This window comes from Mustela erminea, chromosome 13 (assembly GCF_009829155.1).
Source record: "Mustela erminea isolate mMusErm1 chromosome 13, mMusErm1.Pri, whole genome shotgun sequence".
In the NCBI taxonomy this organism is placed as follows: domain Eukaryota; kingdom Metazoa; phylum Chordata; class Mammalia; order Carnivora; family Mustelidae; genus Mustela; species Mustela erminea.
In genome coordinates, this window is record NC_045626.1 from 60,299,531 (window position 1) to 60,876,246 (window position 576,716).

Sequence of the window (576,716 nt, forward strand, 5' to 3'; positions counted from 1 at the left end):
TCTGTCTCTGCCTGCCTCTCTGCCTACTTGTGATCTTTCTCTGTCAAATAAATAAATAAAATCTTTAAAAAAGGAAAGAAAGAAAGAAAGAAAGAAAGAAAGAAAGAAAGAAAGAAAGAAAGAAAGAAAGAAAGAAAGGCAGAAGTCAGTGCCAAGTGCATTTTTTCCTATTCCCTTCAATTTAACTTTTGGGATGAAAAATAGTCATTTCAACAACAACAAAATGTGGCTTATTACTGATAGTGACATAAGTTTTGATTCATTCAAGTTGAAAATACTAAAAACATATAGATCTATCAGAATGGCAATCATGGTATGGCAAAGCTCTGAATTAAAAGAAAATAGGTAATTGTTGCTAGGAAAACCATTCACACTTCAAGCCATTTATAATAATGAAAACTTTCAAAAATGTAATCAAAGGAAATTGATAAAGCAAATGAAAAACATTTAGAGGACACCGAACTTCTTAGCAAATAGATTTAAAAATTAATTTTTAGGCATGATAATGGTTATGTTCCCAAAAGAACTCCCTACCTTTTAGAACTACAAACAGAACTTTTCACAGATGGAGTAAATGATACTTGCGTTATGCTTCAAGATACTTTGGAGTGGAGCAGGAAGTAAATGAGAATATAGCTGAAACAAAAGTACTCATGAATTGACCATTCTTCATGGGTCCAGAGGGGTTCATTATGCTATTTTCTGTTTATGTTTAATATTTTCCACAATAAAAAGTGTTTAAAAATCAGGCATTTTCCAGGTGCTTGGGTGGCTCAGTTGGTTAAAGGTCTGGTTACAGCTCAGGTCATGATCCCAGGGTCCTGGGATGGAGTCCCACAAAGGGCAGGGAGCCTGCTTCTCCCTCTCCCTCTCTCAATGAAGAAATAAAATCTTTTAAAAATAATAAAATAAAATAAAGTAAAATATCTAATGTGCCTGACAGGCTGGAAACTGAAGTAAGAAGACAGGATGAGCCTCGATGGGCGGCCTGTGGGGCTCAGGCCAGAAAAGCAGAGTGAAAATGCATCATGCTGTGTGTATTCACTGTCATGCACAACTGGAATGGAAGTCTTTAACATTTTAGAAAAGAAAATCATTAAAAAATATCTAGGGGTGGGGCACCTGGGTGGCTCAGTGGGTTGAGCCTCTGCCTTCGGCTCAGGTCATGATCTCAGGGTCTTGGGATCGAGCCCCACATCGGGCTCTCTGCTCAGCGCGGAGCCTGCTTCCTCCTCTCTCTTTGCCTGCCTCTCTGCCTACTTGTGATCTCTGTCTGCAAATGAAAAAATAAAATCTTTTAAAAAAATATCTAAAAGAGAGATTTGAAAATTATATATTATAGTCTAGGAGAAGCACCAATACTTTTGATTTTATCAGAAAGAACAATTTCTGTTATTAAAAATAACAGATTAGGGCACCTGGTTGGTTCAGTTGGTTAAGAATCTGCCTTCAGCTCAGGTCATGATCCCAGGGTCTTAGGATCGAGCCCCACCTTGGGCTCCATGGTCAGTGGAGAGCTTGCTTCTCCCTCTCTGTATCCTTGCTGTTCTGTCTACTCATGCTCTCTATCTCTCTGTCAAATAAATAAAAACCTTAAAAAAATAATAACAAGTTAATTCCATAAATTATAAAATTGATCAAATGTTTAAAATATACCAAGCTTGAAGGAGAAGACACTATTGAAATGGAGGCAGAGGAAACACCATTTGTGGATACACACAATGAAACACCAACTCCAGGAGAAAACTATTTTTTTCCCATTGATTTTGTCTGACAAATTATATCACAACACACTTGCAGTTTGATGACAAAAGCGAAAAATAGAACAATGTTTTACATTATTTCAAGGTATTGCATTATGTTCCATGGCTTGAAAAGGAAAAATCAACAAGAGGAAGGCACTTACTAAATAACGGCATTCTAATAAGAGTTTTTTCACAGGTTGGCTGATCACGGAGATACCGTACAAAATCTCAGGCAGTGTTAGAGAAGTCTAGAAGTCCTTTGAATGGAATTACTGTTGGTTTTGTGGCACTCTTGAGCACCAAGAGCAAATGACACTGAGGCGAAGAGCAATTCTCCATACAAGACACCCAGTGTCTATCGATGTCATTCTGTGTCAGACCATCGCTCAGACAATGGCTTCATTTAGCTAGCAGTCACCAAGTCATATGGGGAGGTCACATGAACATTTCCTAAAAACCAAAAAGTGATTCAAAATTAATAAAATGATTTAACAAATTATGCTACAACTTATATCACATGATTGGGAGTTTATAATATATAGGTTTTTAAAAAAGATTTTATTTATTTATTTGACAGAGAATGAACTCAAGCAGGGGGAGTGACAGGCAGAGAGAGAGGGGGAAGTAGTCTTCCCGCTGAGCAGGGAACTGAAGTGGGGCTCGATCCCAGGACCCTCAGATCGTGACCTGAGCCAAAGGCAGACGCTTAACTGAGTCACCCAGGCACCCCTTATAATATATAGTTTTGTTTAACTAGGGATAAAAATATGTTATTTTGTATTTTTTAAAAAATTTTATCTTTGAGAGACATAGAGTCCGTATGTACATGAGGGAGGGGGGAGGCAGAGGCAGAAGATCCTAAGCAGACTCTGTGCTAAGCTTGAGCTGGACTTGGGGCACAGTCTCACAACCCTGAGATCATGACTGGAGCTGAAATCAAGTCGGGCGCTTAACCTACTGAGCCACCCAGGTGCCCTTCATTTTGTAGTTTGATTGATTGGGTCAAATTTTATGGTACCAGTGCCTGCCATTTTTTTTTAAAGATTTTATTTATTTATTTGACAGACAGAGATCACAAGTAGGCAGGGAGGCAGGCAGAGAGAGAGGGGGGAGCAGGCTCCCTCCTGAGCAGAGAGCCTGATGCGGGGCTCGATTCCAGAACCCTGGGATCATGACCTGAGCTGAAGGCAGAGGCTTTAACCCACTGAGCCACCCAGGTGCCCCTGTCTGCCATTTTTTAATATCACCCTGTGGTTGCCAAACAAACATGTTTTGGTTTGGTTTGGTTTGGTTTTGAGCATGTGGTTGTTTGTTACTGCAACAGAGCTGACTAATACACAAGGGATGCCAAGGCTGTGTCCAAAAACAGGTGGGAGGGTAGAGGAGGGGACATGGGCGACATGTATATTACAAAACAGACATGTTTTCTTGAAGACGCCTACAAAATGCAGGTGCTAGTTCCAAGTTCTTTTATTTTAACAGCTGTGGTGACTTTAGCGGAGTTAACTGATACTGCTCAGACTTCATTTCTTCATCTGTAAAATGGGTATAATGTTATTTTTCCTTCCCAAGAGCAATGTTATAAGAATAAGACAAGGCTAAAACAGACTGAAAATATTAATATAAACACAAACAGTAAGGTTCTACTAAATAATGGCAGGAAAACACATAGTTCCTGAGAGCATGAAAAAATCACAAAAATACTAATAAAAATATCAAAGGCAGGTCACAAATGAGCAAAATAGTTTATAAAAACAGACACTCAGGGGCACCTGGGTGGCTCAGTGGGTTAGGCCTCTGCCTTAGGCTCAGGTCATGATCTCAGGGTCCTGGGATTGAGCCCCGCATCAGGCTTTCTGCTCAGCAGGGAGCCTGCTTCCCCCCCCTCTCTGCCTGCCTCTCCGCCTGCTTGTGATCTCTCTCTGTCAAATAAACAAATAAAATCTTTAAAAACAAAGCAAAAACAGACACTCAAATGAACTCAATTGATCAGACATGAGCAACAATTTCCTCGAATTGTTGACTCGTCTCCTCTCAAAGTTGACTCGTCTCTCAGGCTCCTGGGGAGATGAGATTTTGCTTCCTGCTGGGGCAGAGGGTCTTGCTGGGTTCGGGAGGCCCCATGATGGTGGGTTTGGTATTTTCACACCAAGCCTTCAGTGTGCGTGCCTGGCCTGCCCTGGGCCCTCTCAGGGTGATCAAGATGAGAACACGACCAAGTAACCACGACCCCTTTGGCAGGGTCCCCAGAGTGAGGCATGTGGTCCAGGGCTCCCCTTGTCCCCCAGCCTGGAGCCACACGCAGAGGTCGGTGGGTGGGGAGGGGGGAGGGACAAGAAAAGAAAAAAATGCCTGTTGTTCAAGCCACTGTGTTTTGCGGCCATCGATGGTGGACATCTCTCGGCAATAGCAAATGGCTCCCCCAGGTGCCGGAGTCCGTGCTCGTCTTGGTTGTCTTGGCCATGGCGGGGGCCCCTTCCCTCTGCACAGCGCCCCTTCCTGCTCTTCGGGTGAGACACACACATCGTTCTTTGAGGAACAGCTGGTGCTGGGCTCTCCAATGTCTGGATGGAGCTGCCAGACCCAAAATCACCTGTCGGTTGCCCGGCCCAGGCTGGTCTAGCGGCATCCGTGGTGCCACCTAAAATGCCCAAGAGACCAAGCCTCATGGAAACAAGAGGACAAGCACAGGGACAGTGGGGTCGGGGCCCTCTCTGCTCCCGTAGCCGCTCCTGACTGCCACACCCCGCTTTCATTCTGAGTCGCCATCGCGGACAGGGTTCAAAGCAGGAACAACAGCCACCTTGGGCAGCTGCAGCATGGAAGGGTCTCGCGCAGGGAATTAAGTGCTCACGTCAGCGGGGGGCTGGAGTCAGGGCTGCCTGAGCTCTGGTGCCCCTGATCCTCGACACGCTCACTGGGTCCGAGTGGGTCTGCTGGGAGCTGCAGGGCAGCAGGAGCAAGAGGAAGAGTTCTGCTTCCAAACCAGTGCGCCCACCCCGCCCCAGCATCTCGCTGACCATGTGCCATTTGCAACCAGAGTCCTTGCCGCAGAGAGGGCAAAAATTCAGTTCAGTTGTCCAACCTCTCCTGAAAGGAGGGGAGTTTTAGACACCCACAAGGATTCTGATCATGGGTCAGTCATGTTCCAAATAACTTCTTTCTTTCTTTCTTTTAAGAATTTTTTTTTGTTTATTTGAGAGAGAGAGAGCACACACAAGCAGGCAGAGTAGCAGGCAGAGAGAGAAGCAGGCTCCCTGCTGAGCAAGGAGCCAGACATGGGACTTTAACCAAGGACCCTGGGAGGATGACCCGAGCTGAAGGCAGTCACCCAACCTATTGAGCCACTCAGGTGCCCCACCCCCAAATAACTTTTTTTTTTTAAAGATTTTATTTATTTATTTGACAGAGAAAGAGATCACAAGTAGGCAGAGAGGCAGGCAGAGAGAGAGAGAGACGGAGAAGCAGGCTCCCTGCTGAGCAGAGAGCCCAATGCAGGTCTCGATCCCAGGACCCTGAGAGCATGACCTGAGCTGAAGGCAGAGGCTTAACCCACTGAGCCAACCAGGTGCCGCCCCCCCCATAACTTCTTTACATTTTTAAAAAAGATTTTATTTACTTATTTGATAGAGAGAGACACACAGAGAGAGGGAACACAAGCAGGGGGCAAGGGTGAGGAAGAACAGGTTTCCTGAAGAGCGGGGAGCCCTACGTGGGTTTGGATCCCAGGACCCTGGGATCATGACCTGAGCCGAAGGCAGACGATTAACGACTGAACCACCCACGCGCTTCATTCTATAAATTTTTTAATGTTTTTATCATTACGAAATAGTGATTAAGATGCTCATTATCATGATTACCCTGCAGATGAGGAAGCCTAAAATCTAGAATTTCAGTGCCTTTCTCAAAGTCCCACCAGTACCAGTCCAGAGGCCTTGATCCACCTCTTCCTGAACCCCAAGAGCCCAACTGCTGTTGCAGTTGGTGGAGCACATGGACCTGGAATGGGGTTTGGCAGGTAGCAGGCATCATGCATGCCTGGGAAGGAAACGTCTTTTACACTGAGGGGAAAGAAAGACGTAGCAGAAATTCAATATACTGACCCATTTATTTTCCCATTTCGTCCTGGAAAAGGCAGATTAAGCCTTTACTACAAATCTGCCAGGAATACAGCCTTTTCTTTCTTTTCTCAGGAAAGAAGTGGACAGTCAAGGTTTCTTTAAGAAATGCTTCCATGTGACTTGGGTTCAGCATCTTATGTATAATTTGCATATTTTAAAAGTTTCTGTATTGCCAAAAGGATTTTTATTGATTGATTTTTTTAAAAAGATTTTATTTATTTATTTGACAGAGACACAGCGAGAGAGAGAATACAAGCAGGTGGAGTGGGCAGAGGGAGAAGCAGGCTTTCTGCAGAGCAGGGAGCCGGATGCGGGTGTTGATTCCAGGACCCAGGGATCATGACCCAAGCCAAAGGCAGACGTTTAACAATTGACCCACCCAGGCACCCCTATTGATAGATTTTTAATGCTTCCTCCACTCCCCGGAACTATGAGTGAGGAAGCCCTTCACTAACCACAGATCTGACCATGGTCCCCGGCCAATCCACGCTTCTGGAGAAAATCCCCACCTGCCCCCATGTGGCCCCAGGTTCAGCTTTCAGGCAGGGTGGGCTGCAGGGACACTCCGGGGTCTTATTACAGCTAAAGCCTGAGGCTTACACTGAGTACATTCCCCTCTGCAGAGCCTCCTTACTGTGCTGTCTCCTCTGATGGCACTGAGGTCTGCAGGTGGCCCGTGTTGCTGCCCCCCACACTGTGCTCCCCATTCAGCCCTGCCACCTGGGTCCCGGTGGTGGCAGGGCAGAACTGCCCTTAGCTTGTTCTAGAAATGGAAAAAGAACAGAAGGGCAGCCACATCACGCCCCAGCCACGACATGAAAAAGGCTTCCTTTTTCCTCCTGATATCCTTGCGCCACAATTCCAGCGTCCCCAGAACAACAGTCAAGGGCAGGGCTGGGCATCCGCAGCTGTCTGGGCGTCACCCACCTGCTGTGGCATTCCTCGGGAGGGTTGCTGCCTGCCAGGCCCTGTCGAGAAGGCAGATGGCCACATAAAAATAGTTGGGGAGCCCTTGAGGTGCCACTTCTCCAGCTGCTCTGTTGAGTGGAAGCCAGATGAGAGAGGGGACAAGGCATGGCCTCCGTTTGAAGCAGAGGCTGGCGCTCAGTGTGTCTCTCTGGTGGGTGAGCGCAGCCTCTCGCCCAGGGAGGATGAACAGGAAGGGCAGGGAGACGATCTCACTCTCCAGGAAAGCCTTGTGACCCCCAGTTCTCCCTGGAATAAACACCAGACAAAAGAGGTCTTCCTGTTTCATCAGTTTCCAGCCAATTCTATTGCAGCTGAAACACTGTTGCATTATGCCAGCAGAGATCCAAACCCATTTCTTGTTTAAGAAGCTAGGATCTAGGCAATGGGGAGTTACTCATCAGCAGACATAAAGTTTCAGTTGAGCAAGATGAGGAAGTTCTAGACATCTGCTGTGCAACCTTGTATCTATGGTCATAATGATAGAGTGCAGGGGTGCCTGGGTGGCTCAGTGAGTTAAAGCCTCTGCCTTGGGCTCAGGTCGTGATCCCAGGGTTCTGGGATCCAGCCCCGCATCCGGCTCTGCTCAGCGGGGAACCTGCTTCCTCCAATCTCTCTGCCTGCCTCTCTGCCTCCTTGTGATCTCTGTCTGTCAAATAAATAAATAAAAATCTTTAAGAAAAAATAATGATAGAGTGTATGCTTTGCTAAGAGGGTAGATCTCACTTTAAGGGCTCTTATTATACAACAAAATGTAAAAGGAGGAAAGAAAAAGCAGCAGTTAGAGTTGAAGAAGGAGTCACAGGGCACGACAAGTTACGTGGCCTCTCTCGGTCTTGGTTTCCTCCTCTGTAGCAGAGCAAATAAGACCTGCCTTGGGAAGGACGGCCTTAAATGAGATACGCTGCTTAAAGCACGATGCTCCCTGTTCGGAACACTGTGGACATGGCCCCAGACACGGCTTCATCTCTCCTGATCGAGTGAGCCCTATAGCCTATATTGGGCAGTGAGTCACAGAGACATTTTAGGAGGGATAAGCTAAAGAACTGGGAGATAAGAGGTCCGGGTGGGTGGAGGGCGATGCTTTCTGAATCACCAGGCCAGCTGAGAAGCGAGGGAGGGGCTGCCGCGACATTCCTGAGGACAGCTGAGACAGCTGGGAGCGGTGGCCCCCAGTCTGAACTGAGCTGAACTCTCCAAAGCAGTCTCTTACTACAGAGGAGAAAGGATGAGAAGGTCACATTGCTTTGGTCTGGCACTTTCAGGTCTGCGGGCATCTCCAGGTCTGTTACGTCAGGTGCTCCCAGCAAGCCTGCCAGGTGGAAAGACCCGCCCCACTCCAGAGCCCCAGAGCAGCGGCCTCGGGGCTTGTTCCCTGCCTTCCCAGATGCCCTCCCCCCCCAACACCTGCAGAAGCACCCAGGGCTACGTCCACAGCTAAGATGAAAACTCAGTCCCTAACTAGCCCGGGGAGTAGGTGGGGCAGAGAACGAGGCACAGTTGATCATAATCAGTTGTAAACCATTCTGACTCTGCTTTTAAAATGCCGTCTGAATTTACACTTAATTCTCAGAAAACCCTGGTGGACACATCTTTGTTCAGGAAGGCAAGGCTAAATTTTTCCTCATTTCCCATTATGATATTCTGGGCCCTCCCTTTAGGAAGGGGAAGCCCTCTGCACTGCAAATTTTCTTGCATTCTACTTTCTTCATTTCCAATCATTTACTGGATGCAGGTGCCTAGTGGGCCGTGTGCTGAGTGCTGCATAAAGGACATCTAGTCTCTAACCTTGGGAATTTACAGTCTGGTCCAGGAGGGAAGAATTCTAAATGTGGGACACCTGGAGAATATGATCATGGAGACCAAGTGCATGATACCGGGGTTGGGGCAGACTGGAAGTTCAATGCTGACTTACCTGTGTGGCAATGTCATGTCCAATGGGAATCTAGGACCAGAAAAAGAGGACATCAACTAATTATTCCAACCTGAGGAGGGGGGTGATGCACATAACTTAATTTAATCCAAGCCACAGGGGTAAATAGCAAAAGCCCCAACAGTCCCATTTGTGCTTTTAGTTGGGAAAGTATAGCAGAGCTTTAACTGGTTTTCCTGGCATTGTTTCATTACATAACAGCTCAGTGAGTGATAGGAAGGGCTGGAGAAGGGATGAACAGGTCCAAACGTCTCAGACACGTCCCAGGGCAGGGAGAGGCCAGCTGACACATGCCAGGAGGAGGCGAGGATGTGGCCTGAGGGGCTCTGACAGAGGCAACAGGCAGAAGTCCCAAAGGTGGGGACGCCTGGGTGGCTTAGTGATTAGGCGTCTGCTTTCGGTTCAGGTCATGATCCCAGGGGTCCTGGCATCGAGCCCCGCATTGGGCTCTCTGCTCAGCAGGGAGCCTGCTTCTCCCTCTCCAATTCCCCCTGCTTATGTTCCCTCTCTTGCTGTGTCTCTCTCTGTCAAATAAATAAATAAAATTAAAAAAAAAAAAAAGGAAAAAAGAAGTCCCAAAGGTGGATGGAGCAGATTGCCAGAGTTCCAGGCAGAAGATACAGGTAGAGATGATGCTGAGAGGAGCAGGAAGCAAGAAGGACCAGGAAGCTGCATGGGGAGAGTCTCCAGGTCCTCAGGAGGCTCGGGCTGGGGGACCCACCGCAGAGTCCAAGTCACAGGGAGATAAAGTTCCATGGCAGGAACCAAGGGTCAAAGTTCAGGGCAGCAATAAATTAAATTAGATCTTCTTTCTAAAAGTCAATGGACACAAGTTCAGACCTATAAGATTTCTGTCACACACAAAAAAATGTATCCTGGCAGGCATGCAAACGCTCATTGGATTCATCACGAACAAGATGCTAGCAACTCCCGTAGACCTCAGGAGGAGAAGGCGGGGGTCGCAAGAGGTCCCCAGGAAACCCTGGTTCCTGGGATGTGGTGCACATTAACTGGGATGTAGTACCCGGAGGGTTGGAAGCATCATGTGGTCACCCTCACTGCTGGGGCTTCCCAGCCTTGTTGGGAGATCCTAAATCTCATTAACACAGTCCCTTTGGGTCCTGGGCATCTAGTCGATTATTCTTGCACTTTCCTGGGGCAGCGCAGGGAGAGTGTGGGGAGGGGGTCCGCTCTGCCTGTGCAAATAAGTCCCATTGAAATTCTCCTTCCCTGATGGTTCCCATATAACTGCCCTTCCTCGCACACTTACGAGCAGACTCATTCATTCAACTTCCATCACTTTCTTCCTTAATATTAACATGAAAAAAAAAATGTTTCCAAGTCATTTAATAGTAATAATGATGGCAATCACTATTTATTCCCAGCATATCAAGTTATTATAATTGTTTCTTTTTCTTATTTGTTGCAGAGGTTACTAAAACTTGATGACAATTCTAATCAGTCGTAGCCCAGTGTTTTGGATTTAGTAAACACTCAACGTTTGTTGAAGAAAAGGATGAATACATCAATGAATCATCAACACTCAAAATAGCATCCTACGACAGAACCAGACAGAACAGACTGAGGTGGCTCTGACCTTGGAGCTTTGATCCCCCAGGCCCTGCCAGAGAGCCGATCCAGCAAGGCAGAGGGAGAGTGCCAGAGAAACAGGCATGGGCGCTAACCCCAGGGGCAGATCCATCTGTGGGAACACATGGCGGGTCTTCTCTATATTTCTCCTTTTCCTTTTACGCATGGAGGTCTCTCTCTTCCTTTTTGTCCTCTTCCTGCCTTCTCCATTCTCTTCCCTAACAGATAAAACTGAACACTTACTGTTCATCAATGAGGTAAATATTTGTTTGATGACAGGAATCAATCAAAATCCTAGAGGAGAGGGGCACCTGGGTGGCTCAGTTGGTTGGGCGTCTGCCTTTGGCTTGGGCCACGATCCCAGAGTCCTGGGATCAAATCCTGCATCAGGCTCCTTGCCCAGTGGGGAGACTGCTTCTCCCTCTGCCTGCCGCACCCCCTGCTGTGCTCTCTCTAATAAATACATAAAATCTTAAAAAAAAAAAAATCCTAGAGGAGAACATAGGCAGCAACCTCTATGAATTCAGCCACAGCAACTTCTTGCTAGAGACGTCTCTAAAGGCAAGGGAAACAAAGGCAAAAATGAACTATTGGGACTTCATCAAGAAAAATGAAGAATCTTCATCAAGAAGAATATTACAGCAAGAGAAACAGTCAACAAAGCCAGAAGAGAACCGACAGAATAGGAAAAGATATTTGTAGATGACATGTGAGATAAAGGGCTAGTATCCAAGATCTATAAAGAACTTCTCAAACTTGACACCCAAAGAACAAATAATCCAATCAAGAAATGGGAGAGGACATGAACAGACATTTCTGCAAAGAAGACATCCAGATGGCCAAGAGACACATGAAAAAGTGCTCCACATCACTCAGCATCAGGGAAATACAAATCAAAACCACAATGATATACTACCTTACACCAGTCAGAATGGCTAAAATTAACAAGTCAGGAAACAACAGATGTTGCCAAGAATGTGGAGAAAGGGGAACCCTCCTACACTGTTGGTGGGAATTCAAGGTGGTGCTGCCAGTCTGGAAAACAGCATGGCGATTCCTCAAAAAGTTGAAAAAATAGAGCTACCCTATGACCCAGCAATCGCACTACTGGGTATTTACCCCAAAGATACAAATGTAGTTATCTGAAGGGGTACCTGCACCCCAATGTTTATAGCAACAATGTCCTCAAGAGCCGAACTATGGAAAGAGCCCAGATGTCCAGATGTCCGTCGATAGATGAATGGATAAAGAAGATGTAATATTTATACACACACACAGTGGAATATTACTCAGCCATCAGAAAATGAAATCTTGCCGTTTGCAATGATGTAGATGGAACTAGATGGTATTAAGCCCAGCGAAATAAGTCAGAGAAAGACAATTATCATATGATCTCACTCATATGTGGAATTTAAGAAACAAAACAGAGGATCGTAGGGAAAGGGAGGGAAAAATAATACAAGACGAAATCAGAGAGGGAGACAAATCCTAAGAGACTTTTACTCATAGGAAACAAACTGAGGGTTGCTGGAGGGGTGGGGGTAACTGGGTGATGGGCCTTAATGAGGGCACGTGATGTACTGAGCACTGGGTGTTATATACGACAGATGAATCACTGTACTCTACCTCTGAAACTAATTATGCACTATATGTAAATCAATTGAATTTAAATTTTAAAAATAAATAGGTAATTAAGTATTTCTCTTTCTCTCTCTCTCACACACACACAACCTTCTAAATCACACAGTCACTTAAATCGATTTCTGTTTCATTTAACATAAATTTTTTACAGCCCTATGACTGCAACCAAACAAAGTTGTCATATGCAGTTCTAGAACTGAGAGAATAATGCGTTTATATGGTACGTACTTGAAGACAAACGTGCTGAGTGCCTGCTCTTGGGCAACCTTCTCATCAAAAGTAAAGACCTTTACATCCCCAGTACATCATCTGCCCAACAATCGGATAAGCCTGGAGTTATACCCCCCATTTTCCCAGGTGGCAGAGCAGAAACTAAATTTATTCTGTCCAATCTCAAAGCTCCACAAGGCACCAATCCTAGCCACCACACTTTATTAGCGGGACAGTTTTCTGCTCTAACATTCCCAAGGAGGATACTGCAGAAGTCACGTAGAAAGGGACAGGGAACTCTTTGCACATGAAACTGTCAGGGGTGGTTCCCATAGGACGGGTGCGAGTGAAGTGGCCCGGTGGGGTACACAGAATTTCATTGGAGTGACTCCCATCATGTTAGGGCTGACTCCAGGTAGAGGTGGCAGAAGTGTCCTTTCCTTTCTCAGGGACAGGCTGGGGGCCTCCCAGGGGCCACCTCCAACTAATCAGGGCAGGGCCCCATATCTTCATTCACACACACACCAGACCTCAAGCCCCTGCCAGCTGAGCCTCTAAGGTATTTCTTCTTTAAGGGAAAAGCACAAGCTTTGTCTCTCTCTCAAAGAATTCCAGGCATCCAGAGACCAGGAGAGGAGGTCTGGGGGTTGGTGAGGCTCTCCCTCTTCAAAAAGATTCTCAGCCTCAGATTGCAATGAGCTCTTTCCTACACTGCTCCTCTCTGCCTCTCTTCTGGAAAGAGGGCTAACAATGCAGATCGAAATCCTTTGAATCATAGTGTTTGCTCCAGTGATTCCACTTTTAGGGATGAATCTTCAGTTCTAAGTTCAAAAACATTTCACTTACAAAGATGTTTGTTGAAGCATTATTGACAGTAGCTGGAAACTGGGAACAATGGGGATAGCCAAACAGAAGGAAATAATTAGAATACTCTATAAAATGCTGTGCCTTCGCTAAGGATGGTCTTTATGGGGGCGCCTGGGTGGCTCAGTCCTTAAGTGTCTGCCTTCGGCTCAGGTCATGGTCCCAGGGTCCTGGGATCGAGCCCATCATCGGGCTCCCTGCTGAGCGGGAAACCTGCTTCTCCTTCTCTCACTTCCCTCGCTCTCGCTGTCTCTGTCTCTGTCAAATAAATAAATAAAATCTCAAAAAAAAAAAAAAAAGGATGGTTCTTATGGAGCACCATACAAATGTGAAAAAGATACGCTTTCAAAGTTCAGGGTTTCAAAGCCCACACGCCACAGGAAACTAATTAAGTTTAAGAAAACTGGTTGTAGAATAAGACTGCCAGGACGGGTTCCTGGAAGGGAGGAGGTGGGTGATGGGGATTAAGGAGGGCCCTTGTGATGAGCATTGGCTGCTGTATGAGGTGAGAAATCACTAAATCCTACACCTGATACTAATATTACACTATACGTTAATTAAAAAAAAAAAAGACCTTCAGGAAATGCATCCAAATGTTAATTAATTAATTAATGGTTTTGGGGGGTTGGATTTTGTTTTTTGTTTACTTTTCAGTTTTTTCCAACTTTTGTGAAGCTTGCCTATTACCACCCCACCCTTTTTTAAAATTGTGGTTCAAAAAAAGGGCACAACATAAAATGTACCATCTTCACTATTTTAAAGCATACAGTTCAGGAGCATTCAGTATATTCACAGTGTTGTGCAACAGATCTCCAGAATGTTCAACTTGCAAAACTCATCTACTAGGGTTTAATGGGAAAAGAATATAACAATTATTTTTAAAAATATAAAGTATGCAAGGCTAGCCTTGAACATTGTCCTGATTCAGCTGGTTTTAAAAATCCCAGGATGAAGGTGCCTTTCCTACCTGTCTCTGGCCTCCAGCTAAGTCACCTGGCTGGAACATTCTGGAGCCCCTTCTCCCCAGGGCAGCTCCCCACCAGGGCCTCTGCCCCTCTCAGCACGTCTCTCTCCTCCTCCATAGCACCTGGGTGTGCTGGGGCCTCAGCCCCTCACCCCACACACCCTGCAGTGTGTGTGGTCAAGATAAGGGGTCAGGGTGAGAAAGAATGAGGGAAAGGTCCCCTGAGTGTGTTCTCGGGGGCTGGGATCCTGTCACCCACCCCCATACTCTAGGAGGCAGCTTTTTACCAGAGTGTGTTCTCCTGGATGTTTGGACTCATGGCCTTTGCATCTGGTCACTCAACCCCCTCATGTTGCTGAGGAAGAAGCTGAGACTTGAAGGTCACATCGGGGATCGGAGCCCGGGATTCTGCCACCTCACACAGAGCCCTTCCTTCTAGAACAGACTGAAGACTGTTACATTAGGCACAGTATCGGAGAAAATGGTCAGCGTTGGAGCTGATTCCATGACTGGGAAAATACAAAGTTTGGTTGAGCTGGGTAAAGCCATCTGACTACAGCAAGACATGGTGCCATTTTTGCCACATTGCCACACAAGAGGGCAACACTTCCATTACCAGCAGGTGGCTGTCAGGTTATATTTGTTACAAAGTTGATTTGCTACACTCAGTTCGAATGAATGAATGTTTATTCTTCATTGTGTACTTTATGGATATATGCTCACTATTTTTTTTTAAAGATTTCATTTATTCATTTTAAAGCAAGAATGAGAAAAAACAGGGGGAGAGGCAGAGGGACAAAGAGGCTCCCCCACCACCCCATCAAGATGGGAGCTTGGCTGTGGGGCTCAATCCCAGGACCCAGAGATTGTAACCTGAGCCGAGGGCAGACTCCCAACCTTCTGAGCCACCCGGGCCCCTGCTCATTACATCCCTAGAAGGAGGTGAAATGGAACAACCAGGTCACATTTTAGGTCAGCTGGCTCTTTTTTAAGTTAGGAAAGGTGCTGATCAGTCACAAGATATAAGAGCTGTAAGGGAATTTTTTTTTTTTTTTTTTAAGATTTTGTTTATTTATTTGAAGGAGAATACAAGTAGTCAGAGAGGCAGGCAGGGAGAGAGGAGGAAACAGGCTCCCTGCTGAGCAGAGGGCCAGATGCAGGCTCAGTCCCAGGACCCTGAGATCATGACCTGAGCCAAAGGCAGAGGCTTTAACACACCCAGAGCGCCACCCAGGCGCCCCCTGCAAAGGAATTTTAAGATCACCTGGTTAACTCTGGCTGATGAGGAAACGGATTTTATTTAAACCCAGAACCTCCAGGATGCAGGGTTAGGAGGCACAGTTAACTTTCCGATTCATTTCCCACCTAGAGCAGGACAGGCTGCCCGCAGCCCCACCCCACAGGGGCTCCCTGTGGCACTCCAGGGCTTACGGCATTCCATAAAAACAAAGGTATTCTCCAATCACACATCCCAAACCGGTCTTGTCTAGCAATGGCCTATAAAACTGGATCTTTATTTTTGTTCCCAAGCCAAAACAAAAGCGGCTGGAGAGGGAGCACCGTGGAAGGGTGCCATCACGTCACGTGACCATCCCCATCCCCACTGCCCCCGTGAACCCGATCATGGAAATTCCGAGTGGGGTGGGCTGGGGGCTGTGTGCGCGCATGCGTACGTGTGTGTGTGCGTGCGTGCGTGGGCTGGGCCCAGTCACCTGTCCTTTGGCGCTTCTCTTAGCCACCCCTCTACCTTCATGGGGCAGCATCTGCAGGTTCCTGGCTCCCAAACCAGCAGGGCTCCTGCACACATGGCCCTTGAGTTACTGTTGGGGAGCTGGGGTTAGAGCCAAAGGAGCTGAGCCCCCAGCTACCCCGCCAACATCACAGGGGCTCTAGAGTGAATGGTGATTCGCCTCCTCCCTCTCTCTTCTTGCTTGACGCAGAAGGGATGAGAGAGACGGTGCCCTGTTTTCAAAGACCTCCCGCCTTTGGAAGCCCTTCTTGGAGGTCCTTTTCCTCCCTTAGAGGCCCTGTTTCTCAGCTGCAAGGAACTTTCTGCTCATCCATCCCATCTCTATGCCCCAGGGAAGGGACAACAGCCACCCCCATACTCTAGGAGGCAGCTTTTTACCAGCAGATACTGAGGCTGTGGTCAGGCTGTCTGTGCCCTCCGTTCACTGGGCTCCTTCATGTATTGGTACTTCCCCGCCCCCACCCCTTCATTTGAGAAGTTTACAAACCTATAGAAAAGTTTAAAGGACAATACAATAATCAAATGAACACCTATTGCCCATCATGTTGCCACAGACAAGACGGTCTCTGCCTTGGGTGGTACCGCTTTAGGCACGGCTGCTAGGATGTGCCCACACCACTGTTTCAGCAGCCAGGATGGGAGAAGGCCCCCGCACAAACGTCCCAACCTGCTTCCAGGGCCACCTTCCTACCCCATGGTGGACGGTGACACTGATGTACACAAAGGGATGGCTGTGTGGGGGCGGGGGGGTGCTGGGGTGCTCACAGGAACACAGGAGGCCTGTCCCAGGGTGGGATGGAGTTGGAGGGGGAGAGACGGGGTGGGGGGGGGCAAGCTGAGAGTTGGGGCTGGAGGCTAGAGCCCTCCCCACTCCACTGCCACTCCTGATGCACATCCCCGAGGCGTCTGAGAATCCTACGTTGGAACCTGGCTTGCCAGACAGGAAAAAGCAGGGCAGAATGAACTCTTTAAAACTTTTGTAGACTTAATTTATAACTCCTACATCAGGCACAGGTGTCCTGTTGCTCCAGCCCCATCACTGTGAGGGCCTTAGCCATGGGGGCTGGGATCCTGTCACCCACTGCCAGCAAGGTGACGGCCACTCTGAGCGTCTGTTCTCTCATGGGCACTAACATCTGTCTTGGAGGGATGTTGTGATGATTCTATAAATTCTGTGGAAAAGCGTGTGGACGTGAGCCTAAGTCACCTTAGTTACTCGCCCTCCTGATGTGGACGGTAGGCCGGTCTACAGGGAGTGTCCATCAGAAACTCCACTTAGTCAACTTTCCCCCATTGAATCCTGTTACCAAGCCGTGGTCCTAAAGCCACTGACACCTACTTTCTGGTTCCTTCAAATATCTTGGATGCAAATCCCCACTCAAGGACTAGCATTGAAAACACAGTTATTGCCACAAATAGCCAAAGCTGCTGAAGAAGACACTTTTCTTTAAGCTACTTAGTGGCTTGATTCCGCAAGGGCTGTGGGACCAGAGCTGAGCAAAAGCTCCCCCAGGAACCCGAGGCCTTCCACTCCCCCACCTCCCGACACTGGATTCAGTCCCAGGAGACGGAAGAGGGGAACATTTACTTGGAGTCAATAATTAAATGGAACAATGGCCACAGAGAGCCTAAGCAAGAGTGCCAGCTACTCGGAAGAAGACAGCCGGGTCACCTCAGGCTGAAAGTTTGATGGTGGCGTGTGGGCAGGGCTGTGGCCTCTGGCATTGAGAAGGTGCAGGAGGGGACCAGGGCCAGGGACGCAAAGGGTAAAGAAAATAATCCTTAACATCGGAAACATTTGGAAAACTCCAGAAGGAAAAAATCTTTCAAGTTCTCTGCCTCTTTCCAACCACACACTCGTGAGGACTTCCCCAAGGTTTCCTTGTATCTAAAAAGAAACTGCTGGTGCAGGTGACGGAGCCCTGTCCCTTCCACTTTGTGTAGCATTTCTATTTGGCCGGGGTGTGGGGGGGTGGGGTGGGGCGCAGTCCGGCCTTTCCAGAGTCTCCCCACCTAAAGTGCTCACACAGGGAAACTCATGCAGAAGTCTTCGGTGGATGTACATTCCAAACGAAGGTGCCACAGAACCAGAGCCCCTAGGATAATCCTTTCGCTTTGCACATGAATCACCTGAAGCCCAGAGAATTGGAGTGAACACAAAGCTAATTGGAAACAGAACCGGAATTGAATTCCAAGTCACCCTGACTCACCACCCAGTGGTCATTGCTTTCTACCACACAACACGGCCTGGAAGAGGGACTGTCGCTCCCTGAGGGCCTAATTCATGCCCAGAAGTAACCTTGATTACCCCTGGCATGCCTTAAGTGTCTGCCACATGGGTACAGGAGTGAGCGAGCCCTGCCAGCTAGAAGCGTCCATAGGAGTGAACTGGAGAGAGTTCTAGGTGTGTGGGTGTCCGTGGTGGGCATGCCTATGGAGAGGGCTGGCAGCAGAGGGGCCCAGGCTGGGTGGGGCAAACAGAGGGGGTGGGGGCAGAATGAGGGCAACCGAGGAGGGACGGGTAGGGGGCCAGAGCCCAGAGGGCCCAGATGTCAGCCCCTAAAATGAGGACTGTATTACCTGCTGGAGGGTGAGAAGGGAGCAGGTGCCCAGGAGGGACCGTCCAGCAAACATGGGGAAGCAGGAGGACTGGAGTTCAGAGCGAGGTCAGGGCTGTACCATGTTCTAAAAGAAATACGGAGCCATGATTTGCATAGGCAGAGTTGTCTCCAAGTCCGCAGACAGGGCTTAGATCGTTCTGCTGAATTGGCCTGCCTTTCCGTGGCCCCTGGAGGAGAGAGAGGCCCGTGTGATTAAACTTTCCCTCTAGCGTCCTCACTCGTCCTGCATTTAAAGAGCAGGCACACAGGTACACCTCGCTCGGAAAAGCAAAAGGGAACCCCCCTCCCCCCGCACCCAGGAGTAGGGAAGGTGAAGGGGCCAGCAGAGGTGGAAGGCAGTCCTCTGCCCCTCCTGGGGCCAAAGAGCTTTTTCATCGCTGACTCCAGATGGAGAGGCTGCGTAGACAACTGTGCGGGGGTGTGCGTGCGTGTGGGTGTGTGTGGACGTGCGCGCGCGTGTGTGTTCGCTGTCGGACCCAGCCAGGGATTCACATTAACTAAATCCCACTACAAAAGATTCGGGGTCGTCGGAACCGAATGGTACCTGTATTCCGAGACGCACAGGCAGGAAAGCGAGGCCGTGAGAGCCAATGCCCGAGACGAGTGTCAGAGTCACGCCGAACACTCCACTTTCGTGTCCCAAAGCCCGTCTCCCTGCAGGGTTTGCCCCGCAGCGCGGGCGGGGAGCCGGGGCGGGGGGCGCGGGGGGACTGTGAGCACCCACGGCTGCCAAGCGCCCCGGCCTGGCCCCGCCGGGCTCCGGGTGGGCCCCCGCCTGCCCACGACGGCTCAGCGGGAAGGGTCTCCCTCCCGGGAGGGTCAGCAACAGGGGTGTGGGCAGCCAAATGGGGGCGGCGACCGGCCAGAACCGTGTCCTTCCCGTCCGCCTCCCCACTTTGGAAGTCCCCAACGACTAACCCTACCTCCGCCCCCAAACCCGCTTCAGTAGGCTCTTTTCCCGGCCTGACTTCCCCAGCAAGGGGTCCTCAGTTCCTCTTTCTGTTCTCCCTCCTGGGACAGAACCGCGTGGAAGCTGCCCCAGGAAGATGGCCCAGGGGGAGGCGAGCCGAGGTGGGGCGCGGGCAGCGGGGTGCCCGGGGCGCGAGCCCTGGCGGAGGGGTGGGGTGGGGAAGGAGCCGAGGCCGGGGGAGAAGGGAGGCCCAAGGCCCGCCAGGATCGGAGGAGGCGCGGCCCGGGAGGGCGAGGCCCGGGGGTGGGGGCTCTGGAGGCGCTGAGGGGAGCGGGGGCTGAGGGGGCGCGGCCGGGGAGGGCGAGGCCCGCGGCCATTGGTCGGGCTGCCAGGATCGGGGGTGGAGAGCAGGCAGAGGGTCGAGTCCCAGGGAGAGCGCCGCCGGCCCGCAGTCGCCGCCGCGGTCCGAAGAGCCAGTTCCCAGAGCGCAGAGCCGGCGCCCGCCATGAGGGAGATTGTGCACATCCAGGCGGGCCAGTGCGGGAACCAGATCGGCACTAAGGTGGGCCGGGCACCGGGCTTCCTGAGGGTGGGCAGCGAGCAGGCCTACGGTGTCGGGGCTTGACCCCTCGGTGCGGGCGCCCCGGTGCGCACCCTCTGTGCGCCTCGGTCCTCGGAGCCCTGTCCTGCCCTGCGCTGCACCCGGGAAGTGCTTGGAGGAGTGGCGCGGCCGAGGACGGGGCGTCACAGCCAGGGACCCCCCCTGCCCCTCACCCTACCCCCACCCCAGCTGGGAGCGGCGGCCGGCGGCTCAGGCGCGCCTGGAATTCGGCAGCGGGGCCCCGCGCACCCCGCCCCGCCGGGCCAGCCGTGGCGTGAGCCGGGGGGGAGGGCGCCCTAGGCTCCGGGTTCTCACCGTGTCTTCCCCCGCCTTGCCCTTCTCAAAGTTTTGGGAAGTGATCAGCGATGAACACGGTATCGACCCAGCCGGAGGCTACGTGGGTGACTCGGCGCTGCAACTGGAGAGAATCAACGTCTACTACAATGAGTCATCCTGTGAGTAGCGCGGCGCCGCCGGGACTCCGCCCTTCCCCGTCGGACCCCGCCGTCCCCCTCCCAAACCCTCGGCCGTCCCCGCCCAGACCCTGGCCGTCCCCACCTCGGTTTCTGGCCACCCCTCAGGAACCCTAGTCATTCCGCTCCGGGCCCTCGGCCACCCCCGCCTGGACTCTGGCCATGCCCCGCTTGGACCTGGGCCATTCCCCTCCCGGACCGGGCCTTCCCCCTCTGGGACCCCGGCCTTCCCGAGTCTTCTCCGATCGACCCAAGGTTAGCTCTCAGGATAACGCCCTCGCGCGAGGGTAGTTTGCCCTCGGAAGTTTTCCCGGGTTATAGCAGGATGCCCGACTCCTTCCTCTCTCGCCCTGGGGCGGGAAATCCGCCGTCAGTTTCTTTCAAACAACCGAATTTGGCCTATCACGGAGTCTGAACTCTTGAACCAGACAACCCGTTGCTGTTGTGAAATCACTTACTGGGTCACGTACGACTTTCTGTCGAATCTAATGGAGATTCTTGGCTAAATATCTGAAAAGTACCCCCGTTAAATGACTTATCTGACCTTTTACCAACGTCCAAAAGCGTTCTATGCTCTCAATTCTGGATCATTGGTGGAGTGCAGTAAAAATTCCAAGCTGTGGCATATCCAAGTTTGGGAATAATCTCACCTCTGCTCTGGGTACCTAGGTATATACTGTGGCTACATGTATACGTTAATTGTTACAGTTTTTATTATAAAAGTGATAGGTGCCCTTCACAAAACAACACCACTAAGACTTTGAAAGGACACCCAGAAAATGACAGACGCATGACGTATGTCCCCAGAAAGAATTACTCCTGTTTTTGGAGTCACTTGCCGTTTGTCTATACAAGAGCTGTGAAGAGCAGGATACATAAGTCACTGGGTTTTATCCATCTAGCAGCTAGAAGGAAAGATCTGGACCAGCAGGGCATAGAATATGAAATTTCAAGATAGCCCTCAGGAAAATTCCAGTTAGGTCCTGCTTTTTAACTTGTTCTCTTCAGTCTGCGTGTGTGTGTGTGTAGCGGGACAGGAGTTATAGGGCAGATCCTGTGTGCAGTCCCAAGTTCCTGCCCAGTAGGCACTTGTTCATGAATGAGAGTGCATCCCAGAAACAGCCCCATAACCAGGCGCTCAGACTACAGCTTGGGTTCCTGCATGTGTGTGCATGAGGGAGGTGCCAAAAAGTGGAAAGAATGTCAGAGCCACACAGCGGTTTGCTGCAAGAGACAGTTTATTTCCATGGAGCTTAAAAAGTAAAGCTTCCCAACCGGAAAGAGGTGTCAGGGTGAAGTGGAAAATACAGAAGGCAGGAAGTCAGGAGACCTGATTTCTCATCCTGCTTATTCCTGGTACTTCCTCTGCCCATTCATGCTTGGGCTGGTTTCCTCATCGGGACAGCATCAGCTGGGACAGTGTTCCCCGGTCCCCTCCCAGCACTAAGGTTCTGTCTCTAAAGAGACCCTGCTTCCTACCATCTGGGCAGCTGGGGGGACTCACTGTGGGGCAGCCCATGACCCTGGAGACCAGAAAGTGACCTTGGGCGTGGGCTTTGTTCTCTTCCAGCTCAGAAATACGTCCCCAGGGCTGCCCTGGTGGACTTGGAGCCAGGCACCATGGACAGTGTGCGGTCTGGGCCTTTCGGGCACCTCTTCCGGCCCGACAACTTCATCTTCGGTGGGTTCCCTCTCTCCTGCTTCCTTCTGCCTTTTTCTTTTTCTTTCTTTCTTTCTTTCTTTTTTTTTTTTTTTTACACATCAAACTGATATATGTGCGAGATTAAAAGAAAAAGAAAAGCTTAGGATGGAAATCAGCAGTCCCCAGTGTCATGCCAGGGTGCTGCGCCTTTTAATTCTCGATTTTTCTTTAGGAACATAATCTCCGTATCGCTAAAGGAAGTGCTTGTATTGATAGTTCTTGGTTTAACAGATTTTTTTTAGACATTAGCTTCTTTCTTCCCCTTATAAATGATCATAACATGATGATAATCATTTGTTGGTTCTTGTGTTGCTCATCTTTCAGTTGCGATGTGTTTATACCTATGTTTCTTTTTCATTACCTCAAGGCAGTTACTCTCCTTTCTTCCCAAAGTTCGGCACCATGTGAATTTTGTTTTGTTAAAACTGGGTAAATCCTTCCCTCCCTTCTTCTACCTAAGACATAAAACACCTGTCCCTCTGCATACTCCAAAAGGAAAAAAAAAAATTAAGATTTTATTTATTTGACAGAGAGACCCAGCCAGAGAGGAAAGGGAACACAACCAGGGGAAGTGGGAGAGGGAGAAGCAGGCTTCCCGCCGAGCAGAGAGCTCGATGCAGGGCTCGATCCCAGTACCCTGGGATCATGACCTGAGCCAAAGGCAGACGCTTAGTGACTGAGCCACCCAGGTGCCCCCCAAAGAAAATTATATAACATTAAATGAAGTGACATCGTTAGTGCTACTGGCCTCCATCACCCTATAGCCATGGTTTTTAGAATCAAGATTACTTGACAGATACTCAAAGACGGAATATTCAAAATCTGCAAGTAGAGACAGAATCCTGAAAGATTTTATTGGTACACAAACTGATGACTCTGTAGCAGAGTTAGGCAGTGGCCTATTTCAATGTTACATACCGCTTCAGTTAGATTCACTGATGTTCTTTCTCAAAAATTACCAGTGTAATTGAGTAAGAAATGTGCCCAGAGAGGAAAATACTACTTAACCAACAGAAGTACCTCAATCAACCAAGCACAGTTTCAGTGTCCGTAAAAGGCAAAGTGTCTCACATGGAAATGAGAGAATCTTTTTTGTTTTATTTATTTATTTAACACAGAGAGAGAGACAACAAGAGAGGGAACACAAGCAAGGGGAGTGGGAGAGGGGGAAGCAGGCTTCCCGCCGAGCAGAGAGCCTGATGTGGAGCTCCATCCCAGGACCCTGGGATCATGACCTGAGCTGAAAGCAGGTGCTTAATGACTGAGTCACCTAGGTGCCCTGAAATGAGAGACTCTTAAGACTGATTCAGGGCTTAAAGTTACTGTGATATAGAAATTAAATCTATCAAAGATCTGCTTTCCAACCCCTTCCTCAAAAGGCACCAGATAGAGACAATTTCATTGAGGGTAACAGGTAATCCTATTTAAATCCTATATATCTAGATTATCTTCCACACAGTAAGTGCTTGATAGGGGCGCCTGGGTTGCTTAGTGGGTTAAAGCCTCTGCCTTCGGCTCAGATCATGATCCCAGGGTCCTGGGATCGAGCCCAGCATCAGGCTCTCAGCTCAGCAGCGAGCCTGCTTCCCCCTCTCTCTCTGCCTGCCTCTCTGCCTACTTGTGATCTCTGTCTGTCAAATAAGTAAGTAAAATCTTTAAAAAAAAAAAAAAAGTAAGTGCTTGATAAATATTAACAACATCCTAGGAAGGCAAGGATGATTCAACATGGAGAAGTCTGCTAATAGATTAAGAGAGACAGCGTCTTAATAGGTAACCCCAAATATTTGACAAAATTCAGTATGTATTCCTGACTTGTTCAGGACAAAAACCCTTATGTGTAAGCTGGAAGTAGACAGATACTTTCTCTGTTTAACAATTATCTACCAAACCCATAGCAACGTCACACTCCTTGGTGAAACATTAGAAGTATTCCACACAAAGTCACATATGAGGAAGAGATATCATTGCCCCTACTATTAGTCCATGTTTTGAAGGTTCTAGCTGGTACACGAAGACCAGAGAAGGAAAGGAGATAAGGATCATTTAAAGGAAAAGACAAAATTGTTATTTGAAGGTAGACTGATTCTCTGGGATTTTCCAGATAGGCTGTCCAATGAACAGTGACTGGCACTTACAAGACCTCAGTAAGGCAGCTAGACACAAGATAAAGCCTCAGACATTATTGCTATCGGGTGACCAGCTGTCCTGATTTGCTTGGGACTGGGGGGCTTCTCAGAACACTGCCTGCTCAGTGCTGAAACTGGTCAACTCCCAGGCAAACTGGGACAAATTGATGTCCTTCAAGGCAATAATCAATTATAAAATATAATGGGAAAATATCTTATTCACAGTAGCATTGGAAGTTATAAATACCTAGGGACAAAATTTACCAGTAATTGGGAATGAGGAGGGGACAAGACATTTGTCAAACAAGACATTTTCCTCCCAACAGACTGGGTGGTACTTTAAAAACCAACAGCTAGCTAGGTTGTCTGGGGAGACGGAGTTGTGACCCTTGTCAGAGAGGAGCTTAATGGATTCAGCAACTCAGGAATCTCGATTCAACAGTTTCAGTTCAAGGAATCTGTCCGGAAGAAATGCTTGCACATGCAGAGTGGACATTGCGTCCTGGTTTCTAGAAGAGCTGGACCCCTTTGCTGTCCCCGCCCTCTTGCTCTTAGCACTGGCTGGTGTCCATCTTGGTCCGTTCCGTGGACGGCTCCCTCAGCACCTGTGATGCAGCCTTGACTGGGAGAACGTTCAGAGTCTGTATGCCCGAAAGGAAAAAAGGACGACCTCCCCGGGGAACTGGTCTTGACACAGATCAACGCCATCTTTCTCTTTCTCTTACTAAGGGGTATAGATTTTTAGCAGCTGTAGAATCTTCCTGGATGCACCGCTTGGTTGGGTTACTGAATTCGGGGCACCAAAAAGAGAGAACTGAATGGGGAGAAGGGAGACTTGGCAGCTAATTTCAGCTCTACCACCTCTGGTGTTATCAGTTTACGTTCTTGGGGCTCCTTCGGCTTGACGGTGTGAGGAACAACGGGCCCAAGCATCCAGGCCTCTGTAAGAATCTGAAGGAAGCAATGGCCTATCTCCCTCCCGTGCATAGAAATACACCTGCACATAGAATTCGGCTCAGTTTCTTCCCTTGAAGGTTTTTTTGTTTGTTTGTCTTTTAAGATTTTAATCATTTATTTGAGAGAGAGCAAAAGAGCACACACAGGGGGAGCCGCAGAGGGAGTAGCAGGTTCCCTGCTGAGCAGAGAGTCCAATGCGGGATTCAATCCCAGGACCCCGAGATCATGGCCTGAGCCAAAGGCAGACACTTAACCATCTGAGCCACCCAGGTGCCTTCCCTTGGAGGTTTCATTGACTTTTGGTGAGAGTCTGAGAGGATAACTAAAGTTTCTTGAACCTGGATTACAGTTGGCGGAATCTGCCTCAGTCTTAGTAAACTTTACCAAACAAAATTAATAGATTGCGTCATTAAGAAAAGTATACAGTTGACCCTTGAAAAACACACGGGTTTAGGCATGCTGACCTCCTGCACAGTCCAAAATTTACTACAGTTTTGGACTCCCCGAAAACTTAACTACTAATAGCTTACCGCGGATTGGAATTCTTACCGATAACATAAAAATCGTTTAACACCTATTTTGTATAGTCTGTGTATTCTGTACTGTATTCTTATAATCAAGTCAGCTAGAGAAAAGAAAATGGTACGAAGATCATAGGAAGAGAAAGTGCACTTACAGTACTGTACTTAATTTATCAAAATTCTGTGCGTAAGTGGACCCATGTAGTTTAAGCCCACCCACCATAGTTCAAGGGTCAACTGTACTTGATTTTTGATGGGCTGGGCATGGTAGAAGTGCGGAAGGCATGTTCAGTGGGAAGTGGGCCCCTGCCTTCTCTGTCCAGTTAGTCCTCTCCCAGCAGGCCGGGTCCTGTTGCTGACCCTGTAAGGAGGCCTTCCTGGGGCATATGCATGTTAGAAGCGAGTACATGAGCTTGTGAGTTGTTTGTTTGTTTTTTAAAGATTTTATTTATTTGAAAGCGTGAGAGCGAGCACGAGCAAGGGGTGAGGAGGGACAGTGGCGGAGGGAGAAGCAGACTCCCCACCGAGCGAGGAGCCCGACATGGAGCTCCATCCCAGGACCCCGACATCATGACCTGAGCCGAAGGCAGATGCTTAACCGACTGAGCCACCCAGGAGCCCTGGGAGTTTGAGTATATGAACACATGGTGGAGATCTATGTGAAACACAGGGCTTTCCCGCTTCTAGGAAGGATATAAGACAATGTACAGTAAAGACAGCCATCAAGCATGGCCGTTTCAAAGAGAGTGAACTGAGAGTTAATTCATTTGCAGCTGAGAATTAATTTATGCTCTGGTTTTCTGGCAATTACATTCAGCATAGAAAGGCCAGGACTTGGCGGCTGTCATGAAAGAGACTATACCACTCTTAAAAAGGGAGAGCCTCCTTCGTTTTACATTATTTGTGTTATTTGATTTTTACACTGCTTTTTTCAACAAATCTCATTAAAAATTAAGAACTGGGGTAAAAGCATTTTTCTGTGTGATCATCATCACCTAATCATCATTGGCATTGAGGTATTTTTCTGACTTTTCTGTTTGCTGATTTTCCTTATTTGTAAACACTATCACTTAGATCTTTTTTTCCCCACTGAGTATTATACTTAAGCCATATTCCATGGTAATTATAGTTTTAAAATCTATAATCTTCACAATGGCCAATAATCAGGGAGTCATTTCTTAGCAGATTTTGCTCTAAGAAAGAATATAATATATAGGGACGCCTGGCTGGCTCATTCCGCAGGGCATGTGACTTTTGATCTTTGGGTGTAGAGCTTACTTAATTAAAAAGAAAGAATGTACTAACATAGAATCCAGACGCTCCCATCTTGCTTCACATAAATTGGTCTGGGTTTCTAATTCAGATCACAGAATAGATCCTCAAAAGTGAAATTACTGGGCCAGAGCCTGTTAACATATTTAGGTCTATTATATATTTTGCTGTAATCTTTCCTTTGGATTAATACCACCAGCAGCGTGGAGAGCGCAGTTTTTGCCTGAAATTAAACTTTTAAAGAAACGTATCAACTGAGGGACTCTGAGGCACTATAATTGACAATGCTTTAAGAAATACTTTAGAGGAGGGGCACCTGGGTGGCTCAGTGGGTTAAGCCTCTGCCTTCTGCTCAGGTCAGGATCTCAGGGTCCTGGGATCGAGCCCACATTGGGCTCTCTGCTCAGTGGGGAGCCTGCTTCCTCCTCTCTCTGCCTGCCTCTCTGCCTACTTGTGGTCTCTGTCTGTCAAATAAAAAAATGAAATCTTAAAAAAGAAAAAAAAAGAAATACTTTAGAGGAAATGGAAGAACTCTGAACTTGGCAAGTCTGTATAAATTGTCAGTATAAGAAAAGAGAAACTTGCACTCCCATAAATAGGACTCACACATTGAGAAATCTGAAGACCCAGTCATTAAAATACAACTCAGTGAACCCTGTCCCCATGGGGAGGGGCAGTTAGCTGAAACACACACACACACCCTTATTGGTTCTTGAGAGAAAATAGAAAAACATTACGTAATTGTACATTGTTTAAATTTAAGAGGTTCAGACTCCTACTTGTTACCCTGAAGATTCATGGGAACCCTGTAGGGTTTTATTTCTTACAATGGGTGGCAGGCGTATAGATATTAAGTCTGTTTCATAGCTTTTTACATGCGGTTCGGTCCATCTGGAGACATGTCGGCATGGACAAGGCCTTATCCATGCACTTGCCGGAGAAGGTTTCTGATAGGACCCTGGAAGCCATGCGCCTTCTCTGTCTCACTTGTCTCTCACCCAGCCCTGATGTCTGCTCCGGGTCAGGCCTCCCTCAGCTGCCATCACTCCTGTGCAGCCGAGGACCTGTGCAGCTTTTTTATTTTTTTATTTTTATTTATTTTTATTTTTTAAAGATTATTTATTTATTTATTTGACAGACAGAGATCACAAGTATTCAGAGAGGCAGGCAGAGAGAGAGAGGAGGAAGCAGACTCCCCGAGGAGCAGAGAGCCCAATGTGGGGCTTGATCCCAGGACCCTGGGATCATGACCTGAGCCGAAGGCAGAGGCTTACCCCACTGAGCCACCTAGGCGCCCCCTGTGCAGCTTTTTAAAAAAATATTTTACTCATTTGAGAGAGAGTGAGAAGGAATGCAAGCCCGGGGAGCAGCAGAGGGACTGGGAGAGGCAGGCTCCCCACTGAGCAAGGAACCTGAGGCAGGACTCCATCCCAGGAACCCAGAGTCATGACCTGAGCCGAAGCCAGACACTTAACCCACTGAGCCACCCAGGCACCCCATGTGGAACTTTTTAAAGAGTCTTCATGAAACAAAAAATATGCATGAATCAAAAAGAGGCTTATGAATTTGGATCAAACCACTGAAGTTGTGCTAGGCTAATTTCTCATGGCAGCCGCTTCAGTGATGGTGGAAGTTTCCTTTGGTTTAATTTATTTGAATTGAAAATGAGAGAGACTAAAAAAGGTCTGGACTCATCTTTCTAGCTGCCCATAAGTGGGACGAAAAAGATTAAGAAGAAATTGACACAGACCCATAGTGACCATTTAATGATCGAATCCACTGCTTTTGTAAACCTTCAAGAATGTTAGAAATGACAGCAGGCTTTTAAACTGTCTTTAGGATTGCTTCTTGTATCTGCTTCTTTGTTAGAACATGCGTCCCGATTTTTGATTCGGAATATTTTAAAATTTTGGTAGATTGTGCTGATGTGAGATAGCTTTAATAGTAGTTTTTATTTCTTGTTTTTTTAAAGATCTTTTTTTATTTATGACCGAGAGAGATGGCGAGAGAGGAAACAAGCAGGGGAAGTGGCAGAGGGAGAAGCAGGCTCCCCGCTGGGCAGGGAGCCCAATATGGGACTCGATCCTAGGACCCTGGGATCATGACCTGAGCCAAAGGCAGATGCCTAACGACTGAGCCACCCAGGCACCCCTTAATGGTAATTTTTAAAGCCAACACTGGGACACCTGGCTGGCACAGTTGGTAGAGAGAGCATGCAACTCTTGATCTCAGGGTTGTGAGTTTCAAGCCCCACATTGGAATGGAAACTATTGAAAGAAAAAAATTTTTTAAGCCAACACTATTTTTAATTAACAACCCTGAATTGTTTAAATGAATGTACTTATTTTGTTAAAATAGCATGCTTGTTACAGGGAATGGGGAGGTGTCCAGAGTGCATAAACACAGTATACCGTTTGAGGAAACAGTTGTTTATAAGTCATTCTCTAAAAAGAAAAGAAAAGAAAAAAAAAAGAGGCAGCATTGCCTGGGAGGTGGTTCACCCCCCAGGAGCTTCCAAGCTCCCTGTTTCGGAGTTGGTCAGTTACAGTAAACCAGTGTCATTCCATCTCTAGGTATGGTTTGACGCGTTTTTTTTAAAAAAAACACAACACTGATTTGAAGTAATATATAATTTTAAAAGTGAAAGTTATCTGCATTTAAGTTTTGAATATGAATATACTTAAAAAAAAAAAAAAACCCAAAATCTTTTTCTTAACCAACTGCTGGTTGAATTGCTGGTTTATAGCAGTCGTGCCCAGAGACAGTGGGAGAGAGTTTTGTGGGAGAAAATGGAGCTCCAGAAAGCCTCTTTTTGCACATGTAACTTTCCCTTGCAGACTTGAGGCTAGAGGGGGTCAGGGAGCACTTAATCCCTTACCCAGTCTGAGCAAGAGGTAGACCCGAGGCGGGATTCTGAGAAAACCCTGGGGACCTGTTGCAACCTGCCTGCCAAAGCTTGGAGATTGCAGCCTTGTGTTCTATGGGCCTGAGCTGCTGATTAATGTCACAACAGCTCATTACAGAACGTGTTCAACTCATGACCCCCAAATATTTAACTGGGAACATCTGTTGCTATGAGACAGTGGCAAAATATTTTCGGAAGTCAGTAGCTTCTTCCTTTTGTCAAAGGCAGAGAAAACCTCATGGTTAATCGTGCTGAAATAGGAAGCCAAGTGATCGTGTGTGAGCCGGGGGAAAAGAGTCAAGTTCAGCTTGCCTTGCTGTGGCTGCACGTCTGCCGAAGCTACCTTCTTGTCAGTAGCTGGTTTCTACTCTAGTCTATTCACATTTTTTTTAAAAGACTTTATTTAAAAGACTTTATTTATAAATATTTATTTATTTATGATTTTAAAAGAATTTATTATTTATTTGACAGAGACACAGCAAGAGAGGGAACACAAGCAGGGGGCATAAGAGCGAGAGAAGCAGGCTTCCTGCGGAGCAGGGAGCCCAATGCGGGGCTCGATTCCAGGACCCTGAGATCATGACCCGAGCCGAAGGCAGATGCTTAACCGACTGAGCCACCCAGGCGCCCCTCTCCTCTCTTTGCCTCTTTTTGACAACTGCACTTGCATTCTTACCTTTGTGAAGGTGTGCTAGTCCTACACTGAACTCGGCATGCGAGGCTGGCCCTGGCCTTGTTCCTTCCCATGCCTCTGGGTCATTTGGCTGGGCCACTTCCACTGGGCTGGGTGGGGAGGGGTAGACAGAAGTTAGTGGGGGGCATAGGAAGGACAATGGCCATATTCGAGTCCATAGGGCTGGGGGAAAATCGAATCTTTATAAGAGAGAATACAGTCATCTCCTAGACAAGGAAGCGGCCACCCAGAGGGCTAAGGGGCCAATGCCCTCCAGGGGGGGTGGGGTCTGCAAGCCTAGAGGGTCTTGCTCTTGCCCAGCCTGGCCCCTCCTGGAGCCTCGGTGCCACCATGCCCATCATCTTGGGATTTTTTTTTTTTTTAAGATTTTATTTATTTATTTGACAGAGATCACAAGTAGGCAGAGAGGCAGGCAGAGAGAGAGGAGGAAGCAGGCTCCCTGCTGAACAGAAAGCCCGATGCGGGTCTCAATCCCAGGTGCTGGGATCATGACCTGAGCCGAAGGCAGAGGCTTTAACCCACTGAGCTACCCAGGCGCCCCATCTTGGGATCTTTGAGCTGATGGGACAAAGACAACAGGAGTGAGAGGCTGAGCTCCCTTGGGAGGAGGGGCTAACACAGCTGAGCAAGGGGCCAGCTGTGTCTCATTCTGATGGGCACTTCTGCTCTCCTGGACATGTTGCTATTGAATATTAAAATGTGTTTATTGTTTGAATCGTAAAGTTAAAATGGCACGTGTGTTTTTCAAACATGCGAGAATGGAGTATAAAAATGGAACCTCCTCAACCCTTGCACAGATGACCCTGAGATCTTATTCCCTGGGCATAACTAGTGCTGTACATGGTGCCTGCGTCTTCCCACGTACACGTGCATTTGTGCGCACACACACAGGCAGGCAGTTGACTTGGCTTTCAGAAAAAGGGATCATGCCACACATACCCCTTTGTGGCTTTTTGAAAAGTTCGTCAAAGTCACTGGGATGTCCCCTGCGACCGTCACAGTGCCTTTCTGCTGAGCGGCTATCCTCCTGGAGAAATGCCCCTACTTATTGACATTTTAAAAACTTCCCTTAGGGACGCCTGGGTGGCTCAGTGGGTTAAGCCTCTGCCTTCTGCTTGGGTCATGATCTCGGGATCCTGGGATCGAGTCCCGCATCGGGCTCTCTGCTCAGGAGCCTGCTTCCATTTTCTCTCTCTCTCTCTCTTTGCCTGCCTCTCTGCCTACTTGTGATCTCTGTCAAATAAATAAATAAAATCTTAAAAAATTAAAAAATTAAAAGAAAACTTCCCTTAAAGGTATCTTTTCATATTTTTTCTCTTGATTATCATCAGAGACATGTTTGCTGAGTTAACATTTTATAAGCAGTACGTCATGTTGAAACCTAACTATCCTCTTATCCCATCTTTCGGAGACAGCCATGGTTATCCCTAAGTTCACTCTGTGTTTCTACAGTTCATTTCTTAAATACATTTTCAGTGTTTTTGTTTGTTTGTTTGTTTTTAAGAATAAATCTTTTTCATGTTTTTTTTTAAAGATTTTATTTATTTATTTCACAGAGAGAGAGAGAGAGAGATCACAAGCAGGCAGAGAGGCAGGCAGAAGGAGAGGGGGGAAGCAGGCTCCCCGCTGAGCAGAGAGCCCAATGCAGGGCTCGATCCCAGGACCCTGGGATCATGACCTGAGCCGAAGGCAGAGGCTTTAACCCACTGAGCTATAGGCACCCCGAGCCCATTTTTAAATTGTATTGTTTGTCTTTGTATTGTTGAATTATAAAAATTCTTTGTATACTCTAAACATTAGACTCTTGACAGATATAAGATTTGCAAATATTTTCTACCATTCCATAGGTTGTCGTTTAACTCTCTTAATAGTGTGCTTTGAAGCATTAAGGTTTTAATTTTGCTTAAGTCCAAATTTATCTATTCTTTCTCTCCCGTTGCTCAGGCTTTTGAGGTTGTATCTAAAAATACATTACCGGGACGCCTGGGTGGCTCAGTTGGTTAAGCAGCTGCCTTCGGCTCAGGTCATGATCCCAGCGTCCTGGGATCGAGTCCCACGTCGGGCTCCTTGCTCAGCAAGGGAGCCTGCTTCTCCCTCTGCCTCTGCCTGCCATTCTGTCTGCCTGTGCTCGCTCTCTCCCCCCTCTCTCTCTGATAAATAAATAAAATATTAAAAAATAAATAAATAAAAATAAAAATACATTACCAAATCTACCCCAAAGTTTTCTTCTGAGACTTTTATACATTTAGCTCTTTAATCTATTTTAAGTTTTTTTATTTGACAGAGACCACAAGTAGGCAGAGAGGCAGGCAGAGAGAGGAGGAAGCAGGTTCCCCACTGAGCAGAGAGCCCAATGCGGGCTCGATCCCAGGACCCTGAGATCATGACCTGAGCCTAAGGCAGAGGCTTAACCCACTGAGCCACCCAGGCGTCCCAACATTTTCATTGTTTTAATAAGGGTTAAAATGTTCAGTTTCCTAGCTAGGCAAGACATTCACTTGGCCCGAGACTCAGAGGGAACAATAGTGTATAGTGAAAAGGTGGTCTCATTCCAACCCCAAGTTGGTGCCCACCCAGGCTCCTTCCCAGAGACAGCCCTCTAGGATTCCTGTGGTCATTCTGGAACATGCATATAATGCCAGCCAACTGCATACACCATTTAGAAATTTGGGGTTTTTCTCCCCCCTTAGCAATATACTTTGAAAACCTTACCATCTCAGTGCTAGGGCTGATGGCTGATGTGTTCTTGTGTACAGAAACCATCATGGATTCAACCAATCCTCTGTTAAAATCCAATCCTCTGTTAAAAGAGATTTAGGTTTGTTTCCTTTTTTTCTTTTTAAAGCTTTTATTTATTTGACAGAGAGAGATCACAAGTAGGCAGAGAAGCAGGTAGAGAGAGAGAGGAGGAAGCAGGCTCCCTGCGGGGCAGAGAGCCCGATGTGGGCTTGATCCCAGGACCCTGAGATCATGACCTGAGCCGAAGGCAGAGGCTCAACCCACTGAGCCACCCAGGTGCCCTGTTTCCTTTTTTCTTTATTATGATTACAAACTGCTCCTCAGAGTGTATTTCTCTGCATGCCATTTTCCACCTGTGCACATACACCTGTCTAGGCAAATTTCTAGAAGTGAAATTGCTGAGCTTAAGGGGACTAATTTTCAAAGATATGCTAAACTTCTCCAGAGAAGCTGGTCCTTGTGTTATGCCTTCCCCACAGCCCCAGTGTATGGAGGGGCCTTTCCCCAGCTCTCGCCAACAGGGTTTGCCAGCTTTTTGCTCTATCGGTTTCACAGGGGTGAAATTGAATCTCCTTGTTTTAAAGATTTTATTTATTTTTCTTGACAGACAGAAATCACAAGTAGGCAGAGAGGCAGGCAGAGAGAGAGGGGGAAGCAGGCTCCCGCTAAGCAGAGAGCCCGATGCGGGGCTCGATCCCAGGACCCTGGGATCATGACCTGAGCCGAAGGCAGAGGCCCTCAACCCACTGAGCCACCCAGGCGCCCCAAATCTCCTTGTTTTAATGTGCGTTTCTCTTATAAGGAATGCATCAAATATTTAAGTTGTTTGCATTTCCTTCCCTGTAAACCGTTGATATCCTTTACCCATTTTTCCAAAAGTTACTATTTTCCTTATTCATTTGTAAGGACTTCTATAGATCTTTAAGGAGCGTATCCCTTTGTATGCGATACAAGTACTAGTAGTGAACATTTTAACCTTACTGAAGAACCACAGGATTTTGGTGGTTTTTCTTATTTTACAGATTTCCACTTAACACCCACAGTGCTTAGCACTGATAAATGCTGTAGACGACTCAAGGATATTTGAGATAAGACCCGTTCCTCCAAAAATAGGCCCTTGTGTAAGGCCACACCCACAGTCCACGGCAGAATCCAGAAGGGGACCAGCAGCAGAGCTCAGTAGAGTGCCCCAGCCCGAAGTGCACAAATGCCTCCCATTTGCTTGTCTTACCTGATGTAGCGCGGGGCCGCTCCTGGCAGGCAACCCGAGTGATGTCACAGCTCTCGGGCTCGGCTTCCCACTGGTGCGCCCCGTGTCAGGTATGGACCCGCCAGCCCAGAGCGGAGAAGCTGGTCACTGGATGGTGGTTGTGGATTGTTGCCACCAGCTGGGTGTAGACAAAAATCGAGTGAACGTCTTTGGAATAAGTGGAGAGGAGTCTCTCCAGTAGGATTCCAACCCTGTCTTAGCTCAGATCAGAAGGACAAACAGCCCTGGGATCTCTTGTTTTCTGTGTCCACTTGCAATCAGGTCACTCTCCAGCTCCTGTGGTGCATCCTGGTCCTTTTCATCCAATAAGCAGGGAAAGTGTGAGGGGGATGCTAATGGATTTATTTTTTAATTGCTTATACTTTTTTTTTTTAAGATTTTATTTATTTATTTGACAGAGATCACAAGTAGACGGAGAGGCAGGCAGAGAGATAGAGGGAAGCAGGCTCCCTGCTGAGCAGAGAGCCCGATGCGGTACTCGATCCCAGGACCCTGAGATCATGACCTGAGCTGAAGGCAGTGGCTTAACCCACTGAGCCACCCAGGCGCCCGCTTATACTTTTTTTTTTAAGAACTAGATTTGATATATACCAATTTACTAAATAAACACAATGCCTTTTCATAATCTTCCTTGCTTCTTAAGTAATTCGTGATTTTGGCTGTATATTACATTGCCTTGTTACCAGTTAAAATGAGGAGCAACAGCAGCACCTTGTTTTGATAGTTCATTACTAAATAGATACATTATATCTCAGTGTCAGAGGGGCAAAGCCAGGCATGGAGGTGGGGGAAAGGGACCATGTTCATCACGAGCTTGAGGAGGTCAGCACTGGGCGTTGACTTCACTGCTTTTCATCATTTACTCTACAGTGTGCTCTAGAATGTAGTTCTAAGTGGTGTTTCTAATAATCCTTGAAATGTGTATTAACATATACATTTGGATTGAAAAAGTCATGTTTTTCTGACAGAAAGCCCAGGGGCACCTGGGTGGCTCTGTTGGCAGAGTCTGCCTTCTGCTTGGGTCTTGATCCCAGGGTCCTGGGATAGAGCCCCACATTGGGCTCCCTGCTCAGCAGAGAGTCTGCTTCTCCCTCTCCATCTGCTGCTCCCCCTGCTTGTGCGCTCGCTCTCTGTCAAATAAATAAATGCAATCTTCTTCTTTTTTTTAAAGAAAGTCCAGTTTGGAGGATTGCTCTGATGGTTAGGACTGTCTTTGCCAATTAGAGTATATGGCTTACATTTTTTATAACAGGGATAAGCTAAGCTTCAACCTAAAAATTCTTTCCAGTAAAAATTATTTAAAACATTTAAATGAAAAATCACATTGGTGGAGGTGCCTGGGTGGCTCAGTTTGTTAAGCATCTGCCTTCAGCTCAGGTCATGATCCCAGGGTCATGGGATGGAGCTTCGTGTCTCCCTCTCCCTCTGCCTGCTGGTCCCCTGCCTGTGCTCTCTGTCAAATAAATAAATAAAATCTTTTAAAAATTACATTGGCAAAATTGTATTGGAATTAATATTTCCATTTCCCCAACTCTTTCCAAGTCTATTGGATTAAAACAAGTTCCTTTGCATATAAGAGGCAACATTCGGTAAGTCCTGGTGGCAAAGCCTTTTGATTTCTCCCAGAAACAGAAGAGAAGAATGAGCCAACTCAGGCTGTTTCCAGGGCTGCTTCCCATCCAGTTGTTTGGGGCTGAAAGATGTGTTTGTTTTCATCACCCTCTTATAAGCATGAATAGGATTGAGCTCCCCCTCTCCACCCGACCCTGTGCAGACCTACTGAAATCGTGTGCCCCTCTCTTGTGCTTTGTCCCAGGACAAACAGGCGCCGGCAACAACTGGGCGAAGGGCCACTACACGGAAGGGGCTGAGCTGGTGGATTCGGTGCTGGACGTGGTGAGGAAGGAGTGTGAGCACTGCGACTGCCTGCAGGGCTTCCAGCTCACGCACTCGCTGGGCGGGGGCACGGGGTCTGGGATGGGCACGCTGCTCATCAGCAAGATCCGCGAGGAGTACCCCGACCGCATCATGAACACCTTCAGCGTCATGCCCTCGCCCAAGGTGTCGGACACGGTGGTGGAGCCCTACAACGCCACGCTGTCGGTGCACCAGCTGGTGGAGAACACGGACGAGACGTACTGCATCGACAACGAGGCCCTGTACGACATCTGCTTCCGCACCCTGAAGCTGACCACCCCCACCTACGGAGACCTCAACCACCTGGTGTCGGCCACCATGAGCGGCGTCACCACCTCTCTGCGCTTCCCGGGCCAGCTCAACGCCGACCTGCGCAAGCTGGCCGTGAACATGGTGCCCTTCCCGCGCCTGCACTTCTTCATGCCGGGCTTCGCGCCGCTCACCGCCCGCGGCAGCCAGCAGTACCGCGCGCTCACGGTGCCCGAGCTCACCCAGCAGATGTTCGACGCCAAGAACATGATGGCCGCCTGCGACCCGCGCCACGGCCGCTACCTGACCGTGGCCACCGTCTTCCGGGGCCCCATGTCCATGAAGGAGGTGGACGAGCAGATGCTGGCCATCCAGAACAAGAACAGCAGCTACTTCGTCGAGTGGATCCCCAACAACGTCAAGGTGGCCGTGTGCGACATCCCGCCGCGCGGCCTCAAGATGGCCTCCACCTTCATCGGCAACAGCACCGCCATCCAGGAGCTGTTCAAGCGCATCTCCGAGCAGTTCTCCGCCATGTTCCGGCGCAAGGCCTTCCTGCACTGGTTCACCGGCGAGGGCATGGACGAGATGGAGTTCACAGAAGCCGAGAGCAACATGAACGACCTGGTGTCCGAGTACCAGCAGTATCAAGAAGCCACGGCCAACGATGGCGAGGAAGCTTTCGAGGACGATGAGGAGGAGATCAACGAATAGAGGCGCATCCCAGTCTCACGTACCGCAAATCAGATGATGTTTCTTTAACTCCGGAGCATCGTGACCCTGATGGCCACCCGTGGTGCTCTGCTCTAAATATGTGGGCATAGGCCCCTCACCAATGCAACAAAATTGCACCATCAGTCATCTGGAACCAAGAAAGTACATCGGAATAGCAGAGAATCGGCAGCCCTACCTAATTTTCTACTGGAGGACTTGAAAAGATAAAGAGGCCATCAACAGAGGGAGCAGTGAATTGACCTCACCTTCTGTCAAGTGTTCAACCATGCTGAGAATTAGCAAGGAAGTTAGAAACAGTGTTTTTCATCCATTGTGATGAAACCTGAAGCTGTGCAGTGTTGCCTTATACTGAAAATGCAATATGGAACTTTACAACAGCCTATTCATAATAAAACACTAAAACCGTTCCTTTGCCTCTTCCAGCCTGTTTCCCTGAAAGATTTGTTTTGTGTTGTTAAATAATGGTTATTTGGGTACCTTGTCTCTTTCTGGGGGGAACTGCTCCTGCCACTCAGTGAATGAGCTCAGGGGAAAGGTTTTCCTTGAACTGCAGACCTTACGGGTGGCGGCCAGAATTTTCCTGAGCATCTGAGTAGCACACATGTAAATAAAAGCCCGCAGTCCCCTTTTGCAACTAACACTTAGCCCTCCCACAGAACCTTTCATCTTCCCGGGTCAAGGCCTCCTGGGCTAGTTAGTCCCAGCCTTCCCCAACAGTTGGGCTAAGATTTGTCAGAGGAACTACAGAAAATGGCCTCCAGGCTTCCAGCCAGAGCCAGGGGGACATGCAAGCTCTTGGTGGGTGAGGGGGAACCTGGCAGGGCCGGCTCGGGGAGCTGTGTGCTTCCTTCAGAAGTGCTCGGGTTCAGGGTGGAGGCTGAAGGCTATTTTCTATATAACAAATCACCACTTTACAGTTTCGGTAACTTGACACAACTTCTATAAGGTCTTGTAAAGCCAAACTCCACAGTACATGACCAGGCTAGTCCTATTAGTAATTAGCAGACACTGCTGTTCACCAGTTTCTGGTTTATTTCTCCTTTCTGCCCCTTGAAGTTAGCCGTGAACATGACTTTGGTTTGGCCAAAAGAATGTGAGTAGCACGTCTCTTTCAGGTGGAAAGGTCTAAATGTTAGTGCTCAACCCTCAATTCTGCCTCTTGACAGATTTCTCCATCAGTCTGGGTCCCAAGAACTGCTGAGCACAGCCCCCTCTGACCTTTGTTGAACAAGGAGAGAGAAAGAAAGGACTGTCCTTTGGAGTCATTTTGGCCTGGGGTTTACCCCACAGTGTAACCTAGCTCCCCCACCTGACAGCAGGCCTGAGCTCTGTGATGCCGTGGCTTACACCCAATAACTAACTATACTGGGCTGAGCCCCAACCTTGGGCACACAGAAAGGGACTCACTAAACATGGCAGCGTGACTTGAACTGTGGTGAAAACAGGCCCCATTTCTGTAGAAATCTTAAGTATCTTACTAACCACATCTACCCTGGAAATAGGCCAGGTGCGACTGACCTTGGCAGAGAGAAAAGATGCGCGCCGTGAGCCCCTGGTGTGAGTCAGGCTCCACATGGGAACCAACATGGGTCTTGCTCACCACAGTGCTGCGGGCCTCCTTGTGCAGATCAGAAAGTCCGAGGGTGGCGGTGGTAGTTCTTCCAGGCCATTCTGGTTGCCTTCTCAAGACTCCGCAAGCTTGGATTCGAAATGCAGATGAGTTAGCATCTGACCAACCATCTCGTGCATGGCTTTGTCCCTTTTCTCACTAAATCAAATCTGACTCATGTGGCACATCCTGCGTCATTCCACTCAGGAGGCCTCACAGCCAAGGCCTACCAGACCTCCGCACGAGGAAGTAGTCTCCTCGTCTCCGGGTTGTGTGGGGAACAGCATGCTGACACCCTGATGGTCAGGTGAATCCTAACCGTCTCCAGACAATTCTTCACTGAAACATCTCCCACAGACATCCTCTGAGGAAGGGAGGCAGTAAGTCTGTCACATCTGCAGGTCACTGGGCAGAGGCACTGGGCGACTGCAGTGTGAGCAGAGGTGGGCTCCTGTGCGCCCGGAACACTGAGCTGCTGGCGTCTGCAGACGGTGCGGTGGTGCGGTGAGCTTGGCTGCTCTGGGCCACCTGGAGGAGCTGTCCTGGCACAGAGCAGCCTGCCAATGCCACCGTCCTCCCCATTGGTCTCGTGCTGCCCCGGGGCGCCACCTGTTTCTGTGTCTGAAGGCTGAGAAGTTGTTGCTCCCAAAACATACTTAACTGCATCAAGAACACACGAGGCAAGCTGAAGTAACCGCGATCCAACAGGACGGCGTGGGACAGCCTGCCGGACCTGCTCTGATACCACACTGACATCCAGACCCAGACAGCAGGACCGACCCGGCCTCGTGAGGCTCTAAACAGATGCCGTTACCACAGACTGTTGCACTGACTTCTTATCAATGTACTTTTAAAATTTTTTCAATGTACTTTATGTCCAGAGTTCATCATTCCAGAATGTAGGACTCTGGAAATTACCAAGCCTCTTGGGGGAGCTGGTAAGAACCAGCAGGACCAAGGTTTTAAAGGATTCCTCTCTCCAAAGTTAGAACACTTGATTCCTTTCCATTAGGTTTTCTAAAAGAAAACATCCCAAGCACAAAACAGTGACCCGCTGTTGAATTCAGAAGGAAAAAAGTACAGTACACTTTATTTTTGATGTAAAGAAGCCATATTTACATAATACATTCATATTTGTAGATATGTTACAGCTCTCTGTAGAAAACCATTCCATTAAAACAGCAACATGTGATCTGGATTCAATCTTTTAAGTATTAAGTCAAATTAAAATATTCTTATCAGGACTCCAATGTAATTTCACAGCTCATCCACAGAGGGCAACTCTGAAGGGAAACAGGAATGAAGAGTGGGTGATGGAAAGAGAAAAACACACCTCTTCCACACTGGCAAGCCTCCACGGTGGTCGGTCGATGCCCAACACACACCAGCTGGCACCACGGATGGCGGAGGGAGCGGCGCTGGGTGCCCTCTCCATGCTCCCAGCCACTGTCCGAGAGCCTGGCGGGCTTGGGACACATTCTCCTGGGCCTTCAGAAAGTCACCCTGCCACCCAGGCTGTGACTTCAGAGGCTGAGGGCTAAGGACCCCTCTTTCCCACCATCTCAACCAGGTCAGCAGATGGTTACGATCAACCCCACAGTGTCCTTATTCCTCTGAGAGAGCCAGAGTCGACCTTGACAAAGGCACAAGCTAAAATGGTCTCACTTCTCGGATCTGGTTGGCGACTTTCTCATCCCGGGGCTCCTCTTTCTCCTTTTCCCGCTCTTTGTTCCAGTCTTTAAGGCCCTCTGGAAGTGAAGTGTCCTCATCCAAGCTGCCAGTGCCTTCTACAAATTCTTCATAGGTAGATTTTTCTGCAAACGGTCTGGGGCCCAAAAGTTCAACCATATCATTCTTATCTAACACTTCTTTTTCTAATAATAGAAGAGCAACCTGAAACATGAATAATTCCCATTAAACACAATAACTTAGTAAAGTATTTGCAAAGCTAATGATTTATTTTTAGCTAACCCCGCTCCAAAACAGGATTTAAGACCACTGAAAAAGATACAGACAAGGTCCCATGATTTTAGAGTAAAATACACGAAATACTGGAAAAACATATGTCCACCAGTAAGTGAGGGGCTAAATGCATTTTGATACAGTGACCCAATGAACAATTATGCACCTGTAATGAAGAATCTGTTCTAGATAGGGCTTGGAGAGGCATATTCAGTTAGGAAAGCAAGATGCACACCTTTTATGGTATGCTACATTTGCCTTTAAAAGGAGAGAAATATGTATCTTTTTATGTGCTTATATGTACATAAGAAAAGTTCTGGAAGGATACATTATACATTTACAAAAGTGGTTGAGAGAGCAAGTTAGGGGAAAGGGGAAAAACAGGTAAGCAAGAAATTTAAAAAGTTAGTTGGGAAAAATAAAGACAAGGGCAGAGATACAAAAGGAAGCCAAGAAGGTTTATATGAAAACATGAATCTTGAAGTTCTAGTCATTTCTATGCTTAAACCACAAATTGACAGTACACATCTTAACAGGTCACCGGGACACCTGACCAGCTGTGTGTATGGAGGTGAGTGAGGGTGTCGGGGGCAGGACAATGGTTATCAGAGCATCTGACCGCTACAAAAAATAGCAAAGTGGGTTAAAATATCAACTGACCTCATAAAACAGATGTACTTCCTAAGGTAACTCCTTACTTAGAAATCTGACTTATCTGCACTTTTATGCTAGATGCCATTTCTTAAAGATATCAAATAATAGAACAATTTTATGCTGTTTTGTCAGCTTTTAAAAACCTTACTACGGACTACTGCAAATATGCACAAAAGCAGAAAATGGGTAACAAATCCCTGTGTAGCCACTAGTGACAGTCCCCAACTTAGAGCTGTTTTTGTCTCCTCTACCTCCTAGATTACTCTGAAGAAAATCTCAGCTGTCATATTTTATCCATATATATTTTTGTCTTTATCTCTGAGATAAAAACTTTTAAAAACACAACCAGGTTGTCTTTCAGACCACCATCAATTCTCAATTTGCCTACTACACAGTTGTGGGTAACCATTTATACAGCAATAATATATTATTTAATTTAACCCAATATTTTATTTAACCCGATATATCAAATGCAGTTTAATTTTTAAAGATTTTATTTATTTTAGAGAGCGAGAAAGTGGTGGGGGTGGCAGAGGGAGAGGAGGGAATGTCAAGCAGATTCTGAGTTGAGCGCAGAGCCCGATGTGGTGATTGATCTCGTGACCCTGAGATCATGATCTGAGCTGAAATTAAGAGTCAGACACTCAAAGGACTGAGCCACCCAGATGCCCCCAAACAAAGTAACATTTTAACCTGTAATGACATAAACAATTATTGAGATATTTTACTTTCTTTTTTTTTTCATAGCAAGTCTTCAAAACCCAGTGGGCTCAGAGCACACTTCAACTGGGACCAGCCACATTCAGCAGCACAGGCTTGGTCAGAGGTTAACCGCAAGGGCTCTGCAGGCAGGAAGGATACTGGGTCCAAGCCCTGGTCTTGCTCCTTATCAACTGCATAACCTTAAGCAAAGTTACTTAACCGCTGCATGTACTAGTTTCCTCTTCTGTAAAATGGGATGATAATGTTTCAATGTCCTGAGGCTGCAGGGAGCTTTCGAGAAGTTCAGCCATCTCCAGCAGTGCCTAGTGCACATGAGATGCTGGGTGGATGCTAGCTGGTTACTCTTATTCTCCTAAAGCACGGCCCTTCTGTATTGTCCTGTCCAGCAGAGGAGTAAACTGAGGCCCATAGTTTGGAGGACACTAGTCCTAGCAGCAAAGTCTCCGGCCACCTCTCCTCTTGACAGCTCCTCATCTCCTGGCTGGCTCAACAGTGCCCTTCATAGATTTAAATTTCTCAAATGGGCCAAACAGTACTTCAGAGCTCTGCAGTGTTTCAAAATCCTCACTCCGCTGAACCCAATTTCCCTTTCCCACACACATCTTTGTTACCACTGTCAGTAAACACACTGTACATGTGGAAGGACAAATAACTGGGAGAAACTGTTTGGCACCTATGATGTGCACATGGAAGCTTGCTCTTCAATCTGTGTATGCACACTGTCCCCCTGCAGCCAGGGGTCTTGAGGGAGCTCCTCCACTGTCTTCCACAGCTCAGGTCCTCCTTTTCTACAACTGGCTATGGGGGGACCACCAAGAGATCCTATCTCCAGCCTGGACCTGCTGTCCATGTTTCATTCGCAGATGCCCACAGCCCATGTTCTCCTGGGTTCCAGACTGACCCCCACCCCATGTCTGCCACTAGAAGTCATCTCAAGGGCTTTCTTCTCGTTCACTCTGTGCATTTAACCAATAAATCCCAGTTTTTTTCAGATGGGCCTTTGCCCTACTTCCACGGCTAGTCGCAGCACCGTGGGAGAGCTGAGCCCCCAGCGGCAGTCTCTGCCTCTCCCCTAGGCAGGCACACTGCTGCCACACTCCGGCAAATGATGGACTTCATCATTTCAACACTCTTAAAGGACTCCTTGCTCTAAAACAAAGGGGCTGGATCAGATCATTTTGAAGGTCACTCTTATTTCTAAAACTGTGTTTCTAAACTTTCTAGCTAGCTTTTGAGAACCTGGGTACTGCAGCTCCCTCCCCTCAACTCTCCGCTCAGCCCTGCCCTGCTCCTCACACACTTCCTGCTCCCCAGGCCAGCACGCCGCCATCTGCTCCCCTCAACTAATTCACTGTAATATGACTACCCTTCTACATACAATCTATACGTATCTATCTATACATACATACCCTTCCACATACAACCCAAGTTCTATCTTCTACACGAAGCCTTTGCTGACCACTTCGATCTCCCTTTCTCCGAGATCCTGTGGGTGCTTTCCAGTGTGGAGGGCGCCAGTAATCTCAGCCTGCACTGGGCACTTTTGTGAGAAGACATCACAGATGCTTCTCGATTGCCTTACTGATGGAAGAGTATATCTTGGAATATTCTTTTATCTGTATCAATCCCTCTGAAAAGGCTTTCTCATTTGTGCTTTAGGAGTGTGGAATGTTCAAAGAACAAAAAAACTCTGCTTTTGGTTGTATGGATTCTGAATAATTAAGAATTTACTGGATGCAAGAAATTCACTGAATTCAGAAGGAAACCCTCCCTTTGGTAGTTGGAGTCATATGAAGTAGGACAGAAAACATAGAGCATGTTTATTTGCAGAGCTTGTAATTAAACCAAAGGTAATTTTCATGTGCCAATTTCATGTGGGCTGGCTTTTGTTTGCACTTTCATTAGTACCTGTTTATTCCAGAGGTGTAGGACAACGGTAAATTCCTGTCAGTCCACTGTGCTCCTTACTGAGGAGTATGGGTAAAACACAGGGTTGGGGGGAGGGAATGCCTCAGTTGTGTATTTTGTGGCCATGAGCAGATTCCATTAATCCTGCACTCCCACCTCCTCACAGAGACAGAGCAGACATAGAACCAGAATGAAGAAAGGAACCCAAGAGTTACAGTCACAGGAAATGCTAATTCTACAAACCAAACCAAACCGTACATCCATCACTTTAACTTTTCTTTTTCTTTCTTTTTTTTTTTTTTCCTGGCAAAATCACGTAGAAAATTATTCCCACAACTATTTCCCACAACAAAATTATTCCCACAGCACCCACCTTCTCCACATCAGCTTTCTTCTCTGTGAGGAGAGCCACTGTTCTCTTATAAGCATCATTAATAAGTATTCGTACTTCGTCATCTATCAGTCTCGCGGTGGCTTCGCTGTAAGGCTTCTCTAAAACCATATCGCCCTGACGTGGGAGATCAAAGGAGATCTGCCCAACCTTCTCGTTCATGCCAAACTGAACAATCTGAAAAAGAAGACATGATTAGTGGTGCGCATCTGGTTTTGCTGACAGACTGACTTATAAAATGGCAGTACGTCTTCATACGGGCCTTAAACTCCCTATACTTCGCTGTAATACTACTCTTTTTTTTTTTAAAGAATTTATTTATTTGACAGAGAACTATCACAAGTAGGCAGAGAGGCAGGCAGAGAGAAAGAGAAAGGAGGAAGCAGGCTTTCTGCAGAGCAGAGAGCCCGATGTGGGACTCGATCCCAGGACCCTGAGATCATGACCTGAGCCGAAGGCAGTGGCTTAACCCACTGAGCCACCCAAGTGCCCCTGTAATACTACTCTTTAACCGGGCCAAGTTTACACGGCAGCCTTGTGCTGGCTGACTGGATGGGGTGTTCTATGTAGACAGTGCAGCAGTGGATAGCATTCAACTAGGGACACAAGACAAGAAGCCCACAGACAACATCTACAAAACGTGCAAGATACTTCTCCCTGCACGAGGGGAGGTAAAGAAGCAAGAAGGTTCTGACAGACTCAAGAATTTAAAACGCAAGCCTTCTAGGCTCTTCCTGGAAAGGGCAGTGTGCCAACCTGAGAACAAGTGATCCTGGAAGGGCGTTTCCATTTTCCTGTTCCCTGAAGCCACTAGGTCAAGCCTGGACCCTATGAGCTCCCAAAACTAAAATGCCCAATTGACTAAAAAATCCCAATTGACTAAAAAAGGCCCAGATGAAAGCGAGGAACAGGAAAACAGCCAAGAGAACTCAGAAAGCAGGAAGCCATATTTGTTATCATTATTTTTTTTTTTAAAGATTTTATTATTTGAGAGAGAGCTAGAGAACACAAGGCGGTGGGGGGCAGAGAGAGAAGCAGGCTCCCCACTGAGCAGGGAGCCTGTCATGGGGCTTGATCCCAGGACCCTGTGATCATGACCTGAGCCAAAGGCAGGCGGTCAATGGACTGAGCCACCCAGGGACCCCTCAAATCTTTTTCAAAACTTTTTTTTTTTTTTTTTTTTAAAAGGGATGCTCTCTTGCTTGTTCACTCTCAAAAAGGACTTGAAAAAGTGACAGACCAGAAGAGCTGACATACAGGTAACAGGAGTTTCCAAAGAAAGTCATTTAAGTTCAGAGACAGCAAAACTACATTGTTTGGGGATGTATGCACCAGGGATAGGTAAGCAAAATGTGGGCATGACAATTACAAGTCAGGAGAGCGGCTGATCCAGCAGGAAGGGAGGGCCCGAAGAAGGGACGCTCTTAGGGACAGCCCAAGGGTATAGGCAATGCTGTACTGTGGGATCACAGGGGCCTGTAACAGAGCTTTGAACTCTGCACATATGCTTTAGAGACTCTTGGTCACATGTATCCCCCATCTTTCGACAGTTCATTCGGGCCACTCTGCTTTTATGGCCTCCAGCAGCACCTGCTTTTGCTAACCGGGAGAAAGAGGACTTTCCTTTTGATGAAAAAAGGCGAACACAGTGTTCCACACAGGTTCTGCAGCAGCTGCGACAGAGTTGGCGCGCCCCCCCGGGGCAGTGAGCGGCACTGCAGTCCCCATGGAAATTGAGTCCTGAGGCAGAGCACCAGACCTAGTTTTGCAGTCTGGGAACTTTCAGAAATTTTCCCATATCAATTAACAGTTAGTGCTTCTTTGCTTTGAGCCATTTTGGCTCCCAAAAGGTTTCATAGGAAGGCTGGACTATCAGAGAGCGGGAGAAATCCGTAAACTTTGTTACACTACCAAAAAAAAGTTTCGTTTAGGAATTAATTCTTGCCTGAAAAGCCTAAGCCAGTTAAATACAACAGTACTGTTTTAGAGCCAACCGCAAATGTCCATTTCTTCTGCAAATGTGGAAGAGCAAGGAAGAAACCCCCCATTTCTTCCACTTACTTGAGCATAGGCACTCTGGGTTACTTTTCTCAAGTCATCTTGAGCACCGGTTGTAATTCTCCCGAAGAAGATTTCTTCCGCCACCCGGCCCCCCAGGGTCATGCACATCCTGTCCAAGAGCTGCTCCTTGGTGTACAGGTACTGCTCTTTGGGTAAGTACTGAGCATAACCCAGTCCTTTGCCCCGAGGGATGATGGACACCTGGCAAGTAGAAAACACACAAGATGCTGAGGATTCCACCACCAAATGCTGACCAGTGTGGTTATCTGCACACAAATAAGCTCGCTGCTGAAACACAAACACAGCAGCTGGGCAACACATCAGCCTTGGCAAGACGAGATCAGCAGCTGCTGACTATCTGGGGCCGTATTTTCTCTTAGGAGAACTTCACCTTGAAGCTCTAGAAAGTATTTTTGTCTTTTTATAAAACACACTTGAAATTATTCGATCCCGATGGAAGGACAGCTGGTGAGGGAGGACTCCTGACCGCTCAAATACGGGCTAGGTGCCATTCGACTTCACAGTGCCCCAGCCACACCGTCCTTTACAGGACGCAGGGGAAGGCAGACCTGGATGCTCAGCGCCTTTATTTTCTCTCCTAGTGCTTTTTGCAACAGAGTAAATTCCTTAAATTTTTAAAAAATCAGCTTTATTAAGGGATAGTTTATATTCAGTAAACACATTCATTTTAGGTTATAGTCCAGTGAGTTTTGACAAACACAACCTCCTCCACAACAAAGACAGAAAATCTTTTCTTTGCTCTGCTAAGTTCTTTTGTACCCCTTTCTGCTCAGTCTTACCTACCCCCCACCCCTGCACCCGACCCCACCAACTCCAGCCCTGGCGCCGGAGATGTGCGACCAGTCCCTATGGATTAGTCACAATTTCCGGCACTGCATATAAATGGAATCCTACAGTATGTACATTATTGTGTCTGGTTTTCTTCACCGTTTCTGAGATTTGCCCACACTGCCAGGTATATTAATAGTTCATTCATTTTTACTGCTGGGTAGCATTCCATTGTGTAAACAAACCAAACATCCGTTTCATTCTCAAGGAACATCAGGGCGGTCTCCAGTTTAGTGCTATTATGGATCAAGCAGCAGAAGTCTTTGTGTGCATGTTTTTATTTCTCTTGAGTGATTATATAGGAGACTGGTTGGTTGTACAGAAGCATTTACCTTTTTTTTTTTTTTTAAGATTTTATTTGTTTATTTGACAGACAAGAAGTCACAAGTAGGCAGAAAGGCAGGCAGATAAAGAAGGGGAAGCATGCTCCCCGCCGAGCAGAGAGCCCAATGCGGGGCTTCATCCCAGGACCCTGGGATCATGACCTGAGCTGAAGGCAGAAGCCTTAACCCACTGAGCCTCCCAGGTGCCCCAGAAGCATTTACCTTTGTAAGAAACTGCCAAACTGTTTTTCAACATGGCTATACCATTTCACATTCCCAACAGCAATGGATGAGAGCTCCAGCTAGACTGACATTCACCAACACTTAGGACTGACTTTTTAACTTCAGCCATTCCAGTGGATATGTGGTGGTATTTCACTGTGGTTTAATTTACACTTTCCCCAAAACTAATGAAACTGAGTATCCCCATGTGCTTAATGTCCATTTGTATACCTTCAGATCTTTTGCCCATGATTTCACTGGGCTGCTTATTTTTGAGTTTTAAGAGATTTTTTAAAAAAACTTATTCTAGGTATAAGTCCTTCGTCATATACCTATATTGCACGTTTTTTCAGAGTATGTGGCTTGCTCTTCATTTTCTTAATAGTGTCTCTCAAAGACAAAACATTTTCAATTTTGCTGAGATCCCATTTATCAACTTTTTCTTTCGTGGTTCATGCATTTTGTGTACTAGCCTATCTAAGGTTACAAAGATTTTGACTTGCATTTTCCTCCAGAACTTTACTGTTTTAGCTATTACAATCTATTTCAAATTAATTTTTTACATATGATCTGAGAGTCAGTGTTAGCTTTTCTACCCCCCCCACGAACACTGAGTTGCCAGAATCGTTTGTTGGTAAGACAATCCTCCCCGCCTTCAATTATTACTTTGGGATCTCTGCTGAAAATCTATTAGTCGATTATGTGTGAGGGTCTATTCCTATTCCAACCCACTGATCTGTTCAGTCCCTTCTGCAATACTAATCATCTTTACTTTAGCTATAAACAAGGTCTTAAAATAGACAATGTAACTCCTTCGAACTCCATTGTTTTGGCTATTCTAGTTGACCTGATTTCTGTATAAATTTTAGATCTGCTTATCAATTTCTCCAAAAAAGTCTGCTACGTTTAAGACAGAGATTGCACTGTTACTATACATGAATCTGGGGAGAATGGTAATCATAATGTTGCAGGGATACAAGTGTATCTCTTTCTTCTTTTAAGATTTTGTTTGTTTGACAGAGCGAGCAAAAGAATGAGTGGAAGGAGAGGCAGAGGGAGCAGCAGACTCCCTGCTGAGCAGGAAGCCCAATGTGGGTCTTGATCCCAGCACAACTTGAGCCACAGGCAGACACTTAACAATGGAGCCACCCAGGTGTCCCTATATCTCTATTTTTATTTAGGTCTTGTTTCGTTTAGTGTACAGATCCTACAAGTACCTCAATAAACATATCCATACATACATTTGGCCTGGCCATGTTCATGTTTTTAGATGCTGCTGAAAATGAAACTGCATTTTAAAAATTTCATTTTCTGATTGTTCATGGCTAATATACAGAAATACAACTGATCCCTATATGGATCCTGAATTCTGTAACTTGTTAATTTCCCTTACTGGTTCTAGCCGCTTCTTTGCAGATTATCTAAGTTGGTTATTTATGTATGCATGTATTTATTTTTTAAAGTGAACTCTACCCCAACATGGGGCCTGAACTCATGACGCCACCGTCAGCAAGAGTGGTACCCTCCACCAACTGAGCCAGCCAGGTACCCCTATTCCACACACTTTTAATGTTATCTTCTCTGTGGTCCCCTTGCTTCGGGGGGATCCCCCTCCATTTCCAGAGGTCCCCTGACATCGCAAGTCAGATTATGGCTTCCTGTTGCTCGTGCTGCATCAGTCTGGGGACCACATTCAATTGAAAAAGCAAAAATTTACCAATCTCACCTGGCGCACCCATCTTTCAGGATATTTCCCTTTGGCCTCTGCTCTCTTTTTTGCCAGGCTCTCTGGGTTCTCCTGTGCAGGCGCAGTGCAGTGGTGAGCCAGGGAGCTGGGCAGTTTCTACCTGGACTTGGGTCTAACTCCTCTGTAGCTTTCTTGCTTCCAGGATTTTCCTATTAAATTTCCAATATTCTTCAAATTCTGAATTCCTTCCTCTGCCACCTCAATGTATAGAAAAGACCTGCTTTTTCCATCACTGTGTCCCTAGAAAAAACCCCTCAGGCAAGGAAGCCACGAACTCCCACTTCTAACCCACTGCAGCTACTGGTTTGCAAAAGGAAACTCTCCTCCAGCTTTGGTCTGCTTTGGACACTGTTCAGTCCCTTTAAATAACAATTTTCTTTCCAAACTTTGTAACTTCTCTGCAGGAGGGTTTACATAACCCCTTCATCCCACCATCATTACCAGACGTCTTGGCCGAATTTTATGTACCTATCCTGAGTGGGAATGCAATCTTCTCCTCAGGTAACTGCTCACAGGATCAGCTGGCTGGCCTACTGTTCAGCACAAACCGCTTTACCTTTAGAAGTGGGTCTGCATGTTCCAGGTACCACCCGGCAACCGCATGACCTGCCTCGTGGTACGCCACGGTCTTCTTCTCCTCGGGCTGCAGAACCTGGGTTTTTTTCTCTAAGCCTGACAAAATAACACCGAAACGTCAAAAAACCACTGCCTCAGTGGCACCAACATAAAGACAGTTATACAATCTACACACTGCCTTATCTAAAAGGTGATTTAGCGACTACGCTGCCTATGATAATCTGTAAATTCCCAACCACGGTCAGGCTTAAAGTAAAGGACCAAATCCAAAATACACCCAGCCACTTGCAAAATGCATTCACGACCCCGAGGTCCACTTTTTTCCTAACTCTCCCACTCTTCTGAGCCATCTAACTTGTTTTGGGAAATAGAAATGCAAAATAAAATTCAGCACTTAGGTCAACTTAAAACATAAAATTCAGAAAAGACAAAGAGGTCTGGAACGATCTCCTTTTTAATCCGGGTCCTTGGGATTAACAAGCACCGGGCAAACAAACATGCAGCAGACTGCTTGCTGCCTGTTCCTGATGGAAAGCATGCAAGTGAGGAGGAACGGAGCTGGTGGAAGATGTGAAAATACGTAGTCAGCAAGCTGGCCAGAACAATGCTATGGCACCCGCCACACTAATCAACTGGCCCAGGGGGCTCCAGCAGGGGAGACCTGAGAAAATAAACCCAAGAGACACCCCCTGTGTTGACTATACAGCAGGCGGACCCCCTAGTCCAAGTCCAAGTCTTCTCTGGCCTGGATCAAGGTGGATACTAAACCTCCTTTTGCCCTTCGGTACCACAGAAATGAACTACACCTTTTGTACTAACACAAATTGTCACACTGTGACAAAAGTAGCTTTGTTGTGTTCAAGGTAACACATCTGAGAGAATTTCTCAAATGATAACATGTTGAGTCAGAAAGATTTTAAAAAAAAAGAGTGCTACGTTCCCAATCACCTAACCCAAGACAGTAACAGAGCTGGAAGGGCAGAGATTGACAAAAGGTGACTTACTAAGTAGAGACGAGCAGTTCTTGCTTACATGAGAAAAACAAGAACTCTGACCCACCCCCTGGTTTATCCCTGGAAGTTTTCATTTTCCCAGGAGGCATACTATAGAACAATGGCTCGTGGCTGGTTTACAGCAGCTGAGCTGCAAGCGGGTGTCTGTGTACCTCAGAGCGAGGCCCCTCCTGGGTGTGCCACCTTGATGTCTTTCACACTGAGCACTGACTCTTCCCCTCACCTAAAAGGCACAGACACATATACGGCTCTCACCTGTCTCTACAGTGAACTGCTTTAATTCCACTAACAACTCCATCAACTTAGATTTTTTCCTTTCAATAACAAATTTCTAGAATAAGTAGTCCATTCATTAGTTCAAGGGTTATTTAGGTAGCACCTAATCCAGGTCAGACACTGCTATACTAGCCTCTAGATCCTTGCTGGAATCTCTATTAGTCTGGCATCCACTCAACTGAAACTGTCATGTCAGAAATTACCAAGAAGAGCCTCATTGCCAAATCCAAGGTCATCCTCCTCAATGTTCTCACATCACTTGATCCCAATGACAAGTGCTTTATAAACATGTTTTTGCCCTTATCTTCCATTTCTTCTGACCTCCTGGGTTTCCTTTCATGGCATCTACTCCTTATCTTTTTCCCTAATGCGCTCTCTGGGCCCCTGGCACACACGCTCTGGTGACTCCGCTGGCTCACTTTTCTTCCCTCTGCCGCCAAATGCAGGTAGTGTTTACTGTGTGGGCCCGTCCCCTGGAGCGCTCTCCCCAACCTCTGCGCCATGGGAACGACACAGTGTGGTGCTGGGGTGCTGCAGAGTTCCAGGTGGACAGCCTGCCCCGTCTCCAATTCTGCCAAGAATCTCATCTTCTGCCAAGCTGGCTGCTTCTTGAAGCACCCAATTCTTCCCAAGGCCAGTGAGACGGTTTTTTTTGGCCTATTACCACTGGGACCACTTATGCTAAAATCCACTATCTCACGTTAATGACTACAAGGTTTTCTGCCTTCTGATGCTTCCCCCTTCTTCAATGTCAGACTCCTTTTATTTAAAATATCACCGATTAGGCTACTCAATGACTCCAGAAAAATCCCACCTTAGTTCAATACTGGACACAGAACAAGAGTTTAAAAAGCCCTTGACCTTAACATTGAAGGATTTCTAAAATCTAGACCAAAGCAGCTATTTCCAGCTTTACTTCCTTCTCAAAGGAACTTAAGCCTGACTGGTTTACTTTCCCACCCCTGCTACCAGCCACCTTCTGTTCTTGCCTCTCTGACACCAAACTCTTCTTTCAGGGGAGCCTGGCTTAAATCCTGCCTCTTCTGCAGAGCCCTGCCTGACCACAGTGCCCTTCACTTCTTTGAATGCCCAAGTTCTGGAATCTTTTTACAGGTATTTATTTATTTATTTATAGTTTTACAGGTATTTAAATTATAAGCTCCCTAGAAGGCTGGGAAAACACGTTATGTATGTCCCCATAATAGAGAGCACATTTAAATCACGCAATACAATTTAAAACAGAAAGGTTGCGAGCATTTTCAAAACACTAGACAGTAAAATTCAGGGGTAGACACCTTGCTGTTTGCTGCACATGTCAGGTATGGTGTGGGATGCTGTCTCACACTCCCCCAAACCAACACCATCCACCTCTACCAGACTGTGGTAGGGGCGAGGGGGGTGCCCTCACATCACTGAGGGAACATAGCAAGGGCATGGTAACCCCAAGCTGGGCGGAGTGACTTTGCTTCTAGATCTTGCCAAAACAGAGAAACCCATGGCTTCAAACTCATTTTATCAGCCTTTTGACTTGAGGTACATTCAGTTTGCTTACCGCCAATCACTCGCTCAATTGCTTGTTCAAAGTGCTTCTGATTTATGGAATCTGAGAGGTGTCTCGCAGCTATCAGAGCTGCTTCGTTACAGACATTAGCAACATCAGCTCCTACAAAACAAATGTGCAGAACAGCTTACCCACCAAATAAACTCGGACTGATTAGTCACACACATTATAGATGACCACATTCAGTTTCTCAACCAGCAACAGACTTTTGAGAAAGGGTTTAATGTAATATAAATTCAGTTTGATTCATAACCCTAAGCTGTTCTAGCAGTATTCAGAATAACGTGGTACAATCCTGGCCCTTTGAACTAAGGTGCAAGTGTTAGTAGCAGTCAGCAGATAATTACGGGCAGCAACTTTTATAGGCAAGATGGCTCATACAACAGTTACCTATTTAAAAATACCCATTAATTAACTTAGTTCTATGAGCTCTGCTGGGAGAGTGACTAATGTGAATATTAGGCAACATGCTGAAATATAATGAAAACATAAGCAGTGCACTCAATTAAATAACAAAAGTTAAATATGTGAAGCTTGCCAAATGCTTTCTAGATCCATAAGTCTTTTTCTAAAAGATTTATATGTTTATTTATTTATTTGAGAGCGAGAGTGAGAGTGAGAGAGTGCATGACTGGGGGTTGAGGGGTGGGCTGAAGAGGCAGCAGCAGACCCCCAGCTGAGCAGGGAGCCTGATGTGGGGTTGGATCCCAGGACCTGGGATCATGACCTGAGCCGAAGGCAGACACTTAACCAACTGAGCCACCAGGTGCCCCCATAAGTCTCTTAAAATTCACGTTTCAGATCAAGTATATGGTTAACTCAAATAAGTTATAACATGTGTATGTACTCAATAAACACTGAAATGTTATAAATTCCAAAGACGAAAGAATGAAAATAAGTAAAAAGATTAGAACCCTGGGACATTAAAGATGCCTACCTTCTTCTAACCACACACTTCCGTATATAACCCTCTCAGACTTTCCACATGTTCCTTTTTAAGAAAGGCTCACATTTTACATGTTTAAAAACTCTGGAATAAGCACACGCCAAGATGCTCAACATGGCTAGTCATTAGAGAAATGCCAATCAAAACGATGAGACACCACCAGGGTGGCTACAATCAGAAAGACAGGCAATGACCAGCACTGGCAAGAATGTGGCAAATTGGAATCTACAGACACTGCTGGTGAGAATGTGGCACAGTCGCTTTGGAAAACAGTTTGGTAGCTCCTCAAAAAGTGATTCAGCAGCACTATTCCTAGGTATATAACCAGAAGAATGGAACGTACATCCACACAAAAATCTAGACACCGATGTTCAAATCAGTATTATCTCTAAGAGCCAAACGATGGAAACAAATGATGGATAAAGATGTGGTCTAGCTACACAATGGAACATTATCCGGCGGAAAAAGGAACAGAGTGCTGACACATTCTACAACACGGCTGGACTCTGAAAACACTACCCAAGTGAAAGAAGCCAGGCAGAAAAGATCACATGTTGTGTAATTCTTTTTGTATGAAATGTCCAGAATAGGAAAATCGATAGAAAAAGAAAGTAGGTGAGGGGTGGCCTAGAGCTGGGGGTAGAGTGAGTGATTGCTAATGGATTCTTCTGCGGTGATGAAAATGATCTAAAATGAGACTACCGTAGTTACAGTGAAACCTTGCAAATACACGAAAAACCACTGAATACCACTTTACAATCCACAGATGAATTTTATGGTATGTGAATTCTGTCTCAACAGTTTTAAAAAACCTCATGAGGCACCCGGGTAGCTGAGTTAGTTGAGCATCTTTTTTTTTTTTTTTTGAAGATTTTATTTATTTATTTGGCAGAGAGAGATCACAGGTAGGCAGAGAGGCAAGCAGAAAGAGAAGGGGAAGCAGGCTCCCCGCTGAGCAGAGAGCCTGATGGAGGGCTTGATCCCAGGACCCTGAGATCATGCATCTGAGCCAAAGGCAGAGGCTTAACCCAGTGAGCCAGTAACTCATGCACCCCTGAGTGTCTGACTCTTGATTTCAGCTCCGGCTGTGATCTCAGGGTGGTGAGATCCAGCCCCATGGCAGGGTCGTGTTCACTGGGGAACCTGCCTGAGATTCTCCCTCCTTCTGCCCGCCCGCTCAACCAAGGGCTCATGTGCATACTCTCTCAAACAAATAAATACATGAATATTAACTATAAAAAACCCAAAACCCACATACAAATAACCCAGAGGCAGAAGGAAGAGGGTGCGGTATGGAGGAAGGTTCACCATGAATTAATAATTGTTCCTGAAGCTAAGAGGTGATGTATGCAGAGGGGTTCATCACACTATTTTCTCAGCTTCTGCAGATGTTTGAAATTTCCCACAATAAAAAGGTAAAATTATACACTGAAGAGGCCCAAGGTGAGAGGTAAAAGTAAACTGGTATCTGGCAAATGTCTCTGACCTAAAGGACTTCTAACACACAGCAGGCTCTGTTCTACTCACCTGAAAACCCTGGAGTCAAGGATGCAAGTTTTCTGGCCAATTTCTCCTTTTCCAGGGTGCTGTCCAGTTTTAGTGGTCTGAGGTGAACTTTGAAAATAGAGGCTCTTCCTTTTATGTCAGGTGGTCCTTGAAAAATTATTTTTAAGGGGGGAAAAAAAAATCACAGTGAAACAGTCACATCTCTCCTCAAAAGAATTGGACTGAACCCAATGAAGATCATCTCACCAATAAAGATTTGCCTATCAAAGCGCCCTGGCCGCAACAGTGCTGGGTCTAGAATATCTGGTCGATTGGTGCCCGCCAAAATGACGACGTTTGTAGTTGTGTTAAAACCTAAAGAGACAATAACAAAAATGCAAGACTTAAAGCTTTAATAAAGCGTCATTTTTCTAAACACAAGTATGAAAGATTTTAATTTATATGACTATAATTGAGAATATGCTGTTCATTTTTTTGAATGCTTAAAAAAAAATTCTTTTTAAAGATACATTTTATCTGAGACACAGCATGTGCACCCAAGAGTGAGAGTGAATGAGTTTGAGAAGGGGCAGAGGGAGAAAGAGAAGTAGACTCCCCACTGAGCAGGGAGCCCAGGGCTGGGCTTGATCCCAGAATCATGAGATCGTAACCTGAGCTGAAGGCCAATACTTAACCGACTGAGTCACCCAGGGACCTTCATCATTTTTTAAATATTTTTAAACCAGTGAGATTAGAGGCGACTGGCTGGCTCAGTCAACTGAGTGTCAGCCTTTTGATTTCACCTCAGGTCATGATCTTTCTGGGTCCTGGGATCAAGCCCCACCCACGTTGGGCTCTGCGCTCAGTGCAGTCTGCTTGAGATTCTCTCCCTCTGTCCCTCCTCCAGCTTAAGCTCGCTGGCTCTCTCTCACTAGTAAGTAAAATCTTTAAAATAAATAAATAAAATCAATACGATTAAATTTGCAAGCAATCTGTCTAACCTCCCTGGGTCACAGGACAACCCAATGAATATCTGATGACAAGTATGAAACTTTACCTCCAACCTCTCAGCCAGGCTCACCTTGCTCGGTTCTATCAGTCACTTTGCAAATGTCAACGCCTTGGCTATAGAGCCTTCACCCTCAGGACCCTGGTCCCAAAAGAGCTCTGGTACTGGTACCCAAAAACATGGCTCTACTCGGACTGCCACCACAGAGCAAGGGAAGAGCTCTACTTCTTTGTCTGGATATAGGCAGACCTTGTTTTACTGCACTCTGCTTTCCTGCACTTTATACATACTGTATTTCTTTTTCTTTTCTTTTTTTTAATTTGACAGATATCACAAGTAGGGAGAGAGGCAGGCAGAGAGAGAAGGGGGAAGCAGGCCCCCTGCTGAGCATAGAGCCCGATGCGGTGCTCAATCCCAGGACCCTGGGATCATGAACCGAGCCCAAGGTAGAGGCTTGAACCCACTGAGCCACCCAGGCACCCATTCTATTTTATTTTATTTTTTTAAAAGACTTTATTTATTTATGTGACAGTCAGAGATCACAAGTAGGCAGAGAAGCAGACAGAGAGAGGAAGGGAAGCAGGCTCCCTGCCGAGCAGAGAGCCCAATGCGGAGCCTGATCCCAGGACCCTGAGACCATGATCTGAGCCCAAGGCAGAGGCTCTAACACACTGAGCCACCCAAGTACCCTACTGTGTTTCTTACAAATTGAAGGTCTGTGGCAACCCTAGTTTCAGGCAATCTATCAGTGCCATTTTTCCGACAGTATTTGATCACTTTGTGTCTCCATCACATTTGGTAATTGCAGTACTTCAACATTTTCATTATTATTATTATTATCATTATTTAAAGGATTTTATTTGAGAGAAAGACAGAACAAGTCTGGGAGAGGCAGAGGGAGAAAGAGACTCCCCGCTGAGCAGGGAGCCTGACTTGGGGCTCGAGCCCAGGAGCTGAAGGCAGACACTTAGCCAACTGAGCCACCCAGGCACCCCATTTTCATGATTATATTTGCTGCAGTGACATGTCCGTAATCTTTAATGTCACTGTAGTGACAGTTTTAGGGCACCACAAACTGCACCCATATAAGTGAGCTTTATTGATAAATACTGTGTGTGTTCTGACTGTTCCAGCAACAGGGTGTTCCCTATCTCTCTCCCTCTGCTTGGGCATCCCTATCCCCTGAAACAACAATATTGATATCAGGTCAATTAATTACCCTACAGAGGCCTCTAAGTGTTTAAGTGAAAAGAAGAGTCATCTCTCACTTTACATGAAACGCTAGAAATGATTAAGCTCAGTAAAGAAGGCATGTTGAAAATTGAGACAGACTGTAGACTGAAAGCTAGGCCTCTTGTGCCACGCAGTTAGCCAAGGAGTGAATGCAAAGGGAAAGTTCATGAAGGAAATTAAATCGTTACTCCAGTGGATACACGACGACTAGAAAGCAAAACAGTCTTAGTTGCTGACATGGAGAAAGTCTGAGTGGTCTGGATAGAAGAGCAAACCAGCAACAACATTCCCTTGAACCAAGGCCTATCCAGAGCCACGCCCTGAGTTTCTTCAATTCTATGAAGGCAGAGAGAGAGAAGGCAGCTGCAGGAGGAAAGTTGAAAGCTATCACAGGGAGGTTCGTGAGGTTTAAGGAAAGAAGCTGCATAACATAAAAGGGCAAGATCAGAAGGAAAAGCCGATGTGGAAGCTGCAGCAAGTGATCCAGAAGGTCTCACTGAGACAGTTCAAGAGGGCGATGACACTAACACCTTTAGATGTAGACAAAACAGCCTCATATTGGAAGATGCCGTCTAAGACTTTCATAGCTACAGAGGAGTCAATGCCTGCCTACAAAGCCTCAAAGGACAGGATGACTCTCTCGTTCGTTGCTAATGCGGCTGGTGACTTTACACTGAAGCCAGAGCTCACTGACCATTCTGAAAATCCTGAGGCTCTAAAGAATCATGCTAACTCTGCTTGTGCTCTAGAAATGGAACAACAAAGTCCGAGGACAGCACATCTGTTTAGAACACAGTTTACTGAATATTTTAAGCCCACAGTTGAGAAAGCAGCTTGGAAAAAGGTTCCCTTCAAAATACTACTGCTCACAAACAATGCCCCGGTCACTCAAGAGCTCTGATGGGGACGTAGAGATTAATGTTGTTTCACACCTGCAAACACAACAGCCATTCTGTAGCCTATGGATCAAAGAGTAATTTGAACTTAAGTCTTTTTTTTTTTTAAGATTTTATTTATTTATTTGACAGACAGAGATCACAAGTAGGCAGAGAGAGAGGGGGAAAACAGGCTCCCCGCTGAGCAGAGAGCCTGATGTGGGGCTTGATCCCAGGACCCTGGGATCATGACCTGAGCCGAAGGCAGAGGCTTTAACCCACTAAACCACCCAGGGGCCCCTAAGTCTTATTTTTTAAGAAATACACTTCGTTGGGCTATTGCTGCTATAGATAGCAGGAAAGAAGGAGGGATTCCCCATTAAGAACATTTGTGATTCATGGGAAGAGATCAAAGTATCAACATTGCCAAGAGTTTGGAAGAAGCTGATTCCAAATCTCATGGATGACTTTAAGGGGGCTCAGGACTTGAGTGGGGGTAGTAATTACAGATGTGGTGGGAATGACAAGAGAACTAGAATTAGAAGTGGACCTGGAGAGGTAATGAATTGCTATGATCTCATGATAAACCTTTAATGGACGATGAGGTGCTTCTTATGGATGAGTAAAGGTGCTGTGAAGACTGCTGAAATTACAGTAACGTAAGGCACTGGCAGGCTCAGCTGGTGGAGCATGCGACTCCTGATACTGGGGTTACGAGCTCGAGCCCCACAATGGGTGCAGAGATTACTGAAAAATAAGAGCTTTAAAAAAAAAAGAAAAAAAAGTGGGGGAGGGAACACCTGGGTGGCTTAGTGGGTTAAAGCCTCTGCCTTCAGCTCAGGTCATGATCCGAGGGTCCTGGGACTGAGCTGGCATCGGGCTCTCTGCTCAGCAGGGAGCCTGCTTCTCCCTCTGTCCCTTCTCCTGCCCCATTTGTGCACTCTCTCTCTCTAATAAACTTTAAAAATTGCCACAGCCACCCAGCCTTCAGTAGCCACCACCCTGATCAGTCAGCAGCTGTCAACACGGAGGCAAGATCCTCCACCAGCCAAAAGATTACAAATCACTGAAAGGTCACACAAGGGTCAACATTTTTCAGCTGTAAAGCACTTTTTAATTAAAGTAGGTACATTTTTTTTTTTAGACACCTTTTGCACTTACTATAGTGTAAACACAGCTTTTATATGTACTGGGAAACCAAAACATTCAACTCGCTTTATTCAATACTCTTTACAGCGGTGGTCTGGTACTGAACCCGCAGTTATCTCTGAGGAGTGCCTGAACAATGGCCAGCTCAGTCACATAAAGCAGTTCAATACTCAGCACCTGTACTGCCCTCTCTGAGCACACAACAGCATTCATGTATCTTACAGCAGGGAGCATTCTTACATCCTACAAACTAGCTTTCATAATAAAAGAAAAAGCTAACTAATATGGAAAGACTGCTACTCTCTTAAGAGGAGTATTCAAAATCTGCCCAATTTACACTTGGTTATACATGGGTTTTCCTGATGTTTCAGAACCATAAATGGTTTTAAGAATGAGACTATCAGGGCACCTGGGCAGCTCAGCTGGTTAAGCATCTGACTCTTGATTTCGGCTGAGGTCATTCAGGGTCGTGAGATCAAGCCCAGCGTCGGGCTCCCCACTCAAAGGGAGCCTGCTCGAGATTCTCTCTCTCTCCATCTCCTTCTGTCCTTCCCCTACCCTCCACTTCATGCTCACTCTGTAAAATAAATAAATTTTAACCAAAAAAAAAAAAAAAAAAAAAAAAGAGAGGCACCTGGGTGGCTCAGTCAGTAAAGCATCTGACTCTTGGTTTCCACTCAGGTCATGATCTCAGGGTCGTATGACTGAGCTCCATGTTGGACTCTGCTTGAGATTTTTTTTGCCCCTCCCCTGCTCTCTCAAATAAATCTAAAAAATCTTAAAAAAAAAAAAGAATGGAATTATGATTCTTTTGTGGATCATTTCACCAATTTTTCTCTTATTCAACACCAGGTACAAACACCACCTTAATGCCAATATTAAGTTATGGCAGGCTGCTAGGTAAGAATATTCTGCTATTATCTGTACTGGTGCAGAACTTTTTTAAAAAGGGCTATTTGGGGGCGTCCGGATAGCTCAGTGGTTTGGGCCTCTGCCTTCAGCTCAGGTCATGGTCTCAGGGTCCTGGGATCAAGCCCTGCATTGGGCTCTCTGCTCAGGCAGGAGCCTGCTTCCCTTTTTTCTCTGCCTGCTTCTCTGCCTACTTGTGATCTCTCTCTCTCTGTCAAATAAATAAATACAATCTTGTTAAAAAATCTACGCCATCAACACAAGGATTCTCACTTAATTTTTTTAGATTTTATTTATTTGATAAACAGAGAGCACAAGCAGAGGAGCAGCAGGCAGAAGGAGAGGTGGAAGCAGACTCCACATTGAGCAGAGAGCCCGATGTGGGGGTCAAATCTCAGGACCCTGAAATCATGACCTGAGCCAAAGGCAGACACCCAACGGACTGAGTCACCCAGGCATCCTCTCACTTTAGATACATGGGAAACAATTAGAAAGTGTAGTTTAAAATATGGAAGACCTTCAAGATGGCAGTGGCTGGGTGGCTGACTGGCAGACAGGTGAAGGCCCCTACGAGGTAGAAGAGGCAGAGAATCCTCCCCTCCCCACTTCTCTCAATCCTAGGAGCCCAGCAAAAGTGTTGTTTTTGTTTTGTTTTAATGAACAAGTAAACCATACAAGTTGTCAGCATGGGACGGAGATCTACATCATCCACCAAGAGTGGAAAATTTATGAATTCCACAGACCAAACCTGAAAAGCAGCCCAAAGAGAGAATTAAAGAAGAACAGAAACAGTGCATGACGGTAAGAGCTACAGCTTTGAAGTTGAAGGATCCCAAACGGGTTATCCAGGACATGGAGAAATTGGATGAAAGGGAGTTTAACCTCGTACAGCAACCACAGTTAAATGCCTCCACTTGGACCTGCCCTAGGTTGTCCCACCAGCTCCCTTGCCGGGCTCCCCACAACTTGATTCAGCGACCCAAGGTGGATGATGCAAGTGCAGCCACCAATGAGATGAAAGCCACAGCAACCATCAGCGCCAAGCCACAGATCATTAATCCCAAGGCAGAGATTATTTCATTCATGCTCACTGCGTTGAGGGTACGTTGGGAGAATAAATTTGCTGCTCCTCAAAGAAAGTCAGAGGATGTACCTCTGGCCAAAGCAGCTCCCAAATCTGGTCCATCTGTTCCTGTCTCAGCACAGGCTAAGGATGATATTTCTGAAGCTTCCATGAAAGGGATGGAAGGGCTACTGTGAGAGCTTCTAATACTGGAGCAGGTTTCTGTTTGGATCATTGGTTTGGGGAAAGAGGTTCTTACTATACTTAGTGAGAGAGTGACTTTGTTATGGTATTCCTTAAAAAAAATTTTTTTTTTAAAAGATTTTGTTTATTTATTTGACACAGAGAGAGATCACAAGCAAGCAGAGAAGCAGGCAGAGAGAGAGAGGGAAGCAGGCTCCCAGCTGAGCAGAGCCCGATGCGGGGCTCGATCCCAGGACCCTGAGATCATGACCTGAGCCGAAGGCAGAGGCTTTAACCCACTGAGCCACCCAGGTGCCCCTACTGTTAAGGTATTCTTAAATTAAACTGTAGGATAGTTTAAGCCCTAAAGTTTAAGCTGTGTTCAGAATTTACTGCACCTACGAGAGGATTACTTCATTCAGAACAGGCTAGTTACTGAAGCAGTGCTAACCTCCTCTCCCTCATCCTGTTTGTTCCCCTCCTCCAGTTCTTTGGAAACTTGTGACTGAGAGAACCTTGTTATTTATTTCACTCTCTTCTTGTGTGGGGGCGGCACTGGGGTAGAGATTTCTGGAAAAAAAAAAAAAGTTTACTGCACCTCATCTTGCCTTCTGTGTTTGAGTCATTTTAATATTTTCTTGTAAATATTTTTGTGATCCATTAGTGAAATGGACTGCAATGTCATTTCCTAATACAAAGCAAGATATGTAGAAAGAAAACATATAATGCTTTGATTAAAATTATTTCCCTCTGACCTACACTTTCAGTGTTTCATGGAATAAATGTTCTACACCAAGAAAAATAAAATAAAATACGAAAAGACTTGAATATTCACCGTCCATCTCCACGAGCAGCTGATTGAGTGTGTTCTCCTGCTCACTCTGCCCCCCAAAGTTGCCTCTTCCTCTTTTCCTTCCCACAGCATCTATTTCATCAATGAAGAGAATGCAGGGGGCGTTCTTGCGAGCAAGGGCAAATAAGTCTCGGACCTGGATAAAAATATAAACACTAGAGTCACTTGACAAGTGAATATTATTTTCCTCCTACTAAAGTAAGCATCATGCTTCCATCTAATAGGAAATCTTTTTGTTAACATACTATACTGTATAGTACGTATTTTAAAAGTTATAAGCAAGGAAGTGGCAAATAAAGTTGGTGGGTAACTGTCCCAAGGTGAGCAAACATTTTTTCTATAGCATCGTAAGATACTGTATATACTGTATATATCACAGGTGCTAACAATATCTGTTATTTTTATAGCAACTTAATACTACACATTTTTGCCCTACAAAAAGATGAGTCAATGGCCCCTGTAGGGGCGCCTGGGTGGCTCAGATGGTTATGCCTCTGCCTTCAGCTCAGGTCATGGTCCCAGGGGCCTGGGATCGAGCCCTGTGTTGGACTCCCTGCTCAGTAAGAAGTTTGCTTCTCCCTCTCCCTCTGCCATTCCCTCTGCTTGTGCTCTCTGGCTCGCTCTGTCAAATAAATAAAATATATAAAATCTTTAAAAAATAAAAGATAATGCTGTAGAACTGTAGACTTTATATTCAGATTAAAAGTTCAAACTACTCTGGGGTTTGCATTTCATGCCCAAGGCAGCTGCAAGCAGACACGCACTAACAGATCTAGGCAGTACACATACACACAGCGAAGGCACTGACTGAGCCACGTCCCCACAGGGATCACCCCACAGCTTAGACACAGTGTCCTGCCCTTAGCCCTGCTGTTGCTGGAGCAGGTGTGAGGCTCCCGCACCTATATTCTGTCCTACTAAACATGTCCCTTCAGGCCACTAGTTCAAGTGGGTTGAAGGAATGGGCGTCCCCACACCTTTCCACCAGCCAAGAGTTCAGAGTTTCAGAAACCATCTCCCATGCCTCACATCCCTCTTCCCCTCACTCACCGAAGTCCAGCTCTCCCTGTCACCCCTTCCTCCCTGGACTTCCAGGTTTTCACTGCTATACTTCTCTGAACACACCCTCTAGGGTAACTCATGTTACCTAGGCCCTCCCCCACTCAACTCCAGATCTGTGATCAATAAACCATCTCACACTCTTCCCTAAATACTTCCTTCACCCTCTTGCCTGAACTCTAATTTGATTGACACTGCAAAGCTCTCAACTGGAAAGGGTTTTTGTCTTTCCTTCCAGGCCCGTGGGAGTTGAAGTCTACCTCATATGCTGTGACTACTGCCAAAATAATTCTGCTGGAAAACCCCTGCTCATCGATGTTCTCAATATGGGGCAGAGACATGACCCTCCTGGTTATAGTACTCCCTGGGCCTGATTTCTCCCTTTTCCACCCCACCCTCACTGGACATTATTTTCTCAGTGGTTCCTGGTTGGTTGGTCCCCTGAAGCACCTATTTCCATCACCTTCACTGCCAAGGTTTCCCTACACAACCAGCTTCCCAGTCTACTCTGACACCCTCCCGTTGGTCTGGCCTACTCATGGGCTCACGCCTCTCTGACTGCCAGCTCCTCTTCGGTCTCCACCCCATTAGATTCACTGCTTTCTCAGCACCCACAGCTCCTCTCCTGTCTTCAGTCCCCCCACTGCTCCGGCCCATATCAGATGCCACAACATCAGCAACACAACACCTTCAGACTCCCCTAGCTGCTTGACAAGACCCATATGAATCTACCTACTCTACCGAAGATGCCATCAGGGGTAAGACACATCATTAACACATTTGCCATTGACTGGAAAAATAAAAAATTAAGAAAAATTTTAAATCCTGCCAGTTGATGACATAACACCTGATTATATGCTGTATCCTGATGTCTGGAAAGACAACTATGATAGCACTTTACCCCTCCTAGGTGTTTAAAAAAAAGTTAACATTTAATGAAATACACAAGAGGAAAAATTTAAGTGTTGCTTTAAAAGTTAATCCACACTCACACTTCCTGATTTCAAAACTTACTATAAAGCAGTTGTAATCAAGACTGCGGTACTGGTATAAAGACAGACATACAGATCAACAGGACAGAATTGAGAGTGCAGTAATTAAACCCATGTACCCATCTATGGTCAAGGATGCCAAGACCATTCAATGGGAAATCATCTTTTTAACAAATGCTGCTGGGGAAACTGGATACACACATGTCAAAGAGTGACAGTGGACCCTTACACCTTGCTGCATTAACTCAAAATGGATCACAGACCTAAATGTAAGAGCTAAAACTATAAAACTCTTAAGACAAAAACATAGGAGTAAATATTTATGACCTTGAATTTGGTGACAGATTCTTAAATATGATACCAAGTCCAAGCAATGGCAAAAAAAATTAAAGAATGGATACACTGGTCTTTATCAAGATTAAATGCTTTTGTGCTTCACTATCAAGAAAGAGAAGAGGCAAACCACAGAACAGGAGAAATTACTTGCAAATAATGTATCTGGTTAGGATTTATTACCCAGAATAGACAAAGAACTCTCACAACTCAATGTCAGAACGACAACCCAATTAACAGATGGCACTAGTCTGGGCCAGGGCCATCTTTACCAACTCCATATTTGGGGAGAAGCTCAGGGGAAAGGTGTGGAAGCTGTGCCATTGTAACAGAACAAAAGACTTACTCTAGCTGGACCCACACCAACAAACATCTCCAAAAACTCAGATCCACTAACGGTGATGAAAGGGACGTTGGCTTCTCCAGCTGTGGCCTTAGCTAGCAGAGTCTTTCCAGTGCCTGGAGGACCGGTGAGAATGGCACCCTTCAGATATAAAAAAGGAAAGTATCTTTAACTAGAATTTCAGAAAAGTAAATTGCATATCCGCAGGCAATTCTGAGATATAAATCTGTCTATAAACTCTACTGACATAAACTGAATGTTCCTTAAAACATCTGAACTATGGCAAAACATTTTTATATTAGAAAGAAAAGGATTACTTAGAGATGTTTTAAAAAACTTAGTAAGAATGTGAAATCTTAAATTCTTCGCCTGTTTTATAAGATTTTTAGTGTTGCTTTTCAGACCTTTAGACTTAGGCTGAATATCTACTAATGAACCAACTAAGGTTTACTTAAATAAGTCAAGGAGACACAAAACAACACACTCCCAAATTACATTCTGCTTACTTTCTTCCCTTTAAAATTTTACAAATGAAGTAAAAATCTAATGACCAATTGTGAACATAGCTAAAAAGAGAAAATGTGCTTGCTCAAACAGCAGAATTATTTAAGTTGTGGAGATGCTTCAGTATGATGCACACAGGTACTAAGAAAGTAACAACCAATTATAAAAATTATCAAATATGATTTTTTAAAATCCATATAGGTAGGACATGAAAATCAAGGAAATTATGATTTCCTTTACAAAGGATTCCTTTAAAGGAAACTTTATTAATGGATTTTTTAAATAATGAAGCATTCTGGATTCTTTTACTTAAAGACTGAGCCTGGCCCTTGGAGTAAAAAGGTCAGTAAGCCCAGCCCATGGTCAACAGTCCTCAGATTTGAGGGGAAGACTTGAATTAGTGTTGCCTATCTCTTCTCCACCAAATCCTGTGTGAGTTTGAGTCTAAGTGCCACGCACAGGCAGTGTGTGCTCAGAGTTGCTCAGGGAGAGATAAATGGGTGACAGTGGGGGACAATATGCTTTCATGCACATTTGGTAAGAGATGGGTTATTTAAATCTGACTGAAGGGATAAAAAAGGCAAATCAGGGAAGGCTTCCAAGGGGAGAGAACACAAATCTTTCTGGGAATATACACACTGTATTGCAAGAAGAAACATTTTCACAGACTAAATGACATGGAATAACAAGCAAAGACTGGTAAGATAGAAGGAGAATAACAGATACTTTATCCTAAGTCATCAAACTTCATAAAATTATAACTTTAGAGATCAAGAAGTAATTCAAAAGATTTTGGGGTTAATCAGTTGAAAATAATCGTCTGAAAGTTCACTTTACCTTTGGGATTTTTGCTCCTAGATCTTGATATTGCTTTGGGTTTTTCAAAAAATTCACGAATTCCATTATCTCTAGCTTGGCCTCCTCACAGCCAGCCACATCTTTGAACTTCACATCTATTTCATCCTTCAAGACTTTGGCAGTAGTTTCTCCAACACTGAAGAGTCCACCCATCCCCCGGCCTGTCCGGCCAATCCCGGCAGGCCCTCTTCGGATGGTGTAGAGTAAGAAAGCGATGATGAGCACTGTAGGCAACATGCTCAGGAGAAACGAGCTGAAGGAAACCACACACAATACTGACATGTTTTTAAGTCTGTTAAACTCTGGCTTTGTACATGTTTTGTAAGATAGACTTTTTGATAACTGCTAAGGGTATTAATTGTATAGATTTTCTATTTTTAGAAAAACTGAATATTCTAAGATTTGTCTGAGGCACAAAGAGACCTTAGTGCCTCGATATCACTGACGTAGAATTGCAGAAGATGACACCGAAGATAAAGCTGTTCTTTCTGCGATGTCTACTGAGATTTTCTTTCTACCCCGATAATCACCCTTTATGCACAATACAGACCTAAACTGTAATTTACTATCATTACATCTACAGCTCAAAGACATTTCTTTTGCATTACTTAAAAATTTTAACATTTTTAATATGATCTGGTGTTAGCTTGGGCAGAAATTCCAGTTCTCTTATTGGAATACATTGACTTACTCTAAAGAGATGTCTTCCAAACATCAAATCCTTGCCAAGTTAACAGCAGATCAGCTTCCAAAGTCCCGTTTACAGTGGTGACAGCTATTGCTTGCTGAGTGCTGTGCAGCTTGTGCAGACCTAAGAGCCTGACTCCTGGGGGCGCAATCATTTGTCCTTCAGACTCATGCCTGCTCTAGACGACTCTGCTCAGAGAGGACGTAAAGCTGGGGGATGCCTTTTGCCTTAGTAAATTTCAATACAGTCATGGGTAAGGATATGTACTCGTATTGGTTAATATAAGCAATTTAGCTGAACTTACCCAAAGAAATTTAGGTCAAAACCTTGTAGACCGGTTAGCTCAAAAACAAAACAAAAACCAAAACCAGGATCTACTTTCTAAGTTTTCATCTTTTACACTAGTTTAAATGCCCCTACAGCAGGCAGCAAGAACCGTGAAAACTTTACCTTTGGTTTATTTCTGGACGGCAAAAAAATACTGACAGTAAAGGTTTAAAAAATGGTGCAACAAAACTTTCCATAACATTTCAGCAGCAAAGTTAATTGATTATATGACAGCCCTGGGGGCTGAGGGACACAGCCTTGGTGAAACCACCCCGATAGCTATGTGGATCTAAATAATGGAGGGAAACTAGGTCTACAGAAACCGAGACATAAGAAAGTCTCTAAAACAGAGTAATCATCAGCTCGATTAGCACACTAGCAATTTGTTTTTCTGCTCTTTTACATATTCAGAAAATTTAGGATTTCTTTCTATTTTTGCTCTTGAACTGGTAACTCCATAATGAGGTACACCTCAATGCGAATGAAGTGACCATGAGGAAATCTACCCGGTGTAGTATGTGGCTGAGTACCCAAAGACAATATAATCCCCAAAGAAATGAAAGACAAGTGACTCTTAAAATCAATGGGCCCTTCTTGAAAGACTCAGACTCATAAGTGATTTTATTAAAGACAACCCCTAAGAGAAGAAGCAAGTTCTGACAAGAAAGGAAGAAGAGTTACTTAAAATTCTTGGGAAACTCTGAAACATAAATGTAAATGAAGGTTAAAAGACGGTGATGCCACTCTTTCACACAAAAGGACTCTTAACCCTAAAATCCTACTAAAGGATGGTCATACCCCAATCTATTGCTTAATCAAAGATAAATACGAATGTGTAGAAAATTAGTCAGGAGCAAAAACCTATAAATTACCTAAGATTTACAAGAAGTCTAGCTACACCGAGAAAGGCCTGTTTGAGAATGCTGTCTGTACCCTGCCACCTGGTGACAGAACACACACTGAGCTGCACAAGGCCCGGTCAACAGTCTTCTTACCCGTCACTTTCGGCAATGTAGACTACAGGAACCCGATTCTCCCCTTCTATGCCCAATTCCTGCTGTAAGGTTTCCAGATTCCGCTCAAAGGTGTCCACACTGCCAATATTAAACCAGACGTATTGCTATAAAAACACAAAAACAAAATATCCTAAGAATGAAAGGGAAGCAAAGTTTAATTTACTGTAACGTTCAACTTTTAAAGGATTTCTCAGAAATACCAAAAATTCAGAATCTGAAAAAAACCCCAACAATAATAAAAGACTGGTTTTAATAATGCAGCAATTAAGTTTCACTCAGTGAAAACACTTGGCAATCCTTGCTAATAAGCATTTCTTAAGCAATATTCCTTAGTGGTTCTACAACTATAAACTCGAACGAATGAAAAATCTACTTAAAAAGCCTTTTGGGGTGCCTGGGTGGCTCAGTGGGTTAAGCCGCTGCCTCCGGCTCAGGTCATGATCTCAGGGTCCTGAGATCGAGGTCCGCATCGGGCTCTCTGCTCAGCAGGGAGCCTGCTTCCCTCTATCTCTCTGCCTGACTCTCTGTCTACTTGTGATCTCTGTCTGTCAAATAAATAAATAAAATCTTTAAAAAAAAAAAAAAAAGACAAGCCTTTTCATAAATACATATCCTTTTCCTCTTCTTCATTTCCCACACACTTCTAGGCTGCCTATTTCCAACTAAAAACTAATGGGACACAGTAACAACAGGTAAAGTCTACTGAGCACTTACTAAATGTCAGGCATCCTTCTTAGTCCCTTAGATAAATGAACTCCTTCCATCTTCAGAAATCCCCTAAGAAGGAGGTGCTATCACCGTAAGTCACATTCAAAATCTGAACATTAGGAAGGCACCCCCACCAGCCTACAACAACAGAGGCGTATCTTGCTGTGCCAGCTGTTACTCTCCTATTCACCTGATCTGGCAAGTTACTGAGACCCTTGAGAGGAACAGCTGAAAGCTTTGAAGCAACGGCTACTTACTTACCCCCCAGCACCAGCACGTTAAGTATTCCCCGCTGTACTCGCTGTTTATTGGCTGAAGACCAGCCCTCTTCCTGTCCCCTTTTTACAGACAAGAAAACTACGGGGGTGACTTCACTTGCTCATGGTTACAAATCTATTAAGAGGCTGGATCCAGGGGACCTGGGTGGCTCAGTGGGTTGAGCCTCTGCCTTTAGCTCAGGTCATGATCTCAGGGTCCTGGGACTGAGTCCTGCATCGAGCTCTCTGCTTGGCAGGGAGCCTGCTTCCCACCCCTTTTCTCTTTGCTTGCCTCTCTGCCTACTTGTGATCTCTTTCTGTCAGATAAATAAATAAAATCTTAAAAAAAAAAAAAGAGGCTGGATCCAAACCCAAGCAGTCTGGCTGGCTACTGAGCCAGGGACCCTATCTGGCATGTCACACTGCCTCTTCCACAACCACACACCTACCTACCAATACTCACACTTATGGAGTTTCTAATACACAAGAACCCACTCTAAGCACTCAGTAAGTAGTAGTTGCATTTTACAGCATGAAAAGACTGTTCCTTCTTAAATCTGCCATCGCTTTAAAAAGTGGGTTTTTTTTCCATCAAAACAATAAATCTAGAATATAAAACTCAGACAATTCACAGAAGAGAGTAACCTGTCATCCCGTATTCCTCCCACCAACCAGTGCTACTGAGTGGAGGATATCACTCTGATATTTCTCTCCAAGTATCTAAACACAAAAGATGGAGAGTAAGTTTTGTAATAAGTGTATTTTTTTCTTAAGTTTTACATTATACAACAATGGTCCTTGCTAAGCTGTGCACTTCAAAGCTACAAGATTCCTGTGGTTACAGGCCCCCAGCAAGTCAATAACAGGTTAAGCACATGTGACTGAGCATTCCCTTACTTAGTGCCTATTTCCAGTTGGACATGACAAGACGCATGACTCCTATTAGAGAATCGGGGCAGATAAGGGACCAGCAGCAGATCTGGAGACCAGATCTAGTTAAGGGCCTCTGAGGGTGGCTCCTAGCCCTCCACGTGATTCTTCAGATACTGAAGTTCAAAAACCCCCAGCTCATGATCTCATTTAGCACTAAACCCTAAAGAGTTGTTATTGAGGTTCTGATCTTAGCAATAAAGAAACCCAGGCTTAGGGGACTTAGGTCACAGAGCTAGTCAAGAGGAGAGCTAATGTGCAGCTGGATCTGTCAGACTCCAAAGCCTTGCTTACACAACACAGCAACTGACACTGCTACTCTAGAATCAGGACACTGAAAATGTTCTGTTTCTGAAAGCTCAAAATAAAAGTCTTTTATTAAGTAAAACAGGTAATACATGCCCTCTGTAGAAAACTAAGGAAATACAAAGAAAATAAGAAGCATCTGTAAACTCAACACTCAGAGACAAACACTATTAGCAATTCTGATGCCATTCAAGATCATATTCATATCCCCTTTATGATCTTGAAGCATGCACAATTCTGAAATTCATATAAAATCTTAACTGCAATATAAAGGAGAGACAAAAAGAAAGCAATTTATAATAAAATGGTATGAATTTCAATACATAAATGTTTGTGGCCACTGCTTTAGTGGCAAGACTGAAGAGAAATGAGGAGCCCCTAACATTAACCAGGGGCCTACTGTGGACATTTATCGATTTCCAAGTTTCCGCTCTAGAAACAACGCTTTGGAGGACATCCTTGCATAAACATCTTTACATGCATCCTTACTTCCCTAGGATACAGTCCTAGAAGCAACATGACTGAGTGTGTGCGTACTTTCAAAACTGCTGATAAATACTCTGCCAAACTGTCCTCTTGAAAGGGAGTGCCAATTTAATTTCCAGCACTAAAACTGTGAGGGATAGTTCTGGGGAAAAAAAAAGTAGTGTGGTTATTAATGCACATTTCATCATGACTGAAATACCAGAGCCATACAGCTTTACAAATACTCCTCTATTTACTAATGTGCTCAGAAAGAAGGGGTCACCATCAGTTCTAGTTTTCCTTAAGTGTCACCCTACCCAGGCAGGATGATTAGGGAACGTTTAAGCAAAATCATCTGGAAGGAGGGATGCAACCTGGTAAAGAGATCTGGTCCTGGGATTAACACAACAGGACACCAAGGGACTAGGAACAGCCCTCGAAGGCAGGCCCACGGAAGGCTGGGGACCCCTGGGAACCTCATTTGCCCCTCTGCTGCCCTCCCCAAAAATCCCCTCGACCTGGTCTAGGGTGTCTAGAGTAGAGTTCAAACTGGTGGACCAGATATACAAATTCTTTTTGAAATCAGAAAAGAAATTTAAGTCAGAATAATCCGTATCACGTAACAGTTGGGAGAGATATGATCAGAATGCTTCTTAAACCAATCTGAAAAAACCTACCTCGAAACATAAACAATTCAGTTTTAACAGTTTTTCCCTAACCAAACAACTGTTTTCTCAGTCTTGAAAAATCACAGATGACACCAGAACACTGAAAACTAGGATTTCACAGTTTCCTAAATGTATAGCCAAATGATTACCAAAACCAAACCAAAACTGACCCAGTTTTCGTAACCCAACTACATACACAGCGTTCACATTCTCACCCATGGTAGTGGAATTTGCAAGTGCTCTGCTGCCTAATTCTGATATCTGCAGCGCACAGAGCTATTGCAATGTGAGGAAAGCTCGCTTTTCAACTCCAGATCTGAGAAGTTAATTTATAGTTAATCCACATCAATTAGTAAAATCATTTACCCCATCAACGGGAGTTTTTCCTGGTGTAAAAGTCACTCGAACAAAACGCTTGTTGACGACTTCCAGTCTGTCTACCTGGAATTTTAAAAAGTTATATATTTAGACATAAATTTACAGAAGAGATTTGAGATGGTCAAGCACATTAAAATCGCACACGGTAGTTTATTTTAGACACACAAAGAAGCATGACAAAAAATACAGGGAGGAAGCATGCTCCCCTTCCAAGCTGAAAAATAAAAACGTCACAAACACTGTTGAAGCACCCAGTCATGTCCCCTTCCCAGAGGTGGCGTTAGGTGCTGACTGTCCCAAAGCATGTCCTGGCACTTGTGCCACGCATAGACATAACCCTAAATATATACTCGCTGTTGCCTGTCTTTAGGACTTTAAAAACAGTCTTGCTTGGTATATATTCTTCTGCAACTTTTTTTCCCCCTTCTTGTATTTGTGAGGTACACCCTTGTTGACCAGCCAGATCAGCATGGTATTCCATTTTATGCACACACCCCAAGTTATTTATCCATTCTCCTGTTAATAGACATTTAGGCTGTTTCAAAACATTCGCTACCACTAACTGTTACGAACAGTCCTGCGTATACGCTCCTGGGCACATCTTCAAAAATATCTCTGGACGTGTACCTGTAGCTAGACACAGTAAGGCTGGGCTGCATGATATACGTACTTTAGTAGACACCGTGAAACTGCTCTCCAGTTCACAACGCACAACAAAATATTCCTATTGGTCTTTAGTCTCACTTGCTATTAGAAGACTTTCATTTTGCCATTCGATGGGTATAAAATGAAATAAGCTTTTTTTTTTTTTCCCTATAACATCCTAACTACAGGGTTCTAAAGAACACTAAAAACCTCACTCGAAAGTTTGGAGTGGACTTGGAGCATGAGCCCTCTGGAAGAGGCTTGCCTCCTGCTGTCATTAAGCATGCTTTGGCAGAAGTCTGAAAGGTACAAGTCAAAAATGGAAAGTGAGGGAGCCCTGGGTAATTCCAGGAGGAGCTGGGACAGAGGACTATCTGTTCCTAAAGGCACGCCATCTGGAAAGGAGTGACTACTCCCTATAAAACTTCTGGGACAACAGCAGACAGATTTCAAAGAACCAGGGGGTCAAAAGTAGATGCCTCTCTGGAGAATCTCCCCCAAGGCCCTGTCACCACACTTGGAAGGATGGCTACAGCCCCCTCAACACACACACACAAACACAAGTCACTTCTTAGAAAGCGGGCTCTCCCAACATCTGGGATATACACATAAATATCTTGGCTTCCACAAGAAACATTTGCCTCAAAAATCTGAGTAAATAATCGTTTCCATTTTTCCATCCTCAACCTTACTCTACAACCTTTAAAAATAACTTTTGAGGGGCGCCTGGATGGCTCAGTGGGTTGAGCCTCTGTCTTTGGCTTAGGTCATGATCCTGGGGTAAAGTCCCGCATTGGGCTCTGTGCTCAGCAGGGAGCCTGCTGCCCCCTCCACCCCCCGCATGCCTCTCTGCCTACTTGTGATCTCTCTGTCAAATAAAATCGATCTTAAAAAAAAAAAAAAAAAACTTTGGAGGGGCACCTTGATGGGTTAGTCAGTTGAACCTCTCTGACTCTTGATTTAGGCTCAGGTCGTGATCTCAGGGTCCTGGGATCCAGCCCTGAGTTGGCTTCTGCACTTGGTGCTGAGTCTGCTTGTGCCTCTCCCTCTGCTCCTCCCCCTGCATACTTTCTCGCTCTCAAATAAATAATACCTTTTAAAAAAATAAAAACAACTTTTGATTCTTTATGTTACCCAGTATCACTATCTCACCTTTATTTTTATCCATTTTCCTTGATGAAAAGCCCAGTACCAAGAGGTTAAATTTCCCCAGTGACACAGCAGCCCGGTTTTCTCACTATCAGTTCATTTAATCAGTTCTAAGGTGGACATTTTTCATATTTTAACTTGAGAAATTAGGGTATGTTTGACACTAGTATTATTTTATAGTTTCAATGGCAGCTTACTAAATTTTTCTTAGGAATACATAAAATAATGTGTCTTACAGTCCACAGCATCTCAAAGATACTGCAATATAGTCTCACTAGGTAAAGACCTGCTGGTATGACAAAGCCTCCTGAGCAGCCTTGCCTGGACTTAGAGCCCATCTGTTCTCACTTTCAACACCCGCTGCCCCTTATTTACCCAACGCCAAAGCCACGGGAGATGAAGAGCCCTGGAAGTATAAAGGAGCCGGGAGAGGCTGGCACACTACAGCAGGAGGAAGAGGTGACCGAAGAGCACACAGGAAGAGTAGACGGAGGGAGAGAGTAGATGGAGGAGGCGGGAGCAAGACCAAAGCCAGGTTCTAGCACAAGCACAAGAAAAGGATTTTGTGGTATATGTGGGGATTGCTGGGCCAAAACAAACAGGGTTTTTGGTTGCAAGTACTTTTTCCAGGATTAAAAAAAAAAAAAAAAAAGAGAGAGAGAGATGATAATAGTAACTTTACAATGGACAAGCTGTGTAACTAGCTGACCGTTACTTTATTGGTGCAATCTACTGAATTCACCTTTGAAACCACTAAAAACCACCACTCCCACAAAATACTTACTACTCCTTTGGAAAGATAGTTATTGACAAAGTCCTTCCATGTGATTTCTCTCCCGGAGCTCCTGAACAGGAAGTAAAACATGACTCCACCCCAAAATAGAGCAGTCCAGAGAAAGTACATCCTGAATTCCTTGTCATCCCATGGAAAGTCACCCTGGGCAAAGAAGGAGACAGTCTCTGTCAAGACTGAAATGTCACAACATGATCTAGGCTATACTGGCCACAAATCCCTCCCAACTTCTCCTGCAGCCACCCCACACCCTCCAAATTAATACCCAGTTTGGAATCACACCTTCTGGAATCTGGACCACCAGTGAGAATCGTCTTTCTTGCCACCTCGTTTTCCACCGCCACCAACTCCTCCTCCAGAAGGCCGTGAGGTAGCAGCTGGCTTTGATTCTGTTCACGAACAGAGAGCACATATACCAACACAGCAGATTTTATATCTCTCAACAAAGTTTCCATTAATATAGTTTAATAAAAGACTTACTACAAAAGTTCTTACAATAACTTGTTGATCTTTTTTCATTAAGATATATCCAGAACCAACTATTAATAGCTGTGACCTCTGTGTTGTATTGTATGCTTAGAAATAGACGCAGGCCTTTTATTTCTGGGAATCAGGAATAGGAAACCCTTCAGCACCCCGTCTCAGGTACTCATCAACCAGCAACTTCCAGAATCGGCCTGTGTGTTACGGTGTCGTGACAACACTTGGTATTCAAAGTATGGATGAGTCTGAAGGAAATACTGTTTCACTCTGTGCAACTAAGATACACAGGAGGCAGAGTTTCATCAGGCCACCCTAATGTTAGCTTCGTTACTTGATAGTTACATCGAAGTTCTGTAAGGCAATCCAATCCTATACCTCAACTAGATTTAAACCAAGTATAAAAATCATTGAGCACAGATGAGCTATACTCCTGGGAGACAGAATCATTAATTCTATTGTTACTGTGGCTTTAGAACATGTTTTGACCTTGACTGAGGAATCAGAAGCATATCTGGGATTAGAATCCAGCTTTGTTTTCCAATCACTTTGACACCTTGAGATTTTACTTAATCTCTTCATGCTCCTGTCAAATAGTAACAGTAACATGTGAATAATGTCATTTTCTCTATTTTATAGGGTAGTATCAAAAAAGAGAGGGAAGTTCCAGTCTTTGAAAAAAATCAAAACCTTATACAAATCCAAAAAAAGGACTTCCTGTGAAATAGCTTATGGCAACTGAGGAGTCTGAAGTGAGAAAGGAAACTGACAGTTAGCATTTGAGGAAGCTTGCCAGCGCTTTACACACACTATCCCGTGACACCTGCACAATACACCGACAACCGGGGGTGTACCCATTTTACAGATAAAAAAGGCATAGCTTAAGAAATTTGGTAAATAACTGGTTGTAGTGTTAAGTGACATTGAGAGAGTGACAGAGTTGTGTTTGAGGTGAACGTAAACGAATTTCTGAATTCCCACTTGTAGGTAGAAAGGAGGGGCTCCCCATTCCCACTCCCATGAACTGAATACTGTCACAGTTTCTTCCGTAAGCGAGGCATGATTTTGATACCCAAACAAACAAACAAAAAACCTTACCCACTAAAATTAGTTTGCAAGAATTTGAAATTAGTCTCTGTTATGGGATGAAAATGTATCCTCTCCCAAACTCATGTGCTTAGAGTCCTAGCCCACTGTGGTCTTACTTGGAAATAGAGTCTTCAGAGAAAAATAATCAAGTTTAAGATGAGGTCATATGGGTAGATCCTAGTCCAATATAGTGGTCATTCTTATTAAAACAAACCAGAAATGCACAAAGAGAAGGCAGCAAGGGAGAAGACAGTCACCTATAAGCCAAGGAGAAAGGTTTGAAACAGATCCTTCCCCCATGATCTTCAGACGAAACCAACCCTGCCAACATACTGATCTTGGACCTCCGGCCTCCAGAACTGGGAGACACATACTTGAGCTGCTCAGGATGCCCAGCTCTGCAGTTCTGTTACCGCAGCCCTGGGAAACCAATACCAGTGAACATCCCCCCACCCTACTTTCTATCCTCTCATAGAATCACAAATACTACTCTAACATCTTCAACTACCGTGCAGTGACTCCTCTACTATGCAGGACGGCAGGCTGTAGCTACCTAGCACAGAGCTCCTGACGTGATCACCCCACCGTCATGCACACAAGGGGCTTCTGCACATGTCTTAGGTGAGGCAGGGTCTGAGAGAGGCAAGCCCTACCTGTAATGAGGCGCAGGGCTGGGAAAGAGTACAATGCATTTCTAAAGTTGTTTGACAAGAATCCCTACTACTGGGACAGGAGTGGAACACATGTGAAAATGTAACATGACAGGCTCTATTTTAAAAGCAGACCTATTATTCTTAATCTACCCCCAAACCAAGATAAAAAGACGAGCCACCATGACCCTGGGAAACACTGTACATACAAACTGCCCAGGTCTCCAGTCAGGCCACACTAGTGCTGCTCCCTTCTCTTAGCCCCTGGCCTTGTTTTCACTCCGTGCATTCTCTGAGCATCTATTTGTCTCTCCGACTAGAACTAGAATTAGAACCAAGTTCACTTAAAAACAAGGGCTGTACTCTGGAAAACAGTACGGAGTTTCCTCAAAAAGTTAAAATAGAGCTACCTTATGACCCAGCAATTGCACTACTGGGTATTTACCCCAAAGATGCAAACATAGTGATCCGAAGGGGCATATGCACCCCAATGTTTATAGCAGCAATGTCCACAAGAGCCATGGAAAGCCAAGGAAAACTATGGAAAGGGCCTAGATATCCATCAACAGATAAATGGATAAAGATGTATATTGTTGGAACAATATGCAATGGAATACTATACAGTCGTCCAACCCCCCCCCCCGCAAAAATGAAATCTTGCCATTTATAATGACACGGATGGAACTAGAGGATATTATACTAAGCGAAATAAGTCAATCAGTGAAAGACAATTATCATATGATCTCGCTGTTATGTGGAATCTGAGAAACAAGGCAGAGAATCATGGGGGAAAAGAGGAAAAAAAATGAAATGGGACAAAACCACAGAGGGAGACAAACTATAAAAGACTCTTAATCTCAGGAAACAAACTGGAGGTTGCTGGAGTGGAGGGGGGGTGTGGGAAGTATATGGTGGCTGGCCGATGGACACTGGGGAGGTTAGGCGCTATGGTGAGTGCTGTGAATTGTGTAAGACTGATGAATCACAGACCTGTACCCCTGAGACAAATAATACATTGTATGTTAATAAAAAAATAAAAATAAATAAGTAAGTAAGACCCACCTTCTGTATGTGGTTGTTAAAACTTTTCCACTGGCTGACTCAAAAAAACAAAGACTGTATTGTAATTTTCCTTACATTTCCCTAAAAACAAAGATGCCAACTGAAATGTGACAGACATTATGCTAAATGTTATCACACACGTGAAATGGGGACAGGAGACTCATGGACTACACAGTTCTCCCAGCCACCAAGCTCTAAGAAACCCTATCTGAAACCCAAGCTCATACAGGTTCTGAGGAACTCTGAAAAACACCACACTATATCAAAATATGTGCCAGATACATATGCATGTATTAGGTTTCTAAAATTTTTTTTAATTAAAAAAATTTTTTCTTAAAGATTCTATTTATTTATTCGACAGGCAGAGAGAGAGGAAGGTAAGCAGGCTCCCTGGGATCATGATCTGAGCTGAAGGCAAAGGCTTTAATCCACTAGCCACCCAGGCCCTGGATTTCTAAATTTTTAAAAAATGATTTAGATGTGTAAAATATATTGATGAAATTTGCAGTTAAAATCAACTGATACTTTGACATCGGCCACAGCAACTTCTTTTAAGACACTTCTCCAAAGGCAAAGGAAACAAAAGCGAAAATGAACTTTGGGGACTTCATCAAGATAAAGAGCTTCTGCACAGCAAAGGAAATAGCCAAAAAAACAAAGAGACAACCCATGGGATGGGAGAAGATATTTGCAAATGACACTACAGACAAAGGGCTGATATTCAAGAGGTATAAAGAACTTCTCAAACTCAACACCCAAAAACCAAATAATCAAGTAAAAAAAAAAAGGGCAGACATCATGAGCAGACACTTCTCCAAGGAAGACATACAAATGGCTAACAGACACATGAAAAAGTGTACATCATCATTAGCCATCAGAGAAATTCAAATCAAAACCACACTGAGATACCACCTAACACCAGTGAGAATGGCAAAAATTAACAAGACAAGAAACAAGTGTTAGAAAGGATGTGGAGAAAGGGGAACCCTCTTACACTGTTGGTGGGAATGCAACTTGATACAGCCACTTTGAAAAACAGTGTGGAGGTTCCTCACAAAGTTAAAAACAGAGCGACCTTATTACCTGGCAATTACACCACCGGGTATTTACTTCAAAGATACAATGTAGTGAAAAGAAGGGCCATAGGCACCCCAGTGTTCATAGCAGCAATGTCCACAATAGCCAAACTGTGGAAATAGCTAAGATGCCCTTCAACAGATGAACGGATAAAGAAGATGTGGTCCATATATACAATGGAGTATCATGCCTCCATCAGAAAGGATGAATACCCAACTTTTGCATGAACATGGATGGGACTGGAGGAGATTATGCTGAGTGAAAGAAGTCAAGCAGAGAGAGTCAATTATCCTATGGTTTCACTTACCTGTGGAGCATAAGGAATAGCGCGGAGGACATTGGGAGAAGGTAGGGAAAAATTAAGCAGGGGGAACTAGAGGGGGAGACGAATCACGAGAGACCGTGGACTCTGAGAAACAAACTGAGAGTTTTAGAGGGAAGGGGAGTGGGAGGATGGGTTGGCCCAGTGATGGGTATTAAGGAGGGCATGTACTGCATGGAGCACTGGGTGTTACATGTAAACAATGAATCTTGGAACACTACATCAAAAACGAACGACATACTGTATGGTGACTAACATAACATTAAAAATAAAAGGAATAAATATGACTGATACTGACTGATCAATATCTCTAAGGTAAACTTAAATTAATTCAATTTGAAAATGACAAGAATGAACAGAAAAGTAAGGTGAAATGAAACACAGGGTCTGTAGAATTTTACATGTATTGTAACCTTCCACTTCACAACTGCCTTAGGAGAACACTTCCTTTTTTCAGAGAAAATGACTAGCAACATTATATACTAGAGGAAAGTAGTAAGCTTAAACATAATCTTTTTAAAAGGTACCTTTTTTTTCTCCTGTAACTTCTTTAGATTCACTAGCTTTTTTCCCATTTTTTCCATTAGGAAAGTATTTCTCAAACCCTGTTAGAAAAAAAAAAAAACAACATACCCTTAGACTAAATTCATTAGGTTTTACGTATGAATGTTCATTTTGAAAGCTGATATACCATTAAAACGCTAAAGCTCAAAATATAGCAGTTCATGTGTAAAAGTAATTCAATGCTTAAATAACCTGAGGTGATAAAGAAAAAAAGCTTCAACTGCATGCCCATTTCATTACCTACAGAAGTGTTATAATGAATGGGATACATTTTCATCACTGCAATCAGACAGAAGTAGATAGGGGGTGGTTTACAGGAGACAGAAGCTGAGAGTCAACCTAAAACAGCTACACATCTATTAGTGAACACCTGCTCCTGGCACTTTTTTAAAAAGATTTTATTTATTTGAGAGTGAGAGAGCACTAGTAGAGGGGAGAGGCAGAGAGGGAGAGAGGGAGAAGCAGACTCCCCACTGAGCAGGGAGCCTGTCACCTGATATGGGGGCTCAATCCCAGGACCCCAGGACCATGACCTGAGCCCAAGTGAGATGCTCTACTGACTGAACTACCCAGGCACTCCACTCCTGGCACATTTTTAACAGATTATAGAACATTATGATCACACCTGAGTGTGTTTACCTTTTGGAGGTCGAGAACAAAATCTTTGATAAGTAGCAATTACATCTGTCAAAAGAGAATTTCTGCTGGTTGTTGCTTGAGTTGTAGCGTATCGATAAAGCTGCAACATAACATATATATAAAAGCATAAAAGTTATATCAAGATAAAACAATTGAAAGGACTTCTTTTCCTAGTATCTCAAAGTGAATGAAATGTTTCTCCCCTCAACAGGTGCTCACACTAGCATAGGGGACTCCACCCTTTGAAGGGGAGGACTTTGGTTGCCTGGGACTGTGCCTCTCTATTCCACCACCTGAACCAGGACACCTAAGTTATGATCCAGAAGACAAGAACACTTTAAAATCCTGCCTGAGTTAGAACTGTGGCCCAATTACTACTCTTCATTGGCACATTCACCTTGGCATTGTTTATGCAATTTGTAGCACTCAAAAGACAAACTGATACAGAAAATCTGCTCCTTCATGCTGTCTCATTTGGAGGGTCTATAAAACGGCAAGACTATTCACCTGAAACCAAGACTATTCACCTGAAATCATGACAGCACTGCTTGTAAATTCATCTTCATTCCAGGATGAGGAAGTTATGGTCCACATTACTGATAATCCTTACACTAGTTAACAGTTGCTAAAGATACCTGATACACTGTCATCCTGGAGAGAATGCAGGTTATGCAAGTCCTGTTACAGACACATCTCTGCTTTAAATAACATATGTGGCTATTATAAAGTTATTTTTTAAATACGGTTTAGGTAAACTGGAAATATAACATAAACAAGCTGAACAAACTCCCTGTTAAATTTTTAGGTTCACAATTAAAAGCAAGGTGCAGTGAGGAGATACATCCAAATGTGGCAGTGGAAAAACTTCAAGAAATCCTATCCCCTGGCAAAGTGAAAATTCATCACCATTTTTGAAGAGAACAAACTTTTAAATACAGATGAGAATGTTTACAGAGAAGTTCATCTGTATTAGTCTCCACCAGCATTGCCTCATTTGGGTCTGATGGGAGGAACAGAACAACACAAAACCACATCTGCCAGTGTGACTATAATCAAAAAGACAATTAAAAGTGCTGGTGAGAACGTAGAGAAAGTGGAAAAGGCAGAGCCGCCGGGAACTGGTGACAATGGGAAGCGGTGTAGCCACTTTGTCGAAGTTCAGCATTCTCAATGTTACATGCAGAGTCACAATGTGATCTGGTCAGTCCACTCCAACCCAAGAAAATGGAAAACATGTCCACACAGAACCTTGTACGTGAATGTTCATAACAGCATTATCCACAAGAGCCAAAAAGGGGAAACAACCCAAATGTCCATCAAGTGCTGATAAGTGGTATACTAAACAATGGAATATTACTCAGCCATAAAAATGAATGAAGCACTGATACATGCTACCACATGGATAAATCTTAAAACATTATGCTCATGTTAACTTAAAGATGCTCATGTTAACTTAAGAAATGTTAATGCTCATGTGATGAGCTCATGAAATGCTCATGTTAACTTAAAGAAATCAGACACAAAGGCCACATATTATGAAATTTCACCCATATGAAATGTCCAAAATAGACAAATCCAAAGACAGTAGACTGGCAGTTGCCTAGGACTAGACGACTGGTTGCAGACAAATGGGGAGTGACTCTAATTTGGTTACAAGGCTTCTTTCTGGGGGTGATGAAATGTTCTGGAATTAGATAGTAGTATGGTTGTATAACCATGTGAATTGTAAACTTTAAAATTAGTTTTATGGGATGGGAATAAAAAAGTCAATAAGAAATAAAGAATAAGCTGATTTAACTTCAAATTAATACACAATTCTACACAGCAAAATAGGACAGAAGCACTGACACTGATCTTGGTTGACAGCAACGCTGGTCTGACAGAATTTGGAGCTTGTTGGGTTAGGCCCTCCCTGACCCCTGAGAGTACTTGGCCTAAGAAAACACCGCTAACAATAAGTAAGAATGTATCGAAAGTAAATAAAGCTTTTCCAATACCAAATCCATTTAGATTAAGATGACCTGTTAGGCAAGGTGGATAAGGCAACAGTAAGTCACACTGATCCACTGAACCATCTATTCCAGGCCACGCGCTGCTAAGTGCTGGGGGTCTGGAAGTCAGAACCGATCCCTACCTCCAAGAAACTCAGAAGTGTAGGGGAGAGAGTCCTGAGGACAGACCTACTACACGATGGTATAATACACAAGCACTACAAAACCTCCAAGTACATGCAAGTACAGAGGGAGCACAGGAGGAAGGGATTACATGTTCAGGGGACCTAAAGATGTCATAAGAAAAGCGACATCTAGGCCTGGGATTCAAAGAACCTGTAATCACCAGGCAGACGGTGTCAGAACTTTTAATTTTGTTAAAGCCAGAAATCTCAATTTTTGAATGACATCTTTAACACATCTCTTATTAAGAACTTCACCTACACATCTGTAATGGGAGAAAACAGCTAGTTCCCAGGCATGCCACCATGAGGATCAAATGTAGTTAAGTATGTAAAAGCACTGTTAAAATCATATGGTGATACCTCGATTTAAATTACCATTTCCAATTATTTTGAAAGCCCCTGGAGAGTAAGGGTTCTTTACATCACCATATAAAGTAAGTCTTTATGTCACTGTAAAGTACAGAATTGGGCATAAGGCATATACACCATAAACATTTACTGACCAATAAACTCTCTTCTATTTTCAAATTATGTCAACCTAGAATACCTCTAGCAATAATCCTGAACCTGCTTTTAACGCTGAGGTTATTTTCTCTAAGGGCACGATCACTGGAACTATTCTCTGCTTATCTAACCCAAGCCCATTCAAAAGATAAGATAAAAAATATCAACTCATAAAATTTAAGTTTAGAGCACCTCATATTAGAGGATTAGCTTTTAGGTTTGCCAATATGTGCACCATTCAGCAGCTTTTTCATCAGTCCTTATTCCTCTGAGCATAAAATCTGAGAATGGACATCTCATACCAAAATCTTTTCCCCGGAAAAAATGTGAGAATCGTACTTCTTCTGTGTCTGACCTTTACTAGTGGCACAAATCTAAAGGCAAATCTGATCTTTCAGACTCCCTAGCAATGCCCTAATGTCCCCATAGAGATCTTCTAAGCAACACCAGGAATGTGTCACAGACCCCTGATCAATCAGCTACTGCTGTCAGCACAGGGGACTTCCTTAGACCTAAGCATCCAAGACTCACAGGACAACAGTGCCACTCAAAAAAGAAAAGGTGTTCAGGTAAGATTCCTGATATCCTAACTGCAAAATCAAAGGGCAGATCCCTATCTGCTTCTTACTTGTCTGAGTCCAGTATTCACTAGGGACGAAAGGAGAGGGCGTGGTAAGATGGCAACACGATGCGACGCAAACGTTAGGCCTCGCGCAGGGCAGGCGTGTAAGACAGAGATGAAGATACCCCAAGACTGGCAAGATTTTCAAAGAAAATCATGAAGGCTCCATTTTCAGTGGAGAGGCTGAGATAATTTCCTCAAAGGCATCTGGCTAGTAAGTGACAGGTTCCTGTGACTGTCTCTGGGCCTTAACCACCGTGTTCATTTGCCCCTTGGCCCTAAGCAAACCAATGCCAAGGCTGGTCTCTAAAAAACTGGCAGACAGCAAGTGACCATGTGGCTGAAATAGATGATACTGACTACCCACTCATGACACGAACCTTTACTTGACAGATTACTGCCACTGTTCCGTGAGAACAGGCTACCATCACTTCAGAAAAACGTACTACCACCGCCCCCACGTGGGAGCCCTGTTATCTGCTCCTTACCAACAGAAAAACAGCCTCCAACTGAAGACAGGCCTTCTTATACAACAAAAAGCACATTCTCTACTCTGAGATGATGTTATTAATAATCACAGTTAATATGTATGATCTACTATGTGCCAGATCCAGAACGGCAGCAATAGCCCCCTTCTCCAGATGGAGAGATGGAGGCTGAGAGAGGCTGCGTAGCTTACCTCCAAAACCTGTGCTTTCAGATCATGCTCACGTTGCCAACGCTTAAAACACACGCACAACAGCTGCTACTTTTCCATACCATGAGAGCAGGTGAAAGAAAGGTAAGCTACACTGGAGATACGACAGACAAGTTCCTTAACGTTTTCAGGTCTCATCTGCTCTATCTGTAAAATGGGTTCGTCCTGAATGAAGTCGGAGGACCCTCCCGGATGATCTTTTTGAAGCTCCCTGACGCACAAGTATTTGATTCTGTTTTCAAAAATCCAATTCTATACCCAGGCTTTGAGACGCACAGCGTGCTTACGGGAACCACGGGATGAAACCGATCTGAAACGCTGGGCGTCCTGGCCCGGAACACGCAGCGCACGCGGCCTCATTCACGCGAGGAACCCGCCCCAGACGCCCGGACAGGCGCGAGCGCGCCCGGGGGCCGGTGACCTTGACGCCCTGCTCTCCCGGGCCGGAAGCAGGCCCGAGGGTCGAGCCGGGCCGGGGGCGGAGGGCGCTGGGCCCCCGGGACTCACCGTCCGGAGGCAGGACCGCTCGGTGGGGTCCAGGCGGCCACCAGGCACGAACAGTGGGGGCAGGCCGCGGGGCCAGCAGCCTCCCCGGCCCCACAGCCGCAGGCAGCGGTGCGCCATGGCCGCCGGCGCCGCCTGCTCGGGCCGGGGGCGCTGCGCAGGCGCGGCTCTGCGGCCGGAGAGGCGGCGACGGACCCACTCCGGTCGCGGGAACCGGGTCGGAACAACCAGCGAACCGCGCTGCGGGTCCCCGGCTCACTGGCGAGCCCACGCTCTCGACGCGCGCGTCTTCTCCCAGCTCCACCCCTCCCGGCGTGCTGACGTCAGCCGCAGAGCAGGCGCAGGGGTCTAGGGCCGTTCCTTCTGCTTCGGAGCGTCCTCGCTCCCGGAGCGGCGCGGTCGAAAGAGGAGGAGCGTCGAGGGCGACAGCGGGCAGTGGGCGGGGTGGAGGGGGAGGGCGGGCAAGTTAGTGGGCCTAGAGGGAGGAGCGTAGGGCTGGTGGGCGGGGCGGAGGGCGGGACGTTGGGTGGCGGGGCTGGAGGCGTGGCCGTAGGGTAGAAGGGCGAGCGGAGGCGAGGGCTGCGGGGCGGGGCCAGCTCGTAGCAGCCGGCAGAGAGCGGGGAAGGCTGCTGAGGTCCCAGACAAACGGATCTTTCCTTGTTTCCGCGCGAGGCCATTGTCGACATTTTGGGCATTCACACTCGGTGTGTCACTCCCGAAATATTTTATTGAGCTCCTAATCAGCGGCGGCATCGCCCAAGTGTCTGGAGATGCTAACACACATCCCTAGCCCTAGGAGAGCAATGCAAGTAATCATAAATCGGTGAACTAAATGCAATGATAAAAGTGTTGAGACTGTGACATCTGGCTTGGATCCATCGGGAACCGTTTGAAAGAGAAATGATTCTCAGATGAACTCAATGGAACTGCACGCTGTTTCGCACACTGTGACTGTGGAGGAGACAGAGAACTCTGGAGCCAAGTTTTACATGTCACTGTTTTCTGTTAGCTTGGCCAGTAATATAAATGGTAGCTAATGTTGCCGATGGGGAAGAAAAGGAAAGGCAGGAGATTTGGCTGAGGAGGAGTACGAATTGTATTAACGTATGCACATAGACAGGAAAAATCTGGAAGAACAGACACTGAAATGGTAATGATATTTCTTACCTGTCACAGTGGCAAAATCCAATATATTGACAACTCACTCTACTGGCAGGCGTTCTCAGAAATAACTGGTGGGCACAAAGAATGATGACAGCGTGGGGAAGGGAAATTGGCAATGTCTGCCTAAATGTCAAATGCATGTGTTCCTTAACCCGGATATTCCATTTATAGAAATGAACCCTACAGACAGCTTGCACAAGTATAAAATGCTGTGAGCACAAGGTTAATAATTACAGCATGGTTTGTAGTCACAATTTATTGGAAATAACTAGAATATTCATCTATAGGGGACTGTTTAAAACTGGTAAATTCATACCATTATTAAAATTTTTTACTGAATGTTATTAACATACAGTATCCTATTAGTTTCAAATGTACATGATAGTGAGTTCATATTTTTATACATTATGAAATGATCCCCATTAATCTCATAACCATCTATCACCATACAAAGTTATTACAATATTACTGACTGTATGCTCTATACAGTACATTACATTTCCATGACTTATTTATTTCATAACTGGAAGTTTTTACCTCTTAATTCCCTTCACCTATTTCACCCAGCCCCCTAACCCTTCCCTCTCTGGTAACCAATAGTTTGCTTCCTGCACCTATGAGTCTCTGTTTGCTTTGTTTTGTTTGTTTTTTTGATTCCACGTAGAACTGAAATCTTCTCTGTCTGCCTTATTTTACTTGGCATAATACCCTCTAAGTTCATCCATGTTGTTGCAAATGGTTTTATATATGTGTGTGTATATATATATATATGTGTGTGTGTATATATATATATGTGTGTGTGTATATATATATACACACACACATACACACACAAAGGTATATATACATATATGTATGTATGTGCATATATGCATGTATGTATATATTTATGTTATATATAAAAATATATATTTATATATAAATACACACATCTGACACATCTTTATCCATTCATCTATCAATGAACACTTAATTTGCTTCTATATCTTAACTATTATAAATAATGCTGTAATGAATATATGGGTGCGTCTATCTCTTCCAATTGGTATTTTGTTTTCTTTTGATAATACCTAGAAGTAGAATTGCTGGATCATATGGTATTTCCATTTTTTATTTGTATTTGTATTTTTTTAAAGATTTTATTCATCTGTCAGAGAGAGCAGTACACAAGCAGGGGTAGTGGCAGGCAGAGGCAGAACCAGGCAGAGGGAGAACCAGGCTCCCTGCTGAGCAAGGAGCCTGATGTGGGACTCAATCCCAGGACACCAAGATCATGACCTGAGCCAAAGGCAGATGCTTAGCTGACCGAGCCACCCAGGGTCCCTGAACTGTCATGTTTTTATTTTCATTTGCTTCCATGTGATTTTTGATTTATTCCTTGATTTCCTGGTTAATCCATTCATTCTTGAGTAGGATGTTCTTATTTTTAAGATTTTTTAAAAATTATGTTTACTAACCTATAATGTATTATCTGCCCCAGGGGGATAGGTCTGTGAATCGTTAGGCTTACACATTTCACAGCACTCACCATAGCACATACCTTTCCCAGTGTCCATAATCCCACCACCCTCTCCCTACCCCACCCACCCCCAGCAACCCTCAGTTTGTTTTGTGAGATTAAGAGTCTCTTATGGTTTGTCTCCCTCCCGATCCCATCCTGTTTCATTTTTTCCTACCCTACCCCCCAAACCCCCTACCCTACGTCTTAAATTCCTCATATCAGGGAGATCATATGAAGATTTTAATTATTTATTTGACAGAGAGAGAGTGAGCACAAACATGGGGGGCAGCAGGCAGAGAGAGAGGGAAAAGCAGGCTTCCCACTGAGCAGGGAGCCTGATGTTTAGCTCCATCCCAGGACTCTAGGATCATGACTTGAGCCAAAGGCAGATGCTTAACCAACTGAGCCACCCAGGCGACCCTAGTAGGGCTCTTCATGTTCTCTAACTGCATATATTTGAAGTCTTTCCAAATTTTTTCTTGTGGTTGACTTCAAGTTTCATAATATTGTGGTCTGAAAATATACATGGTATGATTTCAACCTTTTTGTACTTATTGAGGCCTGACCTGTGACCCAGTATGTAACTTATCCTGGAGAATGTTCCATGTGCACTTGAAAAGAATGTGTATTCTGCTGCTTTAGGATGAAAAGTTCTGAGTATATCTATGTCTATATAAGTATGTCGTGATCTGCCCATTGCTGTAAGGGGGTGTGTGTACAAATACCCTACTATTATTGCATTATTATAAATGCATTTCTTTATGTTTATTATTAATTGATTTATATATTTGGGCTTCCAAGTTGGAGGCATAAATATTTACAATTGTTAGATCTTCTTGATGAATAGACCCCTTAATTATGATATGATGCCCTTCTTTATCTCTCATTATAGTCTTTTTAAAAAAAATCTGGCTTGTCTGGGGGCATCTGGGTGGCTCAGTGGGATAAAGCCTCTGCCTTCAGATCAGGTCATGATCCCAGGGTCCTGGGATGAAGCCCCGCATTGGCCTCTCTGCTCGGCAGGGAGCCTGCTTCTCCCCCCGCCCCACCTACTTGTGATCTCTGTCTGTCAAATAAACAAATAAAAATCTTTTCTAAAAAATCTGGTTTGTCTAATATAAGTATGACTACCCTGGCTTTCTTTTGATGTCCATTAGCATGATAGAGCATTATCTATCCTCTATCTGCAGGTGTCTTTAGGTCTAAAGTGAGTCTCTTATAAGCAGCATATAGATGGGTATTTTTTTTTAATCCATCCTGATACCTTATGTCTTTTGATTGGGACACTTAGTCCATTTACATTCATAATAATTATAGCTAAGAATGTAGTGCCATTGTATTGCCTGTAAAGTCGCTGTTTGTGGAGATTTTCTGTGTTTCTTTCCAGACTTTGTTGATTTTGGTCTTTTTTTCTCTACTCAGAGAGTCCCCCTAAAAATTTCTTGTGGGGTTGGGTTAGTGCTCCCAGACTTCTTTAGTTTTTGTTTGTCTGGAAAACTCTTTATTGCTCCTATTCTGAATGTCAGCCTCACTGGATAAAAACTTCTTGTTGCATATTTTTTCCCATGCAGCACATTGAATATTTCTTGCCACTTTCTTCTAGCCTGCTACGTTTTTATGGACAGATCTGCTGTGAACCTGATCTGTCTTCCCTTATAGGTTAAGGACTTTTTCCCTTGCTGATTTCAGGATTCTTTCCTTGTCTGTATTTTGTAAATTTGACTCTGATATGCCTTGGCAATGGTTGGCTTTTGTTGAATTAAATGGAGTTCTCTGTGCTTCTTGGATTTTGATGTCTATGTCCTTTCTCAGATTAGGAAAGTTTTCAGCTATAATTTGTTCCAAAAACCGGCCCCTTTTTTGCTCTCTTCATCTTTTGGAACTCCTATGATATGAACGTTATTATGTTTTTGTTTTTGTTTTTTTGTTTGTTTGTTTTTTTAAAGATTTATTTATTTGACAGACAGAGATCACAAGTAGGCAGAGAGGCAGGCAGAGAGAGAGGAGGAAGCAGGCTCCCTGCTGGGCAGAGAGCCCAATGTGGAGCTTGATCCCAGGACCCTGAGACCATGACCTGAGCCGAAGGCAGAGGCCTAACCCACTGAGCCACCCAGGCACCCCTGTTTTTGTTTTTTTTTTTAAAGATTTTATTTATTTATTTGACAGAGAGAGATCACAAGTTGGCAGAGAGGCAGGCAGAGAGAGAGAGAGAGAGAGAGAGGAGGAAGCAGGCTCCCAGCCTAGCAGAGAGCCCTATGCAGGACTTGCTCCCAGGACCCTGAGATCATGACCTGAGCTGAAGGCAGAGGCTTAACCCACTGAGCCACCCAGGCGCCCCATGTTATTATGTTTTAATAAGTTGCTGAGTTCCCTAAGACTACCTTCGTGGCCCATTACCTTTCTTTCCCTCTGCTTTCTAGCTGTATTATTTTCCATAATTTTGTCTTCTGTATCACTGATTTGTCATTCTGCTTCATCCAGCCTCATTTTTATGGCCTCAGTTTGGGACTACATCACAGTTTATAGCATTTTTATTTTTGACCTCACTAGATTTTAGTTCTTTGATCTCCGCAGTAGCAGATTCTCCAATGTCTTCTATGCTTTTCTCAAGCCCAGCTAGAATCCTTATAATTGTTTTTTTTAATTCTAGTTCAGACATCTTACTTATATCTATATCGATTAAATCCCTGGCCATGAGTTCTACTTCCTGTTCTTTCTTTTGGGGTGAATTTCTCCATGTCATTATTTTGTCCAGAAAAGAAAAGAAGAAAGAAAGAAAGAAAAAGGAAAACAAAACAAAAAAACTAGCTCATGAGTGTGTACTGACCTGCTTATTCAAAGAACCTATATCCCAAAATTATTTAAAAGAAAGAAAGAAAAAGAAAAAGAAAAAACCTGAAAATAAACAAAAAATATATATACATACAAAGTATTATACATATATATATATATATATTATATATATTATATATAGGGGCACCTAAATGGCTTAATTGGTTAAACATCTGCCTTTGGCTCAGGTCAAGATCCAAAGGTCCTGGGATTGAGCCCTGTTCAGCAGGGAGCCTGCTTCTCCCTGTCCCTCTGCTGCTCTCCCTGCTTGTGTTCTCTCTCTCTCTCTGTCAAATAAATAAATAAAATCTTTTTTTTAAAGTACGTATATAAAACTAAAATTTTTTAAAAAAATTATAAAAATTTTTAAAAGGAATTGACAAAAATGAGAAAATATATGAAAAACATAATAATAATAAAGAAAGAATAAAACTAAAAAGGAAGCTAGATCCTATTTCGCCTAAACCTGAAGCGTTGCAGCACTCTATGATTAGTAGACTTGGTATAAGCAAGGTGTTTCTGCTCATTTTCTAGGGGAGAGGCCTGCTGTGCTGATTCTCAGGCTGACTTGTTTCAGTGGAAATACACCTCCAGGGTTGGGGGGTGGGGGGTGGGGCTTGGTGTAAGCGACTGTGGCCTCCACTAGGTGACGATGTTTGGCTCCCTGAAGGCTTTCAGTGCTGATGGGCAGGATGAATATGGAAGTGAACACACTCTCTAGCCTGGCAGTTGGAAGCTCATGGCCCCCACTCTTCAGTGACCCCCACAGAAGAGCCATCAATCACCCCACTTGTGTCCCCAGTTTTCATCTGAACCCTGTGTTCACCCAGCCTGTGTTCAAGCTTTTTTAATCTCAGGCATACTTCAAAACTCCAAATTTTAGAGACACCTGCAGCACAAACCCATGCTGTTCTGTGGGAGGGTCCGGCCACACTTCTGTGATTTGCTGGCCAGCCACAGGAAAGTAGTTGCATGACTGCACAGCAGTTGTCAGTTTAGGGCAAAATAGAACAGAACTCTGGCATGAAGACCCACTGCTTTCAGCCGGCTTCCCCACTACTACGCCTGGAAACAGCACACTAGGATGGCACCACCCACTCCTCTTGCCACCCAGGCAATCCTCAGACCATGCTGTGACTCCGGGGATTCTACCCTGCTTTGCCACCTGAGCACCTTTAAGCCAAGCAAACCCCGATGACAGTGGATTTCTAAAAGTTCAGATTTTGTGCTCCACTGTTTATGATACTTTGCAGTAACCTCCATAAGCAAGCTCTCTCCCTACTGCCACACCCACAGCTCTATCTCCTCCAAGTCAACCCTTCATACCTCCTACCTTCCAAAAGGTTTCACTTTTCTAACTTGTAGACTTGTAGTTTTTATTCTCTTAGACCTCCAGTTGATATCTTGGCTGTTCAGAATGATTTGATAACTATCTAGCTGGGTTTGAGGGATGAGATGAGCTTAGGGTCCACTCTACACCTCTGTCATCTTAACTCCTCCTCAGACAAAGACTCTAAACCAAAATACTCTCGAAGAGCTAAAGGAAAGCATGTACTAAGAACTGAAAAAAAATCAGACAAACAGTGTATGAACAAATGTAGTATATCAGTAAAGAGACAGATTATAAAAAGGAACCATATAGAAATTGTGGCGATAAATAGTACAATAACTGAAATGAAATTTTCACTAGGGTAGTTCAACATCACATTTGAGTAGAAGGAAGAATCTGTGAACTTGAATATAGGACAATTGAAATTCTGCAATCTCCCACAGGAAAAAGAATGGAGAAAAATGAATAGAGTCTACTGGACCTGTGAGACACCATAAGTGGATAAAATGCATTATCGGAGCCACAGAAGGAGAAAAAAGAAAGGGACAGAAAGAATATTTGAAGAAACAAGAGCCAAAAACTTCCAAATGTGGTGAAAGTCATGAATCTACAAATTCAAAAAACTCAACAAAATCCAAGTAGACTTTAAGAGACTCTAGTGTATAATGAGATACATTATAATCAAACCACTGAAACCAAAGACAAAGAGATAATCTTGAAAGCAACAAGGGAGAAGCAACTCATCCCATACAAGAGCTCATCAATAAGATATGCAGTCAATTTCTCATCAGAAACCATGGAGGCTAGAAGGCAGGGGAATAATATATTTGAAGTACTGAAAGAAAAATGAGTATGTCTACCAAGAATTCTGTATCTAGTAAAACTTCAGAAATGTAGGCGAAATTAAGTCATTCCAGAAAAACAAAAGCTGTGGGAGCTCATTTCCACTAGACCTACCCTACAAAAATTGCTAAAGGAAATCTTTCAGGTTAAGATGAAAGGACACCAAACAGAAACTATATGAAGAAATGAAGATCTCTAATATAGGTAAATAAATAGAAAAATGTAAAAGCGAATATCATTTTTTTTAAGATTTTATTTATTTATTTATTTGACAGAGAGAGAGAGAGATCACAAGTAGGCAGAGAGTGAGGGGGAAGCAGGCTCCCTGCTGAGCAGAGAGCCCGATGTGGGGCTCAATCCCAGGATCCTGGGATCATGACCTAAGCCGAAGGCAGAGGCTTAACCCACTGAGCCACCCAGGTGCCCCTAAATAAATAAAATCTTAAAAAAAAAAAAAAAAAGACTGTTTGGAACTAGCATAAGGATCGACACATGGGATAGAACTGAGAATCCAGAAATAAACTTATACATCTATGGCCAGCTGATTTTGGCAAAGGTGTCAAGTCCATTCAATTAAAGAAAGAATAATCTCTTCAACAAATCCGGGACAACTGGATATCCACAGGCAAAAAAATGAGTTGGAATCCTACCTCACACCATCTACAGAAATTAACTCAAGTGGATCACTGATCTAAGGATGACAAATAGAACCATAAACCTTTGAGAAGAAAACATAAAATTAAATCCTTATTACCTTCGACTTGGAATGGATTCATAGGTATGACACCAAAAGCAGAAGCAACAACAAAATAAATTGAACTTTATCAACACTAAAAACTTCTATATATCAAAGGTCATTAACAGGAAAGTGAAAGTATAACCTACAGAATGGGAGAAAATATTTGTAAATCATGTATCTGATAAGGGTTTAATATCCAGAATATATAGGTAATTCTTACAACTCAGTAGTAAAAAGACAAATAACCTCGTTTAAAACGTGGGCAAAGGATTTGAATAGATACTCCTGGAAAGAAGATACGCAAATAGCCACTAAACTCACAAAAAGATGCTCAACATCATTAGTCACTGGGAAAATGCAAATTAAAACTACAGTGAAATACTACTTCACTCCTACTAGAATGGCTATAATAATTTTTTAAAAAGTGAGAACGTGGAGAAACCAGAACCCTCGTATATTGCTGCTACATTCCTACGTATAGGAAAGTAAAATGGTGCATTTGTTGTGGGTAAGTTTGGCATTTGCTCAAAAAGCTAAACATAGAATTACCAGACAACCCAGCAGCTCCCTTCCTAGGTATATACCCAACAGAACTGAAACAAGGATTCAAACATACTTGTATAGCAATGTTCACTGCAACATTATCACAGTAGCCCCAAAGCGGAAAATAACCCAAATGTTATGGATAAACAACACGTGGTAATATATGGATGATGAAATCCTATTCAGCCATAAAAAGTAACAGAATTTTGATATATGTCCCAACATGGATGAACTTTGAAAACATCATTCCAAGTGAAAGAATGCAGACGCAGAAAACCATATAGTATACGGACCCACTTATATCAAATGTTCAGACTGGGCAAATCTGTAATAACAGAAGCAGATTAGTGGTTACCTAAGACTGATGAGGGGAGGGAGAGAGATGGGGGGCGATAGCTCAATGGTATGTGTTTCTTTTTGGGGTGACAAAAATGTCCTAAGATGGTTGTGATGTTTGCGTCACCACCCAGCAAATGGACTGAAACCATTGATTTATACACTTTAAATAAGTGAATTATATGTTATGTTAGTTAAATCTCATTAAAGCATTTTACTGGGCAAGCAATTTAGATAGACATGCCTCCAAAGAAGATAGATGGATGGCCAACAAGCACCGTAAAAAATGCTCAACGTCATTAACGTCATTGGAGAAAGTCAAACTGGAACCAAGTTGAGATTTCGATTCACGTTGTAGGATGTCTGCAATAAAAAGAGATAGTGGGTGTTGATGAGTGGGTGGAGAAATCAGAGCCCTCATCCTGGTGAGATAGTAAAAGGGTGCAATTGCTTTGGAAGCTCGTTTCTCAAAAGGTTAAACATACAATTACCATGTAACCCAGCATGTCCTTGCTTAAGTGTAAACCCAAGAGAAATGAAAACATGTCCACACAAAAATTAATAGACATTGGTTCATAGCAGTGTTATTTATAGCAACCTAAATGTCCATCAACTTATGAATGGATAGGGGCACCTGGGTGGCTCAGTGGGTTAAGCCTCTGCCTTCGGCTCAGGTCATGGTCTCAGGGTCCTGGGATCAAGCCCTGCATCGAGCCCCACCCACATCAAGCCCCACATCAAGCCCCTCATCAGGTTCTCTGCTTAGGAGGGAGCCTGCTTCCCCCTCTCTCTCTGCCTGCCTCTCTGCCTACTTGTGATCTCTGTCTGTCAAATAAATAGATAAAATCTTAAAAAAAAAAAAAAAACCAAAACCAAAAACAGAAACAAAGCTTGTAAATACAAAAAGTTCAGGATAAAATGTTTTTCAATCAGTATATAAAGTCACGAAATGAATCATAAAACATCTCTGAACTTCTTATTCTTACTGCTTAAAGCTAACTCTCTAAAAGTTATTTTTCTGGGGGCGCTTGGGTGGCTCAGTGGGTTAAAGCCTCTGCCTTCAGCTCAGGTCCTGGGATTGAGCCCCATGTCGGGCTCGCTGCTTGGTGGGGAGCCTGCTTCCTCCCTTCTCTCTCTCTGCCTGCCTTTCTGCCTACTTGTGATCTGTCTGTCAAAAAAATAAATAAAATCTTAAAAAAATTTTTTTAAAGTTCTTTTTCTGTGTGTATTTGTCTATATATTTTATATGTATTTACAAGCATATAAAATGTTCCTTTACATGAATAAAATCATACTTTATGCACCTTTGTTTTTTAACATATATTTTATATGCTAATAACCTATAGTTCCACCCCATTCTTGGATCAGCTCCATTGTATTCTGTGGTAAATGAAGAACTGGTTTTAACAGGGTTGTTCAGACTCCTCTCAATTAATTTGTGCTGCAGATGCTACAGTGAACATTCTTATTGATGTATCTATAATCCATATCCATATCTATATAGCTATATGCCAGTATCTATTCAGAGGATGATTTCCTAGCAGAGAGATTGCCTGGTAAATACTATTCTAAAAAAATCGTTTACAAGTGTTCTGGGACGAGGACCTGGAGACCGTTCATGCAGAGCAGTATGCATATTTTACCACTAGGTGGCAGGAGAGGTCTATTAATCTCTGAGAGGAGCACGCAGTGTGCATTTCAAAAACTTGGTAAAACAACCTAGAGACAGAATAGTATCTCCTAGATGATAATGAATAATGAAGGAATCATGACATCGACTCAAGTTATACCAGTGCAAGTTTCATGAATGATAACAGCAGGACATTTAGAATCTTTCTAATCACCACTTTACTTGATAATGATGAAATATTTTTCCTTTTTTGTTTTTCTTTTTTAAAGTAGACTCCATGCCCAAAGTGGGGCTTTAGTGACTCCTGGGTGACTCAGTCGTTAAGCATCTGCCTTCAGTTTGGGTCATGATCCCTGGGTCCTCAGATCGAGTCCCGCATCGGGCTCCTTGCTAGGCAGGAAGCCTGCTTCTCCCTCTCCCACTTGCCCTGCTTATGTTCCTTCTCTCGCTGTGTCTCTCTCTGTATAAATACATAAAATCTTAAAACAAACAAACAAACACACAACAACAACAACAAAAAAACAAAGTGGAGCTTGAACTCACGACTCTGATATCAAGAGTCACACATTCCACGGACTGATTCGGCCAGTTGCCCCAATAATGATCAAATATTTTTCCAAAAGTGTTGGCCACTATAGTATATGCAAATCTAAAGTTCCGAAGTAAGTCTCTCCGATTTATAGCTTAAATCGCGTTCCTTTTTCCTGCTCCTGGGCCCTTTATCCCACACAGCTTCCACAGTTTTTCACTAGAAACAGAAGATACCATTTCCTTCCCAGCGTGCACACCCCCTTCCCATTAAGATTTTTCCCAGTCATGTCTTCTTGTGAGAAAACTGATGACTGTTTTGCACACCGCCCCCTTAGTCATAAGCCATCTTTTGCAATGCCAGCAGGCTTAATGGGAAGGGGGTTTGCACGCTGGGAAGGAGAAGGTATCTTCTGTTTCTAGTGAAAAACTGTGGAAGCTGTGTGGGATAAAGGGTCCAGGAGCAGGAAAAAGGAACGCAATTTAAGCTATAAATCGGAGGACTTACTTCGGAAACTGTATGTGGGGTTTGAGAAGAGGAATTAATTATATAATAGAAGCATATACCATAGAAATTTAAAGGTCATGGAGATATACTCTGTGTTAGGAATGTGCTAGAATATCTTGACTGTGTTGAGGTTCGGGATAGTTCTCAATTTAGTTAGAGAACATGACTTTGGATCCTAGTAATATTCTATACGTAGGATCTTAGAAGATCTAGAGTCATGGCCCTCTGCCATCTTGCTCTGACAACATAGCAGTGTGACATCTCTGTAAAGCCAGTCTTTACTGTCACTGTATTTGTGTCAATTAAACATCGGAGCCTAACGAGCAGTGGGTGATGTATGGAACTGCTAAACCACTCACCGTATCTACTCCTGAAACTAATATAACTCTGTATGTTAACTAAAGGTACAAACTTACAAAAAAATCACAGCCTAGGTTTTGTTATTATCCTGGGACCAGGAAGCCATATCCATGGCAAACGGGAGAGAAACAGCTCCAAAAGTTCTTCAAAACTTCCTAGCTACTGGGAGACTGATTTTCTTTCCACATTAAAAACTGTTCTGCCACAGGAGTTTTCAAACTTAATTATTTTTAGCATTAGACTCTTGTAAAAATGAAATTTTGACACAAGATCTCAATATATAGAATCCAAACCGATGAAATGGAAGGTAGGACTCACAGTTGAAAACCTCTCAGAAAGGGGCCCGGAGGGCTTCTGGGAACACTGGACTGCGTGGCTCCCCCAGTACTTCCTGCAGGTGGAGTTCCCCGCCGCCCCCCCCCCCCCCCCCCCGGCCTTGTGGCCAGGCCACTCCCAGGTTCATGACTGCCTCTGAGTCGCCCTGACTCAATGAACAAGCAATTATCCAGTGCTTACTGTTTGCCAGGTCCTGGGATGTTTCCTGGATACACAGAAATGAGTAAGGCTGCGTCCTCATCCTTGAAGAGCTCACAGTCACGTGGAGGACTCCTTTCCACACTTCGGGGAGCCTTATATCTGCCTGGGCTGCTCATCAAAAAATGCCTATTTCTAGGTCCCCCCCCCCCCCCAGAAATGTCAATTGAAAAGGTAAGAGGTGGAGCCCGGAAATCTTCCAGCTTAATAAGCATCCATCCAGTGGGAGAGGCAGAAACACAAACAAGAAGAGTCATCGTGGAACAGCGAGCTGAGAGTGATGGCGGAGGCGTGCAGGGGCAGCCACGGGAGGGCCTGGGAGTGCCTGGGAGTGCAGAGCGCCCCGGGGGGAGAGGAGATCAAACATAGCTTTGGAGGGGGTGCAACATAGACTGCCGACAGGAGAGTGACGAGAGTGACATTCTGAGGGGCTGGCTGAGCAGCTGTGAGACCAGCCAGGGGGCTAGTAGAATATTCCAGAAGAGAGGTGGTGAAGGGCTGGGCTGGGTCCGAGGTGGCAGGTGGTAATCCAACACCAGCAACTGGAACAGCAGATACTTGTTACCGCCCAGCAGTCACTGTGCTAAAGGACTTGCCCTATAGTTTCATTTAATTCTCACAAATCCTACAGTGTAGCTACTGCTAGTATCCCTATTTCATAGATCACGACATGGACATTTGGAAAAGTCCTACAATTCGCCAGAACAGGCACCTAGGTTTCTTCCTCTGCAAACCTATGCCTTCAACTACAATTATTAAATGACATTGGCTCTTAAAGCATATAGAATAATGAATGGATCAACACAATCTGTAAGAGGTAAGTTCTAAAGGACCTGATGATTGGTTGGAGGTAGGGGGTAAGGGATGATTCTAGCTTGGGGCACCCAGGTGATACCATGACCCTGGACAGTGAATTCTGGAAAGGAATTTGCTTACGGTTGGAAGATGCTTGGGCTATGATGAGTTTGAGCTACGGACCTAGGGAATATCTCCTGGGTAACTGGATAGATGGGCGTGAGGCTTGGGATTGAAATGAGATCGAGATACAGGCTTGGGAGTGAGTAGAAACCATGAAACTCAGTGAGTACACTCAGGGAGAAAGTGTAGGGTGAGAAGAATAGAAGAACCCAGAGGGGGAAGAGGAATCGGCAAAAAAGACCGAAAAGGTTTGACATAGCAATGAGATGTCACTGGAGTCAAGGTAGCAGAGTTTCAAGGAGACACGGCTCAGTAGTTCAAGTGCACTAGGCAGGTCTAGGATGGGGGGCTGACCAATGGCCAGTGCATTGGAAAATGTGATGGCTTCTGGTGACCCTAAGGAGAAGAACCTGTCACAACATGTGGATTATAATGAGCACTAACAAAGCAGGAAGAGCAAACGTTAATCTTGAGGACTGAGAGGAGAAGTGGGAAGAACAATTTTCTGCTACTTACAGGGGAGTGTAGCAGCTGGAGGATAAGTTTCAAGGGCTTTACACATGCACCGTGGGCATTTACCACCATCAACTTCTAGGGTGGCACGTGTCCTTTATCCTTTCCCTTGTTGCTTCAGTAAACACACAAGTGACCTTGGCTTCCAAGCCAAAAAAAAAGGTGGAAGAGACATTTCAACCAGAGATAAAGGTGAGGGGTGACGTTTGCCCGTAAATCCCCCATTCCTTGGGAATCTCTCCTGCATTCCCACGGCTGCCGTGAGAGCAAGCAATCCGTTTGCGTTGCTGTGGGAGGTCAGTCAACAGCGGAATCTGTCATCCCATCTTTGCCTGATGATTACTGGGGAAACAACCGGTGCTGAACCCACTAACACATGCCAAGTCGCTCTTTTCACTGGCACCTTTCCAGTTCTACAGAACTCATATAACTAAAACAACAACAAGGAGCTGTTGGGTGGCCCTGGATCAGACTCATGTGTCACCTGGCCATGATCACACCCGCCACACCTGCTGGCATCTGTCCTGGCTGCTTCGTAGAGCGCCGGGCTCCTCCTGCTAAGTGTCCAGGAACTGCCTCGGGGCGTCGTGGGTCTGCCCAGCAGCCTCCTAAGCTACCCTCCATCTCTGCTCGAATATTCCTATGGAACAAAAACATTGTTTCATTCCACATTTATTTATTTATTTATTTAAAGTTTCTATTTATTTGAGAGAGAGAGAGAGCGCGAGCACGCACAAGCTGGGTGAGGTGGGGGAGGGGCAGAAGGAGAGAGAGAAGGAGACTCCCCACTAACCAGGGAGCTCCACACAGTGCTTGGATCCCAGGACCCTAAGATCATGACCTGAGCTGAAGGCGGATGCTTAACCGACTGGGCCACCCAGGTGCCCCTCATTTCACATTTTATTAAAAATAACAAATCTTTGCCTATTTAAGAGGAGGGCGATTAGGAATTGCTCCTCTGTTTTCTGCAAACCCCAAGCAAGGAAAAAATCAACCTAACTAGTTTGTTTGGGATGAGCAGGGGTACAGGTAAGTAAAAGAGCTCGGGTCCTGGGCTCCTCTAAGGACCCACAGACAGGTGCAGAGTCAAGGGGGGAGATTTGGAGGGTTTGGGGGGAGGCCGCGGGTGGTTCCAGTTTAAAGTTGACCATATGTATAACCCAGGGGGGATGTGGAGTGAAGTGTCCCGTGTGGGAGGGAAGGGAATGTGCGTGGGTAAGGACTGGAGGCTGCTGTGTTCAGAAGGTGGTGTATCAGTTGGGGGCTTCAGGCTAAAATGTGAATTCAAATGACACGAAACAATAGAACATTTATGGTGGCATGCTTGTGAGTTCCTAGGTAAGGGCATTTCAGGCTGGCTGAGAAAGGGTTCACAACTGCCTTTTTCCTACCAATTTCCATTCTCGGGGCTGATTTCATCCTCCTGCTCGAAGCAATGGGGTCCCACGAGTTCCAGGAGTTAAGCAATGGAAGTGCCGGTTTCTGATGACTTGCTCTTTGGAGCAAGGAACCTTCTCCCACAACATAGCAGGGGGCTCCCTCATGCTCCGTGGCCAGCATTGGGTCACAGGTAGGCTCCTGAGCCAACTCTCAGACCCTCAGACCCTCAGATCTCGGTCCAGCCCTGAAGCAGGTGGCGGGGGGTTCTGCCTCCACTGAACACTTGCAGATGTGAGACACGTGCCCCCTAACCCGTCCTTGTTCTGTTAGGGAGGCAGAGTCCCTCACGGGTAGGTATTGGAGCTTGGGATGTTTAAGGTGGAATTCAAAACACAAGCAAGATCCAGGCAGCAGGCCGGATGGGGAGTGGGTGGCTGAAATCTAGCAGGGATGGAGGTGTCTAAAGTTAAGGAGGTCAAGGAATCGGAAGCCTGGACGTCTGCATGGATCACACACACTGATGTTGACAGTGCCAAGAATGAAGGCAATAGTGGTGCTCCGCTGGCTCGGTCGGTAGAGCAGGTGATTTTTGATCTCAGGGTTGTGGGTTTGAGCCCCATGTTGGGCATGGAGCCTACTTAAAAAAATAATAAAATTTGGGGGAAAAAGAATTAAGGTGATAGATGGTGAGGGTGGGGCAGTGGGGGTGGAGAGAGTGACCCCCGCAAGTCAAATTGCCAGCTTTTCAATAAATGACAGGGATGAGGGACAAGAGGGAAGGAGGGTGGCCATCCTTCCTTTCCTTCTCCACTAAACCCGAGTGCATATAAGGTCTTTAAGGGTTTTCAAGTCTGATCCCCACTGAGCTGGCCCAAGCACTCTGTTGGGGCAGAAGCTTCTAGACTGACCACGTGATAGTCCAGTGAAATAAAAGCCCGTGGGTGGGTTCCAGGTGTTGGTCCTTCTCAGAGCTTCTCAGATTCCTCCAACACACAGCCATGGTTGGGACTCTGCTCTACCTCTCACACTGTGGTCCCTTATCATCTCAAAGGGCAGTTGGAGCTCCTAATCACTCGTGGAATGAATGTATTAAGCCCCTATGCTCCAGGCATGGAAGTAGAAAAAGGAAAAGCATGTGGTTGCCTCTCCCCCAGATGCCCACCGGGGGATATGAGTACACACACTGCTACGGTAGAGACTCGTGGGTGCCTCCTGGTCGGCAGGCTCCCCAGCGTCAGGGCGACTCTGCATGCAGACTTGGGACAGGCGAGGCTCTTGGGGGATGACGCAATGTAGTATCTTCATCTCCATTTCATTGAAACCACGCCCCCACCATAGCCAGCCAAGTGTACTTCATAGATCTTGTTTATATTTTGAACTGTTTTGCCTCAGTAATCTCAAACTTTAAAATATGTCAGAACTTCAAAATAAAATCTCAGCATCTTGGAATGAAATATAAGAGAAATGCAGCCTTCGTGATAAGGCTCCTTGTCTACCTTTCTAACTTCAACCCTTGTCACTTTCGCCAGGGACCTTGCAATCCAGCCTTATAGGCAATTTGCAGCCTCCTAAGAGCGTGGTACCCCCTCAGGCTTCTGGATTTTTGCATCTATTTCTCTTTTCATCTGGAAGATGCTTCCAGGACAAGCATGGAGGAGCACATTCTGGCTGGAAGAAATAGTATGAGTGAAGGTCTAGTGATGACAAGGAAGCACTTTGCCCAATCCTGCTGGCAGATTGGGCAAGGAGGATCTGAGGCTGTTGGTCTCTGTTGGCGTCAGAATCCCTGGGAGAACTTGCTAAACGGCAAATGCCTGTCCCCATTGGCCCCCGGCTATGGTATGGCGGGGCTGAGGGTGGGGCCCGGGGTCTCCATCTCTAAGAGGTTCCCAGGTCCTGTAGCTGCTGCTCACAGAGGGAAGGAAAGTGTAGTCCTTGACCAAAAACGGAGGTATCAGGATAGGGCTTCAAGCAGGGATGTGACTTTCATTGGTTGCTCAACAATTATTGATTCATTGTGTACCTACTATGTTTCTGATTCTGGAAATACCAAGAATAAGGATAACTTAATATCTGATCTCAAAAGGTGTTTTGGCCCGGTGGGAGAGGCAGTAAACCACACGGGATCATTATACGTGATGGTGAGTCTCAGAGGGAGGTGTGCGTAGGCTGTGATGTAATCAGAAGAAGGGAGCTGCACAAACCGGATATCACCTGAGCTGGGCGTGACCGCCTGAGAACCCACAGCTGTGTGTCCCCCGGCGACCTGAGGGCTGGGCCAGGGCAGGTGGCTGTGAGGCTGTGCAGCGCTGTCCCGGAAGGAAGGTGGTCCTGTTTCTTCCTTCTTCTCAGTTACCCGGCTTCATCACTACACAGCAGCTCTCTGTACCAACGTTTCACCTGGTTAGGGTTTTAACTTTCTCACACAGTGAGATGCAAACTCAGCAGTTCATCCCTCTCAGACCTGGAACAACCTGCAGGAGCTGTCTTCCTTACAGTGTGTTCTAATTCATCTGGCCCCATTCCTTAAGCCTCACGGTCCGCATGCATTTGCAGAAAATGCTGATTGTAAATGATGACGCTTTTTAAAAACCAAAATAACAGCACCTAGATTCCTAGTGCTGAGCACATAGGAAGTATTCCACAATGGGTCTGATCATAATTGTAATTATGTAGCACAGGTGTGAGTGGGAATCGTGCAACCCCCCACTGTCCAGTCTTATATGGCTCCCTGAGGTCTGTTAGCAGCTCAGCCCTCCATGAACCCGCAGAGGAAAACCTGCCCCCGGCCCCCTGCTTCAGCAGTTCCACCATGGGCCTCATCAGCTGGGCGGCCCATCTATCAAACAGACAGCATTGCTCTGTGGGCTCTCTACCTAACTGCCCCTAGAAAGGACAGAACCTGCTCCTCTTTTCAGGATGCCAAGGTAAGGCCTGGCAATGGCCCGTGCTGGTTTTTAGCTCCATCCCTTAGTGTGTGAACACCAAGAGAGCTTTTCTACTGCCTGGAACCTCAGTTTACTCATCTATAAAGCAGGCACAGTGGTATCAACTTTGGAAGATTACTGTAAGGTTAAAGACATATAGATGGTAAAGGTCCATGTGAGTAGATGATAGCCTACCTACGTCTTCTGACTGGTTCCATGAGCTCTTTCCACTTCACTGGCTTATGGCACAAACGTGTCCCAGATGCCCAGTCAGTGCCAAGTGTTGTGCTAAGTGCTGGGATTCCGTAGCAGGCCAGATGAGGTCCCCTGCCCTCACACCCCATCACATTTGGGGCAGGTTTCTCTTCTTCACAAAACAAGCACCTGCTTCTTTGCACCTGGACTTTGGTTGTGGTAGTGCAGAGTAAATACAAATCTAAAAAGGAAAAAATTGATTTTTCCATGGTGTAAAAGGAAAAGAGCCTCTCCTTTCCTTTCTTAAAGATCATTTACTCTAGAAAACTTGTAAATTCTTTGTCCTTTTGGAGATGAGTGTAAATATTTTTTAAAAAGCTAAATAGAAAAAAAAAAAAGGAAAAAAAAAAAGTTAAATAGGCCTTTTGCCAGTTCTAAACCAGAAACGTTCTTTCTCAAGGTCCTGGGAGCCATCTCTCTGAAATGTTAACTTTATTTCCAGGAGAACTTGACTTCAAACCCACCTTCTATGGTACCACATGAGAATTCTATTGCAGCTTTGGATAAAGACAATTAGCAAACAAAACAGTCACTCTAATTACCAGGTAAATTTAGGGTGAACTCTGAGTGAAAAAATGTCTGTCCAGTCCTCTAACTTGAGACCATGATGTAGGTGTCGCACCTTCCTTGTCCACATAAAAGCGCGAGATTTCTTGCTGTCTCTGCAATATCTTTAGGGGACCGCCCTCAACTGTTTTCTTCCTCTTCTCTTCCCTTGGGGAGTTTTTGGGGGGTCTGGCAGATTTTGTTTTTCTTTATACTTAACCAACAGTAAAAACCAGGCTGGCTGGAGAGCGCTTTGTTACAATTTGGACAACCTGAACGATGAGCATTAGCGCCTCACCTTCCATCCCTGCATTTTCAGCCGGTGCTGTCCCCGCATCTCCCTGCCGTAGCGCAGATCCCCCATCCGCGGCCACAGCCGAGTCCCGCATCCCTATTTTTAGCTGCCACAACCCTCGTGGCCAAGTGACAGGCAAGCGGGGCGGTGCCCGAGAGCGCCCGGCCCCGCCCAGCCCCACCGCGCCCCGCCCCTGCCGCGCGCGCCCCGCCCCCGTCCCGCCCCCCACGCGCCGGGAGGGAGGAGCCGGGCGCGCCACAGCAGGCGCGCGGAGTCCGAGCCGGTAGCCCGCGCCCTGCGGCCGGCGGCCGGCGGCGATGAAGATCTGGAGCTCGGAGCACGTGTTCGGGTGAGGTCGGGCGGCGGGCCACGGTGGGGTCCGGACCGGCGCCTGCTCCTGCCCCCGCGGCGGCCGAGGAACGGCTGGACCCCAGACCGGGCCCTCGCCGAGCCCGCCCAGCCCCGCGCTGGCCGCTCCCAGACCGCGGCCCTGGCATCCTAAAAAGAGGGGGCAGGCTCTGTCCTTTCTAGGGCGTCGTTAGGTAGAGAGCCGGCGGAGTGGTGCAGTCTGTCTGATGGAGGGGCCGCCTGACTGACGGAGGCCGGTGGTGGGATTGTCGCAGCTCGGGGGCCGGGGGCGGCCTTTCCCTGGGGGGCTGGCGGAGGGCCGAGGCGCGGGGACGGATCTCAGCCACCCGAATGAGGCCGGACGGCGCGGGCCGGCGAGTGCGCTGGGCGGCGGGGCGCGCTGGTGTACTCGGAGGCCCGGGGGCGGGGGGACGCGGCGGGGAGGGGGCCTCGGAAAGTGACAGCCTTCTTTCCTCAGCCCACCCAGGAGCAGGCCCGATCTCGCCTGTACCATGCGCTCTTTGGGGCAGGGCGCGCGGTATCCTAGGGAGAACAGGGGCCTGGGGAGCGGGCCCGGTCCTCTGCTGAGATTGTGCTGTGCCATTGAACCCAGACTCTAAGCTGTGAGCTCGGCAGGAAGCCAAATGTGGAGAAGGCTTGTGGGGGGGTCTTTCATCCTGAATGCACTTGTGGGCATGGAAGGCCTTCAAGCCAGCATGGAAAACGAACTGTTCTAAGAGTACCCTCGTGACCTAAATGGTATCTTCTAAGTCACTTTGGTATGTGACACTATACAATTATCCTTTAAGATTTTTTAAAGGAACACAGATTTTAAAGATTCCTTGATCCCACTTGGAGAAGCATTTTGTTTTGGGGAAAACAAAACAAAACTGCGTGAAGTGAAATTGTCATCCTTTGGCCTTTTTATGTAAAATTATTACAATAAAACTTTATCGAGTGGTTTAAAACCTCTGAAATTATTTCTAATGAAATCTTTAGAGTTTATGAGATTCATTTTGAGTGTTGATTTTTGTATGGTCTGCAGTCTTTCTCAACTGGGCTTCCCTGAGAGATCCGGTGAAAACCCCAGTGAGAATGACTCCAGAGATTCTTTTCTCAATTTTGGAGATAACCGGCACCATCCGAATGCAGAGGGAAGACGTTAAATCATTGAAACTGTGTGCCCAGGCAGTGGGGCTTAGTGTTCTCCCTGAACACCTGAGAAGGACTGCCCTAAAAGTTCTTGAAATGTTGGTTGACAAGCAGAAGTGAATGGTCAGCTATGGAAAGTCACTGTTGATAAACTTCACCCTCATAAAGTGTATGATTCAACAATTCTTAGTCAATTTACAGAGTTGTACAACCATCACCATAGTCTGGTTTCAGAATATTTCCATCATGCTACAAAGACTATTCCCATTCCCATTCCTCATTCCCATTCCCAGGCACCCGCCACTCATTCCCAGCCCCAGGCAACCACTAAGCTGCTGTTTCTATAGATTTGCCTTTTCCAGAAATTTCACCTAGAAGTCGTAATACAATATGTGGTCATTTGTGTCTGGCTTCCTTTACTCGGCACATTTTTTTGAGGTTCATTGGTATGGCATCCTGCATCAGTCCTTCATTCCTTACCTTATTCATTTTGTGTCGCTGATACTCTTCTGGTGCCTGACATACAGTAGGTGCTCAGTGAGGGGGTGAGGAATCTCAAGGAAACCGGGTGCCCTTCCAGAATGAGGGCAGCTGTCCACCAAAAGAATCCCAGGAGGCCCCCAAGTTGCTGTGGACTAGGTGCTGACCATCTGCCATTGGTTTTTGAACAACTGCTGTTGATTTTTGAACTTCATATTGGCAAACGTGGCTGAGGACGGTGGTAGGTAGGCCTTTGTGGCAGACAGGTGGCGAGTGAGGTGTTATTCTGTGACAACAGGCCCTCTGTAGGACAGTATGAAATTGGAAGCCTGGCTTTCTAGCTAGGCTTTATTAATGAGTTTCCGTTTGCTTAGTCCTTAAAATCACTGATCCACCCTCCCCTTCGGGGATTATAAACCTTTCTTTTCCTTTTTATACTTGTTTACTTTTTATATATTTGTGGTGCTGACAGGTGACTCGTTGATTGGAGTTTCATAAACATACTCTTGAAAGGCAAGAGATAATCAGGCACAAAAGCTTTGGCATTTATCAAGTTTTCCTCTTGTGTCCACATCCTGAAGAAACCCCAGGACCCAGGGGTGCCTGGGTGGCACAGTTGCCTAAGCGCCCAACTCTTGGTTTCAACTCAGTCATGATCTCAGGGTCATGAGATCGAGCCCCACATCTGGCTTTGTGCTTGTTGCAGAGTCAGCCTGGGAATCTCCCTTCCTCTCCCTCTTATTCTCTCTCCCTCTCTCTCTAAAACAAATAAATCTTAGAAAGAAAGAGAGAAAGAAAGAAACCCCAGGGCCTGGAGTGGGGCATAGCTGAGAGCAGTATGAACACAGCCATGGAAATGGAGAGCCCTCTGGGAAAGCCATCGGAATCAGCATGTGTGTTACCTAGATGGGGTTCAATGTAGTTTAAATAGTAATGAAAAATATAGGATTGAAATATAAAAATATAGAAAGGGATGTTAAAAATTAAACAGGTTTATAAATTTCATCCTCACAGCATTGACCAAGGTTTCAGGTAGGCCTAGAACAAGATCTTTCCTAACAGTCAACACAAGATTGGCTGGCAACATCAAGGTCATACACTCCTTGGATTCCAGCAGCTACCGGTATCTAAAAAGTGATAACCATCTCAGGGAAGTCAGGAGCTTTGGCGGAGATATGTACTCCAGCAGGCTTGCTTTCCAGCCAAGAGCAGGGAAAAGGACCTACCCACCATTTCTTTTAAATAAGAGAAATTGAACATTACAGACAAGAGTGCTGTTCCCTCTCTCCCCACAGGCAAAATTATGAACTTGGTGGGTATCATCCTTCTCAAGGTCTGTCGGACTACCTGTGTGTCTGTGTGTGTGTGTGTGTGTGTTATTCCATAAGCAATACATAATGGCATTTGTTGTCTTAAAATGGAAATCAACGGTATCACTTGGTACAGATCTTTTGACCATTTCTCTTCACACAGTATGTTTTTGAGATTGTGTGTGTGTATCCTATAGCTGCATGATATTCCATTGTATAACTATGTCACAGCTTATCCTTTCTCTTATTGAAGGGATATAACGTTTCCCCCTTTTTCCCATATCATACTGCAGTGATCACTCCTGTATACGTTTCCAGTCCCTTTAATCAGGGGCCCACTTAGGCCAGCAATTCTCAAACCCTTCAGCCTCAGGACATCTTAATACTCTTAGAAAATACTGGGTGCCCCAGGCAGTTTTTATGTGGGTTCTACCTACCACTATTTACCATATTAGAAATTAAAATGGATATGTTTAAAAATATTTATCAATTCACTCAAAATAATAATGATAAACCCACTCCATTCATATAAGTAACATTTTTATTAAAAAACAAACCTGTATTTTCCAAAAGCACAAAAATTAGTAGGAAGAGGGGTGCTGTTTTATTTTTTTATTATTTTTTTTTTTGCTAATTTCTGGCGTAACAGAAGATAGCTTGCTCCTCCTGTCTGCTTCTGCACCAGTGTTTTACAATCTGTTGTTTTGATTCAAATATACAAATAAAACCCAGCCTCACTCTATGAATAAAACCCGTTTGGTATTTTAATAGCCTTTTAAGTGATTGTGGCTGCTTTAAGTAATTTGCTTCTGTAACAAGACAAGTGGTTTCTGAAGCTCGTTGCAATGGAAGATCTGAAAGCAGAATGACCAGTGTCGTCAGCCTGCCTTGAACATGAGTGGGTCTCTCCCTGTGACATCCCGCACCAGTCACTTGGAACATATGGGTTCATCAGGTTGGCAGTATGGGGCTGTCATCAGGCTCCTGGCAGAGGATACAAGTTTTCTAAAATTCCAATTTGTGATCAAAAGCTCAAATGTTCTCTTTGGCAGCAAATAACGATCAGTTGTTCTTGAAGGGATAGGCTCCCTGTGTTCATTTTGGAGAATATGCCGGCCACATACCTAAGTCTGAATGAGCAAAGTCCGTCCTTCTGTTGTTTCATGTAGACGTGGTGGGTTGAGCTGGAGAGCCGCAGCTTGGCTGGGCCCCACCACCCACCAGCTGCCTGGTGCTCCCCCAGCCACTTGAACCTCAAAGTGCAGCCGGTCAGCTTCCTGTGCACCCCGCTCTCTTGCTCAGAGTATTAATGGAGGAGTACTTAAGGGTCTAAATATAAAATTAATAGTCTTGCTATTTCATAATGGATTTTTTTTAAGAGACACTGGCATTATTTTCCTGAGTGAACAGCAGTGAGCCTTGACACCAAGTGCGGTTTGGGGTCAGGGCCTGCATTCATGGGAAGAGCCCCCCAACTTTACCCTCTGTTGCTTTTGCAGCATTGGGGTAAAAGGTCAATATTGTCTAAAAGGCAAGTCATGTCTCAGTAACACTGAGGCAGTTTGGGCCTGGCAGACCTCTGGAAAGGGCCTGGGAATCCTCCAGGTATGGACCATAGGCTGAGAACTGCTGGTCTGGACCTAGAGTTGCTTCGGGTGGGTGCAGGAACGCTTTGCCTTGCTTGGGGCAGCTTTCTTTTTTTTTTTAAAGCTTGTTATGGAAATTTTTAAAAGTATGCAAAAATGGAGAGCTGAGAATAGTGAGAGTCCACTGCCATCTCCCACGTTGACAGTCACCCTCTCACAGCCCGGCTGGCTTCACGTGTCCCTACCCACCGCTCCTTCCCCCTGGGTTATTTTAGGCAAATCCCAGGCATCCTATGATTTCATCCCACTTCATCTTTCTGACACCCTGGCTGTGCATAGAGAGATGCCTTTGTTACTCCTTTCCACTCCCCAGTGTGCCAGGTGGACTGAATCCCACCACCTCCTGGGCTGCAGGGCCAGGTGCCGCAGGGGTGATGTCTGGTGCTTCTGCAGCAGTGCTGTGCTCCGAGGCAGCCCCCCACCCCCACCCCGGGGATGGATTCCCATTCCATCATGGTCACTGTGAGTCACAGACATAGCCGGGACCGCACCTCTCAGAATGAACTTCAGCCAGTTCCTGGTCTGCCTATGCCAGACACTGGCACACAAGCCCTAACACAAGGGTACCGGCCCTCTTAGCATCTCCCAGGCCTTGAGCCAATTTACCATCCACAGCTCAGTCTCCCCCTTTTTTCCAACACTTGATATTACCAGAGTTTGCCATTTTTGCAATGACTACTAGGGTATTTCCTTTAACCAAGAAGTGTATGATACTGACTTACTGTATTTAACCCTTATTTTAAAAAAATGTTACTTCTTGAATCTGTTGATGTCTATATTAACTTACATGGCCCTCCTGCTGTAATCAGTAGAATTATTTATTATGTGATTGTTTTAAGTGGCTTGTATTTAGTTTAAATCATCAGTAGAAAGATGTCAGGTTTCTCTATATAAGAAAGATTATTGTGTAAGATACACTTCATACAAATACTTCAACTTTTTGCTAGTTTTAAGTAATTTTAGGAGGCACAGCCTATTCTGCTTAAAGTAGTGATTTTTGTGGGAACTACTCTTAGGACCTTAGCCTGCAATGCTTGCAGAGTATTTCAGTGAGAAGGCCCCCGTGTAACTCAGTCCCTTGCTGCTCTCAAGCATCTCCAGCTTCTGCCCCGTTCCCTAGATCATGGATCGACCGTGTCCCTGACAGTTCTTCCTCAGAAAAGAAGGCTGCACTCTGGGTCCTCCTGAGCAATCAGGTGTAACCACATCTCTGTGTCTTCATTGCTCTTTGTTAAAGCTGGTGAACAGGTCAACTCAGTGACACGATTCCATGGTTTGAAAAAGCATTTCTTTGTTTAAAAGAGGAGATTTTAGATCAGGAACATAATGGAAAAAACAGAGGGCAGGGGCCTGGGAGACCCGGTTCTAGAGCGGGCCCTGCTACAAATTTTTTGACAGAGGACAGAGTTTTATAAGCATAAAGTAAATTAATGGTCGGTAACTGATACTTTAAAAGGATGGCAAATACGGAACAAAACCAGCCCATCTGTTCATAATCTTTGATATTTGACTTCGTAATTTCATTTCTAGGAATTAATCATAAAGAAAAATTAGATATGTAAAAGGTCAGTATACACAAATGTTTGCTACTGTCTTTATTTTATAGAGCAAAATTGGGAGCAATCGAAGTAACCTATTACAGGGAACTAGTTCCATATAAATACCTCTAGGATGACCTGTTGTGTAGCTCTTCATAATCAGATTTCTGGAAATAGATTCATGATATAGGAAGATGTTCATCATCAGTTAAATATAAAAAGCAGTGTCTGAGTATGGTCTGAGCATGATTCCAGTTTAATTTTTGTAAGGTGTGTGCGTGCATGCGTTGGTGTGCCACATGTGTCTAGGTCTTGACTCTGGGCTGTGTCTATACATGCTGTTTAAACTTGACGGGTACAACTGCAAAAATGATGGTGTCGTTGACATACTCTTCTCTCCCCGGCGCTCGGATGCTTCCTGGGAGCACACACATCCTGGGGAAGGAAGAATTAGGGGAAGAAGCACTTGGGGTGGGGGGATCCACACTGAAAACCTAAAGGGGCACCTCTGACTCCCTGTGGACAGCCGTAGGGTTCTGAGCCTAACCAAGCACTAAAGAAGCACTGGGCGGTCGTGAACGTGCTTTGGGACCTCTCTGATAGTGGGACACAAAACAGGGACAAACGTGTCCATCCCCCCACCTCAAGGGCTCAGGCCCAGAGAAAGTGGGGCAATGGCCTGCAGGAGAAGCTTCAGAGAGAGCTGGAACACCTTCGGGGACTCCCAAACAGCTTGGGGTCATCTCTGGGTAGTGGACTTGTGGGTGCTTTTATTTTCATACATATTTTGGACAACTTTTTATAATCAGAAAAAAAAAATATGTTGGCTACTTCACGTCACATACCACTTCACAGATGGGGCAAAGTGCAGTCCACCTTTGAATAATGTGGGGGATTAGGAGCGCTGACCCCCTGTGCAGCTGAAAATTGTATTTTGTTTAAAAATATCCTTTCAGGGACGCCTGGGTGGCTCAGTTGGTTAAGCATCTGACTTAGGCTCAGGTCATGATCTCAGGGTTCTGGGATCAAGCCCCACGTCAGGCTCCCTGCTCAGCAGAGAGCCTACTCCTCCCTCTCCTTTTGCCATTCTAGATATAGATATAGATATATATGTATATTGCCCCTCCCCCTGCTCATGTTTTCTCTCTCTCAAATGAACAAAATCTTAAAAAAAAAAAAAAAATTCCCTTTCAGTAAATGGCCCAACTATCCACACAGTTGTTCAAGCCAGAAACCTGGGCATCTTCCTTGAGTTCTCTCTCCTTATTTTCAGGATTAATACATAACTTGTCATCCAAATTGGGATGCCTTTGAAAGTAAAAGGGGATACTCTTAATAGGTACCATAGGACATATAGACTCTTGATAGGAAGTAGTATACTTTGATCTGTCATGATCTCGGACATGAACTCGAGCCCCTCATGGGGCTTTGCACTCACTGGGGAGTCTGCTTGCAATTCTCTCTCTCTTTCCCTCTGCCCCTCCCACCAGGGTTGTGCTCTCCTCACTCAAATAAATAAATAAAGCTTTAAAAAAAGAGAGAGAGAAAATCATAAGGAAATACATCCACAGGACTATTCTGTATTTATTGGAAAAAAAAAAATCCACATGTAAGTGGCCCCATGCAGTTCAAACCACTGTTGCTCACGGATCAGCCGGTTCTCAGTAGAGCATCATTAGCTGGGATCAGTAGCCTGTTCTAGACACACATAAGGCAGGCGCCTTACTGTACGGTCATAGCGTTGAGCTCCAGGTGTCGAGGTGGTCAGCTAGGTAATGCAGCCCAAGTGGAAGTCACAGCCAAGCCTTCATGCACCACAATAGTGCAGGCACAGAGGCAAACAAACTCCCGCTCCCCAGTGTTCCGCCCCTACCATGGCAGGGGCAGGTGAGAAGCGGGGGATGGGGAGACATGTCTCTCCACCCTGAAGCCCCAAAGGAAAGGGTGCTGCCTCTTTAGGGACTGGGAGAGTGCGGGGGGTGGGGTGATGGGAGAAGTGGACAGGAAGGTCCTGAGTGGAGGGAGGGAAGTGGCTCAGGCAAGACCCCAGTGCTGGGGTGGCCTGTGAGTGCAGCACCTGGGCTGGGAATGCAGACACACTGAGCATGGCTGCCAACAGCCTGAGACGTCTGTGTCCCCAGTGTCTCACGAGTCCTACCCGGCGAAGCCTTCGGATGGCCACTGGTCAGCCCAGAAGGATCGCAGTGTCCTGGATCTGGGTGTGGAGCTGGGTCCTCAGATAGATTGGTTCGACTATACCTTTAATTAAAAACGAAATTTAAAAAACACTTAATGAGAGCATTAACGTTGATCTTCATGTCACTCCGTGGGCCACAGCACCCCTGGCGGCCCCGTGCGGCTCGGGCTTACAAACGGAGGGATTGCCTGCTCACTCCGGATGATTATGTTTTTCCCACCAGCCACCCATGGGACACCGTCATCAAAGCTGCCATGAGGAAGTACCCGAATCCGATGAACCCCTGTGTCGTGGGAGTTGACGTGCTAGAGCGCAGTGTGGACGGCCGGGGCCGGCTACACAGCCATCGCCTCCTCAGCACCGAGTGGGGTCTGCCCGGCTTCGTGAAAGCGGTGAGCGCGCCACTGCGTGCCCCGGCGACACCCGCATTGTCCTGCTGCCCCCACCTTGCCCGGCGTGCCCCTGTCCCTGTACCGCAGCGCCCCGCCGCACCCGCGACGGCCCGCTCCCGCGCATGCCCAGGCTACACCCGCGTGGCCTGGGTGCACCCTCGTTGCCCAGCCCAGGCTCTACCTGCGTCGCCTGCTTGCACCCAGGTTGTCCCCGCTGCACCCGCATCTGCCTGGTAGTCCCCATCCGCAGGAGGTGACAGCCTCTCCTGAGAGCACGCACCCAGGACTTCAGAGAAGCCTGCGAGATCGTTTGTTTCTCTGTAAACTTCCTTTAGTTTCCATCTCCGGGGTATGTGGCCTGGGTTCCTCACGCTCGGCCCTGGCCCCATCAGCATCGAGTCCGTTCCTGCAGCGCTTCTCGGCCCTGTGTCCCTCGGGGCCGCCCTAGCCAGATGCCACAGACTGGGGGGCTCCAGCAGACATCTTTTTCCTTACAGCTCCGGAAGTTGGAGGTCCAAGATCAAGGTCCTGGCGGGGTTGATTTCCCTGAGGACCTTAGGGGAGGGGTCCCATCTAGCCTCTCTCCTTGGCTGGCAGCTGATGCCCTCTAGCTGTGTCTGTGGGTGGTGGTGCTTTGCCTCACGCAGCCCTGCTGTCTCCCTCTGTGTGTCCTAATCTCTCCTTCCTATGAGGACACTGCTCAGACTAGGGTAGAGTTCACCCTAATGACCCGCATTTCAACTGAATTACTTCTCCAAAGGCCCTATTTCAAATACACTCACATTCTGAGATGCCAGGGGTCAGGAGGTCAATATATGAACTTTGGGGGACACAGTCGGTCCCTGACAAGTCTCTTCTGCAGAACCATCAAGGGAAGTCATTGAAAATGTAAATCCAAGCACAATTTCCTCCTGCCCGACCTGACCCCTGCTCTCTTCTCAACACAGATTCCCAGCCCTGATGCGGGCCCAACAGCCCAGTGAGCCCACCTTCTCCCTCCCCTGCCATGCCTGCCTCTCACCGTGCGGGGAGCTCAGCCCATGGGTCAGAGCCCAGGAGGCGTCATCTGCAGCCAAGTCTGCTGACCCCAGGACCCTGCCTGGTGCCTCTCCCTCTGTGGTTCCACCACCCCGCAGAGGGGCTTCCCTACACTTCCTGCTCCTCGCCGTTTTCTCTTCTGTCAAGGCATTTATTACTGTCCCACATTCACCTCTACCTGAATTCATTCATTGGACCCATGCTGGCCTCCACTGCTGGGACAGAGGTACCCAAGGAGCTGTGTGGGGAGGTCCATGGCTGCGTCCCCAGTGGCATCTTTTGTTGAATAGATAAAGGACTTAATTAGTAAATGAAATTCATGTTTGATGCTACAGAATAAAACTTTTGACGTGTGACTATGCTAGCTTTGCTTTGTTTTTTAGATTTTGGGGACCAGTAGGACTTTGACATACATCAAAGAACATTCTGTTGTGGATCCAGTAGAGAAGAAAATGGAACTTTGTTCCACCAATGTAAGCAATGGCCTAAGATGTGGAAGGTGCTTGGTTTTTCTGGGCATGGTGGGTAGTAATGTCTTCATTTAGTTTTTTTTTTTTTTTCCCAGCCCACCTTTGGTCTAAGGGAATCTTTAATTTTTAATGGAAAGGCTGAACTTACTTAGCAGTATTTTATTTACCTTTTTATTTCAGTATAATAAATGTGTGGAAAAAATGCATATAATGAATTGTCACAAAGTGAACATACCTTTGTAACCAGCAGACAGATCAGAGACAGGGTGTGACCAGCCTCAGGGCTCCCCTTGCACTCCCTTTTGGGGGGCACCTCCACCTCAACCTCCATATAACCACTATCCTGACTTCCAACAGCAGAGGTGATTTTTAACAATAATTTTATTTTATTTTATTTTATTTTCTAACAGTAATTTTAAAAGCACCTTTTCCCCTTCACTCCTCTCTCATTCAAAAAAATTTGTATCAGCCCACTGCACATTCAAAAAATATGTTGGGGAAAAATGCATGGGCTAGAAACATGGTTTATTTTTATAAAATCCTATTCTATAAAAATGCTCTCAGTAGCTTTGTGCTCATTTACCTGGAGGCTAATCCAGAAGGATTTTGCTTTTGTATGACTGCTGTTGGTTTGGCGGTTTGGAAGGGACTTGAAGACCAGGCCAGACTTAGGTTTGGGTGTGGAGGACAGGTGATGGTCACCAGAAGGTGCGGCCAGGACTTCAGGTTTCCCTGGGACTTACGGTGGTGTCCCCCTGCCCTGGCGAGGGAAGGGGGTGGCTGGATGTTTCTTCTGTTCTGGTTTCAGTGAGCTGATCTGGGGATGGAGGGGTCTGGGCAGATGGTTTGGGAAGAAATGCAAGAGAAATAGAACCTAAAGCCATTTTTTGTTTCAAGATCACACTCACAAACCTGGTGTCAGTGAACGAGAGGCTGGTGTACACACCCCATCCGGAGGACCCGGAAATGTAAGCTCCTACATCCTGGGATTGACATGTTGAACTCCAAGGTCAGGGTGGGCTGGGGCCTCTCCTCTGTGAGGGCCACGCAGCCCGCTTACTTGCTGCTCTTGTTTAGGACGGTGCTCACACAAGAAGCCATCATCACCGTGAAGGGGATCAGCTTGGGCAGCTATCTGGAAAGTCTGATGGCCAATACCATATCATCCAATGCAAAGAAGGTACGGCGCTCAGGCCCGGCCCCGTGTGCACTCCGGGTGCTAAGTGCCAGATTGAGGGGGTGAAATGTGTCGTCCTGTAAGTCCTACCCAGTGCTGCATCCTTGGTCGCCAATGAGCCTGGGATATCACCGCATTTTCCACGGTTACGTTCAAAACCTGCAGCAGGGAAGGCTGGCCCAGGCCTGGGGGGCAGGGGAAGTGTTGCGTGAACGTGGAATGGAAATCCAGCAGAGGGAACTACCGCTTCAAAGAGCTGACACAGCACAGGCTCAGTGCCCAGGACAAACCCTACATGTGAACCTGGTCAGACAGGCGTTTCAGGTGCTGTCCTTTCCCACTGAGTAGGCACTGAGGGGCCTAGGCTGGGCCTCCCATCCGCCAAGCTCCCCTGGACTTAGCTGCTGTCTCTGTGCCTCCCCTCTGTGGGAAGTAAGCTTTGTGGAGGTGAGGAGAAGGGTTGGATCCCAGGAGGCCATCCTCCCCACGTCCCTAGCTGGAGGGCTGCCTGAGTGAGGCAGATGCTGCTTACAGAGTCCGGCTTGCTCTCCTCCCCAGCAGAGCTGATGGAAGGGGCTTGGAAGCTGTGGAAGCTGTTCCACAAGTTCCAGGTAACATCACTGGCCAGAGCAAGGCCTTTGGATCTCATCTGAGCTTCCCTCCCAGGCTGATGTCTTCCCAGCTGACCTCTCCTTCCCTCCTCTCTCCTGGTTTGTTTTGATCAGAAGTAAGTCTCCATTCTGGGGACCAGTGGGGGTGCCTACCATGCCTGTCACGATTTAACGGGAAAACTACTGACAGTTTGCGTTTAGCCTCGGCACCGAGAGAAGAGCTGGCCTGCCCTGTTTTCAAGAAAAATCCAAATTTGAGCAATGTTGGCAGTCGCTCAGCTCAGTTCGGGGGAGGCAGGGGAAGACAGGGCCCAGAGCTGCCCGCCTCATGTCCACACTGCGAGCCTCTTGGGAGGAGTCAGAACCTCACTCACTTTTGTGTGTCCAGGGTCTGCCTAGGGCAGGTGCCCAAAATGTTTTGCTGGAAAAGTAAATTACAGGCGGCAGGGACTACTTGGCGAGGCCAAAGCCACTCCGAGGCCTCTTATGAGAAGAGTTAGGGGAAACTCAGCAGGGCCAAAGGAAAAGTCTTTTATTTCACTTCATGTTAGGAGTTGCTGTGTTGAAGCCCTGCCAGACAATCACTTCCTCCCCTGTGGCTGTGTTCCCATTGGACAGCACCCTCAGGAGAAGGGGGAGAAGGGGGAGAAGGGGCAGCGGGTCATCCGGGGATTTGGGTGGGATGAACCCGTGAGGAGGCTGCGAGGTCGCCCCCTAGTCCAGCACTCAGGAGGGGACAGTGCCGCTGATGGGTGCCCGTGTGGGGACAGCCCCAGCCGGTGTGAGGATTTCGGGCAGAATACGTACTACCTGATTTCTGAGCTTGTGAAACTGCCCTCTGCAGTGAAGATTGTTCGGGAACTGTGACCACTGTGTCTCCTTTAAAACCGTAGCGCTTTCCTGGTGCCATTTCGAACGCAGGCCGAGACCTGCTGTCTGCCGGGAGAGAAGCCGCATTTCTTACACCGTGTTGAACTCTTTCTGTGTTGCTCCAGGGGTGGGCTGCTATTGAGTGGATAATTGAGAATTCTGAGCGCGCCGTGAGCTAACGGGGTCTGCACCTGCACCCTATGACCAACAGTGGTAACTACAGTGCTCTTTAACCCCGTAGAGAATTTAGCTTCTTGCTAACAACCGTGTGCATGGTGGCTGGCGTGGGGTGTTCCGAGGTCTAGCTGCATGTGTCTCCAGCCCTCGGCTCCTTAGTATCTTCTGAAATGGAAACGGCCATGAGTTCATCCTCTTCCTAATTCATCTCCTTGTTTCACGGCAGGATTTGTTTCCCAGGGAGACTTGGGTATCCAGATTTGTTATCTGGTCTCTAAGAGAGGCAGTCCAGCTTCTCCCAGGCTGTTCTCAGCACCTGCTTGCTTAAATGTTTCCTAGAATTACTGCAGCATCAGTAAAGAGGCTGTCGCGAGTAGTCCCAGACCGATCCAATGGGAGGAATTTTTCGTTTTGGGTAGGATCTGAATATTTGCACATGTTCTTACAAAGAATGCCCTGTGGCCTTGCATCAGCGCCAGCACCCAGCCACATGACTGCTACTGGCACTTTTCTTTTAGTGGCAGAAGCAATTTCTAGCATCTTCTTGAGCTTTGCAAACATTCCTTGGTTTCCCAGGCCACCAGTGGCTGGACTACCGGAAAGGGATTTGACGCTTAATTGGTCAGCAGCCATCTTCACACTTCATAGGAAAGTCAGAGCATTTCCTGCTTCCCTCTGTTTAGGGAATCCTTATACTCCTGCCTTGAAACCCTCACCCTGTTGACCTTCCATACTGAGCTGCTCTGGGCTCCGCTTCCCACAGTTGGTCTGTCTGTCTGTCTGCAGCATGTGTGTACACACGCTGTGCCTCAGTCAGCAAACAGAAACGTGTGTTTCAGGCTCCTTTAAGAACTTCCTGCTGAAGCTTAAGTTGGCCAGAGACCTTCACCTTGAACCCAAGGTCATGATCTGCTGCTGGCTCTCTCTTCTTCCATGGAGGCACCACTAAGGTGACTGCACGTAGAGAGCCAGCCTGGTGAGCATAGTGTGTGTGTGGGCAGTGTGGCATGTATGCTGTGTCCCTCCGAGCTGTGGACTCTGTCACATTCTGTTCCCTCACAAACTAGAGCTAAACTGCCTCAATCTTTAATCAGATGCCTCATCCAAAAAATCAAAGAAGAAAGAACGAAAGAACAAGAGGGAAAAAGGAAGGAAGAAGGAAAGGAAGAAATAAGCGAGCCTTGAGTATGGTTCGCCCTGTCTGGGAGAGGTGTGGAATCTGCTGGAATCTGCCACTTGCCTAGTCACAGCCTCCACTGGGCTCTTTGGCTGTGACCTCTCAAGACAAGAGGCCTGTCTGTTGCAGACTGAGACCCAAAGAAGGGAAGACCGCTAGCAGGAGGAGGACGAGGGCCACAAAGCTGCCACGCCACTGCTGCCACAGGCCAGCCGCCCCCGGGCCGGTGTTGTTAGACTGCTCTTATGCCTTGTCTGTTTTCCTCTGGACGGCAGCGTCTAGCAATTTTCTGCTGACCCTTGGGAGCTTACTAAACAACTTTGCTCTTTCCTGATGACCCCCTGTTTCCCTCCCACGCCCCTTGGCCAACTGTCTGCACTGTCAGTCTCTTCACACATCTCTGGCCACCATCTGTCACGTCAGAGGCGACGCCGTGCATCCTCCTCACCACTGTTAGGGCAGGTCTGCACATGCCGGAATAGGGCCGTCCACCCCCACAGTGATACGTGTGGTGACAGCACCGTGAGCTCTCCCATCACATGGTTGACTTTGGTCAAGAGAGCAAAGCACCCTGCCCTCAGGCTGTGGCTGGCTTGTCCTGGGCTCTGGGACCAGCGACCCCCTGGGGCTGAAGGCTTATATTACTTGTCACCATCCCGACACGTCCGTGGGGAGGCTCATGCATCGGGGCCACTGAGATGGGATGGTGGCAAAAGTGCTTGTGAGCTCGAGGTGTCCTGTCAGCTTTAAGGTACTTCCGGGTGGGAATTTTAACTTTCCCGTTTTCACAGGCAGAGTGTAAAATCTTTCCATCTGCTTTGAATTCTAAAAACTTTAGAGAAGGCCTTCTCCATTAGGGATGAGTAGAACTGTGTTCTACCGTTATTTTTTTAGATAGTGTTTTTTGTTTGATAATAGTATTTCTAATCCAAAATGAAATGATATTCATTTATATTTTCATCTGAATATTTTATGCTTATAGCTCCTGGTAAAAAGGAGTTAAAAGATTTATGGTAAGATAACCCTCTCCCCTTACTCGCTCTGCAAAGCTCATTTCTACCCTTCTGAGGGGACACTCAACTCTTTTGGTAGTTTTTGGCTTTTACCACTAGATTTCTAAATAAGTAAACATATTCTGCTATTTCTTGATTTGTCAATTTTATTTTATTTTATTGAATATATAATTTATTTATTTGACAGAGAGAGCACAAGCAGGGGGAAACACAGGCAGAGGCAGAGGGAGAAGCAGACTCCCCGCTGAGTGGGGAACCTGACATAGGGCTCCATCCCAGGACCCTGGACCATGACCTGACACTTAACCAGGAGCAGACACTTAACCAGGAGCCCCTTGATTTGCCAATTTTAGACATTATCTAGATATTATTTACCTGTTTGGTAAAGTATTATTTTATCTCTCTCATCTCTTTCTCTCTGCTCCATTCCCTCAAAATAGCTACATTGTTTATGGTTGAAAGCACATTCAGAGTTTCCATAATTCTGAAAACACAAATACATAGCTATTGCTTATTACCAAGCCATAATTGCATTTTCTTTCTTATACAACTTTTTCCCCCTTGGTGATAATAGTAATTGTCTTATTCTTTTCATGTATTTAGTTTTATTTTATTTTATTTTTTTTAAAGATTTTATTTATTTATTTGACAGAAATCACAGAGTAGGCAGAGAGGCAGGCAGAGAGAAAGGAAGGGAAGCAGGCCCCCTGCTGAGCAGAGAGCCCGATGCGGGACTTGATCCCAGGACCCTGAGATCATGACCTGAGCCGAAGGCAGTGGCTCAACCCACTGAGCCACCCAGGCACCTCTTAGTTTTATTTTTTAAAGATCTCTGGCTGAGTCCTTCCATACTCTTACTTGCTCTCTGCAGTACCTCGTGATGTCATCTTCCACAGGTCAGTCTTTTTGGGCAGCGCACCGCCTCCCAGTTTCTCTGGCACCTTCCTTTCTGGAAGGCAGGCCTTACTCTCTGACCAAGCAGCCATATGGCTGTCATCCCTTTCCCTGGGAATTTCTGGACATTTCTTTGACATTCTCCTCTCCTGAAACTCTTGTTTCCTTGCTTCCTTACCTTCCCTTTTCTCTTCCCTGTCATAGGATGGAAAACAACATCTCATCATGGCTTCTAAGACTTGGCACATCTGAAAATGTCTCTTCTATTCTCATACTTCATTCATGGCATAGTTGGACATGTAATTCTTAAAAAAAAAACACCTTCCACTCAGAATTTTGAAGGCATTGTTCTCTTGTTTTCCACTTAGATTATTGGTCCTCTGTATGTGACTTTTTTCTCTCTCTGAAAGCTATTAGGATTTCTTTATCATTGATGTTGTGAAATTTCATGCAGCTAAGCCTTGTTTGAAGCGAACTTTAAAAAAATTCATTGTGCTGCACTGTACATGTTAAATCCCTCATTTTGATATTGTACTATAATTATGCAAGATATTATTGGGGGCAGTGGGTAAGGGTTACATGGGACATTCCTGTACTATATTTGCAGCTTCCTGTGAATCTATTATAATTTCAAAATTAAAAGTTAAAAAAATATTAATAGTAACATCATGGAAAATGGTAGAGGCAGGTACTCCCAGAATTGGTCCCTCCACTGAAACAACCAATAAGCTGGCATAAAAATGACAAAATCAACTTTTATAGAACTGTGGATTTTAATAAAATGCTTCAAGCAGGGGAGCACTTAATGAATCTTGATTAACCTACCCTGCAGATTTTGGACTTGCCAGCCTCCATAATTATGTCAGCCAATTACTTAAAATAAATCTCTGTCTATATGTACACATTTTATTGGTTCTGTTTCTCTGGAGAACCCACATTATTGAAGCTAAATTGACATCAGTTCAAATTAGATATTTTCTGAATTTAAGATATTAATTATTACCAGGATAAGCAGTAAGAAAATAATCAAAACAGACCCAGAAAGGAATAAGAGGAATCAGAATGGTACACTAAAAAGATAAATAAGTAAAAAGAAATAAAAATTTTTAAAAATCAATCAAACACAACAGATGAGGCTGGAAAGAGTCCAGGAACAGAGAATTATAAAACTCATAGAAATCAATGCACAGAGTAAGAAGTTAGTGTTTCTTTAGCATTACTTACTTTAAAGATGAATAGATTAAACAAACCAGTTAAAGCACAGAGTTTGGGAGAATAGATGAAAAAAAGATGATCCTACTATATATGCTGTCTACCAGAGACTCCCTTTAGATTCAAAGGGTTGAATGTGAGAGGATGAAAAAAGATATTCCATGTAAAGAAAACTAAGAGAGCTGGGGTGGCCATACTAATATCAGACAACATCTACTTTTGATAAAAAATTGTTACAAGAGGGGCGCCTGGGTGGCTCAGTGGGTTGGGACACTGCCTTCGGCTTGGGTCATGATCCCAGGGTCCTGGGATCGAGCCCTGCATTGGGCTCTCTGCTCAGCAGGGAGCCTGCTTTCCTTCCTCTCTCTCTCTGCCTGCCTCTCTGCCTGCTTGTGGTCTCTGTCTGTCAAATAAACAAATAAAACCTTTAAAAAAAAAACTCATTATATTAAAAAAAATTGTTACAAGAGACAAACAAGGACATTATACATCAATGAGGGGGTCAATTCGTCAAGATGACAAAAGTTATAACCATTTACACACAAAGTTACAGTGCCCCCAAATATATAAAGCAAACATTAACAGAACAAAAGGAGAAAGACAATTTCTGCAATAATAGCTGGAGACTTCAGGGATCCACTTTCACCAATGGATAGGACATCTAGACAGAAGATCAGTAAGGAAATGGAGGACAAGAACAACACCATAAACCAACTTGACTTAACAGACATCCATAGAACACTTCATCCAACAGAAGAATACACGTTTTTCTCAAGAGCACCTGGGTTATTCTCCGGGATAAACCACGTGTTAGGCCAAACACCAAGTCTTGATACATTTAAGAAGACTGAAGTCATACCAAGTATCTTTTGTTACCCCAATGAAGTGAAATTAGAAATCAACAGTATAAGATAAATGGAAAATTCAGAAATATATGGAATTTTTTAATTATGTTTCTAACAACAAATTAAATTAATTTGTTAAAGAAGAAATTATAAATGAACTTAGAACATTTTGAGGTGAATGAAAGTGAAAACACAACATATGAAAACTTACGGGATTCAGTGATCAGAGGGAAATTCATAGTTGCAAATACCTACATTAAAAAAGAGAAAAGAGGGGTGCCTGGGTGGCTCAGTGGGTTAAAGCCTCTGCCTTCAGCTCAGGTCATGGTCCCAGGGTCCTAGGATTGAGTCCCGCATCGGGCTCTCTGCTCAGTGGGGAGCCTGCTTCCCCCATCTCTCTCTGCCTGCCTCACTGCCTTCTTGTGATCTCTGTCTGTCAAATAAAAATAAATTTTTTAAAAAAAACTTAAAAAAAAAAAGAGAAAAGTCCTCAAATCATTAACCTGACTTGAAGGACCTAGAAAATGAAGAACAGACTAAACCCATGGCTTGCAGAAGGAAAGAAATGAAAAAGATTAGAGATGAAATCAACAGAGAATAGAAAAAGAATTATTTAAATCAAAGTGGTTACATTGAAAAGGTCAACAAAGTTTACAAACTTTTAGACTGACCAAGAATAAAAAGAGGATTCAAAATAAATATATCAGAAATGAAAGTGAGGCATTACTATAGATCTTACAGAAATAAAAAGATATAAGAGAATACTGTGAACAACTCTAAAGCAAAGTAGATGACCTATATGTGACGAACTACTAGAAACACACAAATGACCAAGATGGATTTAAGAAAAAATGGACTCTCAATAGGTCTATGACAGTTAAAGACATTGAATCAATAACTGAAAACCTTCCAGCCAAAGCCTCTCCGAGGGCAGCATAGGAAGAGCACCCTGCAGTTTGGTGGGACACCCAGGCAGAGGGCTGAAGGCAGGCATCTGACCAGACTGCGGATACTGCCCAGTAGTGGCTCCAGACCCACAGCAGGCAAAGGGAGCCATTGCAGATGATTGAACTGAAGGCAAATGCAAGTGCATCTCAAGGACAACAGTAGGACACACACAGCCCACACAGGAGACATCCCAGAAGTGCCTGGTTCTGGGGAACAGGAAGCATTGTGCTGCATGACAACACAGTCCTCTTCTTCATAAGGCCCCTACTTTAAAGATCAAGAGATGTAGCAGACTTTCCTACCCCTAGAAGCAAACACAGACAATATGAGGAGACAGAGAAATATGTCCCAAATCAAGAACAGGACGAAATCACAGCACAAGAGCCAAATAAATGGAAATAAGAGACATGTCTGATAAATAATTCAAAATGGTGAACATAAAGATACTCACCGGACTTGAGGAGAGGGTGGAGAATCTCAGTGCGACCCTCAACAAAGAGACTGGAAAAAAAAGCAGCTAAAGATGAAGAACTCAGTAACTGAGATAATAAATGCACTAGAGGGAGTCCATAGCAGATTAGAGGAGGCAGAAGACAGTAGGCTGGCTATAATCAACTAAATGGAAAGCAAGCATTGGCAAAGATATGGAGAAATTGGAACCTTTGTTCATACCGATGCAAATGTAACATGGTATAGCAACTCCACTCCCTACTTTTATACACAAAAGGATTGAAAACAAGTACACAAATTCTTGTACACGAATGTTCACAGAAGCACTCCTCACAAAAGCCAAAAGGTAGAAACTCAAGTGTCTTTCTGCTGATAAATGGATAAAAAAAAGTGGTCCATATAGACATTGGAATATTATTCAGCCATAAAAAGAATGAAGTAAGGATACACATTACAACATGCAAGAATTGCTAAGACATTATGCAAAATAAAAGAACCCAGACATGAAAAGACCATTTACTGTATGCTTCCATGTATGTGTGATGTCTATAATGGACTGTCCATATAGACGGAGAGCAGGCTGGTTGTTGCCAAGAGGAGAGGGGAGGAATGAACAGGGGAGAATTTGGGGAGATTTCCTGGACTTTATCTTCCAATAACTTCACTCATTTTTATTTGGGCAACTGTCCTTTTAATTTCTCGGTCTCTCATGTTCTTTATGGCGTCCTATTCTTGCCTCACAGTTTAGTATCTTCCCTCCTCTCTCTGCAGAAGTAGATGTGAAGAGGAGCCTTCTGCTGCCTCTGGGTGTCTCCTCCGTGCCCCTTCGCATGGGAGCTGTCTTTCTTCCTGACATACTTGACACACAAGCCGAGGGGCAGGTGGGGAATGAGGTCCCCGCCAACGACGGCTAGGCTTCACTGCAGGGTGACAATGGAGGTTTTCCTTGGCTTTTTCCTTGACAGCCAATGACTTTTTCTCTGGAGTGGTTCCATTTCTTCCAACAAGACTTCTCAACCTCTGGGGGCAGGGTCAGCCGGGGTCTAAGAGCCTAGGAACCCCTGCGGTTCCCTCCCATGTGTCCCCTCTCTCTGGACACCTCGGGGCTCTGAATGGCTTGTGTCAGAACCCCCTCCACCGCCTCACAGCCCGCACCTCTGCTTTCCACCTTCTTGTGGTGGCCCAATGACGATGCTGACTCCGTGGGTTCTGAATTTTGTTTCTTTTGTATTCCTGATGGTTTTATGGACAGAAGGCCAAAGGTTTTCCCCCACCATCTTGAAATCAGAGTTCTGTTGGCTTTTGTAAACAATATTCTTTCCAAAAATACATAAAAGCAGTCCATTTTTATGGTTAAAAAAAAAAAACAACAAAACAAAACCAACAGCACAGGACTCTGTTGAAGAGTAAAAAGCTCCTCCTTCAAGGGAGGAGAGCCTGGCATTTGCCGTTTAATTCCTGATTTTTACAAAGGCTTCCAGAAGTGTTTTGTGCAAATGCAAGTTATGTATTTTTTTCTTTTCTTTTATTAAACACAGACAGAACTGTACTGTATATACTCTTTTGTGCCTGTCTTTTTTCTCTAAGCAACATCACCTGAAAAACTTTCCTCTTGAGATTTAGCTGTGTAGCACTGAAGTCTTAATTCCTGCGGGATCTAGGGGCTCCTTGTAGATCAGCCCTGGATTTACAAAGGCAGTGGGTGCAGGGTAGAACACCTGTCATTCTGCAAACCGCACTCTGCCCCCTCAAGCGACCTTGACACTGAACCCTTTCTCTCCTGACAGCCTCACCACTGGACTACTAGGTAGCTCTGTTCCTCCTCGTGGAGGTCATGGTCTAAAAACTGCCCTGGAGGGGGTTCTGTTCTAGAGGGGAACCCGGAAATTTGTGATCTGGGAAAGCACATTGTGAAGCAGGGCTAAGAGTTATCAGGAAAGGTAGATTGTTTTGACTCCTCGAAATGGCTAGCGTGTGCAGGGGACCCCCCAGTGTCCTTCTGGAGGAAGACTGCATTTTTAAGGCAAGGGTATGTAAATGTCAGTTACTCAGCCACTTCCAGGCTTTGGTGGGTTGAGAGTGTCCTCCAAATAAGCATACACACCTGTCGGATTTTTCATTCTCCTCTGCCTTCCGTTATAAAGAAAACAAAACAAAAACAAACAAACAAACAAACAAAAATTCAGATAGTCAAGACTGTGGTAGTGGTTATTTTCAGAGTTCTTCAGTATGAAATAGTTTGGCCGTATAACTTTGATTTTGGCGTGGGAATGGATTCTGGATTGATTTGTGCGGCTCTGTTTGGAACTCAGCACAAAAACGAAGGTCGTATGATAGCATATCATGCAAGCTGGGTGGCAGAACCTTGGGAAATTAAACCTCGCTTTTGAATTTGAGAAAATAGGTGAAAGGTCACCTTTAATCATACAGTGTTGCTTCACAACAAATAATCTCTCCACGCGGCTGTTGCGTTCCTGTTCTGTAGGTTCCCCCAGCCCTCCGAGGGGCCTCATTTCCTGGATGCCCTCTCTGGCAGGAGCTTTTGAAGAGAAGCGCGGTGGGACCCTAACACGGTGGGCTTCGTCTCAGCGGGCAGGTGCGCGCACCCCGGGAGGTCCTCAATGCTGTTCTCTCGGCAGGGTCGCGAGGCCTTGGAGTGGGTGATCGGCCGACTTAACACGGAGTTGGAGGGCCTGGCAGCCCCTGCCTGCGCCAGAGCGTGAAGCCCCCGCGGCGCCCAGGACCGGAGGAGCAGGCCCAGCAGCAGGTGCAAGGCGATCACCACCTCCCCCCACCGCCACGCACCCCACCCCCTCCTCCCAGCAGGGGTCTGCGCGCTCGCTCCCCACCTGATCTGTCGGAGGGAGCCTCCGTGATTAGTGCATGCCTAGAGACATTTAGAAAAGGGACTCTGGCAAAGGAAGCAAATTTGCCACATCTTGGCTTATAGCTTACCTTCACCTTCATCCTCACCTTTTTTTTTTTTTTTTTTTTGGATGTAAAGTTTTGTTTAATAAACAAGAAATTAAATCTCTAATATCCTTTCCCCAGAAGCCAGAATATCAGAGTGTGAAAGGGAATGGCTTTCTCCCAGCGTTCACATAGAAGTTTCTCGGGGGCTATGATCCTGAGTTTGCGGCGATCACAAACGCAGGAGAGTCCGGTCCGCCGTGCGCGCCCCCCACCGCGCGCGGGCTGCCGTTTGCTGACATTCCGCAGCTGGAACGCTGTTCTGCGAGCGCGCTGACTCCACTGACCAGACTTTATCTTCTGCTGACCACAGACCTTAGATTTAACTTAAGATATGTTTTTTTTTTTTTTAGATATGGGTTTTTAATTATATGCATAACATAAAGCATCCCTGTTTCCTTTTAGTTTCTGAACATGAAATAGGGTACTTTTTCCCTTATTGATGTTTTAACTAAACCAACCGGTTTCGTTTTTAGAAGAGAAAGGACTATGGGGAGAAACTAGTTATTTCGATGATGTCATATTATTCACTTATTTTATTGCCCAAGCATAGAAATAAATCCAGAATCCTGCTGCCTTTTCTCCGTTTCCAGTGGTATATCCATCCCTGTTACTGTGGCCCTTGAGTTCGGTAGGAATAAATTTGAACACACTAGTTACTGTGTCTACTCTTCAGCTACAGTAGAAGTTCCTGGGATGCTGTTTCCTCTGGAAGCTGGGCTTTCTAGAGCACTGTGGGCACACAGGCCAACCTATGGTGTTTGCATTGGTCCTGCCTTCTGGTTAAGTAGCTAGTTCTAGAAGGTTCCTCCAGAAGCAGAGCCAGGTGCTCTCTGGAAACAGTTTCCCTCTTTGTAGAAGAGTGCTTGTACTACATATTCTTTGAAGACTGTTCCGCCCATTTGGCATTAGAACCAGCAATTAAAAACTGTATCTGATTTGAGCTGGTGTTTTTTTGGCTCCTAAAGAGTAGATGCCTGCTTGCCTCCGGCATTTTCTGTGCTCACTTTAAGGAAGGGTTAGGCATGCTTTGATATAGGAGTTAATTGCTGGGTGTTTCTGTTGTGAACTTCATCTTTTCACCCCAGAAGTCTCTTCCCTAGCAGCTCTCTCCTTATGGCTGAGCCTTAGGGAATGCCCGGCGTGTTTAGAACAGGTGCTCATAGGTTCTGTTCACTTCAGGGTCCCAAGAAGGAGCAGGGTTACTTATTTGGGTGACTTGGAAGCTGAGACAGGTACCCTTTGTGTGCCAGCTGTCAGATTTATAGGTATGCAGTGGTACATCTGGGCCAGTGTGGGACAACCGAGCTGCAGTTTCCTCATCAGAAAACGCAGACGCCTATACCATCTCAAAGGATGGAAGCAGGGAGCGGATGGGCAGCGCCTCAGTGCAGCCTGGTGGCACCTTGGCCAATGGCGTCACCATTAACTGCTGGCGCTGGCTGTCCCCTGGGAGGCACCACTGCGAGGGAGCTGGAATTGGGAACCCTGGGCCTCCTTAGTGGAACATCCTTTTTTTGTCATGCATATATTTTAACTTTTTTTTTTTTTTTTAAGATTTTACTTATTTATTTGACAGAGATCACAAGTAGGCAGAGAGGCAGGCAGGGGGTGGAGTGGGGAAGCAGGCTCCCTGCTGAGCAGAGAGCCTGATGCGGGGCTCTATCCCAGGACCCAGGGATCATGACCTGAGCTGAAGGCAGAGGCTTAACCCACTGAGCCACCCAGGCGCCCCTTTTTTTTAACTTTTATAATCACTCTTAAGTGTTAACTGTTAATGGTAAAAGAGGCAAGTGGGAGGACATTCATGAGTCCTAACTCGGGACTAATTGGGATTTCTAGACTTGACTGCTCATTGTGATCTGTGCTTGTCTTGTATTATTATAGGACAGCTTGCTTAGGGCAGGGGTTGGCAGACTCTTGCCTATGAGCTAAGGAAAATTTTTGCGTTTTTAAAGGGTTGTAAGTAAAGCCCCCCACACAGAAGAGGATGCGGCAGAGACCCTGTGAGGTGACCAAGCCTATTATTTACTCTCTGGCCCTTAAAGCTGACCCTTTTCTTGGGGATTCCACTGCATCTCTCAGTCAGCATGAATGAAGCTGAATTTGTTCCCTTTCACCCAGCTGCTTTCTGTTCCCCCCATTGCTAAGTAGCGCTACTTCCATTTTCCAAATACAAAACCCGGGTTATTTAAGACTTCTTCCTCCTGCTCTTTCTGTAGCCATTTGGAAACCAAACATTCCTTTGAAAGATCTCTGGTCAGTTCTATGCCTACTCATTTTCACTGTCGCAATTTGCTTTAGGTGTTTATCACCTTATCATTCCTGGGAGGGCTGGCCACATCCCACGTGGTCTCCTCCCACACTGAGCAGTGCATGACCAGTGGGCTGCTGCAGAACGTTCCACGATGCTCTGTGACTTCCCAGGCCAGGTCCTAGGAGACACTGTGACTTGGACCTTGCTCTCTCGTGCATCACCGGCTCTGGGGGCAAGCCAGCTGTAGGGTCATGAATGATAGGAGGAGCCGGACAAGGAGGTCCATGGGTTAGGAGCTGTGAGAGGGAGCCATGAGGGGGCGCCATCTTGGAAATGGATCTTCTAGCCCCAGGGAAGCCTTGAACTGACTCTGGGCCCGGTGGACGTCTCGACTACAAGTACCTCATGGGATGGTAGGCCAGAACCACTCGGCTAAAGCTGCTCCTGATTTTCTGATCCATGGAAACTTGTGAGATAATAAATGTTTATTGTTTCAAGCCACAGTGTCTTGGGGTCATTTGTTACGTAGCAATACATAACTAATATTTCATTTTATGTTAAATTTGTATAATCACTTTCTAAGTGGTCCCCTTTTCATTCTGTTCTTCTTCTTGTTGACAGATCATTCCCAGATAATCTCACTGTAACTTTCCCTGAATAAAAAGTTATAGAAGTTCCTCATTCCTTTCTGGAAAAAGTAAAAACCAGGCCTAGGCATTGGCCTGGATGACTCTGATGTAGGTGGGCATCAGACTATTCTGTGGGCAATGCTGGGTTCTCTCCCTCTGAACCTGCCTGGAAATCTGCTTCCATGAACATGTCCTTGACTGATAAACAAGCTCACAGCTTGGTATATCTTCCTAGACGTTTATGCTTCCCTGGGACAATTTTTTAAAAAATCTGTTCACATATTTGGCTGACTAGTTTAAGTTCCTCAGGAGCCAAGATCAGATGTTCTGCTTTCCCCACACAGTTCTGGGCATCCCTAAGTTCTTTGGGGGATGTGAGAACCGGATTCAGAATCCTAGCATCTAAGAGGAAACACAGCTGGAAATGTAGCAGGGCAATGAGCACAGTTTGGCATTGGAGATGCCTCAGGCTGGGTGCTGGGCTGGTGTTCTGACTTTGGGCAAATGACAGCTCGGTATTGCTGTTTCTGTGAGAGAGGATATTAATGGCGCCTACTTCAGAGCTGAGAATTAAGGGAGTTCATGTATCTGATAGCGGGTATGTGGCCAATTACGGGCAGTTTATTCATAGCTACTGAAAATCACAATATCTTAAAAATTACGTATTAATAGTAACACACGGCACAGAATATCCGCTATCATCATGCACCTCTCCATAGCTTTCCTTATACTTTGAATGACCAAATTGTTTTACTACGACAAATTTAAAATACAGTTCACCCTTGAACAATGCAGGAGTTAGAGGCTCTGATGCCCCCCTAATATAACTTTTGACTCTCCCAAACTTAACTACTAATAGCCTATTGATTGGAAGACTTCCCAAAAGCATAGTCAATTAACCCATATTTTGTAAACATTTCCTATACTGTATTCTCACCATAGAGTAAGCTAAAGAAAATACTCAGAAAATCCCAAGAGAAAATATACTTACAGTACTTTACTGTATTTATTAAGAAAAAACAATCTGCAGTAAGGACCCGCACAGTTCAAACCCACATTGTTCAAGGGGCAACTGTAGTTTCCTATTTTGAAAATTTCAGTCCAGTTGACACAGAAAGCCTAATCAAAATGTTATCATTACTAGTAAGCGTTAACTCCCATAATGTAGAAGAGGCAAATGGCAAAAGAGTTACAAACTCAGTACTGATAAATATGCCCTTTTCAGTTATGTAGTGGCTTCAATTATAGGTCTCCAAGGTCTCCATACATCTGCACATCAATTTGTTAATGGGAAGAAGCTGGCTGGGAGGCAAGGCTGTGCACGTGACTTCCCCCCAGGAGCTCTGGAAGCAGACAAGGGCTCAGAGAGGAAGGTGTGGGGCGTGCCATTGATCAGAGTTGGATAGAAAAACCCAGATCTGCACATAGGGTTTCTGGGGCTCCAAAGTCAACCATGTTAATGGTGGGAGCTACTGACTCAAGCTTCTGTCTTGGAATTAGCTACTTTAGGACTGCAGTGATTTATTTATTGACTTTGGGGAAAGCCACAGGGGCTGCACATGACAGTGACTTGTTGAAGAGCACGGATTAAAACTACAAGTGTTTGGAAGACATCTTGATGGTTCCATCTTTGTATTTCTCATTTATTCGCATTTCCATATTGAACCTGCTCATTCATCCCCTCCACAAACATTTACTGAGCACCCGTTACATGCCAAATATTTCTCCAGAAACTGGGGAGAAGGCAGTGAAGAAATGTGATGGAGAGCCTTGTCTTCCTGGAACAATTTAGTAGGGTGTTGGGTGCTAAGTTCAATGGAGAAAAATTGCAGAAGGGAGGAGGGAGAAGTAGGAAGTGTTGCAGGGAGACAGGAGAATTAGGCTATTTAAGGCAGCCACTTGGGAGAGTAGACACATTCTTGTGGAGCCACATGAGACAGAACCAAGGGGTAAACAATGGGACTAAATTACACAATAGCTGAACTTCCCAACAGTTAGAGTTGTTCAAAGATAGAACTTTGTAGAAGTAAGTGTCTCCCGGGTCCTGGACATGTTTAAACAGAGCTAAGAGCTTGCCATTGGCTGGGGGCAGGACCTCCTTCTTGACTCACTGTGAGCTCTGAAAGTCACGAATAGAGACCAAATTTGGTGGAGAAGAGAGCCAGGCAGGGATGGGGTCTACCACACTGAGAGGGCTAGAGAGACAAGCTTCTTGGCTGGGGATCCCATTACTACCCTCGGAGGTGTATATACTGGGATTCCCTTGTAGCTGTGGTAACTGGTTCTTTGACCAAGCCGGATAACAAGGGTTATCCCTGATCGTTTGCTACCTTTTAATGCAATGAAGATAGTCTGTTATATTAGTTGCCTCTATGCTACCTGCTTACCTTTACCTTTCTTACATCTCTGATGCTGTGGGATCAAAGACTTATCAGGCTTGACAAGGTCTTCTCATTGTGTAGGGTTGGGATCTGAACCATCAGTAACCAGATGTTGTTGATGTAAAACGCTGGGGTTTTTGTGTCTGTTTTTAATATATATCAACTCAAATTTCTGAAAATTTTTTTTAATTTTAGGACATCTACTCAGGATTTTTTTTGACCATGAGGTATATGGACGAACAAGGGCTTAGATTCTTTATAACAATTAGTAAAGCTGAATTTTTGTCTTTGCTTCCCCAAGTTTCAAAGAGATGCAGCATGTTTTTGCACTTCTTATGTCTGTGTAATACACATAACCAGGCTTGTCCTCAACACAAATATTGCCTGGAAAGTACCAGTCAACCCCCACTCCACTTTAGTGAAAAGGCTGGCTTGGATGCACAAATATAAATATATATTTCTTGTTAACCATTTGCTCAGGCTCTCAACTATTTGCTGGTGGGTACCTACATAGTACTGGCTGTTTGATCCACTGTGTTGAATGCCTCTTCTGGGTTAAAACTGACCTTAGGGAACCCCTGGCCCAACACCCTTGCTTTAAAAATGGAAGAAATTGAAATCCAGAAATGTTAAGGAATCTTTTCAGTGTTAGATAGCTGTTCTGTTGTCTGGAGCACAGTTAAATTAGTACCATTTTAGAATCAGCTTCGATGATGACAGACTAATTTGTTTCAGTCATCAGAACGAAAGCTCGTGGGTCCTGAGAAATCCTTCTCACTAGATTTGGAACAGAGAAAGGTCCAGTTCTTGCTGGGAAGGACGTGTGTCTACCACTGGATACACCTTGGGAAATACTTTAGGTTGTCATAGGAGACACTTGGGGACTAGAGTGCCAGTCCAAGTTTCTATTCTGTGAATCTGACTTCTGAAATGACCTTGAGACTTGTGATAGGATGACTCCAGGCTTGTTGTCTCAAGTCACGTCCCCTGCCTTGATGGGCAAGCTGGAATCTCCTGAGGCTTCTTTTCTCTTTGGGATGTCTGAGATCAACATTTTTTCCCTTTAAAAGTAGAAGTGATTCTGTTTCTTGCTTCTACCCAAGGCTCCATACAGCCATAGCTACACTGTTCGGAATTACCTGTGCAGAGACTGGCTGTTCCTTCCTTCCCCCGTGTGCTTTCCTGCAGCTTTTACACCGTTTGCTTAGGAACTTGGTATTCAAGGTAGCTCTACAGAAATGCTCACTCATCTCTGGCACTTCCACTCTTCCCAGCACTGCTGCTCTCGGGAGGAGCTGAGGTGGGATGTCCTCTGCTGTGTCACCCCAGGAAAAGGGACTGAACGGTGCCTCAGTCACAAGGGAATACGAAAGCAAAGAATACACAGGAGGGCAAACTTGAAGTGAGCAAGCTCGCTCAAGGTTGTCCCCCCTTGCCAGCCACACTCAGGAGCCCCCCCCCATCACATACATTGGATTCATTAGGGCAGCCTGTGAGCGCGTTCCTAGTGCAGGACCCACAGGGTCAGGCCCTGTGCTCTAGGCAGCAAAAGAAATCTGAGCAATGAGTGGTACACTGTTCAAGTACACACTGAACATGGCGTGAGTCTAAACCTCCGAGGCTTCTTCAGTTCTAAATCTGCAGGATATAAAGGAACTTTTGATGCCCCACTTTTCAAGGGCCTTGTCTTGTCAGTTCTGAAGCTCTTTTATTTCTACTGCTTCAGTGATGCCGAAGTGGCTCAGGTTTTGCTGCAGCAGAGAGCTGCAGAATCTTTTGCATAGTAAGATCTATTCTAAATACATCAATTATACATCACATACATTTTAATGGAATGCACCAGAAAAAATAGTGCAAATTCAGTCTGCCAGGTAATTGCACCTGAACATTTAATTAGTGTAGGCAGAGTTTTATATTAAATAGGTTCTTAGCTCCTCAACTTTTTGGGTGATAAAAGATTTTTAGACTTGGGCCTTTGGCTAATATGGGAGGAGCATACACTGCATGAACATTATAAAGAATCTCTGTGTATGTGTGTGTGTGCGTATGTGTGTGTGTGTATCTGCACATTCTGCACAGAGACAAGAACTGGAGTCTCTAAACACGTCATATGTGCAATCAAGCCCTTTTCTAGAAACAGTTCTCTTTAGGAAATGCTAGACTACGATGACTCACAACTACCCTCCTGCACTGAAGCTGGGGAGGACAAAGACATACAGTTAGAAAGGTTACCCAAAGCTTTCCTCTTGGTGGTATCCAAGTTTTCTCTATCTCTGGAGTCCAGGAGGCCCAAGGCAAGGACTTGGACTTGGCTCAGCCAGTCAGCGAACATGGGGCCATGAGCTGGACACACACACAAATGGCTTGTTTATACACCTCACAGAGGAGCTTCAGTGGAAAGAGATCCTCAAATATGCCTGACAAATAAGGGGATAGCTTGTGTAAATGAGTATTAAACTCAGTATCGGCTAATGTTTGTGATACGTAAATATCTTAAATGATTCTATTTAGTTAACAGAAACATAAGAACTTCCCTAAGCTCACTGGAGCCTAACCTTTCTAATTTTCTCCTCAAGCAATTTACGTGCTATGATAGGAAATTTTCATATGGGACATTCTAGGAATATATCCCTTCAGGAATACTGTTTAGGAAAAATACATAAAAGCTTTATTTTTCTGCACATAATTTGTCACTGCACATGTGACTTCTCATATATGATGAAACATTACACACTACTTGTGGAATCTTAATTTCCTACACTGTGGAGGATAAAAGAGGAAGTTACGGCTTCTTGGTAGCATAGTAGAATTACGGTAGTGGCTCAGTTTTTAAAAATTTTTTCCTTTTTTCTGTTATTAATGAAAGTTTTTCTTTACCTTTTTTCAAAATTTATTATTTTAGAGAGAGTTTGAGAGAGAGAGTGTGCACAAGCTGGGGGAGGGGCAAAGGGAAAGGGAGGGAGGGAATCTCCAGCAGACTCCTCACTGAGCACAGAGCCTGATGTGGGGCTTGATCCTACGACCCCGAGATCATGACCTGAGCCGAAACCAAAAGTCGGATACTTAACTGACTGAACCACCCCGGCGCTCCTTCTAAAAAATTTTCTATTGTGGTCCTTGTCAGATTGTCAATCTTAACCCGATCGTAACTTCTGAGATGCAAGTATCTTGCCTTCCTAACCTAGATGGTTTCTGACCGCTAGTTCTCAAAAAGACATCACCATTTTACAATAGGAACTCAACACGGAAGTTATGATGGAAAGCCATTTTATTTTTCCCTAAATTTTAAAATAAAAGACTTGAATGGAAAACGTTTAGTACCGTCATGTCACCCCGAATGCCAGCAATACCTTGAGTCTCACACACACAGGAAGCCAGGTCAAAGTCCAGTCAGTGTACACATTTCTCCATGGCTCTTCCAACAGTCTGGCATGAACAAAATTTTCTGCCATTTTGCTTTAGCAAATAGCAACATAATTTGAAAACTTTCATGTCTCCTATGTGACCCCTAAAATCCAATGCTATATTTATTAATACAGTTAGAAAAATAAAAGCCTTAAAAAATTCATGGTACGAGTTCACGGTGCTAATCACATCATCTCTTCAAATGTAAGATCATTTTAAAAACTCCTACTTAACAACCTTCTGGTTTAATCTGAAAGGCTTAAGACTTGAAATCTAGTAAGACTGTTAAGTCAACGTACATATCAATTATTTCATTTTCACTTGTCCTGGGAGAGTTAATTCCCATTGTCCACTGAATGAATGCCTTTCAAATATTAATAAATATATTACAGTATTTACAAGCATTCTTATCTACTCTGACACTGGTAGAAAGTTAAGCCGTGGGGAAGGAATGATCTCCCAGTGGGGCAAGCTCGTGAAGTCTGGGAGGAAAGGAGCAAGTGCTGGAAGGCATGCCAAGGGCTGCTCAGGTGTGCATGCGAGCTCTCAGACACGTCTCCTTCTGACCAGCTAGCCAATGTGTTGTTGTTGGATCAGGTGTAAATGCTGAATAGTCAGAAACCAGGAAAAAAAAAAAAAAAAAAAAAAGGAATACTGCGAAGGTATGTTATTTTACTAGTTAAGAAGAGGAAGACAGGCCTAAGGTCAGAGACAAAGGTTAACAAGGGTAAAACCATGCTCCAAAAGCTGCTAGTGGATTACTCTCTGGGAATTACCTAACGTAGTTGAGGTGTTGGGCACATGTCATGGCTATGGGAGAAACTGTAAGAAATTGTTTTGGCAATAAAAAGTGAGGCTAATTCGATTTCTATGCTTTGAAGTGTGTCACGTGTCTTCTTCTCACACTGTGGACTATCTCACATAGACCTTACCACCCACTTGACAAACCTCGTTAATGCTGCTCAAGGATTCACAGTCTAATGCTCTGGTAAGAGTGATCAAAATGCCCTAATCAGCCTAGACAGCATCAGAAACCTGAAGGACTGAAGCCAAAGACTGAGATGAGCTAGGTATCTGTCTTATAAATGTGAATGAAACTCTCATTTTAGGAGCTTAGTTTCTTATGTTTTGTAACAGCGGTACACTAGTCGTTATTTTAAAAAGCCTTCTGTCATGGGTCATGTCTATATATCTACACAAACACCATTCCCTTTCCCGGTAGTCATTTCGAGGCCTAAACCTGGGGCCCTCAAAGGGTGTGTGGCTTCCACCAAAGCATCTGGGGTACAGAGTCCAAAAAGTCCCTCGGAAAATTTTATAAATGAGATTCACCCCATATACTGTTTAAATCTTGTATACAAGAGTCTTTAAAATAATTTAAACATGTGCAAATTCAAGAAGGGTTCTCTGGTGGCCCATTTTGACATGCAAATACAGACGAACTGTTAACATGCATTATTTTAGTCAATTGGTAAAGTTTATTTCATAAGTATAAGTAATTTTAAGCCATTTACTAAATTGTAAATTTCAACCCATTAAAAACTACTACCAGAGCAGTTTTGAGGTATTACTGTTAATCTAATGTAGAAATGTTACTATACTTTGATGTGGAGTGAAATGTGACTGCCATGCCTTTTATTCAATGGTGCTGTTGCAGTGCTGACTACAGATGGGTCCTATAGCTTTTAGGGAATTCTTGTGCATGTGCATTAATTGATTTCCCAAATGCCAATGGCAATTTGACTGGTTGGTAGTTTCTAAGCTTACTAAAATAATAAAGTACAGCTCCTAGCATGAGACAAACAAGCTGAGATGGTTCATGTGTACAGTGAGTGCTACCCTCCAACCTACCTCCATCAAAACCCGCCTTACTCCCTCCAGTCGTTTACAAGGAAAACTTGTGCAAAAAAGCATCCAAAAAGTCTATCAGCAGGTTAATTTTCTTGTAATTTTAAAAGAACTAGACAATTTTTTCCCTTAAAATTCATTTATAAAAATAAATAAATTTCAGTTGGAGACCTTAGGTACCAAATTGTGACTTAATTTAGTTGTGATGGCTAAGACTATAAAGTTATGAAAAATGTAGCTGAAAACGGATGAGCTCCAGCTCGTTCCCTGCAGTGTGGCAACGGCTGGCACCCTATGCTGTCACGATCCTTCTCAGAGTTAACCAAAATACACGCAACTTCTCGATAAACTTCTAACCTTCCTTTGTCCTGAAACTCCCACAGAACTTTAATTCTTAGACCTCTGTTACAAAACTACAAGGAACCATAATCCATTCAAGATAGGGAACGAAAACCTGTCACCCACTCAGGGAACACCCATCCGTTGCACTGGGGTGAACACAGCAGCTCAGAGGAAATGGTTCCCCACTGGGGTGTACAGCTTATCCAGATGTTTTGCACTAGAATGCAGGCATGAAGTCCCTCCTGTAGTCTTTAGCTCAGAGCAACAATAATTTAAAATCAGTTTGATAGCAGGAGCAAATCCTTCCAGATTTTGTGCCGTGAGATGATACACAGCCTAGCCCGGCGACTCCAGGTACCCAGTATGAGGCAGGGCCTGGCCACTGTGTGCGTTAGGCAGGAACGCTGTCGGGCGGAAGTGCCAATATGACTTACTGCATAGAACTGTGCGAACATCGACACCTTTGTGAGGCTGATTTCTCCTAGGAGAAGCTTTTTGCCTTAGTCGGGAAATGATCTGAGGAACAGTAAGTAACTGAACTAAGGAAAAAGTCTCTGGCCTCCAGATCCGCGCGCACACACATGGAAGCAAGTTTCAAGCTATTGTTCTCTCTCGGTGCAAACGAGCGATTGGCTGACCTGTCACGTATCGTCAATCGATAGGAACACAGCATTCAGTCTGTGGAACAACGTGAGGCAGCAAAAATCTGATCTAATGCAAATTCAAGCCTATGAACTAAGACCATGGCAAGGAGAGACAGTCTAGCTCAGTGTTCTCCTGCACTGGTACCAACTCGGAACACAAAGCAACTGAAAGGCACAGGCTCAGATTTCATTGATAGTCCTCTCTGAAGGGCAGTACTCCGAAGTGCCCGGTGAGGACATGTAGAAAGACTGTGTTTTCCTTTTTAATCGGGCTCTTTTGTTGGCCAACACCAGGCTGCGCCGGCTGGAACTGATGATTTCCGAAATAAACTTTTTGCAGTCTACACACACCTCCATAGTACTCCAGTCCTCCATCAGCTCTTTGGGAAACTGTAGCTCTTCATCGGATTTGTCCACAGACTTAGATTTTGAGGAGAACCTGGAACAAAAAACAACCTTTAGAGTATCCAGTATTGTCACTTACAGTTCTACTGCAATACTGAGAAAATGCATGCAGAAAAAGTAAATCTGTTCCCAAAACATTATGGAATGGGCGAGTCACCTCATGCTCTTCCAAAGGAAGAATTTCTAATTGGAAATAAAATTCAAAATATTAAAAAAAAAAAAGGAACAAGGAAACATGTTTTATTAAGAAATAGTCATATTGGGAAAAAAAAAAAGAAATAATAATACTGAAAACTCAGTATCCCTTCCAGAATTTTTGGAAAAAAAGCCTAATTAGAGTATTCACTCGAATACTATACAGTGGACTTAAACAAACAAAGCGAAACAAAGTACAAGTTGCTAACGTCCTATCGATAACTCAGAAAGGACTTCAAGTTCTTTCTCCAGAGACCCCGCGTCAGAGTTGGTGAACACGAGTCAACTGTAGACAGGAGAGCAGACTAGAGTAAACTGAAGTCAACTGGTCTCAGTCCTGAAAAGTTCTCTTTGGAGCAGCTTCCTCAGCATTTTTGCATTTATCAGATATACCTGTCCCTTTCTAATAACTGTATTTGGGTTATTAATTATTTGGATCCCAGGGAGCTGAAGTTATCCAGGTCAACACTGTAATAAATGTTTTGGGTGATTTTTTGAAATAACTAGGAATCCTCTACTCATGGACTACTTCAGTGAAACAAAACAGGAATGTGAGTTTAGTGTGGGTATAGAAAGGAACAACGTGCCCCACAGCCTTGAACCCACAGGTGATGAGTCGGGGGCTATCCCAGAGCGGCAAGGCAGAGTCTCGGAGTGGAGTCGGTGCAAGTCACCAGTGGGGCTGCACAGCGGCGGCAGCAGCCAGCAGTAGCATTGCCTGGTGCCCAGCACCCAGCACCAGTGCCCAGCACCTCCCTGCCCCTGGGGGCAGCTGGTTTGTAAAACCCCAATCTTTTTGGCCCTGTGAGTGCGTAAGTCAAGCTGGCCTGACCTCCTTCTGCCCTCACTTAAGGACCCTTACTCTGCATTAAATGCAGAGGGACTGATATTCAGGCAACTTTTTTTTTTTTTTTAAATTGCCAAAAGCTTTTGGCATAAAGCTTTATTTCTGCCATACTGACAATAGGAAGATAAGCCAAAGTGATGCCAGACCACTGGACTGCTAGAACTAAACAGATTTGCTTTCAACACTAAAGAAGAAAGATGAGAGTGTTACATGCAAGTTTTTGACTCCACTGAAAACAAGGTCAGTTTTAAAAATGACTTTTATCAATCAGTGTGATAGAACAAATTAATATGAGAAGAGAGAAGAATCACATGGTCCTCTCATTTGATGCAGAAAAAGCATTTGACAAAATCCAGCATCCGTTCCTGATTAAAATGCTTCAAAGTATAGGGATGGGGGAACATTCCTGAACTTCATAAAATCTATCTATGAAAGACCCACAGCAAATATCATCCTCAATGGGAAAAAGCTTGCAGCCTTCCCATTGAGATCAGGAACACGACAAGGATGCCCACTCTCACCACTCTTGTTCTACATAGTATTAGAAGTCCTAGCAACAGCAATCAGACAACAAAGAGAAATAAAAGGTATCCAAATTGGCAATAAAGAAGTCAAACTCTCTCTCTTCGCAGATGACATGATTCTTTATATGGAAAACCCAAAAGACTCCACCCCCAAACTACTAGAACTCATACAGCAATTCAGCAACGTGGCAGGATACAAAGTCAATGTACGGATATCAGTGGCTTTCTTATACACTAACAATGAAAATACAGAAAGGGAAATTAGAGAATTGATTCCATTTACTATAGCACCAAGAACCATAAGATACCTGGGAATAAACCTAACCAAAGAGGTAAAGGATCTGTACTTGAGGATGAAAGAAATTGAAGAAGACACAAAAAGATGGAAGACCATTCCATGCTCTTGGATTGGAAGAATAAACATTGTTAAAATGTCGATACTGCCTAGAGCAATCTATACTTTTAATGCCATTCCAATCAAAATTCCACCGGTATTCTTCAAAGAGCTGGAGCAAATAATCCAAAAATTTGTATGGAATCAGAAGAGACCCCGAATCGCTAAGGAAATGTTGAAAAACAAAAATAAAACTGGGGGCATCACATTACCTGATTTCAAGCTTTACTACAAAGCTGTGATCACCAAGACAGCATGGTACTGGCATAAAAACAGACACATAGACCAGTGGGATAGAGTAGAGAGCCTCAATAAATAGAGAGCCTCTCAAGTAGAGAGATCTGGACCCTCAACTCTACGGGCAAATAATCTTCGACAAAGCAGGAAAAAATATACAGTGGAAAAAAGACAGTTTCTTCAATAAATGGTGCTGGGAAAACTGAGCAGCTATATGTAGAAGAATGAAACTCGACCATTCTCTTACACCGTACACAAAGATAAACTCAAAATGGATCAAAGGAATCCATCAGAATCCTAGAGGAGAACATAGGCAGTAATCTCTTTGATATCAGCCACAGCAACTTCTTTCAAGATATGTCTCTAAAGGCAAAGGAAACAAAAGTGAAAATAAACTTTTGGGACTTCATCAAAATCAAAAGCTTCTGCACAGCAAAGGAAACAGTAAAAAAAACAAAGAGGTAACCCACGGAATGGGAGAAGATATTTGCAAATGACAGTACAGACAAAAGGTTGATATCCAGGATCTATAATGAACTCCTCAAACTCAACACACACAAAACAGACAATCATATCAAAAAATGGGCAGAAAATATGAACAGAGACTTCTCCAATGAAGACATACAAACGGCTATCAGACACATGAAAAAATGTTCATCATCACTAGCCATCAGGGAGATTCAAATTGAAACCACATTGAGATATCACCTTACACAAGTTAGAATGGCCAAAATTAGCAAGACAGGAAATAACATGTGTTGGAGGGGATGTGGAGAAAGGGGAACCCTCTTACACTGTTGGTGGGAATGCAAGTTGGTGCAGCCTCTTTGGAGAACAGTGTGGAGATTCCTCAAGAAATTAAAAATAGAACTTCCCTATGACCCTGCAATTGCACTCTTGGGTATTTACCCCAAGGATACAGATGTCATGAAAAGAAGGGCCATCTGTACCCCAATGTTTATAGTAGCAATGACCACGGTCGCCAAACTGTGGAAAGAACCAAGATGCCCTTCAACGGAAGAATGGATAAGGAAGATGTGGTCCATATACACTGTGGAGTATTATGCCTCCATCAGAAAGGACGAATACCCAACTTTTGTAGCAACATGGATGGGACTGGAAGAGATTATGCTGAGTGAAATAAGTCAAGCAGAGAGAGTCAATTATCATATGGTTTCACTTATTTGTGGAGCATAACAAATAGCATAGAGGACATGGGGAGTTAGAGAGGAGAAGGGAGTTGGGGGAAATTGGAAGGGGAGGTGAACCATGAGAGACTATGGACTCTGAAAAACAATCTGAGGGGTTTGAAGTGGCGGAGGGGTGGGTGGGAGGTCAGCTGGTGGGTATTATAGAGGGCACGGATTGCATGGAGCACTGGGTGTGGTGAAAAATAATGAATACTGTTATGCTGAAAATAAATAAAAAATAAATTAAAAAAAAAGAAAAAAATGACTTTTAAAGGACACCCAAAGTAATTATTTCTAAAGTAGAAAAGTAATGATGACATTCAAGTATGCTTCAAGCAGCTAGCTTTGTTCCCTTGTCAAGTTACCTTTAGGAAGTTTTGGAGACCTGTGTCCAAGTCAAAACTATATTAAAACAGCCACCCAGACACCCCAAACCACCCTGAGTCTGAACCCTACCTCGTCAGCAGTCCTCAAAAGGAGCATTCTTCTTTTACAGAGATGCTCTGAGGTCCTAGGCCCCCTGCTCACCTGGCAATGCTCCGGAGTGGCCGATGGTGGCCAGGGGTGGGCTTTTCTGGCTTCATGCAACTTTCCCCTCTTTGCAAGGCAGAAGGTCCCAATGAAAAGATGGGAAGAGTGGAGTATGGTTTGGAGGGCAGCCGCATCTATCACCCCAAACAAAACCGAGAATGAGCAGTACGGTTAAAGAGGGAGACTCCTGAAAATTAACACAAGTTGTGATTTCACCAAGTTTACTTACCTTTTTGCAACACTGGGAACACACCGGCCTGTATACAAAATCAGAAATGTTACTCAGCATGATGCGAATGCAAAGTCAGAGAAGCCAATGGCTGCATGGCTGTGAATTTTTATGATAAACTGCCAAAACCCTCTGATTTTTCTACCAGAATGTAACAAATTGATACAACTGTGGATCATCAAGAAGACAATCTGTAAACCTTAACTCTTACACTGTTTCCTGTAAAAGGATCAACTTACATCTGTCTGGGATTTTCTTACTTGTCTATCCTGGGATCACATGACAATCACTTCTTTTTTTCTGTTCCAACTGGACATATGTTTACTAGAGTGATCTTAGTTATGTAAAAGAAATCTATGCAGAGAAGCATTTTCCAGGTTTAATTCCAAATACTGTTTGCTCTACTCTTTTGAAAAAAATCAGTATTATTAACCCCTAAGCACAGCACAATCTGATAATGGGTTGGGTAATCTCTAATACTGTTCCTGTGTAGGAAAATGATTCAACTACGAATGCAACCAGTATTTCTTTGACTATGATTATCAATTACAAAAAAAAAAACCTTACCTCTTACAGAACTGACAGGTATAAGACCAGGTGAAGAAGGAAAATCTCCTGGTTCGGCAACAGAAGCAGAGCTAAAAAGTACAAATTTAAAGGGAGAAGAAAGCATTGCCAATAGTTAAATTCCTAATTTACACATCTAAATACACTTTACATTTATATAATGGGGAAGTTTAGCAGAAGGAAGGAAAATGGGAATTCAGAAACCCTGTTTTCAAGTCTGGCTCTGTGATAATTATAGTTTGGCTCTGTATTTACTCCTAATTCTCCTTTTGAAAGGTAGTAATACGCCATAGCTCTCCAAGGTTTACCATCATGGAATCAATCTGAAGAAGGTTCTGAGATAGTCTCTTTCTCAGAAGTCTTTACAAGACTTAAAAATGTGGACATGGTTTTATGAAGGCGTGCCATTATTTATTATGGTTGTTTTAAATCTTCTACAGTTTTTGATTTCTCAGGGAGAAACAAAAATACTCCTCTTTTTGTAAGCAAGGCAGAACAGGAACTGTGTATTAGAGAATAAGCCTCTTACCTCCTAAAATCCCCTATAAGTCCTATACCATCTGGCTGCCAGCAGACCACTCCCACAAGAGACCAGACCATTCTTCTAACCCTGCTTATCAACCAACTTGAAATAGCTCTACCTTTCCTTTTTTCAGGGCAGTGTAGACATCTTTATACTGTTGGTACTTTTCCAGCTCTGCCTTCACCAGGACCTGACGAATATGCATTACTTCCTCCACAGTGAGAGCTAGGCATTCCACTGGATAGCAGAATTCCTCCTGAAATTCAAAATTCCACATGAATAAGAAACTCCCACCCCACCCCCTTCTCTGGCATTGCACAATTTCCCTTTAGATCAGACAACTGGTTAGTAGCTTCAGAGAAGAAAAGAGGTTTCCCAATGAACACTGGAATAGAGCTGGCTCACTCTGGGGACCACATTAATTTTTAATTACAGTAAGACAATGGATGGCAAAAAGCTTCCGAGGACCATGTCAAATGTCAGAGCCTACTGAAATTTCCAGGAAAAGAAAGTTCCTCACATTTGGGTGCATATTTTGTCTCAAAAGTTTCTATCCCATTAAGCAGAGCTATGTATCTATGCATTGAAATCTTGAAGAAAATTTTCTTGTTCTAAACCAAATTGACGTGAGTTTTCGCTTATGATGATGCAGACATTACTTCTCGTGCTGTATACTATATGCTCATAGGTAAACAGCAAGTCTACAACAGTGGTACTATTTAGAAAACTGGTTTGTGGTACCCAGAATAGCCAAAAGAAGGTGGTTAGTAATTTATACTGAGAAGCATTATTTAGTGGCAAGTTACATCAGCACATCGTGAAAAATCCTAGTAGTACGGGTGGAACTGGAACACGGGGCTACTGGAACAACCTCTAAGGCTGCCGCACAGTTCTCTGGATGTCTCTTATTACTTTGAAACAACCGCTGAATACACAGTCAGCACTGGAAAGACGTGGAGAAAATCTTAAGAATTTCACAATAAATATTTATGCTGGCTGTCTTATGTTAATGGTTTCCCTAAAAACAGCCGAGGAAGATGTTGATGTAACTGATCCCACTGAATAAAAGAGCCTCACCCCCATCTGCTCCCCATCCGGCTCTGCGCTTGATTGGTGGATCTAATAGAAAGACAGAACGGTCTTGTGCATTCTCACCCTGCCAGGCTTCACAGGGGCCATTGTGGTGTAGGGACACTGAAACTTAATGTTCTCAGTACAAACACATTATAATTCACTCCCACACACACACAATAGCATTGCTCACAGGCATTCTGGAATCAAACAAGCCAAATGGGAAAGCACATGACTATGAATGCAGTCAGTTTATGGAGTTTTAACATTCAGTTCTGTCTTTCAATCAGAAAAAAACAGAAACAAATCTAGGTTGCAAACTTGATAAACATTAGCATTTACTAAAAAAAGTAGTTTGGAGAACTGTTTCTTACTAACAATCAATACAAAATCATCTCTGTTCAGGCTGACTTAAAGAAGGCTAAATTTGCTTAAAAATGTTTTGGAAAAAATCCTGCAATTAAATTTTTTAAGAGGAAAATCTTAGTGTCTGGAGGGTGGGAAGGTAGTCTGTCTGTTCGGGAAGATTATATCATTTGCTCTAAGATGTCTAAAATCCTTTAAAAAAAAAATCACCATCACATAATTTTCTCTTTCAATGGGAAAAGCTTTCAAAGATCACAGGATTAAATGGGCTTGTCTGGTATCTACTCTGTTTTGCTCCCCCCTGAGAAAGTAGCCTAGTGTCAAGTGGGAACAATGCACTGTCTGTGTGAAGGTTAGGCCACTAGAATTGTGCATGAGGTAAGCATCCTGGCTGCACATGTCTGGATGATGGCTTTTCTCAGCTTTTAACATATTTTACAAGCAGCTTTCCTACTTTTTTTTTTTTTTTTTTTACTTTTTATTCATTAGCAATGAGTGTGGCTGTGGTGCATTTGCTGACAACTAACTGTGACAAAACTGCTGAGCTGGAACAATCTAATGTATGATTCCAGCCACCAGCCAGATCCTCACTCCCTGAGATTTGGTATCGTGCAGGTGGGAAGATGGCACATAGTGTCACTTAGCTTTACAGCTAGGGCCGGTAAACACTTCCAGGAGTCCTTTTTATTTGCAGGGATCTCCTAGCACACACCATAGACTGACAGGTTCTACTTCCCTCTTCTCAGTCTTAAGTCACAAAGGGACTTAGTCAAGCATACTTTCAACTTCCTGCTTTGAACCATATGCAAATCCAGTACTTCGCAGGACACAATAAGAAATTGTATTTGTGTGTGTTCTTGCTCTTTTTTAAACCTTCAAGCGGGTTACTGTTGAGTAAAAAAATTCCCATTGGGTCAAATGCTAATGTTTTAATTCTGGTGCTTTCCCAAGGACAACAAAACTTTAATGCAACATGAAAGAAAGTAATAAATAGTTACTAGAATTAGTTTTCATTGCTTTTTTCAATTGAGAAAAAATACTAATTCAACATCCCCAAAGCCAAATTACACCTTAGCCTTAAAAGATCTTGCTGGGACACTAATGATCCAGAATGTGAGGGGCGTGCAGGGCTTTAACAGTGAGCGAGAGCTCTGCACTGGGCTTGGTCACTCTTCCGCACACCCTGAACTCTGTTATAGCCAGACACGGCCTCTAAAATCCCCTTACTTCCCTGTGCTTCAATCTCATTCCTAAATTTAGGAAAGGGACGCTAAATCTGAAAGAGTTTTAATCAAGATTGAAATATACTATAGGAAAAGATGAGCCTTTAGAACTTACTTTGGACGTATGTCACTAAAATCACGAGTTTTTGTTCAATATTCTGGTTACATTTACCATTCAGAAGGGTCAGAATAAGGGAGCATAGAAATTACAGAGCATAATGTAGACTATGGTTACTGAACCACAGAGAGAATGGGAATATGCCTATTTTATATAGTATTTTTAATGAGCAAAAACTTTGTAAGTAGCAGATATTTGAAAATTATCCAAAACCACCAATATTTTCTGGAGTTTTTAATAAAACCAAGGCAGATTTAAATTAAAATAGCACCTATTAAGTTTAATTATTCTTCTCATGACAAATTCAACTTTAAAACTCAAAGTGAACTCTTTGCCTGGAGTAACAGTATGCGCTTACATCTCTGTTTGGGGAGGACTGATAATAAAAATGAAAATGCCAACAGATCTTCAGTAACAGCAGTAACAGTGGCAGGAGCTAAAATGCCATCCCTGAATTTTAAGTGACCACGTACTGCCCAAAGGGCCAGATCTAAAGTGGGAAAAAGAACAGAGATCTATTCTTCTGTTTTGTGACAATAAGAGAAAAGAATTTGATGTATTTCCTTTACATTCAGAATCTCTTTTCCAAACCAAGATGGGTAATAAAGAATAACAAAGAAACCAGCTGCTGTTTCATTTGTCAAGGATAGGTTTAGTAAATAAAGGACCTAGGAGAACCAGGATCCCATAGGAGGCGGAACAGGAGAGCAGCTGCAAAGGCTAGTGTAGTGGGCAGCCGGTGCTCCTCTGGGGGCAGGGGAAGCTTTCAGCATAGCGGCATAGTACGAAAGCTTATTTCACTGGGGTTTGGCAGATACTATATCTCCTTTAAAAAATATATTCTGTATGAAAATCTAAAAAATGAAATGCCTAAATTTACATTTTTAAAATAACCACATCAATAAAAGGAAAACTTAAAATTTCTATGGCAAAGTGGGTTGTCATAAAAACCGCATGACACCTGACCCACACCACACAGCTCTATGAAAGATGCGGAACACAGAGATTCTGAGCCCAGGGCTGGCACAGGCTATGGGGGCACAGCATTTTGGAGCTCATGGTGGAGTGTGCAGGAAATGGGGAATGACATGGTTCCAGGGGTGGGGGAGTCCCCATGGCTCTGTGGCCTGGAAGAAGGCTGTTGTGTCAGCTGGGTGAGGGAGCAAACACTGTTCTGATGGTGGGAGGGCCTGGGGAGGAGAGCACCCGCAGGTTCTCGGGCAGTGCCCCCTGTACACGGAGAGGAGATGGCATTCCTCCTGCTGTACCACTGGGTCACTCACAGGTCCCTCTAATCTGATGCTGCATTTTGAGTTTGTTGTCCTTTCAAGGTCATTTTCCTTTCAACTGAGATCATGGTGTCATCTATGCATCCTACAAAAGACTGGAATCAACGATCAGAAGCAAAGTGCCCATCTAAGCTGTTAATTGTTCAGAGTGCGGTAGTTGCGGTATCACTGTCAAAGAGATAGAGAGAGTAAAATAATTCCCAGAACCAGCAGAAAGAGGCCAACCTTTGAGGATTTCCACCTGCTGGTAAAAGCTCTCTCACATAGATAATACATAGCCCCTGCTACCCCAAACATGGCTGCTTCAAAAGGATGAGAGCTGAGCAGAGAAGCTGTTTGTATGGTAGAAAAAAGTGGTCGGCAAGGCGTCCTTGGCCAAACACTGGTTATCCTAGGAACCTGAACAATAGATAAGGGAAAAAGAAAATGGTAGGGGGAAAAGAAAAGGAGAAAATAATGCTGAACGTGAGTGACCTACAAATAGTGGTTACAGAGCATGAAAGAAAAACAAAACAAAACAAAAACACCACCGAGGACTTTAGCCGTAGATTCATGTGTGTGACCACACCATGTCTGCTCCCGCACGTGTAAGTCAGTAATCGCACCAGGAAATCATTCCTAGAGACTCTTGGAATTCACACAGCAGAGCTTAAGGTATTTCTAACTTGGCTGTGAGAGCCGGTGTGGGGGGTGGGCTCCAGGCAGCACTTGCTCCCCAGCTTCCCAGAGGAAGGCGCTGAAAGTCGCCTTTCACTTAGATGGACAATCATCCTCAATCATTTGACCAAATTATGAAAAAAATTAGGTTTCAAACATCCTAGGGAAAGAGAGGGAGACACAAGAAAAATAAAAACGAGGACCAGTGAAGACATTTCTGCAATTTTCAGTGGAGGGGTTATAAATACAAAATGATGCCTTGTTTTCCTAAAAAGAGCTACAGTTTTAAATTGTCATACTTTTTAAAAATGATACTTACCAAGCTAGAGGGCATTGCCGCAAGATGAGTGTGACTTTATGGATTTCCCAAGACAAGCTACTAGCAAGAAGGGTCACTACTCTGACCTGGAAGTGACTTTGTCTTGGTTGGTGCCCTGGACCCTTGGAGGGAGCTGTGGTTCCATGTGGAACCTGGACGCCAGCCAATGAACAGAAGTGCTTTCCCACTGCCTTCCACTGAGACTCTTAGCTGTGACCACAGATTGGTTTTATCTTGCTCTTCTTCTCCACAAAAAGTAACTCACAGCCTGACCTAGCACATACCACGAGTTCCCCTTTGTCAGGAAAACACTTCTGGGCCCTCGATGTGGGCGGATGGTCTTTCCTCGATTACCTCTTTGGTATTTTTTCTCTTCTATTCAAAACTTCTCCTAATAGCTGTAATTTCTTCTAATTGACCTGACAGCTTCTCTACATTGATAATTTTTAAATTTAACATTAACAGTGGAGTCATGTGATCACAAGTCCTGGTGCACAGCTAAATGATGCACTGGCTTCTAAGAGAAAAGCTGGGTGAAGAGAAGAATCACCTGATTATTGGACTTGTGACCTTGAACAGACTTAAGCTGTGACAATAACTATATTTTGCTAAAGCAAAAAGTTGTTCACATTAACACAAGTCTTTAGATTCTGAAGTTTGAGCCTGTCTGGTTAGAGTTCTCTTTTCCTATGGGTAAACCACCGGCGAGGCTATATTTAATCAATGTTTCAGCGATTATTTGGGAATTAGAGGAACTGGGTCAGGAATTGACATATAATCACTAGTTCTTTAGTCGAACTGTTTCGTAACAGAAATACTGGTTAAATTTCAACATTATAAAGCTCTGTCTAAACTTGGTACCTTCACAGTAACCACACCACCTTCCTCTACTTTGAGGGAGGGACATCTGTTATTGCTTTATTTGAACCCTTGATAATTCAAGATAGCTTAAAAATATGGCTGAAAAAAATGGAGTAAGCATATTCCAGTGCTTTTTATTCATGAATGCCTGAGAAAACATTAATACTAGGTTGCTGGCAAAATGAGTGACTGAAGTCTTCATCTCCCCTGCAAATATTTGTGAAGTCAAGTGGGACTACAAGAGAATCTTTGCAGACCGCCTTTGGTTAGAGGGTCTGTTACTCCTTCTTGGCAGGGGCCTACTGTCCTCGGAATCAAAGCCACTAGATGAACCTCAAGTCTTGGGAAAACAGCCAAACTGTCATCCAGGGCAAACAGCAGCTTTGGCTCCAAGATCATAAAACATACTTGAAAACAATGTACAATGGTTTCTAATGGATCAAAATTCTCCCCTCATATTGCTGCCTCCATAAAACAACCTTTTGATGAGTTTTAACAATTTTTAAGCATACTAATTCCCTTAAAAAGAAGAAAGCATTTCTTTAATAATAATACATATTTTCAACCACTGGTAAGTATTCTGGAAAAAACAAGTACTTTAAAATGAATAAGGAATGGTCAAATTTCATTTAGGTGATGTTAGAGTTGGTTTTCTTTAGATATTAAAAACAAATAAAGCTGTTTGAAGTTCATTTTAACGTTTGGAAATTTATTTTTCCTCCTAATCATCGAGAGCTAATGGTAAGAGGCCTCTCACTGATCCTTAAGTCACTATGAAGCCTTCCAGTTACTTACAAGAGATCGGGAGCTCTGCTTGGACGGTGGCAGAAACTGTCTTACATTAGTGGGTGTTTCCTTTTCAATAGAATGTCGTCTCTGGGGTGGCTGCCGTCTCTCTGGCTGGGGTGTTGATGATATGGGCAAGAATTTTGGAGGCTCTAAAGAAATGAAATGAAATGAACCAAACTGAAATGAACTTTCCTACAAAATAAAAATCTTAGATTTTGAATTCCTAACAGAAAACCCTTTGTCACTTGTGACAAACACTGCATTCAAAGATGAAATGTTTATTTCATTAGAGGGTTAAGACTGGAGGTCCTTATGGGGATAGTATGAGGAGTGCTATACAAAAATCTCTGCAAGATAAACTTTCCTACAAACGTAGTGAGGAAAAAAGGAAAAATAGTTCATATTTTTAATATTCATCCAAATTCATACATAAAAACACAATTATAGTCTCAGCTTTGTACATGTAAATGCCCTCAAGTTATATACCACAGGATTTTGCAATTATAGAGTTTCAGGCATGTAATAGAAGTAAAAATATGAATTCTGTGTGTCCAAAAAGTCTCCCATGTCATGCCAAAATTTTCAAGTGTAGTCATTTTATATTCTCCTTTTTAAAAGATGAACTATAAAAAATAAAAACTTTTCCTTTTTGATGATTATCAAGACATTTTGTCCTTAGATTTAAATCGATCTCTATTTAAATTTTGAAAAGCAATTCCAGTTTTGGTGTTCATACTCTAACACTGCTCTCTTCTGCCTAGTGATATTTTGGGATAGGGTTTAAAAGCAGAATGTTTTAGTGTTTGAATGGTTCTGGATTCACATTGTGAAAACATAAGGAGAACATTAGAAATAAATTATGTTCTAACCAAGTTTTTTTAGTGCTTCCTCCTACTCTCTTTGCAAAGTAAGCCTGCTGCAGTGTTGTGAGTGAAGAAAGTGAAATCAACACAAAGTTAAAAGTGATCCATCTATTTGGACTGTCCCCCCAAGAGAAATCACTAAATAAAAACAAAACAATTTCCACAATCAAGAAAGATACAAAAATCCATTATGTGATTTAACTGAATCTCTGTAATATTTAATTAGCCTGGCCAAATACCAATTATAGGTGATAACCAAGATCAGCTCTTACTATGTTCTTGATATAATCTTATTAAGTCAATCAAGATAAATTAAAGAATTAAATCACTAAAAACTCCATGGGTATAAGAAATCAAGTCAATGTTCTAAGAATATCTTAATATATAAGGGTTTTCCTCCAGGAAAAGTTTCTTTTTTCCATTGCTGTAAAACATACATAAAATATACTTAGTGTCTTTATATTTTTTAAGATTTTATTTATTTATTTGACAGAGATGGAGAGAGAGAGAACAAGCAAGGGGGAAAGGGAGAAGGAGAAGCTCAGCAGGGAGCCCAGCACGGGGGCTGGATCCCAGAACCCTGGGATCATGACCTGAGCCAAAGGCAGACGCTTAACTGACTGAGCCATCCAGGTGCCCTGTCAAATTTTTTTAAAAAGATAGACTTATTTATTTGAGCAAGCAAGCACATGAGTAGGGGGAGGGGCAGACAGACAGAATCTGCAAGCAGGCTCCCCACTGAGTGTAAGCCCCACACGGGGCTCAACCTCACAACCCTATGATATCCTGACCTGAGCCAAAACCAACAGCCTGACGCTTAACCGACTGAGCCACGCGGGCACCCCTAGTGTCTTAATTTTAACTGTACAGTTCAGTGGTATTAAATATTTCCATCATTGTGCAACCATTACCATCTTCTATCGCCATATCCCTTCATCTTGTAAAATTGAAATTCTGTAACCATTACAATAACTTCCCATTCTCCTCTACCTACAGACCTGGCAACTATCGTTCTATTTTCTTTCTCTCTGATTTTGACTACTCTAAGAATCCCATATAAATGGAATCATACAGTACTTGCCTTTTTTGTAATTGCTTTCTTCCCTTAGCAAAAAATCCTAAAGGTTCGTCGGTGTAGCAACTGCAGGATTTCCCATTTCTAAGGCTGAGTAATATTCCATTGTGTGGCTATTCCACATTTTGCTTAGCCATCCATGCACTGATGGGACACTTGGGTTACTTCCGTGTTTTAGTGATTGTGAATACTGATGCTATGAACATGGATGTCTATCTCTTTGCTTATATAATCAGAAGTAGAATTGCTGGATCATACGTAATTCTATTTTTAAATTTTTGAGGAGTCACCATACTGTTTTCCACAGCACCTGTACCATTTCACATTTCCAACAGTGCACAGGGTTCCAATTTGTCCACATTCTTGTCAACACTTGTTATCTTCTGGTTTTTGTTTATTTTGATGGTAACCACTTTAGTGGATAGGAGGTAGTATCTCACTCGAGTTTTGATTTGCATTTCCCTAATGATCAGTGATGCTGAGAACATTTTCATGTGTTTGTTGATCACTTGTATATCTTCTTTGGAGAAATGACCATCTGAGTCCTTTGCTCATTTTTTAATTAGGTTGTCTTTTCTGTTGTTGGGTTTCAGGACTTTCTCTACATACTCTCTGAAAATTAATCCTTTATTAGATATATGATTTGTAAATATTTTCTCATCTTCTGAGGGTTGCCTTATCATTCTCTTGATGATATCTTTTAGTGTACATAAGTTTTTATTTTCATAAATTCCAACTTGTCCATTTTCAAAAATCTGTGCCATTACTGTCCTATCTAATAAACAATGCCAAATCTAATCTCATGGAGCTTTTGTCCTATTTTTTCTTCTAAGAGTTTTATTATTTTACGTCTTACATTTTGGTCCTTAATCCATTTTGAGTTAATTTTTGTATTTGATGTTAGGGTAAGGGTCCAACTTCATTCTTTTTTTTTTTTTTTTTTTAAGGTTTTATTTATTTATTTGATAGAGAAAGAAAGAGACAGAGAAGCAGGCTTCCCGCTGAGCAGGGAGCCTGATGTGGGACTCGAGTCCAGGACCCTGGGTTCATGACCTGAGCCAAAGGCAGATGGTAAACTGACCGAGCCAACCAGGGGCCCATTCATTTTTTTTTTTTTTTTAAATCTTCAAAGTGTTTAAAAATTTTTTAAGGTTTTTTTTTTTTTTTTTTTTTTTTTTTTAATTTATTTGAGAGAGAGAGCATGAACAGTGGGGAGGGGCATAGGGAGAAGGAGAAGCAGACTCCCCAGTGAGCAGAAAGTTCAAATCGGGGCTCCCTCCTAGGACCCCGAGATCATCACCCAAGCTGAAGGCAGATGCTTAACTGACTGAGCCACCCAGGTGCCCCTAATTTCCTTCTTCTGCATGTGGATACCCTGTTTTCCCAGCACCATTTCTTTAAAGACTACTCATTGAATGGTCTTGGCATACTTGTCAAAAATCTTTTGACCATATAGGTGAGGGTTTATTCTGAGCTCTCTATTCTATTCCATTGATTTATATCTTTGTCATTATGCTAATGCCAGAGTATTTGGATTACTGTAGTTTGTAATAAGTTTTGAAATCAGGAAGCACGAATACTCCAGTTCTTTTTCAAGATTGTTTTGGCTATTTGGGTCCCCTGAGATTCCATGTGAATTTTAGAATGGGTTGTCTTCTGGAGCAGTGGGTGGCTCAGTTGGTTAAGCATCTGCCTTTGGCGCAGGTTGTAATCCTGGAGTCCTGCAATGGAGCCCTCCTATGTCAGGATCCCTGCTCAGCAGGGAGTGTGCTTCTCCCTCTCTCTCTGTCCCTTACCACTGCCGGTGCTCTCTCAAATAAATACATAAAATCTTAAAAAAAAAAAGAAAAGAATGGATTGTCTTCTATTTCTGCACAAATGTCATTGGCATTTTAATAAGGATTGCACTGAATCTGTAGATCATGTTGGGCTGTGTAAACATTTTAATGATATTGTCTTCTAATCTGTGAACACAGGATTTATTTCCCTTTACTTAAGTCTTCTTTAATTTTTTTCAGCAATGTTTTGTAGTTTTTAGTGAACAAGTCTTTCACTTCATTGGTTAATTCCTAACTATTTTATCCTTTTGACATGATTATAAATGGAATTGCTTTTGTAATTTCCTTTTCAGATTATTTATTGTCTGTGTACAAAATACAACTGATTTTTGTGTGATTTTATATTTTGCTACTTTACTGAATTCATTTATTCTAATAGTTTTTTTGGGAATCTTTTAGGGTTTCCTTACACATAAGATCATAACATCTATAAAGAGATAATTTTACTTCTTTTTTTTCCATTCTGGCTGCCCTTTATTTCTTTTTGTTGTCAAATTGCTCTTACTAGTGTTTCCAGTACTATGCTGAACAGAAGTGATAAAAGCAGGGATCCTTGCCTTGTTTCTGTTTCTTAGAGGAAATTCTTTCAGTCTTTCACCACTGGGTATGATGTTTGAGGTGGGCTTTTCATATATGGCTTTTATTATGTTGAGGTAGTTTCCTTCTATTGTGAAGTTCTTCCTAGTTAGTGAAGTTTTTTATTATGAAAGGGTGTTCAATTTTGTCAAATGCTTTTTCAGCATCAATTGAAATAATCTATTGTTGTTTTTCTTCACTCTGCTGATGTGGCATATCACACTAATTAATTTTTATATGTTGGACCATCCTTGTAGTCAGGAATAAATCCTACTTGGTCAGGGTATATAATCCTTTTAATACATTGCTGAATTCTGTTTGCTAGTATTTTGTTAAAGATCTTTTAAAAAAAACAGTATTTGTAAAAAAACCAGTATTGGTTTGCAGTTTTCTGTCCTTGTAGCTTTTGTTTGGCTTTAGCATCAGCGTAATGCTGTTCTCATAAAGTGGGTTAGGAAGTACTCCCTCCTCTTCATTTTCTGGGAAATGTTTGAGAAAGATTGACAGTAATTTTTTTTTTTAAATGTTTGGAAGAATTCACCAGTAAGGCATGAGAAGCCTTTTCTTTGTAGGGAGGGCTTATGCTTACTAATTCAATATCTTACTAGTTATTGGTCTAGTCAGATTTTCTCTTTCTTTCTGATTTAGTCTTGCTAGGCTTGGCATTTCTAGCAATTTGTCCATTTTATCAAGGCTATCCAATTTGATGGTAACCATTCATGATACATTCTCTTTTTATTTCTATAGAATTTGTCCCCCCTTCATTTCTGATTTTAGTAATTTCAGTCTTTTTTTTCTTTAGTCTACGTAGCTAAGGGTTTGTCAATTATGTTGATATTTCTGAAGGACCAATTTTTGGTTTCTTTGATCTTTCTCCACTGTTTCTCTATTCTCTATATTTTATCTCTGCCTTTGTCTTTATTATTTCCTTTCTTCTGCTAGCTTTGTGTTTAGTTTGTTCTTCTTTTTCTAGTTCCTTATGTTGTAAAGTTAGATTGTTGGTTTGTTTGTTCATTCATTCCTTCCCTTCTTCTTAAAACCAGAACATTCACAGTGCAACTAATCATTGAAATTTCTTGTTTTTAATTTAAGTATTTACAGCAGTAAATTTCACCTTGGCACTGTTACCACTGTGCCCCATAGTTTTGGTATGTTGTGTTTTCATTTTCATTCATTTCTAAATACTTTCTAATCTCTCTAGTGATTTCTTCTTTGATCCACTGATTTTTAAAAAGTGTTAATTTCCACAATTCTGTGAATTTTTCAGTTTTCCTTTTGTTACTGATTTCTAACTTTGTCCCACTGTGGCCAGAGAAGATACTTTGTATGATACCTGTTCTTTAAAATCTATTGAGGGGGTGCCTGGGTAACTCAGTCATTAAGCATCTGCCTTCGGCTCAGGTAATGATCCCAGGGTCCTGGGATCGAGCTCTGCATTGGGCTCTCTGCTCAGCAGGAAGCCTGCTTCTCCCTCTCTCTCCCACTGCTTGTGTTTCCTCTCTTGCTATGTCTCTGTCAAATAAATAAATAAAATCTTAAAAAAAACTAATGAGACTGAACTTATAGTTTAACATATGGTCTATCCTTGAATATGTGCCATGTGCCCTGGAGAAGAATGTATATTCTGTTGTTGGGGAATGTGTTCTGTATGTGTCTGTCAGATCTAGTTGGTTTATCATGGTATCCAGGTCCTCGATTTCCTTATCCTCTGCCTGGTTGTTCTCACCATTATTGTGAGAGGGGTTCTGAAGTCTCTGACTATTACTGCAGAACTGTCTATTTCTCCTTCATTTCTGTCAGTTTTGCTTTATATATGTATTTTGACAGTCTGTCAATAGGTGCAAAAATGTTAATAATTGTTCTATCTTCTTACTGTATTGAACCTTTTATTTTTTTTTATTTTTTTTTTAATATTTTACTTATTTATTTGAGAGAGAGACAGTGAGAGAGAGCATATGTGAGGAGAAGGTCAGAGAGAGAAGCAGACTCCCCATGGAGCTGGGAGCCCGATGCGGGACTCGATCTTGGGACTCCGGGATCATGACCTGAGCTGAAGGCAGTCGTCCAACCAACTGAGCCACCCAGGCGTCCCTGTATTGAACCTTTTATTAATACAGTGTCCTTCTCTGTCTGTTTTAACTTTTTTTTTTTTTTAATTTAAAGTCTATTTTGTCTGATGTCAGTATAGTTTCCCCAGCTTTCTTTTGGTTACTATTTGCATGGAATATCTTTCCATTCTTTCACTTTGAATCTCTCTGTTTTTTTGAATCTCAAGGGAGTCTTTTCTAGCCAGCATATAGCTGGAGCATGTGTTTTTATCCATTCTGCCAATCTCCAGCTTTTGATTACAGAGTTCAATTAACTTACATTTACAGTAATTACTGATCAGGAGGGACTTTTGTCACTGTGCTATTTGTTTCCCATACGACTTAGAGCTTTTGTCCCTCTTTTCCTTCATTCTTGTCTTTCATGTTAAATTGATTTTTTTAATAGTGAAATGTTTAAATTGCTTTCCCATTTTCCTTTTGTGTATATTCTGTAACTATTTTCTTGGTGGTTACCATGGAGACTACATTTAACATCCTAAAATTATAACACTCTGATTTGGACTCCTAGCAGCTTAATTTCAATAATACACAAAAACTCTGCTCTTCTAAAGCTCTGTATCCATCCTTTTTGGATATAACAAAATTACATTTTTATGCACCGTCTTCCCCAAAATATAGGCTAATAATTCTTTCAAGTGCCTTAGTCTCTCAAATTATGTAGCAAACAAAAAGTGCAGTTACAAACCATTGTTAAAATACTATTAGCTTTTATAATTGCCCATGTATTTTACTGAGATCTTTTATTTCTCTTATGGCTTTGAATTATTGGCTAGTGTCCTTCCATTTCCCCTGGAGGACTTCTGAGCATTTTCCACTGGGAAGCATCCAGTGGTTATGAACTCCCTCGGCTTTTGTTTATCTGCGAATGTCTTCATTTCTCCCTCACTTCGAACAATGGCTTTGCTGGATATAAGACTGTTGGTTGACTTTTTTTTAAGCACTCTGTATATACAGATCTCCCCCACTCTCTGAAAGTAGAGCATTCCTGTGAAACCTTTTGTAAGCTGAAAGTGTATAAACTAAAAAAACAATTGAAGCATTTTATAAAAGTGAAAAATCTTCTTTGGATTTCTTTCAGTTAGCTAAAACAGGTATTAGTGTTGGTCCTTCATAAAAAGTGAAGTGGTATAAAGGAAACTTTCAGAGAGTGGGGTGGAAAGCTATATTGGCCCACTATCTTCTGGCTACCAAAGTTTCTGATGAGAAATATACTGAAGATCTTAGAGAATCTCTTGTATGTAGTGACTCATTTCTCTCTTGTCTTTCTATCTGTCTTTGGCTTTTGAAAGTTTGATTACAGTATGTCTTGGTGTGGGTCTCTTTTATTTCAGCTGGGCTGCCTGAATGTTTATATTCATGTAATTCCTCAAATTTGGGGAGTCTCTCAGCTTTTATTTCTGCAATTATTCCTTCTGCCCCTTTCTTTCTCTCATCTCGTTTGGGGACTCCTCTAGTGCATATCTTGGTCCACTTGACAGTGTCCCACAAGTCTCTCAGTCTCTGTTTGCTTTTCTTCAGTCTTTTTTCTTTCTGTTCCTCAGACTTGACACCATCCTTTGTCCTATCTCCAAGTTTGCTGATTCTTTCTTCTGCCAGTTCAAATCTGCCATTGAATCTTCTAGTGAATTTTTCATTTAAGTTATTGGCATTTTTGGCTCCAGAATTTTTTGTTTGTTTGTTTCACTTTATGTTTTCCAGCTCTTTATTTATCTTTCCATTTTTGCTCACATATTTTATTCTTGGCCTTCTCCATATCTTCTTTTAGTTTTTTGAGCCACTTTAAAGCAGTTTTTAAAAAGTCTTTGGTATATCCCCTTCTTTTTCTGGGACAGTTTCTGGTGATTTCTTTCTTTACTCTGAATGGGCCATACCTTCCTGTTTCTCTGTATGACTTGTGATTTTTTGTTGTTGTTGTTGAATATTGGACATTTGAATCTAATAATGTGGTAACTCTGGGAATCAGATTCTGTCCCTTTCTTTCCCAGGGTCTGCTTTTTGTTAGGGTTTTTGTTTATTGTTTTCTTGATTGCTATAGGCTGTCTCTGTGCTGACAATCAGCCTGAGATGTAAACTTAAGATCCTGTCAGGTCTTTTATGAGCCATTTCCCGGGCATGCACTGTCACTTTATAATTCTCTGTATATGTAGTTTTGGAATATCTTAGTTTAATGTCTGGCTCCCCAAAGGAAAAAAGCTAAGAATGAAGGAGGTGGGTAAGGAGGCTAGCCCTTTAGGTCCCCTGAAAGTCACTTTAGCATGCAGGGAGCTTGTGACAAAGCAACAATAATCACTGCCTTTTTGTCTACACCTTCGGATTCCGATGTAGCAGAGGACAGATACCCAATATTTGGAGGCCAGGGTCCTTTTTGCCCACCCTAGCTCCTGGAAGCTATGTGCAAGCTGTTTCAGGAACAGTATGCTGCTACCTGCCATATGGCTGGCGTGGGGCATGAGTAGCTCCCATTGTGCTAAGAGCTAAAAGTGATTGAAATTAACCACAATTTTCCACCTAAATCTTCCTCTGGAAGTTGCAAGCCTTCAACAAACTCAGAGTTCCAAAGGACTTACATCAGACAAATTCTGCCAGTACAACTGTTGTCCAGGTGGGAGACAGGTTCCTGGTGCTCCTTATTCCACCGTCTTCCCAGAATCCTCTCACTTAATGTTGTAATTTCTTAAATCTTTTATAATGATTTTATACACAAAAAGATAATTAAAAACATTTAGAAATGTGGTGCCTGGATGGCTCATTTGGTTGGGTATCCAACTCTTGATTTCAGATAGGTTGTGATCTTGGGGTGATGGGATCTAGCCCTGCATCAGGCTCCACACTTGGTGCAGAGTCTGCTTAAGATTCCTTCCCTCTGTCCCTTCTCCCACTCACGCTCTCTCTTCTCTCTCTCAATCTAATAAATAAATAAATAAATGTTTTAAAAAAAGCATCTAGAAATCACTTAACTTTAGATTCTGTGTTCAGAACCTACAAAGAGTTATAAAGGCATTTTTACTATCCATACATGTATGTGGGTATGGATATGTGTATATGTGTGTGGGCCTGGGAATGAAAACAAGTGTGATTATTTAGGGCTCCCAGCTTAAATTCAGACAAGGAGGTAAATTAATCTAAAAAACACAGATAGTTGACTTATTCCCTACAACTATTATCTGTAAACCTGAAGGTGAAAGATCTGTTATAAGAACCTAAGGCCCAGTTATCAATGTCACTTTAGGAATATAGCAATATTTCTGCTCCTGATTAGGGAAAATTCCAGGGTTAGTTTTCTACGCTAAATGATCACAAAGCACTTTGGGACTCCCTATACTCGGTCCAGTGTGTTTTTGAAGGAATCTGATGCTAGCTCTTCGTACCACAAATACTCACTCTTCCTCGTGGACACAGCCTCTACTAAGGGATCTTCAAGGAAGGAGGGAGACACACTGCTGCTGCTGGTTGACTTGTGTAGAGTTTCCTCCTGAGAAAGGTGGGGACAGAGAAATAAGACTCCTAAGACATTAGTGCTTTCATGCTAATAAATTTTACTACTACAGATTTGTTTCAGTGTGAGGCACCAAATTATGTCAAAGGTTCAAGGCAACTAGAAGACCTAGAAGGTATCTTAAATTAGACAAGCCTGGGTTTGTGTTCTGGATTTGTCCCTCATTAGAGTGATGTGACACAACAAGTTTCTCATCTTTCATCATTTGGTGTTTAATACCATCTTTACACTGTATTATTGGATCAGATGAGAAAATATGCTCAAAAATGCTTAACACATTACCAGGCACATAGTAAATGGTGGCTAATATCATTATTAGAGAAATATTTAACACATTTATAAAAGTAATAGATTAGTAAACTGCATGAAGGTAGATGCTATGGGCCTCATTCATTGTTGTCAGCAACAAACCTACTGTTAGTAAGTGGTGAATAAATATTAATATTTGTTGAACAGATGAAAATAAACATTTCATAAAATATTGTATGAGTCTAGAAAAATGTCTACATTATGCAAAAGAAATTTTAAATTTCTATTACCAATCAGATGAGACCGTAATTTGTTTCAGATTATACCAAGATGAAGTACAATATTTACTCAAGAAAAAATTATTATCTACCATGTGAATGAGGATATACATGAACCACATAAAAACGTATGTCTATAATATCTACAGAAAACTGCTAAATATTTTTAAAAGTGGAAGAAAGAAAATTATTTTAAGATATTCACCTATGACTATGTGAGAGAAATCATGAAAATTCTCTCCGACCTACTTATTTAAGGTGACTTTGAGAACTCACTTAGCCATTCACAAAAAATGGCTTTACCTAAAACCTACTGCTAAAAGCACTGGTTTCACGCAAGCTACCATACAAAGGATCTGGTCAAAGGACAGGAGATGAAAAAAGGCTGTAAACCACACAGTTCCAACAAAGAAGGTCTGAACAGTGACCTCCCCATTCCTGGTACATACCATGAAGAATAAATCAAGCAATGTAACCAAAGCCCCAACCCTGAACATGGTGTAGAGGTCACACAAATCTCCAGAAGAGCTAGTGCGCAACTAGAATGCCCTCCTTCTGCCTATGGAAGGCCAAAAGGAAATAAAAGCCAAGAGTATCTCTTAGGAAAAGAAAAAGGAGCCATACACAGTAGTCCCAAAAAATTATGAGGGGAGTGCCACCTTGATTTTAACAGCAGAAACCACCACACACCACCTCACATACCTTAGCCCACCTTCCCCAGAAACATTTTTTTTTTAAATTTAAAAGATTTTATTTATTTATTGAACAGAGAGAGAGAGATCACAAGTAGGCAGAGAGGCAGGCAGAGAGAGAGGGGGAAGCAGGCTCCCTGCTGAGCAGAGAGCCCGATGCAGGGCTCAATCCCAGGACCCTGGGATCATGACCCGAGCCGAAGACAGAGGCCTAACCTCACTCTTCCTCGTGGACACAGCCTCTAAGGGGTCCCCCCCAGAAACATTTTTAAAGCCCAATTTTACAGAATTCTGAGCATGTACATGTTCCACACCATTCCTCTTTACTGTTCTGACTTGCTTCCATTGTGAACAACGAAGAGCCCATCCTGGGGCAGCCAGGTGAGTGCAAGTTAGTTAGTAAGAAACAGATAAGTGGTGAGGACACTGGCATGGTGCAAGGCCTTTGGGATATGCTCCCAGAAGCAGTTGGGGGGTCCTCTGCCCCTGCATGCCCACCATGGGCAGCTGCACCCAACTTCTCACTACTTGAAAACTAGTCTTCGTTAGGCTCAGTTCCTGGCCCAGGGGAATCACAAAGACACTCAGAAGGTACCAGGGGACTTGGGAGATCAGATCTCCTCAGAGAGAAGTCAGTGGGTGTGGACTCCTACTCTGCTTGCCCCGTCACGTCCATTCCCTCAACTAAACACTTTCGGCCTGGCTGGAGGATCCTGATGGTCTCTGATCTCTCAAACGACTGCCAGGCCTGCTCTCTGAAACTTGCTTGTTTGTATTGTCTGATCCAGTTACTAGTCTCTGACACTCACTAAACTAGGTCCTTTCTAGTTCTACATCCTGACCAGTGACTCTTAACCAGGTCCTTGTTGGAACAAGGTCACTTCTGGAACTCCTACTGCTCCTTCACTGCTGCTTTGCTCCAAGGTGGTACTGAAGGCTGCCAGACCAGAATTGTCTCAGAAACCAGTCTGGGTGATTAAAGAATAATTCCTTAATTCTAACTTGGATGAACATGGAGTGGTTGGAGCCAGCAACCACGACAACAAACAGAAGCCGGGAGGCTGGCTGTGTGTGTTTATTGTGTCTGGCAGGCCCTGAGGGAAGAGGGAGGCAAGGATGTAATTTCATTTTACACAGTGGAGATACACAATACTGATGCTGTAGACAAAGGGCTGGAGAGAGAGACTTGGGAAGCACCAGCACCCTGAGAGTTTCTGGAAAACAGACAGGACATGTGAGATCTTCCTTCAAAGGGCAGCAGGGGAAAGATGAAATCTGGAGAAGCCTAGCAGAGTTTTCTTTTGCAGACACGTCCATTGGTATTACTATTACCAAAAGAACAAGCTTCACTATGGGTAGGTGTGTGTGTGAGAGAGAGAAGAATCCAAGGAAAATATTTTTCTTTTTCCTTCCCCAAAACAAAGGGAAATATCCTAAAGATAATACGTTTGCATTTTTTAACTTATTTTTAGTGCCGTAATCTAAGACCATACAAATATTTCTGAACTTATTCTATCAACTATGACCACTGTACTGGTCTTTCCTGAAAAACAGTAAGTAACCCACTGTTTCATTTCCTGCTAAACAAATGAATTTCAATCCCAACTTTATTGACTGAAAGATGGGAAGAGATTAAGCAACAACCAAGGCCACAAGGCTAGTAAAGGAGGTCAGAGAGGGCTTGCACTCTGAACGTGGAGTCAAGAGGTGTGAACCAGGCGGTCATGGGACTCACCTCAGAGTCAGAGCTGTCCAGCTCAGCCAGGGTTGGGGCTTTGAGGAGTTTCTTCCGCTGCAAAGGCACATGCTGTGCCGCACTCAACCCATTTTCTTTCATTTGTGATGTTAAACCTCCATTTACCATCGATGATTCCACAGCAGTCTTTGGAGATTCAGGGGTAGTTACATCTGGTAAAAGAAAGGCAAAAGCTTACCTTTTCTCAAGCTAAGAAAGGTCATCAGTAGACCAAATGCACTTTCCTAAGTACCTGCACTTGGGAGCACAAACCACACAAGCCAGGTGACATGGCATTTCCATGTCACACAAATAGAACACAGAGGCTTGATATAATAATGCCTAGGTATATAAAACATTTTTGTTAGATATTAACTGTCAGGTTAAAGAGAACATTTACATGAATACTAGATTCACATTTATACACTAGAATTTAGAGCTGGAAGGAATCCAGATAACTGACTATACCTTCTTAATCTTGCAGAGACCCAGAGAGGCTAGTTTCACTTTATAGTCTCTGAAGAGCTAGTGATGGATGTACCAAAGTGGTGGCATACACAAAGCCACAGCAGGCATATGACTTTAAGATTTGAGAATGGTCTAATTTAAAAATCGAAATCGTGAATAATCTATAGTTATATAAACATGAACACAAAGAACCTGGGATACGTTTGCTTTGATAAAGCTGATTTAGATGATCCAGAATTCAGATCCGGGTGCGAAGGCAATACAACAGATCAAAGAAATGTGGCAGCAGAGTACAGAGTATGCAGAGCACAGAGCCCAAAGTACGCAATGTATGAGTACAGAGCATGGGGTCTAAAGAGTATGTCATACAGCACAGAGTATAGAGAGTACACAGTACTCTCACATAGTGCACAAGGTACACAGAGCACACAGGACAGACTATGGAATATACAGGAATATACAGTACAGACTATAGGAATATATAGGATATAGCATACAGTACAGAGTATAGGACAGAGTATATTTTTTGTAAGTGAAGGAATTTATTTTGAATATGTATATTATTCATTCAATTTAATTTTTCATAGTGCATAGCTATGTATGGAAGTTTACAGGGAGAAATAAACATTAGAAATACCTAAGGATGGAAGTATATAGGCAAAGAAGACACTCAATACATACTCGTGAACAGGCTTAGAAGCATCACAGGACAGTATCCATTAGGAAAGAATGACAGCCACGCAAAAAATCTATCCAAACCACGGGAGGACAATGCAACCAGTATAAGTTATAGCTTATACTGGACAGGACAAAATTATCCGTGTTCTTTGGATTGAAAACATAATATAAATAAATATGGCTTAGTTTTTATGTCCAAGTCACAAATCATCTATAGAAGTAACAAGTGTGGATGCTGCATGTGATAAGAAAACATTAAAGGCCATAGTATATAATCTAGAGTACAGAGAATACAGTACTACAGGGAGTACACAGAGCATAGTGTATACTGTATAGAATAGAGACTAGAGACTAGAGCACACAGTATAGAGTACAGATCACAGAACACACAGAGTGTGTATAGTAAGCGGTATAGAGTATACACAGAATGCAGTATATAGCACGCACAGAATACAGAGCATAGAGTATACAGAACAGTGTACAGACTACATATAGAGTACAGAGTACAGAATATATAGTACAGAGTACAGACTAGAGAGTTCAAAGCGTAGAGTACAGAATACAGAAGAAGAGTATTGAGTACATAGTACAGGGAACAGGTTATAGAGTTTAGAGCACACAGCACAGAATAGAAAGTACGGAGTATATAGAGTACAGAGTATACCTTACTATAATGTAAGATGCAGATGATTTGGGTTCAAAGTCTAGCTCTGCTGCTACCTGTCTGACCATGAGGAAATTGCCTAACCTCTTGTTTCATCATCTGTAAAATGGGCCTAACAACAGACATGGGCTCCTTTTGAAGATGAAATGAACAAGTACATATAAAAATACTTACTCAATACTGTGTGTACTAAAGGTAACACACAATAAACGCTGGCAATTATGGACACTGATTTTTACCTCCATTGGTAAGTAAATCGAGGCCCAGGGAGACTCAGCCAGTCACCCAGCTACCGTGTGGTGCAGGTGATATTTGATTCTTTGTTAGTATTGATTCTAAAGGCCACCTTTTTGCCCTTGTACCCTGTACTCACTCTTTCAGTGCAAGTGGAACCAATTTTCTTCAGTATTTCAAATGATGTGTCAAACACAAAGTTTAAAACTAACAAATTAGAGCAATTAAAAGCAAAAAAAAAAAAAAAGAAAGGAAAAAAATAAAGAAGTCACTGCATAATTTAATTTACAGACCAACAACATGAAACTGATCTTTGCACATGGAACAAACAGTCTGTGAAACTCCTGTGGTTGAAAGTAAAGGGTACACTAAGCATGCAAGTGAAATAAGATAGGAGGGGGGAAGGAAAGCACTATAACTGCAGTTACTGTAAAATACAGCAGTTTCCCTCCCAACATACAATTTTTATACACTTGCAGTGTAAGCGGTGGATTTCCAGGGAACATTCAGTGAATAAGCATGTTCTAGTATAACCTTACTTGACATTATTAAAATAACCACATAAATTATTATAAATGATATGCATCTAGTTTAATATTTATACTTTTTGCTATTTTTAGAGATCAAGAAAGTCAGAGCACATGCCCTTGTGAATGAGAAGAAAGGGTCTGAGTAAGCAAGGAAGGAGGGAGGAAAGGAAGAAAAGGAAGATGGGCAGATCTGTCAATCGTTTATTTAACACAGAAATTTTCATAAAAAATTTGACAAGACATGTGTTACTTTTCTTATTACCCTTCCAGATGTTAAACAGCTATAGCAAAAATATAACTGGGGGGGGACGCCTGGGTGGCTCAGTTGGTTAAGCAGCTGCCTTCGGCTCAGGTCATGATCCCAGCGTCCTAGGATTGAGTCCCCCATCGGGCTCCTTGCTCGGCAGGGAGCCTGCTTCTCCCTCTGCCTCTGCCTGCCATTCTGTCTGCCTGTGCTTGCTCTCTCGCCCTCTCTCTGATAAATAAATAAAATCTTAAAAAAAAAAAAATATATATATATATATATAAAACTGGGGGGGGGCGCCTGGGTGGCTCAGTGGGTTAAGCCACTGCCTTTGGCTCAGGTCATGATCTCAGGATCCTGGGATCCAGCCCCGCATCGGGCTCTCTGCTCAGCAGGGAGCCTGCTTCCCTCTCTCTCTCTCTGCCTGCCTATCCGTCTACTTATGATTTCTCTCTGTCAAATAAGTAAATAAAATCTTTAAATATATATATATATATGTAACTGGGGGAGAGGCTATGCTGAGGGGGACTAAAGGGCAAAAGCAGGAAGTTTTTACACAAATTTAAAGGTTAAAAGCTTTAAATAAATCTTTCTTAGGGGGGTGTAGAGAGCAGTAGGCTGCCACACTTCACAGAATAATTGAGAAGTTCTCCAGAAAGCAAAGAAGGAAAAGATTAGGCTAACTGATTAATTTCTATTCAAGAAAAAAGGTAGTGTTCAAATACAGTATTGAAGCATATTTTAAAAGATCTTACTCTATAGTTATTTTATACACTTCCTATAGAATTGCTCATGTTGTTGTAGGTATTAGGCTTTCAAGAGAAAGCATACAGTTAAAACACACACATCTTTGTCTCCTCTTGGCTGCCCAGATTCCAGTTCAGTTGCCCACACTGCAGGTACCATAAAAAGGGAAACCACTGGCTTTCTGAGGTGGGTCTCACGTTTCCATTCCTCCAAGAGCTTCCCTATGGCTGAGACCACTAGTAGTGCATGGAGGAATACTGAAAGTTTTAATGGTTACATATTTAATGCTTCAGAAAAAATTGTATCAGATGTGTGGCTTTATGGATGTTTTTCCTTAAGAAAATTTTTAAATAAAAGGTCATTGATAGTATATTAAAATAATTTAAATAATGCTGGAGGTACTTAAAGCCTGGCAAAAAACTGACCTGAAGTTTAGGGAATACTGCTGAGTCACTGTGGCTGTCGTGAGTTCATTTCATTCTCAATACAGGAGATTTGAGAAATGACCCAATAGCTCTCTACTTGTCTGAACACTACTATGAAGTTGATAATTGTGTTTGAGCTCATTGACTGAAACTGAACTCTTTGACTGAAATAATAACCTTGTACTGAATTCAAAGCTTTGAGATAAATGGAGTTGATAAAAAATTATGTAACAGGTTTCAAGATGATCTCCACATTTAAGACTAAATACTGTGTGCGATTTTACCTCATACTATATATTTGTAAAAGACTCAGTGGAACTTATCTTTAAGAGAAATTTTTAAGTAGTTTGATTACTAATAACTTTCTGTTCCAATGAAGAAATCCTTATTATTACTTCAGTGTATCAAGTGAGAAAACCAAGGATTTGACTAAGACTTTATACTTCTATATAAGATGGAATGTCTTCAGAAAAAAACGGTGATATTTATAAATAAGCAAAAACATTTAAGATGCTAGATATGGCTTCAGAAGTCACATACCTCAGGTTCAATCTAAAATGCATAACCATGATATTAAATACTTTCTGTAATATCTTTATATATGTTAGATTCACCCAATTGCTGCCTTACTTGACTGGAGGAAATATGACTGTGATAGGGATTACATATTCATTATTTACACTGCAAAAATAATTACACTTACCTTAAAGTTGAATGGATTGTTAAGATTTCCCACTAGGCATTAATATTTATAAGACATACTTAAGCAGCAGAAAATACTTCATTATGTCTTATTCTATATTTAAGTTCAGAGGCATTATCTATACTACATATTTAAATACTTGCTCCTTAGTGTGTTAATTTCCCAACTTCGAGAAGAACTGTATTCCAATCCTTTTATTTAGGTTAAAAGAATGGATCAATTTTTTCCATTTATTATTTGGGATATTTTAATTGATTAGTAAAAATGCAACAATGAAAACATAAAAATAGCTAGCACAAGAAATTGAGAATGAAGCATGTGGAAATCATGAAGTGCACTGAAAGTAGCAAACAAAAAGCAGTTGAAAGCCAATACAATTTTTTGCTACTCTTCTATATCATGGAGGTTAGGAGCTTTCCTCCTAAATCAGAAGCCACCATATAACTTATAAGAACAAAAAATACACTTCTATATAACTTGTGTGCGGGCATGCAAACTGTCCAGATCAGCCACGTGTGCTTAATTTATGTTAGACAAGAGTCAATGTGTTTAGATAGCCAGCCACTTCCCTTGTAGTCCAACTGATGGAAACATCTCCAGAAAAAGACACAGTCTCTAAAATATATACTGCCAACTTTTGGAGATTATCAGTAACAAATATGTACCAAAACATTTCTGAGTTTATTTTCCAGAACATTTTGGTAAGGTTTTTCTTTTTCTTTTTTTTACAACATTTACTCTGCAAATGGTTGTAAAATAAAAATTTTCAAATGGATAAAGAAAATAGAAAAAGCTCTTCAGTGGTCAGTCAAAAGTAGTAAGTGAAGATTGTAAAATATTTATCTGAGTTTTTCAAAAGCACAAGTGCCAGTGATACCTGAGACCTGGAAATATAAACAGAAATTTAAAAACAGTTGGGAACTAGTTAGCAGTTGGAAGGTGCTCAGTAAATTTTCATAAACAGAATAGGAGACAAGAACTATTTGGCTCTTTAAATACGAATTTGTATATAAGCTATGTCAAAAATTTCAGGGCATAAGAAAGAAAACTGGAAGAAAATATTAGTGTCAAAATTTTATCTCATTTTACATTCAAAACAACAACTTCCAGGGGCACCTGGGTGGCTCAGTTGGAGTCTGCCTTCGGCTCAGATCATGATCCTAGCGTCCTGGGATCGAGCCCCATATAGAGCCCCACATCTGGCTCCCTGCTCAGCCAGAAGCCTGCTTCTATCTCTACCTCTGCCCCGCCCCTGCTCATGCTTGCACTTTCTCTAAAATAAATAAAATCTTAAAAAAAAAAAAAAAACAACAAAACCCAGCTTCCAAAATGAAAAATTCTCACTTGCAAAATATTTTATTTGGATTAAGTTGGCTTTGAAAATTCACTCATATATAAAAGCTCCATTTAAAAAGGGACTGATATTAGAAATCAAATTTAGTCATTAATGGTTATGTTTCACTATTAATCGCTGTCCATTTAACAGGAGGGATCTACACTTGTACTGCAAACCCAGATCACACTAATTATACAGTTGATTCTTGAACAAGGCCAGGCAGGAGTTAGGGGTACAGATTTCCACCCCAGTCAAAAATCTGCAAATAACTTTTGACTCTCTAAAAACTTAACTACTAATTAAGCCTACTGTTGACTGGAAACTCTACTGATAATATAAACATCCAACTGATGCATATTTTGTATGTTATATGTATCATATGTGTGTGTGTGTATTCTGTAATCTTACAGTAAAGGTAGAGAAAAAATTTTTTAGAGAAAAGAAAATATTAAGAAACTCATAAGGAAGAGAAAATGCATTCACAGTCCTCTAGGCACATTTACGGAAAAAAATCTGTGTAAAGGCAGGTCAGGCCAGGCTGGAGGCAGCAGTGGGCCTGGTACCATGATGTATGTGATATTTTGCAGCCTGGGGGCTTTGGCAGAGTCAGCTGCCTGGTGGGCAGGAAGCCACAACGGCCTGGGGATGCAGTACAGCCTCACTGGCCTGCAATGGCGGCCACCCATGAGTGGGAGGCATGGAGTCCATGGTTGGTAGGGGTGGCCCCAGACCGGCAGCAGCTCGCACAGCCCCTGAACTCCATGCATGGAGGACTAGGGAGCAGGGGTGATGGGCATGTGGGCTCCCTGTGCAGCACCATCCTGCTCTCTGGGACATGCCTTGCTTCAGCTCAGCATCCTGTCCACCAGCCCTGCAGGGGGCAACCTGCAGTGCTGTTCAGTCTTGGGTCCCTGGGACCTGCTGACAACTTCAACAGGCCTCACTGGGCCGTCATGGGTCCTTGGAGGGCAGCAGGTTAGTTGCCTTCCATTTGGTCTGATGAAGACTGGGGTGGACAGTTGTAAATAAATGTGTAGCTTTTGCCGTCAACTCTTAAATAAAAAAAAAATTCCTATAAGTGGACCTGAGCAGTTCAAATCCATGTTGTTCAGGGTCAACTGTATTTTACAACCAAAGCCATTAGAACATTATCTGTATTTTTATACTCTCAAATAGCGCTCAGAAGCCTTCACAACCAGGCTCTATCCAGAGGGAGTGCTGGGACACCAAAGACAGCTCCTGCCTACCAACTGAGGAGCGGTGATCGGCAGAAGCAGCTGACAGCGTTGACTCTAATTACTTAAATATCTGAATGCTTAAGAGATTAAGTGTCAAAACTTTGTTTCTTGAAATTTGTTTCTATTCTCTTAAGGCAAAGCTCTGTTTTAGATTTTGACATCACTGCTTTAGAAGAGTGTGGGTGAGGGAGTGCCTGGGTGGCTCAGTAGGTTAAACATCTGGCTTCAGCTCAGGTCATGATCCCAGCATCCTGGGATGGAGTCCTGCACTGGCCTCCCTGCTCAGCCTGGAGTTTGCTTCTCCCTCTGCCCATCCCCTGCTCGTGATTTCTCTCTCAAATAAATAAATAAAATCTTAAAAAAAAAGGGGGGGGCGAAGAAGAAGAAGAGTGTGGGTGAGAAACAGTGAGGTAAGGATGGGCAGTCAAATTCCTTAACCACAGGGATGGCATAATGATTCTTCTATAATCCCTCCTAGGCAACAGATTTATTATTGTTTTAATTTTTTTAAGCACATGGTTTTCAAATAAGCAGAATGTTTTATCTTACTGACCACAGCTTAGAAGAAGCCTTTCAATTTTCTTCTTTGACATGTTTGGACAAGCAGATGAATGAAATGTTTTCACAGAAACCACAAAACCCACGTCAGGTGTGAAAGAGCTTTTTTTTTTTGTTTTACCTGACAAGTCAAAACTGTAAGACATGCTAAGTGGCCGCATTGCTGAAAAAAGAAAACAAACAATAAAAAGAAAATAATTCAGCTATTAGGAATATATAGGGAGGACAAAAAAGGGAGGAGGATTCAAGAAGACCGTAATGGCACATTTCAGACTTTAAGGCAGAAGGTAGCGAATAAAAATTGGGAACACAACAAAACCATGAATCTTAGTTTCAATTATATCACTAAGACTTGAAATGGAGTAACAATAAAAGAAAAAAAATAACAACTTTTTAAAGAACATGTTAAGAATGACAGCATGATACAGATACAAAACATTTTAAAGAAACATAGGATTTTGGCTTAAATATAACACGATTTTAGGGTACAAAATTTTTTAAATTTAAGAATAAATGTGTTCTTAAGTAATTTATTTCAGGATGAAAATCTGACCAAAATCTCTGCCCAAGGTGAAATACTTGATAAAAAAATCTCCTTTTGGAACTAGTTTCACAACACATCACTATACTGCCAATTGTAGGTAATGCAAACTAGCAGCTGCAGAGAGGCCCCAGGAGCCAGAATGTCCAAGTTTGAATCTCAGCTCTGCCACTTTCCTAGCAGTGTGATTCTGGGAAAGTTACTTAACCTCTCTATGCTTCAGTTACTTAATCTGTAAAATGGGAAGAACGGTATTTATCTCATGAGATTGTTAATGAAGATTAAATGACCCTACCAAAAAAAGGTGCTTGCACATAGCAAACACTGCTTCATACATAGTAGAAGTTAAATAAATATGATTTCTTAAAAACAAACTTCTTTATTTCCTATTGAAATAATTAGTCCTAATATTTTTATTACATATGCTTAAAACCACTGAATTTTATAGTTTATATGGGTGAATTTTATGGTAGATAAATTATGCCCCAATAAAGGTATTTTTGAAAAAGCTTACTACAAAGATTTGATTAATTTGTGTATTCATGATAGTGAAGTTAACTATTTTTGCTGCAGCCCAAAATTTTTTTTTTAATGAGGAAAATTTTAATACACTTTTGAAAAACACAAAAGTAGACTTGAACAAAAGAAAAGACATATCCTGTTATAGGGTAAGATTAGCCAAATTCATGAACTTTGGATGGCAATTCTCCAACTTCATTTTATAAATGCAAATGTGATCCCAATTTTATTATTAATTAATTTTATTAACATATGATATATTATTTGCTCCAGGGAAGCCCAGAAGTTTTATCAGTACCATCTATTCTATGACCTGGGCTGAGGGAGGACAGGCACCTTTACAATCAGAAGATGACAGAACCTCAGATACAGTGGGGATGGAAGTATAGGCATAATGGACAGAATATCTCCCCCATTCATGTCTTCCAGGTAGACTAGACTGCCTGTAGAGTTCTAACACCTAAATTTAGTAGACTGTAAGTACTTCTCAATATGTTTTTTTGGCAGATGTTTTTAAAGAAATAATTTATACTTAAAATCCAAAATCTCAACACACTATTAAAAAAAAAATGATATGAAGGTAAAGCATTGCGTTAGATCCCAACTACAACTAGGCAAGATGTTGGAATCATAGGTGGCTGTTTTTAAAAGCACTTATGTCAACAAAGGAGATGTGTGTCTTAAAGGGGGCAAATAAAGCAATTATTTGTTGACAATCATTGCTTGATGACCAAGAAATAATATTTTAAGTATTTCATTCTAGTAAGTAAATTAGGATGTAACTTTTAAATAAGCATCTTACTGTTTTAGTTATCTACAGAAAAGTAGTTAGGAATTTTATACTGATGAGAATAATCCTCCACTTACCGCTTAAAAAAACCCCTACATTTCTTGTAGAAATACTTTTCTAGATATGTCTCCTCAGGTAAGGGACATAAAAGCAAAAACAAGCTAATGGGACTACACCAAAATAAAAAGCTTTTGCACAGTGAAGGAAACCATCAACGAAACTAAAAGGCAACCTACTGAATGGGAGAAGGTATTTGCAAACGATATAATAGATAAGGGGTTAATACCCAAAATATATAAAAAACTTAAGTAACTGAACACCAAAACCCTCAAATAATACAATTAAAAATGGGCAGAGTTTATGAATAGACATTTCTCCAAAGAAGACATCCAGATGGCCAACAGACACATGAAAAGATGCTTACCATCACTCATTATCAGGGAAATGCAAATCAAACCCACAATGAGATATCACTTCACACCTGTCAGAATGGCTAAAATAAAAATATAAGAAACAACAAGTGTTGGCAAGGATGTGGAGAAAAAAGAAACCTTGTGCACTGGTGGTGGGAATGTAAACTGTTGCAGGTACTATAGAAAACTGTATGCAGGTTCCTCAAAAAATTAAAAATAGAATTACCATATGATCCAGTAATTCTACTACTAGGTATTTATACAAAGAAAATGAAAACATTAATTTGAAAAAATACACGCTCCTCTATGTTTACTGCAGCATTATTTACAATTGCCAAGAAATGGAAGCAGCCCAAGTGTCCATCAACTGATGAATGGATAAAGAAGATGTGGAATGGATAAAGAAGAAGTAAAGAAGATGTGTGTATTTGTGTATATACAGCCACACAATGGAATATTGTTCAGCCATAAAAAAGAATGAAATCTTACCATTTGCAGCAACATGGATGGATTTAAAGGATATGATGTTAAGTGAAATATGTCGGTTAGAGAAAGACAAATACTGTATTTGGAATTTAAGAAACTAAACAAACGAACAAAGGAAAAAGAGACAAAGGAAAAAAGATCCTGGTGGTTACCAGAGGGCAGGTAGGTGAGGGGATGGGTAAAACAGGTGAAGGGGATAAAGAGTACATTTAACCTAATGAGCACTGAGAAATGTATAAAACTGCTGAATCATTATATGTACACCTGAAACTAATATAACAGTGTAGGTTGTTAACTCTACTTGAATTTTAAAAACCTACCTATTTAAAAAATTCTGTATTTCTATAAAAGGCATCCGAATCAGCAAAGAAGTCAAACTCTCACTCATCACAGATGACATGATACTCTATGTGGAAAACCCAAAAGACTCCACCCCCAAATTGCTAGAACTCATACAGGAATTCAGCAAAGTCACAGGATATAAAATCAATGCACAGACATCAGTTGCATTCCTATACACTAACAACGAGAGAGAAGAAAGAAAAATAAAGGATCCCATTTACAACTGCACCAAAACCCATAAGATACCTAGGAATAAATGCTCATGGATTGGAAGAACAAATAGTGTTAAAATGTCTATTCTGCCTACAGCAATCTATACATTCAGTGCAATCCCTATCGACATTTTTCACAGAACTGGAACAAATAATCCAAAAATTTGTATGGAGCCAGAAAAGACCCTGAAGGGCCAATGGAATGTTGAAAAAGAAAAACAAAGCTGTTGGCATCACAATCCTGGACTTCAAGCTCTATTATAAAGCTGTGATCATTAAGACAGCATGGTACTGGCACAGAAGCAGACACATAAATCAGTGGAACAGAATACAGAACTCAGAAATGGACACTCTATGGTCAACTCATCCTCAACAAAGCAGGAAAGAATGTCCAATGGAAAAGAGATGGTCTCTTCAACAAATGGTTTTGGGAAAACTGGACAGCCACATGCAGAAGAATGAAACTGTGCCATTTTCTTACACCACACACAAAAATAGACTAAAAATGGATGAAAGAGTTAAATGTGAGACAGGAATCCATCAAAATCCTTGAGAAGAACACAGGCAGCAACCTCTGTGACCTTGGCCTGCAACTTCTTGCTAGACACGTCTCCAAAGACAAGGGAAACAAAGGCAAAAATGAACTATTGGGCCTTCATCAAGAGAAAAAGCTTTTGTACAGCAAAGGAAATAGTGGACAAAAACAAAAGACAACCAGTGGAATGGGAGAAGATATTTGCCAATGTGTAATCAGATAAAGGACTAGTATCCAAAACCTATAGAGAACTTATCAAACTCAACACCCAAAGAACAAATAGTCCAATCAGGCAGGGTGCCTAGGTGCTCAGTTGGTTAAGTACCTGCCTTCGGTTTGGGTCATGATCTCAGTGTCCTGCCTTGGGCTCCCTGCTCAGAGAGGAGTCTGCTTCTCCCTCTCCCTCTCCCCCTACCCCCTGCTCATCAGATAGATAAAACTTTTTAAAAATATCCAATCAGAAAATGGGCAGAAGACATGACAGACATTTCTCCAAAGAGGACATACAAATCAAATGGCCAACAGACACATGAAAAAGTGCTCACAATTGGCATCTGGGAAATACAACAATGAGATATCACTTCACACCAGTCAGAATGGCTAAAATTAACAAGTCAGGAAATGACAGAGGTTGGCAAGGATGAGGAGAAAGGGGAACTCTCCTACACTGTTGGTGGGAATGCAAACTGGTGCAGCCACTCTGGAAAACAGTATAGAGGTACCTCAAAAAGTTGAAAACAGAGCTACCCTATGACCCAGAAATTGGACTACTAGGTATTTATCCCAAAGATACAAATGTAGTGATCTGAAGGGGGAACCTACACCCCAATGTTTATAGCAGAAATGCCCACAATAGCCAAACTATGGAAAGAGCCAGATGTCCATTGACAGATGAGGGGATAAAGATGTGAGATACACACACACACACACACACACAATAGAATACTACTCCACCATTAAAAAAAAAAAAAGGAATCTTGCCTTTGCAACAATGTGGACAGAACTGGACAGTATTATGTTGAACGAAATAAGTCAATCAGAGAAAGACAATGATCATATCTCACTCATATGTGGAATTTAAGAAACAAAACAGAGAAGCATAGGGGAAGGGAGGGAAAAATAAAACAAGACGAAATCAGAGAGGGAGACAACCATAAGAGACTCTTAATTATAGGAAACAAACAGGGTTGCGGGAGGGGAGGGGGTTGGAGGGATGGAGTATCCAGGTGATGAACCTGTGATATAATGAGAGTGGGCGTTATATAAGACAGATGAATCACTGAACTCTACCTCTGAAACTAATAATACACTATATGTTAACAAAAAAAATTCATAGCAGAAACTTGAAGTTTAATAATCAAGATATTCTAGATGCAGAAATTATGTATTTCAAACAGAAAAGGGTTTCAAAATTTAACTAATATTCACTGAAGAGGAGAAATAAGTGTTCTACCTCAAAATGCTGACTTTACAAAAGTGCTATAAAATTACTTTTTAATGTTTTTCTAAAGAAAAATCTAAACATTTATTAATTATAATTGTTTATAATTAATTATTTTAAGACTTCTATGAAGGAATATAATTAACCCTTGCAGAAGTAAATATCCAGTTTCTTCTGTCCCTAATCTGATTGATCTGATCATAGTATTTATACATGCATTAGTGTGAGGTTTTCAAATAAATATCTGTGAATCATATAAAAGGCCTGCATTTCTGAATTCAAATACTATTGACTCTAGATTTTCCTAATTATACATAGCAAATAAAAGATAAAATATTCTCAAAGCACTTGCCACCCTTCTCTAATATCTTCTCATTCTGTTCTTCTCTGATATATGAATCTGTCTTTTGAAATACGACTGACTACTGTATAAGAAAGGGATGCTCTTATTTCTTGGAAGATGAGGTTTGGATCATTTCCAAGCTCTATGTGCCACAAAGAGGAGAGAAATCAAGCATAACAGGAATTAAGAAGTTTATGGAAAAGATGTTTTTTAAAGGTACAATTTATATTTAAAACCCCAAATCTCAATTCAGTATGAGATGTTAGGAAAAAGAAAATGATTGGACATGAACAGAGACTGATACACAAGAACAGCATTTTCAGACTTGATGGGGAAAAAAATGCGAAGTCTGTCAAGCAATAGGGAAATAAAACACAATTTAGCCATATATCAGGATACCCTATTTAATGACATGGGAAGATGTTCGCATCGCACACAATGTTAAGTGAAGAGAACAGAATACCGTGCATACAGTTCTCATCTCGGTTTCATACTGCACAAGTAGATTCACAGTGGATGAATCTAATAATACACTATATGTTATTATAGATTTCTTCTTTAATAATACACTATATGTTATTATAGATTTCTTGTTATTATACATTTCTTCTTTAAGCATTGACACATTTCCCCAATTTCTATAGTGGGATTCTGCTCACAATTAATTACATGGAGAGGAAACGTTATAAAAATATTTAGGAAAACTTCTCCTCAAGTTCATTCTGCCAACCTCATCCTAGTCAAACTCCCTAAAGTGAAACTGTATAGTAAGAACCAATGTAGATCTGCAGAAATCAACCCAAATCCCTTACTTTCCAGTAAGATTCAAGATCAGTTTGGATGCAGAATTGTAGAAGTAAGACTCTCACAGAATGAACAATCATTTTCTGTAACAGCTCAATTCTGATTATTGTGAAACACCATTTATAAGGTTAAAATAAAAAATAAAATAAAATAAGATATGCTCGCATCATAAATTTGATATTTAATTATTTTAAAAAATTTATTTGAACGTGACAGAGATAGAGAGAGACAGAGCATGCCAGTGTGCAAATGAGGGAAGGGGCAGAGGGACAGAATATCCAAGCAGAATTCCATGCTGAGCTCCGAGCCCGACATGGGGTTCCATCCTAGAAGCCATGAGATCGGGATCAAGAGTTGGTCACTTAACCGACTGAGCACCCAGGCACCTCTGATACTTAATTATTCTCTAGTGGGTTTCCTGTTATTTAGCATCTAGTTTATTTAAAATGGAACAGAAGAATATGTATGTGACAAAGCTTGCAATGAACGTTTCAAGCAATGAGGGTGGCCCCTTGACATTTACAGGGACTACCAGTCTCTCCCTCAGATGGCCTCACTAATGCCTTCTGATTGGCTGCTGGTAATGGTCTTGCAGCATGAACATGCACGACATTCTGGAGTCATTCTTCTGCAAGCATTTGCGGGCGGGCCTTATGCCTTGTTCATCTCTGCACCCCAGGAGATGATATGATTGTTTAATACAAGTAAAGGTTAAAAAACTATTGGAAAAGTGAAGGAACTATAAGTTAAATATCATCCACATTGTATAAGAACATTATGCCTAGCTTGTTCTTTTCTCTATTCTCCCATCCAAGTACTAACCAGGCCTGAACCTGCTTAGCGTCCAAGAACATATGAGATCTGGCGTGTTCAGGTTGGTATGGCGGTAAACTCCTTTCTCTATTCTGTGGGTACTTTCACTGAAGCAGACAATCTTTCAGCCTAATCACTCTGTACTGTAAATCATGAAGCTTATTTTTCTCATGGTAATATATTTATTTTGCCTCATGGTTTTTTTGGAAATCTTTTCTTTTACTCCCATTGTTTCCTCTCAAGTTAACCAAATTTTAAAAATCCAGTCTTAAGCTAGCATCCCGTAATACCACTTCCTTATTTTCCCACAGTGGTTCTTACTCTTTGAGGCTTTGTACTCTTTAGGAAACCAAGGAAAGCTAGGGACCCTCTCTCCAGAAAAATGAGCATACATATATTTTGTGAAATAAGCATACATTTTTTATGTTTCTGGGGACTCACAGATTCTCATCAGGCCCATTCGAGGACTCTCAGGATAAGAACTCTTGCCGCACATGGCTTCTATGTTTTAGATCACTAATATACAAATGCTTTTATGGATTTGTCACTTAGCATGCTTTAAACCTTATTTTTTGGAGATAATGCTTGCTGCCATAAAAATTAGGGATAAACTGATAAAACTGTTACTCACTCAGTAGATTTGTAACTAGAACATACATTAAATTACTTCAGGGCCCATGGAATCACTTCTACAACAACGAACAGGACAGATGTGGGCCCTGCTGGCAAGAAGGTCCAGGTAGAAGAAGGGCTGAGAGTTTAACAAAAGGATACCAACATGACATTACTCGACATTACAGAGCTCGAGGCTGGAAGCAGGGACAGCGGTCAAAGCTGATGTGATAAACTAGACAAGAGAAGATGACAGACTGGTTTAGGATAGTGTTGGGCTAAGAAAGGGGGAAAACTAACATGATCCAGAATCAGAAACATCAACAGGGATGGCTGTTAGATAGGAGTCAGAGATGATGCGGAGGTTCTGCCTTGAGCACACTAAGATGGGGAAACAGGAGAAGATGGTTTGGGAGACAACAGATGGGTTCCCTGTCCTGCTGTAGGCCCTAGCTCACAGTCAGATGGATGAATGGGTATGAGCTCAGCAAGATCTGTGCACAGATGAGAGCTTTATTAGCCAGAACAAAAACTATGGAAAAGGGTATAGTTGCTCAGAGAGAGGTGAGCCCAGAATAGAAATCTGAAGGACCAAGCAGAGTCTAAAAGGGCAGGAAAGAGATCAGTGGAGAAAACAAGGAGAGTGTGGTTCCTCCACTGTTCAGATGTCACTATCATCTATTTTCCTAAAGGAAGTTTCTCTGAATTCTTTGGGCATCTTCAATCTTACAAATAGGTGGAGAACTGTATAAACAAAAATGTTTACAAACATTTTATAATATGTTCTTTCTATAAATCAAAATCAATATGTGTTTATAGTACACATTAAAAACATTAAATAAATATAAAGGAAGTTTGGGAATAAGTTAGGTGGCATCAGATAACAATCGATGCTTTCACCACATAATACTGTATCTTTAAAACCATAATTAAGACAACAGAGACGTGAAGTAAAACTATTATATCATATTTCTAAAACATAATAGCTTTGTATACATATTAAAATTTAGGAGGTATTTTGACCACAATCCTATTTCTTACACAGAAGCCATAATTAAAGTACAGAGGAATTTTTATCTCCCTTCTGCCAATCAAGAAATCAACACTCAGAGAGGGAAAGGGGATCTCCCAAAACCACAGTCTAGAGAATGGCAGAGCAATTCCTACTAGGCCATGACGCTCTCATGTAGTTCAATATCATATGAAAAAAGAATTTTCTACTCTCTTGGGTTTCAAGTATAAGCTTTGAGTAAGTGTGTGTGTGTGAGAAAAGAACAAACACTGCTCTTAAACACTGCAGCATTAAGCCACTACTTTTCACTGGGCTAGGTGGAGAGAGACACTGCTCCAAGTGGCCAAGGCTAGACCAGCAGTGCAGTAAGCATCAGACTCACCTAATCTGCTGCGTCTTATCTCCTCTGGTGAGACGGGCCGCAGCTTTCTTTCTGCTTTGATTTCTTCTAAGATTCTTTCATGGAGGCTCCGTGGCCGTGGTGGAGTGGGTTTCAGTTTTCTGGCTGAGACCTTAGGGGGGAAAAAATTCATGGCTATAGACTTCAGTAGTTGTCCTTAAATAATTCTTACCGAAGTCCATTCCTATAGTACAGTACTATGAAACTGTATTTCATTGATTGCAACACTGTTTGATAAAAGACTAAGCAACAGGGAGAGTACTGGATCTCACAGTAACTTAGTCATATGCGCTCAACCAATTGTAAGGAGTCAGTTTCGCTGAAGTTATAATTATGTTCACAATAGGCTACCAGGATAGGCAATCAACTGGAATGTAACCTATATTTATTACTATTACTGTTTTTAAAAGTAACATTTTTGAGTAAATCATCACAACCCTCTTAGATTGCTATTGTTCTCTTCTTTCTATAGTTGAAGAAATAAAGGCTCAGAGAGGCTGATTAATTTACTCAGGGACATGTGGCTACTAAACTGCACCATAAGTCAGGTTGTTTTGAGTTAAAACATTCTAAGACAACCTTGTATTGAATAATTTCAAGTATTTTTTCTGTGACTGAAGAATATAACTTATAGTTAGACTTCATCATTCTGAGAATAAAAGATCAGTGTAGAAACTACCTTCAGAGCTGAGTTCTAGAAACCATGTCCTAGAGGAGAGCACATTGCTACAAGACCTCCAACCAAGGGGAACACTCAGATCACATACCGGATTTAAAGGGGGTCTTGATCTGATGAAGTCCAGGATGATTTCATGAGCACTTTTTTTTAACCGAGGGGGAATATCACCATTGACCTGAAAGGAGACAAAAAGTGCAAGATTCATATGACTATAGGATTATCATTATAAGTTTCTGGGTACAGATGTTACCTACTGGAAGTGTACTTTGGCTCTACCAAAGATGTGTTCTGAATCAATAAAATGGAGAATAAATAGCTGAGTGATTCAGAGCAAAAACAACCATGTAGAGCTGAAGAAAATACAAGTTCATAAAGTGAATCATTAGTTCTACCACTTGGGGGAAATATATATTAGATGCATCCTTTCCTACAAAAAGTTTCTAAAATTATGAATATGAATGGAATAAATAATATGCTTATTATTTTATAATTTATAAAGCCTTTTACTTCTTACTTTCATCCTGTACAAAACCTAGGAAGGACTGGAGACACGAGTCACATATTGTAGATAAAACTCAGGCTCATGTCAAGGAAGGTATCTGCTTCATTCACAAAATTAGTAAGTTCAAGAGTTTTGGTAGAGCCCTCATCTGTCTCTGACTCCTGCTGCAATGTACTCTCTTTTTATAGCAATGTGTTAGAAATTTTTACAAGCAATTTAAGAAAACCTTAGAAATCCACAAAAATTGACAATCTAAACTCACATTTTACTACCCCCGAAGGCACAGTTGTGACCATTTTGTCCCATTTACTTCCCAGTTTTAATATGAAAAAATAGAACCTGCTAGGTATTTTCTGTCATGTTCCTCCATGACAGATGGATGAAAAAAAATGTTAACAAGTTAATAAATTTTTAAAAATGACAAATACCTAATACTTCTTAAAATAAAAAAAAATTAGCATATTATTTTTATTAATGCATTGCCTGAAAAATCTCCTTTCCCCTTCTACTTTGGAGACCTATTCTTTGATTACTCCATCATATTCTAATAACTTTATATTAATTTTGTTGGAGAGAAGAAAAAGATAGTTTGTTATTCCTCTTGCATTGACAGTTGACTTTTTAAATTTTGATAAGTTAGAAATGTTTATGCTTCACAACTTATATTGGAAATGTCATTTAAATTTTAGAATTATTGTAAAATTCAGTAAAGTCTTTTTCAAGTTTTTCTTAAAGATTTATTTATCTATTTGAGAGAGAGAGAGAGTAAGAGCATGGTGGGTGGGGGCAGAGAGAGAAGCAGACCCCCTAACTGAGCAAGGAGCCTCAAGCAGAGCTTGATCCTAGAACCCTGAGATCATGACCTCAGCTGAAGGCAGACACTTAACCAAACGAGCCACCCAGGCACTCCTCAGGTATTTTTGTAAGACTGTAAGATTTCAGGGTGTGGGTGGTTTTTTTGTGTACTCATCAACCTTAAATACTACTTTAATTGCTCACAAGTCATTAATCAGTTGATTATTCCTCACTGCAGCTCTGAGTTTTGATTTTTTGTCCATGTTGCTATTTTGTGTCTGCTGACAAATAACATTAAATATATATTCTTAAAAAGGGTCTGAACTGTCACTCCCAAGCACAGTCTGCTCCCCAAATGTGACCCCTGCTATCTGAGTTCAGTGTGTGCGCCAACGCTTCGGTGACTTACATCATTCTCTTCTTCCCTGGGCCACACCTCCCACTCCTGAATGAAGCCAGGATGGCCCATGGAAAGATTTAGGAGGAAAAGCTGCTTGAATTGCTAGTACTTGGCTTAAGGAGGGTATGTCTGCTAGCAGCCGATCTGGAGGACTAACGTGACATGACAACAACCCCCTACCTATGGATTTGGTAGTACATAAGATTTTTTACAAAATCATTGTATGGAACAACTCTTCAACAGGATAATATATATCTTTCTAGCCATTTTTCACATGATTTTACGTCAATGTTCACTTTCCATCACAATAGCAGTGTTTAGGGAATTGGTTTAAATAAGGCTAGGGTTGTAAATCCTGTTCCCCAAACAAGCACGTTAAGTTCAGTTTCCACACTGGCCAGAAACTATCCTGGATCCCAATTACAAAATGTGCGTCAGTGCTCATAGGTAGATGGCAGAACAGTGTGGATGTGAGTCAGTGAAAGTCCTTACCAGGAGGAAAATGTAACTTTGTGCTAATACCATTGTGCTGCTGACTCAATGAAATTATTTTCCTATAAATACACAACACATACTGAAACAAGCTCTGAGTTGCAATGATAAATGATTCTTGCGTGAACATAAATAGTGGAGCCACAAGTAAATAAGACATTTATATAACTTGATCTCATATCTGAGCCACAACGCCTTAACTTCTAAATAAAAGATGTTGCTTCTACATCTTCATTTTTTAAAAGGTGAGTTATTTGAAGCTATTTGATGGGATTAAGGTATTTTACTCAGACATTTTGAAAAAAGCCAACTGAAATGTTTTACACTTCTAGAACTTAATATTCTAAATAATATCCAGTATGGCTAAGCCACCAATTTCCAACATCAGCACAACTGTACCCCAAACAGAGGATAACTATGATATGGTTATGGAGTTTAAACCTGAGGATTACAAAACATCTCAGCATATTACTTCAGGTACAGATAGACCATCTTTGAAAAGTCTCTGTGTCTACTCTTTATAAAAATATTTGTTTTTAAAGAAATTAGAAAGTAGCATTATATTGGTAAGAATAAAAAAATTTTTTTAACACCCAGTTTTTGAAGATCAAATGAGTAGCTGAATTTGCATTCTCATTTATCACGTACATTTATATAATAAAGAAATTAATAAGAATTTTAGCTTTTTTGATTGAAATCTTGCAAACTTCCCCGTATGAACTTGCTCACACTGGAACCTCCACCTGCCCAGCCCCTTGCACAGGGGCTTAGTATACATTTACTTAAGTGAACTGCATGGATTTAGCCAGAGAAAGACGTGAAAGGAAAACAACAGTGGCTACCACGAAGCAGAAACATCTATCCATTTGTCTTCATTTCCTACCCACAAGCTCTAAGTTCAAAAATGTATTATTTATATCTAAGTAGATTAAATGGCAAGCAGATGCATCGCTGGTAATTATTACAAAGAACCCATTTATAAATTGTGTTTATAATCACCTGTCATTCTGAACCTCACAGAACCCTCAACAAACAAAAAGCTTAAATAGCTTGAGCCTTGAAAAAACTTTTTTCTTCTATTTTTGTCTTAAGTAAAGCAGAACCACTAATGATGACATAAGATCACAACTAAAACTGTACAAAGCTGATCTACAGTTTATGGATTAATACTGGGCCCCAATCAGATTTCTTTTTTCCCTCACCCTATTGAGGTTGAACCGACAAAGAAATGTAATGCATATTTAAAGTGTATGGCATGATTATTTGATATGTGTATATGCATTGTGAAATGCTTGCCTCAACCAAGCTAATTAATAAACACATCCAACACCTCACACAATTACTGTTCTTTTTTTTTTTTTTTTTTTTTTTGGTGGGGACACTTAAGATATATGCTCTTAGCATATTTTTTTTCACTTTTTAAAAAAAATTTCTTTTCAGTGTAACAGTATTCATTGTTTATGCACCACACCCAGTGCTCCATGCAATACATGCCCTCTCTAATACCCATCACCTGGCTCCTCCAACCTCCCACCCCCACCCCGGCCCTTCAAAACCCTCAGGTTGTTTTTCAGAGCATATTTCAAGTACACAATATAGTATTATTAACTACAGTCACCATGCTGTATCCCTAGAACTTATTCATCTTATAACTGAAACATGTCACCTTTGACCAACATTTAACCAGTATCTCTCCAGTTCCCCCATCCCTGAGCCCCTGGAAACCTACTGTCCTACTCTTAGCTTCCGTGAGTTTGCCTTCCTAAAGTTCACCATACAAGTGAGGTCTTACAGTATTTCTCTTTGTGTGCCCAGCTTATTTCACCTAGCATGATGTCCTTCAGGTTCATCCATGTTGTGAAATGGCAGGACCTTCTTCCGTTTTAAAACTGAATACTATTCCACTGTAGATGCATACACATTTTCTTTATCCATTCATCTGTTGACATTTAACCTGTTTCCGTAACTTGGCTGTTGTGAATAATGCCGTGACCCACATGGGAGTGCAGATATATCTTTGAGATCCTGCTTTAATTTCCTTGAGATGAAGACCAGTCTATGTCTAATATTTTAGCCTCTCCTCTTTCCACGTTTCAGAAGTTACAGTACTAAAGTAGAAAACATACTCTATATCCAGTCTCCACCTCATTTGGGCTATTTTTTATAATCAGGCTATTCAGCAGTGTTTCTCTATGCTCTGAGCTTCTTAGAAAACTCAGTAAAAACCTTTTCACTCTTTTCTTAAAATTTTTTTTTTAAAGATTTTATTTATTTATTTGTCATAGAGAGAGAAGCGAGAGCAAGCACAGGCAGACAGAGTGGCAGGCAGAGGCAGAGGGAGAAGCAGGCTCCCTGCCAAGCAAGGAGCCCCTTGTGGGACTCAATCCCCGGACGCTGGGATCATGACCTGAGCCGAAGGCAGCCGCTTAACCAACTGAGCCACACAGGCGTCCCTCTTTTCCTAAAATTTTATAGAAAACTGGTTGTCTCAACCATAAGAGACTCTTAATCTCACAAAACAAACTGAGGGTTGCTGGAGGGAGGGGGTTAGGGAGAGCAAGGTTGGGTTATGGACTTTGGGGAGGGTATGTGCTATGGTGAGTGCTGTGATGTGTGTAAGCCTGACGATTCACAGACCTGTACCCCTGGGGCTAATAATACATTATATGTTAATAAAAAATTAAATTAAAAAAATGTCAAAAAAACCCCATAAAGGGCATTAAAAAAAAAAAAGAAAACAGGCTGTCTCACTTTTTAAAACCAGTACCTGTATTACATGTATACTACACATATATATGTACATGTAAAATGCCCCAAATGCTATTGAGTTGATGGCAGAACTGAGATTCAAACATAGTTACTGTATTTCCAGAGTCACTGCTCTTAAGCATCATATACATTGTCTAAAACATATTTAAAAAGATGTTTGATCTTACTCATAAAGAAATGGAAATTAAATGAGATCGGACCTGTAAAACTGGTAGATAAAAGTTTGAGAGTGTAACACAGTATGAGTGAAGAATACAGAAAAGACATTCCTACACACTTATAAAAGGAATGGTTTTTTTGAATTAAAAAAAATATACGAATGGAATCCTATGTAGGGCTTTTTGTGGGTTTGGCTTTTATTGCTCATCATTCTGTCTCAGAGATTTAATTAGACTGTCACATGTAGGAGAAATTAATTTCCTTGCTCTTACTCTATTTACTTGTTCATAATTTACTTATTTCACCATTGGTGGATACTGGTTACCTCCACATTATGGTACTGCAAAAATGCTAGTTAGTATATTCCTGTATAACTCTTCTGGCACACAATGTACACACCTGTCCTATTTAAAGAAATCTCTGCCTACCATAAGGTCATAAAGGTGTTCTCTGTGTTACCTTTTTTGAAGTTCAATTGGTTTACAGTTGGAAGGTCACTGAAAGGATGTGACTACTGGTTGGACCTGGGCAACTGGAGGTTCCTCACCCCCACACCCTGTTATGCATTCCATAAGTTTTCCTGTACTAAGAGTTACTACAATGGGCCACACTTTTCTGTTTTTGTTGTTGTTTGTGTCTATAATGTTATGCTATAAACTACTTCTTAAAAGAATATATTGTAAGAACTCTGGATTTTGATCTCTACTGGCAGGGGCTCGCTATTATTGTTTATTTGCTTAGTGACTTGTTTACACTAATTCTGTTAAGTCTACTTCCCCTGCCACATGTACATTCTAATATTTCTGCTCAGTATTTTTTTTTCTTTTTCAAAATTCTTGTTTTTATTTTTAAGCTGGGCTTCCTAGGAGTTGTCGCCGGGTCAGCAAAGTACTTAGCGATCAGCCAATGATAGGTCAGAAGTAGTACATAAATACAGTGATGTCAGTAAGGCTCCCTTCTCTGTCACAGGAGTTAAACATCTGCGCAAATTTTACTTTCTGCATTCACAAGACCTCTCTATTTGGCCAGCGACTAACAGCTCACCTCTTCAGTCTCCTCAAGTGGGCCCAGCACGAGCACAATCTTTGAGATGCCCAGGAATAAGTGGGATCTTACTCAACTTTGGCTGTCTTATTTTCTAGGTTGCTTTCTTTTTCTTCAATTTCTGAATGGTCTCAGACACTACTGAGGCCACAGCTTAGCCTCCTTAGTTCTCCCAACAGTCACCAAGCTCTACTGCTTTTGACAATGGCTCTGGGTGTGGACTGATTGTTCCAAATAAAGCCACGTTCTATCCTAGTCAGCTGGGCAGAACTTCTAAGACCTGGAGCTGGCACCGAATGGGGTGGCATGGGAGCCATCTCTGCCTAAAATGCCAGACTCCTGCTTATTCTTCCTTATCTTTCAACATTTCAAGTAAATGAAAGGATTCTTGCCATTAAGCAAAGAAGCACCGACTCCTCAAGTGACATTTTTCATGAGACAGCATCTATCTCTAAGTATCATGAAATGGTGCTACTCATCAACACCATAATCCAAAAACTATTTAGCCTTTTGTCAAAAGAAACCACCATCCAAAGATGAAACTACATGGTTAAAATCTGAATCTTCCTCTATACACATGTGAAAAAGAATAGCCTGATAATGTGTGCATAACTGTGGAACTCAAACAATAAGTGTGATACACAGAAAGGAATATATTGTAGTATTGAAATCTATTTCTTTTAGAGAGCAGATGTAAATTTGGGGGGTAAATTTGCTTACTAAAATATAATGTATACATGGTAAAGTGCAGAAATCTTACTTATATGAAAATGAACATAACCTACTGAACTACCATCTAGTTCAAAATATAGAATACTAGCAGCTCTCTGGTGCCTTCTCCAAGTTGCTACCCCACCCCCACCTGTGATAAACACTATTCTGACTTTGATCACCACAGATAAACTTTGCTAGCTTTGAACCTGGCCCAAGTCACTCATTTACATTTACCTGCTCTGTACATAAAAAAATCTGAGTTTGCTGTTACAACCCAGGCTGAAGCCTGGGAAAACCAAAATACATTCATAATATACTAGGGAGATGTCAAAGAGAGTCACATGCAACATTCTCAAATTCTTATAAAATACTCACAACTAAGAAACTTATTTCATTAGACTTGAGAGTGTTGGTCAATAGGATAAAAAATCGTTCCTTATATTTACAGTTAAGTCACATTTTTGCTATTCAACTTTTGTCCCAAATCCTTAAGGATAAAAATTATTTTTAGTATCCATGATAATAACATAAAAACATATAGTTTAAAATATTAAATCATGGGGTGCCTGGGTGGCTCAGTGGGTTAAAGCCTCTGCTTTCAGCTCAGGTCATGATCCCAGAGTCCTGGGATCAAGCCCCGCATCGGGCTCTCTGTTGGGCGGGGAGCTTGCTTCCTCCTCTCTCTCTCTCTCTGCTTCTCTGCCTACTTGTAATCTCTGTCAAGTAAATAAATAAAATCTTTAAAAAAATATTAAATCATGCTAAAAATTATTTTTGTTGCCACCCACTACAGCCTCCCCTTTAGCAATGTTTTAGAAATTGAAAACATTAAAAAAAGCTTTATTTATTTATTTGAGAGAGAGAGAAAGAGAGCATGCACATGGGTGGGAGAGGAGTGTGGAATGCATCCAACTTTTCGTTTTGGCTCAGGTCAGGATCCTCAGGATCATGGGATCAGGCCCTGTGTTGGTCTCCATGCTCAGCATGGAGTCTGATTGTCCCTTCCTGTCTCCCACCCAAAAAAGAATTAACCACAATCCTTCCCAAATTATTCCAAAAATTAGAAAAGGAGGTAACACTTTCTAATTTTTTCTATGAAGCCAACATTACCCTTATATCAAGCCAGACATGGATATTATAATACCATGGATTAAATCTGTTTTGGATACAGATGCAAAACTCCTAATTCGTAGTAAGCTGACTTTAGCATTATATTAAAAGTATTGTACATCATGACCAAGTTGGATTTATCCCATAAATGCAAGGATGGAGATATACATCATCTTAATGGTAATATGCACATTAATGGAAAGAAACCACATGACTGTCTTAACTGATGGTAGAAAAAGGATTTGACAAAATTCTCACACCCTCCCTATGATAAAAACACTCAAGAAAGTTGGAATAGAAAGAAACCTCCTCAGCATAAGTCATTTGTGAAAATCCATAGCTAATATTATACTCATTGATGAAAAACTGAACACTTTCTCCCTAACAGCAAAAAGAAGACATGGATGCCTGCTTTTTCCATTCAACACTGATATTTCTAGGCAGGATAATTAAAAGGCACCTAGATAGCAGGGGGAAAAAGGCACCTACATTGGAAAGGAAGAAGTAAAAGTATCTCTCTTCACAGATGACATGATCACATATACAAAAAAAAAAAATCCTAAAAAATCCAACAAGAAAACTATTAGTGCTAATAAACTCACCAAAGTTGCAGGTTATAGGAGCAACATACATTAATCAGTTGTATATGTATATATGTGTACATATAATATGTATATGTATGTATAATATATACACATTAGAAATGAATGATCTTTAAAAAATGAAGAGAACAAACCTATTCCTAGTAACATCAAAAAGAATAAAATACTTAAGAATAAATTTAACCAATGAAGTGTAAGACTTGTATACTTAAAACCATAAAACACTCCTGAAAGAAATAAGACATAAATGAATGGAAATACATTCTATGTTTATGGATTAGAAGACTTTTCATTAAGATGACACATAACCTATTTGCAAACGACATATCAGATAAAGGACTAGTGTCCAGAATCTATAAAGAACTTAGCAAACTCAATACCCAAAGAACAAATAATCCAATCAAGAAATGGGCAGAGGACATGAACAGACATTTCTGCAAAGAAGACATCTAGATGGCCAACAGACACATGAAAAAGTGCCCCATATCACTCGGCATCAGGGAAATACAAATCAAAACCACAATGAGATATCACCTCACACCAGTCAGAATGGCTAAAATCAACAAGTCAGGAAATGACAGATGCTGGCGAGGATGTGGAGAAAGAGGAACCCTCCTACACTGTTGGTGGGAATGCAAGCTGGTGCAGCCACTCTGGAAAACAGCATGGAGGTTCCTCAAAATGTTGAAAATAGAACTGCCCTATGACCCAGCAATTGCACTATTGGGTATTTACCCTAAAGATACAAACGTAGTGATCCAAAGGGGCACGTGCACCCGAATGTTTATAGCAGCAATGTCCACAATAGCCAAACTATGGAAAGAACCTAGATGTCCATCAACAGATGAATGGATCAAGAAGATGTGGTATATATACACAATGGAATACTATGCAGCCATCAAAAGAAATGAAATCTTGCCATTTGCGACAACATGGATGGAACTAGAGCGTATCATGCTTAGCGAAATAAGTCAAGCAGAGAAAGACAACTCTCATATGATCTCCCTGATATGAGGAAGTGGTGATGCAACATGGGGGCTTAAGTGGGTAGGAGAAGAATAAATGAAACAAGATGGGATTGGGAGGGAGACAAACCATAAGTGACTCTTAATCTCACAAAACAAACTGAGGGTTGCTGGGGGGAGGGTGTTTGGGAGAAGGGGGTGGGATTATGGACATTGGGGAGGGTATGTGCTTTGGTGAGTGCTGTGAAGTGTGTAAACCTGGTGATTCACAGACCTGTACCCCTGGGGATAAAAATATATGTTTATAAAAAATAAAAAATTATAAAAAAAAAAAAGATGACACATAACCTAAAGTGATCTAGAGATCCAATACAATTTCTATCAAATTCTTAATGGTATTTTTTGCAGAAATTGAAAAATCTACTCTAAAACTGACATGGAATCTCAAGAACCCTAAATTACCAAAATGATCTTGAAAAAGAAAAAGTCGGCAGACTTACTTTTACATTTCAAAGCTTATCACAAAGCTACAATAATTAGCTATAATATATGTATTATATTATAATAACCCCACAAGGTGGGATGGCCGTAGGATAATCACAATAGATCAATGAAATAGAATGTGGGAGAAGTAAACTCCTGAATTCAACAGATTTATCACAATAGTCCCAAGACCATTAAATGGGGGTAAGAATAGTTTCTTCAACAAATGATGTTGGAACAAACAGGTATCAAAATGCAAAAGAATTATGTTTGACCTTTACCTCACACCATATACAAAAATTAACTTAAAATAGATTAAAGAGCTAAATGTATAAAAGTCTCAGAAGAAAACTTTGGGGTAGATTTGGTAATGTATTTTTAGATACAACCTCAAAAGCCTGAGCAACGGGAGAGAAAGAATAGATAAAGTTGGACTTAAGCAAAATTAAAACCTTAATGCTTCAAAGCACACTATTAAGAGAGTTAAAAGACAACCTATGGAATGGTAGAAAATATTTGCAAATCTTATGTCTGTCAAGAGTCTAATGTCCAGAGTATACAAAGAATTTTTATAATTCAACAATACAAACAATACAATTTAAAAATGGGCTCGGGGTGCCTGTAGCTCAGTGGGGAGCCTGCTTCCCTTCCTCTCTCTCTGCCTGCCTCTCTGCCTACTTGTGATCTCTGTCTTTCAAATAAATAAATAAAATCTTAAAAAAAAATGGGCTCAGGATCTGAACTGACTTTTCTCCACAAAGATATACAAATGGCCCACAAGCACATGAAAACACATATATCATCATTAGTCATTATGGAAATGCAAATCAAAACCACAATGAGATTTCACCTCATACTCACTACAGTAGGTAATAATTAAAAACAAAAATGGACAATAACAACTGTTGGCAAGAATACGGAGAAACTGAAACTCATACACTGCAGGTGGGAACATAAAATGGTGCAAGTGGTGTGGAAAGCAGTTTGTTGGTTCCACAATAAGTTAAACTTAGAATTGTTACATGATCCAACCATTCCACCCTTAGGTATCTACCCCAAATAATTTAAAACAAGTATTCAAACAAAAACACATACATGATTGTTCACAGCAGCACTATTTACAATTGTGAAAAGGTGGAAAGAACCCAAATACTCATCATGTGATGAATGGATAAACAGATATGGTATAGGCACATAATAAAATGTTATTCCACTATAAGAATAGTACTCCTACACACTATAATATGGATGAACCTAGAAAACATTATGCTAAATGAAAGAAGCCAGACACAAAAGGTTATATACTATATGCTTCCATTTATATAAAATATCCAGAATAGGTAGAGCCATTGAGACAGAAAGTAGAATAGTAGTTGCCAGGGACTCAGGCGATGGAAGATTAGGAGTGATTGCTTCATGGCTACAGGATTTCTTTTGAGGGTGATGAAATTAGAGACAGAGACAGAGACAGAGGTTGCACAACACTGTTGCCACTGAACTATAAATACACTTTAAAATAGGTAATTTAATACGAACTTTATCTTAAAATGAATGAGAATGAAAGAAAGAATAACTATTTATGTTTATAAATGCCTTCCAACTTGGATGCACAGTTCTTTGCCACTGTGTCTATGTATAATCACAATTATTTTCCAAATACATGATCTTAAGTCTCACCTAATATATAACAGCTGAGACCTGTTAAATCAGCATCTATAAGAGGAATCCATCCCATATAATTCTTTTTAAAAAAGATTTATATATTTGAGAGAGAGAGAGAGAGTGAGAGAAAGAGAGAGAATGAGTGGGGGGAGGGGTAGAGAGAGAGGGAAAAACCAACTCCCCACTGAGCAGGGAGCCCGAGGTGGGGTTCAATGCTAGGACCTTGGGATCATGACCTGAGCTGAAGGCAGATACCCAACAGACTGAGCTACTCAGAAGCCCCTATCCCATTAATTCTTAGTATCAGATAAGTTTAACTACTTTTTAGCACAATTATTTTTTCTGATAAAAAAAAATGATTTAGCTATATGTGGTGACAGGTAGAAGACTTTAGTTAGAAATGTTAATAATCTATTAAGCAGAAGCAACATTTACTCATTTTATTTTTATTCAAATATTTTATTTATTTATTTGACAGAGAGAGAGAGAGAGAGATCACAAGTAGGCAAAGAGGCAGGGTCGGGTGCTGAGCAGAGAGCCCAATGCGGGGCTTGATCCCAGGACCTTGAGATCATGACCTGAGCTAAAGGCAGAGGCTTAACCCACTGAGCCACCCAAGCGTCCCAACATTTACTTATTTTAATCAATAGTATGAATTTCTAAATAATTTCTTCAAGATAAGGAAGAAAATCACCTGTGATTACTGTTAAGTGTTCCCACTCAGGAAAAAGTTCAGATGGGAAGACATTTTTTAAAAAAGACAGCGTATTGGCAACAGAAATTATCTTGCACTGTTAGTAAAAGTATAAATTGGAAACAAACAAACAAACAAACAAACAAAGTATAAATTGGTACAGTTCTTCTGGAGAAGAGTTTGGCAACATGTATTAAAATTTAAAATGTGCATAATTCTTGATCTATTCATCTCACCAAAAGATATTGAAACCAAGGAGATGAGATGTCTGTATGAGGATCAGAAAACTAATTAAAACAATGAAAACTGGACACAATCCTAAATGTCTATTAAAAGAGTCTTGGGTAAATAATTCACAGTGCACTAGGAAATACTGTGAAGTCATTTAAAAAAGAAATCATCGACATTCATTCTTCACAGGAATTACAGAGTGAAAAGGGCTTTAATTATGGAAAACTTCGGTTGCTTTCTTGTGTCAGATCCCATTACTTTCTGGACTTTGAACATTGTTTTTTGGCATACAGCCTCTTACACTTAGCTTATTATGCTGTTGTTAATGCTTGCCTAAGTCACCAGTGGCTGCCACCATACTGTGAACTTCCTGAGAATAAGGACTGCGGGTCCTTTTTCCAGGGTCTAAAATAGTGCCTGGCACACAAGAAGTGCTCAATAAATATTTGTTAAATTAGGGGCATCCAGGTGGCTCAGTCGTTTAAGCATCTGCCTTTGGCTCGGGTCATGATCTCAGGGTCCTGGGATCCAGGCCTGAATGAAGCTCACTGCTCAGTGGGAAGTCTGCTACTCCCTCTCCCTCTGCCCCTCCCCACTGCCAGTGCGCTCTCTCTCGGACAAATAAAATCTTTAAAAAATAGTGCTAAATTAAAATAAAATTAAAAATACAAAAAAAAAAGGGAGCAGGCACCTAGGACTCCAAGAGGGCATCAGTTGTGCAGTGAAGGAGAAAAAGCTCATGGATGTGAAACTAGGAGAGCTGCCCAGATGAATACTGATGTGGGATTTCACCCCTAAGGGCACTGCTGGATCATCTCAAAGAGGTTACTACTGGTATTACAAGTATGTCAATGTGAAAAAAGGGGGCTTCGCTAGTATTTCTATGGTGCTGGCAGGTTATGTGCTTTTCAAGGACTTTCGACTTTCCTTGTTACAAGGAACTCAGGCTATGCAAGTACCACTGAAGAGGGCCCAGTGTGGAGGCACATGTGGCAGTCCTGACCAAGACCTTTGCCTGGAACCCCTGAATCCTTTCATATCCTAATTCAGAATTAACATCCAATAAAAGATGACTGGCACTTGGAAAAAAAAAAAAAGAAATACCAAAAAAAATGGGGTATGCTTTAAAATGCTTAAATGCACTTGTAATCAAAGAAATATAGATTTTAAAAATGAAGGAGAATTTTCTCTCAAATTTGTCAATCCCAAAAGATACCCACTTTGGTCAAGAATAGGAAGAAATAGAAAAAATGATTATGTTGTAAATAGTAATCATTACAATATAACTAAAGGGCAATTTGGTTACATGGGTGTAGCACACAGCACAGATTCAGAGGTCAGACAGAATGAAAATGAAAACAGGATTTGCCTTATAACTAGTTGTCTGAACTTGGGAAGTTATGCAGCACCTCTAAACTTCAGTTTCTTCATTTGTAAAAGGAAATCAGATTTACTGAGAAGTAAATCAACAAAATACTTACCTGCAATGCTTAGCTTCAAAAGTGGAGCTTATTAAAATTAACAAAGAGCTCCAAGAGCTACTTAAATCTATTTTATTTTTTAAGTTTATTTATTTATTTAAGTAATCTCTATAACCAACTGGGGCTCAAAACCCTGACCCCAAGATCAAGAGTCACATGCTCTTCAGACTGAGCCTGCCAGGGCACCCCTACTTAAATCTATTTTAAAACTAGTGATATGTTTTGTAAGAATCTTCCACATAAAATAACTAATTAAATTTTCTCAAAAAATGTGGCTATAATTCATTAGTTCATTTTACAACTATTTGTTGGGCACAGTAATCAGCATCTGGCTGTGTGTCAGGCACATGGTCTCATCACAGGGGATGTAACAGTGAAAGAACTAAGTCCCTATAATGATAAGAGAGATAGAGAGCGAATCTGAAAATACATGGCAACGTGAACTACTTGAAACATGTGGGTAGAGAGGCAGAGAAGACTTTATAAGGGGACATTTTAGCAGAGACCTGGGAAGTAATAAGGCAAGTTAGTAGATGTGTAGGAAGAGAGTTCCAGGAAAAGGGGCAGCAAAGGGGCAGTTGTAGGAGCATGTAGCAGCAACAGAGACCAGCATGGCGAAGGAGGGGAAATTAACCAGGAAGGGTGGTAGGAGGTGAGTTCTCAAACGTAACCTGTATCAGACCCTGTGGGGTTTTGTAGGCCAAGGTAGGAATGTGGGGTTTGTTCCCAGTGTGATGGAGAACACTGGAAGGTTCTGAGCAGAACAATGACATCATCACATTTTTACCTTAAGAGGTTTACTTTGGCTATTTTGGGGGAAAATTGAGTAAAAGGGGCAAAAGCGAAAGCAGGAATGCCACTTAAAGTGTGTATTAGTGTGAGTGAGAGATGGTGGCTTGGAATGGAGAGGATCTGAAGTGGTGGTGGTAAGAAGCAGTCACATTCTAGGTTTATTTCAGACACAGTGCTGTCAGGATTCCACTTCTAAGAACCTAACTTAAAGATTTCACTGTTGCTATTCAAGAAGATTTAAATACAAGGATTCACAAAATAAGCTGCTTACAACTTGATGCAAGTTGATTGGTTTAATAAACTCTGGTATAGCCACAAAGCTATAAAAGAGGTAGTTATTTAGAAATGAAGATTTTCAACATATAATTACTTGGAAAAATATTCATATGTTAAGGGAAAATAACTGGTTACAAAACAAAGTGTTCAATATTAATCCATTTTGTCTGAATAAAATGTATAGAAAAAAGACTGGGGGTGCCTGAGTAGTAGCTCAGATCATGATTATGGGGTCATGAGATTGAGCCCGTGTCGGGCTCTGTACTTTGCTAGAGAGTCTCTCTCCCTCTGACCCTCCCTCTGCTCACCTGCTCTCTCTTTCCCTATAATAAATAAATCAATCTAAAAAAAAAAAAAAAAAGACTGAAGGTTATATACCAGCTTGTTAACAAAATATCTCTCTGGGTTGTGAAATTACCCATTTGTCACTTTCCTTCTTTGAGCTTACTGTATGTTTCAAATTTTCTGTAATGTATTACAATGTATTACTTCCAAGGGAAGAAAGGATTTTCAAAATGTTAACACTGAGAAGAACATGTTCAACCAATAAAATTACTGAAGGAAAACCATTTCAGTCTATTAATAGTTTTTGTTGTTGTTGTTGTTACTTACCATCACTTTTCGCAAAGTGTATCTTTTGGATCGAATATCGTCCATTAGCATCTCATAAGGGGTGAGCTGATATTCAATGGGCAAAGGGTTGTACTGTCGCTCTTGGACCTTCTTAAGTTTTACTCCATTCCGCAAATCCCTCATCACCTGAACCCAGAACCGAGCCTAAAAGAATCAAGGGTGGAGAGATGTCCATGAATAAATTTGCTAGTTTCCTCTAAATAGCTACAGACCAGAGAAAAAAATGAAAGAAAAAATGAAGAGCTTGGTTTGCAAAACACTGAGTACACCAAACAAAACAGCTTTTGAAAATTAGGTTTAAGATGTTAAAAGGTGGGTAGAAAGCCAGTCGAGAATCACAAGCTCTAAGTGCTGAGTCACCTGAGCGTAAACCCTAACTCATCCACTGCGCAAGGCTGCATTAATAGCCTCAGTTACGTGATTCTACTCACTGAAGAGGAGTATATGTCCCATACCCTAATACTGGGTTTGGCTACGTGATTTGCTTGGCCCCTGAAACAGTAGTTGATATGATGTGACCAAAGGCTGCAAAAGCAAATGCACAATGGGCTTGTCACTTGTGCTTCTATTATTGCCATGAGAGCCTCATGCCTGGACTGGTATGCTGCCCAGGAGAAGGATGAGACATACACAGAGTAGAGCTACCACGATGCATCTGTACTCGTGAGCTCAGTAAATATACTGCTTTGTGTGACTATGATTCTGTAGTGGTTGGTTATGCGGCAGGATTCCTATGGCCACCCCTAATTGATACAACCACCTAGTAGCTACTTGATATCCAGCAAGTTCCTTCACCTTTCTAAAGCCTGGATTCCCCATCAATAAAAGAAAGTGGTACTTCATAACTTACTGGAAGGTCAGAGCTGATACACAGAGTTCTGTACATGGAAAATGCTCAAAAATGATCATTTTTATGTTATCACTATCTTTGCACAGATCACTTAATATTCATTTTCTTAACAAATGACAGTGATCGCCTTTTTGGCCTCTCAAGAAAATGAGATACATATGAAGTTCTTATAATAATATAAGACACATTAAATATGTATATTATTATTATTATTCTACACTAATACTTTAATTTTCCAGCCTGCAAGCTAAGGTGTCATAGTCATTACTTCTGTCAAAGGTAAATCATTATGATATTTAGCTGAAACACTGTAGCTTGTTAAAATTAATAAGCGGCTCAAATAGCTACTTAAATATATTTATTAAAAACCAAGGGCTAGAGGTATCTGGCTGGTTCAGTTGGAAGAGCTTGGGACTTTTGATCTCAGGGCTGTGAGTTTGAGTCCCACGTAAGGTTACAGAGATTACTTAAATAAATAAAACGTTTTTAAGAAGTGAGGTATTTCTTAAGAATTATCTACATAAAATAATTGTGGATTAAATTTCTCAAAAATGTCTTCATTTTTCTTCAAAATGTCTTCTAAACTTCTTCAAAAACAATTTACGATTTAAAAACGGGTATGCCATTTCTTATTCCACAAAGGATTTGATGCACTTAGTATTATAGTATATCCATTAGAATACCTTCGAAAATATCTCTATTTTAAACAGATTCTTAAATTCTGCCATTAAAGTTACTCTAATACAATATTCCTAAAATATTTGATTTTTCTTTTGAAAATGCTCTAGTCCCAAATTCTCTTATATTGATTCCTTTAAGATCCAGTTCAAATATCATCTCATCTTTTAAAATTCTGCCTCTTTTCTTGAGCTGCCCGGGCTTTAGGAAAACCTGACATATGTGAAACACTGAATTCACAAAGCAGATAAATTACAGGATAATTATTCACATTTGACAATTTTGCAATAATTATGAAAGGATTCAAACAGACCTTTTATATAGCCAGTCCTTTATATATTATCATATAGCAAAAATTTTCAGAAATTTAATCCAGAAATTAAAGTCACAGTTAGCATTAAGGTAGTACACAACTATCATTGTATGTACTCCCAGAGATTTTTTACCTCATATTCCTCAAGTAAGATCCCAAGATGTTTAGATCCTGCCATCCTAATTCTCCCTCATTCTATTCCTCATTCTTTACTCATTTCTTTCTACTATTTCTAAATAATTCACTTTAATGGTCTTACAAGAAACAGGCTGGTGATCTAGGCAAATGAAATCTCTCTGCAGTTAGTGTATCTCTTGTCAGTGATCCTACTAGTTTTTAAAAGAGTCTGCCTTAAGGCAATAAATTTTTAGTTCAAGTTTATAATAACTGCTAAATTCTGACCACCTGGAGTTCTTCATCTGGCTTCCATGTATAAGAAAACAAATTTAAAAATGTATTAGCTAAGATGAAATACAGCTGGAAAAAGACTACCAGAGTATTCTATACAAAGGAAAATTGACAATCAATATTATTCTAAAATTACAAGACTTGTTTAAGATTTTATTTATTTATTTGACAGACAGAGATCACAAGTAGGCAGAGAGGCAGACAGAGAGAGAGGGGGAAGCAGGCTCCCTGCTGAGCAGAGAGCCCGATGCGGGGCTCGATCCTAGGACCCTGGGATCATGACCTGAGCCAAAGGCACAGTCTTTAACCCACTGAGCCACCCAGGCACCTCCAGGCTACTTGTTTTTTAACCTTACTCTTAAATGTTTCAGATTAATATCATTCCAAATATCTCAGTAAAGATATCATTAATAAATTAAGAATATTTACATTCATATATCAACACATGTAGGTCTATATAACAGAAGGGACTACTAGTAGTAATAAAAACACTAAACTATTGATATAGGCAACAACATGGATGAAATCCCAAAAGAATTATGCTGAATGGAAGAAGCCAAGTAAAAAACAATACATACTATATTACATTTACATGAAATTTTAGAAAATGCTAACTAATCTACAGTGAGAGAAAGCAGATCACTGATTGCCTAGGAACTGGGGAGACGGGAAGCAGGAAGTAGGATTACAAAGGAGTATAAGGAAACTTTGGGGGGTGATGGGTGATGGGTGAGCTCATTATTTTGATTATGGTGATGGTATATATGGGTATGTATGTGTGTATGTACATATCAAAACTTATCAAATTGTGCCTTTTAAATATGTGCAACTTATTGCATGCTGATTATACTTTAATAAAGCTGTTAGAAAAGAATAAAACAATTAAAATCTAATATGTCAAAAGCAACTTGTTCATTTCCTCAAATCTGCTTCTATGCCTGGTTCCTCATTTAATGGTGTCATTATTAAACCACTGTTTATCCTTAACCTGAAAAGTCAGAATCCTGAACTGTGGCTTCCCACTGACACCTGAACATACCTCAGTCTAATTTCATGACACTGACTCTCTTGTCCTCAGTGCTGTCGTGCCCACCCAACTCTAAGTGATATATGAGGGCAGGGAGTCTTGGTTTCACCAGGATCTAGAATCATGCCAGAAAAACAGCAGCTATTCAAAGTGTGCCACATAAATATACTGCAATCATCTGTGCTGAAGGTCTGTCTTCTGCTTTATGAGGGCAGAGAGCCAGTAGTTATTCATCAGATAAATGAATGTACTACCCTATAGTTTCACATCTTATTCTGAAACAGAGCTTAAACTCTAACTTATAAGAGTACGCTTAAGTGTTAATAATATTAGAAAGGTCAACATTTTCAAACACCTAAGTTCTTAGAAGACATTGGGGCTGCTTTAATAAAACCAATTAGTTTTGTAAAATGGGGGATAGACAGTTCCTCAAACATAAGACTAGATATTCGAATTCATACAGTATCAATTCATATTACAGCCCTTAATAACAAGCATTTTATTTTATTTTTTTAAAAATTTATTTATTTGAGAGTGAGAGAGGGAGAACGAGCAGGGCGAAGCAGGCTCCCCAGTGAGCAGGGAGCCCGAAGTGGGGGTTGATCCCAGGACCCAAGCTGAAGGCAGATGCTCAAGTGACTGAGCCACCCAGGCACCCCAATAACAAGCACTTTAAAAAACATTACTCTATGGGGTGCCTGGGTGGCTGAGTTGGTTAAGTGTCCAGCTCTTTGTTTCGGCTCAGGTCAGGATCCCAGGGTCCTGAAACCGAGCCCAGTGTTGGGCTTCCTGCTGAGTGGGGAGTCTGCTTTCCTACTCTGTCCCTCTGCCCCTCCCCCACAACTCGTGCACTCTCCCTCCCCAAAATAAATAAATAAATCTTTAAAAAACAAAACAAAACCCCTCAAAACACATTACACTGTGTCTTCAACACTAAGCAGAATAGAGAATATCCGAATACTTACCCAGTCAGCGTTTTTCAGCTCTTCCAGGTCTGTGCTGGATTCATCACTTTTTTCCATTTCTTGAATCTTCTTAAGATTCTACCAATTAAAATAAAAACATTTAGGGGTAAAAATTTCATTAAGCTAGCTTCTCAAATTAAAATTTCTAACAGATACCGTCAAACAAAGTATATTAAAGCAGATAGTACAGAATCTACTTCTCTGTAGATTTTAGTCAATAGTAGACTGGAATAAATACAATATTACAGAGGGATGAACTGAGATTGTTCATTCAAATTTCCTTCTAGGCCTTGTAGCTAACTTTGTCACCACATTAACTTGCACCCCTAAATGGTAATGACACAGCCCTCTCCCTCAACCTCCATATTCAACCCACCATTAAATCTCAAAGATATCACTCCCTCCATATAACCTAAGCCCTCTTCTTTTTATCTCCCCTGAAGATCTCTTAATTTAAATGTTACCTAATTTTTGCCTCATTTCTTTTCTTTTTTATTAATTTCTTTTCAGCGTAACAGAATTCATTGTTTATGCACCACACCCAGTGCTCCATGCAATATGTGCCCTCCATAATACCCACCACCTGGCCCCCCCAACTTCCCACCCCCTGCCCCTTCAAAACTCTCAGATTGTCTTTCAGAGTCCATAGTGTCTCATGGTTCATCTCCTCTTCCAATTTCCTCAACTCCTTTCTCCTCTCCATTTCCCTATGTCCTCCATGCTATTTGTTATGCTCCACAAATAAGTGAAGCCATATGATCATTGACTCTCTCTGCTTGACTTATTTCACTCAGCATAATCTCTTCCAGTCCTGTCCATGTTGCTACAAAAGTTGGGTATTCATCCTTTCTGATGGAGGCATAATACTCCATAGTGTACAGGGACCACATCTTCCTTATCCATTCATCCGTTGAAGGGCATCTTGGCTCTTTCCACGGTTTGGCGACCGTGGCCATCCTTTGCCTCATTTCTGATGTGGTCTTGCCCTGGATGCTCTCCTCTCCTCACCCCTCACCCCCATGCCTGGTCTCTTTCATTTCCTAAGTAATGAAAGTTTCTGCTCTTTCTTCAGGTATTAGGGTCAACAGAATCACCAATTCTTCAGGAAAGCCCTTCCTTCCCCTTCAACTAAGCCAAATCTTCCTATTGTACAATGGCATATAGCACTGTACACCTTCCTCTTTAGCCCTTATTACACTGCTATTTTACATTTGTTTGTGCCTTCCCCCTAGGTTTCATGAAACAAAAGTCTATTCTCAGTGGCTGATGTAAGCACTGGTACTTTTTACGCTCCATATATATTTGTAAAATAATTTCATGAATAAATTTCAATATATAAGATGCTTTTTATTACTTGATATATATATATATTGCAAAAATTATTAGTACAATAAGGTTAATTACCATCTCCATCACATCAAATAATTACCTTTTTGTGTATATGGGGAGAACTTTTCAGATCTACTCTCACCAACTTTCCAGCATGTAAGACAATATTTTTAACTAAAGTCAACATGCTGTACATTAAATATCCAGAAATTATTCATCTTATAACTGCAAGTTTGGACCCTTTTTGCTTAATTTTTAATTTTTTTAATTGAGTATAGTTGACACACAATGTTATACCTTATGAAACTGCATTAATCCAACATTTGCAATTTTAAGAAAATCTTGATAAGTAAAATGTCTATTCACCTATTGATTACCAGTTTGTGTTATACCTAATTCCTACTCACAATAAATCAACTCTAGTATATTTTTTTGTTGAGCTTATTTTCCTGAATGCATGTGGACTAAGTTTAAATGTATTGTATGAAACCTACTTTAATTTATATGAAAATAATACTTCATAGAGAACATTTCTAAACCATTTATTCTTGGCTTTTCAACATCTGCTTGATCTTCCGCAAAATGAGAATAATACCACCTGCTCTTTTTTTGTACTTAATAATGTATAGGAGTATTAATATACAAAGAATAAAATTACTCTGAACATTTGAAGAAAATGTGGTATAAATAATGCATTATTTCTTCTCTTGCTACAAAAGAAATTAGTCAGGGGAGGAACACTTTTACGTGTTTCAGAATGTGTTTCCATGATTATAGGTATCTTCTGATTTCTGAAAGTTCATGTAAGCCACTTCATTTCAACTGAAGACCTACACTAGCACCTACATTGTGTTGGCTAGCTGAAAGAAATCCAAAGAAATTTTGCTTTTAAGGAAAAAACCATTATCGTCCTAATGTAGGTCTTTCATAATGTAGGTTTTCTATAAAAGTGAAGAGGCATAATGTGAACTTTTGGACAACAGGGGAAACTGTATTTTAAAACAAAGCCAGGGTTCTTGTTTGAGATTATGTAATGAGATACTTGGCACTCCTGAGTCATGCTACATTACCTACCATCTTTGGGTCTGTGTTTCCCCACTGTTAAGAGGAAGGTATTACCATCTATATCACGATGTTGTTGTATTTAAAATATTATTAGGACCTTGCATTTACAGCCTCTGGGGAAATCAGCTCCAAAAATGTACCACTAAATTCTCTGTACGGCCCCAGCCCCATTCCAGAGCCTTGCTCTTTTCCAGTGGTCCTGGCTGCAGCTCTTGGCTACAGCAGGGTGTGGGGAAATAAAAACGACAGCTAACAAGTGCTAAGGCTTCAAGCAGCCAACATTTAGCCCCAAGCACAACCCTTGCTGTGGTTGGACTCACAAGTGAGGCTAAATGACATGGCTACAGTTTCCCTGCAGGTGCGCTGGAGCAGAGTGAAGCAGGGAGAAGTGGCATCAGGGTCTCAGACATGAGGTAGTAAGTGTGAAAGAGACATCAGATGAATGGTCCTGTTGGGAATTTAAGAGTCCTGATGCTGACCCCCAATGGTTTAGAAAACTCTTAGAAAACAGCTGGATAAAGCTGTACTTTACTTTCGCAAAAATTGGTATTTATGAATTGATATTATAAAAGAACAGAGTTTACGAACTGTAACTGGGCTTTGCAGATCATGGACACTTAATATCTGGTAAAATATTATGTCAAAATCTGAATAATAATCATTATTACTAAGTTAGGACTTTTTGTTGTTTCTTTTTTTGTCTAAAGACATACCAGATGTTCTGGTATGCACAGTATTTCTGATAATCAAAATACCTAATTTTTTGCTAGGGATTATTAGTGGTCATTAAAAAAATCTCTGATGATTTAAAGCCATGGTTTTCGACCCAAGCCCACAATCTTCATCAAGTATTCATATGTTGAAATCAGAGCTGAGCAGAAAGGAAACCAAAAGAAGAGGCACACATACATTTAATTTGTTCCTCTGAGGACTCTAATCCAGGCTCTATCCCCAAAACAATTAATGACTTAAGGTATATATTATTCTTTAGACTAGAAGTGTGTTCTTTCTAGCTTTTTATAATTAAAATAGCAAAAGAAAAGAGATTTAAGGAGGTGAATTTCCTCTGGGCATCTAGTATGAAGATTCCTTAGAAAGTTGAAAATAGAGCTACCCTACGACCCAGCAATTGCACTACTGGGTATTTACCCCAAAGATACAAATGCAGTGATCTGAAGGGGCACGTGCACCCCAGTATTTATAGCAGCAATGTCCACAATAGCCAAACTATGGAAAGAGCCTCGATGTCCATCAACAGATGAATAGATAAAGAAGATGTGGTGTGTGTACACACACACACACACAGGAATACTATGCAGCCATCAAAACCCCCGAAATCTTGCCACTTGCAATGACATGAATGGAACTAGAGGGTATTATGCTAAGTGAAGTAAGTCAGAGAAACAAGACAGAGGATCATAGGGGAAGGGAGGGGAAAAATGAAACAAGACAAAACCAGAGGGGGAGATAAACTATTAGAGACTCTTAATCTCAGGAAATAAACTGAGGGTTGCTGGAGTGGAGGGGGGTTAGTGGGATGGAGTGGCTGGATGATGGACATTGGGGAGGGTATGTGCTATGGTGAGTGCTGTGAATTGTGTAAGACTGATGAATTACACACATGTACCCCAAAGACAAATAATACTTTAAATGTTAATTTTAATTTCCAATGGTCTCTAGCTCTTCTAGCACCCAAACAACAGAAAGCAAGACAAACAGTATGGGTACAGTAGAAGATGGGTGGTCTTTGGCAAGATGAAAATATTTCTTTTTTTCTTGATTCCTATGGCTACTATTAAAGTTGATTACAGTAGGTCTCTCAACTGTTATTTCTGCTCCAGTTTCTTCCTCATTTGGTTTATCTTTTCACTCCCTCTCGGTGGGTTCCCAGTGTCTCTGCTGTGGCCAGCAAACTGAAGTACTCGTATTTCTGGGGGACCTCTGGTCCAACAGTACAGCAATATACCAGGGAGCATTTACAACAACATATAAATATGACATTTCCTGGAGTGAATTTTACTCACAGGTAATGTAATGGATGCTGTGGTCAGTTGCCCAGGTCCACACCCTGCACCCCCCTGAGGTATGAAGTTCTCTCTTTCACTGGCTGCTGGAGGTGTTGTCTGCCAAGGGGTCATAACCTAATGCTGCTCCAGGAGCTGTGTTCAGTGCCTGGAGCAAGGAGCTGCTTTGCCATGGGTGTGCCCGTCCCTGGGGTAGCCCATACCCAATCATCAGTCTGTGTGGAAGTACACAGGTCAGGCCCCCTTGCCTCCCTTGGGACAACCCTGAAGGGCCATCGCAACTTCTGAGCTCTGTGTGGGATTGGCTGAGGCCTGCTGTTCTGGCACCATAGTTCAGCTTTTCCTCCCTCACAGGTGTTCCCCAAAGCAATTCCCAGTAAGACCTCCTGAATTCATATTTTACCCCTCAGAATCCATTTCCTGCAGGAACTCAATCCACACAAGGAATGCTTTTAAAATATTATAACAGATGCAGACATGGAACAAAATTTACATGGATTTTAAAGGTAAAAGGCATGACCTCAAAGACCTTTTGACTTGCACTGAACAATATATCCCTCAGTAGGCATCTGTTGTTTTGTCTAGAAACCTTTTCCCCCTTCCTGCTTTCCACTGGGGAAGACAACCCTACGGTCTGAGTAGGGCTAACCCCATGCCTGGCACACCTCATCGCCTACTCAGAAGGGTGACCACACAGCCTCCACCAGCCAGTGGGGCCCATTTTCCTGACCACAGTGACTGGTTCTTGAACAAGTACATGACTGAATTTTCCTCCAAAATACTTTTGCTCCAATTATGAGAAACGACTTTCTGCTGGAGTTATTGAACTTAGAGAATGTGAGATTTAAGCTACAGACTGTCATCTTATGTGCCTTTTAGTAAAAGCCCATCCTGAGGAGTGAGAGGGAGAAAGCCAGCCCTGATTACAGGTTTTGAGACACTGGATCCAGCTGTGTATACCCTTAGACTTCCCATTTATGTGAGTCAGTAAATTTTCCAGCCATTCTATGATTGCTAATTTGAGTGGATTTCTGTTACTTGCAACTGAAAGAGTTATGATTTAATATGCCTCCTTATCCAGAAATATGAGTTCATGCTTCTGTGTCTTAGGAGTACTCTGGTCAAATAATATGAGAAGCACATGGGTCCTTTCCCACCCAACCTTAATTTTACTGTTCACCAACAAAAGCCTGACTAAATGTAATCCAGATGGTCTCACTGCCACACATTTATGCATCTCCACTTTGCCTCTGGGCTGTGATAAAATCCCTAACTCTCTGCTACTAAGAAAAACTATCCACTCTGTATAATACTAAAGATAGTTAAACGAATAGTCCAAGAGTTTCATGTTTTCTAAATAAAAGTAGCAAAAACTAGTGCTGACGGCTTCCCAGCTGTGTGACTTTATTCAAGTCATTTAACTTCTCTAATCTTCGGCTTGTTTTCTCATCTGTAAAATGCAGATACCAATAACCACTTTTTGGACTTTGTTAATATTGCATGAAATAATATGGAAGAAATATTGAATGTAGCCTGGCTCATGTTTAGCATTTAGTAAGTATTTGTTATTATAAGCCAATAAATATCTGTGAGGATCTGACTGAGAATACTTTTACTCCACCACAAAAACATTTTATTCTTTTACTAAATGAGACCTTTCCCTAGTTGCTTCACGAAATCAAAATCTTGACTCACAAATAAATCAAATAAAATAGTTGAGAATTTGTGAATATTATAGTTGAATAAGCCTGAACAGATGTGCAACTAGAAATCTCAGGTTTTCTAGTTAGCAGAAAAAATAAATGAGTAATATGAAAGTAAATTACATACTTTTCTAGTTTTAGTGGCAAGCTTCTGTCAATTATATTCTAGTTTCTGAATAAATTAATTTGCGTGTACAAATGTAATAACAGATGCCGACTTGTGCTTGGAATATGGTGAGAAAGTTCTAAGTGAGCACCCACATGGCAATTAACTCTCTGCATATCTGACATAACCATTCTCAAACTAGCAATTAGAAGTGCTCCATGCCAACACTTTCTGTTTCTGGCATCTTAAAAAATAAACAAATAAAATCTACTCTCTGAGTCACAAGCATATCAAATGCTCAAAGAATAATTTTAATTCAATTGTGTAGATTCAACATCAGCTCACATATAAATGCCCACCCTTATAAATATAGTCATGGAGGTGTGTGGGTAGCTCAGTCAGTTAAGCATCTGCCTTTAGCTCAGGTCATGATCCCAGAGTCCTGGGATCCCAGAGCCACATTAGGTTTCCTGCTCAGTGGGGAGCCTGCTTCTCCCTCTCCCTCTGCCTGCCATTCGCCCTGCTTGTGCCTGCTTGCTGTCAAGTAAATAAAATCTTAAAAAAATATATATATATATATTTATAAATATGTTAATAACAACATTCCCATGATGACCATTTTCCTTCATACTGTTAACCACTAAAAACTATTTATCATTTATTGATATTCCTCTATGTACTTAGTACATGTTTTTAGTTAGAAACTTCTAAAAGTGTAAAAAGGAATATGTTTTAGTAATTCCTTAAACCTTTTTTTTTTTTTTTTACTCAATATACACTAATATGCTTTCAAAGAAATTACTATTAAATTCATTTCCCAAGTGACAAAATCACTAATACAAATGTTGCTTATAATAAATAGAACATGTATACCAACCACAAAGATTAAGAGCCATGATGTCCTTTCTGAGATATTTTTACCACAGAGAAAAGCAAGAAAAGGGATTTTATCTATTTGCCAGCCCAAAAGTAATATTTTGAAAATTAGGTTATAAAAAAACTTCCAGGGAACTATAGCAGTTCTTCTAATAACTGGAAGCCTCCTATGTATATTAAAGAGTTAATGGGTAATTACTAAAGATATGATTTATATTTTCATCAAGTTTTTAAAAAAAATTTTTATTTATTTATTTGACGAGAGAGATAGCCAAAGCAGGAACACAAGTAGGGGGAGTGGGAGAGGGAGAAGCAGGCTTCCCACAGAGCAGGGAGCCTGATGTTGGGCTGGATCCCAGGACTCTGGAATCAGGACCTGAGATGAAGGCAGATGCTTAATGACTGAGTCACTCAGGCACCCTAATTTCATCAAGTTTTATGGCACTTTCTTAAGGATTTAACACACTCTTCTACCTGAGGGGTATGATAGGGAGAAGAAAACTACCACAAAAGTAGAGAACGTCAGCATTTTACTTAATTAAATAATGTAAAATGTTAAGATACTAAACTGTAAGTTGATCATTTCTGTAAAACTGAAATTCTGATGAAATTAGAAAAACTATACAGTCATCAAAATGTAGGAAATTCATTTCTAGGTTCTATGAAAAGAGTATCATTCTTTTTTTTTTTTTTTTAAAGATTTTATTTATTTATTTGTCAGAGAGAGAGAGAGAGCGAGCGAGCAGAGGCAGACAGAGTGGCAGGCAGAGTCAGAGGGAGAAGCAGGCTCCCTGCAGAGCAAGGAGCCCGATGTGGGACTCGATCCCAGGACGCTGGGATCATGACCTGAGCCGAAGGCAGCTGCTTAACCAACTGAGCCACCCAGGCGTCCCAAGAGTATCATTCTTATATTCCAATATTTTTGTTAACACACACACAGACACACACATGCATCTACACATGTACACACATAGGCTGAGGAGTTAATGACCATACACCCCAAGTAGCTGGACTCACAGTATCTCTCTATATAATCACCCTTTCAGTGCAACCACTCTGGAAAATAGCATGGAGTTTCCTCAAAAAGTTGAAAATAGGGGCGCCTGGGTGGCTCAGTGGATTAAGCCGCTGCCTTCGGATCAGGTCACGATCTCAGTGTCCTGGGATTGAGCCCCGCATCGGGCTCTCTGCTCAGCGGGGAGCCTGCTTCCCCCCCCCCCATCTCTGCCTGTCTCTCTGCCTACTTGTGATCTCTCTCTCTGTCAAATAAAATAAATAAAATCTTAAAAAAAAAAAAGTTGAAAATAGAGCTACCCTATGACCCAACAATTGCACTACTGGGTATTTACCCTAAAGATACAAACAGTGATCCGAAGGGGCACGTGCGCCCGAATGTTTATAGCAGCAATGTCCACAATAGCCAAACTATGGAAAGAAACTAGATGTCCCTCAACAGATAAATGGATAAAGAAGATGTGTGTATATACACACACACACACACACACACACACACACACACACACACATATCGGAATACTATGCAGCCATCAAAAGAAATGAAATCTTGCCATTTGCAATGATGTGGATGGAACTAGAGGGTATTATGCTTAGTGAAATAAGTCAGTGGGAGAAAGACAACTATCATATGATCTCCCTGATATGAAGAAGTGGAGATGCAACATGGGGGGTTTGGGGGGGTAGGAAAAGAATAAATGAAACAAGCTGGGATCAGGAGGGAGACACACCATAAGAGACTCTTAATCTCACAAAACAAACTGAGGGTTGCCGGGGTAGGCAGGTAGGGAGAGGGTGCTGGGGTTATGGACACTGGGGAGGGTATGTGCTATGGTGAGTGCTGTGAAGTGTGTAAACCTGGCGATTCACAGACCTGTCCCCCTGGGGCTAATAATACATTACATGTTTATAAAAAAATAAAAAAATATTAAAAAAAATAATCACCCTTTCAGTTTTTATACTCATTAAGTCTTCACACCTAAAGAAATGCAGGGATAATCATAAAATGATCATTAAAAATCACAGACAATATCTGCAAATTATATCACAAAAAGCTATTTTCTTAAGAAATATAAATAAAGGGATGTGGGGGTGGGCTCAGTCAGTTACTTAACTTTCTCATATTCTCAGGTCTCATATTTGGCTCAGGTCATGATCCTAGGATCTCGAAATCCAGCCTCCCATCTTTGTAGGGCTCCATGCTAAGTGGTGAGTCGGCTTCTCCCTTGCCTTCTGCCCCTCCCCCCACTTGTGCTGGGGTGAGCACTCTCTCTTTCACATAAATATATAAAGTCTTTAAAAAAATACAAATCGGGCGCCTGGGTGGCTCAGTGGGTTAAGCCGCTGCCTTCGGCTCAGGTCATGATCTCAGGGTCCTGGGATCGAGTCCCGCATCGGGCTCTCTGCTCTGCAGGGAGCCTGCTTCCACCTCTCTCTCTCTCTGTCTGCCTCTCCATCTACTTGTGATCTCTCTCTATCAAATAAATAAATAAAATCTTAAAAAAAAATACAAATCAACAAGTGAAGACCAATACTCCATTAGAAAAAGGAGCAAAGGATATGAATTAGGTAACTGATAAATACAAATGCCTACTAAGCAGATAAAAAGGTACCTAATCTCGTTCACTCATAATAAGGAGAATGTAAACTAAAACTATGGAATACAAATTTTCACCTATCATTTAGAAAACACATCGTGTCGGAAAACAGAAAATCTTACACAATGCTAAGGAAAGTGTGAACTGGTAAAACACTACTGAAGACAATTTCATACTTCATGAAAATTATAAATGCATACTTCCTTGGAACCAGCAATTCTAATTTTCCCACATATAAGATTATGAAAAACAGGTTTAGAACTTTCCATTGCAGCATTATTTGTAATAGCAAAAAATTGGAAGTAATCTAGTAATTGTCAATGAAGGGCTGATTAAATCAATCAGAGTATATCCACACAACAGAATATTATGAAGACATAAAAGATATAAACACTATGTACAGATATGAAATGATCTCCATGATATATTATTAAATGAAAAAGGAAAGTTCAGAACAGCATAAAGAAGGAAGAAAAAATATTATATTTTTATTAGTTATGGATAAAATATCTCCGAAAGGACGAAGAAGAAATAACAGTATATGTTGTCTATGGGACAGGGACTGTGTGGCCAGGAGGCAGAAGCAGACAGGTATAATTTACTATTGTTGAAGAAACAGTACTCCTGGAGTGTTTCAACCTTGTAAATTTTTTTTGTTAAAGTAAAGTTAATTAAATTGAAGAATTTACAGGACAAGTAAAGATTCTTTTGCAATATTTTAAGAAGGGAGTAGTGATAACAGCATAGACACCCAGGGGAGAGAGGGTAATTTAATTACTTCTGATAAGGTAAGTGCTTTGCACACTTACTAACATTCACAAAATAATAAATCAGTCAAAAAGAGACAGACATTGACACGGGCCCTGAAAAGTTAATAATGGATGATCTCATTAAAATGAACAAATGGCAACCTTACAAACAGACATCTGGTGGTAGTCCTTTCTTTCAAAACAGGGTATGTTCACCACTTGGAAAAACATAAATCCATTCTAGCTGTAGGGAGGAATTTCCAGCTAACTTAAATGCTCCAGTTTTATTATTGGAGGTGTTGTGAGCAGGCATGAAGAGAATAAAAGGGAGAGAATATGAGAAAGAAGATTAAAACAGACTTCAATATGTGAATGAGACAGAGGTCTTGTGGCTTTATCTGTGTGAGTGTAGTCAAGCAGAATAAATTCGGAAGTCATGTCACATGCACCTGCCTAAATGTAACTGAATGAGGTCACTGGCAATGGTATGACACAGGTGGATCTGATTATTGGCTTCTAAGGGATGGTGGGTGGGAAATATTTTTTTTTTCCAACCAGTTTGAGGTAATAAAATATGGTTATTTGATTTTTTCAAAAAGATAAGAAATATTTGACAACAGTAGTCAATTCCAAAAACATTGTTTTCCCCCCAGCAACAAGAAACTTTATAGATATGTGTGTATGTGCATTTGCATGCATGTATGTACATAATATTCCATTTTAGGTAAAATATTTGGTAATAATCTTACCTAAGATAAACTGAGCTCAAAGATTTCATCATGAAATTTTGATTTCTTATATAGGACTAATAATAGGACACTTAATGAAGGGTCACAGTAGTAGTTGTTGATTATGTAGTATAAAAACACTCATATAATGTTGTGAAGATTTATAATGAGTCATGCTTATTTCCAATTCATTTCCTTACCCTGTAATTCTGGTATCTGATCAAATATTAAACTGGCTTCAATCTAAGCATCTAAAGATCATCCTTTCATCACAGGATTTTTATTAAATTTAGGGTAAGATTTAACCATTCAGAAGAATTTGAATGACAAGTTTTAAAATAAAGTCTAAGGATCACTTAAACATTCAGAAAATCAAGACAGTGGCATACTGCTACTATTTTTACCTTTTTTTTTTTTTTTTTTAAGAACTAGATCTCATTTAAAAAATTTTTTATTTTGGGAGAGAAACAGAAACAGAGAGACAGAAAGAGGCTTTGAGTTGGGAGGGGGTATGGAGGGAGAGAGGGAATCTTAAGCAGGTTCTACACCCATTGAGGCTCAATCTCACCACCCTGAGATCATGACCTGAGCCAAAATCAAGAGTTAACTGACTAAGCCACCCAGGTACCCCTGTATTTTAATTTTTCTAGAAGTTTTTATTTTTATTTGAGTATACTTGACACACAATGCTGTACTAGTGTTAGATGTACCATTTTGTTATTTGACAAGTTTATATATTACACTGTGCTCACAAGTGTGGCTCCCCTATGTGCCCTCACATCATTATTAAAATATCATTGACTATATTTCTTATTCTGTGCCTTTTACTCTGGTGCCTTATCCATTTTGTAACTGTAAGCTTGTATCTCTCACACACCTATACCCATTTTTTTTTTAATTATTTGATTTTTTTTTTTTTATTTTTTATAAACATATGTTTTATCCCCAGGGGTACAGGTCTGTGAATCACCAGGTTTACACACTTCACAGCACTCACCAAAGCACATACCCTCCCCAGTGTCCATAATCCCACCCCCTTCTCCCAAACCCCCTCCCCCCAGCAACCCTCAGTTTGTTTTGTGAGATTAAGAGTCACTTATGGTTTGTCTCCCTCCCAATCCCATCTTGTTTCATTGATTCTTCTCCTACCCACTTAAGCCCCCATGTTGCATCACCACTTCCTCATATCAGGGAGATCATATGACAGTTGTCTTTCTCTGCTTGACTTATTTCGCTAAGCATGATACGCTCTAGTTCCATCCATGTTGTCGCAAATGGCAAGATTTCATTTCTTTTGATGGCTGCATAGTATTCCATTGTCTACGGCCATACCACCCTGAACGCGCCCAATCTCGTCTGATCTCGGAAGCTAAGCAGGGTCGGGCCTGGTTAGTACTTGGATGGGAGACCTATACCCATTTTACCCAACCCCTCACCTTCCTCCCTCCCCTCTGGCAACCATCAGTTTGTTCTCTGTATTTATAGGTCTGATTTTGCTTTTTGTTTATTTGTATTTTTTTTTTAACATTCCACTTATGAGAGGAATCATATAGTATGTATTTCTCAGTGTGAATCATTTCACTTAGCATAATGCCTTCTAAGTCCATCTATGCTGTTGCAAATGGCAAGATCTCATCCTTTAATATGGTTGCATAATATTCTATACCTTGGCTATGGTAAATAACACTACAATAAACATAGGAGTGCATATATTGTTTTGAAATAAGTGTTTTCATTTTCTTTGGGTAAATACCCTGTAGTGGAACTACTAGATCATATGGTAATTCTATTTTTAATTTTTTGAGGAACTTCCATACTGTTTTCCACAGTAGCTGCAACAGTTTGCATTCCTGCCAACAGTACCTAAGGGTTCCTTTTTCTCTACATCCTTCCCAACACTTGCTATTTCTTTCTTTTTTTTTTTTTTTTACTTTAGCCATTCTGACAGGTGTGAGGTGATATCTCACTGCAGGTTTGATTTATATTTCCCTGATGATGAGTGATATTGAGCATCTTATCTTTAACATGTCTCTTGGCCATATCTTCTTCGGAAAAATGTCTACTCAGGCTATTTTTTAATTGGATTATTTGGGTTTTTTGGGTGTTGAGTTGTAGAAGTTCCTTACATATTTTGGATCTTAACCCCTTATTTGATATATAATTTGCAAATCTGTTCTCCCATTCACTAGATTGCCTTTTTATTTTACTGATGGCTTTGTCTGCTGTACAAAAAAATTTTTATTTTGATGTGGTCCCAATAGTTTATTTTTGCTTTTGTTTCCTTTAACTTAGGAAACATATCTAGAAAATATGGCTATAGCTGATGTCAGAGAAATTACTGCCTGTATACTCTAAGATTCTTACTGTTTTGAGTCTCACATTTAGGTCACTTTTTTTTTTTTTAAAGATTATTTATTTATTTATTTGACAGAGAGAGAGAGAGAGAGAGAGAGAGATATCACAAGTAGGCAGAGAGGCAAGCAGAGAGAGAGAGGGGGAAGCAGGTTCCTGCTTAGAAGAGAGCCCAATGCGGGGCTCAAATCTAGGACCCCGGGATCATGACCTGAGCCGAAGGCAGAGGCTTTGACTCACTGAGCCACCCAGGCGCCCCTAGGTCACTTTTTATTTTATTTATTTTAGAGAGCAAGAGAGTATGGGGAGAAGGGTAAAGGGAGAGGATGAGAGGGACAAACAGACCCCTTACCCAGCACAGGGCTTGATCCCAGGACCCCAAGATCATGACCCGAGCCAGAACCAAGAATCGGATGCTTAACTAAATGAGCCACCTAGGTGCTCCTCACATTTAGGTCTTTAATCCATTTTTGAGTTTTCTGTGTGTGTGTCTAGTAGTTTCTAGATGGACTGCTTAGTGTTTAGTGTGTGTGTGTGTGTGTGTGTGTGTGTGTGTGTGTGTATGGTGTTAGAAAGTGGTCCAGTTTCATCCTTCTACATGTAGCTGTCCAGTTTTCCCTACACTATTTGTTGAAAAGACTGTCTTTTCCCCATTGTGTACATTTTCTTCCTTTATCATAGATTAACTGACCATATAGTCATGAGTTTATTTCTGGGCTCTCTATTCTACTCCATTGATCTGTGTGTCTATATTTGTGCCAGTTATCAAACTGTTTTAATTACAACAACTTTGTAGGACATCTTGAAATCTGGGGTTGTGATACTTCTGACTTTGTTCTTTCTCAGGATTGCTTTTTGTTAGCCGGGGTCTTTTGTGGATCCATACAAATTTTAGGATTATTTATTCTAGTTTTGTGAAGAACACTGTAGGTATTTTGATAGGATTTCACTGAATTTGTAGATTGCCTTGGGTTATATGGCTATTTTAACAATATTAACTCTTCCAATCCGTAAGCATTTAGTATCTTCCCATTTATTTGCATCTTTAGTTTCTTTCATCAGTGTTTTAGATTTTTCACCTCTTTGGATATAGGTTTATTCCCTGGTATTCTGTTCTTTTTGGTGTAATTGTAACATGTTTTTTAAATTTCTCTTTCTGCTACTTCATTATTAGTGTATAGAAACAATACTGATGTCTGGGTATTCTGGATCTTGCTACTTAACTGAATTTGTTTATTACTTCTAGTAGTTTCTAGATGGAGTGTTTAGGGTTTTCTATGTATAGTATCATGTCTTCTGCAAACAATGAAAGTTTTACTTCTTCTTTACCAATATGGATGTTTCTTACTTCTTTTTCTTGTCTGATTGTTGTAGCTAGGACTTTCCGTACTATACTGAATAAAAGTGGCAAGAACAAACATTCTTGTCTTGTTCCAGATCTCAGAGGAAGCTCTCAGTTTTTCACCACCGAGTATGGTGTCAGTTGTGGATTTTTCATATATGGTCTTAATTATGTTGAGGTATGTTCCCTGTAACCCCATTTTGTTGAAGAGTTTTTAATCACAAATACATGTTGAATCTTGTCAGATACTTTTTCTGCATCTACTGAGATGACCATATCATTTTTATCCTTAGTGTTGCTGATGTGATGTATGATGTGATGTATGATGTTGCAAATACTGAACCTTCTTTGCATCCCTGGAATAAATCCTACCTGGTGGAATGATGGCTTCATATATAGTTGTATGTAGTTTGCTAATATTTTATTGAGGATTTTTGCTTCTATCTTCATTGAGAATATCAGCCTTAGTTTTCTTTTTTGTGGGGTCTTTGGCTGGTTTGGGGTTTAGGGTAATGCTGGCCTTGTAGAATGTATATGGAAGTCTTCTTTCCTCTTCTATCCTTTGGAATAGTTTGAAGAGAATACCTCTTCTTTATGTACTTGGCAGAATTTACCCGTGAATTCATCTGGTCCTGGACTTTTATTTTTTGGTAGTTTTTTTGGTTTACTGATTCGATTTCATTACTCATAATTGATCAGTTCAGATATTCTGTTTCTTCCTGGTTCAGTTTTGAAAGACTATATGTTTCTTAGAATCTGTCTGTGTCTTCTAGGTTGTCTAGTTTGTTGGCATATACTTTTTTGTAGTCTTCTCTTATAAAGCCTTGGTATTTCTGTGGTATCAGCTGTTACTTCTCTCTCATTTCTGATTTTATTTACTTGGGTACTTTCCCTTTTTTTTTTTCATGATGAGACTGATTAAGAGTCTGCCAATTTTGTTTACTTTTTCAAAGAACCAGCTTTCAGTTTCATCTATCCTCTTCTGTTGTTTTATTAAGTCTCTGTGTCACTTATTTCTGGTCTCATCTTTATTATTTCCTTTTTCTTCTACCCACCTTGGCCTATGTTCTTTTTCTAGTTCCTTTAGGTATAAGGTTAGATAGTTTATTTGAGCTTTTTCTTGTTTCTTTAGGTAGGCCTCTATTGCTATTTATTTACCTCTTTAAACTGCTTTTGCTGTATCTCAAAGATTTTGGACTGTTATGTTTTTATTTTCACTTCTCTCCATTATTTTTTATTTCTTCTTTTATTGCTTCACTGACCCAATGGTTGTTTAAAATGTTAAAAAAAAAAAAATAAAAAAATAAAAAAAAATAAAATGTTATTTAGTCTCCACATGATTGTGTTTTTCTAATTTTTTCTTGTGATATATTTCCAGTTTCATACCACTGTGGTTGGAAAAGTTCCATGATTATGATTTTAATCTTCTTAAATTTATTGAGGCTCATGAGACACTTGGGTGGCTCAGTCAGTTAAGCATCCAATTCTTGATTTTGGCTCAGGTCATGATCTCAGGGTCCTGGGATCAAGCCCCATGTTGGACTCCATGCTCAGTGAGCAGGGCATCTACTTGAGGATTCTCTTCTTCTCCCTCTCCCCTGACTATTGTGTATGTTCTCCCTCACAAGGAAATAAATAAATAAATCTTTAAAAAAAATTTATTGAGGCTCATTTTGTGGCCTAATATGTGATCTATCAGGAGAATGTTCTCTATGGACTTGAAAACAATGTGTATTCTGTTCTTTTTGAATGGAATGTTATATACATATCTTCGTCCATTTGGTCCAATGCGCTATTCAAAGACATAGTTTCCTTACTGAATTTCTGTTTGGATGATTTATCCATTAATGTAAGTAGAGTGGTAAAGTCCCCTAGCATGGCCATCAATTTTCCTCTTTATGTCTGTTAATACTTGCTTTATGTATTTAGCTATTCCAGCTGTGGATTTTTCATGTATGGTCTTAATTACGTATTTAAGTGTTCCAGTGTTAGGTGTGTAGATTTTACAATTACTATAAACTCTTGTTGGATTGCTTCCTTTATCATTACATGTGTATTCCTTCTTTGTCTCATTTTGGTCTTTGTTTTAAAATCCATTTTATCTGATATAAGTATTGCTACCCTGGCTTTTTTCACTTCCATTTGCATGGTGAGTGTTTATCCATTCCTTCACTTTCACTTTATACATGTCTTTAGGTCTGAGGTAAGTCTCTTGTAGGCAGCATATAGATGGATCTTGGTTTAATTTATTTTTTATCTGTTCTGCCACCTTATGTCTTTTGATTGGAGCACTTAGGGCTTTTATACTTAATTATAGATATATATGTATTTATTGCCATTTTTACATAGTTCTCTGGTTGTTTGTATAGTTCTGCTTGTTCCTTTCCTCTTCTCTTTTGCTCTCTTTCTGATTGACGAGTTTCTACAGTGTTCTGTTTGTCTTTCTTTCTCTTTATTTTTTGTCTACCTAGCATAGGTTTTGAGTTTGTTACCATGAAGCTCATACATAACAACCTAAGGAAACAGCAATCTATATTAATTTGATGGTTATTTATGTTCAAACACATTCTTGAAAAACAAAAAGAGAAAAAAATCTTTTTCCCCCTTCTCTTCTGTTTTTATTCCTTTTTCCATGTTATCGTATTTTATATCTTTTTATTCATAATTTTCTCATGTCTAATTACAGCTATCTCCTTTACACTTGAAGGAGTTCCTTTAACATTTCTTTTAAGTCTTGTTTGGTGGTGATAAACTTTATCTTTTGTTTGCCTGGGAAACTATCTCTCCTTCAAATCTGAATGATAACCTCACAGTATTCTTGGTTGTAGAGGATTCCCTTCTGGCCTGCCCTTTCTGCTGAAAAATCAGCTGATAAGATAGCTTTATAGGTTTTCCCTTGCAGGTAACTTTTTGTTTTCTCTCTGGCTACTTTTAAGATTCTTTCTTTAACCTTTGACATTTTAATTATGCATACAGCAATTATGTGCCGTGATGTGGCTTCCTTGGGTTCATCTTGTTTGGAACTCTCTATGTTTCTTGGACTTGGATATCTTGGCATAATGCTACTTTTATTTTATTTTTTAAAAGATTTTTATTTATTTATTTGAGACAGTGAACAAGTGAGAGAGAGAGCATGAGGAGGGGGAGAGGGAGAAGAAGACTCCCTATTGAGCAAGAAGTTTGATATGGGCCTCTTGATCCCAGGACTCGGAGATCATGAGCTGGGCCAAAGGCAGAGGCTAAACCAACTGAGCCACCCAGGTGCCTCTATTTTTTTTTTTTTTAATTCTTTATTTAAAACCAATTTAGTTCACATATACTGTATTATTAATTTCAGGAGTAGAATTTAAAGATTCACCAGTTTAGGCATAATGCTAATTTAAAACAGTTGTAGCTATTTGCATTGGCACAGGAAATAAAATGTTTCCTTCCTTAGGTTAGGTGCTCTCCGTAGGTGCTTCCACAGTGGCCCTCATCACAGTGTTGGAATGGCTGCTCTTATACTGTTATTTCTACTTGAGTGTAACTTCTGTGAGGACAGAAACCATGTTTATCTCATTCATTATTGTGTCCCCAATAAAAATGGAAGTAATAATGGCACTTTATACAGAGCTCATTGCGAGAACTACATGAATTAATGCACGTATAAATCTTAGAGCAGAATCTAACACAGAGTAAGTATGGAATAAATGCTAGCTATTATTAACTACAGTGGCACCTATCACACAGGAGGCACATCAAATATCTGTTGTATACATGAATGAATTTTGCCAACTGATTCTAGTTCTGAAATTGAGTGCTTCTTTACTCAAGAGCATTTGTGACAGTTAAGTATAGCTGTTACGTTCTCTCAAACTTTGACAAAACCATCCAGTGCCCTCGCTGCTTCTCCCATGTTGAGGTTTATAGACACATCTTTCATATTTTCCTCACCTCCCATCTCAAGATCCATTTTTGTAGTTTGTCATTATTTCTAAAACATTAAAAAGTAGCACTAATCCCAATTCTTTGCATCACCATAAGCAGCTAATTCATTATAATTTATTATAACAGTAATTACAGTGTACTATGATAAGTCCTAGTAGGAAAACCTGACCACTCTGTGAATGAATACAGAGAATAATATAGAAATTAAATCAGAAAAACCATTTCAGAATAGTAGACATTTGAGTTAGGTTGTAAGAATAAGTAAGCATTTTCTAAGTGAAAGAAGAGGGGAAAGAGGCAATTCAGGTAAATAAGGAGCCCCTGGGTGCTCAGGGACTGGAAGAGAGGGTGCATATATGTACAGTGAATGAAGAGTCCAGAAAGTAAAATCAGGGCCTGATTGTGAATGCTTCCCTATGTCACTTTCTACCTACAAGTCTAAACTTTCTACCTACAAGTACCAAGTATCCAACAAGATCTCCACATAGGGGCATAATGCTGGTGGGCAGACTGCATATGAAAAGAGAAATAACATCAGGAGGTGCTGCCATGGCCCAGGCACTGCTTTGTGCCTACAGAGGAAGGCACAAAGCAGTGAGAACATGAAGAAGGCTCTGCATTCTGGAGACAAGTCAAGAGTGTCAGGGGACCAAGATTCAAGATAGCTGGCATGAAAGAAGATCTACGGTAGCTGAACCACAGGTTCTCTAATTCATTCAACACTGATCAACTATTTACAGAGGCCCTTTTATACTGGGATACAGCAGTGAATTAGAGAAAAAAGGTCTCTGCCCTTGGTGAGATAATTTTCTAGTTGGCAGACACCAATGAGTAAGAAAACTGTGATAGCTGTGAGGAAGGAAATAAACAGGATAACTGATTTTAAAGAAAAAGACTGAGTGTGATAAATATATATAGGAGTACAGAGAGGAGACCTGAGGCTACTTTCAGCTTAGGCCTGAAGGATGCAAATAAAAGACCATAATCAAAATGGTGAATGAAGACAGAATTTATAAGGGGAGTTTAAGATGTCAGTAAGAAACAAATTAAGCACCACATTTGAGAAGAGAAGGAAGATCATTATAATCAGATAATCAGAAGATGACACCTGTAGAAGCTGCCTCTGAAGAAATCTAAGATGACTTAACTATATAGACATCTTATCCCTTAAAGATCAAAACGTTTGGAATATTCTGCTTTAGTCCTTGGGTTGTTTATGTATATGACACAAGAATGCGCAAGGGGAGAGAAAGTTTCATCACGTTGAGTATACAATTTCCTAAAAAACAGAAATTATGACTTTATTTTTATTTTTTTAGAGAGAAAGAAAAAGTGCATGCACATGAGAATGGGGGTAGGAGCAGAGGGAGGAAGTAAAACAATCTTAAGCAGGCTCCATACCCAAAGGGGCTCGATCTCACCACCCAGAGATCATGACCTGAACCAAAATAAAGAGTCGGATACTTAACCAACTGAGCCACCCAGGGGCCCCCAGAAATTACGGCTTTAAAGTCTATTTTAAATGCCTTCTAATATACGTTCTTACTGCAATAATATGAACATGTAATGTTTCACAAATCTCAATTATTTTTACTGTTTGTTCATTTATGACTAATATTGTATCAGGAATTTCTTCTTTACTGGGACTTTTTTTTTTTACCATTCATTTTTATTTTTATTTATTTATTTTTTAATTTTTTAATTTATTTGACAGACAGAGATCACAAGCAGGCAGAGAGGCAGACAGAGAGATGGGGGAAGCAGGCTCCCCGCTGAGCAGAGAGCCCGATGCGGGGCTCGATCCCAGGACCCTGGGATCATAACCTAAGCTGAAGGCACAGGCTTTAACCCACTGAGCCACCCAGGTGCACCTTTAACATTCATTTTTAAATACAGAATTTTTAGTGGCTGCTGATATCAATATAGTAGTAATGTCAATATTGAGCTTTCCTTTAAAATCTACGACACTGAATTGCTTTCCTACAGAATTCAACTCAAGTTTAAAATATGACGTAAAACAGTATGAAATATATTATAAAATGGTAAATAAAAACTTCATAGCAAATTTTACTGGGCATACACTTAAAATGTTTGTCTGTATATTTTTTGCCTATACAATAAAACTGTTACAAAAATGAGAATGAATAAAACAAAAATTTAGTTCCATGAACTACTTTCTGCAGAAAAGTTTATGACTGGAGGAGTCTTAGCGTATCTAAATGCCCTCTCCTCCCTTTCTAAAGATAAGTGGAGAGAAATCTAGCAAAGGCTATGTGATGTAAGTCACATGAATAATGAGTGAAATAAAATGGTTCGCCAACCACACTGGGCTTTTAAAAAATGATCACTATTAATATAAATATTATAAATATAAATTTTAAAGTGAGTTATTTGCTTAAAGAAAGGATTCTTCCATTAAAATACTCTTCTTTGTGCAATTTTTTATTAATTATTGTTATTGATGTATAATATGTTCTTTGCCCCAGGGGTACAGGTCTGTGAATCACCAGGTTTACACACTTCACAGCACTCACCATAGCATATACCGTCCCCAATGTATATAACCCAACCACTCTCTCAATACCTCCCACCCCCCAGCAACCTACTCCTTTTATATACTATAGTTTTCTGATACACCAGCTTTTTCCTTTTCTACTACAGTAAATAAAATTATACCACTACTGTGAAACAATGTATTTACTGCAGAGTTGGGGTGCGGGGTCAAGCATGCTACACACTCTCAACCAAAAGGCAATGATGGTTAGAACATGTTAGGAACATACTGGAATAAAATCAGCTAACTTCTACTAATCTTAAAATTATTTTATTTCAGTCTTGACATTTCTATGATGCTCCTGTCTTTTCCCATCTCCCATCTTCATATTATTTGTACCTAAACTTAACATGATACCTTCCCCTCCTGCCATCCCTTTCCCATTTGTGTGCACGTGTAAGACAGACAGACAGACAAGACACATACACACACACAAACACACACAAACACACAAGTTCTTCTCTCCCAGCTCCAAATTTTATTCTCTAGTTCCTACAAACTTCTTTCCAATCCCACTCAGAAGCCTGTATTAATGTATACATCTACATTTTCCTTCAGGAACTCCCTTCAACTTTGTTCTAATACAGTCTACTCTATGTGACTGTTCTTATAGGAAAACAGCAATTATACATTAGAACACCTTCACGGGGATGAAGATGGAAACGCTGGCATCAGAAGTATTGAGAGTTTATTTCTATGTTAGTCCCTAATCTCTCTAAGCCTCAGTTTGTCAAGCAGCAAAGTAGGAGTCACAGGATTACTCATGAGGATTAAATGGAGGAAGCAACAGAGGTCACTTTATAGCTGTAGGTATATAATACAGGAAAGCAGTAGGGATTATAGTTTGAGGAACTGATAATTTCAATCAATAATAATAACCAGGGACTGAAGATCAAACACTACCTAGAGAGCAATGGAATAAAGGACACTACCATTTATGTAACTTCCTTTTTTCCGATAAAAAGCTTACATTCGAAATTGCCAAACTAAATTCTCCACTCCCCAGCATACATGCTCACCAGCCACATTTGCTGGTAGGGCTGGGGCGGTGGCAGGGTTGGGGCGGTGGTAGGGCACAGGCTGTCTCTTCTTTCATACAACATGATGCACTAAATGGATTGCTTAGCCAGTCCCTCCACCTATAATTACGTACAAGGATATCAAATTGCTTATGAGACACAGTAATACGTACTTACTTTCAAGGATATCAAATTGCCTTTGAGACACAGTTAACAGCAGGGCCTATCCAAAACTTTTCTATCATTCACAGAATAACCTTAATGGATCTCATTCATTGTTTAAGAAGGAAATCATCACATCATGAAAAGATTAGAATGAAAATGAATTTGCTTTCTAAATAAACAGACGATGAACTACAAAGCCCTGCTTTGTAAAGTAAGCCAAGTCTAATAAACATAATTACTATGTCACAGAACAACTATAACACTTGGGAATAGATGATGGGTTTTACTTATATTTTAATAAACTGGCCAACTGAGTATAAGAAATTTAACGTGAAGTACTTTCAGTCGATGAAATCAGGATTATTAGCTACGGAGCTCAAATGTTTTGATACTAAGATTTTACCCTACTTTTATACACACACACATACACACACACGCATATACACATGCAGGCACAAGGCAGTGTGAAACATCACTGATGATCAGATAATCAACTTGTTAAATCAGAGGTTATCACTTTGAAAATTCTGCTTGATATATACCAACTCAAGGTACAGAAGAAATGCTGTCTGATTCTTAAAATGTATAGGCATACCCCAGAGATATTGTGGGTTTGGTTCCAGCCCACCACAATAAAGCAAATATCAAAGTGTGAGTCACATGAATATTTTTGAGTCACATGAATATTTTTCCTAGTACATACAAATGTTTATACTCTTTTCAGTCTATTAAGTGTGTAATAGTGTTATATCTAGAAAGACAATGGATATACCTTGATTTAAAAATACTTTATTCTCAAAAAATGCTAAATATCATCTGAACTTTCAGCAAGTCATAATCTTTTTGTTGGCAGAGGGTCCTTCCCTTGCTGCTCTGGGCTGCTGACTGATCAGGGTGGTGACTGCTGAAGGCTGGGGTGGCTGTGGCTATTTCTTAAAATAAGACAACACTGGAATTTGCTGCATCAAGTGATTGTTCCTTTCACAACTTCTCTGTAGTAAGTGATGCTGTTTGATAGCATTTTACTCGCAGTAGAACTTCTTTCCAAATTGGAGTCAGTCCTCTCAAACCCCATCGTTGCATTATCAATGACGTTTATGTAATACTCTAAGTCCTTTGTTGTCATTTCAACAATATTCACAGCATCTTCACCAGGTATAGTTTCCATCACAAAAAACCCCACTCTCTGATATTATAATAGTGTTGTGTGGTGACAGATGGTCACTACATTTGTGGTGAGCAAAGCATAACATATACAGATGTCCAATCACTATAACCTGAAACTAATGTAATATTGTGTGCTGACTTCACTTAAGTAAAACAATTTTTTATAAACCACATCCTCTGTTTATTCATAAGAAGCAATTCCTCCCCTATTAAAGTTTCATTACAGTGAGATTACAGCAATTCGGTCACATTTTCAGGGCTCCACTTCCAATTCTAGTTCTCTTATTCCCACCACATCTGTAGTTACTACTTCCACTGAAGTCCTGAACCCCTCAAAGTCATCCATGACAGTTGGAATCAACTTCTTCCAAACTCCTGGTAATGTTGATGTTTTGACCTCTCCCCATGAATGTTTTTAATGGCATTTAGAATGGGGAATCCTTCCTAGAAGGTTTTCGATTGACTCTGTCCAGAGCCATAGGAGGCATCCCTATTTATTGTAGCTAGAGCCTTATAAAATGTATTTCTCAAGTAATAATAAGACTTGAAAGTTAAAATTATTCCTTGATCTATGAGCTGCAGAATAGATGTTGTGTTAGGAGGCATGAAAACAACATTAATCTCATTGGACATCTCTATCAAAGCTTTTGGGTGGCCAGTCAGTACACAGTAATATTTTGAAAGGAATCTTTTTTTTTTTAAAATAGGTCCTAACAGTGGGCTTAAAATATTTTGTCAACCATGCTGTAAACAGATATGTTGTCATTCAGGCTTCGTTGTTCCATTTATAAAGCACAGGCAGAGTAGATACAGAATAATTCTTACGGGCCCTAGGATTTTCACAGTGGTAAATGAGCACTGGCTTCAATGGAAAGTCATCAGCTGTATGAGCAATGAACAAGAGAGTCAGCCCGTCCTTTGAAGCTTTGAAGTCAGGCACTGATTTTTCTTCTCTAGCTGTGGAAGCCCTAGACGGCATCTTTCTCCAACAGAAGAACAACTATCTTAGCTAGACCTTCTAGGTAACTTGCTGTAGCTATAGCGACACTTGCTGCTTCAACTTCTACTTTTATGTTATGGAGATGGTTTCTTTCCGTAAACTTCATGAATCAATCTCTACTTGTTTCGAACTTTTCTTCTGCATCCTCTTCCCCTCTCTTAGCTTCAAAGAACTGAAAAGTTAGGGCCTGGCTCTGGATTAGGCTTTGGCTTTAGGGAATGTTGTTTGATCTACCCAGACCATTAAAACTTTCTCCATAACAGCATTTGCTTTCTTAATTAATATATATACACTGGAGTAGCATTTTCATTTCTTTTAAGAACTTTCCCTTTGCATTCACAACTTGGCTAACTGGTACAAGAGGCCTATCTTTTAGCTTATCTCAGCTTTTGATATGCCTCCCTCATTAAGCTTAATCATTTCTAGCTTTTTGATTTAAAGTGAGAACCATGCAACTTTCCCTTTCACTTGAACACTTACTGGCCCTTACAGGGTTATTTATTGGCCTAATGTCAATATTACTGTGTCTCAGGGAATAGGGATGCCCAAGGAAAGAGAAAGAGATGGGGAACAGCCAGTTGGTGGAATAGGCAGAATACATCTTTATCAATTAAGTGTGCTGTCTTATCTGGGCAGTTTGTGGTGCCCTAAAACAATTACAATACTAACATTAATGATAACTCATCACAGATCACCATAGCAAATATGACAAGAATGAAAAATTCTGAAATACTGCAAGAACTACTAAATGTCACATGGAGACAAGAAGTGAGCAAATACTGTTGGAAAAATGTTGTTGATAGACTTGCTTGACACAGGGTTGCCACAAATCTTTAACTTCTGAAAAATAAACAAAACCCACAGTATCTGTGAAATGCAATGAAGTATGCCTGTATAAAGTATTTTAAGATCTTTAGGAAAAAACATCATATTAACAGAGTATTTTACTATGAGTGTGAATTTAGTGCTCTTAAAATGGCCACCATACATACATGAACACATATGGAAATAATCGTAATTTGAAGAAAGCAACATACATTGCAGAGGGCAAAAAAATCCATCTGGACCACGATAACAGTTTACTTCCAAAACCTCATGGCTGACAAGCAATTTGTGTAATATAAAATCTGTAATTAAATGGTACAGAATGTTCTGAAGTGTCAGGATTTCCACATATATTTTAAAACTTACCTTATCAAGATTAGTAAATGAATTTTTATGTTCAATTTAAAGAATACCAAGAAACGCTCTCACCATTTTATGGACCTGAGAGGCCTGGTGGGAGGTAAAGAAAGGATAGAAGAGAAAGTTCTGACTTACAGGGGAGGAAAGCATGTTAGTCAAGGCCTGGGCTAGGGATGCAGGTGTGTGGATGAGTATGGCTGGCCCAGAGGGGATGCTCAATTGCCTTGCCATTCCCTCACGAAAGCCAGGGTGCAGAACTCTGGCTGTGTACCAAGTCAAATGTGGGAGGGCAGTTTCACCTAGCCTATGAAAGCCTATGGTCACACATAGGGAGGGGCCTGGGCTGGACTCCTTGGGTCAGACCTATGATGACAAGAACCATTCATGGACAATTGTGAAAAATGAAACTGATGAAGAGGATTCACAATGATGAGGTGACTGGTGGGAGGCTACTGTAAAGATCCAGGTTGGACATGTGACCCAAACTCCTGGTAAAGTGACTGAACCAGTCCACCCAGGAAAGGAAGTACATCCAGGAAGGGCTGGTAAACTGGGAGAAAAATGGGGGAGTCAAGAGACTGGAAGATGGTCTCAGATGGCAGTGAGGGCTAGAGCTCCGATGGGGCAGAGGTTACAGTTAGGAAGGAGGAATGAAAGTCCAGGATTTCCAAGGTAGAATAATCACAGGTGCTTACAAGGCCTTAAGTGTGTTCAGGTAAGCAGAGTAGTGAAGTAGAGGGGAAGTCAAGGATACAGAGCTATAGTTTCTTTTATCAAAGAAATCACACAAGATGGTGGCAGATGACTGTTGGGTATACAACTAATGAATCGTTGAACACTACATCAAAAACTAATGATGTACTATAGGCTGACTAATTGAACATAATAATAAAAAATAAGTTAATTAAAATAAATAATTAAAAATAAGTAATTATAACTTTATATAAATTATATAAATTTATATAAATTATATTATTATAATAATTATAAAATAAATAATGTTAAGCATGCAATTGGGGAAAAAAAACCCAAAACTTGGAGATATAAATATATTTGGAGATATTGAATGTATATTATATATATTGTATTATATATTCTATATATTATTTTATTATACATTATATAAATATATATAAATATGCATTACCCTTATACATAATATATAATAATATATTATGTATATATGTATAATGATATATGGAAATATTTAAATATATATTATACATTTTAACTATATTTTTAAATATATATTTTTCCTTTACAGAAAATCAGACAGTGTATTAAAAGAACAATTTTCTATTCTGCCTAAATGTTTGGAAATGTTTGTGTCAGAAACAAAGTCGACCAATAAAATCTATACCAAACAATCGGAAAAAAAATAACATTAGTGGACAGCATGGGTTTTCTGTACAAGAAGAGCCGTTGTTTGGAAGCAGTAGAGGCAGTAGAGGAGAGAGAGAATTTTACCAACCTTCATACCTACCAATCCCTGCAGGGCAGAGATAGGAAGCTATGCCAGAGAGCAGCTTCCCAAGAGAGAGAAGCAGCAGAAAGCACTACCCTCAGGGAAGGGAGCATTCTGAGAAGAGCCTGAGGGCCCTGAGGAGTCCTCTCTAAAAATGGAGCAGTTTCCAGAGAGAAAAATGGAAAAAGTAAGGAAACAGAGTAGGAGATGAGAAAACAGGACAGAACCAGAATCTGCAGAGAGCTAAATCTGGGATGGTGCCAGAGGATGACGTGATGAGATGGGGCTGGAACGGGCTCAGGGGCCCCAGCCTCGGTCAGCGCCAGTCCAGTCTCTGTGGGTACTGCCACACAGCCATCAGCCACTGTTGTTTTACTCTGCTTGTGAGATTTTTATTTAAATAAATTCTGAAAATGTTTAAATTTCTTTCATGGAATGTGTTTGACAAAGTTCTAATCGAGAGCAAAAAAAATTTGCTCTGAGCTTTAAGAAAAAAACACTTATTAACATGATTCTTAAAGCTCAGAAATACGTGTTAAAAGGACTTCAACAGTGCATTTAATTTACTATATTAACCCCATAGGACTATACTTATACCCTAAAAATAACACTTGTTTCTCTGGAGAAGGCAATCTCAAACTTAACAAGCTGGGGAAGACAATGACAAGCTTTAAAGGTAATCTTTCCTACTAAACCTTAATTGAAGATGTACTTTTGGATGTTTACTCCGAAGCATTTAATTGGATCTTACATCCTCTGGTTCTGTCCAAGAGGAAAAGCTAGCCCATGAAGTATTTATAATTATTTTTCAAATAACACATAGTTCACCCTTTCCCACCCTTGAAGGCTTTCATCTTGGTCTAACTCTATAAAACCTAAAAAAAATAAACACAGCTTTTCATTGGCCTATAACAAAAAGACAAACTATGAGCAGCATCCAGGCTAGGACAGAAAAGGAATGCTCAGAGCTCTTATTCATACATATAAAATGGATTTCTTTAAGGTTGTTCTGGATGACACATCTGTCACTACCAGAGCAAATTAATTAGTCTTAGTAGGCTAGTATAGGTTAATATTTTCTTTCCACTCTTACACATCCTACTGTATCCCTCCTCAAACTGTCATCGTAAGGTTTAAACTAGTGCTTCAGATAAATTCTGTACTTTAGTCCTAAAAGAAATGATAACCACCGCCTATCATATACTGAGCTCCTACTATGTGCCAGATGCTATCTGCTTTATATAGATCTCATGAATCTTCACAACCACCTGTATGATGTACAATATGGTGATTCAACATGTAAATAAATTAGAGTGTTTCTCTTTGGACTCTACACATAACAGTTTTACTCTCAGACACTGAAGAATAATAATGAAAGAAAATAGGAAAAATGAGATTATCAGCTATATTAATTCCAATCAGCTCCATTAAATATTTATCCAAATGCAACATAAAATATTTAAATTATCAAATGTGTAGTCTCCTTCCTGAGTCTTTATCCCTTCCCCCAAAAGATAGTATAGCTTTTAAAATTGAAAGAGTGGCAGAAAGATGGTGAGAAGCAAGTTATACAGGAAACAGAACTAAATCAGTAGCATTTTGTTTCTCATTTGTAATGAAGCTTTACAAAAATCTGTTTTATAAAATGGATTCACCCACCTTCATTTAAACAATAGATTAAAAAATTAAGAACAAATTAATTTTAAACAAAATCAGAAATGAAAGAGAAAAAATAACAATTGAAACCACAGAAATACAAAGAACAAGAAAATATTATCAAAAATTATATGCCAACAAATTGGACAATCTGAAAGAAATGCATAAATTCCTATAAACATATAACCTCCCAAAACTGAATTAGGAAGACAGAAAATTCGAACAGTGAATTACCAGCGATGAAATTGAGTACATTATTTAAAAACTCCCAGCAAACAAAAGCCCAGGACCAGACAGCTTCATAAGTAAATTCTATCAAACATGTAAAGAAGAGTTAATATACATTCTTCTCAAACTACTGCCAGAAAATAGAAGGAAAGCTTCCAGATTCATTCTATGAGGCCAGCATTACCCTAACACCAAAATCAAATAAAAGACACCACAAAAAAAGAGAACTATGGGCCAATATTTCTGATGAACAGAGATGCAAAAAATCCTCAACAAAGTACTAGTAAACAGAATCCAACAATACAGTAAAAAAAAGTCATTCACCATGATCAAGTGGGATTTATTCCTAGGAAGCAAAAGTGGTTCAATATTCATGAATCAATCAATGTGATATATCACATCAAGAAGTTCGGGATAAAAACCATATGATCACTTCAACAGATGCAGAAAAGCATCTAACAAAGTAAACATCCATGCATGATAACAAATCACCAACAAAGTAGATTTACAGGGAAAGGCCATATATGAAAAACCCACAGCTAATATCATACTTAATGATGAAAACTGAGATCTTTTCCCCTAAGATCAGGAACAACACAAGCATGTCCACTCTCACCACTTTCTTTCAACATAGTCCTGGAAGTCCTAGCCATAGCAATCTGACAAGAAAAAGGAATAAAAGGCATCAAAATTGGTAAGGAAAAAGTAAAACTTTCACCATTAGCACATGACATGACACTATATATAGAAAACATTAAAGATTCCACCCCGAAACTACTAGAACTGATAAATGAATTAGTAAGGCAAAGGATACAAACTCAATGTACAGAAATCTGCTGCATTTCTATATACTAATAATGAAGCAGCCGAGAGAGAAATTAAGAAAACAATCCCCCTCAAAAAGAAAAGAAAATCAGTACCACTTACAACGACACCAAAAATAATAAAATACCTAGGAATACACAAATAAGGTGAAAGATCTGTACTCTGAAAATTGTGAAAGAAAATGAAGACAACACAAACAAATAGAAAGATATTACATGCTCATGGATTGGAATAACAAATATTGCTAAAAATGTCCATATTACCCAAAGCAATCTATAGATTTAATGCAATTTCTATCAAAATACCAATAGCACTTCTGACAAAACTAGAATTTAATGCAATTTCTATCAGAATACCAATAGCACTTTTCACAGAACTAGAACAAATAATCCTAAAATTTATATAGAACCACAGAAGACCTCCAACAGCCAAAGCAATCTTGAAAAAGAAGAACAAAACTGAAAGTATTACAATCACCAATATCAAGATATACTATTAAGCTACAGTAATAAAAACAGTACAGAACTGGCATAGACACTGATAAAAATATATAGAAGAGAACAGAATAGAAAACCCAGAAATAAATCCATGATTATATGGTCAATTAATCTTCGACAAAGGAGACAAGAGCATGCAATGGGAAAAGAGTCTCTTCAACAAATGGTATTGGGGGAAACTGGACAGTTCTGTGCAAAAGAAAGAGACTTGGACTACTGTCTTTCACCATATACATAAATAAACTCAAAATGCATTAAAGACCTAAATGTGAGACCTGAAACCATAAAAATCCCAGGCAGTAATTTTGCTGACATCGGTCATAACAAAATTTTTGGAGATTTGTCTCTCTCTCTCTTTTTTTTTTTTTAAAGATCTTATTTATTTATTTGACAGACAGAGATCACAAGTAGGCAGAGAGGCAGGCAGAGACAGAGAAGGAAGCAGGCTCCCTGCTGTGCAGAGATTCCCATGTGGGGCTCGATCCCAGGACCCTGAGATCATGACCTGAGCTGAAGGCAGAGGCTTTAACCCACTGAGCCACCCAGGCGCCCCTGGAGATTTGTCTCTTGAGGCAAGAGAAACAAGAGCAAAAATAAGTAATTGGGATTATATCAAAATAAAACCTTCTGCACAGTAAAGGAAACAATCAACAAAACTAAAAGACAAGGTAACAAATGGAGGAAGATATTTGTAAATGACATATTCAATAAAGGTTTAGAATTCAAAATATATAAACAACTTATATAACTAACACAGAAAAAAAACCCCAAATAATCCAATTAAAAGAATGGGTAGAAGACATAAAAGTCTCCAAAGACACCCAGATGGCCAAGAGAAACATGAAAAGATCCTCACCATCACTCATCATCAGGGAAATGCAAAATCAAACCCACAATGAGATATCACCCTCACATCTGTCAGAATGGCTAAAATAAAAAATACAAAAAAAAAAAACAGGCATTGGGGGACGCCTGGGTGGCTCAGTTGGTTAAGCAGCTGCCTTCGGCTCGGGTCATGATCCCAGCGTCCTGGGATCGAGTCCCACATCGGGCTCCTTGCTCCGCAGGGAGCCTGCTTCTCCCTCTGACTCTGCCTTCCACTCTGTCTGCCTGTGCTTGCTCTCGCTCGCTCTCTCTGACAAATAAATAAATAAAATCTTTAAAAAAAAAAAAAAAACAGGCATTGGTAAGGAAGTGGAGAAAAAAGAACCCTTATACACTGTTGGTGGGAATGCAAAACGTTGCAGCCACTGTGGAAGACAATATGGAAGTTCCTCAAAAAATTAAAAATAGTACTACCGCATGATCCAGTAATTCCACTAGTGGGAATTAACCCCCAAAATAGGAAAACACCAATTCAAAAAGATATATGCACCCCTATGTTTACTGTAGCATTATTTACAATAGCCACATTATGGAAGTAGCCCAAGTGTCCATAGATAAATAAATGGATAAAGATGATGTGGTACAGATATAGAATGGAATATTACTCAGCCATACAAAAGAATGAGATCTTGCCATTTGCAACCACATGGATGGATCTAGAGGGCATAATGCTAAGCCAAATAAGTCAGAGGAAGACAAATACCGTATGATTTCACTCATGTAGAATTTAAGAAACAAAACAGATGAATAAAGGAAAAAGAGACAAACAAAAAAACAGATTCTTAACTACAGAGAACAAACTGATGATTGCCAGAGGGGAAGATGTGAGGGAGATTAGAGATTAACAGTACACTTAGGGTGATCACTGAGTACTATATAGTATTGTTCAATCTTATATTATATATATGTCAACTATATGTCAACTCCAATTAAAAAAAGATTTAATTAATTTTGCCTAAGTTGATTCTTTCCTAAATAATTTTCAGCACTCATCAACAAGATGGTAATAAATATTGTAAATATTATGATGGACAGTGTAGAAAATTCAGGTTAATTGTTCACAATGCCAATAAAAAAAATAGTAGCACTCACCTCCTTTGCACTCTTAATTTTAGTCAGAAACGTATGCAGTTCCATTGTTTCTGCAAACAGTGCACGACATACTGCCTGATAATGATTTGGTGCCTCTGATTCAGTTGGAAGATGAGCAGCACATAACTACAGAAGAGGAAAATAAAATAATAATGCTCATTTATTATTTTGGGATTTTGGTACCTTAAAAATAGACATATCCCATATATTCATATTTTCATATCAGACAGCAAGGCAGTTCCCAGCATCCAAAGCCTAATGCATCACAAAACCACCAGTAAAATCTACACAATTATATGGAAAAAGTGCTCTATTAACAAACATCCAAAAGCACAGATGAACTTCGCTAGCTTCTATTTGAAAATGATAGGACATTTGTAAAATTTTAGTTGCAAGCAGAAAGGGAACTACCATTTACTGAGTATTAATCATAACACAGGTGTTTTAATAGCTATCATTTATTTTTTTTTTACCATGCCAAGTACTTGTATTTGACATGTCATAATATAGCATAATAGCATTTACTCTTCAGTGTAACCCTGAATTATCTCCATTTTATAGCAAAAGAAACTGAGGCTAAGAGGACTCACGTGACTTGTCCACAGTCAGAAGGCTGACATGAGAGAGAAGAATTAAACATAGTCTTACAAGATTCTAAAGCCCAGGCTCATCCAATATATACTGAATTGTGTAATGCAGTAAAAAGACATGGGTGCCTGGGTGGCTCAGTCAGTTAAGCATTTGTCTTCTGCTCAGGTCATAATCCTACAGTACCAGGACTGAAACCCTTGTCAAGCTCCCCGCTCAGCAAGGAGTCTGCTTTTCCCTCTCCCTCTGCTCTGCCCCCCCCACTCCCCAACTAGTGCTTTCTTTCTTAATCACTCTCTCACTCTCAAATAAATAAATAAAATCTTAAAAAGAAAGAAAGAAAGAAAGAAAGAAAGAAAGAAAGAAAGAAAGAAAGAAAGAAAGAAAGAAAGAAAACCCATCAGATTGACAAGTGGACCATCAGTAAATGGAGACTGGAACAAAGAGGGTGGAGGGCAGGATAATTCCACTGGAGGTAGCTCCAGTCCCAATGTCTTCTACTGTACATAGTCCATAACCCCCAAACTACTGGTGGGTAAAAGATGCAAGTTAGCATCATACACAACAATTTAGAAAAATCAAACATCATTTAATTTATTAGATTGGAAAGACACCCTATCATGAGTCTAGTGCATGGGAATAATTTTACTTCTGTAAAGTAATAATTCTGTTTCCATGTACTATAGTTATGTTTTAAGGTACTTCATTTACTTTAAAAAGCTGTGAGTTCTCCCCTAATTCTTCACTATATTCAGTAAATTTGATATTTGAATTCAATTACTGAAAATATACATTTTATTATATTTTAATAATTTCTATCCATTGGAGAGTAAAAGATATCTTTGTAGATTATATTATCTTTCATAATGTGGCTTTTGTTTTCATTTGTAGTAAGTATCATATGCAATTTATTAGATAGATTACTATCTTTAATAAAGTATACTCTTCTCAAGAAAAGTATATTGGATTTCAGTGAGAAATATTCTCCACAGTACCCAAAAGAAGGCTAAGAACTGATTTATCAGGAAGCATGAAAAGCAAAAATCTCAAAAGCTACACAATGGACTATTACTTAACCATAAGAAAGAATGAAATCTTGCATTAGCAATGACATGGTTGGAACTACAGAGTATTACGCTAAGCAAAGTATGTTGGTCAGAGAAAGGCAAATGCCATATGACACTGGTGTAAAGGTAATAACTAGGTCTAAAAATGTTTTTTAAAATGCATAGGACATAATCCTATGAATATATAAAATCCAAAGGAATCCACAAAGAACTATTAGAGTTATTTAATAAGCAATTTCAGCAAAGTTGTAGGATACATGATCAACACAAACAAAGAGGTGTATTTTTGTATCAATGAATAATCAGAAAATGAAATCAAGAAAGCAATTCCATTTATAAAAGTATTAAGAAATGATCAAGAGGGGCACCTGGGTGGCTCAGTGGGTTAAGCCTCTGTCTTTGGCTTGGGTCATGACCTCAGAGTCCCGGGATCCAGCCCTGCGCTGGGCTCTCTGCTCAGCGGCGAGCCTGCTTACCGCCCCCCTCTCTGCCTGCCTCTCTGCCTACTTGTGATCTGTCAAATAAATAAAATCTTTAAAAAAAAAAAGAAATGACCAAGCAATAAATTTAACCAAGGAAGTGCAAAATATACATACTCAAAACTATAAAACATTGCTGAAAGACCCAACTAGATAGAAAGAGGGCCCATATTCATGGGTTGGAAGACTTAATACTGTGAAAATGGTAATACTACACAAAGTGATCTAGACATTGAATACAATCCCTAATACCAATGATTTTTTTCTTTTCTTTTCAAGAAACAGAAAAGCTGATCCTAAAATTAATATGGAGTTGTAAGGGGCCTCAAATAGCCAAAACAATTTTGAAAAGAACAAAGTTGGAAGACTTATAGGTTGAATTTCAAAACTCCCTATAAAGTTACTGTAATCAAATCAATGTGGTATGTAAGGAAAGACCTATATACATCAACGGAATAGAACTGAGATTTCAGAAACAAACCCATATATCTTTGGTTGATTAATATTTGACAAAAGTACCCAGACCATTAAATGAGAAAAGAACAGTCTCTTCAACAAATAATGTTAAGAAAACTGGATATCTACATACAGAAAAATGAAGTTCACCCTTAACTCAGACTATATATATAAAAATTAACTCAAAACAGATCAGAGACATAAATATAACAGCCCAAAGTATAAAACTCTCAGAGGAAAACATAGGGATAAACCTTCTTGTTCATGGATTTGGTAATGATTTTTTAGATATGACACCAAAGCATAACCAATAACAACAAAATAGATAAACTAGACTTCAACAAAATTAAAAGTTTTTGCACATCAAGGGAGTTAAAGGGCCCATATTATGGGAGAAAATATTTGCAAATCAAATATCTGATAAGGTCTATTATTCAGAATTTTAAAGAACTCTTTTTTTTTTTTTTTTAAGTTTATTTATTAGGGAGAGAGAGAGAGAGAAAGTGGAAGCTAGGGGAGAGGGAGAGAGAGAATCCCAAGCAGGCTCCACACCCAGTGCCGAGCCCAACATGGGGCTCCATCTCAAAACCCTGAGATGGGTTGAAACCAAGAGTTAGATGCCTAACTGACTGAGCCACCCAGACACCTCTATAAAGAACTCTTAAATGCAACAAAAAGACAACTCAATTTAAAAATTGACTTATACAGACATTTTTTCAAAGAAAATATACAACTGACCAAAAAGCACATAAAAAGATGCTCAACACCATTAGTCATTTGAGAAATGCATGTCAAAACCACAATGACACACCATTCAGACCCAGTAGGATGGCTACAAAAACCACCACCAAAAATGGAAAATAAATGTTGATGAAAACGTGGAGATACTTGAACCCTTGTGTATTGCTGATAGAAATGTAAAATGGTACTGCCACTGTGAAAAACAGTTTGGTGATTTATCAGAAAGTTATCATGTGCTCCAACAATTCCACCCTTAGGTGGATTTATATGAACAATAAGGGTCTGAACTGCTCAAGTACACTTACATGCAGATTTAAAAAATATAAATACAGTCTTATGTTTGTAAATGTATTTTCTCTTCTGTATGATTTTCTTAGTAACATTTTTTCTAGCTTACTTTATTGTAGGAATACAGTATATAATACATATAACACACAAACTATGTATTAACTGACTGTTTACATTATCAGTAAGGCTTCTGGTCAACACTTGGCTTGCTTAGTGATTAAGTTTTTGGGGAATCAAAAGCTGTATGCAAATTTTCAGCTGTGCAGGGGAACAATATCCCTAACCCCTGCATTGTTCAAGGGTCAACTTTTTATCAAAAAGTCTAAAAAGCCAGTGCTCAAACAAAAGCTTGAATATCAATGTTCATACCAGCAACCACACACATAGCCGAAAGTGGAAACAATTCAAATGTTCTGAACTGATACATGGAAAAACAAAATGTGGTATATACAGACAGTGAAATCTTATTCATTCATAACAAGGAATAATGAACCTTAACACCATTACGCTAAGTAAAAGCAGCCAGACACAAAAGGTCATATATTGTATGATTCCATTTATATGAAATTCCCAGAATACAGAAATCCACAAAGTCAGAAAGCTGATTTAGTGGTTGCCAGGGGCTGAAAGGCGAAGGCTAAGAAGTGATGAGTGTGGGGTTTCCATCTGAGGTGATAAAGAAGTTCTGGAACTAGGTAGTAGTTATGGTTGAACAATACTGTGAATGTACTTAATGCCACTAACCGTACACTTTAATTTAAATGTTAAGTTGTAAGTGTATTTTAACCACAATTTAGAATATGTTTTAAAAACTTCACAAAGAATAATCAAATTCCACAAAATCTCCTTTGAGACAGAGGAGAAATAATCCAAGTGGTTATTTCAGTGTCCATGAACTGCTTGATTTTTATTTTGTTCTTTGTTCCTAAATACATCATTTCACCTAATCCTAACAACAATCCAACTGATAGATACGGAAACTGAGATTTAAAATAGCTGAGTAATTTACCCAAATCACATAGCTAAGGCAGCAGAACTGGAGTCGAACCCAAGCAGTCTACCTCTAGATCTAAGCCAGGTTCTTATTTATGCACTCTACTCTAGAATCAATATGTATTACTTGTATATTAAAGAAAGTAATGTTTTGGGCGCCTGGGTGGCTCAGTGGGTTAAGCCGCTGCCTTCAGCTCAGGTCATGATCTCAGGGTCCTGGGATCGAGTCCCGCATCGGGCTCTCTGCTCAGCAGGGAGCCTGCTTCCCTCTTTCTCTCTCTGCCTGCCTCTCCATCTACTTGTGATTTCTCTCTGTCAAATAAATAAATAAAATCTTTTAAAAAAGAAAAAGAAAGTAATGTTTTTAAAGTATTTACGCATACAGCATGGTATACAGTAAGCATACAACAAAACCATCTTTTACAGTTACCAAACTCCGCATTATCCACCATGTACCCTTTTTCTCCCTTACTCTGTCCTATGAAGTGGAGAAGGCTCTCTGAGCCTTAGTTCTTCCATGTGTAAAATGGTTATAAAAATGCACATTCTTAGAAAACAGCTACCTCCTTCTTTCTGGAAGATATCACTTCTAATTTTTAAATATCTGTGAAACAAGTGATTTTCCCCCCAAGTATACTATCCTGTTAATGTTAAAAATTTGGTTAACTTCTTCAATACTATCCAATCCACTTGCCATTTTCCAGAGATGCCTCATGGAATTTGGACTACTGAGTGCTTTTATTGCTTAGAAACAGAAGAGCAGGCTGCCTCCCACAGTATTTGATCCACTGTCTAAAAACAATCTTCATCATATGCTGAATATACTAATTCTTATCTGTTTAAACAGTTAGTATATTAAAATAAAGTTATTTAAAAGGAATTTTGATTTTGACTTCTAATATTCATTCAATTTTATTTTTAATGCTTTTCATTGTACTTAAATTGCTTGAACAAAAAAAGATTATTATGATTATAAAAAGAATACTGCAACTAAAAAAAATGCCTTCCCAATCCACCTCAGAGTGCTATTGTCAACTAATATCATGTTAAAAAATAAATTACAATATTAGTTGAATAAGAATGACTATTCAGTGGAGAAGTTACACACTAAAGAGGTCTTGTTCACTAAGAATTAAAAACAAGCTATCTCCAACTTCCTAAATATTCTATTATTTATATTATTCAAATACAGTTTCATATTTCCACCTCAAAAAAGCAAAAAGCAGCTATATTCCTTCAGTTAATTCATGTCTTCCCTTTCTACAAAGTAAACAAGAAGTCAGTTACAGTTTACTAACTGAAGATTTTAACCCACTAATTAAACCACAAGCTCTATGTATCACTATATGGCCATGAATAATGGGTTTTATGATATGTAAACACCCTTTTAATTATTTTTCATATTATGATAGCAGTAACACAGGTAGGAGGCAAGATGAAATAGATCAAATTAAAAAATAGAAAAATGAAATGAGAGTTACCAGATCAAATTGCTGAATGTCCTAGAATTTTTGTTTTATAAGTTAACATATTCAATGTCATTGAATAAGAATTGTAAGATTCCAATAAATCTCTAGCACTCATCTTCTAAATCTGTAGTATAAGAGAGCAATTTGGCTGTGGTATCTACCATTCTACTGGTCAGGGGGGTGTTCTCCTCTTCATTCACCACTCCCTGTTCACTGCCCGCTATATCCCCCCTAACAAAAAGCTTTTTAAAGGCATAAGTATGTTTATGTCTTAACGGAAAATTTTCTACACTTTTCATCATTATCATTGGTCTACAATGGAACAAATAGGTCATTTGTGGGCTGTAGAAAGTTTTATCTGGCCTTTAAGTGTACATATTTCGAAATATATTTTAACATCAAGAAAATATAAAATGAATAAAATGTGTGAACTTTCAATCTGTGCATATATGAGGATTTTACCTGCATAAGCTGTTGATTTAAAATGAAAAGTACTTCAAGTATTAAAAAGCTAAAGAATATATCTGAATTTCATAAGCATCATAGAGATGCCAGATGTAGCATCTCTATGATGTAGATGTAGAGTCCTGTTCTAGAGTTCTCAGGAGATTTATGATCTAAGAAGGGACAAGAAGCTGGGTATGCTGCAGTACACCTGAAAAGTACTGTCTTCAGGGTTTCTCTCTATTCTTGTCTATAGGACACTTTAAAAACAGTTGGAAAATAAGTGATATATAAGCAACACTGCTTACAAAATCTAGTAAACATCATATGTAAATAATTCTAAACAGAATGTTCTTTTAAAACTAAGCTGACAAATCTTAATTTTAATCTGTGCATTTGGCATTATGTCCTTTAAGTTCAACAGAAAGTTTAAGGAGAAAATTTTATTCAAGCTATAAAACTTGTTTCATTACATATAAATATCACTAAGTAGGTCAAGAAAACAAAGTAAAACAAAGAGCTGTGATATTTCAGATGCAGAATCGTCATTTAAATTAGTGGATCACGATTGTTATTTATTCCATAAAAAAGGAAAATGCAGGTCAACTGAAGACATCATGTGGTTAAGTTAGTGTATAATATGTAATATTAAGGCATATATGATATCTAAAAGGGGTTTCCTGAGAGTTACAAGTCAATCACAAACAGCCATTTTGGGCACCTGGGTAGCTCAGTTGGTTAAGCGGCTGCCTTTGGCTCAGGTCATGATCTTGGAGTCCTGGGATCAAGTCTTGCATCTGACTTCCCCTGTCTCATGTGCTCCCTCTCTCTCTCAAATAAATAAACAAACAAACAAACAAATAAATAAATAAATAAATAAAATCTTAAAAACAAAAATGGCTATGTTGAGGTTGTGAACAAATCACAAAACCAGGAATGTTTTAGTTCCTTATTCCTTTCACTAATAGCTGAAGATCTAAGACCTTTTATTAGATGCTTAATTCCCATTTGCTTTTTTTTCAGTTTATAACTTTTTTCCCATATGCTTTTTTTCAAAGTTTCTATTTAAATTCCACTTAGTTAACAAACAGTATATTAGTTTCAAGCGTACAACACCTGGTGCTCATCACAACACAGGCACTCCTCAAATCCCATCACCTATTTTCACCATCCCCCTGTAACCACTAGTTTGTTCTCTACAGTTTAAAGTCTAAAGTGAAATAACAATTCTTAAAAAAAGAAATACTTTAAAGCAATTTTACAACTCAAAAAAAAGAAAAGAAAAGAAATACTATGTAAATTGCCTCTTTACCTTCATGACATCTCTATATGACCGGATGGCTGAAACTTTTCTCTTTTCATCTTCTTCATCTTCCAGGCCTTCATCTGCAGCCTCATAGCCTTCATCGTTGCTGCCATCAGCTTCCACTGTATTGGCCATGTGATCAATGAGCTGCTCCAGAGGGGGGCTTAACTCCCTTTCTTCATTCTCCTTCAAACCATAGTCCAGTGCTTTATAAATAACAATTCCCAGAGATTCAATAACCTAGGGACATTAAAGAAGGTGATTAATGGAGATGACTAAACAGCTTTACAGAGCTAACTGCAAGACAAAATATTTAGTATGACACTTAAGCTAGGTTTAATCTATTCCATTTCAGAAACTGGTAACAAATTAGATTTGAGGGGATATTTAAGTTTTACCTATGCATTAAAAAAAAATCCCAGATGGGAATTTTTTTGTGATTTCTTCAATCCAATATATAATACACAAACTTCCTGTTTTCTTAGATTTATAATATACACTAAAATCTATGTTATCCATTCATATAAAATACTAACCAGGTTGATTTTCCACATTTCCAAAAGATATTTCTGAGATCAGAAAGAGCTATCAAAGAACTCTTATACCGGTGTTTATCAAAGTCTATTTCATAGAAATACCAGTGATCTGAGAGATTGAAAACTCAGTTACTACTAGCAGCTAACTTAAGCTAAAACAACAACAAAAAAATCTATATATAGCTACACACTGCTCAGTGAGTTCCATTTAATTATTGGAACATATTTCTCATATGATATAAACAAATGAAAGACTTTTTCAAACTCTGATTTCATTGTGGTGGATAGATAATCCTCCCAACCCCACAACTCCACCAACAGTACCTCGTGGAATATAAACCTGCTTTAGGAACACTGGGTATATATCACTGTCTAATATCATCCTCACAGATGCTTTAGACTTCTGTCAATATAGGTATTTTACTCTATTCCTCAACACAGCCTTTCTTTTCTGCTCAGAAGAATCACATATAAACAAACCTTCTGTTTTATTTTGCAATGTTAATGGCTCATTTCACCTTAGCTATTTTGTGGGGAAGAACACAGGCAATGAAGCCAAAGATTTAGGATTAAATGCTGACTTTTGGGGTGCCTGGATGGCTCAGTCAGTTAAGTGTCTGTCTTTTGCTCAGGTCGTGATCCCCAAGGAGCCTGCTCCTTGCCCTTCCTTTGCCCCTCCCTGGCCCCCAGCTTGTGCTCTCTTGCTCTCTCTCTCTCTAATAAATAAATAAAATCTTTTAAAAAAATAATAAATGCTGTCTTTCACCACTGACCTTTTGACTCAGGGCAAATTATTTATTTTAGTCATGATTTTTCTTATCTGTAAAATGAGTATCAATGATTATCTACATCTCATGAAATTTCAAGACTAAATGACACTCACATGAATGGAAGAACCTAGTACAATATCTGACTTATAACAAGTAGTGAATAAATGTTATCTCCCTCTCTTACTTGCCCCAGGTCTCCTTTTTCCAGTGTTTATTCAGCTATCCCCATAAACAAACAAAAAAATCTATCCTTTTCTTCATCACACTTGTAGCCATCATCAATGCTGTTTATTTTAAAAAGTTTTTTAGGTGGTATTGAAGAAAAGGAAAAGTCAGAAGTTTTAAGAGAAATTAAACACAACAGAATTATTGTCATCACATATACTATAGTCCTTAAAAGCACTCAGGGCATTCACTCAAAAAAATCTCCACAAAATCTGAAATTTACCTTATCAAGTGAGATAGTATTTTCTCAACACAAGTTTCAAAATGAATATGACTTAAAAATTCAACTTCTGATTTTTAAACAATACTGGTTTTGTTTTTTTTTTTACTATTTCTCACTGAAAATACAGAATATTTTCATTGATTTGTATAGTCTGATTGGAACTCCAATCCTTATTTTCAAAGTTGAAGAGAAAAAAAGAAAAAATAAACAATCAGGACCACATCAAAATAAAAAGATTTGTACTGTGATGGAAATAATCGACAAAACAAAAAGGCAACCTACTTTAGATATTAGATATTTGCAAATGGGATATCCAATAAGGGGTTAATATCTAAAGTACATAAAAAACTTCTATAACTCCACATCAAAAAACAATCAAGTCAAAAAAGGGCAGAGGACCTGAATAGACATTTTTCCAAAGAAGACATACAGATAGCCAACAGATACATGAAAAAATGCTCAATATCACTAATCATCAGAGAAATGCGAATCCAACACACCATGAGATATGACCTCACAACTGTCAGAATATCTAAAATAAAAAAGACAAGAAATAACAAGTGTTGGTGAGGATACAAAGAAAAAGGAACCTTCATGCACTGTTTATAAAATGTAAATTGATACACCCACTGTGAAAAACTGTATGGAGGTTCATCAAAAAATTAAAAATAGAAATTGCCATAAAATTAAAAAAAAAAAAACAAGAATTGCAAATTAAATCCAGTACTCCACTACTGAATATTTACCCAAAGAAAACAAAAACACTAATTCAAAAGGATTCATGTACCCTTATGTTTATTGCAGCGTTACGTACAATAGCTAAGATATGGAAGCAACCTAAGCGTCCACTGATAGACAAATAGATAAGGAAGATGTGGCATGCATGTGCATGCATGCACACACACACACACACACACACAAATATTACGCAGTCAAAGAAAAGGATGAGATCTTGCCATTGCAACAACACAGAGAGACCCAGAGGGTATTAAGTTAAGTGAAATAAATAAGACTGGGAAAGACCAATACTATATGAGTGCACATATATGTGCAATCTAAAAAACAAAACAAATGAATAAATACAGAGAACAAATTGATGGTTGCCAGAGGAGAGGGGCATTGGGGGATGGGCACAATGGGTGAAGGGGAATGGGAAATAAAGGATTCCAGTTATAGAATGAATAAGTCACATAAAAGGCACACCAAAGAGGCAACTGGGTGGCTGTCAGTGAAACATTTGCTTTCTACTCAGGTCATGACCCCAGGGTCCTACTACTGAGCCCTGTGTCAGGGTCCCTGCTCAATGAGAAGTCTGCTTCTCCCTCTCCCTCTGCTCCCCCCCAACTCATGCTCTCTCTGAAATAAATAAAGAAAATATTTTTGAAAAAAAGCACAGCATAAGGAATATAGTCAATGATCTTGTAATAGTGTTGTGGTGGGCACAGTATAATGTATACACTTGTGGAATCACTCACTATGCTGTACACCTGAAACTAATGTAACACTGTGTGTCAACTACACTCAAAAAAATAACAAAAGATGACACACAAAATTAACCATCACAAGTTTACCCCTTGTGAATCTGGCACTCATACTCATCTCCTTAGCCTCCTTAAAGTCCATTCTATTATGCTATCAAGTCTGCTGCTTCAGGATAGTGGGAAACATACTAAGATCAGTGAATTCCACACTATTTCCTATTGAGTTCCTTGATCAGAAGTAATGCTGTGTGGAATACAATGATGGTGAATAAAGCATTTTATAAATCCTAATTTCAAAAAAAAAGGTTTATTTATTTATTTATTTGAGAGAGAGATGGGGGGAGAGAGAGAGAGAGATCACAAGTAGGCAGAGGAGCAGGCAGAGAGAGAGGGGGAAGCAGGGTCCGGGCTTAGCAGAGAGCCTGATGTGGGGCTCCATCCTGGGACCCTGAGATCATGACCTGAGCCACAGGCAGAGGCTTTAACCCACTGAGTCACCCAGGCACCGCTATAAATCCTAGTTTTGGCAGAAGAACTGCATGCGAGGAAGGCAAATCCATATCAAAAGTAAGTAACTCTCCCAGTAAGAACAAAATGCCGCCCCTTCCATGGTGGCAGCAGTCCTATGTACTCAACCTGCTGCCAGATTGATTGGCTGATCACCCAGTGCCATATTGAGGACGTAGAGTTAGTCTCTGCTTGATGGCAGATCCGGCTCTCCACCAGTGGCTAAAGCTAGGTCAACCCTGGTGAATGGAAATTTATGTTGATAAGCTCCTGCAAAATCTCCATCCCTGCCACTGTAGCCATGTTCACAAGCCCACTGTGTGATAACAAGGTAGCTGGGAAAGGAGGCTGACTTGTATCCACAAAACATGTCATCCCATCCACTTGAATATTAAAATCCTTCTCTTGGAGTGCCTGGGTGGCTCAATGGGTTAAGCATCTGCCTTCAGCTCAGGTCATGATCTCAAGAGTCCTGGGATCAAGCTCCGCATCGGGCTCTTTGCTCAGCAGGGAGCCTGTTTCCCTCTCTCTCTCTCTGCCTCTCTGCCTACTTGTCGTATCTCTCTCTCCGTCAAATAAATAAAATTTTTAAAATAAAATCCTTCTGTAAAGAAGTCACTCTTTGGTGAGCATTCACCTGAGAAAAATATCTTCACTTTTTTTTCCCCCCAGAGAAGTCTATCCATATATCTATTCCTCAGATTTCCTTTTCACCAATATGACAATCATATTCCCTCCAAGCAAAGTGCACAACCAGGTATACTTTTCAAAGTTCTGCCCACTGGGAGGATTTCCCTTTAGCACTGTCCTTCAGGGACATCCCTGAAAGGGGCTACATGCTAACTGTCCTCTTTCGGCTGGCACCTGAATATTATACAGAATGATCTGTAAACCAGACCCAGGTCTTCTCTTCTTCTGTCAGCTGACTGTAGAACTCCCCAGAAGGCAAAGAGAGTAGAGGCTAAGAAAGAGAAGGGAGTGTAGCAGAAGTACATTTGGGCAGTGCTTTACGGGCCCACTTGCACCCAATCACATGTATGCCATTCCAAGTGATGATGCAGTGTTGCTATGCACACCCAACTTCATGGTTTAAAGGGTCAGACAATACCCAGTTCATGATGGGCAACTCAGGTCACATGGTAACTTGATGGACTGTGGTTAAGTGTTCAGTCTGTACTATGGCCCAGTAGCCGGCCAAGAGCTGCTTCTCAAAAGGAGAATAATTATCCACAAAGGATGGCAGGGCTTTGCTCCAAAATCCTAAGGGCCTGCACTGTGATTTGCCTATTGGGGCTTGCCAAAAGCTCCAAACAGCAGCTCCATCCGCTGCCAACTCAAACACCATTGGATTTGCTGGACCACATGGCCCACGTGACAGGGTAGCTTACAAGCAACCTGGTCTTGTCGTGGAGCCTTCTCTTGTTCTGCTTCTCACTCAAAACTAGAAACTTTCTGGGTCATTCGGTATGGGCCAGAGTAATACAATATATTTATAGGAATATGTTGCCTCCAAAATGTAAAGAAGCTACTAGCCATTATGCCTCGCTTTTGTTGTGGGTTTGGGGGTGGGGACTGATGCAACAACTTATCCTTCACCCTAGAAAAGATATCTCTGAACCACACCACTGGACTCCTAAAAATTTCACTGAGGTGAAAGTCCCCTGAATTTTTATCAGATTTATTTCCAATGTCCTAACACATAAATGTCTTACCAATAACTTTAAAGTAGTTGCTACTTCTCACTCACTAAGGCCAACCAGCATAATATCATCAACATAATGGACAAGTGTGGTATCTTAGAGAAGAAAAAGGCAATCAAGATCCCTATGAACTAAATTATGACACAGCTCTGGAAAGCTGATACACCCCTGAGGTAGGCCAGTGAAGGTGTCCTGATGGCATTGCCAGGTGAAAGCAAACTGCTTCTGGTGGTCTTACTGACAGGTACAGAGAAAGAACATTTGTCAGATAACAGCTACATACTAGGTACCAGGGAATGTGTTAATTTACTCAAGCAATGAAGCCACATCTGGTATAGCAGCTGCAGCTAAAGCCACCATCTGGTTAGCTTACAATAATACAGTGTCCTTCTCCATGATCCATTTGTCTTCTGCACAGGCCAAATAGGCAGGCTGATTAGAAATGTGGGAATCGCTACTCCTGCATCCTTCAAGTCCTTGATGGCGGCACTAGTCTCTGTTACCCCACCCCCCCCACACCCCGAGAAATGTGCTACTGCTTTTAGTGTACCACTGTCCTACACAGAGGCAGTTCTAGTAGATTCTAATTGGTGTTCCCCACCAAAATAGATTTACTTCATTGGTCAAGGAATGAATATGGGGATTCTGTCAAATGTTAAGTATATTTATTCTGATTATGCATTCCAGAATTAGAGAATAACTAGATTCAGGATGGGTTCACAGATACACTTGTATCTCTGTGAGATGGACCTGAGCGACAACCCCACTGATCATCTGACCTCTGTAAGCTGGTAGACCGCAGTGACGTTTCTGGGTCTACTAAAATCAGTGTCAGTTCAGAGCCAATACCCAGTCCTTCCCAGATAATCTGATTAATTCTTTTCCCCAGTGCAGTGCACCCCCTTTGGGGATGGTTGGAAGGAAAATTCACAATGTGAATTTTTAGTAGTGTAGAGGGGTCCTTCCTCAGCAGGACATGGCCTCTCCTTCATACAAAGGGTTCTGGGTCTGTAAATGGCTCAAGTCTGGGAATTGACTAAGGGGTGTCATAACTGTGTTTTCATGGTTCAAGTTAGACTTCTGTTCACTTAACCTAGAACTGTTTCTGTTTATACAGGTCAAGTAAGAATTCAGTAAGCTTCCTATCTATTTTACTTCTAGGAACACCATGATCAAGTAGCCAATGCCATCAGACTATTCTAGGCACCAGACTATTCTGATTGCTGCTTTGACTCTATAATTCATTATGCTAACCAGATCAACTTTGCCTGTGATCACTGAGTACTGCCACCTGGTCTCTGCACTCCAGGATCCAACTACTCCCTTGGATTTAGGATCCCCAAATCAGCGACTGCAGTGCCCCTTCTGTAAAGTCTAACCTATGAAGAGTGATCACAGAGCTCTCCAAGGACGCCAGGGCTCCCCTCATAAATTTGTTTCTCACAGTCATGGTAAAAGGTGTGTCTAGACAGACATTCCCAGAGCAGTAGAGCAGGTCTTAAATGACAAATACACTCTAACATTCCGACCTTTTTTCTCATCTTACTATGATTTACCTTTCCAACCTTGTTTTCTTTTATTATCACTCATGCACACTGTTGTCCAACTGTACTGGTTTCTTACTCTTTCCTTTATTTGCTCTATACTTTGCCTTTATGACATATTCAGTATTGTTTCTACTTTATACATGGACTTTCTCCTTTAATTTTGTATGTCCAAATCCTATTCATTTTTCCATCTCCCCAATCAAAGAAATCTCTTCCATAATGACTTGCTGACCCTGATTAGCAGCTGCCAGCTGTCATCACATTACAATCTCTACCCGCTGTTCTTCCTTGAGGAAAACAATCATTTTTTTCCCTTCAAAATCACCATGATATTAACTCATACCTTTATATGGTATACTCCACTTTTTAACTTGGATTATAGTTAATTACGTACCGATCTTAATTCCCCCCAAAGGTTAAACTCCTTGAAGGCAAAAATCCTCTAGGATTCATCTTTGTCTTTACATTATTTTACAAACAGCAAAGACTTAATAGTTAATGAAAGAATGAACCAGGGTGCCTGGATGGTTCAGTCATTAAGCGTCTGCCTTCGGTTCAGGTCGTGAGCCCAGGGTCCTGGGATCGAGCCACGCTTCGGGCTCCCTGCTCGGCTGGAGGCCGGCTTCTCCCTCTTCCACTCCCTCTCTTGCTGCTTGTGTTCCCTCTTCACTGTGTCTCTCTCTGTCAAATAAATAAAATCTTGAAAAGAAAAAGAAAGAATGAACCAAAACATAAATTCTTTCCACTCAGACTTGGATGGTTGAAAATTGGATATGGAATTTATAGACATAGGCAAACATACCTGCCACTTCAATCTCATTGCAACAGACCACTATAGTGGTGATCCAGCCCTGAATATCCTCTAAAACTTTCTAGAGGGTCTGTCTCTTAGCTTAAGGATAAACTAAATCTAACCTGGTTCAAACATCCTAAATCTATTCACCTTTCCTGATTTAAGTGTGAACCATGAAGTAGTTCTGGATCTAACCAAGCCTCTTGGGAACACAGCATAACAAGGCTGGGCATTATTCGACTGACATGTGTACCAGGTGACTCACTACCTCCATTGACCGAGGGAACTTCTAACCGTTTGCTAAAACATATACCCAGTTTGTTAGATAGTCTTGAGCTATGGAACGGGGATGACCACCAGAACAATAATTAAAACATAACTGTACCTAGACATACCAGCTTGCCTAGATATATACTTCCTTAGACTCTTTTTAGAAACTCACTTGCCAAAACCTCTGGAAATGTTAAGAAAACTGATGGGGAACAGCAGTGTCAGATCTAAAATATTCATCTGAACTACCAGTCTCCAGGCAGCTGGAAAATCATCATTCATGTCCTGTCACATTGGCTCCACACCTCCCCACCCCCGCCCCAGACACTTCCAGATACTCTAACACTCAATAAAGCAAACAGAAATTACAACATAAAACCTTCAAGTTAAACGGAACAAGTGAAGCGCACTAGAAAGCTGTGCTTTTTAAGCCTAACCAATTGATAAAGGGTGGAGGAAAGAAGGCATTGAATAAAAACCACATATTCCGAAATTTGAGGCTGCTACATCATCATGACTTATTACCTCTTATGAGTGATAGCTCGATATAAAGCCCTTCAGCTCAGGGTAGAGACATATGAATGGAACTGAGTGTTCTTTGGCCTCTAGACCCAGCCACGTCATCACTGAGGGCAGCCTCACTACAGAGCAAGAGCACACCCACCAACACCAATGTTTCATGTAAAGCACTCAAGTTTGATGTCAGCCCACTGAGCCCACATGCAGTCTTCCTCTTACCATGCTAATTCCCTTCATCTGGCCCCTCTTCACATTAACTTGTACTTCCTAAAAATATCTGAGTCCATCTTTGTCTCCTTTACTGAATGTAAACTTCTTTAGGACAGCGATCAAGTATGATTCTTCCTGGTATTTGCTACAATGCCTAGCACAGAGTATGTGCTTTAAAATCTTTGCTAAACACATTAAAGTTATATAATAGCAGGAAAGTCTTTAATGCCAAGTCTGATGAAATGGTACAACCTATACCAACATTGTCAAGCAAGGTCCCTCAAACAAACAGCAGTTGCTACTGCCTTCACATCATGCCTCATGGCCAAAAGCCCCTCTTCTCCTGTCTAAAAATTAAAAACAGTTTCTTCAACTCTTCAGGTCCCTTTGCCAATTAGATGATGAGATTTCCTTATACTTGTATAACATTTTATTAGGAACATGTTTTCCTTTGTCACAATCCTGTGAGGTAGACATTATCTCCATTTTAAAGATGAGAAAACTTAAAAGAGGATCAATAAATTGTTTAGTACCAGTTAAGAAGTAACAAAGCCAGGACTCCAAACTGGCTTTGCTACTTAGGAGATTCCATGTCCAGAATTCTACTGTAACTAAGCTGCACATCTGAACATCTCCTAGTCTGCCAACATCTGCCCAAAATACCGGCACCCAGTATTAAATCCTATGCCACATGTGGTACAATCATTAAAGAACACCAAAAATAGGCATCTTCCTTGTTCTACATCACATACTTCTATATCTAGTTTTGTATTCATATTTCTGCTAAACCATTAAATTGCTGACATTTTAGGTTTATATTCAACCAAAGTGATAAGTAATACACACCACATAATAGTTAGCCATCTTTCTATCTTAGTAGAATAAGTGAAACATAATTGTAGCTAGTGTTTGTAAAGAGATTATATAATCCTGGTAAAAGGATTTACCTCAAGTCTATTTTACCTTTGTATTTTGATTGATTTTTTTTTAGAGTTCCTAAGAGTCTACCAGCTAATTCATTTACTATTATTTCTAAACTTTAAAATCTGCTAATATGGGTATGCCTTCTGAGTCTTCATAAAATTGATTTAAACGTTAAATAAGGTAGTTCCAACTAAGAAACCCTTCAGAACACCAGAGACCATTTTCTCAAGCTGACACTGATTACAAGGTAACCCTTACTGATCTGACACTTTTCTACCTTGCTCACAAAAATATAAAAGATTTAATAAAATTTCCTGCTGCAATCTCTAAATACTAACCAAGGTAGCCTCACATCTAGTCAAATCTATCCAAAGAAAGCACATTTAGTGAATCTAGTTAACGTCCAGTGTACACAGTGCTCTTCCCTCCCCTCATTAATTTAGTTGATAGGTATTACCAAGAGCAGCTGTACAGCAATAGAAAGGGAATAAAAAAAACCAAACAAACCTCTGGGAGGTCTCTGGCCTTCACAGAGATTCTGTTTTAGACAAAACAGTGAATAAATAAATCATACATTGTGCTAAACATTATAATAAAGAAGAGAGGGTGTTATGAGAATGTATAATAGGGAGCCCTCATCTAATTTGAAGATTCAGGAAGCCCATGTTAAAGCAATACATTTTAACTGAAGACCTGAAAGGCTAGTAGAGCTAACCAGGAAAGGAGGGAGTTACAGTAGAATTCTAGAGAGGAAACAGTGAGTATAAAGGCCTGGAGGTCAAGAATAACAAGGAATGATTGGCGAAAAAAAAATCCTAATGACAAAGGAAGAGCTGGGAATAATCTAAGAGGTTGGGAGGGAGGCTTCACACAGAACAGAGGGCCTCAAATAAGCTATATGAAGGAAGGGAATCTTCATCACGTGATAGCAAAGGCAGGCCACTGAAGTGATCTGGAGAGTGGGATGATCTGATCATATTTTATTTTTAAAAGATATCAAGCCATTGTTATCAAGACAATGTGGGGGGCACCTGGGTGGCTCAGTGGGTTAAAGCCTCTGGCTTTGGCTCAGGTCATGATCCCAGGGTCCTGAGATCAAGCCCCGCATCAGGCTCTCTGCTCAGCAGGGAGTTGGCTTCCCTTCCTCTCTGCCTGCCTCTCTGCCTACTTGTGATCTCGCTCTCTGTCAAATAAATAAATAAAATCTTAAAAAAAAAAAAAAGACAATATGGTATTGGCAAAAGAATACAAATAGATCAATGAAGCAGAATAAAGCCTAGAAACAGATGCACAAAAATACAGCAAACTGAACTTTGACAAAGGAGCAAAGGCAATTCAGTTGGAGAAAGGACAGTCTTTTCTTCAAACGGTGCTGGAACTGCAGGACATCCATATGCAAAAAATATAAATCTAGACACACACCTTACAACTTTCCCAAAAATTAACTCAAAAAGGATCATAAACCTGAAAGTAAAATGCAAAATTATAAAACTAAAATATAACATAAGAGAAAAACTAGGTGATCTTGGGCTTGGCAATTTTCTCGATGGACTGCAGAAGACTGAGCTAGGGTCACAAAGGGGGATTCCTTGACAAATGATTGATCAACAAAGTCATGAGTGTATGAGGGAGCTTAAGGGGAGAAAAATATACAAAGGAAGAAGAATCAAACAGTTAATGATTGGCCAGCAGATAAAAAATGAAGAAACTAGACTGTAAAGGAGCACCAGTAATGGGGAGGGGACAGAAGGATGAGTCAAAAGATTATGATATCACAAAAGTCAAAGAGAGAAAATATTTCAAGAAGGAAGACATGGGCATGTGTATTGAATGTGGATGAGGTAAGGGAAGGTCTAGAACACATCCCCTGGATTTAGTGAAGCAAGGGTTATGGTGACTTTAGCATGGGCAGTCTGGGTAAGTAAATAGTGCTGTGTGTACACAGTATGATCAGAAATTTTTATGAAGACAGGGGCGCCTGGCTGGCTCAGTTGGAGAAGCATGTGACTCTATTTTTAGGGTCATGAGTTCGAGCCCCACGTTGCATGTAGAGATTACTTAAATAAATAAACTTTTAAAAAAGTAATTTTTATGAAGACAAAGGGAAATATGTGACAGCAGCTAGAGATGAAAGAGGAGAGGTAAGTTGTTGTGTTTTTTAAATTATTTTTCAAGATTACAGAGCCTTAAGCATGTTTAAATAGTGATGAAAAGAAAGTAGAGGAGGGAAAAGTTGAAGATAATGAAAAGAGGCCAGAGTTCCTGACAGGGACAAAATAATTATTCCATGACCTTTGTTCAGAAAATCTGACCTCCAACAGAGGTTAGTCACTTCTTTAAAAAAAAAAAAAAAGGCAACAAAACAAAACAAAAAACTCTTTCCCTGAAATTTAGACATGCTTTTTTTTCCTTTGCTGTTATTAAGTGGCAAAAAGGTCCATTTGCACATGTATGAGATTGACTCCTTTATTCACTATTATTTCCTGAGCACTTTTATGTGGGTATGTCATAAATTCATTAACATGCCATTCTAAGTCTTTTACCTTCTGAGCCCTGTGAACTTTTCCACTCACAGCTCCACACTGCACTATCACTTCAATCGTTTTCATATTACCATACGTTTCTTTATCATGCCACTCTCTGCCTATGGCATTTCTCTCTGACAAATCCCACCTATCCCTGAAATCCCAGCTCAGTATTACTTCCTCTATGAAATAGTCCTATTCCCTCCAGAATTGATTCTTTCTACCCCTGTCACATTTCCCTGCTGTTAACTGACTTCTACCCTATGACAGATGACTATCAATAGCACAAAAAATAGCAGAATAATCATTCATTTCAAATGTAGATGAAAAATTAAATAGCACACTTCTAAATAAACTTTAGGTCAAAGAAGAAATCTCAAATTCAAAAATATTTCATGAAAATGAAAATATATATCCAAATCCTTGGAGTGCAACTAAAACAGTGATTGGGAAGAAATTTATAGCTTCAGATGAACAGACAAACTCCCTGAAAGACCTAACTGACCAAAAGTTGGAAGAACTCAATAGTGAAAACTACAAAACACTGCTGAAAGAAACAAAAGATCTCCCTTAAGTGGAGAAATGTACGAACTTCATGGATTCAAGGACTAAATATTGTCCAAATGGCAGTTCTCTCCAAATTGACTTAAAAGTCAATATGATCCCAATCAAAACTCTCGGAGGACTTTTAGGGAAACTAACAACCTGATTTTAAAATATCTATAGGATAGCCAACACAAATTTTGATAAAGATAACAAAGTCAGATGACTGACACTACCTGATTTCAACACTTAGAAAAAGCCGCAGTAATCACGACTGAGTAGTATTGCTATAAAGGTGACATATGGAACAGAGAATTCATAATTAATCCTATACTATATAATCAATTGATTTTTAAACAAATGTGTCAAAGTAGTTCAATGGAGGAAAGATACCATTTCAACAAATGGTGCTGGAACAACTAGATGTCTACATGGAAAATAAACCCGGACCTCTTGAACATACACAAAAATTATTTTTAAATAAATCTTTTATCAAAATGTAAAAGTTAAATCTATTACACTTCTAACAAAACACAATGGAAAAATTTATATAACACTAGAAGCTTTTTATAGATTTTAAGTATTTTCTATATAGATATCCATGTCTGAATTTCAAATCGGCAAGTATTTGTTATACAAGACCACAAAAATCATGGGAGAAAAAATTGAAAAATTCGATTTCACCAAAATTAAAAATTTTGCTCTTTAAAAGACAAAAATAACAAAATGAATGGCCAAGTTGTAAGTCACACAATGGGAAAAATTATGTATAATATATATATGTATATACCTGACAAATATAAATGTAAATATAAATCTGACTTCAATTTAGAATATATTTTTTATTTTTTATTTTTAGAATTCAGTAAAAGAATAATCCAATAAAAAATAGGCAAAAGATTTGAATACCACAAAAGGCGATACACAAGAGGCCTATAAGCACATGTATAAATGCTCTGTATCATTAGTTATGATGGAAATGCCCATCAAAATGACCAGGTTAACATTTTACATCCTCTAAAACAGCTAAAATTTAAAAGATGGACAATAACAAATATTGGTGAGGATGTGTAACAACTAGAACTCTCATACATTGCTGGAATAAAAATGAAATGATACAACCATACTGTAAAAACAGTTTGGCAGTTTCTCGTAAAAGTTATATATACTTTTATAATATGACCCACCAATTGTACGCCCAGTTATTTACCCAAAAGAAATTAAATATATCCACAAAAGACTCATACACAATGCTCTAAGTACCTTTTTTTAAAAGATTTTATTTGTTTATAAATAGAGACAGAGATCACAAGTAGGCAGAAACGCAGTCAGAGAGGAAGGAAAGCAGGCTCCCTGCTGAGCAGAGAGCCCAATGCGAGGCTTTAACCCACTGAGCCACCCAGATACCCTAGAGTACCTTTACTCGTAACAGCCAAAACCTGAAAACCACCCATCAATCAACAGATGAATGGATGAACAAATTGTAGTGTATCTACCCAGTAATAAAACGGAGAACACTACTTCTCATAGCAACACAAATAAAACTCAAAAACATTCTGCTGAGCAAATACAGTGAACACAGAAGTGCATTCTGTATGATCACGTTTATATGAAGTACAGGCCGAGGGAGGGAAAGACTACAGAGGGAACTTCCTGGAGTGATGAAATGGTTGGGGTGGTGGTTATTTATGGGTATAAATTTATTAAAACTCATTAAACTGGACATTTAAAACATCTGCTTTTGTTATACTTAAGTTACGCCACAAAGTTGATTTTTAAAAAGAGCTGAGCACAGTATTTCCGCCGTGAAGAGAATACAGGACCAGCAGTCATGAGATGGAATCTGTTCATTACGTGATGTGTGACCCCGAGCTGGTCACTTAATCTCCATGTATCTAAGCCTCTTCAAGAGTAAACTTAAGAAAAACCAACTAAAGTCCTTTCCAATCCTGACATCTGTAAGAATAAGAAAACTGCAGAACTGGAATACCAAAAGAGAATACATAGGCTATAAATATATGAAGTTTTGCTCATGGAAATGTCACAGTTGAAGAATTACAGAGGTTAACTGGACTTTATTTTCTAAAAGCGGGTTTCTAACTAAACTGCAATTTAACAGAATTTTTTAAAAAATTGCATCAACAACTGTCTCTGAAAACCCTAAACATCATAATGGGAAGTTGACCGTCCTATTTTGTTGGGCCATTCAATTTTAGAACTGGTTCCCAACTTAAAAAACAAAAATCTCAGACCCTAAGAACTTTCAGGAGAGGGGAAAAAAAAAAAACCACACATACACACATACAAAAATACAAGGACAATCAAATCTGAACAGTTGGGAACAAGAAAGGAATTTTACACCATTGAGAGGGGAAAACTTTATTAACACACAGAGAAAATAGTGATAAAACTTATTCTAAAATGACTGGAGCTATACATACAATGAAATACTGTTTAGACTTTAAAAGGAATGAAATTCTGATATAGACTGCAACATGGATAAATCCTAAAAACATGCTAACTAAACCAGACACACAAACACAAACTTTGTGATTTCACTTAGATGGAATATCCACAGAAGATAAAGTCATAGAGACAGAAAGTAGATTAGAGGTCAGCAAGGAGCTGGGAACAGGGGAATGGCAGCCATTACACAGTGAGTACTGAGTTTCAAATGCAATGAGGAAAAACTTTTAGAAACAGTAGTGACGTCTGCATAACACTGTGAACAGAGTGCCGCTGAACTGTACACTTAAAATGGTCAAAAATTTTCACTATGTGTATTTCGCCACAGCAAAAAGCCTCATCAGGGCTGCTCAGTGTCTTAGGAAGTGCTATGACTCAGCAACATTCAGAAAGGCCTGATTTCTCTTATCTGCAGGGGTTACTAAGGTTTCCAGAAAGAAATAAAGGGACCAATTTATCTGCTTTTCCACCGGAACTAGAACTCCTTTAGAACCTTGGCTCTGCTTCACACTACCATTCTGTTCAGAGCCCTGAGCGCAGGATATAGTTTGCCTGAATCATCAAGGCTTTGAATCCACCTGTCACCAGCATTTGAGAGAGCTGACCATGTCCTTTTTCTTTTTTAAAAATATTCTCTTGATTCCACACTCCTCTAATTTTCTTCCTATCTAACTGATGACCTCAACAAGAGAAGCTTTGAGGAGTAAGTCTCTGTGGGAACATGAGAAGAAGACATGGAGGCAGTGGAATGGGATAGAAATGGCTCTCTGCTTATTTCCGCAATCATACCCTTGAATAGGTGTTTGGTACAGATGCAGGGAGGTAGACTGGGTAGTGGGAGAATGTGAAAGTTCTCTTCAGGTTGCTTCTACTTTCTTGAGTGGAAAAAGCACTGAGAGGAAGGAGGGAGAAGTGGATGTTGGAGGGATGAAGAAAGAGAAAAGGTTGGAAAGTTTCCCAGCCATCAAGAAAGGTGGTCCATTTAAAAATCTAAATTTTATTATGTCCCTCTCTTGCAAAAACCCTTCACTACTTTTTTTAAAAAACAAAGTACTCTGCACTAAGAAGTTTTCCCATAAATCCTGGGCACATGTAATAATGCTTTCTTCAGTCAGAGAGAAAGTTACACCTGGTTTGACAGGGTGTGCACACGATCCCAACTGAGCCCCTTGGGCTAAATGGCAGCCCACAGTGACTGCTACTGTGGTGGAAGTGACAAGAGTTCTCTATCACAAATTAGTGTAAGGATTAGAACGGGACAAAAAGCAATGAGGACAGTGTGAATCCACAACTACAACACATGTGAGATGCTACAAATATTTGTCAATTATGAAATAAAAAAGGTGATACAAGTGAAATCTGTAATAACATTCATATTAATAAAATAAAAATCTAGGCACCATGATTTTAATAGTAAAATAAGGCTTATTTATGCTTATTTTCCAATAGCTTATACTTGATTGCTTCATTTATATTAAATAGGAGGTGAAGGTCTAGAAAACAAATCAATTCTTTATTTCTTCAGTTAAAAATCAGGATAAACATATTTCTCTTTCCTTACAACTTGGTAATTTCCTAAGCAATTTACAGAATTAGTTTTATTAAAAAGAAGTTTACAAATACAGTGATAGCCCAAATGTTCATCAACTGATGAATGGAAAAAGAAAACATGATATAGCCGTACGAAAGAATATTATTCAGCCATTTAAAGGAGTGACGTGCTAATACATACTACAGCATGAATGAACCTTGAGAGCACTATACCAACCATGTGAAAGAAGCCAGCCACAGTAAGCAATATGCTATTTATATGAAATGTCGAGAACTGACAAATCTATAGAGACAGAAAGTAGATTACTAATTGCCAAGGGCAAGGGGCATTGGGGAAAATGAGAAACAACTGCTAATGGGTATAGGAATTCTTTCTGGAGTGAAGAAGATATTCTAAAATTGATTGTGATGATGATTGCACAACTCTGTGAAGATACCAAAAACCACTTTCAATGGCCAAATTATATGCTATGTGAATGGTATCTCAATAAAGCTGTAAAAAATACATTAATGAATATTTGTCTTCAAAAACAGCACATTATATGATAGGGGATTTAGTCAAATCTGGATAAACTGATAGGAACATGCCAGTGTACTTTACATGGGCTCTGAGGCAGACTAAAATCTGAGACATGGAGAGTCACAGGAAGAACTAACTAGACTCCTTTGTGCACACAAGGCCCCTTACGACCTGGGCTCGTCGTGCCTCTCTAGCTTCATCACCCTCCATCCTGTGTTCCAGACATGCTCTAACAACTTTACAGGGTTTCATGCCTCTGGGTCATACATCTGTCAATTCTTGTAGGTAGACCACTCTGTAACATAACAAACATATATATCATTCTCTTTACAGTCAGTGAAATGTGGTATTTGGGAATGAGTAAAAGACACCGTTGAACAGTTAAAATTTTAACAGTCTCCTGTATGTGGCACAACAAAGGGACCAAGTCCTATTGTAAGCATCAGCTGATACAGTTTATGTGAGAATACTATATAATTGTAAGATATTATCATTGTTATTATCAGGATAGAACCAGAGTTGCCTGGCTGGCTCAGTCAGTGGAGCATGTGATTTTTGATCTTGGGGTTGTAAGTTTTAGACCCATGTTGGGTGTAGAGATTACTTAAAAAAGCAAAAACTAAACCAAAAACCTTTTTAAAGGTTTTTAAAAAGGGGGAAGTGGCACCTGAGTGGTTCAGTCATTGAATGTCATGAATCAGCATTCAATTCCTGATTTCAGCTCAGGTCATGATCTCCGGTTGTGGGACAGATCCCTATGATGGGCTCCTTGCTCAATGAGGTGTCTGCTTGAGATTCTCTCTCTCCTTTTCCCTCTGCCCCTCCCCCCTCATAAATAAATCTTTTAAAAAAAAAGGATTTGGAAAACCCAAAGGACTCCACCCTCCAAATTACTAGAACTCATACAGCAATTCAGTAATGTGGCAGGATAAAAAATCAGTGCACAGATATCAACTGCTTCCCTATACACTAATAACGTAATGTAACTGAAGAAAGGGAAATTAGGGAATCGATTCTATTTACAATAGCACCAAAAACCTTAAGATACTTTGGAATAAACCTAACCAAAGAGGTAAAGGATCTATACTCTAGAAACTACAGAATACTTATAAAGTAAATTAAAGAAGACACAAAAAGATGGAAAAACATTCCATGCTCATGGTTCAGAAGTATAAACATTGTTAAAAATGCTGCCCAGGGCAATCTATACTTTCAGCATCATCCCGATCAAAATACCAACGGCATTTTTCAAAGTGCTGGAACAAACAGTCCTAAAATGTATATGGAACCAGAAAATAGCCAGGGAAATGTTGAATAACTAACCTGGGGGCATCACGTTGCCTGATCTCAAGCTATATTATAAAGCTGTGATCACCAATACAGCATGGTACTGGAACAAAAACAGACACACAGACCAAAGGAATAGAAGAGAGAGCCCAGATATGGACCCTCAACTCTACAGTAAACTAATCTATCTAATTGGAAAAAATGCCCAATGGAAAAAAAGTCTCTTCAATGAATGGTGCTGGGAAAATTGGACAGCTATATACAGAAGAATGACACTCGACCATTCTCTTACACCATATACAAAGATAAACTTGAAATGGATAAAAGACCTCAATGTAATCCATCAAAACCCTAGAGCAGAACATAGGCAGTAATCTTTTTGATATCAGCCATAGCAACTTCTTTCGAAACATGTCTCCAAAAGCAAGGGAAACAAAAGCGAAAATGAACTTCTGGGACTTCATCAAGATAAAAGGTTTCTGCACAGCAAAGGAAATAGTCAACAAAACAAAGAGAAAACCCACGGAATGGGAGAAGATATTTGCAAATGACACTATGGATAAAAGGCTAGTATCCGAGATCTATAAAGAACTTCTCAAATTCAACACCCAAAAAACAAATAATCAAGTCAAAAAATGGGTGGAAGACATGAACACTTCTCCAAATAAGACATAAAAATGGCTAAGAGACATATGAAAAAATGTTCAACATCATTAGTCATCAGGGAAATTCAAAACCACACTGAGATACCAACTTATACCAGCTGGACTGGCAAAAATTGACAAGACAAGAAACAACAAATGTCGGAGAGGCTGTGAAGAAAGGGGAACCCTCTTACTCTGTTGGTGGGAACGCAACTTGGTACAGCCACTTTGGAAAACACTGTGGAGGTTCCTCAGAAAAGTTAAAAATAGAGCTACCTTATAACCCAGCAGTTGCACTACTGGGTATTAACCCCAAAGATACAGATGTAGTGAAAAGAAGGGCCATATGCACTCCAATGTCCATAGCAGCAATGTCTATAAAAGCCAAACTGTGGAAGGAGCCAACATGCCCTTCAACAGATGAATGGATAAAGAAGACGTGGTCCATATATACAATGGAATATTACTTAGCCAGCAGAAAAGATGAATACCTAATATTTCCATCAACATGGATGGAGATTATGCTAAGTGATATAAGTCAAACAGAGAAAGACATTTATTACAGGGCTTCACTTATTTGTGGAACATAATGAATAGCAAGGAGGACATTAGGAGAAGAAAGGGAAAATGAAGGGGATGAAATCAGAGGGGGGACAAACCAAGAAAGACTATGGACTTCGGGAATCAAACTCAGGGTTTTGGAGGGGGGGAATGGGTGAAACTGGTGATGGGTATTAAAGAGGGCACGTATTGCATGGAGCACTGAGTTTTATATGCAAACAATGAATCATGGAACACTACATCAAAAACTAATGACATACTGTTTGGCTACTAACATAATTTTTAAAAATGAGAAAAAAAAAGAAAAAAAAGCATAGATCTGAGGGAAAAAATAGAGCAAGGAATATGGAAACTTTTATGAAGGGAAAAACTTCACTTTTCTTATTTCCAGATGACTCTTCTATTTATCCTCAAGAAGATTGTTTCAATTAGGTCTCTCTCCTGTGCCTAGCATGATGCCTTACACATGGCAGGTAATCCATAAACTACTAACACTTCCCTGAGTTTCCCAGCTAAGTAATGAAAAGATTTGAGAATAACCCACAAGTGAGATAAGGAATCCCTGAGAATGGGAAACATGTCCCATGTCATCAAAAGAGAGCACAATAATCATGACATTTAAGTCAATGATCCTATGTTAGTCATTTCCAGAGAAAGTTCTCAAACTACTTATTTAAAATATTATTACTATAATATTTTGAACTAAAGTAACTTTCATCTGAGTTACTTAACATACTTGATTAGTAACCATTAATTAAGGTCCCATACTGTACAAAGTATAATTTCCATTTTGAAAACTGGAAAACCAAAGCACCGAAGGTGCTTAACCTTAACCAAGATTAAAAGGTGAAAATAAAAAACTAAAAAAATACACAACACATTTTTAAAAATTCTGTCCTGATTAAATCTGAAAATACCATCCCCACTAATATTTTTGCTTAACTCTATCTACTGAATCAAAATTCATTACAAGAGACTAATGTTTTAAATGCTCAGTTTCGAATACAAGCAAGGAACTTGATGAACTACTTTTTCAATCATAGGTTTCATTAACAGTTGTCTGCAACCCTAAAATGTTCATATTCCCATGAAGTTTGTCCTTGAAGGTAAATTAATTTCCTAACTCCACAGACGAATCGATGCAAATAAAATAGCATCGTGAGTACAATACAATAAACCAAAATTAAAACCAGGTCCTTTGTGTCCCAGTCAATTATTTAAACCATTATAAATGTTAACTAGGAAAATCAATACCTTAAAAATGGGAAAAGGGCTAAGATCTCCAGTCCAACCACTCATTCTGTTTTAATCCCCTTTGGCTGTATGTTTCCAATGATTGATTTTATTGATGTAAAGTCACAAAGGCATGTTCAGTCAAATGATCTTCTGTAGAGCACATGAAAAAGATGTAGGAAAGCTTAAAAAATTATTTGATAAAAAGGAAAAATTTATCACTGTCCTTTGGTGTTACCAAAACAGTAATAACCAGCTATACTCCAGCTTAACTTAATAAATAAATAAACAAATAGATGGTGTAAATGGATTGCTCAGTCATTTATGCATCTAACTCTTGATTTCAGCTCAGGTCATGATCTCAGGGTTGTGAGATTAAGCCCTGCGTCAGGCTCAGCCCAGGGTATGGAATCAGCTTAAGATTCTCTCTCTCTCCCTCTCCCTTTGCCCTCCATGCCCCCCACATTAAAATAAAATAAGAGCTGAGATTGTGACATATTTCCTTGTCTTAGGGAAACTGTGGCCCCATCCCAACTGAGAAGATAAGCAAATTACCCAATGATTAATGTTTTTCTTCACAATCATTAACTGTATCAAGAGAGTCATAAGTTGTTTCCAAGTAGAAAAGCAGTCTCAAAGAGGAAAAATCTCAGACCAAACTGTTGCAAATCTAGCTGATAATCACATTATCTGGGGGAATTTTTTGTTTGTTTCTTAATATTATGTATCCAGGCTCCATATCAGACCTATTAAGCCCAAATCTCCAAAGTATGGGGCCCAGTATCAGTATATCGGTATCAGTATATTTATCAGAAGGCTACGTACAAGATTCTTATGATCATTTATCCATACTTTGACAATAATCAGTGAGCACCTACATACCAGGTCCCACACCTGGGGGTGCTGTGGTGAAGAAAACAGGCATGATCTGGACTCTGCCCTCATGGAGCTTAGTACAAGGATGGACAGAATTAATAGCCAGGTGGGACTGCAACTGGAGAGTACAGCTCCTAAAAAAGTGGCAGTGACTTTACACTTTCAGTTGAATGCTTCCATGTACAAATGCATGATGTATTGCCCTATGTGATCTTTTATAACAGCAAAAGAAAAAAAGGGAGGAGGGACCTAAAATAAAAAACATAAGAAATAACACAAAATAAGAAGAAATCAGTCCAAATATATCAGAAATTATAATAAATAAAAACAGGTAAAGAATGCCAATTAAAAGACAGACTCTCAAATGAGATTAAGAAAGATAATCTAGCAAGATATTGTTTACCATAAATAGATCTAAAACAACACAGAAAGCTTTAAAACAAAAGGATGGAAACATGTGCATATGCGCAGGAAAATGCAAGTCAGAAGAAAGCCAGAAAAAGCAAATAATGTTATACCCAAAGAAATGAGAATTTAAGGAAAGTAGTATTTAACATGTTCTTTTTTTTTTTTTTAAGATTTTTATTTATTTATATGAGAGATAACAAGCACGAGCAGGGGGAGTGGCAGAGGGAGAGACCCTGCACTGAGCGTGGAGCCAGACATAGGGCTCAATTCATGACCCTAATACCATAACCTGAGCCAAAGTCAGATGCTTAACTGACTGAGCCAAGCAGGTGCCCTGGAAAGCAGCATTTAAAAGAGTAAAGAGGGACATTGCAAAAAATAACTATTAATCTGCATGCACCAAACAATATAGCCTCAAAACACAACAACAAATACTTTAGATTTTACTTTGTAATTAAGACAAAGTGAAAATGATAAATCCTTAGTCACAATAGGAAATTTGTAAATAACTTCTTCAGAAACTTACTAAACAGACAAAAAGTAAAATTATGATGAATGAAATATGAACAAGCCAAATGGAAAATACACACACACACATGCATGCTTGCATGTGACACACAGAATAATAAAACATTATACCCTTCAAAGCATAAACATGATTTTTAATTAAAAAAGGAAAAGTTAGAGAAACTAAATAACCAAGAAACTTCAAGAAAGGAACATCAGAGAAATGAACAGCGAGGAGCCATCAGACAGATGGCTTGCAACAATAGCAGCAATTTAGATGTCATAGTGAAATATTCAGACAACTGTTTCCTTTGCTGAAAGCTATTCATCCCTTCCACACATATCAAAATAAAGACCAAAAATTTCATAAAACGCTTAAATCACCAAAAACATGAGAATCATTCTTCACAAACCAGTTTTTTTGCCACTATAATCCTAAAACTTTAAGCCCTATAGTATAAACCGTTATTCCCACAAATAATTTGGTTTGACCCAACTCCACATTCATGCCTTTGCCCATAAGGTTCACAAGAACTTTATGAAGTAGAATAATTATTGTCCCCATTTTACAGATGAGCTACAAGGTACAAATATATGTGAGGCAACCTTCCCAAGATTATGCAATGTATGAGTAATGGAGCCAGGACGCAAACCTAGGAAACTGACTTCAAAGCCTGCCTCTCTAACGCAACATGAAATTGCTTTCCCCTTATGCACAGACATGACATTACATCCAGTTCTTCATTAAAATTAATTAGAAATGACAGCTAACATTTACTGAACATGAACTATGTGTCAGTGACTGTGCCAAGTATTTCAAATGTATGGGTATCATTAAATTTTCACAATAATTCTATCATAGGTATTATTCTTACCCTACTTCCTTCTGATAAAGAAACTGAAGCACAGAGAGGTTAAGTAATTTGCTCCAAGTCACACAGCCTGAAAGTCACATGGACAGGCAGAGCCCCTAAAAAGTAGGTAGCAACTAAGCCTGTGGCAGTCATGCAGTGGTAAGGATTATCACATATAAAATAAGATTCTGAGAGATAATGTGACAAAGTAGGAAGAGTGCTGGATTGGGCACAAGCAGACCTATATCTGGATTCCAATTCTCTCACTTAGTAGCTCTAAGATTCTCAAGAAAAAACTTAATCTCTCTGTCTTTGGCTACCCAGTCTATAATGAGACAATGCTAGAGTGGTTCCAATACAATTTCAAACTCTAAATAAATTGCTGAATATTTACCTTAGTACTGATAAGGCAGTCAAAGCAACCGAATAAAAATAAAACTGAATCGACAGGCCCAGGAAAGTATTATATATATATTTTTTAAGATTTTATTTATTTATCTGACAGAGATCACAAGTAGGCAGAGAGGCAGGCAGAGAGAGGGGGGAGCAGGCTCCCCACTGAGCAGAAAGCCCGATGCGGGCCTTGATCCCAGGACTCTGGGATCATGACCTAAGCCGAAGGCAGAGGCTTTAACCCACTGAGCCACCCAGGTGCCCTCCAAGGAAAGTATTCTAATAGAACCCTCTACCACAGCAGTTCTCAACTTCTGATTCAAAGAACACCTTTTCACTGGGATGCATGTTAAAAGTCAGAGTCCCAAGGCCTTCCCAGTCCTGCTGAATAAGAAGGGAAGGATCTGGGACCCCACATTATAACAAACCCTAAGTGACCCTGTGCATTCTGCATTTGAGAAGTACCACTCTAACATGCACTGGAATTGTCTTTTGACTTAGGGAGAATCCAGCCCTGTGTGAAAGATCTCTTCTACTTTTCAAAGTCAAGAATTCTTTAAATTGCTTCATTCTTAAAAGATGAACAGATTTCTTAAGATATAATCACATACTATACAATTACCCATTTAAAGTCCACAGTTTTGTGGGTTTTAGTATATTCACTGAATTATGCAGCCATGACCACAATTTTAGAACATTTTCATCACCCCCAAAAAGAAACCCCCTATCCATCAGCGGTTACTCTCCATTTTCCCCCAATCCTATCCTCTCCCCCTCTTCTAGACAGTCATTAATCCACCTTCTGTCTCTGGAGATTTACCTATTCTGGATGTTTCAAATAAATGGAAGCATACAAGATGTGATCTTCTGTGACTAGTTTCTCGCACTTAGCCCCTCATTCAGGCCACATGCATGCTGTACCATGTATTAGTACTTCATTTCTTTCTATTCCCAAATAATGTTACAGAGAATGAATGCACCACATTTTATTCATCTATTCATTAGTTGATAGATACTTGTGTCTAAAATTGCCTGATTTTAAAGAGAAAATAGGAAATTAGATGAAAAAATTTGCATTAAGATTTTTCCGGGTAGGGGTACCTGGCTGGCTCCGTCCGAGGAGCATGTGCCTCTTGGTCTTGCAGTCATGAGTTCAAGCCCCACGTTGGGTATAGAGATCACTTAAATAAATAAGCTTTAAAAAAAAAAAAAAAGACTTTTCCAGATATACATATCAACATGCTCAACCTGTTCACTGTAATAAATCTTACTACAGTATAAGAAATGTACTACTTACAGTTAGTAGCATACTCTCATATATTATTTTCTGATATTGGAACAAATAGGCTACCAAAACATGAGTATAATCATCACATGTTTAATAGCAGAGACTTTTATTTCTAAACCAAATCCTGTTTCTTTCAAAACCAGTTGTTAAAATCCTGACTCTTCCACCAGAAGTTATGGCTTCTGTACTGGAAAATTACCGACATCACTTTCCAGTTCACAATTGCTCTCCTTGTTTTACTTTTTTTTTTTTTTTTTAACCTCCATGGACTTGCTCCAGTCTACTTCACAGACCTTATTTCTTTCTACTCCCTTTCTTATTTGTCTAGTGCTGACCTACTAATTGTCTTTATAGGCAAATCTGTCAGCTTGTAGAAGCACTTCTATTCAAAATTCTGGAAAACTACACTGATTGTCCTGAGTCTTTTTTTTTTTTTTTTTAACTTCAGAGGTTTTTTAAATTAAGCTCTCAATTTAAAACTTAATCCATGTTTCAATTTAAATTTCTTTCCCCACCTTAAATCGGGTCAAAGTTTTCTTATGATAATTGACAAGTTCCAAGGCACAAACATGTTTCCTACTGGACTCAGTGTGGTCTGGGCCATATCTGCTTTGGTCACTGCTATATTCTCAAACCCCAGCAGATAGCATGGACAGTTTTTCACATGCTTTCATATTCTTGTTGAAGGACTGAATAAAGGAAAATATAGCTTAAAGTAGATTTTTATAGTAATAGCTAACTAACATCTGTTGAACTCATTTATGTGTGCAAGGGCCTGTACATAATGTTTTTCATACATTATATATTTCATTCTCATCCAGTAGTATTAAACAGATATTATATATATTATCCTCTCTCAGTTCTAGAGAAGCAGCAGCTGAGAGTAAATAAAATGATTAGAGATTAAGTTAGCAATGGAAACAGAACTCAAACTCTGGTCTGCCTCAAAGGCCATGGACATAACCACTGAACAGCTCCATTCACACGGAGTCAAAGGCAACAGAAGGAAAGCCAGGAACAGAAAGTTTAAAAGCAGGGGCACTCGTGACCACAGACCATACCACGAGGGTGGTGGGCCAAGTAAGGAAGGAGGTCAGAAGGCAGCCTAACCCTCTGGGGGTTCCAGCAGAGAAGGCAGGCCTGCTCTTTCTACAACCTTCCCTCAAACACGTACAAACAAGACACGGCACAAAAGGCACCCAAACTGCCAGGATACATGAAATGTTTCCCTCAGCCCCCATGCTACTAAAGTTGCTCTTACGTGAAACTAGTCCATTCTGAATAGTTCACACCTCATTATTTCTGAAGCAAAAATCTTCTGTGCTAAACTGAAAACAACAAACAGAAAAGCACAACCTAAGAAGTCAGGGCAAGGACAGCTACTAACAACCAACTGCCAGTTCCTTCTGGTTCTAATCCAGTCACAGCCACCACCTCAATGCTCATTTTTATCTATGTCAAAACAGGGAAGTAGAGAACACATTTTCAGGGATTAAATTACCTTTCTGCTACACAGAGTGGTATAATGCCGCAATAACATTAAGTTCTCAAAATAAGTACCTGCCTATTGTCCCAATATAATTCATCTTTATAAAGTAAATATATCCCAAGAAAGAACACAGACTTACATTTTTTAAAGGCTTAAATACATAGTAAGTATGCCCTCAGGATCAGCTGGACTATGAGGATATTTTAACCTTGCCTCTTTCCTCAACATCTTCCCTACACAGCAACTGAAATGCCATTCTAAAAGTTATCTCCTAATTTTTTAATGGGTTACATTCTGAAGTTTCTTTTCAATGCAGTCTCACAACTAGAAATTAATTTTTTATATAAAAAAGCTATGAAAGGTTCCAACTGCAGGCCACAAGCAACTATTTAAATTGAAAATTCAGTGTAAAAGTGGTCTCAGTCCCATGCTTACCCTGTTAACCTCTGAGCCCCAAGTGGGAGGACACACCAGCAACGTGGAGGTCCAAAGCTAGCTATGAAAAGCAGCAATGAGGGCCACCTGGGTGGCTCAGTCAGTTCAGTCGCCTTCAAATCAGTCATAATCCCAGGGTCCTGGGCTCGAGTTCTTCATCAGGCTCCCTTTTGCTTCTCCCTCTGCCTGCTGCTCCTCTGGCTTGGGCACACTCTCTCTCAAATAAATAAATAAAATCTTGGAAGAAAGGGAAGGAGGGAGAGAGAGAGGAAGGATAAAAGAGAGAAGGGGAAAAAAAGCACCAATGAGAAAAGGACAGGAAGACGGCCGATGAAGCCATTTTCAACACGGGCGGGCAGACAGGGCAGGAAGGAGGGCTGTAGCTTCCTCGGCCAAATGGGGTCTCCATCCTGAGTCAAGAACCTCTGATACGGATATGTTATTGCTCGTAGTTTGTGAAATGAGCTATAGAATTCTCATGATTTCACCTGCCTAAATATACACTCACTGAAAATTATCTAGCCAAAATAATATCTATAAAATATACAACCATTGGGGTGCCTGGGTGGCTCAGTGGGTTAAAGCCTCTGCCTTTGGCTCAGGTCATGATCTCAGGGTGCTAGGATCGAGCCCTGCATCGGGCTTTCTCCTCGGCAGGGAGCCTGCTTCCCTTCCTCTCTCTGCCTACTTGTGATCCCTGTCTGTCAAATAAATAAATAAAATCTTAAGAAAAAAAAATATATATATAACCACTTATTATCATCTTTATTTTTAGAGATGGGAAAAGAGATTGTAAGTTATTTGCCAAATATTACAAAGCCAGTGATATGGCAGTGAACCCAACAGACAGAAGTCCCTGTCTACCACAAAAGGCCCTGTCCTAGAAAAGGGAGACAGACAATAAACAAAATAAGTAAGTAAATTACAGTATATTAGAAGGTGCTATGTACCATGGAGAAAAATGAAGTGTGAAATCGGTGCGGGGGATGGAAGCAGAGCGCAATTTTAAATCAGACAGTAAAGTTAGACCTTAAACCAGATGGTTACATCGAAGCAACTGGGAGGAGTTAAGAGGGCAGGTGTTTGAATATCTGCGGAGTGTCAGGGGGGTCAGCCCGTGCAAAGGCTCTGAGGAGGGAGTGTACCGGGAATGTTCTGTCAACAGTAAGGTGGCCAACTGTCTGAAAAAAAAAGGTAAGAGAGACAGTATGAAATGAGAAGTACTGGAGCACCAGATCACATTGGACTTTGTTGACTGTTATAAAGACTCTGACTTTTCTCTAAGGGAGGTGGGGAGCCACTGAAGATTGTGTGTGGAGGAGTAACAAAGACGTGACTTATAACTTAAAAACAAATGCTGTAGCTCTTGACTAGGCATAGACTCTGGTGCAGAAAGGGCCATAGGAAGGAGGGCTGGTGAGGAATGGGCAGTTCCCGATTATATTCTGAAAGCTAAACCAAAAGCATTTGCTAATAAACTGATGGTTGAGTATTATAAACCAAGGATGACTCCAAGGTTTCTGTCTTGATAAGATATGGAAGACTTTAAGAAGAGCGGTTTGTGGGGAGAGTGTTTCAGGAATTCAGTTTTAGGCAGATTAAGTGTGAGATGCCCATTAGCTATCTCAGAGGACCAGCAAATTGGCAGGTAATTTCAGGGGAACAGTGCACGTTGCAGATATCAAGTTGTAAGTCGTCAGCACCGAGATGATATTTAAAACAATGAGGACAGATGAGATCACTGTCCTAGATTCAAGAGCTTGAGTATAGAAAAGAGTTCTCCAGGATTTCCTTTTTTCTGAGATAATGAAAAACTGCCAGCAATCTGAAGGTACTTTTTGAAGATTCATTTGAAGGGCTTTTTAAATGCATGATATTAATAACCTGTTAAATTCACGTAACATTTTAGACAAATAAATAATCCCACTTTTCACTCATACATGTCTTCTTTCAAGAACAAGACTCTCTCTGATGTCTGATCATCAGAAAAATCAGGAGATTTTTCTAAAAATAAGCTCAAAGATCAGCTGATCCAATCACTGTTTTACAGAAAGGAAGATGAAGATGAAGAGAGGTGAAATAAACTACCTGCCTAATTCCACACAACTCATCAATAGGAGGCCACAATACTGATCTGCAGACTCCAAAACCAGCTTCCCTTCCACTATGACTTTTTCTGATGGAGTTCTGCTTGGTCTTCCTGCAAAACACTGCTCCCAGCCTGTGTCTACCTTCACATACCTGGTCTTCAACCACTCTCACCACAGGTGGAAGCGACTGCTGATGCATGGAGAGAGGGCAAACCACCCTCACCTCTGAGTGTATGCTATGTCCCAGAGGGAATCACTGCTGTAAAGAGTTATCAATACCATCAAAGAAGGAAAAGAAATTGTCACTTAATGACAATACAGACACCTGTGGAGAATTCATTTCTAGTATCTTATATTTTCTTGGTGCTATTAGGTTCTCTGATCCCTGTCCAAGGATTTGTTGAATGGCTACTCTTCTTGTTACCTGATCAAAGTCCAATTATTAAAAAATTTAAAAAAAAAAAGCGAGCCATTATTTATCTTCATGTATAGTTTTAAATCAATTTAAACCATAATTACAAAACTCCCATAAGAGTTAATGACTAGGGATTGGGAAGGAGACGTAAAAAAAAAAGAGTTAATGTTTAATTATTACTTAAGATGGATTTAAAAAATAAATAGAAAATATCTTCTATTAACTGAAATTTGCTTAGAGAGAATTTATCTACTTAGAAAATTTAAGGCCACATAGACGATGAGAATTATCACTTAACTATCAATAAAGACTAATATAGTATTCAACCAACAAATTGATTCATTTGATAATGTAAAACATTAAAAATTAGTCAAGGTTTAACAATATGAAATAATAGATTTTCTTTTTTTATTCCATTACAGTTAACATACAGTGTTATATTAGTTTCAGGTATACAATATAGTGATTCAACAATAATATGAAATAATAGTTTTGAAAGTATTTTGCATATGATAAGCACTTTACAAATAAAAGATTATTTATTATGCTAATCTGATAAATCAAAAACATGAGATTGGTAAAGATTACCACTTAATGATACATATTGGAAAGTGGGGGATGCTTCATGCATTCATCCATTCATCCAAAAAATAATGATACTATATGTGGAAAACCCAAAAGACTCCACTCCAAATCTGCTAGAACGTATACAGAATTCAGAAAAGTGTCAGGATATAAAATCAATGCACAGAAATCAGTTGCATTTCTCTACACCAACAACAAGACAGAAGGAAGAGAAATTAAGGAGCCAATCCCATTTACAATTGCACCCCAAACCATAAGATACCAGGAATAAACCTAACCAAAGAGGCAAAGAGTTTATACTCAGAAAACTACAAAGTACTCATGAAAGAAAGTGAGGAAGACACAAAGAAATGGAAAAATGTTCCATTCATGGATTAGAAGAACAAATATTGTGAAAATGTCTATGCTACCTAAAGCAATCTACACACTGAATGCTATCCCTATCAAAATCCCAACCATTTTTCTCAAAGAAGTGGAACAAATAATCCTAAAATTTATATGGAACCAGAAAAGACCTCAAATAGCCAGAGGAATATTGAAAAAGAAAGCCAAAGTTGGTGGCATCACAATTCCAGACTTCAAGTTCTATTGCAAAGCTGTCATCATCAAGACAGCATGGTACTGGCACAAAAACAGACACACAGAGCAATGGAACAGAATAGAGAGCCCAGAAATAGACCCACAACTCTATGGTCAACTAATTTTCAACAAAGCAGGAAAGAATGTCCAATGGAAAAGAGTCTCTTCAACAAATGGTGTTGGGAAAATTGGACAGCCACGTGCAGAAAAATGAAACTGGACCATTTCCTTACACCACACATGAAAATAGACTCAAAATGGATGAAGGATCTCAATGTGAGAAAGGAATCCATCAAAATCCTTGAGGAGACCACAGGCAGCAACCTCTTCGACCTCAGCCACAGCTACTTCTTCCTAGGACCATCACCAAAGGCAAGGGCAAGGGCAAAAATGAACTACTAGGATTTCAACAAGGTCAAAAGCTTTTGCATAGCAAAGGAAACAGTTAACAAAACCAAAAGACAACTGACAGAAAGGGAGAAAATATTTGCAAATGACAAATCAAGATAAAGGGCTAGTATCCAAAATCTATAAAGGACTTATCAAACTCAACACCCAAAGAACAAATAATCCAATCAAGAAATGGGCAGAGGACACGAACAGACATTTCTGCAAAGAAGACATCCAAATGGCCAACAGACACATGAAAAAGTTCTCCACATGACTCGGCATCAGGGAAATACAAATCAAAACCACAATGAGATACCACCTTACACCAGTCAGAATGGCTAAAATTAAGGAGTCAGGAAATGACAGATGCTGGCGAGGATGTTGAGAAAGGGGAACCCTCCTACATTGTTGGTGGGAATGCAAGCTGGTGCAGCCACTCTGGAAAACAGCATGAGGTTCCTCAAAAAGTTGAAAACAGAGCTACCCTATGACCCAGCAATTGTACTACTAGGTATTTACCCTAAAGATAAAAAACGTAGTGATCCAAAGGGGCACATGCACCCGAATGTTTATAGCAGCAATGTCCACAATAGCCAAACTATGGAAAGAACTTGGATGTCCATCAACAGATGAATGGATAAAGAAGATGTGATTGATATATATATATATGTAATGGAATACTATGCAGCCATCAAAAGAAATGAAATCTTGCCATTTGCGACGACGTGGATGGAACTAGAGGGTATTATGCTTAGCGAAATAAATCAATGGGAGAAAGACAACTATCATATGATCTCCCTGATATGAGGGAGTGGAGATGCAACATGGAGGGTTTGGGGGGTAGGAAAAGAATACATGAAACAAGATGGGATTGCGAGGGAGACAAACCATAATAGATTCAATCTCACAAAACAAACTGAGGGTTGCCAGGGGGAGAGCGTAGGGAGAGGGTAGTAGGATTATGGACATTGGGGAAGGTATGTGCTATGGTGAGAGCTGTGAAGTGTATAAACCTGGCGATTCACAGACCTGTACCCCTGGGGCTAATAATACATTGTATGCTAATAAAAATTAAAAATTATATATATATAAAAAAAGAAGATATGGCATATATACCCAATGGAGTATTACTCAGCCATAAAAAAAGAATGGAATCTTGCCATCTGGGACAGCATGGATGGGCCCAGAGGCTATTACACTGAGAGAAATAAATCAGAGTAAGACAAATGCCATATGATTTCACTTACCTGTGAAATCTAAAAAACAAACAAATGAAGAAAAAGAAAAAAGAAAAAAAAAACACTCTTTTTTTTTTTTTTTTTTAAAGATTTTATTTATTTATTTATTTGACAGAGAGAGATCACAAGTAGATGGAGAGGCAGGTAGAGAGAGAGAGAGAGAGGGAAGCAGGCTCCCTGCTGAGCAGAGAGCCCGATGCGGGACTCGATCCCAGGACCCTGAGATCATGACCTGAGCCGAAGGCAGCGGCTTAACCCACTGAGCCACCCAGGCGCCCAAAAAAACAGACTCTTAAATAAAGAGAACAAACTGGTTGATGGAAGGGAAATTGGTTGGGGAATGGATGAAACAGATAAAGGGGATTAAGAAGTACAAACTTTCAGTTATAAAATAAGCAAGTCACAGAGATGCAAAACAGAGTAAGGAATACAGTTAATAATATTGTAATAGCGTTGTATGGTGACTATACTTATCATGATGAGCATTGATTAATGTACAGAATGGTCAAATTGGTATGTAGTACACCCATAACTAACATAACCTACATGTCAATTATACTTCAATAATATTTTTTTAAATTAGGTTACGGAGCACCTGGATGGCTCAGTCGGTTAAGTGTCTGCCTTTGGCTCAGGTTATGATCCCAGGGTCTTGGGATGAGCCCTGCATTAGGTTCTCTGCGCAGCGGAGAGTCTACCTCTCCCCCTCCCTCTGGCTGTCACTTTGCCTATCTGTGTTCTCTCTGTCAAATAAATAAAATATTTTAAAATTTTAAAAATGACTAAAAATTTAAAAATAATTAAAAATTTAAAATTAGTTACAAGCTAGTATGTTCACATGTAATATACCTCTTATGAAAAACACACATCCAATAAGACTGCAAAATGCCAACAGCTAGTATTGCTGGGAAATGGGGTTTGCAGGGGATTTTCCTTCTCCTTTTTTTGTTTATCTGATTACCTAACTTCACCTCCTTATTGTAAAAGTTAGTATAAATAATCCAAAGTAGATAAAAACCTTTTCCAAAATGCCAAATGCTATTAAAAAAAAAAAAACTATATATGTCACTCATTCATCACAGGGTCTGGCAAATGGTAGACATCTAGAGTTCTGTCTCTATTTTTTAAGCAATTATCTGACTAACCTTTATTGAGTGCCTGCTTTGTACCAGGTACCAAAATATAAGATAAATAAGACACAGCCCTTGCTCTGAAAAGGCTCACAGTCAAGAAGAGTCAACACACACACAAACAGGGAAATGCTAATAGAGATGTGAGAAAGTCCCGTGAAGTACTGAGGACAGAGGCTTGCAAGAAAATGTCAGAAATATGTAACAAGAGTACCACTTCAGGTCCTAGAACCTGCTCGTTAATACCTGTATTATATACTCCAGTGAGTCACACTTATCCCACATCACCTTGACCTATTTGCCACAAGAAAAAAAGGTGGGGAGGATTGTGGAGTGGGTTGGAAGAGACACTACACCAATTATACAAAACTGGGCTCACAGTGCAGGGCTGATGTACTAAACCTGCTCTACAAGGAACCAGTTGCTGGAACTACACAATGACCTGCCTCGATGTATTATCAGATCGTCCTTTCCCATTCTTTAGTACTCACTCTGGGTTGTCAAGGGCAGACGTGCAGTCGAGTTGGGCTGTATATAAAAGGGGAGCTTTCAAGGAAAGCCAAATAGCTAGAAAAGAGGAAGTCCCACATTAGCACTCTTGTAGAGAATGAAAACATACATGAAGGGCAAAATAAAAACCAGGAAAGAAAGAATCTGCATTCTCCTTAAAAATTCACCACCAACCCTTGAAACAGCTGGTTTAACTTCCTATACTTATTTTTGACCTTTTCATTTCAGACACTGTATTTTTCTTTTTCACCATACTACTTCCAATTTTCTCTTAATTACAGAGGGATCAATTAAATATAAAATACCAACCTGGCCACTCTGGCTATTTTAACCTTTATTAGATAGAAACTTAGGAAAAAGTATTTTCCCTACAAAGTTAATCCAGTGTAAATCACATAAGCAACTATCATTTGTGTTATTACCCATGTTGGACATTCACTGTGAAATTTCATGAGAAAGAGAAATCATGACTCATATAAAATCCATATTTTGTAATGACTGTGGCTCTGGACCTAATTTCAAAACACTGTTTAGTTCACACATGGCTAATCTTAATAACTAAAATGATTGTGTCAGATAACTCACAGGATATATAGTTGGGAGACATGACTTTTGTCATCTTCTTTACAACAATTCACTACATGTTCCTCAAGAAGATGAGTGTAGATATGAGCCCCCAATACCACAGCTGCAACAGTGCACGGCCTGGTTAACCCTCTTCATGTTTCCCCTCCGCCTGTAAGAATGAGCAACCCACTCAAAAGCCTGCTCCCATCCTCACCACTCCATTCCTTTATTCTAGCCAGTAACAGATCTTAACAAATGCCTTCCTGCCTTTCTTCTTCCTTTGCTTCTTTACATAACCAAAATATACCATTTTCTTCACCTCTTACCTCAAAACCTCTATACACCATCTCAGTTTTGCAGCTCTGCTCTAGTCTGTCTGTCTCTCACACACGCAGTTACTCTCAACCACCTGGCTTATTGACAGCTCCCAAGTTGAAAGAGAGCCTACCCACTGCAGCCAGACCCCTGTCTGGGCCTGTGTCTGGAGCAAGCATGAAAGAGGGCTAAAGCTATGGGCCGGAAATCCCAGTGAGCCAGTTAACACCCAGAGACACAAAGAGTCTGTGGTGGGAGAGCAGTGACTGGGTAGGGCTATAACCCTGTGGAAAGACCTTGAAGACTCACACAAACAGGTAGGAGCCAGAACAGCTTTCCTAGGCTGACCTGGTGCCAAAAACTAAGGGGAAACTCTATTGTTATCTCCGCATCTCTGTGCCTGGCACTTCTGAACATTTGCCAAATGAATGGTTTCATCCCAGGGCCTCCCAAATTGTTCAACTGCCAAAGGAGTGTCTGGAAAAAGAAAAGGAAACTATGCCTAGTAATAATTTACTGAAAATTAAGTAGTAATGACCTCAATAGCTAACTTCTCTTGCACTAAAGGTATACAAAAAGCAGAGTAGATATGGTCTCCACTATTTTTTTTTTTTTTTTAAGATCTGCCCACCTGACTGAAACAGATGCTAAATTTCCTTGCTCTGCTTTCCAGAGGGCATAATTAAATATGCAGGCTGGAGGAAGAGAAGAGCGGACTCAAATGGCACAGATGCCCACATGACTGCATAGCTCGATGTGTAGGCCCCTTTTCCGCCCCCAGCTCAGTACCATTCACTCATATCTGGGTAGATCTGAACAACACTTGAGGGAAGATGTGGGTGAGGAGCTAGCCAGGGCTATGCTGGCCAGCGGTGCATGTGCAGAGGCAGCAGAGATTTCACATACTTTGGATTTTTACCTAAGAGATTAGTTTGAGTCACCAAACTAAAGGGTATATTATCTTTGACATTTAGAAACTATGAAATATAAGGTATAAAATAAGAAAATGAAGTATTATCTATATCATTTGTTCCTAACATTTTTTTTTTTTAGATTTTATTTATTTATTTGAGAGAGAGAGAGTGAGAGAGAGCATGAGAGGAGAGAGGGCCAGAGGAAGAAGCAGACTCCTGGCTGAGCAGGGAGCCTGATAAAGGACTTGATCCTGGGACTCTGGGATCATGACCTGAGCTGAAGAAAGAAGCTGAACCAACTGAGCCATCCAGGCACCCCAACACTTTTTTCTTATATTCACTTGGTATAATTATGTCTCCCTAAATAAATACATTAATTTTTAAATTAGAATTGAGGGGGAGCATCTGGGTGGCAGAGTCAGTTAAGAACCTAACTTTTGGTTTCAGCTCAGATCGTGATCTCAGGGTTGTGGGATCAAGCCCCAAATCAGGCTCCACGCTCAGCACAGAGTCCGCTTGAGACTCTCTCTTCCTCTCCCTCTATCCCTTCACCCCGCCAATTAAAATAAATAAATAAATCTTTAAAAAAATAAGGACTGAACAATGTTTATAAGATATCTCAAACCTAAAATGTCTTGCAAATTATGTCAGAAGAAATAATTCCTCCTAGAATACCCCAAATTTTTGGTTCCTCCTAGAATACCCCAAATTTTTGGTTCTTTATTAAAAGCAGTAATGTGAATTCTGCTAAGATATGCTTTAGAGAGCATATAAAATGCAAATTACATTTTAATGACCATACAGAGGGGAAAAATACACTTCTTTCACCACTTGCTCCCAGGCTGTATTTGTTCTAATATCTTTAACATAAATTACTACTGGGGCACCTAAAATGGCATAGTCAGTTAAGGGTCCAACTCTTGATTTTGACTCAGTTCACGATCTCAGGGTAGTGAGATAGAGCCCCATGTCAGGCTCCTCACTGAGTGTGGAGCCTGTTTAAGATTCTCCCTCTCCCTCACTGCCCCCACCACCCCACTCGTATCTCTCAAAAACAAAACAAAAAAAATTACCATTCATGTGGGGTTTTTTTCCTTAAGTAACAATGAAACTTCATCAAGCCAAATGAGCAATTTAACAAGTTTAAATAGTATAAGCTTTTAAAATGCTGTTATTATATGTTATCAATAAAATCTGTTTTAGTGATAATAATTTACTGAATTAGTTTTAAATTATCGTAATTTATACGTAAATAGATGCCACTTAACAATTTAACAAGTTTAAATTTAAGCAATTTAACAAGTTTAAATAGTATAAGCTTTTAAAATGCTGTTATTATATGTTATCAATAAAATCTGTTTTAGTGATAATAATTTACTGAATACAGTTTTAAATTATCGTAATTTATACGTAAATAGATGCCACTAAAGTAAGGTTAGTCCTTTATGATCAACAGGGCAATAACAAAAATAAGCCCATAAATTAACCCTAGTATGTATAAAGATATAGTAGATAAACTTTCTATTTCCAATCAGTGAAGAAAAGTAGAAAAATCATTAAGTAATGTCCTAAAAAAAAAAAAATCCTTCACATTGAACCATCCCCAAATTTTCATGTAAACACTTAAATATACCTATTTTTTAAAGTACTGGAAAATATGTGAAAATTTATCTGCCAATAGCATGGGAAAGCTCTCTCTCATGTTTTAGAGCAAGGAAGAATCCATTTTTAAAATTCTGTAGAATCAAAAGTACAATACATAATGTAAAAAGGCCAAGGAACTGATTACAAACATTGCTGACATATTCAACATAACAAAGAGATAAGACATACTAAATAATGGGCTCTTAACCAATAAGAAGATGAATATCACAAAGAAAAACAAGAAAAGGACATGAATATACAACTCACCAAAACAAAACATATAACCAAAAATATGGTTTTTGTTGTCATTAAAAGTTTCAATTGCACTAACAGATTAGGGATTATTTTTTAATGAAATGTCATCTTTTGTCTATCCACTTGGAAAAATCCTTTTTTTTTTTAAAGATCATTCATTTCAGAAAGAGAACAAGAGTGCAAGCAGAGGAGGGGAGGGGTAGAGAATCTCAAGCAGACTCCACTCTGAGCGCAGAACCTAACATGGGGTCTGAGACCATGACCCAAGCCGAAATCGAGAGTTAGATGCCTAACCGACTGAGCCACTCAGGTGCCCCTGGAAAAGTATTTTTAAATGTTGATATTCAATATCACTGAATGTTCAGGAAACTGAACATAAATTGGCATTATTGGTAAGATCCTAAATTGGCACAATCTTTTGGGTAGACAATTTGGAAATATGTCAAGTCTTAAAAAATGTGTATATCCTTTGATCTAGCTATTCCACATCTCTGAATATATTTCCTTATGACAGATTCTTAATATAAGATTTGTTTTGTTTATCCAAGCAGTACTCATAATATAAAAGAACTGGAATCCTAATCTTCTACTCCATAGGACTGGTAAATTTTACAACTTAAAGCCATATAATTATACATTACCAAATATTTAGTGTCAGACAAAATATTCATAATGAATTAAGTGAAAAAGATATGCACATGTAATACATTTTACACAACCATACACCATTGAAATAATACACATTATAATCCCATAGCCATTATCAGGTATTGGTCCAAAATAGGCAGGTCACAATATTTGAGTCAACTAGAGACAAAGATTTGCTTGGAAGACTTCTGAGAGTGATAGTCTACCTGAATGGATAAATCTAGGTTGGGGCACCTGGGTGGCTCATTCAGTTGAGCGTCAGACTCTTGGTTGCAACTCAGGTCATGAAATCAAGCCCTGTATCTGGCTCAGTGCTCAGTGAGGAGTCTGAGGGAGATTCTTTCTCTCTCTTCCTCTGTTCCTTCCCCTGTGTGTGCTTTCTCTCTCTCTCAAATAAATGTTTAAAAAAGAAATGTGGATCAAGGATATATAGGACTTTATTAAAGTGTTCTTGAGACTTTACTATATGTTTAAAATTATGTCAAAATGAAAACATCCAAAAAGCTTAAACTGACTTAAATGGCAAGGGGACTTATGAACCCAGTGAGAAACCACGCAGCCCAGATCCTTATGGGCAAGCATCTACAACTTCAGGAAGAACCAGCTTTCAGATGACTCTCAACACTGTGGGCTGTTGAGCAGAAAGACAGACAGAACCTAGGTATTAGATTGCTGAGCTGCTATATAAAGCCCATCCTTGAACCCCACCCCTTGGACTTCTAGTTTTGAGCCAATACACATCCTTGAAATTGAAGATAGTTTAAGTTTTTTGGAACTTTTCATTTCAATATAATTTTAAACTTACAGAAAATTCTCAAAAATAGTCCTAAGATGTCATGTATGGTTAACATTCTGCCCCATTTCCTTATGTTCTCACTCTCTCACACACATGCAAACATACATATTATCTTTTAATACTACTTGAGACTGAATTACATACATCATACCCATCTCTTCTCTAAATATTACAGTATTTGTTTTCTAAAAATAAAGACATGTCTTAGTTGACCACAGTAATCAAAATCAGAAAATTTAACATTGATACAATCTAATCCACAGCGTACACTCAAATTTCACCAACTATCCCCAAAATACGTCCTTTGTAGCAATTTTTTCTAACACCAGGGTCACCTGTTTGCACCTGTTGTCATGTCTCTTTAGTTTTCTTTAATCTAGAAAGTTCTTCAACCTTTGTCTTCCATGACAATGACACTTTTGTAGAATCCAGGCCACATTTTTGGTTGGCCTTGTGTGTACCTAGGTTCTACATACTTGGCAGGAATACCTCAGAAGTGATACTGTGTCCCATCCAGTGCAACAAAAGGCACTTGATGTTGGTCTGTGTATCCTAGCAATGCTAACTTTGATCACCAGAGCAGACAGACTCTGAGGTGCCCCCAAAATCCCCACCTCCTGGTGTTCATATCCTGTGTGACTCCCCCACCTCTTGAGTGTGGGCAGAACCTGTGACTTGCTTCTAACCACCAGAATACAGCAAAGGTGACAGGGTGTTTTACAAGTACATGATTATGTTACCTAAGATACAGTTTCCACCCTGCTGAAGCCTCCTCTCTCTTGCTGGCGATGAGGAAGCCAGTGGCCAAGTTGGGGAATTCACACAGCAAGTAACTGCAGGCAGCATGTAGGAGTTGAGGGCATCCTCCAGCCAATGGCCAGCAAAAAAATTGGGCTGTCAGCCCTATAACCACAAGGACCTAAATGCAGCCAACAAGCACATATGCAGGAAGTGGGCCTTCTGCAACTGGAGCCTCCAGGTAACTCAGCCTTGCCTGACACCTGAATTAAAGTCTTACTACGCCCTGAGCAGAGGACCCAGCAAAGCCATGCCCAAATTTCTGACTCACAGAAACTGTGATATAATAAATGTGTGATTGTTTTAAATGGCTAAATTTAGGGACCCTTGCGTGGCTTCATTGGTTAAACATCCAACTCTTGATTTTGGCTCAGATCATGATCTCAGAGTCCTAAGATCGAGTCCCACACTGGGCTCTTTGCTGGGTATGAAGCCTGCCTAAATCCTCTCTTTCCCTCTCCTTCTGTCCCTCCCCCCTACACATGCACACACATTTTCTCTCCCTCCCTCCAAAATAAATAAATCTTTAAAAAATAAAAATAAAGTAAATGACTAAATTCGTGGTAATAATTCTCTCGACACTGTTGCGCAGCGATAGAAAATGAATAGTCAGTTAAGGAGGTTCTTCCAGATTACTTCAGTGTATTATACATTTCTCCATTTGAAATCAATATGTAACTGATACAGAGCTCCTCTGAAACTATGTCAACGTCATAGTCCTCATCAAATTTTCATTGACTAGTTTTAATAACCACTGATGATTCTTGCCTAAGCCAAATATTACTATGATGTTTAGAAAATGATGATGTTTTATCCATCATTTCTTCTACCCTTATTAGTTAGCAATCTAGTATAAAGAACTTTCCCTTCGCTGCCACTTATTTTTTAATGTATTTATTTATATGTCAAAACCTCATGGATTATTTTATACTATAACATACCATTGTCAGTATTTATTCTTATGCTCAAATATTCCCAGATTTGGCCAGTGGTAGCTTCTTCAAGCTTACACCTGAGTCCTTGTGACAAATCCCAAACTTTTTTAACCTGCCTTTCGAAGGTATAATTTCTTTACCATAAGATTCACCTAAAGAGTACAGTTCAGTGATTTTTTTTTGTAAATTTACAAAATTGCACAACCATCACCACAACCAAATTTTCAAATGCCAATTTGAAACAAACTTCGTGCCCCTTTGCCGTTATTCCCCTTCCAACTCCCAGCTCCAAGAAACCAATCATGTACTTTCTGTTTCTATTGATTTCCTTTTCTGGACATTTCACATAAAGGAAGTCACATAAGATGCAGTCTTTTGGGTGTGGATCTTGTCCACATGGCATGTTTGTGAGGTTCATCCATGCTGTGGCATGTGTAAGTACTTTGTTCCTTTTTATTGGCAAATTGTATCCCACTGTATGGACACACTCCCTCACAATGCTGTGTGTACATCTTTGTTCCTGGTCTACCAAGGTATCCTCAGCTCATCTTGTACTTCCTGTTCCAGCCCTGGAATCAGCCATTTCTCCAAGGAAAGCTGGCTATTTTTAGTGGGGAAGGCTATTCAGAAACCAAGATCTGGATGATGAGGTGTGCTTGGTGTTACAGGGGCTTCCCTATTGCTTCCAGGTTCTTTCCCAATGTGTGTTAATATGTTTCTATAAACGCACACACATACAAATATATATAAACATGAAAGGTTGAGCTTTTTGCTAATTGCGACTGAAAATATCCTGACAAACCGATAGCAACATCAGAGATAAAAATCCCCTCCTTTCTCAAGTTAGAAAGGAAATAGCAGTGAAAAACAGATTAGATATTTAGTTTCATTTTGTTTCATAACTTTGATACACATCCCTAAAAGGATTTGCTTGGCCCTTTTGGCAAGGAAATCTTTTCCAAGCAATGATCCCAAATGTTCGATGTTAAATTTTTATTTTTATTATTCTCTCTAAATTTTACATACTAGACGCAAAACTATTTCTGTTGAGTTGAGACACTCCCTTCTCTGCCCCGCTCCCCTATCCATTCATTCTTAGTAAACAGTCAGTGAAGGATAACTTCTCAGTCATACGGTACTAGGACTTTACACTTTGAGACCATCATTCCACAAATACACTCCAAAAAATGGAAGATTAAAACTTTTAAAATGTTTCTGAGACACAGTCATGCTCAAAGGAAGATGAGCATCTCCGGATGAGTAGTCAAATTCAGAGACAGAAAACAGAATGGTGGATGCCAGGGGCTGGGTCAGGGGGAGGAGTGGGGAGTTGTTTAACAGGAAGAGACTTTCAGTTTTGCAAGCTGAAAAGATTCCAGAAATCTGTTGTGAAACAACATGGATATACTTAACACTACTGAGCTGTACACTTGAAACTGGTTAAGATGGGAAATTTTATGATTATGGAAGGATGAGGGGGAAGAAAAGGGGCATTTATGTACCTGCCTAGCTCAGGGCTACTCTCCTGGTCTAGCTTGTTTCCAGGGTTGCTTGCCTTACTAAAATGAGTAACTTATTTTTTCTCTTTAATTACCTGATTTTTATAATTAACAATGTAATATTCCCTTTTATTAGTACTATACACATAATTAAAAAGCTGACTTACCCTCACACCTGCTGAACAATGGAATAAAAGATAATTCTGTTAGGACACGCAACGTGCTTTTTACTTAGCTCAAGGTAAACAGATTTCAGAAAATATTTCAATTATCTCAGCAGTCATCTGCTACAGGGACAACACTGGATCTGACAGCTCTGCTACCACACTTGAACTGTGACTCATGAAGCGGCTTACACAAGAGTAAATTTCCTAGTTTCTAATTGCCTGAGTAACTTGTGACAATCACAAGGTCCTGTTTCTTGAAAACGGATTGTGCTAATTCAACAATATTCATGGAAAGGCTTTAAAAGCAATACCAGCTCATCTTTTCAGAATGGCTGTTAACTGCTAACTTTCCCTGACAGCCCGCATTTCTTCCAAGTCCCCTTAATTGATGTTTCCTGGATCAACCTGATTTCCCTTTTCTATCCTAGCTGAAAAGTGAGATCCCTAAAAAGACTAAATTTTATGGGAATCAGCTAACTATCATTCTTGAATTATGGCCAGGCCCCTAAGGCAAAGAGAATGGCTCTGGCTCCCGCAGCCCTCATCTAGCTTGGTCATGGGACAGGACTTCGGTTTGGACCCAGGAATGGAGCAGAGTGCTACCGAATTACTTGTGACTAGTAACAAAGCAAAATAGTGTTTCCAGTTTAAGAGTTGTTCACCTCAGAGAACCCTCCCCCACACAAATACGCCCATGATGTCTTTTATTTTTTTATTACAAAAGCAAAACATACTCATTGTAAGTCTTAGAAAATACAGGTACTGTAGAAGAACATATATACATATATCCCAGAGGCAATCACTGCTAACAGTTTACTATATTTGTCCTTTGCGTATTTTTTTATAAATATTGGATCACTCAGTACCTTCTGTTTTATAACTTGTTTTACATTATAATGGACCATCTCCCCAACTCTGCATTCCTCTCTTCTAGGCCTGTGGTCGACCGCTCCCCAACTCCTAAATCCCTTCCATTGTGCCTTCCGGAACCCACAGTCCTCTGTGTCTTCATCTTCTCTGAATTATCCCGGTCACCTTCTTGCTCTAACCCAAATATGAATCTCCCCAGATGGCAATGTTGGTCCTGGCTGTTCTTTCTGTGATAATCCTCCTATCACTGGAACGAAAATTGGGGATGTCCTGATGCTTCCTTACACATTCTCTCTCTCTCTCTCTCCCTTCCTCCTGAAAGTTCTCTGGCTTTGCCTCTTACATCACCAGACCATATATATATACCTACTCTCCCTCCTTGTTGCTGCCATCTAGAAAGCCCCAGTTATCCCATCTTAGCTCAATAATTTTAGTTGTTGGTTTCCTGTCAGTCTCCCCTCTTAATTTTTGGTGATGCTAAATGACCCTCCCAACACCCCAGCCTCTCACTTCCGTGAACTCCTCTCCTGTAATGTTTCCTCTGGCAGACCTCAGGCATTCTCTGAGACCCCAGATCCCCAGTTACCAATAACTGCAACTTTCCATCACTTTAATCTCAAAGGTCCCTCTCTTTGACAACCTCCCTTAACTTTCTAGCTCACTCCTTCTAGTATCTGACTCTAATAATCATTCAATCCCACCAGAATCTACAATCCATTGATCCCATGTTCTTTCTAGTCTCTCTCACCACTCACCCTTACATTTCAACTTCTCCTTCTTGGGCAGGTTAAATTCTGAATTTATGATTATGATCATAAATCTTTCTGCCCCTTGCCTACTAGAATCTATGCAGTATACCTGATGATATACATCTACTCTTTACTGTTACGCAAGCCCCCACCATGCTGTTCCTTACTCCCCACTAAGCCTCACAGGTTTTGTTCTGTTTTTAAGATAATTCAGGACTAAAACTTTTCTGATCCCGTCAAGTTTCTCACTTCTCAAATATTTTTTAAATTATTTAATTTTTCAGTGTTCCAAGATTCACTGTGTATGCACCACACCCTGTGCTCCGTGCAATAGGTACCCTCCTTAATACCCACCACCAGGCTCACCTATCCCCCATTTCTTAATTATTTTTACTCCTTCTTCTCTCTATTCTTTTTAACCAAGTGTGACTAGAAGTACTTAAAGCATAACTAGAATGCTTTAAGTACTGAGCTTTAAGTACCAAACTGAGAAGTGAAGTAAAATACACACCAGATTTGAAAGACTTTAGTATGGAAAAAATATATAAAACAATTCATTAATAATTTTCATACTGATCACATGTTGACATGATAATGTTTTAGATATATTGGGTTAGATAAAATAAATTATGAAAATTAATTTCACCTGTTTCCTTTTCCTTTTTAATGTGGCTACTAGAAACACTTAAATTGCATATATTTCAGGGTACCTGGGTGGCTCAGTCAGTTAAGTGGCTGCCTTTGGCTTAGGTCAAGATCCAAAGGTCCTCCGATCAAGCCCTGCATCAGGCTCTCCACTCAGTAAGGAGCCTGTTTCTCCTTCTCCCTCTGCTTTTGCCTCTGTCTCTTCCCCCCATTCATTCTCTCTAAATAAATAAAATTTTAAAAATCTTTTAAAAAAAGATAAATTGCATATATTCCACTGTATATCTATTGGGTAGCACTGCTCTAAACAGTTCTAAACAGAATGGCTCCTTCCTCCATGAAAGAATTTCTTTCCCTGGTTTTTGTTTAAGTAATAGGAGGCTGGGAAAGAAGACAGAACACCCCATGCAATTAAAGGCAGAAACTAAATAAAATCTCTGTGATTCTTTGAAATTATAACTTGTATCTTCATGTGAAATTAGAATTTTTTAAGATGACATTTTCCAAAGAAATAATAAATTATACTTAAGTGGCATTTAAAACACAATATTATCACTATCTGTAAAAGTTCATCAGCTGTAACTTAATGATTTATGCACTTTTTTCAATGTCCAGTACTTCATTTACAGCCAAAATGTTATAAATTAATTTTATCCATACCAAATGATTTCTGTGTTTAAGGAAAGAATCTTGCTTTACTTGTTTCCTAAAATGTTAAAGGAGTGAAAAAAAGCACCCTCTGCCTTTCATTTCCTGCCTTTAGAAGTCAGGGTTCAATAACAGATCATTTAAATACTGCTCCTTCTCAAAGGAATCTCCTTAGCAACCTTTTACAGCTTGTCATGGGTTACAGAATTCTCTCCATCTCCCATTCTTAAACGGGCCTGTGTCCCTTGCAGAACAAAGAAATTTAAAACAAGAAACGTAACTAGCTCTTTGAGTAGACATTTTAAGGAAGTTTCACAATCTCCTTCAATTCTTTTGCCAGCTCCTTCCCACTAAGCATTCTGCTTTCCTCCCATCCCTTCCCTACCCAAGGTCAAGTCAGGTCTGGTCATCATGGCCTCTGTTAAGAACAGCAGTGGCCTCCTCTAACACTTCCTGGCAGTCCTTATTCAAGGCCGTACCTCCTGGCCCATACTATGAAACCCTAAGCGCATGTCACAGATAGAGATTGTTGATCTGTTTTTAATTAATTTATTCAATTTCTTTCCTGTGTAAGCTACAGAGCAGTTACAGAAGAGTCTATTTGAAAATAATAAGAAAAGTATGAAATCATCCAAATGATGGTTGCCTTGCTCCTTTGTATTAATACTTTGGTATCAATCACCTAATCTTATTAATTATACAGACGGAAAAAATAAAATTCCAAGTTTAATAAGCCACAATTTATATAAGTAACAATTTACGGAAATAGGAACTATTGCCTTTAGAGTAAAGGGGGAATATTTGTATCCAAAACATATGCCAAATTACAGGCAGTCTTTTGTTTTATGCCATACTCAGAAAGGTATCATTTTCCCTTATCTTTCCTTTCTGGGAGGGACAGTGAAGGATGGGGGCAGCCACAGGAGAAAAGGGAAGGAGCTCATCTCACAGCAAAAAGAGAACTGAGACTCACATTCACATAATCAACATAATCACCAGTGCAAAATTGAGAGGCTGCGTGGCATGGTCTTTTTAATGATTTCAATTATTTATAAAATGTAATGGAAAGAGACTCATTACCTTATTTGCAACCATCTACTCTCACCCATGTACCAATTTCTCTCCCTTATCCAGTATCCATGGAGAATTTTACTTTTGCCAGCCCAGTTTCTAAGTTGTCCACAATACAGAATGGAGACGAAGAAGAAGAAAGACAGGGAATCAGTGTCAGGAAAATAAGGATAGGAATGGGGCAAAGAAAAGGACAACCCCACCATGATTCTGGACTCTCTTTTGGAGTGGAGGATCTAGGTATCAGCTGAAATGGAAAAAACACAGGACAGAGAGAAGAGAAAATGACAGACAGGATGGGCCCCAGGAACAGTGGGATGGGTGGGGTTGTTTTGTTTGAGGGTAGGTGTAAGAGGAGAGCTCCAAAGTAGCTACAAGGGTTGAGGGAATTGTTATAACCTATAAAATGGATCCACTACAAGATACTTTGAGAGATAACTTTTTAAATATTTTTGACTGTTACAACTGTGTTATTTGCTACTCTATGTAGCTATTGAGCAAGTGTTTGAACTCAACAACTATAAGGAGAAGAGAGTAAAACTAGAAAAGGGCAAAGCTTGAGCAAACAAGCTCAGGTTCTGAACTCCTCTTCAGTTATGTAACACCATGTGCTACTTTTGCTAAGATTACTAACAAACCAACAATTTTTTAAAAAAATTTTATAAGGGCAGTACTCTAGCAACATCTAAATTCCTGAGTACGGCACTGCTTCCCTACACCTAGCCCGGAGTCAGTAAATGGCAACTGCTTGACAGATGATGTCTGGATTAAGTAAAGATTTTACATTTTTTCTCATAATTCCTCCTCCTTTTCACAACTCTTTTTATTTACATAAATCTCTATCCATGAGAATTTTCTCCCAGAAAATAAATTCAAATTACAAAACAAGGAGTTTATTAATTATCCACAGATGCAATGGCACAATCTATAAAACTGTCAAAGAACTTTCTGTTGAAGAAAAATAAGCAATCTCGTCAGATAAAACCTCTATGACTAAAAACATGAGAGTTCAAACAAGTGAAGTCAGTTACCAATTCCTAGTTTGAAAGCCATCTATGACTTTTAACTTTATATTCTAGACATACTCTTGCAATAAAGTTGATATTCTACATATAAAAAAGATCCTCAGGGGAAATAAAAAATAGTCCCAAATTCAGTTATTACAGGTCAAACTAAAATCTGTTTCAACATACACAAAATTTACATTTCTACTTAAAATATAAATTATGTAAACAGTGTCTCAAAAGTCTCTGATTTAACATTCAAACATTTAAGTATTCTCTTGTAAAACAAATTTGAAATAAGTTATTTAAATGGCTTGGAGGATTATTACACCTGCCAACTCTGAGTTCCATCAAAACTATTTTTTAAAAGAAAGAGCAAAAAGATGAAATGGAAGGTATCCAAATTGGAAATAAAGAAATAAAGCTATCTCTATTCATAGATAACATGACTAATATAGATAACATGATCTTGCACATAGAAAATCTTAGGGCAGGGACGTCTGGGTGGCTCAGTCAGTTAAGTGTTTGCCTTTGGCTCAGGTCATGATCCCAGGGTGTTGGGATCGAGTCCCAGATCGGGCTCCCTAGTCCATGGGGAGCCCGATTCTCCCACTGCCTCTCTGTTTCTCTCTCTCTCTCTCACATGAATAAAGAGACAAAATCTTAAAAGAAAGAGAATAGCAAATCCTAGGTCAAATTATTAAAAATAATGAACGGGATTAAAAGTTTGTAGACACAAGATCATTATACAAAAATCAACTGTACTTCTAATCAATGAACAATCCAAAAATGAAATTAAAAGAAAAATTACATCTATAATAGCACCAAAAGAAATATGAATAAATTTAATAACGTAAGTGCAAAAATTATGTTCTGAAAACTACAAAACATCACCGAAAAAAGATTAAAGAACATCTAAACAAACAGAAAGAGATCCTGTGTTCATGGATTGGAAGGCTTAGCACTTTTAAGAGGCAATACTACTCAAAGCCATCTACAGATTCAATGCTATCCCTATCAGAATCCCAGCTGGCGTCTTTGCAGAATTTACAAGCAAGGGACTCAAATGTCCATCAACTAATGAATGGGTACACAAAATATGGCATATCAATAAAGTTCAATACTCAGCAGTAAAAAGGAATGAAGTACTGATACATGCTATTAATGGATGAACCCTGAAAATACCATGCTAAGTTAAAGTTAGTCAGGCACAAATCACCAAATATTATATAACTCACTTATATGTAATATCCAGAATAGGCAAATCAACAGAAATAGAAAGAAAATCAGTTATTGTTTGGCATGGTGGTAGGAGTACTGGGGAATGCCAGATGATAGCTAAAGGTACTGGATTTCTTTCAGAGGTGACAAAAATGTTCTAAAAGTAAATGTGATGATGGTTGCATAATTCTGTGACTATACCAAAAACCAATAAATTGCACACTTTAAGTGGCTCACTTATATTCTGTGAATCATACCTTCATAAAGCTGTCACAAAAAATTAAGAAAGCACCATTATCAAAAGAAACTAGGGAACTATCACAGTACCAAGTAAACTATCTAATTGTCCTGATAACGTGCTTTTTTTTTTAACTCTATCTACCAAATACAGTAAGAATTTCTACCAAATTGAAGGATGATGTCAAGAGACACCACAGTGAACAGTAGAAACTCTCTTAATCAGCCTCTCTCTATCCATCTCATATTCCCCAGGCCCTCTATCTAGATCATAGCTAACTAGTCTCCATGACTACTACTAGCCATGAGTAGGCAAGCTACTCTTTAGGTCATTTTAATTGTGTCACTTCATTTAATTTAATTTGGTCACTTTAATTGTGTCTGTAAGATTTGTTCCCAAACCCATGCATTCAACAGCACTTATGTGCTTACAATAACAATTTAATGAAATGATACAAAAAGCTGATGAAATATGTATATATAAATACTATCTCAAAGAAGAATATAAGCAAACAGCAAATAAAGAATGCACAACAAAAGAAGAAAGACCTTAGGAATTAGAAGAAAATTTCATGGGTGCCTGGGTGGCTCAGTAGGTTAAGGGACCGAGTCCTGCATTGGGCTCCCTGCTCAGAGGGGAGCCTGCTTCTCCCTCTGCTCTGCCCGTCCACCCTGTTTACGGTCTCTCTCTCTTATTCTCGCTCTCTCTCATATAAATAAAATATATAGACCTTTTTAAAAAAATTTTTAAAAGGAAATAGAAGAAAATTTCAGACAGAAATGTTTCTTCTCTCGAAGAGAAAAATGGACCTATATATATGACCTGTAAGACCTGGCACCACCTTGTTTTCCCTACATTTCCTACAACCCTCTCTCACATTCTCTATGCTTCAGACATCCTAGTGCTCTGTCAGTTTCAAAAAACAGTTTGATCTCCTAAGAGTCCTCACTGTGATTTTCTTCTGCCTGGGAAGTTCCATCCATATATCTGTATCTATAACTAAACCCTTTCCCTCAGTCTGGCTAACTCCTTAAAGCCAAGTATTTTTAATGCAAAGATACATGTATCTCTGAGAGTAGCACACAATGGATGTTCAAAGAATAAGTCAATTTTGTTATGTTAATATGTGAAGAAATGTCTAAAAGAATAAACAGCCATTACCATTAGATGGTAGGATATACAGTGTTACTTTCTTCTTGGTATCCTTCTGTGATGTTCTAATTTTTCAACAAATATATATCATTCCTACAAAGATGAAAGGTACTTTGAAAAAGACAATTAAATAATCTAGCTCCTTCCCACCTTGATCCTTCAGCACTGTAGTGTCTGTGTTGAAAAGTACTCTTATTTTATTAAATATTTAAACTTTTAATTAAGGCAGATTGATATAGCTCCCTGATAAGGCAAATCATTAAGAAAACTTTCTACTTGGGTTGCTTGGGTGGTTCAGTCTTAAGTGCCTGCCTTCGGTTCGGGTCATGATGCCAGGGTCCTATAATCGAGCCCTGTATTGGACTCCCTGCTCTGCGGGAAGCCTGCTTTTCCTTCTCTCACTCCCCTTGATTGTGTTCCTGCTCTCACTGTCTCTCTCTCTCTCTCTCTCTCCCCCTCTCTGTGTTAAATAAATAAATAAAATCTTGAAAGGAAGGAAGGAAGAAAGAAAGACAGAGAAAGAAAGAAAGATAGATAGAAGGAAAGAAAACACTTTACGCTATTATCAAAGTATGTAGAGGTGCTTCAGATACCTGCAGGGTAAACTTTCTGCTCCTTCAAGAATACTATGTTTACTCCCAGATAATCTGGGCTATTCGGAAACACTTTAGTAGAAATATCTATATAAATGTTATTGGTCTTCAAATAAAGTAAAAACTACACAAAGGAACACTACGTGTATAAATTTTGCATCCTATGGTCAAACCATGTGCCCTATACTTAAGATATCTATGACTACAACACAGAAAGACATTTTGATAATAAATGTTATGAGAGAGAGGAGAGAGGTCTGAGCGGAGAAAAGGGCAGGGAGAAAGAGAGAAGCAAGGAGGGAGGGAGAAATGTATTTTAAATGTAACAAGTAACTAATATAATGTGCCAGTCTCTATCTGTTGATACATGTAATCTAAGTGAAGTTACCTATTTATCACACCATTAATAACTTACTACCAAGCTCTACTAATACTCACACTCAGAAGTAGTAAATCAAAGGTAGACACAATTTACTCTGAGGACACATAAACCAATTTCCAAACCATTTAAGTTAAAGTCAACCAAAAAGCCATGTAAATTCAAGCATGTTTGGGGTTTTTAATCCCAAAGCACAGGAAACAGAATGTGAGCATCCTTCCCATTTCTTTTGTCCTGCTGACCAAGGAGAAAAAGCTGTGGTTACCAGCAGTTAATGGAGCTTATTCTTCTAATCCTTTTATAGAACATATATCATTATTTTAACTTCTTGTCTTGCAATTCCATTTATAAAACCTTAAAGTAAGGTTTAAAATCAGAAAAAGCCTTCTGCTGAAAGAACAGATATGACAGTAATTGTCTTTTTGTTTCTGTTTTAAGATTTAAGTTAAGTTTAATTAGTTTGGTATCAAGTGCTAATTCACAATTATTTAAACAGGCTCATTATGCAGATAAAATTACACACAAATGCAAATATTTTCATAAAAATATTATAGCTGGCTCTTGAATAACATGGGTTTGAACTATAATGGGCCACTTATACCGTATTTTTTTTTCAGTTAAATACAGTACAATACTATAAATGGATTTTCTCTTATGCTTTTCTTAATAACATTTTCTGTGACTTACTTTATTATAGTAATATGGCATATAATACATATGACCTAAAAGTATCTGTTAACTATGTTATTGGTAAGGCTTTTGGTCAACAGTAGTTAACAGCAGTTTACTTTTTGGGAAGTCAAAAGTTACACACTAGATTTTCAACTAATCCCCATGTTGTTCAAGAGTCAAATGTACACACTTCTTCACGTTCATTTCTGAGTTCCTTTTGAAGTCAACTAATGGATATCAAATGTCAATTAAAAGAGGTTATTACTCATCCAACTGCCACTGACTCTGCATGAGCCAGGGTGAAATCAAAGGTCAGGGAGCTGATTTAGCTAAACACAAAACAGGAAATTTTTTAATGTTACACTGCGTTAAAGCAGCAAACTCCTACATAGTACCTTTGGTAGTTTATTTTAGGTTGCTCAGGAAACATAAAAAATTTTCATATAGTCCTGCTGTGTCAAAAACTATATAATCAGAATGGAGTAAGTCCAAGACACTAACTCTGATGTATTCCTTGGCTTGTTCTCAAGATCTTTGGGTTCCCCCACAAAGCAGACTAATTCTAGGTCTGGTTTCCCAGGAGGTTCAAACATATATAACAACTCTTGAGTCATTCTGAGTAAGTTAAAATCAGACTACTTCACAAATTACTACAGTACAGAACTCTATGTTCATCTAACCAATAAGGGTGGGGGAGGTGGGTTGAAAGTTCAGGGGGTGCAATCATTCCTTTGCCCAGTTTACATTGAGTAGGAACACAGTCCCTGGCAACACAATGCCACAAACTGTAGTCACAGGTAAGAGACATATACAGAATAAGGAGACACTCAGCCAGTTCACTGCCCCAAATGGGACACTAAACTAATTTTTAGCATTATGCAGATGTATTACGCTGCAGATACACAACGGCTGGATAAAGACAAACAAATGAGGGGTGGAGGGAAGTGGTTCTGCAACACGCTGACTATACGGCCTTGGGCAAGTTATCTCTCTATACCTTAGGTCTCTTTCTAGAATTTGTTTCTAAGTTTGTTATGAGGATTAAATTAATGTCTATAACAGTATTTAGCGTATAGTTAGCTCTAAAGTATTTTTTAAAGATGCATGTCAGAATGAAACATAGTATTTATGTACAGTATATATGAACTCTATTCTTAAGATGTGAGCACATATCTTTTTAAAGTTTCCCTTAGTAAAGATTACATTTTTCTGCTACGCTATGATTTTTATAAACTAGCTTTGTCAAGATTAAAGTATCAACAAAAGCTCATTTAACTTTATATAATGCTTTAACCTATGCTGCTTAAAACACAGCTAATCTAGCAAGGGAACAGGACTGTTCTAGTTATTCATTTAACCTTCTTTCCGGCTGAAGGGAAAGGGCCTCACGGCTTCATAATTAGTGATGGTTAATAGAAAACTGGAACGTGATGAAATTTGGAAAGCTAAAAATTTACAACAATGAAAATGCCTCAATTAAAATACTTAAAAATTCAAATCCTTTATGTTATAGTATTTTTAAGTGCTTGACAGTTTTCTTCAAATATAAAAGTATGACCCACAAAATTATTTAAATAATGGCAGCAGGAAAAACTTGTAAAATGAAGGCAAAACCTCCCCCAACCTGTGGACCAGAACTGCCTCTTTGATAAGCAAGTACCCCCAGGTATAGGTCAGTCTTAAGAGTTTATAAATGACCAGACCAAGCTGTGAGCACTCCCAGAGAGGGAGAAGGAGGAGTAATGCACTGTTTAAATAACATGCCCTTCTCAAAATGAAAGGACAAAATACAGATCAGCAGTAGACAAGGGCCTGAAGGAGGAGTGGAGGGTGACAGAGGGACCACCAAGAGGCATTGGCGGAGCTTGGGAAGTGACAGAACTTGATTGCAGAGATGGTTAACACAAATGAATATCTGTTAAAACTCAAAGAACGGTAACTGAAAAAGGTAAATTTTACAGTATGTAAATTACACCTTCAAAAATTTCAAAAGAGATATAGAAAAAAATTAAATTGTCTACTAAAGTAAAAAATTTTTTAAAAATTTCACAATGTCTTTTAAAACAAATTAAATGAAGGATTTCCCTTAATGAGTTCAAATGCTGGAATATACGAGTATAATTGAGTACCTTAAAAAAAATTTCCAAACAGGGGCACCTGGGTAGTTCAGTTCGTTGAGCATGGATGGGACTCTTGGTTTTAGCTCAGGTTGTGATCTCGGGGGTCAGGATTTTGAGCCCTGCAAGGGACTCTGTGTTTACCATGGGATCTGCTTGGGGAGTCTTTCCCTCTGCCCCTCCTCCCCACTTACGCATTTGCATGCGAGCACTGGCTCTTTCTCTCTAAAAATAAATTTTTTTAAAAAAAATTTTTCCAGTGAGAAATAAGGTTTAATACTTGATCTTTTAGAAATATTAAGCCGTCTTGAGGTATAAGATCATATAAGAGTTGACTGATTGCCCGTGTATGGCCTCCTTGCTTTCTCTAAACTCATAACTTTGTTTTTTCTGAATAAAAAGAAAAGCCTTAAAAAGAGAATTAAAAGTAAAACCAGAAAATAATTCCTAATATGATTTCTATGGACTACAAAAACTATTAAAATACACAGCTGAGCCATTAAAGTTGTATATCTCTATGAGGGTCCTAAAGGCCCAGAAAGAGATTTGTTTTCCCTAGCAATCATCCTGAGGCTCCTAGTGGTCCATGAGCCTTGCTTAAGAAAATGACTTTATCCATCCCAGGAAAGTATACACCTTCCAACTAAGAATAATTAGCTATATTCATTCAGTTGAGCTTTATGCTAACCTCTCTGCAATCACAACAACCCATCTTGCAGATGAGGAATCCTGAGGCCGAGAAGTGAGGGAGAAGGGTGGAACCAGGATCTGGCCAAAGCACAAACACCCACCATACCAGCACCACAATGCGGAGCAAGCAACATGCGCTTCCACCTTTCCCGGGGCCCTTCACAGTTCTACTCATCTACAGCTTGTGAGCAGCCCTTCAGGGTCCTGGGATCGAGTCCCGCATCAGGTTCTCTGCTCAGCAGGGAGCCTGCTTCCCTCTCTCTCTCTCTGCCTGCCTCTCTGCCTCCTTGTGATCTCTGCCTGTCAAATAAATAAATAAATAAAATCTTAAAAAAAAAAAAAAAAGAAAAAGAAAAAGAAATTAAAACTGAGGATTAAAACCTCTGCCTTCAGCTCAGGTCATGATCCCACGGTCCTGGGATCAAACCCCGCATTGGGCTTTCTGCTCAGCGGGGAGCCTGCTTCCCCCTCTCTCTCTGCCTGCCTTTCTGCCTACTTGTGATCTCTGTCTGTAAAATAAATAAATAAAATCTTTTAAAAAAAATTAAAACTGAGAAATTTTTTAATCAAATCAGTTTAATTAAACCATTTAAAATATTAAACATGTTAATATAAGTAACATTTTTATGGGAAAGAAACCTCTGTTTTCAAAAATAAAAAATAATGAGAAGAGTGATATTGTTTTACATTTTTGTAAAACTCTTGAAGGTCATGCTTAATAAAAGCCGGCTAGATCTTTTATCTACTTCTGAGGTCTGGCATGACATTCATAAGTACACAGTCATGGAGCCAAGGAAAACACCACTGTACCCTCAAGAGAATGAAAGTAGAAGGGCAGATAATGTCTTAGTATTATTTCAAAAACTGTCTGACCTTGAAAGGGTGTCAGGAACCCCCTAGAGCCCTACTACCACATTTGGAGAACCACTGCTCTAGTCAAGCCTGGGTTACTCCTAAGTCTGACTTCAGCAAATCCCCACAACCTAACTTGAACTCCAACCTCACTCTCTTTTGCTTCCTTACCACTGCCATGCTCCACCCCCCAAATGTACCACCTTCCCTAAAAAACAAAACTTTCTACATAAACTGTCTCCTCTTTCTCTTAGGTCACCAAACTTCTTGAAAAAGTAGTTCCCACAACCTCTACTGCCCCTAGTTTTTATCATTTTAATTAACAAAGTAATACAGACATGTTCTCATTAAAAAAAAAAAAAAAAAAAAAGATAAATCACCCTCCACAATTCCAGTCTCTAACCACTGTTACCCCTAGAAAATACTCTGAGCTGTTAACTAAATACTCAGTTTGAATTTTTTATTTTCTTGTGATTTTTTCCCTCATCAAATAGTTATTTTTAAAAATCCTGAAAGGCAGTTCTGTTTAGATTCCAATTCTTTTGGTCACCCAAGGTATGGTCAAAGAATAAGGGCTACCAACTAAGAGATTAGGGAGATAAAATGAGTGACATTCTTATACAAAGTGAGTACTAAACAAAATGCTACAACCATGCTGATTTTATGGTAATACAACATAAGACAGAATAATGAAACTTAGTCATCCTGATATATACATATATTTTATATATATATATAAAATATGTAACAGTGTCTTCAGGATTTGAACATTTTCACATATATTTGCTCTTTAAAGTTTCACAACCCTGAGGTCAATAGGAATTAGAATTAACATTTTATAGATAAGAAAGCCAAAGTTCTAGGAGAGCAGGAGAAAAAAATTACTGCTCAAAATTACATAGCTAGAAAAATGCACACCAGAAACCATAGAAAGAAGTTTATTTTCTGACTCAAATCAAATCCCACTCCTTTATATTACATTAAACAGTACATCAAAAATTCTTACAATATAGAAATTTTAAGTTCTACTTTAAAAAAAATTAAATTCTAGCCTATTTTTAGAGCTCATCTGGAAAAAATGATCTTTACTTCCAAAGTTGAAAATGCAAAATGAACTGTATAATTTCTGAATGCAAAAAAGAACAAATCATTTTTGCTTCTTTATTATACAATATCCTTTAGGAAGCTTACATCTTATTTAGAATAACAGTTGAAATTTACTAAAATCTACATCAACATGTAGACATACTATTCTATTAGAAAAATAACTTCTTAAATCCTTTATCTAGGCATTGCTATTAACAAAGACCCAAGACTCCTAATGTAAAGATGATGCAACAGCTGCTGAAAAGAACACCAGACATACACACTTCATGGATGCTACCCTCATACTTCAGTGCTACCCTTGAAATTCCTGCAAGTAACACAAGGAATCATATGGAAATTCCCTAAAGTTCACAATCAGAATTTGGAACTAAATTATGAAAAAGTACTAAACCTGTTTATACAAATAACAAACTATTTGATTCATTTTTTAAAGATTTTATTTATTTGAGAGAGAGAGAGAGAGAGAGCATGAAAAGAGAGAAGTCAGCGGGAGAAGCAGACTCCCTGCCCAGCAGGGAACCCAGTGTGGGACTCGATCCCGGGACTCCAGGATCACGACCTGAGCCGAAGGCAGTTGATCAACCAACGGCTGAGCCACCAGCCGTCCCTATTTGATTCATTATTAATCTTACTGAAATATTGTTTCCAATCCCCTATTTTTTTTCCTATACCAAGGCAGCTCCAAAGGAGCTCAACATATTTAAATGATTTATTTATTATGACAGATAAGATTATGAAAAAAACTGAACTTAAGCTATTCTTATTAAGGGCTCTTTCTCTTATAACATGGGAAAGTTTTAAAACCATGATTAAGCTAACCTTTTTAACACACACTGGCATTTCAAAAATATGGGCAAGAGGGGCGCCCGGCTGGCTCAGTCAGTGGGACATGCAACTCCTGATCTCAGGGTTGTGAGTCTGAGCCCCACAGTGGGTGTAAAGATTACTTAAAAATAAAATCTTCAAGAAGTACTTATGTGGGCAAAATAACTGTTTTTTTCATTCACATTTTACTCTTTTTAAATGTAAAAGATAGGAGCGCCTGGGTGGCTCAGTGGGTTAGGCTTCTGCCTTTGGCTGGGTTCATGATCCCAGGATTCTGGGATTGAGCCCCGCATCAGCTCTCCAGCGGGGAGCCTGCTTCCCCCTCTCTCTCTGCTGCCTCTCTGCCTCCTTGTGATCTCTCTCTGTCAAATAAATAAATAAAATCTTAAAAAATAAATAAATAAAAAATAAATGTAAAAGATATATGCCTATCTCAACACATTTTTGTCAGAAGACCAAAAACCCATGAGATATAGTTCAATACTTAAGTAAATCTAAAGAAAACGCAAAGCTACTTTACTAATAAATATTTGAGTATTTCTCTTACCTCTGTTTCAGTACAATGTGAATATCCCAATTTACCTGTAATAAAAATACAAAAAGTTACTTCCAATGGATTTTAGCTTTTTTATCATTGATAAAAATATCTGAGCTATCCTGGCATGGTTTCATTATATCTATGCAAATATGCAAATAGAAGGTGCTAGAATGACCAATATTCTAGAAGTTCCTACCTAGAGATTTGTTTAAATAAGCCCATAAGAAAATACTAAGTAGGAAGATGGTAAGAATATACTCAATTGTAATAAGACCTAAAACACACACACATATTTAATATGCATATATACAAGTTAATGAAAGTAATAAAAATATTTTTATTGGAGTCTTGCTTTCTTTTTAAGATATCTTAAAATACTTTAACGGCATTTAAAAAGTACCTTTCAAAATACTCTAAAATACCTTCAAAAAATCTTCAAAAGACTCTTAAACTTTTCTCCAAATATATCTTCCAGTTTAAAGGTACAGTGATCATTTCAATGAAAGCATAAATGTCTCAAACTAATATTTTCTTTAATATATGATGGTTGTTTTTCTTTAATATATGATTAGACAAAACCACATAATTCATTTAGTAATTTTCCAACAGAGGATCACCTAAAGAACAGCAATAATTGAACACTATTTGGCTGTACCAACATTAATATTTCCTCTTCATCACTGACACATAATAGCAAAAGAAACATATACAATTATACATTTCTGCCAATTCTGATGAATAAAACATCCTTTTTAAATTAAAAAACAGCTATTTTGAAGATCATTTATTAAGCAGTTTTAACAAAAAGAACAGGTTACATATTTATATTGGGTACTAAACAGCCAGTCCACACTTCTTAAAAATCACTGTCCTCCGTTCAAACATACATTAACCTCTACCTCCTTTCTTCCAACAACACTATCCTTCCTCCAAACTGCTCTCTCCAGCCTCTGACTCCCAAACCTAGTCCTAGCCCACTGTGCTGGTTCCAGCAGTCTGTGTTTTCTTTAATGCTTAATGAGAATCTATTCACCCTAGAGTTTATAACGATACCACAAAAAAAAAAAAACCCACAATGTTTTTTTATGTGCCTCCAGACTCTTAAAATGAAAAAAATTGAAATCCACAATTTCTGATGACCTAATGGTCCTAATGTGGAATACTGGCTGAAATTGAGACCAGAAAACAAGGGACCATGGGTTCTGTGGATTAAAAATTATATATGAGCAATAAATAATTAAAGATTATATGAACACAGAGATAAAATGGTTTAATATACAAAGGTTTTACATACTATGGTTTGATAAATACATAACATACATATTTACATATTTATGTATTGTTGAATGAAACTATGTAGTACAGTTATATATCATCTATTTTTATTTATATATATATGACTGCTCAGAACATTAGCGCTTTTGATAAATTAATTATCCTACAACTCCTATAGAGGGGGTGATTAGCTTAACCTAGGAAAGTACTGTGAACAGCAGCAGTTCAAAGGGCACAGACTACCTCTCAACAAGCATTGAGAGTGTCTACTCTGGAAGGGGAGGGGAGGGAGAGGAAGGAGGAGGCAGGGAGGGAGGGAAAATACGGTGTTAAGACAACAATAACAGAGAGTAACCTCTTCGAGAGTACATAGATGTCCATCTTAGTATAATAATTCTTAAGGTAAAGAGAACTGCAAAGAAAGTGGTGGGTTTGTTGTTGGTAGTAAAGTTGATAAAAAAAAAAATTGAAACTGTTCTGTACATACTGCAGCACTAAGCAAACAAAGGCGCTGATGTTGCTGGGAATCATGAACTGAGGGAGAAAGACCCTGCGTACCTAACATGTGGGAAGGAGAGGAAGAGCCCTGTGGTGGTGAGCTGGAATTGGGTATTACCTAATTTCAAAAACAAAACAACAACAACTTCCTAGCTCTTCCTCCAAAAGAGGGAGAAGTAGTAGCACCCTATTTGGCAAGAATACACCTAGCCCATTCCCCCTCAAAGGAACCAGTACTCAGGGGACTAGCTAACTCAACGGATAGGATAGGTGGAGGTGAGGCATTTCAGGGAATGTGCTCTGTAAGGCCTAACCCTGAACAGCTGAAGTTATGAGTGGGTCTACCAAGACGACAAATTACAGGATAAGCTGGAACATCTTTCTGCACCAGAAAGTAATGAAGTACTCAAAAGTGATGTCAAAATGGCACAAGTCTTAGGAAATAAGGTTTTTTCAATGACCTCTATGATAAAACAGAAAATGCTTTCCTATAAAGAATACCAAAAATTTCTGTGTGCGTGCACCACTGCTTCTGGTTATTCAATTTGATCTGGTGACTAAACACACAACTCTGGGGGCGCCTGGGTGGCTCAGTGGTTTGGGCTGCTGCCTTCGGCTCGGGTCATGATCTCAGGGTCCTGGGATCGAGCCCCGCATCGGGCTCTCTGCTCCGCAGGAAGCCTGCTTCCCCCTCTCTCTCTCTCTCTCTCTCTCTCTCTGCCTGCCTCTCTGCCTACTTGTGATCTCTGTCTGTCAAATAAATAAATAAAATCTTTAAAAATTAAAAAAAATAAAATAAAAAAATAAACACGCAACTCTGGAAATGTGGTTCACTATGAAGTGCCTGACCGCCTACCCTACTCTGCCATCCAAATCCCTGCCCAGACTCTGACCCAGGGATCAGAAAATCCCAATTACACGAAAGCAGAGCTAAAGGAACCTTGGAAATCATCCTGCCCAATCCATTCATTTATAGATTAGTAATCTGAGCCTGACAAGTCAAATGACTTCACAAAATGACAGAGCTGAGTAGACTCCAAGGCTCCTGACCCTTGTCATGAGCATTGCTGTGGTTGTTACCCTGTCCTCCATTCCCACTTGCAGGAACCAGTGGGGTTAGGGAAGGGGACTACAGAGGTGCTATCACAGCGACCTACCCATTAGAATCCTGCTTGTGGAGAAATGGGGTAATGTACTCCTTGATTTAGCAGTTGGAAACTGCCAATATAGCAACCGAGAAATTTTTCATTTGACAACTTTTGAGTCCTTCCTCATAGGTTAATCACCTTTCCAGAAACAAATCTAAGGAATCCCTCTAAAACCTAGAATACTATGACTTCACTTTCTACAAGCTGAGTAAACTAAGCTGATGGTAGGCCGAACCAAGGTTTAAGGTTATTAAATGCAGTGAATCAGTTCTTTAAATAAGGCTAACAATTTTACTGATTTATTGTTATTTTAAAGGCTAGATTAACTCTCTGACAATGTACAATAAAAGGAAATATTTGGGATGACTCTTACTGAGTTTCAAAATATTCCAGTATTATTAACATGCTTATACACTTGGACAAAGGATGATCGGCACAGCAAACCAAGACTTCAGCTTGGCGTTTCCCAAACAGAATGGGCATTTTAGTAATGCCGGAAGAATCAAGGCTGTGTTTTTTAGGCCCTCCTTTTTAACTCATTCTGAAATATTCTATCTGCTCTTAAGATTTGCTCGACAAGTTCCCTCATGTCCTAGGAAATACAAACACCAGTCTTCCTATAAAATGATATAAAATGGCTTTAAGTGACACCAGGTGCCTCTGTCAGTGCCTTTGGTTCAGGTCATGATCCCAGGGTCCTAGGATCAAGTCCTGCATCATGTTCTTTGCTCAGCGGGAAGCCTGCTTCTCCCTCTCTCTCTGCCTGCCACTTCCTCTGCTTGGGCTCTCTCTGTCTCTGACAAATAAAATCTTAAAAAATAAAAAAATAAAATAAAATGGCTTTAAGAAATGAACTATTCCTAATGTAAAATGTCATTAAAAAAAAAAGCCACCTCAACTAAGATAACAAAGACATTTTAAATCCTAAACGTTGATAATCAGACACTTTCATTCCAAAGTCTGCTCAGTGTTACCAGAGAGAGCATTTCAGTGAACACATCTTGGTAGACCCACTCATAACTTTAGCTCTTCAGGGCTAGGCCTCACACAGCACACTCTCTAAATGGCCTCACCGCAGAAGAATCACACAATCTGATGAACCACACAACTATGGTGGAAATTAAGGCAATTTCAGAAAAAATTTAAGATGCTCGTGTAGATTAATTATACCTTTAAATTAAGGAGGTAGAGGGGCACCTGGGTGGCTCAGTGGGTTAAAGCCTCTGCCTTCTGCACAGATCATGATCCCAGGGTCCTGGGATGGAGCCCCGCATCAGGCTCTCTGCTCACTGGGGAGTCCGCTTCCCTCCCTCTCTCTCTCTGCCTGCCTCTCTGCCTACTTGTGATCTCTGTCAAATAAATAAAATCTTTTTTAAAAAAATTAAGGCGGTAGAAACCTCAGCATATGGCTGACTTGTCTGTCACAGAGTCACGTTATCAACGTGATTCAAATTAGCTGAACAAGCAGAAGGCAAAGATGCCCGCCAGAACCCCTATAATCTTTACAATAGATTACAAAGAACCCCTATAATCTTTACAATAAATAAACAGCTCTAGAATTATTCTCCAAATTTTTCCCATGTAAACAAACTGCAGGCAATGATTGGGTCTATCTGATCCTATGAAGGTATGTTATTTTTTCATAAGCTGAACATTCAATAGACACACCCTGTCCCCCAGCCAGCTTGCCTCTGCCCCTCTCATTCACTCAATAAATAATTGCTGAACACCTACTGAATACTAAAATACTGATGATATAGTGGCAAACAAACTACACAAACGAGTAAGTCCTTGCTCCCTAGGACTTACATCTTAGTGAACACAGACCCAAAGAAACAAACAAAATTAACTACAACTGGTAATAAATGTTACTAAGGACAGAAAAGGGAGAGAAAATAACAGAAATGTTCCAATTTAGAATAGTCAGACATGACTCCTACAGAAGATATTTAGATAGAGACCGTGAAGTTAGGTAGCAGGTAACTGCAGGGCTGAGGGAAGAACCTGTTCCAGAACCAGAAGGCAGCCTGTGGTAAGGCTCTGGAAGTGGTGGTAGGTGGGTAGCATAAAACGCATTTGGAAACACAGGCAAGGGCAGATCACACAGGCCTTTTAGGACAGTGTAAGGAGTTTAGATCTGATGTCCAATACAACAGGAAGCCACTGGACATTAATATTAAGCAAGGGCATGAGTTGATTTGAGGTGGGTTTCCAGGTTGGTCCTGCTCTGTGGAAAGGGTCAAGGTGAAACCATGGAGGGTGGACTGCCTCACTGTCCTGGATAGCAACGGAGCCCAGCACGGACAGCAACCAGCCCAGGTGGTGGCAGTGACCAGAAGAAAAGTAGAGAATTAAGATATAATTTAGCAGCAGAATTAGCAGGACTTGCTAATGGACCGGACTGGGGGTGGAGCAAGGTGAGGAGAAAAGAATGATACCCTGAACAAGTGCCGTATTTTCAGGAACAGTGTTCTTAAAGACCTGATCAAAACAGATCAACATCAAGGGTTAAGTTTAAGAACTCTAATACTCTGGGGGCACCCACCTGGCTCAGTTGGAAGAGCATGTGACTCTCAATCTCAGGGTCATAAATTTGAGCCCCATATTGGAAGTAGAGACTACTTAAATAAATAAATAAAAATAATTTTTTTTTTTTTTTTAAAGAGCTCTAATACTCTATAAGAGACAAGTGTGTATTAGGTGCACTTTTTGGGCAGCTTTTATATGCATATTAGGGAAAAAGAGTACAGTTTTAAATAAGCCAAAATTTAGCAATAAAACAATCCCTACAGCCTTATCAAACCTAGGCTTCTTAAACATTGTGGCCACTGAGGGCTCAGAATCCATGACCAGTTTTCAGTGTCAAAAGTTAGGACACTAAAACTGTGCAATCATCATTAGCTTACATCCACCTCCCCCAACAAAATCATTTTTGCCATGTTACATTTTTAATGAAAAAAAAGTTAATGCATTTGACATAAGAAACAACCATATAAAGGACACTTTCACTTTGGTTGTTAAATGATCAAATCATTATCCTCTATGCCATAGCATTTCACCAGCAAAGCTCCTCAAAGATTAACAGGAATTTAGGATTTAGACATGGGAGAAAACTGGTATCCTTGCTAACCAAACACAGATTGTGTGTTCATTAAGTTCCTCTTCTTGGCCTGATAGGAAGAACGAAATAAATTTTAATGTTCCACTGCCACAAGAACCCTGTGCTAATGTATTTTCTACTTCACAACTGTTGATGTTTAACCAAGAGTTTAAGTAAGCTTTCCCTTCGGTGCCCTGGCAAGGCAGTGAAGCAGAAGAGCAAGTCTTTAGACTTGTGCAGTCCCAGGTTTGAATCTCAGTGCCATACTGAACTAATTGTGTGATGTGATTTTTAAGTAAAATACTTCCCAGAGTTTTCCACTTTCTCAACTACAAAAAAAAGGAATAGTATCTACCTCAAAAGGCTTATGTGAAAATTAGATGAAACACAAAATGTTTTGAGGGGCTCTGCCTGATGCCTCCTGCAGAGAGGGGCTCAGCAAATGGCAGCTAAGCTTACTGCTCTTAACCCTGTGGAAAAACGAGAGGTAGAGATAAACTAAAATCAAATGCGAAGGAAAACTGGCATAGCAAAATATCTTCACTAGCTTTACAACCATGTAAAAGAGGTATTGATTTTGCAATGAAAAAGTAGCTAAGTCCTATGAAAAGTCATAAAATTTCACTCATTTTTACACTTAAGATCTTTAAAAGCCGCTATCTTTTACGTTGTACCTCTCTGCAGAGGTTCCTCACATAAACCTTGCCCCCAACTCTTTAGTGACGGCGTCCAGGATGATGACAGGCATCAGTCAAACAGCTGGAGCTCAGCAATGGCTCGGGCTGGGGTGGTGGGAAGTGATGTTTCATCAGCTATTACTCAAAACTGAAAATAAGAAAGCCTGAAATGGCAATCTCTATAATCAACTCACAAATAAAAAGACTGTGAAGTCTGCAGAATTTGTGAATACACTACTTTACATGGCAAAGTGATTTTGCAGCTGTGACTAAGTTAAGGCTCTAGATAGAGATGGGAGATTACGCTGGATTATCCAGGTGGAACCAGATGTAACCACAAGCAGCTTTATGAGAGACGGGAGAGTCCAAAAAGGAGCCGTGATGATGAAAACAAAGACTAGTGTCATGAGAATGCAAAAAGGGGGACACAAGGCAAGGAATGTGGAAAGTCTCTAGAAGCTGAAAGAGGAAAGGACCAGATTCTCCCCTGCAGCGTCCAGAAGGAATAAGCCCTGCAAATGCCTTGTTTTTAGCCCACAAGACCCGTTTTCAGACATCTAATCACCAGAACTTTAAGGTAAGAATTTTGTGTTGTTTTAAAGCCATGACATTAGTGGTGACTTCTTACAGGATATGAATACACACACCATGAAAAGTTCAAAGCAATATGACAAGCTCTCGCCATCCCAAAGACAAACCCCAGGCTACGCTGTGTATGGTCTAATCCCATGCAGAATGTCCCAGAGTAAGAACTCGCTCACTGGTACAAGGGCAATAGAGCACAGCGGTTAGGAGCAAGAGTTCCGGGCCAGACTCCGGGGACTTGAATCCCAGGTAGGCTGCTGGCTAAATGGCCTTTACACATTAGTCTCCCATTTGTAAGGCAGAGGCTAAAAAGAGTACCTATCTTGGGGCACCTGGATAGCTCATTCTGTTAAGCATCTGCCTTAGGTTCAGGTTATGATACCAGGGTCCTGGGATGGAGCCCAGAGTTGTTGGGCTCCCTGATCAGTGGGGAGCCTGCGTCACCCTTTCCTTCTGCCCCTCCCCCTGTCCTGCTCTCTCTCTCTCTCTCTCTCTCTTTTGCACACTGTCTCTCTCAAATAAATAAATAATATTTATGGAGTGCCCAGGTGGCTCAGTCGGTGAAGCATCTGCCTTTGGCTCAGGTCATGATCCAAGGGTCCTGCAACTGAGTCCCCCATGGGGCTTTCTTTTGTGGGGGAGCCTGCTTCTTCCTCTCCCTCTACCTGGTGCTACACCTGCCTGTACTCTCTCTTTCTGTCAAATAAATAAATGAAATCTTTATAAATAAATAAACAAAGTTTTAAAAAGAAGAGTACCTATCTCATAAAATTGTTGTGAGGATCAAAAGTAATATTCCAAGAAAACTGCTCAGCTCACTGCCTGTCACAGAGTAAGCACTTAAAATTAGCTCTATTACCATTTAAGTCTTTGAGCCTTCTCTCCTAGGAGAAAATAAGCCAAAAGACCCTTGTCTTCCAAACCCAAAAAGCTGTCAGTGAACAGATCACTTGGCTCCTTCTATACCTAGCATAATTGAAGAAACCCACACCCATGCCTTGGCCTGTAGGTGCAAAGCCGGTCACCCAATCTCTGTAAGTTCTAGGGGTCTCCTGTGTCTGCACGCAGTGTCAACCTGAAGAGCACGCAGCTGACCTTCCATAAATTTGTTAAACTTTTCTGAAGCTAGGAGACTCACAGGCAGGCATTCCTGTCCCCACCCTTCCCTGCTCTCCCCTCACCCTCTCACCATCCCCTTCCTGCCTGTCTCCTCGGGGGAGTTCCGTGGTCTCCTCTGACTGCCAGTGAAGGCCTTTGAGGGCCTTGGCTTACCTCCCAAGTGCTCCCTCTCAAACTGACAGCACTCTAAGAATGATTCTGGTTATTATAATTTTTCAGCTCCCTACCCTGAACATCTCTGGTTGAAAACGTCATTTCTATTTTTACAAGACACCAACCTTAAGGGAAATGCTAAGAGCAGTGGAACTATTCCAAATACCTCTGCCAGAAATATGTCAAAGACAAAGGCATACATCCAAACTACCCTGAACATTTCTAGAAGCAACATGCCATTCAAATCAACCCCCACAATGTTCTTTTAAACTCTAAGAAAATTGTTAATGAAACATCTCATTAATACTTATAATTAATCAATACTTGCTCTATATAGAGCAAACATATTGCAATGCTGGTATAAAACCTTCATTTTTACAGCTGAGGAGGCTCAAGCTCTACAAAAGAAATGACTCACTGAAGGCCAAAGAACTGCAACCAGTTACCCAGGATGCTGATCCACCCAGCTGTCCTACATTCTCCCCTACCTCAGTAAGGGAGAGACTAGGAAACAATGGATGCCAAAGAGTGAAGTACAGGGCCAGCACTAGTGGGGAAAGTTTGGGAATATTAAAAACTTTCTTTTTTAAAATTTTCATTTATTTGTTTGAGAGCCAGAGAGAGAGCATAAGCCACAGGTAGGGGGTTGGGGGGTACAGGAAGACAGAGGGAGAGGGAGAAGGAGGCTCCCTGCTCAGGAGCCCAAGGTAGGACTCGATCCTAGGACCCTGGGATTGTGACACAAGTCGAAGGCCGACACTTAACTAACACCTAGGTGTCCCTAAAAACTAACTTTCTAAGTACCATTTTGGTTTACTTACCCACTGCTCATGACTAATAAATGTGGGTAAAGGAAAAAAAATATGTCCCCCTTAACAGGACAAAGAATCCCTGACTAATCAATACAAATAATACATTTGATCACATTTTATAGGATCTGGACCATAATCTTATTATTTTAAAGAAGTGTAGAGGCATAAAGACATCACATTTTTTGGAAGAGCTGGTGAAAAGTGGATTAAATTTTTTTTGTGGGGTTGGGGAATGCAGAGTGAGCGGGAGAGAATCCCAAGGAGGCTCCAAGGCCAGCAGCACAGAGCTAGATGTGGGGGGTCAATCTCCAAGAGATCATGACCTGAGCCAAAATCAAGACTCAGACTCAACCAATTGAGCCATGCAGGTGCCCCCCAAAACATGGCTTATTATTGCCCATCACTTTTCTAGGGACTAGAGTCTAGCCCTTGGACTTCTTATCAGTAGCTAAAACCAACTACCAGACTTCTCAGGCAGAGACCACTAACTGGCTCTTATCTGCAGCTACTGTCTGCCCTTTCTGGCTCTGCTTGCTCATCAGATGATGAGTGGATTCTTTGGGGCCTGGCTGCTGCATCAAACACCCCTGATTTCCATCCCGCCATGAGGGTAGGCCTCACCACCATGATGGTACCCCTAATCTAGGAGTAAATATGGCCCAGACCCCAAACCCCCCCCAAACTATTCCATGGTACTAGAGTGGCCAATTCATAACTGATCTTGCTGTGAAATGAATGTTTTAAAGATATGTTTTCTAGGCGTGCCAGGCTGGGTCCATCAGAGAAGCATGTGACTCTTGATCTTGGGGGTGGGTATAGAGATTACTTACATAAATAAAACTTAACAAAATATGTTTTCTTAATTAGTGTTATTTTTCTTTTTCTATTCAGCAACCTTAATTAGCTAAACTTTATATCATCTCACAGAACAAATATCATTAAATATCAAGTACCTTCAGTAAAAAATAATTTCAGCGTAACAGTTTTCAATAAAACTCAAGTATTTGTCTATTTTATGTAATTTGGCAACACTCAAAACTTGTAGAGGAAAAAGGTTTCATTTCTTGTGCCAGTTCAATTGAATGGTAGTGACAGTCTAGAATGCTATCCTCAAAAGAGCTGCGAGGGCAAGTATGGGTGGGAGGCACCCGTGACCATTTAGCAATGTTTGCCATGGGAAGAGAAGGGAGTGACAACGCAGAAGCCACATTCCTGACACTCCTGTGTTAGAGGACAGGATGATGGAAGTTGTGGTTCTTTTTGTAAACAGTGTAGATTTAGATTAAAATTTTTCCTGAGTGATATTAATTAAAACATTCATTGCTTAAATTTCATGAGACCTCAAAAATACACTGAGAACACAGCACTCTATCACTTTTATTCAAGAATAAGGAAAACGTGGAGGAGAACTTCCCCATCTAAATCATAAAAAGAGTTCTAGTAGCAAGTGCCAATCCCAAACATTTTTGTATTTCCTATCAAATAGAGAATTCTGGTTTTCATGCATTTCATAGGCACCACTGCTATTCTCCCTAGAATCTCCTCTCCCCCTCTGGCATCTGACCATGAATGAGACCATCCTAGCCAACAGAAACCCTGCCAGAGAGGCATCTAAGGTACTTCTCTCTAAACACAAGTGCCTTACGTCATAGCACCATAACCGCCACCCATATTCACTTACCCAAATATGTTACAATAACAACAGTCAGAGCTGAGAATTAAAACCACACCTTCTGCTGCCTACTCTTACATCTTGTATCTGTGTTACCATGTGACATTCAACAGTTGATCTGCAACCTTCTGAAAGAGCAAAGGAACTTGGTAGGAATAAATATGACTCCACTAGAAAAATATTTTTTCCAGGCCAATTTAATTTCTAACAAGTGTAAGTCATCATCTTCCCACCCTATGCTGCCTCTCCTGCCTTCCCAGCAACTAGGCACCCAGGTGGGAAGTTTGAGAGCCTTCCAAGATTCTTCCTCTTTCTCAGCCCCACACCAAAAATTAAAGGGCCATGTCCTGTACTATTTCCTAGATCATTCTCAATCTGACTCTTTCTCCCCATTTCTGCCCTCATTCAGACCTCCACCATCTCTTATCTGAAGAGCCAAAATACTCCCAACTGGTTAGGCAACTTCAAGGCTACTAAGATCTAAAGATAGTATGAAATCCCTACTGGTATCTCTGCCCTTGTTTTAACCCAATTCAGTCCCCAAAACTCCCATGGTTATCTTTCCAAAAAGAGTAATCTGCTTACATCATTTTCCGGCTTAAAACCCTTATATGGTTCTCCATTGGCCTATACAGGCTAAAAATACAAACTCAACAATGTGGCACAAAAATGTCCTTCATAACCTGGTCCCAGTCAACATACCTTTCTGGCCTGCCTCATTCTCCACCACTCCCCCACACATCCTATGCTCCAGGCACAGTGGACGCCCACTGCAAAGAAGACAAACAGGTTCAACTTCACGTGCCAATTCCACAAATAATTGGTAGTGGCTGACTGAAACACAGCTGAGAACTCTGAAGCTGCTTATAAATTTAGCAGCAAAGATGCAATGACTGATTAAACAGTGTCTGTTTTTGGTATGGGGAAGTGGGCGTCAGCAAAAATGCCAGTCTACAATCCAGTACTACTGTTCTTTGAATAGCTCTTCCACATTTCTGCTTCTGCCTAAGTGTCCTCTGTTTATCCCACTGCTCATCCTTCAAGCCCTCTCCAAAAAACCAGTGTCCTTTGTGAAACCGGACTTCTGTCATAGCAGCAGTCAGGTACCCTCACCCTTGGGCTCACACAGCTTTCTGTACATGCCTCTATTACTTCAGAATTACTCCAACTATACTGTAAATGTTAGTTTATGTACCTGTGATCTGCTTGAAGGCATGGGTGCCCTTTATTTTTCTTTGTGTCTTCAAATCTAGTACAGTGCACTTAGAAGGCACTCAGGTACTGATGAAATGAATAAATGAAATGGTGTAATGGGAGACTCCTCTAATATGGTATTATCACTAAAATCCAGGAACCAAGACAAGAACTATAAGACAACCTGTAGTGACTGTTAGTGTGGCATTCTGCCCCTACTCATCACCTATACCTATATACATCTTTATCTCTCAGAAATACAAGATATTAAAGGAATATACTAGAGAGAAATTTGGCTTCCAGTTAAGACTAGGCCATGAGGAAAACGGGAAATATGAGGGAAAAAGACAGAGGGTTAGTTTTCAGAAGCTAAATATGGACCTGCAAATCCCACTATTATTAGGGATACAGACTTTCCATATAAATGACACCAGTCAAATCCTTATTGAATTTACACCAATATCCCAGATTGGTTTTAATTTTTTAAAGTTTGTGAGGTACACAAGGGAGGTGTGTGGGGAAATAATTTAAACAAGTGATCGGGACTGAGAAGTGCACTTGTCCTGATAAGCACCAGGTAATGTACAGAACTGCTGAATCACTATTTGTACACTGGAAACTGATATAACACTGTATTTTAGCTAAAATTAAACAAAAACTTTTAAAAAATTAAAATTAAAAAATAAAATAAAGTTTGCAAGGTGCAATCATTTTGGAAAACTTTTGGCAATATCTACTAACACTGAAAATACCCATACACTATGAACTAGCAATTCCACTTTCAGGTATATACTCAAATGCTGTATTTGTTCACCAAAAAACATGTTTACTCATGCTCACAACAGCATTATCCATAATTCCCAATAACTGAATACCCAAATCTAAGATCCAAAAAAATCAAACATCCATGGATGAATTATGGTATATTTATTCATGCAAGGGAATACGGTACTAAACTGTGAATGAACAAACTACAACTATTTACAACAATAGGGATCAAACTCACAAAGTTCAGAGAAGAAAGTTAGACACTAGGTAACATACTACTACTTGATTCTATACACCTACATTCAAATACAGACAAAACTTACGGTGTCAGAAGTCATGACCAGTGGTGACGCTTGAAGTGGTTGGTGACTGAAAGGGTTCACAGACAGTTCTGCTGGGATACTAATCACATTCTGTTCCTTGATCTGTATTCTAGTTACATGAGTGTGTTCCCATTGTGAAAATTCATCATTTACGTACTTTTCTATAAGTTACATCTTAATTAAAATTTGTTGTTAAAAGAAAGACAAAATAGGGGTGCCTGAGTGGCTCAGTCAGTTAGGTGTCTAACTTTTGATTTTGCCTCAGGTCACGATCTCAGGGTCATGAGATGGAGCCCCCCATCGGGCTCCATGCTGGGTTTGGAGCCTGCTTAGATTCTCCTTCTCCCTCTGTCCCTCCTTCCACCTCTCTCTGCTTCTATAAATTAATTAATTAGGTGCATACCAATTTAACGTTATAATATCTTCATGGTGATTTTACCCTTTGTCAATGTGGCTAGAGTTGACATGTATATGGTTACACCAGCTTTCCTTTTTTTCAACTGAATAAATTAAGCCACTTTTTGACTGAATTCTGAGTGAATTTAACAGTGGTAGATCTGCACTAAAGTACATATTAAAGAGTTCTTCAGACAAGAGGAAAATGATCCTAGAAGAAAGTAATGCAGGAGGAAACAGAGAATATAGAAAGGGCAAACGTGGGAAAATCTACATGAATACTAAATTGTACAAAAATATTGTCTTATATGTAAAATCTATGATAAACTAAAATACACACCAACAATCATAAAACAACAGAAGGAGATATATGAAGTTAGAATGTTCTAAGATCTTCGCACTATCTGGAAAGTACTACAGTAAGTAATTTATATATACTTTAATAAAAATTCAACAATACATGTTGCAAAGTAACAACTAACAGAATAGTAAGGGAATATACAATAAGCAAACTAATAAAAGGAGAAAATTTTAGCAATTAAAAAAATTCTTAACCAAAAAGAAAGTTAGGGAGAGAAAATGAATACAGACCTGATGGGACAAATAGAAAGCAGGTAGGAAGATGGTATACTTTAAAACCCAAGTAATTATATCAAATATAAACAGAATAAGGAATCTAATTTAAAATCAAGGATCATTGGGCACCTGCACGGCTCAGTGGGTTGAGCCTCTGCCTTTGGCTTGGGTCATGATCTCACAACCTCGCCCCGCCTACTTGTGATCTCTCTCTCTCTCTCTCTGTCAAATAAATAAATAAAATCTTTTTAAAAAATGAAAATCAAGGATCATTATATTATATAAACAACAAATCCTAAATATATCCTGATTGTAAAAGACACACCTTAAATATAAGAATACTAAAAACTTGAAAGTAAAATTATGGGAAGGAATACACCATGCAAAGATTAATCAAACAAAGCTGGTGTTTAAAAAAAAGGAACGTTGGTATAACCGTATACATGTCGACTACAGCCACATTGATAAAAGGGTAAAACCACCATGAAGATATCATAACTTTAATTGGGTATGCACCTGATAATACAGCCTCCATATATAAGTAAAAATGGACAGAATAATACAAAAATCAAGGAAATCACAAAGAAAATAAAAAAGATATTTGAATCCAATGATAATAAAAACATGGTATCAAAACTTCTACTCATTAAAACATACCATTAACATGAAAAGGAAAGCTACAGAGTTGGAGATGATGTCTATAATATATATAACTGGCAAATGGCTTGTATTCAGAATATATAAAAATCATAACATAAAAGAAAAGACAAAAAATATATATGTAAATTAATTAGAGGATACCAGGGCCTGGGGGAAGTTGAGAATACACAGTTACTGTTTAGTGGGTAGAGTTTCTGTTTGTGTGATGAAAAATTTTGGAAACAGAAATAATGGTGATGGTTGTACAACACTGTGAATGCAATTAATGCCTTTAATTAAATGGTTAAAGTGGTAAAATTTATGTTTTATAAGAAAAAAATACTACTGAGCATTGTTGAAGGGGAGCAAGGTGGGGGGGATGGGGTGGCTAGGTGATGGACATTGGGGAGGGTATGTGTTGTGGTGAGCCCAATGTGTTGTGTAAGACTGATGACCTGTGGGGTGCCTGGGTAGCTCAGTGGGTTAAAGCCTCTGCCTTAGGCTCAGGTCATGATCCCAGGGTCCTGGCATCAGCTCTGCTCAGCAGGGAGCCTGCTTCCTTCTCTCTGTCTGCCTCTCTGCCTACTTGTGATCTCTGTCTTTCAAAAAAACAAACAAACAAACAAACAAAAAAAACTTAAAAAAAAAAGACTGATGTACCGTAAACCTGTACCTGTACTCCTGAAACAGACCTGTAACCCTGAATCAAATAATACAATATATGTTAATAATAAAAAAGAGAGAGAAAGAAAATAGTAGACAAATAGTTAAAAGACCTGAACAGGAATTTCACAGAAGAGATATCATAATGGCCAATAAACATATGAAAAAGGCACTCAACATGATCAGCCATCACATAAATGCAACTCAAAACCATTATGAGATATGTACCATTACATACCCTCCAAAAATAGGTAAACTCTTCTCTTTAATGACATCACCAAATAGTATGGTGGATGTGGTACAACAGACACATTGCTAATAAGACCTGAAAAACCACTTTGGAAAACTACTTGGCAATACCTTCTAAAACTTAAGAGATGTGCAACAATCCAGCAATTTTACTAGATATATACCTACCAGAAGTGCATATGTATATTCAAGAGAGTTTATAGTGGTGTTATTTAAAATAATAGCTAAAACACTAAACAATTCATATGACCATCCATAGCAGGCCGGGTAAACCAATTCTGGTATTTTCATACAACTGAATACCATCAGCAATGAAACAAACTAGAGCTACATGCAATAACAAGTAATTTATCTCACAAACATAATGTTGAACAAAAGAAGCTAGACACAAAAAACACATATTGTAAGATTATATACCATACAAAGTTTACAGGCAAGTAAACCCAATTCGTGGTGATAAAAACTAAGACAACGATTATATATGTGGAAGACGTGTGGCCCATTTGTAATGCTCCTTTGTTCAAAGTCAGCTTGGTGTTTACATGGTTGTATCACTAATGATTTGTGCACCTTTCTGTAGGTATGCTGAACTTCCAAAAAAAGGAAAAATTTGTGAAAAACTGGGAAACGGCCAAAAACATGAGAAGGAAATGTCAAAAGAAATTATTTTTTTAGACATAAGAAAAGTGGCCAAAGACTGAATTAATACAAGATACCAAAAAAATGTTCAAGAAATCCTAACCAACATTTCATTACCAGGCTATCATCACTAAAACAAAAAAAAACCTACTGAACTCTCACGTACATGAGAAATGTACTACATTTCATGTAGTTACATGAATTGTGCTTAAACAAAAAAATACTGTTGAACTCTTACACAACTAGTTGAAATTTGCTTAAATTCCTTAAAAATTTGATGGGACATCTTCTTAATAATATATTTTCTTTATATGATAAGGGCAATACCAGCAGCAAAAGACAACAGGATGTCATGGAATGTTTATCCTTCATACACTTAAAAATCAATAGAATGCCAGTGAGATATTGATCTGAGAAGGGCAAAGCCTGAACCAGATAAGCCCAATAAATTCAATGCATGAATAAACAGATCTTACCTTATCTTCACCCTGTTATACTACTACTTAAAATAACTTTTGTGTAGAAAGAAGTTTGAATTAGGGAAAATATTACTAGCTTTCCCAATAAGTTTGCATTGCTTTATATAAATCAGTATTTTTCTGGTCCTTAAAGTATTCATGATCCCATGCAACAGTCTGAAATAGTTGGCCAAAAACAAGAACCATTTACCCAATTATAATTTAGTTTTCATCTCTTTTGTTTGGTTAAGACCTTTTGTGAGCGTATCCCAAGAGCATAATTTATCCACATGCTATACTGCAGAGCAGTAATGAAAATGTATGTCTACAAAATGGGGAACTATTTCAAATGTGGCTGATCACCAACATTCTTCAGGGTTCTACTGCAGCTTTAGGGACACCTCTAGCCCAGAGTATCCACAAGTGCTTATAAGAGGAAGGCCGATGACCACAAGATTGTCCAAACCAGTTCTTGACCATCTACATACCTCAGTCAATCCACACTTGAGTCTAGGCCACATTTCACTGACCTCCCCTCAGGACTAGTATATCCAATTGATATCCCCAATATAGGCTGCTCTGGCTTTCATTCCCAGGTATCTCTCTCTTCTGATAAACAGTGTGTACAGACTGCTCTCTCTTTACCTCTCTATTCAACTTGGCTCTATGGTATTCATTACATAACTGTTGAAAGGATGAGCATGGTAGGCAGGCCCATAAAAGTGAGATACCAGAAAGAGATACTTCATAAATCCAACAAAGTTTGAACATCAAAAATAACTAAACCTTGAAATATTTCAATTCTTCTTGCATATGAAAAACCACCCCAGTATCAACAAGCATAACTAGTGCTGAACTCCTTAGAGTTAAGTCTGATTGTAGGACTGTGACAAAAAATACACATCGTAAGCCTTAAAGCATCTTGTAGTGCCAGGTAGTCAAGACGTGCTCAAAAACACAAAAGGATGGCTGGATATCAAAGGCACACAGGAAAGCGATTGGGTGGCTCAGTCAGTTAAGCAGTTATGTGGCTGCCTTCAGCTCAGGTCATGATTCCAGCCCACTTCTCCCTCTCCCTCTGCTGCTCCCCCTACTTGTGCTCTCTCGATCTTTCTCCCAAATAAATAAATAAAATCTTAAAAAATAAAAAAAAGGTGGGGGGGCACAGGAGCCAACCTAAAGGGAGCTCCCACTGGCCACAGTTGGAAGAATCTGAGCAAAAAAATAACACGGTAATGAATAACAAAGTCTAAAGTATACACGATCCCAGAATGATAGAAATAAATAAGTAAACGGGGGAAGGAGACAAATCTTCCTTATGGAAGAATTCCAAATAATATTAAGCAATAATATTAAATTATATTAAAATTAATTCATAAAAGATTAAGTAATAATAACAATATTAATTCATCTCTCCTAGAGGAGGCCACCTTCTCCATTGCAGGCTGGACTTAATGACTCCTTTCCAAAGAAGAGAATATAAAAAAGGTAAAAACAGTAACTCTTTAGCAAAAAAAACCTGGCAAACAAAGGTGCACATCACCAGTGGTGCCGTGTGGATATAATGGGTCCCAATCCTATGTGATGAGAGGAGCCTTGCCCTTAGTGGTAATTCCTTGCCCAAACACATAACCCCAGTCTAGTCAAGAAAACATCAGGCAAACCTAAACGGAAGGACAGTCTACAAAACCCCTGACCATTACTCCTCAAGACTGTCAAGTTAGGGGAAACAAGGAAAGTGTAAGAAATCGTAACTGACCAGAAGAGACATGAGAACTAAATATAATATGGTATTCTGGATGGATTTGTGAAACAGGAAAAGGACGTTCATAGAAATATGAGGTCCAAAGTTAACTAGTCCAGGGTTAATAGTTCCAAACGAAGTCTGAAGTTAATAGTAATGTGCCAAAGCTGGCTTCTTAGTTTTGACAAATACACCACACTAGTATAAGATGCTAACATTAGGAGAACTGGGTGAGGAATTTCCTGTGCTATCTTTGCAACTTTTCTGTAAAACTAAAATTATCTCAAAATAAAAAAATTACTCCAAAAAACCCACTATACTTGGCAATAGGCAATATTTTCCTCACAATTTTAAACAAATATCTGGAAGAGAACAGTTTCTCTTTTTTCTACTTAGCCAACAGGAAGCAACTGAAAAACATAATATGGCTCTAATGACAATATTATGAAAGTGGGATGGGAACTGTTGCCCTTTTATAGAATTTATGATGAAGGAAAGTGATTTTGACCATACAAATAAAACAGGCAGAGTGTGACTTATCACCTCTTACCAACATACAGTCCCTGGTAGACCAATAATTGTTTTCTTTCAAAGTTGAGTCAAAAGCCTTGGTGAAGCTAACAGCTTCCCAACAAAGTTCCAATTACTTACATACCCATATCTGTATAGGACTAAACTCCACTGTTTTCCTTTGCATAGGGCAGAAAAACAGATACAAACCACAAAGCATGATTTCAAAAATTTTCCCAGAAATGTCTGTGGCTACTCCCACACAACACAACACAACTAGAAGTACGCTGGAGGATAAAATGGAGTCAAAAGTGACAGCAATCTTACCAGTTATGGCTAAAATACCTTAATTTTGCAAATGACCATCTGCGCGTATTGTGTGCAGGGGCCTAGAAGCAGCCTATGTAAATGAGTGGGATCAGAGTTGAAGCTGCATTAGCTTCATGGTAGACTTATGGCTGTGTTTATGTTTTATTTCTCTTCTTCCATGACTAGAACTTTTCATCTTTATATTACAGAAACTTGAACATTGCTTGCACACAGTAGGAACTCAGTGAATTTTTAAAAAAATATTGTATTTATTTATTTGAGAGAGAGAGAAAGGAAGAGGGCATGAATGGGGTAAGGGGGCCAGGGAAGAGGGAGAAGCAGATCCCTACTGAGCAGGGAGTCCAACGTAGGGCTTGAACCCAGGACCCTGATATCATGACCTGAGCCAAAGGCAGACATTCAACAGACTGAGCCACCCAGGCATCCCTGCATGTTGTTAAATTTTAATTAGCCCAACATATTGGAAGATATTGTACAAATGGAATAATTCTTACATATTACTACACTTGATAAGACATTTTACCAACCCCTAATACCATCATTCACCCCCAGACTCTACCCTGGACACATAATACATAAATCTCAAATATTCCTTTCATTTAATGATCAGGATGTTAACACTCAAGATTTATACCAAGAATGAACAAGAATTCGTGTTTTAAAACATGTTTTCACTAATTTCAACCTTCTCCACAAGTATTTGGTCTCTCTTTAAAATCAAATAGGCTATTTTTTCAAGACCATTTCTCCCACCAAATTAGCATGAAACTTACTGAGAAGCTTGACTCATCATGTCCTCTTTTCAAATCCCAAACAACGCCCAAATGTTCTCTATACCAAGGGATGCCTTTATTAGTATGCACGCAGGCTTTCATTGTTCCTCCCAGGAAAACCTATTACCAATCCAAGATTATTTTAAATCAAAATGCGGTGACAATTTTTTAAATGTTCTTTATACATCTAACATTAAAGATACATCAAAGATTTTGAAATCAAAATCTGAAATAAGTTATTTTTGCCAGATGGGTATTATGGCCTAAGAGGCTGCTGAGAGCATACCGTGGTTCCAAGCAGGAATACTACTGTTGTTAATAATTCTGTGGCATTCCAGGAAAAAAAAGTTCTAACCTTGCGAAGGTCTGGAATATAACCCAAATTCCATCAATGACTACTTCTTAAATAATGTGTATAATAACATGCGTTCCAAATGCCAATGAGGCACAGTGGTGACAAAGAGCAAGCAGGCTGTGTATATGCAGAGCCTGAGTGTCTTTAACTTGTTAATTAAAGGTGTGAAAGCAAAAATCTCATCAATCTGCATATAAGAAACTTTTATAAAGCCGTAAGATTTATTATAAGTACATAAACACTAGGGAAAATAAAAATGTTAAGTTAGACGCCTAAGACGAATCATAAGCCCTCTTGATTCTAAGCAATGTTTCCTTTTGCCATCACAGAAATGCTTCATAAAACGTGCTGCTTAAGACGCTATATCATAATGTAATCATTTTTGCTCTTAAGATATCCTCTGAAGAACTAATTTCTCCTTTTGATCTCCTTCAATCCTTGATCACAGTGCTTCTGTGGCCATGTTAGTATATGGCACTTGATTATAATCAAGTATAATGCTAAATAAAATGACTTGTTCTTCACTGTCTTCTTCCCATTTTGGTCTCATCTCCCTGCCTTCCACATCTTTCATCATATTCCTATTTCTCTTACAGGTATGCCTAATTGAATTCAAACTGAATATGAACATTCTGGATCAACACTGTAAAACGGTTTTAACGAGAACTGTTAAAGGTACACACTGTTAAAAGTAAACAAGAACTAAAATCAATTACTATTCCGCTCAACCCCCAAACAAGTCAAGAAAGCATGTGAGAGGTTATTTCTTTCTATGGGACTGAGTGGAGCGATACCACTTGTTCATTCAACTCAGCAGCAGAGGGAACACTGGCCAACTCCAGAACTCACTCACTCAAGGATCATAGCCAGGATCCAATTCTCCACACTGAACACAACCCTGTGTACCACCCATCATCTGCTAGACCCGTGGTTCCCAACAGGGGAGGACTTTGCTCCCCCAGGGGAAATTTGGCCATGTCCAGGGACTTTGTTGACTTTCATGACTTGGGGGAGGGGATAGGTAGTTACTGGCATCCAATGGGTAGAGACCAGGGATGCTGCTGAACATCCTATACAGGCCCAGGGCAGCCCCATACTGAATTATTTAGCCAAAATAAGAATGAGAGACCCTGACTCAAAATATGTGTTCCCAATTTCGAATAAACATGTAGAACAGCAGGACCACAGGCACAACAGTGGCACAAAAGGACAGAGAATTAGGGGGAAAGCAAACCAGAACTTAGCCAGTATCGGTTACATAACAAGCCTTTAGTCACTTCACATGCATCGTCTCACTTAAGTGGTCTCACGTGAAAAAGTGATCTATTCTCATTTTACAGATGAGGAGGCTGGACTCACAGTGATTGTATATGCAGAGCTTAAGTGTCTTTAACTCAGTAATTAAGGGAGGTTAAGGAACTTATTCAAGGTCACTCAGCTAGGAAGGGGAGGAACATAAGGACCCAAATTTGCACCAAATCTGTTTCTAAGTCTAGAGGTTAAAAGACCTGGATTTGATTCAAAGTCATCAATATGAATATAAGAAAGTCCCTTAAATCCCCTAAGCCTCCATCTGGAAATAACTCAACAGATAAACTGTGTGAAAATATAAATGCTGTTGAATGCCGACTACATACAATCCTATGAAACATCCTACAGTGAAAAAGTACTTCTTAGAATCGAGGTGTCAAGATTAACATTTTTCCTTAAAAATAGAATTTATACATGTGCACAGAACTAAATTATTCAGTATTTTTAAGAATCAAGATGAAGTGTTCAGAAGACACTTCTGTGCCTTCTGTAACCATGCAACTGCTTTTAAATCCTAGGAGGAAATAAACTAACATAAGCAATATGTAAGTAAGAACTTCCTAAAGATTTGTAATTGATCAAGCCTAAGATGCTCAAGACTGTATCAACAACTTTGGTTGGGCTCTCTCTCAACAACTGGTAGCAGAGATCATGAGTCAAACCAAGGAAGAGGATGGATTGCAGGGAAACTACTATTCTCTCCAAGAAGACAGAGTATTACACTGAGGTCAAGATATTATTACTCATACTAATCATACAAAAAAACCCAATAATTCATTTCAACATGAGATTCTGATTTTTTTTTTTTAACTACTGCCAGAATACATCTGTCTTGACAACTAAACGACTCGTAGGTCCATAAGCATAACTTTAACCACACTCTTCTGGGATTAAGTTCAGGAAAAAGAAAGTGAACTCATGTTTATTCCTTCCAGAAGTCAACACTATGAATGCCGCTTCTAAAAGAGGGTTACACACAACCATTTTCCCCCTTGAAATGCCAGATTTCAAGGCACTGCTTTGCCTCAAACCATATCTTTGCATATCATGTTAATACACTATAAATAAATTATAATACCAAGTATTTCCCACTAACATTAAGTCCAACTTTAAAAAATAAACACATCAAACTAAAAACTATAATAATAAAATAATTTCCAGAGAATTATGAAGAATAGATTTAAATAAGTCAAAGTTCTAAAATGCATTTACCTGACACACACACACACACACACACACACACTTTAATGTTTACGGGAAGTGAAAGAATTGATAACTAAAATCTTGAATGCTTTTTATTTTAATCAATTTAGATAAGGATTTGGATTAAATGTCATTTTACTGACTAATGAATTACATCTTTCACCTTAAGCATTTTGACATTTCCATCAACTTTCTAAAAGTGAGGGCGGATTATTTCTCTATGTTTTTAATATACTTGCCTCTCAAAAGACTGAAATATATAAAAACTGATAGGAGAAACCTATTATCAATCCCCTCATCATCATTTCCTCTCTGAGTAAGCGCTAGCTACATAATAATGTGTAGGTGATAATCTTGAAGAATTTACATTGGACAATAACCTAACTAAAACCCATTTTATGTTTATCTGACATCCTGTCAACTTTTGACTTGACAAGCCTGTTTTCTCATTGCAACAAATTTTAACACACAGGTAAATGGTAGCTATTTTTAACTTTCAAGAGCTAGAAATCATTATTTCGTCTCCTCCTGTTTCTCCCAAAATAGCAACATTCTCTTCGGGGCTTTTTATATTTCCAAACTGAAGGCATTTGTTACCAAATTAAAAAAAAAAAATACTATTAGCTGACTACTCATTCCGAAAGGTGTAATTTTCCTGACAGCAGAATTAACTATCCTTGACGAGATCTCACGTGAACCTTTCCTAGCACCTACCACATCACAAGTAAACAGCCCTGGCATGTAAGTATGTATACATAGCTTATCATGAAAAGGACCCAACCCACTCCATTTCCCAAACAAGACGGGGGCAGCTGTCCTATGACAGTCTGTGCAATTACCAGCACCTTGGGGAGGTCCGCGGCCCTACTCGGGGGGCGCAGGCCCGCCCGGACGCCCTTTTCACAACCCCTCTTTGTGCCGCTGCCCGTCCCCCCAGCCCCTGTTCTGACCTACGTGGAGCCCCGGCTAGACCACAGGGCCAGCACCACCACCCCCCGCCCCCCGCCGGCCCCAGGCCCTGCTCCTCCCGGCTCTCCCTGGGGAGGTGGGCGTTCGCCGGGCGGAAGGGCAGGACCCAGGCATTGCGAGGGAAAAGGGGGGCCGCGGTGGGGGTCCTCCTGTCGGAGGTGGGGGGCGCACAGCTGAAGGGCAGGGCCCAGGAAGACGAGGGAGAAAAATGGGGCCGCAGGGGGGTTCTCCCATGGGAGGTGGGGGTCGCGGGGCGGAAGGGCCTGGCCGGGGGCGTCCAGGGAAAAGGGGCCGCGGAGAGGGGTCTCGGTGGAGTCGCAGGTCGGCGGCCTCACCCGTGGCGGGGGGCGGCTCTCCCGCGTCGTCGGGCGCCAGGGTGACGGTGCCGTCCCTCCAGACGCGGATCTGCGCGGCTGAGCGCACGCGGCGACGGGGCTGGCGGCGGCCGGCGTCCGCGGCGCGCAGGGAGCCGCAGCACTGGTAGCACACGGCCCACGCCTGCTCCTCGTTGATGGGCTGGTTGTAGAGCCGCAGGATCTCCTCCAGGCTCAGCGCGTCCGGCGGGCCGCCAGCCGCCCCGGAGTCCGGAGGCCCCTCGCCGCCCGCCGGCTCCGCCCGGGGCTCCCCGCCGCCCGCCGGGCCCGCCGGCTGAGCCATCCCGCGGGTCGGCGCTGCGCTCGGCCGCCGCGCCGTGTGCCGGCGTCTCTTCAGCTCCGGAGCATCGTCTCGGCGCGCCGCCGCCTCCTCATCCCCGGAACCGCCCCGCCCAACCTGGCCGCACGCGCCGCCGTGGGGGACCAGGCGGGGGACTGGGCGAGGGCCCGGCTGCCGTGGGCGAGCGAAGAGCGGCGAGGACGCCGCGGCCGTCCTGACCAGGCCGCCGCTGCCGCCGGCCCGTAGCGACGCGATGGCGTCCGCCGGCCCCGCCCCGCGCCTCGCCGCGCGCTCAGGCCCGGGGCCGCGGAGCCGCCCCGCCAAGGGTCCGCACGGCCCGCAGCTCGGGTGTGCGCTCCGTGGCCAAGCTGACCGCGCCGACCGCAGCGATCCCCCGCCGCGCTGGGAGGCCACTGGCGCTGGATTCCCCCAGGAACTGACTCGCTGGGAGGCTAATTTGGAGTTCGGACCCAGCCTGTAGCAAATTCCTAATAAAGGTCTCTGAAACCGCTCCGGCTTCCCCCGCCGCCGCGCCTGCTCCCGCCCACCCCCGGGCGGTCGGCTGGGCGCGGGTCCTGCGCCTCTTTCAAGCCTCCACACGGTTTCTCCTGACCAGCCGACTTCGTACTGCCCCCGGCCTCGCTCCTTCATCATCCCCCGGATCCTCCTCTGCTCTTTTTGGGGTAGTTGTCGCCATCGATATACCGTATAATTTACTTAGATGCACTGTTTATTGAATAGGTCCTCCCATTTTCATTGTAAGCTCCCTGAGGACAGGGACCTTTATGGGGTTTGCTCACTGACTTCTCCCAAGTGCGTAGATGAGGGCCTGGGATATAACCATGTTGTAAATAATTTGTAGACATTAGGTTCAGCGTCCTTCCGGATTCATTTTGTAACGTTCGCACAACTCCTCCCTAAGGATGTCTCCAGTGATCACACTCATCATAGTCCAGTGAGCCCAGTATGTTCAGACGATGTGGAATTAGTATCAGAGTGGCAACATTGAACTGAGGGGAACAAGCCGTAGAAGAAAAGAAATACTGCACTCCCCAGAACCTCGCTGACTTCATTAAGTTATGCAATATAACATCATTCTTAGATAAAATAATCACTCATTGGTAAGCGAATTTAATTGGTAACTTTCCATTCTGAGGCTAGTGCTAAGAACCAGAGAGAGTTTAAAGTATCAATCGAGTAAGAAATTTACAGTAATTACCAATTAAACTTTTAAGGCAGCTTTGTGTGTAATATTAGATCCCACACTCTTAACCATTGCATCTTGCACTAAAAATTACAAGAGTCTATTACCAATGCTTAAGATATCACAGTACATACAGCAGTAGTAGGGAGAAGAGAGAAAAGCAAAAGGTATTTTAAAAGAGTAAGGAATTGAAAGGGGGAGAAAAAAGCTTCTTCCTAATCACCTTATTATAATTTCACTACAAGAGATACAAAAAAAAACCCTTAAGCAATATTATAGGTTCATAATCCCATTGTAAAAATGCCCCTATGTGTGCCAAATCTTGAGAAGAAAAGCCTAATTCCTTATATGATACAGATCGGATGGATAGATATGGATATATAGATACATAAAATCTTTTGATTGAAAAACTGGGAAAACATATCCAAATTTTGCTACCTTAAAAGTTTAGATTCTGTGTGAATTCTGAAAATACAGAGGGCTTTAAAACAGTTTGAACAATGAACAGCTAAACGGTCTACTCTTGTGGACAACACTACCATCTCGTGGCCTTATGGGATATTGCTGTTCCATTGCACTTGGACAACTACAACAAAAATCACTTATGTATTTGTCCTTATCTTTACTCCCTCCACAAAACACAAGTCAAATGAATTAATCAACTAATGAATCCATGAGCCAGTCCCTTGCTACTCCTGGTACAGGGCAATAAATAAATTTCCAAGTAAAGGTAACTGAAAGGAAGAAGGAAAGAAGTGGACATGAAGAAAAAGAAAAATCCAAATTTCACCTGAAATGTTATCGTTAAAAGATGTATTCTTTAAAACAAATTCACAACAGAAAGAGTTTTTCCTTTCTTTTTAAAAAAGATTTTATTTATTTATTTGAGAGAGAGAGCATGAGGGGGGGAGGGTCAGAGGAAGAAGTAGATGCCCTACTGAGCATTAGCGGGATTAGCTGAAGACGGTTGCCTAACCAGCTGAGCCACCTAAGTGCCAAGATTCTTTCCTTTCTTAAGTGATAATTTTTAAATATACATTTTGGGAAGAAAAACAATATGGCATTGAATCACAGGAAGGTTATATAAAATAGGGCTTTCCCCCCCCCCCCCCGGATACAAACTCATGACTGATATACTGTATTTAAAGTAAATTTCTTGCCTTTGAGAGCTTATATGGAATTAAGTTGAGGCAAGATGACAAGCAGAATGTTAATATAGAGGAAAACATAGAAGATAAATCTTTAAAATCCTAGCTATATTTTATTACAAATCTATTTATTATATAACCTGAACATCTGATTCCTTTTTGTACAAAGATAGTATAACTTTTATATGATTTTTCAGAACTCTTTGAAATTTTGATAAAGCCCATGTCCATCATCATAAGACTCTGAGAAAGTGACTCTTGACAAGACTATCAGAGGTCCATATATACCCAGGACTCAGTCAGGACTGTGGAATAACTTGGAATAACCTTCCCATTTTCTCATTTTCAGTTCAAGTTCAAAGTTTCTAATACCTTGGGACAGTATATTTTGTCCCAATTTCTGTCACTGATTTTATTTTTTTTTTATTCTTGGCTTCACCACTTAAAAAAAAATGCTTTATATATTTAAAAGGAACAAGTCAAATCAACATGTAAATATCTTTTTCAAAGTGCTATAAGATCTGTGAAAAATAGTGGCACATGTTACTCTGAATATGATTTTAATATTCATTGATTTTGTTGCTGCATTTATTAAAAATGGAATCCTTGAAATTTTTTATCTTATATTTACTTATCATTTTTGCAGAATAAATGTACTTCATTCTTCATACTGTGGACATGCTGGCTGAGCTGCTCTGAGTCTTTCAGGGAGCAAGGCCTTCAGGGAGCACAATCTGCCTGTGCAGCCCAAGCTTAATCCAGTCACTCCCAGACAATTGCTCCTAAGAGGCACATTCACCTAGAAAAGTGCACCAAAAAGGAAAAAATAGAACAGCATATTTTTTTCAGTGACATAACCTAAATTTTTATTGCCCACAATTATAATATTTTATAATTTTAAAGTGATAATTTTACATTTTCAAAGTGCTTTCTTCAGTTATACAACTCAAGGTCAAATATTACTATCTCTATCTTACATATGACAAAATATAGAACTAGTAAATGAACGAGGTAGGACTGAAATCCAGGACTCCTGAACAGCTCAGCTCTTTCTGCTACTTACATCTCTCCACATTTGCATAGAGCAAGAAAAAAGTCCTCACACTTCATTCCTCACTCCAGCAAGCAAGAGTAGTAAATAAAAAGCAGATGCTTTAAATTTGTACATACCACCACAATCAACCAAACTTTTGGTATTTTAAATACCTTGAATGAATGATGCAATGCCCCATCTCCCTCTATTGGTTTTTGTGAGTTCACTGGCATTGAGTTTCACCGTAGCGGTGATCTCCCCATAGTAATTATCTTCAAAGTGATCTATAATAACTCTATCCCCATCAAAGAATTCCAAATTATCACTCCCCTAAGGAGGCTAATTCCATCAACAACCCTAAATGCAGTTTGAAACTCATCTCTTGTAATTTTCATAATCAAACTAAATATTAGCCCCAAATCTTTAAAATTAGTCATGGAAATTAGCATATAACCTCATACATAGAATCAGAAGTACATAGACCAGATAAGAACACAACAAAACTGGATTCCTTTGATCTGTAAACTTGTAAAAGAATTAAGTGTTGTATCCAATGGCAGAGATATTGAGAAGCATTTAGAAGATACTCATGAATGCCTTTTTCTAAGTGGTACCCCAAACCAGTGTTTTCCACAACATATTCATTCTGTAGCATCTAACATATTTAAAATTTACGTATCCTACCTTGATGAGATCAAGTTACATACCCACTGATAAAAACTGAGGAAAAGTAGAGGAACAAGGCAAAATATCTAACAGTAGCATATTAGTATGTTCATGAAGGATTCTGGAAAATACTAGGTCAAACAATAGTCATGTTTCACTGTCATGTTTCACTTTATTAATGTGATTCTCCTTTGAAATAATTATTTTCAAACCAACAAGGACAGATGGTCTTCTGATTCTGAATATGAGTGGAATTGTTAGCCCCAATTAGTAAAAAAAAAAAAAAGATTCAATTTGGAGAAGACCTAGATCTAAATTCGAGGCCATCCACTATTTTACACTTAATAAAAATACGAGTCTGCAGAGGTTAAATAACTTACCCCAAATTACTGACATTTGCCAAAAGTACTTCAAATATACTTCCTTTAACATAAGCTTTCCAGATCCTGTTTTTTAGCCATATTACCTACTTCTCATCAAATTTCAAGTTAGGATAAGCAGTAGCTTATTTCTTAATTCTAATGGAAAATAGAAAACAATACAAGGCATGAAAATATCTTTATTTGATAGCAAAATTTTGAAGTTTGACAATACTTGCTTGAAAATGTAGAATTCTCAGTAAGACTTTTAAGAAACCAGAATTTTAGGTTGTATAAGTTGAAGAGAATGAATGCATTTTCAGATTGAAGTAATACTTTGTTGATGAGACTAATCTAAAATATTTTTCAAACCTCCACAATAAATTTTTTCTTTGCTTTATACAAAAAATATGGCACTTTTCTTATTGTTCAAAAGATTTTTTTTTAACTTAACGTGCCAGTAGAAGTCTGGAGCTTCTCTGGCTCTACTATTCTACTGTGATTCTGTAAAAGGCTCGTTTCTCTTCCAAGGTCAATATATAACTAACACAAAATATGGCTTACTTTAATTCAATTAAATAAGCAATGAAATAAAGCCTTGCTTTGGTACTTTTTGTGGAAGGGTATATAGGTTGGGCTGTACTTATATTTTAGTAGTGCTTTGCCCTCAGGTTTTTCCCTTGAAATATTTTTTTAACCGAAATTCCTGTGTCCTTTTGATCTTTTCTTGATAGTCATTAATGGAGTACAATATCTTTCTTTCTCTTATTTTCTATGCATGTTCATTTCTCTTGGGAACAGCGAGCATAATCCTTGCTCCTATTTTCTACCTCATAATCATTGCCAAGAGATGTTAGAAAAAAATCATTGACATTAAAATTCACAAAGATGTAACTCCTAGATCTCAACCTAAAGCTATGACATTTTAAACACACCTCCTAAGCAGTTCTTTTAACGGTATAAAATTATTCACTAGGCACCTGGGTGGCTCAGTCGGTTAAGCGTCTGCTCCCAGGGGATCCCAGTCCTGAATCAGGCTCTCTGCTCAGTGGGGAGCTTGCTTCTCCCTTCTCCCTCTGCTATTCTCCCTGCTTGTGCTCTTCTCTCTCTCTATCTATCTCAAATAAATAAATAAATAAATAAATAAATAAAATCTTTTAAAGATTTTATTTATTTGACAGACAGAGAAAGCAGGGGCTGGGAAATGGCAAGCAGAGAGGGAGAGGGAGAAGCAGACTCCCTGTTGAGCAGAGAGCCTGACATGGGGCTCAATTCCAGGATCCTGAGATCATGACCCTAGCCAAAGGCAGACGCTCAACCGACTGAGCCACCCAGGCACCCTTAATAAAAAATCTTTTAAAAAAAATCATTCCCTTGCAAATTTGGTAATTATCTTCCCTCAACTACGATATTGTCCTAATGTCATTGACATTTTCAGTTTTAACTGAATTATATAACGTTCATTATTTTTCTCTGTAGCATAAGCAATTTTTTAATTTTATTGATTTTGTAGGATTTTAAATATTGGGCCAACTTTCCTCAGCTAAAGCAGAGGACTAAAGCAACCATCAAGATAAGTTAGGCCAGGGGCACCTGGATGGCTCAGTGGGTTAAAGCCTCTGCCTTCGGCTCAGGTCATGATCCCAGGGTCCTGGGATTGAGCCCTACATCAGGCTCCCCACTCAGCGCGGAGCCTGCTTCCCCCTCCCTCTGTCTCTGTCTGCCTCTCTGCCTACTTGTTATCTCTGTCAAGTAAATAAATATTTTTTAAAAAAGATAAGTTAGGCCAACTGTTTATGATGTTTACTTGATCAAACACATAAAATAGAAGACATTCATTTATATAACATTCCTATGAGCATATCTAGAGATATTTGAAATTCTCATCCAGTTATGTTTATACTCACGAAAACTTGCCATTATGCAAGAGAGTGATGAATATGATACAGTTTTTTTAAAGTCCAATAGCATAGTGTTAACACCTTAAATTTGTCTTATTATGAAGTAAATTAATGCATTAATATTTAAAATTCTTTCAAAGCACCTGAAATAACTAAGATAGCAGCCTGCTGCATGCCGGTTAGTAAGTAAGGTAGAATTACAACAATATTAACTTTTACCTATGCAGTTCACAACACAAGAAGTAGCATTTTTCAGTGATTGAGTACCAAATGATTAGAATCTCTATTACATGTATTTTAGAAGAAAAACATATCACATAAAGACATATTTCAAAAAGGCTTAAGCTTATTTTGAAAATGTCTTTGAAAAAGAATCCAATATTGTCATAGAGTTTTACAAAGAGGTAACTTTTGAGTTAACTTTCTCTATGATATTTAAAACAACCTGTACTTGTATTACAAGTTATTAACTGATTTTTACAATCAGGTATGTTAAAAACTGAAGATTCCAATTTAACATTTTTGAACTAAACTAAAAACATTAGTTTTCGTGATGTACTGTCAGACAAAAAGTAATCAAGTTTTGTTTGAAACATTATTTATAACTTTAGCTTAAAAAATTAAAATTCCATATCACTGGAATCAAGATAGTATAAATCTCAAGCTGATTCTTTTAAGTTTTTTAAGATTTTATTTATTGATTTGAGAGAGAGAGAGAGTGACTTAGAGAGAGAGCATGAAGGGGGAGAAAGTCAGAGGGAAAAGTGGACACCCTGCAGAGCTAGGAGCCCGATGTGGGATTCAATCCCAGGATTCTGGGATCATGACCTAAGCCGAAGAGAGAGGCTTAACCAACTGAGCCACCCAGGTGCCCTGATTTTTGTTAAGATGTATATGAGAAACCCGAGAGCAACCATCAAAAAATAAATAAACTTAAAAATAGTGACAAATTATTAAAGACATTTACATTTAAATTAGAAATTAAAATTAGAAAATATTTACTTAATGCAAATGAAAGCAGTAAAGGAGAAATAGAGGAAAAAGTATGAAACACAAAACAAAAAGTTAAATGGTAAACATAAACCCAGATATATAAATAAGAACATAAAATGTGAATGGATATAATAACACAGACAAAAGGCAGAGACTCTCAGACTGAGGGGGGAAAAACGATTTGACTTTACACCATCCACAAGAGATACTCTTTGTATTGAAAGATAAGAATTCATTAAAAGTTAAATAATGGAAGAAGATATAATCATGCAGATGGCAACCACAAGAAAACTATATTAACATCAAAAAAAGCAGACATTACAACAAGAATATTATTAGACATAAAGAGCATTTTTTATGATAAAAGAATATATACATATAACAATTACAAACATATAACAGAGCACCAAAATACATGAAAAAAAAAAAACTGATAGGAAGGGAGAAATAATTCAACAGCAATAGTTGGAGGACTTTACTACTCTACTTTCATTAAAAATTGAACAATTAGAATAGAACCATTAATGGATTGATAAAATATTTGAACCCTATAAACCATTAGACCCCACATACAACTACAGAACATTCCACCCAACAATAGAATATACTTTTCTCTGAAGTGCACATGTGAACATTCTCCAGGACAAACTATGTTAATTCCTAAAATAAACATCAATAAATAAATCAATAGCAGGGGGAAAATTGGGTAATTCACAAACACATGGAAATTAACACATTAACACACTCCTAAATAGCTAATGGGTCAAAGAAGAAATCAAAAGGGACATCAGAAAATACTATGTGATGGAAGAAAAAAAACATACCGAAATCTATGGGATGCATCCAAAGGAGTGCTTAGAGGAAAATTTATAGCTGTAAATGACTATGTTAAGGAAGAAGAAAGATCCAAAATCAGTAAGTTAACCTTCCACCTTAAGATACTAGAAAAAGAAGTACAACTAAACCTAAAGCAAGAAGGACAGAAATAATAAAGAACAGGGTAGAAATGAATGAAAAAGGAATAGAAAAACAACAAAGAAAAATCAATGAAACAAACCCTAGTTCTTTGGAAAGATCAACAAATTGGGGGGGGGAAAGAGAGAGAGAGAGAGAGAGAGAGAGAGAGAGGTCTCCCATTACTAGAATCAGAAATGAAAGAGGAGTTACTACTACTGACTTTATGAAGAAATACTATGAACAACTGTACAGCAAAATTAGATAACTTAGATGAAATAGATAAATTCCTAGAAAGACACAAAATATCAATACTGCCTCTGGAAGAAATAGACAATCTGGATAGACCTATAATAAGTGAAAAAACTGAGCTAGTAATTAAAAAACTACCTATAAAGTAAAGCCCAGGCCCAAAAGATGGTCTCTGAATTTTACCAAGGTGAAAACTGAATCAACTTGGGGCACATGTGTGGCTCCATTGGTTAAGTATCCAACTCTTGATTTTGGCTCAGGTAATGATCTCAGGGTTGTGAAATCAAGCCCTGCACTGGACTCCATACTGGGTGTGGAACATGCTTAAGAGTCTTTATCTCTCTCACTCCCTGCCCACCCCCAACTCATGTGAACTCACTCTCTCTCCCTTCTTCCCTCTCTTAGAAAAAAAAAAAAAAAAAAAAAAAAGAATCAACTTTCCACCAACTCCCAAAAAAACAGCAGCAAGGAACACTTTCCAATTCATTTTGAGACCAGCATTACCCTGATACCAAATCAGAGACATCACAAGAAAAGTAAACTACAAACCAGTATCTCTTATGAATACAGACAGAAAAATCCTCAACAAAATACTACAAACTGAATACAGCAGCCTATAAAAAGAATTACACACCACCAATACAATTTATCCCAGAAATTCAAGATTGGTTTAACACTTGAAAATCAATTTACGTAATACATTATATCAAAAAATCATTTTATCTCAATAGATGCAAAGAGAGCATTTGACAAAAATCCAGCACCCTTTCATGATAAAAATAAAAACAACTAGTAGCTAGATGGGAACTTCCTCAACCTAATAAAGGGCATCTATGAGAAAACTAGTTAACATCAGACTTAATGGTGAAAAGAATGATTTCTCTCCAACAGCATGAACAAGACAAGGATATTTGCTCTTACCATTTCCCTTCAACCTTGTCCTGGAGGTATTAGCCAGGGCAATTAGACAGATAAATGATGAATAAATGAATGAATGAATGAATGAATGAATGGGAGATATCTAGATAGGAAATGAAGAAGTAAAAGTACTTCTGTTTGCAGGTGTCATGATTGTGCCTAAAGAAAATCCTAAGGAATCCACTAAAAAAACTATTAGAACTATTAAATGAGGTCAGCAAGGTTGCATGATACAAGATCAACATACAAAAATCAATTATATGTCTATACACTTGCAACAAACAATCCAAAAATGAAACTAAGTAAAACAATTCCATTTATAATAGCATCAAAAAAGCTAAAATAGGAATAAATTAACAGAAGTACAAAACTAAAAAATACAAAATGTTGTTGAGGAAAAAATAAAGATTTAAAATAAATGGCAAAATAACCATATTCATGAAGCAAACAATGTAATGTCTTCATCTTAACAATGGTAAGATGACAATACTCCACAATATCAAGACAATCCTTAGAATCCTGATGTTTTATAGAAATCAGCAGGCTGATTCTAAAATTCATATGGAATTGCAAAAGACCCAGAATAGCCAAAACAATTTTGAAAAAGAATACTGATGTAGGACTGTCACAATTTCAAAATGTACAGAAAAGCAATGATAGATAATAAAAATGTGTGGTACGGGAACAAAAAACCAGACTGGCACAATAGGAATACAGAGTCATGACTCTATCCTACATTTATAATCAAATGACAAGGCTGTCAAGATCATTCAGTGGGGATAAAATAGTCTTCTCAACAAAGGGTGATTAAACACCTGAATAAGCTGGCCTCTTACTGACAACATATACAAAACTTCACTGAAAAAGGATCAAAGGCCTAAGAGCTAACACTATAATACTCTTAGAAGAAAACATAGTGATACATCTTCATGACCTTAGATTTGGCAAGGGATTCTTAAACATGACAACAAAACCAACAACAACAATGAAACAGATACATTGGCCTTTGTCAAAATTAAAAACTTTAGTACTTCAAAAAAAAAAAAAAAAAACTTTAGTACTTCAAGGATACAATCATGAAAATGAAAACAATCCACAGAATAGGAAAAAATATCTACAAATCATATGTCTGAAGACTTGTATTTAAAATATATAAAGGACTCTTAAAACTCATAATAAAAAGACAACCCAATTTAAAATGGTGATAGATCCAAATAGACATTTCTTCAAGGAAGATATACCACAAAGAGATACCACTTCATACCCAACGGGTCAGATAATAACAAGGTGTTGGCACGATAGTGGAGAAATTAGAAAACTCATCCACTGCTAATGGGATTAGAAAGTAGTGCACCTGCTTTGGAAATCTATTTGGCATTTCACTAAAATGTTGGTTATCATATGACCTAGCAATTCCTCTTCTAGATATACATCCAGAGAAATGAAGACACATGCCCACATAAAACCACATAAAAAATATAGCAGCATTATTTATAATAGTAAAAAAGTGAACACAACCAAAATATCTATTGTAAAAAGGGTAAATAAATAACATATCCATGTAATGGAGTATTACTTACCCATAAAAAGGAATGACATGATACATGCAAGAACCTGGATAAATCTAAGACATTATGCTAAGTGAAAGAAACCTGTCATAGAAGACCATATGTGATTCCATTCATATGAAAATCCAGAATAGGGAAATCTACATAGAAAGTAGATTAGTGGTTGCTTAGGGCTAGGGAGAAAGGAGGGTAGAGAATAGGGAGATGGGAAAGTAATAGCTAAAGGGTAAAGGGTTTCTTTTGGAGGTGATGAAATGTTCTAATACTGATTGAAGATGGTTGTATGTATCTCTAAATATAATATGAACCACTTAACTGTACACTTTAAAACAGTTATTATATATGTGATGAATCATTAAATTCTATTACTAAAACCAATACTACATTATGTTAACTAACTTGAATCTAAATTAAAACTTGGAAGAAAAGAAAAGGTTAATTGTATGGTAGGTAAATTATGTCAATAAAGCTGAATTGGTGATAAAATGTTTGCTTGTGTTTCAAATCAAATAGATTTCTAACTTCTGACAATCATCTTCCAGTTTTATACTACCATTCCTCCTATTCCCTTACTGTATATTGTGTACAAGGAAACAGTTTTGTAAAAATTCAGTAACAACTGGCCAGGTATAATCAACTTGTAAATGGATTTCAGAATGAATTCTCTCAAAATACAGACAGTATGACTGAAATATTTTCTAGATGCATTGTTAGTAGGCACTACCCCTCTACCTCAGTTTACTGAATCTCTTTTGAGTATACAAATAGTTGCATTCTACACCACAATGAATCTCAAGCAGCTCATTGCCCCTTAAGGGCCTCAGCTTCTCTAGGCCATCCTGCCTAAAGGTAATTCCGGCCTCATGTCAGGGACTTAATGTCCCAAATATTACTGTAATTTTTGACAGGTTATGTGATGAATACCATAAAAGGTGCCTTCCATATCCCTGTGTCTTGGGTAGAACAAGTAAAACGAAAATTTTCCATACTATATTGGATTGTAACTTGGTCATACCTAATAATGCCATGCCCACAGAGAGAAAAACTCACATTGTGCAGACAAAAAGAAGTAAACTCCAAGTCAGAATTTGATTCTAGAACAGGTCTGCTATTAGAGATATGTATCTTTAGACAGGGAACTTCATGGCTCTGGATTTTTATTACTATATAAATTACGTGGACCAGAAGACCTAAGACTTTCAAGCCCCAAATCCCATTAATTTCAAGCCATGACATATTAAAATGCATAAAGACTCTAGTTTTAAGACAGTTAAAACTCTATTGGCAGTTAAAAGAGACTGCCACTAATAATTACAGAAAAACTACAAAAACAAAACAAAACAAAACAAAATCAGTTACCTTCAAAAACACTAGTGAACAACTGTTTTGGAGTATTAGTACCAGTCTAAATTCAGTAGACTCAGAGAAGGAATCTTTCATAAGAATGTATGTGAACTGGGGTGCCTGGGTGGCTCAGTCATTCATTTCAGTTCAGGTCATGAACTCAGAGTCCCAAGATCAAACCCGACATTAGGCTCTATGTTCAGAAGACAGTCTGCTTGAGGATTCTCTGTCTCCCTTTCCCTTTGCCCCACTGCTTGCTCGCTCTCTAAAACAAACAAATCTTTAAAAAATAGAGAATATATGTGAACTAATGACCAGCTAATACACTCCTCTACTTAATATCCATGTCTACTTCAACACTGGTATCATGTAGTTAACTCACAAACCAAATACAAATCAAATGGAATTGCAATGATATGCCAACCACATCTCAGAAGAAAAATTAAACATTTAATACCCATTTACATGCATTAATGATAACTCAACTTGTGCTTTAAATATAGCTTATGCTATAAACAATTTGGGTTTTCAAAATGAGATGGCTTCTATTGTATGTTTAGCTATTTTGTTTTTAATATTTTATATATGCTTTGGCTAATCTTAAATTATTTCTGAACTACCAACAGCTAGAAACCAATGTTGCCTTTTCATTGGTTTAAAAGTTAAGGGCATGTTAAAAATCAGATCATCTAATTCCTGTACTTATCTTCTCAAGTAGAAAGGACAAAACTGTTATCTAAGTTAAAAAAAAAAACAAAAAACCCTGCAAAAATTGCCAACTGTAGTCTAACCTAAAATATGTTATTTAGTACATCATGAAATCAAAAGTATGAAAGGGATAGTTTAAGCAATCAATGATTTATAACTAATGCCTTCTGATGGTCAGTTACATGGCACAGAATACTACTTTAACAGTAATAAGTCTTTTCAGATATAAAGCCTACTTTTCATTTGGTTCAAATCTTATCTTTGTTAAGAAGTAGAAAAGTGGGTTTCAAATATATGTACTTTCCAGAATGGCCAAGTTATAGATGTATTTTTGCAGATAATAGAAAAGATGTATACCTCAATAATAGAAAAAAAATGTAAAGGTATCTGGAGTGTTCACTTTGTTTGAACTAAATTTAATACTTTATTCAACAGGCTCATGCTTGAGTAATAAAATTTCTAGGTTTCTGATATTCTTCTACTAAATAAATACATCTATATATTATACACACACATATATATGTATAGAGGACTGTATTAGTGTACATATTGTCAAAAGGAACACATTAAAGACATTATATAAAAAAATTTACATTTTTAATACAAAAACAACTTTTATGACAAATAGACAAGGTAAATTTAATTTTTAAAAAGAAAAATTTCTGGTAGAGAATTCTAGTGATAAATGCACTGAAAGAATCTTTTGGAATAAACCACCTTTATAGGAAATTATTCACATCAGACTCTATTAAAGTGCAAAAGAGGATATTTATTTTAGAACTCATACCAAAGACGCATTATGAATACATGTGTAACTCTGGTACAACAAGTCAGGAAGATATTACCCAGCCTCAGTGATAAGATAACCTTGATCTTAACATGGTCTGCCTTTTAATATGTGCCCCATAAATAGTTAATTCTAAAAGTTGAACATTACAAGCAATTTTCCCTATTGATAGCTTTATGATTAATTCCGGTAACAGAGGGAAAAGTCTTAGTTCTTATTTTGCTAATTCTCTAAAGTCAGGTCAGTCTCACAAGAAACATCTGATTACTATCTTCAGTGAAAATTAGGAAGGATATTTTCAGATTTTTTTAAACAAGTTAAATCATAGATATTTATCATATATAAAAATAAGCAAAAGGTAAATTTTAGGGTATCTCTAGGTTTTACTTTTTTAAAAAAACATTAAATCATTTTATTTGCAATGAAGTGATGAAAGGAGTAACCTGTACAGCCAACTGGTATCCTGTTTTTTTTTTTTTTGGTTTTAAGTAGGTTCCAGTGTGGACCCCAGTGTGGGCTGAACTCACAATCCTGAGATTAAGACCTGAGCTGAGATCAAGAGTGGGACACTTAACCAACTGAGTCACCCAGGCACCCACACAGTTGCTTTCTTTTCTTTCTTTCTTTTTTTTTTTTTTTAAGATTTTTATTTATTTATTTGACAGACACAGATTACAAGTAGGAAGAGAGGCAGGCAGAGAGGGAGAAGCAGGCTCCCTGCTGAGCAGAGAGGCCGATGTGGGGCTCGATCTCAGGACCCTGGGATCATGACCTGAGCAGAAGGCAGAGGCTTTAACCCACTGAGCCACCCAGGCGCCCCACAGTTGCTTTCTTAAGACCAATGGATGAACCAACTGAATCAAGATCTGTGCAAAGATGCTGAGTGGATAGTTAAATCAACTGTCATGCAGCTCCTTAAAAAACTGCTACAGTTTTTTTAATGGTCACTATTGCTCACTTTTAAAACCAAAGCAAATATCAGCATGAAGTCCCTCACATATGCTCATTTTTCAATGGCTTCACATAATGATTCTCCAATTTAGAGTAGTCACATATACACTGATGGTTTTAGCACAATGGAAAACAAAAAGGAAGAAAGAAAAACAAATGTGGTTTTATAAGATGAAATCCATGAAGAGGATAGTAATGACTACAGAAAATCAGTAACAGACTGCCAATAATAATCACAGAAACCAGTTTATCAGTGTCACAACAAAAGGGTATGATGAATTTTTTCTAAAATACTCATTTTTGAGGCACCTCGGTGGCTCAGTCAGTTAAGTGTCAGTCTTCAGCTCAGGTCATGATCCCAGGGTCCTGGAATATAGCCCTGCATCAGGCTCCCTGCTCAGCGGGTTGCCTGCTTCCCCCTCTCCCTCTGCCATTCCCCTGCTTATGTGTGCTCTCTCTCTCTCAAATAAATAAAGATTTAAACATTTTAAAAATAAAAATAATACTCATTTTATAATGGATCAAACTAACATATTTATAAATTATTTATGTACTTTTATGTGAGGTTTGTTTTGTTATTAACATTTATGCTTTTCTGCTATTTGTTTTCCTACTCTTGCATCGAAGTCTTCCCATAAATCCCTGGAAAGTCACAAATATCCCATGGCCATGGGTAAACCACAGAAGTAGTAATTCATCAAAATCTATTTTCACTTATTTAATAAATATATCTGTTGTGAGGTTAATTTCTAATTATATAAAATAATCCCATTAATCTATGAAAAATAATGATATTGATTTTACTATGGCTCAAACCCTTGGACAAATAAATATCTCTGATTACCTGTTAATGTAAAGAAAATGGGAGTAAATTTTATATTCATATTTAAACTACTGAATACCTGTAAACAAAGTAGCATTTATTAAAATAAAGTATACACTTAATTTATACTAAATTCCACTCAGATTTACACAAGTTTTTTATCCTTAATTTTTAAATACACACATGATGTTTTTCAAACATTATCAGTCAGATATATACAAAAGTGAAACATGACATCCAAGCCAGAATATGATTCTTAAAATAACAACCTCTAAACAGCTAGTAATGTACAATGTGTAAAATTCCAATAAAACACAGGTATATTCTTATAGAAATGTTAGTCCTATAATACCGAGCGATATTTACAAGCAAACATGATCCAAACAGCACATGCAGATTCAGGGTAAGTAAACACTCGGACACGGACTGCCAGTCGCACCTGGTCTCCACGGCAACAGATTATCTCTTCACAGAAAGGAGACCTATATAAGAAAGAAAGTGAACTTCTAAGTAAGTCAATATTTAAAACATCTTTTAAAAATTCTATCTCTGCTACCAATAGCCCTCTGATTTGGGTTGACCTATTCAAATTATAGAATATTTCCTCAGTCTACAAATTAAAAAAATTACCCTGGACAAGATCAGAAATCCTCAACTGAGACTGCACCAAAATCAGTGGGAAAATTATTCCAACTCCCTAGAGCTACATTTAAGATTTAATGAATCACAATCTGTGGCAAGAAAAATAATAAATCATTACAAAAGTTCACCATGTGATTTTAAAATCATTCCCAAATAACCAGCCCAACAGAATGCTAAAATCGCTAGCTTAATAGGGGCATCTGGGTGGCTCAAGAGGTTGCACATCTTATTCCCGGTTTTGGCTAAGGTCATGATCTAAGGGTCATGAGATTCAGCCCCACATTGGACTCCATGCTCAGCACAGAGTCTGCTTGTCCCTACTATGCCCCCACCTCATGTTCTCTCTCAAATAAATATCTTTAAATTCCCAAGCCAATAATAACATTTATGAACTCATGAATTCTACCTTACCGAAGACATGTGGCAAATGCACGCCTTGCATTTCTATATACAAAATGTATTGGGAACCCTTTAAAAGTGTGACCATCAGGGACAGCCCTCCTTATGGCATCTTGAAATTCTTCATTGCCTGCAGATATACTTGTTGTACGCTCAAATTCATAAGAAGCCAAAGCTGGTGATAAGAGATAGGAAAGCTGATCTTCCCAAACAGTAGTGAGACCAAGATCCTACAGCAATCAAGATAAAAAGAAAAGGTGAAACACACTAATATTTTAAAAACCAATTATAAGCATTGACTATTTTAATATATGCCAAGAGATTTTTAAAACATCATAACTTTTTAAACTTTCTATTAATAAATTTAAGGACACATGCAAATAAAGGAACTACAAGTATCTGGTTTTACTTTTTAGAGAAAAAAATAAAAAGCTTTTAATACAATGATGTTACTAAAGGCTCCAAAACCTATACTTCCTTAATATCCACTAGAAAAGATTATATGGAAGAGTACTACTATGGAAAAACACAATGCCACTGAAATCTGAAATTGTATTTTATTTAACTTTAAAGAGTTTAGTAAGATTCAATCTGCCTAATTTGATTGCTCCAACACAAATTCAACAGTAGTAGAAAAGTCAACAAATTAACTGCATGTATAATTAAACTTAAGTATTTATTTAAAAAAAAAACCACACTAACTTTCATACTGTAGAGATAAAAAGATGAAAAAGACATGCTATAGGTCTTCAGGGAGCTAAAAACATGTTTCTGTGGAATGTTAAAGGCAATTATGATTTCATCTATAACATCAAATGAACTATAGATATCTAGACACATGATATTTTAAAAACAAACATAAAAAATTGTCAAAATTCAAAATATTTTGATCATAACAGATCTCTACCATATCTTCATTTTGAGTTCAAGGTTTTAACTGGTTCCAAGTAACCCCAGAGGTCTATATCATCTATCTTTTTACTGTGGCAAAAAGTAAATCTCACTTGCTGGTTTACAGGCACAATCACCTTAGTGATCAACACTAGTATCTAGCTCAGTTTTCTACTGTATAAGTTCTTATAATGTAATAAAATACTGGTCTTGTTTGTAAACAAGATCTAAGAAAATTAAAAGGCAGTATAAGTGATGGAGGGAAAGGGGCAGTAATGAGGGGCTTTCATTCCCAGCAATATAGTGAACTAGGTCCTTGAAACAACCTATTTCTAAGATCAAACTACAAACGCCACATTAAATATTTTCCAAAATATACTTTTAGATGCTTTGGTGAGTTGGCAAGTGAGTAGAGCAGATTTTAGAAGCCAAAACTAATAGTAATTGGGGACCCACAAAACTTATTTGGTAAATCAGTTTGCCTTTGATGGCCTCAAGGAACACAGAAAACAGGATTCACCGAAGATGGGGAGTCTATCAGGGAATCCAAAAAGGTGAATTAGAAATAAGTCTTTGGGGATGGGGATACTAGTCCTTTGACAGTTACATGTGTTACAAAGAACTTTTCCCACTCCAACTGTGCTCTTTTCACTCCCTGACTGGCTTCTTTTGATGAAAAGAATTCTTAAAATACACTAATATTTTTGTTTTTTTAATGTCTTCTTTAATGTACAAAAGAAATCTGAAGGGCTAAGAAATAAGAGGTTTGATTTCATTAGTAATCAGGGAAATGCAAATTAAAGCTAAAATGAGGATATACTTTTACATCCAGCTAAATAAGTGTGATAGGAAGAAATAAACAAAACCAACCTGGAAAAAAATGAATATGAAAAAATATAACCCAATATTTTCAAAGAGAATAGTATCAATAAGTACTTCACAAAAAAATCCAAATTAGTGGTATTTAGCAAAAGTCTGAACTAGTTCAACATTCTTCATTTCTAGAAGGAAGTAATGAATTCTAAAAGTATTAGTGAATTTAGAAATGTTTGAGTCTTAGAACCTAACTCTCATGACTTTCAAAACTACAAGCTTCTTAAGGGCAGGAACTAAATTTGCTTTCTTCAGGGCTCGAACAGTGACGGCACTATCCCACCTGTCCCCTCCCCAAATTGTTAAATATATAAACAGATGAAAAAAAATGCACAAAACTACAAATTTCAGTGTTAATTACCTTCCTGTGTTCTGACACTAGCAGCCTTAGCTGCATTTCTATTTCATTACTTGTTACGGAAGCATCAATTGTGGACGCACATAGAGGGGGAAAGGGAGGAAGGGATGTTGTAGCTCCTGGAGCACACACAGATTTGATTGCTTCTTCACTCATGGGTTTCCATTTGGATTCATCATTCAAATCAAACACACAGATTTCTACTGAGTCAGAGGGCTGACAATTTCCCAGGAACATCTGATGATTGAAAACACAACCAATTGTTCGATATGGGTACAATGGTTTGGGCTGTTCAGCAACTGGAGATTCATCAGGATTGGCAGGTTTGTGGATGTACCTAAAAAAAGTAAATCATAACTTTCTATAATAAAAACTTAAAAATTAAAAAGGCAACACCTAATTGAAAAAGATATTTAAGGCTATAACTATTTCCGGGGTTACAGTTCAATACTTGCTTTTTCTTCTTATATTTCTACAATTTGATTACACTTTAGTAATTGTATGGCACATATTATGATATAAAAATCAACTTTATTCAACATGAAAATATTATTCTATGTATAACCATTAAGATAAAAACCGTTTAGGGTGCCTGGGTGGCACAGTCGTTGGGCATCTGCCTTCAGCTCAGGTCATGATCCCAGGGTCCTGGGATCGAGCCCCATATTAGGCTCCATGCTCAGCAGGATGCCTGCTTCTCCCTCTCCCACTCCCCCTGCTTGTGTTACTGCTCTCACTGTCTCTCTGACAAAAAAAAAAAAAAAAAAAGATAAAAACTGTTCATCTCAGATAACACAATTAAAATAATTTAGCTATACATTAATAGGTACAACTAACTAAAATGAATAGCAACCAGGGAAAAATTCAGAAAACTAAGAAGATGGCCCAGGGCTGTGCCTTTAGTAACTCCAACATTTATAGACAAGAGGAAGGAGAAATGAGACAAGCCAGATAGGAATAATTAAAATTGAAAGTGCTATCAAGAAGCTAAAGAAAGAGATGGTCCCAGGAAAGAGGGAGGAGCACTGAACTCCTTCCAAACTGATGGCAGTCAAAAGAAATAAGAAAAGTATCCAGTGAATTTACCAATGTGGGGTTAGTGACATCAAAATTTTCAAAAGAAATCATGACTTACAACCTGAACTGATTTTTAGGTTTGGGGAAAAACATTAGAAAAAGCATATGCCAATTACACGAAATTAAATCATTTATTTTTTACCAATATTATGTTGGAAGAATATTTTAGATGTACAAATTTTCTTCAAATTTAATAGGTATTTTAATTGAAGTAATCTTTCACATAGTTATCAAAAAGGCTCTAATAATGAAAATTATCAGTATGTGCCTTTGAGTACCATCAATATAAACAAAGAACCTATAATTTAAAACATTTACATCTTCATTTTTTTTTTTTTAAGATTTTTTTATTTACTTATTTGACGGAGAGAGATCACAAGTAGGCAGAGAGGCAGGCAGAGAGAGAGGAGGAAGCAGGCTCCCTGCCAAGCAGAGAGCCCAGTGCGGGACTGGATCCCAGGACCCTTAGATCATGACCTGAGCTGAAGGCAGAGACTTAACCCACTGAGCCACCCAGGCGCCCATACATCTTCATTTTAATATCCTCGTAACATAGTTGACAAACCTGTGTCCTGTTAAACTCTCCCAAAAAGTGATAGTTCCATCAGTTCCACAGGTCATCACCCATGCATGAGGTACTCCTTTTGCCTTAGTCCCAACACAGACAAAGGCTTCTAATCCATATCCAAGAAGAAGGCTGCACAGAAGGTTAGCATGATCTTCACAGTCACCCTAGAAAATGAAATCAATTAAATATTTATTCCTTTACAGTTTCTTCACTAAATATCCAAATATACAAAATTATAATTTAAAAAAGTATTAATTTTTTCATTTTTCAAAGTTTTTTTTTTTTTTTTTAAAGTAATCTCTAAACCCAACATGGGACTCAAACTCACAACCCTGAGACGGAGAGTAACATGCTTCACTGACTGAGAAGCTAGGCACCCCTAGTTTTTTTCCTTTCTTTCTTTAAAAGATTTTATGTATTTACTTTAGAGAGAGAGAGAGGAAGAGAGAGCAAAGAGACAGAAGGAGAAGCCGACTCTCTGCCCAGCAGGAAACCTAACTTGGGGCTTAATCCCAGTACCCTAAGATCATGACCTGAGCTAAAGACAGGTGCTTAACTGACTGAGCCATCCAGGTGCCCCTAATTTTTTCACTTTTGATCATTAGTCTAGTGTTAAGCTTAAACAACTGGGGACAGGGGTAAGAATACACTAACTTTAGAAGAACCTAATTATTTTACAAAGTCTGTGCTCACAAATCTGATAGTCATAACATATATACTTTAAAAGGGGACATTCAGATTCAAAAGTTTATAAAAAAACCTATATAGAACAGAAAGAAAAGTAGCAAGATTTTAAATATGAATAGCTAAAGAGCTAAAGGACATGAACAGACAAGATGACAAACGATGTATCAAGAAATGCAAATATCAAGATGACAAATGATGTATCAAGAAATGCAAATACAGGGGCGCCTGGGTGGCTCAGATGGTTAAGTCTCTGCCTTTGGCTCAGTTCATGATCCCAGAGGACTCCCTGGGATGGAGTCCTGCATCCAGCTTCCTACTTTGCAGAGCCTGCTTCTCCCTCTCCCTCTGCCTGCTGCTTCCCGTGCTTGTGCTTTCTCTCTGTCAAATAAATAAATAAAATCTTTAAATAAAAATTAAAAAAAAAAAGAAAAAGAAAAACGCAAATACATGGGAAAATACTCAGACTTAAAACAATCAGTTGAAATATCTGTATGTGATCATTTTTAGGTAACACATACCAGGAAAAATGACTGAAAGAACTAAATGTCAACAATGGCTGTAATTATGGGAGGTTACGTGTCATTTTCCCTTCTATTTTCTAAATTTCCTTTGACAATATTATATTACTTGCACAACTTAAAAATATTATGAAAGTTACAAAAACAAAATATCTGATAATCCATAAAAAAATCAAAATATTTAACTGTAAGGCTACAATTACATGAAGATATATATTTAAGTGAAGGATACAGGTAACATACAAAAGCAAAAGTAATTATTAGGTTCAGTGGTAGCAAAAGGGGCAATTTCTTTCCCCCTAATTTTGTACCAGTGGCTCCACACTGCTGTTTTTTTAACTATACTAGAACGACAGCATTCTAAAATGTCAAATTTGACTTTTTTTTTTTTAAAGATTTTATTAATTTATTTGACAGAGAGAAATTACAAGTACACTGAGAGGCAGGCAGAGAGAGAGAGAAGGAAGCAGGCTCCCTGCTGAGCAGAGAGCCCGATGCGGGACTCGATCCCAGGACCCTGAGATCATGACCTGAGCCGAAGGCAGCGGCTTAACCCACTGAGCCACCCAGGCGCCCCTCAAATTTGACTTTTGAAAAATAAAATATCCAAACTTTTAGACCTAGTAATTTCTATACTGAGATTTCTTTTTTTTTTTTTTTAAAGATTTTATTTATTTATTTGACAGAGAGAAATCACAAGTAGACGGAAAGGCAGGCAGAGAGAGAGAGAGAGAGGGAAGCAGGCTCCCCGCTGAGCAGAGCCCCCGATGTGGGACTCGATCCCAGGACCTTGAGATCATGACCTGAGCCGAAGGCAGCGGCTTAACCCACTGAGCCACCCAGGCGCCCTATACTGAGATTTCAAAAGAAAAGTAATAATACTCCCAAAATACTCACAAAGATATTCAATGAAAAAGTTCACTCACAAAGATATCAACAAATTAGAAACAAGCTACTGTATCCAAAAGAAACAGTTCCTACAATGTCAATGGTTAAGTAGATTTTATATATCAACTAAAGAAAACTTCATATTTACACACCATTAAAAGATGGAGATCATAGGGGTGCCTGGGTGGCTCAGTGGGTTAAGCCTCTGCCTTTGGCTTGGGTCATGATTTCAGGGTCCTGGGATGGAGTCCCATATCGGGCTCTCTGCTCAGCGGGGAGCATGCTTCCCCCTCTCTCTCTTCCTGCCTCTCTGCCTACTTGTGATATCTCTCCCTCTCTCTCTGTCAAATAAATAAGTAAAATCTTTGAAAAAAAAAAAAAAAGACGGAGATCATAAAAATTGTAGCAATGCAAGGGAAAATATTCATAGCATAATGTTAAATTATAAAGCAGAACACAAAATTTTATTTATATCTCAATTATAGTTATGGAAAAATGATAAATACACAGAAGAAAAAACACAAAAATATAAAGAGAGATGAAAAGCTGGCAATAGAATTATGGGTGAAATTTCACCTTTACTGCTGTAATGCTCTTGTTTTGCGCAAGAATAACTTTTTTAATAATTTCACCTGGGTGGCTCAGTTGAAGCAGCTATATTTGGCTCAGGTCATGATCCCAGTATCCTGGGATCAAGTCCCACACTGGGCTCCCTGCTCAGTGGAGCTCATGTGTTTCTCCCTCTGACCCTCCCCCATGCTCATGCTCTCAGTTGCTCCCTTTCTCTCTGAATATTTTTAATTTTTAAAAATTTAATAATTCAAATTTCTAACTTAAGATGTGCTTTCTCTTTAAACTAACTCAGGTTAAAAAAATAACCTGAATAATAAAGGGTGATTATTTGCTTTAAGAAAGAATTATTTACATAATAATTTTAAATATGTACCATTCCTGCTATATTTGAAATAAAAAAGCCTAAATCCATACATACAACTTTTGGGAACCACAGCTTGAGAATAAACAAAAATAATTTTTTGATAATGTTTAACTGTTTTCTTTTCTTTTTTTTTAAACAGAGAGTGTGGGGAGGTGGAGAGAAGCAGAATGAGAGGGAGAGAGAAGAGAATCTTAAGCAGACTCCAAGCTGAGTGTGGAGCCTGACTTGCAGCTCAACTCCATGATCCTGAGATCACGACTTGGGCCAAAATCAAGAATCAGATGTTTAACTGATGAGCTACCCAGATGTCCCTGTTTTCAATTTTTTTTTTTTTTTTTAAAAGATTTTATTTACTTATTTGACAGAACACAAGCAGGAGGAGGGGGAGAGGGAAAAAGAGACTCCCCACTGAGCAGGAAGCCAGATGCAGGGCTTGACCCCAAGACTTCAGGATCATGACCTGAGCCAAAGGCAGATACCCGAATGACTAAGCCACCTAGGAGCCCCTTCATTTTTTTTTTAAGGTTATTTATTTATTTGAAAGAGAAAGTGTGAGAGAGAGAGAAATAGCATGAGCAGTGTGAGGGGCAGAGGGAGAAACAGATTTCCCACTGAGCAGGGAGCCCAACATGGGCTTGGATCCAGGTCCCCAGGATCACGACCCGAGCTGAAGGCAGACACTTAAACAACTGAGCCACCCAGGCACCTCTCCTTCAATTCTTTTTAAAATATAATCTTCCTAAAAAATCAATCTCTAAGCTGAATCGGCTCTTCTGTATAAGCTTTACCTTGTGAATGAATACTCATACTACTAATACAACCTCAGACCAAACAAAATTATTTCAAAACAAATTAAAAAAAATTTTTTTTCTATTTCAGCAGAACTGAAATGCTAAAGATAGTCTTGTTTTTATATATATATTTTAAATACTTTATTTTATTTATTTGACAGAATGAGAGAGAGGGAACACAAGTAGGGGGAGTGGGAGAGGGGAAAGCAGGCTTCCTGACGAGCAGGGAGGCCAACACAGAGATCGATCCCAGACCCTGGGATCATGACCTGAGCTGAAGGCAGATGCTTAACAACTGAGCCACCCAGGCACCCCAGTCTTGTTTTTATACTATCAACATTTTTAGGACACAGATGATTGAAAATATCACATAATCTATAAAATTCATTTATTGAAGTGAGTTAACATCAAAAATGTACACAAATTCTTAAATATATACACTTGAAACTGAACAAAATACTATGCAATCCAAGATTTTCTTCCATATCCATCTTGTACTGCCATTTTCTCTTTAAAAAAAAAAATGTATCATCTAAATAGATTTTAAAACATGAATAGTACTAGAAAGACCATGATTCTGGTATAAAGCATCGTCTCCAATTCACTTTTTAATTTACCTCTATATCTTAATTTCTGACACTACAGTACTTAGCTCCACCTCACAAAAATCACATTATGCTAAATAAGAAACTACACAAGAAAATAAAGATGCTGTTTTTTCTTTATGTATTAAAAAAAAAAAGATTGACTAGTTCAGATTGATAATTTACCCACTTTTCTATTTTCAATAGAAAATAGATTCCCATTAACTATGATGTACTGCTTTTTAATTCTATTACATGTGTAGAATACCTTGTTTCTACAGAGAAAGGCCAGCAGAGTGCACCACTGTTCCTGTTTACCTCCTCCTCCAATAACAGGGGCTCTTTCATAACCAAGGACATTAACAAATCTTGCTGCTTGTCTTGGAGTATCCAAAAGCCTCCCAGCTCGAAGTGGCTTAATATAGGAACAAACTGGTCTATTTACCCCATTTTCATCCTAGGGGAAGAGGGGAAAAAACATTAACTGTAAGGATAGATTAATTATTCCCAATTTTAACACTTTTTCTTAGAATATATTACTGTGGGACAAAATAATTCTGGATACCACTTATTGAGTGCTTACCCTGCATCTAACACTAGACAGCTAAGTGCTATGCATACAATTTCTCTTTTAATCCTCTTAACATCTCTTACTGTTCTCATTTCATAAATGAAGAAACTGAAGCTACAGGTATTATGCAACAGAACCGGGGTTCAAAACCCTCAGCGGTCCCCAAAACTTGTGACAGTAAGAACTTCAACAACCATGATTCGGCAGTTTCACTCCTGGATATGTATCTGAAGCAACTTCAATCAGTATCTCAAAGAGACTTCTGCACAACCATGTTCCCTACAGCATTACTCACAACAGTCAAGATATGGAAACAAGTAAAATGTCCTTTAATGGATGAATGAGTAAAAAAAATGTGGTATTACACACACAACAGAATATTATTTAGCTATAAAACAGGAGATCCTGCCATTTGTGACCACACGGATAAATCTGAAGGGTATTATGCCAAGTGAAATAAGCCAGACAAAGACAAATCCTGTATGGTGTTACATGTGGAATCTTAAAAAAAAAAAAAAAAAAAAGGCTGATTTCATAGAAATAGAGAAAAGAATGGTGGCTGCCAGGGGTCAGGGAGAGGGAGGAACAGGGAAGATGTAGGTCAGAGGGTAAAAATTTTCAGTTATAAGGGTAAGTTCTGAGGATCTAATACACAGCATGGTGACTACTTAATACAGTAAACTTGAAAGTTACAGAGAATAGACCTTAAGCATCCTCACCACCTAAGAAAGAGGTAACTATGTGAAGTGATGGATGTGTTCATTATCTTGATCTTGGTAGTCATTCCACAAAGTATACGTATATCAAATCATTATGTTGTACATTTTAAATATATACAATTATATTTGTCAATTACTCCTCAATAAAATTAGAAGAAAAAAAAAAGAACTCCTCTGAAAATAGAATATGCAGGTAGTTGGGGGATGGAGAGGGGATCTAAGCCAAAGTATCCTTTCATATTTTCAAACAGAACTTAATACTGTATATCCAAACAGAATAACTTTTCTGATTTACTGATCCAACAAATTATCAGAGCTCATTTTTAGTTTGTTTCCATTACACTTGGAGATCTACAGGAAACAAGGATTTGTTAACCAAGCAAACTGAAAGCAGACTTTTAAAAATCATTTAAGGAAAACATCTTTCATTTTAAATATAAGATGTATCCTAGCATTTGAGCTGAATAACTACAGGGCATACAAAAAAAAAAATCTCTGATGACTGTCCACCGCTGCGCTTTTAGAGTTAATATTACCAAAGCCCATATTTCCCTTAACTTCATTATTACAGAGATGACAAAGTCATCTCTGGACTACTTTCTACTCAAAATTCAAAGATAATTTAATAATCTATAATAGCAAGGTTCCTCAGAAACAAGGCTTAACTCAGTCAACAGAAAAATAATTGTTTCGATTATTAGAACCCCCAAAAAACCACCTCTCCACTATAATCCCATACCTTAGTAAGAAAAACAAACCAACCCTATTATTTACATTTAATTATAGAGAAAGATCATGAATTTTTTGATATAGAGCAAAGTATTATTACAATCTGAATTGTAACTAAGGTTCTCAACTCTAAAGGGCACTGAATTTTTTTCTCTGTCCTCTCCCACCCCCACTGTTATCTCCCTGGCTCAAACACATCCCCGGAGGTCTCTTACTCTCCATCTCCCCAGGCTAACTTGGGAGTCAGCAATAGAGATAGAACAAAGGGATCAGCTAGGAAAAAGCTCAAATAGAATGAAGAACCAAAGACAATTAAGGAACAGAGATAGGAAGAGAGGAAATTTAAGTAAAGGGTGTTTCAAGGCACTCATTTTGAAAACAGAAAATCATGATTCTGGTTTTGGAGGGAAGTAGAAAATTATTTGGATTTCTTTATATTAACTCAGTATTAATTGTTAATCTAGTATAATTTAAGAATATTAAGTTCTTAAAATCAAAATCTGAACATTAAAAGGATAGCCTCAATCCTCAAGTGATTGATAACATTTTCTTAAAACTTAATAGACTTAAAGATCAATTTCTGTAACTTATTTTAAAATTTCTTACATTAGAAAATTTAAAAGCTATCATTAAGTGAATTACTATTGTACTATAGGAAAATAAGCCAGGGAGGAAGAAAAAGTACAACAGATTATTAGGTATAACAACTGAGGATTGTGCAGATGTTTGGTTAGGATAAAGGTAATTAACTGAGTTCCTGAGTGGGACATTTAGTCCTATTCTTACCATTCCACTAACAGAGAGGAAAGGAATGAGGAAAGTGGATGTATTCGCCCTAAATCAATCATCAGTAGTAGCATCTTAGAATATAAGATACATTGGATGTTTCATTACAGCAATATTTCTCATATTATCTATAATATATCCCCATAAATGAAATGTCTTGAAAATTTCAGTAATTTCAGTATCTTAGCTTCTAAACCTGCACTGCCCATAAAGGACACCACTAATCCTATGTGGCCTTTTACATTTTAATTAAAATTAAATAAAATTTAAAATTCAGTTCTTTATGCCACATTTTACATGTTTAATAGCTCTATGGCTATCATACTGGACAGCACAGAGAACATTTCCATCACTGCAGTGCTGCCGTAAACTGTTTTCTCTTGTGCCTAAAAGCACTGGAAATTCATTTTCAGACCATGTATAATAATTTTTTGGCTTAAAACTACAATTTTTGTGGGACGCCTGGGTGGCTCAGTGGGTTAAGCCTCTGCCTTCAGCTCAGGTCATGATCTCAGGGTCCTGGGATAGAGTCCCGCATTGGGCTCCCTGCTCAGCAGGGAGCCTGTTTCCTCTCCGCTTGCCTGCCTCTCTACCTACTTGTGATCGCTTGCTCTCTGTCAAATAAATAAATAAAATCTTAAAAAAAAAAAAAAATCTTAAAGAAAAACAAACTACAGTTTTTGTGATTAGGTTGACTGCCTTAAATAAATGTTATTGTTCTTAACTTTGTATCTAGCCAAATATAGAACGCAGCAGCGAAAGACCCTTCCGGGAAACTGAAGTAAGATAAACATTTACTCTCTCTATATGTCCAGATGTGGTCCAGTCAAACCTACAACTTAATGGAGTCTCCACGACTAAGCTGCTGTTCGATACAGGGAAAGATTCTTTTCTCTTTTACACTATTTTTTATAAAAAGTGGCAATGCCTGGCCAATTGACAATCTCATATGGTCACCATGAGACTAAGTGACCTTATGTGGTTCAAATCTTCTTATAATGAATTTAAGAGATGGGAACTTACGTAATATGTCCTTAAAAAAATTCCCATTCCCTGATTTGTGTGTACTGCGTATCTCACCCTTTTCCTCCTCCTTTTTCATTTGCCATTTCTCTGATCCATTCCCTCACTCACCCATTCTTCTCTGGTCCCAGATTCCACATGGTAATACATAAAACAGACAGTAGGGAGCCAGTTATATTGTGACTGGTTTCTCTTTTCCCCATTCTGACATTCATTAATGTTCATTAATACCTTGTCTGCCCAGTCAAATAATGCATAGACAATGCTACTGGAAAGTGAGAAGCTGTTTTCCTCACTTCCACTAGTCAACTAGGCTCTCCCACTTCCAAGCTCCTCATCTAGAAACTCAACTACTCTTAGCCCATCCTACTAAGTAGGGCAAAACTAGATGAATGCACAGGATCTAAGACACATTATTCAAAATACCACCACACTCTAACTTTTATAAAAGCATCTATGTAAGACTGAATAAATATAAAATACAGATCTGATTATATATTTTATTCTGATTTGTTAATGAGAGAAAATAGGCTTGGGATACAGGAAAAATAGAAATAGATACATAGAACTGAAATGCTACAGTTAAATATTACTGTCATTGGCTTAGAGATTTTGGCTATATAGAATTATTACATGGAATAATGTCTTTAAGAAAATAGCCTAACACTCGGGTCATGATCCCAGGGTTCTGGGATCGAGCCCCACCTGGGGCTCTCTGCTTGGCGGGGAGCCTACTTCCTCCTCTCTCTCTCTGCCTCCCTCTCTGCCAACTTATGATCTCTGTCAAATAAGTAAATAAAATCTTAAAAAAAAAAAAAACACAACAAAACAGCCCAACAATGTGTGTGTGTGTGTGTGTGTGTGTATATATATATATATATATATATATATATATATATATATATATATAAAAACATCTATGCCCAGAGACCCAATTCTGCACATGAAAGCTGAATTTACATTATCAACTGGCAAGTATCCTAGTATTTAATCATTTAGTACAAAATATCATACTCCAAGTTAAACAAAGTGCGTCTTCATCTATTTTAAATCAAATATATTCAGAAAGGGTTTTAAAAAAATTGAAAACGAAAAGCAAAATAAAACAAAGATATGTATGTTACTTACTCAGTGAAAGTATTACAAAATCATATTTGACTTTTACAAATAAAGTTTCATTTGTCTGGAAAAAATTTTTTTTACAAATTCATGGTAAATGAAATTTACATATACAACAATTAATCTCAAATACAGGTATGAACCTTCTTTACCTGTGCAAAAATCTTAACCAGCCGTGAGTTGTGTGAGGGTCGAATTTGCAAATATTCTCTCCACCATTGCTTTGCATATACAAGAAATAATCGCTCTTTCTCTGCAGTTTTCTGACGTTCCAAAGCAAGCTTGAAATTTAAAAAAACATTTTCTTCAACTTCTACTTTTTCTTAAATATATAACAATTCTACATACTTCTCTCCATCTCTACCACCACCCTAACATAAGCTACCATTTCCACCATCTGTTAGAGCCTCCTGACTGACTTCCCTCTGTCTATACCACCCCATAAACTCATCTCCATATAATGGTTGTGATCTTCTCTCCCAAGACAAACATTTTTCAATAAATCACACCCTCATTCTCTTGCTTAAAACTAGTAAGTGATAATTTTCTAAAAAGAAAGTACTCTCTAGGATCAACAGGTAAATATACTACTATGAAAACAAATGCACAAAGAGACATTCAGGATTATTTACCTGTGTGTTCACTACTTCTTGAGATAATGTTTGATTGAGTGGTGGGTACATCTCAAGTTTTATATTTAAAATTCCCACAGAAACTTTTGATTCTGTGCCTATGAATATAAATAAATATTTAGAACTTCAGAGGTTTCCAAACTATGTATATTTAGTCAACCAAAGTCTATCTAAAATAGAATTTTGTGATTTACCACTTACATGAAATATAGATAATATTCAACATCATCTTTACTCTTCATATTAAAAATGAACCAAATCAAATTAGTTTGTATTTTGCACAAAGACCTATTTTCTGAGTTTGCTTATCACTTTTTAAGGGGCTATTGGGGTCTACAGGATTTGGTATTCTTAATTTTTATCTTCGTTTAACGTATGACAACCAGATTTACATTAAAAACAAAGTAAAGCAACTGTTAACATCTCATTCTCAGAAAATATTTATACTTTGTCACATACAGTATTCCTATGTATCCCTTCCTATATATATATATTTTAAACCCCTTCCCATTTTTCACATCACATTTGACTACAAATTTTTCTTTTTTTAAAGATTTTTTTTGTCAGAGAGAGAGAGAGAGAGAGAGCACAAGCAGGGGTGAATGACAGATAGAGGGAGAAGCAAGGAGCAGGGAGCCCAATGTGGGACTCAATCCCAGGATCCTGGGATCATGACCTGAGCTGAAGGCAGATGCTTAACTGACTAGCCACCCAGGTGTCCCATGAGTACAAATTTTCAATCCATTCCTGGATTTAAAGAATTAGAAAATAAATATACTTTTTACCAGAACTATTAACTATTTCTCTGTTGAATCAGAACATACTTATTTCTTGGGTCACTAGTATGATTATCATGTTAGGCCTGTATCAGAAGACAAGTAATGGGTATCTTTTGAAAATAAGTATCCCACATAAAACTTTTTCCCCCTATTTTCTATTTAAGGAAAAACACACTTATCAGAATCTAAAGTACTAAAGCTATACTGTCCACTGGCCAGGTTATAGACTCTGTGACTTAGTTTCAATACCAAAGTAATTCCTTTACATGTTATGCATAAAATATTGGTAGGCCTTATTTTATTAGCAAATATCTTTTATACATCAGATAGTACGCAAGAGTCCAAGGAGATAATAGTGAGTAAGACAGGCACCATCTCGATCCTCAGAAAGATGGGATTCACAGATCCCATCAATGAGCAAGTTAGTCTCTCTTTGAGCCCCACATTCCCACATGTTAAAGGCTGGAAGAATATCATCAACCCCATAACCTGTAAGAGCCACTGTTGCAGGAAGACACTGGTACTAATGGGGATGCACTGTACACTAGAGTATGCTGGAGTAGAGGGTTTTTACATATGCATGTGTGTAAAGAATCTTAATTTTCTTTACAGTCTTATATACAATCAAATAAATTTGAAAAAAGCAAGCATGCTAGCCCCATAAAGTTTTTCTTCCTTAAGGCAAGGTAAGATAGACTGTGAAACTCTATACTCATAACATGCTTCATGACATCTCCCAAGACTACAATACTAGAATCCAATTGCAATTCTAACAGAATTCCATTTTTTAAAGTATTTTTTAAAAAGATTTTATTTATTAGGGATACGGTGGTTGGTTGGGTTATGGACATTGGAGAGGGTATGTGCTATGGTGAGTGCTGTGAAATGTGTAAGCCTGATGATTCACAGACTTGTACTGGGCAAATAATACATTATATGTTAATAAAAATAATTTTAAAAAGATTTATTTATTTTAGAGAGAGGGAGAACACACACAAGCACAAGGGAAGGGCAGAGGGAGAGTGATCTTAAGCAGACTCCCTGCTGAGCGCAGAGCCTGATGCAGGACTTGGATCTCACGACTGTGAGATCAATACCTGAGAGGAAACCAAGAGTTGGGCACTTAACCAACTAGGCCACCCAGGGATCCCCTAATGAAATTCTTTTTACATGTTTCCTTCTTGGTTTATAAAGGTATTCAGAAAACAAAATGTATCAAAGAACAAGCCGTGGCTATAAAAAGGGAACAGTGATTAATCATCATACCTACACCCATAAGTTCCACAGTGAGACTGGTCATTCCATTTTCTGAGCCCAAAACTGATCGCCATTCGAGAAAATAGGATGCTACCAAAGTAGTCTCACCAAATATGTCTGTTTTGATTAGCACCATATGAACTGGATCACTTATTGATAACATTGTTGTTGAGTCAGCCATTCTAGTTCCATCACCTGGGAACATAAACCAAACAAATGCACATTACATATTCTGTTAGGATAACATAGAAGACTACTTTTATTACAAAGGATACTAATAATAAACTTATATTAAAACAAAAAAAAAATTTGGTTATGCCTCAGAAAGCATGCAACAGATTACTTTATAAAAAAATAGAATCCTAGGGTGCCTGGGTGGCTCTCCTAGTTAAGCCTCTCCCTTGGCTCAGGTCATGATCTCAGGGTCCTGGGATCAAGCCCCTCATCAGGCTCCCTGCTCAGCAGGGAATCTGCTTCTCCCTCTGCCCGCCCCTCCTAGCTTGTGCTTGCCCATGGTCTAATTAATTAATTAATCAGCTAATTAATTAATTAATTAAAAACCCAGTCTTTTTCACTGGGGACAAAAAAAAATTTTCATAATGTATTAACCATCTTAGCAATCTAAAATTCTGAAGGTATAACTCTGTAACTTTGCTACGTTTACAAATGTAAAGATTTCTATGTTGAAATAACCTATAAAATATATTTACAGAAATAATGTAAAACAATTATAGGAATCAAGTATACAATTTTAAAGTTATATAAAAGAGAGTTACAGATTCCCATCCTAACTTTTATTTTTGAAGGTTATAAATCTAGCTATCTTTCATATATAAGAGGGATTATGTCTCATTCTCCATTATAGCCTCAGCACTTTCCTAGCACAGGATAATGCACCTAACATGCACTTACTGATTCACTGACTTTAGAGACAGAGAGCATGCACACACAAGTGGCAGGGAGAGAGGAAGAGAGAATATCAAACAGACTCTGTGTTGAATGCAGAGCCCAATGCGGGGCTGGATCCCACAATGCTTAAATCATGACCTGAGCCAAAACCAAGAGTCGGATACTTAACCAACTGTGTCACCCAGGGCACTCCCCATAGGCATTTAAATGTTTACTACTAATGAAGAAACCATTAAGACAGTAAGAAAATAATCTTCACGGAAAATTAATTAGCAGAAAATAAAGAAGGTGGGTGGAAGTAATTCATATAAAAAAGAGCAGTGGAGAAAATAAAAGCAAAGTAGGAAGATCCATTCATTATAAATCTCTCCTTACAGCAAAAGTTGTAATGGTTGTTCTACAATAAAACCTAACAAAGATTTATTCAGTTAAGAGACAATTTATCATCACTCCTTACCTAAGCTTTCTCGGTGTACTTCAAGTAAAAAGCCATCATGAAAATCTGGTTCACAGGCACATGGAACAGGTTTAGAACGAAAACGTTGGTTTCGAAAATGTAAACATAAAGTAAAGGTTGAACAAACTTGTCCTGGTAAAGGCTCAGGTTCTTGTAGATGTTCCAAGAAAGCTTTTCCACCCAAAACCTGAAGGTAAAGATACCTCCGTGTTGGATCAATATTAGCTGTAAAGTGTAGCAATATATATGAGGAAACTGCCAAATAACTTAAGGAATGTGATCAAGACAATAGGAAATAATAACTTAACAGAAATAAAACCAAAGACTAAATAAAGAAAAAGAGTAACAAATTTACTCTGTACCAGGACCATTTACAACCAGGGAAGAAAACAAACATAATATAATATCTTTATCTGAGTTTATATATATCCTGGCTACTTTTTCCCAGCTAGAAAGGAGTCAGAACCAAGGCTTAAGAAACTTTCACTTTTTAGTTGCTTATCCAACCCTCCTTTACTGCCACAAACGAACTCAGACAAGTATAAACTCAGCAAGTGTACTTGTTAGGTAACTAGCATTTTAAAAAGCAAGGCTGTATAATGTTTGTAAAATAAATTATTAGAACAGAAGAAACAGGTGATGCTGTTTTTGTTTCCATTCTACGATACATTAAATCTTCTGACATACACACTTCACGCAAAATAGAATCTCAGTTTTTTTTTTTTTTTTTGGTAATTAACCACAAAAATGTTAAGTATTTCATTTGGGAAAGAAGTAATGTTTACTATCAAATACCAAACACAGCACATCAATATGTAATACTGGGCAAAACAAAAATCAATGTTAAAAAGAAATATACATACTTTTTTTTAACAACGTTGATTGTCTATCAGTAAAACAAACAGGTTGTTTTGGAGAGGAAGGTAGTTCTTGATCAACACTGTCCTAGAAAAGCAGGAAAAAAATTGAAAACAAATTAGAAAACAAAAATTAAAGCTAAGCAAGGAAATGTCAACAATGGGACTAAGAAGTAAATAAAAATAGATAGGATAAAGCCCCCTCAAGGAAACTCTTATTTTCTCAGCATAATTAAAATAATGAAAAGCCTGCAAAAAAAAGATGATGTGACTGGTCACACCTAAAATCTAATAAGGAATTTAACTGTCTTCAATGTCCACAGAACGCAAAAAACAAATCCTTAACATCTTAAACAAGGTTAAACTTTTTCTAAGCCTAATATGACATTTGGCTTATGATTATGAACTGATTATAATAAGGGAATGACATTCACACAGCAAAAGCTGTTACTGGGTCAATTTTTAAACAAATGGGTTTATAAACCTCAAAAACCAAAAAAGGAGGCTGTATTAAAATACTTATTCCCCAGTGTATTACGTAGTCCATCCAATTTTTACATTATATTACCCAGGCATTATTAGGTCACAGTGTCTCATTATTGCCTCATTTTCAAAAGAAGGCCTACTTACTAATTTGTGCACTGAGGCTATCATCCCACTACTGACCTATTTGTATAAAGAGATTTGAAGGTTCTTACACAATTATTTTCTTAAAGAAATGGATAATTTGTTGATCATAGAGAATGGACTTCCAAAAGAATGTGTTTATTTTAAAAATATGCCTAATCTTAAAAAAAATTATAGAATACTAGTGAAAAAGAACTGGGTTATGGTGAACTAATTTAACTGAAATATATACACTTAAAATTATAGACCTAGAGAATAACAACAGAAAATTCTGTCATTTTAGAGAGAAAAATATAGTATGTAACTCCAATCTCTCTGATAAATAATCCTACTTGCAACAGTCAAGGGTAGAGTTAGCTTATCCTTGAAGTAAGGATATTACTAAACAAAAATGGTCTTGTTTTAAAGTGATTTGACTAAAAAGAAACCCCAAATATGGACCTTATAAGCAGCACTAAGCATGGGAACAAACTCAAAATTTTTCCCTTAACAGATTACTCACAGTAACAAAATTAAGTTCTTTCATCACATCATCAATGATTCCCCGACGTCTAAGGGCTTTGATCAAATCTTCTGTTGATAACTGTTGTTGATCTGGTGCCAATTCTTCCCTTATTGTCTCAGCGAGGATTTCCCTTATTCTGCCATGGACATCCATCTATGTGGAAAACTCGCATTACAATTTACATTCATGAAGCCATCAAACATTGCCAATTAACTAATTTCTTTCTAAAACACCCAAGGGGGGAAAAAAAAGAGGGAAAGTGGATAGACAAAATTCAGGAAGGCTTCTCAAGCTAATAGTAAACGTAACATTGTCACTAGAAGTCAATGAGAATAAAGGCAAGACTTTTTAAAAGAAAAAAAATTTTAGGATGAATTTTTTTTTTTTGGTACAAATTCTAGAAATAATTTCTGCTGGTTATTTACGTACTACCTTTGTTACCCTTTCCCCACAAGTAACACTCAACAAAAAAAGACCTTTTGAAAGAGGGTAGTATGATCAGGAGACCACAGACTTGGAGCAGGAAATCAAGAGAATGAATTTCAGCCTTGAACTTATTAGAGGTGACACTGAGTCAACTTTTTTACCCTTTATGAATCTGGAAAAAGTAGTGCCCTACCCAGATTACTGTGAGGCTTAGGTAAAAGATGCTAAACACTTACCACAAAGCCTTACATACAGGGGCACAATGAACGGTAGCTTTTATTACTTCAGCTTACTGCATTCAGCCAAGCACCTGAACAATGTCCTTGAACTCCCCACTATCACAAACACTTTCATTACAAGACTTTTAGTAACTTCCCTTTCGTGACTTAAGAACTGCTGATTTGGTTCAACTTCAAAGACACAAGTTTCATCCTTAAAGTAATTCTAATTGCTGAGTTCTGAATATCCACCTGCTCCAAACACAACTTGTACTGGATCGGATACCCAGTAACCGCAGGATGAATGCTCCGGCGGCACAGCTGTGCTCTCTCTCTGCCGCGTTCCGTCACCTCAAACTCTCACCAGCACCTGTCCGCATTGTTCTCTTTCACCAAGGCTAGGAAGCAGCCCTGGGCTGCGACCCCGGACCCCGTCCAGCCCGCGCTCTGTGCCCCAGAGCCTGCGCTCGCGTCCCACGCAAACATGCGCCGCCGTCGACCGGATCTCGGGACGCCAGGCTGGGCGCTCAGGACCAAAGGCGGCCAGAGAGGCCCCCGGTGGCCCGGCGCCCGCGGCCCTCACCTTGCTCAGCTGCTGGTGGATGAGCTGCTTCAGCTCCGAGGCTTTCTCCGGAGGCAGCGACATCTTTGGGGCCGGCACCTCACCGCGCTTCTCCCCGCTTCGGGCGCGCCCCAGCCAGCCCCGGAATGCCAGTCGCGGCTGAGGAGAGCCGGCGCGCCTGCTTGGCCTCACGCAGCTCCCGCGGGGGCGCGACGCCGCGTCAGGACCGGGGCTGGGTGGGAGCCGAAGCAGCGGCGGCGCTCAACTGTTGCTTTCAAACGGCGCGGACTACCAGGGCTCGGGCTGCCCCCCTTCCTGCCTGATCGCCTCCGCCTGCCGCATCCCTCTCTGGGGGTCCGCAACCCGCGAGCTCAGCGCTCCCCACCGTCCTGCCCTGCCAGCGTCTCCGCAGGCACTGCCCGTCCCCATCTTTCCTCCGGTCGCGGGCCCTTTGCGCCCTGCGGACGGGCAGAGATGTGGACGGACCCTTTAGGACCCCACGCCGAGCGCCTCGGCGGACCCCGCCCCGCCCCGCCCCGCCCCCGTCGCTAGGGACTCTGGGGACTCCAACGCACCTGCGCGGCGCGGCGTTCGCGGTTTCGCTTTTCCGGACCTTCGTTTCTGCCGGCGCCGAGCTCGCCCGGTTCTCCCACATCTGTGCGACCATGTTCGTTCCCTGCGGAGAATCGGTCCCCGACCTCGCGGGCTACACCTTCCTAATGGTGAGTCCCCGCTTTCGCGAGCACCGCGTGCCGGGCTTGGAGTGCTTCCCCTCGAGAGGTTTCTGAGGTGGCTCGCCACCGCGAGTCCAGGTGTTTCACCAGCCCTGGGACAGAGGGCGGTCTTTGCTTCTGTCTCAGGTTTGCAGCCTGCACTGCAGACAGGTGGTCGCTGGATGCGGCGCTATCACCATACGTTTCTGAGACTGGGGCTTGTAGTCTTCGTTGACTGTGAAACGTAATGTGTTTGGTTGTTTCAGGTAACGTTGTGCATAGGTACGGGCCATTTTCTTTTCATTATATCTTAGAAAATCTTTCTTCAGCTAGTAGCAGAGCCAGTCGTAAGCTTGCAACACTTGGTCACTAACTAGGAAACTACAAGTGAGGTAATAAAAGTTATCCTCGTCAGCAGCTAACATAACGGTTTTACTGCTCCTAAAATTGCCCATATTCCGTCACTGTTTCAATAAAGATTGTGTAATGTAAAAATATCAAATAAGACTAGGTCTTTGTCCTCAGGAGGTGTGCAGTCTAGTTGGAAACACACGTAAACCAGTAAGGGCAATAAATGCAAGGATAGTACTTTGAAAAGGGTACAGAAGAACCCTAGGACTTATTGGGAGGGGGAGGGACACAAGGACCTGTTAAAAGTTTTATGTGTGGAATCCGGGGGCGGGGCAAGGGGGGGAACCTCATAGACACAGAGAACAAATTGATGGTTGTCAGAGGCGGGTGAGGACAGGGGCTGCTTGAAATGAAATAAAGACAGGGAAAAGGTACAAATCCCCAGTTATAAATAAGTCTTGGGTGTCAATTGTAGGGCGTGGTGTCTATACTAAACAATACTGTATTGTGTGTATTTGAACCTTGCTAAGAGAGTAGATCTTAAAAGTTCTCATTACAAGAAAAATTTGTATCTGGTTGATTAATGTTAAGTAAACCTATTGTGGTAATCTTTTCACAATATATACATGTATCAAATTGTGTTATATACCTAAGACTGATAAAAATGTTAATGTCAGTCATATCTCAGTTTTTTAAGTGATGGTAATCACTTTTGGGCAATTTTCACCTTAATGGTGTATTCAAGAAATGTGAATGAATATTAAAATTAGTGTATGATAAGGTATTGAAAAGGGAAATTTTATGTAATTTCAAAATATCTCCCTGAAAAATATTTATTTATCACAAAAGGGAAAGGTATCCTTGCAGGAGATGAAACATGTAAGTACTATATATTCCCATGTTTACTTTGGAGTAGAGACTTGACATCAGAGTGAGGCAAAATTGAGTCCCTGATGTCAGGAAGTTATCTTAGGACAAGGAGAAGGGGGTGTGGGCGTGCTCTGAGAACTGGTACAACCTGCATGGGGTCTTAGGCTCATTCTCTCAGGTAAGGATATCAGGGTCTTGCCTGTTCATAGGCTGCAACCATATCAGTGGACCTTGAGTCCAGACTTCTGCAGAGACTGCTAGTAAGATACCTGGCAGAAGAGAAAGATTTGTAGGGAAAGTAATGTCCAAAGAATTATTGGTGGTAACCTTGACAGCAATAGACTGGTGAAGGAAGGGAAGCCATATTGGAGTAGTTTGAATAAGTGGAAGAAGGGATGGAGACTTGTATATGTACGTATTTGTTGATCAATTCAGAAAAAAAGTTCCTGGTTGCCTGGGTGGCTCAGTTGGTTAAGCAACTGCCTTCAGCTCAGGTTATGATCCCAGAGTCCTGGGATCGAGTCCCACATCGGGCTCCCAGCTCCGCGGGGAGTCTGCTTCTCCCTCTGACCTTCTCCTCTCTCATGCTCTCGCTCTCTCTTACTTTGTCTCTCTCAGATAAATGAATAAAATCTTAAAAAGAAAGAAAGTTCCTGCTTATGTTTTAGTGGACAGCTGAGGAATTTTGAGTTCAAAGAGACACCAAGAAGTGAGGTGGTAGCTAGGGGAATATGTGGGATCAAAGGGAGGGTATTTCAGAAGAAAAGATTACAACATGTGTGTATATGCTGATGGGAAGAATCCAATAGTGAAGAAAAGGTGGATGATGCAGGAGAGTGAGGGTCTAACTAAAGTAGGAAAATCCTTGAGAAGAGGAAAGGGAATTACAAGAGAAAACCAGGAGATTAATAGATGAGAACAATGAGAAGTGGGAGATCACCCTGAGGGACCCAGAGAAACAAGATGGAGGGGGAAAAAAGCAATTGCTAGAAGAATGCAAAAGAAGAGCTACATTAAAGAGATACTTTGGAAATAGAATCAATGAAAATCAGATGAGTATTAGATGTGGCTGGTAAGAGAAAAGGAAGAAGTTTCTTGAGTTAGGTAATTAAATGAGTAATTGTTGCTCTTTTCAAAAATACAAAATGTGAGGACAAGTTTAGGCAGAAGTTTAGTTTTGTACATGTTGAATATGCATTGCCTATGAGATACCCATGTGGAGATACACATTAGGATCTGAAGTTTGGATAAATATTTTGGGCTATAGATAGAGATTTGACAGTTGGACTCTTTGAAGTCATGAGGATAAATATCCATGTGTGTTTAATGTGAAAAAATGCTGACCCCAACCTTTAGGCACTAACAAAGCAGATGGAAAGATGACCCAAGAGGACTTTACACTTGCCTTCCCACTGCTTGAAGTGTTCTTTTCCCTGGTCTTTTTGTGGCTGTCTTCCTTACATCTTTCAGGTCCATAATTAACTGGTCAGCTAAAGTAATTCTTTTCTTGATCACCCTATTTAAAATTGCAACCAACCACATACATACGAATACTCTCACTTATTTTTTCTCCATAGCAGTTACAACTGTATATAGACATGCCTCAGAGATATCGGGGGTTTGGTTTCAAACCACAGCAGTACAGTGGAATACCGCAATAAAGCAAGTCTAATGAATTTTTTGGTTTCCCAGTACATGTGAAAATTACCTTTATACTGTAGTCTTAAGTTTGCAATAGCATTCAGTCTAAAAATACAATGTGCATACCTTAATTTTAAGATACTTTATTGCTACAGAATGCTGACCATCATCTGAGCTTTCAGTAAGTCACAGTCAATGATTGCAGATCAAATAATAACAAATATAATAGTGAAAAAGTTTGAAGTATTGAGAGATTTACCAAAATGTAACAGACACAAAGTGAGCAAATGCTGTTGGGAAAATGGTGCTAATAGACTTCCTTGAATGAGGGTTGCCACAAACCTTCAATTTGTAAAAAAAAAAAAAAAAAAAAAAACCACACACATTATCTGTGAAGCTCAATAAAGGGAAGCCTGCCCCTATTTCACTATTTTATTACATTAAACCACTCCGTCACTTGAATGGAACTTCTACGAGGGCAGGAACTTTTGTCAGTTTGTCTTACTGCGTTCCTAGTGCCTAGAGCAATGATAGACATGTGGTAGGTGTTCCACAAATGTTAGATCAGTAGTCTCAAAAGTAGAGGAAGCCCCGCTGACACCTCAGTGGCAGCTAATGAGTCTCCACAGCTATGACGTACCTGAGCATAACCATCCAAAGGCAGTCCTGTGATTAGTGTCTTCTGTTTAAACTTTTAAAAATGCTGGTAATTCAATGACTTAATGAACATTTTTGTGTTTTTATTATTTCAGCCAGCAGTATCTGTTGGAAATGTTGGCCAGCTTGCAATGGATTTGATTATTTCGACACTAAATATGTGTAAGATCGGTTACTTCTATACTGATTGTCTTGTTCCAATGGTTGGAAACAATCCATATGCAACTGCAGAAGAAAATTCAACAGAACTCAGTATAAATGCTGAAAGTATGTAAGACTTAAGCCTGTTTTATTCTGTTCTAAGGGAGAATGGTTTTAAATTAGAGCTAGATTCTACAGATACTGTTTCATAGCAAATGTGTACTCAGTGCCAGCTTTGTGCAGAATTTATGACCTGGTCACGTCCTGTTCTCTCACATCTGGTTCTTAGCCTTTTCGAAATAGCAACTCCTATGATGACCATACTTCTTTAACTAGAATTTGAGGTTATTGGATTGTTTTTGGTTTTTTTTAGCATTTTTTTTCCCTTCTTTTATCCTCAGTTTTAATTTCTGTCTTTCTGGCAAGTATAAACACCACTAATACCAAGAAAGGGGGAAAAGAAATCCACCAGGTTCAGTTTATATGTTTAACATGCGCTACCTTACTTTAGCCTCATAGTCATCCTTTCATATTATTATAGAATCCATAATAATGTAATGTCAATAAGGCTCAGAGAGATTGAGTTGCCTAATACTACTAGTAGGTGTAGGCTTTTCCTATGCCATAAATCACACAGTTCCTCATTGGACTATCAAGCTTGATTAATTGGGGAACACAGTTGATATTGCACTGACCATTGTGTTTGTAATGTGGTACTACTCTTAGCTAGGAGGGGAAAGCCATTCATCATGAAGCACAGGAGTATCCACTAGCTTTGTCGGCAAGCTGCTCTGTTGGTTGCTCAGTTTTCTGTTTACAATTTTAAGGTGAAAGCCACAGGTGCTAGAGTAGTATGAAAGACCACCGATGGGCTAAAAGACAAATGAAGAGCCTTCCTTTTTTTTTGGTCCATCTTATTAATGGTGCCACTAGCTTGCAATAAGGAAATAAACTTACAAAAAGTAACCATAAGGGGCATCTGGGTGGCTCAGTCAGTTAAGTGGCTGCCTTCAGCTCGGGTCATAATCTCAGGGTCCTGGGATTGAGTCCCATGTTGGGCTCCCTGCTCAGTAGGGAGCCTACTTCTCCCTCTGCCTGCTGCTCTCCCTGCTTGTGTCCTCTCTCTCTCTCACACAAATAAATAAAATATTTTTTAAAAAGAAGTCCTTAATATTAAAATTCCTGCAGGAATGATGGCTCTGTTAACACAAGACTGAATTTCAGTTACTGCCTTAAAGGATAAAGGGAGTGTAAATGGTAGAACTAGAATTTATGTTTTCCACTAATGATAACAACTGTCATTTTATTGAGTATTTCCTATGAGCTGAACACTGTGTGTTTAAATATATTAATTCATTTAATCCTCACAGCTACTCTTTGGGTAGTTTTTTTTTTTTTTTTTAAAGATTTTATTTATTTATTTGACAGAGATCACAAGGAGGCATAGAGGCATAGAGGCATAGAGGCAGGCAGAGAGAGAGAGGAGGAAGCAGGCTCCCCGCCAAGCAGAGAGCCCGATGTGGGACTCCATCCCAGGACCCTGAGATCATGACCTGAGCCGAAGGCAGTGGCTTAACCCACTGAGCCACCCAGGCGCCCCTCTTTGGGTAGTTTTATTGATGAGGAAACCATTGCACAGAGAAGTTAAGGTCACATGACTAATAATTGGTGTAAGTGAGATTCTAAGCAAGGCTCTGGCCCCCTTAAGCACAACACCACTCTGCTAATACACTTTCACTCTAGTAGAACACCCACTGGGTTTTCGCTGACATAAACATGCATCAAGTCAGTTGGGTAAAGTCCTTTAATCCACTTTATTATTAAGATGAGGTATTTTAAAATAAATTATAAACATCATGACATTCTATCTTCAGGTATGCGTCTTTTAAGAACAATTTCTTGTATAGCTAAAATGCCATCACGTTTAACAAAATTAGCAATTTCTTAGTGTCTTCATATACCCTATCATATTCCCATTGTTCCAGTGTACCCCAAAATGTCCTTTTTTTAAAATATTTTATTTACTTATTTGACAGAGGGAGAGATCACAAGTAGGCAGAGAGGCAGAGAGGCTGATGCTGAGCAGAGAGCCTGATGCTGGGCTCAATCCCAGGACCCTGAGATCATGACCTGAGCTGAAGGCAGATGCTTTAACCCACTGATCCACCCAGGTGCCCCCCAAAAGATCCTTTAAAGTTAGTTTGTCTAAGCAAAGACCTATAGTAGTCATTTGATTATTGTGCCTCTGGAATTTCTTTTACTCTAGAGCAGTCTCTTCTTTTCATTTCCCCTTCTTCATGAAACTGACTTATTGAGGAAGAAACTGGACCCATTGTCTTATAGGACATCTCACTTGCTACATTTGATTATTTGTCATTTGACTTGTCATTTGACTTGTACCTGCATATCTGTTCCTCTCGTCTCTGTATTTTCTGTAACAGTACTTAGATCCAAAGGCTTCATTAGATAAAAGCTAAATATTTTGCACCAGAATACATGAAAGGTGATGTTGGTTTCATATTTTATCACTTCAGCAAAGTAATGGGAAGCAGGATCTTAAAAAAGATAAGCATGATGCACTGATGGAGAACATGAGTGTTGCCATTATAGGAGCTGGTGTATCTTAACATTTTACCCATTCCCTAAAGATACATCTCTTCCTAGTAGGTCTGTTGAATTGCAGTGGATGTGTATGTCAGAGATAGATTACAGGCCTGAATGGCCCACATCTCAGTCTCTTTCCCCTAAATTTGTGCTCTTTTCCCTAGTTCCAAACTTTCTTCTCTTGCCTCCTTTGTCCTGAACATAACTGGTAGTCACTAGACTTGCTGATGCACCATAGCCCCTAGTCACACCATACAAGATACTCCCCAAACAAGATACTCCCCAAAAGACCTAAAACTGGAAGGACATGAACTACCAAAGGATTTGCTGAAGGCTGGGTTATTTACTGTAACTAAGAGCTTACTCTTCAGCACAGGAGCCTAATCATGCTTCCAAGAGACTCCATATTTCATTCTTGGTTCATTTCAGAGCTTCTTGTTTTTGGGCAGGGATATGTTAAACATCAGCAAAGTAGGCCCTTTCTAGAATGTGATGAAGGTTATGGATCCTTTTCCCAGAAGAAGAGCACACACATTGACTCACAGAAAATTTTACATTTATTTTGCATGTTCTCTTTCAGAAACTCCTTTTGCTGTTCTCTAACAGAAGAGGGGAGAATATCAGAAACTAAAAACATTCTTAAGAATGATTTTATTTGTCATAATGCCAGAAGTTTCCAGAGGAATACTTCTCTGGTTTTGCAGTCAGAGAAGAAGAATAATTTTTGATATTTTCTTACAGTTATCTTGTCAGGCACGCCTGTGTGGCTCAATCCATTAAACATCTGACTCTTGATTGCAGCTCAGATCTTGATCTCAGGGTTGTGAGATCAAGCCCCACACTGGGTTCTGTACTGGGCATGGAGCTTGCTCAAGGTTTGTTTTCTCTCTTTGGCCCCAACCTATAAAAAAATAAAAATAAAATACATAAACCATTAACTCGACAGAAATGAATCTGTTCTGTAGAATAAAGGTCACAGATGCATTTTAAGGTACTATTAAAATGTTTTAACTGAATGATATAGTTCATATGTTTTATATTTAATTATTGAAAATGTTAGGTTTAAAAGTTCTTACAATTCAATTTTAGTTTTTATGTTAGTAATTTTATTTGTATGACTCCATCATTTTAAGTATCTTATTTCATTTTTTTGTCTTTGTAGTATATGCATTGCCTTCGAAGAAGCTGGTGGCTCTTCAGTTAAGATCCATTTTTATTAAGGTTAGTGTATTTGTCATTTTAAAGTGATCAAATTTAAGTATAATGAGAAAATACTAAGTATTATTGAGAATGAAGATTCAAAACTCAGTTCTGCTCTTTTTACTGTATGTACAATTAAGAAAAGTGTGGTTCTATAGAGAATATTACAAAATTTCAGAGGTGTTACCATTGTTTTATGATTATATTGAAAGGACTTGGGACATACAGGGTAGGTCTTATGTATTCTCTTCAGGTAGCATTGGTGAAAACATTTAAACATAGGAATATTTTCGGTTTACTCTATTTGTGTTGCATTTCAACCAGTGGCATATACATTTAAATTACGTATGTGTCAGAATAAATTCTGAATCTTCTTTTCCTCTTCCACTGCTACCACTATTTTTCAAACCACTGCTACACGTTCCCACAAATACCTAATATTCTATTTGTAAATAGCACCACCAATGATCTTCTAAACCTAAATCAAACACATCACTTCTCTCTTCAAACCCTCTGGTGGCTTCCTGTTTGATTCCCAGTGAACTCACAGCCCTTACTTTGGCTTATCCTGGTTCTACCTCTGTCCTGGTGCAGTACCCACTAGCTACATGTAGCTATTTAAATTTTGATTCATAAGCTAGAAGTAAATAAAATTAAAAACTAGTTTCTCCTTTACACTAGTTACATTTGAAGTTTCCATAGTAACATGTGGCGAGCAGCTGCCATAAAGAGCTCTTCTGTTATTACAGAGCGTTCTCCTGGACAGCTGCTCAACCTGGTCTAACTTAGAGCTCATTGCCTCTTTCCCTCTTGCACTCAGCCATACTAGCTGCTCTGTTGTTCAGACAGATTAAGCTCACTCCTGTCCCAGAGTCTTTACATTGTTTTTCCTGCCTGGAATACTTTTCCCCTAGATAGCTAAATGGCTCACTTCCTTCAGTCCTTGCTTAAATGTTACCTCATCAGAAATGCCTTCCCTGACCACCCTTTCTGTGGTCTTATCCTGGGGTGGTTTTCTTCACAGCTTCTCACTACTTGGCATATCATATATTTATCATTTACAACTAGTATAAAGTGAGTTTTCTGAGAGAAGTGACAATGTGTCATTCACTCTTATATCCCCACCTTCCAGAATAGTGCCTAGCATGTAGAGAAGCACTTGGTCAATACTGGTTAAGTGGATTAAATACCATCTTTTGGGAGGTCAGAAATATGTCAGCATTCCATAGGCTCTCCCCCATGCTGCATCCATTTAAATGGAATCTTATGGTATGTACTTTATGTCTAGCTTCCTTTACTAAACATTCTACTCGTGAGGTCTATCCATGTTTTTCCAAGGAGAGGTAGTTCATTCTCATTTCTGTGGGATTCTGTTATATAAATAAACCATGATTTATCCATTGTACTATTAATGGAACATGAGATTTTTTTCCAGTTTGAGATGACTGTGAATAATGCTATGATTATTTTAATATTTACATTAGAATCACTCTTTACTTTTTTTAGTTAATAACATACTCAAAATTTTACAGTGAGAGTTGGTATTATTTCTACATTATGCCATGCGTGTGGCTTTTTCTGTTCTCAAAACTTGGGTAAGTTCAAGAATTAAGATGGGGAGAAAAGCAATTAAGATAGACAAAAATTTCTAAGTGAAATTTTTGGTAGGTGGAAATAGTGATTTCAAAATACCAAATATTTATTGAACATGGATTTTTTTTGCACCAATATGGCTATAAGTAATATATATACACACACCTATGAACGTAAATATATACATATATAAATATACATGTATATATATGCGTGTGTGTGTATATATATACGTACATATATATACCATATATATACACATACACACACACACATATACCTGATGAAGGTAGGTACTAACATCCTCATTTTACAAATGAGGAAAACTGAAACACGGGAAGTTTAAGTATTTTCCCTGAGACACATGGTCTGTGTAGGAGGTAAAGCCAGCATTCTAGACCAGGCAGCTCTACTCCAGAGCCTACTTCTCTTAATCATACTGTACCACCTTACTATTTTAAAAGCTAGCTATTTCTTATCTGCATTTTAAATTCTGTTCATATTTTATTAACAGTCTGTGAAGAGTTTTCATAAAGTGAGTGTTTCTCCCCAAAATTTCATAACCCACTTTCCAGATTAACCAGCTGTTAACATCTTGCCATACCTGCTTTTTCTACTCTGTTTCCATGTGCATGCACAGTTTCCTTCTGCCAAAGGATCCAAAAGTAGGCTACTGATGTCATCATATTTTACCCAAAAATACTTCACCATGCATCTTTCAAGAATAAGGACATTCTCGGGTGCCTGGTTGTCTCATTGGATTAAGCCTCTGCCTTCAGCTCAGGTCGTGGTCTCGGGGTCCTGGGATCGAGCCCCACATTGGGCTCTCTGCTCAGCAGGGAGCCTGCTTCCCCCCTCTCTCTGCCTGCCTCTCTGCTTACTTGTGATCTCTCTCTGTCAAATAAATAAAATCTTTAAAAAAAAAAAAAGAATAAGGACATTCTCTTTCACAATCACAGCAGCATTCTCTAAGAAAATCAGCATTTAATGAATTATTCAGTAGTATCATAAGACATAGTCAAATTTCCCAAGTTGTCCCTAAAATATTCTTCAAATCTGGATCCAATCAAGTTTCACATGTTACATTCGGCTATAATATCTTTTTAGTTGGTAGCCATTGATGTAGAAGTGGCCTTTTTCTGTTCTTCATAATACTGACGCCTTTGAGGATCAGTGCCAGATATTCGGCATCCTAGGTTCACCTGATTATTTTCTAGTTATGTTCCGTTAAGAAATTTCTAGCAAGAACATCTCATAGATGTCCATGTGATAGTTTTTAAGTAATTATTACTCAAGTAGAGAACTGAGAAATTTTCCTTTACCAGTCAGAATAGAATTTTTTTGAAATCTAGATTCCTCATGATTTATTTAATTATAAAGATACAATAAAAAATTCATTGCTCTGCATCCCTCGTCTTGTCTTTAAGGACAGTAAGTGAATCTGAAAATAATTACAATTTTATATATATGAATTATTTATCATCACATAAGGTCAATAAAATATTTTAAAGGATACTCTTATTATATGCTAAGATCTAACTTTTAAACTTTCTTTTTATTCTTTTAATGATATATGAAGTATAAATCAAAACCATTCTGTGAAAAACTGCTTTCCTGGGTGAAAAGTAGTAACTGTGCCAAAGTCATTGTTCTTTCAAGCAGTCATTCATATCACCGGAATGATCTACAGCTTCGCAGGTATGTTTTTGCCTTTGAAAAATTTTGTTATGTTTTACACTGTATTATTATGGTGTCTCTATTGAAAAGCTAAAATAAGTTTTTAAAACCATGTATATCTTTACCTCCCCTCTCTGGAATTTAGATAGAACAAAGTCAAGAGATAGGAGAGAGTATGGTTAGGTAGTCCTATGATTGGGACCCAAGGAAGGCTTTGGTATAAAGATAGAGATGGTTCTGGAACTGTGCTTAGATTGTTTGGTATTGTCTGTGGCGACATCACAGAGCTCAGCTGATGAAGAAAAAAAGAGAAAGGGTACCTAAGATTTACTGGATGATAATTTTTTGGAAGACTGGATTCACATTTCTATTTATTTCGCCATCCCAGAAGCCCAGGCATGTCAGACTGAACTCCTAGCTAAATAGAAGGCAAAATATCCAAGAAATAGATTTATTTCATTATTTCATTTTCATTTATGCACCAAAAAATCATGATGAAGGAAACATTAGCCAAGACTAGCCTTTCAAAATTGGAGCTAATTTTTAGTAATATCATGATAGATACAACACATCTAGGAATCTCACAAAAAGCTTCATGGCCAGAAGGGAGCAGAGCTGTGGGAAATAGGTTATCTTCATGATGGCCTTGCCTTAGTTAAAATTGGCCTGTCTTTATACTCTCTCCTCTAAGTATGTAAATAGCAAGCCAGAGCAGTATTTTTACATGTTATTCTTCTGTAGACTGCTGAAACTTGTGCTTTGCTTTAGCAACAGACTATAGAGAGAACAAACATTTGCTTAAAAAACTTGCCTTAATGTTCATATTTTTTGGTGGGTTTTTAGAAAGTTAATTATATGTTTGCTTCCAGTACTCCCTTCAGGTACCTACTCACACCTTGTGTGCAAAAAAGTATTCAAACTAAAATAACGAGCCTTAACTGGGAAGAAATGGAAAAAAGCCCATGCATTCCTGAAATAAATGATTCTGAGTTTTGTATTCGTATTCCTGGAGGAGGTATCACAAAAACACTCTATGATGAAGGGTGAGTTTGTTTGTTCATTTGTTCCCCATCTTATTTAAAAATTAAGAGGAGTACCTGGCTGGCTCAGTCAGAAGGGCATGTGACTCTTGATCTCAGGGTAGTGAGTTTATTAAATACCCACATTGGGCATGGAGCCTACTTTAAAAAAAAAAAGTGAAAGTAAGATAAGTGGGAGAGTGTGTTGGATTCTATTGGAACTTTGAAAATATCTTTATAAAATAGGTACTCTTACATTCAGGGGAAAGATTGAAATTTAGTCTTAGGAGAATTGGTTCCTAAAATACCAAATTTAATGTTTTATAATGTGCAGCATGTTAAGGACCTGAAACTTACTCTCTGCAACCTCTACAATCAGTCTTTTTTTAAATTATGGTAAAATATATGAAACATTAAAACATTAATGTAACTGTTTTTAAGTGTACAGTTAATTGCCATTTATGAATTCACAGTGTTGTATATCAATCACCAACTATCTGCTTTCAGATCTTTGTCATTGTTCTAAACAGAGCATCTACGTTTATCCAATAACAACTCCTATTTAGTTCAAAATCCATACTAAGGTCTTCACCTTCATTTCTGATTTTAGTAATTTGAGTCTTTTTTTCTTCTCAATTTTCTTGATCTTTTCAAATAACCAACTTTTGGTTTTATTGATTTTTCTCTTCTTTTTCTGTTCTCTATTTTATTTATCTCCACTCTAATCTTCATTATTTCCTTTCTTCTGCTAACTCCAGATTTAGTTTGCTTTTATTTTTGTAGATCCTAAGCGTAAACTCGGGTTATTAATCTGTGAAATTTCTTTTTTAAAATGTGCATTTGTAGCTCTTACTTTCCCTCTTAATCTGCCTTAGCTGCATCTCCTAAGTTCAGCATGTTGTTTTCATTTTCATTCACCCCTAAATTTTCTAATTTACCTTGTGATTTTTTCTTTGACCAATTAGTTGTTGGATATTGTGTTGTTTAATTTCCACATATTTGTGAATTTTCCAGTTTTTCTTCTGTTATTGATTCTAGGATCATCCTGTTGTGATCAAAAAAGACATTTTGTGTGATTTTAATCTTTTTCATTTATCAGGTGTTCTTTTGTGCCCTACCAAAGGTCTGTCCTGGAGAATGTTCTGTGTGCACTTGAGAAAAATGTGTATTCTGCTTTTGAGGAGTATTCTGTATGTATCTGTTAGGTCTTAAACAGTGTTGTGTACGTCTTCTCTTTCCTTCTCAGTCTGCATGTAGGTTGTTGGAGTCTCCAGTCATTACTGTAGCACTGTATGTAGTTCTCCCTTCAGTTCTCTCAGTGTTTGCTTCATAATTTGGGGGTTCCTGCTTTGTGAATATGTCTTTATATTTGATATGTCTTCTTGATGAATTGGCTCTTTCATCAATATATAATGGCCTTCTTGGTCTTTCATAACAGTTCTTGAAGTCTATTTTTTCTGATATTTGTATAGCCATGCTGCTCTCTTGGTTACTATTTATATGGAATATCTTTTTCCATCTCTTCACTTTCAAACTGTGTGTATCCTTATATTCAAAGTAAGTCTCTTGTAGACAGTGCATAGTTGGATCATGTTTTTTAATCCATTCTGCCAATCTGTCTTTTGATTAGAGAATTTAATCCCATTTGCATTAAAGGTAATTAGTGATGAAGGACTTACATTTTGCTCTTTGTTTTCTATATATCTTATAGCTTTTTTTATTCTTCATTTGCTGCTTTGCAGCCTTCTTTTGTGCTTAGTTGATTTTTTATAGTGAGCTCTTTTGAGTCTCTTCACATTTTCTTTTGTGTATGTTCTATAGATACTTTCTTTGTGGTTTCCATGGTGATTGCATATAACATTCTAAAGTTGTAACAGTCTAATTTGAGTTGATACCAATTTAACTTCAACTGCACACAAAAACTACTCCCATACACACTGCCTCCCCCAACCCATTGTGATACTGTTGTCACAAATCATATCTTTATATATTATGTGCCCAATAACAGATTTATGGTTGTTTTTGTGCATTTTTCTTTTAAATACTCTGCAGTCACTCTTGATTAGTCTTTGGGAATCATGAACTTCTAGAAGGCAAGTGAAAGTAAAGGTGGAAATTAGAAAGAGGTCTTTTTTTTCTTTTAGCCTCTTTTTCATAAATTGATTTGTATGACTTACATGATGACCCAGCCGGCCATCAGATTTATAGACACTTACACTGTCCCTATTTTTGCCTGCCCTTAGCTTTCTGTCTCATACGACCCGAGGCTAAGTTTGGGGCTAACCAGAAGGCCATGCTGTGTGCTTCAACTCCCTCTGACTCTTCCTTGCTGGGAGTTGATGTACCTGGTGGGTTCATGGATGACAGAGCCAACGGTTATGAAGAGGGGGAGGACAGCATTTAGTGGTCTTAGGAAAGAGGAGCAGGAGTGTCTGGCTCCTGATGTCTTTCCAGTTTAGAAAAGGCACTGGGCCAGGTAGGGACCACAGGAGCTGAAGCCCGCCTGCCCTTGTCTCTTTTTTCCCCTCGGTTCTGTGTTACAAGAGTTGCTGGAGACCGTTTCAGATGATTATTTAATTTGTAAATATTGTACAAATTTTTGTACAAAATTGTACAAAGCTCATAGTCTACTCCCTGCTCTCCCATGAGGAGAGATGAATGAACAGCATCTTTTTGTGCTGTCAGTGGTGGCTTTAGAGAAGCTTTAGAGGTGGCTTTAGAGAGATAACCTAGAAGAAATTTAAATATATCTGTGCCATCATTGCTCGAAGTCAACCAATAAATCTGCCTCCTTACTTAACATAATACATATCGGAGTGTAAACCTAGCCTTACCAAATAGAACGACTGATTTGCTTGCCCTAAAATCTACATTGTGACTTTTGCATGACCCGAAGAAGTCATAATAGTAACACAAGTAGTAGTCATAGTAATAACTAGTTAAGGTCCTGGCACTGTTCTGTGCACTTTATGTGTATTAAATTACTTAATTCTCCTCTAATAAGCTCATAGGTATGTATTGCTGTTAACCACATGTTATGAATAAGAAAACTAAAGAGCAACAAGATGAAATAAGTGCTAAAAGCCATGTGGGTAATCTGTGGCAGAGCCAGGAGTCAAACGTAGACATCTGGCCCCAGATCCTGCACTTCTAACCACTTCATTCTGGAGCTAGCATTCATGGTTCACAATCACGTGAGCTTTATTCTTTGTCTAAAAGGTGAACTTGTTCCTTGTTATTTATAATTACTTTTGCCACTGCTCCTTTCCAAAATATTCAAGACTTCTCAGAAAGGATACAGGCATTTCAGGTTGTTTTCCCGGTACAGCTTGTTTTGTCTGTCTCTGGCCATACTTGTGTACCATTTCAGCTTTCTCTTTTTCTCTGAAAACCTACTCTATTCCTATTAAAACCATCATTCCTTCCCATTTTTTTTCCTAGTCTGTCATTTCTGTTTTTACTTCTTTTCCTCTCTAGCACATTCCGCATAGTATAAAATATCACTTCAAGTATTCTTTTGGTGGAGGCCCTGGCTACGTAACCATCCTCTGCACCTGCCCTACAGACCACCAGCTAGCTTTCAGTCCTCTTCTTGCTTCATTCAGGCCACATCACATAGTAGCTTAGACTGCTGTTAGTCTGATTGGACTGCCATAACAAAATACCGTCAGCGGGGTTGGTTAAACAACAAGTTTATTTGCTCACAGTTCTGGAGGCTAGAAGCCTGAGATCGGGGAGCCAGCATGGTTGCATTCTGGTGAGGGCCCTCTTCATGGCTTGCAGAGGGCTACCTTCTGGCCATATCCTCACATGACAGAGAGAGACCTCTCATTTCTTTCCTCCTTATAAGACCACAGTACTGTCAGATTAGGTCCTTCAACTTATGACTTGTTTAATCCTAATTACCTGCACAGATCTTTCTCCAGATATAGTTGCATTGGGGGTTAGGGCTTCAGTTTTGGAGGGACATGGGTTTGGTCTGTAGCAGCTGCTATCAGGATCTTTTGAGCGATTCCCCCTGCTTCTTCCTCACTCACTCTGTTCCATCTCGAGTGTTGTTAGAATTAAAATTCAAGACTGATCACAACATCCCCTGAGTAAAGTGCATCAGCAGTTTTACTTGCTGTGTGCAGAATCTGGGTCATACTCCCCATATAAGGCCCTGCAGGATTTCCTTGCCTGGCTCATTCCTTGGTGCCCTGGACTCCAACTAAATGACTAGGAGCCAGTTTCCTAAAAGCTGTCTCATTCTTCCTTCCCTTGTCTGGTGTACTTTTCTCTCTTATCTACCTTGCAAAAACTAACCCCGTTTCCAAGAGTCACCTCACAGAGCACTCCTTGTGCCCTCCCTTGCTTCTCCCTTCTGCACAAGGACTCTTTGTATTCCCACAGCTCTCTGCTCCTTCACGCTGACTTGTTAGTTCTTTACAAATCAGATTTGCCATCTTGCCATCAACAACTAGAAATTGGGCAAAATTAATGAAACAACTTTTTCAGGCATTGGATAGCAAACAGCACACAGTTGTGGTCCCTGAGAGAAGACAAGTAAGTCCTACAGTGGCCCCTGCTTTCTCCTTACAGATACTTTGTGGACTACAGCACAAAGAAGGGGAGGGAACCTGAGCAGAGTGGTCTTGCTGAGTTGAGAAGGCAGATATCGTGATTGAGGAATGCTGGGACACCTAGAATGAACAAGGCAGAGAACCAGAAAAGGGCTATTCAAGAAGAGCCTTAGGGGTCTCCCTGAGTCTTTGTCAGAATTCTGAGTCACGTGTGTAGGGCAAAACTCCATGAGACCAAAGAATAACTTCTGGGTAGGTGTAACCTTGCTCACAAAGTTAGTGATGATAGCAAAATATTATAAAAGTTAGACGCACTCATCATAGAACATTTGGAAAATGTAGAATAGTCCAAAGAAATAATATTTATAATACACAGCTTTATCACCCAGAAGTAACTACCATTACTAATTTTTCACTTGTTCTCTTCCCAACTCCTTTAAAATATACTTGAATTGAATGTGTGTGTACCTGCAAGATAAGTCTAACTTAAACTTTAGAGTTCATCCTATTTAAAAATGTTTCTCACAAAATCAGTTTTAATTTTCTAATGCAAATCTTTCATTTATAATCAAACCCATGTTTAATGTTCAGTGCAATTATACATTCACTGCAATAAAGAATTTTTGAAATTGAGAAAACTATTTTTGCTAAATTATTTGTAACATATATATTTGCCTTCCCATTATGAGAACAAATATATATTCTGATCTCTGGAAAAGATAATATTTGTTACCCTAATGATAGGTGGTAGCAATGGTGTGGCTGACCTGAAATCTCTCATATTTAATTGGAATCAAAGTACATTTATAATTTAATATGGATGTATTTCATGTGCTAGATTTTAATGTCACAGAGAGTAATAAAATTAGCCACTCTCCACTTTCCATTTTTACAGAGAGCACCAGAGGGTGGTATTAAAACTATCATGCTACTCTTCATGTTACAAACTGGTAGTGGAAGCATTGTAAATTCAAGACCTACCCCTGCATTTTTTAACTTAGAGGCTTGAAAATGAAGGCACAGCAAGGGAAGCTAGCCTCTCTCTAAGCAGGAGCCATTTCTCAGGCTACCAGAGCATGAATGTTTAGGAACTAGAATCTTCTGAGTCATCATGGCTCACAGTGCTACCATACAAAGCTCAAGAGTCCTAAAGATATTTGAGGATTACAAAGTGAGATGATGTAACTAGTGCTAACAACTTCAGATTTCCTATATTTATTTATTTTAGGGAGAGAGGGAGCATGCAAGCCGGGGTGAGGGGCAGAGGAAAGGGGAGAGAGAGAATCCCAAGCAAACTCCACCCTCAGTGTGGAGTCCAGTGTGAAGCGTAATCTCACGACCCTGAGATCCTGACCCGGACTGAAATCAAGAGTTGAACACTTAACTGAGTAAGCCACCAGAGCACCCTGGCCAATTTTTGATATTTAGAGACTGAGATGCAGTGGTAGGCTCTCCTGTACATCTGAGACTTCTGAACCTACTTCTCAGAGTCTTCTCCACATCTGAAATCCCCTGCTTAGAAACCCAACTCACCTTTATTTCTGTCGCTGTCTGTCAGTGAGAACACATTTTCCTCATAGTCCTTGGTTTTAGAGTATTAGAAATAATTTTTGCTTTTTTTGGCAAACAGGAAGCTTTTTGCATTTATTTATCTCCATCTCATCACTAGCTTAAGGCATTTATAGCTACAGTTAAGAGACCAAAAGACCTTCCAAAAGACCTAGGTTCAAGTCCCACCTCTGTTACTGCATAGAGAACTTTGAGTATGTTAACTACATTTCAAACCCTTTAAACTTCAGTTACTTTATTATAATAGCTAGCACATACATGGTACTGACTATGTATTGGGCACTGTTTTAACCACTTTGCCTCCACTGCCTCCTTTATACCTCACAGCAACTTGTGAGGGAAGTTCTGTTGTGTTCCCTCTTTTACAAATGATACACACTGAAGCTCTGATTAAGGAACTTGCTCAACATGTCTGGTAAGTGACAGAGCTAGAATTTGAATCCTGGCATTCTGTCCATGTTCCCATTATCCCAAACTGATTCAGTTATAAAATGGAGATAATTATAACTTCCTCAAGAATTGTTGTAGGGATAGAACTATAAAATATGCAGATAGTGCTTAGCACATAATAATCACTTAGTAGATGGAATCTGTAAGAAGTAATAGTAAAGGGGCACCTGGGTGGCTCTGTTGGTTAAGTGTCTGCCTTCAGCTCAGGTCTTGATCTTGAGGTCCTGGGATCTAGCCCCGTCTTAGGCTCCCTGATCAGTGGGGGCCTCCTCCCTCTCTCTGTACCGTCCCTCATATTCCCCTTGCTATCTCTTTCTCTCAAATAAATAAATATCCTTAAAAAAAAAAAAGTAATAGTAAATTTTTTCCCTTTATTCAGTTCCACAGTTTTCTCTCACTGCTTTAGGTTATTAGTAACAAGGGTATTATTTTCTTTCAATCTCCCTGCAGTGGTGCTTCTGAAAATCACTATCTTCTACAGCAGATTTAGGAAGTAGAACATACTTCGGTGGGGACAATTTTTCATGCAGGCTTATATGAGACACAAGATGCCCAATGTGGGCATTAAATGGCTTCTAGTCCTGTCCCACAAATAGCATATATCTGGAGCAAAGGGGAATAAATAAGTAATCTTATTAGAAGTCTTCCAGAAATCTTCTCCTTGCCTAAAACCTGGCAGATTGTCTTAGCTATAAAAATAGACACAGATAGAATCAGCATCTTGTATCCATAGAAGAATACTTAATTATCCTCTGTATTTGTTGCAGCTGTTCTAAAGAAATTGCAATGGTGATTCTGCTGAAATTTGTTTCAGAAGGAGACAATATCCCAGATGCATTAGGTCTTGTTGAGTATCTTAACGAATGGCTTCAGATACTCAAACCATGTGTAAGTTTTACTATACCTTAAGCCTCTGATTTCTGTATATATTTATAAACATTTTTATTCTATATAAGTAGACCAAATAAGTGAGAATTTGTTAAGTATAGATACATCTTTATATAAAATTTAGTTTAGTTGAACTTTTGAAAAGAGAAGAGCGCATTTAACCATCCAGTTGTCTACAGTTGTTTCATTAACACTGATTTTCCAGAAAGGAAAACCTTAAGTACTTTATTGTGTTAATTGTTCATGTTGCATTAATTAAACTAGGCACATTCTTAGAAGAATAAACAAATGTCTTTAGAATTCAGGACTTTTTTTTTAAAGGAAAGTGAAACCTGTTTATGTGAGCAATACTATAACTATTGAATATGCATTATAATTAAAATACTATTCTATATTACGACATAAAAGCATCACACCCAGGGAAATCAGTTAGCTTTTAGGCATAATAGAAGTACTATAATGATATGATAGATACTTTTTTATTCATGGTTTTGCTAGGAACAAATTGATATAAATCACAGAGCACTGATTTTTTTTATTATTATTATTCAACCCCTGTTCCTTTCAAATATGATTTTACTTGATAGACTCCATAGCCTTTCTGGCATATCTTTATGATTTGGAACTTAAAGAAATTTATCTTCAGTTAACATAAAAAGAAAAAACCAGAAATATATTGCTTTGTTTTTCCTTACAGTAAAACTCAGCTAAAAATGCCAGAACCAAAAAGAACAAAAACTAAAAAAAAAAAAAAAAAAACAAAAACACTAGAGAAGGGAGAGTATTATGCTACTTAACTGCTAAAAGGGAATTTGGTGGTAAAATTGAAGGATTAAAGTATTTTGTTCTTTATTTACAGTGTGATGACCCCACAGCATCTGCCTTGCGGTGGAAAATGCCAAGTTCGTGGAGATTACTCTTTGGCAGTGGTCTTCCTCCTGCACTTTTTTGACCTTTTTTCAGTTTTATACCTTATGTCCCAAGATACTTATTACCAACACAACTATTAACTATATAGAAAGCTACATTATGTAAGAATGTATTAGAAAATAAATCTTTACTTTTCACAAAAAAAAATCTCAAAGAAAATGGATTAACAAAAAAGTTGTTTTGCCATGCTTTTCACTATACACAACAAATGTAAATTTTGTACAATAAAAATTTCCTAAGTAATTTGTCTGAAATACATTTTTTTTAAACTCAGACTTTTATATTAGTTTCCTGTTTCTGCTCTAATAAATTACCACAAACTTAGTGATTTAGAACAACACAGTTTATATCCTGCAGTTCTGGAAGTCAGAAGTCCAAAAAATAGAAGAATACTTAATAATTCTCTGTATCTGTTGTAACTGTTCTAAAGAAATCCCAGTGGTGGTTCTACTGAAATTTATATTATATATTAATTATATTATAATATAATTATAATATATAATTATATTATATATTAATTTATATCACTCATTAGGTCTTGTTGAGGATTTTTTTTTTTTTAAAGATTTACTTGTTTAAAATTTTTAGAGAGAGAGAGTGTGAGTGAGGGGAGGGACAAAGAGTGTGGGAAAGAGAGAATCCCCAAGCAGACTCCCTTCTCAGTGTGGACCCTGATGCATGGCTTAATCCCAGTATCACGAGATCATGACCTGAGCCAAAATCAAGAGCTGGCAGTTTAACAAACTGAGCCACCCAAGTGCCAGGCTAGAGTATCTTGATGAATGGCTTCAGATAATCCACTGGGCTAAAATAAAATCTCTAGAAACCAATACCAAGGAAATGGGGATCTATTGATTATATGACAATTGAAAATTTCTTAAGGAAGCGCAATGATCAAGACAACAGTGAATGAACAAAATGAGAGAATATCAAGAGACACTAAGAACCACATAGAATTCTGAAAATTTTACTAGAGGGGTTCAACAGATTTGATTGAGCAGAAGAAAGAATTGGCGATTCTGATCATTGAAATTGTCAAAGGAATAAAAAGAAAAAATAATGAAGGAACATGGAGCAAGCCTAAGGGACCTATAAAATAGCACAAAGTGGACCAATATATGCATTATGAGAGTCACAGAAGGAGAAAAGAGTGAGAATGAGACAAAACATATTTGAAGAAGGGCTGAAAATTTCCCTAATCTGAGGAAGGAAATGGACATTCAAATTTTGAGAAGCTCAAAGGATTCCAAATAGAATGAACCCAAACAGCCCCACATCGAAGACTATAGTAAACAAACAAACAAAACAAAAACAACCTCAAAAATAGAGGACAGAGAATCTTGAAAAGCAACAGGAAAAATGACTCCTATTCAAGTGAGCCCCCACAAGATAATGAGTGGATATCTCAGAAAGCTTAGAGCCCAGGAGGGAGTAGAAAATTATATTCAAAATGCTGAAACAAAAAACTGGCCAATCAAGAATACTATCCAGCAAAGGTATTCTTCACAAATGAAGAGAGACTTTTCCAGATTAACAAAAGCTGAAGGAGTTCATCATCACTGGATGTGCCTTATAAGAAATGCTAGAGGGAGTCCTACCCATTGAAAAAAGACGTTAGCAATATGAAAGCATACAAAAGTCTAAAACTCTGTGGTAAAAGTAAAGCAAATGCAGAGTCCTTTATCAGTGTAATGATGGTATGTTAAGTACTTTTAGTTCTGCTATAGACATTAGTAGACAAGCATTAAAAATTACTATAAAACTATATTAATAGATAATATATAAAGGCATAACTTGTGAATCAAAAAGTGGTAGTGGGTGGGGAGATTGTAAATTAATAGAGTTTTTGTGGGGTACCTGGGTTGCTCGGTTAAGTGCCTGACCCCTGGTTTTGACTCAGGTCAGGATGTCATGGTCATGACATTGACCCCATGTCAGGCTCCATGCTTAGCAGTCTGCTTGATTCTAACCCCTTTCCTTCTCCTTCCCCCTCTATCCCTCCCTCATTCATGCAATCTCTCAAATAAATAAAAGCTTCCCCCAAAAAAGGAATAGAATTTTTGTATGTGACTGAGATTAGGTTGTAATCAGCATTAAAATAAGTTGTTCTATCAATAACATTCTTAGGCAACTCCTACAGTAACAACAAAGAAAATGTTACTAAACCCAATTTCAGCTGCCTGTTGCCTGAAAGATCATCACTCATGAGACAAGTTTTGATAGGAAAGGAATTTGAGCTTTATTCAGGAGGTCAGCAACCTGGGAAGAAGGCAGACTCTTATCCAAAAGCCAAGCCAGGGTTCTGCCTGGCATGGGAGTTTTAAACGGGTTTGGGGTAGTTAATCAGTAAAGAGAGTGCAGCAGCCTGCAACATTTCTTGATTATGTGTAAACCTGATGTTTCCACCTATAAACATCTCAATGCTTTAGAGTTGTGCGAGGGGTTTGCAGTTCTTTGTTTTGTGTTGTGTAGGAATGTCTGTTCTTCCTGCAAAGGAGGGCAAGGTCTACAGATACACAAAGGGAGGTCAGTAAAATCATCTGTGTAACCTAAAAGAAAAAAAAAACGTTTTGCTAAAAAAAAAACTGCTGGGCTAATCAGAAAGCTGAGGTGGCTTCAAACAGACTTACAGCCTCTGTGGACTGGGAAGGTTCTGGTTCTTCACTCCTCGAGGCCAATGGTCTGCAAATCTCAAAGTAAATTAGTTCTGTTACAGAACAAGGGTCTTATGTCAGCAAGTAAGGAGTGCGTTAACTTGAAGCAAGTTAACTCTTAAGACTAACTGGAGTGCTGTTACAAAAACACCCATAGAAGATACACAAAAGAAAATTGGGGAGGCGGGGTGGGGAATCAAAGCATGTCAACACAAAAACATCAATGGAACACAAAGTCAACAAAAGGAAAAGGGGCAAGAAAAGAAAAAACAAAATGGCAATAGTAAGTGCTATGGATGTTCTGAATGTTTATGTGCCCCCAAATTTGTATGTTGAAATTCTAACCCCCAAAATCCTTAGACAAAAAAAAAGACTCAACTAAAATCAAAGATGAAAGAGCAATTACAACTGATGCCGTAGAAATACAATAGATTATAGGAGACTTAGGAAAAACTGTATGCCACAAATTGGATAACCTAAAAGAAATGGATAAATTCCTAGAAACATACAATCTAATAAGACTCAATAATGAGGAAATAGAAAATCCAAACAGACCTATAACTAGTAAGGAGGTTGAATTAATGATCAATTACTAATCAATAGTCACTTACTAATTCAAAAATTCCCAACAAAGAAAAGTACCAGAACCAGATGGCATCATTGGAGTATTTTACCAAATATTTAAGGAATTAGCCCCAATCCTTCTCAAAGTCTTCCCCCAAAATTGGGGCACCTGGGTAGCTCCATTGGTTAGGTGGCTGACTCTTGATTTCAGCTAGAGTTGTGATCTCAGGGTCATGGGATCAGGCCCGCATTGGTCTCCATGCTTAATGTGGACTCTTCTTGTTCCTCTCTCTGATCCTCCTCTTCTCTCTCTCTCTTTCAAATAATTAAATAATATCTTAAAAAACACACACACAAAAAACAACCCTCTTCCCAAAAGTTGAAGAGGAGAGAATACATCCTAACACATTTTATGAGTCCAGCATTACTCTGATACCAAAACACAAAATGCAGATCAATATCCCTGGTTAATGTCAATGCAAAACTCTTCAACAAAATACTAGTAATCCAAATCAATAGCACTTTAAAAGGACTATACACCATGAACAAGTAAGATTTATCCCTGGAATTCAGGGACGATTCAATAAAAAATAATGTAGCATTAACAGAAAGGACCAAAATTACATGATCATCTTAACTGATAAAAAGTCTTGACAAAATTTAACATTCTTTCATAAAAAAATACTCAGGAAACTAGGAATAAAATGAAAGTACCTAAACATAATAAAAGTCATATGTGAAAAGCCCACAGCTAATATCATACTCAATGGTGGAAAACTGAAATCTTTTCCTCTAAGATCAGAAACAAGGCAAGGATACCCACTCTTGACACTTATATTCAACATAGTCCTGGAAGTCTTAGCCAGAGAAATTGGGAGATGAAGGAAGGGAGAGACCAAGGGAGGGAGGAAAAGGTATCTGTTAGCAGATGACATGTTCTTACATGTAGGAAACCCAAGAAATTGCACACAAAAAGTGCTAGAACTGTCAAATGAATTCAGCAATGTTGCAGGTTACAAAACCAACACTCAAAAATCTGGATTTCAAAAAAATGGATTTCTACATACTAACAACAATCTGAAAAGGAAATTAAGAAAACAATCCCATTTATATCCCAATAATATCAAAAAGAATAAAATACTAGTAAACTTAACCAAAGAGGCAAAAGACGGAAGTGAAGACTATAAAACATTGAAACCTGTAAGACAATGCTGATAGAAATTGAAAAAGACATATATAAATGGAAAGGCATCCTGTGTTCATGGGTTGAAATATTTAATATTATTCAATGTCCTTATTACCCAAACCAATCTTCAGATTCAATGCAATCCCTATCAAAATCCCAGTGGATTTTTGGGAACAAAAATCCCAGAATTCATATTGAATCTCAGAGGACCTCAAATAGCCAAAACAATCTTGAGAAAGAAGAACAAAGTGGCAATCTCACACTTCATGATTTCAAAGTATTGAATTATTTGTATTAAAAAGCTACAACAATCAAAAGAGAATGGAACTGTCATAAAGACAGACATATAGACCAATAGAACACAACAGAGAGCCTGGAAATAAGCACACATGTTTATGACCCAGTGATCTTCAATGAGGGAGAAAGGAGTACACAGTGGAGAAGGAATAGTCTCATCCACAAATGGTGTCAGGAAACTGGATATCCACACGTGAAAGAATGAGGATGGACCCTCACCTAGTACCTTATACAAAAATTAACCCAAAATGGATTAAAGAACTAAGCCCAAGACCTAAAAGTACAAAATTCTTAGAAAAAATGTTGGAGAAAATGTTCGTGACATTGTAATGGGAAAGAGTTTCTTGGATATGACACAAAAGTTACAGGCAACAAAGGCAAAAATAGACAAAAGTGACTACATCAAGCTTAAAACTACTGTGCAACTAAAGAGAATAAAAAGGCAATCTATAGGATAGGTGGAAAATATTTGCAAACTATATCAGATAAGAGATTAACATCCAGAATGTATAAAGAACTCCTATAAATCCATATCCAGAAAGCCTAAATAATTAAAAAATGAGCAAAGAACTTGAATACACGTCTCCAAAGAAGATATACAAACAGCTAACAAGCTTATGAAAAGAAACTCAATGTCTCTAAAAATCAGGAAAATACATACCAAAACTACAATGAGATATCACCTCACATCCATTAGGATGGCCACATTAAACACACGCACATCAGAAAATAAGTTTTGGTGAGGATGTAAAGAAATTAGGATCCTTTCGCACTGTTGATGGAATTCTAAAATGGTGCAGCCACTATGGGAAATATTATGGAAGTTCCTAAAAATATAAAAAAATAGAACCACCATATGATTCAGCAATTTCACTTCTGGGTACATATCTAAAAAAATTGAAAATAGGATCTCAATTATATATTTCACACCCAGGTTCACTGGAGCATTATTCGCAATGGCCAAGATGTGGAAGCAACCTAAATAGTCCTAAATGGATAGAGGAATGGATAAAGCAAATGTAGACTATATATACAATGGAATGTTATTCAAACTTAAAAAAGAAGGGACTTGGGGCACCTGGGTGGCTCAGTGGGTTAAAGCCTCTGCTTTAGGCTCAGGTCATGATGTCGGGGTCCTGGGATCGAGCCCCACATCAGGCTCTCTGCTCAGCAGGAAGCCTGCTTCCTCCTCTCTCTCTCTGCCTGCCTCTCCACCTACTTGTGATCTCTGTCAAACAATTAAATAAAAAATATATATATATTAAAAAAAAGGGACTCCTGTCATGTGGTAGAACATGGATGAACCTTGAACGCATTATGCTAAGTGAAATAGGCCAGTCACAAAAAGACAAATACTGCACGATTCCAATTACATGAAGGCATGTAAAGTAATCAAACTCATGCAAGCAGAGAGTAGAACAGAATGCAAACAGAAATACAAACAGAAAGTAGTGCCACCGGTTGGGGAAAGGAACAATCAAGGAGTTTTTGTTCAGAGACAGAGTTTCAGTCCCACCATATGAAAAAGCTCTAGAAATCTGTTTACAACAATATGTGTTTTAGGTAAGAAGATTGTACTACTCAGATATTAACAAGGTAAATGTGTATTATGTCTTTTGCCACAGTAAAATAAAGTTTATAGGGGGAATAAAGTTTTTAGGGAAAATTAAAAGTAATAATTACCGGGCACCTTGGTGGCTCAGTGGGTTAAGCCTCTGCCTTCGGCTCAGGTCATGGTCTAAGGGTCCTGAGGTCGAGCCCCGCATCAGGCTCTCTGCTCAGCGGGGAGCCTGCTTCCCCACCCCTCTCTCTCTGCCTGTCTCTCTACCTACTTGTAATCTCTCTGTCAAATAAATAAATAAATAAAATCTTTTTAAAAAAGTAATAATTACCAAAAAAGGTATAGAGTATAACATGTATATATTGACACCCAACTTTTTGAAATAAAATCTTAAGAATACCAAAAAAAAAAAAAAAAAAGGAGAACCACAGAAGTTTTGCAACTCTGATTAAAATGCTTCTTTTGGGGGCACTAGGTGCCAGGTGGTTCAGTTGGTTAAGTGTCTGCCTTTGGCTCAGGTCGTGATCCTGGGATCCTGGGATAGAGTCCCACATCTGGCTCCCTGCTCTGTGGGGAGCCTGCTTCTCCCTCTCCCTCTGCCCCTCCCCTTGCTTGTGCTCTCTCAATTGCTCGCTCTCTCTCTCTCTCTCAAATAAAATCTTTTTCAAAAAATGCTTCTTTCTGAGGGTGCCTGGGTAGCTCAGTTGGTTAAGTGCCTCTTAACTTAAGACTCTTAATTTTGACTCAGATCATGATCTCAGGGTAATGAGATTGAGCCCCAAGTCGGGCTTTGCACCCGGCCTGCAGCTGCTTAAGATTCTCTCTCTCCCTCTGCCCCTCCCCACCCCCATGCTCATTTACCCTCTCTCTTTCTCTCTCTCTCTCTCAAAAAACCTGCTTTTTTTTTTTTTAACCTAAGGATTTCCCTTTCTAGTGTATTGATTTTCCTACCACCAGAGATGTCATCTAAATATCTCTCTGACACAGGTCAGAAGGAAGACAAGTTTTTATGATATCTCCCTAAAGACATCCAGGGGCAAAGGAAAGTTCAGACGACGTGCTGCCAGGCTTCATGGGGACTGCAAGCTGAGATCTGCATGGTCTTAGTCCAAGTGACACCTGAACCACACCTAACATTCAGCCTGCAGGACAGAGCTCAGCCTGCTTGCTTCTTTCTGCTCCACTAGCGGACTGCTTGCCTCATTCTGGGCTCTGTTTCTGCTTCACATTCCTCTCCGCTTCTGGTGACCCACATGCCGACTCCCCAAAAGAAGCAGCTCTGGCCAGGTCCCCTCTATCCCCTCTGGCCCAGGGGCGGAAGCCTCTCCCAAGCCTTTGTCCCCCATGCCACCCCACAGGCCATTGGCCCTACAATGATGAGTGTACGAATGGTGACCAGGGGAGGCAGGTTAACTGGCAGGCTGTGGGGCCTTCATAGCCAGTCCAGGTCTCATCGAATGATCAGTGTTCTGTGTTTATGCCAAAATTCATCTGTGTTCCTTTTTAGAAGGTAAATTAGAAAAATCAAATCCTTGAAGCTCAAAGCCTATACCAAAAATAATGTGGTCTACTCTGAGCTTCCCCCACCCTCCCTTTTGGGAGTTCTTTTCAGTTCCCTGTCGCAGATGTAAAGATAAAAATATGCATGTATTATAGGAACAGGGAGGAGATGACCCGTAAATAGCTTGGTTGGGATGGTCTGAGGAAGTGATGTCCGAGTTGAGTGGAAATTAATCATACAGCTAGAGGGAGGGGGAGGGGCACACCTGGCAGCGAGAAGCATGCACAAAGACAATGAGCCAGGGAAGAAACATCGGGGTAATGTTAGTAGCCTGAGTCTCTCACCACCCACTCTCCACCCTACACTGGATCTTTGCATGCCAGCACCTGATACCTAGTATCTGCTCAGAAATGTTTGTGGAGTGAATAAACAATTGTATACACAGGGTTTTTTTTTTTTTTTTTAATATATGTGAGAGCCCAGTGAAAATTCACAATGAGCAAAATATACTGGGTGTACTGGGGACTCATTATCATCACATGTGTGTGCTCTTTTAATGCTGTGGTATTAGGGTTAGAAATCAAAGCAGCTAAATTGCTCTAGGCGTTAGAGGAGAAATGAGAAGCTGGTCGCTAAGGAGGAGGGGAGGAACCTGGGAGCGACAGATGGGAAGCTTTGTGGCTAGTGCTGCTGGGGAGAACAGACTGAGACAGCCGGTAAGACAGAATTATCAAATTGAACCTTTTTTTCCAGGCTTGTATCTTGTAGACATGTACTTCCATTAATTCCCTTCTCCCTGGCTGCCCCTGTGGCTCTGCTAATGAACCTGGGCAGTCTCTTGTCTTCCAGTTCCAAACTGCGCTGCACTTGACGCCTGCAGACCTCTCACGCTCAAACAATCCAAATATTCCTGAAAAGTCTAGATTTGGATTTGATGCTACCAAATTTCCCAGACCTGGTAATTTTCATAGGATTTTGGAAGCAAAGAATGAATGCGCAGCGATGATGCTTTTAGAAATGAATTGGGGCCCCAGCAGGGCTGCCCAGGCCACTTCTACTCTGGGGTCATGGCTGGTCACGTAGCGACAGCCACAGGACAGGCACTCAGCTGCTGGAGCGATTTGCCAAGCTCGTCCGGAAAGCGCCACACTCCACCTGCGCCAGCCACCCCCCGCCCCGCCCTCCACGCCCTGTGCGCCACGCAGCTCTGCACAGGTGCACACACGTGATACGCGGGGGAGGAAACATTCACTCGGAGCCTCTCTGCGTTGGAGGGAAGTCTTCTGCGCACACCAGAACAGACGTGACAGAAGTAAAATAAGGAGAACTAAATCTATGCCATCCTCCGTGGTCCAGTTTGTTAAAAATACATTCATTTCCGTTGTGTCCTGTGTGTATATATTAGAGAATAAAACACCTGGCCGTCCAATGGGTAGACATGAGGATGAGCTTAAAGAGGACATGAGCTGTTTCATAGAGGTCTCTATCACATCAAACCTCGGGGGGACAGAGGGAGAGGGAGAAGCAGGCTCCCCGCCAAGCAGGGAACACAACGTGGGGCTCGATCCTAGCATCGCGGGACCATGACCAGAGCAGAAGGCAGACGCCCAACCGACTGAGCCACCCAGGCTCCCCCAAAACCTCCGTTTTCTAAACCTCTTGGATTCAAATAACCAGAATAGAATATACACTTCACTTTTAGGAGAAAGATAGAACACACAGCTACCAGAGATTTAGCTAACCGAAAACGCCCAGGATCTGCCTTGGAGTTTGTATGGAAATGGCTCAGGGTCCAGACTTTCCACATTTGCTTGGTTTCTGGGAAGAGAACCCAAGATTGGACAGATGGCCCCCTCCTGGGAGTGCACTGCATTCTTTATTTTATTTTTTTTTTCTTTTAAGATTTTATTTATTTGACAGAGATCACAAGTAGGCAGAGAGGCAGGTGGGGGCAGGGCGGGGGCGGGGCTGGGGGGTGATGCAGTCTCCCTGCTGAGCTGAGAGCACAGATGTGGGGCTCGATCCTAGGGCCGTGAGATCATGACCTGAGCGGAAGGCAGAGGCTTAACCCACTGAGCCACCCAGACGCCCTGAAGAGCACTGCATTCTTAAAAACAGAATTGCATTACATTGTCTATGTTCTATTTAATTACGCAGGAATGCTTTTAGAAAATCTTAAAAACCAGAGCAATCTCAAGAATAAGCCTTAGGCTACAAACATTAACCAAAATAGCTCACTCATCAAATAGATCATCCATTGGGCCTTTTATTATACGGATCCAACACCATTAATTTCCTCCTACTCCTCGCAAAAGAGAAAAAGGATGATGATCAGGAGTTATAAATTATCCAGTCTGTCTCTCTAATTTTGTCATTTATGCATCATAAAATGTACCATTTAAAATATATAGTTCAGGAACGCCTGGGTGGCTCAGTTGGTTAAGCAGCTGCCTTCGGCTCAGGTCATGATCCCAGCGTGCTGGGATCGAGTCCCACATCAGGCTCCTTGCTCGGCGGGGAGCCTGCTTCTCCCTCTGCCTCTGCCTGTCATTCTGTCTGCCTGTGCTCGCTCTCTCCCCCTCTCTCTCTGATAAATAAATAAAATCTTTAAAAAAAAAAATAAAATATATAGTTCAGTATTGTCCAGTATAGTCATAAAGCTGTGTAAGCATCAACTTCAGAACCTTTTTTTTTTTTTAAAGATTTTATTTATTTATTTGACAGAGAGAAATCACAAGTAGGCAGAGAGGCAGCCAGAGAGAGAGAGAGGAGGAAGCAGACTCCCTGCTGAGCAGAGAGCCCGATGCAGGACTCGATCCCAGGACCCTGAGATCATGACCTGAGCCGAAGGCAGCGGCTTAACCCTCTGAGCCACCCAGGCGCCCCAGAACCTTTTTTACCCCCCAAAGGAACCCTTTACTCATACTTAATGAATTTTACAAGCAGTTAAAAAACATCGCTCAGCTTCCCCAACACCTGGTGACAACTGCTCTACTTTCTGTTTCTATGGATTTGCCTCTTCTGAACACATCATATAAATGGAGTCATAGAATATTTGGCCTTTTGTTTATGGTCTCTTTCATTTTGTGTAATGTTTTCAAGGTTCATCCATGTTTTACGACGTATTAGTACTTCATTCTTTTTCATTGCCAAATAATATTCCATTTATTGATTATACCACAATTTCTTTAACCATTCATTAGTTGATGGACATTTGAGTTCTATTTTTTTGCCATTATGAATAATGCTGTTATGAACATCTACGTACAAAATCTTATATGAACGTATGCTTTTATGTGTTTTACATACTATATTATTAGTCTGAGTTCTCTAGAAAAACAAATTATCAGATATATATATGTCTGTGTGTGTGTATATGTATATATATGTATATATATTATATATATATAAAATTGATTTACTGTAAGGAATTGGCTCATATAATTATGGAGGCTCTGAGAAGCCTAAGATCTGCAGTCTGTAGCTGGAGTCTCAGGAAGGCCAAGGGTATAAGTTACTGTTCAAGTCTACTCTGAAGGCAAGAGAAGACTGATGTCCCAGTTCAAAGAGTCAGGCAGAGATAGTGAATTGAATCTTCCTGTTCCCTTCAGACCTTCAACTGATTGGATGAGGCCCATCCCCATTGGGGAGGGCAATTTGTTTTACTCAGACTATCAATTTATATGCTACTCTCACCCATATACACCTTCACAGACACACCCAGAATAATGTTAAACCTAATATCTGGGCATCTCAGGGCCCAGTCAAATTGACATATAAATCATCGCAGATAAACACTTAGGAATTGGATTGCTGCATCATATGGTAACTCTTTTAACTTTTTTGAAAAACTGCCAAACTGTTTTCCACAGGGCCTGTACCATTTTAGATGATCTCCAGTGAGGGGTGAGGGTTTCAGTTTCTCCACATCTTTGCTGTAGCCATCCTAGTGGGTGGAAATTGGTACCTCGCTGTGGTCTGGATTTGCATTTCCCGAATGACTGATAATGTTGAGCATCTTTGCATATGCTTATTAGCCGTTTGTATATCTTTGGAGAAATGTCTATTCAGACCCTGTGCCCATTTTTAATTTGGGTATTTATCTTTTTATTGGTAAATTTTAAAATTCTGGGGATGCCTGGATTGCTCAGTCAGTTTAAGTGTCTACCTTCAGCTCAGGTCATGACCCCAGGGTCCTGGATCAAGTTCCACATCGGGCTCCCTGCCCAGTTGGAGGCCTGCTTCTCTTTCTTGTGCTGTCTCTGTCGCTCTCCCTCTGACACATAAATAAATAAAACCTTAAAATTTTTTTAAAATTCTGCATAATAGACCCTCTTGAGATATTTGATTTGCAAGTATTTTCTCTCATTCTAGGAGTTATCTCTTACTTTCTTGACAGAGTCCTTTGATGCACTTAAGTTTTTCATCTAAAATGAATCTTTAGGGGCATCTGGGTGGCCCAGTCAGTTAAGTGTCTGCCTTTGACTCAGGTCATGATCCCAGGGTTCTGGGATGGAGCCCTGTGTTGGGATCCCTGGTTGGCAGGGACTCTACTTCTTCCTCTCCATCTGCCTCTCTCCCACTCGTGCTCTCTTTCTCAAATACATAAAAGCTTTAAAAAAAATAAATAAAATGAATCTTTAAATTGAGTGATCTAATTTCCCTCTTCTCCTCCCCTACAGAATATTTTTTTTAAGGGTATTATTTTAGAGAGAGAAAAAAGGCGAGAGAGTGAGAGTGAGAGAGCCTGCGATGGGGGGAGGCATACAAGGAGAGGAAGAGGGAATCCTTAAGCCAACACCCTGTTTAGAGGGGAGCCTGATCCGGGGCTCGATCCCAGGACCCTGAGATCATGACCTGAGCTAAAAACCAAGAGTCTGCCATTTAACTAACTGAGCCACTCCGGTGTCCCTCCCCTAACAGAATCTTGAGTCATAACCACATTGCAGTAATATGAGTGCACTGTTTTGATCTTTACACAATAAGAAAATAGGTCCCTATGAATTCACAGAAATCTAGAAGCTTGTGTTTCCTTACAGCTCAGTACTGGGGTTTGAAGAACTTTAAATCAGCTTACAGGCCAAGGGTCCCCGCTCTCATGTGGGTTGTACCACTATTAAGGTCATCTTATTTACTATTCTTCATTGCACATGTCGTTTACTACTTTTATTGAAATGAACACACTAGGCTAGCAATACTTTGGGTAAGGTAGACTTGTGTGGGCCAACTTGAGAAGTACATTTAGAGCGCTATTCCTATGGTGAAGTGTTTGGAGTTTTAAACAAGCACATGATAAAAACACACAATCCATAAACAATTTGGGAACTACCTGCATATGATTCCATGACTTATCTCAATCATACAACTTGGTAGATTTTGAGCATTAAATTTCCATATCTTGCAATATGTATTTATTCTTAAGAAATAAACTCTTACTTAAATAACTGCCAAAGGCAGAGATGGAGTAACTTGACAACAAGAATTGAAACAACATCTTTTTCATTGAGAGAATACATTTTTTTTAATGTTCTTTTTTTTTTTAAGGACTTTATTTATTTATTTGACAGACAGAGATCACAAGTAGATGGAGAGACAGGCAGAGTGAGAGAGAGAGGGAAGCAGGCTCCCTGTTGAGCAGAGAGCCTGATGCGGGACTCTATCCCAGGACCCTGAGATCATGACCTGAGCCGAAGGCAGCGGCTTAACCCACTGAGCCACCCAGGTGCCCCGAGAGAATACATTTTTATGTACCTAATATTTACTAGGGTTTTAAAACTTTTCATTGATAAATGGAATAATTTCCTAATTATAAAATCAGTGCCTGCTTATTATAAAACATTTAGAAAATACAAAAGAGCAGAAAGAGGAAAATAATCCTTACAGCCAAAATTAAAACAATTGACCTTCTAGTATAATTCTACCCAAATATTTATTTATTAAAAATGTGTGTGTATGTGTATATATATATATATACATACATATACACATATGTGCACATATATACATATATATACATTTAAAAACAAAATTAACATCATTTTTTATATAGAATTTTATATTTAAAAAAAAATTCTCGAATTATATAAGTGATGAATATACTGTCACCAAAAAAATTTAAAGGATACAGATGTAAAATGCTTCGTCAGCTTGTCCTTTCCCCCCATGCTTCCTCCTCCCCAGAGAGACCACCATGCAAGTTTGTCTAGTACCCTCTCAGACTTTCCTGTGCATTACCATTATGCAGAAATTTACTATGTCTAGGATTCTATTAAAATATCCAGTAGAGGGAACTGTTAGACTGTTTCTTCTTTAATATGTAAATTATACTTCTTTCTGATTTACAAAAATCTAAGCATCTTAGATGTCATTTACACAATGCAGAATGGTATATCAATTTAGAAATGTATTATTTCTACTGACTAGTTTCTAACCTAAATAAAAATCTTAAATCTTATTTTCTCCCTTCAACTTTCCTGTTGGTTGGCTGGTTTTTGTTTCCTTTAACCTTGAAATTATGTGATTTTTTAAAAAGATTTTATTTATTTATTTGACAGCGACAGCAGGAACACAAACTGGGGGAGTGGGAAAGGGAGAAGCAGGCTTCCCGCCAAGCAGGGATCCCAATGTGTTGCTCAATCCCGGGACCCTGGGATCATGACCTGAGCCAAAGGCAGATGCTTAACAACTGAGCCACCCAGGGAACCCAAATTTATATGATTTTTTTTTTAAGATTTTATTTATTTATTTGACAGACAGAGATCACAAGTAGGCAGAGAGGCAGGCAGAGAGAGAGAGAGAGGAGGAAGCAGGCTCTCCACGGAGCAGACAGCCCGATGTGGGGCTCGATCCCAGGACCCCGGGATCATGACCTGAGCCGAAAGCAGAGGCTTTAACCCACTGAGCCACCCAGGCACCCCCCAAATTTATATGATTTTTAAAGGATACTTCTACTGGGTATATTTATGGGGGGGGGAAATCCTTTCTGTTGGCAGAAATATGGTTGTTTTCTTTTCCTTTGAGAAGATAAATCAGATACAATATAAAAAGAGGTGCAGATGAAACTTTTGTTTAACATGGCAGTAATTCCATTTAAGATCCTAAGTAGATTAGAATAATTGAATAGTGGCTGTATACATTTAGATACTCTGACAATGTTTTTTTTCAAGATGAAAAATTCTCTGTATTTCAGTAATACTTTATGTAAATGATATTTATATTTTTAATTTCACAGCAGATCTCAAGAGAACCTGACAAAACTTGCAAGCATATTCCAACTATTGTGCTGATGCTGTGTGTGTCGGGGGGAGGGGTTGTTTTCACAGCTGTTGTTGATTTGCGTATTAATTAAAATACCCTGAAAATGGTGGTTAGGCGATGAGGTGTCCTAGTTATGAGAACTTTCCAAATAAACCTACTCTCCTTCAAATGCCAACACTTTTCATTTTTAAGCATAGGAAGGGAACGTTTCCAATGACTATTTTATTGTTCACTCAGCTTTCTAAATAGAGGGTTTTGAACCCAAGTTTTGTTACTTTGACTATATTGTATTTTTAATCCCTCGGTAGTCATCTCTGCGAACCTTGATTCATTTCTCAATCCTAGCCAGCGAGGCGTATCTTCATAGTGCTAGTACGTACCTTGTGCTTCATGAATATCTGACAAGAAAAAGAACGATCTGAGTGTCCTCCTCCTGTCATTTTGCATGTAACTAACTATTCCTGTCTGGTCTCAGCCGTTCATCCTGTGTCCCCTCCCCCCTGCCACCACTCCCATGATTCTCTCACCCCTACCTGCCCCTTCAGCGTCATCTCATCTGTTTGTACAAAAACAAAATAGGCAAGCCTAATTCTTAAAATTGTAGTAAATAACAGTGAATTAACAGCCAGTGGAGCTCAGAATGAAAGCCTAAGGAACTTGACTTTGGAGCTTGCTTTCAGCCACTGCCTTCTTTAAAACACAGATTCATCCTTCTGAAATAATCGGCCTAAGATTGGAGCATTTTGTGAAATCCATGTGTAACGTACCTAGAGTACAGTAGTACAAGGCTTATTTATAACAATGAAAGCTTGAAAACAAATGAAATTGGAGATTGGCTAAATGTAGGGGCGCCTGGGTGGCTCAGTCATTAAGCGTCTGCCTTCAGCTCAGGTCATGATCCCAGGGCCCTGGGATCGAGCCCCACATGGGGCTCCCTGCTCAGCGGAAAGCCTCCTTCTCCCTCTCCCTCTGCCCCTGCTTCTGTTCCCTCTCTCATTGTGTCTCTGTCAAATAAATAAATAAAATCTTAAAAAAAAAAAAAAAAGTAAAGTTGGGTGGGGCACCTGGGTGGCTCAGTGGGTTAAGCTTCTGCCTTCAGCTCAGGTCATGATCTCAGGTCCTGGGATCGAGCCCTGCATTGGGCTCTCTGCTCAGCAGGGAGCCTGCTCCCCCCCACCCCCACCCCCGCCTGCCTCTCTGCCTACTTGTGATCTCTCTCTCTGTCAAATAAATAAATTAAATTAAATTTAAAAAATGTAAAGTTGGGGACATCTATAAGATAAATATCATGTACCCTTTAAAAATGGTCTTAGACAATAGTTCACAGTGACCTGATATGAAGAACAAAGGCAAAAGAAATTTAGGGGAAAAAAATTAAATCTCCTTACAACTTACAGCCCATTGGCAAGTCCTTGAGGCAGGCAGAGTGACCTTCCCCTAGGAATTCAACTGCCTTGACATTAATAATTTAACTTAACATAAGCCTGATCTCCAGGATCCTTTCAGTCTCCTTTAACATATAAAAATTCCTTTGGAAACTTCCCTTATTTCTATCCCACCAAGATACATGTTAGCAATGATCTTCCAAGCATGTGGCCCACTGATACAAATCCGAAGGGACTTATGACTAAGGTTTTACTAAAACAGTAGGAAATAACCTTTTCCTAACAACAGCTGGCCCTCAGGGTCCAGGAAACCTTGCTTCCAAATTCCTTAGAGACTTCACTATCCCTAACCCACTTCCAACCTAAAAGGATATAATCAGTTACCTTGTCATCAATGGAGGTAATAATTAATAATTATATAATTATTAATTAATAATCACTATAATTATTATTATAATCACAGCTCTTTCTGCCTGCAGGTCCTGTCCCTGTGCTTTAATAAAACCTCCCTGTTTGCACTGAAAACATCTTAAGAATTCTTTCCCGACCATTCGCTCCAAACTGCAACATTTTCACACCCACCTACATGGAGAAACCCATGGGAATCTGTTGGAAATGATGTATCTATGAAATGAGTGTCTATTTTATCGTTTATCTGGAATTTTGATGAACCTATATACATCTCTTTAACTACAAAAAAAAGTTATGGAAGAATATTTAAAGACTTCAAAACATGTTCACTTAATCATATGATTAAATAAAAGGGGTTACAAAACACTCTGTCATATAATCTCAATTTAGGGGGAGGAAAGATGTGTACATGCATAACAAAAAGATGGGATTGCTATTTACCAAAATGTTAGGAGCAGTTATTTATGGGTGATTTAAAAAATATTCTTCTATTTGTTTACCCACAGAGCCTAATAGGGTTAACCTATTGTTCTTTTGAAATAAAGGAGAGAAAGGTTATCTCAGACTACTTTGACCTAGAGCACTTTAGTGTCTGAGCCAGCAGGGGGCGCCCTCAACACTAGGCACACAAGTTCAACCACTAGAAATCAACTTGATGTCATTGTTTCAATATTTTTCACTAAATAGCAAGAGTTACTTGTGCTTTCCATATTTCTTTTTTGAGTCGGGCTGTGGTATCCTCTTCATATTCAAAAGAAGGCAAAATTTTCCAAATTTAGTCTAGGAGAATTGATATTTCAAGGGAATAAAACAGGCCAATTTCAATTAAAGGGATAATAATTTAGGGGGAAATTTTCAAGTTAATGAGGTTGCCCAGGAAGCAGGTTGTAATGTAATCATAAATTAATTAACCTTTGGTAAAATGTCTCCAAGAAGAGAGTACAAGCCTGGAAGCACAGCAAATAGAACATGCTTTGTGTGTTTCTACTTATGAATAAATCATTTTGGATCATTTGCATTGCAAATAGGGTTTAGAACAGTTGATATTTATCAATATGTAATTGAAATGGTAGAGATTTTAAAAAATTCAATACTTAGTATCTTCAGTCTCAAGGCTTAAAATTCCATCTACATGTTGTTGGTTCTCAAATTTATATTTCCAACTCAATTTCTCCCCTGAACTCTGAATGTAAACATCTGACTGCCTACTCGGCATGCCAGATTCATGACATGTAGGAGATACCTTGGCTTCACTATATCCAAAACCAAATTGCTACCATCCTGGTCAAGCCTGTTCCTTACCATTCTTCCCTACCTCTGCTAACATCACTGGCTTCCTCCAGTTGCTCAGGCAAAAAACCTGGGCACCTTTCCTGTCTCTAGCCTTTCACAAATGTCTTCCTGTCATGAATCCCCAGAGGCTCCCCTTTCACCATATCTAGAATTGACCATGGCTCACCACCTTCACCATCCCCTGCTGTAAGTCACCATCAACTTTTATCCGAAGAATTATCTCTGTCCCAACTCACTTGTCTGTCCTCCATTCTCCTGCTGGGGATCCCCAAAGGCTAAACTCCAGGCTGAGTGGCCCCCTGGGAGGGAGACAGGGCAGAGAATGGTGGACAGTGGGCCTGCAGGCTCTAACAGGCACAGTGGGGCTGGTCACTTCATACTTCATACTTGAGTAACTTGACCCATTGAGTGGGACTTTCAACTTACAAAGTATTGTAGGAGAGGAAAAACAATTTTCCCTCTACCCTTCTAGGTTCCTGGCTGAGGAACACTCCTCCCAATAACAAAAGATTAACAAGACAAAAATAAACAAGTTAAATTGCATACGAACAGGGGCGCCTGGGTGGCTCAGTGGGTTGGGGCCTCTGCCTTTGGCTCAGGTCAAGATCCCAGGGTCCTGGGATCAAGCCCCGCATCAGGCTCTCTGCTCAGCGGGGAGCCTGCTTCCTCCTCTCTCTCTCTGCCTACTTGTGATCTCTGTCAAATAAATAAATAAAATCTTTAAAAAATTGCATATGAACATATGTGCATACAAGGGCACCACACCTTGTATACCTTTTAGAAAAAAAATACAATAAATTTGTGAAGAACTGACAAGATAAAGGGGTTTGGGCTAAAGCAAAACCTTTGTCTCACTGAAAGCAGAAGATAAATCTTCCATGTGAAAGATAATCTTCCTATAACAAGAGGGTAGAAAGCATACTTATCATCAGAGACAGGTTCGATCAGAGTGTCCCTTCTGCACCAGCTGTTTCTCAAGTATGTTTAAATCAAAATAATCAATATGCCAAAGTGACATATTCCATATGCCAATATTTCGGAATGACATACTCTGAACCCCAACAGATTCTTATTGCATTAGTTATTTATAAAACGTAAATAGTACTATTCATTTGAGGGATACAACATCATTTCCCACTTAAAATGATGCTGAGTATATAGTAACATTACTGGACACATATGAGGTATTTAAATGTACTGTGGCACTGGGGAGAAGGGAAGAAGTTGGTAGAGAAAAGTGGGCTCGGTACCCAGTGATGACAAGGGAATTAATGGAGTCAGCTCTTTTACAAATTCATACTGGGGTGGTACAGGGACCTGCCAAGGAAGGAATCATAGTTGACATTCATGACATCCATTGCCAGAGCTAGAAAAATAAGTGCATGTCCCATTGGTGGCAATGAGCAGGCAGCATCTGTCTGTGGGCAGAATATTTTTATTTAAAATAAGTGATGTGTGGGGGCGCCTGGATGGCTCAGTGGGTTAAGCCTCTGCCTTTGGCTCAGGTCAGGATCTCAGGGTCCTGGGATCGAGCCCCACATCAGGCTCTCTGCTCCGTGGGGAGCCTCCTTCCCCCTCTCTCTCTGCCTGCCTCTCTGCCTACTTGTGATCTCTCTCTGTCAAATGAATAAAAATAAATAAAATCTTAAAAAAGACAAATGTGTGCTTTCGTGTGAGCATGTGTGTGCATATGCTCTCTTAGAGTTAAAATGTAAGATGTTACACTTAACTGTTAGTATTTAGGCATTATTTTTCTTTTTCAAATTAAGTTTTTAATTTTAATTCCAGTTAACATACAGTATTATATTCGTTTCAGGTGTACAGTTTAGTGATTCAGCACTTCCATACAATACCCTGTGCTCATCATGACAAGGGCCCTCCTTAGCTCCCATCACCTATTTTCACCCATCCCCCCACCTCCCTCCCCTCCAGTGACCATCAGTTTGTTCTCTATAATTAAGAGTACGTTTCTTGAGTTGTCTCTTTCTCTTTTCTTTCCCTTTGCTCATTTGTTTTCTTTCTGAAATTCTACATATGAGTGAAAATCATCTGGTATTTGTCATTCTCTGACTGACTGACTGATTTATTTCACTTAGCATAATAGCAATATAGCATAATACTTAGCATAATACTTTCTAGCTCCATCCATGTCATTGCAAATAACAAGATTTTATTCTTTGTCATGGCTGAGTAACATTCTATATATACATTCCATATGGAATGTTTACTATATACTATACATAGTATATATATACCACATCTTCTTTATCCATTCATCTACAGATGGACACTTGGGCTGATTTTTTTTATTAATTTATGTTATTGAATTTATTTTTGTGTATGGTGAAAACAAGTGGTCCAGTTTCATGCTTTTGCATATAGCTGACCAATTTTCCTGACACTATTTGTCAAAGAGACTTTTTCCATTGTATATGTTCTTTCCTCTTTTGTCAAAGATTAATTGACCATATAATCGTGGGGTTTTTTTCAGGTTTTCTATTCTGTTCCATTGATTTCTGTGTCTATTTTTATGCCAATACCACACTATTTTGATTACTATAGTTTCTAGTACAACTTGAAGTCCGAAATTGTGATAATTCCAGTTTTTCTTTTCAAGATTGCCTTGGTTATTTGGGGGTCTTTTGTGGTTCCATACAAATTTTAGGAGTTTTGTTCCAGTTCTGTGAAAAATGCTGTTGGTATTTTGATAGGGTTGCATTAAATCTGTAGATGGCTTTGGGTAGTATAGGCATCTTAACAATATTTGTTCTTCTAGTCCATGAGCATGGAGTGTTTTTCCATTTCTTTGTGTTTTTTTTTTTTCATCAGTGTTTTATTGTTTTCAGAAAACAGGTCTTTTACCTCTTTGGTTAGGTTTATTTTTAGGTATTTTATTATCTTTGGTATAAATGTAAATGAGATTTTTTTTCTTAATTTCTTTCTGATGGTTCATTATTAATGTATAGAAATGCAAGAGATTTCTTTATGTTGATTTTGTATCTTGCCAATTTACTGAATTTGTTTATCAGTTCTAGCAGAGTTTTTTGGTGGAATCTTTAGGGTTTTCTCTACATAGTGTCTTGTTGTCTGCAAATAGTGGAAGTTTTGCTTCTTTACCAATTTGGATGCCTATTTTCTTTCTCTTGTCTGATTGCTGTGCCTAGGACTTCCAGTACTATGTCAAATAAAAGTAGTGGGAGTGGACATCCTTGTCTTGTTTCTGACCTCAGGGGAGGAGCTCTCAGTTTTTCTGCATTGATGTGATGTTTGCTGTGGGTTTTTCCTATAAGGCCTTCACTATGTTAAGGTATGTTCCCTCTAAACCTACTTTGTTGAAGATTTTTATCATGACTGGTGTTGTACTTTGTCAGATACTTTTTCTGTATCTATTAAAATGATCCTATGGTTTTTATCCTTTTTCTTATTGATATGATGCAACATGTTGATTGATTTGTGAATCTAGAACCACACTTGCATCGCAGGAATAAATACCACTCGATAGTGGTGAATGATTTTTTAATCTATCTTTGGATTCATTATCATCGTTTACTGGCATTTTGTTGGGGATTTTTGCATCTATGTTCTTCAGAGATATTGGCCTGTAGTTCTTGTTTTTGGTGGTGTCCTTATCTGGTTTTGTTACCAGAATAAGGCTAGTCTCATAGAATGAATTTGAAACTTTTCCTTCCTCTTCTATTTTTTGGAATAGTTTGAGAAGAATGGGTATTAACTGGCTTTTAAATGTTTGAAAGAATTTTCCTGTGAAGCCTTCTGATCCCAGACTTTTGTTTGTTGGGAGTTTTTTGATTACTGACTCAATTTCATTGCTGGCAATCGGTCTGCTCAAATTTTCTATTTCTCCCTGTTTCTGTTTTGATAGGTTACATGTTTCTAGGAACTTAGCATTTAAACATGTTTTAAGGTATTTTATACAGTGCTGAATGACCAGTGTTCCCAACTAAATTCTATCCTCTGAGTGACAGTTCTTCATTGAATATTTATTTGGGGGAAGTTAATTAGTGGTTCCTAGACTGAAGCCAAAACAGTGATCTCTTCCAACTCCTACTTCTTTCCACCCACAGCATGGTTTCCCACTTCCCTTCCAGTGTAAAATGATTCCTCCCAACATTGCTGTGACCAGCGTTTTCCCAACCAAACCACTGTTTTCTCTGTCGTGGCCTTTTTAAAAAACAAGTCAGGCAGATGAGTTTCATAGAGAGAAATTCACTCTTAACGTTTCAATATCTCACTTTTCAGTACTTGACATTTTGAACATTTTTGGTCTTGAGACAAATTTGAAAATAGGAATTACTCAGTAAATATTTACGGAGCACCCGCTATGTGCCAGACACTGTTCTAGACACTGCAGACCCTTGCCTTCTTGGGAAACTGACATCCTAGATCGGCAATAAGTAAGAAGCATAGAAAAAATGTACTCTGCCTAACATGCTGAAAGGTGATAAGTGCTATGAAAAAATAGATTAATCTGGGAGATAGTCACCACTGCCAGATGATTTTTTTTTTAATGTGACTATCTTGCTCAGAAACATCTAATGCTTCCCCCAGTGTGTCACCCAAGCCTTTCTGTCTGCTCCCAGTCTACCCTCCTACCTTATTTGGTACCTGGGCAACTACAAAAACTCAGACTTGGGCTCTCCCTCTTTTCCACCACCCTCCCAGCTCCAAGCCATTACTTAGATGGTCTCTTGACTCTTGTAATGTGTCTGGATGTGGCCTATAAAAAAATGGTGGTCCACTCCCTAAAGTCTTTGGGACCTCTGCAGCACACACCCTGAGCCTACTGATCTCCGAACTTCCTGATATTTGTTCTCTGTCGCTGACATTCAGAGCCTTAATCAAGTCCCTCCTTGAATTGCTACTTAATGATTACTGAACCATGTGTAGGGATTATCTCCCTGTACAGATTATTGACGCCCCGGGGTGGGGAGGTAGACATCATCCTCAGGATTCATCTCCACTGCTTTCTATGTACATGATAAGTCCTTAGAAAAATTCCCGTTGTTGAATGAATGAAGGGTACACTACTAAATAGAGACAACTTCAGAGTTGATGGACCAGAACTCTTTCCCTGCTCTTGGAGGACGTAAACAAGGAAAATGAGTGCCAATTTTGTCATTCTATCTCCCAAACACCAGTTTTCAATCTTTGCACAATTGTTTATAAAACTGATTTGACATAAAACGTAGCATTTTCAAGCCGCTTATATTTCTATGATTACTCTCTGGAAGCATCTGTAAAGGATTTTTTGGTTGCTTGCTTCTAAAATTGTAACTAATGTATGGCCTCCTTGGTTGTTAAGCAATTAGAATCTCATTCTGTCAAGTCCCTGTCGTGGCTGTCCGACAAGTCTCACCGAATTCAGTTTATCTTGCACAACCATCCCCAGGGCCGTAACAAGAAACTGAATGCTGTTACAACTCCGTCTTGAGAAGCTCTTTCTCAAGAGGCAGTAAATGTCAACATCTTTGAGGACATTTCTTCCAGGAATTGCTTTTCAGTGACTATGCACGCAAAGGATGGAGAGGAGAGACCACAAAAGGCAGTAGGTGTCTTGGCAAATTCGGTAGCCTGCTCTGCGGGAATCTAGGGTTTTGACGAGGGAAACTTAGCCACAGCCACAGGTTTTAGTGACAGCAACCTCTTGAAACTGCTCTGAACCTGAACACACAAACCAAAAATAATTAAAGAACCAATTAATGAGCTTTTTAAAAAAGGTTAAAAATATCATTTGGAAGCCTCTCAAAGAGTATACTATAGGGAAATGCAGTGGTCTTCTCAATATTCTAAGTACAGGCAAACTTGGGACTTTTGCAAATGATGTATGGAATCTTTGAGCCTTTGGATAACCTACAAACAAGGCCATGCACAGTGAAATCATGAAGAGACAGAGCTGTCCGTGGTGGCTTCTATCTCCATGTCTGATCTGTGAGCCTCCTTTTTTTCCTGGAAACTCCTATCTTCTTCTTCTTCTAGGTCTCAGGAAAACCCAGGATATTAGCCATGCTTTTACATAGAGTTGTTGCTTTTTGCAGGAGAATTTGGAGACAGGACTTTGGGACAAAACACGAAGCCTTGAACTTGGGCCTTCAGGGAAAGTCCTCATGCTAATGGCATGAGTGCTTCCCTGGTCAGGCTTTAGGTCTTTCTTCCCCTTTGCTCTGGGAGCATTGGCTTTGGACCTCCAGCCACAAGAGATGGTTCTCACTTCCTGAACTCTTTCAAATGCTTCCTCGCAGTGGGGAGTTTCCAGTCACAGTGGAGTTTGATGGAACAGAGAATGAGAATCCATACTCATGTATGGTGTTGGGAGAACAAAAGTGTCTAATGGAATTGATCATCAATTGCCGATTAAGATAGATATTCAAAAACGATTAGCCAACCATGTAACTTTACACTTCAAAAAAGTGAAGCCCCATAATTCTGCCCTTGCACTCACTAAAAAAATGTGTTTGGCCCACTGCTAGGGACATGTGGTATTCCCAGGCTAAAACAAGCCCAAGATGGAACTCTGCAAGAGGAACAGCTTGCCTAGTTTTGCCCACCCACCTTGTGCTCCAGAACCACAGGAAAATAGAGACCACATGCCAAATCCACACGGAGGGATTCCTTAACTTGGGAGTGAACACATACAACAAGGAGATTTGTTAAGAATGATTGACTCCAAATTCAAGAATGACATTGCATGTAGCGTCCTGTATGTTAACTTTGGAATGTGTGTGTGTGTGTGTGTGTGTGTGTGTCTGTAGTGTAGTATGATATAGTATAATATAGTATAGTATATTAATAATATATTATAGTATAATATAATAATATAGTATAGTATAGTATAAATATGACTCTTGTGAATGACAGAGCCTCAAAATGGCTTAAACAGAATAAAAGCAACAATTTTTTGATTCAAAAATAGTAGAGAGAAGCAGTTTTGCTTCAGGCATACTAATGCTGTCACCTGGGCTTGTTCCCTGTCCATTTCTTAACCCTGTTTTCTGCTATGTTGGACTTGCTCTTGATCAAATCCTCTTTGGGGGGCATCCTAGCAACTCCAGGCTTATATCCAAGACTCATGTCCAATGTACATACTTCCCTTCTCCAAGGGGCCTACTCAACCTCTGACCCTGAATTGAGGCCATACCCTGCACCAATGTCCATGTCTGGGATTGGCCAGGTAGTGCTTGAGTCATGGGAAGTGGTAGCAAGCAACCCCACCAAAATGCCTGCATGGAGGATGAAGAGTCATTCCAGGGATCACTGGCTGGCTCAGTCAGTAGAGTATGCAACTCTTGATCTTGGGGTTGTGAGTTTGAACCCCACATTGGGTGTAGGGATTATGTTAAAACACTAAAATCTTAAAAAAAAAAAAAAAAGTCATACCAGAAAGAAGTGGTAAGCTGCTAAAGTGGCAAAGATAGTGGGGTCACCATATAATATAGCTCTAACTGCCACTAAGAGGAGCTCTTCCTGCGATTTCCCCCTCTCCTGGATGAGGACACACACAGCACTGGCCACCAGGTAACCTCAGAGGCCTTGACCTCGGAGTGAGTCAAGGCTGTGGATAGGCACACAGAACCAATCTAGAGCCCCATGTGTTAAGACAAAGCTATAATTAACTCGGATCCTGCCCTACAACACTTCGGTAAGATAATATAGTTCTCTTATTATTTAAGAAAGTTCGTGTCATGTTTGTTGCTCACAATCAAAAACATCCTAATTCATAGATCTATAATCAAAAGGTAAAAGACAAAGGCACATTAATTTTTTAAAAGTTATATCTTTGTTTTATCCCAAGTTTTCTGAACCTAACTATTGAGCCATGTCTCCTACCTCGCAGGCTATTCCGGGATACTTTGCAAATTCTCCTGCTTTCCCTTAGCTCACTGATGGAAACATTTAGAGCAATCCTGGACTCTGAAAACAACTTGTGGATATCTGAAATAATTCGATCAAAAGCTAAAAGCATGTACATATTTTTGCAGTGGGGGTATCATCTCACACCTCCTTAAATGAGTGACTTAGCATCAAGTGTGGAATTACCAGGTATGGTGTGCAGTAACTAGGACACATACGAAGTATACAGCATCACTCACAAGGACCTGTCAGAGTATTTCACCTGAATTTAAGTAACCCTTTAGATCTAAATCCTGATCTATGGGAAACATAGGGGATAGAGAAACAAGTTAAACACCACCATGAGGAAACAGATGACGCCAAAAGGCAGAACATTTTATAGGAGAAAGTTGTATTAGTCAACTCAGATGACGTGAGATAGTATAGCCTGGAGGGCTCTAACAACAGACATTTATTTTCTCCCAGTTTTGGAGGCTGGAGGTCCAAGGTCAAAGTGCCAGCGGGGTAGATTTCTGGTGAGGCCTCTCCTCCTAATTCAAAGATAGTCACCTTCTTGCTGTGTCCTCACATGGCCTTTCCTGGACGGATGGGGGGAAAGGGAGAGGTTTCATGTCTCTTCCTCTTGTAAGAACACCAGTCCTATCAAATCAGGGCCCCACCCTTATGAACTCATTTAACCTTAATAACCCCCCTAAAGGCTCTGCCTCCAGATATAACTAGGGATTAGGGCATCAACACATGAGTTTTGGGGAGGCACAATTCAGTCCACTAAACATTCATTGTTCAGTCTCTCCAACAAGTCAACAACGTTAACAAACAAAAACGGTGAGGGGTACCTAGAGACATACTAGCCAAATGCAATGTGGTCCTTGATCAGATCGTAGTTTAAACAAACTAGTTATAAAAGATATTTTGGGGACAAAATTGAAATTTTAGTATGGATTGGGTGTTAGATGTCATTAAGGAATTTTTAATCTTGTTTGATATTATTATGGTGTCATGACTATGTAGGACATTTCTGCATTTTTTCAGAATTATATAATGAAGCATTTAGGAGTACATGCATGATAGATGTAATTTATTCCACAATGCTTTACAAACAGACATGGAAAATATGGGGGGAAATTCTCCTTTTCTAAGTTTATCTATTTTTTTAGTATTCTCTTCACCAAATATGGGGTTGAACCCAAGATCAAGACTCATATGCTCTTCTGGCTGAGCCAGCCAGGTGCCCCAGGGGAAAAATAATTCTTAAATCTAGCTGATGGGTATATATTTATACATTTCTCTATACTCGACATTTTTATAACTTAAAAAAATACACACAATTCTTTTCAGAAATAATTTTCTTATAAAATGCTACCATATCATTTCTATATGAAATTCTGCTGAAATTATAAGATATCTTCTATAGACTTAGTAATACTTTTACAATTGAAAAACAGACATTATACATTTGTTTTCTAAAATGGTTGAATCAAATCGCCACAAACTGGATGGCTTTAAACAACACAAATGTATCCTCTCACAGCTCTGGGGGTGGAAGTCCAAAAGGTGTGAGTGGGGTCATGTTCTCTCAGAAGGTTCTGGAGGAGGATCTTCCCCTGCTCTTCTAGCTTACGGTGGTGGCTTTCAGTCCTTGGTGTTCCTCAGTGTACAACCTCATCACTCCAGTCTGTCTCTGTCATCACATGGCCCCTCACCATGGGTGGGCCTCACCTCACCCTGTGTGTCTGTGTCTTTTCTTTTTGTAAGGACACTAGTCATATGGGACTAGGGGTCCAGTCACCAGTGTGAATGTATGACTTCACCTTAACTTCACCAATAACATTGGCAGAGACTCTACTTCTAATTAAGTTTCTGGCAAGAAAATGATTTTTTTTAAAGATTTTATTTATTTATCAGAGAGAGAGAAGGGGAGAGAGCGAGCACAGGCAGACAGAATGGCAGGCAGAGGCAGAGGGAGAAGCAGGCTCCCTGTTGAGCAAGGAGCCCGACGTGGGACTCGATCCCAGGACGCTGGGATCATGACCTGAGCCGAAGGCAGCTGCTTAACCAACTGAGCCACCCAGGCGTCCCTGATTTTTTTTTTTTTAAAGAATATGATTTTTAGTGGACATTACTCAACCCAGTACATCTTACCTCATGGGTTCTTGTATCTTACATCTTACATCTTACCTCATAGTTTCCTAGACCTATTTGGCCAGGTTGTTCCAGCAGGTCATTCCTGGTTATATTTAGAATTCCTGAAGGGCAAATCTATCCCCAGAAACATTGAAACTGGATGTAAACTGATGGCTTAATGCAGGACCAGAGAGGCAACTTCTAGGTTTGTGTCAGGGGTACCATGAGGATAATCTCTGAGTACGCTTCTTTACCTCTTCATATCAGACCGTGTTTTGTTTTTTAATTTTTTTTTAATATTTGAGAGAGAGGGAGAGCATGAGAGGGGGGTGGGTCAGAGGGAGAAGCAGACTCCCCGCCGAGCAGGGAGCTGGATGCAGGACTTGATCCTGGGACTCCAGGATCATGACCTGAGCCTAAGGCAGTTCCTTAACCAACTGAGCCACCCAGGCACCCTAGACTGCGTTTTAAAACAAGGAAGTTTAGAGATTTCTATACCTTTGAAAAATGAAGTATTTTGGTTTTAGAATATATTTGCTTAGCTGCTTGGAAAGGAATTAATATCATGTCATCCCTGGAACCAGGTAAGGCAGAGCAGATTACACATCACACAAATATTTGGTTTTAGGATCAGGAAAAATGTGTCCAATTGTGAAACTGAATAGGAAATGGTTTGTCCTCAAGTACACAAATGTCCTCTGTGAAATAAGATTGCGTGAGTCTATTCTTAGGCCATGATAATTAGAAAATTCTTTCCCTGGATTTGGCATTTGTCACTGACTTTCTCGGTTATTTATTTTATTTCAGATTTATACAGTCCTGGAATTTTATTTAATGCCAAGGATTATCTCTGCTTCTGTGTTAAGTCAAAGCTGAAGGATAACATGAACACACTGTCAGCAGTGTATATAGCTATGAGCAAACGTTCCTACCTCTTCCCATCTCATCCTCCCCAATGAGTTCCTCTCAATAGAGGAAACCACTGCTAACATTTTATAGTCTCTCCTTTAAGACATTTAACAGGGATATATAAAAATGACTTACATGTTTCTGTGTATGAGTGAATGTGTATAGTTGTTTATTTACTTCCATAAAAGCTGAATTACATCATATATATTTGGGGACAACTTGGTATTTTTCTCCACCAAGCAATATATCATGAACAATGTTCCATGTCAGTATATAGTAAACCATCATGCATATATAACAGTTTATTTAACCCAGGCCTCTTGATGAATATTTTAAGTTAACTCCAATTTTGAAAAGCCTTATTTGAGCAGAGAATTCTCAGCTGACAATACCCTTTCATGAGTAGTAGCTTTAATCCAAGCTCTTTAAAGGAATCTGGAAAAATAAGATCGGAATGCAGCAATCAAGGACTTACCTAAAGGAACATTTAAAACTTTTAGTAGTTTTTTTTCTTCACCAAAGCTAACAAAATATTAAAGAGTAATAAAGAAAAGGGGACTTATGATTTCAGGTCCAGTGTGTAAGGAGCTTTAAGGTTGTCACTGTGTCTCAGCAAATGAAAAGCTGAACTGAAAAATTAATAACCCTTCCTAGATCCATCAGAGAAGTGGGGGTCATGGGGCAAACTGTTGCTTTCAAAATTAGGAGTTAAAGAGAATCACAAGTTACCAGAGCAGAGTCCCGTGTATAGAAACCCTTGGGGAAACCAGTGCCAGGGTAAGAAAACATAAATTATAACTGAAAAACTGCTGGAGGCTCATGGCAGACAAGTCTGAAAGTTAAACACTTCAGGAGACCCCACACGTAGGGAGGGGGAGTCACACTTTTGTGTGAGTTTTACCTCCAGGAGTTCTACCAGTTGCTCACAGTGAATACTGGAGAAAAATATCCTCCTGTTTCTGACAGAGGAAGGGGAAAAGTAATCATTTTAAAATTACTAGAGCATTCCGTTCTTCTTAACAAGGTCTGTTCTCAGAAGAAACTATTTGCCGGAGCCAAATCTGCTGGGGTTAACAAGGTCTGTTCTCAGGAGAAACTATTTGCCAGAGCCAAATCTGCTGGGATTTCATCAGAAACTAAACCACCTGGGAGAGGGGAAATATCCAATTCCAGCCCACTCTAGCCACCCTGTTCTAGGAAAGGAGGTGGAGGTGGGTGTGGGGAATGAGAAGTACTTGGAAAGTTCACTAAAAGACTGAGGCACAATAGGGAATGCTTTCCCTCCTCCCACACCTTACCACTACATTATTAAAGACCTATTGGTAGCAGTTCCTTTACTCAGTACACCATACACGGCTATAAAGAAAAAATAAGAAGACATACCAAAGGCAAAGAACAATTTGAAGAGACAAAGCAAGCATTAGAAGCAGACTCATGGTAACATGATTTATCAGACTAGGAATTTAAGACAACTAGAGTTAATATGATAAGGTCCCTAATGGAAAAGTAGACTGCGTGCAAGAACAGATGGGCAATGCAAGTAGAGAGTTGGAAATTCTAAGAAGGAAACAAAAATTGTAAAGATCAGCAACACCATAAGAGAAATGAAGGATGCTTTTAACAGGCTCATTAGTAGACTAGAAACAGCTGAGGGAAGAATCTCTGAAGTCGAGGATACGTCAATAGAAGAAAAAAATGACTAAAAAAAAAAAAAAAACCCAAAAGCAAACAAACCAACAAACAGAACAGAATATCTAATAACTGTGGGGTAACTACAAAAGGTGCAACATAGGCATAATGGAAATACCAGAAGGAAAAAAAATACTGAAGGAAACAGAAAAAAGATTTAAGCAATTATAAATAAGAATTTCTGCTCAAATTAATGTTAGATACCAAACTGTAGATCCAGGAATCTCAGAAAACACGAAGTATGTTAATTGCCAAAACAAACAAACAAACAAACAAACAAAATTAAAAAAACTCTCTACTACACCTAGGTATACCATTTTTAAGCCACAGAAAATCAGAGATAAAGAGAAAATCCTTAAAGAACCCAGAGGAGGAAACACCTCATTTATAAAGATGCAAATACAAAATTTACATGTGATGTCTCCTTAGGAAACACACAAGCAAGAAGAGGGTGAAATGAAACATTTAAAAAGTGTTGAGAGAGAAAAAAAATCTACCAATTAGAATTCTGTAACCTATTAAGTTATCCTTCAAAAGTGAAGCGGAAAAGGATTCTGGGAAGATGGTGAAGGAGGAAGCACCAGGAATCTGTCTCACTATGTAGACAACAGTTACACTGGTAAAAGCTGTCTGGTTTAACTATTTTGGGACTTTAGACTACACTCTGTTTTAAAGATTTTATTTATTTATTTGAGAGAGAAAGAGAGAGCGAAAACACAAGCAGGGGGAGGGGCAGAGGGAAAAGCAGACTCCCAGCTGAATAGACAGCCTGATGCATGCTTCACCCAGGAGCCAAGGATCATGACCTGAGCTAGGCAGACGTTTAAGAGACTGAGCCACCCAGGTGCCCCTGGAGCTCTAGACTGTACTTAACCACTGTAAGACTAGAATGGTAAGTTGTGTTAATTTCTGTCAAGTTCGGCTCTTAGCACAGCAGCTAACTCAGTGGTACCTGGGTGGCTCAGTCAGGTAAGTGTCTGCCTTTGGCTAAGGTCATGACCCCAGGGGCCTAGGATAGAGTTCTGCATCCAGATCCCTGCTCAGCAGGGAGTCTGCTTCTCCCTCTTCCTCTCCCTCTGCTCGTGTGCTCACACACACACTCTCTCTCAAATAAATAAATAAAATCTTAAAATATAATAATAATAGCTACTCATGTCCCAGCATGTAGCAGACAGCTACACACATGTTCCAGGAGGAGCTTGCACACAGTCTGTGGGAGCCAGGGTAGTAAAACAAGACAGAACAAAACAAAATCCATCTCCTCCAAATATCAGTGATTTGTGCTATGATTTATGATTGCTTTTTCTGATCCCAGAGATACACTCAAAGAAGTGGGCCAAACTATTGTTGCAAATGAAATCCACATGATTTAATAGGCCAGTGGATTTTCCCCCTTTAATTTTATTCTTTCCTCCCTTTTGGGAGCCAGGCATTAAAGACCAGGACAATCAGAAGCAACTGCATATATGAGGGGACCTGGAAAATCACTGTGAATGCCAAGAGAAAGGTGCAGGCTCAGAAAAGAACTGAAAAGATTCTAACTAACATTTCAGGCTGCTCTTTGGTACAGAAACAGCTGACAGTAATAGAAGAAGAAGAAGAAGGAGAAAGAGATGGAGATGGAGATGGAGGAGGAGAAGAGAAAGAGGAGAAAGAGAAGGAGGGAGCAGAGGAAGAAGAAAGACAGAGAAAGAAAGAGGAGGAAGAGGAAAGGAAAAGAAAATAAAGAAAAAAAAAAGAAAATGAAAATCCTGGAAAAAGAGGAAGACTCTAATATCCAGAATTATCATTATTAGATTGAGATGTCTAGTGTTCAACAGAAAAATAAGGCACACAGAAAAACAGAAAGTATGGACAATTCAAATAAACAAACCAATAGAACTGTCCTTAAGAAAGACCTGATGGCAGATCTACTACATAAAGACTTTAAAACAATTACCTTAAAGAGCTAAGGAACTAAAGGAAGTTGTGAAGAGAGTCGAGAAAATGACATATGGACAAAATGGAAATAATCAATGAAGAAATAGAAAGCCTAAAATAGATATAAATAAAACAAATTCTGGAGCTGAAAAGTACAATCATCAAAATGAAGAATGCACTTGAGGGATTCACAGGCAAAGAAAAAAATCAGTGAACTTGAAGGTAGGACAATTAAAATTATTGGGTCTTAAGGGATGCCTGGGTAGCTCAGTGGGTTAAGCCTCTGCCTTCGGCTCAGGTCATGATCCCAGGGTCCTGGGATTGAGCCCTGCATCAGGCTCTCTGCTCAGTGGGGAGCCTGCTTTCCCCTCTCTCTCTGCCTGCCTCTCTGCCTACTTGTGATCTCTGACAGTCAAATAAATAAATAAAATCTTCAAAAAAAATTATTGGGTCTTAATAATGGAAAGAGAAAAAGATTGAAGAAAAAGTAAATAGAGCTGAAGGACCTGTGGGATGCCATCAAGTGGACCAACTTACACGTTATGGGAGTCTTGGAAGAAGAAAAAAGAAGGGCAGAAAATATTTGAAGAAATTATTGTCAAAATTTCCCCCAATTTGATGAAAGACATGAATATAAACATCCATGAAGCTCAACAAACAAGTAAGATGAACTTAAAGAGACACATAAGACATATTATAATTAAACTGTTGAGAGACAAAAAATAAATTTGAATGTGGCAAGAGAATTGTCATGTACAAGGGGTCCTTAACAAGATTTTCAGCAATTTTTTTTTTTAATGAGAAATGCTGGATACTAGAAGGCAGTGAACTGAAATATATAAGGTTCTTAAAGTTGTGTGTGTGGGGGTACTTGAGAGCAAAGAATCCTATATCTGGCGAAACTGTCCTTCATAAGTGAGGGAGAATTTAAGACATTCCCAGATAAACCAAAGGCAAGGAAGTTCATCACCACTAGATCTTCCTTGCAAGAAATGCTACCCACAAAGAAAAAGACTACAGAATAAACACACACACATACATACACACACACGAGAGAGAGAGAGAGAGAGAAGGAAATTAAAACACTTTACTACCAAAAAAATCAATAAACATGAAAATAGACAGTAATGCAGAAAATGAAGAACAAAAACCTATATGACATATAGGAAACAAATGACACAGTGATAGACGTTCCTTCTTAATAAGAATTATTTTAAATATAAATGGGTTAAATACTTCAATCAAAAGACACAGACTGGCAGAATGGATAAACAAACATGATCCAAGCATATGCTGTCCCTGAGAGGCACTTTAGATCCAAAAATACAAATTGGTTGAAAGTGAAAGACTGGAAAAGGATATGCCAAACAAATAATAATCAAAAGACAGTGGGAGTTACTGTGCTAGTATCAGACAACATAGGCTTTAAATTTTAGAAGCTTATAAGAAACAAAGAAGTACATTATATATTGATAAGTTTCAATACAGGAAGAGGATAGAACAGTTATAAACAATTGCATACCTAATGACAGGTCATCAAAATATGTGAAACAAAAATTACCATTTGAAGGGAAAAACACACAATTCTAAAATAATTGGTATAGACTAAATATTCCATTCTCAAGGGATAGAACAACCAGACATGAAATAAGTAAACAATAAAATAGAGAACTTAACAGAATAAACCAACCAAGTCCAACAGACAGATGCAGAACACCCCACCCAACAAGAACACATTCTTCTCAAGAGCGCAGGGGACATTTTCCAGGATACTCCATTTGTTCTGTCACAAACTAAGTCTCAATAGATTTAAAAAATACAGATAATATCTTGTCTGATCTCAATGGGAGAAAGTTAGAAATCAATTACAGAAAGAAACTGGAAAGTTCACAGTTGTGGAAATTAAATAACACATTTTCAACAACCAATACATCAAAGAATAAATCACAAAAGAATTTAGAAAATAAATAGAAATAAATGAAAACAACAGATACCACAACTAATGTGACACAGTGAAAGAAGTGTTAAGGTGGAGATTCATAGCTCTGAGTGCTTTTTTTAAAAAACAAGAGGGGCACCTGGGTGGCTCAGTGGGTTAAAGCTTCTGCCTTCAGCTCAGGTCATGATCTCAGGGCCCTGGGATCATACTTCAGCAGGAAGCTTGCTTCTCCCTTTTCCTGCAGCTCATGCTGTCTCTCGAATAAATAAATAAAATCTTTAAAAAAGAAAGAAAGAAAGAAAGAAAGAAAGGAAGAAAGAAAGAAAGAAAGAAAGAAAGAAATTAAGAAAAACAGGGGCGCCTGAGTGGCTCAGTGGGTTAAGCCTCTGCCTTCATCTCAGGGTCCTGGAATCAAGCCCCACATCAGACTCTCTGCTCAGCAGGGAGCCTGCTGCCCCCGCACCCCCCTCTGCCTGCCTCTCTGCCTACCTCTCTGCCTACTTGTGATCTCTGTCTGCCAAATAAATAAATAAAATCTTAAAAAGAAAAAAAAAAAAACAAGAAGGATTTCAAATGAGCAAATGTATCCAGGTAACAGAAAAAGAAGATCAAAACCCAAAGCTACCAGAAGAAAGAGGAAATAGTAAAGATTACAGCAGAGACAAACAGTTGAGAATAACAAAACAACAGAGAAAATCAGTGAAATTCAAATTTGATTCTTCAAAAAGATCAACAAAATTGACAAACGTTTAGCTAGGTGGAATAAGAAAAGGAGACTTAAACCACTAAAATCAGAAATGAAAGTGGAGACATTAATACCAATTCTCAAGAAATAAAAGGAATTTTAAGAGAGTACTATGAACGACTATATGCCATCAAATTGTATATCCCAGGTGAAATGGAAAAATTCCTAGAAACACAAAACCTATCACACTAAATCTGAAGAGATAGAAAATCTGAATAAAACAACCTATAAGTAGTAAGGAGATAGACTCAATCTCTCAATGGAGAAAAATCCCTGGACACATGGCTTCATGGATGAATTCTACCAAACATTAAAGAAGAACTAACTTCATTTTTTCTCTCACTTGTCCCAAAAGCTAAAGAAGGAGGGGGAAACCTTCATAATTCATTCTCTGAAGGCGGCATTATTCTGTACCAAAGCCAGAAAAAACATGACAAGAAAGCTGCAGACCAATATCCCTTATGAACATTGATACAAAAACCCTCAACAAAATGCAAAATAGCAAATAGAATTCAGCAGCATATTTATAGAATCATACACAATGATTGAATGGGATTTTGTTTTTCTGGAATGTAAGGATGGTTTGACATGAGCAGCTCAGTCAGTGTAATATACCATATTAACAGAATAAAAAACAATAGCCACACTATCATCTCAATTGATGCAGTAAAAGCATCTGACAAAATTCAACATCCTTTCTGATAAAAATATTCAACAAACTAGGAATAGAAGGAAACTACCTCAGTATAATAAAAGCCATATATGAAAAGCCCACAGGCATCATACTCTATAGTAAAAGACAGAAAACTTTTTCTCTAAGACCATGAATAAGGCAAGAAGAACACCAGCTTTCAGCACTTTTATTCAACACATTAGTGGAAGTTCTAGCCAGAGTGATTAGGCAAGAAAAAGAAATGAAAGGCACCCAAATTAAAAAGGAAGAAATAAAATTATGTCTGTTGGCAGATGATATTTTACATGTACAAAACCCCTAAAGACTGCACAAAAATTATTAGAACTAATAAGCAAATTCAGCAAAGTAGCAGGGTTCAAAGTCAACACAAAAAAGTCAGTTGTACTTCTACGCACTGATAAAGAACAATTCTGAAAGGAAATTAAGTTGGTTGGTCAAACATCTCAGTTGGCTAAGTCCAGTTGGTTAAGCATCTAAGTTCGACTTAGGTCATGATACCGGTGTCTTGGGATTGAGTTCCACATCGGGCTCCCATCTCAATGGGGAGTTTGCTTCTCTCTCTACTTCCTTCCCCTGCTCGTGATCTCTCTCTCTCAAATAAGTATATAAAATCTTAAAACAAACAAAGAAGACAATTCCCTTACATTGGCATCAAATAGAATAAAATACTTGGTATAAACTTAATCAGGAAGGTGAAAAACTTGCACACCGAACACTATAAAACATTGCTGAAAAATTAAAGAAGAGATAAATAAATGGAAAGACATCCATGTTCATGGATTGGAAGACTCGATATTATTAGAAAGTCAATACTATCCAAAGCAATCTACAGAGTCAGTTCAATCCCTACCAAAATTCCCAGGATGATTTTTGCAAATATACAAAAACTTACCTTAAAATTCACGTGGAATCACAAGGGACCTTAAATAGCTCCCCAAAAAATATCTTGAAAAAGAAGGGGAGGCTGAGTGGCTCACTGGACTAATTGGTTGCCTTCAGCTCAGGTTATGAATCCAGGGTCCTGGGATTGAGCCCTGCGTCGGGCTCCCTACTCACCAGAGAGCCTGTTTCTCCCTCTTCCTCTGCCATTGTGCTCTCTAGCTCTCTGTGAAATAAATAAATAAAACCTTAAAAAAATATATTGAAAAAGAAGAACAAAGCTGGAGGTCTTACACTTCATGGTTTCCCAACTTACTACAAAGCTATAGTAATTAAAACAGTGTGATACTGGCACTGGGGTGATGATAAACCAGTGAAATAGAATAGAGATCCCTGAAGTAAAAGTTTGCGTGAATGGATATATGACCTTTGACAAGGGGTCCAAGACCAAGCAACGGGGAAAGGACAGTCCTTTCAACAAGAACTGAAGTTGGAATATTTAACTGTGAAGAAATGGACTTGTACCCTTACCTAACACCATAAATAAAAAGTAATTCAAAGTGGATCAAAGACCTAAACTTAGACCTGGAACTATAAAACTCTTACACAAAAACATCAGACAAACAATTATGTGCTCGTAATTTGACAATGATGTTTGAAGTCCAGAGAACTGATACACCATTATATTCATAGAAGGTTTTGGATTGCCCTCTTTGCTTCAAGGAAAACTTTTTCTTCCTTGCTTTGAAGTTTTGCAAAACTGTCTCTCAACTTTATCTAAGCTGAAAGGTAGTTTATGATTCTCCTTTCTTTTTTGGTATGCTCATTTCCTCCTTAAATTTAGATGGGGCTAGAGATGTTAGTAATGGCCTTTATAACAAGCTACAAAATTGTATTACATGACAAAACAACAGAAGATACCAGATCAGCTGTTCATTCTTCTTTCTGTGAGCACTGCGCTCAAGAATGTGTGTTGGTAAGACAAGAAACAAAAGGTGTTGGAGAGGATGTGGAGAAAAGGGAACCCCCTTACACTGTTGGTGGGAATGCAAGTTGGTGCAGCCACTTTGGAAAACAGTGTGGAGATTCCTTAAGACATTAAATATAGAGCTACCCTATGACCCTGCAATTGCACTACTGGGTATTTATCCCAAAGTTACAGATGTAGTGAAAAGAAGGGCCATATGTACCCCAATGTTCATAGTATCAATTTCCACAATTGCCAAACTGTGGAAAGAACCAAGATGCCCTTCAACAGACGAATAGATAAAGAAGATATGGTCCATATATACAATGGAGTATTATGCCTCCGTCAGAAAGGATCCATGTTTGTATCAACATGGATGGGTCTAAAGGAGATTATGCTGAGTGAAATAAGCAGAGAGAGTCAATTATCATATGGTTTCATTTACTTGTGGAGCATAAGGAATAACATGGAGGACATTAGGAGAAGGAAAGGAAAAGTGAGTTGGGGGAGAGGAGGAGGAGGGGGAGAGGAACCATGAGAGACTGTGGACTCTGAGAAACAAACTGAGGGTTTTGCGGGGTGGGGGGTTTGGGTGAGCCTGGTCGTGGGTATTAAGGAGGGCACATATTGCATGGAGCACGGGGTGTGGTGCATAAACAATGAATCTTGGAACACTGAAAAGAAAAAAAAAAAAGAATGTGTGTTGGTAAAACGAATCGTACATGTCCTTTTGTGTCCCCCAGCATCATCCCTGTGCAGACAGCTGGTTAGAGCTTGTGGCTGTCCTTCTTTGTCATCTATGCTGTCTTTGAGGATGGGAAGAAATGTCACCTTGGCTGCAGCCCGTAAACCTCTAGCCCAATGTCACATCACCGAAACAATAAAAGATGACAGAAACCTGTTAGTGCAGGATATTAAGACATGGTCTCCAATGCACAACTATAGATTGATAGCAATGAGAAAGAATAATGAAAAAAATATAAGTGATAGGAAATGTTAAGAAATAGCCTCAGGGGTGCCTGGGTGGCTCAGTGGGTTAAGCCGCTGCCTTCGGCTCAGGTCATGATCTCAGGGTCCTGGGATCGAGTCCCGCATCGGGCTCTCTGCTCAGCAGGGAGCCTGCTTCCTCCTCTCTCTCTCTGCCTGCCTCTCTGCCTACTTGTGATCTCTCTCTGTCAAATAAATAAATAAAATCTTAAAAAAAAAAAAAGAAATAGCCTCAGTGTCAATAATTCTGAGCCAAGGCATCAGAATAGATAATATCTTTTCTTTTAAAAATCTGCTTTATAGCCTATGAAGATTGCAAAAGTTTTCCTTTGAAATGCCTGTGTGTCCCCACGGCCTAAATGTGGTATAAAAATTTTTCTCTGAACTGATAGTTTTTCTGTGAAATGATATTCTAACTTTCTCAGAGTTACCCATTCTCCCTTTGCCTCATTGTCTTTAAACCCTAACCAATCTCATTAAATAATCTGCTGTAAAAAATTCTCCAGAATTTTTTAAAACCAAAGCAATTCTTTAAAACAGAATTAAAAAAAAATTTTTTTAAACTGCAAATTTCTTAAAACTGGGGCAGGGAGGAAAGGACCCCACAAGCTTTCTTAAGGAAAAGTGAATTGAAGTTCACGGTTTTGTTCCACTTGAGACCTCTGGGAACACAAGGCATGTTCTCTGTTGGTGACTGTTTAGGCTTTTTTGGTATTACTTCCCATGCATTACTTCACAGCTGAAATTTCTCTGAAGGTAAAGGGTCTGAATCAGCCACAAAACTGTAGCTTAAAATTCTTAATGAAATCTTCCAGATTTAATAGGAAAAGGTCAAATCCAGATTTACTCCCACTGGCAAAATATTTTTGTTAGGAAGAATTTTTAATTGTAAAAGTTAACACATGGTAGTTGCATAAATTCCAAACAGAAAAGATGTGTAGAAACAAAAGGAAGAAAGCCCCGGTTCTACGTCAGTCCCCGGGCTAACATTTTGGAGTGATTCTTTCCAGCTGTGTGTGAGTGAGCCATGAGATGCTCTTACTACATCCACTGTTATTTTTCTCTTTTGAATTCACAATATGTCATGGACATCTTCCATGCCATTTAAAAAAAAAGATTTTCTTTATTTATTTGACAGACAGAGATCACAGGTAGGCAGAGAGGCAGGGAGAGAGGGAAGGGGAAGCAGGCTCCCTGCGGAGTGAGCCAGATGTGGGGCTCGATCCCAGGACCCTGAGATCATGACCTGAGCCCAAGGCAGAGGCCCAACCCACTGAGCCACCCAGGTGCCCTTCCATGTCATTTTTAGCAGACATTTTGAAGTATCATTTAATGGTGCAGATGCTACTTTTTATGTAATCCATGCTCCCGGTTTAAAAAAAAAAAAATTGTAAATTTATAAAAAGCTGTATGTTACCCCTACATTCCCAGGCTGCTAGTTCCCCTGCCCAGAAGCAGCCACACTATCTGAGTTTTTCTTCTTGATGGATCCAACCAAGGTCCTTAAGTAACCCCCAGGCCCTCTGCAAGTTACACGGTGACCATCTCCCCACCTTCAGCCAGACATATCCAATGCTTCAGTTTCAGGAAGGATTGTCCTGAGAGGAATGCAACAAGAGAGAGCCCATGCTTTGTGGTGGAATAAATCTAACTCAAATTTAGGTTTCTGAAACCTATGGCATTGTCATGAAAGCAAAGTTTTTGCTAATAATGGTTGGGCTTCTTTTAAAAAAAAATTGAGTAGTAGCATACAGATAGCGAGGCACACAAATCTTAAATTTACAGCTTGATTAATTTTTAAATTAACTCCCATGTAACCCCCTCCATAGTTAAGAAATGTTCCCAGACTTCCAGAAAGGAGTTGGGCTTTTGAGAAAGAAATAGAGGTTTTGAGTACCCAAAGGCTAAGAACCCAAAAAGATTAAAACATAGAGTTTATACATTGAAATGTCCTCAAAAATGAAATCAGAGAGGGAGATGAACCATAAGAGACTCTTAATCATAGGAAACAAACTGAAGGTTACTGGAGGGGAGAGGGGTGACGGGACAGAGTAACCGGGTGATGGACATTAAGGAGGGCATGAGATGTAATGAGCATTGGGTGTTATAGGAGACTGTTGAATGACTGAATTGTACCTCTGAAACTAATAATACCTTATATGTTAATTAGCTGAATTTAAATTTTTTATTTTTTATTTTTTATTTTTATTATTTTTTTTAAAGATTTTATTTATTTATTTGACAGACAGAGATCACATGTAGGCAGAGAGGCAGGCAGAGAGAAAGGAGGAAGCAGGCTCCCCAATGAGCAGAGAGCCCGATGCGGGGCTCGATCCCAGGACCCTGAGATCATGACCTGAGCCGAAGGCAGAGGCTTTAACCCACTGAGCCACCCAGGTGCCCCTGAATTTAAATTTTTTAAAAAGGAAAAAAAAAATGTCTTCAAAAAGAGATGACATGTTCTAGGAGAAAAATATTTGTCTCTCAGAAGACAACCTGTACCCTGCTTCCCATTAAAGTCAAGAATGGGGTGTTATGGATGGACTTGTGTGTGTGTGTGTGTGTGTGTGTCCCTCCCCCCCCCCACCCCCGGCCCAAATTCACATGTCGAAGCCCTAACCTCCACTGTTTTGAAGACAGGGCCTTTAAGGAGGTAGTTAAGGTTAGATGAGGTCATTAGAATGGGGCCCTAATCCAACAGGACTGGTGCCTTTACAAGAAGAGGGAGAGAGTGAGGCAGGGGTGGCCGGGGGATGGACATTGGGGAGGCTCTGGGCTATGGTGAGCGCTGTGAGTTGTGGAAGACTGACGAATCACAGACCTGTACCCCTGAAACAAAATACTTTATATGTTAATAAAAAATAAATATAAAAAATTTTAATTTAAAAAAAAAAAAAAAAAAAGAGGAGGGAGAGACTTCAAAGCTTGCCCTTTCTCTGCAGTCACCAAAGCAAGGCCATGTGAGGGCACAGAGAGAAGGCGGCGGACATCTGCAAGCCGGGAGGAGAGCTCTAGCCAGAAAGCGAATTCGCGGGCGTACTTGATCCTGGTGCCTCCAGAATGGCGAGAAAATGTCTGTTCCTCGAGCCACACTATCTGGTGTTTTGTAATACTGTGGGCAAGGAACAACAGAAACCCCAGAGAGATGCTGGGGAGTTTGAGAGCGGAAGAGGGCTGGGCCCTCTTTTCGGGGTGCGGCCTGGGGAGCCTGCCAGCCTCCCAGAGGTTCCGGTACCACCGGCCATGGCGGCCGCGCAGAGGGAGCAGGCGAGGGTACGCGACAGCCCTCTGAGCCTCCCAGCCCGTGCCCAGGCTTCCTGAGAGGCTGAGAGAGGGTGTAGGGCCTCCGCGCTGGGGCTGCAGCCCGTGCACCCCAGTCTGCACAAACCAGAGCCTGGGCAGGACCACTGAGTCCTGCAGAAGATGCTCCTGGACCACGGCCCCAGCCTGCCCTACCCTCTGTGTGAAGCGGCGAGTGAGGACTCAGGTGCCCCTGCGGACGGAAAGAGGGTAGAGCATTGGTTTTCCATCTTTACCTGCCTCTACTGACCACGTTCACCTGGGGAAGAGTACCTTGATTTTCTGCTTATTAAGCAGATTGATTCCTCAAGGCAAAAATTAAGTTCAACTACAGCAAAATATTGAGTTTTCTATACCCAAGCTGTGATCTTTGAAATGTGTGGTAACGACAAAACCACTTGTGTGGATGTGGTGTACACGCACTTGCTCACATGCGTGTGTGTGCGTGTGTACACCTATACATACCCCCACCTACCTATCTTCAGTTTCCCTAGTTTACAAGTCATTTAGATCTGGGTTCTGGGAGGCCCAGGATAGTGGGTTAATTAACCAATAGGGGCTGGTTAACAAACCATTAAAAGCCGAAGCACTTCTTTCCCTGCAGATTGGACGAGCATTAGGGGCAGGACTATTTAACCAGAGAGTCACTAAGACAAAGTGCTCTGCCCGGCAGAGTACTGTTCCTTCCTCCCCAGAATCAGATTAGTGTTAATTGGAGACAGCATGACTTGCAGATTTGTAACACCAGTGCTCGCAGTTTGGGGAAGAGCTTGACCAGTTACAGATACAATTGCTTACTGTAAGTACCGTTGCAAGGGAGGATTCAGAGTAAGTTCTTTCCATTCTCTCCAGAGAGTGGTCTATTTCAGCAGTTTCGTTGATCTGCTTCCGGAAATCCTCTGCGATATCTAATCCTAGTGTACAAATATTAGCAATGCAGTGGCTTTGGAATAGGGCCAGATCTGCTAGGCTCAACTACATTTCCCAGAACTCACACCCTTGTACATTTCCTGTTCATGTGGCCACAAGAGACCCACCACGGACGGGAGATCTGGAGGGCGGGCATGAAATGGTAGGCATTCTATGGCTTGTGCACATTGTCACCTACCAGTGGGCTCACCTGCAGGTGTAGAAAAGTAGTGGGTTGCCCTGTTCCACCTTCCCTGAGCCAAGCCCTGGGTCATGTACAGATGTCCCCTTTGTGACAGATGGCGCCAGGTTCTCCTGCTGGATACTATCTTTAGAGGCTGTCAGAGCTGTCAGATTTCAGTCCAGCCTCATGGGTCCACCTCATGGACCCATGGTCATGCCTGCTCTCTCCCAAGTTGTGGGTCCCAACTTGTCCTTGCTTTCCCATTTTATATCCCGTTATAACCCGACCATTTCAGGTTCTAGCTGCAGATGCTAAGACAATAGCCGTATGGAGCCTCCTTAACCGGCTCCCACCATTGCATGAGGCCAAATCCCTTAACGAATAGTTTCATTTATACCTGCCTATACCTATACCTCCAAGTGGTTCTGCTGCTCTGACCCCTGACTGATAGCAGGATTTGGTATAGGAAGTGGAGTGGTTCTAGGGAATTTGAGTCTTGAAGCTGAATTCTCTCAGTTGATTGTGGGCTTTCTGAGATTGGTTGTCTGTTCTGAGTAAAGAGATGAATGGCTCTATTTCCAGTGGTAACAGGGACACTGCGGTCTGTGGCCGACTCTGGCAAAACAGTTTACTGTGACTATCCTCTGTAGAAAACCCGCAATCAGATACCTAGGGAAGGCCAGGCTCTCGATGACCAAGTACTTGGGGCCACAGACCACTTTGGTAAAAATAAAGTCTAATGGAGCTGGTTGCTTGTTTCTAAGGGTCCTGGAGAACTTGGAAGAAAGAGAATGACCATCTCAAGGTTGTAAATTCCCCAGCTCGAGGTCCACATGAGGAATCTGAAAACTTCAATGGGTGCCCGAAACAAAACCCCCCAATCTCCTGTATACACAGTGAGGGCTGAGATTTCTGAAAAGCACACCCCAGTCAAACCCGAGTGGGGCTGGATGACAAAGCAGCTTGAATCGCCTCCCAGGGTCTGTTGTGTCAACACCAGGGCCTGACTAGAGAGGAATGGGATGCAGACAACTGGAGTAGTGCCATATGGGCAGGTTCTAACGAAACACGCCAAGAACATTTCCTAGAATCTTCTTCCCAGTGTTGCTCCTGTTTTCTAGGTTGCCAAGGAGAGGAATAGCCACAGGGTTTTGAGTGTGGATGTGAATATCCCAAACAAGCAAATTAAGAATGATTTGGTACTTTTGTAACATTAAAAAAAAAAAAAAATCAGTGGGCGTAATTTCTTGATTCATGTAACTTACAAACGATGATGTCTACAAGAATCAGTTCATAAAAGACACTGGTACGTCTAGATAATAATGGGCATCAGCTGCATTATTACGTTTACCATACATCTGTTTACGACCCTCCACCAAAATCCTGGCTAGCGTAGCGATAGCCTTTAGGTTCTAATTGCAGAAAGTACAGGTCGTAGAAAACTCGATGCAAAAATCTGAATCTTTACCAAAGGAAATGGTGTTATGTTCGTTCTTCCAGTGCTGCATTCTGGAATTACTGCTTGAGCACCGAAGAAGTGAAATACAAGGACGCTTTCTACACGGACGCGGAAATGCATGGAGTGATTTTCCCCCAAACTAAACACATTTACCAGGCATTCAGCTTCCCACTTGGGTGTCAGCCCTTTTCTAGGGTAATGGATTTATTTATCTTAGAGCATGCACACGCTGGAGGGGCGGGAATGTGATCATGAGGTCACACCCTGAGCCGAAAGAAACCGAGACTCGGACGCTTAACCAATGCGGCCACCCAGGCGCTCTGGCTGTGGATTTGTTTTTAATACCTGTACTAGGTGGCTAAACTCTGTTTACACAGAGAAGCACATAGGCCCAGCTGAAATACTTAGGTGGCTGGCAACTAAGGGCATACATGTGGCCAAATTCTGGCAAATGAGATGAGAGTGGACGGGGCATGCCAACTTCAGGGAAACCTGCTTAGTGTGAGCAGACTGGTCCAGGAGGGTGACTGCTCTCCTGGAATGTGGCTGTGGTAGCTGGAGCTCCAGCAGCTACCTTAGACCTTTAGGTAATATTGAGAATAGGACCCAGGTATGGTAGAGTAGAAAGGTAGATAGTACATGGATCCCAGAGCTGCCCAACCCATTGTGAACTACGTATATCTGAATTTCTATCCTCTGTAGGCCATACTTTTTCCCAATCTGTTAGTCGTAGCCACAATATTTCTGAACTGATAGACTTTGTGACCCTGAGGTATTTTCCTGTTCCAGGTGAACGAAGTGTACTGGGGCTGTTTTATACAATGGGATAGTCCAAACGCATTCTACGGTCACCTCCACAAAGGGCCGCTGATTTCCTGGGATGAGAAGGTTCTGAGAACTTGGGCTCCTTTCAGGGAGCAGCTGACATCTCCATCTGGAGGCTCATTATTCTGAGCAGCAGCACATCTAAAACTGACTCCCTTTCTCTTCACTTGGCCGTGGGGGAGTGTGACTTCCCCCCATGCCTCATTTTACTTCCTGCTGTTATGACTCTTTCAGCCCACTGAGTCGTGCCCAGACAGGCACTGTAAGCTGCTTCCATGGAGAGAAATGGCAGCCTGGCTTGGCTGGGAGCTCCAGGATGATGGTCTCCCAAGGCTCATGGAGCCTCCCCGGTCATGAGGCCTTTCCTTACACCTGCTCCTCTCTCCCAAGCTCTAAGAGGTGGCTGGCCCCTCTATTTCCGCTTCTTCCGGTGCTTCGGTTTGGTCTCTCCAAAAGGTACTCATTTTTCTTGATTACACTAACTTTACACATTCTTTCTAACGAACACCAGTAACTTTTTCTTCTCCAGGATAATTGATTTCATCTTTATTCCACAATGTCCATAACACCCTTCCATAGCTGTAGTAGTCTTCTAGTGTGTGTCCACACTTAATATATCTTTAAAAATTTCTATCTCCCTGTAGAAGGAAGCCCATCCCTGCATTGTAAAGCTAGGGGACAGTTTAACTGTAGAGTTCACTTAATTTGAATAGATCAACAGATTTTCGGTAGAAAGTAGTAGAACTTCCTGACCGCATTGCAATAATCTTATGAGTGAGGTAGCCTCTCTTCCTCAGATTAAAAGCCCTGGACTCAAGCAAAGTTTCCATAAAAATGAAAACTATGCATCTCTCCTTCCACCCTCCCAACACTTCTAGGGTGTTACCATCCTTCTGTAGCTCAGCCGCCTATGTTATGGATAAGCAATCCCAAAACACCAGTGGCTTAACACTACCATTCCATTTCTCACTCTCATTACATGTCCCCTGAAGGCTGGCAAGAAACTCCATTCGATCTTACCACTCTTAGGGACTTAGGCCACCAGACTCCGCCACCTTTTAACTAAACCATCAGAACCCTTGGCCTCAGTTGCCTGGGCAGGGAAGTGCCGGGAGAATTGTGCGTGGGTTTTCCCCACCTCACTGCTTTTCACGTCCAACTGTCAGAACTCGTCACATGTCCCATGCAGCTGCTGGGGTGCGGCCGGGAAATGGGAAAAACAGAAGAGTAAACAGAGTATTTGGAAGGAGTAAAGTTTCCTGTCCTAAGTTCTACACAGAGCTGAACTGAAATCAGATTCAACACTTAAATTGAATCATCTTACAGTCATTTGAATTAAGAATTTTTAGTTTTCTAATTAGATACCATTATTTTCCAAGCATATTAGTTTTTATTCCTTGCTTTAATATCAATTTCTTCTATTAAATCTTTTTTTTTGGTTTTTGTTTTTTTTGCCTCGCTCATTTGCTGTGCACAATTTACAAAGCTCTAGCATATATCTTCCCCATCTTCCTGTCAAAACAGCAAGGCTAATTCACACAGGCCAATGTAATTACTACTTAGAGGTAATTCTGCTTTCTTTCCCCCACCTTGCAGTTTGCTTCTGTACCCCTTGGCACATTCTACCCCAAAAGACACGAAAAGTTACATTTCTCAGTTCCATTCTGCCCTCCACACCTAAAGTGGTAGTTTGTTGTTGCTTTTCAAAGATTATTTATTTGATAGAGAGAGAGAATGAACTCGGGAGTGGGCCAAGCGTGGGGGAGAGGCAGAGGAAGAGGGAGAAACAGGCTTCCTGCCGAGCAAGGAGCCCAATGCATGACCTGAGCTGAAGGCAGCTGCTTAACCAACTGAGCCACCCATACGCTCCCTAAAATGGTAGTTACCTAACTTCTGCTTGGAATGCCACTGCTGGGAGCCAGAGAGGTGGTCCCTGGGACCTCTCTTATCCCACTGGTCAACTTTCAGCGGAAGCCCTGATAGGAGAAGCTAGGAATTGTGCATTGGGCTACCTTGTTGTTAATGACTTCCTCAAACTGCTCACTGCACCAGGCAATCTGAACCACGGGAACAGCAGGCGGGTTTTGCTGTTTGGTTTGCTCTTAGGGTCCCTCAACCACCCAGATGTCACGCCACCTGCCATCTGGTCTCCACCTGGGAAGAGCCAACTCATTCTGTGGGTTTCCCAGTACTCCGTCCAAAGTACAATGAGGTGGTGTGGCTTTCGCATCAATTGCATTTTGACAGTAGCTGCAGCATTTCAGGTGGGGTAAGAACTGCAGGGAAGATCCATCCAAAGACCCACCAGATTACATTAATCCCTGATTCAATTAAGATAAACTTTTATCAAAGGTAAGGTGATCACACAGGGCAGTGGTAGATACAGCTTACTTTAGAGGAGCTTCCCTTACACCTCAGAAACCTCAGGAGTTATGTGCCTGTGAGGTGAAGGTCTCACCCGGTCTGAAAGCTTTGATTCTGGCCTTGCCACTGCCCTTTCTAAACTGGAGGCTTCCGAAAGAACAGACCACAGCAACCTATGCACTTCCCTTTTGCCTAATGCCTTCAAACACTGGCCTCTCCTTGTCTCGAGCCGAGCTCCTTGTAAGGCCCTATCTTTATCCAAGGAAAACAGCAGAGTGCCCCAGTATCCCTGAACAGTAACTCTGCTTCTAATTTCCCAAATCTGGAAAGCCCATTTCTCCATATCTACGTAGGTACTTCTGTTTATCACAGCACTTTATCGCTAGTTTTAATTGCATATTTGCTTGTTTACATGGTGACTGGTTAGCTCTCCGACAAGATTACAGTATACCACAACCATGTTTCCCTCCCAGTCACTGAACATGCAAGGCCTGCTATAGTGCTCACCACATAAGTGTTCAATAAATATTCAACAAATTAATGAGCAAGGAATATTCAATTAATTCCAAATGGTTTGACATAGCTGCCCTTTAGAGTGCCCATTAAGGACAGGCAGTCACACCTATAGCATAAGCAACAAAAGCAAAAATAAACAAGTGGGACTATATCAAACTAAAAAGTTTCTGCACAGCCAAAGAAACCAACAAAGTGAAAAGATAATCTACAGAGTGGGAAAAAAATGTTTACAAACCATATATCTGATAAAAAGCTAATATCCAAAATAGATCAAGAACTCATACAACTCAACAGCAAAATAATCCAAGTAATTCAATTAAAAAATGGGCAAAGTACCTAAGCAGATATTTTTTCCAAAGAGGATATATACAAATGGCTAACAGGTACATGAAAAGGAAATACAAATCACAGGTACATCATTAAGGAAATACAAATTAAAACCACCACGAGATCACCTCATGCTTGTTAGAATGGCCACGATCAAAAAGACAAGAGGATGGATGTGGACAGAGGTAACCCTTGCGCACTGTTTGTGGGAATGTACATTGGTACAGTGACTAAGGAAAACAGTATAGGGGCTCCTCAGAAAATTAAGAATAGAACCACTTATCACCCAGCAACTCCATTTCTGGGAATATATTGAAAAGTAAAAACCCTAACTCAAAAAGGTATCTGCACTCCTGTATTCATAACAACATTATTTACAATATGCAAAACATGGAAACAACTTAACTGCTCATCAATGGATGCATGGCTAAGGAAGATGTGGTATGTGTGGAATATTACTCAATAATGAAAAAAAATAATCCCACCATTTGTGGCATGGATGGACTTTGAAGGCATTATGTATGCTATGTGAAAGAAGAGAAACACAAATACTGTATAATCTCCCTTAGTATGTGTAATCCACTCATATGTGTGTGTAAACAAAACAGTAAACTCACTGAAAAAGAGATCAGATTTTTGGTTACCGGAGGTGGATGGTTGTGGGGGGTGGTGAGGGAGAACTGGAAAAAGGTACAAGCTTCCAGTTTTAAGTACTAAGGATGTAATGTACAACGTGATGTCTATAGTTAACACTGTCGTGTGACACATGAAAAGTTAAGAAAGTAGATCCTAAGAGTTCTCATCACAAGAATTCTTTTCGGTTTATTGTATCTGCATAAGAAGGTGGTTATTAACTAAACCTACTATGGTAATTACTTCACAATATATGCACATCACACCATCAATGCTGCACACCTTAAACTGATACAGTGACTATGTCGATTACTTTTCTGTAAAACCAGGGGGAAAAAAAGCAAATAAAGCGGGAGGGACAGTCAGGTAACAGCCAAAAAATGAAATGCACAGAGCAGGCTGGGGATTTGGGATTTAAAAAGACAGCAAGTTTTTATAACGCGCCATTAGCTAATTTGAAGGAGGTTAACGCCTCAGATCTTTATTTAAATCACTTGGGAGGCTGTGCAGAGTGGATTGGTACAAACAGGTGTCCACAGGAAGCAGGAGAGTTTCCTGCTGTGTTCCCCATCTGTAAAGAAACTTGGAAGTAAGATTAACAGATCTTTGTGACCAACTGGATGTGGTGACTAAGCAGAGGGATTTTAAACAATTACCAGGTTTCTGACGGCCACCGAATTAATTAGAAAAGAGGAGGAAGGGGAGTTTGGGATGAGGGAGATAACAGTCAATTTTGGGGCTTAAGAAATTTATGCCATTACCATTCAAGGAACTGGATATATGGTTTATAGCTCAGAGCTACCACTGGGTGCAGGAATGGAGGATACAGAATATCCTGTGTATAATCAGCACAGAGGAATCAGATAAAGACCTGGGTAAAGATGAGATCATTCAAGGTAAGTATGTTAAAATCAAAGGTCCAAAGATAGTGTCCTTGGGAGCTCCAATATTCAAGAGTCGGAGAGAAGAGAAACCATCAGAGTGAAAAGACAACTTACTAATTAGGAGAAAATATTTATAAACCATGTACCTGATAAAAGGTTAGTCTCTAAAATATATATGAGGAACTCCTACAACTCAATGGCAGAAAAACTCATAAACCAGTTAAAAGGCAAAGAATAGCTATCCAAAGACATACAAGTGACCAACAGGTGTATCCAAAAATGCTCTCATCAGGGAAATGCACACATGTACACAGACACAAAGATGTCCCCTTAGACCTGTCATGGTGGTATTATCAAAAAACAAACGCTGAAGAGGTGGAGAAACAGGAACTCTTGTGCTCTGTTGGTGAAAATGCAAAATGATGCAGCCACTATGGAGTATGGAGGTTCCTTCAAAAATTAAAAATACATGATCCAGCAACCCCACTCCCAGGTATTTATCCCAAAGAATTAAAAGTCAGGATTTTGAAGAGCTCTTTTGAGAGCTATTAGCTCTCTCATGTTCACTACACCACTATTCACGGTAGTCAAGATATGGAAGCAACCTAATCCACTGACGGATGAATGGGTAAAGAAAAGGTGGTATAAACAGGTGACCCTTGAACAACACAGGTTTGAACTGTGTGGGTCCATTTATTTGCAGATTTTTTCCCAATAATATTAGACATAGTTTTTGGAGATTTGCAACAATTTGCAAAAAGGCACAGATAAACCATGGTGCCTCGCTGTATCATGTTAATGTTTCCAGTACTGTATTATGAATATGACTGTACTGTATGCCACAAAAATTTTATAACGACTCATTCATTAATGTAATGCTAGGCTACCTGGAAGCTATCGTATTAATTACACAAGGCCACTGTGAGGCAACTATATTGATTATACTAGGTTACCATACAGCAATCGTATTGCTGCTTCTGTTATCAATGCATGAATTATTCCTATAAAGAAATTTGAATTTCTTTTCACATTACATTTTCATTTTTGATGTCTAGTGTTAGTAATATGTATCACATCTACAGTATTTTGTATTATGTAAGACAATACTGATACAGGTCCCCACAGATAATTCACCTTATAAACAGAGAACATAAACTTATGCTATCGACTGTATTTTCTCTTCCTTATGATTTTCTGAATAACATTTTCTTTAGCCAACTTTAAGAATGCAGTATAGAATATAGGTAATATACAAAATAGGTGTCAACTGTTTGTTATTGGTAAGCCTTCCAGTTAACAGGATGCTTTTACTAGTTAGGTTTTGGAGAAGTCAAAAGTTACACACAAACTTTTGACTGTGTGGGAGTCAGTGTTCCGAAACCCCATGTTCTTCAAGAGTCAACTGTATACATACAATGGAATACTATTCAGCCTTTAAAAAGGAAATTCTGTAATACACAGAAACATGGATAAACCTTGAGAGCATTAGGCTAGGTAAAATAAACTAGTCACAAAAAGCCAAATACTGGATGATGTGTCTAAAATAGTCCAATTCATAGACTCAGAGGGGAATGGTGATTGCCAATGGCTGGGGGTGGGGGCCGGAGGAAATGGGAATTTATTCAACAAGCATAAAATTTCAGTTAAGCAAGATGATAAAAATTCTAGAGATCTGCTATACAACACTGTAACTATAGTCAACAATAACGTATTATACACTTAAAAATTGGTTAACAGGGCAGATCTCATGTTAAGGGTTCTTACCACAATACATCAACAGTCAGAAAAACTGAGGCAACAAGAGCAGAGAAAGGTCTTACAGAGTTTAAGGAGAAAGCTTCAAAGGAGTTCACGTTGCTGTCAAGTCATATAAGGTAAAAACTGAAGAGTACACTCTATCTGGCTTCAGTACAAGCTCAGATGACTGTCCTGGGTCATTTCTGGAGTGACACAAGGGAGTCAGACACTAGTGGCGTAAAGGGTAGATGGGAAATGGAAAACAGAAGTAGTTAGTTGAGTGCACACCACCTTCAAGGGCTTTGCTCACACACAAAGAGGATTACCTTGCTGTGCTACTTGGTGGTATAATCAACTTTCCATCCATTCTCCATGAAAGACTTAGCAGGGATTAAGAGTTTGTTTACTCCTAAAATAAACCAAAAAATGCTGGAAGACAAGGCAAAAGGAACGTAAGGTGATTCATTACATTTTTGTAAGAGGAAAGAGAGGTATTCAATGGACAGTGTTATCAAATGTTCACAGTTGGCCAAACAAAAACAATTATGAGTTCGTTAGACTCTGAAGGGGATGCTCACATGACACAAAGGCTTCATTGTCTTCTCCAGACAATAGCACCAGTAACCTGACAGCTGACTAGATATTTAGCCCGAACTCATCACTTGTTTGGGAAATGCGACGGTCAAGAAGCCAAAAGCCTCACCCAGGAGGGAACTTCTGGTCTCTTCTAACAGGAAATGTCTGAGAAAAGCAGAAAGTCCACCACAAGAACAGCACTGTGATTTTCAAACTGCATGGAATTGCTGTACTTATTTGAAAACAATTTAATACCATTATCCCTATTCATACTTCTGTAAGGAACAAAAATTAACATTATAACTTTTCTTTTGTGCTTTTCCCTAACCTATTTTGATAGGAAGACTATTTGAGAGGTACCTCAAAAAGATCTTGAGAAGCAAGGGACCGGCGTTTTGAACCAATTTCAATGTAAATGTCAATTTCGAGTTAAAAACCTTTAAGAGAGTAAAACCCTTTAAGGAGACATTATCTGAAGCAGCGCTGTCCTAAGATAATGCACACAAACCAACATAGTCTATTTAATAAAAATATTTAATGCTGCCAAAAAGTATAAAAATACAGTAGGAATGGCAGTACAATACAAAGTAGTCTTCCTAATTTATTTCTTTTACATCTTTCTACATTTCATACACATATTAAAAAACTTAACAATACATCAAATTAGAGGGTTCTGCAAAGTCTTCTGCTGGTGCTGCTCTTCGTTCCCTGGATGTAAAGTTTACTTTGTAAACAGACAAATGTGAGGCAATCTACAGGTTTATCAAGCCTCACTTTAGTCTCCGGAGTGGACTTCAGGTCTTGCTTTGCACATCAATGGTTCAAAATTTATAGCTGCAGAATATTCTCAAGTCATGAACATTTAGGTGTCTGTCAATCTTGGCCTAAAACATAAAATAAGAAGTCATCTATTCAATTCATATTTACCAAACACACAGACGTACACAGATACACACAAACATAAAAGGACTAACAATGAACTAAAAAGGCAACTAAAAAAACATTCCAACATGTCACATTCAACCACACTAAGTGCTTCACTGTGGTCTTGGTAAAATCTGCTTCTGTGCTCAATTTTCAAACAGAATCGGTGGTGCAAGGCAGACTCATGTTAAAGCACCATAACTCATATGGCTTTTTTTCAAGAATTACTAACTATGAGTTTCTCAGGTCATCCTGTATCACTTAAGAAATGACCTCTATGGGAGATACCGACAGACAGACAGGTTTTAAAAAAATGTACCCACAACAGTTTTGCAAGATTATATGGTATGTGCTAGACTTACCAATACTTTGGAATTCAATGCAAAAGTCTAATCCAATTTGGACCTCCACTGTATCATACTGCTAAAAATATTAGGAATGTAACGTTTGAACAGAAAGTTGGCTTAAGTCTTTAAAAATCATGGACTGTTAGCAGCATGCATTTTGTGTCCTGAAGGATAATACTAATGATCATAGCAATACAGAACCAAAGTGACATGATTTAAGTTATCAATATAAAGAAAAACACAGACATAAAATAACTGACAGATTTATTGTATCTGAATGTCAAAAAGTAAAGATTAACGAGAACTTAAGCAACAGACAGATGAAAGAGCTATTTTAAGGTCAGTTTTTGAATGTGTTTCATAATATTTGCAATAACTGAATTTTTGAGATGGTATTTCCTTCCTGACTTCACTCACTATGACCAAAAAAACCCAGATCTAAATACTTGTCATTACTGTGTCTCCACATATATAAATAGGAATATAAACCACGTCCACACATTTCCCCAAAACATTTAGTCAAAAATCCTCAAAATATTGTCAATTGGGCTTCTCCCTGACTACTGACTCTTCCTACTGAAGAACACCAAGCCCCTGGTGTTCTGAATAGCCCTATTATTTTATTGTCCAGCAGGGACACAGAAATGTCAAGTCATCAAGAAAACATTCTCATTGGATGTCTGGAAGTCACAAAACCTTCTACCGGTGCTTACTGCAGGGTCCTACTGAACCCTGTACCTTAGTGGTTAGAAGTAAGGAAAGGTGCTTCTTACTGACTGCTGCAAAATATATCATGATTTCCCACACATTCAGGAAATCTGCTCATCAGAACAAAGTAGCTCAATCCAATCGTGCTAGGTGAAATAAATAATGGTTTGGTTTACAGAATATCTTGATGTCCAGTATTTCTCTGATTCAGTGGCAGTTCAAACAGTTTTCACAAATTTTTTTGGAAGTAAAAACTTAGATTTGTTTCACTTAAAAAATAAAAAAAGCGTTACTTTGGATTTTAACAGGTAAAACTGGTTGTCTCATTTTTTCCATTTAAGTATTTGAATATTCCATAAAAAACAGAGTATGTGTCATAATGGAAGCAGCATGAGGTTTGGAGTTACTGGAATTCTACAGACAGGAGTCTGAATTTCAGCTCTCCATGTACTAGCTGTGCAATCAGGGGCAAGTTACTTATTCTCTGACTCGGCCTTCTTACCTTAAAATAGGGTAATGTATCTAGAAGAGGTGTTAAGAAGATTACATTCAGATTATGTATTTAAGCTGTCAGAAATGCATGTTTCCAACATACACTGTTGTTTTCCCCGGCACAGTGCTAGAGATTCACTTACTCAGGATAAACTACTGTGCATCACAACAACTAAAAGAAACTGACAGCGTTTTAAAAAATTCACTCTTTCTTAGTTTGAGATTATTATTTGGGAGGGAGAGATAAGAAAATACAATAAAATCACGGGGAGTGTTAACTGTTTTTAAAGAATGTATTTATTTGCAAGACTAAAGACAAATGGGATTTACACTTGGAAGAAGTATGTTCACTTGAATCATTTGTTCAACACATCAAAATAAAATGGATTCAAAGAAATTAAGTGGAATAAAGAGCCATGCTTGCCGCTCTCTGGAGAAGCAGCCCGCACATACTGCCCACTGCCCTTATTCTGGAACGGGGCCAGCTTTACAGACAGAACAATCTTCCCAAGTCAGCTCTACACCTGAAATAATAGAAAGTCAAACAGCACCCAGAGTAGTCCTTGCCACCGATACTCACACTATTTTTTTTTTTTTTTTACTGAAAAGAATCATAAAACCTTCTGTAAAATGAGCAAGGCACTGCCTTATAGACAAAACAAACATCTAGTTTCTCTCTCCTGAATCTACCAAACTCACAGTAACTTGTTTTTTTATGGCAGTATTTGAAATACCAACACCACCATGTCTACAAAATCTGTTAATTAGAACAATAAAGAACTGAGGCTTTTCTTTAAGAAATGGTCTCCATATAAATTCCCATGCAATTCTCCTTACAGCTCCCCAAAATACACTATGTAATGAAATACCAGACAGGACTGGACTCATAAGCAAGGTCGCCACTATATCCTATAATTTCCATAGTCGACTGTACATTATAAAACCAAAACAGAAAGAGTTCCAAAGACTGAACTTTCATTCTCCCAGTGGACTTCACAGAGATCAGAGCTCTTGAAGAACTCTTGTCAGGTTGTCACTGATAAAGACAAAGCCTTTCAACCCAAGTAAAAGCTTCTCGTCTGATGCACCACTTCCATTCAGCAATGCTCTGTGATGGAATAAATGACAGTGAGGAAAAGAATTCTCCCCAAAGAAGTTTCCAGAATTTAGTAGCCAAAGGAGATAACTACTTCTCTGAAGAGTGTTGAGGAAAAGCACCTGTGCAGAACTGGGTGTTCTTGGAGGAATCTGAATGGGGTAAATATCGAGAAAATTCGTGCTGGTAAGGGAAAAATGAGATGTCCAAACTCATACCATCTTCCCAGAAGTCTGTTCTTTCAAACACTACCAAGAAAGTGAGTAGCTTAAAAATTCCTAAATTCAAAGCTTAAATTGTCAAATCTGGGTGAACCACGAAATGGCTATATTATGGTGAGTACGTGGAATATTGCTTAAAGTGTGCACAATCTGGACTGGGGATTCCCGGGTAGAGCAGGTGCTACGCAGCTTACACAACCCGAGTTTCTTCCCATGAAGGTGTGTCGTCACTTATACGTAACATATCCCATGGAATGGAGAGAGAGCTGGAAGTTCTAAAATAGTCATTTGCTCTTGTAGAGGCTGGTGGTGATACTGTCCTATAAATACTGGTTTGAAAATGAGTGTAAGAAGAAATGGAATCAAAATCCAAACAAATGAACTAGGGAAAAAGATGAAAGGGACAGGTCAACTCCAGAATAAATCAGCCAGGGAATGAGCAAGACCTGCATATGAAGTCAGGAGAACTTAGTACTGTCATGTGGAAGAATATTACCTTCATAATTTTATTTGTAAGATTCTGTGCCCCGAGCCTCTGAATAAGTCAAGGCCAAATTAAAGGTTTCTTAAAGTAAGAGAGACTTAATTAGCTCCTGACGTAGAAATAGGAACTAACTGTCAGAACAAACGCATTTAGTTTCAGACCAGGATCATTGCACCAAGTCGAACCTCGGATTCCCCGACCCTGGGCAGCAGCAGATTCCAAGAGTCACACCCTTGCTCCTTAATACCCACCCTGCTAACAAACCCACAGGGACTGCTGGACAAAAAATAAATCAGTGTTTACAGCAGGTGTGCTTCCTACACTTCTGCCTGAACTCAGGAAGAAGCGGATGATACACATAATGGCATTAGGCTTATGTCAGACTATATTAAAACCTCTGTTAAGTTTTGTGTCTAAAGGAAAAAATTAAGGCAGACTAGATTTTAAAATCTGCGCAATAACCAGGCAGGCACTTCAGAGATGTAGGTACTTGTTGAAATAGAGTACACAAAGGTTAATGACAATTTCTAACTTAATCAGGTTCTGGCCTGTGGCTATTTACATAGAATCTAGTCAGAGGTATTTTTCTAAGAGGGAAATGGCTTGCAGAGTGTAAGTCTTTCTTTGAGAATAATCTAATTCTACAACAGACCACATATAGGAGACTTTTCAATGACAGAAGCTTAAAACAGTGTAGAAATGTCCAGCCTCAGGCTCCTTATGGCTTAAGAATAACAACACCTACCTCAAAAGCTTGTTGTACGGTTTAAACAGGATAATCTATGAAAGTGCTCATTAACACAGGGCCTGGCGCATAGTAAATGATCAATAAATGGTTAACAACCACTGTGAATTGACACTGAAAGCAAAGGACTTGATATAAGAAGTAGAGGACTGCTCCATATCATAAACTACTTTTCAAACCAATACATGTTTTTTTGATTCATACCATAATTCTAGTTTATTTAAAATAAGGGGACAAGCAGAGTATACATAAAATTAAGAGTTACAGTTCCTTCTTACAACGTACCTGTAAAGCAGAGCTATTTAGAAAATTAAAAAACCACTTTATTTCCTTTCTCTTGTTCATTTCTTGGTAGAAATATTAATACAGTCAGTATTCATTTGAAGATAGAATAGGAAAAGGACAAAGCACAGATATAAAATATGCCTAAACATGAGGAATGATCTTTATATTATTCTAAAGTTCTCTATACATTTTTTTCACATTACTTTTTTTTAGCCACGTAAGAATTCAAGAAAAGGTATTATTTTTATTTTATATATGGATAAGCTGAACAATGGAGCATTGTATTCATACATGTTGTATATATGCAAGCATAGACAAAAACTAACAGACCAGCATAAAATACTTAGCTAACCTCAGAGACAAGTGTACAACTAGCTGGTATAGCCAGAGAAGATGGCATTAAATCAAAGATTGCTGTCGGTTTATCAGGAGACACGAATACACTATTTATTAATATAAATACCCTTTCTTAAAAATAATAAAGCCTCTGGCTTTTTAAAAAAATCTGTTCTTCCTTAACCTATTCAAAAAATAATACTGCCTCATTAAAATCAAACTACACAACTGACTTTTAAAATCTATTATATTTAGAAAACATAAGGAAGACCTAAGCATACACAAATTATGTAAAATGTAGAATCTATCGTGGATTGCTCACTTTGTCCTCTGGCTGTTACCTGAGAAGGCAGGAGCCCTTGTCTGTAGCCTTCCTCGTTTAATAAAGGGTCAGGATGATGACACCACACCACATTGCCATATATTTTTAATAATTAGTATATGGAACCCACCAAAAATATTATTAGTGGTAAAAACTTAACATTATCCTTCAGGATCTGTTTGAAAGGTTGAAAGAGGTGTAACACTTGCAGAAGTTTATCAACAAATGTTTACTTCATTGAATATGACTGTTCGAATATATTACAACAAACACCACTTGAAGGACAGAAAGCAGACAAAAAGCAAAGCTAAAATCCTAAATCCAGTGAAGCACATTTACCTTGCAAAGGGACAATGTGCATCACTAACCAGCATTTGTTTCCTGTAAGAAGTCTTCACCTTTTTATTTAAGACAAGGCTATCCTCAATTGGAAATTTAGTATGATTTACCCATATTTGACTTGCAGACTAATATACTGTACTTTAGCAAATATAAACCAAGGCAAATTAGAAAGGTTTGAAACCAATAATGACGGGTCCTGGTACCTGAACACAGGTTTAATGCAGACAGACACTGGGGGGAAAAAAATGTCCCTCTTACCTCCTCTCCATTTAAAGGTTACAGGACAGAGTAATACTGAATTAGGACACAGGCACAAGTTATGCAAATCTGATTTAATATGTAGTACCACCTACATCCTGCTTTCAGGCTTTCAGCATAATTTAACACATTCAAGAAGGCTACTCAAATCAATTCAAAATACCTATCTATACAAATGGTTTTCAAACTGTTTTTAAAATTGTAACTGTACCCTTAAAATGATTATACCTCACACAGAGATCATACGTAGTATATAAAATAGATCAAGGAGAGACGGGCTGGTTGAAAGGAAAGGCTGGTAGCTTGGAGTCCTTCCAACCACCTCTCAGAGACCTCTCAGAAATCCAATGAGCATAGCTTGAAAACCACTGAAATAATGTGATTTTATTATATCAGCAATTAAATTTATAACAACTATTTAAAGTTTAAGTTAAGTAAGTCAAACACTGAATGGAATGTTGGGATCTGAAGAAGGCTAGCACTCAAATGAGCAGTTAAGTTCATCAAACAGTATGTTTTAAATTAAAATACCCATTAAGAAGTTAAAGGGACAAGGTCAGGTTTGTACATCATCATACTATTTATTGAAGTAGAAAGAACTTGAAAAATTTTACTTCAAAACTTCAGTCTAGTAAACTGAAATCACGGATAATAAAATGCTGCTCCTTATTTTTATTTCCTAAGTCAAGATTTGCCCCAATTATAAATTAGGGTAATTACATTGAAATTTTCATGAAAATTAAACAGTATTCATCATGGGCTTTACAGAAACCAATTTCTTTACAAAGTTTTGACCAAATGTTACCTGACTATGCCATTAGGAGAATTTTCCTTCAAAGATATTTTTAGGGAAAATGTTTGTTTGTTTGTCTCTCTTTTTAAAATTGGGGAAACTGTAAAACATCAAAGAAATGCAAATATATAGTAAAAATTGCTTATTCAGAGTTAGTTCTAACCGCTCGTATCAAACTTCTCTTTAGGAAAATGTATTCAGTACAGTTGAATCAACACACAATTTATTTTTTCATGGTAACAGATTTTTCAAATTGAGTTTTAAAAAAGTACATTTAACTACAAAAGTAAGATTAAATACTTATAAAATATATTTACCCTGAAATGGTTAAGAATATAAAATGTCGATGCCCATGTCAACAGTACATTATACATTACACGCATTATTTCAAGGTCATCTTCTTTCCAGTAATAATGTAGATAAAACCACAATATTTATTGCTTGTATCAAGTGCAGGTTAAAATCCAGAGAGCCTCCAAAAACAAATCCTTGTGGTAAAGGATTTCTCGGTCTGGTCAGGTGAAATAGTACGCTTAACGTGTATGAATACAGTTGCAAAATGTACCAGTTTTCAACAAGCATTCAAGTCTTTATTTCAGATAGCCGTTTACAGTTTGGGGACAATGCCCTGAGATGTTGGGCTGGGGACTGAATAGATCTCTTGTCTGGTTGGTGTCTATTCTTACCGCACTGTTTCTGGGGTGCGAGGAGCTTGCTAACAGACAGACCCTTGTGACTAACGCAACACTGTCAGCTACTAGCGCAGCAGCTCGCTAGGCAGAACAGCTTGTTTATAGGACATTCTGCTGAAACAACAGTGTCCAGCCAACAAAAGCACCCACCAAAATGAATGACACAAACCCCATCTTAGTGAGAATAGGTTGCCAATATAACCACCTTTTCCTTTTTCGTTCAGTCTCATTTAGCCTCTGTTTCATCTGCTGCACCTTCTGGGCCGTGTTAGCTTTTCTGTCTTCTCGAATTCGTTTCCGTAGAACGCTAGGAAAAAATTAAAACAAATAAAAGTGCATGGCAGGACTTATTATTCTAATACAGAGGAATGAAGCCCAAACACCCACCTCCACCCCAAGCCCCACATTTTTAAATGCATTTAAATACTGGAATAAAAAAAGAGGGGAGATTTTCAATATTCTAAGTGGTCCAGAGATGTACTCTGATCATCCAGCAACAACTTCTGGTACAACATTCTATTAATAAATACATTCAGCAGGACTTGAAAACAAGCATGGTGGATTCTTTGTTGAGATGGGAGCTGGTGGTTGTCAGCTTGCTTCCTTGCTAACCGGCTGTAAGAGGTGAGGATCAGGAATCCCTGAGAGCCGAGCCTCTTTTGTGTTTACACATGATTTGTCACAAAGGCCACTGGTAAAAGCTATCTACTTAATACTTCTGTCAAGATTCTACTGTGGAGCGCCTATAGCTCTGTTTGTCCACACTTATTTCTGGCTTCCATTTTCCTATTCAATACAGAATGTTTGTTCTAATGGAAGCTCACCGACTCCCAAGACACAGGGTCCTAGGGCACGGTAAAGAAGAATGACCAATGACAACATGTACATTACTATTTCCTCCCTTTAAAAAAATTTCACAAAACCCCACCTACTCTTCTCACTTACTGCCTACAGTATAGCAAAAACCTAACTTCTGCCTCTGATTTAAACATTATCACCAGAGCAATTTTTCTAAAGTACAGCTCTCTGGTTTTGTAGCTTGATTAAAAATCTTGAATGCCTTTTCAGTATACCACATTAAGAGCCAACTTTCCTTCCAGCCAGAATGTTTCACCTGAATCTAGTAATGAGAAGCAATCAGAGGAATCCAGATTGTGGCGTGTTCTAAAAGGTAACTGGTATAGCAGCTGCAAAAATGTCAAGGTCAAAGTAAGGAAAAATAAGAACGTTGTGAACAATTTCGGATTAATGGAGACTAAAGAATCACATCAACCAAATACAATGCATTATCCTTGACTAGATCTTGGATTATTTCTTTAAGTAGCTAAAGAGATTGGGATCATGAAAATATTCTGAAATTAGATTATGGTGATGGGTTCGTAACTCTGTAAATATAGTAAATCCACTGACGTGTATGCTTTAAATGAGTGAACTTTATAGTACATAAATTTTATCTCGAGTAAAGTCATTTTTTTAGAAAGTTTTTAAAATTTATTTACTTGACAGACAAAGATCACAAGTAGGCAGAGAGGCAGGCAGAGAGAGAGGAGGAAGTAGGCTCCCCGCTGAGCAGAGAGCCCAATGTGGGGCTCGATTCCAAGACCCTGAGATCATGACCTGAGCTGAAGGCAGAGACTTTAACCCACTGAGCCACCTAGGCACCTCTAAAGTCATTTTTAAAAAAAGCTATAAGGTAGATTTCTTACACAACCAAAGAAATTTGAATACAGACTATATCTTAGGTAATTTTATCAATGTTCAAGTTCTTTTACTGGAACCTTCAGACACTGCTGGTGGAAATGTACAATGATGCAGCCGCTATGTAAAACTGGCAGGTCCTCAAAATGTGAAATGTAGGGTTCCCTTAACTCCCAGGAACTGCGCTCATAGGTACATACTCAAGAGAACTGAAAACACAAGTTCACACAAAAACCATCCAGAGTTCTCCTGCTGTGTACAACTTCGTTCTTGCCCAAATGATTTTTTGCTTTTCTCCAAATCTGATCCCCTCAACTAGAAATCTCTCTGGTCCTCTCACTTCACTTCTGTTCTTCAATTTCTCCCTCTACTCAACCCGTGGATTCTTATCTTACAGCACTTAATTTACAGTAAATAATTTATGTTGCTAATCTGGGTTCTTATTTTACCCTCTAAATATATCTGCAACTCAGGGACTGTGATTTCCAACATCTTCTTCACTTTACCTATCATATACCAGGTGTCTTTGGCTGTCTGAACTCTCTTGAATATTTGCTAAAAAATTATTACTCAGAATTCACTCTTTGAAATTAAAATTCACTACTAGCAAATACATGTGTACCCATCAGTGAAAAAATTTTAAACTGTATTCAAGTGCAGGCAAAGCATATATAAAATATGTAAAAGAATACAGAGCTCCCATCCAATGGAATTTGCTTGTATTTCCTTATATGAGCTTCTGTCAGGAGCCTGAGGCCACCAAACCACCATGTTCCAATTTACATGGAATCTTTAACAGATTATTTCATTTAAAATTTTCATTGCAATATAGAAGATAATTACAATTTTTATTCAGTGTTGATATTTTACCATGTAAACCCAGTGAGTTCACTGAGTGTTATATGATTTTACATAATTAGTGCTTTACATGTTATACAGCAGTTGATTTTTTTGAGGATTTTTATATTTAGAGAAATGGGTTATGGTTTTGTTTGGACTGAGAACGCAGTTTTTCCCATTTGAAATCATTAATGGAATAGAGGCTCCTGCTTTCCAAAACTGGACTGTACATATGTTTTCAGGATGGAAAGAAAACAAGTACCAAAAGATGTCTTCACTCAGTTTAAGAAAGCAATTCCAAAGAAGTAAAAACTGGTCTCAATTTGTGATACAATAAAATCTTTATTTACCTAGTTGGGTCCAAGGAAATTACCTCTATGTAATAACCTGCCCAGGTTTTCCTACAGTCATAGAATTCTAAACCCACAAATTGGCAGGGGAGGACTTCTGGGGACTCCTGCCTATGGAAGACCACGTGGAATTCCTCACAGCAGGCTCAGGCTGACCCATGTTTCAACAGACATGCTTCACACTCTGCAAGCACAAAGAAGGATCCAAATAACCTGACTTCTCATTTATCCAACTGTTCTCCACTCAGTGATCTGGGTTTATGGATTGCACTGTAATTGAGAATACTGGCTTTTAAACTTTGATGGTAAACCTTAACAGCTAGAAATATCTTACCATCACAACAAAGTAACCGCACACACAGACACATTTATACATATACACAATATATATGTCAATACTAGAATTCATATATTATGTCTACATATATAAAACGTTAAAAAAGTTACTATTGGTGATACTTTGATCTATTTTATTCTCTAATTTAAATGCTAATTTCTATTTTAGTGTATTCTGTTATTTTAAAAATGCTTTTTTCGTAACTTACTAAGCTGATTTCATGACCATGGGAATGTGACCTTCAATATGAAAAAACTGACTTGAAGGATATTTAATAATGAAAGAAAATAAAATATTGTGTCCTACTCCCTTGTAACTGAAATTCTTTCAGTAAGATTTCAATTTATTAGCTTCCCTAATGCAAAGCTATACATCAGTATTAAAATTTATTAGGACTGAACAATACAGTATTTCACAGCAATCTTTATGCTCTTTCTACGACCTACTCCCTCAATTAGTTCTCTCTGCTTACAATCCCTAGTTTCCTACAGGGACTCTGTTTCTGCTTTCAAGCATGATCGGTCTCTTCTCTCCTGGGGGCAGAAGCAAACAATACACACACATACCACCTTCTCACCCCTCAGGATACCACCTCTGCAATCACTATTTAACACCTGAGTGGTTTTCTTATCTCCTCAAAACTGTGAAATTGGACAATCCGTGGTTTACCTTGTTGGGTCTGTGTCCTTAAAGATTAAAACTCAACACCTCTGAAATACTAAGAACACCAATTCAATCATCAAGCCTACTTTCCATTTAATTCTGCGCATTACCAAAACAAAACAACAACAACATTAGGCACCTGAGAATCTTATTGCTGAAAAAGATATGGTAATTTAAAACATGATTTCTTGATTTCAAAGCATTATACTTAAGGTGAAAGAAGGAATAAGCAGTTAATGGTTTAACTTGTAGTCTAAAACCACTAGAGCCATAAATAAGGAGTAACACTGCTAAGTCATAATAAACTCTTCAGTGTAATACAGAATAACATATACACTATGTATTTATTGTAATGTTAGTCATAAGATTTCAAGCAATTTTTTAAAAAAGATTTTATTTACTTATTTGTCAGAGAGAGAAAGTGAGAGAGAGGGTGGGGGGAGAGCATACAAGCAGGGGGAGCAGGAGGCAGAGGGAGCGTGATGCAGGGGTGTCCATCATGTTCTCAGCCTAATGGACTGAGCCACCGAGGCAATTTTTATATTGAGGAAACATAGAAGTGAAGCTACTATAATATAGAGGAGACCTCAACGATTCTCATGGTGCCCCAATATCCCAGTGTAACCAACAGAACCAGAACACAAAATGTACCACTTAAATAAAAAGCATTTTTGACAGAGAGAAAATATCAAGAAAGTATCAAGAGGGGCCGTGAACATCTCATTCACTCACACCTCAGGATACCAGCTTCCTGCCGGGTGGGAGATAACCAGAGCCTTAGAAATGTAAAGGTTTCGATTTATTTTATTTTTATTTTTTTAAAGGTTTTATTTATTTATTTGACAGGCAGAGATCCCAAGTAGACAGAGAGGCAGACACAGAGAGAGAGGTGGAAGCAGGCTCTCCAGGGAGCAGAGAGCCCGACACAGGGCTCGATCCCAAGATCCCAGGATCATGACCTGAGCCGAAGGCAGAGGCTTTAACCCACTGAGCCACCCAGGTGCCCCTAAAGGTTTCAATTTAAAAACTTAAAATGTTTACACGTTTATATGGATTCAAAACTCAAAAAATATAAAAAGGCAATTTTTTTTTTTGAAAAAAGACTTCTCCCCTCCCGATAATGTACTGAAGTTTAAACACGCATTTAGATATTTGATAATTTCATTAAAGGCCCATTACCCATTACACGGCAACTACAGCATGAACACTAATACTTGTATAAATGGCAGGTATTCATACCACTTATTTTCTGTTTCATACTATATATTTTAGCATCTAAACTTAACTTTAGCACTCAAATTAGTATTGAGTTAAACTATTTTCCAACTGGTTTCTGCCTATAAGCACTGGCTTCTTAATATGGTTGAAAGCTCTTTGAGATCAACGATGTCATTGTATACTACTTAAATATCCTTAGGTAATAAATAAATGAACAGCTACATTAATTCAATAAACAAAGGGCCTATATTAGTTCATATGCACTGAACTTATTAAAATAAGACAGTATCATCTCTTCAAGCATGTTATTGCCATAAGCTTACCTCTCACTGTTCTCCTCCGCAGTATCCTGCATTTTAGAGGATAGTCCTGTGTATCTGTCACCTGTCAGTTTTTCTTCTTCTAGGCCTATCCTATTACCATTGTATTTTTCAGTCATTATTTTGGTTGGTGAATGATCAAAAGCAGGACATAAGTCTTCCTTAGAAAGTTCTTTCCACCGTTTCTAGGTAGGGAAGAGAAGTGAAAAACAAATGCAAACACTAAAAGTTTACTTTTCTTTAAATAAAAAGGATATACAAATTGAAATTATATATTCAACTTTAAGAGAACCCTGTGATGCTAACAGAAGAATGAAAAAGGTATCTTACCAAAACCTCTTCTAGATGTGCCTATTTTAAATTTGAAATGTAAAAATAATAAAGCATTTAATATTTATGTATAACACTAGGCAGTTGAATATAATAATCTTAATGAAATTAAAGCAGACTTTAACCTATTGAGACAAACTATACTAGGACCTCACAAAAATATTAGTCATAGTTAGTGAGATTTTAGCCAGAGCCAGATTCTGCCGGACTCGTAACCCACAGGTATGTTAACACTGGAAACAGTGACCAAGACGCACTTGAATGTGATTTAGCATCTCCTTGTTCCTTGCCCATCTGGTCTAACAGAGGAACAACAGTGAGATCTCCAGGCAGTTCTCTGACACCAGAGGACCTTAATTTGTTTTCTTCCAGCTATGCTAGTAGCTCCAGGTAAGTCAGTCCACCATCAGGTTAGACAAAACTATGAGAGCATGCCTAGACTTGAGGAGGCAGGATTTAGAACAAGATCAAGAGAAGTTCCATACAAGATCAAGGGAAATTCCATTTCCTTCTTCTATGAAACAGGCTGTCATCACCTACTTTGACAGCCTATTGTGACTAATGACATAACATATCTAGCAACACGTTTGGCAAATGTCAGATTCTTTTGCCCTCACTGCACCATCCCTAGGGAGAGAGGAAGAGATGCAAAGTATATCTGGGCCCCTGAAAGCTGAAGGCAGTCACAAAGTGCTAGCCAGGGAGTGAGAAGGCAAGTACACCTTCGGCATGAGGGACCTCTAGCTCCTCAAGTCTTTCAAGGGCTGCAAACACAACCATGCATCTCTAAGCCAGGGACAAGAGTAGGAGTGGTGGCAGTAAGAGCCAACAGTTTTGATTATCTAGGACTCTGACACAGGTCAAAATGACCTCTTGGGGACAGGGGTGATCTCTCTTTGAAGATCTTACCACAGAAGCAAGGAGCCTGGAACCTAATAAATAAGAGACTCTACAACTTCTTGCCTAAGGATTTTAAACACAGATGTAACAATGCAACTCACACTTATCTGGAACTTAATGGAACACTCTTTCCCTGGAGCTGCTCTGGTACAAAATGGCATTGTTAAAAACAACGCTTGTGTACTGAGATCATTAAAAAAACAATCTTTGGAAAACTCATGGGTACACTGATAAATTAGTTTCTCCTTATTTCATCTTCCTACAATAGAGGAATTAAAGAAAAAGGCATTTTTACCACACTCCACCTTCCCCATATGTAGCTATTTAATTAAGATGCATACTTAATGTATCTTTTTAATAGTAGTTGATTGACAAAAAATTTCAAGAATGCAAAATTCTGTAATTTGCTACATCTGGAGGGCAGTGAGTAGGAAAGTTTGGTCAATGTGACTAGAAGATGAAGAATATGTAGAGCCTGACTCTGAGAGCTGAGGCCAGAAAGGAAGCGGACCTCAAGGAAAGACGTCTCTGAACTGATTTTAAGAATCACTGGGATGGAACCCACCACTCCTGAGCAAGGACCTAAGAGGCCGCAAACCATACCCAGAAAGAGTGTCTTGCCAATACTTGAGAAAGTGCTATAACGGAACCTAAGAGTAAGAGGCTTTCACTTTAGAGGACTATGTCAGTTTTCTTTCTTGCCGTTTACCATTTCTGTTACTCAGTCCAGACAGCATTTTGTATACTGGATGCACGTGGGGCAACTGGTCAAGCACAGACTACAGCCACACTGACCTAATGCTGCAGCTGCACTGGCTTTTAATCCTCAGAAGAACCTCAGGAGGTAGGGGCTACTACTGTTACTATCATCACCCCCCTTCTATGGAGGAGCTGGGATGAGAGAACAGAAGTGACTTGCCCAGGCTAGGCAGCTAATGAACAGAAGGGCCCAAATTTTAATGCTATAATCCCTCATGGTTATTTGTATCTCTGAAAAGCTTATCAATTTCCAATACAAGATAGTTTAAGAAAGTACCCAATAAAAATTGCTCAACTGTCTCCAGAATTTAGGCTGTTTGATTTTTTTTTTTTTTTAATTTGATTCTTCCCTGGGGACCTAGTCATAACAACCTGACCTTAATATTTGGACAAAACTCAACAATGTCAATAAACAAAAGACAATGACAAAACTCAAACCTTACTGGACCACTTTCCAGAATCTGCAACAAATCTGGAATCTGTCAACAAGAAAAGGACTCAACAAAAGGGACAGGGGGTGGGGTGGAGAGAAGGAGATATTTAATGCTAGTCAATTTAAACAAACAAACAAAAGGCAGCGTCATTTTGCCTTGTCTCTGGGCAGCAAACTCACTCAACTTTGCCTTCCCTGTAACCCACAAGCAAGCAAGTACTTTGAAGTCACCTGCCTTGGCTTGTCACTGCTGCCTGGGGAAGCCAAAGAATCAGTACTGCACTCGGCTACAAATTCATTCACGCTGTCCTCCTGAGGCCTGGAGTACGGGCATCTGGACTGAGAGTTTCTTATCGTCCCAAATCTACACTCCCGCTGCACCACGCTCCGGCCTGTCATGGGCTGCTATGAGCAACACCCCAAGCGCCACCTGCAACCCCACCTACTTCTCACTGAAGGAAGTCCCTCGAAGGAGCACTGGAAGTGATGTCATTAAACTTGAAACCCACTGTAAGTACTTTAACAGCAGCATCAAATTACCAGTGGCAGATCTTAAAACACCAATTCTGAATTGCCAATTGAAATATGTTACTCTGCGAGGTTTTCTGGAATCATGGATACTGGGAGTGTGCTAATCAGTGATACTACCAAGAACTATGATGTCTTTTTATGCCCAACCTTGTGCCAAGAAAGACGTGAGGTAAAGGATATAGTCTCAGAGACAACCAGAAGTTATCTGTATTTATCCAGGTAAGTCAAGATCATTGGAAATTTCCAAAAATAAATACATGCTGTGTGATTATAAATGCATACATGTACTAACTGATTTCAGAAACAACAGCTTTAGAGGTGAATATTAGCAGCGCTCCTGTACCGACAGGTTCTAAATCACTTTGTATCTCCATAGGTTGGAAATTGTCACAGAAAAATTAACATAAAACTGTATCCAATAAGGAAAATACCACTCACGTAATATAAATCCAAATGAAGACTGAAGGTGAAGACAGTTGTCTCCTTTAGGAAAAAGTACCAGAAACAAAGACACAAGGCTCCAGGGCTGCTGAACACACAGTTCTCTGAAGACACGCAGGTTCAGGAAGCATCAGCACCCACAAGCCCAGCCACAGTGTTCACACCAGAAAGAAGCTTCCTTCTTTCATCTTACAAATATTTCTTTCCCCAAAATTCAGAGGTAAAGAAGAGGAGGTAGACATATGGAAAGAAAGAAGAATCTTTTTATAAATTGGCTATCCTACCCTTGTATGCCAAAAGAGATACTTTTTTTTTTTTTAAATCTGACAGACAGAGGTCACAAGTAGGCAGAGAGGCAGGCAGAGAGAGGAGGAAGCAGGCTCCCTGCTGAGCAGAGAGCCCGATGCGGGGTTAGATCCCAGGACCCTGAGATCATGACCTGAGCCGAAGGCAGAGGCTTTAACCCACTGAGCCACCCAGGCATCCCCCAAAAGAGATACTTTTATGAGTCAGTTATATTCATGAAGTTTGAGACACGGACATTAACTTTGGATCTTATGATTTAGGATTTCAGAGAACTGAACTTCTCTTAGATTTTTATTTTAAGCTAAGATTCTAGAACAGTATTGTCCAGTGAAATGTAATGGGAGTGGCATATGCAATTTTCAAATGTCTAGTAGTTGTGTTTAAAAGAAGATGAATTTTAATAATATGTTTTATTTAACTCAATATAAATATTGTCATTTGAATATATAATTAATATTTTTAAAATTACTGAAATATTTTATACTTTATCTCCCTGTATTTCATCTTCAAAATCTGATTTTTTTTTTTAAATTTAAAGATTTTATCTATTCATTTGACAGACAGAGATCACAAGTAGGCAGAGAGGTAGGCAGAGAGAGAGGCGGAAGCAGGCTCCCTGCCAAACAGAGAGCCCGATGCGGGACTCGATCCCAGGACCCTGGAACCATGACCCGAGCTGAAGGCAGAGACTTTAACCCACTGAGCCACTCAGGTGCCCCCGGTATGTGTTTTATACTTTAAGCAGATCTCGAATCAGACTAGCCAAATTTCAAGTACTAAGTAGCATGTCTGGTTAATGGCTTCAGTATTGGATAGCAAAGTTCCAGGCAGAGAAAATTATCCAGGTAAAACAAATCCATATTCGTTTATTCATTAATTATTCTTATAATAAAAAAAATTATAGCACCACATAAACTGCAGGAACCCTTAGACCATTTCTGTGGAAACTGACCCCTTCAAATGGGTAATAGGCTTTTCTGATCCTGAGTACCTGAAAAATACAGATGTTGCCAACATCCTACATGAAGAAGGGGCAGAGAATGCCTTGGGTTTGCACGGAATACTAGATGAAGCTACATGGAGAATCTGATGACTATAATGTACCAGATAAACTGAAGCAAACAAACAAAAAATTCTCCCAAACCACAAACTACACCGTTATAATAATAATAAAAACCACAATAAATTATGTTCATAAAATTCACCTCTGTAGTGAAAAAGATCCTCAAAGTAAGTGAGTATATATTCTGAAACTAAGGAAACGTGAAAAAGTTTTAAAGTGGAGGGAGGGAGACTATCCAAAGGACAGCACATTTGCCCCACAATTAGTCTGTAAGAATGACCAGGAAATAAGCAATGAACAACTAGGGAAGCTACAAGTGCCTGAAAAAAGTTTGGTTTAACTACTTAACATTTTCCCAATCAACTCCAAACTGGAGAAAAGTTCACAGAGATTATAAAAAAGAGAGAGAGAGAGAGAGAGAATGAGAGACACACATACACACACATTTTCCTAATCTTAAACATCTGAGATAACTTTTACTTCTTCTGACTCACTGTTCACTGACGAGCAAACTAAGTGTTCCCAAAGTCTGACTTCTGAAGAAGGGTCTCATGTTTTGTGGGCCTAATCTACACGTTGAGTATTTTATGGACGGGTGCAATGTTTCTCTTCATTAAAGATTTACTCCTGTTCCTTGGTTTGCCTCTTTTTTTTTTCTCCTTTACTTATTTGTTTCTTAAATTCCACATACGAATGAAGTCATATTGTATCTGTCTTTCTCTGATTTACTTTGCTTAGCATTATACTCTCTAGTTCCATCCATCTTGTTGCAAATGGCAAGATTATGAGCCTCCAAAATTTTACTGATAATAGTTTGTCTTTAACAGTTAAAATAATACTAATGATCAGAACAAAAGTTAGCTGAGAAAATTGCTTAAGAATATTTTAATGCCTCTGAAATCTATACAACACTTAACTTATATTTAATTCCACTACCACGGATGGTCTGAGTTATTAAAAAAAGCCTTATTCAGAATATTTGTCTTGCCTCACAGAAATTAAAGAGCCAGTATATATGTTCATAAGAGAAACAAAGAATTTTTGTCTACTTATGTCCAATACTATGTGACCAGATAGGACAATAAATGTTACTTCTGTTTCTATTTTATATTTTATGTTAGTATGTAACATATTTCGGATAACCAGTCTTTGAACCTAGTTTTTGCAAATGTGGAATAAAAATGTTTTCATGAGAGCATAGCCAGCAAGCAGAGAAACATAACTTTCTACTGAAACTTCATTACGTCTGCCATAAGTATTCAAGCTGCTCACTGTTAACAAAATTAAGCATCTATTATATAAACTAAGTGTTCTGTAATTGCAGATCAAGCAATTGTGCTAAAATGACCAAAATTCTCTGGTTTACTTTAATGCTTAAACTAATTTCCTTATACGAAAATTCCACTTTAATAAAATCTTGTTCCCACTAGGGCTTTTGAGTAACAGGAAAGATTTAACATGAGGCTGAGGTATATATGAGGACATGAGCTTAAACTTTACAATTTTAAGATGGCCAGCTGGGTTTTCCACATGAATGGAAATATGCTTTTTGGAAGGAACAAGTACTGCAGTGGAGTACAGCCATTATTTGATGCTCATCATATATAATACAAAGGTATTATTTATTTCCCTAAAAAAGTTTACCTGTATATTTGAATCTCCCTTTATAAATTTTCCTCCTTCTATTATAGTCATATATGAAAATCTGAGTTGATCTGGTGTCTGAATAAGTCCCATTCGATATTTCCTCATATTCAGTAACAGTTGTTTAATGTTAATATCATCTCCTTTTTCCATCTGCAAGAAAGGTAAAAATTATTCAAGCCTTTTGTTGTTAGGAAAGAGAAGCAATACAGGATAGCTAGCTGCTAAGCATTCTGCAGTGTGCAGTAGGTCTCCCCAAGAACAAGAAGGTAGCACTGCAGCTGTAACTCTTTCTGCACAGAACAGCTACCCCAACCAACCACCTTTCCCACACCTCAACTGTTCAAGCAGTAGATGGAGGCCTTTAATTGATACACAACTGATTTCAAACCAATCACAGTAATGTTATTTACTCGGGCCAGTGTTTGTCTAAGGAAGAACTTAGGAACAGTTCCAGCTTAATGTAAAGATAAATCCAATGAGATTAGTGTTTTGTTTTGTTTGTTTGTTTTTTAAAGGTCTTGACAGAAGTAAATCTTTTTTTGCCCAGTGCCCTTCTGCCTTCATGTCTGTGTCCATCAGCCCTCTAAAGATGGTGGAGAAGAAAGAAAGGAAAAGCCTAAGTCCACAAGGACACTGTTAAGTCCCTGCACCAGCTCCGGACTATCCATCCCATATTTCAACCAGCATAACCCTCGGCCCCGCTGAAAAAGAATAAAGTGGGAGTTATATCTGTCAGGGAATAGGCACAAACACACAACCCAGTTTTTAATAGTCATTCACCAGTAAGTGTATAGACAGTAGAATATTTTGTTAAATGTGTTAAAGTTCACTTTAATGTAACAATCAGTTTAAGATTTTATTTTATCTGAGAGTGCAAGAGTGTGAGCGTGGGGCAGGGGGGGCAGAGGGAGACAGAGAGAATCTCAAGCAGACTCTGCACCGAGTGCACCACCGAGATCATGACCTGAGCCGAAACCAAGTCAGACACCTGACTGACTGAGCCATCCAGGTGCCCCAACCCAGTTTTCTTTTAAACTTTTTAAATTTTAATTTTAAATTAAGTGTGCTCTGTGCCTGACATGGTGCTTCAACTCATGACTCCTAGATCAAGAGCTGCATGCTCTACTGACGAAGCCATCCAGGCATCCTGTAACAATCCAGTTTTTGATTGAAGTGTGTATTACTTACAGGCAGAGTAGTGAAGCAATACAGTACGTATATGAACATTCAACCCTTCCTGCGCTCCAGAGATGCCCTATGCCCCAAATAAGGAAAAAATGGATATTCTAAAAAGAAAAGGCATGTGCCTGTATCCAGACTGGGCTGGGAATGGGTTGGTGGAGAAAGAGTACAGCCCTTGGGGGACAGAGATTGGAATCTCAGGGGAATAATAATACCAACATTTACTGAAAGCTTAGAAAATACCAGGGACCCTAAGTGTTCCAAATGTATTAAATCATTTAATTCTCGCCAGACCCATGAGGAAAATTGTATCATTATCCTTAGTTTGTAAATAAGGAAACTCAGGGCAAGAGAAATGTTGCTTGAGCTGGAAGGAATTCAATATTTTATGTCAATTTGTATTTGAAAAACAAGGAAGGGGAAAGACCTATTATTTCTGTAATATAAAGCTATCAGGGGGGAAATAAAAGTCTTCTTGGAGATCTCTAGAATCATCTTGGATAGAGCCCCACCACTCACAAACAAGAGGCAGTTTTTAAAAGGGTATAAGTAAAATTTTTTTAGGTTTTTCTGAAAAAGGCAGAAGTTTAAGTTTTGAAAATCACAGTTCTGGGATATTGACATTTGAGCTTACTTCTGCCAAGGAAAACAATAAAAAATTAAACAAGACTAAAATTAGATCATCAGCAGCACTTACCAGAACAAGACAGGTATCTACTAGAGAAAAGGTGCCTGACCGCCCAATGCCCGCGCTACAGTGGATCACTGCAGGCCCGTGTTCAGGATTCAAGGAACCAGACTCTCTCACTTTAAATAAGAAATTGAGAAATGAAGCTGGTGATTCAGGGACTCCAAAATCTGGCCAGGTAGTATAATGAAAGTGAGATATTGTTCTGGTTTCACCACTCTAAAAAAGTGAAAATCAAGGGAAAAGTTAGTCCTAATTTCTTTTTGATGAAAAAAAAACTACTATGTGTTTTGTGTTAATGTGTTTAATACCGTGATGTTTTTGTTTGGTTTTTGATAATCACTCACACAAGTCGGGAGTTCTTCAGGAGAATATGGAATTTATTAACGACAGTACTTCTAAAACATTATTTTGCAGGCATGTCCTAAGCTTTTTATGTAGTAAGTCAACCTTTACAACGGTCCTAATAAAACTCCTTTTCCAGACGAGATAACAGAGGCAAAAGGTTAAGTAATTTACCCAAGGTGACACATTAAGAAATGGAAGAGCCTGAATTTGAAACTGCAGTCTGGGCTCTTAACCACCAACCTCTACACCATACGTGATGCCAATATATTAATTCATATATCATGAGGAGTATTCCTTTTTCTTTTCTATTAAAAAAAAAAACCCTACCAGTATAATTTTACATTCTTTAATGGTTTCCATTTTAAGAATGCCCAACATTTTCAGATCTAATTTTTCTCATTATGTGAGTTATCCTGTAGATTGTGCTACACAGGCTCAGAGGAGCAACTCAAGAATTAATTTAAAGAAACAATCTTTACATTTTTAATTGAAATCGTTCTTCTAACTGCTGCTCTTCCCCATGGTAATAATTTCCAATCCTAAAACTGTTTATAGGACTTAGCTGATGTGCTAAAATGGTTTACCAAATAGCTCTATGCTTCCTGACTCTTAAAGCCTGCCTGGCATTCACTATCACTTCCTGGATCTTCCTGATGAGCTTTATTCTGACTAACTCATTATGAAAATGTTCCTAAGCTTTTGCCAGCTGCCTTTTGCCCCATGAAGCACTTTAGTGCCTTCCAGTCTTCATTTTTGTAAACCGAAGCAGTAACTCTCTAACATATCTCTGAACAATTTCTCAGTTTCATTGTAGGATGTTTATGGAGAGAGAAGCCACACAAGCAACATTAGGGGAAAAAACAACCACCACCACATGATAATTTTCATTGTTAACAGCTAAAGATAATTATTATAGTATCCTGCTTTTGGGACAAGTTTTCAGAATTAATATTCATGTTATAAAAAATAAAATTTCCCCTTTTCAGTAGAAATGAAGATTCCTAAGTCCCAGAATGGTTATACAAGGTATAATACTGATTAAATACAGTGTAGAAATTCTTTAAAAAATTTCAAATTACATACTTCCAGTGACTAATTTTCTTAAAATTCAGCTTTCATAATTCCAAATACACTCTGATCCATAGGCTCTCAGTACACTGACAGTATCAGAAGACAGAAATCTATTACTAATTAAAATGATCACTGGGATTCCTAAATTTCAAAACATTTCCTTTTAAAATTATAGCTTATTGTATGTAAAAAAGTGAGGGGGTTAAATTTACTGTATTAAAAAAAAGGTATCGAAAATATTCCAAATTAAGAAGGCTAATCTTCAGTTTCTTCTTACAAAGCCATAAATGGACACCTAACAACACATTACCAGCACAGAAATGGGCTAAAGTGGCTGTTCCTGCCATAGCCCAGGGGCATGGAGAACTTAAAGCCACATCTTCCTTTAAATGGGGTCTAAGATTCCAGTGGGCGTGTTTACCCCTAATTTCCAGACACCACCCCCACCCCACCCCCCCGGGCCCCAACACACACCAACACACACTGCCAGGCTGTGGTCATCCACTACGCTGACCTTACAAAGCAGGGCCAGATTCTGCCATGTGAGCCTAAACCAGGTCCAGTGTGGACCTGCTGGAGCTACTTGGTCTGAACGGTGGTGCCAGAACCTGGCTCACCTGTGAGCTGTGCTCTGCAAGGTACGGCCCAGTTTCCGACACAGCTGTATACTCACTTATGCTACTTACTGCATCACCTCTGGCTTAAAACCTAGAGTCAACCCACAATCCTGAGCAACTGCTTGCTTTTTTTTCCCACTTGTATGATTTTGGCTCAAGACTAGCAGTCTCTTGATTTTTTTTCAAATTCAGGTCATGCTGTCTGGGATACTCAAAGCCAGTTCCCAGAAATGTTCACGACTGTTTGTATAATGCAGTCTTCCCCACTAATAGATTTTTGAGAATCAGTCTTTTTTCTTCCCCTAACAGGACCAGACTAAAGAACTTCTTAAGAAGTTAATTTTTACTAATGTGTCCCTACTGAAACAAGATTCAAAGTCACAGCTCACAAAAATCATACAATTCCCAATGGACCACTTCATGAAGCAGTAAGATCCATATGTTTACTACTGTGATAGAAAAGAAATGTTTATATACTTGACTGGACCTCTTCTCTTTTTCGTGCTGGAAAAAAAAAAAAAAAAAATAGAGGGGGTGGGGGGAAAGGACTGCCAAAGGCTAGAGAGCTAAAACAAAATTCATCTTTATTCCAAACAAGCTCTCTACATGTAGCCTTTGCAATTTTTGACAAACTCCCTATTTCAAAACTGGTGGAAGCCCACTTTCCTTCTCCCAGGTCATCAAGTCCCATCAGTCCTCCTGTGACACCCAGTTGGCCTCTCCATCCCCTCTCAATGCTGACCTCACACCCCATGGACACCTGGCTGCATCTGCAATTACATGGCAGTCCCCATCTGCACATGCCTGCCAAATCTTCTTTGTAAACACTGACTTATGCACACCACTCTATGCACAAAATGGTCAGTGGTTCACTCTTCTTTTTAAAGCAAAATGTTACTTAGATATTTTGAAGGAGAATTCTATTCCTGAATAAGGATATCTAATTCATTATATATGGAGGCCAGGAAAATAAGCTAGGAACTGAGTAGGTGTAAGACCAGGGGTGACAGCCAGGCTTATGGCAATTTAAGTGTATGCCACCTAAAGCCATTCAAATTCAAGTTAACTACTATTTTATACAGACAGATAAGATTATAAATTTTCTAATTATTACAAAGAAATCTACACGGCTCTTTGGTCCTAGGCCCAATTATTTTCACACTTTGGGCATTTACAGAAATACCAAGATTATGTTTCCAAGACTTTCATCATAAGCCCAATTTTGTCATCTGTAAATGGTTAAAAACAGTACTTACCTTACAAGGCATAAATGAAAGGAGTATTTCTCAAACATTATTGAGGCATTAATGAGGAATAAATGAAACCGTGAATGTGAAGTGCCTAACCTATGCCTGCATATGGTAAATACTTAACAGATACCTTTTCTGAAGCAATTACACGAATTGTCTCTATTGTAGCCCCTAATAAGCTCCAATCGTAAACCTCTCCACATTTTCAACTATTTAACTTATTATTTCCTCTACACCAAGGAGCAGCAAAGTTTGTGAACTCTATCTCCTAAGTACAAATTTATATGAGATCTGTAGCTCACTATAAGTGCCTTAGTTCAATCCCTCATCAGTTTTTGCCAGGATCGTTATACAGTCTGTATTAAATATTTAGTTACTGTAATTCATTCTGAAAGATGAACTCATCAGATCAGGAGGAGAGGAGAGTGACAGAAACAGGTAGGCATGGGGCTTGCATTCTGAGGGAGAAAAGCAATACACAGAGGTGTGAGCCCCCAGGGCTCAGCCTTTTTGAAAAGTGTAGGGCCGTTAGCAAGAACAAACACTGAGTATCTAGACAAGGAGGAAGGACCAGTCTGGGCCCGGTCCTGGACTTCTGCACTGGCCACAGAAAGGGTTTTTTAGAGCAAAGTGGAAGGATCACGCCTGTGTTTTAGAATGTGTTTTCAATCGGTGCAATGGCAGAGGGAAGCACGAAGTAAACAGGTAAGGACTCGACCCATAGGGAGCTGAACACCTTGTTATGGAGTCAAAGTACAAAGTACTAAATAAGCCAGTAAAATGGTAAGATTTAAATTATGGAGAGAAGTGTTAAATATTACAGCTATTAGGAAGGAATGCGTCACAGATAAACGAAGAAAGCCCTAACCAAGAAATGGGCCACAAGGTGGTCCTGAAGGGCGTGCAGGATATAAATAGGCAGAGAAGAGAGGATGACATTCCAGGTGGGATAAACTGTTCAGACTATTTTGAATCAAATCCCAGACGAGCATGATAATAATTAGGCACTCATCCTGTTCTGGGCAAATCTACAGGGACAGAGAAACAGAAGGCAGCCAGCATTACAATAGTATTCCTGGAACTTGATAAACAGAAAGCCAGCCAACAATATTATGGAAAATAGTGAAGGGCAACTAAAAAGAAAATCCTGAAAGACAAATAAGCACTCAAGATGACCTTACATTTTTAAAAGTCCTGCAAAACCTTCCCCGTGGCTGAAGCCACAGGGCCACTTCAAAAGCAGAGATGGAGTCTCTTCATTCAGGGGCAAAAGTTCAAACTCTAAGCTCTACTGAAGACACTGGAAAGGGCTGCTGGTGTGTGGCTTTATGCTCCCTTAGACCAGAGGGCAGTAAAAGAGCAGGGACCACACAGACCCACGGCTTTGGCCCCAGACCCGTTAATACATACAAGTCACACTCCTTTAGCAGCAGACTGGTTCTCTGCAGCTCAGGGTGAGGTTGGTGACCTCTCCCCACCTGCAGCATCACCATTCTCACTTGTTTGGTATTTCTTTCTCCCTCAACTTATTCTTCTCAACTGCCCTTGCTCCTGTAGTCCTTCCCAATTCATTGATAGGACAAAGGAAACAGATGCACACAACTAAAGCTACTAATTGTGAATTCTGCATAGAGTCTTAGGCCTGTTATAGCATTAATTCCCTTGATCCTTATAGCAACCCTCTGAGGCACATGGTCCTTATCCTCATTCTATAGATGAGAAATTGATGCACGGAGGGTAAATAGTGGGACCAGCCACACAGCCAGGAGGCATACACTGGGGATTTCAACTCAGGCATTCTGGATCCAGAGTGGAAATACTTAACCAAATGCAATTCTGCTTCTCATGTTGAAATGCTACTTTGTTCTTCTAACATCCCTAGTTCTTACTAAAGATTGTAAGGTAGAATGTAAGCATACTGTTGCTATTAATTATGGTGGATTCTGAGCCCAGGCCAATAAGAAATCACTCAGACACTAACAACTGAAATAGTGGTTGGCCAGTTCACAGTTCACAGAAAGATGCTTTAGAACCAAGAGTCTTCCTTTACTAGGACAATTAGCATGTTTTCAAAAGACTTAGCTCCATGTCATTCCAAGTCAAGAGATCTGGATTTGAGTTCTGGCCTGTCACTTATTAGCTGAGTAATCTATTTACAGGAAAAATCTTATAATCTGAACGGATTATAGGTTTTTTAAAAATACTGAAAATATGGAAATATTAAGAATATTTACTCTATGACATTATAGGAAGACTGGGGGTCAAATCATATATATGTAAAAGTGCTTGGCAAAATGATAAACAAGAGACAAAACTCATTTTATTATTAAGCTATTATCAACTCTTAATTAGGATAGGTGTCAGAAACAGGGAAAAACATCTATGACCTTCTCCATTCAAGTAAGTTTTCATGCCAGAAGCAGAGGAGGTACCTGGGATAAATACCAAGAGAAGATGATTCGAAGAACCATGGGAAGTTTATAGAAAAGCATTGCATTTCTGGGAATGAGTACTGCACAGGCTAGTGTCAAACAGTTGCTGATGTAGGTCAGGGCAGCTTAAGACATATGTAACTGGAACAGTTGGTACAAAAAACTACAATAAGAGAAATTTATAAATAAATTTAAGTCTTGTAATTCCCAACCTTAAGACTTCTTAGATAACCTAAGAGATCGCATAAAAAGCTTAGTTATGGATGTCACGGGAAACTGGGCCTCAGCCCTCAACACTGCGCACCTGTCCTTATAGTATGCCGCAAAAACAGAGGCATTCCAAGAGATCAACCATAAAATGTATTTCTTCATCTCTAAAAGTGTGTGTGTGTGTGTATGCACTTTATATAGCCCCTCCTATAAAACTTTTTTTGGTCAATGATCCCATGTTAATCATTTCATTCAGTTAGTGGTTAAGTAAAACAGTATCTCACTATACAGATTAGATACATTCCTGAAATCATTTTTTGGCAAACAAACGTTTTCCTATTTTCTAGTTTTCCTACCTCCTAAGAGCATATTATATTTTCCAGTTATCCTGATTACAACACAAAGAAGACATGTAGGTGGTAAAAGGGGGAGAAATGTCTTAATCCTCAACTTGACAATAGCAGGTTCATAATCCACCATGTACGTGTATCTCAACCAAGTAAGCAGGAACAATTCTCATATTTCTGGAAAAGATCCCAATAAATGTTCTTGGGACCATATGCTAAATTTATTTCACCATTTTCCAAAATTCAGGAAGGACAAATTTCTCTGTGGTCAATCATCTGAATTAACAACATTCCACTAAGTGATTTTCTTGACTTGCCTGCCACTCTCAGAAGCACCAAGTGCTGCCATGTTTCCTGGGCACCTATTCTACATTAGGTAGCTTGCGTACACATCTTCCTTTGATCTCCGCGACAGCCCTGAGAGGGCACTATTACAGTGTCAGCTTTACAGATAAGGAAAGGGTGAGGGATGTTGAGCAACAGGATCCAGGGACATTTCTACTAAACAAAAGATTTGAATCCAGGTTTTGAATCCAATAAAATTCAAATCCAGGATCTGAATCCAGGTTAGCTTGATTGTAAAGCTCTCTCTCTTCATCCTGTCTTCAATCCTCATATATCAACCTGAATTTCAAAATCCTTTGTTTCTAAGGTTTTCTCTCAAGGGTCCTCAGAGAGCTACCACATGTAGGAAACACAATGTAAACCCTACGGTTATGACTATATACTATTTTAGATACTATCAAAGTGTATGTATAGCCCCAAACTTCAAATCTAATCACAAAAAAATAATTCTGAAAACCAGCAATATAAGGTCCAATCTTTTGGGCACGAAGAGTCTTACATTGATATTTTCTAACTGCAGTAGATGTACTGTATAATATGACTTCACATCTTCTGACAAGAACTTCACACTGAATCCTGTTTCTTTAAACAGCATCTCTCGATCATCTTTTGTCGGCCAGTATTGTGCACATTTAACCTAAATTTAAGGATATGTAGATATTAGTTCATAGACATTATGTAACTCTTAAAAAGCTGGGAATGGAAGACAAACCACCCACATACATGTTACATTTTTTTCAAGTACCCAAATCTATGAACAACTGTACTACATTTGATGATCAATGTATTTTAATAAGATTGGCATTTTATAAAAGCAGATCTGTACTATAAGTTACTATAACTTATAGTAAAAAAAAGCCATCAACAGATACGTTCATAAAAGTGAATCTGTCATTTCTAAAGCATGATAACCTATATTTTAACATCATACTGGCATTCACTTTACATTTCTAAAATTATCAACCTATTGAAAGAATCTTTTCTTCAAACAGTATTGAAAAGGTTTTATTTTATAAGTATTTTCTACAAATACGTATGAATCTGCTACCAAATACTACTTACCTAGAAATAACAAAATTAAGTCAGGGGAATGAATCAGAATGTAAGTCTCCTTAGGGGTGCCTGGGTGGCTCAGTCAGTTAAGTATTGGACTGTGGCTCGGGTCATGATCTCAGGGTCCTGGAAAAGAGCCCCCTGTCTCAGGGCTCCCACTCAGCAGGGAGCATGCTTATCTCTCTCCCTATTCCCTTCCTCTTGATTATGCTCTCTCCCTCTCTCTAATAAATAGGATCTTTTAAAAAAGAATAAGAAGATAAGTCCTCTTTATCTAGAGTTAGTATACTTTGGCAAAGCTACTAATATGGAATTCCTATTTGTGACGATAAAAGCATCTTCCCAAAAGCCAAATTATGTGGCAAGGTGAGATAAAGAGCCTTTATTAGGGGGGAAAAAAACCCACAAAAATATCCTTATAAAATATGGTCATTTCTTCTTTTCTAAATCACAAACAGTAACAACACCTCCAAACAAATAATTACTATAAGCTGATACTTCCAAGGGTGCTAAAAGACATTTTAAATATGGTCCAAGAAGTGAAAGAGCATAAGTGAGAACAACTCAGAAATGCAGTGATAGGAAACAGAAAAAAAATCAGGAATCAAAGAACACATCATTTCAGAAAGGAAGACTAAACTAAAAGGAACAGAGGCATGAATAAGCACATCAGATAATGTCCTAGGAAAAAAAGAAAAGGAAAAGGAAGACATTTCTTAAATAAAAAAGAAATGGAGTGAAAGACAGGAGTTAAGAGAAAGTGACAAATATAAAAATAAGCAAAGAAAATCTAGTGTATCACAGGAGGACCCAAAGAAGAACACTAAAGCAAGCAAAGAGTAAATACTGACAAGTAAAATGAATACAATTTAAAGAACATACTATGCATCTGGAAAAACTGACCCAGAATAACCAACACTTAAGACATATTTTGGTAAAATTAACGGGATTTGAAGGAGGAAAAAAAAAAAGCTTTTGGGGTAACCTAGATAAAAAAGAACACATGACTTACAAAGGAAATAAAATCAGATATCCAATTGACTTTGTCAGTAATCTGTAATGCCAAAAGGAAATGGGAGTAATGTATTTAAGTTGCTCAAAGAAAAGCAAATGTGAGCCAAGATTTTATATCCTGCCAAAGTGACTTTTAAGCATTAGGACAGCACAGTAAACTCTCATCGACAGGTAAGAAATCAGGAACTATAATGCCCATGAGTCCCCTCTTTAGTATGCACTACAGAGTGAGCTACCTACAGAACGACTGGAGAATCATCAGTAAGACCGACAGTGTAAATTAAATATATATTTATATGTAGAAATAAGACTTTACAAGGGATATAAGACAGAGACCACAGTATAGGTAGGATGTTATATACTCTGACAATGTAGGTAAAGTACAACTTAAAAACAGAACGAGATGGGAAAAACATAAAAAATTCAAAACTTATTCAGTAATTATTTTGGTGATGGAGTTGATACTCTTATTATGAGTATTTTTGGTATTTAACATGGGACAAAGTAAATGAGTCATTATAAAATATTCTTTATCCGTTGTGTCTTTGAGAAGCTGGATTCATGGTATGGAAAAAGGAGGCAACAGATACAAGATCAAAAGTGTTAAGCCATCCCCCTACCATTCTAAATTTGAATTGAAGTATCAGTATGAACCCTTGAAGCATGTTATCTAACACACAAACACATATTTTCCTTAGCTCTGTTCACTAAAAAGCTCTAAAAACAATGATCAACCCAGCATCAGTAAACATTCCTATTTTTATTGTCATCTTGAAATACCATTGTCCAATAAAAGAAACCAAGGTTCCTTAGAGAAATGGCTGATTCTATGAAGAAGAGGTTAAGGAGTCATTCCAGACAGTAAGAAAATTATTAAAGACTCTTTGGTTTTATCTCTTAGATTTCTGACTCAGAGCCCAACTTGCAGAGATTCCTGCTAGCTAACAGAGAAATAATTCAACTACTAAGACACATAATAACTGCAATGGAGTAAAGTACATCATATATGATTAAATCTAGGAGTTCGTAATAACTGATCCTTCCTGCCCCTGTCCCCACACCAAAAAAATCTAACTGGTCACCTGCTGAGACACTAGGGAATCAACTATTTTGAAAACTGCTTTCCTATATAAAAGTGGTCAACTAACTAGAAGGAAAGTTTCTTTCTTTCTTCTTCTTCTTCTTTTTTTTTTTTAAAATTAGAGAAGGGGGGCAGGGGAGGGAGAGGAAGAGAGAGAGAGAAACTTAAGCAGACTCTGTGCTGAGCACAGAGCCCAGCATGGGGCTTGATCCCAAAACCCTGAGATCACAACATAAGCCTAAACCAAGAGTCAGGCGCTTAACTGACTCTGCCCCTAGGCACTTCGAAAGTTTCTTTCTATAGAAGTATTCCAACAAAAATTTAAGAGGGAATGATAAAATTGGAATATCACTATTTTGTGACCCTTAACTAAATAAGGAACTAAGCACTGACCAGCAATGTCTGCTAACAGCATAAAAAGAAAGATAATCAGACATTAGGGGCCTCTTCATAAACAAAGCAGTATCACCCATGAAATAATCTTCCCCAGAATTATTAACTTGAATCTTACGAAGCATCTAGTCCCAACCACCATAAATATGATCTCTAATTTCTAGTGGCAGTCTTATGAATATAGTAATTATACTCCAAAAGGAGAGATGAAACTTACAAATCAACTACTTTGCAATGCTGCTCATATTGTTCAAACAATGTCATCATCACTTAATTTTTAAGTCACACTGGAAGCCATGAAAAGCCACTGTAAACAACTATGCTAACATTGTTAGACATTCTGGTATGTGAATGCCACTCAGGATTAGAAGGAGAGTAGAATAATTTGTACCACCATCGAAAGCCACCAAATATTAATTTAGATAAAAGTAAGAATCAGGAATCTGAAGATCTTAGGCTTGAAAAGCCCTTACTGACAATACTCTCCAATTTGTTTCTTTGACAAAAGAACCTAAAAGTGCAAAAGTTAAAAGATTTAACTAATTAGCACTGTGTTTAGACAGTACCTCAAGTTTCAATAAATTTATACATTCCCAAACTTATGGTCTCATGACCTAAGAGTCAATAAACATTCATATACGTTAACTAAAACCTGTCACTTAAATCTTTTACAAAATTTTCAAGATTTTGATGATAATAAATTATAGAAATTCTAATAAAGCCTAGGGATTCCAAAGACCTATGTCACCACTGGTCAATATGTGTTTCACTGTATTTACATCTTGGAGAGTAGTGTTGTGCAACTATTATTTAAATACTTAAGGCAAGAAAGGAAAAGGATACACTACTTCTGGTCAGGGATACCCTGACCAGAGCCTTTAGCAATTCAAGGCCAAAACCAATAAATTAATAAATATCCCAAAGGAAATATGAAAACATTTATAAGCTAATGATACAGGCAGTACACTAATTTGTAAATATTAAGTATTACTCACCGATTCTTTCTCCACAACTCGGTTTAGCATGACAACTGCTTTGGTCTTCTGCTGCCAAACCATGAGCCAGAAATGGCAACCTGTATTAGGAAGTGGACCCTGTAAGAACAGAGAAGAAAAAGGAGGTAAGAGAAAGGAGAAGGAACAAGGTTCAAGGAAAATTCCTTCCAAGTATGCTTCTGGTTTAAGAACAATGTACTGAATCATAATAAGTAAATCATGACTTTAAATCCACTAGAGTTAAAAAGTCAGTCCGTACTAGTTGCTTATAAATGATCAAAACTGACTTTTATTGACTTAGGCCAAAAATGAATTTTTTAGGTTATCAGCTGACTTTCAGAGTTGAGGGCTGGAAAGCCAGGCTTCGGTGGGAACCAATGTCAAGGCAAGATTCTGCTCAAAGGAGTCTGCCTGGGACAGTGCTCCTGACCCTGGCACTACCATCACTTCACTTTGCTGGCATCGCCATACAAAGGTGGCCATAGCAGTCACGCATAACCTTTCAACAAACCAGAGTCAAAATATGGGCAGGAATATCTGACTGGTCATGTTCTAGCTGCAAAGAAAATTTCTGTCCCTTTCAGCTTTCACAGCAGGAAGAGAGGCCTTGCCTGCCATGGATCATGGCAGTCCTACAAAAGAGGAAATCTGTGCCATCACTGGCCAACCAACCACCCCAAGTGAACCAGAAAAAGATTTCCAGAAAAAGCAGAAATTTCAAAGTGCCTGTAGCTGTTAATCTACAAAACCACAGCATGTGCGACCTCAATAGAAGACTTAAAAGAGGCAATGGTTCATATTGGGGGGGGGGGGGTGTCAAATCCAATTATCTTCACATTTTACTTAATGGGAGCACAGGGCAGAAGAAAGGGCAAATAAGAGATGAAAGGCCAGAGTCAAATTATAAGTTATTTTACAGGTGAAAATGAATGAGGCTCTCCTGCAACTAACGGCCGAGTCAGCAAGCACTCTCCTCACAGGGCAGGGGAGGGGCAGCTTCAGGGGCTGGAGGCCAGGTCTCCTGGAACTTCAGCTTCCCATGACAAACAAGGTGATTCACGTGGTTTGAGGCTGAAAATATCTTTTACGCAGTTGTATTCCCTGGTTTATAGCAGATTCCTTATTAATATTATTTAAATTATAAACTCCAAGCTTCTAAGTTATAAAAAGGCCAGAAATCCACTCAGAATCCTGAGTAACGACAACCAAATATTTTAAGATCCTGTTCTCCTCACTCAATGGATATTATCTATTACTTGATCTACTTCTAAAACAAAACGAAGTGAGAAAATCACCAGTTAAAATGAATGCCTTTTCTTTCATTTAGAAAAATGGATCTATCCATTCACCAGAGAAATCACTCCTTAGTGTGTATACATATGGAAACACAAAACACATTCTGTCGGTGGTTCTAAGGTCGTAGTGTGGGTTATTTCTCAGCTCTTCCACCTACAAGCAATAATAACAGTTTTTGTTGTTTGTTTGTTTTTTGTGAAGTGGAGATTTACAGCAAGGAATGATTATATGTGTGTGTGTGTGTGTGTGTGTGTGTAATTTTTTTTTTTTTTAAATTCAGAGGACCAGTGCCTGGGTGGCTCAATCAATTAAGCATCTGTCCTTAGCTTAGGTCATGGTTCCAGGGTCCTGGGATCGAGCCCCGCAGCAGGCTACCTGAAGCAGGTGGGAAGCCGGCTTCTCCCTCTCCCACTCCCCCTGCCTGTGTTAGCTCTCTCGCTGTGTCTCTCTCTGTCAAATAAATAAAATCTTAAAAAAAATTTTTTTTTCAGAGGAAAAAGGTGACAAAAAGAAGCAACAAATGACAATTAGAATAGCTAAGGTTTTAACAAACATCTAGCATCTCTAGTTTTGTGTCCTATAAAATATCCCCAGCCTTCAAAGAGCTTTCTAAGAGGCAAGGAGAAGTCCTTGTTCTACTAATTGAAACATATCAAGCACTACCAGAGCGAGGGGTAAACCATCAGATCTTCCCAAGTAGGGAGGACGGTACAATAGAGCCTTAAAAATGAGGAAGGAACTGATACAGGGAGGCATCATAGAAGGACAGGGAGCAAGCCAGGGTCCATTCCAAGAATAAGACAAGGCACGTGCAAGTATAGGGTACATTTGGGAGAGAAAAGGAATCAATGAGGGCAAAGTATAGGTAAGTATGCAGTAGGAAACCACACCTGTAGAGTGTGGAGGGTCGAATGCAGGAAATAGTCACCAAACTTTTTAAGAAGTAAAGTGATATGATCAGATTTGTATGTTACAAAAATAACTCTGGAGGCATTGCTAAAAAGACAGGTTAGGAAGGGAGGGACTGGTAGCAAGGAAATAAATTAAAAAGCAATTGCATTAGGATTTGGTAGAAGGTGAGCATAGCTTTCACCCATGTGGGAAAAACAGGAAGGGAGGTGGCTTGGTTTAAAAAAAGAAAAAAAGAAAGAAAAAGAAAAAGAAGAGTTAGATGTAGAAAATACAGAATTTGTGATGTAAATGAGTCATCTGGATAAAAATATCCAGTGAAGACCTGGAATATATAGGGGGAAAATTCAGGAAAGAATAAAAAAGCTAAAGACAGCCTTCCTAGTCCTCCAGTTCTAAATGCTATCAGGGCACACAGCACAGTCCAATAGATACAGGGCACTTAAACACAATTTGTAGGCATTTTTCTTTATTACGATGGGATTTACAATATTTTATAAGAGGACTATTACTACTACTATTACTACTAATAATAAAAAGCAGTAACACGTGCCACAACAAATAATCCATGGAGGGCTTACCACAGTATCAGGAACTATAAAAATTTCTCTTAGCACTGTTTCAGAGATAATATAGGTAGACATATGCTTGGGGAGTTAGGTAGCTTGTCCAAAGTCACATAGCAATCTTATGGTAGGAGAGCTGAATGATTAAGAATATGACCCATGGAGCCAAAGGGACTTCAAATCTGGCTTCAACTCACTTGTTGCATGGGCTTGGTAAAGTTGTTTAATGTTCCTGGTCTCTTTAGATAATTCCTCGTGCATAAAACCAGTGTTTACCAGAGAGAGTTATTTTGAACCTTAAATTATACAAAACACACAAAGTATAGAATAAGGTTACAAAATTGCTAGCTGTTACTAATTTTATCTCCTACTATGATGTAAAATAAAGTTCCAAACAAGAAGGTTTTATTTAACGTCTATTTAATTTTTTAAAAAGATTTTAAGAGGGGGGGTGGGGCAGTTGGAGAGGGAAAAAAAGGAGAATCTCAAGCAGATGCCATGCTCAGCATGGAGCCCAACATGGAGCTGGATCTCAGGATCCTGAGATCAGGACCTGAGCTGAAATCAAGAGTCAGATGCTTAACTGACTGAGCTACTCAGGTGCTCCACTGCCCGTTTTTTTTAAAATAATGCCTACCACACAGTAGATACTCAATAAATCTTTGTCAGATGAATGAATGCCTAATGAAGTAGTTGGACAGGATTTGGGTACAGATGCTGTGAATCCAGTGTCTATATTCTCTTAAGATACAAACATTGAACACACAGTTTCCGTGAGTCGAAGTCTCAGATGTAGACTGAAAGGGGGGGAATAAACTCCTAAATCAGAAACCTGAGAAGGACCTACAAAATTTAGGATTATGATGAGAAAAAAAGAACAAATAAACAAGACTGGGGAAAAAAGGAGAGAGAGAGAGAGAGAGAGAGAAAGGTGTGGGGAGGGATCTAGGGTAATTATTCTTTCCTATATTTGAACATGATAGGTTTTTTTCAAACAGAAAGTAAACTGAAATTCTAAAAAATGAGTTTATTAAAAATGTCATAAATCCTCACAAGAAAAACTCCAAATATTACAAAAAGGCAGAAAACAATAAAGTTTGATTATTCCTAATTCTTAGAAATAACCAATATTAATGCTGTATGAGTAATTTATTTAGCCAATCCCTCACAGATTATTTCTGTCCTATTATTTCTGGCCCTGTGCTATTAAAACTAAGTTGCAATAAACACCCTCACATTTATCTTTATGTCTGTACACATTTAACTACTGAGTATTAAAAACTTTTAAATCTCTGCTATTTTCACTTGTAAAAAATGAGAGGTGGCCACTGATTTAAAATTATATTCCTTAATGACTAGAAAAATTACGTATCTTTTCAGAGGTATATTGTTTACCCTTATATTCTTCCTTGAACTGTGATTTTATGTTCTTGCCATTTTTAAAAATAGTTTCTCTCTCTCTCTCTCTTTTTTTTAACATATAGCAGCTACTTTAAGTAAAATGAAGTAATTATTTTTCATTTCCTGTCAATCAGAAACCGTCCAGTAGAATATCTTTTTACTATATGAAACTGTTGTCTCTTTCAGTAACAGGTTATTCTAACTCAACTCAAATATTATGAACATATAGCTTATCTTTTGAATTTAAAAATCATTAACTGGGGGATATAACAACACTACTCATTAAGTCTCTTGTCATTTGATAAAGAGTAGCTGGTGTAGATAAACCAAAATAATTTCTATTTTCAAACAATGAAAGAGTACTAGTGCTGGAATATGGGTGTGGCCAATGTGCCAAGAAGCAACTGGGCAGAATGCCACAAGGAACCCTCACGCTTTCTGGCCTTCCAGCCAATATTCTGGGCACCTGGTCTTACTACCCTCACTGAGCAAAGGCCAGACATCATCAAAGGCATGTTCATATTCTCTGAAAACGCATGCCAGAGAAAGGGGTTGAGAAGGGCTTTTGGTTATGATAGAGATTAGGTGAAGAGAACTTAACAAAACATTAACAAACATTTTGTATCAGTATAAAGCAAGGAAGATAATTTGCCTTAAAAGAACTAGTGTAAGCCATTCATTAAAGAAATTTCCTTTTTAAAAATAACTTTAATTTCATGTTCACATACATACCTGCAAAATACGGAGATACCTACATTTTACTACAAAATGACAGAAAAAACTGAAATGGCATTTCATTTCCAAAAGAAGTAAAGACATCCTTTTAGCTATGTTTCAAAGCAGACCAACCACAGTAACTGCATTGCAAGGCATCTGCTTGACATCCCATCACTTGCCTGTGTTAAGATGTAACTCCTTTGCGCCTCTTCTATATCAACTAAACTGGCATTTATATAATCATTTTCAGCATTTTGCAGCTTAACACGACTGTGATCATCTGAAACAGAGAATGATAAGCAATTGTCAGTTCAAACTTCTCACTTCTTTTTTACTTTAAAAGTAATGTTCTGGGTACTTTTTAAATGATAGAAGAAACAAAGAAAAACTAGCATCAGAGGAGAGTTGAGTCAAGTCCTAAATTATTCTCTTTTTTATGAAGGAAGTATAAAAATGAAACTTGTTGTTTGTTACTGTGGTACTGGAAATGCTTTTGTTTGTACTAGGTTAGCTACTGTAACAGAAAAATTGACCAAAGAGTAAAATATAGTAACAGAAATAAAGCACCTACCGTCCTAAAAGTAAAAGATTCACTTAGAGTCTTGGTGCCTAAGAACTGATAGGTCTACCTACAAAAAAATCCAAAATGGCCTCAGATAGGTAAGACTGGATTTCCATGGTAGCTACAGTTCATTTTCTTCATTCAACTGATCTGCATTCAACTATATTTAAGTAATTTTCAGTACTTAATTATATGTAAATTAAGTGTTAAAGATTTTAAAATACAGACGGAATACTCTAATTCTTTTTCTTTCTTTATTCTACTTTTTTTTTTTTTTTAAAGTAGGCCCCATGCCCAATATGGGGCTGGAATTCACAAACCCAAGATTAATAAGAGTTGCATGCTCTGCTGACTGGGCCAGCCACGCGACCTGGAATAGTCTAATTCTTTACAGGACAAACAAACAGATCTAGCTTAGATATATTTCTAGCGTTTAAGAGTAAAAATGTCACCATCTTCAACAACATGGATGATCCTACAGGGTATTATACCAATTGAAATAAGTCAGGCAGAAAAAAAAAAAAAAGACCATATGACTTCACTTATATGTGGAATCTAAAAAAATAAAACAAAAACAGATGCATAAACCCAGAGAACAAAACCAGTGGCTGTCAGAGAGTAGGAGGGTGGGAAGATGAGCAAAACAGGAGAAGGGGATTAAGAGTTACAAACTTCTGGTTAAAAGTAAATTCCCTGCATGAAAAGTACAGCATAGGGAATATAGTCAATCATATTCTAATAACTTTTCTATGGCAACAGATGGTAATTACACTTATTGTGGTAAGCATTTCAGAATGCATATAAACACTGCATCATTATATTGTACACCTGAAAATAATATAATATTGTATGTCCACTACACATCAATTTTTTAAAAACCTGCCTCAAAATTAAGAAAACGTCATGAATGCTCATAAAAAAAAAAACCCAAAATACAACCAAAGCATTAAGTTATGAAGACTACCTATCAGTAAGAAATGAGAGACCTCTGTTTTTAAAAAGTGAACAAGGACAATACACAAAAGACTAATAAATTTGAAAAACATTTATTTAATCTATTAAAGAAATGCAAATTAAAATGAAAAGATAACTTTTTTTTAATTTCAAGATTTTTGGCAAAGTTTTTTTTTTTTTTAAATGATAATTCCCGGTGCTGTCAAGTCCATATCTAGCCCCTTAGTAAGCACTAGATGAAGCTATAAGAGAACTTTCAGATGCCTCGTTTAGACTAACAGGTATAAATCCTTCAAAATCCAAGGTTCCCATTTCTACGAATGAAACCAACGCATATAGCCAGAGACAGACACAGGGATTAAAAGTAACACACAAAAGGGGAAATAACACAAATTTCCAAAATGTACAACAACTACAGTATACATGAAAGATGTATTACTTTAATGGAGCCATTAAAAATCATGCTTTACGGTTAAAAAAAGTAAAAATCTCACAGATTTAGAATTTATGCTGATTTAAATATGTAGACTACAAAACTTTACCTTGTTATTTTGATGAAAAAGGAGACGTTTTCTCAGGGAGAGAAAGTACATGTGTAATAACACAGTTAACACGGGCTTAGTATCCTAAATACACAACTGTCAGAAGAATGTAACCGAATTATAAACTGAACACATTGGATTTTTACTCTGGAGAATACCTTCAATTTAAACTGCTTTCCTGAAGGAAATTTATACTAAATATCCTTTTTTCCCCCACTTTTTTAACTTAAAACAAAACCTGTTTACATTATCTCCATTTGAAAGAAAATGGTAAATGGCTACAGTTTCACACATCAATTTATCTGAGATGTTTCTGCTGGACTGAACCCAAGACCTCTGTAAATATTACATGTCATTTGCCAACAGGAAAAACTAAGATCTTGTTATAGTAAATCACTTATACTAGTGTTCTCGGAAAGATGATGTCAGCAAGCACTTTTTTTTTTTTTTTTTAACAGTCACTTTTTTTTTTTAACAGCTTAATCATCCTTTAACAGTTAAATTACGAGAGCTGGTAAAAAGGTCAGATACCTAATTAGCAAAACAAAGGCCATATATCTCCTAGATAACACTGATAAAGCAGGAGAATGTCCCCTTGTAGAATGCCACACCATCCCTAAAATTCGTGTTCCACTAGAATAGAATACCAAAGGAATGTATTTCCTCATGTTGTAATCACAGAAAGAACCCAAACCCCAAAGGTTAATCCTATCTATTGCACAAGTGAAAAAAGCAATTTGGCCAACAGAAGCAAGAATCCATAAAAACCAGGAAAGTTCCTCTCCAGGGCGCTGGGAATGGAGTTATCTTACAGGTGGCCTCCGATGTTCTGCAGAAAAGAACCCCAGAGAAAAACCTTTGGCAGTTTATACCCTTGCCTTCAGGACCTTGAACTAGAATTCAGTTATTTTCCCGCTAGCTTTAAAATCTACACCAGCAGTCACTCCAATACATTGAAAACACCGAATCACACAGTGGTAAAAGCACAAACACATTTCCTGGAGCCCCAAGGACTGACCAAAGGGAGCGGAGTGTTACTTAAAAGACACCCAGGGTCCTGCAAAGTCTGGCCCCAAATGGTGGGCTTGCTTCCCTCTCACATTTATTTATACAGTCAACAAAAGCAAAGGAACACTGAGAATTTTCTCAGGAAAAAAATTTTTAAATTTTGCCAGCAGATTAAGACCGAAAAATGAAGGTACTCCTTGGGAAAACTCTCTAGCTACTTAGAACTGGCTACAGATGTTGGTTGAACCTATATTTTCATCTCACGACTAATTAGAAACAAAACTCTGAAATTCACCCACGTTATCAGAAATTTATTTTAATTCTTCTGCTTTATTAAGAAGATTAATAAAAACTTTAAAGCATATTTAACATTCTGATTCCACAGGGGAAAAAAGAGAGTTTCTAGTGTTAACTAAAATATATCATGTTAAAACTATCTACAAAGATAGTAACTTAGTAACTATACAGTACATTTCAGGAAGTGAAACTATCAAAGCCTTTTTATGAGAAATTGTGACTTTATGATTTATATTCTCTAGCAAAGATTATAGACAATGGCTCGTCTCCAATTAGGAATCATCACTTCATGTATGGCTTAAAATATCTGTGAGACGAGACACACGTCCCCTCACAACCTGGGAGTCAAACGTCCCCTTTCTCTCTGCCCTATTACTATCAGTCAGCCCAAAACCTGTGAAGTGTTCATTTCAAAACAGAGTTCTGACTTCTGAATTAGTATAAAAAAATAAAACATACAAACACTGGAAAGTTAAATGCTTTCTCCTCTGCCAGAGTTTATTCTGCCCAGAAACCTCTGAAATGAGATTATTAAAGAGTCCCATAACCCCGGGGCTCTGAGTATTAAGTCCCAAAGCCCCCAGTACTTTACCATCATTCTAAGTAAGGATATGGTTATCTCCCTCTTTCCTAATTTTTTTTTTTGGAAGATTTTATTTATTTGACAGACAGAGATCACTAGTAGGCAGAGAGGCAGGCAGAGAGAGAGGAAGGGAAGCAGGCTCCCTACCGAGCTCTGTCCCTGGACCCTGAGATCATGACCTGAGCTGAAGGCAGAGGCTTAACCCAATGAGCCACCCAGGCGCCCCCTCTTTCCTATTTTTAAAAAAATTCAGAAAAGGGAGAAAAATGAAGACAGTTCAAACTACGCTACATGAGATACCCAAAAGTAATCACAGGAAATCTTATTTCTCAACATCTAATAATACCAAAAGCTGAACTATCAAGAATGTATATATGTACATATATATATATTTTTTAAATGGGGGCACATCTGTTCTTAATTCTTGTCACCAAATGAATGAAGAAACGCAATATCCAATAGAACTGTAGCTTGTAAATTGGATAAACATTGAGCAAACTTCTGATGAATATTCCCTTCACCTCCCACCCTCAAACAGTATGTTTTCTGAGAAATGGTTTCATCTGTCAAGAAATGACGTGCTAGTTGTGGCCTGAGCTGACAATACAGATTAGCTTCCTCTTTCAATAATGTCACAATAAGCCTTTTTTTTTTTTTTTAAATCACCCCTTACCCCTTTCAGTGGTTCACCTTTTATCATTATTGTAAGAAGATCTCCTTTTTGAAAAGTTTTCCAGGTCAAACAGGAAAAAAGATTCACACTTATAACCATCCTCCTAGGTTACACCAAGGCAGAGATACACAATCATTATCATCAACTGGGCAAGGAGAAGACCAGTTCCATTAGTACAGCAGTGAAAGACTTTCACCTCTACTTCTTCTGTTCTCAACCAGAGGGAAACCATAAGTTTTCAAAGACTAATGTCTATATTTTATATGTTACCTCCCTGTAAGAATGCAAAGCATTTCATAGATATGTTGACCCTCTTTGACTCTGCAAGTTAAATATGTGAGGCATAAATATTAATATTCTCTCTTGAATCAAGCAACAAGCCAAAAGCAAAGCTAGAACTAAAATCCAAGTCACCATACATGCACTACCATAATAATGAAGAAACACACACCTTAGTAAACACAGAGTATTGACATTTCAATTGTTTCTTTTGAAAATAAAACTCAATTTGGTGAATAGTTCCTTTATTAATGACATAACCAACTACAACCACTATACAATGCAGTGCCTAGAATGTGTCAGGTACTGTATGACACACCTTGCAAAATTTCTGCAACAATCCTCACAACTCTATGAAGTTGACATTATCATGCTCATTTTACTGACACTCGGAACATCAAATCATTACCATACACACACTAGAGAAGCACAAGAGGAAATTCAAACTAGGTTGTATGACTTAAGAGACTACATATTGGGGCGCCTGGGTGGCTCAGTGGGTTAAAGCCTCTGCCTTCGGCTCAGGTCATGATCCCGGGGTCCTGAGACCGAGCACCGCGTCGGGCTCTCTGCTCAGTGGGGAGTCTGATTCCCTTCTTCTTTCTCTGCCTACTTGTGATCTGTCAAATAAATAAATAAAATCTCTCTTAAAAAAAAAAAAAAGAGAGACTACATATTTCCCACACTACATTGTCTGATATGTCCAAGTTGGCTAACAACTTCCATCTTCATCTGTCACACAAACCTCTTTCATGAAGACCTAGACTATGCTCTAAACAGCCTCTCTGAGGGAACCCCCACCATAAAGGTCCCTTCTTCACATTTAAATCCTTCAACAACTTTATATATAATTTTAATTGTATGCATCATCAAATGTATTTTAGAAGCCAGCAACAATAACATAAAAATAACACACAATTTATTTAAAGCTTTTTAAAAGAAAAAATTCTAGGAGTGCCTGGGTGGCTCAGTTGGTTGCGTAACCGACTACTGATCTCAGCTCACTCAGGTCTTCATCTCAGGGTCATGAGTTCATGCCCCACACTGAGCTTAAAAAAATTTTTTTTAAATTAAATATTACTTAAAAAATTAAAAATTAGAAAAAAGAAAAAAATTCTACTAAGTAGTAATTCCTAGTACCACCTTTATTGGACTATGTATTGTGGAAAGAAAGGTGACCAACTGATGCCTGAGGAGGCTGAGGGAGATGGGCAGGCTTCATTACAAAGATGAAGAAGGAGCACATACACACAAAGGAGTAAAAGGGACTGGTATATCATGAAGGACCAAAAACTGAAAAAGCCTGAAGAAGTCCCAAAACATGCTGAGGCCAGACTCTGAAGAGCCTTGTGTGCTGTGCTCCAGGCACGGGCTACCTCAATGAAGCTCTCTAGAGGACTGACACAAGCACATTCGATTCCAAGAAAATAACTACCAGCACTAGGGAGCATAGACTGCAATAAAAGGAAGATAACTTAACACACTGAGGCACTGACAGTTTAATCAAGAGACGAGGACAGAACCAAACAGTGGCAGAAATGCAGAGAGTTACAAGGAAGCATGTCCCAGGTACACATCATCACCAATTTGCGAACCAAGCAGGTATTGTTCTAGAAACATCCAGAAAGCTCAATCTTTTTCAAACACTAGGTTGACTATCTGTGATTTCAATCTTTTTAGTCCATCAAGATTTTCAGTTCCTAAACTTGCTAGGACACAATGTTAATTGAGTAAATCCAGCTTTCACACATCTCCAAACTGAAAATAGATCTTTAATCTATTCCTAAGAGTCCCTGCAATGAAAAGCACACCTGGGAAGTACCCTTTAAAAATGTGTAAAATCAATTAATCCATTAACGTACTTTGGAACATGGACATCTTTCCTCTTTAATAGTTTGTATAAAATGAGACATACCAAATTTCAATTTATCAGTAAGCACCTCATCACTTTCCTTGAAACTCAGAATCTTTCCTTTAAGGAAAGACAGAGCCTAAAACATGGAAGGTAGAGGGAGTTGGGGGGAAAAGTACTTTCCCTACAACCAGAAGTCCATGGGATACCACAGAAACAAAGTAGACCAAATATTTATTAAAATATTTCCATTCGAGGACTGTTCTAAGTACTACTAAGGACCCACCATACTCTTGTGGAGCTCACCTTCTCAGAGAGGGAGATAGCAATAAGCAAAACTACCAAGTAAATCATATTTTACACAGTAACAAATGCTAAGAGGGGAAGAAGTAGTGTGAAGGGGAATAGTCATGTTGGGAGTGGGACAGGTTGCAATTCTAACTGGGGTGGGCAGGGTGGGCCTCACTGAGACAGTGACATTCAAGCAAAGACTTGGAGGAGGTCAATCATATGACTATTTTGAAGATTTTATTTATTTATCAGAGAGAGGGACGGGGAGAGAGCGAGCACAGGCAGACAGAATGGCAGGCAGAGGCAGAGGGAGAAGCAGGCTCCCTGCTCAGCAAGGAGCCCAATGTGGGACTCGATCCCAGGACGCTGGGATCATGACCTGAGCCGAAGGCAGCTGCTAAACCAACTGAGCCACCCAGGCGTCCCCATATGACTATTTTGGTTAAGAGTGTTCCAAGCACAGAGTAAATACCTTAAGGCGGTGTGTCTGAGGGACACAACTAATGGAACTTGAGCTAGGCAAACAAAGGGAAGAGAAGCAGCCGGCAGTTTAGGTTCAGAGAATCAAGAAAATCTGTATTGATTCATCAGTCTCACCTCATAAATTCAACACAGAGAAAAAGAGTTTGTACTTCCATCTTTTTAGTGTTTACCTAGAAGAGAGTCCTAAACAATTTAGGTTGGCAAGTGTTCAAGCACTGTTGACACAATAAATTCCAGAAAATTTTCATATTCAAATTAAACTATGGTAGAATTTTGTTAGAATAACAAATCACTTTTTTTTTTTTAAAGACTTTATTTATTTGAGAGAGAGAGAGGGTGAGCAGTGGGGAGGGAGAGGGAAAAGCAGACTCCCCAGTGAGCAGGGAGCCCCACGCAGGCTCAATCCCAGGACCCTGAGCCAAAGGCAGACACTTAAGCAGCCGAGCCACCCAGGCGCCCCGAAAGATAAATCACTACTAAACCATTCTGAAACCAACACGGGAGAAAAGATTATGTTAACTGACTAGAAAAGTGACCTAATTTAGCAAAAAAGAAAGAGCTCAGACACCTCCAGAGCTTTTCACTGTAGATACCTGGAACTCTGGCAGAGGAAAGCAAGCTGGTGAGGGAAGGCTAAGGGGCCTAGAAATGTAGATTCCGGTGTCTGTCCTGGCTCTACCAACCAGGGTGACCACAGACACAGCTGTGATTTATTAAAAAAAAGAGTAACCTGCTCCTTGAGAAACAAAATTAGCATCCAAGTTAGTGAGACACCACACGCTGTGGTAACCAGAAGTCACTAGTCCCAGTTTTCTTTTAAGATGAGCGGGCTAGACTAGACCAACCCTTCTTAATTATTTTTAATGACTGACCCTCACGTAATATCCTAAAAGCATCTAATACAAAGCTCTTTGAAAAGTCCTATTTCGTCTTAAAAATGCACAGGAACTTAAAAATTCTACTTCATCATGCATCTGTACTTTTAACATATAAGCAACCACGCCTCCCTTCCCCACCTTCTGAGTATAAGCAATGGTCCTGAAAGATGTGCCATGTTTCTCTAAGACATTACTCCAGTGCCTTCCCTACGCACTTCTGCTCTGTCCTCCAGTCCCCTGGGTTAAGCAGTCTACAGCAGAGCTGCCCAAGTGACCAGCTGTGGCTACAGTGGGGACCCTCTGTTAGAAGGCTACTGATATGGCAAGATATTGACCCACTTGGGCCATGGGGCAGCAGCAGCAACGCCCACACTCGCAGCCACCTGCAGCCTTCTGTTAGAGTGACGCGCTCTATAGCCCGGGACCCGGTCATGTTCACCATGTCCTCCTGCTGCCTGTCACAGTACCCTCACCAAGCACCCCATTCAAGAAGCACCAAATTCAGAAACCTGGAAAGACACTGGGATAACCCAGACTATACTCCAATTTCCTGTTTTACAGGTACCCATCTGTGTGGGTGTGTACAGTTCTAGGCCGTTCGATCACATGTGGAGGTTGTGTAATCACCACCACCACCAAGACATAGTCCTGTTCCATTATCACAAAGATCCTCTGTGCAACCCCTGTAGAGTCACACTCTCCACCAACCCTGTCCCTAACCCATTAATCTATTTTCCATCTCTATAATCTTATCATTTCAAGAATCTTGTAAAAATGGAATCATACAGTATGTAACCTTTGAGACTGGATTTTCTGACTCAGCATGAGTCCTCTGAGACCCACCTGACTTGCTGCATGTTATCAATAGCTCATTTGTTCTTACTGCGGAGTAGGATGCCATGGTATGAATACACTCGTCTGCTAACCACTTCACTCACTGATGGACATTTGGGCTGTTTCCAGTTTGGAGCTATTACAAGGAAAGCTGCTATGCACATTTCATGAATGCATTTCTGTATGGACAGAAGGTTGCAATTCTCTGGGATAAATGCCCAGGAGGGCAATGGCTGGGTTATATAAGGTATGTTTAGCTTTTCAAGAAACTGACAAACAATTTTCCAAAGTGGCCATAGAGTTTCTCACTAGCCTTACAGGAGATCCAGTTTCTGTATTCTTGGAATATTGTGGCCTCATTATTTCAGCTGTTCATGTGGGTATGTAGCAATCTCTCGCCAACATGGTTTTAATTTTCATTTCCCTAATGGTTAATGATGTTTCCCTCACAGTTAATGATACTTCCCCAACAGTTAATGATGTTTTTCATATGCTTATGTACTTATCTGCCATCTGTGTTCATAATCATTTGCCCATTTCCTAATTGTGGACTTCTAGTTAACCACAGTAGAGCCATCCAAATCATAAAATTAGAGACGCCTGGGTGGCTCAGCTGGTTAAGCATCTGCCTTCGGGTTATGATCCTGGGATCAAGTCCTGCATGGGGCTCCTTGCTCAGTGGTGAGTCTGCTTCTCCCTCTGCCTGCTGCTCCTCCTGCTTGTGTGCGTGCTCTCTCTGGCAGATAAATAAGTAAAATCTTTAAAAAAATCATAAAATTAGTAGTGATACTTTACTAACTCAAACCCCTTTCAAGTTTCACCAACTGTGATATAAAACCTTTTTTAAAAAAGGATCCAATACAGGATCACATTTCACTTTTTTTTTAGAGATTTTATTTACTGAGAGAGAGCATGCACATGAAAACTCGAGCATGTAGGCACTGGGAGAGGGGCAGAGGGAGCGTTCTGTACTCACTGCACTCTGTAGGGCAGTTCAGGATTTCAATGTGATGTGTCCCCTTATTGGTCATGATTACTTGTTCAAGGTTGTGTCTGCCAAACTTCTCTGCACAGTTAATACTCCCCTCTTACATTAATCAGTATTTTATAGGAGGGCTTTAAGATTATGTAAATTTTTTGTTCCTCATTAAAGTTTCACTCACCAGGTTTACCATCTACTTCAGCATTTATTACTTGCCATCCTACACTAAGGCAGATCCTTCCTTTCTCCCCATTTATTTTTTTTTAAGATTTTATTTCTTTATTTGACAGAGAGAGATCACAAATAGGCAGAGAGGCAGACAGAGAGAGAGGGAGAAGAGTATTCCCTTCTGAGGACAGAGTCCGATGTGGGGCTCGATCCCAGGACCTGAAATCATGATCTGAGCCGAAGGCAGAGGCTTAACCCACTGAGCCACCCAGGAGCCCCCCCCTTCTCCTCATTTATTAATTCATATTTCTTTGTAAGAGTGTAAACCCACCATGGATTCCTATTTTATTCAGCAGGTTATAATTATTGTTTCTTTCAAATGTTCCAATCACCCCCAGATTTGGCCCATGGGCTTCAAGATGGTTTCTGTGTCCTTTTGACATAGCTTCATCATTTCTTGAACATCCTTACCTTCTGGGACTACAAGAAACATTCCAGGCTACTCTTATACTTTCCCTGCCCTAGCCCTAGAGTCAGACATTTCTTCAAGGAGCCCTTTTCCTCTTAGTAGAGAATGAAATTTAGATACCAAAAGCTAGGCAAGCCCAACGCCAAGAGGGTATCATTGTTCCCAAGACTTCCCAGTGGCCAGGGTTAGGAAATATAAGCATGCACACACACATCTACATTTCTTCATATCCATATTCACTGAAAATCATGAGTTCATACGCTGATTCACTAATTCTAATCCAACCTCACAGGGTTCACTCCACCTTTCCTTCGTTCTTCAAACATGCCCCCCCCACCCCCACCAAGCATGCTTTCCCCCTTATTTACATGTCTTCCACCTGCTGGTCCCCAACCCCAAGCGCTCTTAGACTGAATTATTCAGAGGAGAGAGGGGAGGCTTAATGATGTCTTTAATACCACCTTTACTATCTTACTATTAGAGATAACAGAAACTAGATATGATTTTTTAAATATCAATAATGCCCTAACTGAAACATGTAAGAAAATAAATGGAAAGTAGTTATAAAAGATAATATCTATTTTAATATACATAAATAGTTGAGTAGAAATACATCAGAAGAAAAAAAGCCACCACAAATTTCAAAGTCTTAACAAATAACAAGAAAAACTTTTAGTAAGAAAACTGATATTAGAATGGATTTGAGAATGTGAAATGCACTTGGTCTTCATTTTTAAACTTCAGATGGAATAAGGAAGAATGTTAGCAAATATTTACATAAGAGTTACCATAAAATTTAAGTCCTATCTATATTTGCTCTGATTACTATTATACATAACGTTTATCTAAATCTGCACTAAGATGACAAGTAGATTCCTGTCATGTATAAAGGTCTGTTCTAATAATTCAAAGATCTGCGGTCTTATAATTCTGAGACTACTACAGTGTTTCTTCATAATTCTTTGACTTGCCCGCACATTTTCTGGATTATGAAATAAACAGTATCATCTATAATTATGATGGTTTTAAAACATGTCCACAATTCTTGGTAATTCTTCCATCTACCAGTGGAGCATCAGTCCTCTTCCCTAGAACCTGGACGGCCACTAATGAAAAGAATATGATGGAAGTGAGAAGACTTCTAAGTCTGGGTGGTACAAGGCAATGCAATTTTCAGCTGGCTCTCTCAGAACGCTCACTCCTGAAACCCAGCTTCTATCTGCACGGAAGTCTAGGTCACAGTCATGGCCCACGTAGGTGTTCCAGCTGACAGCCCACAAATTAGTGACGAAGGCCTCAAGGTGACTCGAGCCCTAGCTACCATCTGAACTACAACTGCAGGAAGACCCTGAGCAAAAATCTCCTGAGTCCAACTAACCCCCAGAATCTGTAAAGACGATAAATGACTGCTGTTGTTTTAAGCCACTGTTTTGGGGAGGTTTGGTACACAGCATCAGATAAAACAGCAAGCTTTGTTTCTTTTTATTTCTAATCTGTATGCTTTTTATTTCTTACTCTTCTTCCTGTAGTAGCTAGGACCTAAAGCACATTAAGAAGAAGCGGTAACAATGGGCACCCTTATCTTGTTCTTCATTTTTGTTAAAAAAAAAAAAAAAGAAAAGAAAAAGAAAGAAAAAGAAAAGGTTTCTCCCATGTTATCATTCAGACTTGTGTTATTATAGGCATCTCTTAGACAGTTTATATTAGGTTACAGAAGTTCCCCTCTCTTTCTAATTTGCCATGTGGTTTTTTTTTTTTTTTAAGATTTTATTTATTTATTTGACACAAGTAGAGAGAGATCACAAGTAGGCAGAGAGAAAGGGTGGGGAAAGCAGGCTCCCTGCTGTGCAGAGAGCCCAATGTGGGGCTCAATCCCAGGATCCTGAGATCATGACCTGAGCTGAAGGCAGAGGTCTAACCCACCGAGCCACCCAGGCACCCCTGTGTTTTGTTTTTAATCACGAACAAGCACTGACTTTAAATAATCTTTCTGCCTCTACTGAAATATTCATGACTTTTTCTCCTTTACCTCGTTACTGTGGTGAACCAACATTTTTAAGATTCTCTTATGTTAAAAAAAAAAAAAGATTTTATGTTAAGCCACCCTTATATTCCTAAAATAAACTTACAGACTGCTGTATTCAGTCTGCTAATCTTTACATCTATATTCATGAGAGAGATATGCCTGTAACTTTTATTCTTATTAAACTTTACAGAACTTTGATAGCCAAACCTGCAAAAGCTCACAGAAAGAACTGGGACCTATTCTTAGCACATTAATTTTTATCATTCTGTTTTAATACACTTAAGACAACATATTTCCTTTTAAGATTTACTTATTTATTTTAGAAAGGGAGTGTGCCAATGAGTGGAGCGAGAGCAGAGGGAGAGAGAATCCTGAAACAAACTCCCCGCTGAGCACACAGCCTGACCTGGGGCTCAAACCCAGGACCCTGAGATCATGACCTGATCAGAATCAAGAGTCAAACATTAACTGACTTGAGCCACCCAGGTGCCCCAAGAAAATGTTTTTCCTGCTTTATTAAAGTTCTGATCAGTAGTATTTTACATATTGTCACTTTTAAGCATTGTAAAATTTCCTTTATGATTTCTTCTTGACCCATAAATTACTTAGAAATCTTTAAATCTCCAAATTTATGTGACTTTTTATCTTTTTATTAATAATCTATAATTTAATTGCTTTCTGGTCAAAGAACATGGCCTGTTAAGACAGCAATTCTTAAACTATTAAGATTTACTTTACAGCCAAGTCGGTGTTCCATTTTTTATAAATAGTCCAAAGTCTAAGAAGAAAATGTATTCTCTAATTGTTAGACTCTATATATTGTTCTTATTAAATTAAGCTTAACTGTGTGGTTAAACCTTTTATTTCTTTACTAATATTCTGTCTTATTAAAAGGCCATGAACATGGAATTATCTATTTCTTCCTGTAATTCTATTCAGTTTTGCTTAATATATCTTGAGGTTATTTTATTGTTACACAAATATATTTATTATCAAAATCTCAGGGCTAATACTGGCATTTGCACTTGGAGTAGCTATACCATTTGCTGAGGTATTTATTTGTTTTAGGAGGTGGGGAAGCAAAGGAGGTTTGGAAGTTTTCCTTACTTTCCCTTCACCTAGTAACTTTCTATTTTTTAAAAAAGATTTTATTCATTTATTCATTTGAGAGAGAATGATGTAAGGAGACTGTTTAAAAACACAGATTTCCAGGGCGCCTAGGTGGCTCAGTGGGTTAAGCCGCTGCCTTTGGCTCGGGTCATGATCTCAGGGTCCTGGGATCGAGTCCCGCATCGGGCTCTCTGCACAGCGGGGAGCCTGCTTCCTCCTCTCTCTCTCTGCCTGCCTCTCTGCCTGCTTGTGATCTCTCTCTGTCAAATAAATAAATAAAATCTTTAAAAAAAAACAAAACACAGATTTCCAGACCTACTGAATCAAAATCTAGAAAAAATCTGGAACTCATAAGGAAGTAATTTATGTTCCGTTCCCATTTACCTCACTGGTTTCCAGGTTTCCTCTCAGAAGCTATTCCTAACTCCTTAGGCACAGCTCCACCAACATACACGGTCCTAACTCATGATACATACAGCACAACAGGTCTGCAGCTCCCTCACTATACTGTGAATTATCGAGGGCAGGGTACATATATTTGTGGTATTCGTGGTATTCACAATGCATAGCATAGAGTCAGTCAGGTTTTCAATACATGTTTTCTGAACCAAACCAACTGTAGAGTATTATGTATGGAAATACATTTTAAATTTTATAATGACTGATAGTAAGGAAACATATATTTGCATAATCCAGGAAGTGTTTTATTTTTTTTAAGATTTTATTTATTTATTTGACAGACAGAGATCACAAGTAGGCAGAGAGGCAGGCAGAGAGAGGAGGAAGCAGGCTCTCTGCAGAGCAGAGAGCCCAATGCGGGGCTCGATCCCAGGACCCTGAGATCATGACCTGAGCCGAAGGCAGAGGCTTTAACCACTGAACCACCCAGGCACCCCCCAGGGAGTGATTTAAATAAAACACGCATTCCTGGGCCCGTTTATATTTAATGAGTCGTCACCTCTATGACCTCCTCCACTGTGTGAGAATAACACCCAAGGCGAAGTGGTGGTGAAGATATTTGGAAGAGGTTTTTGACTAATGTGGGTCAGAAAGGGGAAGATGTTCCAAAAAGGGAATGATATATTCAAAGACACAGAGTTATCAGTAATGGTCACACTGGGGGTTGCCTGGCTGCCTCAGTCGGTGGAGCATGTGATACTTGATCTCCTGGTTGTGAGTTCAATCAAGCCCCATACTGGGTGTAGGGATTACTTAAAAATAAAACATAAAAAAAAATCTTAGAAGCTGGTCACACTGGGAGAACTCTGAGTGTTTCAGTTTGACCAAAATCAGTAATTTGTAAGTAGGGCATGTGGGTCGCTCATTCGGTTAAGTGTCTGCCTTTGGCTCAGGCCATGATCCCAGGGTCCTGGGATGAGTCCAACATTGGGCTCCTTGCTCAGCAGGGAGCCTGCTACTCTTTCTGCCTGCCACTCCTCCAGCTTGTGTCCACTTTCTCTCTCTGACAAATAAGTAAAATCTTTAATAACAATAACAATTATTATTATTTTTGAGAAAATGGCTAGAAAAATCTAGAGGTATATGAAGGTCTGGTCTCCAAAAGTTCTTGTAAGATAATGCTACAAAAGCAATTTCTCATAAAACTCATGGAACACTACTGGAGAGTGGAAAACAGAAGTGCATTTTACAAAGATTACCCTGGATACTACATGGAGAATGGATTGAAATGGGGAAAGAGGAGACAAGTTAAGAGGTTATTAAAATAATTCAGAAGAGGAAGAGTGAGGGCCTGAACCAAGCCAGCACAAACAGCGAAGAAGAGATTTAAAACACAACGTGGGGGGACCTGGGTGGCTCAGTGGCTTAGCACTTGACTCTTGATTTTGGCTCAGGTCATGATCTGAGGGGTGTGAAATAGAGCTCTGCGTTGGACTCCCTGCTGGGCATGGAGCCTGCCTGGGATTCTCCCTCCCTCTCCCTCTGTTCCCCATCCCCCTAGCCCAGTGCACATGCCTGTACTCTCGCTCTCAACAATTAAATTTAATTTAAAAAATAAAACACATTATGGAAATTGAATTGTAATTACTTAATTATCAAGTAGATATGAGAGCTGAATCAGAGAAGGGTCTGAGTTTCTAGCTGCAGCATATGTGTCAATAATAGTACCATTTATGATATGGGGACTAGAGCAGAAAAAGCAGCTCTCAGGGTTGGGACCGATGGGGAGGAATGTTACATCAGTATCTAGACATACTGAGTCTGAGGCAGCTAGAGGACATCCACACAGAGATGAGTGCCTTGCAAAAATGGGTCTATAGCTAAGAAAGACCTAGGCTACAGATGAGATTTAGGGTGATAAGCACATGGTAACCAAACCTACAGAAGATGAGACCATTCATAGAAGTGTCCAAGTGAGAAGGAGAGGAAGACAGTTGACTGATGAAGAGAAGCTCTGAAAATGCCTGATTAGCCAGAGAAATAATAGCAAAATAGAAAAAATATGGTGTTAGGGAAGGAAAGCAGAATCAACAATGTCAAAAGTCATAGGGGTAAGAAAAGAAACCAATGGAAAGTCCCTCGTTGCATGTGAAAACTAGAAAGCTTGAGAACAGTACGTTAGAATAGAAGTTTCAGAGGGGAGGCTGGGGTAGAATCATGGGCCAAAGAATGTACATGCACAAGTGACAAGGATGGAGACAAATAATATGGTGGGTTTTTTTTTTTTGAGACTCTGTATGCAAATGTGTGCATGTACTCATGTCCGCATAGGTGACAGAGTAAGTGGAGCTGAGAAGAGGCTGAAGCACATTTACATAATATGGGAAAGGAACTATGGGAAAGAGGTTGAAAATAGGAGTAGAATGAGGTCCCAGAGGAGGAATGAGGCATCAGGATACAACCCTAGGACAGGAGAGGGAAGGCTTTATTTCCTGGGACTTCAGGAAAAGAGGAGTGCAGAGAGAAATAAGTTTCCAGGTGGTAGAATATGAAGTTGAAGAGTTATTTCTGGATTTTTAAACTGTTTCTCTACAGAACTGAAGGCAGATCATATTCTGCGAGTGGTGGGTGGGGGGGTGTGTTGAGAGCTGGTTTCCTTTGGGACAAGTCAGAGCTGAGGGGCAGTGGGACTGATGGGGGGCACGGAGGAGGAGAACAGGGCAGCCCAGCCCCAGTCAGTGCCTGAGCCTACCCAAGGCATACACATAAGCCCAGAGTTTACAGAAACTGAACGACTATCTGATTATTAGGTTCACAGGGTAGGAAGAATTAAAGAGCCACAGAGATGATCTTTCTAACATATCAGAACAGCAAGAAAGTTATTAAGTAATAATAACTTATAATAACTTATAATAATGACTTAGTAGGGTGGGGAAGGAAGTAAGGTACTATAATAAATAAAAAAGTCAACAAACTGAAGATTCTGATGAAGTCAAAGGGCTGGGAAGACAGAAAGTAGCCCTCAAGGTAGCAGCATTTAAGATTTCGGGGTTGAGAGCTGAAGAGGTCCAGAACTGTACGGCTACGTCATCACGTGGCTCCTTCCCAGAGCCACAATCCCATCCAGGCACAAAGAAAGAGGTACTGAGAGAAATGGGCGAAGAAGAAGATACGGTATGGGTCCTGAGCATTCTAAGCTGAGAGAGGAGACTGCGGCGCAGGGACTGTGAAGTCAGGTGAGGACAGGTACAAGAGCGGTGATCAGTACCTGGATGGCACAGCCTCAGAGCGGATCGCTTTAACTTGCAGGCTGGAGAGTTAGGGCTCAGTTAGGAAACTCAGGTTACAGGGGAAGCAAGGACAAGTAGCCTCTACCTGGGAGAGACAGAAAGGTACTTTACTCGGGGAGAGCCAGGCTTCAGCGGGGAGAAAATGCAAGGAGAAGGTTCGCTGAGTGGCAGGCTCACAGGCGAGTGCAGCTCCGGGGCACACCAAAAACAGCAGCAGTGGAAGAGACAGCAGGGGGCAAGGGCCACATCTCCTCTGAGGAAGAAACGACTTCTCCTAAAACGGTACCTATGCTAGGTGAATGGCCTTCTTCCTGAGAAGACACACAGAAGAGCGAGCCCAAGCTAGTGAGGATGGAGGTGGGGTTAGTAAATACACAGCAAATCGAGCTCTTCTGGCAGCCTTCAACCTGACATGTCCGACAGGCAGCTGGGTACATGAGTCTAACGTGTGAGACAAATCACAAGTTCCATTGACTTGCATATTTGAGAAGAATTTAAGCCACAAATTGTCTTACTTTTAAGTGTCTCAGTTCCAATTTTTAACAATTCCTCCATTTAGAGCAATTTGATCAAACTACTGAGGGGATTCAAACATACTTTATCACATCCAAAGACTGCTATCACAACAGATTTATGTAAAATTCAAAGACAAATCGGGGCTTGGCATAGGGGAGGAAGGGAGCAGGCTGGCTGGGGCCCTCAAGAGGGATCTTGAGGTGGTGCTCTTCCCCAGGTCTGTACCCAGACTGTGGTGGAGACCCTACACTCTACCATGTAACAGAGCTGAGCAGAACCAAACACAGCCACAAATGAGGGCAGGTGACACTGGGGAGATCTGGATGGATAGCATCCATGTCCACTTCCTGGTGGCAGTTATGCCAAGATGTTAGCACTGGGGAGAACCAGAGGAAGGGTATGCAGGATCTCTGAGTGCTACTTCTCACAACTGCATCCCTATCTACAGTTGTCAAAAGAAGCTTGGGTTGTTTTTTTTTTTTTTTTTTTTTTTTTTTTTTTTTTTAATTAGAGGCAACAAAGCAAGGTGTACAACTGGGACACACTGTCTTCAAAACTCAGGGTAAACACTAAAGATTAGTGTTCTAGCTCAATGATACTCAACAGAAATTTGGAGAGGGTGAAGGGGCACCTAAATGTTAGAACCACTGCCCACGCCCTCATTCCCTGCACACACACCAACACCAGAATTGTTGCCATGGTGAGCCAGGTTTCAGAAGTTTGTCTATCTTCAAGTGCACTGCAAGTAAAGAAGAACAAAAAACCATTCTCTGGGGGTGACTTATCTCTACAAATGCTACTAACTCATAAGGAAAACATGTAAGAGAAACATAATATTTAGAAAGTAATTTATAATAAACATGAAATATTTTTAAGAGATTACTTCTCATTTGATTTGTCCAAAATTAGCCAATACACTTTTTCATGGAAATGTACTTGATCAACGGAAAGAAGAATGTTCTGTTCCTTTAAGAAAGAAAGTATGGACCTTTACCCCAGTACATTTTCTTTTCCTTTTTTTTTTTTTTAAGATTTTATTTATTTATTTGATAGAGAGAGATCACAAGTACGCTGAGAGGCAGGCAGAGAGAGGGGAAAGCAGGCTCCCTGCTGAGCAGAGTACCCGATGCAGGGCTCCATCCGAGGACCCTGAGATCGTGACCTCGGCCAAAGGCAGGGCTCAACCCACTGAGCCTCCCAGGCGCCCCGCCCGACCCAGTACATATTCAGCAGAATATCCATACCGTCCTAACAAGGAAGACAACGTATATAAGGATATACAATCTGTAGCCTTGAGTAGAGTGAGATTATTCAGCCTACACGGGAGGTCTCAGCACACTAGCACCATACCCTTGCCAACTAGCGGAAAGAATCACAAACAAGTAGGAAACAAAATGTGATGAACTCAGTATTTTTTTTTTTTACATCCCTACTAACAAGCAGCCCTAAAGAAAAGAACCATGCCCACTAAAACCTAATATGGAATAACATTATAGAATAATAAGTAGTAATTTAGTATTTGAACAAATGGTATCAATCAGAACAAAAGTTAAAATCACCTCAGGCTAAATACATTTTTAAAGCTGTGGTGTGACACCTATTCACAGAATTGTGTACATGCACAAGTATGTACATCAGAATCCAAATGTTCGACCACAAGGGAACTGGTACATAAAAAAATGGCATATTAAAGATGCTATCAAAGCCACTGAAAGACTTTTGATAGGAAAATGCTTACAGTGTATTGTGAGGTAGGAAAAGAGCTACAATTAATATGTGAGGGCTTCTAATTTTAAATTTAAAAGAATGTATATAGGGGTGTCTGGGGACTCAGTCAGTTAAGCATCTGACTCTTGGTTGGGTGACTCTTGGTTTCAGCACAAGTCATGATCTTAGGACTGAGAGACAGAGCTTCAAGTCAGGCTCAGTGTTCAGCATGGAGCCTGCATGAGATTCTCTCCTTCTCCCTATGCTCTTCCCCTTTGCATGCGCACTTGCGCTCTCTCTCAAATAAATTAAATATTTAAATAAATAAAAGAATGTATATATGTGTTTATTCAGAAAAAATACCAAAAAAATATAAACCCAGAAGTTTTAAATTTGTTTTTAAATCATGAGATTTTTCTCTTTTACACATTTCTGTTTTAAAAGTTTTCTACAGAGAGTATATACTACTTTTATAATGTGGGGGAAAAAAGAAAACTACACTGATAAATATTTTCAGTAATATTTAAAAGGTTATGGAATAATAAGAAATTTACATATACAAATACACATATATATATATGATTACCATTAATTAAAAAAAAGAATTATGCATAAGAAAAAAGTAAGAAATACACTGAAATAACAGTGGCTGTGTTTAAAGGATGCAATAATTATAGGCAATCTTCCTTCCTTCTACTATTTTGTGTCTTGAAATTTTTCTTTAAAGAATATGTATTATGTTAATATGAAGAAAACCACTGTACTTATCAACCGTAATCCCAAACCTTCTTTTTCATTGTATTGTACCTCCTAAAACAAACCCACAAATATATACATGCACACAAACCCAAAGTACTTACATGGGCTTACATCTCTGTATCTGTTTCGATTTCTGTTTTCTGGAAACTTGGCCACTCTATGAGGATAGTCATGGGACTCATTGCGAATTTCCTTAAAATAACAAAAATACATTTTAATATTCCTCTTAAATTGAGCAAAACAGATACTTTCCAGTATAAAGTAACATTTATCAAGCACTGATGAAATGCCAAGTACAACACAAAGCTCACTGTCTACATTATCTCATTCAGTTCTTACAACACCAACAGGAAAAACTATCATCTCTGTTTTATATGTGAGGGATGACAGGCTTCGAGAGGTGAAACAATCTGCCAAATGTCATAACGCCAGTAAGTGCCAGACCTCAGGACTGAACACGGTCCTTCAGGCACAATGTCTCTGCTCTGGATGTAGTCAGATATTGCCACGTAATGATTCAACCCCTACAAGCAACATTAGACACTTTATGCAACACAAACTAATGCAATGGAGGTATCTAAGGCTAATCACATCATACTCCGATTTCTTACTAAGCTTTCAATAATATCTACTTCTATTTTGGAGTTTCTATCTTAAAACTTTCATCTATTTCTTCACCTTCATGCCATATTACTGTTACTTTGAGTCCAGAAATATCCTCAAATTTTTTTCTAGAGCCATAAATGCTTAGCAACCACCACTAGGTCAGAGGCTCATTTTAGGACCCTCAGTTCTCTGTGTTCCACTAGGGAAGAAATTCTATGAGGGTACAGCTGCACTAAGCACTCAGCTATCTGGTGTATCCAGCATGAACAGTCCCCCCCCCCCAACTCAAAGAGAACACATTATTCTGAGAATGCAGACTAAACCAGAAACACCCCAAAAAATGTGCATCAACAGCAAAAATTAATTTGATTTGTTTTCACACTATCACATGTGAGAAAAAGCATTTTAAAAGTGAGGGGCCACATGATTTTATAAAGTAAGCATAAATAAATTACTCAAGTCACTTTTTTTCTATTTACAGATGTTTAGTTTAATAAATGTATTCCTAAATAATTAATTTTGATTGAAAACTCTATGTATTTTTTATAATTTTTTAATCTTTATTTTTTTAAATTTCTTTTCAGCGTAACAGAATTCATTGTTTATGCACCACACCCAGTGCTCCATGCAATACGTGCCCTCCTTAATACCCACCACCTGGCCCCCCCAACCTCCCACCCCCCGCCCCTTGAAAACCCTCAGATTGTTTTTCAGAGTCCATAGTCTCTCATGGTTCACTTCCCCTTCCAATTTCCCTCAACTCCCTTCTCCTCTCCGTCTCCCCTTGTCTTCCATGCTATTTGTTATGCTCCACAAATAAGTGAAGCCATATGATCATTGACTCTCTCTGCTTGACTTATTTCACTCAGCATAATCTCTTCCAGTCCTGTCCATGTTGATACAAAAGTTGGGTATTCATCCTTTCTGGTGGAGGCATAATACTCCATAGTGTATATGAACCACATCTTCCTCATCCGTATCTAGTAACGAGATTGAAGCAGTGATCAAAAACCTCCCAAAAAACAAGAGCTCCAGTCACTTCTTGACAAATGCTCCTACTATGGATTTCCTGGCCTCTTGTATGCCACCAGCCCCCGAACAGGTAACTTTCGTTTGTCTTTTCACCCACTGGGCCTTGTAAGATGCAGAGAGTAGGGAACACAGACCTCCTCTCACTGGGTCACACTGCATGTGCAATGAACATGTGGAACACAACCCATGTTGGTATTGCCACTTTGGAAAATGCAATCTGCCACAAACACACAATAGAAACACATACACATACACATACACGCTATAATTGTTGCTACTGATTTTTTAATGCTTCTCTCTCATCCAGCAGTCTTACTGAGCACTCTAATATTCTGTAGTGGCTCTGGATTTCTCAGTATTACCAAACAGTTGTAATTCTGTCTCTTCCCTGTATTTTTTTTAATTTCTTATTTCTTTTTCTTATCTAATCCCATTGGCTAAAATTGATTATTCAATGTCATATAGATATATTTTTCCCCCTGATTTTGAAACAACTGCTACTAAGGTTTAACCATTAGGCATAATATTTGCTTTGTGTTTCTGATCAATAGATACCCTTTTCAAGTTAAGATACTTCTCTTTAATTTCTAGTTGGCTAAACATTTTTTATCATGGGTGGGTGTTGAACTGTATTCAGTGTTTTCCCTGCATTTATGGAAGTGATCATATAGCTGTTCTTTACTCAGGTAGGTGTTGCATTACAATTTACACATTTTCACTTAGTAATATGCCTTTAAAGTTCCTCCATGTCCTTTCATGGCTTGATAGCTCATTTCTTTTTAGTGCTGAATAATATCCCATTGTCTAGATGTACCACCACTGTTTTATTTAAGATGTACACATCTATGTTTTTAAGTTAAACTGACCCCTAATTTTCTATTTTCATATGACTTAATTCAGTTCCAGTATCAAAGTTATACAGCCTCATATATTAATTTGGACAGAAATATTACCTTTCGGTTTCAAAAACTTTTCCAAGAAAGCATATAACAAATGTAATTTGCTGAAAAGATGAAAAAGTGTCAACTATTCCAACACGTTAATTATATTAAGTTTTTATATGTTAAGTAATAAATTTTACATGTAAAATTAAATACATTCAGGTCTAGGCTTATATTTATTTGATAACTTCATACACTTTATAGAGTTGAAACACTACAAAGTAATTTTTTAAAAAGATTTTATTTATTCATTTGAGAGAGATACAGAGACAGAGAAGAGAGCAAAAGCAAGGGGAGCATAGAGGGAGCGGGAGAATCAGACTCCTTGCTGAGCTGGGAGCCTGACATGGAGCTTGATCCCAAAACCTGGAGATCATGACCTAAGCCAAAGGCAGTCATTAAACCATCTGAGCCACCCAAGCGCCCCTACAAAGTAATTTTATACTGCAAATTAGTAACTGACATAAAAGAAAAATATTAATTTAAAATAATACTAAAACAGGGACACCTGAGTGGCTCAGTTGGTTAAGTGCCTGCCTTTGGCCCAGGTCACAAAGTACTGGGACTGAGTCCTACATTAGGTTCCCTGCTCAGCAGGGAGCCTGCTTCGCCCTCTACCCCCTACCCCCAACTTGTGTTCTCTCTTGCTGGTGCGTGCACTCAATAAATAAAAATCTTTTTTTAAAAAAATTAAAAATTACAAAATAAAAACATACTATAACAGTTGTCTGTTAGTAGCTTTTCTGTATCAAATGTAGAGAAAACAAACTGGCAAGAATAAAAAATTCTGGTAACACGAAGCAGATGATAGTATTCTCATACACTATTGCTGAATGTAAACAGATACAATGTTTGGGAATGGTTTAATAAGATCATACATTTGACCCACCAATTTTATCCTCAAGGAATTTATATCACATAGCCACCCACCTGTGTGCAAAGATTTATGGACAAGGATGTTCACTGTACGTAAGAGTGAAAAATTAGCAAAAATGTTAAATGATCTTCAGGAGTGAACTGAATGCCTTGTGTTCAGGAGTGAACACCAATGCCTTATAATTTATAACGGAAAAGGAAAACAGGGAAAAAGGACAAGTGCTACATATAGTGATATGAAAAAATTTCAAGGAAACAATGAAATGAACAATTTCACTGCATAGTGAAAAAAGTACAAAACAATACTGCACTCATGGTGGGGAGGGAACAATCCACTCAAACATAAATATGCCTAGAATACAGTGAATAATTCTAGGAGGATGAGAAATTAGTAAATTTTGGGGAGAGGCTGAACATCTAGGGAAGGGTACAGATTTATGCAATAAAAATTTATTTTCACTGTGAAATATTTCAAATAGAAAAATATATATATTATCACATTCATTTTACCATCAGTGAGATTAAACACTTATTGCCACTTTTGACTATCTGCTTCAAATCTTTATTTTTAAAAATTTATTTATTTTAGAGAGAGAGAGAGAGAATGTGTGTTTGCACACACAAGTGAGAAGGGGGAGTGGGAGAGAGAGAATCTCAAGCAGACTCCACACTAAGCATGGAGCCACCTTCATGGGGCTCAATCCCATGGCCCTGAGATCACGACCTGAGCAGAAATCAAGAGTCAGATAACTAACTGACTAAGCCACCCAGGTACCCCAAACCCAACACATTTCTTAAGTTTATTCTTAAGCATTTAAAATATATATATATATATATATATTTTTTTTTTTTTAAAGATTTTATTTATTTATCAGAGAGAGAGAGTGAGCACAGGCAGACAGAGGCAGAGGGAGAAGCAGGCTCCCTGCCGAGCAAGGAGCCCGATGCGGGACTCGATCCCAGGATGCCGGGATCATGACCTGAGCTGAAGGCAGCTGCTCAACCAACTGAGCCACCCAGGTGTCCCAAAAAAAAAAATATTTTTAACTGATCTCAATAGGACTACACTTTTTTTCTCCCTTAATCAATAAGGATGGATTTCATAGTATTACACTCCCTCATACTGACCATCTTTACAGTCCCAAAATAAATTTGGGAATGGTGTTCTAACTGTATCTCTAGATAATACCTCATAATATCATTAGAATTTTAGGATTATAATCATAAGTAAAATTAAACTGCCTATTTGGAAGGGGAAGGGAAGATGCTTACTCATCTATTTTTATCTTTCCTTTGTATTCAATCTGACCTTCTAAAGCTTTATTTTACTTTATTGTTTTTTTAGCTTGAATGAAATGCTTGCTTAGCCCACTAATATCCTTTTCTTTCCTTCTTGCTTTAGAGACTGTTCAAATCCTATTAAGCTTAGAAGAGTGTCATCTCATTATTTTCTAGAGTCTTTAATGGCATATTGATTTCTTCTTTTACCCAAAAATGATTCCCAACGGCTGTTGTTTTCTATATGTTATGCTTCCTTATTTCCTATTCCCCGTTGTTTTCTGTATTAATCAAGTTTTCTTTGTTCCTCTTTCCCTCTAGTAATTTAGAAGTAAAAGTACCACTCCTATTCTACTGGGAATCAGTCTTAAAATTTTGTAAAAGCCATGTTTGAACTTGTATTTTTCTACTAATGTGAAAGCATCTATCAATAAATCCCTACTGGTAGGAGTGCCTAGGTGATTCAGTCGGTTAAGTGTCTGCCTTCAGCTCAGATCATGATCTCAGGGTCCTGGGATGAAGCCCCAAGAGCAGGGAGCCTGCTTCTCCCTCTCCCAAATAAATAAATAAAATCTTTTAAAAAAATCCCTACTGATAAAAATCTACAGTACAATGATCATATTTCACTTCCTTCTTCCTACAGCCCAATCCCCCATATTTTCTTGAAATAATCTAGAACTTCGGATCCATATTTTTTACAGTTTCAATTATTTCAAAATTAATTTCTTACCACTTGCAGTAAGGTTTACAACAGTATTTACAATTACTTAACGTTAACTCTAGAGTTTACCTGGCTTCACTGCCCAAATCTGAATTCTATACCTATTTCATTTCTCTCAGCTCTTGGGTGACATTTCTCCATTATCTTCTGGCATACACTGTCAGAGTGCATAAATCTGATGCAAAACTGACAGGTTCTTCTCTCCACATAACTTGTTTTTCTACGTTACAGGGTTTTATCCTCTATCCTGTTACTTGGAAAATTCATCAAGACACACCTAGGTTTTTATGCTTTTTAAATATATTCTTGATGAAGACTTTGTGGTCCCCTTTAATCTTGAAATTCAAGGCTTTCTTCAGCTCAGAAACACTCTTCCATTTATGTCTTTGGTCCCTGCTTCATCTCAGGGTCCTCTGTTCTCTTTCAGAACCACCTAACACAGAGATTTGAGACTTTTATGTGTTTTAAGTGTTCTCTCATAATTTTCACTTTAAATATCTCTTTCCTGAATTCAGATTTTTCTCATGCTAACTTGGTATTCTGCATTATTTTGCTAGTGAACCTTAAGTTTTTTTCAACAATTATGTTTTATAAGTTTAAGAACTCCTTCCTGTTCTCGGTTTATTTTTATAACTTGCTCTTGTTTTGGGAATCTGAATTCCAGTTTCCCCTATTTCATATACTATTCCACATGCTCTAAATGATCCAACTAGTCTCACTTTCTTGAGGTGTTGAACTTTCCATATGTTTAACATTTGTTTGCTCATCTTCACAGAGAGTGCAGGCATCAGCTTTCACCCAAGCTTTTGTAGATGCTCACACTGTTTTATATCAAAATCCCCTAATTCTTGGAATTGGAGGAAACTGGTCAAGATACAAACCTCCAGTTATAAGTAAAATAAGTATTACAGAGGAAATGTACAACAGGATGACTAGAGCTTAACACTACTATGTGATGCAGAGCAAAGTTACTGAGATTAAATCCTAAAAGTTCTCCTCACAAGGAGAAAACTGTTTTCCTTCCTGTCTTTTCCTTTTATTTTATTTATATGAGAAGATGGATGTTAGCAGAACCTATGTGGTAATCATTTTACAATACATATAAATCAAACCACCATGCTGTACATGCCTTAAATGTAAACAGTGATGTATATATGTATATCAGTCATTTCCCAAGAAAACTGAAAAAACAAAACAAAAAAACCCTCTAAGTCTCAAGTATATGGATAAGACCCTTCTCTGGTGACAAATAATAATGTAGATTTTTCCTCTTATCACTGCATTTTGGTCATTTCGATAATAAGTAAGAACAACAAAAAAGCCTCTATTGCATGGGATTAAGAACCTGAAAATTTATATCCATTTCTCATGATCGATCTATCACTGTTCTTGTTGTCGATGTTTACGGCTATTTGTACCGCTCTAACAATCTTCTCTTTTTTTATACTCAGACCTCAGAATTTTCCTTAAGACTATCGTAAGTGCCATAAGAAAAGTATGTTCACATTTAAAATAAACACAGAGGGATGCCTGTGTGGCTCAGCTGTTAAGCATCTACCTTTGGCTCAAGTCATGATCCCAGGGATCTGGAATGGAGTCCCATATGGCATGGGGCTCCCAGGGAGCCTGCTTCTTCCCCTCCCCCCTGCCCCTGCCTGGGCACTCTGTCAAATAAATAAATAAAACCTCAAATAAACACACACACACACACAGATGCATACAAAATAAACATGGAAAGTAGATTTACTTTCACCTCGGGGAGTAAAGAGCACAGTGCATGAATAGACCCAAAAGATGACCAGGAGGAGTGCCAGCCGGCTTAGCTGGTGAAGCATGCAACTCTTGATCTCTGGGTTGTTAAGATCTCTGGGTTGTTAAGTTCGTGTCCCACACTGGGCGCAGAAACTTAAAATGAAGACTTACCAAAAAACAAAAACAAAAACAAAAACCAGGAGTATGCCACATAAACAAGTAGAGAATGACAGGTCTAAGTAGACAAAACAGCTTGTGCCAAATCATTAAGATGCAAAAGTACATAAAAATAAACAAATGAAAAAAAATAAACAAAAGAAAGAATAAATAACTGATGTCTTGCAAGAAGTATAAGCACCACAGAACCTGTGGTGCACAAGAGAGGAAAATGCAAGAAATGAGGATGAACAAGCACAGAGATGAGATTATACAGTCATTTGTTCATGCTTCATTCACCCAATATACATAAAGGAATTCTGCAAATTATAAGGATGGTACTCTAAATGGCAGGAAGAGGAAGGAAAAAGGGATGGGATATTCAGCAAACAGTATGATAAAAGCAGGCAATTATTTAGGAAAAAAAAAAACTGGTCAGGAACAAGACAAAGATTCCCAATTTCACCACTTCTTTTTTTTCCCCCAGGATTTTATTTATTTATTTTAAAATTTTTATTTTTAAGTAATCTCCACACCTAACCTGGGGTTAGGTGAGTTTGAGTTTGAAACTCACAACCTCAAGAACAAAAATCACACACTCTACCAAATGAGCCAGTCAGGCATCCCACACTTTCACCACTTCTATTCAACAGAGTACTGAAATTTTAGCCAGAGTAATTGTGCTATAATAAATAAATAGGAATTCAAATTGGAATGGAAGTTGTAAAACTATCTTTATTCACAAATGACATGACCTTATATGTAGAAAATCCTAAAGAACCCACCCACCCACCAAAAAAAAAAAAAAAAAAACCTGTTAATAAATTCAGCAAAGCAGCAGAACACAAAATCAACATACAAAAGTCAGTATTTCTATACACTAGCAATGAAGCCAAAGAAGGAAATTAAGAAAACAATCCCATTTACAACAGAATCAAAAGGAAGTGTTCTGAATATTAACCAAAAAGGTGAAAGATGTGTACACCGGAAACTACAAAACACAGATGAAATTAAGGATAACCTAAATAAATACAAAGAAATCCTGTATTCATGAATTGGAAGATTTAAATACTAAGAATACAAAACTACCTAAAGTGATACACTCATTCAGTGTCATCTCTATGAAAATTTCAGTGACAACTATGCAGAAATGGAAAATCTCATCCCAATATTTACATGGAATTTCATAGGACCCTGAATAGTCGAAATAATCTTGAAAAGGAGTAACAAAGTTGGAGGACTCACACTTCCTGGTTACAAAACTTACTGCAAAGCTATAGTTAAATGTTACCAGTGTGGTATGGCATAAAAACAGTCACAGAGATCAATGGAATAGGATACAAAGTTCAAAAATAAACTCTCAGATCTACAGTCATTTGATTTTCAACAAGCAAGCAAATTCAATGTGGAAAGTCTTTCAACAAGTGATGCAGGGAAAACTGGATATCCACATGCAAAAAAAATGAAGCTGACTTTCACCATACAAAAATTCACTAAAATGGATCAAAGACCAAATGTAAGAGCTAAAACAATAAAACTCTTGGAAGAGAGCATAGGCACTGAAAGTCATCATCTTAGATTTGGTAATGGTTTCTTAAATTATGACACCAAAAGCACAGGTGACAAAAAAATAAAATAAAATACACTGGGCTTCATCAAAATTAAAATCTCTGTTCATCAAATGACAATACACAATTAAAAGGAAATACACAGCTTCGGAAAAAATATTTGCCTATTATGTATCTGACAAGAGATTAATAACCACAACATACAAAGAATTCCTACAGTTCAACAACAAAAGGAAAAGCAATGTAAAAATACACAGACATCTATTAGAATGGCCAAAATCTGGAACACTGAGAACACCAAAAGTTGACAAGGATATAAAGCATAATAACTCTCATTCATTGTTGGTGAGAATACAAAATGGTACAGCCACTTTGGAAAACAGTTTGGTGGTTTCTCACAAAACAAAACATACTCTTACCATATGATCCAGTAATTGCACTCCTTGCTATTTACCTAAAGAAGATGAAAACTTATGTTCACAGAAAAACCGGACATAGCAGCTTTGCGTACAACTGTCTAAACTTGGAAGCAACCAAGATGTCCTTCAGTAGATGAATGGAAAAACAGTGTTACATCCAGACAATGGAGTATTATTCAGTGTTCAAAAGAAATGAATTATCATGCCATGAAGACATGTAGGAACCTTAAATGCATATTACTAAGTGAAAGAAGCCAATTTGAAAAGGCTACTTAGTATATGATTCCAACTATATGATGTTTCTGGAAAAGGCGAAACTATGAAGACAGTAAAAAGATCAATAATGGTTACTGGGGTTGTGAAGGGGGTAGGGATGAATAGGGAGAACACCGGATTTTTATATATGATGCCATAATGATGGATACATGGATACATTTGCCCAAAGCCTCAGAATGTATACCACCAAAAATGAACCCCAAGGGGCATCTGGGTGGCTCAGTGGGTTAAAGCCTCTGCCTTCGGCTCAGGGCATGATCCTGGGGTCCTGGGATCGAGCCCCACATGGGACTCTGCGAAGCGGGGAGGCTGCGTCCCTTCCTCTCTCTGCCTGCCTCTCTGCCTTACTTGTGATCTCTGTCAAATAAATAAAATCTTTATAAACAAACAAACAAAAAAGAACCCCAATGTAAACTAGGGATTTTGGATATTTATATCAATGTAGGCTCATCAATTATAACAAGCATACCACTCTGGTGGGGGATTTTGATAATGTGGAAGGCCGCATGTGTGGGGGCAGGAGGTACATGAGAAATTTCTGCAGCTCCCCCTCAATTTTGCTGTGAACCTAAAACTACTCTAAAAAAAAAAAAAAATGAAGTCTTGGGTGTCTGGGTGGCTAAGTTGGTTAAGCATCTGCCTTTGGCTCAAGTCATGATCTTAGGGTCCCAAGATCAAGTCCCATATTGGGCTCTCTGCTTAGCAGGGAGTCTGCTTCTCCTCCTACTCTCCCTCTGTGCTCTCCATCTCTCTCAAATAAATAAATAAAATTTTTTTTAAAAAAGGGTTAAAAAAAAAGTTGTCTTAGGAAAAAAACAGGCGAAGGAACTGAACAGACATTTCTCCTAAGATACACAGTTACTCAATAAACACAGGAAAAAGATACTTGACATCCTTAGTCATTACAGAAATGCAAATATAAACCACTTCATACCTACTAGCAAGACTATAATTTTAAAAATGGAAAATAACAAGTGTTTGTGAGAATATAAAGAAATTAGAATCCTCAAACACTGCTAGTGGGAACATAAAACGTTGCAGCCACCAAAGAAACCATTTAGCTAAACACAGAATTACCATATTATCCAGCAACTCCACTTCCAGGTCCAAATCCAAAAGAATTAAAAAACAAGGATTCCAATGCCTATATGCACAGCAATGTTCACAGCAGAATTATTCACAGCAGTCCAACAGTGAACACAACCTAAGTGTCCATTAACAGATGAATGGAGAAACAAAATGTGGTATATACGTACAAAAAAAATTAGTCAGCCATAAAAAGGAATGAAGTTGGTAACAGGCTACAAAAACATTGCTCAACCTTGACAACCTTATGCTAAGTGAAATAAACCAGACACAAAGGGACCAACATATGATTCCACTTGTATGAGGTATCTAGAAGAGACAAATTCACAGATAGAAAGTAGAGCAGAAGTCACCAGGGGAAGGGGGAAATAAGGAGTTATTGCTTAATGGGTACAGAGTTTCTATTTGGGGTGCTGAAAGGGTTTTGGAAACGGTGGTGATGGTTGCACAACATTATAAATGGAATCAATGACATTGAATTGTATACTTACAAATGGCTAAAATGGAATATTTTGTTATATATATTTTATACAAAAAAATTAATTGGATGTCTACCTCATTCCTTTTATCAGAATAAAGTCCTGGTTGAGGAATCATTTAAACATTAAAAAAAAAAAAAAAAAGAAACCATAAAATTGTAGAAGAAAACACTGAAGAAAATTTTTTGTAATCATAGACTAGACAAGGTCTTTCTAAGCCATGGTGCAAAAATCTAGAAAAAGCTGATAAATTGGATTTCATAAAAATTTAAATTTTCTACATGAAAAATACCACAAACATGGCCAAAAGGTAATAAATTGAAAAAATATTTGCAATATACGACAAAGACTTAACTTCATTAATGTGTAAAGAACTCCTATGTATTAAAAAGAGAAAGGAAATACAAATGGCTTTTTCAAAAGAGAAGCTGTTCAACAGCACTCATTACAACAAAACTGCAAATTATAACTACAGTAAGACTATTTTTCACCTCTCAGATAAAGATCAGAAAGTTAGATGATGTAACTGGGTAGAGGTCAAAGAGTATAAGGAAACAAGCACTTTCTTACACCAATGATGGAAGTGTACATTGATAAAACTTCTTTGTAAGGTTATTCATTGCAACATTGTTTTTTAGTAGCTGACGACTAGAAATAATCTACAAGCCCATAGATCAATGGTTAAATAGTGAATACTATTAAAATGTTAAAATAAACACAGCTAAATGGAAGGATTTCCAATAACAGATTAAGTGAAAAAAAAAAGCAAGGTGTAGAACATTGTGCTAGTATTTGTTTTGTAGGAGTGCGATGGAGGGAGAAAGGGAAGCAGGCAATGATTAAAACATAAATCATGCAGAAGCAGGTCTCACTGTCATGACGGGACTTCAGTTTTCTAAGGTGACCCCAGCATACCAGCCCTTGACTAGGAACAGAGTGGTCACACTCTGGAAGCCATACAACCTAAGTCCAACCCATCTAAAGAATTTCTGGAAGCACGATTAAATAGGTGACCCTCGAACAAAATGGTATTTTCTCTTCCTTATGATTTTTTTTTTTTCAGATTTTATTTATTTGACAAAGAGAAACACAGTGAGAGAGGGAACACAGCAGGGGGAGAGGAAGAAGCAGGCTTCTCAAGAAGCAGGGAGTCCGATGTGGGGCTCGATCCCAGGACCTTGGGATCATGACCTGAGCCAAAGGCAGACGCTTAACGACTGAACCACCCAGATGCCTCCTCTTCCTTATGATTTTAATAACATTTTCTTTTCCCTAGCTCACTTTGTTATAAAAATACACTATAAAATACACACAACATAAAAAATATCTTAACTATGTCTTTGGTAAGGCTTCCAGTCAACAGTGGGCTAATAATAACTAAGTTTTAGGGAGTTAAAACTTATATGTGGACACCCCTAACCCTGTATTGTTCCAGGGTCAACTAGAAACTGCAAAGAGGAACTGACAGCTTTCAGAGTATAAAACTGTTCAAATACAGTGAAAGAATAAAATAATTCGGTATGAGATTTTCTTCAAAGGAATGAAAGCAGTCTGAAACAAAGTTATAAATGCTCAATGAAATAAACCAAATTAAATTGACAGAGGAAGAGCATATTAAATCAGACATACTGGTTGCAAAAGGAGTAAGAAGAGTGCATTAAAACAAACATGAAGGGGCACCTGGATGGCTCAATATGCTAAGCTTCTGTCTTCAGCTCAGGTCATGATCCCAGGGTCCTGGGATGGAGCCCTGCATCAGGCTCTCTGCTCAGCAGGAAGCCTGCTTCCTCCTCTCTCTCTCTCTCTCTCTCTCTGCCTCTCTGCCCACTTGTGATCTCTGTCAAATAAATAAAATCTTAAAAAAAAAAAAAACACACCATGAAAATACCGCACTGAAAAAGTACCAGAAATTCACAGATAAAGTGTCTAATCAGAAATCAGTTTCTCGACCAGGACTTCTTCCCCAGAGGTCATCAACCCCAACAGTTTGAAAACGCATGCTAAAATTTAGAGGATTTTATGTATGCAGGCATTCGTCTCGTTCATAGGTTTCATTTTAAAGGTGTTTAAAGATGTTTTAAGATCTTTAAGGGTTTATTTATTTATGTATTTGACAGGAGATGGGGCATGGGGATGGGAAGGCAAAGCACAAGAAGTAGACTCTCTGCTGAGCAGAGAGCCCCACATACGGCTCAATCCCAGGACCCCAGGATCATGACCTTGAGCCTAAGGCAGATGTTAACTGACCAAGCCACCCAGGCACCCCTATGTTTAAAATCTAAAATCAAGGATTTACCATTAAGACAAAACAACTGCCTGAACATTACTACTACTATACCATAAACAGAACATTAAATTAGTACTACATTAAATACATTTAAAATAGCATCACATTCATTTTCAACAACTATTTCAGATAGTAGCCAGGCAAGCTAGAACATCATTAATTAGAACATCTGAGTATTCAACTCAGAACAACAAAGTCAGAATTTATATTCTTTAAAATTATCCTGCAGAACCCTATTTCCTCCTCAGTTATCAGCTGCTATGTTTTTTAAATTTTACATGCTAGACTGACACAGTACAGCTAAGCATGCTCCCCAGAATAATGTAGAGTATTACAAAAGTTCTAATATGCCAGTTAGTTTAACCAAGCCCCTATGGGGTGCCTGGGTGGCTCAGCTGTTGAGTGGCCAACTCTTGACTTCGGCTCAGGTCATGATGTCAGATTTGTGGGATCAAGGCCCCACACTTGGTTCTGTGCTCAGCACGGAGTCTGCTTCTTTCCCTCTCCCTCTGCTCCTCTCCAACTGCGCTCTTATCTCATAAATAAATAAATTTTTTTGAAATGAAAAAAATAAACAAGCCCCAACAAACAGCCCTCAAGAAACAGTGACTTAGAGCACTAAGTGATCAAGCAGGGAGACAGAACGACAGAACAGGAGACTGCAAGAGTTGTCACAGGTCTCCAACTGGAACAAGGAATTATGTGCATAGTAGCGATCTGGGAGTAGCTTTGAGTTCTTGAAGATTCCAGTTAAAATCAAGAAATTGAGGGGCGCCTGTGTGGCTCAGTTGGTTGAGCATCTGAATTTTGACCAGTTCGTGATCTCAGGATTGTAAGATAGAGTCCCACCATTAGGCTCCACACTGCCTGTGGAGCCTGCTTAAAATGCTCTCTCCTACAAATAAACAAACAAACAAACAAAAACAAGAAATTGGAAAAGGCAAGCTAGAAAGCCTAGGACAAAGGTGACTGTCTGGATTTCCACAATTACAGGCAGGTATCAGTAACTATAGAACATACATCAGAGCCAAAACAGTTATAATTTCTAGTTATATATTCTCTACAGGGTCACCATTCCCAAGGCTGCTTTCCCTTAAAGCAGCGGCCCTTACCTATGAAGGAGTCACAGAGATCCATAGCAGAACAAAAGCTATTGAATCACCTAGAAACAAAATACTGAAACACACTCACACATACACACAATTTAGCAGACAGTTTCAGGGGACTTGGAAAATCACTGTCCAGTCTAACCCATGGATCCCAGATACTGTTTTAAAGGCCTCCAGTCCCAAAATGACCCAACCTATTAAAACACATTCTGTTCTCTTCTTGCTACGAAAAATTTAAATGATACCATCAGTGGCATTAATCTCAAGTAGATCTTAAGAAGAAAGCAATGTAAGTAGTCACAATGGCAAATTGGGATAACACAGAAATGAAAATCCTAAGGACTAAATTTGGGTCCCATCTGTGTCACTGTTGGCTATGGTGGCAACTGTATAGAAGTCCCAACCTCATGCTGGACAGGCATCTCCTCAGCTATGAATGAGGGGGCTGGAATACATCAAGGTGCTAACATGTTATTTATCTATTTTTAAGATTTTTAAGTAATCTCTACACCCAATGCAGGACTTGAACTCACAACCCTGAGATCAAGAGGTACATGCTCAGGGCGCCTGGGTGGCTCAGTGGGTGAACCCTCTGCCTTCGGCTCAGGTCATGACCTCAGGGTCCTGGGATGGAGCTCCACATTGGCCTCTCTGCTCAACAGGGAGCCTGCTTCCCCTTCTCTACCTGCCTCTCTGCCTACTTGTGATCGATCTCTCTCACTCTCTCTCTGTCAAATAAATAAATAAATAAAATCTTTAAAAAAAAAAAAAAAAGAAGAAGTGCATGCTCCACCAACTGAGCCAGGCAGGAGCCGCAAGGGGCCAACATTTTAAAAGGGGAGTGTGATTCTTTTGTTTAGTGAATGTCTCAGAACTACAGGCAAATGGTGGGGAAACAAAACAAAGCACCCCTCCAAAGAGCCTGACACACAAGTAGACAGTTATAACACTATGTGATTCATACTCCAATAAAATATAGAGGTTCAGGAATCACATAACTTTGCCTAAGGAGATCAGAGGCTAGTCTTAAAGAGGTTTCCTAGATATATAAGGCATAGAAAATACCCAACATATGTAAAGACTCCAAATATGAGAAAGCAGGCTATTTTCAAGGAAATTTAAGGAGTCTATAGAGAAGAGCACATGCAACCATGTGAAACCCCTAATCCTAACATTAAACAATTGTAGACAACGTGTAATACACACTGCAAAGGAAGTGTTTTAGTACAAGAGAGCTTTGGTTTGGGGCGCCTGGGTGACACAGTGGGTTAAGCCTCTGCCTTCGGCTCAGGTCATGATCTCAGGGTCCCAGGATCAAGCCCCGCATGGGCTCTCTGCTCGGCAGGGAGCCTGCTTCCCCCCCACCCCCGCCCCGCCTGCCTCTGCCTGCTTGTGATCTCTGTCAAATAAATTTTAAAAATTTAAAAAAAAAAAAAGAAAGAAAGAAAAAAAGAAAGCTTTGGTTTATCCTATGGCTACCCACTATAAATATTAGAAAAATAGACTTCCCTTGATACTCTACTTCTAAAACTTGGCTGACTCACAAATGACTCTTAACTCTGGCAGTTATCTGAACTAATTTCTAATAAAGAAAAATGACCAGTTAAGAGTTTCACAGTTCCTAAACTCTGATTAGTCAACCAAATTCTTTCTGAGCCACCATTTACTAGAAACATTACTCCATGGCTTAGATGATTTTTTCTTTTCTTCTTCTTCTTTTTTTTTTTTTGCCATTTCCCTACAGTTTCACTCCCTTCCCTGAAAGCTCGTAAAACTTCATTCTTTCTCTGCCCTTCTCATGCCCCGGCCTGATTCAGACAGCAATCACAGTGACTACAGACACAAAAGAAAGCAATCACGAACATTTCTCAAAAAGCAGTTAACCTGAGACTACATTAATGTTTCATTAGTTTGTCAGTCAAACCAAATTAGACTTTTCCAGCAATCTCACTTCTGCCATTTGTGTCCTTTCGAGGCCAGTTCTTCCATCTATGTGCTCTTGCTCCCATCAGCACCTGCTTTTCAAGGTTTCTGGCACCAACAGTAATCCCTTCTATTTCTTCAACTTCTAACCTCTCTCTTTAGGCTTATCCTCCCCCTCTCCCAAGACACATCAAGTCAGGCTTCTCTGGTAAGAAGTCATTATTCAACAAAGATTTATCATGCACCTACTAAGTGCCTGATGTTGTGCAAGGCACTGCCACTGCCTGCATGAAGTTCTAATGAGACAATGCAGAAGAGAAATTCATAGTCTGTTCTGCTCTGACCCTGTAACTCATTCCTAAGAAACCTCCTATTACCAAAAGCTATGTTATAAAAGCAACTGTTCAAAACTGGGTAAAACGGAGTAAATAATCAATTCATTTTTCCTTTCCTGCAAGCCTTTCAATGAAGTGTAAAGCAAAAGTTCTCACACCACTAAGCAAGTCCAACTTCTAGTTATATCTAGTTTTTGCCCAAGAGCAAAGCCTTTCTTTTCCTAATCCAATTAGCGCGGCCAAAAAAATTCACGTAAGTATCACCCAGTCTTGTGACAGACAAAGCAGAGAGCTCACTTAAGCATTTTTTCCCTACTCAAATAATAGTGGTTTGCTTAATGCAGATTTGTGTTCTCTAAATAACCTGCTGCACATTATAACCAACGCAATGCTATGAAAGGGGAAGTCGTGGAACACTATGGAGTATGTAACAGGGGATCATATCCTGCAGGGGAGGGGCAGGAAGGCCCTTCACTAAGGAAGTGAGACTTCAGGGATGAGTAGGAGGTAGTTAATGGGGAAAATAGGGGGAGAAGTTGTGCTAAAGCAGGAGAGCGACAATTATGAAGGCCCTCAGGGAGAACAGACACATACATTTCAAGGAATAGAGCCCAACGGAAGAGGGAATTAAGTCATATGGGAAGGAAGACCATGTGGTCTTGTGAGCCACAGAAGGATCTGAATTTTACATTATGAGCAGTGAAAAAAAACCACTGAAGGTTTTCGGTAAGAAGGGACATAACTGTATGTCACTTTAGCTACCTACCCCACTCCATCAGTCAGGTTAGGCTTTTTGAAAGAATGGTCTCCATTTACATGGTTATACTTCTTCCCACCTTCTTTTCTCCATGCTCAGCATCTGACTTTCGTACTCCACTGAAATTGTTATCTTTGAAGGTATCTGAAGGCACCTGGGTAGCTCAGGTGGGCTAGGCATCAACTCTTGGTTTCGGTTCAGGTCAAGATTTCAGGGTTGTGAGATCAAGCCTCACACATTGGGCTCACACAGGGTGGACATGGAGCCTGCTTAAGATTCTCTCTCTATCCCCCTCTCCCTCCCACCCTCTCTTTCTCCCACCTCTAAAAACAAAGCAAAACAAAAGCACACTCACACAAAACAAAACAACACCAAAAAATAAAAAATAAAGGTGTGATTATCCACTCCTTAAGTCAATGGGCCCTTTCAGTTTTGACTTTATTTTCCCCTCTGCTGCATGTGGCCCTCCTCACCATCAACTCCTTTCACACCTACCATCAATATTCTCCCACTTCCGTGATTATTCCTCTCTAGTCTTTTTTGCAAGCTTCTTTCTTTACCTACACCCTTAATTGTTGTTGGCCTTCAGCATTTCCAAACCCTCCATATTTTCCCTAGATGACCTCATCCACAAATACCACCTATGTGCTCATGATTTCCAAAATCCTATTTACAGCTCAGACCTCCCTGAAGTCCGTATTTATATATTAAACTATTTCCATTTTGACATCTTTCAGGCATCTCAAACTGAATTGAACAGTTTCAAACATCTTATCCCCTTACCACTTCAAATCAGTATCTCCCCTTCATTTCTCCTGCCACTGCCTTAGTTCAGGAGGTCAACACTTCTCTTCTGGTTTATTCCAACAGAATATTTCCCTGTACTACCTGCCTACAGAGAGCCCCATCATTCGCACCAGTAGAACAATCTTACTAAAAAGTAAATATAGTAAAAGGACGCCTGGGTGGCTCAGTCGGTTAAGCATCTGCCTTTGGCTCAGGTCATGATCCCAGGGTCTTGGGACTGAGTCCCACACCGGGCTCCTTGCCCAGAGGGAAGCCTGCTTCTCCCTCTGCCTGATGCTCCCCCTGCTTGTGCTCTCTCTCACTCGCACGCTGACAAAAAAATAATTAAAACCTTTAAGAAATAATAATAATTTTTAAAAATATATAGTATGATCTTGCATGGTACTTCCAGGCTTAAAACTCCTCAATGAGTCCTATCAACTAGCTCCAATTCCATAGTCTGATCTACAGGCACCTAATAGCCTCTGTCTTACTCTCCAGCCTTATCCCTCCAGCACTTCAACTTCATTCCATACTCCCCACGAGGCTAATTTCTTGGTAGTCCTCTTGGTGTTCTACGCTTTGTACCTCTGCACACATTCCTTCCTTCTCTGGAACACTAATTCTTATTCCCTCATTCTCTTCACCTAGCCAAGTTGTCCTTCAAGACTTAGGTAAGGCCACACCTCCTGCAGAATCACTACCAGAATTTCCAGGTACACCCCTTTGGGTGATTAGACAACACCCTGTGCTTAAAACTAGCTTTTGCATTTCTTACTTTTATGTTTTCATCTTCTTACCATTTACTACTCCCAATGGGCTAGATCCTTGAGAGCTGGGACTCAGTCTAACACTGATACATAATAGATGTGTTAGGAGTGGATGAACGAAAATAGGGAATTGTGAGGCCATCAAAAGAACAAATCCTAGAATTGCGAGCTCCCCAAGAGAAGAAACTTTGCTTCATTCTCTGCGGAATCTCAATGGCCCAGAGCAGGACTGGTACACCACTGGTGCTCAGTACATATTTGTAGTAAGGCTGAATGTACATCCTAGAGTCAAAGGAAAACCTTTTTCTACACTTGCTTTCCATTACTTTCTTGGTTTGGGACCCACTTTTATCATAACACCAGTATGTTTTGCATGATTTCTACTGACCAAACGAATGCTCTCCTTCTTCTGTTATGAAAAAAATAATAAAAGCATTGACTAAACCACTAAAGGATTCCTGGGCACCAGTTCATGGAAGGGTTTCCTGAATTCCTTGAAATTTAATGTGAAATTTTCAGTGGATATAAGAAAGTCCATTTTTGTGGTGAGAGGGAATTACAGTTTTCATTAAGTTTTCAAATATATTAATCCTATCCCTACCACCCCAAAATCAAACTGCTTAACCAAAATATTAAGCTGAATTAAGCTGTAGCATTCACCTTTTTCTTCTCAAATCTGTATTTTGATTTCTCAGTAGCAACTTGGAGACAGTAGCTTCTATTTAAACAAATGTAACAGGAGAAGTCACACAGCTGGCAGGCTCTAACATAAAGATTCCTACCAGAATTTGCATTTAAAATTTTCTATAATTAGTAAAGCCATTACCAGCGTTCTCAAAAGTTAGTACTCTCTTCTAATATACTCTGTACTCAAGTGAATCAGGGTAGTTATTACACTCCCTGCTAATGTGTTCAAGAAAAAAAAGTTACATTCTGATCGTAATGACAAAGAAGCAATTTTTACCGTCCTTTAACTAAATGAATTTAAATAGAAAGAAACCCAGAATCATCCAGATTTACAGGAAAACCTTTTTTTTTTTTTTCCTTTTTCTGCATAGTGAACCGAACAGCCGAAGCAACATTTAACTCACCAACCACTCAATTTAATCTTGGGAATAACATGCTAATAATGAAGCAGTACAGTACAGACAACTAAATCATTTTCAAAGAGATACAGTTCTGTATGAATTCAAAGGTTCTCTGGCTGATGTGAAGAAACTAGTCACAAAAGAATCCAACTACGCTCATGATTCCACTCATACTGAGTTCGAGAAAAGGCAAGATTATTGTACAGCAGTAAGAAACCAGAACAGCGGTGGTCTGGTCTATGGGATGGAAGAAGGGGCATGACGGCACCTTCGGGGTAATGAAAAGGTTCATTGTTTTGACCTGGTTGGTGCCTTACACAGGTGTGCACATTTAGAAAACTGGCTTAACTCCGCACACAAAATCTGTGTCTCTTACTGTAAAGTATTCCTCGGTAAAGAGGATTTAAAAGAGAACACCCTTTTTCTTTCTTTTAACTTAACACAACCAAAGCCAGATATTCTCGTTCCTGGAAGCTGTGTGTGGAGGACGACCCACGCGCCGAGACACTGGGCTCTCTGAAAACATTAAGACTGCTGATTCGCCGGGAGCTTCCGCCGTCCCCACGGTTTAGGCACTGCCATTTCGAGAGGCCCCGCAGCCACCCAGAACACCGAGGCCAGAGCCAGCTGCGCCGTCGGAAATGGGTGCCGCGGCCGGCCTCCGCTCAGCCACAGAACACCTGGCCAGCGAAAAAGGTATCCGCGGGCAGAGTCAGCCACCAGGGCTTGCGAACTCCCACATGCCTGCAGCCGGCTCCCTGCCGCCCGCCCGCGTCCCCCGAGGCCTCGCTTCCCTTCTATCGGCCCCCCGCGGACTCTCGGACCGCTCGCGGGTCTCCCGGGAACCCACCCCCCGCCCGACCTCCCAGGTGCCCCCCGGGTGGCGGAGTACGTCCTCGCCCGCCACCAGGCGCCGCTGTGGGGCCGCCTTCCAGAACTAACTCTGCGCTTGCGCTCCAGAAGAGCACTCCCGCCCGCCCAAAGTCTTTTCAGAAGGGCCCAGAGACCCGGTCGGCGCAGGCGCGCCCCTGACGCGGCCCGCGCGCCGCCACTTCCGCCCCGAGCAGGAGGCGGGGGAGGCGGGAGGGAGCCGGCGGGCGCGAGCCCGGGTCCTCGGTGAGGACTGTGGCTACTGCGCGAGCCCGCGACTCACCAAATACAGCTGCTGCCAGCGATTCTGAGCATCCAACTCCTCAAACTCCCGCTCGACGGTGGCAGACATGGCGGCGGGAGCGAGCTGGCGCGAGCGGAGCCTGCGCCGGCGGAGAGGCTCAGGCCCCGCACGATCCGGGGAGAGCGCTCGCGCTGCGGCGCATGCGCGCTCCGCGCCCTGCCCCGCCCCCACGCCGGGCCCGGCCGGCCGCGGGGAAAGTACCTGGAGCGTCGGACGTCAGCGCGCCGACTCGCGGCGCCTGAAGTCGGACGGCGGCGGGGCGGAACGTTTGGAGGAGGCGTGCTCCAGAGGGCGCCCAGGTGGAGAGAGGGCGGGGCCAAGGGGACCACCCAGAGGCTGCAATTGGGGGAAGTGGGGCTCTGGGCGGTCGGCTCCTTGCACTTGAGTGGACTGGCCCTGGGGAGGAGGTACAGTACTGTGAGTTTCCCAGAAATGGAGCGGACCAAGAAAGTCCCTTGGGAAGACTTTCCTTCTTGCTGTCCCATTTCTCTTTTTCTCTTTAGTCTTAGTTTTTTTGAATGCAGTATTTTCGTTTTATTTGACACATCATCTAGGTCAGTTTGGAGACCTGTGTCCAATTTTGAAACAAATTTCTCAGCTCCCTCGGAGAGTATAAACCAGACCTGATGACAGGTCGTATGCCTGAAGGTTTTGTGCCAAATAAGCCACTATAGCAAAAGGAGAGGCAGCCTCTCTTGGAGTTACGGAGAATACATGCTGTTAAGTAAATGTCACACAACTTAAAAATTAATGTTACCTAAAAGAACAAATAATCTTTTACAGCACAAACATGCTGGCTATGTAAATCACCCCTCTTAAGACCAAGATAACTCACTGTTGGTAAACCATATGCTTATATTATCTTGTTATGTCCTCTTCCTAAGAAATGAGAAGGGTGAGGTGCCTGGGTGGCTCAATGGGTTAAAGCCTCTGCCTTGGGTTCAGGTCATGATCCCAGGGTCCTGGGATCGAGCCCCATATGGGTTCTCTGCTCAGCACGGAGTCGGCTTCCTCCTCTCTCTGACTGCCTCTCTGCCTACTTGTAATCTCTGTCAAATAAATAAATAAAATTTTAAAAAAAGAGAAAAATGAGAAGGGTTAGAAAAACTTGAGCGGTGCTACCCAATATTGACATTTAATTTTTTTCTTTTTAGATATTTATTATTTTTTCCAAAGACCTTATTTATTCATTTGAGAGAGAGTGTGAGTAGGGGGAGCGGCAGAGGGAGAAAGAGAGTCGCCGCTGAGCAGGGAGCCCAAATGTGGGCTGTATCCGAGGAGCGTGGGATCATGACCTGAGCTGAAGGTAAAGGCCCCTATTTATTGGGGGGGGGGGGGGGATTTCCAGAAAACCCTGCTCAGCACAGAGTCCAACTAGGAGCTTGATCCCAAGACCCTGAGATCATGACCTGAGCCGAAATCCAGAGTCAGAGGCTTAGCTGACTGAGCCACCCAGGTACCTGGATGTTTAAATTTTAATTGAAATTAAAAGAAATAACAAAGATTCATTCCTTGAACAAATTCTACTCAGGTTCCTCTGAGCACTTTTTCAATTAAGCATTGATTTTTGGACTTCCCTATTTCTCTGCATTGTCTAATTTTAGCAAGAATCTTACTAAGTCAGTTTATCCAGAATCCACCATTCTCAATATCTGATCGCCCTCAATACTTAATCAGGTTCCTCATCTTCCACTATCCCCCAGGTGCTATCTGATCATCCTGGCCTGCCTACAGTAAGAATCCTATTAGATCAGTTTAGTCAGAATGCCCGTGATGTTTTTTGTGTTAAAAACAAGACAACACTCCTAAAATGGAGTTGCTTGCTAAACCCCCTGTTATCAGACCTGCAATTAATTACTGTTTCAACTCTCCCAGAAATGGGATCTTAAATATTTGAGTCAATTAGGAGTCACCTGATCAGCCCTAGTTAAGTAATCTGTTGATAGACCCCTGCTATCCTCTGAAGGAAAGTAATCTTGGAATAACCAATCTCCTTTTTGCCTAGTATAAGCAACAACTTGTTCCTGCCTCCTTTTGTCTGTAAGTCTTTCAATTTGAACAGCTCCTCAGATCATTTATATCTGCTAGATTTGATGATGCCCAGATCATGAACCATTGAATAAAGCCAATATTATCTTTGAAGTTTACTCAATTGAATTTTGTTTTGTAATACCTTTTAGTCATATTCTATCCACTGACCCTTCACCTTGCACCCTGGCTATAAATTCCCATTAGCCCTGTCTATATTCAAAATTGAGCTCAATCTAAGTGATGAATGGTTAAAGAAGATGTGATATATATATATAGTTACACATACAGTGGAATATTACTCAGCCATCAAAAAGAATGAAATCTTGCCATTTGCAGCAACATGGATAGTGCTAGAATGTGTTATGCTAAGTGGAGTAAGTCAGAGAAAGACAAATATGATTTCACGCATATGTGGAATTTAGGAAACAAAACAGATGATGTCGTGGGAAGGAAAAAAGAAAAGGGGAGGGAAACCATAAGAGACTCTTAACGACAGAGAACAAACAGGGTTGATGGAGAGAGATGGGTGGGGGATAGGCTAAATGGGTGACAGGTATTAAGGATGGCCCTTGTTATGAGCACTGGGTGCTATATATATGTAAGTAATGAATCACTAAATTCTCCTGGAACCAATATTACACTATATATTAACTAGAATTTAAATAAAAATTAAGAAGAAAAAAAAAAGTTGAGCTCACTCTCTTGACCACTGCAAAACTCATTGCAGGGGCCCCTGGTCCTGTTACAATAGATCCCCCTCACTGTGAATAGTCTTCCTAAGTCGTCATTTTCAACAAGTGTCATGAAGTAAGTTTCTCAGTTCAGTTCCTCAGTTGTACTAGCCACATTTCAAAGGCTCAATAGCCACATGTAGCTAGTGGCTAATGTATCACAGAGCAAACAGATCATCAAAGTTCTATGAGACAGAGCTGTCTGAAAGGATTAAAATACATGGATGAAGAAAAAAACAGTCCTTATATACATAGTGAAAATTTTTACCAGTAAAGACAGTAAGCTGTGGGAGGTAGAAGAAATTGTAGTAACAGAAAATTAAGCAACAAAGCATCCTTTCTCTTTACATAGTGTAATTTACAAACACATGAAACCTCCTCTAGAAATACCCCACAATGGTCCTGGTTTCTGAAGTTCTGTCAATGAAACTGATTATTTGTACTAATGGCATGGTATCTCCTGAGATGGTTGGGAAGGAAAAAGTTTTCCTTCAATCATTCTGTATTCTTTGGCTGTTTCTAATCTTCAAATTAACATAAAACATTAACAAGAGAAAAACAAAGTTAATTATATACATATGGGGGCCCCATAAGACATACTCAAGGATGAACCTGGTGATTGAGGCTCATATGCCATCTTGAGCTAAGGAATAGGATAGGGGTCCAGGGCTTCAAAGAGGAGGAGGATGGGGTGCCTGGGTGGCTCAGTGGGTTAAGCCGCTGCCTTCGGCTCAGGTCATGATCTCAGGGTCCTGGGATCGAGTCCCGCATCGGGCTCTCTGCTCAGCAGGGAGTCTGCTTCCTCCTCTCTCTCTCTCTGCCTGCCTCTCTGCCTACTTGTGATCTCTCTCTGTCAAATAAATAAATAAAATCTTTAAAAAAAAAAAAAAAAAAGAGGAGGAGGATGAGTCACCGGACAGTAAGAGGAGCAGATATTTGGTAATTAGATGTTTATTCTGCCACACAGGAAAAATGTTATCCTTGGTAAAAGCTCTCTTTCTGAGCCAAGCCTTCTATCTAAATTCTTTAAGGTAGTTTAAGGAGAGGTAAAGTTTTTCTTGAGTCTTGAGTGCCTTCAGCTGAAAATAGTCCCCATGTCAAAGGTAGCATATCTGGGGGATTTATTCTTAACCCTCTTTCCTCACACATTTGAAACTTCCCCAAGAAGTTTCACAGTCTACAAGTTAAGCTCCAGCTCAGTGAACCAGGGTCTCAGGCCTGAGAGTAGGCTAGTTCAGTTAAACAGTTCTGTCTCATTTCAGGAGACTCCCAATGCAGGTGGGCTCCCAAAGTTAAGCCTGTGGTGCAAATAATCAAATAATAAGAGGCATTTCTATGGGGGGGGGGTATAAAGATTAAAATTGGAGCAGATTAGAATCCCAGTTTCTGAATTCTGAAGACTGATGGTCAAGATTTCTAGATGTCCAGCTTGAAACATCTTTGGATAGAGTGAGGGCAGGTAGTAACAATCCGATACAGTTTCTTGATTTGCAGTTTGAATGTCTCTGGTGGTGTTTCTTAATGGCCTGCATAGCAGCAGGCATGAAAATTGTCTATACATGAATGGTTATGGTGATTTCTCTGAAGTTTTTCTCAAGTTGTCCAGCATTAGTTTGCATGGCTTCAGGAAAAGGGCAGTTTAAGTTCTCAATGATTCCAAGTCAAAAGGGTGGGAGAACATTGGAAATGTTAATTTGAGGAGTTACAGATGAATTTTAGAGTAAATTAGAAGAATGCAGGATCTAGTCTAGTTTATGAGAAAACAATCTGAAAGACAATTAATAGCACTAGAATTTTATACCCAAAAAGGTATATTGCTGAAACAAAATTTTTCCTCTACAGTTTTGCTCATTTTTATCAAAGATAACCATAGCAAGACTCATCTGCAAACTAAATCTTATTTCAATAAAGTTGGCTTGATTATTTATATAAGTACATCAAGGTAATGATTGACCATATAAGCTGCTTAGCTGGAACTTTTCATAAGGAACCAAGATTCAATTTTTAAAAGCCTCTTGAGGCTAAGAAGCCACACCAAACACTCACCATCAGACTTTGCCTGCAATACCCACAGATTTGGGTGAATTCCTCTTTTCTCAAGATCCCCCAAATATCCTGAGGTTCCTGTGCCTGCCAGGAAGCAACCTTTCTTACCTGTTGCTGGGAACCCTATAAGCAAGGTACCAGGCCGATTTTTCCAATGGGCTTTATTGGCTCCATAGAGTCAACTTCAGTTCCTTAAAGCTATCTGGTTGTATCTTAATTTGTTTATATCTCTCTCAAATATAACATTTAGTTAAAGCTTAGTATTATAACAAAAGTTGCCAATTGTGTCCTGTTACAAGGAGAACGGATTCTTATTGAACTTATATCAATAACCATATTGCCATGAAAACAAGAATACTCACTAAGTTTCTGAATGCTGGAGGGATCCAATAGGGAGAAAAACATAAATATTTCAACCCTACTTATAAGAGGATAATTTACCAAATTTCTGCAAGTCATAGTTAGCTTGAGAGGAAAGATTCTCTTATATCTGGAAAGTACAAACTTTGAAATCAGCGATATTTTCTTTTTTCTTAAAGTTTGTTTGTTGGTTTGTTTAAGTAATTGCTACACCCAGTGTGAGGCTGGGACTCACAACCCTGAGATCAAGAGTCACATGTTCTATCCACTGAGCCAAGCAGGCGCCCCAAGAATCAACAATATTTTAAATACAAACTCATAAATAATTGTAATTATCCTACTTAGTTCATGTAATCCCATGTAATTAATTCTTGTTTTGCTTGAGTCCAGTTTTTCTTTTTTTTCTCTGTTAATGCTGGAAATTCTTTTTTTTTTTTTTTAAACAAGTACAGTTCTTCTTTTTTTTTTTTTTGTCTCCTTTTTTTCTAGATTTTTATTTGTTTATTTGGCAGAGAGAGACACAGCGAGAGAGGGAACACAAGCAGGGGGAGTGGGAGAGGGAGAAGCAGGTTTGCTGCCCAGCTGATAGCCCCATGCAGGGCTTCATCCCAGGACCCTGGGATCATGACCTGAGCCCAAGGCAAACACCTACCGCCTGAGCCACCCAGGTGCCCCAATGCTCGAAATTCTTACCCAGTTCAGTTTTATAATCTTTAAGTTACCAGAAATCTCTAATAGTCAAAGTTCTTTCAATCTCCTTGAAGATGAAACACATTCTCAAAAGCATCAGGGTAAAACGATAATTGTCTATAAATAACAAAAAAACTTCAAAATGCCTATGTTAAAGATCTGATGAGAGTTCATTATAATGTAATTGACAAGGAAATTGAGTTGTTTTTATGACATACAACATTTTAAGGTCATAACTAGAATTATTATAGAAGAACAGAATAGAATTTTAGAAATTTTATATAATTTCTATAATGCTTATATGAATAATATTCACCCATACAGTATAACCTAAAGAGGTTTATCGTCACTTATTTGAAAATGCTTCCCATATAATTTAACATATCAAATAAGCTTAATTAATTTCATATCTCTCTTTTATAAGAAGAGATAACAAATCTTTTCAGGTACTCCAGGAATCCTCTGGAATATCTCCTACTACCTCAAAGTTAGTTCTAAGTCAAAAGCCTTTGATTAAAATTTGAATTATGGGGATTTGTCAAAAATATCAAAGAGTTTGAACCTTTGATTAAATAGGATCAGAGGGGGCACCTGGGTGGCTCAGTGGGTTAAAGCCTCTGCCTTCCACTCAGGTCATGATTCCAGGGTCCTGGGATTGAGCCCCACATTGGGCTCTCCACTCAGTGGGGAGCCTGCTTCCCCATCTCTCTGTCTGCCTCTCTGCCTACTTGTGATCTCTGTCTGTCAAATAAATAAAATCTTTAAAAATAAATAAATAAATAAATAAATAAATAAATAGGATCACAGGTCATTATGAAATGACACTTTGTGTATTTAAAATACCACAGTTAAAATAAAACATTTTAAAAAGCAAATACAAAAGATTACATAGTTTTGAGGAAAACTTAGCACTTTTAATATGGAAAAGGTTCAGTTTTTTTAAGTAATCAAAGATCTAATTAAGACAAAATAAAGGGTACCTGGCTCTTCATTTAGGAGGAGGATGCCACCCTTGATCTTAGGGTTGGGAGTTTGAGCCCCACATTGGGCAGAGATTCCTTAAATAAATTTTTTAAAAAAAGATAAAATGAAGCACAGGGCTTAATTTTAAAATCCATTGTGCGTTTTTAAAAATATTGATTTATTTATTTATTGGAGAGTAAGAATGAAAGAGAGAAAATGTGTGAGGGTGGGGGGGCAAAGGGCGAGGGAAAGAGAGAATCCCAAGCAGAGTCCATGCTGATCACGGAACCTCATGAGGGGCTCAATCCTGCAACCCGAGATCATGACCTTAGCTGAAATCAAGAGTCCAAGGCTTAACTGACTTAGTCACCCAGAACCCCGAGGCACAAGACATTATTTTAATAAAACATAAAATTTTTGTTTTCTAGGTAGATTACTTTAAGAGCAAAGAAAATCCTTTCACAATCTCTTATTATCAAGAGCAGAAAACTTTGTCCTTTTAACAGAGAAAAAAACAAAATTTTAATTTTGCATTATCTTACTTTTGATACTCAAGCTCATTCACTTAATTAAATTTATTTCAATCTCAAACAGCCCTGACCATACCAAAAAATTTAAAAATTCCTTTCTAAAGATTCCTTTTTCACAAATCTTTTACAATTTTCTTTTTCCTCAAGAAAACACACGTTTAACTTGCATGCAAAGATATTTCCCTTGTTGTTTCAGTAGCATTAATCATGTATATTAATTATAATTCTTAACCATTAGAAACCTTAATTCCTGGTGAAAACTAAAAAGTAAGCAATTGTGAACTGTATCATGCCAGCACTCTTTACACTGGCAAATTTATTAATACATTTCATAATTTCTAGAAGCTTGTGCTTCTTCACAGTATAATATTTCAATGTGACACATGTTTACCAACAAGTCCAAATATCTTTATCTTCTCTGTAATTGTGTTTTTAAAAACCCAAAAAATTAAGCTGAGTAAATTTGAAGATGTAATTGGCAAAATTCATGAATCTAATAGAATCCTATCTAGCTAATGTTAAGGAGACCTATGGAGTTGAACAAAATGGAAGATTTTGGCAGAAGAGCCAGTAATAAATGTTCAACATTTTCTCTTAATTGGAAATTATCTAGATATTTAATGATTATGCATCATCTAATTTAACTTAGCAGAATGTTTTAAAGTTACCAAAATGATTTGAGGTAAGTATTTAAGTAGACATAACTTAAAACATAAATATTGCTGATAATTTATAAATTTTTATTTTACTTACATCTCTTTAATTCATATTTTCTTAACAACTATGTTTAGATTAGTCATGAGAATTTCGTGTGATATTAAACAGGTGAACATCATCTTACATTTCTTACTAACAAATTCTGTAAAAAGGATAATATGAGCTTCTATGACTTTTAGTAAACCTAGGGGGAATAAAAGTATTATATTTAATACTAAAGACATGTCTGTATTAATTAAGCCAACAAACTTAAACTTGCATTTATTTTATTTTTAAGATTTTATTTATTTATTTGAGAGAGAGAGAGCACAAGCAGTGGGGAGGGGTGGAGGGAGAAGGAGAAGCAGGCTCCCCGCTGAGCAGGGAGTCCAATGAGGGACTGGACCCCAGAACCCTGAGATCATGACCTGAGCCAAAGCCAGATGCCTAACCAACTGAGCAACCCAGGTGCCCCAAACTAGCTTTTATTTACTTAAAATTATCTTAGATCACCAGAACTCGAGAAACATTTGGGTTAATTTCTATTGTATTTCTGAGATTTAGAAATGCTTAATTTTTAAGTACTTAATTTTAAGTCAATTAAATAGACCTCCTTTACAAATTATTTTTAGCAATACCTTTGAGGGGCAGAAAAATAACACACATCTAAACATACACAAATAGAAATACACAGACATACAGGCAGACACAGAGATCATATAGTTACTAATATTTGCAGAGATTTTTCCTATGCCCAATTTCCAATACTTCCCCTCTTCTCTTTTTTTTTTTTTTCTGTTGAGAAACTTCTCCCTAAAGTTTGCATTTCAAAGAAAGGCTCTTAGATTCTAGAGAAAAAAGGCGTAGAAAATCTTCATCAGAAAAGCACAAAGAAAGTATCCAAGTTCCTCCTATATAAATGTTGGTTTCTTGAAGGCAATACTTATAAGCCTTTTGAGATAAAGAGGGAAGGTCTGGGGAGTGGTTAAAAGGAAAGATTGACTTTGAATTGTTCCGGGAACCATGTTTCCAGTTTTACAAGGATTTGTAAAATAAGGACAGTTGTGTTTACTCCCTCAAGGAATTGGGTTGCAACATAAATGACATCATATGTTGATCTACCCATCCAACTACATTATCCTCAATTTGTTTCTTTCTTTCTGTGTACATGATCTTACTTTAGCTTAGTGGAGAAGGCCTTTAAAAAATTAAAAAATTTCTATCAGGCTGCATATCAGGTTCCAATCTGGCCAACTTTTGACTACAGAGCTACATTTAAAAAAAAAAAAATTCTTTTAACTATCTTGTTAGTTTTCAGACAGGACCAACAGCAAACATTTCAGAGTTTAATCTGCCTTTGTAATAAAGTGTTAACAAAGGCTTTCCTTCTGAGTGTGCAATTCAACCTTGGATTGATTCACCTTAGGGGAAAAGTCTATCAGCCCCTGAATATTGACCTTCAGATAATCGTTTGTAGGAGGGCCTAGGAGAAATTCTGGTCATCAGTTTCCTCTGGAGGGAATATCCCAGCAGGTCATCTGGCTGGTCTGATGACTACAATATAATCATGGGTGGAAGAAATACCCCTTAGCAGCCAAACAAGTTCCTGATGCGTGGGGTTGTTAAGTAGCCATTAATCCTTTTTAAATGCAGTGGGATTCTCTGAAAGTGGGGGTAAGGGGGTTTTAGAATTTAGAGTACCTGGGGCTGCTCAGGGGACATGAATTCTTTGAGTGAGAGTCTAGGATCTATCTGAAAGGACATTACATAGGAAGACCTGAGGTTGGGAGCACCAAATTATGGAACCCAGCAAAGCAAGAGCAACCGCCACTCCCGGGTGCTTTGGCTCAATCCACTTCTGACTTTCAGCTTGTACACAAGTAACCTGTATACCAGGGCCTGGAGATCAGGCCCAGAGTGCTGTCTGTAAATCCTGTAGGAAAAGGGAAGTTAAAACAGGCAGATGGGGCTGGATTTTGAGAAGAGACATTTATGTTGGATTTAATTTTTGTTCTAGGTCTAACTCCTGTTCTTTCATCCTATTAAGGGACTCCCTCAGGCTAGCCCTTATATTTTTGTGTGTCCTCTATTTAATTTGGTCCTTCCATAAGTAAGATAGTTGTTTGGAATGAGAGCTCTCTAAAAAAAAATTTTTTTTTCTTTCAGATATAACCAATTCAAAGGATCCATTTTCTGGTCAATGAAGAGTTGGCTCTCATTAATCTGAAAAGCAACTCCAACTAATAAGCATTTTTTATGGCTTAACCAAGGATGAAAGAGGCACCACAAGAGAATGCAAAAATGCAGCCCTCACGAGATCTAAAAAATTCACTCCCAGACCTAGACTGAGAAAAGCAAAGGAGTTCATTGCACAGGCAGCAAGGACAGCACTGTGGAAACAGTGTCTCCAGTTTCCCACAATAACGCAAGACACCTCCAGTCACTGCTGCTAATTTGTGACACAGGCAGGTCCATCTGGCATGGCACTAATGAGGCAACGAAGGTTGAGACAACAAAGGCCCCTTCTACACTGGGACCCCTTACAACCATTTCCCCCTGAGAGCTGGCACAGTTGAACAAAGAGATCATCACTTGTGACTTCATGTCTGGGAAATCAGTCTATTCCCCTGGCCACTAAAAGGCCCCCTGGTTAAGTGCACCTTCCAGCTGACAGAGACCAGAAGAGAATATTCTCACTGGTCAAATACCCAAGCTCTTTGGATACTGAACAAGACAAAAAAGAAAAGCCCCATCTGTTTTCTACATAGGGGATCCACAGTAAAGTAAACAAATGTCAGTCTAGTGAGAACCATGAACTCACCAGTCTATGAGGCTGCCTTCTATAAACACAGGTTTATGGAGCCTGTATCTGCATTCCACCTTATAGTTTTTCCTCCCTAAGTCAAACAACACAATGGAAAGGAAAACAGCAACCATCTCTGGAGGAAAGGATCAATAAAACCAGGAGTGCTCATTATAAATCTGTAGCAGGGTCCCTATACCCAAGGAAATAGTTCCACAAATATTTCCTCTTGCTACCTAAATTTAGAAAAATTAAAAAAAAAAAATTCCGCCTGACTCATTTCCACCTGACTCTACAGGTAAAGATCCAGGAAACTAATGAGGTAAGAATTTTTACCTTCTTTGGCACTTGTCAGAGACCCCAGGATATCTATGCTGCAGCAGTGAGCAGTGTCGAGCCAGCAAAGTATCCTGCCAATTATGCCAATTACTGGGGAGGAAAATAATTTTATTTTACCCTTATAGGTTCTTGGGCTGGCCTAATAAATTAACATAAAAGAGGTTGACAGGAGAAAAACAAATTTGATTACATATATATATGGGAACCTCATAAGAATATGAGACTCACGGATGAGCCTGGCAATTGAGGCTTGCTAAGGAATTGGATAGGATTCTGGACTTCCAAGGGGGAAGAGGTGATTCATAGACAATAAAAAGAACAGAAGTTTGGTAATTATATGTTTGTCCTGCCATACAGTTTTTAAAAAGTTATCTCTCAGGAATAGCTTTCTTTCTGGGCCAGGCCCCCTATCTAACTTATTTTAGGGAGTTCAAGGGAGAGGTAAAAGGTTTTCTTGAGTCTGCTGGGTCTTGAGTACCATCAGCTGAGAATAGTCCATATGCCAAAGTGGCACATTTTGGGGAGACTTGTTCTAAACCTCTTCAGCATCAATCAGCTTATCAGATTACTTTCCAGCCTGAAAACACATACTGTTCTATAAGGAAAGGCAACCCATTAGCCCATTTAAATCAACTGATTTTTTCCAAGGTTGACCTTAGTCGGGGTATTTCCCTAAAAGGAAGAGCCTCTTGATCTAAAAGTAACAATTCTGTCACCAGATATTTACCATCCCTTTGGAACCCACTTGTCAACCTCCCTGTTTGGGGGAGAGTAGTGCTTGCCCCTCTAACTGTCTGCCACAGTTTGCTGAGTGCAGCTAAGTTTCTAAGGCAGTGATTCTCACTAGCATTATTTACATCAGCTGTGACCTTGTTAGAAACACAAATTTCAGTCCCCAGACCAGTCTACTGAATCAATGGAGACCAGGAAACAGTTTTAACAAGCTCTCCAGGGGATTCTTACACATGTTGAAGCTTGAATACTATTGATCTAGAAGAGAGTTAACTCTTCTAGAATATCTAGAATATAGCTTGTTCTCTCTGACATAGCCCAACTAGGTCCTACCTAGCCAATTCCAAGGACAGCTAACCTAGACCTTTGCCCAATCTGAAGTTGAGATAGGAAGTTTTCAAGATTTTAAAGTATCAGGTTCACCTTTTGCCTCTAAGTGGTTGAAGTCCCCTTGATAGTAGCTATACTTTAATGAACATATTTTTATATATTTAAGAAAATACACAGTGAACAAATCTTTTAATTTAGAAATTCTTTTAAAAATAAATATTAATTTTAAAAAATACCCATGTGTATTTTCAAATACATTTATATATATATGAGATATTTATTCATTTTAAAGATAATTTTTGATGGGTTGTATATTTGAATCCATAGTAATGTCTTGGTGCATTCAGCTTCTGCTGCCACAGACAGGAACCACTCATCTAGACCAAAAAAAAAAAAAAAAAAAAAAAAAGAGAGAGAGAGAGAGAGACATAGCAAGAATTTATATCCCTCCTTTCACTGAAATAAAGCCTACCTTCTGAATTTCAGTTTCCTGAGAAGTTCCTCTAATTAACAACAGAAATTTGTACCCCTTTGCCCTGAAAAACCTCTTAGGCCCCTTAACTAGAACTTCAAAGGGACAAGCATATCAAGCTATAACCCAAAAACCTGCTGTCTGTATAGAGGATGTACATTTACAGAGCTGGGCAAACTTTTGTTTTGTTGCATAGTTTCCAGTGAGAATGGAACTTCAATTAAGTACATACATATTTTTGAAATAAAACTTTTGTTGAAATTGGGTTTTTTTTAATTAAGAAAAAAAGGTCTAAAATGCAGTCACATGTGCTAGACCCTACAGCAGCAAACCAAGACCTCATACCCAAACTACTTGCAGTTTCAGCCTCACCCAGGAATATAACCTCTAACCAACAAATCTGGGATCTCGTGGTCAGCACTAGTGCAGAAACCCACCTGGTAGACCCCTCCTGTTCCCAGCAGGAAGGTGACCTTGTCCGAAACAATCCACTCTGTTAATAACTTCCTTCCTCTGCCTCCTTCGGCCTATAAAATTCTTCCATTCTTTACAAGTTTTTCTTCTTGCTAGGTGGGATGCTGCCCGATCCATGAGTTGCTGAATATAGCCAATTAAATCTTCAAATTTATTCAGTTGAATCAACTTTTAACTAAATTTACATACAGAAATACACACAAATCATAAATATGTAAGTCAGTGAATTTTTACAAAGTGAACACAGCCATATACCAATACTCAGGTTAGGAACAGGAACTCTAACTGATCTCCAGAAACCCCCTCTAGCTCTGTGCTAGATACCACACCACCCCTGGGTAACCAGCACCCTGCTCTTTAAAACCACTGATTGGTTTTGCTCTTTTTGTACTTTATTTAATTATAGAGTGAATTTTTTTTTGTGTGCCTCATTTCTTTGGCTCGACATGTTTGTGAGATTCATCTATATTGTGGCATGTAGAAGTAGTTCATTTGTTCTCATTGCTAAATAGTATTTGATTGTTTGATGCTTCCACAATTTATTTATTTAATCTAAATTTGATTTTCAATTTGGGATTATCATGAAGAGTATCATTTGTATATGTGCGTCTGTGTGTGTTTTGTTTTTTAAGATTTTTTTTTTTTAAGAGAGAGAGAGAGAGCACAAGCAGGAGGGGCAGAGGAGGGGGCAGAGAATTTCAAGCAGATTCCATGCTGAGTGCTGAGCATGGAGTCTAACATGAGGCTCAACTCAGGACCCTGAGATCCTGGCCTGAACTAAAACCAAGAGGTGGACACTAAACCAGTTGTGCCACCCAGGTGCCCCACGAAGGGTACTGTTTTGAATATTCTTATAGTTGTCTTTTGGTGAATGTATATGCTCATTTCTCTTGGGCACATATCAGGAGTGGGGTGCTGGATCATAGTGTATGTGGGTGTTTAGCTTTACCATGTAATGCTGAACAGATTTGAGTGGTTGTACTCCCCTGAGATTCGACACAGGACAATAATGCCTACCATTTTCACTTATGTCCAACATTATAAAGCCATAGCAACAGCTAATAAGAATGAAGAAATGGCATAATGAATGCAAAAGATAAAACAAAGTTGATATTATATTACATATTATGCAGACAGAAAATCCAAAGTAATCTACAACTAGATTAATAAATGAATTTAATAATGTCATTGAATACAAAGTTAATATTTATAAAGATCAACTATAATTTTATCTAACAGCAAACAAATAGAGAATTAAAAATTTTATGATATAAATTATTTGGGGAGAATATTTAACAGAAGACTAACAAAACCTCTAGTCTGAAAACCACAAATTATTACCAAGAGAAACGAAAGAAGAACTACATTAATGGAAGGGTATGTAATGCTCATGGCTTGAAAACTTTAGTGTTAGAATCTCAGAGTATGGAGTCAATGTAATCTCAAACAAAATCCTGCCAGAGCTTATTTGGTGGTATGAAAAGAAAACTTTCCACAGATGATTTACTGATCTACTAGACGTTTATTCAGCAATTCATCGCTTGGGTAGCCTCCACTCTGGCACATAGAAAGGCATTCTGAAGAATGAGAGATTTGTATAGATGAAAGTGAGCAAAATGTAAAACTTGTTTTTTGTTTTTTTTTTTTAAATCTGGTGCAAAAGGAAGTTCTACTGGGCATTTGCTGATTGGTTAAAGTGGGGTTATTTCATTGCATGGAGCCAAGGGAAGTCTTAGATCTGGGTCAGACGAGTTGTGCTGAGTGAGCAAGTACTGGCTGCTTGACCTAGGCCTGCCTTTTGGTTGGGAGACACAAGGGTAGAAGGTTAGGTGAGTTCTGTGGGGCTTAGCAGGAGCAACTCCATCTTGGGACAAGAACGGACACTTTATTTTTACCTTTTTAAAAGTTTATTTGTTTATTTATTTGAGAGAACAGAGAGCAAGAGCAGAGTGAGAGTGTTAAGTAGGCTCCCCGCTGAGTGGGGAGACCAACATGAGGCTCAATCTCAGGACCCCAGCATGAAAACCCTAGCCTAAGGCAGACACTTAACCAACTGAACCACCCAGGCGTCCCCGAGGCCAGACACTTTAACACTGGAAACTGATGAGCCAAATCTAACATTTATATAAAAATGCAAGAGCCAAAAATAGCCAAAATAATTTTGAGGAAGAGGAAACTGGACGTTTTGCTTATTATTACATATTCTAAAGCTACAATAATTAAAACAGTGCGAAGATAGACAAATAGAATGAAACAGAAGAGAATCAGGAAACAAACTCATGTTTCCAAGAGTAGACAAGTAGAAGAATGGATCTGGAGGACTTCATCCCTCCAGATATCAGGATCTATTATAAAGACAGTGTGATATTAATGCAAACGTCGACAAGCTAACCAGCAGAACTAAAAGAAAGTCCAAAAACAGGCTCACACATATACAATTGTGTGTGTGTGTGTGTATTTCACAGAGGTTGACACTGGTACGATGAGGAAATGAAGGTGTCTTCAAATGGTGGTGGTTCCAAAAAGTAGACATTGTATGTTTCCATTCATATGAAGTTCTAATATAGACAGCAGACATTTAAATGAAGATCATATAAGTAGCAGAGTAGTGCTTATCTATGGGGCAGTCAGAGTGGGATGGGGATGTTCACTGTGAAGGAGCATGAGAGAACCTTCTGGGACTCAGGAAATATTCTATATCTCAATCTGGTTTCCATATAATACATATTTTTGTATCTATGTACAAAAATTTGTTGAACTATACATTTAAGATTTCTGTACTTTATTATATGCATGATAACCTCAATAAACCTTAAAAATTTAAATAAATAAGAGTAAATCATGCTTTGATTTTCTTTGGGTAAATACCGAATAGAGGAATTATTGGAGCACATGGTATTTCTATTTTTATATTTTTGAGGAACAAACTTCCTATTTTCCACAGTGGCTATACTGATTTACTTACATACCCACCAACATGAGGGTTCTTTTTTTCCTACATTGTCACCAATGCTTGTCATTTCTTGTTTTGTTGAGAAGATACTTGTGCCTCTGTGTTTACTGCAGTATTACTTATAATAGCCAAGTTATGGAAGCAGCCCAAGTACCCATTTATAAATGAAGGGATAAAGAAAATGTTAGAGGGGCACTTGGGTGGCTCAGTGGGTTAAAGCCTCTGCCTTCAGCTCGGCTCATGATCCCAGGGTGCTGGGATCGGGCCCCAGATTGGGCTCTCTGCTTGGCAGGGAGCCTGCTCCCCCTGCTCTCTCTCTGCCTACTTGTGATCTCTGTCTGTCAAATAAACAAATTAAATCTTTAAAAAAAAGATAATGTTAGATTGCATTTCTATTATATTTATATTCTACTACCTGTGTGTGTATATATATTATATATATATGTACATATATATGTAAATAAAATATTACTCAGCCATAAAAAAGAATGAGATCTTGTCATTTGTGACAACATGGATGAACCTAGAAGGTTTTATGCTAACTGCATGCCAGAGAGAGAAAGACAAATACTATTTGATTTCACTTATATGCATAATCTAAAAAACAAATGAATAAACAGCAGAATCCGATCTGTATATACAGAGAACAAATGGATGGTTGCTAGAACAGAGCAGGATCGAGGGATGGGCAAAACAGGTGAAAGGAGATGGGAGATACAGGCTTTCAGTTACTGAATGAATAAGTCAGAGGAGTAAAATGTGCAACACAGAAAATACAGTGAATGATACTGTAATAGTATTGTATGGTGATGGGTGGTAGCTACACTTGTGGTGAACATAGCCTAACTTAAACAGTTCTTGAATCACTATGTTGTAAACTTGAAACTAATGTAACATTATGTGTCAGCCGTACTCAGTTTCTTTTAAAAAGATAAATGGTGCTGGGATATTTAGAAATGTATTTAGAAATATGTTTAGAAATATATCTAACATGATATTTAACAGGCTTATGTCACCTAGGGAACATAGCAGAAAGCTGTACACAGCTTCCAAAGCCACACAATGTACTTTGATTTTCTCAAATTGCCAGCAACAACAATGTATAGATATGAAGCTCAGGGGATGTAGATGAGAATTCACTCACCGTGACTCCATATTTTACAGTCATAAACTATATCTGCTGTCTAAGTTTGTACCAAATGCAATTAATGATTCTAACAAAAATGTTAATATTTATTCAACTTCATGTATAGCTTCCAAAACAGCTTTGGTACGATCCCAAATAAGTTATAGTTTTTTTAAAAAAATCATCAATAATACAAGAAACATTAGGTGTTGGTGAGGATGTGGAGAAAGGTGAACCCTCTTGCATTCTTGGTGGGAATGCAAACAGGTGCAACCACTCTGGAAAACAGTATGGGAGTTCCTCAAGAAGTTAAAAATAGAACTACCCTATGATCTAGCAATCATACTACTGGGTATTTACTCAAAGAACCCAAAAATATTAATTCAAAGGCATGCATGCAGCCCAATGTTTATTGCAGTGTGAATCACAATAGCCAAATTATGGAAATAGACTAAGTGTCCCTTCACGGATGAATGAATAAAGAAGATGTGGTATGTATATACAATGGAATATTAATAGGTCATAAAAATGGGGCTAGAGAGTATAATGCTAAGCAAAATAAATCAGAGAAAGACAAACGCGATATGATTTCACTTGTATGTAGAATTTGAGACACAAAACAAACAAGCAAAGGGGAGAAAAGTGAGAGGCAAACCGAGAAACAGACTCTTAACTGTAGAGAACAAACTGATGGTTACGTAACCAGAGGGGAGGGAGGGCAAGGGTTAAGTAGATGGTGGGAGTTGAGGAGGGCACTTGTGATGAGCACTGGGCGTTGTATGAAAGTGCTGAATCAATATATTATACACCTGAAACTAATACTACCCTGTATGTTAACTATACTGGAATTAAAATTTAAAATTTAAAATTTTTTCAAAAATAACTATGTAACCCAACTACACAGCATATATGGTAGACTTCCAAATGAACTTTCATGGTCTCTGAGTATCCTGGTTATCAATTCATGGCCTTTAAGCTCCAAAATCTCCTTTTTTGTCTTCTCTGTGAAAAACAGATCTGGGTCCTTTCAACATGTCCCCCGCCCCCCTGCTAGCTGACCTGATGTTCATCTTTGTCAGAAGAGATCAGTGAAGAGACATTGCAAGAGAAAAGGATTTCCCTCCTGACTCCAGCGTGATTTTTCAGCAGGTTCCCATAGTTCAGGAGGCTTCCCCAACCCTGAGTTCCTGCATCACCCTGTTCCTTGGGTGCTTTATGCAGCAGAGTACCTTCAGTGAGATATCTCCCATGAATACCTTTCCTGGGCCCCCTCGATAGCTGATTTCTAGCAGCCTTCAGAAAGCCGTGTAGTGGGTTGAATTGTGGCCTTCCAATTTAATCTTTTTAGATGTCTCCTCCAAGCCTGTGAGTGTGGCCCTACGAAGAAACAGGATCTCTGTGGATGTAATTAAGGGAAAGGTCTCAAGATGAGATCATTGTAGGTTATCTGGGTAGGCCCTAAATCCAATGACAAGTGTCCTTAGAAGGGCAGAGAGGGACGTCTGGGTGGCTCAGTTGGTTAAGCTGCTGCCTTCGGCTTGGGTCATGATCCCAGGGTCCTGGGATCGAGTCCCACAACGGGCTCCTTGTTTGGCAGGGAGCCTGCTTCTCTCTCTGCCTCTGCCTGCCTCTCTGCCTGCTTGTGTTCTCTCTCTCTCTCAATCTCTGACAAATAAATAAATAAATAAATAAATAAATAAATAAATAAAATCTTAAAATAAAAAAAAAGGGTACAGAGAGATTTGAAACGGGAAATAGCAACGAACTGATGGAGGCCCAGAAACACCTGCAGCCACCAGAAGCCAGCAGAGGCAAGAGAAGATTCCCCTCCACCCACAGTGACTTCAGAAGGAGAAGAGCCCCACAGATGCCTTCATTTCTGACTTCTGGCTTCCAGAACTGACAGAGAATGGATTGCTGTTGTCTTAAGCCACCAAGTTCATGGTGAGGTATTTGGGCAGCCAGCTGTACAGGATTCCTGGCAAGTTCCACTGCTGTAGTTCCACAGGGTCTCCTCTGCCATTTGGTATGTCAGAGGCATGGCTTCTCAAGGAGGTGTGGCTCTCAACACCAAGAGGGTGTCTGTGGTAGGGGGCGAGTAGAGGGGGTGCCCTTCCTTGGACACTCTCTCAGCTAGAGGGGTAATGGCTGCTCCTTATACTTACTATGCTTTTTTCTTTTCTTAAGATTTTATTTATTTATTTGAGAGAGAGAGAGAGAGGGAGAGAGCATGATTGCAGGCTGTTGGGGGAGAGGCAGAGGGACAAGCAGACTCCCCATAGAGCAGGGAACCCAATGTGGGGCTCTATACCAGGACCCCAAGATCATGACCTGAGCTGAAGACAGACGCTTAACTGACTGAGCTACCCAGGCACCCCTGTACCTTCTATTCTTATATTCTTCAGAGTTCTTTGTACTTTTCTAGAGAATCATTTGTTACTCCAGTGTCCTGTTATAGTTAATGAACCTTTACATTTTCTCTCTTCAAATTATTGTGTGATAACTCTATTCTCTTAGACTCTGAGAAATAAGAAGACTTAAAAAATTGTGTTTCTAAATTTAACTTCTTTGTTTTTTAAAAAGATTTTATCTATTTATTTGACAGAGAGAGAGAGAGCATGTACAAGTACAAGCAGGGGGAGAGGTAGAGGGAGAGGGAGTAGCAGGCTCCCCACGAAGCAGGAAGCCTGACTCGGGGCTCTATCCCACCCTGAGAAAAATACCTGAGTCAAAAACATATGCTTAACTGACTGAACAACCCAGGTACCCCAAAATTTAACTTCTTGAATGAAGAAACGTCCACACTTTGTTCTTGATAATTGGTTATAATAGTTAATTACTGAATAAATGAATGAATGATACACATATCTATGGAATTCACCTATCTTGCCTTATGCACTCCTTCCCCTAATAAATAATCATATCAAAGAGGAGGATAAAAACAAAATTAATGAGGCTGAGTCAATTGGATAAGTATATGAAAAAATAAATCTTGACCTTCTAATACAGACCGTAATCAATTCTGATGGACTAGAGAGTTAAATACAGAAAGTAAATATAAAGATTTGAGGGGAAAAATATGAAAAAAGACATATTGCAAACTTAATGGGACATAGAAAGCATGCAACATAACAAAGAAAAAATATAAGTGGAGCTACTTTAAATCAAGAACAACTGTTCAGCGAGAGACAGCATTAGGAAAGGGAAATGGTGAGCCACAGCCTGGAGAAGTGTTGCAACAGATAGATTTAACAGATGACTCAGGTCCAGAATGCATGAAGACTGGCTACAAATCAGTATATAAAAGAAAACTGAAAAGGAAAATGGACAAGAAATCTGAATAGGCATTTTTATGGAGAGGATATTCAGATGGCCAGTCAATGTTTGTAGGTGTCATTAGAGATTACAAAGTAAATCCACAACGACATCATTCCTCACCCCCACCAGAATGGAACAATCACAGTTCTTCCCCTGGGGTGAATAAGTATGTTTTGACTGGGGGGAAGTAAGGTTCTAGTGAGTTAAGCCTCATTGAACAATTCTAGAGGACAAAAGGTTGCATAAAATCTGTTAAAAGGAGAAGTTGCCTGAGAGGGATAAATATGTAACTTGCCAAATCATTTTGCCTTAAGCAGTTTTGGAAGGAAGTATGAATAATGGGTGAAGGAAGGCAAAAACTAGGTAACGATGACCAGGATTCTGAAATGATTCATTTTTTAATACTTTATTACAACCATATTCTTTTGTATGTGCCAGAGGGTTTTTAAGTCTTAATTCCTGAAATCTAGGATGTAACCATCAATGTCCTAGGAAGAAACAGTACACTCAAAAAGGGTAATTCAAGAGTGTTGGAGGACAGGACAATTCACAAAGTTGTGAACAAGATTAAACAAAATCAATAAAGCAGGATGACACCCCTTAGGTCAGCAATGGTGGAGAAATCCTACCATGTATGGGTCTGAAGGTACAAAGGAAAGGAAGGGAACAGTTACCAAACCCAGAGGGCAGGCATGAGAGGGCCGACAGATGGGCACAGTGGCTTTCTTTAGAGAAACACAGTTGTGCAGTCCAGTGACTTTTAGCAGGAAGACAAACTGTGTTAGTTTCCTACCGCTGCTGTGAAAAGTTACCACAAACTTTGTGGATTAAAACAAATTTATTATATTAAAGTTCTGGAGTTCAGAGTCTGGAAATGCGTTTTACTGCTCTAAAATCAAAGGGTTCGTGGGGCTGTGTTTCTTCTGGAGACTTAAAGGGAAAATCTAACCCTTGCCTCCTCCAGCTTCTAAAGGCCTCCCACATTCCTTGGCTCATGGCCCCTTCCAATAACAGCATCACTCTGACCTCTGCACCCATTATCACATCAGCTCTTCTATTCTGACCTTTCTCTTCACTCTCTGATCTTTCAAGGACCCTTATAATTACATTGAACATACCCAGGTAATCTCCCCATCTTGAGATCTTTAATTTAACCACATCTGCAAAGTCATCTTTAACAGGGGTTTTAGATGAGGACACGGACATTTTGGGGAACCATGGTTTCTCTCTCCTGACCCCAATATCCTGCTGGTGTCTCTCATTGGCGAGAAACAGATAGCCAGAGGCAAGTGAACCATCTATGTCTATAGAAGCCAACCTCTGGGGCAAACAAGGGGAGAGAAGGGAGAAGTATATATCTGCAGTTGCAAATGTAGACTATCTGGTACAAAGGTAATTAAGAATTTTATACATACTCGGCGCCTGGTGGCTCAGTTGGTTAAGCATCTGCCTTCGCTTCAGATCATGATCCTGGAGTCTTGGGATCGAGGCTGGCAGATCAGACTCCTAGCTCCACAGGGAATCTGCTTCTCTCTCTGACCTTCTCCTCTCTCATGCTCTCTCTCATTTTCTCTCTCAAATAAATAAATACAATCTTTAAAAAAAAAGAATTTTATACATACTGACAGATAATTTCTTTGTTCTTATTAAGAAAGTAATATATGTGCAGCTGATTGGACAGAGATTGATGCCAAACTTAAGCTGATCCAATCAGAACCTCCCTCTCAGAAATTTAGAATCAGGCCTATCAGTTTTTCTCTGGCGGTAAATGGAGTGAAAATACGAAGCCATTATCCCACCATTAAGGCCAGAGAAGCAGAGAAAGCATGTAGTTAGAAAGAATAATTTTCAAACTCTCAATTTTAAATATATTTTCAGACATGCTAAAAGATATGTATATATGTTATATATGAAAATTAAAAACAACCCAGTTATTAACTACAGAAAAAAAATTAATGTCAAAGAAAGGAAATAGCTTCTTTTTCTGCATCTCTATCCCTGTTAATGGCAACACTCATTTGCCCAAGCCCCAAACCTGGGAGTTATTGTCAACATCTCCTTTTATCTTCTGTGTTTAATGGGTCACTTGGTTCTGCTGATTCTTGCCTTCTAAATTTCCCAAATCCATACTATACTCTCTTTGTCCTTCTCCTATTATTTTTAGTTCAGGTTTCATCATTTTCCTGTTTGTCTCCTGTCTTATCCAATTATATGACATTTCATTTCGATTTCCTGAATGCCAGCACAGTGCATGGGATATAATAGATACAGAATATATGTGGTTGAGAGAATGATTGAATGAATCTCTGATGGACATTTAGATTGTTTCCAACTTTCCTATCCACATAAAAATGCTGTAGTATCTTTTTCGGATATAATAACTCCTCCCTCCTTTTTTAAAAGGATTATTTCACTTGGATAAATACCCAAATGGATAATTATTGGCAAAATTTTTACTGTTATTTCCATTTAGATTTTCCCAGAAGCAAGACCTAAGGCAGAGATTTGAGTGTAAGTTGGGTATGTGGAAGGTGATGCCAGGAAACATTGGTAAGAGAGTGTGGAAGGGAGGCAAAGCAAGGAAGGGAGCTAATAAAGGGTTTGCTAACAACCAGTTACCACCAAAGGCAGCTGGACTTCAGTCCCACTGGGGAACCCTGAGAGGAAGTATGGAGCATACTGTTGAGTTATCCAAATTGAAGGGCAAGGAAGCTGGGGTGTTATCCACCAACTCCCCAGCTGTCATAGTTTTAAGTGCCAGGAATGGCCAGCGATCCCTGTACGGAGGGATGAGATTACTCCAAACCTTGCTGTGAAAGAGAGAAGGCAAGGGAGTGAAACGCTCAGAGACGAAGACCCTTTGCTCTTTTTTGCTCCTGCTTTCATTGGACCTTCAGGGTAATCATAAATTCTATCGCCATTTCTCAAGCATGTAATGTGTGACAAGGGGTCCTACTGGAACTTGGAGGATCTGTTTACAAGAAAGATATGATCTGTGTGCTCTACGAGTTCTGCTAAACATAGCCCAGGGAGACAATGCAGACATCTCTTAGATCACAGGGCCCTGGTTTGGGCTAAGAAATCTTTGGAAAAGGCAACTCTTCACGGCATTCCAACAGCGAGTGGTCACGCAAGCCTCAGCATTCTAAAGGTCTATGCCCTTCTCTGAAAACTTCCCTGCCCTCGGCGGCCTCTGTATTATATTTAAGCAAGCCAGGAATTCTGGATAATTTCAAGCTCTACATTAATCCCAACACTGAAGAATGCTTTTAGAGGTTATTAGCTCTCTGGCACTTCCAACTTTCTCTGTGTGTAAGCAGAATATGTTCCCTACTATAAACCAAAATTCATATGTTGAAATCCTAACCCCAATGTGGTGGTATGATGAGAAGGTCATGATGGTGGAGTCCTTATGAATGGGATTAGTGCCCTTATAAAAGAGAGCACAGAGGGCCCTCTTGATCTTTTTTCCATTATGTGAGGACACGTTGAGAAGACAGAAAGCAGATGGCCATCTATGAACCAGAAAGCTGTCTGCTCCCAGACACTAAAGTTGCTGGCACCATGATCTTGGATTTCCCAGCCTCTAGAACTATGAGGAATAAATGTTGGCTTAGACATTATTTTTGTTAAAGCAAACCAAATGGTCTAAAAGGGTACCCATGGTCAGAACTTCTTTAAGCAGATAACCTCTGAGAGCGGGGGTAAATGTTGAGGGCATGTGGGCAAGGCACGTAGAGCATCTACTGAAGATGTTTTTATAGCTTTTGAAATGCACTGCTAAACTGATTTATGAAAGAGTAGAACCAATGTGTACTACATGAAGAAATCTAAAACTATATGAGTTTACCCACACCCTTACTAACATTAGTAACCATAATTATCCTTTAAAAACTTAGGATATTTAAATGCTCTATATTGTTTTCCTTTTGCTTTCTTTTTACCTGTAACTCTCCCTACTTCCTACAATTTCATGCTTATGTGTAAATTGAGCTGTTTCTAAAGTGAATAGCAACTAAATCAATATAAAATCACAAAAAATTAATGTTGTTGCACAGACACTTTTATGCCTAGCTGAGACAGAGACTCTAGGCAATTTTAATTGATATTTTAATTATTTAAATAGATTTAAATAATATTTAATTATTAGAAAAGTTCACATTTTTTATTAGAAAAGTATATGCTTGCTATTGAATACACATTCAAATGCCTAAATCTTACTCAGCTGCACTCAGCATCGTATCAGTAAGAATTCTGTCTCTGAGCACCTTTCACTTCCTGGCCTAGGGTCCCTCTGATGCTGTAACATGGCAAACCCTAAAGTACCCATTATTCATCCAAACATACGTAACTTAGAAGGGCAGGTAAGTTAGTGGGGTCACACTTGACAAATGATTTCCTCTTTCATCCCTCAGGCACACAATTCTGAGATATGTTTCTTAAGGTTTCTCATAAGGTCCTGGTAGGAATGGGCGCCATTTGTCCCTAGAGATGGCCAACATGATAAGGCATTTTCTTCCTGTTAGCTTTTTCTCCTTACCTCTTCTACTCCCCATCCCACACCATTGCTCTCTAGACACACTTTTGCAGGTAATGCACCTGCACATAAGCCCTTATCTTGGACTTTGTTTTCAGGGTTCAGAAGTTGCCATGGATAGCAGACTCTCTGGATGGGTTTTTGGAGCTGCGTTGCACAGCAATATGGTCCCAGTTGCTGGAGGTACATGTATGCAGTAACATCACAATTGCTAAGGATATCACCTGTGGTGGCTTGGATGAGGTGGGGGTGGAAAGTGAAACACTGGATTATGTGGTAGTTCTAGACCCTAAATGATATTGGGGCAAGGGTAATTATAAAGATTTTGGAGGTACTGGCCTTTGTCAAATGCTTTGGAAGGCTTCAACAAAGTAAAAGACAGGTTTTGGTCACCATCATTCAACATGAGTCAGGCTGTAGAAGCAAGGGGGCCAGCTGGCAGTGTTCAAAGTGACAGCTTCTTAACCACAGATTGTGCTGAATGAAAATCAGGCACAAAGCCTTGTTTTAAAGAAAACAGAGATGCAGAGGAGAATAAATTCATAGCCATAAAAGATCTCTTCATCAAAATCAAAGGCATTAGAATTATTGGGTGGAAAGCCTGGGGATCTTGTAACTCCAGTCTTTTTGAACCTCCAGTGTCTTTTGGAACCTTGCGCACCAGAAGCACACTTTCATTCTTGTTAGGTTTACTGAAGACCTCACCTGAAGAGGTGTCTAAAATGATGTTTCTAACTTCTCAAGATTTACCCCTGCCACCACTCATTACGTCTTGACTGATAATCAAGGGTTCACTCTCAGCACAGCTTGAATGGGGGAAAAAGAACTCTAAGAAGTTCTTTTCTACTCTAAGAAGAAAGCATATACGATCAAAAGAATTGTGAGACCTGGCTAATACCCACAAAGGAAGGAAGGAGAAGAAAATGGGCAACAGTAAAGGTGTTGGATGAAGGAAGAGGCAAATATAAGGATTTTTTTTTTGAGAATTGGACAATTCATTGATACAGATATACACTGATGATTTGGGAGTCCTGGTGAGATCATCTGAATCTACTTCTACTTCACTGCTGAGACAGCTTCTTGAAGCATGGACAGGATTATGGCCTACAATGAATGAGGTGAAGATGTTTAACTTTCCTTGGCAGAGTGCTAGAAAAACTCAGTGACATTAGATGTTAGAACGGATCCACTATATGAGAGCAGAGAACTCACCACCTGGCTGTGTTCCTTAGGACAACTCATAAGAGGCACCCTTTAGAAAGCACAAGGACTACATTGGTAAGGGAGGCATGGGCATCTTTGATAAGCTTGGTAGAACATGAGCTGACCAGAAGAAGATATTGCCAATGGGCTGCCAAGTATCCATGTGGATGGTAGGATTCCGAAATAGTAGAGGGGAGGCACAGCACAAGGAGGATGGAATAACTGTAATGGGTAGCAACACCAGAATGGCAATTAGAGTGCAAAGTTCTGTAGTACAGACTAATAAATAATGGTGTTCTGTTCTAGTGGGTGAGCTAGAATGAATATGCCAGCCAAGTGAGGTGGGTTTTGACTTGGATAATTTTTAAAAAAGAAAAAAAAGAGTATTGGAAAGGTGAAGTTTGAAATTAACCACAGCAATGGAAAAATCACAATCCCGTATTCAATTTCCAAAGCTAAATCAATTCACAGACCTTAAAGCACATTGATTGAAGGGAAGGTTGCCAGTTCTCCTTGATAAAGGACTCTGCAATACCACTAAAAGTATAAATGGTGACTATTACCCCAATCCTTCCCTACAGCCATATATCAGGATAATGGTGTCTAAGGAAATGGGTAGAGAATCTGGGTTGATACAGATACTACAGGACCTGAAATACCATTATGTCCCTCTAGTTAGAGTTGGGGCTTATGAAGGGCAGATGATAACATACAGCTTAATCCAAGTACACCTACAATGGATCCACTGGGTCCATGGACCTGCCCTGTGGTTGCTTTCCTTCTTCCCACATGTGAAATAGCAATAGATACTTAGTAACTTGCAGAACACTTACAATGATTTCCTGACGTGTAGAATAAGAGAGATAGGGAGAGGTCGCTGAAACTGCACCCAATCCAGCCAGGATAAAAATTAGAAGCAACCTGGGGTGCTTAGGTGGCTCATTCGGTTAAGCATCTGACTGTTGATTTCAGCTCAGGTCATGATCTCAGGGTCCTGAGATGGAGCCCCAGGTCAGGCTCTGCACTGGGCATGGAGCCTGCTTAAGATGTTCTCTCTCCCTTTGCCCCTCTCCCACCATTCTCGTGCTCTCTATCTCTTAAAAAAAAAAAATGGAACCAATCTTAGGAGGAATTACAGAGATTAGTACCACTCTAAAAGGCTTCAAGGACAGAGGGTGGTGGTCCCATCAATTTACCTGACTGGCCCTTATAAAACTCAGAAAGACTGTGGCAGACAAGGGTGGCACATTGCAAATTAACTAAATAGTAGCCCCAATCACAGGTGCCATGCTCCATGTAGTATGGACTGAACAATCAACCCAGTTTCCAGAACTTAAGTGGTTATCGCCCTGTTAGTGTTGTTCTCTTAATATCCATCAATAAAAAGGTTCAAAAGTAGTTAGGGTAGCGTAGCCAGGGAGGGGATGGGAAGAAGAGGGAATGAACAGTAATACACATTCATTTTTTCCCCAGGACTCTTTACTTTGGTCCTCTGGGATCTTGATCTGCTTGGCATCTACGGACTATCACAATGGCTCACTATTTGAGCTGTTCATTTCAAGCTCAATTGGTTAAACATCTGACTCTTGATTTCAGCTTAGATTATGGAGTCAGAGTTCTGAGATCAAGTCCTGCGTTGGGCTCTAGGCTCAGCAGGGAGTCTGCGTCTTTCTCCCTCTCCTTCTCCCTCTGTCCTTCCCCTTGCTCATGCTCTCTCTCTAAAATAAATACATAAATCTTTTAAAAGATAAAAATTTTAAAATTTTAAAAGTATAACAGTTAATAATTGTTTAAGATTTTATTTATTTATTTATTTATTTATTTAATTTATTCAACAGAGAGGCGAGAGAGGGAGAAGCAGATTCCCCACTGAGCAGGGAGCCTGATGCAGAGCTCAATCCCAGCACCCTGGGATCATCACCTGAGCTGAAGGCAGAGGCTTAACGCCTGAGCTACTCAGGTGCCCTAATAAACAATTTTTAAAAACTTTTAAAAACCAGAACAGAGTTTTCCTTTAAGGATGTTAACAGGGTGTCAGTCATGATCATGCAATGCTTAACAGAGAAGAGCAGTGGGCAAAGACCCCACAGTGTGGGCCTGTAAGACCCTCGGGATCTGACCCCTGAATGAATTCCCTCCTCTTCCCACCCCTTCGCTTGCTACTCTACCCATTCTTCAGATCTTGGTTTAGATATTATTTTCTCTGTGAATTTTTCCTGTTTCCTGTTCCTTAAGACTGAGCCATATTTCCCTCCCTTGTGAGCAGCCCAAGTGCTACCTCGTATCATCTACCACTCTATTATAAATTCCTGCTGGTTCATCTCATCACCTAGACTGCCAGATTCTTGAGGACAGGGGCTATGTGGAATTCAACTCTACATTTCCCATCCAGCACGGTTCCCAGCACTGTTCCCAGCCCTGAGCGCATGCCTCATATATTTCTGCTGTATCACATAAATTCTTGGCCCAGACAGGGTGCTGCAGGGGGATCCATGCTGTCAGAGGGTATGAAGAAGATGCCAATAGGAAATATTCAGGACACCCCCTACTGGAAATTGTATTGCCTTATGCTGGTTCTCAGGAAGAGAAAGTAAATTCACTTAATTTTTTTTAAGACTTTATTTATTTATTTATTTATTTGTCAGAGAGAAGGACAGAGAGAGAGAGAGAGAGGAAGAGATAGAGCGAGCGCACGCACAAGTAGGGGGAGCAGCAGGCAGAGGGAGAAGCAGGCTCCCCCTCCCCGAGCAGGGAGCCTGATATAGGACTCGGTCCTAGGACCCCGGGATCATGACCTGAGCTGAAGGCAGACCCTTAACTGACTGAGCCACCCAGGCGTCCCTAAACGCACTTAATTTTAGTTAAAAACACAATAGCTGATCTTTAGGTGTCATTTTCATTTCAGCAGTCCCCTTTAAATGCCGTGTTATGTTTTATTTAATTGGTCCTCTATTGTTGGACATTTACATTGTTTCCAACTTTTCGCTGTTATAAATAACAGTAAAAATAAAGAGCATTTTGATGCATGTTGCCAAAATTTCCCTCTAGAGACACTATACTAATTCACTTCCCGACAGCAGTGTGTTCTGTGTGACTGGGGCACGTTAGCCTGGAAATAGGAATATGCCACGAGAAACCAGCAATGCCCCTAGGTTGTGCAGTGCCCTGGACAAAGACACACAACTTGTTTTGAAACAAATATATGCACAGTTTGTTGAAGAATGTCTTACAAAATTCATAGGACCATTTGATGTATATGGATCTACTGATACAGATTTGGAACAGTGGATCAAAAAGGGATATTTCTATATTTATTTATCACCCAGGTAGTACTCATGAAGACTCTTTGCTGTGTCCAGGCACCAACTCTTCCTGTTCTGTATTGTCAAGTCGCCATTCTGGCTTGTGTTAGAGTTCCCATTTTGAGAAAAAGCAGTCATGTATGTGGCCATTACTTGCAATGCCATGGTGCTGGCACCTGTTCTATTGACACGATGGAGACTTTCCTGACTCTTGAGGTTCTTTGGAACCGTGACACTGTGGCATCATTGCTGAGGAGGCCAAGGCATGCTGTCTGTCCAATGCCATAAACACTAACATCCATGGACGCTCTCCAAGTTTTTCTTTGTGCTTTGCTGATGTGGCCACCAATGCCAGGATTTCCCAGAGTGCAGGAAGATGCAAATGAAGGTTTATTTTCCTGTCTTGGTAAGGGTATTGTTTGGAATTTTATAGCATAGTGGTAGAACAACATCTTTACAACCATGTTTTTTCTTTATCCCTTTGGGCTATAGTTGCAGCACTTTTAGAATGTGGTCTCCTTCAATGTTGACCCCACCATGCTTTCCATACTACCACCAGCAGGGGTGAGAGGGCAGGCAAGGAGTCGATGGACCGAGCAAAAAGTTCATCCTGAAGGGGATGAACCAGGGAAAGCAAGACATCATCCCATTGGCTGAGTGTAAGAGAGAACATCAATTGGAAGGTCCTATTGGGGTCCGAGAACAAAGATCATACAAACTCTCAGAAGAGATGACATATGGCATGGTATCCACAGAGGGTCCAAAGTCACAACTTTGGATACCAGAGGGGGTGTGCAGGGTAAAGACATCTGCTGCCTGCTCTGCTGCCCTCAGTTGCTATTGACCACAGGCAACATCCAATCTAAATGGGCTATATAGGTCCGCACACAGACTATTAGCAACACTGTGTGCCAAAGATGATTGAAAGTTACCAAAACTAGTGTGTTAGCCCCACTGTTGTGACCCAGTCTCTCAAGATTCTGTGAAAGAAACACTACCAGTAAAAAGTTGTGATCTACTCATAGTCGTCCAGGAAATGCCTTGGTCATGAGAACGAGGAACTACCCCATCAACAGAGAGTCCTCAGTCTCATGGCACTCCCTCTCTTCCACCCCAGCCAGCTCATTGCCTGGGGGGAGTACAGAGAGTCAGAGTGTATACTAAAGAGATATGGGTTCTGAGCTCGTGAGGGATCTGGTCTGGGAGCAGGGTGACCACCCAGATGGCCCAGGCTTGGGAGGAGACAGAAAATGTTGAGAAAGGCAGTACACAACAGGCATCTAGTTCCAGATCTTGAGAACACCACCCATAGCAATAGCTGAATGACTGCTTTTGCAATATATTCACAGAGAGGAAAGATTATTTTTGTTGCCACTGTTGGTGGTGAGTCTAATACCAGTATTAAGCAAATGTGGGAAGTCTTATGCCCTCCAGCCAGGGGTACCCCAGTGCCTTTTAGTCAGATTGCTGGCAAATGTACAGGAATGGTTTTATAGGATAAAGGAGGGAAAATATGGGAACACATAGTTCTCATCAACTAAAAATAACTTTTCATGCTTTTTTATTTATTTTTTTTTAGTGATACTCTTTCAGTTATAAATTTGCTTCATAGACTGTTGGATCCTTTACTCCCCTTAGCTAAGCTTCGAGACTAACTTTTTTAAAGTGTTATTGCAAGACAAGCTAATGTTTTCATAGAGCTTGCCAAAATAGATAGGAATGACTTAAGGAAAAAAAAAAAAACCAGTTCCAGGAAATATGTAATGACTTTTTTTAAACAAAGAACACAGAATCTGAAATTGTGAAAAATGCTGTATGATACCCCTTATAACATTTTTGGAATCTTTTTAAAGCATAAGCTAATAGTCTAATTAACAAAATACAAGGTTTGAAGAACAGTTTGTAGAGTTGTTAAAATCTCTTAAAATGCATTTTTGATCTTTTATAGGCTGGTAAGGACACTCCCTTATTTTACAAGAGTGAATTGTAATTGTTTCTTCATTACACAGACCTTAAACTTGATAGAAATGTTAGTCCTTAACCATCCTATGTTCTTTAGGCTCCAACATCAGCTTTCAAGTGAAAAGTTTGCATAAGCAGTTCTGCCCTTCTGGTTTTCTTCCATGGAAAAAAGAAGAAAAGAAAGAAAGGGAGGGAGGCAGGAAGGAAAGAATGGAAGAGAGAGGCAGAATAGAACATTCTGGATTCACAGTTAATGGACCATCAATCTAATGACACCCCAGGTTATGCTGTGTTTGAAGACCATTATCAGCAGATGTTCCTTCCACCTGGATTCTCAGCAATGTCCCCTTGTATTTCTCTCTGGTCTACACAACCAGGTTGCTGGGGGGCAGGCAGGAATTGATGAGAATTATTTTGGAAAACTGACTTCTCTCATTCAGACATAGCTTTTCCGGAGCAGAGTATTTTCAGAACATTTACTGGCAGCATAACATAGATGATATCACAGAAGTAATTCCCGCACTGCTGAGCTGCCTAATTCCCCAGTTAAACACTGCTCTGATGTCAACAGCCTCACAGCCAAGAAGACTGCCAGAGTCATGTTGCACTTAAAAAGACTTCTCACCACCCCAGGAATGCCACTTTCCACTAATATTAATTTCAAATAATTAGTTATTCTTTTTCTTAATCAGTATTTGATTTATTTTAGTTATATAGATTTAGACATACTTTAGTTGGTTGAAATTTGAAATTTTTGTTAAAGATTTTGTTAAAGATTTTATTTATTTTTTTGAGAGATAGAGAGAGAGAAAGAGAGGGAGAGCATGAGTGGGGGGAAGGGCAGAGGGAGAGTGAAAAGCTAACTCCCCACTGAGCGCAGAGCCCAACTCGGGGCTTGATCCCAGGACCCTGCGATCATGACCTGAGCCAAAGGCATATGCTGAACTGACTGAGCCATCCAGGTACTCCTGAGACTTGAAATTTTAAGCAAAATTTGAAAATTTCAAATGATTGAGCCTGATCCTATCATGACACCAATGCCATGTAGAGTCAGGGATATGAAAAGACATGAAGTTGAGTTTGAGTGTTTGCCATACCTTTGTCCCAGGTAATACATCATGTAAAAATATGGAAGAATCAAGAATATTGACATTTTGTAGGAATGCCTATTCCTTGCCCACAGAAAGATACCAAAAAGATATCTTATCCTCCTATATTTCTGGTCCCAAGTTTCAACATCTGTAAGAAATAAAATGGCATTTTGTAGATGACCTCTATGGTCCTTATTATTCTAAGAATTCATTGCTTCATGAAAACAGAGAATTCATGCTTGAGCAAAGAAGAGAGTTTAGTGGCCAAGAAAGACCTTCACTATTAGTAACAGTCTTGTTCACATTATGTTGTAATACGGTTCTGGGATGGGTGAGTAGCTGGACAAGAAGGTGCTCTGCTATTACAAGGTTGAAGGGTATCCATTCAGTTTCAGTTAATCAACTTCCAGAAAGCATCATATTCACATCTTTAACAATCATAAAACAGAAGACATCCATGGCTGGAATTTTAAGGAGGAGTTATGGTGGGGACTATTTTCAGAACTGTGTGCCGTGTTTAGGGCACTGACAAGAGATGTTGAGACACCCAGGACTAGAAATAGCAGAAGGGTGTGTTACAGGAGCCCAGTGGGAGTTGGTCCTATCACTGACCACAGCCCACAAGGCTGGGACTGACACTTTTCACCCAGGGAGAACCAATCCACAAGCTCAGCTAAGCCAGTCAGGTATTCTTTCTCAAGGAATTGAACTTAATGGCCAGAGATCAAGCCAGCCATATGACGTGAGACCTTTAGCTATAAACTCTGGTGGAGCTACAAGCAGTCAGTAAGATCCATCCAAAGACAGAAATTAAGAGAATCACAGAGGAGTCTTGCCTGGAGGGAGAAAGAGATAGATGGAGAGGATGTAGAAAATAAAGACCGTGGCCCCAGAATCATAGAGAGATATTTTCTCTGATATCTTTAAATTCCCAGTGTACCCCAGCTAAGTTCATTTCAGTCCTTAAGTCATCAATGACTCACTGTACTTACACCCTTTGGTTACACTGGCCCAGAGCAACCCAGATTTTCCTGAGACACCTTTAGTATTCAACTAGTATGTAATGGCTGTACCATAGTCCATTTTATGAAATAAACAAACCATAGTTTATTTATAAATCTCTCATCATCTCTAATATTTTGCATTATAAACATCCTTGTAATCTGAGTCCATCTATCATTTTTTTCTAGCGGTAAATTCCAAGAAGCCGAACTCCTGGGCTATTTGGATAGTTTGATGTGTACTGTTTATTACCTTTGGTTCAACTCATTTATACTTGGACAAGCAGTGCATGGCAATCCCATTTCAACCTATTCCCTAAATACTGCCATTCTTATTTTTCCATACATGCCAGTATGTTGGGTTGAAAAGTATTTCATTGTTAATTTTTATTTCATTGATTGAACTTTTTCTCAAATATTGATGGGCACTTATATTTGTATATGTATGTCTTGAGTTTATGACCTTTACTTACTTTCTATTGTTGTAGTCAATTTCTCTTATTGATTTGTAAGAGACTTGAATTAACCCATTGTCTGTTACCTTGGTTTAAATATTTTCCGGTTTATTGTTTGATTTTAAAATTTTGTTTGTGGGTCACTTGGGTGGCTCAGTAGATTAAGTGGCTGCCTTCAGTTCAGATCGCCATCCTAGGGTCCTGGGATCCAGCCCTGCATCTCTCTTTCCCTCTTCCCCTCCCCCAATATTCTAGCGCTCTCTCTCTCTCTCTATCATGCATAAATAAAACTCTTTAAAAATAAAATAAAATAAATTTCTGTTTCTGTTTTTTGACACAGAGAGGTCTTACAATTTTTTTCCTGAAGAGATGATCTCTCTTCCTCCATAGGCATCATCATGTCTGGATTTAGTGCCTAGACATGTTGTAGCCATCTTTTGATTTTGAGAACATCTGAGGCCATGTACTTGTCTTTTGAAGCTGACAGAGTAGAGAGAGAGAAACCTCAGGCCTTGCTAACATCACTGAACCATTGGATCAACCAAGGTAGAAACCAGTTACCTCTTGATTTTTTTTTTTTTTTTGGTAATGTGAAATACCACATTTCAGTTCATCTGAAACACCACTGATTATAAGATATAACATTATTTTATGTACCACTAAGAAAAGAAAATGCTGCCAGTTAAACCACAGCATGCCATTGGTTAGAAGACTTGTCCTAATTTCAGGGATTTTAAAATGTAAAAGACTGTATTTTAGAATCGATCAAACATAATCATACATTTCTTCATTGTTTCAATTGAATGAGTCAAGAGATTTCTGTTACTTGCTGTTGTAAGTATCATACCTAATATATCCAAAACTTATCTACCTCTCACAGGTGTACTAGCACATACATATAAAGACATATGACAAGAGAATTCACAGGAGCAAAATAATGACAAAATTAAATGTTTTTCATTGGGAATAGGTCAAATAAATTCTAGAAAATCCTGTAGTGAACATTGAGCAGAGGTTAAAAAAAAGAAGAAGAAAAGCCAAATATTGTTGTGGAGAGCGATTCTCTAAGGTTTATTGTGAAGTAAAAATAAAAGCATGTTTTATGTGTTTGGAGAATTGTGTATGGTATGCCACCATTTGTGTAAATATATATATATGTGTGAACATAAATATATACTATCACATGTGTATATATATTTATTAATCATATCTTTGCTTCAAACGGTACTGAAGAACTAGAAAACATGGTTGCTTCTCAGGAAAAAAGAAACAGGAACTGGGAGATTAGGAACGGAGAACTTTGTATTATACTTACCTTTCTGCCATTTGATTATTAAAATATAAGTATGTGCTTATATGAAATTGCATACATTAAAGAGAAAATCTAGTCCTCATGCCAGGATTATATAATATTTTTATTCTGTCATATTACACTTTCATGGTTTTCTTCTAGTTTCAATACCATTCTTTTTCAATGTATACATGCCCCCAGGGCCAGTTTTGGGCCCTCTTTTCATCTCTGTCTACACTTAAACCCTTAATTATTTCACTTAAATGCCTGCCTTTAAATACTATTTATACTACTAAAATACTATTTATCACTTAAATACTACTTATATTGTACATTCCGTCTCCTACCACTGGTTCTCCTCTGGGTTCCAGAATCAAACATCCAACAGCCTGGTTGACATCTCCATTCCATTATCCAAAACGCATCTCCAACTTAACATGTCTGAATCAGACAGAATGCTTTGGGCTCCATGTAATATAAGTTAGACTCCAGGATTTGTTGGAAAGGTCTCGTGGTAGTTCAGTGAGCAGCATGACTCTTCACTCTTAGCACTGCCCTCCTACGAGGCTGGCTTCATCCTCAAGCTGGATTCAAGATGATTGCCACAGTACCAGACTCTCTTCTCCCTACTACAGTGTTCAGAGGGAGAAAGGATGTAGCTTTTATTGGTAGATCCCTCTTAAAAAAGAATAAACGTTGTTCTCATAAAGCCCCCCAAACTTGAACCTGTCCCTAAACCTTCCCTTTGGTCAATGAAATGCCTTACAATGATTGGCTTAGGCCAGGACTCCTTAATTAGTCAATAACAAGGAGAGAATGCAATTATCCTTGGACCAATTAGGTCAACTCTTGAGAAGAAGGTGAAGCCAGGTTTTCCTGAATCACTTGGGGTATATGAAAAACTGGTAAGTACATGAAAGAAATCAGAATGCTTTTAGGACTGGCTAGGGCAGTTGACAGTATCCAAATGAGGGTTTTTGTTTTCTTTTTTAAACACTTCCTCCTTTCCAGTCTATTTCTTCGTAGTTCTCCCAACCTTAGCAAATGGCACTGCCATAATCACAACTGTCTAAGACAAAACTCTAGGAGTCGTATTTCATTATTCCATTTACCCACCCTTCTCATCATCTGTACTATTACTGACATACATTTTATTTCAATGTATCTCATAAAAGCCATGATACATTGTTATTATTTTTCCTAAGCAGTAAATTAATTTTTGAATAAATTAAGCAAAGAGAAAATATATTTTGTGTTTACGTATTTCTTCACTACTTTCTAGCACTCTTCATTTTTTAAAGAAGATTTTATTTATTTATTTGATGGGGAGAAAGAGAGCACAAGCTGGTGGAACAGCAGGCAGAGGGAGGGGGAGCCCGATGTGGGGCTTGATCCCAGGACCGCAAGATCATGACCTGAGCCAAAGGCAGATACCTAACCGACCCAGCCACCCAGGTGCCTGGCACTCTTCATATCCATGTATAGATCTGGTTTTCCATCAGATATAACTTCCCTTCAGCTTTTATTTAACTGAAAATGTCTTTATTTTACTTATGTTTTTGAAAGATACTCTCACTTGATACAGAGTTCTAAGTTAACAGTTTTTTTCCTTTCTGTACTTTAAAAATGTCATCTAGGGGTTTCTGGGTGGCTCACCCTAAACAAAATTAGGGTTTTGTTTCTCACAAAAATTGAGAGATTTATGACCATTATTTTTCAAAATAATTTCTGCCCCATTCTTTTTTTTTTTTTTTTTAGATTTTATTTATTTATTTGATGGAAAGAAATCTCAAGTAGGCAGAGAGGCAGGCAGAGAGAGGGGGAGGCAGGCTTCCTGCCGAGGATCCCCAGGATCATGACCTGAGCCAAAGGCAGAGGCTTTAACCCACTGAGCCACCCAGGTGCCCCTATTTTTTAGAAAATTTTAAATAGAATGTCCATTTGGCTTTTTACAAAGTTTCTATTTCTCTCTTGAAACACTCTTTTCATCTATATGTATATTTTTTATAAATCTTTTAACATATTTATAATAGTTTTTTAAAGCTTTTATTTGCTAATTTCAGTAATGAGTTCACTGTGAATCTGCTTTAATTGACTGTTTTCTTCTGATTATAGGTCATATTTTCTCATGTATGTCATAATTTCTTTTGTCCTATTCTTTATATAGTGCAAAAAAGAACGGTAGAGACTAAAGTATAGATTTTGTGCTTGTATTTTATTTCTGAAATAAATAAGTCATTTCCTTTGTCTGACTGGTAGGCTGGGGAGCTGATCATTTACAATGCTCATAGAGTTGGGTTGAGTTGATGTTGGGCCACAGCTTCAATTAGACTGAGTTTATTTGTGATACGCTCCTGATATCCTAGATAGCAGTTACCTTGTTGATCTTCTCAAGCTTTGATATGGAAGGGAGTTGGACTACAACTACAAATATTTTTGATTCACCTTTGTATTCAATTCCATCAGGATACCAGAATCCAAAAGCTGTAAGGGATGCATTGACTATATGATTACTCTGCTTACCAGCTTCTCTTCCACTACCTTTTTTCAAAATGTAAAGACAGAATGTGGGATTATTCAGTTAAGTGGTTTGTACTTGTGTTTGGTTTGTACTTTTAGATTCTAATCAATCCTATTAGTCTTCACTTTCATCTAAGGCTTAGCCAGTTCCTCCTCCTCAAGTCTTTGATGGCAGGTTTTTACTTCTGTCCATATGTGCTTGCCTCTAGATGTGAAAGCTGGTGCAACTCTATTCACTTATGAAGGTCTCCTTTCTCTTTAAATTCAGTTAATTGGACTTTATTTCCCACTATTTATTAGGTTCATAGAAAAGTATGATAAATCATACATTATTCAGGTGTTTCTTGCTGTTATTATGACAGGGAAAAATTTTCATGTCCTTTTACATCCTAACTGGAATCAGACTTCAAGATGTCTTAAATTTCCTTGAGTCTTTTTTTTCCTTCCTCACATCCAATTTCTCTGCAGTTCCAGCAACTATATCTACAGTATAAATTTTGAATCTATCCACCACTGTCTCCAGTGATTCTACCAATGCTGATATATGCAGTGGATTACTGAAGTAGTCTACTAACTCATCTCCATGCTTGTATTCTTGACAACCTCTATATTCCATTCTCCATGAGAAGCCAGAATACTCATTTAAGTGAAAAATCAGATTCCCTTTTGCAAAATCAACAATTGTTTTTTATTTTATCTGGACTTAAATCCAAATTCCTTATCACAGCCCACAGTGCTCTACATGTGATTCTTTTTTTTTTTTAATGTTATGTTAGTCACCATACAGTACATCATTAATTTTTGATGTAGTGTTCCATGATAGAATGTTTGCATATAACACCCAATGCTCCGTGCAATACACACCCTCCTTAATACCCATCACCAGGCTAACCCATCCCCCCACCCCTCTCCTCTCTGAAACCCTCAGTTTGTTTCCCATAGTCCATAGTCTTTCATGGTTCGTCTCCCCCTCTGACTAGCCCCGTTCATCTTTCCCTTCCTTCTCCTAATGTCCTCCATGCTATTCCTTATGTTCCACATGTAAGTGAAACCATATGATAATTGTCTTTCTCTGCTGGGTTTATTTCACTCAGCATAGTCCCCTCCAGTTCCATCCATTTCGATGCAAATGGTGGGTATTCATCACTTTTGATGGCTGAGTAATATTCCATTGTATATATGGACCACATCCTCTTTATCCATTCAACTGTTGTTCATCCATTCAATTGCTCCTTCCACAGTTTGGCTATTGTGGACATTGCTACCATGAACATTGGGGTGCACATGCCCCTTGTTTTCATTACACCTGTCTTTGGGGTAAATGCCTGTAGTAAAATTGCTGGGTTGTATGGTAGCTCTATTCTTAACATCTTGAGGAACCTCCAAACTGTTTTCCAGAGTGGTTATTCTGGCTTGCATTCCCACTAACAGTGTAAGAGAGTTCCCCTTTCTCCACATCCTCGCCAACATTTGTTGTTTCCTGTTTTGTTAATTTTGGCCATTCTAACTGGTGTAAGGTAGTTTCTCATTGTGGTTTCGATTTCTCAAATTTTGTATTCTCTGAGGGCTAGTAATATTGAGCATTTTTTCATGTGCCTGTTAGCCATTTGTATGTCTTTTTTGGAGAAGTGTCTGTTCATGTCTTCTGCCCATTTTTTGACTGGGTGATTAGTTTTTTGAGTGTTGAGTTTGAGAAATTTTTTATAGATCTTAGATACTTCTTTAATTGCATCTCATACCACACTTTTTCTCACTAATCAAATTTATACCAACATTCATTTCCATACTTTCCTATCACATCCCAAGATCTGTTTCTCTTTTTGCTTCCCACTTACTGGCCTTTGCATTGCTATTGCTTGCCAGGAAAGCTCTCCCAGATCATCACAACTTTTGGCTGTCAGACTGATCCTCTCTGCTTTGCATGGTACCAAAATCTGCAAACACATTTCCTGAGATTCCCTTGCATACTAGGTTTTCCCTAGGTTCAGCCAAAGAAGAGATCCGACAAGAGATTAAACATTAGGGGTAAGGGAGAGATTATTCCCCTCACCCCTCTGTGAGGAGGTATCGTCAGCAGTGATTGCATCTTTTCTGTGGTTCTAGCTCTGGCCTGGCAGCCCCTGCCACAGTAATAGTATGTCTCATTTGCATAGGACTAGGAGTGGATTTCCTTCCTGCTCATCTCTGGTTGCCTTACCACACCCTGTTTGACTTAACAACTCTTCTGACACTCATATTAAATGACCTCTATTTAACTGCCTGGTGTAATTGTTTTGTGTTGGTTTTGTTGCCAGTGTAATTCAGCTGATGCATTTGGTTATATGTCATCATTCAGTTCTGAGCTCAGATGATATCTCCTCAAAAAACTATTTTCTGACCATTCTGTGTACAGTAGTGTTCTAGTAACTCTCATTATATCACTTTTTAATTTATTGCCTGTTTTCTCCCAATAGCATTTAGGCTTTAAGAGAGTACAGACCTCATTAATCTTGTTGAGTGCTCTTTCCCTGTGTCTAGAATGGTACCTGGAACATAGTAACACCTTAATAAATATTTGTGGAATAAATGAAAGAAAATACCTACTACTTTTATGAGTTTAAGCTTCACAATTATATTTTAATCCATCTAAAATTTATTTTGGTGTAGATGTAAAGTATCGATACAATTTTTGTGTTTTATAGCCACTAGCATAAACCCATTGATTGAAAAACTATTCCTTTTGCCCTGTTTCATACTGATCCCTTTATTATATACAATTTCTGTACATATATTGTACTTATATTTGTTATTGGACTTTCTGTACTGTTTTGTTGTTTAACCCATGCAAGTAATATACTATTTTATACCTTTATAATGCATTGTAAAAACTAGTGGGCCAAAATCTCCCCTATTTAAAAAAAAATTGTAGCAAATATATAACATTTTTATTGATCTAGATATACTTAAGAATAAAATTTAAGGGCCCACAAAAATCTAACTTGCATTTGATTGAAACTGTTTTAAATACATGGATTATTTTGAGGGAAAAATTACTTTATAATATCGAACCTTCCCATATAGAAAAATAGTATTTCATTCTATTTTTTTTTCGATTCAGTTGTGTATAGTGTAGCACTTCAGTAAAGTTTTAGAACTCTTATTATATAAATCCTGCATAATTCTTCCCCTTAATATTAGCAGTGAATTTTGAGTTCTTACTATGTGTCAGGAACTGTTCCAACTACTTTAAATGTATTAGTACTATATAAGGCACACAATCATATAGATAGGTACGTTTACTACCATTATTCCTAAAATGATTTATATTTTATTGTTATGTTGAATGAGATGATATCCTTTTGCATTTTCTAACACTTTATATATAGGAAAGCTATTGATTTTTATAAATATATCTTGTAATTGGGGCATGTCTGGTTTTTAAAAATGAGTTAGAGTAATTACCAGTTCAATGTGCACTTAAGAATGCTGCTCTGTGATAAATAGCATATTCTGCTTCACACAGAATTTTTAGTAAACTTTAAATATTTATCATTAGTCATATTAACAATAAGAATTACTACTTACGGGATGCCTGGGTGTTCAGTCAAGTAGTGTCTGCCTTCGAGTAAGGTCATGATCTTGGGGTCCTATGGTCCTGGGATCAAGCCCCATGTCAGGCTCCCTGCTCAGTAGGGAGTCTGCTTCTCCCTCTCCCTCTGCCCCTCCCCCCTGCTTGAACTCTCTCTCTCCAGCTCTCTCTCTGGTGTTCTCTCTCTCTCTTTCTCAAATAAAGAAATAAAATCTTTTAAACAAAAAGAATTACTACTATCAAAGAAGATCCTACTATCTGACAAACACTATGCTTGACAATTTACATATATGATATCTTTGAATCTCTGGCACAACACCCTATATAACAAGAATTATTATACCCATTTTACAGATGAGAAAAATTGAGGCTCAGAGAGAATAAGTTATTTCTCCAAGTTCACATATTTCTACTCTGCTGCTTAAAATGTAACTTATACATATAACAACTATTTTCATCTTCAAATGTTAATTAATATAAAACTGGAGCACCAGGGTGATTCAGTAGGTTGAGCATCTGACTCTTGGTTTTAGCTCAGTTCATGATCTCAGGGTCCTGGGATCAAACCCCATCTTGGGCTCCACGCTCTGTGGTAAGTCTGCTTGGGATTCTCTCTCCTTCTCCCTCTGCCCCTACCCCCTACACCTTCTCTCTCTCACAAATGAATAAACAAATCTTTTTAAAGTTAATTATATAAAACTATAATTGAATTTTGATAGTATAAAATAAAAATAAATGAGTAAAGTAAAATATAATATTAATTTCTTTAACATTGCACTCTTAAAACTTTTATTTTGGACTGAGGGTCATTTTCTCTTCATGAAGTTTTACTACAGTTTAAGGCAGGGCAATGTGATGTTGTCTGAAGGGGGCTTGATTCCATATCCCAATGAATGTTTGGTTTGGTTTTCAAAAAACCATAATTTCTTAGTGTAGTAAGAAAAAAAATTTCAAAAGAAAATTATATGTAATAAGATATCTAGGAATAAACTTAACCAAAGAGGTGAAAGCCCTGTACTCTGAAGCAATAAAACATTGATGAAAGAAATTGAAGAAGGAAAGAAATGTAAAGATATTCCATGCTCATGGATTGGAAGAACAGATACTGTTAAAATGTCTATGCCACCTAAAGCAATCTACAGATTTAATACTATCAAATTTTGGGGGTGGGGGTACCTACCCTAAATTCCAAATAGAACTAGAACAAAAAATCCTAAAATTTTTATGGAACCACTAAAGACCCCAAATATACAGAACAATTTTGAAAAAGACAAACAAAGCTGGAAGTATCACAATTCCAGGCTTCAATTATATTACAAAGCTGTAGTAATCAAAACAGTATGGTACTGTAAAAAAAATAGACATATAGATCAAAGGAACAGAATAGAAAACCCAGAAACAAACCCATAATTATATGGTCAATTAATCTTTGACAAAGCAGGAAAGAATATCCAATGGAAAAAAGACAGTGTCTTCAACAAATGGTGTTGGGAAAACTAATCAGCTACATCCAAAAGAATGAAGTTGGACCACTTTCTCAGAAATAAATTCCAGATGAATGAAAGACCTAAATGTGAGAACTGAAATCATAAAAATCCTAGAAGAGAGCACAGGCCGTAATTTCTCTGATATGAGCCATAGCAACATTTTCCCAGATACGTCTCCTGGGAAAAGGGAAACAAAAGCAAAAATCAACAATTGGGACTTCATCAAGATAAAAGGCTTTTGCACAATGAAGAAATGATCAACAAGGGGCGCCTGGGTGGCTCAGTGGGTTAAAGCCTCTGCCTTCCACTCATGTCATGATCTCAGGGTCCTGGGATCAAGCCCCGCATCAGGCTCTCTGCTCAGTGGGGATTCTGCTTCCCTCCCCACCTCTGCCTGCCTCTCTGCCTACTTGTGATCTCTCTCTGTCAAATAAATAAATAAAAATTTTTAAAAAAAGAAATGATCAACAAAACAAAAAGCAGCCTATGGAATGAGAGAAGATATTTGCAAATGACATATTGGATAAAGGGTTAGTAACCAAAATATATAAAGAACTTATAAAACTCTGGGCCCTAAAACAAATAATCCAATTTAAAAAATGGGCAGAAGACATAAACAGGCATTTTTCCAAAGAAGACATACAACAGACACATGAAAAGATACTCAACATCACTCATCATCATGGAAATGCAGAACAAAACTGCAGTGAGATGCCAAGTCACACCTTTCAGAATGGTTAAATTAAAAAACACAAGAAAAATAAATGTTAATGATGGTATGGAGAAAAAGAAACCCTCTTGTACTATTGGTGGGAATGCAAATTGATGCAGCCACTCTGGAAACCAGTGTGGAGATTCCTCAAAAAGTTAAAAATAAAACTACCCTAAGATCCAGTAATCATACTACTGGATATTTACCCCCAAAATTAAAAAAAAAAAACAAAACACTAATTCAGAGGGATAAATGTACCCCTATGTTTATAGCAGCATTATTAACAATAGCCAAATTATGGATGCAGCCCATGTCCATCGATAGGTAAACAGATAAAGAAGATGTGAGATATCAGGGCATCTGGGTGACTCATTGGGTTAAGCCTCTGCCTTTGGCCCAAGCCATGGTCTCAGGGTCCTAAGATCGAGCCCTGCATCAGGCTCTCTGCTCAGCAGGGACTCTGCTTCCCTCTCTGTCTCTGCCTGCCTCTTTGCCTATTGTGATCTCTTTCTCTGTGTCAAATAAATAAATAAAATCTTAAAAAAAAAAGATGTGACACACACACACACACACACACACACACACACACACACACGGGAATAATATTCAGCCATAAAAATTCTGAAATCTTGCCATTTGCAATGACATGGATGAAGTTAGAAGAATTATGCTGGGGTGCCTGGGTAGCTCAGTAGGTTATAGCCTCTGCCTACGGCTCGGGTCATGATCCCAGGGTTCTGGGATCGAGCCCCGCATCAGGCTCTCTGCTCAGTGGGGAGCCTGTTTCCCCCCACCCCCGCCTACCTCTCTGCTTACTTGTGATCTCTGTCTGTTGAATAAATAAATAAAATCTTTAAAAAAAGAAAGAATTATGCTAAGCAAAATAAGTGAGTCAGAGAAAGACATACAATATGATTTCATATATGTGGAATTTAAGAAACAAAACAAACAAGCTAAGGGGAAAAAAGAGAGAGGTAAACCAAGAAACAGACTCTTAACTATAGAGAACAAAAGAATTGTTCAAATAGGTTATGGAATTAAGGAGTGCGTATGTGATGAGCTCCAGATGTTATATGGAAGTGTTGAATCTTTCTGTTGCTCACCTGAAATACTACATTGTATGTTAACTATACTGGAATTGAAAATAAAATTAATTTTTAAAAAAAGAAAAAATGGTGGCACCTGCATGACTCAGTCATTACGCATCTGCCTTTGGCTCAGGATCCCAGAATCCTGGGATCGAGCCCGGCATTGGGCTCCCTGCTCTACAGGGAGCCTGCTTCTCCCTCTCCCACTCCTCCTGCTTGTGTTCCCTCTCTCATTCACTGTGTCTCTCTCTGTCAAATAAATAAATAAAATCTTTAAAAAAGAAAGAAAGAAAGAAAAAATTACGTGGATCACTGTCCAGCTCCTTAAGTGTTTGCCTTTGCTTTTTCAAAGTCTACTTTAAGCTACATGAAGGATTTATTTCAAGCCTTCTCATATACTGTGCCTTTCTCCTTAATTTTTAATTTTGCTTAATTTGAAAAAATTCACTAAAGTCATGATCAATGCCGCTATTAAGTACTTCTATTCCTTTGAACTTCCCAACACTCAGGCAGAAATTATGACAATTTCTTAGAGTTTATGCTGTTTCTGGTACATAATGTTCAGTGTTTCTTTTTCTCTCCATCTAATCCAAAACTTGTAGAAATTTTACCATGAAGAAAATCTATCATTTTATGCTCTTGCCTATAATGGCATACTCAACTCCCATTTTTCATAGCATGCTAGGTAGGTACCCCCACCCCCAAAAAAGTCATTTTCTTCTTAGAAAAAGAAACTGTAGTCTCTTTCTTTAAGAAAACTCTAGGGGTGCCTGGGTGGCTCAGTCAGTTAAGCATCCAACTCTTGGTTTTTGGCTCATTTCATGATCTCAGGGTGGTGGGATCAAGCCCCACATCAGACTCTCCACTCAGCAGGGAGTCTGATGTTCTCCCTCTTCCTCTGTCCCTCTCCCTGCTTGCTCTCTCTCTTTTTCTAAAGTAAATAAATAAATCTTTTTTTAAAAGGAAAGAAAACTTTCTCACAGGATTATTTTGTGATTTACATAACTTTATGATAGTCTCAACTCCAAGCTGCACTTAAGGGCAAAATAGTAGTATAATACTACTACTCATTAGGGAAATGCAAATCGTAACTATAACGAGACATTGCCTCACACTCATTAAGGTGGTTACTATATTAAAAAGCAGAAAACAAGTATTGGTCAGGATGTGGAGAAATTGGAGCTCCTTTGTACTGTTGGTGGTAATGTAAAATGGTATAGCCATTGTGGGAAACAGTATGGAGGTTCCTCAAAAATTAAAAATAATATTACCATATGACCCAGAAAATCCACTTCTGGATATATACCCCAAAGAATTGAAAGCAGGGTCATGAACAGATATTTGTGCACCCATATTCATAGCAGCATTACTCACAATACTAAAACGTAGAAGCAACCCAAGTGCCCATTGACAAATGAATGGGATACCAAAATGTGGTATAGTCATACTATTAAATATTATTCAGTCCTAAATAAGAAAGAAATTCTGCAAATATGCAACAATATGGATGAATCTTAAGTACATAATGCTGAGTGAAATAAATCAGTCACAAAAAGTCAAATACTGTGGTGCCTGGGTAGCTCAGAAAGTTAAGCATCTACCTTCGGCTGAGGTCATGATCTCAGGGTCCTGGGATGGAGCCCTGCATTGGGATCCCTGCATGTTTGGTGGGGAGCCTTCTTCTCCCTCTCCTTCTACTGCTTCCCCTACTGTGCTCTCTCACTCTCTGTCAAATAAATAAATAAAATCTTTTTTAAAAAGGTCAAATACTGTATGATTCCACTTATATGAAATAATGAAGTAGTAAAAATTATAGAAGCAGAAGGTGTAATTTTGGTTGACGGGACTGGGGAGAAAGGGAGAATGAGGAGTTATTGTTTAATGGGTATAGAGTTTCAGATTAACAAGATGAAAAGAGTTATGAGTTTAGATAGTAGTGATAGTTGCACAAGAATATAAATGTATTTAAAACCACTGAACTGGGGGGCACCTAAGTGGCTTAGTCTGTTGAGTGGCTGACTTTTGGTCTTAGCTCAGGTCATAATCTCATGGGTCCCAGGACTGAGCCCCATGTTGGGCTCCACACTCAGCAGGGAGTCTGCTTAAAGATTTTCTCCCTCTGACCCTCCCCCACCACACTGGACCTCTCTGGCTCTCTCAAATAAATAAATAAATCTTAAAAACAAAACAAAACGAAACCGAAAAACACTGAACTGTTACCTTAAAAATGGTTAAGATAAGCAAGCAGAGTGGGGCAGTGGAAGCATGCTTGGCCCCATAACCCAGAACCTGATGGATGGAAAAATGGTTACGACGGTAAATATTGTTATGTATATTTTAAAACAATTTTTAAAATCAAAATTAAATATTTTTAAAATAAAAAATTAGAGTCCATCAGTCACATAAGTTATTTGACTATAGATAGATATACAGGAAACATTGATTTTGCTGAATTCAGACAGGCCATTTTGTGTGGTTGGAAAGCCTAAATCTAACTAATGATATTTCAAATCCACCTTTGTTGAGAATTAGTTAATAGCCTTCAGCATGATATATGCTTATAAAATTTATTAATTTCAGATAGATAAATTTAACTCCTTGGTTTTGGAAATTGATACACAATTACTAACATAGAGAAAAGGGCACTGAGCTATGGTTTTATAAAATGTTATTCAAGAATCATTATTTTATGAATTTAATGGCTTTTCGTAAAAGCTCCTGAGATCATTCAGACTCCTTCATAATGAAAGAGGTGTGCCCCTCATTCCCTTTTGCAAGCCCTGTGACAAACTAAATGTTAAGAAGAACTGTAAAGAAAAGTTTCACTGCCAAACTGCTAACCATGCTCTTCTGAACGTGCAAAGTAGAAAAAAAATTAAAAGTCAAACAAAAACAAACAAGGCTAGAGTTCTATGAAGCCAGAATAAACCACAGACCATAGGAAAACACTATCCCTTCCATGGCCTCAGTATCATCACAGTAGACGAGTGCTGTGAGTGGGGATGTCTGGGTCCAGGCAGCCACCATCTTGGAGCCTCAACCCCATCATTTCCGCCTCTCAGTGGATACTACGTGAAGATAGAGTGTATTCATGGTTATGAGCAGTCTTTGTCTCCTCTCCTCTCCATGTTGGCACCCAGAGAGTCTCCCTGTTGGCTGTAGTGGTCTCTGTATTGTCAAGAAAGATCATCCAAAGTAGCTAATTCCTCAAGAAACTTTGCCAAATCACATTCAGCAAGGTCGATGGCATAGCAGTTCATTATTTTCCAAGTGGGTAGCATTGATTAGGAAAGGACAAAAAGACGCCCTAATGTTTTTCCTTTTCTTTGTGTCTTCCTCAATTTCTTTCATGAGTGTTCTATAGTTTTCTGTGTATAGATCTTTACCTCTTTGGTTAGGATTATTCCTAGGTATCTTATGGTTTTCGGTGCAATTATAAATGGGATGACTCCTTAATTTCTCCTTTTTCTGTCTCATTATTAGTGTACAGAAATGCAACTGATTTCTGTGCATTGATTTTATTTATTTTTTAAAGATTTTTAATAAAGATTTTATTTATACATTTGAGAGAGAGAGAGAGAGAGAGCACAAGCAGGGGGAGAAGGAGAAGCAGACTTCCCACTGAGCTGGGAGCCTGATCTGGGAAATGATTATTGTATTGTATTATGATTATTGTTTCAATTTCCTTGCTGGTTATGTGTCTGTTCAGGTTTTCTATTTCTTCCTGGTTCAGGTTTGGTAGTTTATGCATCTCTAGGAATGCATATTCTTCCAGACTGCCTAATTTGTTGGCATATAATTGCTCACAATATGTTCTTGTAATTGTTTGTATTTCTTCGGTGTTGGTTGTGTTCTCTTTCTTATGTGATTTTACTTATTTGAGTCCTTTCTCTTTTCTTTTTGATAAGTCTGGCCAGGGGTTTATCAATCTTATTAATTCTTTCAAAGAACCATCTCCTGGTTTCATTGATCTGTTCTACTGTTCTTTTGACTTCTATTTCATTGATTTCTGATCCGATCTTTATTATTTCTCTTCTCCTGCTGGGTTTAGGCTTTATTTGCTATTCTTTATCCAGTTCTTTTAGGTGTAGGGTTAGGTTGTTTAATTGAGATCTTTCTTGTTTCTTGAGAAAGGCTTATATTGTTATATACTTCCCTCTTTTGAACACGAAAGGTTTTGAACAGTTGTCATTTTTATTTGCTTCCATGAATTTTTAAAAATTGTTCTTTAATTTTCTGGTTGACCCATTTGTTCTTTAGTAGGATGCTCTTTAACCTCCACGTATGAGCTCTTTCCAAATTTCCTCTTGTGATTTTCCTCTTTAGTTTCAAAGCATTGTGATCTAAAAATATGCAGGGATTGGTCCCAATCTTTTTGTACCAGTTGAGATCTGATTTGTGACCCAGTATGTGATCTATTCTGGAAAATATTCCACGTGTATTCAAGAAGAAGTGTATTCTGTTGCTTTGGGATGGAGTGCTCTGAACGTATCTGTGAAGTCCATCTGATCCATTGTGTCATTCAAAGCCCTTGTTTCCTTGTTGATCTTCTGCTTAGATGATCTGTCATTGCAGTGAGTGGGGTGTTAACTTCCCCTACTATTATTGTATCATTATTGATGTGTTTTATTTTGTTATCGGTTGGTTTATATAATTGGCTGCTCCCACATTAGGGTCATAGATATTTACAATAGTTAGATCTTCTTGTTGGATAGACCCTTTAATTATGATGTAGTGTCCTTCCTTATCTCTTATTACCTTGGTTGAAAATCGAGTTTGTCTAATATAAGGATTGCTACCCCAGCTTTTTTTTTCATGTCCATTAGCATGGTAAATGATTTTCCACCCCCTCACTTTCAATCTGGACATATCTTTTGGTATAAAATTAGTCTCTTTGTAAGCAGCATATTGATGGTTCTTGCTTTTGTATCCAATCTGATAACCTGTGTCTTTTGATTGGGGCGTTTGGCCCACTTTCTTCAGAGTAACTATTGAAAGATATGAATTTAGTTCCACTTTACTACCTGTAAATCACTTTTTCTGTATATTGTCTCTGTTCTCTCTGGTCTATGTTATTTTGGGGCTCTCTCCTCACTTAAAGGATACCTTTTAACATTTCTTGTAGAGCTAGTTTAGTGATCATGAATTCTTTTAGTTTCTGCTTGTCCTGGAAGCTTTTTATCACTCCTATTTTGAATGATATCTACTTGGTTAAAGTATTCTTGGCTGAAGATTTTCCTCATTTACCACCCTGAATATATCTTGCCAGGCATTTCTGGCCTGCCAGGTCTCTGTGGCTAGGTATTCTCCCAGTCTAATGTTTCTGCCCTTATAGGTTATGGATCACTTGTCCTGAGCTGCTTTCAGTATTTTTTCTTTGTCTCTGAGATTTGCAAATTTCACTCTTTTTTTTTTTTTTTAAAGATTTTATTTATTCATTTGACACAGAGAGATCACAAGTAGGCAGAGAGGCAGGCAGAGAGAGAGAGAGGAGGAAGCAGGCTCCCCGCGGAGCAGAGAACCCGATGTGGGACTCGATCCCAGGACCCTGAGATCATGACCTGAGCCGAAGGCAGCGGCTTAACCCACTGAGCCACCCAGGCGCCCGCAAATTTCACTCTTATATGTCATGGTACTGACCTATTTTTACTGATTTGGAGGGGGCTTCTTCAGGCTTCCTGGACTTGAATGCCTATTTCTTTCCCCCGGTTAAGGAAATTCTTTATTACAATTTGCTCCATTAGATCTTCTGCCCCCCCCTTTCCTCTTCTTCTGGGATCCCAAATATTCTAATTTTTTTCCCTTTATGGTATCATTTATCTCTCGAATTCTCCGCTCATGATCTAGTAGTTGTTTCTCTCTCTTTCGCAGCTTCTTTATTCTCCATCATTTTGTCTTCCAAATCACTAATTCTCTCCTGCTTCATTTATCCTCACATTTAGAGCCTCTGCTTTTTGTTGTTGTTGTTGTTGTTGTTGTGTGTGTGTGTGTTAGGATTTAATTTATTTACTTGTCAGGGAAAGAGAGAGAGAGCAGAAGCAGGGGGAACAGCTGGCAGAGGGAGAGGCAGACTCCTGACTAAGCAAGGAGCCTGACCAAGAAGCCCAATGTGGGCCTTGATCCCAGGACCCTATGATCATGACTCAAGCCAAAGGCAGATGTTTAACTGACTGAACCACCTAGGCATCCCTAGAGCCTCCATTTTTTATTGTATCTCATAATGGACTTTTTGGTTTTGACTTGATTAGATTTTAGTTATTATATTTCTCTAGAAAGAGATTCTCCAGTGTTTTCTGTTTGTTTGTTTTCAGCTAATATCTCTATAATCATTATTCCTAACTCCAGTTTTGGCATTTTACTTATATCCTTACTGATTAGGTCTCTGGAAGTCAATACTGCCTCTTTTCTCTTTTTTGAGGTGAGTTTTCCGTGTTGTCATTCTGTCCAGAGAAGAATAGATAATTGATAGAACAAAATATTAAAAGGGTAAGAACAACCCTAGAGAAATATACACTAAACAAATCAGAAGAGACCCAAAAGTAAGTACGTAAATAAATAAATAAAGTAAGTAAATAAATAAATATTTTTTAAAAAGAGAATAAATCTGATAGGTGAACAGAATAGAGCAAATTCACTGGATCTTGCATGTATTTTGATCTGTTTGTTTGAAAACTAGATCCCAAAATTGTAAAGAAAGAAAATGTATATGTATATTAAAAAAAAAAACCAACTAAATCCAGTGAAAAGGTAGAATGTAACTGTACAAATGAAAATTAAAGACAAAAAAAAAAAAAAAAAAAGAAAAAAGGAGGAATATGAACAGACAGGTTATGTTCACCAGAGCAATAAACTATATCCTGAGTGTTTTTTGGTCAGTTTGTTAGAAGAAACTACATCTCGGGTGCCTGGGTGGCTCAGTGGGTTAAGCCGCTGCCTTCAGCTCAGGTCATGATCTCAGGGTCCTGGGATCGAGTCCCGCATCGGGCTCTCTGCTCGGCGGGGAGCCCGCTTCCCTCTCTCTCTCTCTGCCTGCCTCTCCATCTACTTGTGATTTCTCTCTGTCAAATAAATAAATAAAATCTTTAAAAAAAAAAAAAAAAGAAGAAACTACATCTCAAAATTGTAAGAAAGAAATACATATATACGAAAAATAAAATTAAATACACTGCAAGGATAGAATGTATCCTTAAAGATGAAAACTTAAAAAGATTTAAGCAAATACAGTTGATAAAATTAGAAATTGGTTGAAAAGGAAAGAGAAAAAAATTAAAATTAAAGTTTAAAGAAGCCTGGCGGTGGTGGGGGCATGACATCTATATGCTATATTCCCCTAGTGCTGGAGTTTTGCCATTCTTATTGATGGGTAAGCTTGGTCGAGGCTGGATGTTCTTGCTGATCTTCTCAGGAAGGGGCCTGTTGTGTTGATTCAGGTGTCTTCCCTGTCCCCTCTCCCACCCCCAACCCGGGGCAGAATTGCGTGGCCCTTGCCAGGGTACTGTCGGTTGTCTTTTGGTTTTCTTGACTGTTTCCTTTGCTGTGCAAAAACTTTTTTATTTTGATGACGTCCCAATAGTTCATTTTTGGCTTATTCCTTGCCTATAGAGATGTGTCTAGTGTTGCTCCAGATTGCTCCAGATTACTCTATGTGGTTTTTGTTCCTTGAAGCCTTTCCACACTGCTTTAGAGAATGAGAATGAAAATGGCAGCCTCCCAATCTTCAGCCCTGGAACAGAAAGCTTGGGACCTCACTCCTCAGTGTGCCCCCAGGGAAAAGCAGTCAATCACTTTTGTCTCCCTGTCTGGGCCACACTCCATGCTCTCCCAAGTTGTGACCAAGTATTTCTATCTCAGGCATGTGATCCCATATCAAGTCTCCAAATCCTGCAGACACCTAGGAGGTGTTTGCCTGCTTCTGACATTTGCTGGGCCCCTGCTCAGAGAGCAGTCACCCAACCTTTCCATGGTTCTCAGTTTTCAGCCACTCTGAACTAAAAGCCCACTCCTGGCCTTGCTGATTGCAGCCAGCTTCCCTGCTCTGGTGCCTGGAAACTCTGTCACATTCAGGCACCTCCAGTCTTCCTGTGACCCTGGGAATTCTGAGACCACACTGTCCCACCTAGGATCTGCCCCACTTAGCCAACTGAGCACCTTTCAGGTAGAGACATCCCTCACTGAAGCAGACTTCTAAAAATTCTGATTTTGTGCTCTCCTGCATATCACTTTCCAGTAGCTGACTTATGGAGACTCCCTCACCATGGTTTAGCTACCCATATATCATCTTGGATTCACTTTTCCACACCTCCTAACTTATAGGAAGTGGCCACTTTTCTATTTGTAGAGTTGCATCTGTTCTTTTCTTAGATCTCTGGTTGAGTTCACATGTGTTCAGAATAATCTGATAGCTATTTAGTTCAATTTCTGGGACCGACAAAACTAAGGTCTCCTACTCTCTGCCATCTTGGACCACATATCAATAAGTATTAGTTTTAATGACTAGTTTTCATCATTGAAAGGAGTGAAGTTTGACATTAAATAGCTCAGATCATATACAAATATGTATAATAAATTTTACTCCAATGAGAAAAAGTATATCAATAAACTTAGTAAATAGGCATGCATTGAAAAAAATACACATCTAGAAAATAATTTTTTAAAAAAATTCAGACTCATAATATAAACTTTGATCTTTCAGCTAAATTAGGGTGTAACTCAAAACGTAACAGGGACCTAAAATAAGAAATGAAGAAACCTCACATTGTCCAAAAACAGGTAGGATATTTCAATTGTAGTTGCGAGCAAACTTCCAGGTGTTTGGTGAAATAGTTATCAAATATTTCAAGTATTTATATCAAATGTTTACCAAATATTTCAAACATATTTATCAAACATTTGGCATGACTAGTTGGAGTGAAGCATCTTTCTCCATCAAATTTATTGGTTTACTGCCCTAGTGGGCCAATGTCCATTCTCCTATCACCACTCGTCTCTCAAAAGTGAGAGATGAGACAATGATGGGGCCAGTCAATGAAAACCCATTGCCAAGGGTAGAGAAGTAACACAGGTAGTTCCAACTATTCACACAAGAGATCCATATGATCACATTTCTGTATGAACAGCAATATTGTTATTGAAAACTGCTAAATCACTAGCATTGTACACTGTTTTGTGGAAAGGAAAGACATAAAACATCCTGTCTTTCTCTTAAATTGTGAATGCTCTGGCATCAAGTAAACCAAACACATATGAAACAGCATGAGGAGAAACTACAAATCAATGTTATCAACAACTAAGAACTAGAATGATAGAATGTAAATTCATGAGGATCATAAATCCTTAGAATGTTGGAATATACGGTCCAGAGGTCAAGTTACTTTATCTTCCGGCAAAGACAACTGAGACCCAGAAACGGTCAACCTTTAACAGCGAGAAGAACTCAAACTCATAGAGATACATAAAAAGATACAGGGAAGTAGGGGAAAAGACTATTTTGACAGGTATTTTCCCCAGTTAGACCCCAAGACCTGCTCTTTGCTCCCTATCTGCTTTACCGATTGTCCTTTGTCCCAGATTTTTCCTTAAGCTCTTCTTTCTAGTTTATCTCTTAACTCAGGCAAAAGACGCAAGCAAACTTGGAAACTCCTCAAGCAATAACAACTGCCCATATGAAGAGCTCCGGTGGCCCAGACCTCCCAGACCAGTTTGAACTCAACTCCTGACTCATACCTGTGCAGATGGACCATGCAGTGACCAACAGTTACCTTTTTCTCCTGATAATACCAAAATCTTCACCCAAAGAGGCGCCTCAGCCTTATTTACAGAGCATACAATGTTTGTATAAGCTATTTCCTTAAGGGGCATGAATGGCCTTTAGAGGATGAGACAAGGGTTCCCTATCTAAATATTCATCCTAACCCATTCACCCTCTCTCAGGGAGGCATGGCTTTGGAATGATTCCCTTGCAATCTCCTTATTTGCTGAAATAAAGTTTCCTTTGTGCAACAACACCACCTGGTATAGTTCCTATCTGAGACTCACCAAGGAGCAAACTCTTGTTAGTTTGTTTATAGTAGCACCAAAAAGCCTTTGGGTAAAGGTGAGACCTAAATGCATGGTCTACAGGAGGGAGCAGAATAAGGTAGCTAGGTGGTCTCTATAAGATGTTAGCAGGAATTTCAAAAATAGAACTTTAATTTTAGAATAATTTTAGATTTGCAAAATAATTGGGAGGATAAGGCAGAAAGTCCCCACATACCACACTTAGCTTTTCCTTTATTATTAACATCTTACATTTGTATTATGCATGTTACAACTAAGGAACCAATATTGAGCCATTATTATTAAAGTTCATATTTTACTCAGATTTCCTCAATTTTGTTTAAAAAAAAAACCCACAAAGTTCAACTGAATAAACTCTGAAGATCTTATTGGTTTTATTCAGTGATTAATGAATCAGGCAGCATCCCATCTTGTAGGAAGTAAGGAGCTCAGAAGAACTGAGCAAAATGGAGATTATTACAGGCAGAAGGGGGCAGGGACAAGGAAGGAGATGATTACCTTCTCTTTCTTTGGGGGAAAGAAAGGGTCTGTCAGTTGGGTTACCTCACTACGGCTGACCAGGTGATTCCAGATTGGTTACAGGTTACATTCTGGGGACAGGTTGAAAATGCAATTAGGTCAGTTATTAAGTCTTGGTTTGCTGATGTGGTGCTTAGCACAAGTGACTTCATTTTGAGTCTCTTCTTTTGAAAACTGTTTTTATCTGCTATCACTTTTTTTTCCAGGATCCCATCCAGGAAACTATATTACATTTGGTCATCATGTCTCCTTAGATTCCTTGACTGACAATTTCTCAGACTTCATGAGCTTTTGATGATCTCAACAGTTTTGAGGTATTCTGTAGAATGTCCCTCTTTTGGGGGCTTACCTGACATTTTTCTCATGATAAGACTGGGGTTATGTGTTAGTGGGGTGGGGAGGGAAGACCACAGAGGTAAAGTGCCCTTCTCATCACATTATAACAAGGCAACATGCTGTCAGTAAGACTTATCACTGTTGATGCTGAACTTGATCACCTGGCTCTTTGTCACCTGTCAGGGTTCTGTGCTGTTAAATTACTCTTTTTCCTCCTGGATATATTGTACTATTTTATTTATTTATTTTTAAGATTTTATTTATTTATTTGGGAGAGAGCGGGAGAGAGCGAGAGAGAGAGAGAGAGAGAGCGCACAAGTCAAAGGGAAAGGCAGATGGAGAAGCAGACTCCCTGCTGAGCAGAGAGCCAAATGTGGGACTCAATCCCAGGACTCTGGGATCATGACCTGAGCTGAAGGCAGACACTTAACTGACTGAGCCACCCAGGCGCCCCTGTACTGTTACCATGGCGCCCCTGTAAGAAGTTACCATGTGCAGCCCACAGTTATGGATTGGAGAGTGATGCTCCACTTCCTTAAGGATGGAGTACCTACATAAATTATTTGGATGTCTTCAGCTTGGCAGGATTGCTATTCTTTCTCATTCACTTATTTTTCAATCATTAATTAATATTGGTACAGATGCCTGGATTTTATACTTTGTGTTATAATTGAATGCTTTATTTACTTTATTGTTCAAATTGTTCCAGTGTTGGCTATGGGAGTTCCTTTGGTTAGCGGTTGTGGCCTTTGAACTGATACTAGAAATCAAGATAAGGCTGCTAGATCTGCTTATTGCAACCAGGCTGTTGTTGCCTCTAGGTGACAGAAAGAGAAAATATATGTATATATACTAGTATCTAGAAACATTTCTATGTGTAACTATTTGTATCTCTCTATATTTTTTTGTTGTGTTATGTTAGTCACCATACATCATTAGTTTTTTTTTTTTAAGATTTTATTTATTTATTTGAGAGGGAGACAGTGAGAGAGAGCATGAGAGGGGACGTCAGAGGGAGAAGCAGACTCCCTGTGGAGCTGGGAGCCCAATGCAGGACTCGATCCAAGGACTTGTGGCATCACGACCTCAGCCACAGGAAGTTGCTTAACCAACCAACCCAGGCACCCACATCATTAGTTTTTGATGTAGTGTTCCAAGATCCATTGTTTACATATAACACTCAGTGCTCCATGCAATATGTGCCCTCCTTAATACCCACCACCAGGCTCACCCATCCTCCTACCTGCCTCCCCTCCAAAACCCTCAGTGTTTTTATCTATATTAAGCTAAAGAGAAGTTCTTACTGGTGTTTCCTGCTCTGATTCATATGAGTCACTGCGGCCTCTCCCTTTTTCTGACCTATGACCTCCTACTTCAACAAAGAAAGACCTGCTTCACATCATGCATCCTCTATTTACTAAATTGTTCAATATATGTGTAGTGGTTTCAGAATTGTTAACCTCTACCCCTTGAAAGGAATTTTGAGGTACAGTAGAGCAACTAGAGAAAGAAGAGAAGGTTGGGGAAGAGCCAAAGTGGCCACAAATAGGGTGGCAGTTGTAAGTGGGCTTGAGGGACCCACGAAAAAGTTTCTGGTGACAGAATGCCAGATTTATAAGAGCAAAGAGTTCTCTAACAAATGTGGAGAGATGTACAAGCTCACTTATAAATAGAGAAATGCAGAATTAAACAATAAGGCCATTGTTATTTGTCATATGGGGAAAAAATGAAAAAGCAAGCTGATTTCCCAGTATTGCCTGGTGCCATGGGGATGTTGTTGGTGAGATTGTGAACTGATGTGAGCATTGTGAAAGATAATCTGTCAGTGTTATCACTTACAGTGTATGTGCTCTTCGACCCAGCAGTTTCACAATAATGTTCGTAATTGGACAGTGTGTAACAGCAACAAACTGGAATTAAATGTCCATCAATAGGATACTGGTTAAAATGCCTGGCACATGGTAAATGCTCACTAAATGTTCATTGAGTGAATGAGTGCATATGTAAACGTATAAAATGAAACATATGTTGCAGTTTAAATACACATACACACATATATATGTATATACACACATACATACATACATATATACATGTACATAAAGAGGGCCAAGATAAAGTTGAATGAAAAAAGCAAATCACAAGATAATCTTATTCATAATAGGAGTCTTTTTGTTTTAAAAGATTTTATTTATTTGTCAGAGAGAGAGAGAGCACAAGCAGGGAGAGCAGCAGCAGAGGGAGAAGCAAGCTCTCCACTTAGCAGGGACTTGATCCCAGGACCCTGGGATTGTGACCTGAGCTGAAGGCAGACAGCCAACCAAATGAATCCAATAGTCAATTTTTGAAAATAATGTTTTTATATGCATATCAAACTTCTGAAGGGATACATTAAAAAACAATTCTATTTCTGGAGAGTAGAAATGGTAGAGGAGAAAGTGCTAAAGGGATATTTACCTTTCCCTTTGTAGTTTGAATTCTTAAATTGTGTTTAAATTGTTCTTTATTACTTTTATGATAAAAAGAACAAACAACCTTGGGGTGCCTGGGTGGCCCAGTCGGTTAAGTAGTTAAGTATCCAACATTTGACTTCACCTCGGGTCGTGGGAGGAAGGCGCCACATCAGGCTCTGAGGTCAGGGGGATGTCTGCTTGAGTTTCTCTCTCCTTCTCTCTCTCCCCCTCACCCCTGCGATCTCTCTCTCACAGAAATAAATAAATCTTTAAAAAAAATAAAAAAAGAACCAACAATTTCATTCGTACATCACTTCCTTTGTGTTTATATGGCACTTTGTGTTTAAACTCTTTATATAAAGGTTAAACCAAGGATAAACAGGTCCACTATTCAACTTTAAGTGGTATTTCTATGACATAAATGTCCTTTGTAACCCCAAATCTTCGTTGAACTTGGCTACTTACTTAAATGCTTTGTGAGCATTTATTTTAGGGAAACCAAGGAAAAAGGTCTATGCTTTAATCCACAGAGCAAAGAGCAGAACACACCAAAATAAGTGGGTGTGAGAGAGGGTGAGGATCCAAGGCAGAGAAAGTAGGAAATAAGGTGACTATAAGAAACATTAGCCTGTGGGGAATATTGAGACATGTAGGAAGACCCCAGGTTAACTATATGAGCCATCCCAAATGGAATCTTCATTTGAGCCGTATTTTATTTGCATCTGAAAAAAAGGATGAATCCAGTTGAGACTTAGGTTGCAAGTTAAAATGCACAGGCTGTGTCTGGGGTCACATTAGAGTGGTGCACCATGGCCTCCAGGAGCACCCAAGAATGTGTGGCTGGCACCTCTGCCCAAATTGCCACCTTCAAAAAGGACAGGGTGTTCAGGCTGAATGGTGAAAAGTGCATAGGGAAGTTTGGTAGGAGAAGAGGTGTTAAGGCAGCACTTCAGGAATAGGAAAAATCTCATGGTGGTGCACATAATGGTGACTGTACTTCCCAGCAACCTTGCTGTTAGCCAGTGACCAATTATGGCCAATGGATCATGAAAGAAAGTGAGGTGTGTCAGCTGCAGGCTGAAGTAATGAAAACTCCCTGTCCAGCCCTCTAGCTTTCTCTTATCCTGCTGAGGCTGCCTGGAAACATGTGCTGATGTGACAGGGCCACAGGGCATAATGAACTGAATCCCAGAGTCCCAACATGGAAAAGAGCCGTCCTGAGGAGCCAAGGAAGGCCGAATAAGCAAAAAAGGTAGACTGTAGTGTTCATTCACTGATATTTCAGGGTTAAAGTGTGACTGCAACATAATTTGGGCTACCCCAATTAACAGATATGTGATATCTTTCCAGGGTTTGACAACTCCTTGTATAACACATAGCCCAAGTGTGTGTTACACTCCATAGTGTGGTCTTTGCTACAGTTTCTGTTGCCTCCAAAGGTCTGTTGGTTCCCATCTATTTTCCAACTCGGATCCTCCAGCCTGCTGTTGAGTCTGTAAGCCCCAATATTTCTTCAATAAATGTTCCCCATGTTTAACATTGCAACCAAGAAATCTGATGGGTATGTACATGAAACATGGTAAAAACAAAGTCACTGTAATACCAGATTGCATTTATAGCAAGCAGTATTCTATTTTAGTTCTAGTATAATTATAAAGGTACAGCTTTTGAATTAGATTGGTTATTTGCTGAGAGACCAAATCTCACTTTGGCCCATAAGTGGTTTGGGAATAAAATGAGATCTCATCACTTGATATGGATTGAAAATGAAGCTTGGTAATTAGAAAGGCTTCTGGAAGATCAGAGGCTTCAACTGAGAGAGATGTCCCAAGTATTTCACAATGTGAATAAATGTACACCAAAGAAAATAAGTAAGATGCACAGGTTGCTGGTAGGCCCATTGACTTAGTTTCCATGGATCAACCAAGTCGG

At 39.9% G+C, this 576,716-nt stretch overlaps 8 protein-coding genes across 40 annotated transcripts; 3 read left to right on the plus strand and 5 right to left on the minus strand.

Annotated features, from left to right (window-relative positions):
* Positions 1-1,550: 1,550 nt before the first annotated feature.
* LOC116571373 (formin-like protein 5) lies at positions 1,551-20,328 on the minus strand. Of its 14 annotated transcripts, XR_004277859.1 has the most exons (7): positions 19,329-19,864; positions 18,950-19,059; positions 18,365-18,572; positions 8,748-8,777; positions 6,794-6,834; positions 1,907-2,195; positions 1,551-1,573 (listed from the first exon to the last, which is right to left on the minus strand). XR_004277859.1 is itself a non-coding variant. In XM_032309211.1 (6 exons), exons 1-6 carry the CDS (start codon positions 19,838-19,840, stop codon positions 2,149-2,151), a joined length of 948 nt encoding a protein of 315 aa, XP_032165102.1. In that variant the 5' UTR covers positions 19,841-19,864; the 3' UTR covers positions 1,610-2,148. The 14 variants fall into 14 exon arrangements, 7 of the variants coding, with proteins under 7 accessions (XP_032165102.1, XP_032165105.1, XP_032165106.1 ...); XR_004277862.1 differs by lacking the exons at positions 1,551-1,573; positions 19,329-19,864 and adding an exon at positions 20,232-20,308 and having other exon boundaries at positions 1,610-2,195; positions 6,794-7,081; XR_004277860.1 differs by lacking the exon at positions 1,551-1,573 and having other exon boundaries at positions 1,610-2,195; positions 6,794-7,081.
* Positions 19,788-37,883, plus strand: TUBB6 (tubulin beta 6 class V). Of its 2 annotated transcripts, XM_032309209.1 has the most exons (4): positions 19,788-19,877; positions 20,263-20,371; positions 21,960-22,070; positions 36,392-37,883. In XM_032309209.1, the coding sequence occupies exons 1-4, from the start codon at positions 19,821-19,823 to the stop codon at positions 37,453-37,455; spliced, it is 1,341 nt and encodes a 446-aa protein (XP_032165100.1). In that variant the 5' UTR covers positions 19,788-19,820; the 3' UTR covers positions 37,456-37,883. The 2 variants fall into 2 exon arrangements, with proteins under 2 accessions (XP_032165100.1, XP_032165101.1); XM_032309210.1 differs by lacking the exons at positions 19,788-19,877; positions 21,960-22,070 and having other exon boundaries at positions 20,283-20,371.
* Positions 37,884-40,142: 2,259 nt separating this feature from the next.
* AFG3L2 (AFG3 like matrix AAA peptidase subunit 2) lies at positions 40,143-86,245 on the minus strand. 2 transcript variants are annotated; one of them, XM_032309207.1, is made up of 17 exons: positions 85,865-86,245; positions 81,359-81,458; positions 80,683-80,760; positions 75,758-75,864; positions 75,467-75,619; positions 72,877-72,951; positions 69,156-69,280; positions 67,125-67,398; positions 65,787-65,924; positions 63,039-63,192; positions 56,050-56,157; positions 55,825-55,950; positions 53,343-53,453; positions 50,482-50,597; positions 46,785-46,985; positions 44,706-44,900; positions 40,143-40,978 (listed from the first exon to the last, which is right to left on the minus strand). In XM_032309207.1, exons 1-17 carry the CDS (start codon positions 85,979-85,981, stop codon positions 40,736-40,738), a joined length of 2,421 nt encoding a protein of 806 aa, XP_032165098.1. In that variant the 5' UTR covers positions 85,982-86,245; the 3' UTR covers positions 40,143-40,735. The 2 variants fall into 2 exon arrangements, with proteins under 2 accessions (XP_032165098.1, XP_032165099.1); XM_032309208.1 differs by lacking the exons at positions 81,359-81,458; positions 85,865-86,245 and having other exon boundaries at positions 75,758-75,866; positions 80,684-80,759.
* A 19,524-nt stretch (positions 86,246-105,769) lies between these two features.
* PRELID3A (PRELI domain containing 3A) lies at positions 105,770-129,396 on the plus strand. 4 transcript variants are annotated; one of them, XM_032310761.1, is made up of 6 exons: positions 105,770-105,892; positions 114,438-114,606; positions 116,028-116,117; positions 117,012-117,082; positions 117,192-117,294; positions 128,128-129,396. In XM_032310761.1, exons 1-6 carry the CDS (start codon positions 105,861-105,863, stop codon positions 128,209-128,211), a joined length of 549 nt encoding a protein of 182 aa, XP_032166652.1. In that variant the 5' UTR covers positions 105,770-105,860; the 3' UTR covers positions 128,212-129,396. The 4 variants fall into 4 exon arrangements, with proteins under 4 accessions (XP_032166652.1, XP_032166653.1, XP_032166651.1 ...); XM_032310762.1 differs by lacking the exon at positions 128,128-129,396 and adding an exon at positions 118,898-121,270; XM_032310760.1 differs by lacking the exon at positions 105,770-105,892 and having other exon boundaries at positions 113,628-114,606; positions 128,128-128,255; positions 128,540-129,396.
* Positions 129,397-136,793: 7,397 nt separating this feature from the next.
* On the minus strand, positions 136,794-326,834 carry SPIRE1 (spire type actin nucleation factor 1). Of its 4 annotated transcripts, XM_032309249.1 has the most exons (18): positions 326,009-326,834; positions 301,544-301,578; positions 243,410-243,643; positions 235,573-235,698; positions 203,022-203,099; positions 198,760-198,924; positions 183,065-183,151; positions 182,280-182,409; positions 173,156-173,197; positions 165,210-165,382; positions 162,141-162,231; positions 152,306-152,448; positions 149,899-150,072; positions 145,725-145,862; positions 145,084-145,154; positions 144,517-144,544; positions 144,285-144,421; positions 136,794-140,403 (listed from the first exon to the last, which is right to left on the minus strand). In XM_032309249.1, exons 1-18 carry the CDS (start codon positions 326,328-326,330, stop codon positions 140,145-140,147), a joined length of 2,433 nt encoding a protein of 810 aa, XP_032165140.1. In that variant the 5' UTR covers positions 326,331-326,834; the 3' UTR covers positions 136,794-140,144. The 4 variants fall into 4 exon arrangements, with proteins under 4 accessions (XP_032165140.1, XP_032165141.1, XP_032165143.1 ...); XM_032309250.1 differs by lacking the exon at positions 173,156-173,197 and having other exon boundaries at positions 136,795-140,403; positions 326,009-326,831; XM_032309252.1 differs by lacking the exon at positions 149,899-150,072 and having other exon boundaries at positions 136,795-140,403; positions 326,009-326,830.
* Positions 326,835-329,233: 2,399 nt separating this feature from the next.
* On the minus strand, positions 329,234-363,612 carry CEP76 (centrosomal protein 76). Of its 4 annotated transcripts, XM_032310343.1 has the most exons (13): positions 363,347-363,611; positions 362,117-362,272; positions 360,994-361,075; positions 360,131-360,355; positions 358,774-358,959; positions 356,729-356,826; positions 356,249-356,377; positions 351,418-351,606; positions 346,742-346,908; positions 345,103-345,436; positions 342,990-343,207; positions 342,303-342,418; positions 329,234-329,478 (listed from the first exon to the last, which is right to left on the minus strand). In XM_032310343.1, exons 1-13 carry the CDS (start codon positions 363,407-363,409, stop codon positions 329,462-329,464), a joined length of 1,980 nt encoding a protein of 659 aa, XP_032166234.1. In that variant the 5' UTR covers positions 363,410-363,611; the 3' UTR covers positions 329,234-329,461. The 4 variants fall into 4 exon arrangements, with proteins under 4 accessions (XP_032166234.1, XP_032166236.1, XP_032166233.1 ...); XM_032310345.1 differs by lacking the exon at positions 329,234-329,478 and having other exon boundaries at positions 341,635-342,418; positions 351,595-351,606; positions 363,347-363,612; XM_032310342.1 differs by lacking the exon at positions 329,234-329,478 and having other exon boundaries at positions 341,635-342,418.
* Positions 363,613-363,790: 178 nt separating this feature from the next.
* On the plus strand, positions 363,791-384,433 carry PSMG2 (proteasome assembly chaperone 2). Of its 3 annotated transcripts, XM_032310346.1 has the most exons (8): positions 363,848-364,047; positions 367,653-367,824; positions 371,465-371,523; positions 374,675-374,793; positions 375,642-375,815; positions 380,289-380,336; positions 383,140-383,260; positions 384,120-384,433. In XM_032310346.1, the coding sequence occupies exons 1-8, from the start codon at positions 363,991-363,993 to the stop codon at positions 384,210-384,212; spliced, it is 843 nt and encodes a 280-aa protein (XP_032166237.1). In that variant the 5' UTR covers positions 363,848-363,990; the 3' UTR covers positions 384,213-384,433. The 3 variants fall into 3 exon arrangements, with proteins under 3 accessions (XP_032166239.1, XP_032166237.1, XP_032166238.1); XM_032310348.1 differs by lacking the exon at positions 384,120-384,433 and having other exon boundaries at positions 363,791-364,047; positions 380,228-380,336; positions 383,140-383,249; XM_032310347.1 differs by lacking the exon at positions 380,289-380,336 and having other exon boundaries at positions 363,850-364,047.
* Positions 384,434-437,248: 52,815 nt separating this feature from the next.
* On the minus strand, positions 437,249-516,832 carry PTPN2 (protein tyrosine phosphatase non-receptor type 2). 7 transcript variants are annotated; one of them, XM_032309576.1, is made up of 10 exons: positions 516,589-516,825; positions 495,292-495,382; positions 474,708-474,808; positions 469,640-469,738; positions 465,603-465,740; positions 458,493-458,702; positions 456,611-456,763; positions 450,207-450,388; positions 444,983-445,084; positions 437,249-437,616 (listed from the first exon to the last, which is right to left on the minus strand). In XM_032309576.1, the coding sequence occupies exons 1-10, from the start codon at positions 516,655-516,657 to the stop codon at positions 437,595-437,597; spliced, it is 1,167 nt and encodes a 388-aa protein (XP_032165467.1). In that variant the 5' UTR covers positions 516,658-516,825; the 3' UTR covers positions 437,249-437,594. The 7 variants fall into 7 exon arrangements, with proteins under 7 accessions (XP_032165467.1, XP_032165466.1, XP_032165472.1 ...); XM_032309575.1 differs by lacking the exon at positions 437,249-437,616 and having other exon boundaries at positions 439,788-445,084; positions 516,589-516,829; XM_032309581.1 differs by lacking the exons at positions 437,249-437,616; positions 516,589-516,825 and adding an exon at positions 505,893-505,985 and having other exon boundaries at positions 439,788-445,084.
* Between the last annotated feature and the right edge of the window lie 59,884 nt (positions 516,833-576,716).

Coding starts and splice junctions, on each gene's coding strand:
- AFG3L2 (XM_032309207.1), bottom strand. CDS start 85,981: ATGGCGCACCGCTGCCTGCGGCTGTGGGGCCGGGGAGGCTGCTGGCCC. Junction 63,193..65,786: donor TTGGTGTGGGTCCAGCTAGA/GTAAGTCTTTTG, acceptor ATTTTTATCCAG/GTCCGAGACTTATTTGCCCT. Junction 50,598..53,342: donor AATTGAGCGAGTGATTGGCG/GTAAGCAAACTG, acceptor TTATTTTGTCAG/GCTTAGAGAAAAAAACCCAG.
- PRELID3A (XM_032310760.1), top strand. CDS start 114,310: ATGAGAGCATTAACGTTGATCTTCATGTCACTCCGTGGGCCACAGCAC. Junction 117,083..117,191: donor CATCCGGAGGACCCGGAAAT/GTAAGCTCCTAC, acceptor GCTCTTGTTTAG/GACGGTGCTCACACAAGAAG. Junction 117,295..128,127: donor TATCATCCAATGCAAAGAAG/GTACGGCGCTCA, acceptor TTCTCTCGGCAG/GGTCGCGAGGCCTTGGAGTG.
- CEP76 (XM_032310342.1), bottom strand. CDS start 363,409: ATGTCGCTGCCTCCGGAGAAAGCCTCGGAGCTGAAGCAGCTCATCCAC. Junction 360,356..360,993: donor ATCAACGTTGTTAAAAAAAA/GTATGTATATTT, acceptor TACACTTTACAG/CTAATATTGATCCAACACGG. Junction 345,437..346,741: donor GAGAGTTTAACAGGACACAG/GTTTGTCAACTA, acceptor TACTTTTTTTAG/GTACATCCACAAACCTGCCA.
- LOC116571373 (XM_032309211.1), bottom strand. CDS start 19,840: ATGTGCACAATCTCCCTCATGGCGGGCGCCGGCTCTGCGCTCTGGGAA. Junction 18,573..18,949: donor CTGTGCGTCTCGGAATACAG/GTACCATTCGGT, acceptor TCTCTCCTCCAG/GGGCCACGGAAAGGCAGGCC. Junction 8,778..18,364: donor CCCTTCTCACCCTCCAGCAG/GTAATACAGTCC, acceptor TTCTGGTCCTAG/ATTCCCATTGGACATGACAT.
- TUBB6 (XM_032309209.1), top strand. CDS start 19,821: ATGAGGGAGATTGTGCACATCCAGGCGGGCCAGTGCGGGAACCAGATC. Junction 19,878..20,262: donor GGAACCAGATCGGCACTAAG/GTGGGCCGGGCA, acceptor CCCTTCTCAAAG/TTTTGGGAAGTGATCAGCGA. Junction 22,071..36,391: donor GCCCGACAACTTCATCTTCG/GTGGGTTCCCTC, acceptor GCTTTGTCCCAG/GACAAACAGGCGCCGGCAAC.
- PTPN2 (XM_032309575.1), bottom strand. CDS start 516,657: ATGTCTGCCACCGTCGAGCGGGAGTTTGAGGAGTTGGATGCTCAGAAT. Junction 469,739..474,707: donor GGAGTTACATCTTAACACAG/GCAAGTGATGGG, acceptor CTGTTCTTACAG/GGTCCACTTCCTAATACAGG. Junction 445,085..450,206: donor GCGGAGGAGAACAGTGAGAG/GTAAGCTTATGG, acceptor ATTTTTTCCTAG/CGTTCTACGGAAACGAATTC.
- SPIRE1 (XM_032309249.1), bottom strand. CDS start 326,330: ATGGCTCAGCCGGCGGGCCCGGCGGGCGGCGGGGAGCCCCGGGCGGAG. Junction 162,232..165,209: donor TGGACAGCTCTGACTCTGAG/GTGAGTCCCATG, acceptor CACCTTTCTCAG/GAGGAAACTCTACACAAGTC. Junction 140,404..144,284: donor CCACTCCGGAGCATTGCCAG/GTGAGCAGGGGG, acceptor TTTTTGTTCCAG/GTTCTCCTCAAAATCTAAGT.
- PSMG2 (XM_032310346.1), top strand. CDS start 363,991: ATGTTCGTTCCCTGCGGAGAATCGGTCCCCGACCTCGCGGGCTACACC. Junction 364,048..367,652: donor CGGGCTACACCTTCCTAATG/GTGAGTCCCCGC, acceptor TTATTATTTCAG/CCAGCAGTATCTGTTGGAAA. Junction 367,825..371,464: donor ACTCAGTATAAATGCTGAAA/GTATGTAAGACT, acceptor TTGTCTTTGTAG/TATATGCATTGCCTTCGAAG.